The sequence below is a fragment of the Topomyia yanbarensis genome, chromosome 3, assembly GCF_030247195.1.
Source record: "Topomyia yanbarensis strain Yona2022 chromosome 3, ASM3024719v1, whole genome shotgun sequence".
NCBI classification, from domain to species: Eukaryota; Metazoa; Arthropoda; class Insecta; order Diptera; family Culicidae; genus Topomyia; species Topomyia yanbarensis.
Window position 1 is genome coordinate 419,852,219 of NC_080672.1, and position 554,814 is coordinate 420,407,032.

The 554,814-nt window shown below is 39.0% G+C and overlaps 12 protein-coding genes, 3 long non-coding RNA genes and 1 pseudogene across 34 annotated transcripts; 7 read left to right on the plus strand and 9 right to left on the minus strand.

The window, feature by feature from the left end:
- Positions 1-47,414: 47,414 nt before the first annotated feature.
- On the minus strand, positions 47,415-50,480 carry LOC131688385 (uncharacterized protein K02A2.6-like). The gene is made up of 3 exons (XM_058972594.1): positions 50,031-50,480; positions 48,015-49,963; positions 47,415-47,907 (listed from the first exon to the last, which is right to left on the minus strand). The coding sequence occupies exons 1-3, from the start codon at positions 50,478-50,480 to the stop codon at positions 47,415-47,417; spliced, it is 2,892 nt and encodes a 963-aa protein (XP_058828577.1).
- Positions 50,481-65,188: 14,708 nt separating this feature from the next.
- LOC131688670 (PDZ domain-containing protein GIPC3) lies at positions 65,189-140,947 on the minus strand. 5 transcript variants are annotated; one of them, XM_058973102.1, is made up of 6 exons: positions 140,679-140,947; positions 139,411-139,781; positions 66,472-66,702; positions 66,162-66,410; positions 66,015-66,104; positions 65,189-65,942 (listed from the first exon to the last, which is right to left on the minus strand). In XM_058973102.1, the coding sequence occupies exons 2-6, from the start codon at positions 139,753-139,755 to the stop codon at positions 65,790-65,792; spliced, it is 1,068 nt and encodes a 355-aa protein (XP_058829085.1). In that variant the 5' UTR covers positions 139,756-139,781; positions 140,679-140,947; the 3' UTR covers positions 65,189-65,789. The 5 variants fall into 5 exon arrangements, with proteins under 5 accessions (XP_058829085.1, XP_058829083.1, XP_058829082.1 ...); XM_058973100.1 differs by having other exon boundaries at positions 139,411-140,303; XM_058973099.1 differs by having other exon boundaries at positions 139,411-140,337.
- Positions 140,948-153,094: 12,147 nt separating this feature from the next.
- LOC131693295 (putative nuclease HARBI1) lies at positions 153,095-154,107 on the minus strand. Its single transcript, XM_058981005.1, has 3 exons — positions 153,868-154,107; positions 153,658-153,802; positions 153,095-153,545 (listed from the first exon to the last, which is right to left on the minus strand). Exons 1-3 carry the CDS (start codon positions 154,105-154,107, stop codon positions 153,475-153,477), a joined length of 456 nt encoding a protein of 151 aa, XP_058836988.1. The 3' UTR covers positions 153,095-153,474.
- A 2,005-nt stretch (positions 154,108-156,112) lies between these two features.
- On the minus strand, positions 156,113-408,614 carry LOC131693824 (syntaxin-1A). 13 transcript variants are annotated; one of them, XM_058981993.1, is made up of 11 exons: positions 408,425-408,614; positions 407,314-407,740; positions 263,426-263,606; positions 263,276-263,349; positions 263,016-263,199; positions 262,881-262,954; positions 262,638-262,775; positions 240,811-240,921; positions 194,850-195,992; positions 185,080-185,736; positions 156,113-169,965 (listed from the first exon to the last, which is right to left on the minus strand). In XM_058981993.1, exons 2-9 carry the CDS (start codon positions 407,344-407,346, stop codon positions 195,915-195,917), a joined length of 873 nt encoding a protein of 290 aa, XP_058837976.1. In that variant the 5' UTR covers positions 407,347-407,740; positions 408,425-408,614; the 3' UTR covers positions 156,113-169,965; positions 185,080-185,736; positions 194,850-195,914. The 13 variants fall into 13 exon arrangements, with proteins under 13 accessions (XP_058837976.1, XP_058837975.1, XP_058837973.1 ...); XM_058981992.1 differs by lacking the exon at positions 240,811-240,921 and adding an exon at positions 242,211-242,321; XM_058981990.1 differs by lacking the exons at positions 194,850-195,992; positions 240,811-240,921 and adding exons at positions 242,211-242,321; positions 407,845-407,928.
- A 9,185-nt stretch (positions 408,615-417,799) lies between these two features.
- LOC131692418 (protein CLP1 homolog) lies at positions 417,800-419,344 on the minus strand. 2 transcript variants are annotated; one of them, XM_058979455.1, is made up of 3 exons: positions 419,274-419,344; positions 419,080-419,217; positions 417,800-419,017 (listed from the first exon to the last, which is right to left on the minus strand). In XM_058979455.1, the coding sequence occupies exons 2-3, from the start codon at positions 419,176-419,178 to the stop codon at positions 417,848-417,850; spliced, it is 1,269 nt and encodes a 422-aa protein (XP_058835438.1). In that variant the 5' UTR covers positions 419,179-419,217; positions 419,274-419,344; the 3' UTR covers positions 417,800-417,847. The 2 variants fall into 2 exon arrangements, with proteins under 2 accessions (XP_058835438.1, XP_058835436.1); XM_058979453.1 differs by having other exon boundaries at positions 419,080-419,328.
- A 982-nt stretch (positions 419,345-420,326) lies between these two features.
- Positions 420,327-420,834, plus strand: LOC131691166 (uncharacterized). Its single transcript, XR_009305727.1, has 3 exons — positions 420,327-420,500; positions 420,583-420,663; positions 420,717-420,834. It is a non-coding gene; the product is annotated as an uncharacterized LOC131691166 (long non-coding RNA).
- A 23-nt stretch (positions 420,835-420,857) lies between these two features.
- On the plus strand, positions 420,858-423,748 carry LOC131688386 (uncharacterized). Its single transcript, XM_058972595.1, has 2 exons — positions 420,858-423,663; positions 423,714-423,748. Exons 1-2 carry the CDS (start codon positions 420,858-420,860, stop codon positions 423,746-423,748), a joined length of 2,841 nt encoding a protein of 946 aa, XP_058828578.1.
- Positions 423,624-426,604, plus strand: LOC131691165 (uncharacterized). Of its 2 annotated transcripts, XM_058977367.1 has the most exons (3): positions 423,624-426,337; positions 426,420-426,500; positions 426,554-426,604. In XM_058977367.1, exon 1 carries the CDS (start codon positions 423,771-423,773, stop codon positions 426,192-426,194), a length of 2,424 nt encoding a protein of 807 aa, XP_058833350.1. In that variant the 5' UTR covers positions 423,624-423,770; the 3' UTR covers positions 426,195-426,337; positions 426,420-426,500; positions 426,554-426,604. The 2 variants fall into 2 exon arrangements, with proteins under 2 accessions (XP_058833350.1, XP_058833351.1); XM_058977368.1 differs by having other exon boundaries at positions 426,420-426,597.
- A 3,203-nt stretch (positions 426,605-429,807) lies between these two features.
- LOC131691284 (N-acetylneuraminate lyase B-like) lies at positions 429,808-430,870 on the plus strand. The gene is made up of 4 exons (XM_058977568.1): positions 429,808-429,886; positions 429,945-430,336; positions 430,393-430,701; positions 430,759-430,870. The coding sequence occupies exons 1-4, from the start codon at positions 429,825-429,827 to the stop codon at positions 430,848-430,850; spliced, it is 855 nt and encodes a 284-aa protein (XP_058833551.1). The 5' UTR covers positions 429,808-429,824; the 3' UTR covers positions 430,851-430,870.
- A 4,161-nt stretch (positions 430,871-435,031) lies between these two features.
- Positions 435,032-441,829, plus strand: LOC131688500 (uncharacterized). 2 transcript variants are annotated; one of them, XR_009305242.1, is made up of 4 exons: positions 435,032-435,273; positions 435,742-435,995; positions 436,052-436,580; positions 441,154-441,829. It is a non-coding gene; the product is annotated as an uncharacterized LOC131688500 (long non-coding RNA). The 2 variants fall into 2 exon arrangements; XR_009305243.1 differs by lacking the exon at positions 435,032-435,273 and adding an exon at positions 435,282-435,543.
- On the minus strand, positions 438,340-440,196 carry LOC131688498 (asparagine--tRNA ligase, cytoplasmic-like; annotated as a pseudogene).
- Positions 441,830-442,052: 223 nt separating the features above from the next.
- Positions 442,053-443,166, minus strand: LOC131688499 (uncharacterized). The gene is made up of 2 exons (XR_009305241.1): positions 442,539-443,166; positions 442,053-442,284 (listed from the first exon to the last, which is right to left on the minus strand). It is a non-coding gene; the product is annotated as an uncharacterized LOC131688499 (long non-coding RNA).
- A 493-nt stretch (positions 443,167-443,659) lies between these two features.
- Positions 443,660-444,744, plus strand: LOC131691202 (ankyrin repeat domain-containing protein 54-like). Its single transcript, XM_058977427.1, has one exon. The coding sequence runs from the start codon at positions 443,781-443,783 to the stop codon at positions 444,684-444,686; it is 906 nt and encodes a 301-aa protein (XP_058833410.1). The 5' UTR covers positions 443,660-443,780; the 3' UTR covers positions 444,687-444,744.
- A 7-nt stretch (positions 444,745-444,751) lies between these two features.
- On the minus strand, positions 444,752-446,499 carry LOC131691203 (spliceosome-associated protein CWC27 homolog). The gene is made up of 3 exons (XM_058977428.1): positions 446,329-446,499; positions 445,420-446,272; positions 444,752-445,363 (listed from the first exon to the last, which is right to left on the minus strand). Exons 1-3 carry the CDS (start codon positions 446,368-446,370, stop codon positions 444,771-444,773), a joined length of 1,488 nt encoding a protein of 495 aa, XP_058833411.1. The 5' UTR covers positions 446,371-446,499; the 3' UTR covers positions 444,752-444,770.
- A 6,782-nt stretch (positions 446,500-453,281) lies between these two features.
- Positions 453,282-456,281, plus strand: LOC131690411 (GTP-binding nuclear protein Ran). The gene is made up of 3 exons (XM_058976146.1): positions 453,282-453,399; positions 454,257-454,811; positions 455,069-456,281. Exons 2-3 carry the CDS (start codon positions 454,383-454,385, stop codon positions 455,282-455,284), a joined length of 645 nt encoding a protein of 214 aa, XP_058832129.1. The 5' UTR covers positions 453,282-453,399; positions 454,257-454,382; the 3' UTR covers positions 455,285-456,281.
- Positions 456,282-489,456: 33,175 nt separating this feature from the next.
- LOC131688387 (uncharacterized) lies at positions 489,457-497,751 on the minus strand. The gene is made up of 4 exons (XM_058972597.1): positions 497,546-497,751; positions 497,240-497,435; positions 490,583-491,800; positions 489,457-490,110 (listed from the first exon to the last, which is right to left on the minus strand). Exons 1-4 carry the CDS (start codon positions 497,749-497,751, stop codon positions 489,457-489,459), a joined length of 2,274 nt encoding a protein of 757 aa, XP_058828580.1.
- Positions 497,752-554,814: the final 57,063 nt, after the last annotated feature.

Below are 554,814 nucleotides of genomic sequence, written 5' to 3' on the forward strand. Positions count from 1 at the left end.
CATAATGAGAATATCTAAGCACTTTTCAGATATTTACTGCTTGAAATCTCTCTACTGCTCACTCGTTCGATCAACTCTGGAATATTGTTCAGTTGTGTGGAACCCTCATTATCTCAACGGTGTCCATCGAATTGAGGCAGTACAGCGCAGATTTGTTCGGTTTGCCCTTCGTCGATTGCCTTGGAGCAACCCTCACCAGCTGCCAAGTTATGAAAGCCGGGGTTTGCTTATTGGACTCGATACATTGCAAGTGCGACGGGATCTATTCCGTGCTATGACGATTTCGGATATTTTGCAAGATCGAATTGACTGCCCCGAGCTTCTCAGTGCGATAAACATGAACGTTCGCCCTCGCGCCCTTCGCAATAATTTATTCCTCCGATTACCTCTTCGCCGGACTAACTATGGAGTAAACGGTGCCATCATTGGTTTGCAGCGGACTTTCAACAGAGTTTCATCCGAGTTCGATCTTCACATTCCACGTAGCAGATTACAATTTGACTTTTTAAATAGATTAAGAAATTATCATTAGGACCACACTGTGTCTGTTGATATTAATTATAAATAAATAAATAAATAAACACCCCTGTAACTCCGGAAGCAAGAGTCAGAACCGAATGAAATTCAGCAGCAGTCAATGGCATTACTGTATCTTTCATTTGAAATCAAGTTTGTAAAAATCGGTAGAGAATTCGTTGGGGAATGGGTGTGATATTAGCTTAGGAACTTGGCGGGTTCCCCGGGGGCGTCATGAACCGTCATAGGTGGCCAATGTAATCAAAGCTACTTTGATTGATCATTAGTGATCCAGACTCGCAAACTAGAGTAATGTTACATCAATTTTAATATGTTTTACATCATTTGAACATCATGGTGGTACTAGTTTATATGGGAATTTGCTGTGTGACCGCACTCTTCAACCCGTAACTCCGGAACCGGAAGTCGGATCAACTAAAAATTCAATAGCAGCTTATGGGAGCGTTATACCTTTCAGATGAAACTAAGTTTGCGAAAATCGGTTCAGCCATCTCTGAGAAAATTGTATGAGTTTAAATGACACACACACATACACACACACATACATACACACACAGACATTTGCCGATCTCGACGAACTGAATCGAATGGTGTATGGCACTCGGCCCTCCGGGCCTCGGTTAAAAAGTCGATTTTTACAGTGATTGCATAGCCTTTCTTTATATGAGAAAGGCAAAAACATGATTTGAATACGACCTTTCATTCAAAGTCACATTGATGTTCTAGTTAAATCGTGTTCGATCGGAGTTGGTCGTAGAGCACTGACAACTTATATTCATATAGCTAGCTACAAATATTTAAATCATTAAAAATCTTTCCAATAAATTTTTGCTCACATTTGATCGTATTTTACTTCAATCAATGTCGGATTAGCAACATAATTAAGTCATTGTGGTCGTTTCTATATGTGGGAATAGTCAGTAAGCATCATAAATAAATCTGCGACTTCGATATACATCACAATGATTTCAGAAAGGTAGATACGACTTAATATATCACAACATATAAGAAGTACGATTTCTTATGCTGCATATATGGCGAATGTTTATCGGAATAGAGTTTCGCTACCTGAAGACAACATATGATCATGAAATATTGCCACACTTGTAGTAATTAATATAGTTCTGAGTAGTCAGTCCTGCTCTTCAATCCAAACGTCGCAAGTTCGAATCCGATCTTAATAACAAGGGAAAGGTATCTATGGTTAGTTTGACACCGGTTCGTTTTTACATTTCTTATAAAAGAAATGTATAGAATTTGCTCAAACTTTCAAGATTTTTTCCGAGGCCCGGAGGGCCGAGTCTTATATACCAATCGACTCAGCTCGACGATTTGGGACAATGTCTGTGTGTGTCTGTGTGTGTGTATGTAACGGATAAATTCTCATTCGTGTTTCTCAGCAATGGCTAAACCGATCTTATCCAAACCAATTTTAAATGAAAGAATTAAAAAACAGTATGAACGCTATTAATTTGTTTTTCATTCTGATGTTTAGTTTCCAAGATATGAATGTTTGAATGCGTAAAAATGGCGTTTTTTGCAGTTTTTTTAAATTATCTGCCGAAATTGACAATATGGATTAACAATTTATATGTTTTAGATAGCTTTAACGAATACCTTTCGAACAAGCTATAGATTGTTGAAATCGGACTATTATCAAAAGAGATATTTAACATTAAATGCGGACGAAAGATTTTTATCATTTCCCATTGCCAGAAATATGACCAAAAACATGTAATCTATTATTAACGTCAAAACGGCTTATTTCAGGTCAATAGTATCTTCGGAGAATATAATGGAGACAATATGCTCTTTCTTTTGGTATTGTGCTTTTGCTGATTAATCATCCTATGAGTGAGATATTTTCACAAATTTTCTTGGACGTGATTATTTCGAAATGATGTCTTCAGCAAATTTGTAGCTCTTACTTTTGCGAATAACTTCACTGAAGACTTCAAATATCTATTTTGAATACTTTAAAAGTTATGGCTTGTTGTTTGTGGATTACTCTTTGTCGCCTATTTATTGTTCAATATAGTAATAATCCATTTAAATAAGCCAAACATTATTTCGATAAAACGAATTTTGTATTTCATTTTTCTCTCTACAACCGCCAGAAATTATCACCGAACACTTCCAAGTCGTCTAGAAGGAACTTGATAACTATCAGTGCAAAAATGTTCATTTGTACGAACCTTCTGAGTGCAATTTTTCTAACTTATAACCATCGGATCGATCTTAAACATTTCGGGAAATGAAAGCGAAGTAAATTTATTGATGCTGACTGATTCAATTCAATATTACAATAACAATTATCTGATCCGTACATTGATAACCTGTTGTTGTAAACATCATGAGGACTTTTGATAAATTGTCGGAATGGGGTCCTGATATGTAACTGATCTATTGGTCTTGATTTCACAGTTGTCTAATAGCATCAATATCAAATTCCTGCCTGAAAACATTCCAATAGAAAATTCCAGAGTTCTGTAATCAATCATAATCCTCAGATTTCTTTTCAAATTGAGCTCGCTTTTGTAGAGATGTACTGTAATAAGGGTCTTTATTTAATAGAAAGCGAAGTTAAAATTGATTTAATGCCTATGAAACATTACTGCTCACCAAAAAAATGCATAACTTTCAACATTTGCTAAAAATGTTTTTGCCTTTCTCATTCACTCTAAAATTCGTCAATCTAATCCCGACCGGGAGGGCCGAGTGTCATATGCCAATCGACTCAGTTCGTCGAGATCGGAAAATGTCTGTATGTGTATGTATGTGTGTGTATGTGGAAAAAATGTGACCTCTGTTAATCAGAGATGGCTGGACCGATTTGCACAAAGTTAGTCTCAAATGAAAGGTACAACCTTCCCATCGGCTGCAATTGATTTTTTTATTGATTGGACTTCCGGTTCCGGAGTTACGAGTTGAAGAATGCAATCACACAGCAAATCCCCATATAAACTGAAATGAAAAATTTTCAAAATCAAATTTGTATTTTTGATGCCAAATGACTTTATAATGCATGAAACATTGCGATTTGATGTAAACTCGAGAAAAATAATGTTTGACAAAAATTGACTTTTTGGACTTTGGTACATTTTTGCCTTTCTCATATAGAAAGGTTATGCAATCACTCTAAAAATCGTCAATCATACCGGCCCGGAGGGAGTATGCAGTGAGGGGTTGCTAGTTTAAAATTAAAACTAGTTTAAAATTTCTTAACAAATTGAAAATTTTCGGCCGGACCCGGACCTCCCGGATCTTTCTCCATGATCCGCCGCTGGTTTCAAGCGATGTTTCAGTAACACATAGTATCTCCAGATCGTGGCTGTCGATCCGTTGTACGTATGTGCAAATCATACTGAACATGTAATATTCATTTCCACCATTGTATTGAACATAACCAGTCATGGAATCGTAGTCTGGACAAATGAGAAAAGCACAATTGCACCACTAAGTGGATTAAAACAGGTTTTTATTTTGGGAATGCGTCGAGTTGAGACGAAAACGTAATATGATTAATAAAGAGGATAACACTTTCCGAATATAAAGAGACATTTATGAAAAATGACGATTTTCATTCGACTCTAGCAGGCCCTGATCGATTTTGATGAGCATTTGATTTTTGGTGTATGAACAATTATATGTATAGGTAAAATGTTCAAAAACAGTAATTTAAGGTCAAGATAGCATCATTTTGAAACCGCCAATTTCGGAGGTTTAGTATGATCGATGAGTTTTACAAACGTTAAACAGCGCATCATTTGATATAGTAATTTTGACGGTATATCGTCCAAGAAGTATGTATGGTGAATTTTCTCAGGTTAATATTCATGACTACAATAAAGTCTTAACAAATTCGCTAAAGACACGAACTCTGTTACTTTTTTCTGAAAAATTAATTCTGCATTATTTTAAAACTTCAAAAATTACGGTTTCGGAATTATGCCGTTTGGACAGTAAGATCGATTTTCACCAAACCCCCACCAAACCGAATTTCTGGCTACGCCGCTGACTTCAAGTAAGTAGAAACACTCGTTCACAAGAAACTTCTTCGAATGCTGAATATCTATTATAATACATTGAAACCCCGATTTTATCAACCAAATATGAACATATGTTTGATGGGCTCTAGCAGACGAACAAGACTGAATTCGAGTAAATCCTTTCTTGAGCATGTTTTCCTTATCATGAAGATGGAAATATACAAAAATAAAAAGTTCATCATAATCAGAAATAGTTATCAGACTACATCAAGGGACGGGAAGAATATTTTAACAGCTTCAGTTTATTATAAAGAAAAAAAAATTGCCCGATTTAGTCAATGTCCCCATTTTGTCAGCCTAAAATACACCATGATGATGATTTTCCCAAATGGTTCGTTTTCGAGAGGTTTTTATTTGTTCTTTGGCATTAGGTTTAGCAATAATAATTTAAATCAAGGATACTACTGGGAAGTCACCTTTAGAAAAAGTCGATGTCGAAGTAAAATTTGGAACTATGCACGCATGCACTTCAGAGATCGCGTGATATCAGGAGCTGCGATTTCATTTAAACGCTTTTTTGTGAAAAGGGCGATACTTACAAATGTAAACATAAAGCTTGAGGGCTTTGAAACGCAACAAATTTACCTAAAAATTTGGATTCTACGATATTGCTTTCTTAAACTACAGCAAAAAATACAACGGGCGAAACTGTATTTTTGTTTGTTTATTTAAAGTTTCGCCCTCCACGCTCCATGCAAACAAACAGGGCGATACTTTTTTTGCTAGCAGTTTAGAGGCGAAACTGTTATTTTCGTATTTTTTTAAGATTATCAAGCTGATACCAGCTGTAAATAGTAACAATGATCGCTATTAAAAACACGGACGAAATCGGTGGTGTAGAACGGTAATTATTGTAAAAAAACGTAAGGGCGATAAATGCTGATAGGTGGGACCGAAAAAGTAAACAATCGCCAAAGGGGCGATACTATCGTTTTGTCAATTTCAATAGCAAAAAAAAATTTTAATTTAATAATTTCAAATACTTTAGAAGTTTTAGGTTTCGATCACTGAATCATGCAATCTAGGATGTAAAAAACACAAATGTTCTTAAATAGGAAATAAAACCAACTTTGGAAATATTCACTGTTGATTTTCTTTGAATGGTATTACAGCTAGTATCGCCATTTTCAAGAAAAAGTGTTGATTTCTTAGTTCTCAGTCGTGTTGGAAATTTGAGTAAAGTATAAACTTCAAATCGATTAAAAAAAAAATTCGATTTTTTTGGCTCAGTACAATATATAACCCCTTTAGGAAAATTCGGTTTTCCCACCACAATGCATTGATTGAGGAATTTAGATATTTTATTAACAGAGCATTAGCAATAATTCGTTTGTATGTCTATTTTATGGGCCATTTTTCGCTTTCCCATTGATTTGGTTTGAGATTTCTAGCACTGATGTTGTCCTATGCTGATTTGAGCGATTCTCTGAGTCCTGCCACTACCCCATGTAGTAGGTGTTATCAAAAACATCGCGAAGCATCAAGTTCTAAATGTTCTCAAGCGATATAATATCCGAAGAGAGTGATAAGAGTTATAAGAAATGTCTCATCACACTGTTAGGTGGATTAAAAGCGTTTTTCTTCTCAGACTCTGCTTTTTTAAGAATTTTTGTTATGCTGGAGATCATTGATTGATTATATTTTTGTTGCCATCAAAAATACCACTACGAAAACTGTACAAGCTTATTGATATGGCCTAGAAGGTACTGTTCATTTATAGCTATTCGTGGGTATAGCACAGCATAGTGTAGATTTGTCTGGCCCGAAAAATCAAGCATGAGGTTAAAATATCTGCAATAGACAGAGGCTATGCGACTATTTTTAAATTTTGGAAATTATGCCTATCGATTATTATGCCTTATGTACATAATGCCTTAGCTGGTTGCGCGACGCTAGGCATACGTCGCGCAACCAGCCATGAGATAATTCTATTCAATGCTTTCAATCTAAATGACAGCCGTAGTTACCACTCGAGGCACAAATCACTCATAGCTAGCTTAGGTTATTAACCTCATCCAATCAAACCCGGTTTCGTGCGATTGATTCAATAATTGTCGATTGTAAGTGAAAGTATGCAAAACAGGTTCTCGACACCCGTTATAAGTTGTGTCATCCTAACCAGACCATTTGTTCGACGGGCTGCCACAAACCTTGGCATTATGATTTGATAGCCTCCGAAAGATGGGTAAAATGACCATGGTGGCCGTCCGCGATGATCACCGTCGATCGGTTGAGGGACGACACGGGGTGGAGGATTTGTAGGACACAAAAGAAGTGAAAACTGCAACAGCAAGCCGGACCAAACTGGTTCATCGTCTCGAAGGTCGTCTAAATCTACGGACAGGAGGCAGGTAGGTACAAGCGGGTCGGCAATCAAGTCGTTAAAAAGCTAATGTCCAGCAGCTCGTCAACAAATCGATATCGAGCGATCGTGACGAAATGGCACTTGATGTGTATCTATCTTGTGTGTTTCCTCTGTCTCCTCAATCACCAGGGGTGGGGTATGGTTTGACAGGTTCCCGTCATAGTGCTATACCAAACTACAAAGGCAAATTTTTATTGTTTTTCTGGTGGCGCATATCGCACCATTTTCTTCGAAGCCTTAGTAATAAAATGAGAACTTGTGAACAAAGCCACCGGTCCGTTTTGTATAGCTAACAGCTACCGGATAATGATGGCATTAAATAGTAGAACCGGAGAGTTTCTTTGCGGCATACTAATCAACTTAAGAAGATTAACGATATTCGATATATCGTAATCCTGATCTTACCACCTATTATAAAATTGTTACTGTATATCGAAAATCGCAAAAGAACGACTAATAGCATTGTGTTTGGCTCGGGTTTGTTATGGTCTTGCCTCTAATTTTGGGGCTAGCAATTTGTCAACGAGCTCCACCCAAAGCCAATGAGCAAGAGAAGTTTCATTGCAGTCTAGGAAAAATTTCGTAAGATTTGTTTGTGGGCCGAAGCAGGTACCTACGACTAACGACGGCAAGAAGCGAAATGTTCAAAACAAATGGCTGAACTGATCGGTTGCAGGTGACTGTTTATGGCGCAAAAGTAGACTAATCAAAACAAACTCGCCCCTTCGTGTTTTAGGTGGCTGAAAACTGCACACCCTGACACCGAACGGGTGATGTATTTGGAGCGATTTCCCAAGTTGTTGTTTTCGGCGAGTTTGACGAACTTACATTTGTCGGAAATGTTGATGATTGATGCGGTTTTGGCGCAGTGGAATTTTCCTTGATGCTGTCACTGTGCATGCTGTGGTTGTGGTGATGCCGTTTGTTGTGAGATAGTGAGTAATAGATTACTGAAATATACTATTCTATTTAAACTAAACGTATTTTCAGGAGACCGGCAACATTTTTTGACATATTTACGGAACACTGCTAATTCAAATGGTAATTGAATCCACAAACTGTATGCCAAATATGAGCTTTTCTCGGTGGCTCACTCACAAGAGTGCTATAGTTTCTATAATATATTTGAAAAATCGAAAAAAGAAACTCAAAACGCAATAACACACAGTGGTTCTGCATACCTTAAACCGCATAGCTTAGCTTTACGAACAGTTTCGTTGAAGTTCTCATATTGTTTTGAGGTTACCGGGCAAAGTTATTTACTTTTGAATACCAATAAAAATGTTTTTAAATATTCTATTTTAAGCATGCCCGAAAAAGAAAAACTCATCTTTTTTTTGAATATCATTTTCTCATCGGATCAATTTTTGAGTCTTCAGTAATGTTGATCTTTACACCTTATACTGTATATCTGATTTTAGGATGTACCAGAGGGTACTTGGCATTTGTTACTGAATTTGTTTCCATTGCCGCTTTTTCCCATATTTTCACATACAAATTTAAAAGTTCCAGTGAAGATGAAACCGAACAAAATTATATTTGGAATGAGGGCTATGGAGCAAACTACTTTTCGATGTCGGTGTTGCGAAAAAGTGAAAAAATTTTACCGATCGTATGTGCAGCTTTGCGACGTTAATGAAGGCTAACGAAACGTTGGTATCAGAGGTTTAACCGTTTCATGCCCAACTTTTAAAACATTTTTTCCTAAAGACTGTTGAGGTCAAGAAACAAGAAAAAACATTGATTAAGATGTGGACTTCTCTCGTAGTCCGTATATTGTTCCGATGTTCAGTATAGTTCTCGTAGAATATTTACAATAGTCAATTTTACGAAAAATTTAAAATACAATATCAAAAATATAACAACGAAGATATATCAAAATTTCGTTTTTCGGCGTTTACTGAAAATGTCTCTGGCAGCACTGCTGTAGTGGAGTCCAATCAGATCAATTACAATAACTTCGATTCTACGAATAGTACTTAAAACAGGCAATGCTCAAATCAAAGGTTATTAGCCCTATCTATGTTTGAGAGCAAAGTTAGACAAAACTAAAAGTGATAGCTGTTTTAAAACGTTGATGTTTATAAACAACATGTGCATGAAGGGGATAAAATACGCGCACTGAGATCTCACATTAATTCTGAGCCCTACTAGATCTATAGTCAATCATTGAGGTTTTGAAGTTCAGTTAACAATGAGAAAAATTGTCTGATATTTCTTTATTTTTTAGTGTGGGTAATTTGTTTACCCTTTTGATGAAATTTATATGCTTAAAATTTTCCAATCATTATTAATTAATTTTTAACCGCGTTGAATTGAAACTGATCCTTTGTATTTTGTCTGTTTTCTTTTATTCGTTGTCTATTGACTTTTGTCACTCGTTCTCTGTTTGTCCATTTTTATTTGTTATTTGTTCATTGTTAATGATTGTCATTGATACACAGAGCTGTATCGTGGGATTCTGGCGCCCTTGGCGGGATTTGATTTTAGCGCCCCTTAGTTTTTTGGTCCTTTTTAACTGAATCTTCGAAAAATACTAATTTACAAATATTCTGTTCTCAAAAATGAGAAAGCAAAATATATTGAAGTGTTTTGCATATGCTCCGGCTCCTTGAAGCTGAAATGCAATATCATTAATTGGGGATCGTATGTTCATCGGAAACAAAAAATGTAAAAGGGTCTTGAAGCATATTTATCTTTCACTCATCTTTTTTAAAAATCATAAACTAAATGTTGAATATTTGAAAAATGAAATCGATTTTTATTGTAGCGAAAAATATTAACTATTCAAATGTTACAAATGAGCGACCGAAAATAAAAGTCGCAAGAATAGAACATGCTTCGCAAAACCCGTTTCAAACATATTAAAATATAAAAATCGGAAATAAACTTCAAGCATAAAAATCGGACAGAAATCCTTCAGCATAAGAATCGCTTAAAAAGTTTTCACCCGTAAAACTCGGCAAAAGTGAACCTCCAGGATAAAAATCGTTTAAAAATAAATAAATCGCTCGTAGGACCATCCGTATATCTTGCTGTTCAAGATTAAAAGTCGGCTAACAAAAACTACTTTGTAAGAATCGGATGTATTTCTTTCCGGTTTTTTTACTGAAAGTTTTTTACCCGACTCTTACAAAGGAATGTTCCTGTCCGAATTTTATGCTTGTAGTTTATATCCGGTTTTTATATTCTAATATATTTGAAACGGGTTTTACGAAGCATGTACCGTCCTTGCGACTTTTATTTTCGGTCGCTCAAATGTAGCTCGATATTTCAATAAACTGTCGAACAAAAAAAATGGTTTCGAGAAAAAAAAGCGAGTAATGTTTTGTGTACGATTTACTTGTGTTTATACACAAGTTCCGTTTAAAGCTATTTATCTCCATAAATAATATTCCGATAAAGTCTACTTTTGAAAAATCAGAAGAAACAGATCAGAAGAAAAAGCATTTTTTCAAGAAAAAATACTGTTTGCTTAACTCCGAAACTGAGTCAACTTCCGACTCCAACCGCAGTCAGTTCAAACGTTTCCACAGCAGCTGGGGTTTCACCTCAATTAAAAACGGCATTAGAATTCGGACACTTTATTTATGTGGTGGCAGCGTCTCTACTAGTCGGATAGAGAATATTTCGACAGCGAACTGTTTGAAACATACACGTATTTCAGTGTAGAAAGTGTCGTCGTGACACGTGGACTGTTGAAAAAGTTGCGGTAGAAGGAAGACGAGAAAATAAATATTATCCTACAAATCAAATCAGTTTATTTTCGACGAAAAATTCGCTCGAAAACTGATGATATGACAAAAAATTAGTAACTCAGGACTCAACACCGAGTTTTTCAGAACCAACAAAACGATGGAGTCGAAGTTGTATAAGCAAGAGAGTATATACAAATGTACACATTCTTTCATTCGGGCTCACAGGGCTAGGTTCTGTTACTGACTTCGATCGTATCTCATTCATCGCTTCGGTTTCGTAAGCCGCTGGTTTTGGTGTATTCTCAATTGCATTGTCATCAACTTTTTTTTGTTCCAAAAACGCTGTCGAATATGACTACAATATTAGTGGAAGCCTTAATGCACTTAACCACTACATTAAGGACCTTGGTGTAAATTTTGGAGTACCAGCTTATTTAGCCTCGTCACCTCTCTGATACAATCGATAACTGAGATTCATGTTTAAGATCTCCAACGCATTTCGAGATACTGTGAGTTATAAACTATTTACTGTTCGTTGGTGCATTCGATGCTGGAATCAGGCCATGTCATTTGGAATCCTAGCCATGTTGTTTGAATCAATATGATCTAAGCGGGTTCAGAGGCGATTTGTGAGGTACGCTTCTTTCTGACATGAGACCAATTATGCTGTCCAGTCTCACAATAATTAAGAAATGCAACGAGTTCTCCGAACTATTTGATTTTAACCTTACCGCATCTGGATTTTAGAGACGCACTCAATCACACTAGTTTTAAAATATTTCATGAGGGCATTATGTTAGACGAACAAAGTATTCCAAATAGAAGTTCCGCCAGATCGAGCTCTGAAGATATATGTCGATATGTTTTATCGTTTAGCGGCCCTTACACGTACAATATTTTGTCAATACTAGAGAGTATTGACAAAAGTATTGCACGTGTAATGTAAAAAAATTGTATTGGCGATGTGCATTTCAAATGGGATTGACGTATTGAAGCAATATCGTCAATACTGTGTATTGATATAAATATTGAACGACTAACCTGCTGTTCTGAAAACTGATTCATGTGGCCACTGTTCTGAAAAGCGATTTATCGTTTATGTGCTCCTGAATAATCATGCAGTTCATCGATCTGTAATGGAATTTTTTAAGTGCTCGTTAATGCTTGTATTAAAAAAGACAATTTTTGTATGGATGGGAAATAGGATAAGTGGTATATATCAAATGAAAACAAATTTTCATTTATTTCTGTATTAATTTTTGATTTCACAAAAACGTCTCCACCTCCTGTCGGGCGGAGTTACTGCAGTTAGCCGGTATTTTGTCCACAGCCACCGAAACGAAAGATGTTGGCATATTCCTCAACTCTCTGGTCGTCTTACTGATCAGATCTTTTCGGTTTTCGCCACCTATTTATTCGAATTGATCCTCCTCTACAGGTTCACTCAGAAATTTTCAATTGAGCGCAGCTGGGGCAGGTTGGGGTGATTGCCATTTTTGGAGATGACAGGGATGTCCAGCGACTGCTTCGAGTAATGATCCAGCCAGAGCACAACAGAAGGACGGGTGGTATTTTTTAATGAAGGCTACAACTTCAGGTAAGCACATCGTTATGTACACCTCCCCCTTCACCGCAATTTGCGAAGAAAAGAAGACCGGCTTTGACATCTCCTTCTTACTGATTGTCAGCAACAATAGGACCTTCTTTGGAAACTTCGTGTGTGCAGATATACTGTAGGTAGCTGCTCATCTCCTTGTTGGAGGGAGGGGGCGAAAAATAATCGATCTCCGGTCAGTCATTGCCATCTGGTATGTCTCGTCATCCATGAATACTACCACGCCGCGCTGCTCAGGGTAGACTGGGTGGCCGCTCACTATTCCGACACGACCAGCCTCGATTTCTGCTTCCTCATGACGATGTCTATGATGGCTAAATGCTTTTTGACCGTCTGGCCAGTCGCACCGAGCTTCCGGCTCGAGATCCAGAAGGATTTCGCCATCTTGCATTCCGTTCATGCAAAGCCGTTAGACGGCCGAAACCCTGCTTGCGCTCCTTTCTCCAGAAGCGCCTGGAGCTTGTAAATGTAGATGCTGTATACGAACAGATAGAACTGATAATTTTTTCCTGTATACATACTTTATACTATGTATACATATTCTTACGTAAATTTATAAGTTCTAAAACGTTCACTTAATAATCGGGGTGTTTTAATGTTAGCAAGCTCGCGGGCGTAAGTATGTGCGGATGAGTGCAATTACATGTTCGCGTTTGTGGCCAGATTTGTGTTATTGCCAAGGCCACGAGCGTTTGTACGTATGGAATGAAATAAATTGTTAGTGTATATTAGAGAATATGCAATTTAATACAATCAAATGCTAGTATGAATCTAATTTAAGATTTATTTAAAAAGGAAACCGAATAATGATTCAAAATATGCAATGAGATTAAGTAGTAGCGTAGAAATTGACCGATATTATTTTAGGTATACTTCCACTGAAAAGTAAACTAATAGAAGTATAACAAAAAGAGACCAATGAAGTAGAAACAAGGAACACATGTAACGGGCAATCAAACTACTTGAATTCGTCTAAATCCCAGAAAATGTTATTTGTTTACCATTAAAGACAATTGCATTCTATTAGAACTTTGTCTTACTATGCTGACCGGTAATGGATGATTCTCGTGTAAATATATTGTTTGCTTGTTTATTTTCTGTCGGCCTTTTTCCGCACTGAGTGCCAATCACCGACACTAGAGAGGTGACTCCACCATTTGAACTCTAGCTATCGGCCCATCAACACAACGGACCTTCTGAAGAAAGACGTGACCACAGATTTTTCACATCAGAAAATATTAACGACCTCGGCTGGGATCGAACCCGGACCCACTGGAGTGAGTGGCGGTCACGCTTACAATTCAAACACCGGCGCCGTCTTGCGTTTGTTAATTAATCGTACCTTAAGTTATCTAATCCGATCTTTCCGCGTGAGTCAAATCGAATGCTCGAATTGAATACTGGAAAAAAGAGATAAACGAATCCTAGGAACGAAAAAATTGCACGTGAGACAATAAATTACCCACTATTCTAGCATATACGACAGTTCTTTATCCATTCCCTGACCCAGCTGTCACAAATACTCAGACGAACACATACTCAGATAGACATTCGACTAGCACATAACAATTGTACACTAGTACTAACAACTACAATTATTACTTTACATTTCATTAATGGTTGATCGTAAGTATGAAAAACACAAATCATAAAACATGCAGATAAGCCCTATCGCTCTCCTCGATGCACTACTATCTAGGCGTAATGCAATTACCATCTTAAAGCAATTGTCTGTCAAAGGTTCTTTCAAACTGATGCACGAAATATGCTTGATGATGTTTGCAATACCCATCAAGAAAAATATATTTATAATATTTATACAATTATTTGTATCGGTTGTTATCATTATTGTGCACCATTAGATACGAAGCTAAATAGTGAACATATTTCATCTTTATTTGGTACAATATGCTGCAGCTGTCGCACCATCCGTTGTGAGTTTTACGGCTTCTCTCTGCAGCATACATTGTAATAGTCCTTAGATATACAGATTTTTAGAATTTAGAATTTTTATAAGAATCGAACGTAGCTCCCACGCAATGAAGTGCGCCTACACAAGTTTGAGCATCCAGCTTGAAAACAGAAGTCACATAAATGTAAAAGTAAGGAGGAAACGATGGGTGGGTAATGTCGAATATATAACCTCAATGAAGTAGAATACTCTGAGGCACTTACTAACTTGTGCCGTATATTGCAATCGAAATTTACAAGTAAGTCGTTTTGGAGGATTTTTTTCGCGTTTAGTGGGGTGGAATATGCAAGCACTTAAAAACTATAAACATTTTTTTCCAGGACAATATTAGAAAGTAGTGTTCCTAGTTTAAAAATACTATTAATTACAACCAAAAATGGCTTTGTTAATGCTAATCCTTTTTTAATTTTTTCCCAAATATTAGAAATTTGGTGGTAAAATTAGGGTATTTTACCATTTTATTTGTAATGTTTATGATAAAATTTAAATTATTGCGCATTTTCTTGGCTCTTGAACTTCAGCAATATTAAAGATTGCCGATTCGTAACCTCGTTGTGAAGTCATAGAAATTTTCGATTGGCAATTTAATGGTTGTGTATATGATACGACCACGGCAACATCAAAAATATAGCCCCTTTCAAGATCAACACAATTCGCGAATGAATCTCAATCTGTTAAAACTCTCATGCTCCCATATGTTACAATTTGCTATATAACAACATTCTAAACTAATCCAATAAATTAATTAATCAGCCCTATTTTGGCATTAATCGATTGCAGCCAGCAATTTTGTGAAACACATGCAATTAGCACAGATACTCAGACTGCAGAAAATAATTTTGAGTCCAGTAACGCTTAAAACATAACGTGGCGTGAATTTTAAGCTTAAAAGAATACTTGCTCAAGTTGGGTAGAGAAAGTTCTAGTTTTAAAATTTAAAGTTCTATATTATAGAACAGTCAAAATTATAAATCTAAAACTGAACCACACCAGAACGTGTCCTTAGGTCGTTACCTGGCTCGCAAATATCTTTCTCAACTTATCCAACCTGAGTGTATGTGCTGAATGCTCTTTATGTATTCAAAAATCACAATTTTAAACGTTTTCCGAATGATGCAACATAAAGAACGGCAGTCTGAAGCAGTTTTAAAGTACAAAGCAAAGCTGTTCGTAACAATAAATCAAAACTCTCTGCTGGGGATGCGATTGTTTCCGTTCCAATTCCACTTCTAAACTCCTATATTAAACTCTACGCTATTGAATACGTCCTAAGGAACCTGGTTGATATAAAATATTAATGCTTGAAAACCTGCGATAGCAGTAAAAACCGATCAGTGCTTCATCTTGGTCAGATGGCATCACCCTTAGATTGCCTACCAAGAATCGCTTTAGATTATCTTTGCAATTTTTTGGAACAAACTGAAACTGATCTAACATAGCTCAATCTGTTCGCAAACTTACCTATTGAAAAATGTTGTCAGATACTTCAATGATAAAAAATGCAGCACGCATATTCGAAAATGAAACGTGAGTGTCACATCACCCACAAACCACCGTAAACATATTTCAACCCTACGCACACACAAGCAGAAACATAAATTATTTTATTCCAACGCAACTCACAGGCAGTGTTAAACTTCACCCAAAAAAAAACATTGCAAATCAAAACCATCCAAGCCCCACACGGTCCAACTGTGTACGAGTCAATGCCACCCCTGCCGAAGCCCCATAGATGTGGTAGATGCAATGGATTTTCGGCAGTGGCGGCATCGCCTCGCACACAGTTAAACCGTGCCACAGTGCCGTGCGAACTGAAGCCCCGCATGTACAAGAACAATTGTATCGTTCGGATGATATAGCCATGATGTTGCTCGTTTAATATTCGAGTGACGAATGTTTAAAATGAACACGCGGCACATCTAATTGTAAACTATTTGTATTTGATTGAGTCACTTAAGTGCGTCCATAGCCTCTATCGCCTATTGTACCGTCTGGATAATACAGTCAACATACTACTCGTTTAGCAAGTAAGCATCGACTGATACCAAACGAGCACGCGTGCCCAGTAAAAATATCCTTACCATATGTAATGAAACGCTTAGATGCTCCTTTTTAACGGCTCTGTCTGAAATAAGCTTTTTAAAAATCCATTTTTACTTTATTTATAGCAGTCGTAAATTTTGCGAAATTGAATACAAAATACGTGCTCATATATCCGATCACATAGTGCAAAAATATTGTGATTTCGTTCAGCTATTGTTCAGTTATTCACATTTAAAAACTAGGAAAATTTCTCAGTATAATTTTTTGAAACGGGACCCAAGTATTGAAACGCTAGAAGTATTCTACTTCAAAAATGTAAAACAATAAAAGATAATTACTTTATTGTTTTTAGCTAAAATTGTTTTCAAAGAAGTTTATTTAAATCTTTTAAGGTTCACATAGAGCATCTAATTTGATTCATAATATAATCCAACAGATAGCCAATTTTTAACAAAAATGCTTATGGGACTGTGATGATTTTATGACGGTTGCGACACCTACCAAATGATGATTTACCCATGAGCATCGCATACGTGACGCTAACGACGAGAATAGTCGTTATGAGAAATAATTGCAGTTTCCAATGTTGGTATTGTACGCCACATGTCCCATAGTGGGTTGAATTTAGATAACCTCTTTGTGATATCCTCACCACCTAACAACTTTGTGCCAAGGCTGTATGTAACGTACATTCCATCGAATTCTAGGGCCCCGTGTCCTACTTATCTGAGTGCTAAGTCAAAGTTGATGGATGCATTTTTATTGTTTGTCATTAAAGGGTCTGAGATAATTTTAACTGAGGATAGCAATAATAAACATCACACACAGCCTGTTCGAGTCTTATTAATACTATTTACTACAGTCAGTGCATGTAGTTCTGTTTTTTTTGTTAGCTCTTGCGGGATCTTTTCGATCTATGTGTTATTATGGCAAGTGGCAAGCCTGAAAACGAAAGTCATTAGCCCAGTATTTGTAAAGCACACTTGGGTGTTAGATTCGGATCATACGTATATGGGAGGCAAAAGTATGTCGCCGGTTGCATAAGAGCTCACTTCTTCCAAGCGCAGCCCCCGGCTACAGCAAACCAGTAACCATTACCAGCAGACCAGGTAGAGGTAGAGTTAAAACCCAGCAATTGTCAAGTCTAATCGAGTTTAGGCTTAAATTCAAGCGCATTTCCTTGTGCTGCGATGCGATCTGGTATAGTGTGACTGGTTTTAAGCTTTGCAGTTGAAATACCATTTAGCAATGTAAACGAAGATAACAATGGAGCCGGAAGGGTGGCATGAAAAATAGTTTTTGTTTAGCGTATGACAACATCCATAAGTTGATACCACGACGAAGGTTTCTGTCTAAAGAAAAAAAAAAATAGAATCTTTATTGCATTGTGAAAAGTCGGATTCCTCGAAGCGATAAAACTAGTGGTTGTCCAACATACAAAGAATCTAGAACAATTTTATTTTCTGTGTTATAACGGGATTTGAATGCACGTCACAATTCGTTAAACGACGAACCCAACAATAGGCCACAACCACGAGACACATCATCATTATTCTCATCACTCTAACGAAACGAATTGATAGAGGACAAAAAACTTGGATCCCTCGAACTTCGATGCTAATTAACAACCATAGCAGTCCTTCGTCAGCATCTATTAGCAGCACGATTTCTGCTTCCACGATGATAAATCTCATGGAATATCCAAGCTGCGGATAGTTAATGAAATGAAATTATAGATTCTGTTCTTTTTATTGTACTACATATTCAGAATTTAGAATGTTCAAGCTCGAATTAAATTACGCAATCACGAGTGAGCAAGGATGTAGCCTCAGATCATGACATGATTGAACACAGCGACTCCATTTAATCAGAAGAAGGCGCCCTTGTGTGCAATTCTCGTCCACAGCTATTTCTGATCCATTGCCAGTCTCTCGAATGCACTTCACTGCTGCAAAGCCTATCGGTTACTTAGTTACTTAGCAACGACCTTACACTGGTTTAGCGTGAGAGTATTTAGCTAAACGCGAGTGTGTGTGTTTTCAGTGTATGATATTGCGAAATTATCTGAGGCACCGTATGTACAAACTTCATCTCGGAGGTATTGGTCAGTCGATGAAAATTGGTTAGTTACACCGGTGGGTGGCCACTGGTCAATCTGTACAACATCAGCAACAGTACTAATTAGAAAACAACATATGCAAATTTTTGTTAAGATATATGCTGGCCTCGATTTGTTCTACAGGCGATCTAATAGGCTAGTGAATGTAATATGTAAATGATCAATCGATTGTGCAATTATTTACTGATACTGCTAATCCTTCCATTTTGGAATAGTGGTCTTTTATAGGGGAGAAGCACCATTCTTCAGCCACTCCTATCAACATGCGGGAATTCAACAAAATTGCAGAAGAAATTTATCTCGGTGCTTGTTTTGTATATGGGTCATTCCACGCGAAATGATCAAAAAAAGATGCAAACTTGAAATCGACCTTCACGGATTTGAACAAAATTTGGAGGAATTGTTCATCTAGGGCCAATATATAAAAACCCAAATTTTTGTGTCAATTGAACCACCCCTCGGGTCATGGGAGCACCCCCCGTTTTGGAAAATTGCCAAAACCCTTGATTTTCTTTTGATCATATCTCCGGTTCTATTTACTCTAGAATCAAACCACAAGATGGCTTTTGAAGAAAATTGTTCAAGGAGTCTATAAAAAATATTATTTTTTGCCGACAGTGTTGCCAACTATGCAATTTTTTCAGTTAAATATTTAAAGTTAATTTTTCTCTCTATACGTATATTTTAATTTTGAAAATTTTAATGCCATCGCATTCCTCAGACATTTTTACATAAAAAAACACTTATCGTCCCAATATAATATGAGCGCATCCTGAGATATACCGTTTTGAAGGGAAAAACTCCGATTTTCTCATATTGTTATATTCATTTCATTGTTATATTCATTGGTTTACTTTTAGTCCATTAAATCATCAATCGATTATATTAATTGTTCTCATTGTATTGAGTACATTCACATGCTTTGGAGTAGAACATGCACTATATTATTGTTATATTACCTGTATTTCTTCATTAGTATAAACATATTATAGCTTGATAATTGACGCAAAAGGTGACAAGTAAGTTTTTTTCGTTCTAATTGTCTCCAATCTTGTTCTTGACGACTTGGCCCTTTGTCTTCTACCGCCGGAGTCGGGATGTTCGGCAGTTTTTGGCGAATGCGAATGCAAACAGGCGTGGGGTTACTTGGCATTTTATGCTACCGGAGTCGGTTCCAACAGCATGGAGTGGTAAGTCGCTTTACGCATATCCGGGCATGCCGCTGATTCAGGTGATTCGCATTCGCTGGGGAGTGCGAGAACATCCGGACTTCTGCGGTGGAGGACAAAGGGTTAGGTCGTCGCGAAGCTTTGGGCTCGGTAATGTGACTCTGTTCCGCGCTTTTCTGAACTTTCATCCTTGTCATCCTTTCTTTTTCTTGAGTGCTGTGGCTCTTGGTATTGAAGGGTGCATCATGTCTTTCGGTCTGTTGTTGGCTGAATATCGTTAAAACGAAAGGCCTTAGTATAAAGATACGCAAGCATTCTAATGATTCGGTTGTGGAACCAGATTATATATAAAAAATCATCCGGGCGATATCTGCTGCCAGAAACATCGAAAAAATACTGTGCTCATCATCGATTTTCGTTGCAAATTCATGTTGTTTTTTGTCATGTCTGCGCATAAGAACTTCTGCTTATGGATCCAACCTTTTTGGCCCTTCATACAGCGATAAATTGAAAGTCGTTTGTTAGCAACATTTAGCTTTGCTGTTAAAAGCAACTGCAGCCACTGGCGTAGCCCTTGCACTGATGGTGGGTTCACTACATCACATCACCACGCCAAAAGAATTTTTGACCTTTCGACAAAAACCACACGTCAAGCCATTTTTGGACATCTTCGTACGAATCGAAGTGCTGTTCTTCGAGCGTGTGACCCATCGATGAAAACAGTTGAGTGTCTCCAAGTAACTTTGGACCATTTTTGACTCGTGCGGTGGGGGCTTCTCATGTATTTGTTCATAACCTGGCCTTTTTTACGCAAAGCACGGCGCAATTTGATTAGTTGTTGGCGCTAGCGGTGAACATTAACAGGCCTCTATAGGCCTTATATAAAATAATCTTTTAACAAATTACCAAAAAAATAGAGCAGTTCAAGAGAATAAATATATCCTCAAAAATAACACTCATGTAGAAACTATTTGAAGAAGTTTCTTGTGAACGAGTTTATAATGACTGTATTTCCGCTTACTTGGAGTCATTTATTTTGCTTCTCGTTTTCAGAGATATGATCCAGTTTGCACACCGATAAGCGATCAAGGTACATAAAGACAACTTGAAAATGTTCAGTGGTTGTTTCTAGCGGTGGTAGGTAGAAAAATCTATATATATATATATATATATATATATATATATATATATATATATATATATATATATATATATATATATATATATATATATATATATATATATATATATATATATATATATATATATATATATATATATATATATATATATATATATATATATATATATATATATATATATATATATATATATATATGTAAATCTATGTATGTTTGTATGTATGTCCGCTAACTACTTCTAAACTACAAGTCCGATCTTGATGAAATTTGGCATACGTATTCTTTCCCCCAAGAAGATGTTCATGGTATGTTTTTTTGGTGGGGGGGGGGTACACTGAGCTTTAGGGGGGGGTTGTTTTTCAGGCGAAGAATTATTTTTATCTCCATATTTATTAGTATTTGACATATGTATTTCTCCCACTGAGCCGATGGATGATGGGAGTGGACCAAGAAAGGGGGGGGGGTTCTGAAGTAACCCTTATCTATTCATTCAATGTGATTATTAGAGATGAATTCAATTTTGACATAAGTATTCCTTCCACTAAGGACATGGTCATGGGGTGGTTTTTGTGCACGATGGGAAGGGTGAGAAGTACCTAATCCGAGGAAAGGGAGAGGGGGGGGGGGGTGTACTGAAGAACTTTTTTAGCTATATATATATTATATGATTTGGCACCAAAACGGTGGACATGATTGTTGGTTTCGGAATCTGAAGAAGAGGGAGGGTTTCTGATGCAATATCTATTAATTACTTCAAAAATCTAAAATTTTGTTGCATATATGTTTACCAGCACATAAATGAAATGGCAAGAATTTATTTGATAGATATCTATTACGCGAACGACAATATAATACTGATGAATTGCATGAATTTGTCGAAAATTAAATTGAAAATTGCACCTGCGATCGCTTCATCAGAAGTTAAATCAACATTGCTGGATTATGGACGAACAGCCCTGCCCTAAAACAGTCACTAAATCTTGCGCTTGCGGAAAACGTTACTTACAATATCAATCGAAATTCGGATGTAAGCAAAATGCTGAAAGAATGCAACACTGTTATATAGGATGAATTCACGATGACCCATAAAAGGAACTAATCGAATATTTGGTAGCGTGGTCCGCGATCTTCGTCAAATTTTATCCGTTAGTCGACACCTACTGATGAAATCAGTTCTTGCTTAAGGGGGTAGGATTATTGTTGAAAAAATATCGTGCTTAAAAAAATGGCACATTTTACACAGTTCTCCTTCATATCACAACATCATTAAAGATCATAACTTTGTTCACAAAAATAAGTTTCATGATTTTTTTCAGCGAAAATAGCATTTTTAGCTACAGAATGCTATAAAAATTCAAATATTAAGAAAAAAATAAAAGCTTCGATCAATACCTGGGGATATGTTTTGATTTATGATTTACACCACAAGCAAGTTTTCAACGAGATACCTCCAGAAATTTTCTGTCACTGGCTCAATTTTTAGTATTCTGCTATGATATTTGAAGAAATACTGTTCAATTGTGCAGTAATTATATGGAAAGTGAATGAATATACTAACACTCTCTGTATCGCCAAAATATTTTTTTTAAATGCACCATTTTTATGAATTAACTTTACCCACGTCCACCAACATTCCGTTATGTCTTCGTATCATTGGAAATATGTTTCGAAAACAGAACTTTTCACTATATGCGCATACTTTTATTGAATGATTCTTATAGTCACCTTCGCAGGTTAACTCGCCAAAAAAAGTTAGATATTTGGGTTGGGAAAATGTTAATCGATGCAACAATAACTTGCACCACATTTCCACATGATTTTGTAACATAATACAATCTGTTGAAGAATTAATCGATTGCGTAAATTGACTTCAATTTCATAGGGGAGAGAGGGTAACAGTGGATCAGCAGGAACTATGAAACATTCGTAATAAAATCACAATGCATGATCGGAATCGTCTAATTCCCTCATATTTCACAATTTCTAATTCTTTACACGTGTTGCTATATTTTGGAAGAGATCTGATAACTCTATCTCTTTTAATGGATATTTGTTTGTTTTGTGATAGCCAGAGTAAATTTGCAATGATAAACATTATTCCATCTTTATGAATTACCATTCATTGAATAAATGTTTAGTCTATTGCTATTTATAGCAAATTTTATGCTCTACATTTGCCGCGAACAAAGTTTTTTGGTAACTACTCATGGTTCTGTGTGATTTCACAATTTTCATGAATAGACCCATTGGGTAACTGTGAAACGATGGCGTATGGGGAACAGTGATTTTTGTTTGTTTTTGTGGTCTGTCTCAAAATGTCAATGGGTTTCGATTTTCCACACTAAATACTACTCATATAGTGCAAAATTAGTAAATTTGGCCAAATTTTGTAGAAATTGTCTCTTATTTCAGGATTGCAGCTAATATGCATATATGGTGGTTCGATGTTACACGATGATATAGTGGATTCTTTCGTAAACAAACGATTTTCGCCTCAATATAACTTTAATTCAAAGCGTTAGGATCATTCTTCGTCAAAACAAAAGAATAAAATTTATAAGTAGAATATTTCACTATAGATGACATCGTGTTTCATAGTTCCTACCCATGGGGCACACTGATACATTTTACCACCAACTGTTTATTATCCAAAAAATGTTATTTCCCGTGAATTTTACCAGCTGGAAAAAATATATGTATTAGTTAACAACGTAGTGGCACTATGTATCACTTTTGATTACACAAATAACATGTATTATCATCAAAATTAAATTGTAGAAAAAATGTGTTTCATTGTTACCCTCTCTCCCCTACACTACTCCATCCAAAAAAAAATCTATCGTAATTCTGTTACGCATATAAATCTATGGATTATCGTATTGAATTATTTAATTCAGTCGATCCACCATGCTTTCAGGAGTATTGGTTTTATACGTTACCTACCCAGCAGTCTCCGTCAGACGAAGGTTTTTATATTTAATCGAAAAAATAAAGTCCTTTCTACGAATTTTTGCGATTAAGGAAGTTGCTTAAGGTGTAAATTGATAAAAAATATTCGAAAATTGACAATAACTTTGTTGTTTCGAGAGCTACAGATTCATCGTTGTTATAAAAATGTGTATTTTATCGCTTTTAACAACTTTGTAGAAGACACTTTTAATAATAAAAAGTAATCGTAAAAAGTTATATTCGAAAACTGTTTTGAAGGGGTCTATCCCAAGCAAACCTACATATCTCGCTACTGTTACTATATAGAGGTTTAGTATCTTTAGTAAAGATTTTCACAATAATATTTTCTAGAACTTTACTGAAGACAGTGAGCTTCTAGCTAAATTATTTGGGGAAATAAATTTTCTATCTCACTTTTAGGGGATGAATCACTCAATTTATTATATCAAAACATGCATCTATTTATATCCAGAAAATTCTTCGAAAAAATCCATTTTCCAAAACCAATAGATCAGGAGTTATTAAATTTCGATCGTGAAAACGTCGTTTTGCAACACTGTGCACCGCATGTGTTGCAATTGAAACTTTGTGTGCCTATTATATTAGTTACTGCGCAACATCGACCCACCACAACTGTGCTTTGGTTGAAAAATTTCATTTAAGCGACAATTGTAGCTAGAAAATATAAAGGAGCAGATGTACCTCGAATTCGAATGATATCAAGGGATTTCAAACGATTGTATGTAGGAAAACAGAGCAATTAATTTATTTGTGCTCCAGGTGGTCAAACTAAGAACATTGTCTATCCGCGAGCAAAAATATTTGGTATTTTTAGTATTTTTAAAATATTTCGTTTAGTCCTGATGGGTGTAGCGAAGCGCACCGGGTTACAGATAGTGAAATATAAAATATGTCCTGATATCATCCTTTTCTGTTTTATATTGAACAATAAATAACATACTATAAGATCAACACTTGGTGTCGTCAGTAAAATTGCTCGGCAAAGAATGCTATAATTATATACCTATAAGACTATAAGAAAATTTTAGATGACCATTTTTGTTGATAGCTTCCCTACAGTTCATCATACAAATTTTGGTTTTAAACTGTGAAGCCCAGTTCCATCTTTTTAAAAAAAATTCTTCACCAGAGGTTTCCTGGGATCTCAAACTTTCGCCATTTTTTGTACTGCTCCCATTTTTTTAAATTTAGTTTCGCAGTGTTACTTCTGGTGACACACAGAAACTGATTTTAATGTTACTGCAATTAATTAGTCATGATATTACTAATAATAATTCTTTTGCGTCAGTCCACCTAAATGTGAATGTTTATTTTCTCTGTACAATAGGTATAATTGACACATTCAGTAGATAGATTTGGCCGTGGTGTTAGCAGGCCTTTATATAACGCATTCGCGGTATTATCAAACATCAACAGTTTTGCGTGACTTTGTTTTGTTTGGAATGTTAGAGTATGCGTTTTGTTTTAGAACGATAAACAGTTATGCTTTGAAATTTAAAACTGGTATCCGCTGTGGTTTAAGTTGTTTCTTCATTTAAACACGTTCGAAACTGTGTTTTGTATATCCAATGTGCTGCACAATAATTCAATTGCAGTAGATTAGATAAGAAATCAAATCCAGTTATGTAACGCTCCCGACAATACATTAAATGAATTTTTAATAAAACCCCTGATAAACCCGTTGATGTGTAGATAAATTTTGAGCTCAATCATTCTCAATTTTGAGTTAAATAACCATAAACAAATTTAAATTTAGAACTGGATACTTATCAGTAAAGCCGACGGTCTCAGCCCATGCGTTGATAGCCCTTGGGTAGTAGGCTCCACATGGCGAAGTCAGTGTGAACAGAGCTCGACGGAAAATAAACATAAAAACTACTCGAACGCAGATATTAAGTTATGATTTTAATAACTTTTTGATTTCACTTTGGCGGTATGGAGCAGATCGAAAAATGATCGAGTAGCTGGAACGGAAACTCGTGAAAATTCTGCACATTCCGCTGTACTAGAAGGATTCGACTTCAGCAAAATAGTATACGAATAATATGGAGCTGTGGTTAAGAATAGCTGCTGTACATCAGGTAATGCGGGCAAGGAAAGCTCTCAGATGATAAAAATATCGTAATACACACGATCAGTATCAGACTTGAAACCAATTTGTTGCGAAACTAATTTAGTCTCACCGTTTACGCAAAATTCCGGTTGAACGTTATAAATAATCAAGTGACAACGTCGGAAATATGGAACTAAAAATCGTTAATCTTATATTAATAAATACAAAACAAATGTACAAAAATTATCCTTTTTCGACCAGTTCAATAGAGAAATCCTTTAAAAGAGATCACATAAAAACAATAGGCGGTACCAACATCACTGCATTTTTCGTTTTCGAATATGGCTGATTTTCGATTCTTAATTTCTAAATGAGTTTTAAGGCTGCCACACCTTCTACGAGAAGCCTGTTGAAATAGATACTACTGTGCTAACTGAAACACGCAGGTTTTTTTTATAAAGATTATGTTGCAAACATAATTCACCATCTGTTAGATGTAAACAAGCTTCCATCCCTCATCAATATTCATGATGGTCGGGCCTACATCTTGACCTTGCGAACGACGATAATAAACGTTTAGGCACAACACACAACTGGCGGCCATTCAACCGACTTCCACGCCCCAACTTTGACAATCGAATCGAATCGATCATAAAATATGCACCCCTTGTGCAACATTTCCTCGACCTTTGAGAACAGTCCGTCGCGTCGATGCGCGAATCGCGATGACAGCAAATATGTTAAATAGTGTAGTAGGCTTTAGGTTTCAAGTTTTCAAGTGCAATCGAAACGTGTGGCCATGGCGATCTGCTCACGTCACCACTTGATGTAGTCTGTTCTTACCGCAATACCAAAACAAGACACCATGCAGGTAGGTATGGCCCGTTGACGTTTAGTATTCCACACCTAATCTTCAGAGCGAAGACGGTTGCTCGTCCGTACCGGGCGCATCAATCGCAGCATGATTTTCGATCGGTTCCACCTTCCTTCGGTATCGAAACGTATCGATGATGTATGATTGATAGGCGGGTCACTCGTGTCCTGGGCTGCGAATGGCCTGAAATAACAATTCGTGTTCGGCTGAGCTTAATTTTGGATAGAAGTGAAGGTAAGCAACCCTTCAATTCAATTTAATGATGATGAGCCGAAGGTCTATCGCTTCAGAAAAAAATAGCAAACAAATTGTTCGATGAGTTGGTCATTATCGGCGCGTACAATACACTATTGATAACCGCGCGGTCTTTGTGGGGTCAAGCGTGGAGACATAAGTTGAACCCCCAAAACTTTAACTGTTGTTTCCTATCTCAATGAAGTTTGCCCGATTGTGTAATTGTTTTCGAGCAAACGTTATCACTTTGTACTTGGAAGCATTTCAAATAATCCTGTTAATTGTGAACCATTCAGAGAACCAACTGAGATGGCAGAAACAAAGCATTGGAGAGGCTTTTTACTAAAATTAAAATCGTTCAGACATAAAAAAACATGAGATATATGATTCTCAATTTTAACATTCTGCAGCTTCTTCTGTACGGAAACCCACTTTTTCTCCATGTCTTTTCTTCATCCACGATCATACAATTAGGCTTCGTCAGCATCTGTGTGTGTTTTTGGGACCGTGACTTTCCCACCGTATTTTGCCGTTCGTCACGATTTGGAGCCTTCTGCACTTTGTACATGTGCAGTTCCTCCTGGTCCTTGACTCGCGACTTTTCTTTTCGGGTGACGCCATTTTTTTTTTTCCAATTTTCGACAAACTGACAGTGATAAAAATACAATACACTCTAAACTACTTCTACCCAAATTTTCAAGAGAAAATACCCAATGGGTTAATTAGGTTTTATTTTTTTGTGTTTCGAATTCATCTCGTCAGTAACTAGCACCATCTGGGTGTCTAGTTAGACGAAGTATCTAAACTAGTACCCAAATTAGCACTAGTTAGACTACTAGTACTTGGGTACTAGTTTAGATACATCGTCTAACTAGACACCCAGATGGTGCTAGTTACTGACGAGATGAATTCGAAACACAAAAAAACAAAACTTAATTAAAATTAGGTCTTGTGCCCTTAACGCGCAAAACGGTTTAGTCCAATTTTTATTGCATAATACCAGGCGTTTGGTTTCTTGAACCAAAAGACAAGAGTTCGTCTTCGCTTTCTCGTCAGCAAACCAGAGCTACATTTGCTTCCCGGGACATCATTCGGGACATGTGGCTTTAGGCGTTCACATATGTCGTGTGAACTGTTTGGAATTTTTTGTGTCTAACTAGTGCTAATTTGGGTACTAGTTTAGATACATCGTCTAACTAGAGACCCAGATGGTGCTAGTTACTGACGAGATGAATTCGAAACACAAAAAAACAAAACTTAATTAAAATTAGGTCTTGTGCCATTAACGCGCAAAACGGTTTAGTCCAATTTTTATTGCATACCCAATGGGTTATTTTTACAGCGTTTTTTTACGTGATGCAATTTGATGTGGGACATCCTTTAAAATCGTGGAAGTTTGGGTTTATATCGGAAATTAACCAAGTTTCACATAAAACGAATGCATCGAATCTCCTAGCTATTTATGAAAAATATCAAACAGTCTATTTTTAGGGCGGTTCTTCTGCAGTTTCACTGTAGAACAATCCGTGACCTCATTCGACAAGTTAGCCATCGAAGGATACAATCGCTGAAAGCAGGGGCCATTTAGCAATCATCTGCTTCAAAAATGTTCTTACTGTAAGCAGAAAAGCTAACAACAGACTTAATTGGATCAGTAAAAGTGAATTTTTTTTATCCAGTCCACAATGTCCGAGAGTTTGATAATTCCAGTGCCGCGGTTAATCTCGAATTGAAAGAATTGAACACTTGGGGATTTGGGTGTTCCGGGAAGTGCTGGGGACTCCTTCTCTGAGCTTAGTTCTCTGAGACCAGGAGCTTTGGTTGCAGCACTTCCAAGAGATCTCACTTTCGGTACTTCGTCAAGGAACATCGGCTGGCCTTTACAAGGAAATTTGAGAGAGGAAATGTTCCTCCTCTTCCTATAACTTCTAGTAGACGTACCCTCTTGTGGGTCATCAACCTCGCCTCCGTTAGGAGGAAAGAGACCATAGCGATTCGTTGAGGATAGTGGGGTAGCTTTCTTTTACATTTCTGCAAAAGATTTAGTTCATCTCCGCATAGTTTGTACGCGGAACGTATCGAGATCTCATGCAGGCTCTTCGCATAATAAGGACACTTTTCAGCATTCTCACTGCACGTACCATCCACATGATTCTCGCCGCATTTTCCACAGTGAGTCACTGTGCGACCCAATTGTTTACATCTTGTGAAATTCATGACCGCGGTACAAACAGACGGATAGGCAAACAGAGCTTGTGCAAGAGGGTGTAGTTCGATAAGGTGGGTCACCCGATAGGAATTTGATTGGGGGATGTTTTCTTACCATCTCCCGCGACTAATACTGAGTGCAAATGCTTGCAATCAAGTATTTTCACCGGCTAGAGCAAGCAGTCTCTAAAACAGCCAACCCCGTGCTGCAGCATCCTCGCAAGTCAAACTTTCATCGTTGGCGACGCCTTCAATCTTCACCCGTACTGCTGGAATATACACATAATAGTCCCCTGTAAAGAGCTTGCAGCAAGCCATATCGTTCGCCTGTTTTGAATTTTGAACTGAATAGAAGCAGTGCAGTGCAGGCAAGATTCCTCCGTTTCGCTCTTAGAACTCTCCCATGGCGTAACCCAGCAGAGCTACCACCGTACATCGATCGCTGTCGTCTGCTCGATATGGAAACTCTAGTGAAAAGACGGAACACATTTAGAGCAGTATTTGTTGGGAAGATATTAACTGGCCAAATTGATGCTCCAGATATTCTCTCGCAAATAAATATCAATGTTCCTCCGAGAAATCTCAGATCGCTTACCTTCTTAAGACTCGAATTTCAGCGCACAGAGTACGGTCAGAACGAACCATGTTACGTTTAAAGGGGTAAAGGGTAATTATAAGTGCAATAATGAGGTGTTAGACGGGAGTGTGTAGCACGCGCCAGAACGCACTCCACCCCCGATGGGTTGTCGTATAAACACTCATAGTAATAGACTCGCGGATGTAAAAACCGCAAAACTGGCAACTAGAAAAACAAGCATGTTAAACTGGCATCACCCAAAAATGTGCAAGCTCGAACGTGCTCGACTGTATTCGATCATCTGTTTTTATGAAAATAATTTTTCAAGTGGCTCAATATATGAATCAAAAGAGAAGTTATATGTTTGATACAGAGCAGCAAGAAATTGAGAAAAGAAAGAAAAAAATCCAATTTCTTCAGAAACACAAAGTTGATGAAAAAGAGCATAAGTAAAATACTTTTTGTGTAGTTATATTGAACAAAATAAATATCTTTCTAAATAACATTGTGAAATACTAATACGAACACGAAAAATGAAGCCTACTGTGAATAACAAAATATATTTTTTTTAAATAAAATCGCAATACTTGTTCTGCTTGTTTGCATTGAATGACGTCATGCTCGTTTGGCTCCGGATTTTGACAGTTCGTTTGGCTCGATAAAAGTACCTTCGCTGGTCTATTACTATGAGTGTCTATAGGTTGTCGGGTTAACGGCAGCACTGGAGCTGTCAAAAAAGCAAACCGCATGGTGATAATTTTGCTGAGCGGGTGGAGTGCGGACGGCCCACCGAGGTTCTGCAAAAGGCGGTGAAAGTGTGCTTGAGATTTTCTGGTCGGGAGTTAAAATGCAGTCGGTGTTTTATTCCGTTTTCCTGTGCGTGAATATTACCCTGATCGTACGAGTCGGTTCTGGTATTTTGTAGTGCAAGTGTGCACTCGGTATTCCGGCGAGAAGCAGAAAGTGGCCTGATTTGGTCGATCAATGCAGCAGTGGTGAACAGTGAAAACAACCGGATGGAGTACAAGGCAGCACTCAAGGATCTTGACTGACCGAGACTCAAGTGGAAACCCTGTTTGATAACTAGTTGCGGTGTTCTGTAGGTCACACACACCAAAGGGATCGAGAGACGCGTTCGGTGGGACGACATCGAAGGAGCCATCGGGAATTTTCTGCTTGTCTGTGCTGCTGTGGAACGGTTCAACGTACGGGAGGTGGATAATCGCGTGCCCAGGCCGTACGCCGGAACCCCTACACCCAAGGGACGGACGAAGAAATAACGACGGTAGAGCGGTAAGTCTGCACAGATTCTCGTTCCTCATGCCCTTTGTTCGCTTTTGTTAGTGGGTCAGCGAGCCTTTTTTCTCTCAAGATGACAACCCATTAGGGCGATGTGTAATGTTCTTAATAGTGCTTATGACCATTTTGACTTTTCTACATCTTGTGATGTTTTCAAATATAGACTAAGAAGGCAGACTTAGATTTTAAGATTATTTTTTTTTGTAATAACGGGTGTTCAATAATTTAGTTAAAAACAATTTTTTTCAATGAATTCAGTATTTTTTATTAAAAACAATGTTTATTCTTCAAGAAAAACGTCAATGAATATTGGAGAAGGGGCCCTGGTCATCCGAACGACGCAACTTAGTCGCGATGCTCTCACAAGAGCGCTGGATGGCACTGACGTCCATCTTCTGGATACAACTCCGGATCCTGGTGGATAATTGCTTCGTTTCCATGGCCCGCCAATTATTTTTGTATACTATGGCATTGAGGGAGCCGAAAAAATCCTCAATGGGACGGCACTGGGGCATATTGGTCAGGTTCCTTTCTTTCAGCACGCATGGTATCTTTTCTGCTCAAAATACTCCAGCGTCTTTTTGCAGAGCCGTCTTAAGACCACTCGGGGCCCCTGGGCACAACGGAACTGAGGGGCCCCAATAATTCAACAGGTATAAAATGCTGTAGAGTAGGATGATCTAAAAATGATCCCCAGCATCAGGGAACCATCTACACCACTTTGAGATTTATTTAACTATGTGAAAGTATTAAAATACTGTAGACATCTAAATATATGGAGAAAAAATTTTATGTTTCCATAATTGTAATTGTACCGTTGAAAAACGAAAGTTAATTTTGATAGATTTTAAAAAGATATTAGCATTTCTGACCAATTTGACTGAAATTGAAAAATGGCCTAAAATATTTAGCAATATGCCAATAAAATCCTATTAGTTAATAGATGACGACTACGTGATTTACAAAAGTTACATTGATTCGTATAATGTTGTTCTCAATTTCTTACTGTTCCTGATATGATGCAGCTGGATAAAGTCAATTGCCAGCTTTATAAAAAAGCCACATTTTTTCAATCATGATTCAACTACATTTACAGATGACGATATTGAATATTGCAGTCATTGAAACCAATCGATTTTATGTCAAATCAAATTGCGCGGTTCGAGATTCATCCATTTTACATATTCGCATTTTCGCCGCAGAAATAGAACGATTCTTTGAAATAGTGTCTCTTCCTGCAAAAATTGTTGGTGAAGTACACACCTAGAAAAAATAGTGTAAATTTACGTCTCCTGACCATGACATATACGAGCATCAAAAATGACTGAGTTTTACGTTTGATTTTAATTTTACATGACGTTTAATTTCGTAAATCATGTAAAATTACTCCACATATAGCGTTTGTTCTGAATGATAGGAAGTGTAATTTTATGTCATTGCGCATGTAAAGTATATGTAGCATGTAAAATTAAACAGAACACGGTAATGTTTCGTCATTTCGTGAATTACTAGTTGTTGAATTGTGTCATGTTTGCAATTACGTCAACGATAAAATTCAGATTTTTTTGGTGTGTAGATTTTTGTTACATATTCTGATAGAAGTTTTGTGCTTTCTTTTGTAGTAAACGGTTCTGAGAGGCGAAGATAGCAAACAAGTACATTATAAATACTATTAATATGTTCATATTTAACGAATTAGCATCTCAAAGACGGCGCTAGTAGTTAAGTGGCAAGTCTCTGGTGTCAGTGATAGGCACTCAGTACAGAAAGAGACCAAAGGAAAAAATAATGACAATGATTAGCCCTTTCACCTTTCGAAAATACAAATATTCAATACCTTCATTGTTACTTAAACAAATAAACATAGCAAACCATCGAAATTACTCGAACCTATTCATATGAGCAACACAATTTATTTCAATAATTCACTACCACAACTTTTAGGAGTTCATTCATAATCAGAGATGCAACCATCTACCAACGAAGCTCATCAAAGACGACAATCATATGCTATATCACTTAGACTGCAATATTATACAAAATGTAAACTCAAGCATAAATGAATAAAAAATTGAATTTAAAAACATCATTTCAATACCAGTCGAAATAGGAAACACATCGAATGCATGCTGCACAAATCCTCGACTACCTACCATTTGAGTCAGTATATTCTGATTTCTGATTCTGACGGCCTAAAATATTTTTGATAAGGCAGATTGTCGTACAAAAATAACATAATTGGTACTGTACCAGATTACGACGGCATAGTGGAAAATGCATAATCTGGCTGCGAAAGTATATTGAGACCTAAAGAAGTCCTGGATTCATTATTAGAGGTTTTCATGTAGATTTGTCCATTCACACACACACACTGAATTCGAATCGGCAATTTTCCAACAGCTGTGTAGTCAGCAAATTTAGATACTGAAATCTCAGCAAAGAGAGATTTGTTTGCTGATTTTCGGTGAAATATTTTGCGAGTATCAACTATCAAACGTCACTTTTACTGAGATCTCAGCAAAAAAATTGTTTACTGAGATCTCAGCTGTTGAGATTTCGGCCAAGGATGCGAAAATAGCTGAGATGCGGCAGAAAAAATTAAGTGTGCAATCCCTGATGTAATGAAGAAATGAAAATTTGCAACATGCGCGGATCACTTGCCAAACAAGGATTGTGTACCGAATTTCGACATCTTTCTCTTCCACTTTCTGTACAGTTTTCTTGTACAAATTTTGCCACCTTGTTGGTTGCCGCTCCTGGTTGGTGCCTTTCGAACTTTCTATATGTTGTAGAAAACATTTCATTGTTTTTGCTCAAAATTAATTGAAACTAGATTCGAAATGTTGGGCTGACGTTTGAATTGGTCCAATGCCATCCTAGTCATGCAGTACATCGTTTTATGCCGCTACCATCACTTCGCTTGATTGTCTGATGCTCTTAAAATGTCACATGGGTTAAGGTGAAATGTGCGAATTACCCACACGCTATAGAGTTGAAAACAATTGAGTGCTACTATTTTTTGGAAAAAAGCCTTCAGAATGATTCTAATTCACCCTAAGTTGGGGGCCCCTAAAATCCCGGGGCCCCTGGCCCTGGCCCAGTGTGCCCATGGGTAAAGACGGTACTGTCTTTTTGGCATAATGGGAAGACGCCTTGTCCGGTCAGAAGACGTACTTCCTATCCGCATGATGCTCCTCTAAGAACGGAAGAAAAATTATCTCAAGACACTCCTGGTACACTTGTTGATTGATGGCCAGACCGCTCGGCTAGAACCACGGCTTTGAAATCCCTCTGTCTGATATGGTGATGTGCAGAAGAACTTTTTTTTTTAAATTTATGCCTTAACTTATAATTCACTTCGGGGGGTGAGGCCGACTTGTCGCTGGAATAGTAGCTGTCATTTCCTGAAATGTTGGTCTTCGTGAGCGTAAAGTAAATTTCGTCGTCCAGCACGAACGACGTCCCGCGGTAGTTCTTCGTCATCCACCGGCACTGCGATTTCACGATCGCTATCTGCTCGTCCGTGTACTTGAGGGACCGAGTCTTCTTCCGACAGATGATGTCCTCCATCTTGAGGGTTCGGTGAATCAAGGTATGAGAGCAGTGATAGTTTCGGCGGCTGTCATGCAAACTCGTTCCGTCCTTGTTGTCGAACAGCTTTTTCAACGCTTCCTTCTTCTTCTTGTTCTTCGTCATTATCTTCACCGGACGGCCGCTACTGGCCTTCCGCTCCACGCTCAGGGATGCCAGAATCCGGTAAACTGTACTCACGGGCACGTTTTCGCCTCGAAAGTGGTCTACCGTAAACTTTTTTTCCACAATGACCATGCGTTTCGTAAAACCGTGAAACACGCTTGCGGAGTGGCACCTACTCGTCAAGACCATTCCGAAAATACCCATATTGATTGGATTACAGCGAATTTCGCTAAACCGGAAGTCGCCATCTTGGATTTCAACATGGTGCCAAACACCTAGCACCTACTTCTCAATACTATTCCGAAAATACCCCATAACGAATTTCGCTAAACCGGAAGTCGCCATATTTGATTTCAAAATGACGCCAAAAATCCATTTCTGGCACCTACTCTTCAAGTCCATTCCGAAAATACCCATATTGATTGAGTTATAGCGAATTTCGCTAAACCGGAAGTCGCCATCTTTGATTTCAAAATGGCGTCAAAAATCAATTTCTGGAACCTACTCTTCAAGACCATTCCGAAAATATCCATATTGTTGGGGTGCGGGCAATAAGGAATCTTCCAGACCCGTCTCTTCCATCTTTTCGAAAGTCTTTTGCATTCAAAAGGATTTATTTTTTGCAAAAACCGTGTTAATGGCGAAATCCGCGCAAAATAAAAACTGCCAAAATTCTTCTAAGTTCTTTGCATTTAAAAGGACTTAGAATATTTTTGCAAAAACCGCAGTAATTGAAAATCCGCGTAAAAAAAACCGCGTTATTTAGAAAATCCGCGTAAAAAAAACCTCGTAAAAACCGCGCAAAACAAAACGCGTAAAAAACCTGACTGTAAATGAATCAAGAAAGGTAAAGATCTCTTATTTTTGAATTGGTTGCCTACGATGCACCGATCCAACTTATATAGTCGGGTGTTGCAAAAAAATTGTTTTTTGAGTTCTCAAAGACAAATGTAAAAAAGCTCCTTTTTTGAAGGAAATAACCTTAGTATTTTAATGGAGATATCTCTGTTTCTCGAAAAATAGATTCGTTATCGGTAAAATTCAGAAACATCAACTTCTCTGACATTTAGTCCCGATTCCACATTTTTTAAATAAAATTGCACATATTAACTCCATTTAACAATAAATTCTTATTAAATTTATTACTTTTAGTGTTAAATATGCTCAAGGATCACATGCGAAAAGTCTCATTCTTGGAAAAATAGGGAAAGTTGAGGTATTACATTTCATGAAAATGTGATTTGTAGAGTTAAGATCCAAAATTTGATGTTTCTGAATTTTACTGGTAATGAAACTATTCTTGTTTTATTCCTGAGAATTTTTCACGTTCAACAAGGTACATGAAAATTAAATTAAGAATAATAGAGATATATGGACGGGAAAATGATAAAATTTAATATGAACCACGAAAGGCCCTATAGCCCCAACTTCTCGTATTCGGACAAAGTTAAAAAGGAGTCCGTACGATTTCTGAGATTTTTTCACATTAGAAAAAACTGCAAAATATGTATGATTTGCATCACGGAGCAGAAATTTTTCGAAAAATAGAAATATCTCCATTCAAGCGAAATGGACGGGGGTCTAGAATTGTCTGAATGATGTGAAATTTGGCATCTGAGCATACTTTGACATTTGTCAAGATAAGAAAGGGGTGCCTTTGAGAATTCAAAAATGAGTGATTTTTTGCATTGCCCTATTACATAGCTGGCTATTGTTTATTCCTCACGGCGCAAAACAGGCTGAAGAATGCGGTTTTGAAAAAAATAACACAAAGCGATACGGACACACGCACCGTGATTAAAAAATATCGAGCTGTCTTAGAGTCACGGTACGAATGAATAACAGATGTTGGGCTTCATTCCTCAATAAGCTACTGTTGTCTGAACTGCTCAAATTTTTACACAAGTCGTATAAATTTATTTGCTCAAATATGGATTCTGTTGCTGAAAATTTAAAAAAAAAGTGCAAAATCATCCACATAATAACTATCTGGTTTTTTCGAACGCTCTTTTTCATATTTATAAGGTTACCAAGAGTTACAAATACAACAATTTCCGGTATATACAGGTTTTGGACTAGAGAAGTGGTGTGGAAATCATGAAATAGCCAGAAAAATTGCGTTCATAATCAAAAGTCATTTGATTTGCATTCTGCATTTAGAAATCGTGTTATTTTGTTTTTTTTATCTTTATCAGAATCTCTGCCATTCAAAAAATAATTAATCAAATTAAATTATGAAGATAACGATAAAATTTACCACTACCACCACGGATAAATTCACTCCCAGTGAAAGCCGCTGGACTATGAGTTTAGGGGTCAAAGACTCTCTGATCAGATATAATTTGAACACTCTAAGCCATTTTGGCACATAAAATGCCACTTAACCCACTTCTTTTACTCCGAAGTTGGTTTCTGGTTCCTTTTAGGATTCGAATGGGATGTTTTTCAGGCCTGTTGCTCGCCCAGGTATCTGCATAAATCTTTATCAAGATTCGTTTATCAGTATCCTGGTGGAATCACTATTCTAGTAAAATCCATCGCAGGATTCTTGTGGAACTCTACAAAGAATTCTGATCAAATGTTTCTCACAAATTTAATGGAGTCCTTCTTGGGATTCGAGTAGGATTCTCTGTATCATTAGGAGGATTTGATGATCATGGTTTGCTCATTTCTCACTCGTGATACGCGTAATGAATTTGCACGTCACTAATTAAACTATATTTTAAATATAAACATAAACTGATTTTTTTTTTGAAAAAATTGAGCTTGGTGCATATTTTATGACCGCTACTGTATGCAGACACATACAACTATTAAGTCAGCTACGTTATAATGCCAATGAGCACGATTGATGAAAATTAGATGCAAATATGTACTGGGATCGGGTTTACTATAAGCCTATCTCAACTGATAAATTGGTCAACTTTCATGTTCGAGACATCGTGACATCGTAATTTACCTTGTGCAAGTACTGTCTCAGCTTCTTTCTAACCCTAATAATCATGCCCCGTATATTTATACCAGTAATTACACTTTAAACTTCACCAATAAATCTATTAGGATATTCATAGTAGCACTACACAAATACCGCACTCTCTCAATCCTGTATGTAATAAGTCTATCCCATTCTTACACTAGCACCTATGTAAAAGCAAAAATGCCATAAGATACAAACGCGATCGTTAGCGCAACGGCCTTGCATTTCCGGGGTTTAGTAATCTTAGGTAGCAAGCCGATCAAGTGCGTCAACGTTGCCAAACCGAAGAAAATAAACGGTTTTGCTTTCTTCTCTACTGTGCCGCACAGTGGTTCAAAAAGTAGCTGGAATTTAAACTTTCTACTAGATTCACATACCTAAGTCTTATAAAATATAATATATTTTTAATACTGCAAAATACAAATTAAAAATTTCATCATCGGGGCCTAACAATCCAAGTGGTTCGAATCATGACTGAGAGTATTGTAGATTTTTAGATTGCTCCATCTTGGTCCACATTTTTCTTACTCGATTTCACACAGCCGGCGAGAGCGTCTGCACTAAAATCGACGACTTCGCCCAGGATATTTGCAGAAGGTGGACTTCCTTGCGTTATTTATATTTACTACCATGTGAAATAAATCAGAAGAAACAAATCGGTTCTACAGTAACTCGGTTCGTGTCATATTGAATCCAACCAAACAAACATTTGATGCTACGTTCATCGGCAAATAAAGTGCTAGTTTTCTCTCGTTCTTCCCACTTTGCATACACAATTTACCAATGTGCACAAAATGCCTTATGTAAACAGTAAACGCCTACGAAAAAGTGCACTTTCGCCTGCTGGCAGCGAACACACCTTCCACCTTACCTATCCTAAGACCACCGTCTCGTGGGCATCGCTTACCAACTGCTGGGTCTTTTCTGATAGTGTTATACCCTGCATATTATTTATGCATTTTGATTGAATAACACCTTCTTCAGGGCGATCTTGTATCACTTTGGTTGGTTGGCCGCCATCGGTGCAGCTGTTTTTCAGGCTTTTCTTCTCTCGGTTGAGCACCCTCACCGGCTATCACCGAGGGGCAGTCAAACGCGTAGACAGCTAGGTTTCAATCTCTTCACGGTTGCTGATGCTGATGGCGACGGTTAGGTAGCTAGGTGCACTCAAATAGATCACACCTATTAGATCACCCGTTGTGGTCCAACTCCGTTCTTTTCGGAGGCGGAGAGACATTGCAAGGCTTGCTTGGTTCTCCCGGAAAAAAGTCGAGCTGCCGTTCGCAGTGTGTATTGTGTAAATCTCAATTTTCTTGGTGACAACGGTAATGGCACAGTAATAAAAATAATCGGCAATCTTGCATCTAAGGCTAGGCAGCTGCATTTGTCAAACAGTTTATTTGCACACAGAATGTAATTGAGCATAATGTTTAACCTGTCATTGAGGAGAGGGTTAGCGGGAAGGGTTTGATAGCGTGCATGCAAAATGGTGCTGCTGGCCATAAGAAGGGGATTGTTGTTCGGCTCTCTTTGGTGACGGGTTACGGGTTACACAACGCGACATTCCTTTCTCGCCTCTAAAGGTACTTATTTCTATTTTTATTTTCTATGGTTAAGAATAATGATCGCTTCGGCTGATTGCTAAACTGTTATGAGATATCGATTATATGAAGGTGGCGACATTTATCTCAAGCGGTAATTTGAAACTATAAATCAATAATTGCACACTATTTCGATTCCATATAGGTATGTATTGCTTTTTGTTATGTCAACTGAAACTTTCTCATGCTTGCTACGCAGGTAGAGCTAGTACTGACACTGTAAATGAGGCAAATATACGATATATACTAAAAAACAAATTAAGAAGATTAAAAGAACACTCCAAAAATTAAAATCAAAATTTTTGATGATAAATATTATACAATGTTAGCTTTACAAAGATTATTAAAGAGTTTTGGCATTTCTCATCAAATTTTTGGGAAAATTCACCTACTCCGGGCTATCTCATTTATCGGTCTGCTAACTCCCAATTGGTGTTATTCGTTGGCTCAGTTGTGATGGTTCGGGAATCTCTTTACAATGTTGCATGTTCCAAGTTCCGCTGCATTTTTGATATCGTAAAGTCCTCGTTCCAACTCACTCCAAGTAAAAAACGTTGAAAAGTTCGAGGAAAAACTCCGGTTGTAGGTTGTAGCTGTCCGCAAATCCTCATGGTGCCACATCTGCTTCAATTCCTCTGCCACTGGTTTAGTACTCTGCTCAGAGATAAAACCACTGCGGACTAAAAGTATCGCATCCAAGCGTGATAAGCTCCAAATCGAGGACATACAAAGTGGGCCCTGCCTATATCTGACGTAAAAATTCTGATCGGGCAAAAATTGTGAAAATTTGGCGGATTGCATACTGACTTCATCATGTATGATGGTTATCTAATAAGAGTTGCTTAGGAAATGGTAAGTAGGAATTCATGCCAATCCGACCCATATTAAAACCTCAACAGCATGATAGCCATCATTGCCGGCCGCCCCCATCTCCATCCTTCAGGGTGAAGGATAAAGAATAAAGTAGACGGGAAGTGTTGATGCTCCACCTACTTAACGGAAGGACGACGATTCATCAGGATCTTCCATAGGTGTCGCGATGTTGGTGATTTGGAAGGTCTAAGATTCGCTCCAAGCAAGCGATGCGACCTGTAAAGAATATTTTATCATGTAGTTGTTTTGTTAGTCTTAAAGTACACGATCACTCGAAAAAGAAAAGATCTTGTTTAGTTTTTGGTTCTTTTTAAACTCTGGGCAGCCGGCTACCAAGAGTATCCTATGTTTCCTAAACAAAAGCAATCTGAGCTCCACACAAGCGACCGAGGCAGTATTGCCTTATCTGCGTAATGGGTCGGATCACTATCTGTTGTAACAGTATTTAGACAGAATTCGCTACTTCTCTACGGTATATTTACTTGTTTGAAAACTACCAAGTGATAACACCTTATACAGACAAAGAGTTGTGATAGCGCGAGATATTATAAATCAAGGCATGCATTTCCTATTTTACGTATCGGATGATTTATAAAATACACGTATGCGAGCGATAATTACGACCATTGAAAAGAAATACAAATAATTATTAACCTGATACACGGGCTGGTTAGCAATATCGGAACTTGAAATTAGATTCATAAAAACAGACGCGGTGAATTTTCAGTACGTATTGACCCGCGATCTTCGATACTAGTCAGATTAAAGTCTTGTTGCGGCTGATTTCAGATCAGATATTCATTTTTACGGTAGTGTTTCCTTGATTAGATCTGTTCGTACCCTCTCATTCAGCTACTATCGGCAGAAGGCTGACAGCACCCAGTCGTCGCCGATCTAAGGACCAAATGTCACCAATAGACTTAGACTCGCGTGGAGGCATGAGATAGGAAACTTGTGAGAATTTTGTTATCCCACGACCTTCGAATTAAGTTCAACTGACTGGAGAAATAAGTCAAAATAGTATTGCTAACCTTTTATAATAGTAAGCAACAGATTGTTTTGTGCCACTCTAAGCGTTTATTTCTCAGTGGTTTCAACTACTTCGAACGACAAGTATTTTTTGAGAGCTTTTCTAAGGCCAATTGCAGCCATTGCGGGCCGTGATTCTGGTTGTGCTATTGAGTGCACGATTCAGATGTGTGGGCGAAGGGACTTCACGATCGCTTGGAAATGAGCGTTTATCTGTTCGCGTTTGAGACCAAATTATAAGTGCACTCGCTAAATCATCGGGGCGTTTTTGTGTTAGAGAAATCTTGGGTGTAGTTGTGCGTGGATGATAGCGATTGCATGTTCGTCTTTGTGTATCATCGCGAAGGGCTCGCGCGTTTGTAAGCTCACGTGTTCGATCGCGTTGGCGTTTGAATGTCGCGTGTGCTAGCGTACATGTAACTTCGAGTATATAAATTCGATTTCATAACCGTGGCCATTCGCATATTCGTGTGTGTTCTTGGATGGTCGTGCGGACCGTGATTCTGATACATAATTTTAAGTATACGGTTCAGATGCTAGAAGAGAGGGAGTTCTCCAATATCGCTAGAGTTCTAGGTCGTATCGCCATTGAACGTGTTATCCAGTAGATATTAGCGTCATTTCTTTTGATTGGTCCAACTGAAGATATGGACCAAGGCCAGTTCGGCCGAGTGTAGAGATTTTCGGACGTGACCGATTCATAATCGCACTCATTTATAAGTTTAATAGTGCTAAAACATTCACTTAAATACCGGGGTGTTTTCATATTTGCGAAACCGTGGACATTGGTGATCGCGAAGGCATTAAGCGTTTGTATGTTAACGTGCTGAACGCTAGAAAAGTGATATTCCCATATCACTGGAGTTCAAGGTCATGTCACTCTGAGGCGTGTTGTTTAGTGGATATGAGCATCATTTTTTTATTGACCCAACTGAAAGTTTGGACCTATGTAATTGGCCGAGGGTAATGACATATAAGTTTATAAGTGCTCAAACTTTCTCTTATTTCTCGGGTTGTTTTCATGTTTGCGAGATTACCGGCATAGGTGTGCTTGGGCGATCAGGAAGGCTTCAAGCGTTTGTATTTTAACGTGTTTGTCACGTCTCCTAGCGTGTATGTAACTTCACGTGGATAAATTTGATTTTATAATCGTTCATCTTTTATCATATACGTCAGTTCTGCATCCATTTCCTTACCCAGCTGGCACGAATACACTCAAGTTTTTTTTACGCGGTATTTTTTACGCGGTTTTTTTACGCGGATTTTGAAATTTACGCGGTTTTCATTTACGCGGATTTTGAAATTTACGCGGTATCCATCAACGAGGTTCCCTTTAACGCGGATTCTTAAATTTAAGTGGTCTTTATTTACGCGGATTTTGAAATTTACGCGGTTTTTATTTACGCGGCCTGTATCCCCCGCGTAAAAAAACCTGAGTGTACTCAGACGAACACATGCACACAAAAATTGTACACTAGTGCTAAAAACTACAATTATCACTGCTTTAACACTAATAATCCTATACTTTTACATTTGTTTAATGGCTGATCGTTAGTTTAGGCTGGTCCAGAGTATAAAAAACACAAAACATAAAAAGGCCCAGGTACAGGACACTACCGTTCTTCACGTCGCGCTGTAGATCGCCGTTGTTCTGAAGTACCCAAGCGAGTCGCAGGGTGACCTGCGGGTTCATCATTTTGATGACACTTCCGGCCAGAAAACGCTTGCTACGAGAAAAGAAGTGCAGGAATCGGGCGCCGAATTTGAGCATTCTGAAATGGGTAAAGCGATCAAGAATTTTTCAAGAGATGCGATGTTCGTGACAAGAGTACCTTAGCTTCAAGCTGTTGTTTTATTGATGGACGAGTTTATCCGCGCGTAAATCTTTCCAAGTGATGAAATTGTGGTATATCTTTCCGGTGAGCCGATTCCAGCAAGTGAACGTATTTCTTTGCGTTGATATGCTCAGACAGTCGATTCGCTCAGCGCTTAGTGAGGCGTCTGAAATTAGAAGCAGAAGAGTTTCGGGTGGAGTACACTTGAATTCAATTTTGTTTTTTTGCTTTTGTCTGATTACAAATTTTGTTATCTTACAGCCAATTTAAGATTTGGCTGGGAATCAAGCCTGTTAGACTGTCTTCCGTAGACAGATTCACAAAGATCACATGAAAATGACTCAGCGCGCTGAATAGTTTCCATGTGATAATTGAGTTTGTAGTGTCCGGTTAAAGCCCTGATCAGCATGCCGCAGGGGAGTTTCGAAAAATTTGATTTCTCCAATAATTGCGATGCTCGGACGAAGCCCAGGACCGCATTTTTTTCTCTTATCCAACTTGTCGAAATTGGTAGGGCAGGCTCAAGACAAACGAAGTCAATCGCTGCACTGCCCTGATCAATTCGTCAGCCCATTCATTTCCAGTGATACCGGAGTGTTCGGGCACCCAGACAAGGTAGTGTTGACAATGCTTAGTTCTTCAATTTGGGTTCGGCATGCGATCACTAGCTTGGACCGTGATTTGTCTGAGCTAAGAGCCTTGATTGCAGCCCGAATATCGGAATTTATAACTTTGCCGGACAAGCTATGTTGAAGGGCCGATTGTACCCCGTACATAATCGCGAAGATTTCCACTAGTAATACAGTATAGTATCTTCCTTTTAATAGGGGAGACTGAGGAGACCTGATTGCCTTTTTTATTTTTCAATCCAACTCCGTTAAATGATAAAACAATTAAGCATTTTTTGTAGGTTTATATAGCACAGACTAACAGATATAACACTATGACGGAATTTCCTAAAAAACGTCGATCCGACAACTTTCCTAGAACACTAGCTCCACCTTTTATTCACGGTCCCAAACACACTATTTCACTAGTGGTCTATCCCCCATATGCTTGTTCATATGTCAGTGGCGCCATTATTTCAAATGTGACTACATATTTAAAATGACAGTTAAAGCAGGTGAAGCTTTGTTCTTAAGTGTTATGTCTGTTAGTCTGTGTATATAGTTACTACACTCGAAAAAATTTCAACGTTATGCCTATTGATTTTACACATAGATTTTTGCAATTAGCGGTGGCATAGAGACACTGTTTGCTGGAACAAAAACCTAATGTGTGAATTTATAAGAAATATTAGTCATATATTCACATTTCATAATTGTAAGGCACATAAAACTCGATTCTATAACAATACGCACATATACCTTATGTGTGTGTATACATAGTTAATACAGTTGAAACATAGTAGGTATCTGTGCGCTTAATAAGATTAGCATTTCTTCTTCATATAGATTTTAAGTAGTTGGAAGCAAATCGAATTAACGTTTGGATTTTTTCAGTAAAAATCATGAAAAATTACATGGAAATAATACACTGTAAACAAATGGAAAATGCTTAGATTAGTCTTGACTCGATCCCTAATTGAGGACACATAATTCGTTTTTGAAAATATGTTTAAAAGAGTATGTAGGGTAATGAGTCTAGTTACGCCCTGTTATTTATTGTCACCCTACCCATTTGAAGCTGTTGTTTAGAGTAGCGTCTACCCTATTTGTTCAACGCATATGATCAAAGGGTAGTTCGATAATTGGGGCTAGTGTGTATGAATCATGGCGAAGGCGATCAAATCTCAACGAATTTGTGGGATCAGGTGACCTCATGGCAGCTATTTCAGCAATCTTTAATAAAAATATAGTTGAACAAAGAAATCAACTCAATCATAACTTGTTAATATACTTGACATTCTCTTGGAATGCTGTATTATTATTATTATTGTTTATTGGGGCTTTAACCTATAGGTCATTCGCCCATAACTGGAATGCTGTATGTAAAAGTATAGTATGTAGAGGGTGATTGCATCAATTCTATAAAAGTTTGAAAATTTAGAAAATCTTTACTTGTTCTGAGTTTTTTTAAATCGGTGAAAATTTGGCTACACATTTTCAATTCCTTTTTTGCATGAAAGAATTTTAGATAAGACTACGCAACTTTCTTAACTTGATTAATGTTTTCTAATCCGATCAAGTCTCCTCAGTCTTTCATACTATATGAGTTACTACATCTTGAGCCACGGGACACTCCGCATAATTGTCCCATGTGTATTCACTCAGGTTGTGGTCCACTAGGAGGTTGACAACAGTCTATTATCTTTCTCCGAACAAAACCAACCTAAAGGCCGTGTGGAATCCGGCGGGTTGGAGTATTTCAACAAATAATTGATCCACTGGGTTCCTGTTCCCATGTCGTAAGAGACGACTGAAAAACAGGAGTCCTCAAGTCAAGGTGTTTCTCCGTGTCGAGGACTGAATGGCTGGCAGGACTAAAATATACCAGTCGCGTACGGAGTGTCGTGGGTCTTACCCTTGCTGTGTTAATTACGATTCACACGATACATTAGGTTTGCGTCACCGGTAGGAAAGTCAACTGAGCGTCAAGATTAGTTGCATGCAGTTAAGGACATTATACAAGCGAGCCACAACACAGCTCCTACGCCACACACACCCCTCTCCCCATGTATCTGACATGAACAAATATAAAAATACGTTTTACAACACACTAACCTTACCGCTGTGCAACGAAACTGCTACTTGAGGAAGCTAGACAATTTTCCTATGCAATCAACCCGAGTTTTTGACGGGATGCTATCTGTAGTTCTTATTTTGTGCGAAAATATCACCCTTCTTCTTTTCAAAACACTCTTATTTTTCTTCTTCCCATTTTTATTGCACTTTTATCACACACCACTGCGAAAAACACCCACGAAACTTTAATCGTTTACTAACAAAACTTCAAATTTTCTGCCACTGTGTAGATAACCGAAGGAAAATGTTCAAAAACTCTCATTTGTGCGTTTGAATTTTTACTTCGAATTACATTTTTTCTCAATGTAAACAAGCTCGTCGGTGCCTAGCAACAAGCGGGCGTTCATGGCTTCCACATATCTTTACCTTAAATGGAAGCATTCACACACAACATCACCCTGTCAAAAAACATGCGGACGAACATGGTCAGGCGATTTAAAAAGTTTGACGTTTGACTCAACTCGCCTGTGCTAATTGCCCCTCGGAACAAATGCAATTAGCGAATGCGATTTAAAGGCAATTTCAATACTTAGACAAATTTTCTGGCGGCTGAAATGGACTTGGTTGTTTTTCGCGTTTTTCAAACATGGCGGTTCATGTTTGGCTTAATCTTGAAATTGTTTTTTGAACAATTGGTGTGTTCTCCCTTGTACTTTGTTTGTCTAGTACACTTCATTTAGCCAAAGAATGTGGGAAATTGTGGAATCGTGTGTAAGTATAGTGGAACAAGATCTCTGACCTAAAGTCTTAATGAACGTCAGATTGTGGTAAGTTTTGGAGTGCAATACCAATTTTACCATTGATTCTTCCTATAATTTGGTGGTGTTTACCGAGTGTACTGATAAGTTTATGTGAGTAGATAATGAATCCGAAAATAAATATTATTTTTAATTTTCATATTAGGCAATTAAGGGCGATTAAATGGCACGTTCCGTGTGCGATTTAAGGGCGGGTTGGGCGGCAAAAAATGACGGCGGCAAATCGCCCAAATGTTGCATTTGAAATAGCCCCCTAATTGCCAGCAATTTGCTGGCAAATTGAATGGCAATTAGCGCATCCGAGTTGGCAAATAGCCCCCCGTTAGCCAGCAACTTGCCCTTTTGACTGGGCAATGGCATGGAACGATTTGACGTATGACATGTGTGAACGGGCACAAGAGAAAAGTAAAACTTATCCTGACGGAACGGTGATATTCCGTTGACGTTGACGGAAGCTGATGTATCGTCTGACGCAGTGGACGCTTGTTTCTTGGCAAATCGTGGGATTCGAGGTTCGCTGTTTGGTATCTTCTAGTTGTTGTACAACAAATGCTGATGATGAAATGTGTAGTGCTGTAATCGAGTATAGTTAGAGTAGCACAAATTAAACTTCAGCATAAACGTACAGCAACTATGAATCTATCCCGCCTTGTGCAAGAAGGAAAAGCTTCCATAGCTTTGGTACCATATTTCCATAAAGGAAACTTCTATGTTGGAAAGCTACTTGTAACGTTGCTACCACCTCCGATCGTGTTCGCGTCTGTCTATCAACTAACTCGATGGCTTTCCGTGAACCATCTCTACGAAAGCTCTCAGTCGATCTACTTCGTTCACTCACGTACACTTGTGCATGGGTGCTCTGCGTATTATGGACTGCTTGATATGTCACGACGGTACATCTCTCCCACCATTTAGAAACAACACAACAATGGTTTAAATCTTTTATTCCCAAATCCCCTACATGTCGTATTGTATAATTATTCGTAGTCTTCGTACTTCTTGGGTTTGCGGATTTCCCTACGCTGCCTACCAACCCCGCCATCCTCAGTATACTGTCTTTTATCATTCTCGAAATCCTTTTCTATAAATTCTTCGCTTTCATCTCCGCTTAACTTTTCGTCTTTACGCAGAAACTTAAAATGAGTACTATTCCTCTTATACGTTTTGCCCGTTTCCTTCGATTTGACAACCACTTCTCCCCCATTAATAAAAATTACTTCAAATTCTTCTTCTCCGAACGTAGGCTGTAACGACCCCAGCTTCAAATTTCGCATGATGACAATATCTCCTGTTTGAAGATGATGAACAGCGACATGGCGTCTCGTATCCGATCGAATTTTGTGCTGTTCTTTCATGACCATGTCCCGATCTTTCGACGACTCCAATAACAAGCTAGATTGTAGATTGACGGGATTGAATTCCTCATTTCGCGACCGTAAATCATTTTCGCAGGGGATAAACCAGTTGTCTCTTGAGGGGTAGAATGATACATGATTAGGTATTCCATTAAATCTGTTTCCCAATTTGTGCTTTGGATAATACTAATCTTGATTCTTCGACCTATATTCCGCATTTGCCTCTCAACCGCTCCGTTTTGTTCCGGCCAATACGGAGTGGAGAGGTTCAGATGAATGCCGTAGCTAGTGCAAAATTGCTTAAGCTCTGAAGATCTAAACTGAGGACCGTTGTCAGCTGTTATTGATCGAGGAACTCCAAGCGATGCGAACATCTTCAATAAGGCACGAATAACTTTTTGTGATGTCGCAGGTTTCATGGTTTCCACTTGCATGAAACAACTGGTGTAACATGCAACAACGAGTAAAGATTTTCCTTCTGGCAATCCTTCTTTGAAATCCATAGCAAGATCTTCCCAAGGTTGAGTGGGAATTCGGCGACCAATAGGGTTCGGCTTATCAGGCAACGCCGTCATTTGGCAAGGTTTGCAGCTTTTGACAATTTGTTCCACTAGTTTGTCCATCCCTGGAAACCAAACTTTCGATCTCAGATGGGCTTTGATACCTGTGATGCCTTGGTGTCCAATGTGAGCTAACCTGACTACCTTTTCACGGAGTTTTGCAGGGATCACTATCCTGTCTCCTCTTAGCAACAGCTCTCCATAACACAAAAGATCATCTTTGATTGTAGCGGTCTTGTATGGAAGGGCAACTTCATTCCAGTTTCCGGAAGATATTGCGGCTTTAACGCTGTTTAATTCTTCGTCCTCCATAGAAGCTTTTTGTAGTTCAACTTCTCCAATAGCAATAGGTCTCGTTTCATTAATCAACCACTGTACAACATCTTGTTCCTCGGACACCGGATCTCCATTAACAGCCATTCGAGAGAACGAATCGGCCAAATTTTTATCCCCAGGTTCGTATTTGACTTCAAAATCGAAAGCTTGAAGGCGAAGAATCCATCGCTCTATTCTGGCTGAAGGCTTCGATTGCGCTCGGTTGAACAGATACTGTAGAGGCTTGCAGTCTGTTATTAGAAAAAAATGTCGTCCATATAAATATATATAAAACTTTTCCATTGCCCACACAATCGCATAACATTCTCTTTCTGTCTGACAGTATTTCCTTTCGTGGCTTGCTAAGCTTCTTGAGGCACAGTAGATGGCACGAGACACTCCCTCTTTCTTTTGTATCAAAATTGCGCCGACTCCTACTGGGCTGGCATCCGTTACTAGAAACGTATCATCGTCGGGATCGTAGAAACCTAAAGTTTCAATTCTGCCTAATACTGATCTGATTTGACTCAATTCGGCCGTATGTTGTTCACCCCATACGAAAGAAGATTCCTTGATCAGCAGCTTTCGCATTTCAGAAGTTCTTGTTGCCAAATTAGGAATAAACTTTCCAACAAAGTTTATCATTCCTAGAAGGGACTTGAGCTCAGTTAAGTTTTTAGGAGGGCGTAAATCTAATATCGCTTGGATCTTATCTTGAGTTGGTCTAATCCCGTCAACAGATAAGATGTGACCAAGAAATGTGAGCTCATCTACACCAAAAACCGATTTCTTTTCATTAATCTTCATATTAACTTCCTTGATTCGTCGTAGCACTTCCGCTAATATCTCGTCGTGTTCCTCTTCGGTACTTCCATATACCAATAGGTCATCCATAAATACGATCAAGCCTTTGATACCACGAAACAAATTCTCCATTTCGCGTTGAAACAACTCTGGGGCAGACTTAATACCAAACATCAATCTGCGGAAACGATATACCCCGCTTCTTGATACGAATGTAGTAATGTTTCTACTCTCCGATTCCAACTCGATGTGGTAATAAGCTGACTCCAGATCTATTTTCGATAATTTGACCACCTTGCGTATTCCCGCTATGGCGGTGTCAATATTTGGCATAGGGTAGTGTTCGCGAATTACTGCTTGATTGGCAGCCCTCATATCAACGCAGAGTCTTATTTTCCCATCACTTTTCCTAACCGGTACTAGCGGTGATATCCATGTGAATGGTGCTTCTGCCCGTTCGATGATCTTTTTATCGATAAGATCTTGTATGACCTTCAAAAGTATTTATGAACACAAATAAAACAAAATAATGACGCATAAAAACAAAAAATAACCTTACCTTTTCAACGTCGGCTTCCATCGAGATAGGAAGGCGTCTTGCAGCCTGGACAACGGGTTTGATGTGACCGTCCACTTGAATTTTCAAAGCAGGGCCAGGTAGCTTTGGAAATTCCGAGTCCATCGTTGTATAATCCGATTCACTACTGATTTGGTTCACACTGTATCCAATTTTTAGAACGCCTAGAGCAAAAGCGGTTGCCTTGCTCAACAAATCGGTCTGGCCCTTAGGAGCAACTAGGAGATGCGTCCATACTCCAGCCTCTGCATCGGGAACCTTAATTTCCGCCTCAAAAGCCCTCGTGAACAATATTTTGGAGTCAGAAGCAAAGGACTGTAGATGTAGGTCGTCCGCATCCCTTTCGTTCATGATATTTGCACCTCCTTCCTTTAGTTTTTGGAATGTGCATTCCCGGATAATATTAGCTGGTGACCCTGAATCTACTATCATCTCTATTTGTGTCCCTCCAACATCGAAACGGAGAATTTCAGATGGTTCTCCATCGTTGACAAAAAAAATTCCACTTACTCCAGACTCAGTCACAGAACATATCCTTTTGTTCTGTTTCTGTAACGTATGGGGTCCCTCTGACTTCCTTTTTCTGCAGCACGCTCTGAAATGTCCTTGCATTCCACAGTTGAAACAAGTTACACTCTTTGCTGGACATTTCTGTATTTCCTTCGCAATATGCCCTGGTCTGTTACAATTGTAACATTTCCTAGTGCTATTATAGGAACCCCCCGAAGAAGCTTTTTGAAAAAATGGTTTCTCCCTAGGATTCTGTGCTACTTTTTGCACCAGTGCTTGTACAGATGTTAATGACGGTGATCTATCGTATTCCTTCGAATGTTTGTGAACCTCTTCCATGGTTTTCCCAAGCTGCATTACCTCCAACAATCCTTTCTCTTCCGTCAAAAGTTTCTTCCTCAGATCGGTAGAATAACACCCCTCGATAATCTGATCGATAATCATATCATCCAAATCGATATATTGGCAGCGATTTCCTTGCTCTTTCAATCGAAAAACGAAATCTTCAAAACTTTCCGAATGTTCCTGCTTTAATGCTCGAAACTGGTGCCTCTCAAACCTCTTATTCAGTTGAGGTGCAAAATGGTTATCGAATGCCAGAATCGCTGATTCATATTTGAGAACGAGGAGCTCATTATGATTTGATTGCATGGGAACACAAACTTGCACTTGATCAATTTTATCGAAGTGAGACTGCAATTCAATGCCACCAAGTACCAACAAAAGATTATACTTTTCTTCGTCATTGGCTATGTTATTAGCAGCTATGAATCTCTCGAATGCTCTTTTCCATTTTTCCCAGTTACTCCGTGGGTCGGATCCAACCGAAAAAGATGGCATAACTGCCGCATCTGTGAAAGAAAATACAACATACTCATTACGTAAGTATCCTACATAGCTAGCTACAACAAATAATTAGGTAAATAATCCAGCAGCACTGTCCATTCAGGCATTCTTCTCGCACCCTTTTTATTGTATACCACGATTGCATAGCCTGCATAATTCTCTAAAGATATTCATACTCAAACCCTCACTGGTACTACATTTATAGCTTTATCTCACTCAACAACTTTTACAGCACGAAGCGAATCCGGTGAGTAGTTTTTTTTTTCTCATCTCATAGCAGTAGCTCATCGTCATCCATGATATCTATAGCACGAAGCTTAATCATCTCTAAAGTAGTGAGAAACTCAGCTCACTTGTTTGCGACACCAACACCTTCACAACACGAAGCTTTTCATTACAATTTATCTTTTTTTTTTTTTGCACAGCACCAAGCCCAGCCTTTTATTTCCACAGTTACAGCACGAAGCTTTCCAGTTAAAAATAGTTACTTTTATATAGCACGAAGCTCGACAGCTTTTCTTCATCATTACAGCACGAAGCCATTCATTTTCAAAAATATTGCCCTGCATAGCACGAAGCTCAGATCCACTTTTTCGCACAAACACCTGCTCCCTAGTCTTGCTTTATTCACCACATCTCCCGTCACAACTGACACAAAATGGTCGCAAAAACTTGCATTTCTTTACTCGCCGCAACAACTAAAAGAAGCGATTCTTTCCGCAAACCGGTTCGGCAATAATTTTTTTTTCAGCGCTAGCGGTCGGCTCACTTCGAACGTAGTTCGAGCCTTTGAAAAAAAACGCACGCACCGAGCGGTCGCTATGTTCATGCCTATTGTTCGCCATTCTCTTTGTTTGAGACGCGATGGCGTTTTTATAATCAACCACATTTTTTCATGTTTGTAAGAGCACTCTATTTTACTTATTGCTTGATAGAACCATTTGTTTCTTTTCACAAGCACTGTTAGGTTTTAAACACTTCCCCGGTGCAAATTAAAAACTCACCGATTTTCATCCTCGTCGCCATTGTAACGTTGCTACCACCTCCGATCGTGTTCGCGTCTGTCTATCAACTAACTCGATGGCTTTCCGTGAACCATCTCTACGAAAGCTCTCAGTCGATCTACTTCGTTCACTCACGTACACTTGTGCATGGGTGCTCTGCGTATTATGGACTGCTTGATATGTCACGACGGTACACTACTTAACCCCGTCTTCGTAGCTTTCAACAAAAATGCCATGACAAATGCACGTGAAATACCTCGTGCATGTATGCTTACGAATAGTGCTGTTGATGCATGTCTTATATCCGACCTCACAACTTGCGATACTTGTGCTGTCACGGTAAATATGAATGTTGACAACATAAACAAGAAATACGTCTATTGTTCGGCATATTTGCCGCAGTGAATATTTGGTAGTCAATGAAAGAGAAGAATGCACTGACAACACTCGGATAGCAGTGTTGTACATAATGAGAACACGCGAATGAAAAATATCAGAGTTCAGCAACACTGGTCTTGTCAGAGTTTTTGGGCAGCCCGATTCTCGCAGTCTCCCTTTTAAATTGCACTAACGCCTCTTTCACCATTCGGCGATCAACCCCAATAATGTTGATGTCGTCCGCAAAGTTCAGAAGCATGTGAGATTTAGTTATGACAGTTCAGTTAGTTCGTTCCTGTACACACACCAGATCTATCGCAACTTTAAGCGCTATGTTGATTAAAAAATTGAAAAGAGCATCACCCCGCTTCAATTCATCCATCTAACGTCACAAACGAGTTGATTGCCCTTAAGGCTATTTTGACGTTTGAGCACCCATATACTCAAGCAAAGTGTTAGACTTATACTGCATATTCAATTTCTATAAAACTCGTTTTAAGGAACATTAAACAATGTTAAATTCCGGCTGGCACGAAACCTGCTTTTTCCTAATTGCTAATTAATTTGGTTCATTATTGCACACACTGAATGGAAAATGTATTGTCATTAGGTTTCTAGAAGTGGTTTACTAGCAGAGAGACAGATATCAATGCAAACCTTCTCGACATCTTTGTGTGATGAAACAAGCAGCTGTTCCGAGCTACCACATTTGTCCGGCTTTAACCAGTGCAAATCGATGCATAAACATATTATGACCACCAGTCGCATTTACATATATTTCCTGCGAGGTTGAGTTTATAGAATTTTAACGGTTTTGAATAATTTAATGCTGTTAAAATTGCCAATAAAGAAGCAATCATCACCGGTTTGAAATTACTATTTTTCTATGTTGAGGGGTTATCCCAAGGTCAAAAAGATCCATCTCTCAACCAGTCTTTATGCTCGAAACACTGCTGGTAGTCAAAATAACCATCAGACACATATCTCTGAATAGTGTAACCACACTGATGCTCAAACTCCGTGAAACCAATGCGCATAATAGAGATCAATTTTCAACCCCTTTTAGACCTTCTCAAAAACACGTGTAGCACCCTTCGCAATATCAGTGTTTACATTCCGATAGGTACCTGCCTCTTGAAAACATAGCCTAAACCACATAAATAGAGATTAGCGACCTTGACGTTGGGTGAATGTAGGACCACGCGCTGAAAGTGGGCGGAGAATGTGCGCAATTGATCCGAGGGCCAAACCGATTTTCACCTCTATTGTTGTTGGTGATGCCAATTATCGCGATTGTGTTAGAGTAGGAGGCTCGGCAGTTCGAGCGGTCGGGTGCTCGGCTAGCCAACAGCCTATCGGTGCCGGTGAGGCAAAGTTTAACCAAAGATTTGCCAATGCTACAGCCGTGAGGTCGATTTAAACAGAACGACCACAATAGATTGCAAGTTGCCGATCATTTATTGTTAATATTCACCCGGAGGCTAAAACGTCTATTGTCAGCGGGTTGGAGCCCATCATTGGCATTTTTGTGGTCGCTGTGTATGTTATTAAACTGTCGCAAGAGTACACATTTGTAGAGGAATAATGACTGCACATTTTTGAAAACGATGCGTTTGTGACGATGAAATGCGTGCCCTAGTTACCTTTCAACTATGGAAAATGTGCCAAGAAGCAGACGTTAGGTCAAACTCAGTTAATACAATTACGATTGCGGTAACATTATCCAGAAATTACCTCGATATCGCTTTAGATGATATGTAATTAGATTACTCAGGTTTCATTTTTCTTGCTCCCTTCTAAGTACAATTCAAACCCTGATTGTTGGAACAGTGGAAAATATCACGAAACCATGTATTTTTTTATTCAATTCGTTTATTTGAAGGGGACAATAAAATTTCAGTAAGATTGGGTGGATCAATTACAGCTATTTCATGATTTTTTAACAAGAAGATTAGTGGATCGGAATGGAATTAAAGGGGAACAATTTTACAACCATTTTAAAACTAGGAGTGAGACGAAATCATGTCTGTCACAGATCGAACGTACCATAGTACTATGAAAAGGGCAATACGTGACTGTTGCATACTGAAAGGCGAATAAATTATATAATTTAATAGCACACTTGTCTTGCCATGTAGCTACACGGAAAGATCGACTACATTCATTTATGGCATTTTTGTTTTCTAACTACACCGGAGTGATTCGTGCTCAGTGATGTACCAAATCGGGTTTTTATAATTTTGGGGAAAAACCCAAGGTTTTTTCCCGGTTAAAGCGGTTTTTTCGCGGGAAGATTGGGTTTTTTGCAATTTTGTGATATTTTAGTAATTGAACATTAATGTATTGTTATCCAAACATTTTTATTTTATTTATGAGCATTATTGTCAAAAAGTTTTGCATGTATATGGATTCTGAATGGTTTTCCTCGATTAAATCATTGATATAGCGGTGCTCCAACATTTCTTAACAAATATTGTGGTCAAATAAGTGATAAAACTTTTCAACACGTTTTGGAATAAGTCGATTGCGTTTCTTACTGTGAATCCACCTAAACGTACTAAACATTTTTTCTACTGTTGCTGATGTAGTTGATGCCGAAAGAATTCGGAGTTCTGATTACGGTTCATACTAACGACGAATGTCAAGGCCTCTCGCTTTCTGCATATTACTCACTTTTACTTTTCACCGAACTAAATAGGTATTTTCTAAATTTTGTGTGAATACCTACCTCATTTCGCTAAAAGTATAGCAACCCCTAAAATGAGTAACAAGTACAATAAAAGTAGTTTGGGCATCACATGATTAATCTAATTTTCACTAGTTAGAGTAACAATGACTATTGTTCCCAGTATTATTTGAAACAAGTTGAAATATGGAATGGACCGAAATTAAAGTCGCAGGAACAGAAAATGCTTCGTGAAACCCGTTATAAATATGTTGTGAAAATTGGATTTAAACTTCAGGTTTAAAAATCGGACAGGAGCCATTCGATTATGTCCTACAGAATAAAAACCGTAAAATATATATCCGGTTCTTACAAAGGACTTTTCTGTATACAACTTTTAATATTGAATGTAACGTTGCACGGAATTTCCCGTGAGCGAATTATACTGGATGCATGGTTTCCAAAGAGATTGATGGCGTGTGTAACTTGAAATAAATGTATTTTTTTTATAATTTTTGTATGATAATTTTCTCAGCTGAATAGCGGTAACGAAAAGGTTCATCGATAAAGCTGAACTGTGGTTTTCTTCAGGCTGTATACATGCTGAAGAATTGTTCTTTAATGTGTCTTAATCAGACAAGCTGAAAAAATTCTCCAAATCCCGGATGTTTAAGGGTGGAATAAACGATATATGATTACACGTATACCTCCAATGTTCAGCTAGAGCTGAATAAAGCAACTGTTAAAACGTTTAAAAAACCACGAAATGTTTGTTGGGTGTTCATCCTTACCGCCTTTTTCGGGTGAGAATATTTCAAGCGATTCTCATGCTCAAGGATCTATCCGATTTTTACGCTTGATTTTTATATTCAATTTTTACATGCTAAGATATCTGGAGTGGGTTCTACAAAGTATTTTTTATCCTTGCGACTTTTATTTTCGGTATCTCAAATGTAAATTCAAGTTTTTAACCCTCCGGAAGTCGCGCAAATGGCCCACTGAACGAACAGCCGCTGGTGTCCTAAGACGATTTCGCTATATTTTCAGAGCAGCGTGTACTCAGTGCACTAGCACGACTGCCGAAAGGTTAAAAAACATTAAATGAACATCATAATTCGATAAAACGAAAAAACCCATACTTCGTCCGGGTTAAAATGATTTGGGAAAAAACCCGGTTAAAACCCAAAAATAAAAACCCGGGAAGATGGAATTTTTCCCATCGGTACATCACTGTTCGAGCTACACCCATTCAAACCAACACTGAGAAATAAAAATATGCATAGTTAGCATACTTTCTATTCCCGTCTCTTTTCTTCTGCCGTGATTTTTATGCATTTTCATGCATATACTTCTAGTAAGCATTTAATGAGTGGATAGACCGAATATGTCCAATGCATAAAATTTACAGCAGAAGAAACGAGAGGCAGATAGAATAGGCAGATTTTTTCTTTGTGCTACACCCAAGTTATAATGAGTGTAGCACCGGTCGGTGTAGTGCACTGTCAAAAATGAAAATGCCGTTAGATGTGAGCTGGACGATTTTGACGTTGTCAAACTGACCCCCATCGATCGGTGGAAAAACGAATGTTGCCTATTATCAAACTCTGTATGTAGAGATAGGGATGTCAATTGCCTGGTTTTTTCGTACCTGCAAGTCCCGGCGTATAATCATTGGAATCCTTCACTTATCAATTGTCAATAGGGAAAATTGAGACCGCTTTATAAATAGTATTGCTTTACTGGTGTTTTAGGGGTATGAAAACATTTCTACACGCAAAAAAATTAAGCATTTTTAATCCAAAATTATGCATTATTGAATCCAATCGTTTATTGTTTATTACCTCAACCAACAATTTTAATGACCTGAAAACATTTTTTTATTAGAACAATAATAAACTTTTGCTTTCAAAATAAAAAGTTTTAATTTCAATAATTTTGTAATAATTTCAATAAAATAATTTTTAAAAAAAGGGAACAATGAATTCTTTTATTGAAATAATAAACAAATTTTATTGAATTCAACAAATTTTTTTTTTATTTTCAGAGAAAAAAATCAGCAAACCGCTTTTCATTTAAAACCATTCTATTTCCTGACCCTTATGCTATCCCTGAGCTATGATGACGTTCCAGGAAGAACACATGATTATTAGGGTGGGACAAAAATAGATTCCAGCTCTGAGCAAATTTTTGGGTACCATTTGGGTCCTAGAGCATCTGTACAAATTCTTAGCTCGATCCCTGGAATTATATTTAAAGTTTACATGGGATTTTATATATGAAAATTAACTTTTACAAAATAATTCCTCCAGGAGTCGCCCATTGCTTCTTAAAAATAAACCGTGATGTGGCTTTTGTAGAAAATTTAAGAAAGAAACAAAGTCTCGAAAACTACGAAACGATCTGACGCTTGAGAAAAAAGTTAATAAGCTAAAACCAATTGATGCTCTGACGATTGATAAAATATTCATTTATTCTAGCACCACTGCTGTTGGTTGTCCAATTATACAAAATTTTGTTTAGATCTTCTCTTTATGTGTCTAAATCATTTATCTATACTGTTTGGCCACTTCGCAAGAGTTTTGAGGGGTAAATTGAGTCTTCTTTTGTACATAATAAGAGAAAGTTAAAGAATTTGTATATAATTCGACCGTCAGCAGCAGTGATGCTATGAAAAATACAATTTTCATTAATCTTCAGGGTATCAATCGGTTTTCGCTTAATAACTTTTTCCACAAGCATCAGATCGTTTCGTGGTCTTCTAGACTTTGTTTCCTTGACAAATTTTCTATAAAAATCAGACATCTATTTATTTTTAGGAGGTAACGGCGACTCTTGGAAGAATTAATTTGTTAAAGGCGTGTTCCCCATACGAAATCCCATGTAAATTTGAAACCGTGGGCGCAAAAATATAGTTACACCGATCGCACTAAAAATTTGCAGAGTTGTTCTGGGAGCTAAATGGGACCCAAAAAGTTACTCGGAGCGAAATTTTATTTTTTTCATGTAACCATGTCCCACTCTAATGATTATCGCATTGGGACAGTGATCGTCCCTCTATATACATTTATATATTTACAATAATGTACTCGTTACACAGCCTCCATTAGCTCTGTCACCCACCGAAGTACGATGGGTACTGAACTAAAGCGTCGTTCAGGTCCCGATGATTTTTATGTGTATTTTTGTATTTTTCTGAACGGTTGTCTTCCTTAATGTTAGTAGGGTTATGATTAAAATAAATTAATAAATAAATATAAATATAATAGTAGGGACGAACACACATCACATGCAATTGTATGCAAAAACATTGGGCTGGATCCACACCTCATTTTGTTTTAAATAAATTTCCCTATTTCACTTTAAATTAGCATTTACATTTTGAACCATAGAACATCCTAGGAAGACAATTGTTTCGTGCACAATCTTGTTCCGCAAAGCCCCTCCGGAGATCATAGCATCCACGGTTCCTTGCTATATGCGCTTGTCCGGGAGTATCTGTCGCAAAAAAGATATTAAGCCAGACATCAGACGATAATAAAAACCAATAAACTATTATTAAAAGTTAGATTTTTTACCTACAGTAAGAACATTTTTGAAGCAGTTGGCTGCTAAATGGCCCCTCCTTTCAACGATTGTATCCTTCGATGGTTAATTTGTCGAACGAGGTCACGGATTTTATTGTTCTACAGTGGAATTGCAGAAGTGTCGTCCCGAAAATCGATTCCTTCAAAATTTAATAATAGTTTAAGTTGCGATGCACTTGCATAATATGAAACTTGGTTAACTTCCACGACTTTAATATTATTCGCTTGGATCGAGACACCCCCTATGGAGGAGTGCTTTTCCTTCTACAGAATTAATCTTCCCTCGGTAACAGGTATTGAAGTTGTCGCTTGTCAAGTCCAGTGGCGTAGTAAGGATACTTGGGGGGTATATGTAAAATTTTGGAAAATACAAGCAATATGTGTATGTATGTATATATTTTTAAAGAGCAGAACAAAATGTTCAAAAACACCCTGAGTATTACCTTACGGCATTACTTTGGAAAGAGGGTTTTTTATGTGCACAGCATACACTCCTATCAAATTACTTAGTAGTTAGTTCTTTCAATAGGGTTACAGCACCCATCCTTGACACACTACCAGTTTTCAACCATCCACACAACGTGGCAATTTCTCCATGGTATTAGGGAAGATAGCTGTGGGTCGAGAACTAGTGCTCTTCACCTACGCGAACATTTTGGGCGGTAAACTTCAGTAGGGCGTACGGTTTGCTGGAGCCCTGGCGCGACTGGTGGTGTCTCGTCGCGGTCCACTCAGTCTAGTTCCCGGCACTGAATCTGACTGTACGCTGACGGAGAGTTCCCCGGCGAATGAAGTTCTCCCGATACCGATTTAGCACCGCAACTTCTTTGAGCCCTTTAGCTCCCTTCTTGCGCCATTTAGCACCACTTCCTTGATGAGCCATTCAACTCCCCGACTTGTTCGCGAGCTACTCGGTCTAGTCCCCGACGATGGACCTGTTGGACTCCGACGGAGAATTCCCTGGCAAGAGAAGTTCTCCCGAAGCGTGGCCAATCGGCTGATGCCCCGAGGACCCGCGATTGGTGGTATCTCAGTCTAGTGAATGAGTGAATCTAGCTTACGCTGACGGAGAGTTCCATGACGAAAGAAGTTCTCCCAATACTCATTCTTCTTTGGTTTTCACTATATTTCTATCGGAATAACCGGTGGGGTGCCGTATTTGGTCTGGCGATTCCGGATGGAGCGTGGCGTCCTGTTCGATGGCGTTTCAACGACCCATGCTCGGTGCTCTGTTGCAGTCTACTCCGCTAGTCTTCGGCGGTGGATCTAGCTTATTCCTGCGGAGAATTCCCTTGGCGGTGATTGCCCTCCCGAAACCGTTGTTCGATGTTGATCACGCCATTTCCGCTGTAAGACGATCATGATCTACATGATAACTCTATTGGCTGCGTTCCACATCTTTACATCGCATTTAATTCTGTAGGCAATTCGGACATTCGAAGACCACATGCTTCGATGTCTCCTCGACGTTCTCACACTCCGGGCACAATGGTGACGTTGCGTACACGAACCGATGAAGATACTTCCTGAAGCAGCCGTGATCCGACGGGAGCTATTTGAGGTGGAAGGTCATCTCTCCGTGCTTTCTATTGACCCACATCGACAGGTTTGGGATGAGCTTCCTGCTGCCACGTTACCACCGATACTCATCATGTTCCTCGCGTTTCTTATATTTCATTGATTGTAGCACTTGATATCCTCCGCCGGGGTTATGCTGATGGGAATCATTTCGGCGATAACGCATACTGCCTCCGAAGATATTGTTCTGTACGAAACCGTAAGACCACCGACCGGAAAGTCCTTTTCGTGCTTTTCGAGGTTCCGCTTGGTTTTCAGCGCTGCGCCCCAGGTTGGAACCCCATATCGCAGTATCGATGACGAAACACTAGATAATAGACCGAATTTTCGCAGGTGTAATCAACGTGGTTGTCAAAGCGCGTTTAAAGATATAGTACGGTGTATAGCTCGTCACAACATTGCCCACCTGCCTGCCAGAATTTGTGCATGTGCTTTGGCGCTAAGAAACAGATTCCACTGTTCAGAGACTTATTGATGTTTTGGGTATGAGCTCCTAAGCATCTTTCTAATACATCATTAGATGATAGACTTTCGTAGATCCTGACATGTTCGAAAGTTTCTAAAATTCTAAAGGCCCACCCTGACGTCACTTGCACCAACTGTCCTCGCACTTTGAGCGTTGGGATTTTCGTTCGATGACGAGCAGTGTTCGAGGGAAGCCCAGATTGCATTTCGCATATGTTCTGCAGAATTTAAGTTTCTTCGAATGGCCAGCCCATAAAATTTTGTTAACTGGCCGACTGATTTGTCCGTCAACTTTCCCTTTCCATTCCCACCGATACCTTGGTTTTCTTTCTTCAGTTTTCGTAATCTCGTTCCCATACGCTTCTCAACATGTCCGACGCATTCTTTCTATCGTACGATAATCTCATCCAAAAAAAAAAAAAAAACAAAAAACCGAAACCATTCACAGACGCTCACATATACATAAACCGTCAAGGATAGACCGGTGAATTCTTTAAACAATAATTTTTCCATAGACAAGCGCCATCATGGTGCGCTGCGCTTAGTATCTCAGAAACAGGCGGAGATGGGTACCTTTCGGTTCACAGAAACATGCCAAGAAATATGATTTTCACCAAATCCTTTCTGTGGCGTATTCTCAGATACATATAGATTGAAATTAAATAAATAAAAAAAATAAAAGGGTTGTGTACAAGACACGATCGCAGTCACATTGAAAATGCAGCATTTTTGGTGTGGCTTTTGCTTAGTGGCAGGGTAGCCACATTCACTAATTTTCATAAAGATTTTGCAGAAATCGTCGGTGATTATTATTTTGAATATTTGCTTATATTTTGATTAAATGGTAAAGGAACAGAATTAAGAAGCACAAACTTAATACAAGTTAATTAAAGGAATTCTCTAATTGAATTCTTTTTCCATTATACATTCGTCCTAATAAGGACGGTTTGCTAATAACCATGTTTTGGGTTACGGACGAAAATCCTATGGAACGATTTGAGCCTTGGCTGCACGACTAATATTACCAGTATGAACTAACAATTCGCCATCTCGCTTCTGTTCCGCCATCGCCATTTGGAACTGCGAACAAAATCCTTCCAGCGGACAGATAAACATTCCCCTTCTGAAGCTCGTGTCAAATAAAAGATCTAACAGCTATCCTACAAGCAACAGTAGCGATAATCTAATTGGTTCTGCCAGCAGAGCAGGCATGGCAATGAAGGAATTCGGTCAAAAATATTTCTTTTATATCAAGCGATGGATTTTTTTATTTTTATTAACGTGACTTTATTTTTTTTTTTATTTGTCACGCAAGCGATGAAATGAATAGAATGCTTATGAATGTCGAGATGAGGTCCGTGTTAGGGATAGTCATGCGCAAATTAGTGATACGTCTATCCCTATTTATTCCATATTTACGGATTTTTCAATAATGTGCTAATAAAATACACTGAAAAATTTTATAACAATTTTTTACTGGCAATTTTTGGAATCGATTGGTGTTCGAATTATGAAAATCCATCAACAATTAATAAAACGCAAGCAAAAACTTTGTCTATTTTCTTACATTTTCCCAACGTTTTCACAATAATACGGATTTTTTAATAGTGTACAGTTGAAATATCAATTTATAGTTGCAACTAATTTTTAAGTTGAACTTCTCTGAATCGATTAGTGTATAAATGACGCAGATTCATCAACAATTAACAACGCTACAGTCATTTAAAATTATGCCACATTTTCGTGACGTTGTTCGAAATCAGATTTTAGTTTTACACCTAGCCCCAGCCCCATATAGTAAAGCATTTTCAATGCTAAAAAAATCGATTTTTTGAAATTGTGAGAGTAGAAGACCCCCTTAAAAGGAATGGCACGCTATACCAATGGGAACTTATCAGCGTTTGAATGACTCAATGCCAAGATGAATGGGTAAAATTTACGTTGAATAAGAAAGATTACACAGGCTACTAGTTGTTAAAAATGTTAAATTCTTAAAATCGGCCTGGTACTTTTTTGGATTTCTTGGAGACGAGAGACCTACAATATAGCATAATATGTAATTCACACACAAATAAAAATGTTCTATTTCATATTTACGACTGTACCTAACTATAAAATCTCTGAATATAAAAATCTTAAAGAAAACTCAAAATTTCATGTGTTTTTATCTCACACCTGTTTTATTGACCAGCTGTGTTATAAACAGTCTTAGTTTGCATTACGACGGATCGTTTTTTCGAACGAATGTGGGTCGATGAAATCCGTCCACCGTTTGATTTCGCTGTCTGTCGTTATTGAAAATGCAAATCACATTCGATTGAGAAAACGATCCGTCGTAATGCAGTATAAGGCCGAGTATGAGCCTTTGAGATTTGTGGAAAGTGTTGCTGGGTGCTAGCTTGAAAGGTACAGAGTATTTTACTCGTCATCGGATCTTGGATAGGCTTTCGATTATATTCCCTATTCCTCAAAAAAGAACACACACTCGAAATCATGGATCTACCAGGTTAATCTACCACGACTAGCGTCTGAGCCCACTAGGAACTGATTGCGCGGTCAATAATGATAGGATCCTCAAGATTTTTCATCTATACAGTTTTAGAAGAGGGTATTCAAAAAGGCATATCGTTTTTGGTCGCCCTTGAATCGATAGAGTAAGTTGGCTTCTAGACACTTGAGCGTCAACAACGTATCGGGAAAGATTTACGAAAGGTATGTTCCCGAGGTTATGATCAACAAGTTGTATGAGGTAGCACCGTTAACCTGGAATTCCAACTGGAAATTGGAAAAAAACGAAGTTCTTTGAATTACCACGAACATTTTTTCAGTTGTGAACCAACAGTGCTTCTGCCGGACTCGGTATTCACTTCCTTGCCGATGGTGCTGGCAGTTAATTAGGGGGGATGGATGCTGTTATGGCAGTTTTTTTATGGCCTGATTCATATGCCCATACAAGTATAAGATATAAGATTTACATTTTCATTAAGCCTTATGGATGGGACAAACATGTTTTGGTATTTTTTCCATATTTTTTAAACAAACCTGGCAATCTAATTTGTCCATTGTGATTCAGTGGTGATACAGAATACAATCCAACTGATAACTCATTTTCGACAAAAACCCATATGGGACTCTTATGCTTTTATGGGCAGTTATAGCTGTCATTATACTATGTTGCGTTTCGGCTTCGCCTCTTCAGAAACCGACACTAACGTATTGTCGGAATAGATTAGCGCCGGCTTGACGCAAATCCCTTAAAACTAAAACACACTATGTGTTTCAATCAAACGACTGATCAAACGTGATGTCCCGTTCGAGCAGAAGTTCTGTTTATGCCGATGAGACACAAGTGAAGCCGAAACTTGTCTTGGCTTAGCAGGCCTATGCGAAAGCACTATGCTATATTTCACCCCAAGGAGGAAAATTTGGTAAAAACCAAAATTTCTCACTAGGGTGAAAATTTGTTGGTAAAAACCAGTCTTTGTACAGGAGGGCACAAATCCTTATTTCATACTATGTTGCGTTTCGGCTTCGCCTCTTCAGAAACCGACACTAACGTATTGTCGGAATAGATAGGCTTCACTTGTGTCTCATCGGCATAAACAGAACTTCTGCTCGAACGGGACATCACGTTTGATCAGTCGTTTGATTGAAACACATAGTGTGTTTTAGTTTTAAGGGATTTGCGTCAAGCCGGCGCTAATCTATTCCGACAATACGTTAGTGTCGGTTTCTGAAGAGGCGAAGCCGAAACGCAACATAGTATGAAATAAGGATTTGTGCCCTCCTGTACAAAGACTGGTTTTTACCAACAAATTTTCACCCTAGTGAGAAATTTTGGTTTTTACCAAATTTTCCTCCTTGGGGTGAAATATAGCATAGAGCTGTCATTAATTTGGCAACCGTTTGTGTTTCAGGTGATGATATTGAAGACTGTATATTCGGATTGGTGTACCGTAACTGAATGGGCAGGAAATTTCCTTCTAGTCACCAGGCGTCGTGACTGTGAGCGAAACTTGTTACAAAAATGTCTATCGCAAAAAAACGTTTCAGAATCGGAGACGATCAGGAATTTCACAAATATTGCACCCGAGTAATAAAAAATAAAACTATTCTATTGTTTTGATTATTTTGTAACCTCAATAATCGCTTAGGTATACAAAGCCTAACAGTTTACTTCTTCTAAGCTAAAAAGTTCCATACTATCCTCTCTCTGCGTGAATGACTTTAATCTCCAACTCAAGGATTGCTCCATCATCCATTTTAAGTACACTTCCGAATGTGAATACGTTAAATTAGTTAAAATTACTCATATCACTTGCGTCACGTTTAATGTATTTATTTTTGTTTGATTTTCTGTTTCCGGTCTTGTTCCAGTAGCACTCGATGTCACAGCTTTTCAGCTGTAGTTTTGATTCGAATAAAACTGTTTAGTAAACTCGATATCGGAAACAAAGCTGTTATTATTATTTTTATTAACATAACAAACGTAAATGCTATTGCCCAAGGCGAAACACCAGCGAAGCTGTTCTTGGAATGTTGATGATAGTCAACAGTCTGTTTTTATAAGTTATAATCGCTCAAATTTTAAAAACACTATTCCATGCTTTTGGATTTTTTTTTCGCATACCGTCTATAAATAGGATACGTTGCGACTTTTAGTATACACAGGCATTTTTTCTTTCGATTTAACTGCCACGCGGTCGGAAGCTTATCTTTTGTGACGACCCTGCCGGGCGTCAGTAACGGCGCCCCACAGTTCGATGATAAAGTCGTCGGTGAATCCAAAAGCCTCCAAATCGGACGCGTCGATCGCTTCCGCAAAGTCCATCGAGTTGTTTTTGTTGTTACCTAGGTCCCAGATCTACAACAAATGACACCGTATTTGATTAAATTCCACAGTAACTGATAACATCTATTCTCATTGTTTACGTACTTGCGTCGCTAGTTCCGAGTCGTTGATTCCCATGAACGAATCTAGCAGTGAGTTGATGGCATCTATTCCACGCTGTGTGAAGTCGTCGTGCTGTTTGGGATATTCATTGTGTATCGAATGTGTTGTTTTAATATTATTTTTTCATACCTCGTCTTCGATGGCTGCATTACCGTTGGCCTTAAACCTAAGCGTCTCCTTGCCGCTGCCATAGCCGGGCTTCGACTGCTTCGCACCACCCTTGCGCGGTGCAATACCCTGAAAACCGCTCTTCATCGGCTCAACCAATCGAATCGTGAAGGTTGATCCCGTCGGGATGTCCTTCAGCATTCGCGCTACCTCATAGTGTCGCTTACCGACCACGTTTACCCCGTCCAGTCTCTCAATATGATCGCCGACCTGCCAAATTACACAATTTAAGATGAAGCTTAGATCGATAACTGTACAAAACAGCACCCACCTGTATGTGAGGAATCCGGTCGATCACGCTGCCACTTTTGATCCGCTTGATGAACGCATATCCGGCACCATTGTCGGTGATGGTGAGGCCCAGTGCGTCTTCCGATTTCACTATTTCCACCTCCTTCGGTCGGCCTTTCTTGTGTGCAAAGATGAAATCGTTCAGTCCGATCTGTCCACCCAGCAGGTTGCTCATGTCGACCTTGTGAGAGTTTAGCGTGCAGAATAAAATCTGAAAAAAGACAAAATAAAATAAATCATTTTCTAGTTTATTTATAGTTATTTTTTGGAATGCGAGACATTTGTTGATTTAGCCTTTCGAACGACCAATATACGTAACAAATGTAAATTAACCGATACCCCATCTAGTAATAGTCTTGAATAAGAAACAAGCAATCTTTTAAAGTAATTCCAGGAATATTGATATGGAATTTTACGAAGAATTTTCAACTTTTTCTTCTCTAGTTATTTTCCGTCGGCCTGTTTCCGCTACGAGGGCAAACACCGAGGCCAGAGAGTTGACTCCATAGATTTTTCTCACTTCAGAAAAATCTCAACGACCTCGGCTGGTATTGAACCCAGACCGACTGGCGTGAGTGGCGATCACGCTTGCCACTCCACAATCGGCGCCGTCTACGAAGTATTTTGACTCCAACATAGTATTTATTGAGTTTTTTGCATTAAGAGCATCTGCTTAGAACTTGTGTGATAGCCCGATCAGTAACAAGATTATAACAGAACACAATTTTTGTAAAATATTGTTATAAATTAGGTCTCATTAGTAGTTAAAATAATAGAAATTTATAACAAGTAACAAAGCGAGATATAGCTTTGATTTTTTTTTGTTATGTGTTTCTGATCGGGAGGTGTTGCCATATCTAATCAAATAATAGAGCAATGTAGACAGAAGTGGGCAATCTTAAAATGTGAAACGTGAAATTATTGCGTAGAAGTAAAATGTGATAGACGAATTTCGCGCTAAATCGTATTCGGAGTTGGCAGCACCCACTCTGATTTTAATGAAACTTTCTGTACATGAAGCCTTTGTCACAAAAAGCCACTTTGCATACTTTGTTTTTCCGAAAATGATCTAGATTATCTTATGAAAGGGTCACACTTTCCTGCCAATTTTTTTTTCAAACGGTTATATTCTAAAGATGACAAATCCTACAAAAAAAATGTTGTGGGAGTGATTTTCACAAAAATAGTCAATTTTTTTTAATAAAAATATTTAAAAAAAATTCTTCATCGACTCCTACACTGAAAAAAACCAATTTTGAAAATTCAAAGTCGATTCACAAAAAAAATATTTTTTTAGTCTTCCAGTCTTCATTCAAGTTTGTTATGAATATATACCAAACTCTTAACTGATACTTCTTGCATGTGTAAGGCAACTAGCAGTTGGGCAATTGGATTCTGAAATGATTATGACTTTCAATGGTTTAGTTTTTGATAAAAATAAACTGAAAAAAAATCAGTTTGGACAAGGAAAAGTTTTTTTTTTTCAAAGAACTTTTTTTCCTTGAAAGTGCTCAACATGAATTTTTGCGGGAAGGTAGGGAACATAATTATCTATCTCGGAACAAAATTTCATACAAATCAAAGCGGTTTTTTTACATCGACTATAGATTTTAAAAATCGATTTTTTTTCAGTGTAGGAGTCGATGAAGAATTTTTTCAATATTTTTATTCCAAAATTTGACTAATTTTGTGAAAATCATTCCTACAACATTTTATGTAGAATTTATCATTTTTAGACTATAGCTATTTGAAAAACCTGTTTTAATCCACCTAGCGGTGCAATTGTGCCTTTCTCATTTCTCTAAACTATGGCACGGAGGCTTTTTATGTTCAACATAATTGGGAAATGTCCATTACATTCTTAGTACACTTTGCACTTATACACAATGGCATGCCAGCCACGAACTTGGTGAGCTACGTGTCGACGGTGAAACACTTGAAACAAAAAAAATATCATACTTCATTAGTCTAATCAGCATTAGATCAATGTTATCTGCTTGCTAACTCATTTTGTCATGCGGGGGTGGGTATGTGAGGAGTGCGAAAGTCCCATGAACGAACGACTCCCCAGCTTAAATTAGTATGCTTTGTGATGTAGTGGTGGTTTAAAGATGATGAGGTTGACAGGGAGGGGTATGAGTGCTGGATGGGGTGGTGGTTTGAGGGGTGATTTAAGGAGATTTTTAAGGGAGGGGAGTGAACAGTAGAGGGGGGGTGTAACCCCTCTCCGTAAACCATCAACTACGCCCCTGTTAAAATACAGAAACCTTATGCGAGTCGAAAAAAAAAATTCGACTCGCATTAGGTTGACGTTTTTCAGAGTGATTGCATAACCTTTCTATATGAGAAAGGCAAAAAGGCAAAAATGTGCCAAAATCCAAAAAAGTGAATCGCCGTCAATTTTTTTTTCGAGTTTGCATCAAATCTCGACGTTTCATGCACCTTGAACACATTTAGCATCAAAAATAAAAATTCTATTTTTAATTTTTCCTATAGTTTATATGAGAAATTTCTGTGTGGCCGCACTCTGAAAGCCGTAATTCCGGAACCAGAATTCCAGTCGATCCAAAATTCAATAGCAGCCGATGGGAAGGTTGCACCTTTCATTTGAGACTAAGTTTGGGCAAATCGGTCCAGCCATCTCTGAGAAAAATGAGTGACATTATTTGACACATACGCACATACATACACACACATACAGACTTTCCGATCTCGACGAACTGAGTCGAATGGGATATGACACTCGGCCCTCCGGGCCGGGATTACGTTGACGTTTTTCAGAGTGATTGCATAACCTATCTATATGAGAAAGGCAAAAAACTAGTGGTGGGTAATGTCCGGGACATAAACGCGGTGTTGACGTAGGACTATTCGTTGGCGTATAATATTATTGAAATTCTGCTTATACTTCTTTCAAATGGGTAAATTTACCCATTAAATTTGATTTACCCGGCTTACCGGTTCGGTAATCTATTCAGTAAAACAATTTTATTATCGAGTTTTCCGCATAATATACAGGTGTATAAACATCTGTCAATAAGAGTTGAAAGTTTGCGGTGAATTTCTGCCGATAAAAGATGGAATGCTGACTAGTTCAGTTATTCGGAATTTAAATTTGCGAACTACTAGTAAAAGTGGTATGATTTAGTCAAGATTTTTAAAGGTTATACAAAAAACTTTCACCACTAAATAATTGTTCTACGTCAATATTCTGGTTATGTTTCAGACTCAAATATCATTTTATATAATGATGTCAACAAGCAGACAATGTATTTGTATAATAGATGGGAGCGTTTTGAAGAGGTTAGTGGGGGTGACAACATAAAATCGTATACGTTTTACCACAATTCTTCTTAACCTCGCCAAACGACGAAGCTGAGCTGCAGAGGGTTATTTGAAAGAGATAAAAGACTACTACGGCTATATCTGTCAAACTTTAGCTTCGGTTGTTCAAAAAGAAACCTTGTACATTTCACTGATGTTAAATTGTATATAGCCAAGAACGACAAACCAGTGATAATTGCCGAAACAAATCCAGCAAACCATTAAAATATGCCACTAAGTTTTAACAAAGCAATCACGATTGAACTCTGAAATTAATTGCGATAATATTACAACTGTAGGCAAAAGTATCCTACGACGTCTCGACAATTGGGTTGAGGCGAACGGCTTGCTATCAGATACCCAGTTTGGTTTTCGGAGGGGAAAGGGAACGAATGATTGTCTGGCGCTACTTTCGTCAGAAATCCAACTCGCTTACGCAAAAAAAGAACAAATGGCGTCTGTATTCTTAGACATAAAAGGAGCATTCGACTCAGTCTCCATTGATGTTCTCTCGGAGAAGCTACATCAATGTGGTCGTTCACCGATATTAAATAATTATTTATACAATTTATTGTCAGAAAAGCACATGCATTTTTCATATGGCGATTTGGCGACACTCAGAATAAGTTACATGGGCCTCCCACAAGGCTCTTGTCTAAGCCCCCTTCTCTATAATTTTTACGTGAATGACATTGATAATTGTATTGTCAGCCCATGCACTTTAAGACAACTTGCAGATGATGGCGTGGTTTCTGTTACAGGACCAAAAGCTATAAATTTACAACAACCATTGCAAGATAGCTTGGATAATTTATCAATTTGGGCTTTAAAGCTGGGCATCGATTTCTCTACGGAGAAAACAGAGTTGGTCGTTTTCTCAAGGAAGCGTGATCCAGCTCAGCTTCAGCTTCAGTTGGTTGGTAGAACGATAGCCCAAGTCATGACCTTTAAATATCTCGGAATTTGGTTCGATTCTAAAGGTACATGGGGAGGCCACATTAGGTATCTGATAAAGAAGTGCCAACAAAGGATAAATTTTCTGCGAACAATAACTGGATCATGGTGGGGTTCTCATCCAAGTGACATGATAAAATTGTATCAAACAACAATACTTTCAGTAATGGAATATGGGTGCATCTGTTTCCGTTCAGCTGCGAACACTCACATTATTAAACTGGAACGGATACAGTATCGTTGTTTACGAATCGCCTTAGGTTGCATGCAGTCGACCCATACGATGAGTCTTGAAGTACTAGCGGGAGTTCTTCCTTTAAAAGACCGATTCTGGGATCTCTCCTCTCGTTTACTTATTCGATGTGAGGTTATGAACCCACTGGTAATTGAAAATTTTGAAAGACTTGTCGAGCTTCAACCCCAAACCAGATTCATGACAGTGTATTTCAATCACATGTCACAAGAAATAACGCCTGCTAGGTATGTTCCCACATACGTCAATATACTAGATATTCCTGAATCCACTTTATTCTTCGACACGTCCATGCAAGCAGAGATTCGTGGAATTCCGGATCATCTACGCTCGCGGGAAATCCCTAAAATATTCACAAGTAAATATCAACACATAGACTCATAACTCTCCGAGCTCTCGATCGAAGCAGTTCGTTTTCTGGTGCTGTGCATAAAGTGAACAAGAATAAATTGTCAGTGAAGGTCAACCATTGTTCGAGGCAGTCTTTGTTCGCTGGTGCCCAGGCTGGTGAAGTGAATACCAGAATAGCCGGAATCGCCGATATATAAGCTTAGTATTTTTTTTCTTTCATTTCCCTTTCCCCGATCGGTCTCTACTTCTGCCCTTTCCCCTGAATATAAGTTTCATCTCTCGTTTACACCACGTGTTATCCTCGTGCCTAAATGGCCGAGGGCGAAGTAACATTGGATGGGAATGATATTCCCATGGATATACCGGATAAACCCGAAATTACTCCCTCCCCTGATTCCCCCGGTCCTCCCCGTATTAAAACATACCCAGCCAGTTCGACTGGACCCTGGGTGGTGTATTTCCGGCCCAACACGAAATCGCCCAATATTCTAGAAATCTCACGGGAGCTGACTGCCAACTACCCGTCCGTGGCTCAGATAACACGTGTTCGAGCTAATAAGATACGCGTTATAGTAAATGACCTCGACCAGGCAAACCAGATTGCTCGCAGCGAGCGTTTTACGAAGCAATTCAAAGTGTATGTGCCTTGTAGAGTTGTGGAGATCGATGGGGTCGTCGCCGAACCGGGTCTAAAGTGCGAAGACCTGTTGAAGTACGGGGTTGGCTGCTTTAAGGACCCTTCACGTCAAAAGGTGAAAATTCTGGAATGCAAGCAATTGTATTCCGCAAAAACTGAAAATGATAAGACAACTTATTCCCCGTCAGACTCGATTCGGGTGACTTTCTCCGGATCTGCTCTTCCCAACTATGTCCTCCTGGATAAGGTTCGCCTACCTGTTCGCCTATTTGTACCGCGGGTAATGAACTGCAGCAATTGCAAGCAACTGGGCCACACAGCCACTTATTGTGGCAATAAAAAACGGTGCGGCAAATGCGAGGGAGAGCATGAGGATGACGCTTGCGGTGGAGAAACTGAGAAGTGTATTTACTGCGGGGGCCCTCCGCATGCTCTTAAGTCATGCCCGGCGTACAAGCAGCGCGGGGACAAAATTAAGCGCTCCCTTAAGGATCACTCGAGGCACTCTTATGCAGAAATGCTAAAGAATGCTTCGCCATCTGTCCCTTCCGAAAATTCCTTTGCTCTTTTGGCTGGCGTTGAGCAAGAATCTGACGACCCACAAGAGGGATCATCATTGGTTAACCCAGGGGAATCCAGGAAGAGGAGAAATCTAGCCTCCCCTACATTGCCTCGTAAGGGTGCCAAGGTGTCGTCCACTCAGAGTGCGCCAACCGCAATCAATAAATCCAACGGAAGTGATGCACAAAAGCCGAAGCAATTTGCTCCAGGACTTGGAAATATTAATTCTAACAAGGAGTACCCACCACTTCCAGGGACACCAAAAACCCCAAGTGTCCCCTTTTTTCAAACAGATACTCAGTCCAGTAGCGGACTAATGAAATTTTCTGACATAGTGGACTTAATTTTCACAGCTTTCAATGTTACTGATCCTCTTAAAAGCCTTGTGATACGTTTTCTCCCTATAGTGCAAACATTTTTGAAGCAGTTGACTACTAAATGGCCCCTCCTTGCAGCGATCGTATCCTTCGATGGCTAAGTCATCGAACGAGGTCACCGATTCGATCACTGTTCTACAGTGGAACAGCAGAAGTATCCTCCCGAAAATCGATTCCTTTAAATTTTTACTAAATAGTTTAAAATGTGATGCTTTCGCATTATGTGAAACTTGGTTAACTTCCGATATAAATCTCAACTTCCACGACTTTAATATAATTCGTCTGGATCGAGAAAACCCCTATGGAGGAGTACTTTTGGGGATCAAAAAGTGCTATTCTTTCAACCGAATTAACCTCCCTTCGACACCAGGCATTGAAATTGTCGCTTGTCAAGTTTTAATCAAAGGTAAAGACCTTTGCATTGCTTCCATCTACATTCCTCCTAGAGCCTCGGTAGGGCACCGAACGCTTTGTAATATCACGGAATCCTTACCGGCACCGCGGCTAGTTCTGGGAGACTTTAACTCGCACGGTACGGTATGGGGCTGTCTTCATGATGATAATAGATCAACATTAATCCAAGATCTTTGCGATAATTTCAACATGACCATCTTAAACACGGGAGAAATGACGCGGATTCCTACACCACCAGCACGCGCAAGCGCGTTGGATTTATCGCTATGCTCGACATCGCTACAGTTAGATTGCAGGTGGAAGGTGATCCCTGATCCCCACGGTAGCGACCATTTGCCTATCGTGATTTCAATTGCTAACGGTTCAAGACCATCGGAAACAATCAATGTATCGTATGACCTCACACGGAACATTGATTGGAAGAGTTACGCGACCGCGATATCCGTTAAAATCGAATCTACTCAAGAACTTCCTCCGGAGGAAGAGTACAGGTTTTTGGCTGGCTTGATTCTCGACAGTGCGAATCAAGCTCAGACTAAACCAGTACCCAGCGCGAATACCCATGGACGGTCTCCCACCCTGTGGTGGGATAAAGAGTGCTCAGAGCTGTACGCGGAAAAGTCCACTGCATATAAGGCCTTCCGGGAAGACGGGTTACCCGCTAGCTATCTACAGTACGCGTCGTTAGAAAGGCGAATGAAGAGTCTAATGAAAGCCAAAAAACGTAGTTATTGGCGCCGGTTCGTCGACGGGTTAACGAGAGAAACAGCGATGAGCACTCTTTGGGGTACGGCTCGACGTATGCGTAACCGTAATAGTACCAACGAGAACGTGGAATATTCAAACCGTTGGATATTTGCTTTCGCCAAGAAGATCTGTCCGGACTCTGTCCCGGTACAGAAAACGTACCGCGCCGCGTCTCCTCACGATACCGCGAACGAAACACCGTTTTCGATGGTGGAGTTCTCACTTGCTCTCTTATCATGCAACAATAACGCCCCAGGGTTAGACAGAATCAAATTCAACTTGCTGAAGAATCTACCTGACACTGCAAAAAGGCGCTTGTTGAATTTATTTAACAAGTTTCTTGAGGGTTACATTGTCCCTCATGACTGGAGGCAAGTGAAGGTCATCGCCATCCAAAAACCAGGAAAACCAGCCTCCGACCACAACTCATATCGGCCGATTGCAATGCTGTCCTGTATTCGGAAGTTGTTCGAGAAAGTGATCTTGTTTCGCCTCGACAATTGGGTTGAAGCAAATGGCTTACTGTCAGATACACAATTTGGCTTCCGCAAAGGCAAAGGGACGAACGATTGCCTTGCGTTGCTTTCTACAGAAATCCAAATGGCCTATGCTAACAAAGAGCAGATGGCATCAGTCTTCTTGGATATTAAGGGGGCTTTTGACTCAGTTTCTATCAACATTCTGTCAGAGAAGCTGCACCAGCATGGTCTTTCGCCAATTTTAAATAACTTTTTGCTAAACCTGTTGTCTGAAAAGCACATGCACTTTTCGCATGGCGATTTAACAACATCGCGATTTAGCTACATGGGTCTTCCCCAGGGCTCATGTCTAAGTCCCCTGCTCTACAATTTCTACGTGAATGACATTGACGATTGTCTTGCCAATTCATGCACGCTAAGGCAACTTGCAGACGACGGGGTGGTCTCTGTTACAGGGCCCAAAGCTGCCGACTTGCAAGGACCATTACAAAATACCTTGGACAATTTGTCTGCTTGGGCTCTTCAGCTGGGTATTGAGTTCTCCACGGAGAAAACTGAGTTGGTTGTTTTTTCTAGGAAGCGTGAGCCGGCGCAACTCCAGCTTCTATTAATGGGTGCAACGATCAACCAGGTTTTCACATTTAAATATCTCGGGGTCTGGTTCGACTCTAAAGGTACCTGGGGATGTCACATTAGGTATCTGAAACAGAAATGCCAACAAAGGATCAATTTTCTCCGAACAATAACTGGAACATGGTGGGGTGCTCACCCAGGAGACCTGATCAGGTTATACCAAACAACGATATTGTCGGTGATGGAGTACGGGTGTTTCTGTTTCCGCTCCGCTGCGAACATACACTTCATCAAACTGGAGAGAATCCAGTATCGTTGCTTGCGCATTGCCTTGGGTTGCATGCACTCGACCCATACGATGAGTCTCGAAGTGCTGGCGGGCGTTCTTCCGCTAAAAAATCGATTTTGGGAACTCTCATATCGATTGCTCATCCGATGCGACATTCTGAACCCGTTGGTGATTGAAAACTTCGAGAGGCTCGTCGAGCTTAATTCTCAAACCCGATTTATGGCCTTGTACTTCGACTACATGGCACAGAGCATTAATCCTTCTTCATATACTCCCAGCCGTGTTCGTTTCCTAGATACTTCTGATTCTACTGTATTCTTCGACACATTCATGAAGGAAGAGATTCGTGGAATCCCGGACCATATACGCCCGCAAGTGATCCCCAATATATTTTATAATAAATTCCGAGAAGTCGACTGTGACAAAATGTTCTACACTGACGGATCAAATCTCGATGGGTCCACTGGCTTCGGTATCTTCAACAATACTATCACCGCTTCATTCAAGCTCAATGATCCCGCTTCAGTTTACGTCGCAGAGTTAGCTGCAATTCAGTACACCCTTGGGATCATCGACACTCTGCCCACAGATCACTACTTCATCATTTCGGACAGCCTCAGCTCCATCGAGGCTCTTCGTGCGATGAAGCCCAAAAAGCAATTCCCATATTTCCTGGGGAAGATACGGGAGTCCTTGTGTACGTTATCTGAAAAATCTTATCAAATTACCTTTGTTTGGGTCCCCTCTCATTGCTCTATCCCGGGCAATGAAAAGGCCGACTCATTAGCAAAGGTGGGCGCATTAAATGGTGACATATATGAAAGACCAATCTGCTTCAACGAATTTTTTAGTATTTGTCGTCAGAGGACACTCAACAGTTGGCAAACCTCGTGGAGCAATGGTGAACTTGGACGATGGCTACATTCCATTATCCCAAAGGTATCAACGAAGCCTTGGTTCAGGGGGATGGATGTGGGTCGGGATTTTATTCGTGTAATGTCCCGACTTATGTCCAACCACTACACCTTGGATGCGCATCTGCGGCGTATTGGGCTTGCGGAGAGTAGTCTGTGCGCTTGTGACGAGGGCTATCACGACATCGAGCACGTTGTCTGGGTATGCGCCGGGTACTTGGACGCCAGGTCTCAGCTAAAGGATTCCCTTCGGGCCCGAGGTAGACCACCCAATGTCCCAGTCCGAGATATACTGGCAAATCGTGATTTCCCCTATATGTCCCTTATTTATACTTTCATAAAAACGACAAATATCCCAATTTAGCCCCTCTCTTTTTATTTCTCGTTTTAGAAGCTTTCTCTTGCCTTGTGGGACCGATCAGCTCCAGACTGCAACTATGTAACCGCCGCGCACTTACCACTACGGAAACTGAAGCGAGAGCGACTCAAGGTCCGATGACTTTTGAAGGATTCCCCGCGGGTCCGAAGAATACCATCCGCCAATCCGACCTACTAGACTGAGGCGGTAATCTTTCGCTGATCTCCCGTTTGAGCGAAAGTTGCAAGTTTTGCTCTTCTCTCCCGGTCACCATCTACGCTTTCTCTCCCCTGTCCTTGATACAACTGCTTCTACAGCCCCCCTCTGAATATCTTGACCAAGCATAAGTCTCCGCTAAAAAAGTTCAAATTTGTATACTGTATTCCTAGTTTTAAGATAGTTGTAATTTTACCTCTTTGTTAAAACTATTGTCCCCCATCTTGTAAATAGAATTGTATCCCTAGTCTTAAAACACCTGCGAATTTTCTCATAAATATTTGTTCCCCCTTTTGTGTACCAAACTATATTGTTAGTTTTAAGATAACTGTAAATATTTCCTAAAAATTATTACTATTGAATTCCTTGTTTTAAAATTTTTTCATAAAAAAAATCTTTCGCCCCCTCTCTTGTATATAGAATCTTATTTCTAGTCTTAAGATAGCTGTAAAAATTTTCTTTTTTAAAAAAATATTTCAACATTGTAACCTCCTAGTTTTAAAATATACAAAATGTAAAAACAAAAGAATTTGGCACCGCCAAGCTAACGCATTTGTGCCTATCAAATAAACGAAATGAATAAAAAAACACATAGACTGCCTTAAAATGTTTTACACTGATGGGTCACGAATCAGTGAGGCCACTGGTTTCGGTATTTTCAACAATAATTTTTCAATTTCTCTCAAACTTGCAGAACCCGCCTCTGTTTATATAGCGGAACTAGCAGCAGTTCACTATAGTTTTCAAATAATTAATACTTTACCCCCGAACCATTACTTTATCCTCACTGATAGTCTACGCTCAAAGAGGATTGATAACCACGATCCATTCTTTTTGGGGAAGATACGAGAATCTCTGAGTAACCTGACAAGAAAATGTTATAAATTTACCCTAGTGTGGCTCCCCGCCCATTGCTCTATTGCGGGCAATGAGAAAGCTGATAATTTAGCCAAGATTGGTGCACTAGATGGTGAAATATATGAAAGACCCATCGCTTACAATGAATTTTATAGCGCTTCTCGACAGAGGACACTTGCTAGTTGGCAAACATCTTGGGACAATGAAGATATGGGACGATGGCTACACTCAATTATCCCTAAAGTATCAACGAAGGCATGGTTCAAAGAATTGGATGTAAGTCGGGACTTCATCCGTGTGATGTCTAGGCTCATGTCCAATCATTATACTTTAGATGCGCATCTCCGTCGTATTGGGCTCGCTGAGGGTAATCATTGTGCTTGTGGAGAAGGTTACCATGACATTGAGCATGTTGTTTGGTCCTGCACTGAATATCGTGAAGCCAGATCACAATTAGTAGATTCTTTACAAGTCCGAGGAAGACCAATCCATGTTCCTGTTAGAGACATCCTGGCGTATCGCGATCCTCTATACATGGAACTTATCTATCATTTTCTAAAAACAGCATCTGTCAAAATTTAATTAAATTCATCTCCTCATACTCTCATCCAAGGCTAATCATTCACCAATTAAAGTGTCCTAGAATATTTAGTTTTTAAATTTAGACAATAACAGAAAAAAAGTAAATAAATACACCCGAAAATACTAGATCATTATGAAATACAACAATGTAAGGAAAAAAGCAAACAATAAAGTGATTTCAGTGTTAGTTTTAGACAAATTACTAGTATAGTTAAAATTAGTCTTAAGGAATTTTGTAACGTGATATGTAAAAAAAGAAACTGGCGTAAAAAGTTTTTGCAAATGCCGTGTCAAATAAACGTATGGAAAAAAAACTGTAGGCAAAAGTAGAGTAAAAAGCCCACTTTTGGGAACTATTTTTTACGCGATCTTCAAACGGTGGAATACGTATAAATTGGCATCAGCACCTTGGTCCGTTTCTCAGAATCAATATAACAATGAAAATGGCCTGTGGATGGTGAAAAGTATCTGTTTGAGCGCAACGAAAACTCGAATCGAATGCTATCAATCAGTATCGGACTACCACTGACAGACGATAATCCAATTAACTGTTTCAAATTGACAGGATAGCGAAAATATGCTTATTACACTATTTTGCGCTGAAAAATTATTGAAATTTTAAACGATTTGAAGGACAACTCGATTAGATAATAGCGGCAAATTCTCTTAATTGCCCCTTTTGTTGCCTGTTACTTGAAAGTCTTTTCCCTGATCTTAGTTATGACATACACAGTTGCAGAAGCAATGCAGAAATCTTTTCTTCTGATCCACTCTGCAAAAGTACACAGGCTGGTCTGCTCAGCAAACATATGCAGAACGATCGACTCCGCGTTTTTTTTATAATTAATAAATTTATTTAGGCCCATATGCGGTAGCTCGACGAGGCCGTTTGTTTGTTTTTTTTTTACAATAAATAAAAAAACAGCTATGTTAAATTTTTGGTCTCGTTCAGGCGCAGCTTTCTGCTGCGTGTTGAGATCCTTTTTCTAGGGGGCGAAATATTGCCAGTGTTGTCCACTGCAAGTTGAGGTTAATTTCGTTTGTCTTCTTTCGCGTTATCGTTCACGTCCATGTCCTCATCCGTACTACTTTCCTGCTGCTCGCAGTCGGATGTTTCAGTTTGTGTTTTACTCTCAAGGGTCGTTTTAGTATGTTCGTTATCGGCATTCGTTTCGTTGTTGTTGTTGCTGGTTGTTGGTGCTTGATCCATAGATGTTGGTTTTGCAGCTGTTAGTGGTTTAGCGTAAGATGGCTGTGTGCTGATTTCAGTTGGATTTGAGTTTTCCTTAACAGTTTCTACGCAAGGTTTTCCGAGGTGCAGCTTCTTCGTGCAGAACTGGCACGTAGGAATTTGCCCTGGGTACGTGACTAGTGATGTCTGTTGAATGAGAGCATCGTCCCTTCCTAACACTGTGAAGCTTAAGTATGAGGGAATTGGCTTGGTAACACGCATTCTCACCACACAAACACCGTTAGGGATGCCCGGATCCTCCATGTATCATGTGTAACGGAGTCTACTTCTCCGTATTTTTGCAAGCATTTTTTAATCGCGCTGTCAGGGGTACGCGTAGCCAAATCATGGACACGAAGTTCTACAGCGCCGTTCTCGATGTATACGGGAATGCTATATTTAACATTGCCGCATTCGGCGGTGTGCTGCATGTTGTTTCGCGAGGCGAATGACTCAGCTTGGTTAATGTTCTTGAACGAAATCAGCACGCAATGTTTGATATGATGTATTTGTAGGGTTTTCACTTCAGCTAGATTGAGTTCCATCTGCACTTTTAATAACTGTTCCACGTCCCGAATGGCTGGTCTTACGGGGCATTTTGAAAAATCAACAGCAACACAGTTCGGCCGCATCTGGGTTGCTTTTTGCTGAGCACCGTCACAGATGCAACATGGAGAGCTATCGCGGAGTCACTTCGCTTGGAGTCGAATCTAAAGTATTTGAATCAATCATCAACGAAGCGTTATTTTCTGCTTGTCGACACTACATCAGTACATCCCAGCACGGATTTTTCCCCGGACGTTCGGTCGAGACGAATCTCGTCTGCTTCACGTCATTTTGCACGGAACAATTGTCTAAGAAATTGCAGCTGGATACTATCTACACTGATCTAAAGGCAGCTTTTGATAGAGTTAATCATGAGATACTGATAACAAAGCTTGATAAGCTAGGGTGTTCTACTAGATTCTGGCATTGGCTTCGGTCCTACCTTGTACACCGTGAAATCGTTGTTCAAATTGGCGATATTGTTTCAGAATCCTTTATCAACACTTCCGGAGTTCCTCAAGGTAGTACGCTGGGTCCACTGCTTTTTTCACTGTTTGTCACTTGAACTAGACGCAAGTGCGCGCGCCTTAGCTCAACTCACCCTAGCACCATTGATGAAGACACCCTACATGAAGCACCTTGGTCCACATACCAAAAGTCAACCCTAACAAACGAGATCGTTGGGCAACTGGGAGTGACAGGTACTTACACTTGTCACTTGGGTGAGTTAGATAAAAGAAGAATAAGTTCTGATCGTAGCAGTCGTCTAAAATCTTGCATATATCTAAAATCTTATCCTAGCTTATATCTAAAATCGTATACTTAGCTTACATCTAAAATCTTATACCTAATCTGCCTAAAAGTGAGTGTGCTGAAATTATAGGTAAAGTTGATTGCTTTTTATTAAAATTTATTATGCTAATAGAACCTTTCTGCAATTAGTGGATTTGCTCTACGTTGTCTTACAACGAGTTTCTATTCCAAATTAAAATGCCAATGGAAATTGGTAAGCATTGTATTAAATCTAAATTACCCTCTTATTATATAATTAAATTACTTAATAACTACAGGAATTATATGAACTAAACTAGTTGGCGCGGTGCAAATTAAAGCATTAATAATAGCTAAGGGACTAAACGTAAGTTACACATAACCTAAATTTATACACACGTGCCCTATCTCTATTACTTTCAATACTTATACTGTTATGTACATTTGCAGGAATATTATAATCTCGCACATTGAAATCCTACTCTACGGTCGTTTTATTCGAGATTATATTATCGGAAACTACCCTGTTGACTATCGTCAACAAATTATAATATTCGTTTACGAATAACCGCGATCAAACCAGTTATGTCGGGAAGAGGCCGATCAAATAAAGGTAGTAGCGCCGGTGGTGGCCATCGTGGTGCAAAACCAGGTAGTAAGCAAGTGATGAGCACGGGTGGAACGGCTGACCCGGAGACCTCTCACGTTGGCCGGTCGTGCCGAGTTTGTCGCGGAGAAGACGACGAGGAAATGGTGAGCTGCGACAAGTGTCTCCAATGGTTTCACTTCAGCTGTGTTGGAGTCACGCAGGATATCGAAGATATGTCTTGGAGCTGTGTAGGTTGTACAAACCCGAACCCGGTTTCGGGGTCCAACTCGAATCCAGATGGAACAAAAGAAACAACCTTGCCTGTTGTTCCTGTACTTTCGAATTCGGATCCCAACAACGCGCAGACACTTAAGGTCAGTAAAGTTAAATCGGTTGTATCCCATACGTCCAGCAGAACCTCGCATGTTCTCGCCAAACTAAAGCTGCAAAAGTTAGAGGAGGAACGTGCTCTGAATGCAAACAAGCTGGAGGAGGAACGCTTGCTAAACGCGAAGAAAACGGAGCAAGAAAGAACGTACTTGGAGGAGAAATATAAATTGCTGGAAGAACTAGCTAATGAGACGGGATCAAATTTAAGTAGCGCAGGAAGTGCCGTAAGAGAGTGGGTAGATGGCCAACAAGTTTCTGATTTCGTCCCATATGCTCACTCCAGTCGACACTCTCATCAGGAAAGCCAGCAAAGAGCTGGTACGATTTCCCGTACGAACCATCGATCAGCATCGGATATCGCGGCGTCGGTGCACCACGAAAACCCATACCACGGATATTCCGCCCAACGCGAAGAAGATCGCGGTTCATTGACTAGTAAGCAGATAGCGGCGCGGCATGCTATCTCGAGGGATCTGCCTCAGTTTTCCGGCAACCCCGAGGAATGGCCTCTCTTCCTAGCAACATTCAACAGTACGACGGCTATGTGCGGTTTCACGAACGACGAGAATATTTTCCGATTGCAACGGAGCTTAAAAGGACGAGCTTATGAAGCGGTAAAGAGTCGGCTAGTACATTCTTCCAACGTCCCCGGTGTGCTGAAAATCTTAAAGATGATGTTCGGGCAACCGGAAGCCATAATTAACTCGCTCATCGAAAAAATCTGCGCTCTGCCACCCATAAGGGAAGACAAGTTTGAGACACTTGTGGACTTTGCTGTTAGCGTGGAGAATTATTGTGCGACAGTGGACGCCTGTGGCTTGGAAGAATATCTGTACAACGTTACACTCCTGCATCAGCTTGTCAACAAACTGCCACCCACGATGAAGCTAAACTGGGCGCAACATCGGCAGTCTCTTCCGGCTGTCAACTTGGCGGCATTCAGTACCTGGATTTACACCATAGCCGAAGCGGCAAGTGCTCTGATGTGCCCAAGCAACATGAGTATCAAGCCAACACAGAGCGAGTCCCGCAGTACTGCAAAGAAAGGGAACTTTTTGAACGCACATTCTGTGAATCCCAGCGCAAATGGATCAAACGATGTGTGCTTGGTGTGCAAAGCTGATTGTAAGACCATCGACAAGTGCAAACGTTTCCTGGAGCTTTCTCGGGATTCAAGGTGGGCCATTGTACGAGAGTTCTCGCTCTGTCGGCGATGCCTTTGTCGTCACGACGGTATGTGTCAAGCAAAAGTCTGTGGAAAAAATGGATGCCAATACAAGCATCATGCATTGCTTCATAACGACCAGAGGCAGCATTCATTGGCTACTGAAGGGACGTCCAAGAGCTCGACATCAATATCATCAGAAAATACCAACGAATTTCCAGAACCGAATTCAACGGTGACGCATGGATGTCACACACATCGAACAAAAACCAGCGACACATTGTTCCGCTACCTACCCGTAATGCTTCATGGAGAGCGTAGATCTGTGCGAACTTACGCATTTCTTGATGATGGATCAGCCCTTACACTGCTAGATGAAGAGCTGGCTGACGAACTTGAGCTGGAAGGAGAAATTAAGCCATTGTGTCTGCACTGGACCAGTGGAACACAGCGTCATGAAACGAACTCACGTGTCGTTGAACTACAAATAGCTGGTATTCACAGTGGTGCTAAGAGCTATACCATCAACGGTGCCCGCACAGTGAACGAACTAATGCTCCCATTCCAAACAATGGACATCAAGGAACTGTCGCAGGTCAACCCCTACCTGCAAGGACTACCGATTGCATCATACCAGGGCGTTCGACCACGAATTTTGATCGGACTTAAAGATTTGCACCTTAGTATGATTCTTAACTGCCGCGAAGGCAAACCGAGTCAACCGATCGCAGTAAAGACACGTTTAGGTTGGACGGTCTGCGGAGGTGGGAGCACCGATCTAGCATCAAGCCCAGTACACTCCGTCTACCATATTAGTAATTGCGATTTGGATAAGACGGATGAAGATCTGCACAAGGCGATGAAGGATTATTTCTCTCTGGATAGTCTAGGAATCACGAAGCCGCATAAAGTGCTGCTTTCTGTCGAGGACCAAACAGCACTGTCTCTTCAACAATCTTTGACCAGATTCACGGGACAACGCTACGAAACGGGCCTACTATGGCGCTCATACAATCTGCGTCTGCCGGATAGCCAAGCGATGGCTCTGCATCGTTTTCAATGCCTGGAGAAACGTATGGTCAAGGACAAAGCACTCGCCGAAACTCTGACTCAAAAAATAGCTGATCACTTGAGTAAAGGCTATATTCGGAAACTGACAGAGAATGAGCTACAGCAGTCGTACCAGCGTACATGGTATCTTCCAGTATTCCCGGTCACGAATCCGAACAAACCCGGGAAGGTGAGAATGGTGTGGGACGCAGCAGCCAAGGTACACGGAGTCTCTCTCAATTCGGCACTGCTCAAAGGCCCCGACCTACTGTCCTCGCTGTACACCGTGTTGATCCGCTTTCGTGAGAGCCCTATTGCCTTGACTGGTGACATCAGGGAAATGTTTCACCAGGTTATGATTCGGGAACCGGACCAGCAGTGCCAACGCTTTTACTGGAGGGATGAAAATGGGCAGCTTGCGGTCTTCGTGATGAGAGTTATGACTTTTGGCGCTTGTTGCTCTCCGAGTTGTGCCCAGTATGTGATGAACATGAATGCAGATCGCTTCGCGCAGATATATCCGGCAGCCACAGAAGTCATTAAAAAACAGCATTATGTAGACGATATGTTAGTGAGCGTCGACACCGAAGAAAAGGCGATCAAACTTGCACAGGACGTAGCATTCGTGCACTCGCAAGGCGGATTTGAAATCCGCAATTGGGCCAGCAACTCTCAAAGTGTCTTGAAAGCATTGCAGGAGAACAACACCACCGACAAGAATTTGGACCTTTCGCCAGAAATTGCCACGGAAAAGGTGCTGGGCATGTGGTGGTGTACCGAAGCAGATGTTTTTACCTTTAAGGTCGGTTGGGATCGCTACGACCGTGACCTATTAGAAGGTCATCGTCGGCCAACGAAGAGAGAAGTACTGCGAGTTCTGATGACGATATTCGACCCTCTTGGGCTTATCGCTCCGTTTCTCGTCTATTTGAAGATTCTGTTGCAAGAAGTTTGGCGCTCCGGAATTCAATGGGACGATAAGGTTGACGACAACATTCTCACAAAATGGCGAATCTGGCTGAGAGGACTGCCTCAAGTCGAACAAGTACAGATTCCGCGATGCTTGCGCTCAAACTTCACCCGCGACTACGAACATGTCCAATTACACACATTCGTGGACGCGAGTGAGAACGCGATGGCCGCTGCTTGCTACTTGCGTTTCGTACAGAACGGAGTCGTCCGATCCTCCCTCGTCGCCGCCAAAACTAGAGTCGCACCGCTGAGATACCATACGATTCCGAGACTAGAGTGTCAATCTGCAGTCATCGGTGTGAGACTCGCTCGGTCGATCGTCGACTCATTGTCCTTTCCCGTAGATAAGCTCTTCTACCACACGGATTCCAGAGACGTGATTTGCTGGTTGAACTCCGACCATCGCCGATATTCCCCATTCATCGCATCTCGGGTGAGTGAGATTTTGGAAGCTACAGAGGTGAATCAATGGCGCTGGGTCCCGACCAAACTTAATGTCGCAGATGATGCTACAAAATGGGAGAAATCGCCAGACATGACCCCCAGTTCGAGATGGTACAACGGCCCGGAATTTCTCTGGCTACCGGAAGAAGCTTGGCCACATCAATTGGTGAAGGGAAGCAAAACCGACACTGAACTCCGTCCGAGTCTGCTAGTTCACTTAATAAAGCCAGACACTTCAATAAAGGTCTCCAGTTGGAAGCGGATGATTAACGTTGCCATTGTTGTTCATCGTTTCCCAGCAAACTGTCGCCTGAGGAACCAGAATAGGCCCATCGTATGTGGACCCCCTACATCGGAAGAATTGCTGGTCGCTGAACGTTACGTGATACGCCAAGCTCAACGAGAAGCCTATCCAGACGAAGTATCCATCCTTCTGAAACCGAGTGGGGTATCCAATTCGTCCGTGCTAAAAGCCAGCTCCCTGTATAAATTATCACCCTGGTTGGACGAACATGGTCTGATGAGAATGCGTGGTCGAATAAGCGCCTGTGCGTTGGCTACTGAAGACGCCAAGAATCCAATCATTTTACCCCGTAACCATCACACGACTACGCTCATAATTGCACACTACCACAACAAATATCATCACCAAAACCACGAGACAGTTATGAACGAATTGCGGCAAAGATTCCGGATTCCCCGACTACGTACCGCTTACGCAAAAGTGCGCAAAGACTGCCAACGTTGCAAAAACAACCGCTCAATTCCGCAGCCACCAACGATGGCTGATCTCCCGTATGAAAGACTCGATGTTTTTGCTCGTCCATTCACGCATGCAGGCATTGATTACTTCGGACCGCTGGAAGTAGTCGTAGGTCGCAGGGTGGAGAAACGTTGGGGTATGTTAGTCACGTGCATGACTACTCGGGCGATCCACATTGAGATCGTACACACGCTTAATACTGACTCGTGTATCATGGGTCTCCGCAACTTTGCAGCTCGCCGAGGAACTCCAAGAACAATCAACAGTGATCGTGGAACCTGTTTCATCGGGGCGAATCGAGAGTTGCAGGAAGCAGCAAAGCAGGTCAATATGGAAGACGTTATGAAAGAGTTCAACAGTGCAGAGACCAGCTGGAAGTTTAACCCTCCTTTGTCGCCGCATATGGGCGGCAGTTGGGAGCGTCTAATCGGAGTAGTGAAGCGGAATCTGATGTCGATTTGTCCATCGAGGAAGCCCAACGACGAAATACTCCGGAATCTACTGACCGAGATCGAGAACACCGTGAACTCACGGCCGCTGACCCATGTTCCGGTAGACGACGAATCTGCTCCTGCTCTCACACCGAATCACTTCCTCCTAGGATCTTCTGATGGTACAAAACCGCTGTGTACCTTCAACGATAGCGGTGATGTGTTGCGGAGGACTTGGCGAACATCACAGGTGTTGGCGAACCAATTTTGGAAACGTTGGTTGAGCGATTACTTACCAGAGATCACCCGTAGGACAAAGTGGTATGTCGACACAAAACCAATCGAAGTTGGTGACGTAGTAGTAATTGCCGACCCCAATCTACCTCGAAACTGCTGGCCCAAAGGGAAGATTATCGGTACTAATATCAGTAAGGACGGCAAAATCAGAGCAGCGACTGTAAAAACTGCGAATGGTGTCTACGAGCGCCCGGTGGTCAAGCTGGCTGTGTTAGACGTACGGCGCGATCAGTTGTAAGCCGACCATCGGATCGACATACTGGGGAGGAGTGTCACTTGAACTAGACGCAAGTGCGCGCGCCTTAGCTCAACTCACCCTAGCACCATTGATGAAGACACCCTACATGAAGCACCTTGGTCCACATACCAAAAGTCAACCCTAACAAACGAGATCGTTGGGCAACTGGGAGTGACAGGTACTTACACTTGTCACTTGGGTGAGTTAGATAAAAGAAGAATAAGTTCTGATCGTAGCAGTCGTCTAAAATCTTGCATATATCTAAAATCTTATCCTAGCTTATATCTAAAATCGTATACTTAGCTTACATCTAAAATCTTATACCTAATCTGCCTAAAAGTGAGTGTGCTGAAATTATAGGTAAAGTTGATTGCTTTTTATTAAAATTTATTATGCTAATAGAACCTTTCTGCAATTAGTGGATTTGCTCTACGTTGTCTTACAACGAGTTTCTATTCCAAATTAAAATGCCAATGGAAATTGGTAAGCATTGTATTAAATCTAAATTACCCTCTTATTATATAATTAAATTACTTAATAACTACAGGAATTATATGAACTAAACTAGTTGGCGCGGTGCAAATTAAAGCATTAATAATAGCTAAGGGACTAAACGTAAGTTACACATAACCTAAATTTATACACACGTGCCCTATCTCTATTACTTTCAATACTTATACTGTTATGTACATTTGCAGGAATATTATAATCTCGCACATTGAAATCCTACTCTACGGTCGTTTTATTCGAGATTATATTATCGGAAACTACCCTGTTGACTATCGTCAACACTGTTCGTGAATGATTTTCGTTCTAAGGCGTGGAGGAAAGCTGTTTCTTGCCGACGACTTAAAATTTTTTTCTTGTTATACGAAATAAAGCCGATTGCCGTGAGCTACAGCATCTTATCGACACCTTTTATAGCTGGTGTGTAAGAAACATGATGGTCCTTAGTGTTGCAAAATGTTTTGTCATCAGCTATTTTCGAACGAGAAATATGCTTACCTTCAACTATAACATCGCAGGAACTCTGCTGCAACGCGTTGACCACGTGAAGGATCTAGGAGTCATTCTTGATGAAAAGCTAACGTATACTCATCACGTCTCTGCGTCCATTGACAAAGCCAATCGATTACTGGGATTCATTTTCAAAATTTCCAGTGAATTTCGGGATCCTCTGTGTTTCAAGGCTCTTTATTGCTCAATGGTGCGCCCGCAGTTGGAATTTGCAAACGTCGTTTGGTGCCCCTATCAAGCAACGTGGAGCCTTAGGATCGAAGCAGTGGATGCCGTGGAACGATCTATCAAACCTGCCACCGTACGAGGACCGTTGTCGTCTTTTAGGACTTAATACTTTAACGCATCGGAGACATGCAGCGCAGGCTACTTTTGTGTCAAAGCTTCTGCTGGCTGAATATGATGATCCGGAGCTACTAGCGCAAATCAGCCTCTACGCGCCTACCCGTTCTCTTCGCCCACGAGCCCTGCTGCATCCTGAAATGCGCAGCACTAACTACGCTGCCAACAGTCCGATTTTAGCAATGAGTCGTCGCTTCAACGAGTTTGCTGAAATTTTCGACTTCGTCGTGAATTCTTCGCAGTTTCGTCGTCGTGTATTGTCACTAGTTTAATTGTGTTTAGTTTAACTTAGTTTAGTGTAGTTCATTTAGACAAATTGTCAGTTGGACTTTTTTATACAAATACAAATACAAATGACGGTAGGTACATAAAGGATTTTTAAATGCCGAACAATCATTGAAATTATGCTTGGCAAGATTTGAAATAACTCCGAAGTGTAATCACGACACCCCGGCTTGCACCACTTCAACATCTTTCTGTTCAGATAAATTTAACAACGGCAATAACAATGTTTACAATTAAGTTCCCCGACAACGGAATTTCTTTCGTTTCCAGGTGCTTGTTTCGTGAGCCAATTAGCTCCCCTTTTCGTCACGATTCTGTCGGGTAGTCCACAGCGCCGAATCTACCCTATCGTGAATTCATCGGCGGCAGACCGCTCCCGATACCGATGTACGTTTCTGTGAGCCATTAAGCTCCCCGCCTCGTCTACTCGGTCTAGTCCCCGGCGGTGGACCTAGCCTACTCAACGGCCAGCCAGCAGATGCTGAGGTCCATCCAGCGATTCCGGGTGGAGCGTAGCTTCCGGTTTACTGGCGCCCCAACGACCCACTTCTGGCTATTCGACACGGTCTACTCGATCTAATCACCGGCGGTAGATCTAGCCTACTCACGAGCTACCCGGTAGATTGTCGAGGTCGGTCCGGCGTTTCCGGTGAAGCCTGACGTCCGGTTCGCTGGCGCCCTGACGACCCGAGTCCGATGCTACATCGCATACTACTCAACTGGTCCCCGGCAGTGGACCCAGTCTACACCGTCGGTGAGTTTCCCGGCGGCGGAATTTCTCCCGAAACCCTATTTGTGGTTCCACTGCGGTGTTCTAACCAATGTCGTTACTTTGTTGGTCCCTTCGCCACTTCCTTTGCAGCTCGGAGAGTATACTCTGTTGACAGCGTCCCAGATATGCACGTCGCGGCACATCTCTTCGACGATATTGTCCACTGTTATATCAGGCCCCTTCGTACTTCTTCGAATCTGGGGCATTCGAAGACCACGTGTTTTGGTGTCTCTTGCACGTTCACACACTTCGGGCAAAACTCCGCTAGCGAATGACGGATCTCAATAGTAGCATGTCTGCAATAATATACGTACATGGAACTATTGAGAACCAGAGCTACAGGTCCAAAGCCCTGGTAAAGGAGGATGGTTGTGATGATCTGGGCCGCGGTCACCACGTAAAGCAAGATAGGTCATAACCCCAATTCCAAGGCGTGAAGCGACCCGTGCCGAGGGATGAGTGATCCAGGGGGTGAAAAAGATACTCGATCGTTAACGGAGCCTGTGGGGTACCTGGGCAACCCCCACAGTAAGCGTCCCTTACCACGTTAATGCGGAGTTCTGGCGTGGCGGACATTTATTCTCGCGCTACTCGTGGGTACTAAAATGGAGAACAAAAATAAAAATAACAATAAACAAACGGAGGTGCCAAACCCCTTTGCTAGAGGTGGTTTGGCGAGGTCTCCCCCCGTGGGGAGAGTAGTGGAGCGACGAGTGCTGCATCTGATAGCACCAGTGACCCCCCAGTAGTGGTAGGAAATAGCCCTACCAACGCACTGGACGGGCCTCTATCCGCGATGCGCAAAGTGGTGGAGCAGCTCGATTCAATAATCGAGTTCACTAGCGCAAAGAAAAACATAAGCAAGGAGTTAAAGCAGAGCCTCCTGGTGCTCCGGAAAACTGTTCGTGTCGCAAGACAGGAACAGCAGGCTTATGCCAAGAGGGTGGAATGTCGGGAGAAGTCCGACAGAGAAACCCAGACAGAGGGAGGGAAGAGAGAAAGTCGATAAGGCACTCAGACAGTGGCCTTCACCTTCTATGGAGCAGCCACGTCGCTCGGAGCGGCGACCGAGTTCCCCTCGAAGGGAAAAGGCAAGGGCGAGGGCAATCGTAAGACGGCGCCGAACGCGAAGCGCCCTAGGAAGTCGCCAGGCGAGGGTGCAAAAACCGACACCACACGGCGTGCAATCGTTAAGGCCAGACGCCGTTTGGTCGAGGTAAGCGAGGGCGAGAGTGACCTCGCTGAGCAGAGCGTTGGTACCAGCAACCCGGCGCGACCGGGGCAGGGGGGCGTAAACCCCTGGACGCTGGTCACTAAGAAGAAGCCGGCACCGGAGGTACCGCGGCCCGCGAAGAAGGCCAAGGACAGAGGCGAGGCCTTGTGGTTAAAAACCGACAAGGACGCCGACGTCCTAAAGTCGATGAAGGCGGCTGAAAGCCTCTCGGCCCTTGGGCAAGATGTGCGTAGCGTGAGACGCACCAACACGGGAGAAATGCTTCTAGTGCTGAAGCGAGGCGCACCATCTAGTGCGGTGTACAAGGCCTTGGCCCAAGAGGTCCTTGGTGAAGGCGCCCAGGTCAGGTCGCTAGGGGCGGAAATGACTCTCCAATGCAAGCATCTGGACGAGTTCACGACCGCAGAAGATGTCGTCGCAGCCGTTAAGAAGCAATGCGACGTGACAATCGAGCGGGCCTCTGTGCGTTTTAGAGAGGGACCCTCTGGCACCCAAGTAGCCTACCTCAGGCTACTGAAGGCGGATGCCAAAAAGGTAACCGAGAAAGGTAAGCTGAAGATCGGCTGGCCGGTGTGCCCAATTAGCATACCCCAGCCGCTTTCAGTGGATAGGTGCTAACGGTGCCTTGAGTCAGCCCACAAATCCTACGAGTGCAAGGGCGTAGACAGGAGCAAACTATGTCGTCGCTGCGGCGAGGAGGGGCATAAGGAGCGGGGTTGCACTAAGGCGCACAAGTGCCTTATCTGCACCGCTAAGAAGCAAGCCCATAAACATGCTATGGGCGGACCTTCGTGTCCCTTCGGTGAGGTAAATAAGAAGAAGCCGTGAACGTCACACAGCTAAATCTTAACCTTTGTGCAGCAGCCCAACAGCTGCTGTGGCAGTCGGTCTCGGAGTCGAGGACAGATGTCGCCCCCCCTATCAGACCCGTACCGCATCCCTGCCGGCAACGGCAATTGGGTATCGGACGGGTCTGGAATGGTGGCAATCTGTACAACGGGACGGTTCCCGGTTCAAGAGGTAATACACTCCTCCGCCGAGGGTGTTGCGATTGCCAAGATCAATGGTGTGTTCTATTGCAGCTGCTACGCTCCACCAAGGTGGCCAATAGAACAGTTCAACCAGATGATCGACAGGCTCTCGTCAGACCTAGTGGGCCGGAAACCGGTAGTCATAGCGGGCAGTGCAGTGGGGCTGCCGCTGTACAAATAGCAGGGGTGACGAAGCGTGTCGAAACCGATGTAGGTATTTCCGGAAGCATCCATGTCTGGACAAAAACTGCGTCGGATGGAAGTTCACCTCTCCATGCTTCCTATCAGAGGTTAAAATATTCGCTCATTCTCACGACTAGCAGTTTATCGCACAGCTTTTTCATCCTTAGTAGGCACGGACCCAACTTTTCACCTTTCAAGAAATTGCCAGAATTTGCTGACAATGCAGTATGAAAGCGTGATAATTTCGCAGCTTCGAACCTCGTAATAAATTAAGTTCAACAAAAACCATTAATATATTACATTATAGAATTTATTTCCCCACATTATTGCAGTATTTTCATTCTAAGGATCTGTATCTTCTCATTTTTGTGAATTTTTGCGAAACCAATAATTATTCGGCAGTTTTACATTAGGCATGAAAATATCATTTAATATTATACCGCGAAAAGATAAGATCCAATGCTATCTTGTCGGGAAAAGTTGGAGAGTAAACAATGTTACATCGTATGTTTGCTTTTTTATTACTGGTCGAAGTAGGTGAAATATCGCCTTATTCTGTTCACGAATGCGAAAATTGTAAACTCTGCTTCCTATATATCCAAGTAGACACATTTGGGATGAGTCGGTGTGTCCACCTTCCTTTCTCCGCGTTATCCCACTCTTGCTGCCACATAGCCAACGAGTCCACTCGAACCAGTTTCCTTGCATTACGTTCATTTCTCCGCTGGTAGCATTCTACGTCCTCAGCCAGAGTGATGCAGATGGGAATCATCCCGGCAATTACGCATACCGCCTCCGACGATATCGTTCTGTACGCACTCGCGACACGAACAGCCATTAGGCGAAAAGTGCTTGTCAACTTCGTCCGGTTCCGCTTTGAGTTCAGTACAGCAGCCCAGGCCGGTACGCCATATCTCAGTATTGAGGATGAGACACCCGCCAGGAGATGCCTCTTGCTCCTCCGTGATTCGGCATGATCCTTGACAATGCGCTAGTTGTCCTCGCAGCCTTCTCACATACATAGTCGACATGGCTGTTGTAATTCAACCGATCGCCAACCATCACACCCAGGTGCTTCAGCGCACGCATCGATGAAATGGATTGTCCCCCGACGCTGATCTCAACACGCTGGAATTGCTTACGGTTGCTGACCAGCACTACCTCGGTTTTGTGGTGAGCCAGCTGCAACTTGACGTTAGCCATCCAGGTTTCCACGATGCCTATTGTCTCTGCCGTCAGCATCTCCACTTCCTCAAGGGTCTCGCCCGTTTTCGTCAGGACAACATCATCTATAAAGCCAACGATCTCCACTCCCCAGGGCAGGTACTCCCGCCGTGACCCTAATCGACCTCTGCCCCATGTTCGTTTCGTAGACCAGTACTCGGTGCTGAAAGTAACTTTTCAGAACCTTGCACAGATAGTTCGGAACCCGCATTCTATGCAGCGCTACGGCGATGGCCCCCCAGCCAGCACTGTTGAACGCGTTCTTCACGTCTATCGTTACCACGGCGCAGTAGCGATTACCCCTTCTCTTTTGCTTCAATGCTTTCTCCGCGATCGCGATGACTATGCGGATGACGTCCACCGTCGATATTCCTTTCCAGAACCCGAACTGTCTCTGGGATAATCCGTTCTCACTTTCAGCGTAGGTCGTCAGCCTGTTGAGGATGACCCTTTCCAGGAGTGTACCGAGAGCATCCAGCAGGCATATAGGCCGATACGATGCTGGATCTCCTGGTGGTTTCCCTGGTTTTGGCAGCAACACCAGCTTCTGGATCTTCCATCTATCCGGGAAGTAGCCATCGTCCAGGCATTTCTGTACGACTATCCTGAACATGTCCGGAAACGCCAGGATCGCAGTCTTCAGTGCCACGTTGGGGATACCATCCGGTCCGGGAGCTTTCTTCGCTTTCAGCCCTTTTGCCACTATAAGAAGCTCGTCATTGGAAACCCGATTGTCACCTGCATTTCCACCATCTGCATCAGCGTACGATGTAGGTGGCCATGCGGTTGGATCGTGCTTCGGGAAAAGGCCCTCCACGATAATTTTCAGTTTGTCGGCGCACATTTCGACTGGCGTCATTGGATCCTTGATCCTGGCCATAACGACACGGTAAGCATTGCCCCAGGGGTTAGCGTCTACTTCTCTGCACAGCTCCTTGTAGCTGGTGGACTTGCTTAGCACTATCTCACGTTTAAAAGCGGCCCTGGCCGCCCGGAATGTTACCTTACACTCTTCTCTGACTGCCTTAGATCTTGCTCTCTGAACGCGTCGTCTGGCTTTTAGGCAAGTAGCCCGGAGGATGCTTATCCTTTCGTTCCACCAGTACGCCGGTAGTTCCTCGGCTCCATTTTCCTCGGCATTGTTATATCGCATGCCCTAGCTATTGTTTCCGACAAAAATAAATATTTTTCAATATTAAGAGTCATAGTGCTCAAGAAACAGCAAGGATTTGAAGTAAGAAAGTTTAGAAAAGCGTGGAGTAGGGTCATATCAGCAAGCTTAGAGTTTCCCGGCTACTTAAAGCTTTGTCTTCTGCAACGCAGGAGTCAGGATCTTTTGGCATTAAATGCGAAGCACCTGAGTCTGCGGCATGTCCGGACAAGTGTAAAGTCAAAGTGACTCCCCGGAATCGCAGTATTGACCTCGGCACCTAACCGACCAGCATCGAAATAACGATTTCGAGAGAAATTTCAACGTCGGGAAATTTCTCCGTCGGAGTAGACTAGGCCCACCACCGGGGACTAGTTCGAGTATATCGGGAAGTAGCACCGGCAAATGGTCGTCGGGGCGCCTGTCAACTGGAAGTCACCCTCCGCCCAGAATCGCAGGACTGACCTCGGCATCTGCCCGGGTAGCTTTGGTTTCGGAATATTTTCCACTGCCGGCGAACTCTGCGTCGGAGTAGGAAAGATCCACCGTCGGGGACTATTTCGAGTAGTCCGTAGCGAATCGCCGGCTTGAATCGTCGGGGCACCAGTGAACTGGGCGCAATCCTCCACTTGGAGTCGCTGGACTGACCTCGGCATTCTGCCGGACTGCATCGAAGGAAGAATAACGCGTCCGTCACCAGTTGCGGGAGACATTTTTTCGTCGGGGAACTCTCCGCCAAGGTAGGCTAGCTTCACCGTCGGGGACTATGCCGAGTAGCACCGAACGCGACAAACCACCAGTATACCAGATCGTCGGGACACCAGTGAACCGGAATCCTCCCTCCAACCGGAATCGCTGGATCGACCACGGCATCCAACTGGTCAACGTAGAGAGGAGGACATGTAGAATATCATGTCGTGCAGGACTGATATGGCGGTTATGAGACCAGCGAAATTTAGCACGACCAGCTAGACCTGGAATCAAGTGAAGTGCATTAGCACGCCTCCCTCCGAAGTAGTCATTTCAAATGGAATACGGGGGATCAGGCAAATGTCGGATTTCTTGGTGGAGTTTAGAGGAGTAGGGTTCAGACTTATCTTCTCTGTTCAGAGTCCCTCACTCGGGCACACGATGGACAAAATCGGTAGTATGATCTAACTACTGAACGTTTGCTGAGTCGGCGTAAAATATTTACTACCTATTAAAAATACACACACACACACCTAGATTTCCGATCTCGCCGAACTGAGCCGAATGGTATAAAAATGATTCGGCTCTGCGGGACTCGACCAAAAAGTCAAAATTCCTACCGATTACATAACCTTTGTTATGAGAAAGGTAAAAAGGTTTTCAGTCACTTTCTGTTTTTATTATCACTGACATTATGAATGCTTCCCATATCCTTAACCCAAAGACTAGTAATTAATAATCTAAAATAAAAATATGACCATTCTATGTCTTTTGTTTGAGCATGCGCATTAGAGTGCCTAGAAAAATGATGAATTTTTGAAAACTCAATCGGCCCACACCTGAGTCGATTCCTAGTCCCACCAGGAGTATTTGTTCCAAATTTGAAGCAAATCGGACAAGTCTAGCTACCGGATCAACCTGCCTGAAGTTTGTATGGGATTTTTCGATAATTTAGATGGAGAAAACCCACTAACTCGCATTTTCGCCGCTAGATGGCACTGTATGCATCGTATTTTCACTGTAGGTGAAAATAAAAACGATCATTTAATTGCCTCCAACTTTCCTGAAGACTGCTAGTGAATCCGGCTTTGTTGAAAGAAGTTATTAAACTTTTAACGAAGTGATGTCTGAGTCAGTTTAGCAAGAGGCCTAGAAGTGCATGGTTGTGTATCGGTACTCGATTCCCACCAACCATTCATTTTTGTGACATAATGGTTAGATTTACCTGAATAGTATATTCAGAAGAATTGTAGTACATAATACGAGTTATGTTTTGGTTGGAAAACCACCTGTGACCGCATAGAGGGCGCCAGCACTAACTTTTCATAGAAGTGAGATAGAGTATCGAGACGTTCGGAAGAATTATTTAAAAATGCTTGTTCTACAACTTTGTGGAAGACACCTAATCTCTATCTCTTTACGTTGAAATGTTAGTGTTGGCGCCTGAACATACTATTGACCTAAACCTAACCATTATCTCACAAAAATGTTTAGTTCGTGTGAATCAAGTACTGATACACAACCATGTACTGCTAGGCCCCATGCAAAACTGACTCAGACATCACTTCGTTAAAAGTTTAATAACTTCTTTTAACAAAGCCGGATTCACTAGCAGTCTTCGAGAAAGTTGTAGGCAATTAAATGATCTTTCTTATTTTCACTTACACTGATAATACGATGCATGCAGTGCCACCTAGTGGCGAAAATGCGAATTAATGGGTTTTCTCCATGTAAATTGTCGAAAAATCCCATACAAACTTCAGGCACGTTGGTCCGGTAGCTAGACTTGTTCGATTTGCTTCAAATTTGGAGCAAGTACTCCTATTGGGACTAGGAATCGACTCAGGCATGGGTCGATAGGGGTCATATTTTCCTGTCACTCTAATGTGCATTCATCTCTTTCGATAAAATTCGCTTCAGGTGATGCCCTAAAAATTAAAAGGAGGTTGTATAAAAAGAATCGCATAACTTTGAAAATCCTCATAAAAAAAAGCATAACTTTGAAAATCCGCTAAAAAATCGCATAACTTTGAAAATACCATCCCAAGAACCTAGGACCAAAGAAGTGACGTTAACCCTTTTAGCCAAGTCACTTCCAACGATTTATCAAATCTCCATCTAATTGAAATGGTCGGGCACGGTTGTCCAAGTTTCTTCCTTATTCAAGGTTTGAAATAATTCATTGATTAAATTCTTCATTAAATGAATAATTAAATTTCCGTATAGTTTTGAATCATCTTCACTTTGTGCGCTGCACAGTTGGCCTGGTCGCTTTCATATTTGTGTCATATACCATATGTACCACAAACATTAATATTGACAAGAAAAATTGCAATTTTCCATGATCCCTATATGTATTGGCTGTGTAAGTGTAGACTAGACTAGACTAGATATTACATAAAGATAAATATCTCCTTATTAACTGAAAATTTGAAAAGCGATTCATTTTCAGTTGATTTGTGTAAATTGTTCCGCATGGATTTTCAATTGAAAAAAATCTTAATTAATCTTTTTCCTTTTAGTTTCAAGAATTGAATGGGCATCGTCGTACAAAAAATTGTTTGCACCACTCAATTCTTTTCATTGACTTGGGCTTGGACTTTGATGAGATTGTAATGATTTTCAGGATTGAGTTAAATTACTATTATTTTCCCGTTGTATAGCTAATATCAAATTAATATTTTAAAACAGTGTGTGGACATTCCGCAAAGATGTTGTAGTTCCAAGACTATTGATTTCAACGACGTTTTCTAATTGAATTTTTCAACTTCAGTTTTATGTGACTATTTCCACTCTGTTGAAACAAAATCATTATTCATGGTCACTGCTTTATACGACCACCAATCCTAAACTGCTGATCGTTCCTTGGTCCGTAATAATTCACCGTTAAATGCACTAGCATTTGATTCATATTCATTTATTATCAGCATAAACTTTCACCTCTCTGAAATTCCGTTGCAAATCACTTATCACATAGCACGTGTGCCCGAGTATACTCAAATTTCCACCAGCAATATATCACAATGATAACTCTACGATAGAGGAATATTAATAACTCACAGGGCCAATCGAAAAAAACCCTTGAGTTCCGCGGATAAAAACCAACTGCGAAGCTGTGCGCGTGGTGCAGCTACCACCGCCGATTTTGGAGGCGGCAGATCAGGCCGCCGAACTATACTAGAGAAGATCACGAAGCCGTGCTCCGTCGTATGATACTGCGAAAATCACAGCGATGCCCCCGATCATCTCTAACTATGTACATACATATGCATAATCATCACCGTCAGCAGCATCACCATCATCATCATCCACCGACAATTTTCGAATCCATGAGGCTTCAATTTCCTTTTTTTCGATAAACTAAATGCAAAAGAGGCGGTAGAGTTTTTTTTTTCTTGGCATTGTAGTTTTGTTTTCTTCTACTTGATTTATTAGCTTCCATCGGAGCGGCCCAATTGGCCGCGGCGAGTTGATTAAACTTTCACGCCTTTCAGCAGCCTCCACTCGAACATTTCGATGACTGTTGTGTTTGCAAGGTTGTAAGCAATGCTGTTTTACTATACGTATCGAGAAAAAACAGTGAATTAAAATGTTTCATTATTAATAAAGTTAACAAGAAATTGTCATATTTTAGTTAATTTCACCTCAACAAATAGGTAGAGGAAAAATCCAACTATTCAGAAAAATGACTAAATAATGCCAGAAAAATGACTAAATAATGCCAAAATAGGGAGATTGCTATCGAACCAAGGGAAATGAGTCTCTTTGGCAATCAATCATGTCGAATTATCCGAAATTTCGAATCGCAATCTTCAATCTCTCGTGTTAGGTAGCCCGCGGAGATCGTCGCAATAGCCTAGGCACCTAGGTGTAAAACACATCACCAGTATGGGAAACCGCAAAATTGCGCAACAAAATAGCACTATCACCATAAGTCATCGCAATTCGGCAACCTGCAGCGGCCCACGGCGGTGGGGTAATAAGTTTATAATTTCTTTTCGACTCAGCCCGCTCCGTTTCGTTTTGGGGAATTTTTGCAACATTGTATAATAACCCGCCCGTTGCTTTGATATCCGTTGCACCGAGCGCTGGCGAAGATGCAGGTGCACGTGCGATTCGTCGTTGTATGCTGGGGAGCGCAGCAGTTCTCACCGTCGTCTTCTCGATTAGACCGAATTCGCTTGCCGCTGTGGTGGGTAGGTAATATGTAATCTAAGCTTTGTCAGGTTTTGTTGTTTTATTTTACCCAGTCGGTTTCATGGCTGCTAAACTGTATCGGCCTGGCTGGGTTGATGGGAAAATCGCAATGCTGCTCTTAATTGAATAGAGAAGAAAACAATAGGTTCGGTGCGATCATTGATCGCAGCTTCGTTTTCCTCTAACACACGCGTGTACGTATAGTGACTCAATTAGCCGCATGAACGACGAGCATGTTTTCAACAGTGTTGTGGCGTTTTATAACATAGGTTATACCAGTTTATCATCACGTCTAAGTGTTGTGGTTTGCTAGTTTACTTCGATTTTTACGATTGAAATTGATAGTTTGCGTGAGATGTTTTGCGCATTGTTCAAATTCAAATTGATTTCGAGTTTTTCATTGGCTGTACAGAATCAGTGCCATATATTTAAATTACTTTGGAGTAACTTCAATTCCAAAAACTAATACGGCATAATTCACCGTTCAGTAAAACAAGGCCATCCTAATATAATTGTACAAGTTTCCTATTCTCTTGTACTTCTTTTTGACGTCACTCTGTTTTCGCCAAAAGTCTACGAACGGATCTGAAAATTTATTGCAAACTTTGCCTCCACGAAAAAAATAAATTCTTTCGCATGTATCAATCAATGATGGAAATTAAGAAACTTATAAGTGGATTTCAGTTCACAAAACTATAGGGTTCGAAAATCAGCACTGTCGTAACGAATGGGCACACTGGGCCAGGACCAGGGGCTCCGGGATTTTGAGGGCCTACTTAGGATTTCAAAATCACACTCAATTGTTCATAACTGTTTGGCGTATGGGTATCAATAGATCGGCATAGCAGTTCGGAATCACACAATAGACCGTATTACATATGATCAAGATGTTTAAAGAGCATCAGAGTGGCAGAAAACGAAGCACTGCATGCCTATTGAACCATTTCTATCGCCAATCCAGTTTCAATATATTTTAACAACAAACGTTCGCTACAACATGTATACAAAGTGTGGAAGGCACCGGACCTTAGCCAACCAACCAGAAAAACCTTGTTTGGCAAGCGATCTGCGGATGTTCTTCGTCACATCTGAGTCTGTCAACGGACACATCCACAGGGAAGCATACAAAAGTGACTTATTGAGGTCTTACAAAAACTTGACACTTTTTGGCCGAATTTGGCATGTTTCGCTCTGTCCAGTCAGTCTTAGACTGGCACAAAACCAATAATATTTTGATTCTGTTTTGATTTCGGTTTTGCACTACACTAAGATTAAAAATACCTTTGTAAAAGGGTCTAAAGCGACACAATCTCATATTCGTACACCTCTAGTGTATATGTTTAGTATTGTTTCATAAATGTTTGCGCTATTTAATATAGGTATTGTTTTGTAAATGTGGTAGTAGAATCATCATCTTTCATTTTCTTATCATTTGTAATCTAAAGTGTGTAAGTTTCCGAATACTACACATAAAAAATCATTACTTGGTGTGAAAATGGCACAATTTCATATTCGTACACTTTTGAAAAGTCATTTAATTTGTAATTTAAGACCTGTTATTTCTTTATTTTTTTGTTTTACTTAGAAAAATACATTTTATGACTGCAGAAAAGTGTTCATTGGCACAGTTTCCTCTACACTAGTTTAAGAAATTCCCTCAAACTAACGTAATGGTTACAAAAGTAAACTAACTGCCATTATGGGACGAAAACTAATTATTACTCACCGAAATGAAGCTAACTCACTTAATGAAATCTTAATGAAAACTGTCCAACTATTTAACATGTCGTTAAAAACTTTGATGTGGCGAAACGTAGAGCAGATATTTCGAAAAACTTGAACTATAAAAAATTTACGATGAGGGATAAACGATTTTTAATTAGAAAAATTTGGAAAAATTGGGTAATCAATGTTAAACACATGGTAAATAAATTGAATCATAGCATTTAAGTATAAGTCTGATCTGATACGGTTCGTAATGTATGGAGAACGGACAATTACAATGCCTGTGTTCTGAGCAAGAAACCGTTCATCAATGAGAAGAACAAAGAATTGATTTTTTATGTACTAAACAACATTGAAACATTGTATCGGAATATTGGAAAGATTGTAAACTTTGTCTACGAGTCCAAATTTAACATCTTTGACTCAAATGGCTGTTGTTTCGAGTGGAGAAAATCGATCTCAGACCTGGACGTAAAAGCCTTACAACAGCAGCTAAGCGCAGGGACAGTGGAGTTATTGTATGGGGTACTATATGTCCACTAGAAGTGCTAGAAATTTGGTCTTCATTGATGGAATGATGGACAAGAATGTGGATTTTAGTATGAATATCTTAAAATAAATTTTAAAGCAAGGCTTCCATAAATTGGTACTTTTACTAAGAAATGGTGGATATTGGAAATTCGATCAGGAAAAGAACCTAAAGCATAAGGCGTGCAAAAAACGTTTAGAGTAAATTTATAATTGTTTAAATTTTATGGATTCTCCACTGCGGACCCCGTTTATTAACTCATTAGAAAAATAAATGGGAGTATCTGGATAAAAAGTGCGGAACTATATAATGATTTTAGGAACTACTATTTAGAAGAATGGAATAAAATTTAAGTTGAATACACACGAAAACTAGTGGTCAGCATTTCAATACGATTGAAAACTGTAATTACAAACAAAAACTACCACATTGAATATTTATTATAGAAATTTCAATTGATTTTTGAAAAAAATATGTGTAGCGGTGTACGAAAATGCGATTGTGTTACTGTATACGTATCAACCCTTGTTGTACCCTAGATTTGATGAAATACGTTACGGCTAATGTGCGTTCATTTGAGGATATTTGAAGAACCTCGGATATTTGATATATTTTTATAAATATTCTTGTTTGGTGCTTTACACGAATAGAACATTCTTGTGCTGCTGAAACAAAATAATTTTAATTTTAAGATTAAGTTTTTTTTGCTAAATTCGATACCTCAGCTTATAGAAAAGTGATGGAAGTTAATGTATATTATGCGTCGCGGCAACCTACACTGGGAATCTTTTATATTCTGACTGTTTCACATTACTGGCATTGAAATGAATTGTACCGACCATATTGATAGGTTCGAGTAATTTTTATGTTTCGTTATGAAAGCAATTTTGCAAATTTAAAAAAAAATTATTGACAACTAAGGTATTGAACACTTCTAATATCGAATAGTGAAGCAAAAAAATTGTTTTCCAAATTTTCCAAATCGATCCAAATTTTCCATGTGGAAGGGATACTAACTAATTTGAAATTAGTTTATAGCGTTTCGGATTGTCCTCATTAGTAACTTACACCATATTAGTACCAGTTAGATGATTTTAACGTCTAATTAGTACCTCATTCGATTTATCATCTAATTGGCACCAAAATGTTGCCAGTTACTGATTGAAAGAATCCGAAACACTAAAAATTTATTGTTAATATTCGATTTGTTTTCCATTGGTCTCTTTCTGCACTGGGTTCCTATCACCGACACCATAGAAGTGAGGTCACTATCTGAACCCTAGATATCATATGGGTCGGCTTTATTTGTCCCACGTATGGAGATGTAACTTGATGTAGCGCGTTTGGACTCAAAATAATATCGATTGAATTGAAATGTTCTTAATTTTGGCCATCTGTAAGCGGAGTAAAATAATGATTGAAAAAAAAATGTTGCTTTTTCCAAAATCGTGTTTTCTGTCAGCGTTGGTAAATGCTATCGTTTTTAGATTGCTGTTTTTCGGTGATTATATTAAAAACTCTTCTTACTGTTTACGTTTCGGCTTACTCATTTTTGCCTTTCTGCAGAAAGATTATGCAATCGGTCGGAATTTCAACTTTCTAAGCGAGGCCCGCAGGGGCCAGATCTCTTATACCATTCGACTCAGTTCGTCGAGATCGGAAAAAGTTTGTATGTGTGTGTCTGTATGTGTAAATGTATGCATGTATGTGTGTATGTGTCAAACAATCTCGCCGATTTTTCTCAGAGATGGCTGGACCGATTTGCACAAACTTAGTCTCAAATGAAAGGTACAACTTTCCCATCGGTCGCTATTGAATTTTTTATTGATCCGACTTCCGGTTCCGGAGTTACGGGTCGAAGAGTACCACCACACAGCAAATTCCCATATAAACGTGTATCACCATGATGTCCAAATGATGCAATACATATGAAAATGTGTGCAACATTACTTGGATTTGCGTATCTAGATCATTAATGACCCATCGACGTCGCTTTCACCACATTGGCCACCTATGATGGCTTTTGAGGCCCCCGGGGAACTTACCAAGTCCCTAAGATAATGTCATAACTACTTCTCAGCGAATTCTTAACCGATTTCTACAAACTTGGTCTCAAATGAAAGGTACAGCATTCCCATTGTCTGCTATAGAATTTCCAACTGATCCGAGATCTGTTTCCGAAATTACAGGGCGATGAGTACGAACACACAGCAAATCCCAATTTCAACATATACGGTGATGAATGTAAAAAGGTGATTTTGTCAAAAAAAATGTCACCACAATTGCATGGATTTGTAGTTCTAGGTCACTAACAGTCATTCCAAGTCTCTTTGGCCACATTGGCCACCATCGACGGTTCCGGAAGCCCCAACAGAAGTTTTTAAATTCAGAATAACAGTTACATCGATTGATCAGTGATGTCTGGACCGATTTGATCAAACTTAGCCTCAAATGAACGGTTTTGCTTCCTAAAAACTGTTATTAAATTTTATTTCGATCCATTCCAGCCGAGGTCGTTGAGATTTTTCTGTGGTGAAAAAATCTATGCTCACGTCTCCCTTCGGAAGGGAAGTAAAGCCGTTGGTCCCCGGTCCATGAGTCTGGTGGATCGATATCTAGTCCAGATAATGGAGTAACCTCTCTGGCGTCGGTAAAGAAGAAATAGATCCAACTTCTATACTCTTACTAGCAAAAATATCCTCCTCCCGTGATACTTGTGTAGTGCGCGGTAGTATATACGGCCTCTAGCAAAAGCAAGTATCGGACTTACCATTCTAACCCTTTCCTTTCGGGTTCTACGTTCGGGCCTGGCCGGCGCCGGTATTGATCAATAAACACTTTACCAGGAGTTGCACATTCAAAGATGTTTCGCTACCCCCAAACATAATTATCTACTTACTCCCTGTGCAACTTCAGCTAGTCCAGATCGATAAAGGAGTAGCAGCCAGGGGTGGTCGCACAAGCTCAAGCGGAGTTACAGATAGGTTATTACGGTCACATGGGAATTTCTCATATAAATCGGTATAATTGTAATACCTCATAAGTTAAAAGTCTATTGATATGAACATCAAATTATTTCGCTGGCCTAGATCACTGATGGTAAATCAAAGATTCTTGGAATAAATTGCCCAATATCGATAAATTCGGAAGTCCCTGGTTCCGAACATATTCCAGATCTAAAGCCACTTCGGTGATGACTGAACCAATTTAAACTAACCTAGTCTCAAATGGAAGGTATAATATGCATTTGGGTGTTACACCATCCCATCCAGCCCTCCCCCTTCTTCCTCACACACCCCTCGCAAATCTCTTACCCACATTCCCTTCACCCACCCGTATACCAAAATGTGTTAGGTTGTTCCCAACGAATCCTCTCCTCCCTCCCACATTTCAAAATATGCCAACATGAAGATAACATTGCACTCACGCTGATTAAGCTATTTTTAAATATTTTATTTTTGTTTGTTTCAAGTGTGTTAGCGTCAGGTTCGTGGCAGTCGTGCACTCATATATACTTACCAAGTGTATTAAGAATGTAAAAGATATTTCCACAATGTTATGTTGAACGTAACCAGCTATTAAACAATAGCTTTGATAAATGAGAAAGGCACATTTGCACCACTAGGTGGATTAAAACAGGTTGTAATTTCAGTCATCTTCAGAAATTTAACCCCATTCGCCTCTTGATATAGCTGGGGGAAACAAATTTGAGTTTAAATTTGTTTCCCCCAGCGATAGCAAGAGGCGAATGGGGTTGAATTTCTGAAGATGACTGAAATTAAAAATGAGTAAGCCGAAACGAAAACAGTAAGAAAAAAAAACAAAAATTTTCTGCAATGTAGTTCTCGAGATATTTCAAATTTCGTTTTAACAACACAATTCTTTTGTTTTCTTACGACCTTCTCAGAAGTTATTCGCGTTTCTCCATCAAAAACAATAACCTTTTCAAAAGGCCCATAACATTTCCTGTAACTTTCTCTTTGACATCGAGGTAATATTGTAAATCATTTTAAAGCTATACGAAAACATTCAATATACTATTCAACCATAAAGTCTTATGATTAAACTAAATAGTTCGATCATATTTTGGTTGTTTTCGTATAGCTTTCAAATGGTTTACAATATCACCTTGATATCAGAGAGAAAGTTACAGGAAATGTTAAAGGCCTTGTTTTTGTTTCTGTGAAAAATGACACAACATTTTTTTCAGTGTATATTTTTTTCGCACAAAAATGTTCATTCCCTGAAACTCGTTCTCAGAAAATTTTGCTGTATAAAATACAGTAATCGAACAAAAAAATTGAAATAAATGCGTGTACAAATGTGTACGCCCTTTTGAAAAATTGCTCTTACATCAAAATATTGAAATTGTCGGAGAAAATAATGGAGATTTATAAACCGAACACAACTTCAAAGTTTCGTTCGAATCGACGATGGTCATACTTTGTGGTCGGCCGGTTTCTCATGGAATCCTTCATTACAGATTTTTGTAAAAAAGTACAGTTTTGTATAGATTTTTTTTGCACGACCTCAGGGTAAAATAATTTAACACTGCGATGAATCCCAGTACAAGGTAGGTAAACAGAGTGATGGCAAGAATCTGAAATGGAGCTGATACTGACTGAGCTGGAATTGAAGCTGACATTAGAATGCGATATGCGTGAAACCTGCTCCCAGCAAATCAAAAGGATGATGTCGAAGTGAAAGCCGAGCGAATCTTCTCAGAGTGCCTACGTATATTCTAACATGCTCCATTTGATTTGCTGCAAGCAGGTATCTCGCAGCCTATTGTAATGAATAGATCCAGCTCAGCTTCCCGCCGCCACTCTGTCACCGACCTTAGGTTGCAAATCAAGTGGCAGCGATAATCTGAGCTGGAGCTGATATTGACATTACCTAGTGAAACTCCTCCGGAATTCTGACTACTTTCGGAATTCCAGCTCAAAGAAAACAACCAATTCCAAGTCGAAATTTCTGGTTTGGTTTCCCTGAATGAAAATTAAGTATAAGAAAAATGATTTTTTTTAATTTTGAACTCCCAGTACAGATTTAATTGTGGCACCTGACGCCACATATAATTTAAAGAGAAAGAGAGCGCGGTTTTCTCGCACCAAAAGAAAGAGCTTTCTGCTTTTTCTGTGGTATGTCATCATTGTATGTTCCGTGTATGCATGATACTGGCACGCAAATTCATCATTAGAATGAAATGCTATCAGCGCCTGGCGACAGTCATGGGATGCATTACCTACCACAGAAGAATGCGAGCTGACATGAAATGCAGCAGCTGCTACGCTTACACCGTCAGAACACAAACTAACGAATTTTTCTTGTGTTCCCTTTTTATACGTGTCGCAGTTCATTCGATAAGAAAAGGCAGTCCTAGCAACGCTTGCTACTTGAGCGAATTGTACCGACCAATCATGGATCAGATAATTGCTACTTTCATAAAATCCATTATTTCCGTTATTTTTAGCAATTGTACATCCTACCGAATTGGATACAAAATTGTTGTACATATTTCCAATCAGATAGCGTAATAATCTTATTTTTCCATTCAGGTATGTTTACAAAAGCGGGTAAAATTCCGGCAGAAAATTTTGAAACGGGACCCCTATTTTGAAGCGTTAGAAGTATTCTACTTCAAAAATCGATTTCTGTTCATTTTTTCGTTGGAGATAACATCAAATCTTTAAGTTTGAAGCGTTTTAAAATCATTAATCATTAATCAAAAATACAAGTTCGATTTTTGAACTTTAGTGTACTGCCTGCTTTGAAAATTTTCCAATTCTGGCTTATATATGGGAATTTCATATTTCACAAAATTTCACAGCAAACTATTTTAGTATTATATCTTTTATTTGAGACTGAGTTTATGAAAATCGGTTTAACAATCTCCGAGAAATCGATGTAATTTTAATTTTGAAAGAAGGTCATGTTTCAGGAATGCCGGAGCGGTGTATGGGGGTCAATGTTGCCAAAGAGACAGTGAACCAGTGCCGTTAGTGAACTCCCGATCAGAAAGCAATAACAAGAATATAACAGAATTCAATTTTCGTAGTAAGCTGTGTTATAAATCTGGTCTCGTTAGTAGTTAAAATGATAAAAAATTATAATAAGCAACAGCGCGCGATATAGTTTTTAAATATGTTGTTGTTTGTTTCTGATCGGGCTAGAACTACAAATTTAAGCAATTGGGCTCACAATTTTCATCTTTTTCCATTAATTAGTGTATACGTAAAAACGCATTTGATCCAACAAACAGTGTGATGAGACATTTCTTATAATTCTTAGAACTCCATCTTCGGCTATTATATCGATCAAAGTAGCATAGGACAACATAATTGCTACAAAGTTCCAAAGTCAAATCAAAGGTAAAGCGAAAAATGCCCTTTAAAATAGGCGGACAAGCGACTTATTACTACCGCTTTGTGAATAAAATATTCAAGCTCTTCATTCATTGCATATAGGGTTTCTAGTACCGATCCTCTTTGGTAAGAACTGGTTTCCCGGTACTGTATCCTTTAATATCGGTAAAATATCGGTACTGGAATGTTTTTGTTAGAATAAACTAAAAAACATCAGAGTGACACAAAGTGTTAAGAAAAATTTATTTTCTTTGGTAAGCTTTTATATGCTTTAGTCTATCTTCTAATCTCGCATAGATCCGAAGCAAAAAATACTCTGTTATAGCTATCAATAAACCAAGCAATCAATTTCTACTGCTTTGTTGCTTATCAACTGCACGAACAGTATAGTATCGTTCTTCTGGCTGATCAGTGAAATTAGAAAAACACAGAAGTGAGACGTGCCTCTACTACAAAAATTACCATTTCGACTGACTTCAAAGAAATTCGTATTAGACTAAATGTGCGCTTGGTGGAACATTCCCTAAAGGTGATAACAGCGATAATGCTCACGGAAGTGCTACATCGTGGGCGTAATGTGGTACTGCCATCATTCACAGAAGTTTAACCGAGGCTGGAAGCGTCATTGTGAAGAATTTCATGCAGGACAACATCGAATACAACGTTTGAGCCAAGATTCCAGTGTATATGGATGATGTTGAAATCAAGGTACGTTACACCGCACACTGATTTGGAATTCTTTTAACGAATCGTATCGAAAGAAGGAGAATTGAAATTCAATAGTTGAGGAAAGTTTTTCCCATGTATTTCAATGTTTTCAGAATCCAGATGACGAAATATATTCCTTCTTACCTGGCTTTCGATGCGAATTCCATATAATCAAACAACGCTAATTACAAACTTAGGTGAGATCCCTATGTACCCTATTCGGATTGAGGTTAGGTACTAAGTCGGCGTTGATTCTTTTATAGATTAATATTTTACAGCCCGAAACTATTAATTGCGGCATATAGCGAATAATGTGAAACAACCCGAAGGTTGCTTAGTGACCATTCACAAATTACGTACGACAAATTGTGACATGTTGTGACATATGAGGACGGGGAGAAAGCTAGAACGTTACGTAACATTTTTAGCTGAAGAAAAAAACATTTTTAGTTAATTTGTTACGTAACAGGGAAGTGGGGGTTAACGGAAATTGTGACAATTTGTTACATGGGATAGAGGGAAGTCAATTTTGGGCAACTTTTGCCCTATGTAATTTATGAATTGTTCTACGGAGCATGCCAAAAATACAAATCAATTGTTATTTTATTCATGCTAGTTCAAAATACATTAATGAAAGAACGTTGAATTTATTTTCTAATGAATTGTTAAAATATTCAGTTGCGTACAACGGGAGTGTGTATTGAGGATCGGAAGGTAAAAATTGAGCAGCCTCTAGCACTGCTAGATCTTGATAAAAATAGGCTTTTCGAGTTTCTTTACTCCAACACTTAAGGAAAAGCGGTTTTGTATCCCTATATCCGCTAGAAAAAAGTTGGGCATGAAAGGGTTTATTCTATACCCTTTATTAATTTTATTTGTTTTATTCATTTTATTAATTTTATTCATATTACTCATTTCATTCATTTCATTTATTTTACTCTTTTTTTTATTTTGTTTCAAGTTCATACAGTTTACTCAGCTTCATCATATTATTTTTTATTGATTATCTCCAGTCATTTTTTTATTCATTTCACCCAATTTATTAGTTTGAATCAATTTGATTTATTCTAATAGTTTTGTAACATTTTTTAAGTATTGTCTAACGTCCATTTAAGCTGAACTAATTTGATTTTTTTTTTATTTTATTAATTTGATTTATATTAGTCATTCTTCCCATTTTTTGAACAACGTTTCTCATTTCTTTGCTTAATTTATTTCTTAGTTTTATTTGTTTTAAAATTGATTCAGTTAATTCGAGGTTTCATTCATGCAGAAGTCCAAACTTTGTTCATCTCACCTCTAGTTGGGTGCCGTGAGTTCTACAAACTAATGAATGATGCAACAGTGATTGAAAGTGTAGTGTTCGATACGCGGGACCGTTGACTTCCTGCACCGACCGTTAAACTCAATTATCTCGGAATTGTATTTTTCTGAAAAATTCCTTTGCGACGAACACGATATCTCAGGAATCAATTTACAAATCATTCTAAAATTTTCATCAGTTGTGCCTTATTATATCAGCTACATCGTGTATAAAAATATTTTTATTTGAACGACCGTCTTAATTTTTTCGACCAGAAAGCTCAATTTGTGTTGCGCATGAAAAATAAGTTGACCAGTAATGGGTTAAGTTAATCAAAGTGACTTAGCCCGCCGGTCATGTCGATAAGAATTCTATTATAGGGGTGGGGGTAGCGTAGTTGTTAAATCGATTGCCTTGTACGCAGCGCACCTGGGTTCTAGTCTCGACCCCGCACATAGGGTTAGAAATTTGTCATAAGAGATTTTTCTAACCCGAAGAGGCGAATGATCTTAAGGTTAAAACCTCTATAATCGAAATAAAAAAAAATTCTATTATATAACAATAGATACAAATTTCAAAATCATCATTAGTTGTACTTGAACGTGAACAAACTAAGATGAATCATGTATTGCATGCACCGTTGCATCATCATCATGCATGCATTTCAATACAAGAGTAAAATCTCAATACATCTCTATTTGTATGCTTTTACACCTGCATTCCACTGACAGCCAATGATGGCTGAGACTGCTGATGTATAGCCTCAACTAGATACCACTTAACGGAATGGGTTTGAAATTTCATCTCAGTGAAAATAATATACCCATCCGAGCTGTTGGTAGCATAAAGAGATTCACTTCATCGTAACTACTCGAGTTTTTTTTCTGTACACTCCACGTGCGGCGCCTATATCTACTCTTTTGCTCGAATCGTAACAATTGTGTATAAACCTATATAAGTTACTGAACTATTTGCGCTTAGCAAAAAGGTAGCAACAGAGGTAGGGAAGCCACATCGAACCGAAAGAAAATAAAATAAAATAATCCAGTTATATATGCTAAACTCTCACTCGCAAGCCTTTCATTTTATCGACCTTTTGATATAGGTAGTAAGTGGTCTAACTCGTTGTTCACAAATGGTTGCATACCTTTGCCCCCGTCATCATGCTGCTGTACACGTGTATGTATGCTAATCCGAGGGTCATTATGAGCTAGCTACCAAATTATTACCAATTTTTGGACTGAAATTCATTCGTGGTTTACGAGAGCTGCTGAAGATCCAGTGCGCTAAATAATTTACAGAAAACTAACTGAAAATACTTTTGATTACTGGTTCACACATTGGACCCGACTATTATAACCTTGACTCATGGGGTGACCGACGGACGCACGGAAGCCACCACATGTAACCTCTACTTACTTTCGTTTCATACCGGTTCAAGTACGCTCACTCACACGAACACTCGAATCGAAAGCTTCATTATCGTAGCTACCCCCCCCCCCCCCTCCCCTCCTCTTGCAGGCAGTGAGACTTCCTTCTGGTGCAATCAATGCACCTCTCGTGTCGGGTGTCGGAAATTGCACACACGGGTGGAAGGGGACCGCCTCTTTTGTGCTTATTTGTAACCGCGTTTCGGTAGTGCTCCGGCCAGTGGCAAGTCGGGGCTCGTGTTAAACAGAGCGTGGTTCCCCTAAATCAGTCACACCGGCGTGGCGCACGGAGGTCGCTGAGCTCTGGGCCGGTGCGCGGCAGTGTGGTGATCTTTTTTGTTATGCTTATACATACCACTTTCAGTTGGGTTGAGCAGAGTGAAATTTTTGTTACCAGAGACCAGTGGACAGAGGCAGAGGTGAACTCTATGGGAATTGAGATTTTCCTGTTAGGGAAGGTGATTTTTTTTAGTTTTGACTGTCATTAGCATGGCTTTATCTGATTGTAGTGAGTAGGGAACGGGAATTTGCTTTTGATTGGTAGTAACGCACGGTAGGCTAGTTACACTTCAATATCAGTGGGACAACCCGAAAAACTTTTAAAAATTGGATATGATTTTGATATCTGATACGAGAGGATTGTTACTTCCTGTTATCAGTTAACTACCCGCTCTTGAATCATGCTTTCTTCGTCTAAGTTCCGATTCATGGGTCGTCCTGTAAATTAAAAGCATTTTATATCTCCAATGTTTTACTAATACTGTCAACGCTCTGACGACCGAACTGCAGGCTCCGATATATGAAAATCAACACACGTTCACTGGAAACACAATCTCTGTTATAATAATACGAGAGAAACTTTAGTCAAGACTAGCCTATGAACAGGTTTTTCAATGCATCTGATGTGCTGAAGAGAAAAAAGTATTTTACCTCATGCCTACCTATCCGTTTGGGTCTTGGAGATTGCATGCAACGGTAGACTTCCTAATCGGGGGAAGTCCAGATGGCTTCGATGCAAGTCAACGACCGTCGCCACCGGTGACAGTCTTGCAGACATTTAGTTAGCAATTTAATTGGAGTCACTTATCACATATGGCTGATCTAGGCGGTCCACTTGACAAGTCGTTCGGTCGGGTTAGTGGCCCCTACAGATTTCCATCGGTAGTAGCAGGCCAGACTCGAACTGGCCGTACATTGTTGATGGTCAACTCATCAAACCAGCTACCGTCGTCCGTCTCGTCAGTCACTTTCTATTGGCAATCTGGAAATCTGGTTGCACAATTAGTTACAAACATTGCTTTCCGTGACCCAAGGGCGATAGCCGGAGGGCGGTTGCTGAAACAAAGCCCCGCTTGACAAATATTAACGACGAGATGAAGTTAATTTGGTGATAGCGTTGTTGTACAGCGGAAAGTGAAATGCGTCCGTTGCCTGCTGTTTTAGGCCACTGCATACTACTCGGAATGCGTCTGACTGTCCAACCTGTCAGGCGGGTCATAAATTACAATAACGGAACGAGCGTTTTAGCGAAAGTGAAACATTCATTGCATGTGAGAGGTGTCCTAACGAGTCTACAGCGAAAATGAAGTGGAGATACCTACTGTTTCTTTACGATGCGAAAGCATTTACAGATTGTTTAACATACGTGTCGTTTGATATACATAATTAACACAGGTATTTATCAAGGCACAATTTGTTATATTATTTCATTGCTACATTTGTTAATTACGCTTCATAGAATATTCACGGAATAAAAAATTCCAGCGATCGGAAGCGTCTATAATCTTGGTAGGATTCAAATAACTCTGAAAGTTAACCCAGAAATTTATCATAATCTGGGAAGATAAGACATTACGTGCCTTACAACCACGTAGTCGAAGCAATGACTATCTTACGATCTGACGCCTTATGGACCTCCGGTCGCAATGCTACTCGAGAAGGAAATAATTTTCCATCTTTATTCAACCCCACCAGAGCCCACAATGTTGCCGGCGGTTCCATCAGGCGCACGCGAGATCCGAATCGAGCAAGTCGGCCAGGCAGACAATTCGGTGAGAGATCTAATGCGAATAATGAGAGTCATAATCAACCGCGAAATGAGGTCAACCCCCAGTCAGTGCGGTGCCGTAAGTGATCTGTATGTACGCGGCAAGTCAAATGTGCTGATCGTAATTGAAGTTTTCTGTTTGTAGAGCTTACATACTCGAATACACTCACGGAAAATATATTAGATGAACTGACCGATTTTCCTTTCTCTTCGCCGAAACGCAATCTGGGCGAAGAACAGGCTGCATGACCGATTGCAGCAAAGTGTTTCCATTTCAGTTCACTTTTGTGGAATATGAGAACATGGATGAATTCTGCATGGTGCAAATCACTAATTGAGTTTCAGGTTTAACGAAGGGATTGCTCTAAAAGGGCATATACGGAAATAACGCCGGATTGGGTTAGAGTTAATCTCATTCCGAAGATGCAAATGCCTAAAAATATGGTTTGGTTACAATCGAAATTGCATCGATATTTTCCACAACGTTTGTAAAAAGTTTAGAATATAGAACTCGATTATTATTATTGTTCAGAAATGAATGATTCCTTTGGCTTGTTTATTTGTGCTCAGTAGGATGTGGCATTTAGTATCTATCTTTTTAAAGGTTGTTACGAGCAACAACTTTGTCTAATGTATCTAGTGTATAAATCTAATCTGATGTATAAATTAAAAAATCACGATTTTGTGAACTGAACGATTTACGAAAATCGTGAGCAAGTTCCTGAACTTGTGAATAATAAACCTCGCATTCATGAAACTATTTGTGTTTCCAAAAAACTAGTTCGCCCTGGCGTTACACTCGAATGTTCGCTCCCATAAGCTGCTATTGAATTTTTAGTTGATTGGAAATCCGGTTCCGGAGACGGGTCGAATAGTGCGATTACACAGCAAAGTTCCATATAAACGGGTGCAACATTAGTTAGATTTGCGGATCTAGATCACTAATGACCAATTAAAGTAGCTTTGACTACATTGGCCTCCTATGGTTCTTGATACCCCCAGCGAACGTGCCAAGTGTCAAAGTTAAAATCACAGCAAATTCTAAACCGTTTTTAACAAACTTGATGAAAGACACAATACTTTCAATGACTACTATTAAATTTCATTCAGATTTGACTTTTGGTTCCAGAGTTATAGGTTCGTTACTGCGGTCACAATAGAATTTCCCACATGAACTGGTGCAATCATAATACCTGGAGGGTTAAAAATCTATTGAAATGGACATCCAATTACTTCGATTTGCAGGGTCAGATCACTAATGGCCAATCAAAGATTCTTTGAATATGTTTAATTAATTAAAGTCATATCGATTCTTCAGTGATGAGTGAGCAGATTTTCTCAAACCAAATGAAATGAAAGGAATAACCCTGCAGACTACACTGGTTCAATTTTTGACTTTTAGCTCCACCAGGCTGTACTGATTCGTTTTATGGCCCTTAGTAAATGTGCAAATTTTGGTACCGATCGGATGTGTCTACGGACCCTCCAAAAATTTCAAAATTTAGTATGGAAAATCGGTTAAAATTGAAAATAAATTCTTAAAAAATCACCTCATGAATTAATTCATGAGAACACTATATATTTCTAAAGGTATTTTTGTACTGAACACATTCGTGGAACATTGTAAGTTTGTGAAAATTCGCTGAGAAAAGAAGCAGCATGACTTTAAAACAAGTGAATTTTTTTGTTAATCATAGCAACCCTGTTTGAATAGCTCCATCCATATACAAGTGTAAACTAGGCTTGCCACCCACCGCTCGTGTATGGCAGATGCAGCAATTCAAGCAGGGTTGCTATGATTAATAATAAAATTCACTTGTTTTGAAGTTATGCTGCTTCTTTAGTTAATAATTTTTCTCAGCGAATTTTCACAAACTTACAATATTCCACGAATGTGTTCAGTAGAAGAATACCTTTCTAAATATATAGTGTTCTCATGAATTGATTATTGAGGTGATTTTTAAGAATTTATTTTCAATTTTAACCGATTTTCCATACTAATTTCCATATGAACTTTGAAATTTTTGGAGGGTTCGTAGACACATCCGATCGGTACTAAAATTTGCACAATTACTAAGGGCCATAAAAGGAATCAGTAGAGCCTGGTGGAGCTAAATGTCAAAAATTGAACCAGTCTACTGTAGACCTTCCCAAGAATGCAAGTTCTTGGCCAAAAATCAGCGGGAACCCCTTTTTTGCATGCAACAGTACACTTCAAAATTAAATGTACCCTACGTTCCACGAAACTTAAAAATATGTATAAATTAGAAAATAGTTCAATCCATAGTCAGTTGAACCAAAACAAGTTGGATTTTTTAAACCTTAGATACCTCAAGATAAGAACTCAAGAATGATGTAGAGAATCTTTTTGTCTACGTTTTGTAACGAAGTCCCACTGAACTAATCGGGTTCCTATTATAGGTTAGGACATAGTATAAATCATTGTTGCAATAGTAGAAGATCTAGGTTTGGATTTAAAATGGTTAACAGAATGCAATAAGATTCATGAACCTTGAATAGTATATATGGCTACACTGAAACCTCCATTTACCAACTTTATCACCTTTTTGCGTAATACCTCGATTCGATTTACCTGTCTTTTTATACGAACTAAATTCGAAACAATGAACTCTATTTTTATGAAACCAATTTCTAAAAAAAAATTGAGTACGAATAGTACAGTATGAAGTTGTGCTCAATTAAACATATTCTTAGTTAACTATTACTAATAAAATGTGGGTATTTTTGGAATGGGGTTAATGAGTAGATGACGGAAATCGACGTCCGAAGTCATTTTGAAATTTAGATTAGCGGCTTCCGAATTAGATAAATTCTCAATAACCTCAAAAATGACCAAATATACATTTCCATCATTTACGCACCAAGACTGTCCAAAAAATATTGTTAGGGTCACCGAAGATATTGTCCAACCGGAAGTCGCCATCTTGTCCTTCAAAATAGCGCCAAACATCGGTTTTCATTATCTATTCGTTCAGCCTGTTGCAGGTTGTTTTTTCATTCTTTGTAGAGGCAACGTTTTTAGATCTTTGGACCTGTTCGTTTTTGGTTGACCTGTGGCATCCGTTGAACTGTATTGAACTTGAAGTAGAAAACCACAAGTAGTATACAGAAAAAATCATCAGCTAGCTACTTATTACGCTTGATGATCTTGAATTCGGTATTACAGACAGTTCTTGGTTAACCAGAAACATCAATTGGAATCCTTATCTCATTCAACTTTACATTATGACCCTCTATGAGTATGTACCGCATTCGTTAACGTCCGAAAAATGACTGGTTCCGCTTGTTGATCTTGAAATACTCCAGGAAATTCTTGGAAAACAGGAACATGAGTAAATATAACCATACACTCCTAACTATGCAATAAAGAATATTTTTGAGTTATATAATCCTTAAATTTTGTGAATTGCTTTGACGAAACAAATTTAATTAAGAATATGAAGCGATCCTTTTTTACGAACTAAATCGTAAATTACGAAAAACTTTTTCTTTACGAACTAATTCAATTTACGAACGCTCAATTTAGTTCATGTATTCAGACTGGTTTCGAGAAGACATCATATCTTCCGAACAAATTCTTGAACCTAATAGGACACTGTACTAAACCTAGTTACGCCGGTAGGCGAGCCTCGAGTTTCAAATCGTGTAGTATTTTCTTTGCATCGCATATTAAGAATGGATCGGAAGCAATCTAGCTTGGGTATACTCCTAGATATTGAAGGTGCTTTTGACAATTTGTCTCTCCAGTCTATTCTGGAAGCGACGCGCAGTTATAAAGTACCTGCATATATCTCGGGTTGGATAAACGCAATGCTTAGTAACCACATTCTTTGCTCGTCACTGAGACAGCCACAGATAAGGAAATTGAATATTTACAGCTGTCCTCAGAGTGGCACTTTTGCTATGAAACTTGGTTACCAACGGCTTGTTGTAAAAACTCAATGCGATTGGATTTCTGACCTATGGGTTTTCTAAAGATTACCAAATATTATTCACCTGATTTTGCATCGTAACAAACTTTGATTTAATGCAACAAGCATAAAGAGCTGTACAGTGGTATCGAAAAGTTAAATTATCAGTTATTCCAAATAAAATTTCAATGGTTCTTTTCATGAACTTTTCACATCTGGAATCCCATGCAGTTCTTCAACTCTGAGCTACCGTGTGCGACTCATGTCAATGACGTCCACAGTCTATTCTCAAGTACCAAAGACATCGGCCACGATACCACCCTGCTCTCTGTTGCTACTCAAGCCAGCACAAACAGTTGCTTCTATCTTATGTGCATTGTCTGAAGAACAAAGGAAACCGTTACTTTTATTCTTGTGTGCTGATCTATCATGATGACTTAGTCTCACAAAAAATGTGATTCTTCGGCCTTACACGGTGGCCATTGACTTCCGGTCTTTTCGCATAAGACCGAGCATTCGTGATGTGTAACATTTGTTGAATGTGAAAAAGCTACCTCGGTTTTCGGAAGTCACCTTCATCCAGTTCGAGCATGTCAGGCACGCAGTGCTGATAACGTTCAACAGGATTGCCCAGACCAAACGATTAATTTCGCAAATCAATTTGAAACGTGTGCTTGATTATGACACCGCTAAAATATACCCTGCCCAGAAACCGCTGAGGAACGGTTATCTACAGAAATGAATGCTAACACCTAGTTTCCAATATCATTCCATGAATGACAAACCGTTGCCAAATTTGTGGTTGCTGTTTAAGTAATAATGACAACCCCGAAAGATGCGTCAAGTACCACAAGCTCAACAACTAATCCTGCCAGTGAGGAAGCTACTAGCAATAACGGAGTCCCGAAAGGGAAATAAACTAGTAAGAACACCTGATCGCGAACATCAAGGCACTAACCACAACAATGATAGGGGCATGTGCGACGACGACAGAGATATGAATGACCCTCAAGAAACAGTTGGCGTGGATGCAAATGCTTCCCCGACGTGAAAAGAGGTCTCCGCGCGTACGAGGTCGAGCAGACTCTGACTATTAATCGGTATTTTTTTACATCTTGTCAATTTATAAAAGATCCGTGAAGCTAACGCTTTGAGCCGTGCCACATAAACGAATTAAATCGAGTTCAGAGTCAAGAAAGCGAAAGCGGACAGTACAGACGAACTTTGGGAAAGACCTGGGGCCTCAAACCCAAATACATCACAAATATGACAATTGTATGTCCAATACTGTCATATGGCATAGGGGAGAGGTGATGACGATCCAGTTAAAGCTAATCCATCCGCAAAGAATGGCGTTGACTAGTGCTTTCATAATAACTCTGACTGCACTTCTAAATATCAAATCATTACACATACACCTTAAACAAGAAGCACTATCATGTGCATTCAGACTGCAGGTTACTGGTCTTTGAAATAGCAGCCGTGTTGATCTTGTCGCCAGTCATACACGACTGTGGTCACCAATTGTTATATGGGGTGAAGATATTCTTGCCCCCAGTGATATTAAGCTCACGTGTAGTTTTTCTTATAGGACATCTTATAGGACATAAAATTCCCTCTCGAGAGGAGTGGTGGTCTGGTTATATGAAGAGACACCAACAAACGTAAGTGACCTGTTACACTGACGGCACTCTGATGGAAGGACGTGCTGATGCTGGTGTCTACTGTTGTGAAATGAGATTGGAACAGTTTCATTCGCTAGGTAGATACTGTACTGTATTCCAAGCAGGAATCCTCGCGACTATGTGCGGTGTACAATCGACTCCGCGACACAGTTTGTCCGACAAATTTGTAAACTTCTGCTGCGATCGTCAGGCTGCAACAAATCGTGGTACCAGCATGCCGTATTCAAATCGATGAATTTAGCATTGACAGTACAATGAACCTCGTTTGGATGCTCGGTCATTCTATGCTTCAATTCACTTTCAACAAGTTGGATAAAGGAAAAGATCCGATCTTGTGCTTCAACCGAGCACTGGAACTATTGGTGCAATTCAACAAATGGCTACTGTTCAGCACGCTGAGTCATTTTCAGGTGATCTTTGTGAATCCGACTACGGAACTTCATATCATCTGGTATGCATCAGCAGAAACGCAATTGCGATTTCGAGTTTTCCGTTGATCTTACTTAGACGAAAATGTGTGTTAGGCGACTGAAACTTAGTAAAATACTAACATTTTTAATTCAGTGTGAGAAAGAGCTTTACTTTCGCAGGAGAATTTAACTGCTTATTAGTTTAATTTGTTGTTGTTGTTTATTTTCGTTCTGTGATTTTCCCCATTCTTCCAATTCAGGAAATAAAAGTCCTTTTTCTCCTTTTCATTCGATCAGGGAAATTATGCTAGCGCATATTCGGTCATTTGAGCCAGTGTAATCAGATTTCAGATGAAATGAATAGCTCAACAATTCGCTATGTATACATCAGAAGCGTAATCATACGATTTGTTTTGTCTTTTTGTAGTAACAGATATTAAAAGAGCAATATAGTTTGTTTGATTATATAGGGCGTAGCTAATCATGTTTGACCAATTTTTTACCGTTCCACCCTTTATTAACTGTTGTTACGGCATTTAATTAGCAAGGGACTGGAAGGTGAAGTATATTTTTCAATATTAAGAGCCATAGTACTCAACGGAGAGCAAGGAGTTGAAGGGAGAAAGTTTAGAAAAGCGTGGAAGGGTCATATGTGCAAGCTTGGAGATTACCGGCGACTTAACTCTTTGTCTGCTACCGTAGGAGTCAAGATATTTTGGTATTAGAAATGCGAATCACCTGAGTCTACGGCATGTCCGGACGAGCGTAAAGTAACTTGTATTTCATGCTGTCGGAACCGACAAAAAGTTAAGTCACGGTAAACTTTCAGACTAAGTTGAAACTCATTGAATGATCTATTTTTTTGTTTTCTGTTTTCTCACCATTTGCCTGCCTGGGTGTTTTTAATTTATCGACTATTGTGACTGTATCAGCGTCTGTGACATATGGTCACATGTGTTGCTGATTCGCACGGTATCGGCAGCTTTCACCCAAAGCTGCGGCGATAGATCCCCATCACGGTAAATTCTATTTTTACCATTTTTTTGTTAACCATTTTTTTGCTAAACTTTCTCCCTTCAACTCCTTGCTCTCCCTTGAGTACTATGGCTCTTTGTATTGAAAAGTATACTTCACCTTCCAGTCCCTTGCTAATTAAATGCCGTAACAACAGTTGACAAATTGACTCAATAGGTCGTTAACAAAAAAATGGTTAACAAAAAAATGGTAAAAATAGAACCACCCTTTATTATGTAAGTTTTACGAACGTAAATGAACACTAACCTTTCGGTGATATATCACCCCGCTTTTATTAACTCACCCTCTAAGATTCACATCCTAAACGTTTGTGCAGTTTCTATACCTCGCTTGCTTTTATAAGAAAGGTAAACCGATAGAAGTAAACAGTATCAACAGCGTAACGAAAGTGTTTATTTAATTCACATGAAGCTCGAACGTGACAACAGCTCTGAACATGTGCCAACTAACATATATACGATTAAAATGTGTACGTGTGCTGCGCCCGTGGTAATTTAAGCCACGGATAAATTGCATGTTTCTAGCGAAAGCGAGTACACACTGATAAAAGGCAAGGAAAACAGAAAACCTCCACAAAAAGCTTCAAAATGATGTACTATTTCACAGAAAATGTTGTCAATCAATGTTACTCATTCATTCGACCGTGACCGATTTTTCGTCACTTAAGTTTCATTTTTAATTATAGGATCGTTAACACGAAAACTAATCACTTGAATTAAAAAAACCAGTGTTTGCGACCAATACCTTACATGTTTCGATACTTTTGTTCTGTTATGCTTCCGTTTGTTTATTTGGAATTGATGAAAGCTGGGTAATTACTCAATTGTCCCTGGTTTTGTTTCTGTACGCTATACACACAAACGTTATGAAACATTATCAAAAAAAATACGACAAGTGAAGAAACTAGTAAATCTCATTTTCATCACTCACTGACACCATTCCAAACAACGATGTTGCTTATGAGACGAGGCTGGTCCGATAAGATTCATACATGAAATAAGGAAATCATTCCACACTGGTTATTGTTTCCATCACCATGCAAACTAATTGATACTCATGTATGCCAAACGGGTGTCGCTGGCTGAACAAATAATCTAGCCTGTTTGGTCGCATTAAATTCGACACGAACAGCATGATGTGCATTGAAATTTACGCGCCTCACTTTCCAAAAAAAAGTGTGGTGGACCTCATGTAAGATAATTTAACATTGAATGCAGGCATATCGTGTTGGTCAACCAGACGAAAACTAGTGCGTAGCAAAACTATTGTTGTAAGCCTTTTCGTCGTGAAATTGAATAATTGATAATTGAAATTCAATGTCACACCTCTTGTTAGACGCACATGACAACTTTGGCAATAAAAACACTTCAATGGTGAACCCGAACAAAATAGTTTAAAATAAAGACATATGGCGACACTAATCGATATTACACCAACGTGACATTGTCAAATTAAAGAATCATAATAAAGACCAACCTTACAGTCAACATACTAAGGCAAGCATACCTTCGACCCAGGCGCTGGTCTAGCATAATTTCCGATTTCACCATGCATACGATTACAATGAACATGGAAAAGTAATTTCACATGACATCGCCCGCCATGCGAAATCACGCACGCGTACAGTAAATATTTGTGTGCAGGCACATGAACACATTAGTCTCCGCGAAAGTTCAAGAGGAGCAGTCGGTTATTACCCGACCGAAGCACTTATGAATTGTGCAACGATATATGCATTCCTTGCACGTATAGGGTGGATGTGCACTTTTGCGCTCAGTTAAGTTGGATAAATGCTTCAGAAATTATAGCCTTTGGCAACAGTACAAGGGAAATATGGCCGTGAATGCAAAAAGTATAACGCTCGACTCTTTCACGATCAATGTATCAGTGGACGTTGACGATCGAGAACGGTACGTTTGATCATTGATGGATTTAATGGATAATTGTATGGAGAATGAACGGTTTTGGAACTACGCTTCTTTATGCAAGTATTGTAATCAGACAGTGCATCATGGACAACCTTGCGCGGATGATGCAGAAGAGAAAACCAATCGAAAACAGAATTTTCAATACCAATACCTGAACCTCAAACAGTGGCCAAATTTGTGGCAGCTGCATAGGCCAGAATGAATGACTACCGCAAAAGAAGCATCCAGCACCCCAAAACCAACTGATAGCAACATCGGCGAGAAAGTTAAAAACAATGACGACGGATTTACACTGGTCACCCGGAAATGCAAACAGCAAGGAAGGACATCTGATGGCGGGCACCAATACAGCATTAACGATCATCGCCCTTGACATGAAAGACACGAGGTAATTGAATGATCCCCAAGACGCAGTAGGTAAGCAGACGAATGTTTCTTTGCCGCGAAAGAAGGTCTCTGCGCGCAATAGAAAGTTATGTGCACGAGGTCCAACGGATAATCAATAACATTTGTTTTAATTTGTATTTTTTACATGTTGTAAACATATTATAGATCAACTTTGTTAAGCTTTCGCTGTAAGCCGTGTCAAATAAACGAAATATAAACACTGTTTTGGCTTGACCACGAGACACAGCTAATTCATATGTTTTTGCCCAGTGATCACCTTCCATCCAAAAATCGAAAAAAAAACCGCATAAGTTGCTCGATTTTGATAAAAAATTCACCATAGAGTAATTTTGTGACACTGAATTCTTATTTGATGTTTATTTTTTTCAGCATTATTTTGGCACTTAGGGTGGTTAAAAAAGATGTTGTAATTTTTACTATTTTCTGCATGGTTGCATTAACATCAGTTATTTCGGTATTTCTAGTAGATCCAAATATAATGGTACTCGTGCATTATTACTGGAAATAGGGTAAAGTGCCATACTAAGCATGGATGTACAAATCCCGTCATACATTCCCCTGTTATACAATTAATCTGGTTCTACGGATCATTAGAAAATTGTGTTTATAGCAGCATATACGATGATACCTAAAGCAATTCGTATCATTTCATCAGCAGAATCTTATAATATCAGCATCCAATTAGCCAACATCATCTCCTTTGCACAACGGAACTATCTAGGAATGGGCGAAATCGATGCAATTTATTTTTAAATCGATCTTTTTGTCTCGAAGCATCGATTTTTTGCATCCGATCTTCTCGGCCCGATTGTTAACTTAAAAAATTAGTCTGAATTATCCTGCAAGGTACAATAAAACGCAGTGCACATTGGAGAGCGGGCCGTGCTGAATTTATTTGAACGCGCTACACATAATTCAAAGAGCGAGAGAGCGGGGGTCTCTCGCTCTTTGAATTATGTGTAGCGTTTCCAGCGTAAAGAAAAGAGCGTTCTGTTTTTCCTGTGGTATGTGACCATTGTATGCATGAAACTGGCGCTCCTGTGCATCATTAAAATGATTGCTGGCGGCAGTCATGGAATACGCATATTGCCCCGAAGAGTTTGATCTGGCATACAACTGCTTACTACGAGATCAGAAAGCAAACTGGCGGGTTTTTCATGTTTTCTGAGTTTTATACGTGTGTCGCATTTCATTTGATGGCAAAGGGGCAGTCCTAGCAACGCTCGCTGCTTGGTAGAATTGTACGGGCCAGCTGCTTTCACAAAATCAGTTATTTCCATTATTTCTATTGTACATACTACGGAATTAGACACAAAATTTGTTGTACATATTTTCAATGAGATAGCTCAAAAATCTTATTTTTTCATTCAGTACAACATTCAAAAACTCGGGTAAAATTATGGCCGAAATTTGTGAAGCGGGGCCCCTATATTGAAACGTTAGAAGAATTCTACTTCAAAATTCAACATTTATAAATACAAAGTGCGCTATATATAAAAATTCAGTTTTCAAGAATGTGATTGTAGTGATTTGTAACAGAATACACATTTTTCAATTGTTGATAATTCTGAGAGATATTTACAAAATATTTAACGAAGCCAAGAATGTCAAACACCATCATGAGTCTCCTTTAGGCTTATTAACCTTCTGCAGATGTTAACTTTTTGTAACTAATAAGGTGTTAGCTGGTCATATTGACCCCAATTTCGAACTCCGTTTTAAGACGCATTTTCAACCAAATCTATATGAATTGGTACTTAAACTGTTTGTTAGAGTGTAAATTTTCAGTTTCTGGTAAATATTACCGTTTTTCACCTGGTTGGTCAGTTGGTATCGGGTATCGGCTTCGAAATCGTAATTCAGGACATCCAAGATCGGTCGTCTCATGTACAAATTTAATATATACATTCTTATTTTTGTTTTGTTGGTGTTTATTATTAGTATTCTGTCAATAAACCCGTGATTTATGATGACGGTTCTGTATACATCTATGGATGCCAAACATGACCCCATTCGGCACTGATTCCCACTGATCAATCAGGTGGAAAGCGGTAATATGTACCGGAAACTGAAAATTGAAACTTTAACAAACAATATAAGTACCAGTTCATATAGATTTGGTTGAAATATGACCCACTAACACCTTATTCGTAACTTTTTTGTACAGGATTGAGCGAAAATTTTGACTCTATTGAAAATCGTTGCTCTTCATGAAAGAGGAAAAGTCAAGAAATTCGGAACTTCTAGGTGCAAAACTTGAAAAGTTTTCGCATTTTGAAAGTTCATTTGGGGTCATATTGACCCCAACACCTAAAGAAGGTTAAGAAAAATCACGTGTTTCCGAGCAAAAAAGGCCAAAACAAGATATTCATTTCCAGAAAGCACATTAATTTTCAAGTATAATTCTGTATAATCAAATATAATAACAGTTTAAAAAAATTACAATCGCTTTGAACATTATGACTTTTATTTAATGCACAATTTATTATTTAATCTGCATAATTGAGCTAGAAGAAAGACTTGTAGCGACTAAATCTAAATATAAGCCCAACGTTTTAAATTAATCCTAACTAAAAAGATATATTCGGTTGAATAACAGTGGTTTGAATACAATTTTGTTAGAATTCATGATATATTTAAACATGTTAATCAGCCTGTTTACAAACACAGAAAAATGCAAAGTCCAAAAAGAATTAAGGTTTTGTCCAGCTAGGCGACACTTCCCATTGAAGAGAATAAAATTTTGAATAATTTTAAATTGTTCACCGTCAACGATTCGTTTGATTAAAGTGAACGCATTGTCATAGAGTTTTTGGTTTGGAGTACTTCCACATACCCCAAAAGTAATCATGGCTTCTAATCAGTTTGACAAAACGATAAATGAAACAATTATGAAAACACGATATGGATGTCGTTGTGACATTGTCTTGATGTCATGTATCGAGCTGTTTGCTTCGCTGCCAATAGCAATACTGATATAACCCTTTTAGCAAGGTTCTGAGTAGGGGAGCCCGTGGCTAGTTGACGGTTGGGGTAAGTTGGCGGAATGCCCTTTTCTACGTTTCTATTAGACATAAAGCGCTATGTACCTGAAGTAATGTCAAGCACATTATCCAATGTGATTTTGTTGCAAAACATTTTGTTTTGTAGAAGTTGTGGGCGACATTGTGTTTTCAAGCATATTATGTAAATTTTCTTAATTTGAAACATTTTGTGTTATTTAAATTAATTTTCAATCAGTGCGTGAGAAGAGATTTCAGTATCCGTATAGATATTACCACTGGCAGTGGAGCACGTGGAGCAAGTTGTCGGTACTATTTACAGTGCAAAAATAGTCATCAAATATTTTCATTTCTGGAATTCACTCCAAAGTAAGAGAATCTTTTTCTTGTGTCTCTTGTCAATGCAGGAAAGAAATGTAGACAGTCTCCGAGGCAGAACACAAAGTTCTGCACGTTATGACGTCCAGACACGTACATTGGGACATAATGATGCAGATGGCCTTTATAAGCATATTTGTCACATGTTATGTGGGATTCCCTATAGACATGGAGCAAATATGCATAGAACGGCAGTAGTTTCGTACGCGTTGAAACTGTGTCGTAACGTCTAGGTCATAGCGTTCCAATCGGAGAATTTATGACCTGGGGTGCGTCGTAACGTCCGAAGCCGACTGTGCGTCATGAAGCCCGGAACCGTCGGAAACGATTGCTTCATTTCATTCCGTCTATTTTGATTGGGTACCAATACAATCACAGGAATCTACCGAATCACTCCACGTACAAAAGAAGACGAAGATGATACATACTGAAAAACTGTTTGTTTGCGTCATGCACATACATGTCATTCTACCGTTTATTGCCAGCATGGTCTAGGTCATTCAACAATGGGATAACATTGTCCTTACAACTCTCCTATTTCATGCATCTTCGTGAATCTAGATCAGAGCTACTGGGAAAATTTTCCTCGCTGTGAGGATGCTCGCGCATGGTCCCGACAATGTAGTAGTGTAAAAAGGTAGTTAATTATCGCGAAATAACATCGTTTTGTGCCAAGTCGAAATTGCTTGAATCGATAGTCTACGAGTGATTCGAAAACAAGTCCGGCTTTCCAAAAGGTAGGAATCTTGGACCATTGCTATTCCCTTTGTATTTCAACGATGTTGCTGCGCTGCTGAGAATCGGTTGCAGATTTTTCTCTTCTGATGATTTTAAAATATACCCATATATGGCAGTACAAATCCAGCTGATAACCAAAAGCTTCAAAATGTTACTAAATCTCGTTGTGAGTTGATGTGCAATAAACCGAATGTCGCTCAGCATCAATAAATGCGTAATGATAAGCTTCTATCGATGTGTAGAACTAAAACTCGCAAGCTATACTATCGGTAATTCTACGATAAGACGTGTAAATCAGGTCAGTGATTTGGAGGTGATACTGGACAATTGAGAAACTTTTAATGTTACTCACCGGACAGATATCATCAATCGCCAACTTGGATTCAACAAGCGTACAACAAGAAGTTACTGACAACCAGAGTTAAAAATAATCGAAGCTCTTTTTTGACGGCTGAAAATGAACCTGACGCGACTCGCGGTGAATAGAAAAAATATTCATTCAAATATCCATCCTTATTCATTCAGTTGAATATCGTACCATATATTCATTTCACTAATTATCTAGGAAAATGATTTCAAATGCCGGTAAAGCATATGAGACAACAATCATCATCGCTTACATTGTGCCAGGGCTTACTTTGATGCGTTTGATTCGTTCCTGCACGGTCGCTTCGTGTAATAATCGGAGACGAATGAAAATGTGCATGGATGAATGGGCGGTTTGTTCGTTTGACGTTTTCAGCTGCGTCACTGAATATTGAAAATGAATGCGGCTAAATATGATCAATTTTCATTCAATGAATTTGAATATTTTTAACTCTGCTGACAACCATTGTTTTAAATCGCTATATTTTTCGTTGGTTTGTTCGATTCTGAAATCTTCGTCCGCTGTATGGAGTCCGCATTATGCTACGTGGGTTGAGAGAATTGAACGTGTACAAAAAAGACTTGTTCGATTCGTCCTACGGTTGCTTCCTTGGAGGAATGCTATCAATCACCCTATATTAACCCAATCATGCCCATATTGTTTGTGGACAACAACGTTTTTAAACAGCTATAACTTTTGATTAAGGCAAAATTTGCTCACAAAAACAGGTAAGGCTAATAAATGTGACTATTGCCTTTCATTTCAGTATTAATAGTTTCAAGGACCAGCTCTAGAACTGAAGTTATTGCAATTAGTCTGATTGGATTCCGATGGAGCAGTGCTGCTAGGAACAGTTTACGCTGACGATGGAAAATGATTTTTTCATATATCTCCGTTATGTTGCAATATTAAAATTGAAATTGATAAAACTTATCAATTTAGACTGTCTTTGGCTACATTTTCCACGCAATTGTACTATTGTAAATATTCTAGGAGAATTGAATTGAGCATTACAAGGTAAAAATTGAGCAGCTTCTAGCACTGCAAGGGAAGCACTTATCTTTATGAAAAAAAGGCTTTTTGTGTTTCTTGACCCCACTGTTTTCAAGGAAAAATAGTTTAGAAACCCTACATGCACGAGATAAAAGTTGGGCATGAAAGGGTTAATTGATATCGTCTACTAGGAATCGAATCGCTGGAGCAATGCCTAACGCTATGTTCGCTACAAAGGTACTAAATCAAGAAATTGACAACCCGTATCTTCTTGCGACTATCTCTCCGAGAAAAAAATAACAAACAAAAAAATTGAGCACCACTAAAACTTCAGTGGATAGTATTTGAAGAAATAAGTTGATGCATCTGGTAAAGAAGTGAAAAATATTTCAATAACTAATAGATCAATCCTGTTTTAATATGAATGACTCAAACTTTCTTCATAATGAATACTTGTGACATCTGAAAGTGTATTATGTAGTTAGACCCCCCCCCCCTCAATGAAGCAGGCTGCACACGTCTATGGACAGTTGGTCCCTTGACCGACGGCCACAGGCTGTCACAGTCTTCTACGGTAGTAGCTGAATGAGAGACTTTAAGCGGATCTAGATTCTAGTTGGAGATATGTGATCATTATTTGTTAAATTTGTTATCTAATATCGACCTGATACGAGACATGCGAATAGCAAATGTCAAATGCAGCCTGTCCATTAAAATATGTGAGGTATAAAGAGTGACTATGCGAGACGAAAAATAGATTGAACAGAAAAAAAGAATAAGAAAACATCTATCCGCAGGTCCCATCCCAGATATTGACAAGATAGAAATTTGTGGTATAACTGATAAAGCTTTTTTGTATAGTTTACAAGCTAGTCTCAAAATTCAAAAGAAATTAGTTGGAGTCGGTGTGAGAATTTTAGTCGAAAGTGAAAATGAGAGCACCCACCCTCTAAGCCACCTACCTATTCAAAGGAGAGTGAAAACTTAAGCAATGCGGAAAATAAATGCATTCATTTTCTTTCTTGCCGCGGATGCTCATCGTAAGATAATGGCTTTTGTATGTGTGCGATTTTCACATTAATCATTTATGCATTTTGACTACCATTATAGTACCTACATACTTCCTTCTTCAATTTTGTTACTAGGCGCTCATGTAGATATAAGAAGCCACGAAGCGAGTCTCTGTTTTCGTTCATAGAGTATAATTAATGCCGTACCGTGTGTTTTTATGCATCCGAACATGCGTTCACCGGCTTCGTAAAGATCTGTGCATAAAATTTACAGCCTCAGACCATGTAAGTACAAGACAAGTTTTTATTATTAAATTAACAATATTGAAGATCACATAAAGATAAATAATAACCATTAGGCAATAAGGCGTTTCTTCGAATGCTGATGAAAGAATTATCCAAATTAATAACTAAACTTGAACAAATGAGAGTTCGTAAAATAAATTAATGACAATGTGCACAGAAAACAAAACCCTAATATAAAAAAGTCCAATTCATCACCTGTAATTGACTAATGAACAGGTATGTATTACCGGTCAAGTACATCGGTTGTTATCAATGCCATCGTGGCATATACAGTGATTACTTGTCACCTTGTGCTTAATATTCGTTGAATGTCGACTTGTGTCCTCTATTTTTGTGTACGTCTGTGTAAGTTTTTTTTTTTGATTATTTGAGGTCTGATTTTGTCTGTTTTCATCACTATTTGAGAGAGACAAAACTCAATTGTCATGTTCTTCGGTAAAAAATGATTGAACACGGTTTGAATTGAATCACTCGCGCTATGTTATACTGTGATGCAGCCAGAGTATTAGTTACTCTGTTGTCGATTATGTTCTTTCGTCTTTTTCTCGCTTTCAAACGACGTTAGATGTCTTCTGATATTATCTTTTTTTTATTTCGATTATAGAGGTTTTAACCTTAAGGTCATTCGCCTCTTCGGGTTAGAAAAATCTCTTATGAAAAATTTCTAACCCTATGTTTGGGGTCGGGACTCGAACCCAGGTGCGCTGCGTACAAGGCAATCGATTTACCAACTACGCTACGCCCACCCTGATATTATCTTCATAATATAAGGGTCATTCCGCACGAAGCAATCAAGATACGTGTTCCCGACCTACACGGATTTGAACTGATTTTAGGAATATTTTTATGTAGAGTCAATATAAAAAAATCCAAAATTTTGTGTCAATTGCATAATCCCTCGGTCCATGGGAGCTCCTCCCGCTTCAGCAAATTAGGTAACACTTTCATGAAAATATTTAAGAGATGGCGCTGCTGCGGTGATGGCAAACGTGAATTTAAATGTATGGGATAGATATTAAAATTTGGGATTTTGGAGAAACTATAATATTGTAATTGTAAAATGAATACACATTTGATGCAGAAAAAAAATATGGGGACAGTTTGCAGAAGTTAATTTTGATACAAGCTTGAAAATTTAATGTAACAACCAATTCGAAAACCGATTCATTCAGGATGGGTTGTTGCCTTCGGTTGGAATTCCATCATAAATCAGCCCATATTCCGAATCTCATTCCGAATCTATATGTCGTCATAAAGAAGCTCTAGTTTCATGTATATTGCCACAAGATGTTCAAAATATGGAAAAGCGCATCCTATCATATAACGTAAGCAGAAACGACATAAACAAATTAATTGCCAAAAATTATAATTTTCTTGTGATTATATATCCGTAACTGTTTACTCTAGAATCAATCCGTGAGATTTTTTTTGAAGGATATTGTTCAAGGAACCTAGAAAAAATACTAGCTTTATCAGCAGTGCTGCCAACTATGCGATTTTGCTGTGACAAATTTAAAGTGCGTTTTTCTCGCAATATATATTAATTTTGAAACATAGTGATCCTCAGACATTTTTACATAAAACACTTACTCTCAAAATAATTTGAACGGATCCCCTACGTGCGCATTGGACAATGCTTAATTGTCCATCAAGTTAGGGTTCCTACAGAACCTTAATATGTTACCTTTCCTAACTTGACGAGCTGTACTCTGAGAGAGCAACGGCCTACTCACCTATAGTTCAGGTTTACGTAAAGCAGAGAATGCCCTAGTCTTCCGCTGAGTTTTGAATGAATAATTTTGATTGAGAATGATGTGTTAAGGCATTGAAGTGTTTGCCCTTCATTCCTTGCTCCCAGTTATCGAGCTTTTTCTTAAGTTTGCTAGGTCCAAATCCAAAGTACGGCTCAGAACCTATGAAACGGGAGACAGCTCTTCTGTTAGCCAGTTTCTCAGCCAACTCGTTTATTCCCATTCCCATGTGCCATGGCATTTATCTCAAAGTGAGCTAGCATTTGCTTGCCGTACCCAGCACATTTTTTCGATAGCCATAGACGACACGAAGTTACATAAACCCAGAGCCCTTAAAACGACCTCGATATCCGACAAAATTCCCAACACCTGATCCTTTAGGTCACTTCTATGCAGACACTTTCTGCCACAGGCCTCAATTGAATATACCTCCGCTGGAAAGACGGTGTAGAATCTAGAGCCCTGTAGAACCTATAGTATGGACCATGACCCCCTGCGCCCACCTCATAGTCTCTTTTCGAGTCATCAGTATAATGTTCTAGGGTGCATAAAATTTCTTATAACGGCTTTGTCAGTCTTTTGATAAATAATAGAACGAGTTTTAATGATTTTCCGACGTTTCGATGCTTTTTGGCATAATCTTCAAGGGTAACTAGTTTATAATGTCGTGATTGGTCTGGTTTTAGGTAAATACATAACTGTTGTACATAAAATATAGTTCGTCCTTTGTTTGAATGCTTTAATAAGCTGAATGTCGGAAAGATTGGATGTTGTTTTTACATCTATGCGGATAGGTGCGTGCGTGAATTAACCCAAAACCAGACTAATCACGACATTATAAACTAGTTTCCCCTGAAGATGATGCGAAAAGCAGCGAAAGGTCGGACAAACATTAAAACTCGTTCTATTATTTATCTAAAGACTGACAAAGCCGTTAACCCTTTCATGCCCAACTTTTTTCCAGTGCATGTAGGGTTTCAAAACTATTTTTTGAAAACGGTGGGGTCAAGAAACACGATAAGCATATTTTCATAAAGATAGGTGCTTCCATGGCAGTGCTAGAAGCTGGTCAATTTTTACCTTCTAATGCTAATACAGTTCTTCTAGAATAATTACAATAGTCGAATTACGTGTAAAACATAGCCAACAACAGTCTAAATTGATAAGATTTATTAGTTTTCAATAATATTGCACCATGACGAAGATATATGAAAAAATTAGTTTCCGTCGTCAACGTAAACTGTCCCTGGCAGCACTGCTCCATCGGAATCCAATCCGACTAATTGCAATAACTTCAGTTCTAGAGCTGATCCTTGTAACTGTTAATACTCAAATGAAAGGCAATAGTCACATTTCTTAGCATTACTTGTTTTTATGAGCAAATCTCGCCTCAATAAAAAGTTATAGCTGTTTAAAAACGTTGTTGTCCACAAACAACATGGGCATGAATGGGTTAAAAGAAATTTAATATACACCTTAACAGTCGAAAACTTTATTTACGTTTGTAACCATTCAAATGGCTACATTGACTGATTAACCTGAGTCAAATGCGTCGTATTTACCTTAAAACAACAACTAACCAAAAGCGCCAATATCACTATAGCTATATTCTCCGTAAATATGCATTTGTTTGTTAAAAAAATTACTAATAAAAAAACTAACCATCAAACGTCTGATTCAAAATTTAAATTGCAAATTAGAGATGTAAGCAGGTATTGTACCACAGGAGCCATCACAATATTCCACACACTTCACAAATCCCCAAACATTTATACTGGTTGCTACCAACACGTACGAGTCAATCGGAACTGACTGGAGGTGTTGCCTGGCTAAAAAGCTAATTGCAAAGAGCGGGCACTTGGACTAAGAACACCGTAGAGTACAGTTCAGAAAGTTTACCACGTCAATTCTACGAGTCCATCCTTCAAAAGTGCCGCTAGTTCTGAGCACTAAACTTTATATTGGCCGCATCAGATCCAAGATCCGCAGTGCCTCGGAGCGTTGGCCTAGACAGACGGAACAGCACCCAGCCACGCTGTCCCATAGTCAGTATCCAGACGGCGTCACTGCGGATTAATTACGGATTAAATATAATCTCCATACCGCGCACATTCCGATTCGTAACCCATATCGAGGCTGCGGAAGCTATCGAACCGTCTAAAAAGGTCATATATTCAGACCGCCGCATTGGCACGTGGTGGTGAAGATCACCTGAGGAGTCCCGGAGACCTGCGACTAACACCGACCGCCTTCATAACACGGAACAGCAACGAGACAACACGGAGAACCCGCGATAGAGGATCGTGTCATCTTTACGGGCCAACACACGTAACACACACTACACGATAGGGTCAACGTGAGTAATTTTGTACATACTAACCATAAAACTTAGGATAAGGATTTAGAACTAGAGAACTTAGATTAGGGATTTAGAATAGGTTCAATCAATGAATATAACAATAGTAGGTTACTCGCATTCAATTTTGTTATTATTTCTCTCAATATTCAATATTTTCCCTGAGAAGATAAGTTATAGTGAAATCTAAAAATATATTAAATATCTATAACTATCACGTTCTAGGGTTCCCTCCGAAACCGAATGACCCTCGTTCATCCATTCATTTCGATCAGGTGTGACAATTTTCAATGGTAGAACATCGGCATGTTATTAGCGAATGTGTTTAGGTAACAGTTCCAATACAAGGCCCAAGATTTTAAGGGGCCTTCTAGAATCCCAAGATTAGAAATTATCCGTATGGCACTAGTTGCTGCTTATTTTTTAATATGACCTTGTAATAGAGCCGGGAACAACATGGCCTGCAAGTCAATCGTTGAGGCTGATTTACTTGCCCTTGTGATTGTCAGATAATGAACTTATTGAATGATGGTAGTTCCAATGAAGACTGCATATCAAGAAGACTGGCAACTCTGCCCAGAATCTGGAGACAGTAACAGCAACGCCACTTGCGGGTAAAGGTAGTACTTCCTACAGTGATGCACAAACACATATATAATTTGACATTGAGCTTTCTACCTTCCTTCAATAGATGCGATGTAACCCCTTGTGATGTCTTTCGCTTGTGGTTTGTATGGGGGAAGGAAAGAAATGTCAGTCTTCTTAATATGTAGTCTTCAGTTCCAGGCATGCCTTTTCGCTTTCCACTTTGGGTCATCATACCATTGAAGCATATGCAACTATTGATCTGATAACTGGTGTAAACTGCCCGTAGGAGTCCCATATTCAAGAATAGCAAGCCGAGAAACATGCTGTTTAAAATTTACATTTTCATTGAGCCTTATCCTTCCGGAAGTCGCGCTAGTGCACTGAGTGCACGCTGCTCTGAAAATCTAGCGAAATCGTCGTAGTCGTCAGCGGCTGCTCGTTCAGTGGGCCATTTGCGCGATTTCCGGAGGGTTATGGATGGGACTATCATGTTTGCGTATTTTTCTTGATATTTTCTAATTCTTAGACTCCTATGCTTTAATGGTCAATAAAACCTGTGCGATATTTTTGGTTTGAAACACCATTTTTTCCCAAAAAGACTTTTGCAAGTGATCATGTATTTTAAGGTTTTTTCTGCACCTTTTGTTTTTATTTTTGATGAACAGATTCCACAGCAATTTACCATCTATTATAACTCAAAGAAATTTTACTTCCGTAGCAAATTCAATAGTGATGCCATTCCATTATCAATAAAAAAATCAAATTTGTTTGATTATTGTTGGGAAACACTATGACTAAATTTCGGTCCCTCTTGTCACACCGCGGGTCCTAAATATAGATTTATTTATCACTTACGGGTGTATGGTTCCTGCTGCATCGAGCATGTCGACTAAGTTTTATTGATTTGCATGTTTTGTATGTTTCCAGCGAACAGCTGTTTTTGGATTTTGGGATTCGCGACGGCGACCAGAAAAGCTTATTGACTGGCTAAGTTCTTCCTTGAGCGGTCTTATGTGTGCAGCTAGGTTCTTGCGTTTCCCTTCAGTTTACAAACAAAACTGGAGTACCACAAGACAGCAATATGATACCGCTACTGTTTGTGCTGTTCTTCAATGATGCTGCTTTGTTGCTTGGTTTTGTAGGTAGCCTGGTTTACGCAAGTTTTTTTTAAAGATGTACGTTGCAGTCAGCTCTATCGATGACTGAACCCGTATTCAAGGGTTTCAAGTTATGCTTTCTACCTTATAGTAAATCCGATAATTTGGGACTATCAAATCGATGGGAAACCGTTTAAAGTTTAATCTGCTTCGCTCAGCTTTAATCTCAAAAGCAACTCAACAGATTGGTTTCATTCCCAAAATCTGTCGCGACATTGAAGCGCTTTAGTGGTCGCTGACATGCCCATTACTCGAAAATTTATGCCTGATTTGGACTCCTCATCAGTTAGTGTGGAACCTCTAGGTTGAATGCGCGTAGAAAAAATCTGTTCGACTCGCATTGAGAGACCCTGGCGGAGTCCCCTCGAACTACCACCTTGTTGAACTCAAATCGAAGAACTCGGCATTTCAAATTAAACCCTGGAGCAACAATTCGAAAGATTTGGCGCTGGTCTCACAAATCTGTCGTCACATGCTTAATCTCGGTCAGGGAGGATTCTTAGTGTTATTAGGATTGTAGTACTAGTCACTCAATATCCTGTACCCGTACACTAAGAATCGGCTACGATGTCTGAGGAAACAGAAGGTGAAAATTCCGCCAAGGATTGTAGAGGAATTCCACGAAGACCCGCCCGAAAATCTCTAAAATCGAGACCGGTTTTTAACACCCCCCTCCCCCATCGTAGCATTTCGTCACAAACCTCTAGATAATTACGTAGCTTGACGGTAACACTCTCCCCCTGTCCCCGCAATTTTTTTTAAAAAAATAAAAAACTATTTTGGTTATTCCCCTTTTAAAAAAGTTACGTAGCCTGACATGACCCCCTACCCCCCTGTCGTCACACATCATCACAAAATGCAAAACTCCCCCTCCCCCATATAATGCTACGTCATTTATGGATGGTCCCCAATAAGATTTTTTTGTTCGATTGCTCTATTTTATACAGCAAAACTATCTGAGGACAAGTTACAAGGAAAAAATATTCATTCACGAATAAAATATGCACTGAAAAAAATGTTGTGCTATTTTTCACAAAAACAAAAATTTGTATTAAAAATCTAAATTGCAAAAAAACACCTTTTTTAATTTTTTTATATTTTGTCAACAAAAACCTAAAATAAAAAAAAACATTTTGCATGATGGAGAACTTATCGGTAAAAAAAATTCTGACCATAACTTTATACATATTTTTAAATTTCATACTGGTTGAATAGTATTTTGATTTTGGTTTACAATATAGCCTTGATGCCAATGGAAAAGTTACAGGAAAAGTTATGGGCCTTATGAAAAATCTATTGTTGTTGATGGAGAAACGCGAATAACTTATGAAAAGGTCGTAATAAAACAAAATAATTGTGCTGTTAAAACAAAATTTAAAATATCTGGAGAACTACTACATTTCGGAAAGTTTTGGTTATGAGCATTTTGATTTAAAATGGCGGTTAAGAAAATTTTCGAAAATAACATTTTCGAGTGCAAATAGTAAGAATTCTAAAAATATGACAAAATTTGTTGTTAGGAAAACTTTTTTATAGAAAGCTTCTCCATTATCCAAATATACTGAAAAAGGTTCTTTTGCCTCTTTAAAACGATAAACATTACATTGTTGACATTTTATGATGCAGTAACGCGAATAACTTTTAAAAAGGGCGTAATTGCACGAATTAATCGTTTTTGTTGGAGCAATATTACAAATATCTCGAAAACTGCGATATTTTGGAAGATATTTGTTAAATGCATTTTGATTTAAAATGGTACTTAGTAATATAATTACAGTTTTGTATATCAATTATTAAGAAATTTTAAAACATGTATAAAGTTATTGTTAGAAAAACTTTTTCATCGATAAGTTCTCCATCATGTAATCACATTCAAAATGTTTCTTTTTTTAGGTTTTTGTTGATAAAATATAAAAAATTCAAAAAATGTTTTTTGCAATTTAAATTTTAGCTGCTGTTAAAACGCACACAACTTTTATTCAGTGTGTATTTTTTCGTTTAGAAGTATCCATTCCCTGTAACTTGTTCTCAGATAGATTTGCTGAATAAAATAGAGTAATCGACCAAACATTTTTCGAAATAACGCACGTAGTAACGTCTACGCCCTTTTGAAAAAATGCTCTTGCATGAAAATATTGCCAGAGAAAATCAAGGAGATTCATAAACCGAACACAACTGCAAAGTTTCGTTCGAATCGACGATAATCATATTTTGACTCTGAAGTGTCATTTCATTTCGGAATTACCGAAAAAACTGGAGATAACCCCCGAATTTAAGCATAGGTTCTCCTTTTCGATAACTTAACTATTCAGTGTTATCCTCATCAGTAAAAATTAGATCTTCTATATTAACTGGGACACTTTCTGCATCAGTCGTTTCAACTGTACCCAAAATTTGCTTGTCATTTTTAAATTTAGAGTCTAGTTAGCGACCCTGTCAGTTGTTAGCTGGTGGCGAGGAGAATCCGAAACACGAAAATATGGTTTTGCTGGAAATGAATTGGCTAGAACATGCACTGCGACTGACTTGGTACAAAACCACTTCTACCACTGTCGATTAGTTGAATAAAACCAGAGATTCGCTCATGGGCTGCATACGAATATGCCAACCATTGGTTTTGTCTATAAATTTACGCACAAGCAAAAATTTTTCTGCCGTATGTAAGTCCGAAAATGTGAAAGAATTTGATGCATTTTTCCCAGCACAGTTGCAGCATTATGTTCAGGGCACCAACTGCACATTGCAAACTCAATTATCATATGGTTGCTATTTGGCGTGCTGAGTATTATTCGTGTGATCTTTGTGAATCCAAATATGGAACTTCATATCACTTGTTATGTAACTGCCTTGAAGTAATGCAAATTGCGTATCCAGTTTTTTGTTCTCCATGCATAGACGAGCCAACGTACGGTGAGCCAAAACTCATGGATATGTTATTGTTACTAACCCAGTGGTAAAGAGCTATACGCTTAATCCATTATTCCTTCAGAAGTGAGGAATCCAGCCTGCTTACCGTTCTGTGTTATGATGATAATGTTTTGTCATTTTCCATTTCCCTAACTTTTTCATTCACCTTTCTTTGCCTTCTCATTAGAAAAATGATGGGACTGCACAAATTTGCGATTAACATTGGGAACGTACCAATGAACAGTACACTAAAATCTACTAGCTGGAGTAATATCTGCTATCTTTAGTCATGGCATAACCTCAAAGGGCAAAATGCAATAGGGGATCCACAAATCATATGTTATTCGCTCAATTTTCACAATTTTCACCACAGTTATATGTACTATCGACAGCCGCTACAGGTGGACACTAATTTTCTCGTCCGTCTGCACTATACATTATGATATAAAAACTGGTATTACAAAAGATTATCTACACTTTCTGGAGGGTAATTTAGCTAGATAAAATAAATTCTCGCAAATATATAGGTAAAGATGACGGATTCAGCCAGATTAAATTATGTTGAAGCATACCAATCGTTTTTATACCGGTTTAAAGGTTAATCTGGTTTAACAGGAACTAGTCCGCGCTAGAGCTTGACGTAATTAGTGTCAGCGAGATCGTAATATTTGTTCATTTTTTTCCTAAATCTCCAAGAGCATATTTGTGTAATTTTCAAAACGGTCTCGTTGAAATTCCTCGTTAAAGTTAAGTAAATAGGAACACGATACACTTCAATAACTCAAACATTAATGCACTTTATCATTTCAAATATGTACTTGAACCACTCGAGGAAGGACTCACTAGCGCACAACAAAACAGCACGTCGCACTAGACGACTTCAATCGGCGATATGGCAAACTTGATAACGGCCTGATGGTGATACACATATAGAAAGAGAAAAAAATCAAGGACTGACTTACCTCATCCATCGAAAAGTCGTAACATTCGGCAATCTTCTGGTACAGCTCCTTGACACTGGCAAATCCGGTGATGAATCCGGTTGGACTGCCGTGGGCTAGCTGGCAGTTGAAGACGAGCTGGGGCTTGGTAACGTTGCTCTCGTGGCTACCATTCAGGTCGTCGATGTGGGGTGCCGTGGGCATCGTAGTCGGTGGATTCTTGCCGTTGTAGCTGTTGTTGTTCTCGTAGTTGTTGTGGTGACCCAGTTGATGATGCAGCTGCTGATGACTCGGATGATGTGGGTCTTTCGTCATGGGAGGGGATGGGTTGGAGATTTTTGCACTCTTCTTATTGAACAAAGGCATTTGGTTTGGATTGCCTGCTCGCGCGCCTAGGAGAGAGAGGTCGGAATATGATCGAACCACCGAACGAGGCCGAAGAGGAATCAAACAAAACTCCAAATTAGTCCAAAAGAAAACTTATGGTCCGCTTTCCGCGCGCACAAACACACACTCGCCAGGTTAGCTTTACTTTTTTTTCGTGGGTTTTCTTTTTTATTCAGCTCTTTTTTCCCAGGTGAAAAACGGTAAATTTTAATGCACTAGCACTCGCTTCAAAAATTTAACCAGATAACGATACCGAACACCTCATCATTTACTGGAAAGCACACTCTACTGCAGCACCCATTCGATTGTGGACCGAAGACCCCCTTTTTTCTGCCAGAACAAAAACAGTGAAAAATCGAGGTGATAATTACAAGCATGTATTTTTATCTTTCACCAATACACTCGACCAACATGCTGATAACAAAACCGTATGTGGCAACACTCTCCAACTAGCACTCTGGAATTCGAGTCAAGATATTTGATCAACTGGAATTTTATATACACTACAATTTGACTTTTGATAAGATCTTTGTGAGTTGGAAAGCAAGAAAACTATAAAATCTGCAAAAACGTCACATTTTATGTACAAAGCAAAAGTTCAAATTTGTTCCCTTCACCAACCAGTTCACTGCACACTTGGATCGATTTCGCTGCAAGGAAAGTTTAGCCTAATCGTACCAAATTGGGCCACACGCACATCAAAATCACTCAAAAAAAACTTTCTTCCGAGAGTTAACTATGGTTCCAATCCGAAGGCAGGAAAAATCAATTACAATTTCAATTCCCGGAACAACGGGAACACACTGCGTTTCTGCCCCCAACACAGTTCGCCTTGTTTATTTTCTTCTTCGCCGAAAACTGCTGATTGATGCAGAAAAGGTTCAATAAATTCCACAACTGACCGACTGGAACATCCACCGGTTGGCCACTGTCGTTGAGTCGATCACGCTCACTACGTACGATCGCCGTCACACCGATCGTGGACTTGAACTCTAGGGCAAGCCGTTTCGGTCGGGAGTGAGTTCGTTGGGAGCTGAGCCAGTTTCGCGCTTCGCGAAGAGCCCTCCGTACGTCGAGCGGGTAGAAAGTTTCCGGAGAAAATAGGCTTCGAAAAGAAGGCACTTGTGAGCGGTTCGGCGCTTGACACCGTTATGTTTGCTGGTGAAAAAAGCTGGAAAAATAAGCGCCTGTCGTTTACTACGGACACCTGTGAGCTCGCGCTTTGGCTGGCCCCCATTCTCTTTATTTCCCCTTCAGTTCGCTCATATTTTCTCTTTTTCAACGAATGTTTCAGCGTTTTATGCTTTCTACTGAGCACAAAACAGTTGCAGCTCGACCCTGTACTCAGTAGGCCAGCGCTTACATACGCGTGGAGAGCGAGAGAGAACAGCTTATCCAAAGCGCTTGCAGATAATTCCCTTGACTTGAGGCGCGGAACTTTTGAAGCCCATGAAATACCCACACTCTCAGCTGTGTTGTTTTTGCAGCTGAATAATGGGATTAATTCTAGAGAAAATTTTCAATAGGACGTAAGTAACAATGAGAGATTCTCTTTGGGGTCTTTCTCTTCTGTTCATTACTCGGCCATTTCAACATTTACTACTCTATCTTTGCATAATATTCTAGTAAAAACCGTCGGCTTTCGATATGTACTGGAAAATTAGTGCAAAGTGTTGTAATGACGTCGTAATAAACGAAAGAGAAAGTAAACAAAGAGAGGCTCTCAATGTTACTTACGTCCTATTGAAAATTTTCTCTAGAATTCCTAATACGAACGAACGTACCTACCAATTGGGCGGATAGCATGGAGCAGGCGGGCGATGTTCCGTTTCGAACGCGAAGCCAACGAACTGGAACAATTCAACGGAAGCAAACCGAATATCTCGGGGCAATACAGTAATTGGTCAGCACACAGTGACGTCACGAATGCATTATGTTACGCATCCTTCCCTGCTTACCCGACGCACAGATGGGCAATAGCAGTGCTGCAAAAAGTTCTACAATCCAATTAAGACAGGGATAGCTTGTGGGGGACAAACACGGTTTTATGACGTAAGACAATAAAGATAACTAGAGTTAACTAATAAGGGTGGGTCGATGTTGACAGTAAATGGTGCAGGTTTAAGTTAATACATGATACAAATAAGCCAACGTCTATAAATCCTATTTTTTCTATAATTTCGATTTTTGGTGCGAGCGCCTCAAATGTGTAATAAACTGATCCGACATTTTCAAGACTCTTATAATTATTCTTTTACAAAGGTTTTAAATGCGAACATAGATTTTAATATCATTCCGTTGAACATATACTCTATTTTTCCCTAGAAAATATTGAATTCCAATCACGTGAACAAGTATAGTTGATGGAGCTTCTGAGATCTAACAATGGCAGCAATATATGGCTGGAGTAGTACAATAACGCCAAAAAGAAAATCTAATTGCACCTTCGCTGACTGAGAATCAAGATCACCGATAAAAAGCACTGCTCTGTAGGGGTGTATAATCGTATATGATTCGCTAATGCGTTTATATTCGCAACCGGCGAAACACAGCACCACCAGAGGTTCTTGGCCTATCGGGATTGTTGATGCGCGCTCGCGCAGTTAATTTAATGCAGACTCACGTTCTGTGAATTACAACAATCGAGTAAAAAAATGAAACGCAGCACATTGACTCGGTCATTATTTTCCGGACTAGTCGAATGTTAATCTACTGTAAAGTCGATGTTTGATGTTTGATTTATTCACATATGCAGGCTCTAGTCCACAGCATAAGAACAGCATATATCCAGACAGTAATAAATTATGTTTAATCACGCACTAGGCTAACGTATTCATGAAGAATTTTTGGCGCATGACGGTGACGGACACTTTATTCTTCTCAAACGAAAGCTGTGACCAGAATTACAAATTAGAACGACTGTATACGCACAAATCCGTATCAACTTTTGAATAGGGCGAATAAGATTTGTAAACAAACTTTTGTTTTGCTGATTTCTCTTAATTTGTTATAATTTTGGCACAGAAAACATTTGAAGTTGATTCTATCAAGGGTAAAGATGTTGATTCATGTGTATTTTTCATGAAATTCAACTCGGTAGCGAGATAATGAGCGAAATAAGTTTGTTTACAAAAATCTCATTTGCCCTTTTGAAGAATTAATATTGAAATGTGCTATTAGATTAATTCGTCAATTCAGAATGCTTTGTTCATCATTAAAGTTGAACAGAGAATGCAGACTGGAGCATTTAGTACATCAAACCAAATTCAAAATTAATTTTTTTAATTCACAACAATATCATAAGTAAATAAGAAATGTGATGGGTGATTATGAAAAAAATCCAATACACCCTGAAGTGACATTTTTCTTTTCAGATAGTTAAATTCGTATTTCAAAGTAGCTTCGCTTTACGAAAAGATTATGAACATTTATTGCAGTCGATATCAACATGTTAAATCACTCGAAGCACTTTTTTTTAAATGGCATATTGTTGATGATTTAATTGACATATAATGTTATGTTTTAAATAATTCAGTTTTCGTCACAATTTTGTTCTTGTCAACAATATTCGCTTGAACAACGTCTTTAAATATTAGAATAATTAATATGATGACTCTAGAGCCGAAAAGATGTTATTCCTCCTTGCAGTGTATTGCTATAAAGAATAGTTCAAAGCTTCGTAATCCGCTTTCAAGGTCAATGTGCTTTCTCTGCCGCTTCGAGGTTTTAGAAATTTGACATTGCGAATGTCTTACTCCACTATCTGAGGCTAGATGTTATTTTAAAAATATCTCTTATGTAACGATACTATGTGAGGTTTGCACGCTAATAACTCCGCTATTACTACATGGATTTTAATTATTTATAAACCAGCCGATTCAGAAACGCGTAACTTAAATATTTGTAATAATTTAATATATGTTATGTTCATGCTATTTCAAGCAGAGCCATCAATAGGAAGCACCTAAGTGGCTCAACCAAACACGAACCTATCATCACACACGCTTAATATTTCGGGTATATGTGATGCGTTTTTTTTATCACTAAAGCATCTGACAACATGACTCTGTAGTTATTTGTTTATTTATTTATTTATTTATTCTTATTTTCCATCTGACCTGTGGTGGTCTACATGAAGTGTTTCTAGCATGGGAAAAGCCCATTTCCGGATATACTTCAGAAGCAATCCTCAAATGGGTGTAAAAACCCATCATCTTTTCAAATTTTTCACACCTGATTACAATGATTTTACACTTCAATTAAACATAATCACATAGTACACAGTATTGTAAGAACAAAAATTACAAAAATGGAATCTTAAAATCTATGTCCTCCTTCTTAGCCTATTTTTGAAAACATCACAAGATACAGAAATATCAAAATGGTCATAAACACTATTAAAAACATTACACATCGCCCTAATGGGTTCGTTCTGACCGTACTCTGTGCGCTGAAATTCCAGTCTTAAGAAGTTATGAGATCTGGGATTTCCCGGGGGCACATTGATATTTATTTGTGAGAGAATATCTGGAGCATCTATTTGACCAGTTAATATCTTCCCATCAAATACTGCTCTAATAGCGGTAAGCTTAAAGCTAGTTGGTACCGCCGCACGGTACTATCTTTGATTTTAGGCCTGAGTTTAATCCGGTCTAAGACGTTAGTACCTGTCATCGCAGAAATGGCTGCATCCTGAAGCCAAATGAAAACAGTGTAAAGAGGCGCCATGTTCCTCTTGCATACATTTCAATAATTTGAATCAACTTTTCGACCTTTATGTGCAATATTATGGACCATGTTGCACACAAACCATATGAGAGCAAGTAAGCAAGTTTTATCTCGTACGACAAACAGGTATAATCGAGTTTTAAATGTGATCTTTTTGATATTCTTTATCGTCCTATCTATAAGGTGTTGCACGCTCATTTGAAAATGCCATGTCAAAGAGTTATATTGCAGGTTAGCAGAAGTCGAATAATTTTGAAACAAACCGTAGAACGAAATTTTATAATTGGATACAGATCTGCATTAAATAAAAATTGTTTTCGTTTGTTAGTTTACTTATGGCTATCAAAATGAGTGAAGCTGTTTAATTTACCCACAATTTTTTAGTTAGTTTAACAAAAGGTAAAGAAAAGAATATATAACCACAATTTGTACCCTTTTCTAGTTATATCTTCTCGCAAAGAACACAATAAGCAAATGGAAACTAAGATTAAATAAAAGATTGTAAATAAAGCCAGGCCATACAATCTAAGTAACACTATGACGGCGAACAGTCTGCTACAAATATTCTCATTTTGATCGTTATTTAAATGATATAGAAGTTTGAGTTGTGAAAGTTGAGACTGGACAGATGACTTGGCAAAATGGCGCAAAAAGTTGAATACGGAAAAATCGCCTAAATCGTGTCAGAACTTAAGGGGGGTTGTGTAAGCTATTATCGACAAAAGGAAGATTCACTGTCTGCATCCAGTGTCAGGTTCAATTTGTAAAGTTATAATTGTCAATTCATTATCAGACAGATCGCTGACTATAGGAAGTAATTAACTGTAATTTATTATTTTGTAACCGGGATTTAACGCTTTCACAATTTTTGTATGACATAAGCAAAATTTCGTTGAACTGAACGTTTTGGCAATCCATAATGTTGAAAGCTCAGCAATTTCGATTTAACCCGTGTGACAGATTTACTTCACTGAAAATTAGCTTTTCAAATTGTCAAATTCTCAGTTCAATTACTGAACTTTTGGTATTTCAAGCTTAATTAGGTAATCGTGCTGTAATTTGAACTGGCAAAGTAGGTCTGTCAAATTTTATATGCATGGTTAGTGGAGTAGTTGGGTAGGATGGTATAATAAGCCCCACCAGGCTAAAATGTCAGATTTCTATTCCAAAGACCACATAATTATTTGAAGCAAATAAATAATTGTATTTGGCATTTTTCATGTTTTGCAGAACAGCAACTGATACAAACATTTCAAAAGATGTAAATTTCCACTCTTTTTCTATAAGCATTTGATTTAATTTAAAACAGTCAGATTTGGCTATACTATCTGACTAATAAGTGTAATGTTATAAAAGATCTCTCGGTCCTTGGAATGGCTAGCGCCTAATAATGCAACTCTGTAACGTTCTCGATAGTATGCACCACTATTAGCAAAATAACGTTTAGCCAATTATGGACCTTAAATAATAAATTGTTTAAGCGGTTACACCACTGTAGAATTTTAAACCAAGCGATTTTCTATTTAAAAAAAAAACAATTCATAAATATACAAATTTTCAATTCTGCCGCAACGCCTCTTATGTATATCCCATGTGTACTGAAAAACGCGTTTTTCTCGAAAGCACTTTTTGAGCTGAACGGAAATGTAACTCAAACGAATGATTTTTGATCGTTTTGAAATTTTCATAGTATATTCAAAATTGATTTCTCCAGCGACGTACTCAGAATTTAATTTTTTTTGCTTACCTTTTTATTAATTAACGATTTTATGAAGATTTTTATGACATTTTCGACGTTTTTTCACTCAAAAATGCACCATTTCGCGTAAAATCAAAATATCGAAAAAATCCTACGTACGTCGCTATTGACATAAGGAATCAGAAAAACTTTAGTTTTTGGCGCTAGGTCAAAAATCACGGGAGATAGATTTCCGGCCGTGAACCCCTTCCAAAAAAAAAACGCGCATGAGGTGAACATGCTGCACAGCCGCCATCTTGTGAATAAATATCTCGAAGAAATTATTTTGTTTGATTCAATACTTATGTTATAAATCCCATTCAACAAGATGTTGATTCACCTTTTTATTGAGCCATAAAAATTCTTGAAGTAAGCTTATTTTTAGTGCTCTACAGTGGTTTAACCACTTAATAAAGGATTTCAAAATTGTTTTAAAAACATAAATACATAAGATTATTAAATGGCATGAAGAGTGAATTTTAAATTAACTTCATTGTACAGTTTTTTAACGTTGCCGTGTATTACCGATCAGAACGCAGCAATGCAAATGCCAGCATCATGTTGTCATACTTCTCTTGCGCACATTTCGCTATTTTCAATCCCCTCTTCGGCTTTCTTCTGAATAACTATGGCTCTCTTTGCTCACAATAAAGATAGCAAAAATTAACCAATTTTATCAGGTAGGAAAGACAAGCATTGTCGATTATATCTACCCGTATTTTCCAATTCCTCGTTCTTTCCTTCTCTCTACACGATTCATTCCAATTGCACATCAAATGGTTACAGTAGAGCACGTTTGAATAAATTCTCGATAAACATATCATTACGGCTTAACAGCCAACTGTCAAAAATTTTTTTGAAGGGAAATTCCGGACAAACCGTTACTCGCCAATCACAGATATTGGTAGTAAATAAAAAAGAAAACTTTTCTCTTTCATTAACTGCTATGAACTGTGTTTAGCCAGTAACGGTTTGTCTGGAATTTCCTTTCAAAAATTTTTTTGACAGTTGGCTTTTAAGCCGTAATTATATGTCTGGCGAGAATTGAATCGTTGTTTTTGCGAATTAAAAAACTGCAATAAGAATTGTTTTGATTCTTTTATTTTTGCTTATCGCTATGAAAATAAGTGGTACCATTTAATTCGTTAATATAAATCAACAACTCACATCAAAGAAAGTAAATAACGTAAGAAAATTATTTTTAGGGGATAAATCCAAATAAATGATAAAAAGATATAGATCGTAAAATTCAATATTTTATGAATGTTTTTACACTCGTGGTTAACAAATTGAATCAGAATGTTAACAGCTTAGAAATTAGCCCCACAAATACTCTGAGCTAAGATTAAATAATTGATTTTAAATATGCGCATTGTTCCAATAAGAATAAAAAAACGAAAATATGAAATATAACACTTGTAAATCTAAAATAATCATTCTGTCGAAGTTTAAGTTTTTGTTTGACCTTTGTTTACTTTTTATTTAAGCCTCGCAGACCTTTATTTATAATTGATATTTATTCCAAATTTGAGAAAATTCGCTTGAAACGAATATAACTGTTGTCCCTCACGTCGATAGGTATCATGTTCAATTAGAATGACATTCAAAGTTCATTTTGAGTTCAAAAACACATTGAAACATTTTAACCAAAGTGTTAATCAAAGTTTGAAATAACGACAAACATATGATTACAGCTTAAAAGTCAACAGTCAAAATTCTCTTTGAAAGGAAATTCCGGACAAACCGTTACTCGCCAATCACAGATGTTGGCAGAAAACAAAAGAGAGAAGCTTTCTCTTCCATTAACTGCTATGAACTGTGTTTAGCCAGTAACGGTTTGTCTGGAATTTCCTTTCAAAGAGAATTTTAACAGTTGGCTTTTAAGCCGTAATCATATGTTTGTCGAGAAATAACTATTATTGCACCAAATACAACCAATGGTTCAACATCCTCAAACTCGACGTGTATTCAAACTGAATGAAAACAAACATTTGTATATCAATTTATTTGTTTTGGGCATTGAAGATTATGTCACTACAAAATGCTGTACATCATTGGCCAACTATCAACGATCCAACAAGTTAAAGTTCTGAGTTCAGAAACATATCGGCTACAAGTTGACAAAATTGTTTTCACACGCTATAGAATGAAACATTTGACGAAGAAAAGCAATTTTACTGCAAGAAAATATCGGAATGAAAACAATTCACGATGTTGTCTAATTTACTCATTTTCTTTAACTTGAATTTGTTGTTTTTTTTTAACATTGTCGTGTAACGCAGATCAGAACGCAGCCATATAAATGACAGCATCGTTTGATTAAAGCTTACCAAATATTTAAGACCGGTTTGAAAACTGTTGGTTCGGCTTTGTGCTTACGGCTATAAATGTGTTCCGCCTTTTCGCTAGGGTTTCCATATCGAGCAGACGACAGCGATCGATGTACGGTGGTAGCTCTGACGGGTTACGCCATGGGAGAGTTCTAAGAGCAAAAGGGAGGAATCTTGCCTGCACTGCTTCTATTCGGTTGATCCAAATGCTCGTATAAGGACACCAAATGGGTGCTGAAGCTTCCAGGATAGATCGAACTAGTGAAAAATAGAGTGCCCGTAAACAGAGTATTGGATTTTTCCTGCGAGTAAAAGATATTGGGCCCTATTCTCACAGTCACTTCACCTAGTGACTAGAAGGAAATTTACTTCTAGTCACTAAGTGACGTGACTGTGAGAATAGGGCCCATTATGGAACATTTTGGCCACACTGAGAGCCACCAAGTTGCGATTACACCAATTACAAAAAGCATCTAAGTGTCGTTGTAGTGCCACGCAATATTCACAACATGACACCTTCACAATCGTCTGAACTTTGCCGAATTTCACGCCAATTGGACCGTCGCAAAATGGCTTAACATTTAGTGGGCTGATGATAATAAAGTTGTATGAAGATCCGAAAACTGGCCAAAACTGAAAGAACATATTATGACTGCACTAAAATCGTTTCTGTAAGCAGTCTTCCCGGTAGCTATTCTGGGGTACCTTTTTGTAGGTACGAAGTTTTTACTGGTTCATCCACTGTTGTAAATTACGTGCAAAACCAACTGTTTCTTGGGAAACTTAGTCTTCTCTATCGTTCATTATTACTTTATTACCTGATTTCGTTGCATACCCGTATAGAAAAACATGCCATGAAGCTGGTTGAAGTCTTCTACGTCCTAAGTTTTGCAATCCATTACCATGCAGAAAAATTTGGACAAATTTCCACGAAACAATGTTTAGACCTCACATTCCTCCTATCACTATGGTACGGAACCGTCATTACCTTGAATGACTTCATTCCTTAATGATGCTTCAAATTATGCACAAAAACTTATACCATTTTTATTTTCCTAGCAACTGTGCGAACCGAAAGGTCTGGCCTTCTTCTGAATGTTTGAATGAATGTTACTATCGAATCCATTTGGTCTTTTCTTATGATTGGTTTGTGCCTTTCTTTTATTTGTAGCCGTTGGCAATCGAGTATTGGACGATTGTGACACATTGTGAACAGATCAGCCAAGCTTTTCTATAAGTATTAGATATCCCTAATTTTCGTGTGGACCACGCAAAAGAACTTTTCAAACACTTCTTTCAACACTATTTTTAAATATTTTTTTTTATATAATAACGAATTATGTATTTTAGATACAACAAACACACGTCCATATCCGTGACATTTGTTTCATGTTTTGGTTTAATATTTCAAGAGATCTATATGTTTTAGGTATCCAGATTTTGTCTCACCTTGTCAGCAACTAGCACTCAGTTGGGCCCAGTTAGACGATAAATCCATTTAGGCTGGATTTGGTACTAATGCCAATTTTGGCACTAATTTGGATTCATCGTCTCACTGGCCCCAAGTTGGTGCCAGTTACTGCCGAGATGCATTCGATACTAAATAAATAAAACGGTTCGATCTAAGTTGAAACATACATATGATTTCAATTGTGTAATATTATTCCAGCTCTAAAACTATGAAATGAAGATTTTTACACAATAAAATGCGAGACTAGAGCATCTTAGTAGAATTGAACAAATTGAAATGGATTTGATGTTCGTTTCTTCAGATGTGCTCCAGAAACAAAACACCAATAACCGATACGGAAGCTGCCCCTGCCACTCATCTCGACTGCAGATAGTTTTCTTCTTTTGTTTCAGTTCTAGTACACTTGGAGCCGCTTGAAACTATGTACATTTCCTCTCCATACCGGCATCATTTTGTATCCAAGTTTGCCGAGACCTAATTTGCATACACTCGCACAGACGAACGACATGCGAAGGCCGCTCAACTGCTGTGCCATACGCTGCAGCCAATAACAACTTTCTGCGGCTCAGCTTTCCCAAACAAATGACTCTTCAAACAGGCCACGAACCAACTGCCAACGGATGCGATATGGGGTAGCAATGCGGACAAACAGACAGCGCACTCGGGTCTATGTTCATGGATAAAGGAATATGATCAGCAAGAGCATATAATCAGATTTTTTATTCAGTTCGACCCTAAAATGGTTCTAAAAACCGTCAATCGATATTTACAATGTCGAATGTGAATACCATCTTTAATTTGGAAAGCACAGTCATTTCGACTAAACAGTTCTATTGTCTTTTCTTTTTGGGTCTAAAAATATTTTTTTCCTCACAACTAGACTTTTTTATCTCAATTTAAATTTCAATGATTTTATTTTAATTTCAATAAAGTAATTATTAAGAAATAGAACGAGTATCTTTGAGATAACTGTCAAAACTAACTGTCAAAATTCACTTTGAAGGGAAATTCCAGGTACTCCGTATAACCAAAACACACATTACAGCTGTAAACAAAAAAGAAAAGTTATCACTTTTGTCTCTTTGCAACAGCTGAGCTTCGCGAATTACGGTTCGTTTGTAAATCTTACTCAAAGTTAAAGTTTTGACAGTTGGCTTTAACTCCCTTAACCCAAAATGCTGTCAACATGATTTCACTACTAACAACTGTCCCGCTTACAACAGGAAAAAGATCCAAAGTGTAAAATCTACCTCAATCTGTGGTCTCATTATATCAAATATTTGCTTTTATCGCAAACTTGTTTGTTTCTTTACTGACTGATTGGGCGCGCAACTGCAAACGAACGAACCCTAACGACCGACGCTCGATCGAAGTATGTTACGATTACCATGCCAACATTTGCGTCATAAGGCGAATAAGTAGATCACTCGGTGGAGCAATATTTTGAGCGGGAGTGCTTGAAACCAAAAGTGGCAGTAGCTCATCAAGGGCATTTGGCCAATATGATTGGCCAAATGCAGAACTTTTTTCTGCTTGCGTTGCGATGCACGGAACTATACGTAGATTGCATACTAACGATTATAGGTAGTTCAACTCATCTTGCTTGTGAGATAAATAATCGGGGATGACCTTTGGCCCTTATTACGAGTATCACTTCACGGTGAAAACAAAGTGAAGTGACAATAATGCTTTTACGGGAGTCACCCTAGTGATAAAATATGAAAGAGTTCATCCGAAGTGACAACTTAGATGAACACAGTGTTATTATGAGTGCCACGTCACCGCCATTTTACCGAAAAAATGACACTTCTCGTGAATTTTTTTCATTGCCGTTTTCGAATGTGTAAAGCAGTCACGCAAAATGGAGTAAGTTCAAATGTTCGTTCTTTTTTGCCTTTTTACTAATATTTTGACAATTTTATACTTGTTTAGGAAGAAAAAGACGAATAAGCGGCAATTTACCTGCCTCGTAGCCTTCATGGAGAAGAATCCTGAAGTAGCAAGAGGAAGTAAGTTTGTCCAGTCACGGGAATCTGTTACTTCTCTATGGTGGACAGTGACGGATTCGCTGAATAGCTTGGGTCCTCCCACTCGTTCCGTGGCAGCATGGCAAAAGGTATTTTAGCTTTGTGCTTTCAGTTGTACAATTCAACGCATGCAGTTATTTGTTAGATACGGTTTTTTCAAACAAATAAATATCGACACTTTTCTAATAGTTACACTTTAATTAATCATTCTAAATTTCTGCTTACTATTTATAGGTTTGGACCGACAAAAAGCTGCAACTAAAACGAAAGTTACAGCACAACAAAAATGAGTTGACGGCCACTGGTGGTGGGCCAAACACTTTACATTCTTTCAACGACCTGGAAGAATCCATCATTCGTCTCCTTTCATTAGAAAGAGCGGTGAACCACGAAGGTACATTTTAACTATTACTAAATTCTCTACCATAAATAATATTCATTAAACGTAGGATCTGTTTTTGGAATGCAACTACCACCTAGTGCTCCTGCTTTTGAGCGCCAAGTATGTGTGCCTTGCGAAGAAGACCCAAACGAGGAACCGAATGTCCCGGGCGATGAGTCTACGCATGATAATACAACACATGATGATGCAACTAGGAAGGGTCAACCAGCAACGCGCGGTCGTGGACGAATAAGCAAACGGAATTATCGAAAAGCTCTGCTTGAAAAGCAGACTGATGATCTCAGTAAAATGAAGCGACATGCGATTTGAGCTGGAGAAGAAGCGGTTGCAGCTGGACGAGGAGAAATTTATTTTCAAGAAGCAGATGTTACTGGAGAAGCAAAAGTATAAAAGCCAGCAGCTACAATGCCAGTTGCAACTGCTTCAATACAAGAAGCAGAAGCTTGATTTTGAAATGGCGAGGAGAACAACGGCTAATATTGATGCGCAGGATGTTCATGACATAGACCGAGATGATAGCGACGATTAATTTATAGCTACCATTTTTTAAGTTAACTTTCCAAAAATATCAGTATAAACGTCATTGTTTTAAAGATTGAACTTGAAATAAATTTCGTCGCTTTAAGTTAGTCGTATGTCATTTAATAAAACAACATTTATTCGTTTAATTTTATTACTGCATAAAACAACTTGCCTGCAATTTATAAGATATTGTCCATGATTTCCTCTCTGATCATCGACGCATCATGTTGATTTCCATCCATACCATGTAACTCTGCATCCACTTCTCCATCCTGTAATTCCGGCTCGTCATAATCCATTTTATGCTTAATGCGAAGGTTGTGTAGGGCAACACAAACATTTACTATTTGCGTGGCTTTTTCAGGCTTACAATAAAGCTGCCTTGCTCCTAATAAGCATCGAAAAGTATTCTTGGACACTCCAATCGATCTTTCCACTGTGATGCGAGTTTTGGAATGTACTTCATTGAATTTCGTCTGTCAATCAGTGGTACTTGAACCGGTTCGAAAGGGGGTAATAAGAAATGGCGTCAAAGGGTAGCCGGCATCACCTATTATAGATGCAAATAGTTGAATTGAAAACAAAAGCAAGATTAATGAAAACGAAAAACACTAAGTTGAATCTTAATGATATTTGAATACGCTCATTAAACTTATTCTCACCTAGTAACCAGGAGTTCCTCTCCCCGTTTTCGTATCTTTGTGATAGGAGCTGATTCAGTGAACCACCATTCCATACAAAAGAATCGTGGGTGGAACCTGGGTGATTTGCATCAAGATATCGAATCATTAAGTTATGGTCACAAACCTGTAAAATTGTTCAATATCTGCATTAGTAAAATGAATGATCCAAAAACCTTATTTCAACTTTACCAGCATAGCATTTAGACTATGAAACCCTTTACGATTGTAATACAGGTGCTTGTCGCGAGCTGGAGGTATGATGCTTACGTGAGTTCCATCGACGCATCCGATTACTCCTGGAAATCCGGTTTTGGCATAGAAACCAAGTTTAATCGCATTTATTTCTCGGTCTTCGGATGGAAACTGGATTGAAAGTGGACATACTTCGGTTTCAATAATGTCCAAAACGAGCTGCAACACCTTTGACATCGTTGGCTGCGCCAATCCGATAAATCTATCGTTTCCTACGCCTTTCTGGTAGTTGCCTTCCGCAAAAAATCTCAAGGAAGCTGCCAGCATGATCGTCGGAGGAACTGATGTAGATAGTTGGACTGGATTGATTTTTGAATCGATTATATCCAGTAGGTATTTAAAAATCTCCTTGGATATCCTGAACAAACGAATAAAACTGAAGATGTGTGTGAAGTATGTAACTTTCTATCTACACTTTCTGATTTTAGTTAGAATTTTGTTTTCAAATACATACGATTTTTCAGTTTGATCCAACGGATTGGAGTTATCTCTGATGCGCCGACGCTCTACCACAAGATTAGCATATTCCTCCTCGTCTTCACTGTCTGTATCGAACCATAATTCTACACTCATCTTCAGAAAAAAACCAGGGCTATTCCGAACGTCACATCACTGTCACATCACTGTCACTTCACGGAGTTCATTTTCATCACTTCACTGTGCGTGACAGCGGTAATAGGTGAAAAAAAAAGTGAAGTGAAGTGAAAGTGAACGTGGAAGTGAGAACCGTAATAAGGGCCTTTATCTCTTTTGATTTAAGTAAACCAATAGCATGAGAATCGAGAATGATCGAGAATTTCCGGCCACGACCAACTTCACCTTAGGATACTTAGGATAGCGTAGGAAATGTTGAATACCTACTAATGGAAGGCCCTAAAACTATAGAATGTAGGCAACGGTCTCACCGGTTTTCAGTACGCCGAATTCGTATATCCTCCGGTGCAGTCAAACCTTTACCGATGCTGCAAATAAGGATCAACTAGCAATCACTAGTTTCACTATTGCTTTTCACAATATTGTAAGCACACACTAACCACACTTTTTAATCCAAATAAAACCAGAAATTTATCAGAATTATTAATTAAACACAATTTTCACAAAAAAGAATATGGGAACAAAGCAAATCGCGTCCAAAGCGTATGCCTACTACGATATCTCTCTCAAATGCAGAACTTCTTTTCTGTGGTCAAATAAAAAGCCGTCGAACTTTTTTTTAATTTTCATCGTTAATATTTTCATCTTTATTGCAACGATTTTGTTTTTCTCTGGTTCTGTGGAATTTCATTACATACTATAATAGAATTTTTTTTTTGGTTTGAAGTAGATTACAGCTGATTACTTTTCTCCATTTTGTTTTCCATTTTTTTCTCTGGTTTCTTGAGTGCGTGTGTGTGTATAGGTGAATTTTTCGTTTCCAATTATTTCAGAAACTCAAATCGTTCTATTGCTATTATATTCACCAAAGAGAGTTTTTTTTTATTTTCATTTTCGTTTGATTGCAATTTTATGACTGTTTTGCTGAAATTGTTGTTGATGTTGAATTTTTCAGTGTCTCTACGAGAAACCCTATCCCGGAACCAAGAAGAATGTTTCGTTTTCATGCTGTGGCTGCTGGTTGTTTTGTAGCAGTTTCTAATTGTTGATTTTATTTTCTTTGGATTTAAGTAGTGTTTCTTTTTTGCGAAAATTGACAAGTTTTACACACGGTTACTCTCACTTTGATTTTTTTTTGTTGTTCTTCTGCTTCAAGTTGTTTGTTTATATTGTTTTGTGAATTGCTCTTTTGAAAAAGAGTGCTCTGGCTGGGAGAGAAGAGAGAAAGTGTATTGTGAAGTTTCCTGGGTGTGTTTGTGTGAACCTAGAAGGCGGAAGGAAGGGGAAGCAATCATCTCCAGGTCTGGTGGGGTCACTCGAACTTGGCGATGTATTTGGTTGTGTCTGTGTGTATGTTTGTTTGTGTTGCCTTGGAGACTTGGGGAAGTTTCTACCAGAATGAGAGAGAAAAAATCTGCGCTTGTCTGGTTTCCTACGAGTGCGGTATAGTTGCCAAAGTCTTTCCGTTTTCTGTTTGTTTCATGTATCCGATTAAACTTTCAGAAAAACAGAGAGAAGAGTTGAATATTATATTTGTTTTTTCCTAATCACTGCTTGGTTGGCTAGCGTGTCACTTTTTTCTTGTGTGTATGTGTTTTTTAATGCAAAAGGCGAAAAATTGTTAGCTATTTTTAACTTTTGTTTATTTTTTTAGTTTTCTTTTTTATATAATTTTGAAAGCCATCACTTGATTTCTCTTTAATCTTATTAACTTGTTTTCTTTTATTAAATAACATGAAAACCAATTTTCAATTGTCCATTTTTTCATCTTGATTTCTCTGTTAGTCACTATTTTGTTTCCATTGTTATAGGTTATTGTTAATACATCATCTCTTTGCTATGTGTGTTCGTGTGTGTGTGTATGTCTGCTGGTGTTGGTGTATATCTTTCCTGTGTTCTTTGCGATGTGAGCATTCTATTGTGTGTACATTTGTATTTGAATGGGTTTGATTTTTCTCTTTTCTGTTCGTTTTGCTTGTGTAACTGTGTTCGTGTGACCTGTGTTGTCTGTCAATCGAAGAAGGGTAAACCAGTAATTTGTTGTATTTTCCCTCACGGTGTAAAGAGATGTATGATTTGCCTACGATTTCTTCAACACTATTTTGAGAGAGATTCTTCATTAACTTGTCAGTAACTTCAAAATGGACTTACGATTAAATGTAACAATATACACGATCCTTCTCTAAACATTTGTTTATTTTTCTTATACTTTTGTCAAATGCTTCCTCGGTTTTCTGCCAATAGCGACGCCTTCGATTTTATAATATTCTTTTGTTATTAACATCAAGATTTCAAGAAAAAATAAATTCCTTATCTAATACAAGAGAAAGGGTTAGGAGGAAAATTAAAATTAACACGTGTCGATTTTTTGTTTTGCTTTTTAATATCTCACAATGATAGTGCTGCGGTTGCTGCTGCTGCAGCAGCGGCGACGCTTATATTGATTTCGCTACTGTCGTTCTCGAATTGTTCGTTCTCTTTGCTCGGGGCTGCTGTCAAATCTGGGAGCACTGCTACGTACGTACGTACGTGATAAAAAAAAATTAAAAACCAAAATACGATTGTTGTTTTTTGTCGAAATGTACATAGAGCAAGTCCGATTTCATTGCTTTTCCGGTGTTTTGTAAACGCACTACCGCACTTCTCGGTCACAGCATACTTTGATTTCAAGCTCGCAGCGTAGACTCCCAAAAGTGACGTCACCCCCTTATTTTTATTGCCCTTCTTCGACCATTCAAATAGCTATTGTGATTTAAATACTTTTGTTATTATAATGCTTACATCCTATTAACCGATATAGAGAAATATAGAGAAAAAATATTCACTGTACAACAGAGCGCCTTTTTTGTATTTGTCTTTTTTTTTCTCCTAAATGTTGTGATATTGTTTGTTTTTGTTTGTGTCTGTGTTCCTTTTTTGGGATTTCTTTTCTATCTTATTCGCAAAGTTTTTTTTTGTGTTTTTCGCTGTCCACGAGAGGAAGAAGTTTGAATTTCATTTTTTTTTCTTTTCGAATGTTGCTCTATTTTATTAGCAATTTGTAGATTTTCTACAGGTAAGATGCCTAACGTTCCAGTTAGATTCCTTTTTTATATGTTGTTCTTAACTGTTTTTCTCACCTTTCGTTATATTTTCGTCTTTGAGATAAATAACTATTTTTAAATTAATAGGCTAGTTGTTGCTGCTTTTTTACTTCTCAGATGTTACCATTAAACGTTACATATATAGACTAAGCTTCCTTTTGAATGAAAACTTTATTCACATTTTGCCTCAATCAATCAATAATGCGAAAGATGCGATACTTAGGTAAGTCAATATACATATTAAAAAGTTATGATTACTCTATGCTGATTTGTTTTTAATGTTTCTTCGTCGGATTTCGTCTCAAATACAGCTCAGTATCAACTAATTATTGGCTTAGTTAGGTTTACTTCAATTTACACTCGTCTGTTGTTCGTTTATTTGTTTTTGTTTTCCTTTTCATGCGAAACGAAATTGATCCAAAACTAGCACACACTTGCGCGATTCAAACAAAATTAAACAACTTGCACCAAGTTTTACTTCTCACTAGTAGACAAAATTACCGTCATTTTTTTAAAAACAATTGACTCAACAGTTTACTGTTGCTTGGTTGCTGATTTAGTCCTACAAACTACTAGCAAGAGAAAAGCGCATAACTGAATCCGAAGGCAACGGCTTTTTAATTACATAACCTAGCGCGAAACGGAGCGTCAACTGAGACAAAGATTATGCTTCAACTTCCGTGTTGATTGTTTTCTCGTTTATATTTGTTTCCTACTAATGAAGAATCTTATCGTGAAGTTGTAAAATATTTACTTCTCCCACGTTCGTAAGATTAATTTCAGGGCAGTACAGTACGATTAATGTTATCGTGTTTCGCACCGAAACAGTGTGTGTGTCGTGTATGTGTGTGTATGTGTAAGTATAGTTGGGTACACAGGTCAAAGCATCCGTAATCTTTCCGGAATATGAAGGAGAAATAACTTTAATGAAGACAGCATTGCATGAAACTTGAACAACTGAAAGCAAGCCGATTAGAAACTAACCGTTTGTTAGAATCTTTGAGAGTTTGGTGGACAGAAAAAAAAGAAGTGGTGCCGGAATTATTTCATGAGGAAAATAAAAGGAAAATTTTGCGCTGCAAAAACCGGTTGAGGTTAGGTATTCCAAGATGAAAACAAACCAAACTTTTTTGGTTTGACTTTGCATCTGTAATTGTGAATGAGCTGTCAGAAATCTCAATAGCAAACTTCACGGAACGAAAGTTCACTCTGTCAGAGAAATTTTAAAATTGCAGTCAAATTCTCCTGGTATCATTAAAAGATGTGTCACCGTACACCGTGAACTGTCACCTGTCAATTCGGTCAAACTCAGTAATGTATCTGGCAACGAAATTCCAACGATTTCCAATTACCGTTAAATTTTACACAACTTAAACTGAAAATTGGTAGCTTTTATTCTAGAAATACAACTCTTACATCCCATGCAAATGATCAAGTTATAGTTAAACGCTTTCTTCGTCAACGCTGTGAGCACCTCCCTGCTAGGCCGCCAATATGGTGAATCAGGAATCAGGAATCAGAATATATTGACTCAAATGGCACGTTCCCCGGACATAGACATAGTGTGATTAACCGTGCTTGTTCAGAGAGAATAGGGAGAGAAACGAATAGTGAAAACGGCAAACGGTTATCCTCCAGAGAGAGATACGCCATCTTGAGCCAGCGAAACTGTCAAATTCTTGAGCCAGCCGAGCCAATCTATCTCTTTTTGGGAGCACTGCTAGATTTTATCAATGGAATCTAAGGTTGCCAGTTTGTCCGCATTTCTCTCCCTGGAGGATAAGTAATTTCAACACTTGCATTTTGGCAATTGCTTCCACAGGCAGCACTTTAAATGACTCCTTTTATTTTTTTTTTGTGTTGCGGAAAACGTACAAGTTTGTTTCAAAACAAGAAGTGGCGACTTTCCTTTTGGCTTTTGCACGAGGCAAAAATTAAGCGCGAGGTCCGAAATTGAGAAATCTGTGTTAGTCTGTGCACTTAAACAGAAAAGTGTGGAAATTTATACATTAAAACAGAAAACTGCAGTTTTGGAAATCTGTGCAGAATATTGAAAATCTTTGAAACATAGATTAAGCTGTGCACCTGGCATCCCTGAACAATACTCAATTCATTGTCCAATAATTTCACTCTGCACCAACTATAAAAAACATTGAGTCTTTCCTTACCGTATCTGACTAATGAGGATTAAGCTTCGAGCGGATCGTTTTCAAAAAGTCAGTGGGACCCACAATTTATTCGCCCGAAGCACTGTTACCAAGTAATTTGCATCACAATCAGGACGTAAGTATACACCAAAGTTGGTATAGGGTGATACGAGTTTGAAGGGACACACAATTTTGTCCCATCCAGTGCGATTTTTCTTTGCTCAATGAAGCAAAGGGACCTTGAAACAGCCAACCCCGTGCTTCAGTAGATCCACCCCAAATTTCGAATCCTTGACCCCACCGTCGATCTCCACTTTAGAAGCGGGCATTAATACGCGATAGTTGACGACCTTTCGGGATATCTGTCACTGTTGAATTCTTGCAAAATCTTAACAATACTTAGCGGATTATCTTTGGTCCAAAGGAAGCTAAAATATGGTCTAACCGAGCTCAATCAATATTGTTAAACAGGTAGTCGGAGTCTGTGTCTTTTCAGGAGAGTTTGTTTATGCCCGGGCCTAGACATAAGTTATATAAGATATAATAAATTGAAAGACAAGCAAAAGGGTCCGCAAGGGATGACATTCCCAACCGTTTGTAACCGAAACTGTTTTGTCAAGTCAACAAAATTTTTATGTGATTAAACGAGGAAACATCCGACTTTATTGTAACATTACTTTGACTCTCCAAATTCACGAAAGATCTTGGTGTTAACGAACTGAAATCCCTGCTCCTCGAGTTTGTATCAGTGGAATGTTCTACAACGTATGTAATATTCACATTTCTATGTGAAATTATTTAAATCTTTCTTCGGAGGAATTCATGTTTACCGCGGCATATTCGCTGACAATACTGCAAATGCCCTTGTGGCCACCGCCTTAGGAGAGCGGAGCAATTTCCAAGTACGTACGAAATCATTGTTCGAAAGTCAAACTAAAAAGAATGACAAAGTTAACACCAAAGGGGCGCAAAACTGAGACTTCGCCAAGGCCGCCAGAAGGTCTCGCTACGGCTCTGCTAGTAATGTCCGGTTCTTCGCAGTTCAACGTCCAGGCGTGAACCCATATTGATCATCATTATATAACCCTCAAAAAGGCAAGCCAAAACCGTGAAGCATCGCTGCTAAGACCCTGTAACATTAATAGCTCAGACTACCAGACATAACACTCGAAAACAATGCATCGCCCTCTTTAACGGTCATTTTAAATATATTTGTAGTTGGGACTGTGGCCACATTTGAAGTTATGGCGCCACTGATATATGAAGAAGCATATGGGGGACAGACCACTAGTGGAAAATTGTTCCCAAAACTGAGGGGTAACCCATCAACAAATGAGTGTTTGGGACTGTGAATAAAAGGTGGAGCTAGTGTTCTGGGAAAATTGCCAGATCGATGCTTTTTGAGGGAATTCCCTCGTAGTGTTATGTCTGTTAGTCTGTGTTAATAGCCTCTCTTTGTAGTTTTGTTAGTGAAAGAATTGAAAGCTTTTTGGGCTCGATAATTTCTATTTCTAATTAAGTTAATTAAAACACGAGGATTTTGTTTGTGGGATAATCACCAGCTCGAAATGAAGTTAGTTCACGATTGTTGTTGATGTCTCGCTTACTTCTGTTTTGATGGACTGGGAACATGTTCGCGGATTTCCAGCGAGATGGAAAAATGCCACTGGAAAGAGATGCTCGAAAGATGTGAAGAAGCAGAGTCATCAAAACATTGATGTGCCTTTTCAGAAGTACCGAAGGGGATCTGTCGAGTCCCGTCAATAGCGCACAGTGGATTCGGGACCCACAACTGGCACCGGTCCGATTTATTCTTACAATTTTCTCTGATTTCAAATATTATGATTAAAACATGACTAGCTACTAACTACAAATAAAAGTTTCGTACTTCTTCCCATATATAAAACAAATTTCAATTAACTCTCCTTGTGTTTTTAACTGCTACCCATCTTTAGAATTTAACATCTTAAACGTAAACATCGCGAAAATCAATCAAGAAGAAACAAAGCTTAATCGGTGCGGCGAACTTGCCCGCCATAGTTGGCAGAATGATGACAGCGCCATTTAGAAAATTTCAACGAAAGCCGAAATCTTGACGGAAGATTTTCTTCCAATCGGATATGACACGAAAATATGTTACGAATGTCTCGTTGTTTCTCTTCTCAACTTTCAGGAACGAAAAGGAAGTTGAAAATATAACTAACGAAGCATTATAGAGATTGGAAAGAGATATCGTATGGTACGATTGGGAAATTCCTATGTATTAGGCGTTGTCTGTTTGAAAGCTAGTCTACGGTATAGTTATGGTTGCTGTCGGCCAGAATGACAAGCTAGACCAGACGCTAAAACCAGGACAATTTAAGCGTTTTCCTCAACATCCCAGACACAAGGACAGGCCATTAAAAACCAGTGAAGTCTAGCTAAATCTCTGGTTGAACTGTTGAGCCTCTCGAGATTTATGATGGCCCTGGAAGCGCTAGAAGCTTCTCGTTCTTTAATTTGTAACACAAGAGTTTTTTCGCTTCGGTTTTGTGTCATCGCTTCGCCGAATTATTATATTTGGTGGCCTCTCAAGAGAAAAAAGTTATCCTTTACAAGGAATTTCATCTACCTTTAGGTTTTGAGGGCAGTAACAGGGGCCCTATTCTCACAGTCACGTCACCTTGTGACTAGAAGGAAATTTACTTCTAGTCACTGGGTGACGTGACTGTGAGAATAGGGCCACAGATGTCCCGGTAAGGGGATTGTCACAGTCGCACTCTTCTTGTCAAGTGATTTCTCCCCACTATAAAAGCGCACTTTTCAGCATTCCCAATGCAAGAGATATCTTAATAAATCTCTGCGCACTTGCCACACCGTGTCTTATTGTTACAATGGTCTATTTGTGCGGCAAAAACTAACATAATATTTTTATCCCATCCTGTGCAATTGCCATTCAAAATCTTAGCTCACTGAAGGAAGGAGTTCTTGAAACAACCAATCATTTATATCCAGTACATCCACGCATGGTTAACTCGACTCGTTGATCACACCATCTATCTCAACTTTGTGGCCGGGCATGTAGACACGGTAGTCCTTCATTGAATACTGTTCTAGTCTGGACAGTAATGTTCTTTGCTTAGTTTAGATAGGATATCACAATTCCGAAGTTATCTGGACGATCTTTCGTGATATCTCTTACGGCTGAGTATGTCTGCGTCAGTACTTTCGAAATCTTTGGAATATTTAGTGGATTATTTGTGATCAGAAAGAAGAGCAGATATGACCCGACTCAGATCAATATGTGTGATTTTAAACGAACTTTTTTCGACCTCTATTTTACGATCACTTGCAAAATAAAAACTTTAAGAATACTAAGGAAGCGACAGAAATTACAGTAGATATAAGAAATTGAAAAAAGAGTCAGGATATAGTAAACAAAAGTGTGATAAATGTTCAGGATGCCTGAATCATGCAAGTATTTTTGTTTTGCTCGCTTGTGGCAAAAGAAGAGTGGGTGGAAACATAACCGGAATATCGTGACCCACAGGTAATTGATATTTAGTCTCCTATATATATGAACAGTCTGTTGGCTTCAAAACTCGATTTCACGATTTTATAATTCAAGATTTGCGGTTGACTTTACATAAAATGAGCAACAGCTAAACACGAACGAGTTTCCACCGAATCTTTTGGAAATCGAGTTTTTTCAGTATTTCCAACCATCGGAAATGAATATTGGATAGGAGGCCGGTTGAATTTCCCAACAAATTGCCTGCTTAGTTAACTGATTTGCATGTACAGTCTTCCGTCCGTCGCTATGAAATACCGCAATGATGAAGTTACAGAAAGATTAGCAGTGTTTCTTCTGTTCTAAATTTGTCCGAAACAGGCTGGAAAATTGCGATTTCCCATGTCGCTGTCGAAAATTACAGGTTACAGTCCTAAAGTCAATTCACAATCCAGAGTAATGCCACGATCCTTAATGCGCTCTGTGCTTGTTAGAGAACTGCCACAGATTTGGCAATTATAAATGATGGGAAGAGTTTCCCGATGGAAAGAAATTATGCTTCATTTTGCGATACTTAATCACATAAAGTTTTTTGTGCACCATTCTTCAAACAGAAGCAACATTTTTTGTAGCTTCAAGCTGTCGAAAAGGCATTTAATTATTTTGAAAATTTTAGAAACCGTCTACCTAGGCGACATTCCGTTTATAAATATTGAGAACAGTAGCGGACCGAGGTTGCTGCCTTGTGGAATTCCGAGCAGGTGTGTGAACGTTTCCGATGTTGTATTACCGATAACGCGTATAACCTGCCCTAAGCTGAGACGCCGAGTCGCTCCAATTTTTCCAAAAATATTCCATGATCTACTAGATCAAATGCTGCTTTGAGACCCATATATACCGTATCGATTTACCACTTCATGTTCCGCAGACAGTTCCAAGTAAGCTGTATGAGGTTTGTGGCTACATAGCACAACTTTTACAGCAGGCGAACAAAGTAATAACATTGATCATGCACACAAAGAAGCAATTCCACGATAATTGGAGATAATGCGTTTGTTACAATTTTTTTTTAAACTGAAAACAAGTGGGAAAATTTCCAGCGTGCGGGGAACTCACATTCCTGCACGGAGAGATTAAACAGCCTATCCAGCGGATTACAAAGGGCGACTGCACATTACTTTAGCATGGACGACGGTATATGATCAGGGCCAGCAGCAAAGGATAACCTCGGAAAACTGAAGTCAAATACCACGCGTGGCATTTTACTCGTAGCTTCTCATATCTGCGTCGAATTAGCAGAACTATAGTGGTATACATGCACAAAGTGTTCTGCGAACAAGTTGCGCTGCCGGCTTTCGTTGCAGGCTGTCACATTTTCCAAAAACATGGAGCGTGGTAGGCCAGTTTCCTTTCACTTTGAGTTGGCAAATGACCAAAACAAGCTTGAGGTTACGACGAAGCTCCTTCTATGGCCAATATAGATTTACTCTTTTAGCCACGTTTCTGTTAGGACTATCATGTCGTACACAGCCTCCGAAACAGCTAGGAAAAATGTATCGATTTTGGTCCTAGACCCACGTACATTTTGGTAATATATGCGGAGAACATTAGAGCCAGACTGAAATACGAGAAAGTCAGGAACAGCAGGTTCAAGAATATGATAGTACTCGCCTGGGATAGCAGACAGGAAACCCCCGCTGCCATCACCGACCTTAGGACCGGGACTATTTTGAAGAAGGTTATTAACGGAGAGCACGTTTTGGTCGAAAGCTGCACTAAAGATGTTTAATTCACCTCCGCTGAGTTGACTAAAGGAATGGTCAATACAGCTGCAGTACATTTCTTAGTCTGTTACACAAATTTCCTGAATAGAACTCCGTTTGACCAGGTTGAAGCCTAGAGGAATTATTCCTTTAAAGCAGGATCCAGTCCGATTTTAAACGAAATGAATGACATTTTAGAAACATATTATACGTCGATTGGACCTTCAAACACATTAAGCTGTCAAAGTTCGCACTGATCTCGTGTGGTAGGCTATCTGTTCCTGTGGTTTGAAGAGCGACATTTACATCCTAACCGTGACCATCAACCGGGAAATCTATGTGCATGCTGGAAGCCGATCGTAGTACCAGCTAGTCGCAAATAAAGACTCTCATAGTAATGGACCCGCGAAAACTGTTAAAATCCATGACCAATCGTCCATACTGAAGGAATATTGCATGATTTTATAGTAGAATACTCCTAACCTTCATAGCAGAGGTTTCAAAATTTTCTGCTGGAAAAGTTCCCTAGTTTTTGAATACGAATAACTGTTGTTGCACTGAACGAAATAACTAGTCAATTCCGTCAAATGTGCGACTACCATAAATAACGAAAATATTGAATTTTATAGAATTATCTGCGCCATGATTGCGCTGTACCCAAGTTACCATAAACAATAAGCCATTGCACTATATTGGCTATACATTTGCATTAATGTTGCATTGCAACTCCATTACAGCATTAACAATGCATTAAAGGTCTATATTAGCATCAATAATGCATAAATGCACAGCCGACATATAGCATTATCGCTTGCTCTATATGCGTATATAAAGCTTATTTAACGCGTACATGCTTCAAGGATCTTTATAGCATGTAAGCTTTACAAGTGCATTTAGTACCATTATAGAGCAAATAAAAAGCCGATATAATGCTATTGTAATGCTGTGGGTTTATTTGTTATGCAACTCTTCTTGAAGATCATATTCGGCATATAGCATTTCAATCGAACATATGCAATATAGTCCAGGGAGCAGACGCAGAGCACCTACCGTGAAGGACGAGGCAAGGTACCTCAGTTCGGGACTTACTCAAGGTAATTTTCGTGAAACACTCATATCAAGTGAGAACGAAAACCATCCTTAATCATTACAATGCATTAGAACACGAAGAGAATCGATTACGGTTTTAAGCAGAACAATTTATTTTAAAAATTTTCCTTTTTGCTCATCGTACCGAAAGGAAATATAAGAAATGGTTTGAAATCCATGGCGGACAATGACAGCCAACTGAAACTATTTTATAGCATTAGTAGTGCCAATATAAGGTTTTCAAATTTGACATTTGTACGCTGGTGCTATATAATAGCATTAGTACTGCAGAAACGAGCTGTCAATCTCTACACAGTAATAGCACTATATTTCGCCTTTCCTGGCATAATACCAGCATTATATCAGTATTTAGGGCTTCACGGCTCTATAAGACTGCTTTATATGTGGATCTAAAGCAGATATTAGGATACGTTATAATGCTTATTGGTTACTTGGGTGCTGTTCGAATGCAAAGCAAACATATTATAGCCCTGTTGGTACCACCCCATTTGATATCTACGAATGGGGGTTCCCATGAAAGTAATAATCTGTTTGCAAATTATTCAGCTCGTATTTTTTGCCGTCTACCAAAAACCGATCTGATCAGCCCATTACCAGTATGTATATCAGCTCAAAAAAACATCATCTGTCTATCGTCCCACAAACCTACATAGGCTCTTTTCAGGGCCAAAAATACAGAATTTGATTACAATTTCTTACCTATCTCATTTTACAATTAAAGATTGACGGTAATCTGTACCAAACTTTCCACAAACCCCAGTAATATGTACCGTACAGACGATGAGTTCTGGCGAAGTATGTGCCGTCATTCGTTGACCTGATATGCCGTCTTGAAAGTAACCAGCTCGAAATAACTTCTGCTGCCTCTCGAACCGCCAACCATAGCGGCCCGTTTCCAACCCATGAATACACTACATTAAAAGATTTATTACGATGTTTTACCCATTTCGTATTGCAATTTAAGCTTCCCAAAAACTTGTATCAATTTGTTCTTTTCCACAAATATCTCTATCGTACATAATCTATGTGAATAAAATTCGATTAATCTGTACAATTTCAACAACGAAAAACTTGAGGTGGATATTGTTAGGGACGCGACCTGACGTGGGACTATTCGTTGGCAAATTATTTTGTCGGGTTCGTGCATTACAAGCTTAACTTGAAATTTGCTTTTTGAAATTTTTATGCTTCTAATACAGAGGATTCGAATTTTCTGCTGGAATAGTTTCCCAGTCTTCGAAAGTGAATAACTGTCGTTGGATTAATTGGAATAATTAAATTTCTGCGCTATCTGATAGAATATGGTCAGTAATTTTGTATTCCGTATTCCGCAAAATGGGCAACTACTACATATAAACAACCAAAAGAGATGGTTGGTTAAGGTCAGTGACATAACAGGGGTGAAGTAGAATACACTTTAGCCTGTTAATTCGGATGCAGCAATTGTTACAGAAAAATTTCTTTTAATGTCTGGTTTCGTTGGTAAAACATTAAACATATTGTTTAGTCGTGACTACGACTTACTTTTCGATGTAGAGCCCCCTTTTCAAAATTTCGGATGATACAAGAGGGACCCGTTAGTAACGTCTATTGTACTGAACGGAATTACCGAATGTTTACATTAATCAGTTGGAAAATGTGCACCAATTTTGTGGCAAAAACTGATTTTCAGAAAACCCTTCGGAAAACCGAGATTTTCCAATCTATTTCAGGCAGAGCCGTCAATATGGAGCACCTAAGCGGTCTAAACGAATGTTGGGAAGTATTTTTGTTCTTCATTCATCGTTCGCTAGCCGCATGAAAAGCATGTTGATGGGTAGTCAAAAACAGTTACGAATGGGAAAACAAATTCGGCTGGAGACATGATGAAGAACAAAGTGTAATGTATCCTTGCTGCAAATGGAGGTCATACACGATCTTGATTTGAATGTCTTGGATTATAACGGAAGCTGATGTATGGACAAATTTTTTTGGCGTCTGATCTATGACTTTTAACAAAGTCTTCTTGCAGTGCGTAGTCAATTGAAATTTATTAAATATGCAGTGTTTGATTTCTACGCGGAGGGCAAAAAATACATGAAGATGAACTTTGGATTTATATTGAAAAAAAAATGCATTTCGTTAGCATCGGTTTTTAAACCAATCCCCTGAATGGGCGATTTCTGTGCTTAGTGTATGTTGAAAGCGCAATTCAATCACGGTGGTGACATAGTCATTCATCGTAATATATTGTAGATGTAAGCAATCGAAAACACACGGCAAACATTGCTGAACTGGCTAAATTAGCAGATAAAATAAATTGCTAACTCTCTGGGTACCTGTGTACTTAATTTAATTGGAATGTAATTTCCGCAATTCGCTATCTTTGACGATGCCAACGCTAACTCAATCGATTGGGTGAAAACGAAGTTGCCCAATATCCAACTCTGTATGTAAGAATGTCAGTAGGCGCTGATTTCAATATATAGTACCGGTTAAATGTTTAAAATTTGCAGACAAATTTGACCCGACCTAAAACTCGAATTCGAACCCAACACTATTATGCAATGTCCTGTGGACCGGGGCAGAAAATTAACAAACTCTTTCCTTCATAGCACACATGATTTTAGTGCTGATTTTTGCTATTACCTTGACCCCAATAATAACCCTAGACAGAAAGAGTGGGTGTCACTGCTACGCAAAACGATTCACACTTGTTCGATTTTTTGTTTCGTTATTCAATTTGCTGCTTTCTTCCCTGTTGTGTGTTAGTAGGAGCTATAAATACGACACTCTCTTAAGACTGTTTTTTACGAATAATAGTAATAATATATCTATAGGCTTTTTGTATATTTTTTCATTTTCCCTCAAATTAATGTTAGAGATTATTTCATTAAATATTATCACACATTTTCTTGAACGTTTTTAATTTTTCTTTTACTCCAGTGTTCTTGTCTTGATTTCTGTTTGCCATTATTGTTGTTACCATTACGCATTTCGCTGGTAGAGATTAAGCTTCTTACAGCATAAGTTTTGTTAAACGAGCGTGTGAGTGTTTGTGTGGGAGAGTGAGTGTTTGTGTGTATTTTTAAGCCTCCATGATCCACGTCCCGTTCTGTATGTTCACAGGTGAAACGAAAATGTGGGACAACCCTTTCCTTGTAGATTATTGCTAGGATTTTCTAACAAAACATGTCACCTAAAATCAGTTTGAACTTGCAAGCGAAAAACTGCCACGCTCAATTGTTTGGTTAAATATCTTCGAATTCTTAGCTACAGCCTTTTCTATACAAACATTTTTTAAACGGTTCGGCTACTGCACTGCACATTGTATTTCATTTTTCTTTTCTGGCTTTGCCTGAAAGGTTCGCAAGTTAATAAAAGCTAGTTGTTCCGTAAATAGTTTAATTGTTGGCTAAAAAGTATATTTACACAAAATGAACCTAAACACATAACCACTAGCGATTTGACTAGAATCAACGAAACGAACGAACCCATAACAGTAGTGCACCCCTCGCGTGCGTGTCCTGCTAAGAAGAGGACCCAAAACTATCTAATCTTACAAACTTAATAAATAATCAACAAGCGTAAGTTTCGGGGGTACATATTTTCGTCTCCGCGTATTGTTCATAATATTTCAGCGTCCGCATGTACAAATAACTAACTGCTGATGAATGTGGCAATTTTGAGATCTATTGAAAGCAGCGGATAGTACAGATCGTCAAGCGCGGTCACTCGTGCCACTGGTTTATATTCAGATGTGTTAGTGCAGCTGTGACTGAGTACTTTCTCTTGCTAATACCTATTCCCGGTAGTCTACAGTTGATCAGTATCTAAACAATCGTGTTGGCAATTGTGACGAGCAGTATCTGTAAGCGAGAAAAATTAGGTTAGATTTCCAATAAATAAGTAGTGTTCGTGGTAGATGAAAATGGATAGCTGAATCAACTGAGAGTAATGAAAAAATACGTACCAGAAATGAAAAATAATACGGAACGCAAAAATCACTGTTTGTAAAATTGTTTTCTATAGTTTTCCATATGCACAATGTTAATTAGGTATTCTTCAGTGTTTGTTGAAATAACTCAGGGCTGTTTTATCCTGGACTAGTAGTTTAGAGGGTACGGCACTAAACACTCCTAAGCCCATTGTCAACTATTTTTATTCATGTTTATATTCCGTCGGTTTCTGTTCGCACTGAGTGCCAATCACCAGTCTTCCCATGAACATCGATAAGTTTGCACCTATGTACAAAATTTCGTGCACGCGTTCAACCTCAAACTTGCTTTGCCTTTGTTTACAGGTTCGCCTAGAACACCGAACCCAAGCGAACGATTTGCAAACTTAGATTTAAACACCGTGTACGTACACCGTGTGCGTACACAACAAAGGCACACACTAAACAGAATGAGTCAACACTAGTGACGATTAGTGATAGAAAGAGAAAACTAGTGTCAAGAAACTGTCTGTACGAACACCGCGTACGTACATGGGGTTCGGTTGTTCAGACGAACATGTGTACGTGTTTTGGTACGCATTAGCGCGTTCGAGTTTGCACACGAAATGTGGGTTTGAGATGAGCACAGAACTAGAGCGACCATGGTGTTCGATGTTCATTTGGGAAGTCTGCCAATCACTAAAGCCTGAGAGGTGAGTCCACCATCTGGGGGGCTCTTGATATAGGCCCACCAACACATGGACCGAAATCAACGTCATTGCTTCCCTTCCGAGGGAAAACGTGACCACAAATTATTCAATTCACAAAATCCCAACAAGCTCGGCTGGGATTGAACGCAAACTGACTGGGGTGGGAAGCGCACCCCCTTAATTAAGCATTACAAATGACTATACGCACTGAGGCAAAATGGCTTTCCTCACAGTAATCAGCAATGATTAGAGCGCCCGTCACACCATTTGGGGAGCTCATAGTTGCACCTATGCCTTACAAAATCGTATTTCTGTCCGTGAATTAATTTATTACTTTATGAATGTCATTAATAACAATAATAAACCATGTTGATCCTTACTTAAGATCAAACCTTGATTGGGCCCGAATATCCGACATGAATTGATTCATGATTCATTACATCATGACCATGAACAGGTTTCCGCAGTTGTGAATTAGTTCACAAAACTGAGTTTATTTGCTCGTGAATTATTTAACAGAATTCAAAATATTATTCATGGGTCGATCCATACCTTATTAATTGGTTCATAGTATATTGGTCACAATTTGTACGTATCTAAGTTCACAAATTTAGAAACTTACCCCCTTTCATTTCATTTTTGAAATTGTCACGTTAACTGTTTCTTTAAATTCAGAATTTAATTTATAGATTTAATTTTGTTCTGTGAACTGGTGTAGTTACGTCCTGGATGGTCGAAAAATTTGCGGAATTTCGTAGTAGACATGGGCGTTGCCGCGCCACACCGTTGCCGCCGGTCCAATTACTCGCTTTTTTCTGTTGTATTTATGTTGAAGTTCTCTGATTCGTGAATAAATTGCTACGAATTATGATAAATTTTTACGTAACGTGAACAGGACCGAAAACAAAAATCATTTGTTTTATAATTGCGCTCAGTTTTCCTTGCGTAATACCTACTGCGACTATAAGCATAACTGTCCCATGTACTCTGGGATTTCCTATACACATGGGACAGTTATGTGTATAGCGCCAGTATACTTTACATTTGATTCCCGCTATGTCATTACCAAATCGTTTTTTTCGGTTCCGTGAACTAGTTCACAACTTTATAAACATTACTCATAAACCAAATGTTGACGAACTTTTATCCATAAATCTACGAAAATTTTTACAGCCCAACCAAATGAAGTAAACTGATTTGTGATTTACCACATATTTATAGTGATTTAGTTTTCATTTTTGAAGTAGATCACAAAATTTACAGTCTTGAAGTTTTCTCGTGATCTATTGCACGAAATTCATAAATCCATTCATGTCTCGTGAACTGGTTCATGATTAATGATCGTGAAATAGTGTTCAAGATCATAAAAGACAAAATATTTTCATGATTTAGTTAATGAAATATGCAATTTTGTGTATGATCTACATCTTTTTTGGTGAACAAATTCACGGAACTCAGACTGTTATTTACGAATTTGTGGACTGGTTCTTGTGTGCTTTTGAATAAGTAGACAAATTTAGAAGATTTCACTTTCAAGCCACTCTGAACGTCATCTTGAAACTTTTTTGTGAAGCATTTAACAAAATTTAGATTTATTTTGTTGTAGTAGCTGTAAGCGACCCGTCATGGGTGCAATCAGTAGATAAGGCTTGTTCGTGACAAAATCTGGACACAAGTAGATCTCTTGAAATATTCAACCATAAAATATGCCTATTCTATCGAAGAATACATAATTCGTTAATATATAAAAGCACTTTTCAAAATAGCGTCGAAAAAACTGAGTGTTCGATAAGTTTTTGTTGTTGTTGTTGTTTTATTTATGTCGCATAAAACAGCTTTTATAAAACTAGGATTTTTTCTTCCTCGACTGGGTCATTGCCCAGGGCGCAGTTGCAATGTTTGGATCTAATTCTAATTCTTTTCTGAGGTCTTCGTAGATTTCACTAGTTGTGATTATGTGTTCGACTGTAATATGAACTACCCTCAACCGGGAAAGTGTACGCTGCGCTCCTCGTTCTGCTCGGTCCTTCCACTAGCTTGTTTGCATTTTGATTTTCCTCAGTGGCGACGATCTATCGTTATTCCATTTTCGTAAGGTTAATATGAGGTTCGCAGTGCTGGCTGAGTCCGACAGTATGAGCATCGGAAGATGTGGCTCAGCGTCGTTTTTAATAGCGTAATATAAGGCATATGCTTCAACCGATAATACTCACAGGTGGTCCGGTAATCGGTCCGCAGTATTGTATCCCGACCCTCTTACACCGAAACCAACTCGGTGTAGGGCTTTGGATCCATCCGTATAAACTTTTCGGTGGTTTTGGAATTTTTCCTGCAAGGTGTTACCCACTATTGCAGCTACCTAGCTGGGTTCTTCCCCTGCTTTCACGGCGTGTTTTATGGTTCAGTCGAGTTTAATCGGGGGCAGATTCCATTTTCGGTCCATCACACTATAGTGCTCAGCAATACGTGGGAGTTCGTGACAATTATGTTCCGTAAGATTTTTGATGGCCTGTTCCTTTATGTAAACATCATCGTCGCTACCGAAGATCGACTAATAAATCGAAAGGGGGAACTCCTGCCTCGATACATGCGGTCAGGGCTGGGGTTCCTGGAATTAAGCCGGATACAGTTCTGATGGTTTGGCTGTTGACCGGTCCTAGTTGGAGTATTATACGGTCGATGGTTCGGCAGGTTAGCTCAATTCCGTACATCAGCTTGCTAGTGATGATCGCATTGCTGATCTTTAGTGCCGTGCTACGATTATTCGAGGGATTCCTTCTGCTGGTGGTACGCATGAGTCGTGTTCTCTTCTGCGAGTCCTTATGTATCATCTTGTAGTGTGCTTCAAAGGTAGCCTGTCTATCAACTACCACTCCTAGCATTTTAAGTTTTTTTTTGTATGGAATCTCTACTCCTCGGATTGTTACGGGGTTTCCCCAGGAGTGGTGACGATGGTTTCAAACATTAGAAATGGCACATTTTTCGGCAGACATGGAGAAGCCAGTTTCCTACGGATGACTTCGCGCGATTTGCCTGCGACCAGTAGAACGATGTCGTCAGCAAAAACAAATATGTAAACTGCTACAGGTAAAGTTGCGAAAATCCCGTTCATTGCTATCAAAAACAAGATGACGGCTAGCACAGAGCCTTGTGGAACTCCGGTATCTTCTGCCATTATTCTGGATTTTTGGTTTCCTACTATTACTCGGAATGTCCGTTTCTGTAGGAAACCCTGCAAAAAGCTTATTAGGTTGCCGCCTGTTCCCCAGTCTAGGAGCTGCTTGGCAACTCTTGGTCTCCATACTCTATTGTATGCCTTGGCGAGGTCAAGGGCTGCAGTATCTATGCGGAGCCCGTCCTATAAAGAACCATCAATTATTTTTCCCAGTGTCTCTCCGATGCTGGAGGGTGACGAGTTGAATTAGTTGGCAGCGGCTCTCGTAGCTAGGTAGTCGAAAACGATTTTGCTAAGGTAGCTGTCTCAGAGCGAATCGTATAAACTTACGTTGGATACCTTCAATTCGGTCACAACCTTTTAAATAGTGTGGGCTCCAAATCGTCGAACAATACTCGAGAGATGATCGAACTAGGGAGTAGTACAAACTCTTTAGGCACCAGATATCCGTGAAAGATTTGGCAGCACGGAAGATGAACCCCAGGTTTCGTGATGCCCGGTCAATGAAATATGAGACGTGTGCCTTGAAAGTGAGTTTGGAATCTAACATCACTCCAAGATCCTTCACACAGCATTCTCGCGGAATAAGCAGTCCTGAGAGATTGTAGTCAAAATTAATAGATTCTCTTTTCCTCGAGAAGGTGATTGCAGAACATTTTTCCGGATTTAGAACCATTCGATTATCGATATACCACTCGCTAAAGACATCGAATTGTTTCTGCAGGATGTGAGCATCTGCCAAAGTCTTGATACGGTTGAATATCTTCACATCGTCGGCATACGACAAGCGTGGTCCACTGAGTCTGTAATTCACGTCGTTGAAGTAAAGTAGAAAGATGAGTGGTCCAAGATGGCTTCCCTGTGGGATGCCAGACGTAGCTGCAAACATTTCAGAGTGGTCGTTGCTTATATTCACGTTTAGTTGACTTAAACCAACGGAGAAGTGATCCATTGAATCCAAGTTTAGCTAATTTAGGGATGGCGATATCGTGATTGATTCCATCAAAAGCGGCGGACAGGTCAGTGTAGATAGCATCAGTTTGCACGCCATCCTCAAACCCCTCAGAGATGAAAGAAGTGAATGACAATCAATTCGTCGTAGTCGATCGGCTAGGCATGAATCCATGTTGGTCTTCAGAGATATATTGCTTGCAGTGGAAGGACACCGGCTCCATCACAACTAAATCGAAAAGTTTCGATACAGCACATAGTGCAGAAATTCCTCGATAATTTTCTGCGTTCTTATTGTCCCCTTTCTTATGGACTGGAAACACAAAAGCTAATTTCCACAACGATGGAAACGTTGCTGTGGCAAGCGACAACTCGAATAACCGACGAAGTGGTTCAGCAATTCCAGAAATGCATTTTTCAAAAGCACGGACGGAATACCGTCCGGGCCGGGAGACGACGATGATTTTAGCTTGGATGCTGCTGAGATAATATGTAAATTACTCACTTGAAGCTCATTAATCGAACGTTCAAGTTGAAGTACACTAAGGTTTTTTTTTACACGGTTTTTTTTTGCACGGTTTTTTTTTACACGGCTTTTTTTACACGGTTTTCGCAATTAGCACGGTTTTTTTTGCACGGTTTTCGCAATTAACACGGTTTTTCGCAAAAATATTCTAAGTCCTTTTAAAGGCAAAAGACTTAGACGATTTCTCAACAATTTTTTTTGCACGGGTTTCGCAAAAGTGTTCTAAGTCCTTTTGGAGGCAAAAAACTTAGACGATTTTTGATCAATTTTTTTTTGCGCGGATTTCGCAATTAACACGGTTTTAGCAAAAATCCTTATGAAGGCAAAAGACTTAGACGGTTTTTGACCAAGTTTTTTTGCACGGATTTTCAAATTTACACGGTTTCTGCTTTTCCATTTTGAATGCAAAGAATTTCGAAGATTTTTGGAAAAGTGGAAGTGATTGCTTTTGGAACAGCATTAACGAGTAGATGCCAAATGTTCATGTCTGAGGCCATTTAGAAAACCAAGATGGCGACTTCCGGTTCAGTGAAATTCTCTGAAACCCCATCAATATGGGTATTTTTGGAACGGGATTGATGAGTGGACGTCAGATATCGATGTTTAAGGCCATTTTGAAAACCAAGATGGCGACTTCCGGTTCAGTGGAATTCTCTGAAACCCCATAAATATGGGTATTTTAGGAACGGGATTGATGAGTGGACGTCAGATATCGATGTGTAAGGCCATTTTGAAAACCAAGATGGCGACTTCCGGTTCATTGGAAGTCTCTGAAACCCCATAAATATGGGTATTTTTGGAACAAGATTGATGAGTGGACGTCAGATATCGATGTTTAAGGCCATTTTGAAAACCAAGATGGCGACTTCCGGTTCAGTGGAATTCTCTGAAACCCCATCAATATGGCTATTTTTGGAACGGGATTGATGAGTGGACGTCAGATATCGATGTTTAAGGCCATTTTGAAAACCAAGATGGCGACTTCCGGTTCATTGGAAGTCTCTGAAACCCCATTAATATGGGTAATTTTGGAACGGGATTGATGAGTGGACGTCAGATATCGATGTTTAAGGCCATTTTGGAAACCAAGATGGCGACTTCCGGTTCAGTGGAAGTCTCTGAAACCCCATTAATATGGGTATTTTTGGAACGGGATTGATGAGTGGACGTCAGATATCGATGTTTAAGGCCATTTTGAAAACCAAGATGGCGACTTCCGGTTCAGTGGAATTCTCTGAAACCCCATCAATATGGCTATTTTTGGAACGGGATTGATGAGTGGACGTCAGATATCGATGTTTAAGGCCATTTTGAAAACCAAGATGGCGACTTCCGGTTCAGTGGAATTCTCTGAAACCCCATCAATATGGCTATTTTTGGAACGGGATTGATGAGTGGACGTCAGATATCGATGTTCAAGGCCATTTTGAAAACCAAGATGGCGACTTCCGGTTCAGTGGAATTCTCTGAAACCCCATAAATATGGGTATTTTTGGAACGGGATTGATGAGTGGACGTCAGATATCGATGTTTAAGGCCATTTTGAAAACCAAGATGGCGATTTCCGGTCCAGTGGAAGTCTCTGAAACCCCATCAATATGGGTATTTTTGGAACGGGATTTATGAGTGGACGTCAGATATCGATGTTTAAGGCCATTTTAAAAACCAAGAAGGCGACTTCCGGTTCAGTGGAATTCTCTATAACCCAATCAGCATGCATATTTTCAGAGCGGGCCTAATAGAGCGCATGATAGAGATCAGTGTCAGAGGCCATTTGGAAAACCAAGATGGCGACTTCAGGTTCATTGGAATTCTCTAAAATCGAATCAATATTGGTATTTTTGGAATGGAATTGACGAATAGACGCTAGATATCGATGTCTGGTGCCATATTGAAATTCAAGATGGCGACTTCCGGTTCTGTGGAATTCTCCAAAGCCCAATCAATATGAGTATTTTTGGAACGGGATTGACGAGTAGGTGCCAAATATCAATGTCTGAGACCATTTCGAAAATCAAGATGGCTACTTCGGTTTAGTAAAATTTTCAATTACCACAACAATGTGAGAATTTTTGTAATAGCGTTAATGAATAGATACCGGATGTCAATTCCGGAAGTCATGTTTTCATCTAAGATGGTGACTTCTATTTTAGTGCCAAGACGATGTTTTAAATATAAAGACACGCGGCGAGAAAAACAGTAAATTTGGCTGCACGGTTTTACAAATTATTTGTCTGCTAGTTTTGGCAACCAGGAATATTGTGTAAACAGCGAGTGACTTGTAGTTTTAATGAATGCTTGGCGAATTCCTTTTTTGAAATATTTCCCACAATACTCAATCATGTAACTTGGAAACGCATTGATTTACGTTACTGAGCCTGTTTTTCGTTGCACTAGAAAAAATGTATCGAGGATGCAGGATGCAGACATGCATTTCTTTTCATTTCAATCTCAATACTCCCCACGCATTATTTCCTAAATCCGCCATATTTGTTTACATTGCTAGTTTGGAACCGTTGTTTTGGGTTCGATTGGAACTTTTGGCTTCAGTCTTCGCGCATCTCTATAAGCATCATCTCTGCTTTAGTGTACATCTCATTCATCTTAAGGGGGCGTCTGGTGTAGTGGGCAAAAAAATCGACTTCTTTTTTATCCGCTTAATTGTTAGTATTGAGCCTCTAGAATAGTCTCCCGCAATCTCGGTGACCACGCTGAACTTCTTTTGTTTTAAACAGCCATGCATTCCTCGCGCGTATTTGCTGTGACACACGCAGATTTCAATCTATCGGCAACAATTTTCTTAAGACTGACAGCGATAAAAATACAGTGTGAACAATACACTTTAAACTACTTCCACCCAAATTTTTAAGAGAAAATACCAAATGGATTGTTTTCCACGTCATTTTTTCCGTGGTGCAATTTGATATGGAGTATCCTTTAATAGCGTTTTTTTCGAAACCGCGTTTTTCAAATTGGTGAACACGATAACTCAAAAACTAATCAAAGAATTGACTTGATTTTTTTATGAAAATGCACAATGTGTAGCCTGTCGGTGAACCACAGAAAACAGAATGAAAAAATTGTTCTCTCTATTATTTTGAAGAAAAGTGCACGAATTTTACAGAAAAATATGAGATTTTTCGGTTTACATGAAGCCATTTTTCTAAACTCGAACTTTTTTTGAGTTCATCGAGTAACTACAAGTCTAAGCTTTACAAATTTTACTTAATTTCCTGTGTCAAACAATTTTATCAAGAGTCATTGTGTTAGCCGCGGCGCTCCTCGACGTGGAAATGGTTGGACGTCTACTCTTGGAACGCTCGTATGTGTGGCTCTGCGTGGCTGCCGACCCTATTCTGCGCGGCGTGTGACGTGAGACGACTAATCTCACCTCACTCTACGTGACTTCACCCAATTGTGAAGAGTCACTTCGGGTGACGTGATACTCCCATTTAACCGCAATGAGGAATCTCATCTCACCCGAGTCGACTCTCAGAATCGGGTGAGAAAAGTCACGTAAAGTGAGGTGAGTTTCGTCGTCTCACGTCACACGCCGCGCAGAATAAGGCCGGGCAAATATTTTTTTCGTACAGAATAAACATACAAATTTAAAGCTTAACATTACATAAAAGATGCATTGTTTCCTTGCCTTCAAAATCGTAAAACAAAATAACTTTCGGTTTGAGCACTTTACACCAGACGCCCCCCTTAATAATACAGCGAAGACCTGATTTTATTATTTCCCTCTGATTATGTCAGCTTTTTGATTCGACTTTGAGTCTCGCATGAAGATTCGCTCGATGAGCTCTAGCGGACGAACCAACTCAAATTCGAGTAAATCCATTCATGAGCACATTTTTCTTATCTTATAAATGCAAAATATACAAAAATAAATGTATCTTTTTGTTTTACGCTGGATATTTATACTCAGACCTCTGGCAACTGCATATTTGTCAATCCAGTTCCAAAACACTCCATGTTGTGAGTTATACAGAATATCGCTAAGCCGATAGTCTCAATGTTGTATTTCAAAATGGCCTCAGACATTGAACTCTATCATGCGCTCATTAGGCCCGCTCGGAAAATATGCATACTGATTGGGTTATTGAAAATTCTGTTAGACCGGAAGTCGTCATCTTGGTATTCCAAATGGCATCAGGCATCGATATTTGGTGCCTACTCGTTAACACTGTACCGAAAACAACCATATTGTTAAAGTGCGGGACAAAAGGAAACCTCAAGATCCGACGTTTCCACTTTTCCAAAAACCTAAGGAATTGGAAAAAGCAAAAACCGTGCTACTTGCATAATCCGTGCAAAAAAAACCTGTTCAAAAATCGTCTAAGTCTTTTGCCTTCAAAAGGACTTAGCACATTTTTGATAAAACTCCGAAATCATCCCTTTTCCTAAAATCGTCTAAGTCTTTTGCATTGAATGTAACGCGGTTTTTTTTGCACGGTTTTCTGAATTAACACGGTTTTTTTTTTTACACGGATTTCGCAATTAACGCGGTTTTTTTTTACACGGATTTCGCAATTAACGCGGTTTTTTTTGCACGGTTTTTTTTTACACGGTACGTATCCCCCGTGTAAAAAAAAACCTTAGTGTACACTACTGGTGGCCGTGGCAATCTGGTCTGCCGATAAGGTTTCTGCAACAAAAACGGAAGAAAATTTTGTGGCAAACAATTTACAAAACCTTGTGAATCATTCCCGACTTCGCCGTCTAAAAACATCGTCGAAGGCAAACCGGTTTCATTTCGCTGCTCATTCACATATCTCCAAAAGGATTTTGGGTCCGATTTCAACTTGCGTTGCATTTTCCGTTCGTAGCTGGAGAAACAATGTACACTCATTCTTTTAAAGTCGTGATTTAGCCGGATGTAATGATTCCTAAGTGACAAAGTGCGGTGCATGCTAAATTTTCTTAGCGCTGCTGTTTTTAGTCGACGAAGCTCTGCAGTGTGCCATGGATGACGACCAACTTGAAGATTAGTTATTTTCGGGACATGGCGATCCATCAGGTAACTTAGGATATTGCGGAGAGTCTGTGTGGCTATGTTTACATCGCAGTCCAGAACAGAATCCCAGTCTATATCTTGCAGCACATTCAGAATACTAACATAATCGGCGCGCTTGAAGTTATAGAATGTACCAGTCGAACCTTCCAAACAATTCAAACTTGGACCTTCTTCGAGCGTAAGAAGTAAGGGAGGGTGGTATCGGACGTGCTTCACTAGCGGTGAGGGAGCGGTGTCAATTTGTGGTGCTGTATTTCGGGCGCCTACAAAGCACAGGTCTAAAATGCGGCCGTTCTCGTTTGTAACGTTGATCTACTGGAGTGTGGCCGTGCTGTAATTATCTAAAATAGTGGTAGAAGCCAGATGGAGCTGAGACTCGTCCAAATCAGGATAAAGATATGTTGCCATTACTTTGGTACCTTTCTGATCTGTGCTGGACGCCCCCCCCCCCCCTGGCATAGTGGTGGGCGTTGACATCACCGAGGATTATCGTTGGTCGTTGTAGTTGGCCTAGCAGTTCATCCAGTTTCTTCAACCTTGATGCGTTGTGTTTTGCAAATAGATTGATACGCCGGTCACCGGGATCGCGACAGCAAGAAGCTCTGTGTTAAGGTTGACCACCATATGTGGAACCGACGAATGCACGGTGACTGCTGCGTTTTGATAATAGTTTACTCCTGATTTTGTTAAGCCGTGTATACTCCCCTTGCAAAATCGTTTCAAGAAGGTCCCGGGTTGATCGATGTACTTCCTGTAACGCCAGGATAAGTGGTGGGTTGCTACCGATGAGCAGTTCGAGTTCGGTAAGGTTGCTGAGTAGTCCATTTATGATCCACTGTAAGGTTATTCTGGTACGTCTCTCCATGTAGGGGTTTTCTGTTAAGGAATATGTGGACGAGGAAGAATTATGATCGAAACAGAAGGAGTTGTTACTTGCCTGTGGTTTAAGGCAATCCGTACCAGCAACCGTCGAAAGCTCAACAGACGAATCTGGAACATTTCCGATCAGGGCCGATACGGAAGCTGTTTACATCTTTCAGTGTCCATTGGGTTATTCAGGTTGCGTCGTTCGTTGCCAGTTGCCAGGTTAATTTTTACGTTTGCTTTTGGTGTATTTATTTTCCTTTTCCGCACGGGTCTTGCGCAGGTGCTCTGCGTACAGGGCAATCGATTTACAAATTACGCTGTGCCAGCCCCAATAGAGGATAAGTCTCTAGTCTCATTAGAAAGTTATTCGTCGTCTGGTCCAGCCCTATCCAAGGAGGATTTTCAGTGTCAGTAGCAGCAGCACGTTGCGAAAACTGCATGTTACGAAAACAGTTCCAATAGAAGGCAAATATTCTGGAAAGGAGCTGTAGTACCTGACGTCGGTAAGATCCCTGAATTTTGTAGAATTCTGCTGAAATTTCGTTTCTCTATGAATTTTGTCGAATATCCGGAAAGTTTGTAGAATTTGGCTGGAGTTAGAAATGGTTTGAGATTCGTAGAAATTTCCTAAAGAACATATTGTACTTTGGAAGCTTGCAAGACCTAAAAACAATCAGTATATTAGAGCCGATGTTGTACCATTTCGTAAATTACTCGGTCTTGTTTATTTGTTGTATTTTCACCAACAAACCCCTTGGCCCCAATGCTTTAACTAATTACAGTTCAGGATATCAAATATTTTAGCGTCTATCGAATTCCTCGTTAGGTTAAGTCAAAAGCCGTCGCCACACTGTTAAAATACGCTGAAATCCGGTAACAGCGCTCTGGCGACCGTAGTTCGTTCTCCTGAACGCGGGCTTCAAGATCCATCCGGGATCCTTGTAATTTGATATTGACGTCATTAAAGTAGAGGAGGAATATCACTGGACCGAGATGGTTTCCTTGTGGAATACCGTATGTAGCAAAGAATGGTGCAGATAGACAGTCCTTAATGCTGATTTGGAGTTGCCTTCCATCGAGGTAGGAATAAAACCAGCGCAAAAGTTGTCAGTGAATAACGAATTTGTCCAGGTTCGCTATTGTGATATCATGGTTGATTTTGTCGAAGGCTGCAGATAGATCCATGTAAATAGCATCAGTTTGCAATCCGTCAGTGAATCCATCGAGCACATATGTTGTGAACGAGAGCAGTTTGGTCGTTGTCGATCGTTTAGGTATAAAACTGTGTTGGTCGTCTGCAATCTAGTGTTTGCAAATAAGGTCCAAAACAATAAGCTCGAATATTTTGATGCGTTACTTAACCTTCCGGCAGTCGCGCTAGTGCACTGAGTGCACGCTGCTCTGAAAATCTAGCGAAATCGTCTTAGAGCACCAGCGTCTGCTCGTTCAATCGGCCATAAGCGCGGCGTCCGGAAGATTAAACGAGAGATCTCCTGATAATTATCAATGCTCGATTTGTTTCCTTCTTTTTACGAACTGGGAGCATGTGCGCTGCTTTTCAGCAGGAAGGGGATGTTCCAGTAGTGAGTGATAGCACGAAGATTCGCCGAAGTGGTTCAAGAAACCAGCTGATGCACTTTTTGATAAAAAATCGAGGGAAAGCCAGGGGGAACTAGATGCATTCAGCTTGAAATTTTCGGCAAGAATGGCAGCATTATCGAGACAAATGCGGTTGATGGTTCGTCCTAGAGAAGGAGTCAGATTGGCTGTGGCAGCGACTTGTTGTGGTGCAAGGCTCTCGTCGGAAAAAAACGCTTGAAAATTTCTCAGAGGACAGGCGGCAAATTTCATTAGTGTCGAAGCCTAAAACTTCATTATATGACAGGCAAGATGGTAAGCCAGATTCTTTTCGCTGCTCGTTCACATACTTCCAGAACGACTTGAGGTTAGATTTCAGTTGACACTCAACGTTTCACTGGTGTCTAAAATAGGCGCGTCTGCTTTGCTGTTTGTATTCGTGGTTGAGTTGAAAGTAGTCGTCTCGTAATACAAGAGTTTTATGTTTCGAGAATTTTATAAATGCAGCTCGTTTGGCAGTTTTTAATCGTCTAAGGACGGTCGATTAGATAGTTAAGAATATTAGAAAACGTAATCGCTGCTTCGTTCGCGTCGCCATTGTTAAGATTTTCATCCCATTTTATATCGAACAGTGTGCCTACGATGCTGTTGTAGTCGGTGTTTTTAAAAATCGTATACGATGGAGCTTGTGACGCCTTCAAAGTTCACTCCTAGGTTACCAGCGAGTACAAAATGTAGTTGGGGATGATGACGCACATGCTGGACTAAAGGAGTCGGAGCAGTGCAGCAGTACGGAGCGTAGTCCCGGGCATTTACAAAGCAGAGGTCCAATGAACGTTCATTCTTGTTGATGACAGTATTGATTTGCATAAGAGTTGCGCTGCTGTAGTTGTCCAGAATACAACTGGCATTGTTGGTAAGCGCAGATTTTTCGATATTCTATCGTAGAAATCCACACTTTCTCGGATCTCGCCCACCGGTCATCGTTGATCACTCGAGCTTTTATACCATGGCGAACGGCAATAAGCACACCACCACCTGTTGAGGGCGTTGCGATCACAGCGGTAGACAGCGAGTGTTGAATCAAACACCTGGCGAGTACGGTTGTCGAGCCACGTCTCGGTCAAGGCGATGACGCCATAACAGCAGCCCGAGGTTGCCAGCAAATAGTTGTCCTTTGATGAATTTGAACCACCAACATTCTGGTAGTAAACCTCGATGTTGTTGGAGGATGGATCAGGTTCGGCAGAGAGAAAAGCCATGTTGCCGTTTAGAGGGTGTAGGAGGATCCTATCGTCAATCCCACGAACAGTATTGGAATGGTTTACGGTTGCTTGGTCGACGAAGGTGGGGGATACGAGGCATCCCGAATCAACTGCGTCGCACCCCAGAAACAAATGACTCTGCTTCGCTGATGTTGGGTATGATGCATTTACAGCTCTATCTACACTTTGTTCCTCTTTTCGAATAGTTGGTCTTATGGGACAAATTAAAAAATCAACAGAAAAACTGTTCGCACGCAACGATGCTACTGTCTGCTGGGCATCAATACTCATCTCTATTTCGCAACAGTGGGTAGGTAGAGGTATGATGTGATTCAAAATGAACTTTTATGGAAATTTAGGTATTGCTATGCTCAAATTAATGTACTCCATTTTCTTCATATTGTTAAATACTGTCTAGACTCCAATCATCAAAAGAAATCGTAGTTATACGCGCATTTGATGACTATTTATCCGCAAATAGACTTTTCCCAGTCAAAAGAAGCTTCGTGTAGAAATAAATAAATAAAGTCTAAAGGATATTGTTGAAGGTTACAGGATTTCCCAGAACATTAAAAAAAAGTCCTGAATTGTAAGGAAAAACACAAAATTGAAATTAGTTGTACTCTATATCGTCTCGTCTAAGGATGTTATAAGTATTGTGCTGAATTTTACTTATATTACAGTGATTTAGCATACTGCTAATTTCACTCATATCGACACTAGCATCATGTTGAATCTTATATAGAATGGAACGTGATCTCTATCAATGACATAATGAAAATGTAAGAGCACTACAAAATAGAACTAGTTCATGTGTAATTTCGTTGGTAACAGTTGGTGATAACAGTATGACATATCAACTGAAACTTAAAGCTAGATGAAAGCACTGAAAATAAAACCTCTTCAATCAACCTATAATTCTCAATCAGCCCAACTTTTCGCTATTTTACTTACGAGAAGGTACGAATTAACGCCTCATCTTCAGTCACATAGAAAGGTCGCACTTTTCCACGTGTGAATATTTTCTGTTACTCGATATCCACCGATCTAATTGCTGTTGCGGGCCTGCCTATCAGAACGGCAGGATTCTATTTCTCTAAAGGAAAATCGTTACAAATCTCGCCATGACACACCGCCTCCTGTGCCTCAATTGAGGAATTGCGCGAATTTGTTGCATTTAACACAGTCGATGCTAAATAAAAAGTAGGCGCGAAGACAGTGTTTCCTTTTTAATTTATAGGTACTCTCGATCTATCTCCATTTGCTTGGCTTGCCTTAGGCGATGCTGAGTGTTGTAGTTGCAACGCGTTGCATTAAACAAAAAAAAAGTTCAAAATGCGACTTCTAACGATGCCAGATGGTGATGATGTGAGTGAAGATGATGCTATGACTATAGAGTTGAGATGAAAACAGCTGTTAGCTGGCAGCCCGATCGAGCATACAGCGGGCATCTCCCGCGTTGCTATTCTTCATGCAATGAATGGAGCTGTTGTTGTTGTTGGCGTTAGCTGATGAGGCAGGGTTTGCTTTTTAAAAACCGAAATATCCGGCAATTGTTGATGCGACCACTATCAGAAGGATGCTCACACATATCAGGATAATGATCTTCTTCTGCTCGGCACAAAATACGGAATGGTGGCGAATATTCGAAGGGTTCATAAATCGATTGAGCGACAAAGAAAATCACAGATAAAAATCAGGAGAAAAAGAGAAAATTACGGTAATTAGTGGATTTATTTGGTAGACACTGCAAAGAAAGTAAAAAAAAAAACATTTTCTATGCTTTTGTAGAAGATAGCTTACGGTGGTTGGAAAAGAAACACTCGAGACATACTTTTAGGCGAGTAAATAAAATAAGAACCGGACAGATACAACTAAAAGAAAACCATAATAAAAGCTGCTTTTATTCAATACTTTTTTATTCATTTGTTATTCGCTTGTGATTTTTTGTTTTCTTCTTTTTATTAGCTCACCGCGACAGTTTCATTTTGGGCAAGATTGAATGAAGCTGTCGCGATGAGAAAGTTTCTTTTTATTATCTAAAACAATTAAACGAATCAAGGTAAAATATTCGGGGAAATAAAACGAAATTAAAATGCGGAAGTTTATTCTACCCACTGAAACTTAGCCTATAGCGCAGCTTCTCGATTCGTAATGACGGTCATTCGCACAAGACGATACTTACACGGCCATTCTCACTTACACGTTAAGTATATGCAATTATAGTAACAGTAGTTTTACAATGTACAGACTAAGATTTGACAAAATGCGCCTAAACGTACTAGTAGTAAACTTTTGCATATTGTTCGCAAATTGGCTTATTTACACAATATTTATATCATTCGTTCAAATCACGATAAAAACGGGTTCCACAAGCAGACTGATTTTTGTTTCCGTTTCACAAAAGGTCTAGAGTTCACATAACTAAAGCATATCTAATAGAAATAATACAAACTGGTGTGATGCAAAACATGAAATAAATATGATTATTTATAAGGATCAACAATATATTTAACTGAAGAGGGCTTCGGTATGAGAAATGCTATTTCATAGTGATGATAAGGTTCGAGTGGGTAGCTCACGGATGTTCGGCACTTGTGAACTACCCACTGGCCGTGCTTATGTTGTGATCTAATGTTTTTGTCCGTTCGGTTCTATGACATTGTCATGCTACTTGTCGTTCACTCTCTTTGCTATTGCTTCGAAAGTCTGGGGGTTAAAGATACCTGATATCGGTTTTAATTTGTAGAAACAAAACAGCCGTCAAAAGTATGGAATCGCTTTAATAAGTATTGCAACACCTCGAAAAGTTTGTCATCATCTAAAAAAGGGGAATTTGTGATTGAACCGCTCATAAACAAAAGAAGAAATTAATTTTGCCCGGAACCTAATAGTGCATGGTGGTGAATCAGTAGTCGATTTTTACGAAATTATTTGGAAAAAAATTGTTGGATTTAGTTACATGATATGCTCGGAAGAATTTGGGCAAACTTATTACAACTGGAACTTTTAATTCTACATTTTACCGGATATTATGGTACGTCGACAAAGCTGGAGAACTGTTTTTCTTGCAGTAGCTCTTTTGTTATCTACACACTTAATTTTGTTCTATCCAATCTGTTTTTTCGCAACTTTTACCGAGTTTTATACAGTCGATCACTCAGCTAAAAAAGCTTTTTACTGAGATCTCAGTAGAAGTGACGTTGGTTTCGCTGAAACTCGGAAAATAAATGCCTTTAAATCGGTAAAATAAAGCCACTATGAATCGGCTGAACTATCAGTTGCAAAAGTTTATCGAACTGAATTGAGTGTGTACATCCATTGAAAAGTAGGTGTTATAACCGCCTGTTCAGTTAAACGTGGATTATTCAGTTAAAAGTGGGCACATCTTATGCAATAAAATTTATTTAAACCATTTAGCTGGACAAAACACTTTTTTCAATTGTGAGCTCTATATACTTGTCCGATTCAGTCCAAATTTGGGACAGACATAGTGGTGGGTTAAGAAACATGATTAGGGATGGGTTGTTAGGGTACATTTTTTATTATTTCGATTATAGTGGTTTTATCCTTGTAGTCATTCGCCTCTGTTTTCTCTTCACTATATTCACTGTGAGATATCTCGAGATACGGATTATATGAATGATTATATTATTGCTGTGTGGTCGCACACTTCGACCCGTAACTCCGGAACCGAAATTCCCGATCGACACAAAATACAATAGCAGCCGATGGGAAAGTTGTACCTTTCATTGGAGATTAAGTTTGTGCAAATCGATCCAGTAATTTCTGAGAAATAGCAAGGACATTTTTGTCACATACATATATACAGTGTATATATTATACACACATACATACACACAGTCATTTTCCGGTTGGGGTAGCAGGGACAGGAATAACAGGTGTTATGGCGGCCGTCAACGGACAGGACACGGATCACGAATGGGACGGCAACTTTGGGCTGACAGGCGTGCTGTTCTACTCCCTGAGTAAGGAAGGATGACACCGACTTGAAATGTCGAATGGACTAACAGCACTCCGTCCCGTCAATATCTTAGCAGGTGTCCGGGTACGTTCAAAACTCATCACTTTTTAGTTCATGGTACTAGGTTCGGATGGACCATTCCCAATATGCGCCGATCTGGTTCTGAACACTACTCCCTATGACGAATAGTGTCAACCCTAGCATAACCTCCCTGCTCGCATAGATAACAATGGAATTACACAGGGCGATTAGGTACAACGAGTGCAGATAGCGGCCCGAAGTTAGGACCCATCAGCATGGAGACGTCAAAAAAAACAAATGAGATAGTAGAGGCTAGCAGAGCAAAGGAGGACGCAATTGCGTTTGCAAGGAGCGGTAACCTGTAGGGATCACCGATTATGCCACCGATAGCTAGCAGCGGCTTGGTACAGAGTGAACCACGAGGAAACCAACGTGAGATGGGGTTACTGCATCGAGTGTTCATCCCGAGATCAGGTAGGGAAACCACCCAAAATTACTCACATCTTGGGAAGTCGTACTTGACGAAGGCGAGGAAAAAGATCGACGAGCTCTGTGAGTTCGTTAAGGACAAGCACAATGTGCACGTCAAGGTGAATCAGCTAGTGACGAGTATTAAATCGGTTGCAACACTTGCTTAACGTGAGCAGAAGGCGCTCCGGATGAGAGCTGAATCGCCCAAAAAAGCTGTGATGGAATTCGCAGAACACGCGACGGCACAAACTGAGGTGACACCGAAGAGTCACCACAATACTCGCTCGTAGAAAATAGTGAGGGACACACCGGAGGAGTAAGGGGACCCGAAAAAGGAGATGAGCGAGCTGGAGGACTCCAGTGACTAGAGAAACGTTGGGAAAGAACGTTACTGGTGCATCGTGGGGAGCCAGCAGCCGAAACGGAGGGAACGGAAACAAAACGAAGAAAAGAAGAAGAAAACAAGGAGAAGAAACGTAAGCCTTCTTCGGAGAGGTACAAGCGCAATGCACTGATAATCGAAGCGAACGACAAGACGTCCTACGACGCTCTTCTCAAGACAGTGGGAGAGGACCCAGAGCTGAAGGAGCTGGGAGAAAACTTTGTTAAAACGAGGCGCACTCGGAAAGGCGAGATGATCTTCGGGCTGAAGAAGGATCCTTCCATCAAGAGCTCGACCTACCGCGAGCTCGTTACTAAATCCTTGGGCAGCGAAGCGAACGTGAGAGCCCTGCCGCCGGAAGCCGTAGTCGAGTACAAGGGTCTAGACGAGATAATGACCGTAGAAAAACTGAAGGAAGCACTGATCGAGCAGTGCAAACTAGATGTACCGGCGACTATCCGGATTTGGAAATCGTATGGAGGCACTCAAACGGTGGCGATTCGACTACCGGTGGTTGTTGCCAACAAACTGGCGGAAACCGGCAAGATAAAAGTCGGATGGTCAGTGTGCTCGTTGAAAATCAGCGATGAAGCGATGCTTCAGGTGCTTGAACTCCGGACATCAGGCAAGGATGAAGCAACCAAGGTGCAAACATGAGGCGAGGGCAGGCCAACAATGATGGAGATAACGCAGCTAAAATCTCAATGATTGCGACATTGCACAGCTGTAATGTAATGCGGAGTTTGATGAATGGCGAGCGGAAGTGGAAAATAAACGATTTCGACAAGGACCTTTTTATGGAAGCACTTCGTGCTAACTGCCTCCCTCCAATTCCGAATTCTGATGAGCTGTCGGAAATAACAGCGAGAGCTAGTGATGTAACAATGCCGAGGAAAATGAAGCGGAGGAACTATAGGCGTCCGGCGTACTGATAGAACGAAAAGCTCAGCATCCTCCGGACTGCTTGCTCAAAAGCCAGAAGACGCGTTCAGAGAACAAGATCTGAGGCAGTAAGAGAAGAGTGTAAGATAACGTTCCGGGCGGCCAGACCCTCTTTTAAAGGCGAGATAAGTGCTACAAGGAGCAAGTGCTGCAAAGAGCTGTGTAGAGAAGTAGACACCAGCCCCTGGGGTAATGCTTACCGACACGGTAAGCACGGTGTTGGTCAGGATCAAGGGTCCAATGTGCGCTGACAAAATGAAGATTATCGTGGAGGATTTTTTCCCTACACCGTATGTCGATGCAGACGGTGGAAATGCTGGTGACAACCGAGTCTCCAATGACGAGGGACAAAAGGGCTGAAAACAAGGGAAGCTCCTGGACCGGACGGCGTTTTCGGACGTGCTCAGGATAGTTCTACAGAAATACCTGAACGAAGGCTACTTCCCGGGTAGATGGAAGATCCAGGAGCTGCTGTTGCTGCCAAAACTAGGGAAGTCACCAGGAGATCCAGCATCGTATCGGCCTATATGACTGCTGGATACTCTTGGTAAACTTCTGGAAATGGCCATCCTCATTAGGCTGACAAACTACGCTGAAAGTGAGGACGGACATTGCAGAGGCAGTTCGGGTTCCAGAAAGGGATATCGTTGGACGCCATCGGCACAGTCAACACAAGCGCGGAGAAAGTATTGAAACAAAAGAGAAGGGCAATCACTACTGCCCCATGGTTATGATCGACGTGAAGAACGCGTTCAACAGCGTCGGCTGAGTTGCTATCGCTGTAACGCTGCATAGAATGCGGATTCCGGACTATCTGTACAAAGTTTTGAAAAGTTACTTCCAGAACCGAGGCCGAGAACTGGTCTATGAAACGAACATGAGGAAGAGGTCGATTAGGGTCACGACGGGAGTACCTATGGGCTCCTTACTTAGCCCAACGTTCAGGAATATAATATAGAACAGTGTCAAAACTGCAACTGCCCCGGGGAGTCGAGATCATCGGCATTGCAGATGACGTTGTCCTGACAATAACCGGCGAGACCCTTGAGGAAGTGGAGATGTTGAAGGCAGAGGCAATAGGTATCGTGGAAACCTGGATGAGCAACCTTAAAAAATCTAGCGTTTCGTGATTTAGGACAATCCTGCCCATTGATGCATGCGCTGAAGCACCTGGGTGTGATTGTCGACGATCGATTAAATTACAACAGCCATGTAAGAAGACTGCGAGGATGACTAACGCATTGGCAAGGATCATGCCGAATAACGGAGGAGCAAGATGCAGCACGAGACGTCTCATGGCGAGTGTCTCATGATGGGCTTAACTTAAATCGGAACTGGGCGAAGTTGATAAGAAAGTTTCACCTAATGGCTGTTCGTGTCGCGAGTGTGCTCAGAACGGTATCGTCGGAGGCGGTGGTGGAATGGTTACGAGTATACTCTCCGAGCTGCAGAGAAAGTGGCGAAGGGACCAACAAAGTAGCGGCATTGGCTAGAAAGCCGCCGTGAAACCACAAATCGGGTACGCCGCCGGGGAACTCTCCGTCGGTGTAGACAAGATCCACCGTCGGGGACCTGTTGAATAGTGCGCGACTTAGCATCGGGTTTGGGTCGTCGGGGCACCAATGAACCGGACGTCAGCCCAAGCAACAATTCTGGTTTTATAGCACACTACAAGTGCATTCTAAGTTTTAAGAGGGGCTCCAAGAGTGCCATGAAACCTCAATTGTTACTAGAGAGGCTTCACCGGAATCGCCCGACACCATGTCGGGTAGCTCGTGGATAGGCTAGATACACCGTCGGGAATTAGATAGAGTAAATCGCGTCGAATAGCGAGCATTGGGTCTTTTAGGGCTCCAGTGAACCGGAAGTTACGCTCCACCAGGGAACGCTGGACAGACCTCAGCACCTACTGGCTGGCCCGTTGAATAGGCTAAGTCCACCACCGGGGACCATATCGAGTAGATCAGGACGAAGCTAAATGGCTCACGGAAACGAACATCTGTATCCGGAGAAATCTACCCCCGGGAAATTCACGGTAGGGCAGATTCACCATCGTAGACTATCCGACTATATCGCGACAAAAATGGGAGATTGGCACACGAAACAGACATCTGTACCGAGAGAAATTCCGTTACCAGGGAACTCTCAGTCGAAGAAGGGTAAGTTCATCGTCGGGGACTATTCGAGTAGATTGTGATAAGGCTGGGAGCTGAATAACTCACGGAAACAGCTCAAACCTCAAAGGTCGAGCAATTTCATGGACCAAGGGTGGCTCCGAGATAGAGCAGAAGCAGCAGCAGATAGAACCTTGATGTAGACCCGTAGGGCAGAAGGGCGAAAAAAGTGTAAGGTGAATTTTTAGTAGATAGGCACGAAAGTGAGTCGTGAGGCCCACACAGTGCCAATACACTAAAGGCTAGGCTTTTGAAACATTTTAAACCTTACTATAAAAGAAATACACACACAGAGACATTTGCCGAACTTGACGAACTGAGTCAAATGATATAAGAGACTCAGCCCTCCAGGTTTCGTTCAAACAGCTGATTTTCAGAGTGATTGCATAATCTTTCTACAGGAGAAAGGCAAAAAACGTGGAATAACTTAATAACTCCTCGTGGTTATATTTTAAAAGAATAGTGTCTTCAGCAAATTTGATTCTTAGTATGTCCTCCTTCATGTGGTTGCATCAAAATAGTTCGGAACTCAGCCGCTAGGGCGAGCTTCACCTAACTGTTTAATGAGAGACAATAAAAGGATGGTGTCCTTGAAGAAGTTTTAAACTATAGTATTTTGAGCAACTTTTCCGAAGATGCTATGTAGGTCCTAAAGATTTTAAGAAGCGTCTTTTTTTTCTAAATGTCGTACAAGAGATACTGCAAGTTACCGCAAGCTAATATGTTTTAGGTGGTTGCTAGCAACCACAAAGATGCTATTCCAAACAAAAATTAAGCGGGATGAAGCTTGAGTAAAAATTATCCGATTTTCTTTTTTTTTACAACTTCTCTTGGGAAGTTTTTTTTTCAACTTGTTTTAGGTTTAAGTTACCCAGTAAATTATTCTCTGGGTTATGCTGAGGAAAAATGTAGAACAAAGCTATACTGTTGGACTAAAGCTAAGTAAGTTCTGGGTAAAAATTAACTATTGGAAAAAAATTTCTTCAGGACCTACAAAATTAGTACCTTCAGAAAAGTTGCTCAGAAGGCCATCACCTAAAACTTCTCCGAAGACTCCTTCTTTCTATCATGAATCGTTAAAAAGTTAGGTGAAGCGCCGCCGAACTACTTTGATACAACCACATGAAGTCCTAGACACTAAGCATCATCTCTGCTGAAGACATTATACTTCCACAACGTAACCATGGAAGTGTTATCAATTCCACTTTTTTCGATTTCCGACCATCGTGCTGCTACGGTTAGGCAGAGGTAAACGCTACGATCGGGCAGCAAACGCTATACGGGTCTTGCGTGAAAACTTGAATACAATGGTAATTCACGCATGCGAACCTGTATGCGATGGTGATTTTCAACGTAAATGTTTACACAGATTTTTCGGAAATTTGTTCTAGCTTAGATGTCTGTTCTCTGTGGTACGTTCACTGTCGCCAATGCGATAATCGTGTGTTCTTCCTGGGATTGGGCCTGAGTCCCAAGGGTTGCAGGTTCGAATCTTGCCTCTGGGAGAATTTTTTTCTCCCATAATTGCTTTTGTTTAACTCACCATTTCGATCTGTTTTTCCGTTGGATACTACCAAAAAAAAAAAGTCACACTTGAAATGAATAAGACCTGATGAGTGAAAAACCACTTTAAAATGAAGTGAAACAGTGCTGCAAAGATGAGAATTGAAACGAAATAATTTGATTCTCTTTAGAATGGAATAAATCAAATTTAGATGGAATGTGTATAGTATCACTTGCATATAAAGTGAATAAAACTTGAATTGCAAAAATTTATTACGAAGCACGACAGGTCTCAATAGTTTGGAGCTTTATTAATTCGTCTGTGCCATAGTCCCCATAGTAGTGAAAAAGCTCCAACCCATGTATGTCTTCTTTTAAATGGCTTCGCTGAAGACATTATCCATCCAGGTTCAGGATCAATAAATAAAATAAATTCAAAAATTCATTATGTTACACGTACACTAGAACATTCCAGTCAATACAGAAATTCATTATTTCAATTTGTACACTAGTACCACGTAGTAACAGAGATCCGTTCTAAATGGAATATCAGCCGGAACCTTTCTAAAAATTCTACCGATTTTCAACAATTGTTGTAAGGTGTTTCAATGACAAGATGAAACCAGTTAAAATGCACCACTTCACATGCACAATAACGCCTTGTAGTGGTAGAATTCTATACTAAATCTACCGCACCCCTGGGTTTTTAGAACAATTTTCCTGTAGAAATTTACTTTACAGATAATCAGAATCTCGAGGTATAACGTCATGGGGCACTGAACTATTTGCGAGGTGCTGCAATACTCATTGTTGGCGTTAACATACTTACTAAAGCGATTTCTGTTTATGCCAGGTAGTGTAAACGGTTCCTCGCTGCGATAACTAGAACTATAAAAAATTACGACAATTCAATGCCAGAGAACATTAGTTGTGATTCCTCATCTAACAATCCGAACAATGAATCAAAACAATTCCTTTTCTCCGTTCATCCGACGTTTCGAAGCACTTGGATCCATTTCCAAGGGCTCACAAATTGCTTCTGTTTTTCTTTGTCAAATCTATTGTTATACGACAAGCGATTGTCGACTTGGAAGTGCTGATACTTGCCTGAGCTACTCAACGGTAGCCAGTAACAGGTCAATGTCATAGAACCGGTCCCGTCCAATCGGATCACTCCTAGAGCTTACAAGTTACTAACGATTCGAATAAATATAGTAATAGGTGAGGTAAACAGTAAATTATGTACCTGATTAATTTACACGGTTTTTTGCTCAAATAGGGTTTCGCTACTTTGTATTCTGGCATACTGGATTGATTTGTTTGCTTTTTTTTTGCGGTGTGGTTTGATACTTTTACACAATGTTTCTTGGTTGCAGGTTTTGATATAGTATTTTTGCTGGACAGACACAGAGATGGGTAGGGATTTGGTGCAATCATATAATGTAGTCCTCGGTCGTTCTTGCGCTGTGCTTGCTCGAGCCGGACAGGTGTGTACAGGTGGCAATGATGGTGGTTGGTGGAAGTTGGTGGTTGGTGACATGTGACGAACTACACCGAATGCTGTTTTCTGGAGTTCTGTTCTATTGTTTGTTTGACTTCTCTGGATGTACGGGAGTGGCGATAATTTTTTTTTTTATGATTGATAATTGGTGCACAGAAGATTTTTGTTTTTCATTTTGGTGATACAGAGGGAGATATTCTGATTTCACTTAAGTATCGTGTAATATTACTCCATCACAGACATTGTGTTGTGGCCTTATATAGTTTTTTTTTCTCAGCTGGTACTTCATCGCGGGTATGTGTGTGTGAGTAAGTATTTTTCGAAAAAAGAAAATCTCGCTGGCCTCCGGCTCCTGAACCTGAATGTGCCTAACACGGAATCGAATGCCCAGAATGTCGATGGAAAGAAACTCAGTAATTGAACCGGGAAGTAAACTATCATAAACTTTCGGATAAGTTCGTCTTTAAGACAAACACAAAAGACTATTTTTACGACATTTACAGGGTAGGTGTTTTATGGTAGAAGAATCCATTGAAGACGTGTTTCAAAACTATTGATATTGGTAGCACTGTTGAGTATTTTTCATCTGCTGTTCATGTTTGTCTGATAATGACTCTTGGTGGTGTTATTTTGGGCTACAGATGTGTGCTCTGTAGAATGTACTTTTTTCTTGTTGTTCCTTGTGCTCTTGAAATTTGATTCTTCGTCTTATTGACACCTTTCATTCTTCCGGTTTTTTTGATCAGGTCGTAGTAGTAGTAGTGGTGGTAGAAGTAGTAGATTACAGATGTTTGCTACTGCTGGCACCTTTTACATAAAGTAGCTACTGACGTACGAGGCCACAATGAGACCGAGTACAGTGAGACATATCAGGATCATGATCTTCTTCTGCAGGGTGTGCAACGAGAAAAGGGAGAGAACGCACGTTGAAGAGTGTAATACAATAAAACGGAAAAGAAAGAAAATAAATTGTTGAAAACGTGTTGAAATTTGTTGGAAAAATACTAGAAAAAGACATGTCTTTCCCGAGTGGAAAGCCATCAATTACAGTGAAGTGAAAATATTATTAGTGAAACAGAGGAAGGTTCAATCAAAATCCTGTACTAGTAGGGTTAGTAACAGGAATCCTTAGGAAAATGTCACAACGTGCAACAATTTGAAAACAAATAGATTAAACTTAACAGATAATTGAATTAGTGAAAACTATCCATTGTTATTATCTTAGGAAACAGATTAGAAAACAAACAAAATCATGCAAAAATTCATTAAGAGTGGGGTACGAAAAAGATGGAACGTGGGCGTGCCCTTGAATGGTGTCAATATAGGGGAAAGAAACTTATCTAATATTAGTTCCAGAAAAAACGATGAAACTCCCTATAATCTCGGTGAAAGAGAATCAACGAAGCTACAGCCTATGATATCAATTAGGTTTTTTGTTGTTGTGAGTATTTGATGTTTGTAAACAACCGGTTATTCTATGTATTGTTTTGTTCTTTGTTTTTCTCTCTCAGTGTCGGGATGAAGTGAATGAGTGCCAATAAGCGATACTCGATGGTATGTCTATTCTACTAAACTGTTGATTATGATATTAATCTAATGATGTTTTGCAACTTTGGAACTCATGCAAATATCAACGCTACTGATCTTAGCACTATTTATTTAAGTCTACTCATGCATCGTAAGAGGCGTTTTTTTGTTAGGGATCATTCTCACTAGCACGCTCACGACAATTGTCCAATCACTCATACAACGCACTGCTTCTTCATAGTTCCATTAATCGCGGATACAGTGTCTGACAAATAATTTTTTGGATATTCTCAGGTGCAAATGTTGGAAAACTAATACTCAACACGCGTAAAATCCAAAATCCCCCACTGAATCGATGAACAACCAGTAAAAATATATGGGTCCTCCGACCTCTCACCGCAGAAGCACTGCAACCACTACTCCCACTGGTCACACCGGGTTGCACATGACGAAAGCACTAAGACTGCACGCGTAATGCCCATCCGAACATTCGCTGGAAAAGCCCACACGCACGCCCAACTACGTGACGCGGTGCGGTAACGCGCCAGGGCGTGGGAAATAATGCATCAGCTACGCTGCAACCATTTTGCCGAGGCCAAAATGGTTGCAGAAGATAAAAAAACCCGTTCCACCACCGCAGACAGGATGGAAACGACAGAAAATCACGCAGCTTCACTCCCACTGAATGGCATCACGGTTTCGAGATGTTATCGCTCTCATTACACGCACGTGTAAGTGGAACGACGAAAGGACGGGTATCCTTTCAACCTCTTGTTCGTAGTTTTCAGTTTGCGGCAGCAACTCGAAATGAGAGTGCATACGAATGAAATGATGATGTGCCATGGAGGCGCTGGATACTTTGTAATACGGTGATACTCCCGGTATTGCTATAACATTCACAAACTGGAAAAGCTCTCAACAGAACATAATTCAAACTTGTCGTGATGGAACATCGGTGTCCTGAATGTCAAAGAGCGATACTATTTTTTTTAATTTCACAATTAGGCGTTGAAATGAAAATATAACTACATTCAAAAATAATTAGACGCAGGTGGATCTGTACCATAGGGAGTAAACATTTTTAACTATGTTTTGGTTTCAGTTAGCTTTTCACGTAGCTAGCTGAAACCAACCCTCCCCCACTCAAAAATATTTTATTTCAGAAAAAAAGACATGTATCTCCGAAACTCTTACCAAACTAGTCTCTCATTAATTCGCTAGAATAAGTTGGAACAAAATAATGAAAGGATGTCAATAAAAAATTTATAAAAGACCAAGTAGACTTAAAAAATCGGCACTCCCTCGCTAGTGATTATCCCAAGGTAAAAATTGATAGAAATCGGATTTACCTATATGCCTATTGTTGCTCCATTGCCTCAATAACTTAACTAACAATTCCATATCAACATTTGAATAGGGCTAATAAGATTTGTAAACAAACTTTTGTTTTGCTGATTTCTCTTAATTTGTTATAATTTCAACACAGAAGACAAGTGAAATTGATTCTACCAAGGGTAAAGTTGTTGATTTATGTGTATCTTTCATGAAATTCAACTCGACAGCGGAATAATGAGCGAAATAAGTTTGTTTACAAAAATCGCATTAGCCCTTTTGAAGAATTGATATTGAATTAGTAACCGCTCCCTAGAACTACTAATTGATTTCCATGGAAGTATACATACGACGCGACGAAACAGCATACATCTATCAAAAGGCAATTCCGAGGAGCGACTAAAATGTTGCGACTAGTTGTATCTTTAAGTCAGTATGCAGCAGCCAATTTGTTTACACATATCCTTAGGTTACTCGTGATAACAAGCCTTTAGAGAACATTGCCACGTTTCGATTATTCAATGCGCACCGAATAATTGACTCCCGTTTTTTTTCTTGTGTTCGTTATGGAGATAGATCGCCTTTTTCATCTTTTCCATATACTCAATATAAGTGTTTTCAAAATTGCGCTCCGATCCTCTCATTGCGGTTAAAAAGGCACCATACGTCTTCGCTATTCATACGACTTCGGTGCGTTGGATGCAACAACTTTAATTGAAAGTATTTCTCAAAGTAAAGTAAAAGGACGTTCTTAATCATGCAGTCAAAGATTAAAGCTTTCTTCAAGAAACTAAACATTTTGTTATGGTGATTATGAGAAAAATAATTATAGATCTCAGTAGCATCAAAATCTTGTAATAATTTCAGATCTGAATAGCATCAAATTAATTTAGGTTTGTTTCGTTAAATTCCAAAATAAAACCATCCACGCGAATCTAAGGACAAAGACGATCCAGAAACGCAGTCTAGTACTACTCTGTTACACAATGTTGTCTATAACGTGGATAAAACTGTTAAGCAGAAGAAATGACAAACATGCCTTTCGAATTCATGTTGGGCGCAGCCCGAGGTCACCGTTCTATGCCATTAATGGTATAAACGCAATGCTTAGCAAGCGACATTTATGCTCGACGTTGAAACAAATGAATATTAGGAAACTGAGTGTCTAAAGGGCGTCCGCCTTCAACGTGATGCGCTATCACCAGTTTATGAAATCTTGTTACCGATGGCTTGTCAAAGAAACCTAGTAAGTTTGGATCTGATGAAAATCACATCCTTAACATCGGTATTTGTATTAAATGCCGGAGTTTTTCACCATTGTACACTGAAACCTCCATTTACGAACCAAACCGGGGGTTCGTAAATTGAATTAGTTCGTAAAAAAAGTTTGCTTCACATTCTTATTAATATTCGTTGGTTGAGCAAAATTCTCGATAACCCTAACAATAAGGGTATTTTTGGAACGGGCTTGACAAGTAGGAAAATGAACAATTGGAACCTTTTCGAAATCCAAGATGGCGACTTCTGGTTGAGCAATATTCTCGATAATCCTAACAGTATGAGTATTTTTAGAACAGGATTGACAAGTAGATGCTGAAAATGGACAATTAGAACCGTTTTGAAATCCAAGATGGCGACTTCCGGTTGAGCAATATTCTCGATAACACTAACAATAGGGGTATTTTTGGAATGGGCTTGCCAAGTAGATGCTGAAAATGGACAATTGGAACCGTTTTGAAATCCAAGATAGCGACTTCCGGTTAAGCAAAATTCTCGATAACCCTAACAATAAGGGTATTTTTGGAACGGACTTGACAAGTAGATACTGAAAGTGGACAATTGGAACATTTTCGAAATCCAATATGGCGACTTCCGGTTGAGCAATATTCTCGATAACCCTAACAATATGGGTATTTTTGGAATGGGCTTGCCAAGTAGATGCTGAAAATGGACAATTGGAAACTTTTCCAAGTTCAATATGACGATTGCCGGTTGAGCATTATTCTTGATAACGAGCAATATGGGTTCTATTTCCGTCATGCACTCGTCAACCCTATCCCGAAAATACCCATATTGTTGAGGTTATAGAGAATTGGATTCCAAAATAGTTCAATAGATCGATTTCCGTCATGCACTCGTCAACCCCATTCCGAAAATACCCAACTTGTATTAGTAGCAATTAACTAAGGATACATAAGTATATAACTTCATGCTGTAATATACGAACACAAACTTTCCAGAAAGTTTGTTATTTCGAATTTAGTTCGTAAAAAAAGAGTTTCGAATTTAGTTCGTAAAAAAAGTTACGTAAATCGAATATTACGTAAAAAAAGAGTTCGTAAATGGAGGTTTCAGTGTACCACTAAAACGGAAACGCAAAATATATTCAGTGAAGTGATCAAGGCGCGTGTAATCAACTTTAACGGATTTGAACCAATTGTTCATCTAGGACCAAAATATAAAAATCTCAATTGTTGTGTCGATTGAACAAATCAAATCTTTATTATCACTCGGAAGAGCTTTCCATGTATTGTTTGAAAACAATTTCTTTAAAATGATGACCATACCAGTGCTTGAGGTGGTCCATTCGAGTGCTCCAATTTTTGATGACGCAATCCATTTCAAATGAAGTGAATTTAGGTGAACGTTTAATTCTTTGCCGTGGACCTGCAAATAATCGCCTAGATCGTGCGATATCACACCTCTAGACTATTTTTATCAGGCTAAGTGAAGTCAAAAGTTTACGTGGATAAGCTTGCAACTATTGAAGCATTGAAAGCCAACATTACTCGAGGAATTAGCCAGATATCACTTAAAATGCTGGAACGCGTCATCAAAAATTAGACCACTTGAATGGACCACCTTAAGGGCCGAAAGTGCTCAAGATTCGGTTTAGGTTCTCATTGTATCTGTAAAGAAGGATTTCTTAGCTTGTCGAGAGCCTACTGCGTAAAGTTAGTCTTTCTTGATTACGCTGAGTTCGCACACAATTTATAGTGAAGTTTAAGGGAAATGATGAACAACCTTATTTTTGATTTGCCTCTAGCAGATTAGGGTCGGTTTTCATAACAATTTGAAGATTTTCTAAATATTGGCCAATAAAAATGGAATCTTATTTGGGGAAATGCGAGTACTTTCCTTCAAGGCATGGTATCTCGGGATCGAATCAAATTATAATGAGATTAGAAGCACTGATGGCTCCAAAAGGAGGAACGGGGGAACAGACTCATATGTCCCCTATTCAACATGAAAGTGTTCTAGTAGAAAATCGTAGAAATACAACACTCTCTTTAATACCCGTTTTTGTACACAATTGTTGAGTGCTAGGGTATTTATTTAGTACATTGTAGCCTATTGTGCCAATATCATTGATGAATAAAGCAGATACAAATGGTTCTTAGTGACTTCCTTGAGGAACGAATGTCACGAAACGCGTTTCCGAAATTTGAAATTCTATCTTCTAAATCGTGCATTAGACACATTTTGTTAAAAAAAACGTGGCCGTCCTTTACCATCCCCCGCCTATGTGTTATATATAAAAATATCTGAGGAACAGGATGGTATTATAATTTTTCAAATTAATAAAATAAGTATTGCGAGAGAAATGCATTTTTAATTTTTACTGGAAAAATTGTATCGTTGCCAGCACTGCCGCTGAAAACTATTTTTTTTAATTCCTTGATTGGCTCCTTTAAAAAAAACATCTACCGCATTAACTCTAGAGCAAATAGTACCGGAAATATAATCAAAAGAAAATCAAGATTTCTGACGATTTGTCAAAACAGAGGGTGCTCCCAGGGACCGAGTAATGGTTCAATCGACACAAAAGTTTGTTTTATATTATATTGGTCCTAGATAAAGATCCTTTTTTAACGTTTTAAATCGATTTTTGCATCGAAAAATCGTATTTGATTGCATCAAAATCGTACTGTCGCTCTACGTTCCATGTTTAAAGGACCACATAGAGAATGGAGAATGAATTTTTTAAGAATAGATCTAAGGCTTGAAAATTTATTAAGCTTTAAACAAATCATTCGTGCCGTAATTCTCAGACAGTTCGGATGCATTTTTATTCCTGCGCGGTGTGCGATTAGATGCTTTGTCTCAGTGTTCTTTTATGTCCTTTTCTCAAGGCCACATTCCTCAGTCTCTTGTTCGCACGTGAACAATAAACAATAGCCAGCTATACAAGGTGGATCGGTTCGACGTTGGAAACCAGTTTAAAGATAAGTGGTTTTTATCTTTCTTAACACATTTGTTCCTCTCTCCCGTCTGCACGAACGCTGACCCCGTGCGTTGACGTTTTCGATGGTTCCCTTTCGGCGCGCCGAAAACAAAAAAAAAATGGCAAAATGGAGGTCGAATTTGTTTCGATTTCTAAGGCTCCCCCCGACCAAAACTTTATCCATAACTCTCTACTAGTTCATTTGTGGTCAATTTGCGGGCCAAGACTAAATCGCTGAATCTTCTGCAGATTTCTAGACCTGACAGAAAGGTTCTCGGAAATTTCAAGGGTCCGCTCGGACAAGATAAGGGTTTTTCTAGCTAACTCAAAGTAGGCAAACGATATTGGTTACTATAAGCATGAAGATTATAATGTATATATTCCAGCGATAAGGGTAGAGACGGAAGGCGTCGTCAACGAAGCGAGTTTGACATGTTAGGATCTGTTGCAGTACGAGGTTGGCTGCTTTAGAGATCGTTTGCATTAACCGGTGAAAATACTTGAGTGCAAGCGATTGCTCTTAGTAGTAGTTCTAGTTTTACCAATATCAAAAATTTAACTTTGTAATCATTCTAGATGGAGCCATAGGACCTTCAGTGAAGCTGTAGAACAACAAATGCAGACTTTTAGAAAAGTTTGCCGAAGACCTGTAAGCTTTATCTGTCATATTTTTTTTTCATTTTACAACAAATTTAAAATCAATGGTTAGGGTGTTTCTTAGAAAAACTGTTTTATTTAAATAACTTTTGCGGTATTCAAGTAGTTCGAAGTAGTCTTCAGACAACTTTAAGATTGTTTAAGGGCGAATAATTTGTTTCATGGTACCATATGTCTAACTATTCTCGTTGAAAAGTTATGAACGTTTTTTCGCCAAAAATGGGCTTCGTTAGAATAACAATATCATTCATTGGAGCCAACAAAAGATAATTATTTTTAAACTTTTCAAGTGATTCGAGGTATAATTGAGCAAAAAATGGATTTTTTTATAATTTCACAAAATTGATTTCAAAAAATCAATTTTTGATGTTATTAGTACTTATGTCTTTTGAATACTAGAAGCTAGAGTTATGATGTATTAGAAGAATTAGATATTAGATCTAAACGATACATTATCACAAAATGAAAACTGCAAAAGATATATTAAAAATTTGGTTTTTCATTAATTGACCTTCGGACTACAAAAATTATTTTCACGGTGGACAGATAAAAGATATACCTTCGTTTTCAATTTGGCACTTTAACAGAACTTTTCTATCGTTTTAAATAGCGGGTAGGGTGGTTCTAAATTTCTTAAAATAGGAAAATTAACTTTTTAATGATTATGGGTAAAATTTCGTAGTCTTCCAGAAAATCAAATTAAAAAAAAGCTTTGTTGAAGACACTGGAACTGTATTTTTCATTTTACAAGAGATTTACCAAAAAAATTGGGGCGTTTCTTTAAAAATGGTTTTGCAGTTTTGATTTTTCATTAAGATGACTGGAGATACATTCAGATATTTTGAAGGAGGACTGTTATATGGCTGGCGTCCAAAGGGGGCTAACCCACAATTCACATGTCCTTTCCTTCCCTAGCAGAAGAACATAGAATTATGGTGCCTTTGGTAAAGTTGAAGCATGACACTCAGCGCTTTATTTGGTTGAATGATACTAGTTCGGAGTTCAGTCGCTAGGGCGGCGCTGTTATCAACTTTTTAATGGAATGAGATAGAAAGATGGTGTCTTCGACAAAGTTAACATACAAACTCTATACTATATCTTGCGAAGATACCAATTTTATAAAATATGGCGCATTTTTGAAAACATAATCTGTAAGTAAAACGTAAAACCTCGGAAAATGAGCGAGAAAACTCGAATTTCCACCAGATACAATGTGGGATTACCCCCTTTTGGGCGCCAGCTAGTATTGGAGTTACCTCAATGGTCAACTTTGACTGCCAATAGCAAAAAAAATATTCTCAAACGGCAGTCCACGTGGATTACTTAAAACTATTAAAAATGTCGATTTCGGAAAAATGTGGGTTAGCCCCATTTGGACGCCAGCCATTCAGGTATCGGATGTCAATCCCGGAAGCCATATTATAATCCAGTATGGTGATTTCTGGTTCAGTAGCAATTTCTTAAATTTTAATAATACAGTGAAGAGCCGATTTTATCAACAACCAATTTTGTCTGGCCTGATTTTCTTAATCCCCAATTTTGTTAGATTTTTGATTCTGTTGGAACCATTTTGCATTGTACTCATCAAAATATTCATATTAATTGAATTGTAGAGAATTCCGCTGAACCGGAAGTCACCATCTTGATGTCCAAAATGGCGTCAACTATCGATATTTGGCGTCTATTAGTCAAACTTGTTTCAAAAATACCCCATATTGTTAAAATACGTACCCAATGAAATCGTCAATATTCGTCTTTTCCAATAATCTTTTAAATTCTTTGCATTTCGCTCGTCAGTGGATTACGCATCATGTAAAGAGAACATAACGTGCAGATAGAAAAGGGTTTCGAAATTTACTACACGACACGTTTTCGTATTTACACATGGGCTGGGAAATAGTCATGGGATGTTTCGTTCCATGTTGAGTTGAAATCACTTTTCTATCCGGACATGAACGGCAATGTAGTGAGTGCACTAAATATGAATATTCTGTCCTGTACCACAAGCAAGGCACTGCGGTTTAGATCCACGTAATCGTGCGATCTATTAATTACGCCTAAATCGTTACATTTGTTTGTTGTTAATTTGTTAACACTATAAGCCCTTTCATATGGTGTTGTTAATTTAATGATTGATCTCCCTAAAAGTGAGATTTATCAACTTTCTTACAAGCGCATATATTAAAATTATGTCTTCAGCAAAGTTATAGAGCAAGCCGTTGCCAACAACTTTGCTGAAGACACAAAGTCTTTATCTTTAATATCTTCGACATTACTGCTGGTTGTTCGTGGATGATCCCTTTAATGCCAATTCAGTAAAGTAACTTTTGAAATAACATTCTCACAAAAGTTCGAGATGTTCAGTAAAAATCTTTGAGTTATCAAAATGAAAAACTTTCTATATTACAACAATGACTCGTGTATTTTCAAAGTTATTTGGCACATTTTGAAAAATGAAGAGTTTCAAATGGTGATTGGTTGTTAACGGGAAACGGCTGAGATTACGTCAATAGTGTTTTCGGACTACTCATCATAAATAGCAAGGTTTATCATTGGCTGCTATGATTTTCGTGATTAATCCTCTTATACGTGATATTTTTCAACAAAAATTCGTCTTTGGAAAAATTGTGCAGATTTCTTTTACGAATATCTTTGCAGAATACATGAAGTATCTTTTGTAAATATTTAAGAAATTATGGCTCGAAGTTATATTTGGATGACCCCCAAAAATATATTTTTACATTTCTTATAAAAGAAATGTATAGAATTCGCTCAAACTTTCAAGATTTTTTCCGAGGCCCGGAGGGCCGAGTCTTATATACCAATCGACTCAGCTCGACGATTTGGGACAATGTCTGTGTGTATGTGTGTGTGTCTGTGTGTGTGTGTGTATGTAACGGACAAATTCTCATTCGTGTTTCTCAGCAATGGCTGAACCGATCTTATCCAAACCAATTTTAAATGAAAGAACTAAAAAACAGTATGAACGCTATTAATTTGTTTTTGATTCTGATGTTTAGTTTCCAAGATATGAATGTTTGAATGCGTAAAAATGGCGTTTTTTGCAGTTTTTTTCAATTTTCTGCCGAAATAGGCAACATAGATTAACAATTTATATGTTTTTAGACAGCTTTAACGAGTACCTTTCGAACAAGCTATAGATTGTTGAAATCGGACTATTATCAAAAGAGATATTTAACATTAAATGCGGACGAAAGATTTTTATCATTTCCCATTGCCAGAAATATGACCAAAAACATGTAATCTATTATTAACGCCAAAACGGCTTATTTTAGGTCAATAGTATCTTAGGAGAATTTAATGAAGGCAATATGCCCTTTCTTTTGGTATTGTGCTTTTGCTGATTAATCCCCCTATGAGTGAGATATTTTCACAAATTTTCTTGGATGTGATTATATCGAAATGATGTCTTCAGCAAATTTGTAGCTCTTACTTTTGCGAATAACTTTACTAAAGACTTTAAATATCCATTTTGAATACTTTAAAAGTTATGGCTTGTTGTTTGTTGATTACTCTTTGTCGCCTATTTATTGTTCAGTATAGTAATAATCCATTGAAATAAGCTAAACATTATTTCGATAAAACGAATTTTGCATTTCATTTTACTATCTACAACAGCTAGAAATAATCACCGAACACTTCCAAGTTGTCTGGAAGGAACTTGATAACTTATCAGTACAAAAATGTTCATTTGTGCGAACCTTCTGACTGCAATTTTTCAAACTTATAACCATCGGATCGATCTGAAACATATCGGAAAATGAAAAGCGAAATAAATAACTCCAAGCAACGGCATAGCTAAGAGAAGGTTTTGGGGTTTAGCACCATACAATCCCCCTCCTCTTCCACCACACCCAAAAAAAATATTGGATTGAAGTTGAAAATTTATTGATGCAGACTGATTTAATTCAATATTACAATAACAATTATCTGATCCGTAGATTGATAACCTGTTGTTGTAAACATCATGAGGACTTTTGATAAATTGTCGGAATGTGATCCTGATATGTAACTGATCTATTGGTCTTGATTTCACAGTTGTCTAATTGCATCAATATCAAATTCCTGCCTGAAAACATTCCAATAGAAAAATCCAGAGTTCTGTAATCAATCATAATCCTCGGATTTCTTTTCAAATTGAGCTCGTTTTTGTAGAGATGTACTGTAATAAGGGTCTTTATTTAATAGGAAGCGTAGTTAAAATTGATTTAACGTCTATGAAACATAGAACTGCTCACCAAAAAGATGCATAACTTTCAACATTTGCTAAAAATGTTTTTGCCTTTCTCATTCACTCTAAAATTCGTCAATCTAATCCCGACCCGGAGGGCCGAGTGTCATATGCCAATCGACTGAGTTCGTCGAGATCGGAAAATGTCTGTGTGTGTATGTATGTGTGTATGTGGAAAAAATGTGACCTCTGTTTCTCAAAGATGGCTGGACCGATTTGCACAAAGTTAGTCTCAAATGAAAGCTACAACCTTCCCATCGGCAGCTATTGATTTTTTAATTGATGGGACTTCCGGTTCCGGAGTTACGAGTTGAAGAGTGCAATCACACAGCAAATTCCCATATAAACTGAAATGAAAACTTTTCAAAATCAAATTTGTATTTTTGATGCCAAATGACTTTAAAATGCATGAAACATTGAGCTGTTTGACAAAAATTGATTTTTTGGACTTTGGTACATTTTTGCCTTTCTCATATAGAAAGGTTATGCAATCACTCTAAAAATCGTCAATCATACCGGCCCGGAGGAAGTATGCAGTGAGGGGTTGCTACTTTAAAATTAAAACTAGTTTAAAATTTCTTAACAAGTTGAAAATTTTCGGCAGGACCTGGACTTCCCGGATCTTTCTCCATGATCCGCCGCTGGTTTCAAGCGATGTTTCAGTATCACATAGTATCTCAAGATCGTGGCTGTCGATCCGTTGTATGTATGTGCAAATCGTGCTGAACATTAAATATTCATTTCCACCATTGTATTGAACATAACCAGCCATGGAATCGTAGTCTGGACAAATGAGACAAGCACAATTGCACCACTAGGTGGATTAAAACAGGTTTTTATTTTGGGAATGCGTCGAGTTGAGACGAAAACGTAATATGATTAATAACGAGGATAACAATTTCCGAATGTAGAGAGAAATTTATGAAAAATGACGCTTTCCATTCGACTCTAGCAGGTTCTGATCGATTTTGATGAGCGTTTGATTTTTGTTGTATGACCAATTATATGTATAGGTAAAATATTCAAAAACAGTAATTTAAGGTCAAGATAGCATCATTTTGAAACCGCCAATTTCGGAGGTTTAGTATCTTCGATGAGTTTTACAAACATTAAACAGCGCATCATTTGATAAAATAATTTTGACGGTATATCGTCCAAGAAGTATTTATGGTGAATTTTCTCAGGTTAATATTCATGACTACAATAAAGTCTCAACAAATTCGCTAAAGACACGAACTTTGTTACTATTGTCTGAAAAATTAATTCTGCATAATTTTAAAACTTCAAATATTACGGTTTCGGAATTATGCCGTTTGGACAGTAAGATCGATTTTCACCAAACCCCCACCAATTGTAAAATTGGTATTGTAAAAAAACGTAAGGGCGATACTTCAATGCTGATAAGTGGTACCGAAAAAGTAAACAATCGTCAAAGGGGCGATACTATCATTTTGTCAATTTCAATAGCAAACACAAATTTTAATTTAATAATTTTAAATACTTCATGAAGTTTTGGGTTTCGATCACTGAATCATGCAATCTAGGATGTAAAAAACACAATAGTTCTTAAAAAGGAAATAAAACCAAGTCTGGAAATATTCACTGTTGATTTTCTTTGAATGGTGTCAATGCTAGTATCGCTTTTCTCAAGAAAAAGTGTTGATTTCTTAGTTCTCAGTCACGTTGGAAATTTGAGTAAAGTATAAACTTCAAGTCGATTACAAAAATTCGATTTTTTTGGCTCAGTACAATATATAACCCCTTTAGGAAAATTCAGTTTTCCCACTACAATGCATTGATTGAAGAATTTAGATATTTTATTGACAGAGCATTAGCAATAATTCGTTTGTATGTCTAGTTTATGGGCCATTTTTTCACTTTCCCATTGATTTGGTTTGAGATCTATCCCATGTAGTATGTGTTATCAAAAACATCGCGAAGCATCAAGTTCTAAATGTTCTCAAACGATGTAATATCCGAAGAGAGTGATAAGAATTATAAGAAATGTATCATCACACTGTTAGGTGGATTAAAAGCGTTTTTAAATATCTTTTCTATTAACATTCCTACGGGTTTCCTATATGGGTCATTCCACACGAAGTGATCAAGGCACGTGTAATTGACCTTCACGGATTTCAACCAAATTTGGAGGAATTGTTCATCTAGGGCCAATATATAAAAACCCAATTTTTTGTGTCAATTGAACCACCCCTCAGGTCATGGGAGCACCCCCTGTTTTGACAATTTACTAAAACCCTTGATTTTCTTATGATCATATCTCCGGTTCTATTTACTCTAGAATCAAATCGCAAGATGGCTTTTGAAAAAAATTGTTCAAAGAATCTAGAAAAATATTAATTTTTGGCGACAGTGCTGCCAACTATGCGATTTTTTTAGTTACATATTAAAAGGTTATTTTTCTCTCAATACATATATTTTAATTTTGAAAATTCTAATGCCAACGTGTTCCTCAGACATTTTTACATAAAAAAACTTATAATCTCAATATAATTTGAGCGGATCCTGAGATACACCGTTTTGAAGAGAAAAATCCACAATTTCCTATATAAAATCGCAAGCGACTAAAAACCAACTTGAGTATTCTGAGTTCAAACATAATTTTTCGTGAAGTAGAGGAGAAATGAAGAAAAACTAAGTTTTTGGTTTGCTTCTAGCAGATCAGGATCGATTTTTATGACCGTTTGAAGATTTTCTCAATTTTGGTCAATAAAAATGGATTTTTATATGAGAAAATGCGAGTTTTTCCCTTCAAAACGGCATATCTCAGGATGCGCTCATATTATATGAGGAACACGATGGCATTAGAATTTTCAAAATTAAAATATATGTAGGGTAAGGTGGGGCTAATCCGACCGTTGGGAAAACCCGACCCCCCTCTGTTATCGAAAATCGGGAGCACTACACGAACTAATATCAATGTTGTCGTGTAGAGCATCGAAAATAATCAAAATGGTGGTATGACAGCATTTTATTAGTCTACATTGAGATACTCAAACGACAATAAGTGGGTTTTTGCAATTTTTGATTTAATTTTTGTGCATCATTGACTACAGGATATTACTGATTGTTAAAAAGATTGCATAAAAATGTAAGTGGATTTCAATTCTTTGATTCAAGTCCTACAAAGTGCATAGATGAATTTAGTTCAACTCTTTTCATATTTTTTTAATTGCATCGTAATGAAAAATGACGCGGTGGGGCAAATCCGACCTCTAAATAGTGGGCTAAATCCGACCACTTTTTTGCTAAGAAAATTTTTATTTATCAAACAGAAATATATTTTTATAGTTATTATTCATTATTTTTTTGCACAATGGTTCATAATTACAAACGAAAGACACAAAAACGTGATGAATATAGTATTCGTTGAGCACCCACCAACCTATTGTGAGAAAAATTAACTTTTAATATTTAACTAAAAAAATCGCATAGTTGGCAGCACTGTCGCCAAAAATAATATTTTTTCTAGACTCCTTGAACAATTTTCTTCAAAAGCCATCTTGCGTTTTGATTCTAGAGTAAATAGAACCGGAGATATGATCAAAAGAAAATCAAGGGTTTTGGCAATTTGCCAAAACGGGGGTGCTCCCACGACCCGAGGGGTAGTTCAATTGACACACAAATTTGGGTTTTTATATATTGGCCCTAGATGAACAATTCCTCCAAATTTGGTTCAAATCCGTGAAGGTCGATTTCAAGTTTGCATCTTTTTTTGACCACTTCGCGTGGAATGACCCATATTCTACAAAGTTATTTCATTCGTCAAAGTACACAAGTTGTATTAACACATATTTTTTCCTATCTCGAGTATTTTCGAAAATATATTTGACATTTTTCGAAAAAAATAGTTTTTTGCAAATCATCAATGACTCTACTGGAGACAACGAGAGACAACTGAACTTGTGAATTTTATAGTGCTGATGAAGCATTTCTAATTGCAGTTAGAGCTGGCTGCCCGTTTTTGCCCGTTCAAAAGTTATTGCTGTTAAAACTTTTAGTAATTTTACCAAAAATTAGCCAATATCTTCTAAGTCACAAGAGATTGACCAATAATATCTTCTGGAAAGTTATGTATCTTGATAACATGAACAACTTTCTTGAGCATGCTGAAGCATTATCTCCGATATTTAAGAAGTTAAGTTGAATAAAAGCTTTTAAGGGATCATTCACAAACAACGGTCAATAACTTTGAGTGTACTATAGAGATTTTTGGTCTTCAGTAAAGATGTTGGCAAAAACAAATTCTTCAACATTTCTGATTACTTTATCTTACTTTTCATACTTTCAATAAATTTGTAGCGCATATCTCACTTCAAGAGGGATTAATCACTATAACTAAATCGTCAAAATAAAGGACTTGGATCTTCATAAACATCCCAGAAGACATCATTGCAGTACGCTCTACCGTTTTCTCGTGAAATTTTTTTTGCACGTTTTTGGCGAAAAAAAACCACTGTGCGAGGGTCCTGATCCAGCCACTTGTCTGAATCTAAACTCAGGTCTCGGCCTTGCTCATGTGCGGACCTGGGAAGGGAAAAGGGAATGGGTTAGGCCCGGGAACTGATTCGGATCCTGAAACTGGTTCTGATCCAGACTAAACTAGCTCGCATTCATGGACTTGTATGGATCCGTGATCTATTCCGGATTTGGGATCTGGGCATAAACGGACCCAGACATCTGGAACCCAAAGTGAAAGATCGGTTCAAAGCATCGCAGCGATTTTTTTAAATTTATTTGTGCGATCCAACCTACCCAGCCAAAAATCCGAATTTCCGGCTGGTTCCTGCCTGTATTTCGGCAGAAACTAACGAAAATTCCAACTGATTTGGCTCGGCACTAATACAATAACAGGAATTGACCGAATAAACCCATATACGAACAGAGCAGCCGAGGTTTACACGTACATGTGCCGTTACCGATGTTTGCCATTTGAATAACTTTGAGGTAATATGATAATAGAATCTTACCCAAAAGTAATAGAAACTTACCCGTCGGATTTTGGGGATACCTACATGGAATGATTCAGTTTTCGTGGTTAGGTCTTGGCTTAGTTCCTTAATTGAAAACGATAGTAATAAGAGTTGGTAGAGTATTATCTGCCATTTAGCATGTTTCTTTTTCTAAATCATATGACGCTGTTGTTGTGTTAAACGGAGATTTCAAACTGACTTTCTTCTGAATACCTTTCCGTTATTTATGTCCTCATACAATGATGACACGAAATCAAGAAAACACCATTGACAAACATGCATCAATAAAATACTGAAAATCTTATAGCGAAGATTAACAGGTATAGAGATAGTTCGCACAGTTTTGGGATTGTCTAAACGATTTGGCGATTCGGTCGAATTTACAGAAACAACGAAAAAATGAATGTTATAAATAATAATAAAAAACAATTTAATCAATACCTAATTGCAAGCCCACTTTTTACAGTTAATACATCCAGTAATACTTTGAATAGCACACCTATATTCTCCTAGCGAATGTTGAACGACGCTCGAAATCTCGATCGGTTATCGGCTTAATCATATACACACGTTGGCATGATCCAATCAGCAATGATCTTTTGGACACAAATAATAATACCCCATACAACCCCCAAAGATCCTTGCCTGTATGCCATTGTTACTGAATTAATCTAATTTCTTCGCTGAACTGGCTAGGCTGACTAGTGCGAGGAATGTGTTTGCTGATATTCAACTAACTATAGTTTTAATTCCTCCAATATCTTATAGCGTTACTCTTGTACTATTTACAGCCTTAAACGAAAGTAGAAAAAAAAACACAAAAATAAAGATAGCGGCACCCGGTCAAATGGTTTAAACAGCGACGATAATTTAAGTAGATTTAATTTCTTATCGATCTAAACTTTGATATCAGTTCTAGCATCCCATAATTTGATTCATTTACTCGTACTCCGAAACACTCATTGGACATTGGAATTACACTCGTGGCGACATTTACTAGGAAGTACATTTGAGAAAAAACAGAAACTAAATTGTGCGCGTGACTTCAACCCCCTCTCCGACACCTGGGTAGTTTAGGTAGGTAGGTAGGTAGTGCCGACTGGCAGTACAACAGCAGAAGAGTCGATTCGAAAAGGGTGGTGAAAATTGTTCGTCCGGTGATTTATGATAAGTAAACTGCTAGTAGGACTATTAAAACGACCAGTGTTATCGCAACGCACACGGCGATCAAGATTTTTTTCTGCAAAGGAAGAGAGAAAATGAAGAAAAAAGAAAGAAGGAAAAGGAAATTTAATTAATGGCTCGATAAGTGCTACACCACACACTTTCTGGTTACAGACGTCAACGACCACCAGGCGAGAAAGGATGGGAAAACAGCGATGACAACAGCGAGCCAGGAGGATGACGAGTATAGGGTGACGGTGATGATAATGATGATGATAATGATTACAACTGCGGGGACGACGACGACGACGACGTCGATCAACACTTACGCAATAGAAAGTGGGCACAACAGCGACAGAGAGAAGCATCATTTACAACATTATGTGCCAGGCCGCAGCTCGATAGGGATCGAATGCTGGGAGGTCTCTATTTACACAAGTGAGGCGGGTCCCGGTTTGGCGTGAAAGTTATTAGCCACTGAATGTACAGTGTCATCGGTGGAAAACACAGCGCGGCACAGCAATGACAGAGATGGAAATGAACAAACAGAGGCACACACACAGACAGAGGCAAAGGCAGAGACAGTGAGAGATGATTTACAGTGAACTACATTGGGGAAACATTTTTTTTTTCTTTCGCTTATCGCGAGTCCTTTATACACCGAGCAGAAAATAAATTCACGCCGTCTATTTCGATTACAATTCATTGTGGTTGAAAGAAATGGAAACCATCACCGCGTCCCCTGTTTGAGAATAAAGCCGGAGCAACACAGCAGCACATCTGCGAAGAGCGGTTCGAAGCATCAATGCACATTAATGTGTTCATTATCTTTCGTCTTATGCTAAATGGGTGAGAAAGACCGAATACTTTTTCCGACTTTTCTTTTCTGGACGAACACGAAACATTAACCTGACACAATAGTACATTTATCGAGAAAGACATTCAAACAGTCCATATTGCTGTTCTGGACACTGTTATCAGTCCTCACTTCAAGGACAAGCGATATTTGTGTACTGTATACAAACATGTTAATTGGCTAATATGACAATTTTGTATGAATGGGTTGCATATTTACAACCACCTTCGATTCGGACAAAACTTTGCAATTGTGTGTGGATCATTAATCTCCATGATTTCCTCTGACAATTAGGACTTTTTGGCTCAAGAGTAATTTTTTATGAAATATGTCACAATATTTTTTTTAGTGTATATTTTTTACGCGTAGAACTTTTCGTTCCTGTAACTTTTTCTTCGATAGTTTTACTATAAAAAAATCGGTAATCCAACTTTTTTTTCTTTAAAACTGCTACATGCAAAAACTACTACGCCCTTTTAAAAAAAATTCTAAATGATTTAATAGACTGTGAAAAGGGTGAGTCTTCCATGCCAATGAATCTTGTATAGTTTCATCAGAATACAAGATGGTCGGCCACGATTTTTAAGATTTTCGGACGGATTTCCGAGGCATTCCTCAGATGTAAGTGCGGTAAGGTTCATTACAAACCATAAAACTAAATCTACACAATATTTGCCCAAGTTCCGTTAGGGCATTCAATTTTTACCGTGTTTTATGGAATCTCAATAGCTCTAATTTTAGCAGAGATAAAACAGATTGTTGTTTAATAATGCAATATACGTCCATTCCATATTAAAGCGGTAATTGTAAAAGCTTTCAAAGAATTACTTTTGCTATTTTAAAGAGTATATCTCTGGCCTGGCGGTTCAGAGGGTACGGCAGTCATTGCATGTTCGAGTCCCAATCAGGAAGGATTCTAGATGTTAGTAGGATAATAACACTTGTCCTGTACACTAAGAATCGACTGCGTTATCTGTTGAAAAATAAGATCAAGTTCCGCTACGGAATCTAGCACCAAGGATTTGCTTTGTTATAGGGTGTATTCGAGGAAAAATGCACCCTTCAAATAAAAATTTGGCACAGGTAAAAAGATGAACATTTGAAAATTTAAGCAGAATTAGTTTAAATTGTTCCGCTTATGCCAGAGGTTTCACAACAATCCACGAAGTGCGTATGGATAGTAATTCTCAATAGTTTACAAAAAAATTAAGTTGCGAGAAAAAGTATTTTTAGGCTCATTTTAGGGCGCTGAGCACAACAACTATGTTTCTTTTTTTTCAAAGAAGCGTTGTTGAGATATTTTTCAAAAGCATTTCTTTCCTCTTTTAGTTATTGGTCAATAACTCGTGACAACCAATAACAAAGTTCAAAAGGAAATCATTGAGGAAAATATTCTTATTAAACTTTGGTCGCCTGAAACCTTAATAAATTTAAATTTGATCTACACAAATTGCAAATTTTTGGAAAGTGCAGATCATTGCCTTTCGAACTGTAAGCCTGTGACATCGATTGGATGTTTATACGAGATATTGACAATAAACTGCAAAGAGTATCCAAAATATCTTTTTAAAAAGAATCTCGAAAGGCTTCATTGGTGAAGAAAATGGCCATTTATCCTTATATAACACCGTTACTGCTGTTTCCCGTCTGCACGGGCGCTGACCGCGTACGTTCGCGGTTTCGCTGGTTTCCTCTTCAGGTGGACAAATGAAAGAGAATCGAGTGCGACTTCTAAGGCCGGTCCAAGCGATATCCAGAATTCTGAATCGGTTCATTTGTGGTCTTCTGTTGACCCAAAACTAAAAGCTGAATCTTTTTGCAGATTTTGAAAGACCTAACAGAACGGTTCTCACTTGTGATCGAAAGTTCAAAGGTTCGCTCAGACAAGGTCAGATTTTTGTTAGCGAACTCAATGCAGGCAAACGATATTGCTTGCTGCGAGCACTTTACGAGAGAATAGAATGTATACATTCCAGCCATAATGGTAGAAATTGAAGGCGTTATCAACGATGAGTTTGATGTGCGAGGACCTGCTGCAGTATGAGTTTGGCTATTTTAGAGACCGCTTACTTCAGCTGGTTAAAATACTGGACTGCAAACGTTTGAATTCAGTGTGATTCGCAGGAGATGGTTCGAAAACATACCCCTAACTAAACTCTTACTGGGTGGGTTTCGCCGAAACCGCTTTACCAAACTACATCCTCTTGTCCAAGGTCTGTCTGTTTGTACCATGAGTCAAGAGTTGCACTAAGTGTGAACAATTGGGCCACACAGCCACCCATTGTAGCAATAAGGCCTGCTGTAGAAAATGCGGGGAGAGTCATTTGGATACTGTGCAGAGAGTTCGCATGATCTCAAGGCATTTTTCTCTTCGTTGTCCACCATCTTTCCTCTGTGTCTGATATTGCTGTTACTCCGATACTGAAATGAAATCCTCGTGAAAGTGTCTCCCTCAAGCAAATAGGTCTTCGTTATAAAAAAGAGCGAATTTGTTGGAGGGATTCAATTACATCGGTATTCTCTCAAAAACTAAAGTGCATTTTTAGTATTTGTATCTAATTTGCCCCCCCCCCCCCGCCTAATCTTAGTAATTCATTCCCCATGTATATTGAACTCCATTCCTAGTTAAGAGAGTCTAAAAATTTTCATAATTTTAAGATTCTAGATTCCTAAAAGTTGCTCCTTTTTTGTTTTGTTTTGTTGGGTACATATTCCATTGCGACCAGAGTGTTTTGATCTATTATGGCAGGCTTCTTTTTGTTGTACGCCGCATCTGGGTATTGTATCACTATTAATCTGAGTGATTCCCCTTTCGCTGACTATGGACATAGTTCCAGTAAGGTATTATAGAACGGATAAAGTTTAAAGTTCCGTTTTGCAAATACAAAAATTGACACCTGTACCGGGCCTAATCAAATAAATAGACTGAATAAAAAATGGACATTGTTTTCATAACATAACAACATAGGAATTTCGGGAAAAGCTTAGAAGTATCAAGAATATCCTATACTCCTGAGAGACTACAAACTTTAAGGTGTATCTAACAATTTGACAAAATGTCTTACTTAAATGGAATCACTGGAAAAACTCACAGTCGATCTATGATTTCCAGGAAATCATTTTTGAATAAATCCTACACGGACAAGCGATTCATCACAATTTCAACCAAAAAAAAGAATTTGATTTTTTTATTTTGTCTAGTTAATATTTAAGCGAACATAAGGGTGGATAACGGGGACTGCCTGCAAAAAGATTACCGCTTAGGGCAGATATTTGCTCATGTCCAATTGCAGTTCTTTGTCCAGAGCTATACTGTGGCATAGGCTAGGTTCGTACCCCAGCCAGTAGTATGCGGATATCCGTTGATGGTTCGTTATGGCCCAAGATTGGTTACTGAAAAATGCATTCTTTTAGAATGTGGTGGAACGGAGCTCTACAATGTCGATGAAACTTCCTTCTGTCTGCATCCAAAAACGAGGAGATGTTATTGTTCAAGCTGAATTTCATAAAGTCTAAGAAGTCGAACGCCGGTACCCGGGAAACAAAATTTGACAGTAATGTATGACTCAGTATAGCCAGTGCGCAGTGGTCCAGAAAATAAATTTAATAATTTTAATTTTTTTTTGCTAAAACAAAATAACTTTGCCTTACAATATTTTTTTATTTCGATTATAGAAGTTTTAACCTTAATGTCATTCGCCTCTTCGGGTTAGAAAAATCTCTTATGAAAAATTTTCTGACCCTATGTACGGGGTCGGGACTCGAACCTAAGTGCGCTGCGTACAAGGCAATCGATTTACCAATACGCTACGCCCACCCCCCACCATACAATATGTTTATGAAAGCTGTTGTGCTTTGAAAGGCTCTTCTTATCGTTTAAACAGAAGCTGGGGTGGTTCTAATTTTAGCTAGTTTTAAAATTGAGCATTTAACCGTTCGATGTAGATGCTTTGTCTTCGATAAAGTTGTGAAACAACTCACTTTAGAAACAATAGCTGAATACACACAAGCTCTATTTTTTATACTTTTCATTGTACGACAAATCTTAATGTACATTCGTTTTCGAGCGCTCGGTCGAGACAAAAGTGTTGCCAGTCCGCGCAGTGTATAGCGACAGAGAATAGTGCTGATCCGCGTTCAAGGTTATCTTGCGCACTCTCCGCCTAGTCGAGGTTTCAGTATTTTCCCCCTGTTTTGTGTTTCTGTTTCTGAGTACCGTTAGCCGGCCAGTGACCAGTGAAGCAGTGTTCTTCTAGTAAGCCGTCTGGATACCGTTACATACACAAGTTAAGTATTATTTTACGTTTCCCCTTCTTGGTTCTCTACTAACGTGCACTGGGCAATAGGCCTGTGCAGAAATGACTTCCCCTGACGGAGGTTCATCTCAAGGTGAGATGGACGTCGAAACAAAATCGGCTCCCCGGCTCAAACGATATCCAAGCTCGGCCACCGGGCCATTCGTGATCTTCTTCCGGACCAAAGACAAAAAGTGTTTGAATCTGTTGCAGATTTCTCGAGTTCTGACGGATCGGTAGTCGGCCGTGACAGAAGTATCGAAAATTCACTCTGATAAGCTTCGGGTGGTTGTAAACAATTTAAATCAGGCAAATGATATTACTGGCTACGGGCCCTTCACGAAGGAGTACAGAGTGTATATTCCAGCTAACAGGGTTGAAGTCTGTGGCGTCGTTTCCGATTCGAGTATGAGTTGAGGGGACCATTTGAAACATGAGACTGGCTGTTTCAAAGACTTCATGCTTAAGCCAGTGAAAATACTGGAGTGCAAACGTTTGCATTCAGCATCTGTCGTAGCTGACGGGAAGAAAATATACGTCAACTCAGACTCTTATCGGGTGAACTTCGCCGGTTCTGCTCTACTCAACTACCTCCTCTTTAACAAGGTTCGTCTACCTGTTCGTCTTTTTGTGCCGCGGGTCATGAACTGTACTAATTGCAAACAATTGGGATACACAGGCTCCCATTGTAGAAACAAGGCCCGCTGTGGGGAATGCGGTGGGAATCATGCGGATGATTCCAGTGGAAGGGATGTCGAAAAGTGTCTGTGGCCGAAACCCACACGATCTCCCTTCATGTCCCGCGTACAAACAGCACGAAGAGAATCTTACGCGTTCCCTTTAGGGACGCTCTAAGCGATTTTTTACAGAAATGCTTAAGATAGCTACGTCACCTGTCTCTACGAACATCTATACCAACTTGTCTACTGACGAAGGCGACTGTGATGAACCCCAGGAGGGAACATCTTCTGCTGTGCCTAGAAGCAATAGAAAAAGGAGGAACATTTCCTCTCCCAAGCTTCGTCGTAAAGGTCAGAAGGTATCTCTTCATGGCCCCCCTAAAATAACTACTCAAGGAAGTACTGGTGCAAAACCGAAGCAAGTCGCTCCCGGTCTCAGTAACCTAAGCTCTGAAAAGGATGTCCCAGCACATCCAGGAACAGTGTTCCCATATCTCAGCCAGAGAAAGAAACCAGCGATGGCTTGATAAATTTCTCTGACATTGTGGACCGTATTTTTACAGCACTAAATATTTCTGACCCTCTTAAAAGCATTTTGATAAGCTTTTTCCCCGCAGTAAAAACATTCTTGATGCAGTTCACTGCGAAATGGCCCCTCCTTTCAGCGATTGTATCCTTCGATGGCTAATTCATCGAACGAGGTTAAGGATTTCTACAGAGGAATTGCAGAAGCATTATCCCGAAAATCGATTCCCTTAAAATCTTACTAAAAAACTTAAAATGCGATGCATTTGCACTATGCACAACATGGCTTACTACGACGAAATATTGATTGGAAGAGCTACACTTCCGGGATATCCGAAAAAATCGAGTCCACTAAAGAGCTTCTTCCGGAGGAAGAGTACGGGTTCCTGGCTGGCTTGATTCTCGATACCACGATTCAAGCTCAGACTAAACGCGTACCAAGCATCCCCCCAACGCATGGTGGGACAGAGTGCTCAGACGTGGACGCGGACAAGGCCGCCGCGTATAAGACCTTCCGTGACGACGGGCTACCAGCCAGCTACCGGCAGTACGCTACGGTGGAAACGCGCATGAAGAGTTTGACGAAAGCCAAAAAACGTAGCTACTGGCACCGGTTCGTCGACGGGTTAATCAGAGAAACATCGATGAGCACTCTTTGGGGCACGGCCCGGCGTTTACGAAACCGAAACAGTACTAACGAGACCATTGGATATTCGATTTTGCGAAGAAGTTTTGTCCGGATTCCACCCCGGCACAGAAGAGCTACTGCACCGCGTCCCCTAGCGATAACGCGAACGAAACACCGTTTTCGATGGTGGAGTTCTCACTTGCTCTCTGGTCATGTAACAATATAACCCCAGGGCCAGATAGAATCAGATTTAACTTGTTGAAGAATCTGCCAGACTCTGCTAAGAGACGCTTGTTGAATTTATTTAATAAGTTTGTTGAGGGTCATATTGTCCTTCATGACTAGAGGCAAGTGAAGGTCATCGAAATCTAAAAACCAGGAAAACCAGCCTCCGACCACAACTCGTATCGATCGATTGCAATGCTGTCCTGTATCCGAAAGTTGTTCGAGAAAATGATCTTGTTTCGCCTCGATAATTGGGTTGAAGCAAATGGCTTACTGTCAGATACACAATTTGGTTTCCGCAAAGGCAAAGGGACGAACGATTGTCTTGCGTTGCTCTCAACAGAAATTCAAATGGCTTATGCTAGCAAAGAGCAGATGGCATCAGTTTTCCTAGATATAAAGGGGGCTTTTGACTCAGTTTCTATCAAAATTCTTTCTGAGAAGCTGCACCAGCATGGTCTTTCACCGACTCTAAACAACTTTTTGCTAAACTTGCTGTCTGAAAAACATATGCATTTTTCGCATGGTGATTTATCGACATCACGAATTAGCAACATGGGTCTTTCCCAGGGCTCATATCTAAGCCCCCTTCTCTATAACTTTTACGTGAATGACATTGACGAATGTCTTGTCAATTCCTGTACGCTAAGGCAGCTTGCAGGTGACGATGTGGTCTCTATTACAGGACCCAAAGTCGTCGATTTGCAAGGACCATTGCAAGATACATTGGACAATTTGTCTGCTTGGGCCCTCCAGCTGGGTATTGATTTCTCCACGGAGAAAACTGAGCTATTCGTATTTTCAAGGAAGCGTTAACCAGGGGAACTACAGCTTCAAATAATGGGTCAAACATTTGCTCAGGTTTCAACTTTCAAATATCTCGGGGTATGGTCCGACTCTTAAGGAACCTGGGGATGCCACATTATCTGTATCTGAAACAGAAGTGCCAACAAAAGATTAACTTTCTCCGTACAATAACCGGAACGTTTGGGACCTCTCATATCGATTGCTCATCCGATGCGATAAATTGAAGCCGTTAGTAATTTGCTAATTTCGAGAGGCTTATAGAGCTTAATTCTAAAAACCAATTTATGACCATGTACTTCGATTACATGGCACAAAATATCAATCCTTCTTCATATTATCCCAACCGTGTCCATCTCCCTCATTCAACTGTATTCTTCGACACATCCACGAAAGACTAGATTTGTGGAATCCCGGATCACATACGTCCGCAAGTGATCCCAAACATCTTTCATAGTAAATTTCGAGAAGTCGACAGCAGCAAGATGTTTTACACCGACGGGTCAAGTCTTGACGGCTCCACTGAACTCGGTATATTGAATGAAAACCTCACCGCCTCATTCTAAGTTGGGATCATTGATACTTTGCCCACCGATCATTACTTTATTGTCTCGGATAGCCTCGGCTCAATCGAAGCTCTCCGTTCAATGAAACCTAGAAAGCACATTCCATATTTTATGGGGAAAATCTGGGAGCGCCTGCGTGCTTTGCCTGTAAGATCGTACAAGATTACCTTAGTTTGGGTTCGCTCGCATTGCTCCATTCCATGTAATGAAGAAGCAGACTCTTTAGCTAAGGCGGGCGCTTTACAAGGTGACATATATGAAAGACCAATTTGCTTCAGCGAATTTTTGAGTATTACTCATCAGAGAACCCTCGAAAGTTGGTAAACTTCATTGAGCAATGGGGAACTAGGAAGGTGGCTACATTCGATAATCCCTAAGGTATCGACGTAACCTTGGTTCAAGGGAATGGATGTGGGTTGGGATTTCATTCGTGTGATGCCTCGGCTCATGTCCAATCACTACACGCTGGACGCTCATCACCGAAGTGGCAACGGTTATCACGACATTGAACATATTGTCTGAGCATGCGTTGAGTACTGTTCTGTCACATCTTAACTATTGGATTCCCTTCGGGCCCGAGGAAGATCACCCAATGTCACAGTTCAAGATGTACTGGCAAGCCGCGATCTCCTCTATAAGTCCCTCGTATCCAACTTCCTTAAAACCATCAATATTCAGATTTAACTGCCCCTATGATTATTCTTATCATTCTCAGAAATGCCCTCTTCCGCCTACCTATCCCAACGTTGGTTCGATGCGACTCCAAGACGACACAAAACATCTTTGTCGAATGACCCAACAAACACGAGACCTATAGCACATCACACGCGCAACGCGATGTGTTGCCGATCCGTATCTGAGTCGTACTACGAAATCGTCTGAAGGAACCCCTGCCGGCTCAAAGAAGACCACCCGGCGTCCCAATACATGATGCATCCGTCCGAATCTGTAATCCTTTCCGTTGATTCCCGATGCCGGAAACTGAAAGTTAATATCTAAATTCCCCCCTCCTGTCGGCCTTGTCCACCCTCTCTCCCCTGTCTCTCATAGACATATGTAGGACGTCACCCCCCTCCCACCTTCCCCATGAATATTTTCCCAAAACTAATAAATAACTAATATGTCTGTAGAATGTTCCGCTTAGTTAATAATTAATTATTCCAATAGTATCCTTTTTTGAAAATCCTAGAGTGCATTACAATACAAAAAACGCATAAAATGACCTCCCCTGCTAATCCCACGAAAATTATATTATCCCCTCTTGTATATGTATAAGTAAGCTGTAAAATTTCTTTAGTTTCATTCTATAAAAACAAAATTATATTTAAATATGTAACCCTCTAGTATTAAGAAATTCAAAATGTAAAACAAAGAAAAAAATCGCACCTTTAACACTCGGAATACCAAGGGGGTAAAAAAAATGGGAACGCTTAATTTGACCGGTCATATCTCAGCTGTTACATAATCGATTTTAAATCTGTCTTCACCAATATAAAGGTATGTCTTTTGTGAATACGTCGAATTAAAAAATAGAAGAATAGAGTTGTCTACCGTAAGTTACAGTAAAAAGAGTATAACAAAGTCAGTGAGAAAAAAATGGGAACGCTTCGTTGACTTGCCATATCTTAGCTGTTTGCTCACCAATTTTAATTCTTTCTTCACCATTGGATAGGTAAATCTTTTATAAAAACAGTGAACAAAGAATTATGGAAATCAAATTTGTATATCTGAAGTAATTGTAAAAACAGTAATTGAGAGTCAGTACAGACGAAATGAGTTTTTCTGTTCAAACAATCGTATCATGTCCGTTTGTCAACCAATTTCAATTTTTCTTACACCAATGCAATCCTTAGAGCTTCTAGACTTGTAATATATGCAATAAATAGTAGATTTTCAAAAATTACTATACTTTTTCGAGTTTTTAGGAGATAGGATTTTTACAATGTACGTCGCATACGGTTGATTGAAATTCTTTGCGACTTGTTAGTTTTACGGTTTGAAAATTACCTGTTTACTCAATAGTTCTACATATTATACATGGATATTATTATATCAAAATGTTTGCACGGACGTGGAGAAACACATTATTGTATGTAAGTTACTAAATAATAGAGTGTGTTAGGACGATTCAGTAAATACTAAGAAGTTCAGAATTTTAAAATATTCGTCATATAACTTTAAATTTGAAGCGATGACCTATACATTTTAATACACCAGTCGATTGTAATTGATGGCGGCTACAATTTCTGAAAAAAAAACATTTTTATATTTTCTCAAAAAATAGCCAAAAGTACCTAGAAGTACAGAAATTCCATTTAGTTGGCAAATAACGTCGAGTTCAAAGTGATGGCCTATACCTTTTTATATACCAATCGGTTATAATTGATTTTGGTTACAATTTCTGGAATAACAATTTTTATATTTTCTCAAAAAATAGACAAAAGTACGTAGAACTACAGTAATTTCATTTAGTTGACAAATAGCTTCAAGTATTCAAAGCTATCACCTATTCCATTTATACACCAATCGATTGTAATTGATTTTGGCTACAATTTCTTAAAGAACAAATTTTTATATATTCTCAAAAAATAGCCAAAAATACGTACAAGTACAGAAATTTAATTTAGTGGGCAAATAACGACGAATTCTAAGGGATGATTTATACTTTTTTATACACCAATCGATTGTAATTGATGGCGGCTACAATTTTTGAAAGAACACATTTTTTTATTTTCTCAAAAAATAGACAAAATACGTAGAAGTACGGAAATTTGATGTAGTTGGCAAATAAGGTCAAATTTAAAGTGATGGCCTACACTTTTATATATGTATACCAATCGATTGTAATTGATTTCGGCTACAATTGTTGCAAGATAAACTTTTCATATTTTCCCAAAAAAACGACAAAAATACGTAGAAGTACAGAAATTTCGTCTGATTGGCACATAACTACAAATTTCCGTACTTCTACGTATTTTTGCTAATATTTGAGAAAATATAAACAATTGTTCTATCAGAAATTGCAGCCGCCATCAATTACAATAGATTGGTGTATAAATAGTGTAGGTCATCCCTTTTAATTTGCAGTTATTTGTCAATCAAACGAAATTTCTGTACTTCTACGTATTTTTGTCGTTTTTTTTAGAAAATATAAAAAGTTTATCTTGCAACAATTGTAGCCGAAATCAATTACAATCGATTGGTATATATAAAAGTGTAGTCATCACTTTGATTTTGACCTTACTTGCCAACTAAATCAAATTTCCGTACTTCTACGTATTTTGTCTATTTTTTGAGAAAATATAAAAATGTATTCTCTCAGAAATTGTAGCCACCATTAATTACAATCGATTGGTGTATAAAAAAGTATAAATCATCCCTTAAAATTCGACGTTATTTACCCACTAAATGAAATTTCTGTACTTATACGTAGTTTTGGCTATATGTTCTTTCAGAAATTGTAGCCAAAATCAATTACAATCGATTGGTGTATAAATTGCATAGGTGATAGCTTTGAATACTTGAAGTTATTTGTAAACTAAATAAAATTACTGTAGTTCTACGTACTTTTGTCTATTTTTGAGAAAATATAAAAATCGTTCTTCCAGAAATTGTAACCAAAATCAATTATAACCGATTGGTATATAAAAAGGTATAGGCCATCACTTTGAACTCGACGTTATTTGCCAACTAAATGGAATTTCTGTACTTCTAGGTACTTTTGGCTATTTTTTGAGAAAATATAAAAATGTTTTTTTTTCAGAAATTGTAGCCGCCATCAATTACAATCGACTGGTGTATTAAAATGTATAGGTCATCGCTTCAAATTTAAAGTTATATGACGAATATTTTAAAATTCTGAACTTCTTAGTATTTACTGAATCGTCCTAACACACTCTATTATTTAGTAACTTACATACAATAATGTGTTTCTCCACGTTCGTGCAATCATTTTGATATAATAATATCCATGTATAATATGTAGAACTATTGAGTAAACAGGTAATTTTCAAACCGTAAAACTAACAAGTCGCAAAGAATTTCAATCAACCGTATGCCACGTACATTGTAAAAATCCTATCTCCTAAAAACTCGAAAAAGTATAGTAATTTTTGAAAATCTACTATTTATTGCATATATTACAAGTCTAGAAGCTCTAAGGATTGCATTGGTGTAAGAAAAATTGAAATTGGTTGACAAACGGTCGTGATACGATTGTTTGAACAGAAAAACTCATTTCGTCTGTACTGACTCTCAATTACTGTTTTTACAATTACTTCAGATATACAAATTTGATTTCCATAATTCTTTGTTCACTGTTTTTATAAAAGATTTACCTATCCAATGGCGAAGAAAGAATTAAAATTGGTGAGCAAACAGCTAAGATATGGCAAGTCAAAGAAGCGTTCCCATTTTTTTTCTCATTGACTTTGTTATACTCTTTTTACTGTAACTTACGGTAGACAACTCTATTCTTCTACTTTTTAATTTCAAGTATTCACAAAAGACATATCTTTCTATTGGTGAAGACAGATTTAAAATCGATTATGTAACGGCTGAGATATGACCGGTCAAAGTAAGCGTTCCCATTTTTTTAGACCCCCTTGGTAGTCCGCGTAACTTTTTACCCCCTTGGTATTCCGAGTGTTAAGCTAACGCAAACGTGCCTTATCAAATAAACGAAATGAATAAAAAAATAAAAAAAGGCACACAGCGAAAATCAGTTGTCTCGCGTCATCCGGACTCGAGCATTTTCGTGTTGGAATCGTGCTTATACTTTCTGGAAAGCCTTATACTCCCAACAAATACTGTATAAAATTGCATTTGAACTGCGAGTATTCATTGCATTCGTTATTTGAGCCTCCCTGATGCCGCCTATGACAATATTTGATAAAAACCTCGACTGCTACATTCGCTATCAATGCAACATTCCGGTCATACACGTCCCCTCTTAGTTTGGATGCCTGGTCAGGTCATGGCAATGCGATAACACCAACCGTCATCGAAGCGTCACCATACAGTGCAGCAGGCCAAGGGCTTTCAACTTGCATTGGCAACTTCAGACAAACCAGATCCCGGCTACAACAGGCTAAAACTAGAAAATGATGCCGCTGAGAAAATAATTACCGCCTGGAGAGGTGTGTTTGTGTGTTTTCGCTGCTACCACAAACCGAAATCTCCTGCACTCTACTCTAGCCAGGGTTTACCGTAACAGAACGAAAACAGCGGTGCGCTACTATAGGTCATGCCGCATACATCACGTTCGTTTCTGGAATGATATGATGATGTTTCACACATGAACCGTACTGGTTCCCAATCTGGACCGACATAATTTTAAAGCCTTTAATAAGTATACTTCCCGGATATAAATGGAACACGGTACTTGCAGGCTGCGGTAAATGGTCCACTCGTTCGTGATGCTGTAGTGGAGCTAACCTAAAACCTCGAGTGGCGATAAGGGCACTGAACGCTCTGCCTAACAGTCGATGTGTTAGAACAACCAGGAAAAAAACTAATACGTTGGAATTTTCTAGTGAGGATTTATGCTTGAGTAGCTCATAACCGTAGGCTAGAACGAAATGAAAAAAACGTTCGCGACACATTGTGTTTCGATCGTTTGTCAATAGTTATGAGGCTAACATGAAAATTAGGTTTCATTGCAGTTGAATAGGAAATGGCAAAATTCCACATATGTAAGAACTTGATAATCCTAAGATTTCCAATGTTAACCAATCTCGACAGAGCCTTCGGATGTGATACCATAACTGCAGGCTAACTACTGCCAAAACGTATGCGAATAATTAGTTTGTCAGATATTTACTAAATCCTTCAGCGACACTTTACAATGATTTTCGTCAAACCAGCATCGTTAAATAGTTCGACTAGTGACACTCTTTATCGATTCGAAAATCGATACTCGTGGACCTGGTAAAATGACACAGTCGGGCCTCTCGAGTGGTGAGCATTCTCGGCAAGATAAATGACTGACAGAGCGATGCACGTAGGTACGTACGTACGTACGTACGACCGAACAGGCTACAAAACTGCAGAGCTTAGTGAAAATTTTCGAACTCAAAGGATTCCTCCGTCTTTCAAGAGGGAGCACTTGTTCACATCTTTCCGTCTTCCCTATACCTTTTATCACACTTTTTTGCCGTCTATCTTGCACGGGAGCAACACAATATCGATGCAGGATGCCTGGGGTATTTACCTATCCCTATCACTTTTCTCCGTTCTATTTTCTAGCTCCAAAGTTTGCCTTCTTTTCTCGCTGCTGAGCTGATAATGATGGGGATTTCAGCAGGCAAGTAGACGAAAAGCAGCCGATAGGGCTTCCGCCGATTGCGATTGCAACTACTGTCGGAAGACGAACGCGCATTTCGCCGTCAGCGATGCAGTGCCGGGATTCTCATTTCCTTGAATTCTGGAGTCTGCTGGCATCATCTATTGTAGATTTCGTGAGACGCGTTTGTTGAGCACACGTAAAAGTTCCTGCCAATATAGGGTGTGGCGGCTCTCGACCCACAAAGGTCGATCGCATTTGAAGAAAAAGAAAAACATTGTGCTTGAAATCTGAAATTTTCTCTTCATTCGACGTTGTGTTCAGAAAAGTAATCATAACACCAGATTCATCCGCTGGATAGGATTTAACCTTTAACCTTAAATCATGCTTAGCTTCAACGCAGACTGGGAGGTTTCTCTCTCTCGGTGCGTAGGCGATGGGCGACCTTTTGCACATTGCAGCACTGTTATTCTTGTAGGTGGAGCTCTGTTTTGCTATTCGGTGGAAGTTAACAGGAGCAAATAGTGAAGTGCTTTAACTGATGTTAAGGTTTAAAATGTTCGTCACAAAAGACACCATCAAGGATGAAATTTTCCAAAAACGTCTCTCACGGTGTATTTATTAGAACAATTTTATGCAAAAAAATTCAGCATCTCTGAAACTTCGGAATATGAAAGAATGGGCTTTCCCCTTTCATTTGAAACTAAGATCAAAATAATCCGTCGGGAGGTCCAGAGCAACTTTTTTTTTCGTAACAATATAGGTTTTACTACTGGAGCTAGCTCAAATTTCTGTCCCTAGATGGTGCTTTATACATTCGAACAACACTAAAAGTGAGAATTTAATAGAAAATTTAATTGTCTACAAGTTTGTTGACCACTAAAAATTGATCTGAAATTATCCGGAGAAGTTGCTAAAGATTTTAACAAAGTTATATCTAAGATAGTTTCACACGAGGCCTAGTGGTTTGGAAATATGTTTTCTCGCACTTATTACATTACCAAAAAAGAATTGGGTTTAGTCGCATGAAAATATTAGACGAGATTCATTACGTTGACAATTCTAATTGACCTTCTGAAAATTAGGATGTTTGACAGAGTCAGAAACTATTTGTGCTTTTGGTTTGTAATCTTTCCCGATAGTTTCGAAGGAACTACCATTCATCGGAAGGTATTGCTTGGTTACAAGGGTTTGCTTACATTTATGTTTTAGAAAGGACCGTACGTCGTATAATTTAAGTTATGATCGCTTAAGTCAGCTATTATAATTCCGTTCAAGACGAAATGTTAGGACACACCGTTTCTAATTTAACGCAAACCACAGCAGTAACTGTCCAAATTAGTGGTTAGCGTGAAACGATTTATTCAAATTTTCTCCGCAAAGCATATTGTGGCAGTTACGGCCATTTCCTATCAATTATGCGAGATATCGTTACTAAATTGATCCTAGATTATGCGAAATGTATTACTTTTGAAAACAAAATATGATTTGAGTACAACAAAAATCTTATATACATAGAAATTATCGAATATATCACAAAAAAATTATCTTGATCCAAAGACTCAAAGTTTTTTCTTCACTGTTTGTCACATTGAGTTAATTTTGAAAACGGATAATCAGCGTTTTTAACGAAGCGTCGCAATGAAATCCGCGAAATATTGCAATGGTGCGTTAAATATTTTAATTGAGTTTGTTCGAATATAAAGGTTGAAGTTCAGGACAAGTGAATTTTATACGAAGATGCCAACAGAGTAGGAGATTCATGTAAGAAAAGTTATCAGTCATCCCTGAGAACAATCGAAAAAATGAAAAAAAGAAGGCCTACATCATTGCAAAAGCTGTTTCTGCGAGAGGAATCACTTACCATCATGAACAAGAATATTAATATCATACTAGTTTTGTCAACACTTACCTAAGACTTTTCATCTCAAAAATATTAATGGTGCCCTTTATCAGGGAATTATAATTTTCAGCTAAAAGATGAGACTTTCCAATCTCTCAAATTTCGCTGAATTCACTGTTGAACTAAACACTATTTGGCGAATAAAAAAGTGCTTGTGAATTGACAAACCACTAGGTCTTCTGTGAAACTAACCTAGACTTAGAATTCGTTAAAATATTAAACTACTTTTCCGAATAATTTCAAATCGGTTTTTAGTTGGTAATAAAGTTGTAGACAATTAAATAATCTATCAGATTATCACTTTTAGCGTTGTTCGAATGTCTAAAGCACCATCTAGGGGTAGAACTATGAACTAGTTCCATTGTAAAATCTATGTTTCACGAAAAAAAACTTCAAAAAAAAAGTTGCTCTAGACCCCCCAACGGATTATTTTGATTTTGGTTTCAAATGAAAGAGGAAAGCCCATTCTTTCATATCCTGAAGTTTCAGAGATGCTGAATTTTTTTGCATAAAGTTGTTAAAAAAAGACACCGTGCTCTTTCAATTTTTTGGGCCACTATTTTGGCCGGATTTAGCTTCTTGACAATACCACCAAGAGCGTGCTGAAATGGTATCAGAATAAATCGGTACATTTGGTCCTAAAAACATGAATCCATCGAATCGCCCTAAACTTTGCCCAATCTAACTCTATTTTGTCATGATGAAGGGAAAACTCAGATTTTAGCTTCCCCGAAGTTCGTTCATAGAGTTCACACAAATATTCTGAAGTTGTCAGAATATCGTTAAAATTTATAGCCTTTCTCGGAGTTCGGTTAGATGTGTTTGAATTTCATCGAAAACGTCAGAAGATTGTATGTTTTCACTTAAGTCCACAGGTTGTTCATGAAAAGAGTGGAAGCGCAATCTCTCCTTCCGAGTGTTGCAAGCAATCTGGGAGTGTCGTCTACAGCCGTGCATTGAGCTAAAAAACGAGCCGGACTGTCGACTTAAAAGAAGGTGATAACTCCACCGCAAAACAAGTCGGTCAAAGCAGAGAACGATCGCGGACGCAGTACATGAAGAAAAGGGAGAAGGCGTGGTACAGGATGACTAAACCTGCATTTCCAAACACATTAAGCTGTCGAAGTTCGTAATGAAATATCTCATGTGGCAGGCCATCTGTTCCTGTGGCTTGAAGAGCGATATTTATATACCAACCGGGACCATCAACCAGGAAATTTATCTGCAGGATTGCCTGAAAAAATATGTTTTATTTCCTCAAGCAAAAAATTTAAGGCACACTGGCATTCTGCGGCGAGGAAAATGGCCAAGTAAGCTGTGCAAAAACTTCTTAGAAGGAGTCAAACGAAGAACCCGACCATTCGCATTCGTTAAAAAGGAAGCTTGAGTGAATATACTACTACTTTGCGCTACAAGCACAAATGAATTCCGTCAATTCGTGTGGTTAGGAAACTGCTAGCTCAGATTCCCATCGCCTAAATCATTGAAGCATTTCCTGCGCTCTGACAACACTATGGACGTTCTGATTTTTTGTGCCTATGAAAAATGATACTCTGATGTAGTTCGTAAAATGTTGTTGTCCTTATGGAATGAAAACGTTAGTTTTTTTTTAAAGTACTTTTTCATGTTTAACAGACCTCCCTGCAACTTGTATCTATTACACAAACAGCTAAGAATGATTGTGAAGCATTTTCAATATTTTCAATATGTCTTTGAACTGCCTAAATAAGTTCTCACAAGTGACATTCCTCAGGACAACAGTAATATCTCGAATATTTTCAAAAAAAAAGAAGCACCGCTTTTTGAATCGTTTGATGTTTAGGATTTCGTTCCTGGAATATTTTGACTTCCGAAATTGAAATCGTTGGATCTTTTTTTGTTGTCTCAAAGATCGATAGATTATTGGATATTTAGACTCTTTATGGAATTCAATTTATGAATATTCGGATTTTTGTATTTTTTGATCTATGGACTTTCAGATTTTGGGAAATTTAGATTTGAATATTAGGATCTCTTCATCTTTGAATTCAGGATTTTTGATTTTTTCATCCTTGAATATTTGAATCGTAGGATCTTTGAATCGTCGTATCTTTTAGCTCTATCGAATCGTTGGATTTTAAACCATTACATTGAGACTTTGAATTCCTTAATCTATAAATCAATCTTTGAACTAATTAGTATTTTAATCAATTGATCCTTGAATCAATAGCCATGTTAATCTTTGGACCATTAGAGCGATAATCTTTCTATCTTACGGTTCTATGAAGCATTGTAACTCAAAAACTTTTCTAATTTGGTAGCTTTTGAGCTAGCGTCAATCCGGCGCCGAATTAGACGAAGTTGAGTCCTATATTCCGTAACTAATTTAGTTATAGTTTTTGTGCCCTTTACGCGCAATGGTGATTTTGAATAATGTTCTACTTAGAGTAGAAAATAATTTTTACCTACAAGATCTTGTGATAAAAAAAATCATAGATCACAAGATCTAAACAACCAATCAATCAAATGTCTAAATATCCAATGATTCATAAATTCAATCCAAAGATCTAAATATCCATCCAAATTTTGAAATCGAATAATTCATCTTAGGACCGTTGGATATTTAGATGTTTGAATTGAATTTATGAATCATTGGATATTTAGATATTTGTTTGGTTGGTCGTTTGGATTTTTAATCTTTATTTTTTGGATCGCAAAATCTTTGATTTTTTGCGATTCGAACCGTTAAGTTTTTTTTATTTAAGGTTAGAGTTTGAATTGATTGATTGATTGAATTGATTGATTTGATCTTCATCTTGGGATCTTGGCATTGCTGTTTCATCTCTTATGAATCTTTGAAGTAATTCGTTGTGATCTTTTAATTTTTCAATCTTCGGCGATTCAATATCTGGATCAAAAGATCTGAGGAATGGTTAATTTTTAAGATAGAAAGATCCTTGGATTTTAAAATCTTTAAACTTTCTTATACTTTTATCTTTGGATTTTTCAATCATTTTAATGAATGAATGAATTTTAAATTCTTCGGATGTTCGGCTCTTTCGAATTATTAGCTCATTGGATTGCTTTTTCGGTCTATAGATCTTTTAACGTTAGTATTCAATTTTTTTAATGATTGACTTTCAACTTTCTTGAATCATGCATTGGAATGTAGCATCTTTTGGTTTTTGGGAACTTGCTATTTTCTGGCCGTTAATCTTTGGAAAAACTGTATTTTCGAATCATAGAATCATTTTATCTTTGGACCACTAGAATTCATATCTTTAAAATTTCAGATCATTTGTTCATCTTAAGGCTCAAGTTACCTTTTTCAAGCATGTGTTAGAATTGAACGCTTGGTAGTATGCGTAGGATAAAATGCGTTCAGCTTTGCCACCGGATTATCCATAGAAAACCTTTTCAAAACTCTAAAAGAAGAAAATCAGTCGATTTATTAGATCATCACGAGACAAATCATGCAAAATAGCTGCTGGAAACACTATCGGCTTAGCTGAATGGTGCTTTTGAAAAAGTGGCTGTGGTTTTTTTCATCGCCCAGTTGTGTTGCGTACCCCAGCACGGTGTGGTAGTGTGGCAAAAAATCACAGCCACTTTTTCAAGAGCACCATTCAGCTAAGTCGATAGTTTTGCCAGCAACTATTTTGCATGATTTGAATCATGATGATCTAATAAATCGACTGATTTTCTTCTTTTGGAGATTTGATTTTCTAGGGATAATCCGGTGGCAAAGCTCAATCCATTTTTTCCAACACATACTATCAAGCGTTCAATTCTCATAGACACTCACCCAAAGTTCTTTGAACCTTAAAGCAACATTGCGCATTCGGGAGTTGATTTCTTTCATTTTTGGAACTTTGAAGCTTGAGTTTTTTTATCTTATCATTTATTATTTTTGGATTTTCATTTTTGGACCTTCGGATTCATCAATCATCGCATCGCCTGGATCGTTGAATCTTAGAATCACATTTTAAAATTTCGGATCTCCAACTCTTTGGATCACTGGATTGCATTTTGCACTATTGGATATTCTTATTTTTGGAACTTGTTATTGAATCTCTTCAGCTTTCAATCATCGGACTTTAAATGTTTAAGTTTTTGGATCTTTAGATTCAATTGCATAAATTTTTAGATTCAAGATCTAATTTTACACTATTGGACATTTAGATCGTTGAAGCTTTGGATATTTAAAATTTTGGATCAAACAATGTTTGCAATTCGAAGCTTAGTAGCTTTTTATCTTCGGAGCTTAGGTTTTTTTGAAACTTTTTATTTTGGAATCTTCGAGTCGCTGAATCTCTGGATTGCTTTATTTTATCATTTCGGCTCTTTCGAATTTTTGAATGATCTTTTGATTTTTCAATCTTTGCTGCTGTTTTCATCAATTCAAAAGAAGAAATGTTTTATTACTTAAATATTTAAACTTTCCTGTGACTTTCTGTGAATCTTTGAGTTTAAGGATTTTAAAATATTTGCTTACTTCGAATCGTTTGAACTGTGGGACCTATTGATTGGTTTTCAGGTTCTTGTATTTTTTAATGTTTGAATCTAAAGATCTTTGAATGATTGATAAAACTTTTGGATCTTTCGATCTAGGGATATTTGGATCTTCGAACATTCGGATTTTTGGATCTTAAAATCGTTGAATTTCTGAACTGGCTGACCAATTGGATCTTCTCGTACCTTACAAACCGCAGTGCATCTGTGCGACTTGGAACTGTACTTTCAGACCCTTTCGACATCACATTGGGTGTACCTCAAGGGAGTCACCTTGGACCTCTTCTCTTCGTGCTCTTTGTGAATGCTATTTGCAGCGAATTGACATCGTGTAAGGTTATGTACGCAGATGATCTGAAAATTTATCGCATCATAACAACTCTGGTAGATTGTTGTGCACTTCAGGTGGACATAGATAGGATCATGAGTTGGTGTGATAGAAACGGAATGACTATAAACATTCAGAAATGCAACATAATCACATTCACACGAATACTCTCGCCAATTACGTTTGAGTATGCAGTGAGCGCTGCCCCAGTAAAACGAGTTTCATCATTCAAGGACCTTGGTGTTATACTTGACCGTAAGCTACGTTTCATCGAACACTTCAATGCAGTTACTGCTAAAGCCTTTGCAGTACTAGGACTCATCAAACGAAACACCCAAGATTTCAACGACGTCTACTGCCTGAAGGCACTGTACATCAGTCTGGTACGCAGCATTCTAGAGTATGGAGTTATCGTTTGGGCCCCGTATCACACCGTACACATTAATCGCATAGAACGGGTGCAAAAGAGCTTCGTCCGGTATGCCCTTCGACGGCTTCCCTGGCGAAATCGATTTGAACTACCACTGTATGAGCATCGTTGTGCTCTTATCAATCTACCTACGCTACGAAACAGGAGAGTTTTTCTGCAGCGACTTTTTGTGTTCGATCTTCTCGCTGACAACATTGACTGCCCTCTGCTTCTCGCTAAGCTGGACTTCAACGTTCCTGGTAGGTCTCTGCGGAGAATGGACTTCTTTCGGCGCTCTACTCATCGCACGCAGTACGGCCAGAATAACCCGGTAGATGTTTGCTGTCAGCTCTTCAATAGCGTTTTTCATCATTTTGACTTTAACTTAAGTAGAGAAATGTTCAAATTGAAAATAGGTTTAAGTTAGTATAGTATTTCAGTCTGTACGAAAATTTATTAATTCGAAGACAATTATTAATATTATTAATTCAAACATTCAAACAATCGTCGGAGCTTTGGATAAGTTAATGTTTAAGTTCAAGGATTAAATAAACTTTGGATAGTTGGATAATCCAATTTGAATCTTTTCATCTTTGGACCATTGGATATTGAGGTCTTCAAATTGAGTTCTTTGATCATTGGATTTTTGGATGTTTGAAGCATTGAATCATTGTATCTTTGCAATTCAAACTATTGCATCATTTCATTGTTGGAGCTTGTAGTTTTTGGAACATTTCAAACTGGAATCTTCGAATCGTTCAATATTTGAATCTCTAAATTTTTGGCTGTTTCGGTTCTATCGAAAGTTTTTAATGAGGTCTTGAATCTTCGGATTGTTAAAGATTGATCAAATGTTTGGACATTTAGATTCGTAGATTTTCATATTATTAAATCTCTGGATGCTTCCATTTTTGGGTCTTTGAATAATCGGATTAAATTTATGAGTTTCTAAACCAGCTGGCTCTTTCGAGTTATTCGGTCATTGGTTTATTTTCAGATAATCGAATCATTAAATGTTTTAATCTAAGAATATTTAAATAGAACGATCGTTGAATTTTTCGGCTTTTCAAATCCTCTGATTGGATTTTTGTATCGATTATTTTTTTAATCTTCTTTGTATCTGTCGAGTTTATTAAATCCTTGGAAAATTGAATCGATTCTTTGAATCATCTCATCCTTGGATCATTGAAACTACAAATCGTTGGCTTTTCCTACTACTTGTATCATTGAATTAGACTAGGATCTTTGAATTTTTGAATCGATGGATCTTTCTATCTATAGATTTAGGGATCTTTGGATTTAGGGATGTTTAGAACTTTAGATATTCGAACCTTTTCCACCTTGAAGCTAGGGATTTTTGGATCTTTTTTATTCGGATCTTTGAATAGTTGAATCTTTGAATCGTTGAGCCCTTGAATTATCTTTCGAATCTTTGAAACGTTGAATTCGATATTATAGATTTTTTAGATTTGACGTGACACATCGAAGTCAACAGCTAAGACGACCCGATTGAAGATCCTTTGTAGGTCAATACTGGGTCCATTTCAATATTAATCTGTTCCAAAATAACTGAGCAATTCAGCAAAGTGTCAGCAAAGAACAATGTTGAACGAATATGGGTTACAAATGCATCAACTGACGCCAGCTTTCGTAACAGGGGACACGGACAAGATCTCTCCAGAGCAACCGGCGGAGTGCCACTCATACAAAGCGAGATTGTACGAAATCAATTCTTTCAACGCTAGAATTATAATTTGGGCTCCAAACTTCAGAGCAATGTTCCAGGATTTGCTGCGACAAAAAAGAACACCGTAAAGTTTTGTGTATTCAAACGATGCATCGAGATACCTTGCCAACTGCATAGGAAAAGTGTCGTTCCAACATCAGTTGATAATCTAATATCACTTCCAAATTCAGCGCGTGGCTAACGCGTTCAATTTTGCGTTCAGTAGTAGCTAAATGGGTTCTACTTTCGTGAGAATGAGCTCACCTAGCGCTTTTTCTAAGCGAAGATGTCTAGCCGTTAGATAAATCAGCAATATTGAATTGAACAGATGAGACGAAATAATAACATGAGATCGTCTGCGAAGGACAAGTGTGGATAAAGTCTTCATCACTAGATGTACATTATTGAAAAAGAGTTAAAGCAGCAACGGTTCCATGTGGCATCCCTGGGGTATTCCTGATGTGGAAGTAAATGTGGGTACCAGGCAGACTGTAATGACAACCACTACCTCTCGATCTGTGAAATAGGATCGAAAAAACATCTTTTTAATTTGCGATTGTAACATCGTGGTTCACTTTATCAAAAGTCGTAGAGAGTCGATGTAAATAACATCGGTTTGAGCGCAACGTTCCACTCTCTGTTATGTATGATGTTAAACACATCAGGTTAGTCGCTGTTGAACATACAGATGAGAAACCATGATGATCGTCTCTTTGGTGCTGCTGGTAGTTAGCCTGGAGAGATTCCATAATTACTAGGTCGAACAATTTCGAAACAACATACAATGAACACCACGATAGTTGTTCACGTCTCGTTTATTACCTTTTTTACTACGAGTAATTTTCACACAAAAATGTCATGTCGGTCACTTTAGAAAAAAGTCGTTGAAAAATCCCAGCGAGGGTAGCTGCAGGGGGTGTAAATCAAGGTGGTCGGCATCTCTAGATCTGTTCACGATTCCACAAGTTTCGTTATTGGCAAAAGTTGAGATTAGATCAGCCACACAGCAAAGGTCAATAAGCGAGCTAGAAACAGCAGCTAAGGAGGAAAAACACGAACGAATGATTAGTCTGCTTCCTCCTCTCGTACAGATCAGTGGCCAGCACAGCAAACAAAAAATACTACCCGCGCCGCTTCGCACGTGCACACGTACTAAACTGTAAAGTACGGTTGCATCAAACTGCGAGTGAAATGAGTGAATCACAAAGTAAATTTCGCCCATTACGAGAGAACACAATCGCGATTAACTGTTCGCAGACCCATCTTAGACTCACAGTGCGCGAGGTGGAACAATTGCTCAAGGATAAAATGGAACTTGTGGTCACAGAAGTGTCACACATACAGCTACACACCTAGAAAAAATAGTGTAAATTTACGTCTCCTGACCCTGACATATACGAGCATCAAAAATGACTTAGTTTTACGTTTAATTTTAATTTTACATGACGTTTAATTTCGTAAATCATGTAATTTTACTCCACATACAGCGTTTATTCTGAATGGTAGGAAGTGTAATTTTATGTCATTGCGCATGTAAAGTATATGTTTCATGTAAAATTAAACGGAACACGATAATGTTCCGTCATTTGGTAAATTACGGTTTGTTGAATTGTGTCATGTTTGAAATTACGTCAACGATAAAATTCAGATTTTTTTGGTGTGTACATCATACGAGGCAAATAGTACTAAGAACTAATAACTAATTAGCCGAGGTGGAATGCTTCGTTGTGAAGAACAACATGCAATACGACATCGAATACGGAAACGTCAAAACCAAGATCCCTGTGTATATGGACGCTGACGGAAATTCGCCTACACAAATAGCTGGCAGATAAATAGAAACGAGTAAAGCCAAGAACGATAAGAGACCCTGCAAATGATGCTATAAAAAGATGTGGGTCATTATGAGCTTGGACTTTGGACCTAACGTTCACATTGCGGTCACGATCACTGTCGTGTGTTGAAGAGTGGAACTCGAAACCTTAAAACAACTTTAAAGTATGTTTTGTGCCCTTCTGAAGTAATACTTAACGATGGCCTCGGAAGGACGAGAATTGAAAGAAGCGAAAGGTTTAGCTTTGGTCGTTGGGCTTATTACAAACCACTGCAGTAGGAATCCGACACTACCAAGAGCCAACAGGCAGTGGTGTTTGTCTAAGATTCCTTCTCGACAGACATTAACCCAATTTGTTGAGTTGACTAGAATAGAACACAAGACTCGACAATCCAGGCCTTGAAAAAAAAAACTTCAAAGTTTAAATAGTTTCTACAGCTTTTTTTAAAAGAAATGAAAAGAATCAATTAACAGGTCCCTTTTGCAGATTTTCGGCTGTTGCTAGTGTTCCAGTTGTAACAAAAAACCTCATAGCCGAAGACCTGACTGAACTGGTGTTTTAACGAAGAGAGTTAGCTTTGACTCAAATCGAATATTGCAGAATGATATTTCTCAATCACTAACATATCGTATATGCCTGCGGAAAGTTCAAGGAACATCGTTTTTGCCAGCTCGTACAAAGGCCCGGGACGGCTGCTGATCACTAGCTGGACGGGGTTGTCTGTACTGAGGGTACTAAGGCATCGTTCCGGTGACCGGAAAAAAGACAATCGCTAAAATGCGTTCAGAGCAGCTGGCGACCAGTAAAAATAACCACGAGGCGAGCGGGAACCTCAAATATTTCAGGGCCTGGACAGATTGTAAAAATCGATGTACTTGCATGTATTGGAAGACCTTATCGCCGACCTCAAACACAGAACCGAAACGGCTACAGATCGCTGACAGGAAAGACTCAACTGTGATAGGCGTTTGAGAGGCTTCCGATAAGTTGAAGACAAGCGTGAGTTTCGGTTACTTAACCTATTGGTTCTTATATCGGCTATACGTTGTGGTAACTGTGATGATTCGTCGCTGCGTTATTGACGGGTTTTAAATTCCCAAAAGTGAAAATCTCACGATTTTAGGTTCATCGTCAGCTAAAACAATTCCTCACTAACGTAACGATGTACAATGTTCCAGTTTTTGGATTTTTTATACTTTCATGATTTAGGCATTTGCATCTTTAGATGTTTAGATCGTTCCAATTTTATATCCTCAAATAATTAAATTGCAAATATCTATGTCAATGCATCTTTCGGTTCTGTTGGATCATTGGATTGGTTTATGGGATCTTTTCAATATATGATTTTGAAAATATTTTAGTTTTGGATTTTCGGTTCGGATCTTTCTGCCGTTGATTGATTTATGAAGTAATTTATTCGAACGCGATAAAAAATGTGGTCGGCCAAGCGGCATAACGATACTAATGCAGCTACGAAGAATGTATCATTCTAATTTTCAGTAGCTTGCCGAAATGTACATTAAATAATTAAAACAATCTAAAACATTTTTCTGACTACCTCAACGCGAAACTAGAATAGGTCTTGGCATTTGGTATATTTTGCATGTACGCGTAGTAAAATAATCGAGATATCACTGTACTCCTATTCTATAAAAATACTTGACTAAATCCACACACTCTTCCCGGAACATCTTATACGTTAAGCATATTTACAAACACAGACTTTCATAACTTAACATTCAGGCGCCTAACTGGCCAACGGCCGATCCTTTATGTGATGTACAAACCGAAACCTGGGCACTTGTTAGTACGGTTAGTATGATTACCAAATCGCTACATATCCGCGATTAAATCGTTCCACCATTTGTGTCAGTTATTACGTGTACGGGGAAAAGAGTGCACTGCACAACCAGGACTCGCCGATAGGAAAAAAAGACGCGCAAGTTACCTGGTTGCATTACTGATACTTAGGAACGTCATGAAAAAATAAAAACTCATAAATACCTTTCTTGCTTTGGACATGTACTTGCTCGCCTGAACCAGATCCTGGTGACCTTGTGCCACATAGTTCCCGCTTTGTTCAACGTGGTACTCAATTCGGTCCACCAGGTCGCCCTTTCGTGTGGTGGCGACGTCGATTGCGACAAACGAGGAGCCGATGGGTGTCCGTTGATTTGAGTAGTAGTTCGCAGATCCGAGATCGAATGCGATTTCGACCGGATGGAACCCACGATCGGTGAGGAGGATGAGGAGGCGACGACGAGATTCATTTTGCGACGAGGAGGTTGTGGAGTTGTTGAACAGGAAGTTGAGGAGATTGGTTGTGGTTGGGGTAACGCGAGGAGTTCCATGGAACGGGAGGTTGATCGTTGCAAGCGGTTGTTAGTGTGAAGGTGATTCGGAGAAAGGAGCGAAGGATATTTACAGCCGCGTGGAGATGAACCGGCACCGGTAGCCGAACAGGATGCCGCGGAACCGTGGTGTTCGGGGGAAGAAATACTCGCAAGGACCCGTAGGAGAAAGAGAGAAAGTATTGTAGCATTTTTCGCAAGAGTAGATTGTTTTAATTTTATCGCCGCAGCATCGAAAACCACAAAATATAAATAGTTAGTCGGAAACCATCACACGAATGTCGTGTTAGTTTGTACACCAGCCGTGTGCAAATGTTGTTCCGAGTACGAAGTGACGTTAAACCAGTAGATATTTCATTTATTTTTTATACACATTTGTTAATTGACATTTTCCGCATTCCGATTAATACCACAGATGTATTTTTTGTACACACATGAACGAAACCCATACCGCATTAATGTAACATGATATTATTCCCATATTCACCACCCAATTGTTAATTTCATCGAGCACCAGATTTGTCACACGCATCCATTAAATTAATGTACATATCAATAGCAATGTTACGCCCACACATAATCGCACATTCATCCACAAGCATATACGCATACACATGCAGTTAAGGTAGCAGAGGCAATATTTTATAAACAGGCATGCAGAATATATTAAAAAACGTGCATTAATGAATATGTCGACATTAGCCATTCCATTCAGCGTGCGGTTTTATTAACATTAAGTAGAAGATATTCGGGGGTTTATTAACAATAATAATGATAAAAATAATAGACCAATTAGGAAAGAATGATAGAAATTTCCGTACGGCAAAAAAACACACATCGTAAAGAAAAAGCGTAATCGTCGTCAAGCGGGCGATTAAAAGTTGGAGCGGGGGCGAGTTTCGATGGGACACATAAAGGAGAGAGGGGTGTAAAATTCGAGGATATCACCAGGTATCGCAGGGAATCGGGTTCCAAATAAAAATGAATGAAACGAAAAAAGAAAAGAAGAGAAAAAAAAACACACATTAGTTAAGAGTCGTCAAGTTTACTCACCCGGCGGGCTTTGCTTTGATATTTAAGCGCTTTCTTTGTGTCTTGTGTCGCTGTTTGGACATAATCCATTGCGTGTTCAACATGATATTCTATACGATCAATCATTTCGCCCTGTGTGTGAGAGGAAGAGGAAGGCAACGTAGAGAAGAGACGGTTTTAAGGTTTATTGCGCTTTTTTTATTGTGTTTTGGCTTCTTTTGTTTTGCGAGGGTGTGAAATAAAAAATCATTTATTTGTCGATTGGCGTGCTTCCTACGTTTGGTCCTGCCAAAGGGGGGTACATTTGAATCCTTCCGATAAAAGAGTGCTTTTCCGTAACAATTTCACCAGCGTGGGAAACAGTGGACCGTGGAAGGTAATTCCAGACGAAGACCGCAAGGTATTTTTGTTTTCACAGCAACATTAAACTGTATATAGGATTGTTTTCCCCCCAGCAGCTGCGAATATCGATCTGGGAAGTGTCGAAAGTTTGCTTTACAATACACCGAGGGATGATACACACTTACACAACGGTATTTACAAAAGTTGTGGCAAAGGCGGATAGAAGAGCAGGAGACAGATAGATGATGGCAACGGATTCGTTCAGGGAATGGTTGTTGGATTAAACTGCGTTCTGCAAGGCTTTTTCTCATTTTATAGATGGATGTTAAGTTTAAACTCACCGCAAACAATTCAAAGGAAACGTTTGGTTGTACAGCTATTATGAATTGGCGTGAACTACCATACGTCTCCAGCGAAACAAATGGGATAGCATATTAGCCCGAATGTAGACTAAACATAAATTATTCAAACGCAATTTTAGCTCGCGAGAGAATATATTATACACTTTCTTTTAACTACTTCACGAATCAATTAATAATCTCGAAAAATTGGGAAAATAATCCAACTAATTATTCCCAACAAGAAGCCTCTCCTTTTCTTAATAGGTTACATACCTTTTTGAGAGAAAAATTTCAAGAAAGTTTTGCTTTATGTAAAGGCATAAAGCAATGATTTCATTACATCAAAGTTATAGTATTTTGGTAGTACATTTTTCAGTAAAAAAAAAACAAGTATTAGTTTATAAAAATATATTGATAATTGGTGGAGTTATGGCCTTTTCCCCGAAATTCTTTTTAAAGAGACTTGCGGCGATCACGATTAAACCACGAGACCAATAGATCAGTATAGGAGTAATTCTAGTACCTTAACGATCAGTTGATTAATTATTAATTTTTTCCTGCATTCGGGAACGTTATCCCTAAAAAAATCGATGCTTTACGCTTCAAAAATTGTATTAAAAATAGTTATCTAAAAAAAAATTTATCCGGAAAAAAGAAATTACTAAGGAACGAAAAAAATTAATTACGATCAATTGAAAAAAAAAAAACTGAAGAAAATAAGTCGAGTGGTTTTTCGGCAATCCTGATCACGGAAAAGCCACTTTTAAAAAAAAAAACGACATTTCGAGATAATTCTCTTAGTAAACGAAGCACGCTTTGAAACACTGTAACTTTCCATCTATTTCTCGGAAAATTTGGGAAAATATTCTCAAGGAGTTGTATTTTCAGATAAAGTGATGAAAAAAAAATTCATTTTGGTGACAAATAAAAGGTATTTTCACAGAACCAGTTTTTTTTTTAAATTTCGTTCTCATTTCGTCAATTTTTGACCGATTTCATTATAAACGGTTTTAAAAGATCCGGAATATAGTCCAGTTTTAGCGTTCGAATCCGTTCCGGAATCATTCAGATTCCCGCGTGGAATCCCAGTGGAGTGACGGACGAGTTTTTAAAAAGAAAATCTCATAACTGTAAGTAGAATTTTTTGAATTGCCCAACATAATTGAACCTTCACAGTGGATATGAATTAGACCAAGCTTGGTCATCGGAAGCTCCATGGATTTGAACCAAATTTGGAGGAATTGTTCATATAGGGCCAATATATAAAAATCCAAATTTTTGTGTCAATTGAACCACCCCTCGGGGTCATGGAAGCACCCCCCGTTTTGACAAATTTCCAAAACCCTTGATTTTCTTTTGATTATATCTCCGGTTCTCTTTACTCTAGAATCAAACCGTAGGATGGTTTTTGAAGAAAATTGTTCAAGGAATCTATAAAAAATATCAACTTTTGGCGACCAACTATGAGATTTTTCCAGTTAAATATTAAAATCAATACACATATTTTAAATTTGAAAATTCTAATGCCATCGTGTTCCTCGGACATTTTTACATAAAAACACTTATAATCTCAACATAATTTGAGCGCATACTGAGATACACCGTTTTGAAGGGAAAAACTCGCACTAAGATTACTTATTTTTATACGCTTTTTGTACAGTTGTTTACGCGGCTTTCGCAATTAGCACGGTTTTTGATAAATTTTTTTTAGGCACGGATTTTTCAATTAAAACTGCTTCTGCTTTCATTCCAAGTCCTTCTGAATGCAAAGAACTTGATTTTTGAAAAAGTGCAAAAGGCGGATCTTGAAGATTTATTCTGACATTTCAACAATATGGTTGTTTTTGGTACAGTATGACTGAAAAGACGCCAAATGTCTGTGTCTGAGGCCATTTTGAATACCAAGATGGCTACTTTCGGTTCAGTGGAATTCTGATATGAAGAAATGGCCTGTTGGTCACGTTTTTCATACGACAAATAATTATATGTCGTTTAATACCAACGTTTCGAAGGTCAACGCCTTCATGTTCAGGGCGAAAACGGTAATACTTTTATCATAGTCAAGTTATTTTGGACATTTAACCCTCAAAAAGGCGACGGGTCTCTGAGGCCCGGCTAGTTACAGTTCTCTAGTTTCAATGAACTAGAAATTTTAAATACAAATGATCGAGCGTTTTCGGGCTTTCGATTCTCTCTGATAATACGACAAAAAAAAAGTTTTCATTTCATTAGGTCTTGGGAGCGATGCTTCTTGAAATCACAATTTTAGCTTGCCCTTTTGAGGGTTAAACAGGAAACACAAAACGCAAATCTACAACAGAAGAACCCCGCGCACATCCCAAGCAGACTGGGTATTTAAATGTCCAAAATAACTTCACTACGATAATACTATTACCGTTTCTTGCCCTGAAGATTCGAAACGTTGGTATTAGACGAAATATTGTTTTGGTCGTATGAAAATCGTAACCAAAAGGCCATCTCTTCATATTTTTTATTCAGATCATTACACTATTTACAATTCATGGCACATACATTATACGAAACAGCTTAAAACATAACCGAGTTCCTTAGTTGACAGATCATTTTCTGCATCTAAAATATAATTTACATAAATAATAAATATCTTTAGAGCCCTATATTTCACGTCTGTCCTGCAATTTTTCATCTCTGGTAATTGAAGCGCACTAAATGTTAATGTTACTCTTTCCTAAAATTAACTCTAATCGTGGAAGAAGTTAGTCCCATAGATGTTTTATGCTGTTGCATTTTGAGAGCTTATGCTCTAGGTTCTCGACTAAATTTGGACAATACTGGCAACATGGACTGCTTATTCGATTAGATCTATAGATAAGCGCGGCACAAGGGATCTTGTTATTCACTAGCATGTAATACGTTAAGCGTGCTGCAGATGTAAATTTTTTATTCGTAATGTTCGTCCATATTTTATTCCACAAAATATTTGGATATGACTGCATTATTTTTGGTGTTTGGAGCTGCTCTCTATAGTGCTCATGAAGTGATGCTGACGATGGAATATCCTCAGCAATGTATGGAAGGTGTTTGGCGATAAATTTCAGACTAGGACATAGGGCTGGCATTCCAGAGGGATTTGGAGGATTTTTTAGCTGACCTTCAAAAGAAAGAGCGAAAGGTGTATGCTCCAATACTTTGATGTATCTGGAACATAGAAGTGCCTTACATTTATGCACAGGAAGATGCAAATTCAGTCCGCCCCTTGATATAGGCAGAGCCAATTGTTCCATGGGTACTCTGTGGGGATGACGGCCCCATATGAAATTTCCAATTTGGGAGGTCATTTTAGCCACGTACATATTTGGAATAGTAATCACAGATGCTAGAAACCAAAACCTAGAGGTTATATACGTATTTACCAAAATAATCTTCTGATGAAGAGTAAGTGTTCTTGGCTTATATATCCACATCAGTTGTGATGTATTTCTGATCGCGTTTTTCAATTTGAATTCAATAGTTTATTTCAACGAATTAAAGTAACTCCGGGAATATTTACTAAATCTTTTATAATTAGCCATGAGAGAGTGCCATCATTACTTATTAAAAACAAAGTAATTGACCTTCCTACCATCGAGCGGAGTGCTCGAAAACCCAATGAATATGGGTATCTTTGGAACGAGAATGATGAGTAGGAGCCAAATATCGATGTCTGAGACCATTTCGAAGACCAAGATGGCCATTTTGGACCAGTAAAATTTTCAATTACACCATAAACGTGAGAATTTTTGGAGTAGCGATGCTGAATCGATACCGAATGCCGATTCCGGAAGACACGTTTTAATCCAAGAGTTCTAGTTCTTCTAGTTTAGTGAATATCTCATTAACTTTAATAATACATTTTTTTCTCTTTTTTTATTTCGACTATGTTAGTCACATTTTCTTGTTTACATTTTAACAACATTCAATTAGCTAGAGATTACTGGGTAGGGAAAGTTATGAAAATTACATCCATAGTACTCAAGTGAGAGCAAGGATGTGAAATAAACAGATCGGAAAACTAGAAGTGTCAGGGTCATTAGAACAGGCTTAATATCGTACGGGCTAAATCTTTGTCTTCTGTTAATGAGGGTCGAGCTTAGGCAGTAGAACTACGAATCACCCGAGTTCACTAACATGTGTCCTGGCATCGATAGACGTGCCCATCTTTGCCGTGACAAGCGACGTAATACAGTGAAGACCCTATTTCATTATTTCCTCCGATTTTGTCTGCCCCCGACTTTGCCTGTCCCTGATTTTGTCAGCTTTTTCATAAGATTTTGTCAGCCTCGCATGAAAATCTGTACGATGAGCTCTAGCAGACGAACCAACACAAATTTGAGTATATCCATTCATGAGGACATTTTTCTTATCTTGAAAATGTATATTTTTGTTTTACACTGGATATTTATACTAAATAATCAGAACAATCTTGGAGAATTCCACTGAATCGGAAGTCGCCATATTACTTTAAAAATGGCCTCAGACATCGATATCTGGCGTCTACTTGTCAAGCCCGTTCCAAAAATACCCATGTTGATTAAGTTTTAGAGAATTCCGCTAAACCGGAGGTCGCCATCTTTCAAAATTGAGTCAGTCAGCAAACTTTATTGTCTACTCGATATTTGGCGTCTACTCGTTAATACTGTTCCGAAAACAACCATAGTACGGGCCAAATGAAACTTCAAGATCCGTGTTTTCCTTTTATCCAAATATCTTCTAAGGAATTAGAATAAAAGTAGAAACCATGTTTCTTGCATAATCCGCGCAAAGAAAACTTGTTCAAAATTGTGCAAGTCCATTTTGAAAACCAGGATGGCGGCTTCCTATTACCATAAAGCAGTGAAAATCACCATCAATAATCGTGTTATCGTAATGCGGGTGGTCAACCGAAGACGGAATTTGGTGATTGATGCCATTTTAAAACCAAAATAGCGGTTTTCAGTTATCAAAAGACAGTGAAAAACACCATCAATGTGGATGTCAATTGAAGGGGGTGGTTAGTAGAAGACTGAAACGGACCATTGATGCCATTTTGAATATCACTGAATTCCGGTTAGACATGTGCACCACCGGGCCACGCCGATACTTTTTAAGAGACGCTGACTTGCTTTTACCAAAGGAAGACCTGAAGGTTCACTCAGCTTCCGATTACTCGCATTGCTTCTGTTGTATTTATGTTGAAGACACCGCTCGCCCAAACTTGTTACCAAATTCATGAATAAAATGCCATGAATTCTGAATAATTTTTACGTAACGAAACAGAACCATGAACGAAAATTATTTGTTTTATTAGTGTGTTAAATTTTCTTCCGTAACGCTTGTATAACGCTTTTACTTGTGGAAATTATTGGATTTTTGTGAAGTTCATTTAACGGTTTCCGCTATGTGACCAAATCGTTTTTGTGTCCATGAACTAGTTTACAATTTTATGAAATGTTGACTCGTGATTATATCCACGAATCTTTTACAGGAATTGTTTACAATCAAACTATTCGACGTAACTGATTCATGGTTTATTACATCTTGATCGAGGATTTGAATTATACCACAAAACTTAAACAGTCTTACAGTTTTCTCATGAACAATTTCACGAAACTCGAAATTAAATTCATGCCATGTGAACGGGTTCATGATTCCCGATCGTGAAATAGTTTCCAAATTCATACACATTTTTATTTTCATGAAATGTGCAATTTTGGACATGATTTTAATATTTTTACATGAACAATTTAACGGAATTCTGGCTATTATTCACGGATTCGTGAACTAGTTATTGCGAAATTTTTAAGTTTGATTTATTTGTGCTCCGTGAACTGTTTCATAAAACATTAGTTGTTTATGTCCAGCTGATAGTGACCAATAATAGGTACGAGTAATAGATATATGAAAATGATGTTTCTAATACTCCTCACAATAGAAAAATTGTTATTTATTAAATAATGTTTAGTGTAAATCCGATAGTCAGCTCAACACTGCAATGTTACGATAACGAAAATTGCTATTGCTATTGAAATCATGAACATGAACCATACACGAAAAATCCAGAGTATATTCCTAAATAAATTATCACAATAATACGAAGAGAATTTCCGAAAACCATGACTAACCTATTAAAATCATGAACATGGCTCGATTACCGGCTATTTTAATCTTTATGGTTAATACAAATCAGGCATCCCCTAATTGTGAACTAAAACATAAGAAAACTTCACTATTAGCAATCCTACAACCAATTCGAGTGTAACGCCATGCTTTTTTGGCGTGAACTAATTTTGTGGAAAAAAATGTGTTTTGAATTCGAGGTTCATTATTCATGAGCTTGGATGCGATACCCGTAAACGATTCATTTTACGAAATCGTGATTTTTTCAAGAATTTATGAACAGTTTCTTGTACGTAAACAATATTTTTCGTAGGAACTTTGCACAACGCTGGGGCACTGTTGTGGCGGCACAAGAGGCTAAGTCTCTGGTCTTATAAATTATCCGTCTTGTGGTCGAGCCATAACCAGGAAGGATTTTCAGTGTCAGTAGAACCAACCATGCACGTTGCGAAATCTGTCGATAAACACCGGAGCGCCGCCGCCGATAGGTACGAAGAGCGTGACACCACCAACGTCATCGCCTCCTGGCAAAAATTTCTCTTACTGCGCCGCCGATAAAAAAAATACAGCGACGCACATAACTACTTCCGGTTACCACAAAACAGTGAAAACCATCATCAGTATGGGTGTCATTGTAAAGAGGGTAGTCAGCAAAAGACCGAAATTGTTGCTTGACGCAATTTTGAAAACCAGGATGACAGCTTGCAGTAAACACAAAACAGTGACAACTAGCATCAATATGGGTGTCAATTGAAAGCAGGTGGTCAATGGTCCATTTATGTTTTTTTACTGATCACCTTTCAAATGACACCCATATTGATGATGGATTTCACTGTTTTGTGATAACCGCAAGCTGCCATCTTGGTTTTAAAATGGTGTCAATAATGAATTTCGGTCGTCTACTGATGACCCCCAGTGCAATTGACGACCATATTGATGATACCACTGTTTTGTGGTAACCGGAACTCCTCATATTGTTTTTTTTTTAAATGGCGTCAATCACCAATTTTCGTCTTCTGCTGACCACCCGCTTTACAATGACACCTGTATTAAGTGGTTCTCACTGTTGCATGGTAAGCGGAAGCCGCCTTCTTGGCATTCAAAATGGCGTCAAAAGTCAATTGCTGTTTTCTACTGATCACCCCTTTTCAAATAATTCCCACGTTGATGATGGTTTTCACTGTTTTGAGATAACCGGAAATCGCCATCCTTGCTTCCTAAATGGCGTCAAAAATACATTTGATTCCATCCGGAACCGGTACCGGAAATGCCATACCGAAGTCGAGGAAGCTGTATGATTTAATGAACGTCGCATTTCGTATAAATATATGAATATGATAGAAAAGTATATACATTTTCCAGTGGCCAAAGATTGGTCTAATTCATGACCATTGTGGCGGATCAATGGAAAATAGTCATATGTAGGCCAATCCAAAAATTCTACTTACTTTAGATATTTCTTGAAAACTCGTCCGTCACCCCACTCGGAAGCCGTATAACCTCACAGGGGTTCCGAATACTTCCGGAATAGGTCAACAGATTCAAACGCTAATAGAGACACAAAAACTGGACAAAATTTCAGATCTTTTGAAGCCGGTTCCATGTAAATTGACGAAACGAGAGCAACATTAAAATAAAATTTTCAGAAAAGTACTGTAAAGGCTAATCAATAATCTCATAATTGTTTAATATCACTAATATTCTCCCAAATCAGAGCATAAAGCCTTGCAAAACGGATCATTCTTCCTTAGCAGGAGGGGTACGTTTCAATTTCCAATGCTGTCGGTCAAACGCGAATTGGACCTGTTCAAGTTCTCTTGACTAAATTTACACATCTCCGGCAACCAGGTGAGTTGTGTATAGTTGACAGAAGATGTTTGCTTTATCTACAACGATAGGTTGATAAAGGAGCATGATAGGAGCTTTCAACAGTGAGAAAGAGACAGACAAAGACACACGACCATTCAGTTGATACAGGTTACAGGAGACAATAGACTACTATATCGAGTTTAGTTTCTTACGATAGCTAAATACTGAAGGAAGACACTGACATGATTATGTTTAGGGCCATCAACTGCCATCGTTACAGAGAAAGAAAACACACACAGAGAACATTCCGTCGATTCTACTCGGGCGTTAGTTTTTCAGCTGTCTCACAATTGTCCGTGGGGTTTGTTCGTTTGGCGTAGTAGTACATAGTGTGCGTGTTAAGCCTCCAAAGTAGCGCTTGAGGATCAACGCAAAGTCCTGTGACGGCCCAAACGGTCGTCATGTGCTGTACTGCTGCTGCTGCTGCTGCTGCCGTATCCAATCCCACGGTTAGGATATGGATTGCTTCATTGCCTGTCCACTTACGGTCTCGCTAAGACCAGGTAGGTAGAAAGGTAGCAGCTGTATCAAACAACACCATCGGACCGGGTTTTAGCCGGTGCGGTGGTATTGGAACAGCTAGGATTGGTTTGTTTGGTTACTGCCTAGATCTAAACTAGTTGACTATGGGGAAAATCTAGAAACATTGGGGAAATGTAGGGAAGCTGGCATTTTCAATTGCAAATGTTAGAATCGATAGTGCAAAAAACAGTGAATAACTGCAGAACAATTTAAGCTACGGGTGTTTCAAAAAAGAGAATCAAATATTATAAATCTCTATTAACCGTCGAATGGTTTGAATTATTTCATAGTTTCGAACGATACATTTTTTAATATCGGCAGCATATTGTTGTATTATTTAATCACCCAACTATATAAATCGATCGGATTTGTGCTATATAAACGGTAAGTGTTACCAAAGGATACAATAAATGCAATAAAATCTACCACAATTCTCTACACAAGGTTTATTAGTTGCTATGGGGCAGTATGGAAGCGACGGCATCTCTTTATTATCGGATACTAAATGAATATGCGGACAACACACAATGATAAATAGCGAGTGAATTAAATTATACTGAAAGAGCCATTTGTGAGTGAAAAAAATATTTGTCGGTGTGAATAAATTGAAAGTTTCGGACGTGGGCTAGGATGTTTCTCGTAATATGATATTTAATGGAGCCGTAATTGTTGGATTGAATACATATCTTACAGCGTATATTTTAAATCGCGCAGTTTATTGTTTCTTTAAACACCTTTATCGAACAGATCTATTCGGTTTGAATTGTTTCGCAAAAAAACGTTGCTTTTCTGTAGTCAATCATTTAATTCGTCCAAAATTCAGATTAGTGACAAGTAAAAATCCAAAACTACGTAGCTCTCCAACAACTGATTTCTTTGCGTCGGAAACACTTTTGTGATTACCGAAAAACGGGACAACATTTATCACCTTTCGAGAAAAAATGCAATTTTTTCTCGAACTGAAGTAAATATTATTTCGCCTAAATTTAAAATCAATGAAGGCATCAATAAATTTGGAACGTTATTGGCATAGACAACAGAAATGTTATTGTTTTTTTTTTGCATACTTTCAGGTGTTTTCATAGCACAGCTTTGTGACGTCCATAAGAAAGAAACAAATGACTTTTGTTAAACTTTTTCAGGAAAATGTCCAAAATTATAAATAACCAACAAAAATCATTTGTCCATACTGTCGTCGCTCCGGGTGTTTTCGTGATCACTATTTATTTGAATTTTTTGCATATTTGGTATGCGGACTATCATCCCAATATCATCTTTCATGATGTCTGCTTCTTTGGTGGTAAAGTAAACTAGCTAGGTGCAACGAAATCCGGTCATTGTTGGTTTAGCAGATCAAATAACAGTTTACGGTTTAATTGTGCTGATTTTTTATGCGGCAGTAGTTTTTGACGTAGGACTTACGTCTTTCTTTACTATACTGGGTGTCATTTCAAAATTTTCAAAACGGATGCGTTACGTACACTTTGAACCTTAATAACTTTTCTCCTACTAAAGGAATTACTAATATTGTTTCATAAATCGAAAGGAAAACGTTCAACGCTTGCTATTGATACCTTGTTTGCTATGTAAAACTTGTTTAAAAAGTTCAAAAACTACTTTTAATGCGAATCAACATTAATGCTAGAACCTATAAATATGGGTGTCACAGTTTTTCTTAAAGCCAGACGTGTCTAAGCCACAGAGCAGAACACACGTACGTGTGCTGCTCAACGAGAAGCTGCATTTGGACTATCAACCAAATCATAGCTACTGCCTTATTGCTGCCAACCAAGAACTGTCGTCGCCCTGCGTGAAATTCATCGCTCTCAGAAGTGGACAGAGTTACTAATTCACAAGCTGCTCTTCCAGTGCCTGGTCCGTGAGATTGCACAGCATTTCAAGACCGATCTACTCTTCCGGAGCTCGGCCGTAATGGCCCTCTAAGAAGCCAGCGAGGCCTGCCTGGTTAGTTTGTTAGAAGATACCAATCTGTGCGCTATCCATACCAAGCGAATAATCATCATGCCGAGCGGGAAACGGCGAAATAATATTCACAACAAACGGTTCTAATTAGGACCACAAAATCGTTCTCAGAAGAATTACAATTGAAATTTCCATTTCGTGCTTTGGAAAATAACTTCCCTCTTATCGGGTTAGTTATTTTCTACAATAATATCCAAAAAATGTACGATAAAACTAATAAACTAACCAATTGGACGGAAGCAAGAAAATACCTACAAAAATTTGAGTCAGAAAAGTGACATTGACGGAAAAATGCTTCGATCGTTTCTAAGTGTTTGGCAGCTGAAGATGCCGATTTGTTTTCCAACGTCAATTATTTGCGCTGTGTTGTACGGAACAAACATATTTTTGCGCGATTCGTTGGGAAATAATCAAAACAATTGTGTAGTAGATTCCGTAGATTTTACCGTAAATTTTGATAGATTTTGTAAAAGCATTAATTAGCCTGCTTTGATTGGTGGTTTTTGATAATCTTTCAAAAACATTAGTAAATGTGGCAACCCTGCTACTAAGCGAAAGCTACACCAAAAAGAATGATGAAAATATTTCCATTTGTCGCACAAAAGGATGGACTTCCATCTGCACTAAGAAGTTTATAAAAGAGATCGCATTGCGATATACAATGCTCATTCGGTGTGAGCTGCGAAAGGGGAATGTTCGTGTATGTACGCAGCAGAAGCGAGTTCGGGCAAGGTTCGAATCGTTAGAAAGGATTCTCGTCTGGTATCACCAAAATAGTTATCTGCAAACCGTTCTTTTTAGGATGAAAACATAATGGAGAAAGAAATGAATTAGAAAGATCCATTTAACAACTTGCATTGAGTTTGCGCCTGTCAAGTCTGCTGTACTTTATCAGTGACACATATAAACCAATGTTTATCGAATTAATCTACAAACTACTAAGCGAAAGCCACACCAAAAAGAATGATGAAAATATTTCCATTTGTCGCACTGAGAAGTTTATAAAAGAGATCGCATTGCGATATACAATGCTCATTCGATGTGAGCTGCGAAAGGGGAATGTTCGTGTATGTACGCAGCAGAAGCGAATTCGGGCAAGGTTCGAATCGTTAGAAAGGATTCTCGTCTGGTATCATCAAAAATAGTTATCTGCAAACCGTTCTTTTTAGGATGAAAACATAATGGAGAAAAAATTGAATTAGAAAGTTCCATTTAACAACTTGCATTGAGTTTGCGCCTGTCAAGTCTGCTGTACTTTATCAGTGACACATATAAACCAATGTTTATCGAATTAATCTACAAACTACTAAGCGAAAGCCACACCAAAAAGAATGATGAAAATATTTCCATTTGTCGCACAAAAGGATGGACTTCCATCTGCACTAAGAAGTATATAAAAGAGATCGCATTGCGATATACAATGCTCATTCGGTGTGAGCTGCGAAAGGGGAATGTTCGTGTATGTACGCAGCAGAAGCGAATTCGGGCAAGGTTCGAATCGTTAGAAAGTCTTCTCGTCTGGTATCACCAAAAATAGTTATCTGCAAACCGTTCTTTTTAGGATAAAAACATAATGGAGAAAGAATTGAATTATAAAGTTCCATTTAATAACTTGGATTGAGTTTGCGCCTGTCAAGTCTGCTGTACTTTATCAGTGACACATATAAACCAATGTTTATCGAATTAATCTATAAACCCGTAGGTTTTCGCAAATCTTTCAAGAACATTAGTGAATGTGGCAACCCTGCTACTAAGCGAAAGCCACACCAAAAAGAATGATGAAAATATTTCCATTTGTCGCACAAAAGGATGGACTTCCATCTGCACTAAGAAGTTTATAAAAGAGATCGCATTGCGATATACAATGCTCATTCGATGTGAGCTGCGAAAGGGGAATGTTCGTGTATGTACGCAGCAGAAGTGAGTTCGGGCAAGGTTCGAATCGTTAGAAAGGATTCTCGTCTGGTATCAACAAAAATAGTTATCTGCAAACCGTTCTTTTTAGGATGAAAACAAAATGGAGAAAGAATTGAATTATAAAGTTCCATTTAATAACTTGGATTGAGTTTGCGCCTGTCAAGTCTGCTGTACTTTACCAGTGACACATATAAACCAATGTTTATCGAATTAATCTACAAACCCGTAGGTTTTCGCAAATCTTTCAAGAACATTAGTGAATGTGGCAACCCTGCTACTAAGCGAAAGCCACACCAAAAAGAATGATGAAAATATTTCCATTTGTCGCACAAAAGGATGGACTTCCATCTGCACTAAGAAGTTTATAAAAGAGATCGCATTGCGATATACAATGCTCATTCGATGTGAGCTGCGAAAGGGGAATGTTCGTGTATGTACGCAGCAGAAGCGAGTTCGGGCAAGGTTCGAATCGTTAGAAAGGATTCTCGTCTGGTATCACCAAAATAGTTATCTGCAAACCGTTCTTTTTAGGATGAAAACATAATGGAGAAAGGATTGAATTAGAAAGTTCCATTTAACAACTTGCATTGAGTTTGCGCCTGTCAAGTCTGCTGTACTTTATCAGTGACACATATAAACCAATGTTTATCGAATTAATCTACAAACTACTAAGCGAAAGCCACACCAAAAAGAATGATAAAAATATTTCCATTTGTCGCACAAAAGGATGGACTTCCATCTGCACTAAGAAGTTTATAAAAGAGATCGCATTGCGATATACAATGCTCATTCGATGTGAGCTGCGAAAGGGGTTCATGTATATACGCAGCAGAAGCGAATTCGGGGGCAAGGTTCGAATCGTTAGAAAGGATTCTCGTCTGGTATCACCAAAAATAGTTATCTGCAAACCGTTCTTATTAGGATGAAAACATAATGGAGAAATTTAATTTAATCCATTTAATAACTTGGATTGAGTTTGCGCCTGTCAATTCTTTTGTACATGTACCAGTGATTCATATAAGCAAATTTTTATCAAATTAATCTACAAACCCGAAGGTTTTTGCAAGTCCTAGAAAATCAGTGAATGTGGCAATCTCATTCGACATGAAATTTCCGTAAACATTCATTCAAAAAGTGCATTGGTTCAAATTATCCATGAATGTCATATGATATGCCCAAGTTTAGTTCTACGTCAACACCGCGGTTATGTCCCGGACATTACCCACTCCTAGTTTTTTTCTGAAAAACTTTCACCTAGGGTTTTTCATAATGTGCAGCTTGCATACAAAACCGACGACACTTGGAAGTCTGCTTGCCATAGATACACAGTGTGGTTTCAGCATAGGATGTACCATGTTCTCCAGGGTTACAAAGGAAGGAATTGAGCAAACTGACCGGCTTCTTACCATCCAAACTTCATAACAAATGCCGGGGGAAAATTCCTCTAGGTGTATTCGTGACCGGAGATCATATTACGACATGGATCGTCGGACTGAGCTATCGTGGAGTCGGATCGGGCAGTCGTACCTCGAGTGCAACCGATCTTTCCTATACACGGAGATCTTAACTCTTACACCGTCACTGTTGACATAATGTTACGTGTTGTTACGGGAAACAAGGCTCTCTGTGTCGGTTTTGCAATGGAATTCTATCCGTTATTATACGATTTTTTTATCTCCGTTTAGGACTCCGTTTAAACCGGTGACTTCGGTCCCTAAAGTTAGGCTGATTTTAATCATTTTACTAAAATTATTTTAAAATTTTTATTCAGTTTATTAATTTTCTGCATTGCATTAATTTTGTTAATTTTAATAACATTATTTTTTTTACAAATTTCATCAATTTTAAAAATTATTATATTACTTTTTTTTTTATTTTATATTTCTATCGATTTTGTTAATTTCATCAATTAAATTGATAGTAAAACTTTCATTATAGTTCTAATTTATTAAATTTGTCAATTTATTAGTATTATTTCATTAATTTTCTAAATCTTATTAAATTTAACAATAATACGAAATATTAAATTTTAGCATTTAAAAAAACAAAAAATAATGATATTAATAAATTACTAACTTCATTTTTTAAAATTTATTGTCTATAAAGTTTATAAATTTTAAGACAGCATGAATTTAAATTATTTGATTCATTCTTTTTTATTTTAATTTTAATAATTTTATTAATTTTAATGTTTTAATAATTTTATAATTTTAATATTTTAATAATTTTGTTTATTTCATTATTTATTCCTTTCTTTTATTTTTATATTTTTATATATTTTATATTAGCTTTTTAAATTTCACAAATTTCATACTTTTATTAATTTGCTTAGTTTAATTATTTTCACTGTATTTTTTTAACTTTATTATTCTTATTTTTAAATTCTTAAAAAAATTGAATTAATTTTATAAATTTTACTAATTTTTTTTAATTCCATTAACTAGTAAATTTAATACTTTATTCAAGTGAATTATTTGATTCTTTTTCTTTAAATCATACATGTTATTTATTTCATTAAGAAAAATAGTCTAATGAACTTCGCTAATTTTTTAGCATTGAATATTTTAAACACATTTAATTATATTATTTATTTTAAAACTATAGTATAACATAATTATTTTTACTATTTCGATTAATTTTTTTGTGTTTTTTATTCGATTAACATAATTTGTTTTATTTTGTCAATTTTTATAATTTTTATGAATTCATTAATTTTATTCATTGTTTAGACATCTTCATCTAGTTTTCATTCTTATCTTTATTTTCCTCAATTACTTCAATTTCACCTCTTTTTTGTATTTCCTTCCAATTCTACATTTTCTTCAGATCCTTTACATTTTTCATATTCAATTTCTTCGTTTTCGTCATAATCTTTAATTCTCCCCATTTTCTTAATTTTCTTCATTATCTTCATTTTATTCATTTAATTAATTTTATTATTTTAATAAATTTAATAAGTATATTATTTTATTATTTTATTTTATAAGTATTAACTTAATTGTTAACTTAAGTTATTTTATTTATTTTATAACTGTATTACTTTATTAATTTGTTTGATTTTGTCACTTTTATCGCCTTTTTTATTTTTCATTTTTTAATAATCTTAATAATATTTCAAATTTGACTAGTTTATTTATTTTATTCATCGAATGAATTGAATTCTTGCGATTCGTTTGATTAAATTTATTCATTCAATTAATATAACACATTAAATAATTTTGGTTATTTTAATTAGTTTGGCTATTTTAATTTTTTTTACAGAATATAATTGGTAATTTGACTAACCTAATCAATTTATTTTATAAAATTTATCAAATTTTATGGTTTTTTAAGCTTCATAAAGTTTATTATCTTTTGTGTTCTTTTGAATTTTAAGAATTTTATGAGCTATAAATATTATTATAAATTACAAAAATCACAAAATTCATCAAATTTATTAAAATCATGAAATTCCTTAATCTCGCAAAAATTCAAAAAATTCATAAAATTCGTGAAATTTATAAATTTTATTGGAAATAGAAAAATCATAAAATTTATAAAATTCATTAAAATCGTAAAATTCATAAGATTCAAAAAATCGTAAAATTAAGAATGTTCATTGAAATTATAAAAATTACATATTTCACAAAATTCATAAAATTCATAAAAATCCTAATTTTAATAAACATTATAAAGTCCATTGAAATCATACAATTGCTTAAAATCACAAAATTCTAAAAAATCATAAAATTCATAAGTGCCATAAAATTGATAAAATTATTATTATAATTATAATATTTATAAAATTCATAAAATTCGTAAAATTCATGGAATTCATAAAACTAATAAAATTCATTGAAATTATAAAAATCACAAAATTCATAAAATTTGTAAAATTCATAAAACTCATTAGAAATAGAAAAATTACAAAATTTTTAAAATTCATTATTATCATAAAATTTATAGGATTCAAAAATTCGCACATTCGTAAAATTCACTAAAATTATAAAAATCACAAAATTCACAAAAAATCATAAAAATTCACAAAATTCAAAAAATTTGTAAAATTTATAAAAATCATAAAATTCATTAAAATTATAAAATTCACAAAATTCAAAAAAATCATAAAATTTATAAAATTAGAAATTATAAAAATCACAAAATTCACAAAAATTTATAAAACTTACAAAATTTACAATATTAATAAAGTTCATAAAATTCATTAAAATCATAATATTCATGAAAATTATAAAATTATATCATTCAAATCATAAAAATTGCTTAAAATCATGAAATTCACAAAATTCATGAAATTCGTAAAATTCTTAAAATTTATTAGAATTCGAAAATTCGAAAAATTTACAAAAAATCTGAAAATTCACGAAATTTATAAAATTCATCAAAATCATAAAATTCACAAAATTCATATGATTCAATAATTCATTAAATTCGTAAAATTCGTAAAAACCATAAAATTCAAAATTATAGAATAATTATAAATTATAAAAATCACAAAAAACCACGAAATTTACAAAATTCATAAAATTCATTAAAATCATAGAAATCATAAAATTCGCAAAATTCACAAAACTCATAAAATTCATTAAAATCGTAACATTCATAAAATCATAACATTATAACGAAAAATTTATGAAATTCATAAAATGAATAAAGTTCATAGAATTCATAAAAAAAATTCAAAAATTTTCAAAGCTTTTATCGAGTTAACTTTAAATGTTTTATTCTTTCTTCAATTTTATTAATTTTAATAAATCAATTTATTTATTCTCTTATTCTTTCAATTCAATTCATTTCATTATTTTCATTGTTATCTTTACATTCTTTGTTTACATCATTTTATCCATTTGTCTTTCTTGATTTTTTCCAAGTCTACATTTCGTTCAGATTCTTCACATATTTCACATTCTTCATATCCTTCATTGTTGGACCCTATTCTCACAGTCGCGTCACCTAGTGGCAATACGGAAATTTGTTTCTAGTCACTAGGTGACATGACTGTGAGACTAGGGTTATTCTTTGCTTTCCTTATTTTCATTGCATTCATTTCATTAATTTTTCAAATTTTATTATTTTAATAAATTCATTAATTTCATTAATTAGTTTTTCTAGTAAAACTAATTTGGTTGCTTTTGTCATTTGAATTAATTTTATTTCACATTCGTTTCAACGATTTTGTTAATTTTGAATTTTTTTATTTTATTAAAATAATTTTGCAATTTTTATCGATTTTGTTAATTTTACTAAATTTATTAACTTTAATAAGTTTATTAATTTCATTATCTTACTAATTTTATGCATTTAATTCCTAAATTCCTTTAATTTATTCAATCCATTCAATTAATTTAAATTGACTTAATTTAATTTATTTATTTGATTTGTTTAATTAATTTAACTAATAAAATTATGCAACTATTGGAAAAGTTGGAACCATTTTAAATAATTTAATCCATTTAATTCATTCAATTCATTTGATTTATTTAAATTATGTAAATTATTTATTTCATTTAAATCATTCAATTCATTCAATTCATTTGATTCTTTAATTCATTCAATTTATTTAATTCATTTAATTCATTTAAGCCATTTGATTCATTAATTCCATTTGATTCATTTAATTCATTTAATTTATTTAATTAATGATTTAATTTAATTCAATTTAATTAATTTAATTGGTAGACGAGTCGTTGGTTCATTTTCGAGTGTTAGCTACAAAAGCGGATGAACATGTTTTATGACCGCCCTCGATCTTGAGCTTTAGCAGAGTTTAAATCCAAGAACTACCTTGTCCAGTGCTGTCGATCTACTGAAATGTGGCAGTGCATTACCTATCCAGAATAGTAGTTTTGCCGCCACAAAAAAGCAGACTCCGGATCGAGCTGTAGACGTTATGAGCTGATCACCACTTCGTTACCGGAAGGTTGAAATCGTCGAGAATTATGATTTAGTGTGTTATCCTGTCGCTAAGTTAGTGTCAGATTCTGATGAGACGAAGTCATAACGCAAATTTCATAACTAATTTAGTTGTTCGATGCTACTTCAAGCTTCATTTGTGATGTGTTTTATCTTGAGCCAATAGCACTCCAGAAAATGTGTAGTAGTTAAGAGACTTCAATCTCACCTGCGAATCTCGTAATCAGAGTTAATCACCTATCTAAATAGAGTTTATTATTTGGGCTACGTCTCAGTCAGTGCTACAATGTCAAATAATATTTCAGATCCGGAGCGCCACGTAGCATTGAAGCACCGAAAACAACTAAAAAATCCGAACAAATCTAAATAAACAAGTTCCCAACAGTGTTGTCAGATTATTCGTCAAAGTTTTTTCTTCAACTTAACAGAAATAGCCAATAAAATCAATAAACAATGCTCCACTTACGATTACAAAAAACACCCTAGCTTGGTTATGAAACACTAGGCCGATCAACTTATAGATTTGGCTAACAACTCGCTGCCACGGGGTATGAAAAGCTTGTGATCTGATATTAATGCATCAGTAGTGTGTTTTACCCCCCTACATAATGCATATTCAATCAATCCATCACGAATAAATCAAAAACATCAAACCGGCGACAAGCTCGAATCAGGTGAAAATTGAACATCAAGAGTGTGCCGTACAGTGAATGGAAACATAAAATATTAAAACGGAATGGCTCTCCCGGGAAAGTGATGTAGCGCGGAAAAACAAACATCAATACATTCGATCGATCGTTCGAGATGGGTACCGACCGACCGGCGGATATGCAGAACTCAAATGTGGCTGGGGACTGCGCTAAATTTAGCCCAAAGCGGTTGCCCTTTAGATAAAATGTGAGAATGGTCCCCCGTGATTTATCTTGGCGCTGCATTTTTCATGGGAGCTTTACGTGAACGAAACGCTGGGATTCAATGGGTTATTTAATGATTTTGAGTAAGTCTATTTTTGCGATGAAAGACGGGAAATCAATAACGAACATAAGCACAAGCGTCGAAATAAAAGAGGAAGTCAAGCCATGCAAAACACGTGTAACTTAGATATTGAACTACCAAGGATTGAGGGGATTCTATTCGCTGCTGGGTGCTGCTTTTTACACAACCTCGCTTCTTTATAGTGCAGTGTGACACACACCACACCGGAGCATATCCTAGCTAGAGATTATTACAAGACGTTCTCTGCTTTTGCTGCTGCTCCACGATGATGTATAGTTTGTCATTTTGTTTGGTGTTGTGATTGGTAGCTCGATGGTTGGGATGCCAACCAACCAACCAACACTACACAGGATTAACTTCGACAGCCTTTGATAGGAAGCCAGACCTAGATGCTGCCGTTTGCCTAATTGGCAAGGCAGGTGAAGGGTATAATAATAATTGGAATCCACATTACCTGACTCTCGACGAGCATTGCCATATCCATGAACATATCATGAAGCTCCCTAATTGAATTCTCCAATTTTATAATATCTGCATGCCGTGCCTCGATATCGGCAAGCGTTTGTTTAGCTTGTTGGGTTTCCATTATGATCTAACCGGGAAAATCGGTAGGGAAAAAGATAAACAGGCGAATATTTGGGATTAGTTTCACTTTTCTTCCTTGGCAACGTGTGAGAAAACGGTAAACAGAAATTACCCCTTGCGTAAATACAGCGGAGTTGCCTTGCTCCAACATCTCCTCCAGCTCTTCGTTTGTCGTCGCCCTACCCGCTGCGAATGTAACAGGAAGTTTGTTAGTATAAATCGTTTAAGCGTCGAAAACCAAACTTACTAATTTCCAATTGTCGTTGTATTCTTCCTTTGCACCGCTCTCGGTAGTCAGTCTGTGTCCGGTTATACTCGGTCATCACTTCGACGAACTTGCGGGACAGCGCCGAGTGCTGTGTCTTCCGTATCCTTAGATCGGCATTGGACTTGTTCGTCTGCTCCTCCTGCTCAATGTTCTGTTCGATGGCCTGCAGAATATATAACAAAAATGTACACATTTACGGGTCAGTTTAGTATGTTTTATGTAACTCGTTCGTAACGTACCTTAAGCTTCCCTCTTACTCTGTTGGCAGTTTTTTTAATATCGGCCATTAAGTCTTCGAGTTCTTGTTTGGTTTCTAGAATGGGGGATGAAGCAAAAAAAATGGCATCATTTCAAAGTCAATGTTTATTGGCCTAGTAAGGCGCACTCACTCTCATCTGACTGTGGGGCCGACAGAATGGCACTGTGCTTTTTCTTCACCTCCTCCACGTTCGCCTGGATTTTGTCGATCATCTCCCGGATGTCTTCCACATCTTTGAAGAACTCCTCCATAAAACCGCCCTCCACCGGCACGGCCACATCTTCCGGCATGTCCTCATCGTCGCTTTGTGCCTATGTTTGATGAAAACGAAATCCACAATGATGAAATGATAGAAGAAAAAACGTCGTTAGTCCTTTTTGTCGCAAGAGGATTACTAAATAAAAAGCGAACACACAAACGCTAGGATAATCTATACTGGTAAAAGCAAAAGTTGATCATCGACCTGGAGAAAGAAAAATGTTTTCAAGGGTAAATCATTTTGGAAACTAGCCAAACAACTCGAACGTCCTCGCACCAGAAGCAATATTCACAAATAACCATGCGTTCTCCATAATTTTCATCCGCTCAATGGAGCGCAAAGCATTTCATTTCTACCCTTTGAAAACATATGAAACCTTTCCGATCAAAACATGCCCTTAACAGCAATAAATACAATAAACAACTGCCAAAAGGTAGCAGTGTAGAATTGCAGCAATGGAACACATAAAATCTGTGAAATAGTTCTCCCAAAAATGTACATGTTCTGTTTCTATTTCCTCTGCCAAATCCGAACCAGAAGAACCGACATTCTTCCAAATATACACCACAGCCTGAAAAACAAACGACCAAAAGCGAACGAAACCCCATTTGCTTTTTCTCTCGTTCGTAAACCAACCCCCCACTCCACACGCCGCAACGAGTAAGGATCTGCTTTGGGAAGAGCTTTCGCTCCGTCCACCATCGTCGTTGGCGCCTGCCGAAAATGCTAAAAATAAAATCAATAAACTCGATACTATCGCTACATATTCAAGCCGACAGCAGGCTCGAATCGTTCCGAGTGAAAAAGAAATACAATGAAACCACTTTTCCGCTCCCATCGCCGGCCCCACCCCATCATCGTAGCGCGGATGTAAGCAAAGGACCAAAAAATGGCTCCGTCGCCGCCCAAATTTCCTCTTCCTAACGGTTTAGGCTGTGAACCGACCGATAGACCGACCGACCACCAGGCCACCGGGCGCGCGACGGAAGGAAAGGTAAGCTCGAACAGGCGGCTGAGTCCGGCGGCTATACAAACTCTCGAAACTGGCCACCGGCCATGCCATCGACTACTAAACAGCAATGCCAACAAAGGCTGATGGAGTTTCGAATGTTTACATTTGCCATCACGCTGTGGAGTCGCATTTGACTCCGTTCCGTCCCTCCTGCTGCCCTCCTGGTTCTTCGGTTGATTTTGGAATTTGCGCCAACAGCCGCTTCGATGGTCCGCTCAGCGTCGGAAAGCCATAAATCTTTGACATCCTCGAAGCTCCAGTTTGCTAAGATGGTAGATGTCTTCTGTGTGATGGGACGGGGTGAGGTGGAGAATGGATAAATTGATGGCATTTTTCCATCTAATTGACACGTGTGAACTCGTGCGTGTGAAGCATATAACTTACGACTTAGAACAATGACTGGGGCATGGCATTTTTCTGTAGGATTTAAGGATATCGCATATTCTTTGTGTGCATTTAAACCACAATGAATTGTTTCCGATTCAAAATGACTATCATTGTGATAGTTTATGATCAGGTGGAAGGCATTGTGAAACTTGGGTACGATAATGAAAAGCGTTCATTTGACTCACTGGGATTCCCAAAGGCAATCTTTCAGCACAGCTGTTGTTTTTTGGTTACCATCGGTTTTTATACTCTGAGTACCGTGAGAATATTAACTGGACAATAAAAGTGTGACTGATTTGCGGTATCTTGTTCTATGAACTAAATCACGAACACGATTTGTGGTGCTCAGCGCAGTTTTCGTTTTCTGTACAGACAACCTTTTCACATGAATAATGGTTCGAATTTCTAATACGTTTCGTATATCTACTTCTCGTACCTATTACTGGTAGCTAGCAACTGGGAAATTAATGAAAAAGTACATGGAAAAAATGATTCCACTCTAAATTTTGTGAAAAAGATGGGTGAGTAATGTCTAGGACATAACCGGAGTGTCGTGACTACTCGTTTGACTTGTAATTCAAATCGAATGATACTCAATGAAATATGTGGGAATGTTTCAAGTTATTCTTTATAATAATTATGGTGGTTCTGAATGGAACCTTTGTAGTTGGCGCCTGCGTTGATAGGGGATGCGCTGGATTCTTAGCTCGTTGAGACATTCATTCATGAAATGAACAAATTTCATATTTTCTTGCTTTGAAATATCAATGTTAAAATCTCTCGAAACAACTATCGAAATCTTTTTCCTAGCGTACAGAAATGAATCACGCTTAGCGAAAAACTAGGGGCGGATAATGCCCGGGACATAACCGCGGTGATCATATTCTTAAAATTCTGCTTGTATCTCCTTCAAATGGCTAAATTTTACGCATTAAGTTCGATTCACCGGGCTTAGCGAAATTTTCCTGGGGATCCCGTTCGTTAGTCTATTCAGTAAAACAATTTTATTACCGAGTTCTCCGCATTGAATACAGGTCAATAATTTCATATGGATTCAACAAGTAGACAATGTACTTGTATGAAAGGTGGGAGTATTTTGAAGTGGTTTTAGTGGAGGTAACAACATAAAATCGTGTATTGGACATTTTACAATGATTCTCCTTAACCCCGCAAAACCACGGGGTTGGCAGCAGAGGATTAAGTTGTTTGAAAGAGATGAAAGTTATTATATGATAACTAAAAATATAAAATTGTTCTATAAATTGCAAAGTTATTGCCGTGTTAACCTGAAAATTTGTCATTTCATTCATATAGGAACAATCATTGTAATTATGTCAATTTATGCTTTGCAAGATTTGAAATAACTTCGAAGTGTGGTCACGACACCCCTGTTATGTCATATACACTACCAACCCATCTTTTTCCATTATGCATTCGTCCTAATAAGGACGGTTTGTAGATAACTATGGTGATACAAGACGAGAATCTTTTGAAACGATTCAAACCTTGTCGACGATTTGTTGCTACTGCGTACACACATTCGAACATTCCCCTTTCGCAGTTCATACCGAATGAGCATGCTTTGCATCAAGGCGTTCCTATTTATAACCTTTTCGTTGCAGATGGAAGGCCATCCTTTTGCGCGATAAATGAAAATATTTTTATCATTCGTTTTGGTGTAGCTTTCACTTAGTGGTACAGTTGCCACATTCACTGATTTTCTTGGAAGGATTTGCAAAAACCTTCGGGTTTGTAGATTAGAAAAACATTTTCTTATGATTCACTGGTAAAAGTACAGAATTTACAAGCGCAAATTTAATACTAGTTAATAAAAGAAACTTTCTAATTAAATTCTTTTTCCATTTTGCATTCGTCCTAATAAGGACGGTTTATAGATAACTATGTTGATACAAGACGAGAATCTTTTGAAACTATTCAAACCTTGCCGACGATTGTTTTTACTGTGTACACACATATGATCATTCCCCTTTGGTAGCTCACACCGAATGAGCACGCTTTGCATCAAGACATTCCTATTTATTAACTTTTCGTTGCAGATGGAAGGCCATCCTTTTGTGCGATAAATGAAAATATTTTCATCATTCGTTTTGCTGTAGCTTTCGCTTAGTGGCAGAGTTGCCACATTCACTGATTTTCTTGGAAGGAATTGCAAAAATCTTCGGGTTTGTAGATTAATTTGAAAAATATTTTCTTATATAATTATTTTTAATTATACAATTTAATAAAAGGAACTTCCTAATACAATTCTTTTTCCATTATATATTCGTCCTAAGGACGGTTTGCATACAACTATGACACAAATCCATCTACAATTAACAGCGCTAACGGAAAATAAGCACCACTAATTCTTTACAAGTATTTTGTTAGTCCTGAAAAGGACTGTTGGCAACATTAGAGACGCGTGAATTTACTTATCTTCTTCGGGCAGCTTTCTTGGCAGGTTTGGCGGTCTTGTTTGGCTTTGGGGTCTTCGGCTTGTTCGCTGCAGCCTTCGATGTTTTGGTCGCATTTTTAGTGGCAATTGCTACCGCCTTTTCAGTGACTGCGTTTCTTAGCCTTTGGCTTTTTGGCCTTCTCACCGCCACCACATCCACCAACGTTTTTCTTCTTCTCTCCGGTGGTAGCCGATTTGATTGGTCGTCCGATGCAGTTTTTCACGACCTAACATCTAGCACGCACGTCCGTTATGCACTGCGTCTTACACACGTCTGGCTTTGAGAAAAACTGCGACACCCCTATTTATAGGTTTTATCATTAATGTTGATTCTCATTTAAAGTAGTTTTTGAACTATTTAAACAAATTTTATATAGCAAGCAACGTATTGGTAGCAAGCGTTGAACGTTTTCCTTCCGATTTATGAAACAAGATTGGCAATCCGTTTAGTAGAAGAAAAGTTATTAAGGTTCAAAATGTACGTAATGCTTTGCTAATATGCACTACTATCGCTTTCTCGCTCGTTCTCGAGGCGTGCATGAGCCTTTCCTTTCCGTCCGGCTTCTAATGGCATAACCAAAACTAATATGCCGGCTTTTCCCCACCAACTGCCCTCGCCAAGCAACCCAATACGAATAATTATAGGAACAAACATGTAGTGGACCTATATATAAACTTTTTATTATTTTATTGTTCGGTTGGTGCACCAGATTGACGGCTCTGTGCGGGATGAGCTGAAAATTTTCACTTTTCCGAGTCGTTTTCGAAAGCTTTTTCAAAACACTATTTTTCCGTTGATAATGAATGTCCTACATATTCCAAAATTTAATACAACATTGGTACAAATAGTTTCGACAAAATGCCGAAAAAATTGATTAAATCCATTCAGTACAACAAAAAATATAAGCGTTCAAAATCTTACATCATTTTTCTTCCGAAATTTTGAAAAGGGGCCCCTAAATTGAAAGGTAAGTCGTTAGTCACGACAAAAGTTCACGTGAAAATTTCATTGCCATTGCATGAAATTGATATATTCTAGATATCACTAGCACGCAAAATAGATCGTAAAACATGTACTACGAATCATGAATCAGTTCGCGAATCCATGAATAATATATCAATATTTTGTGAAGTATTTGACGAGCACGAACGATGTGACTATTATACTAGAAATCATGAACCAGTGCACGAATACAGGAATATATAATATTTTGATGATTTTGTGAACTATTTCACTAGCGCGGATATAGGATCGCGACTAATATATTAGGAATCATGAATTAGTTCACGAGGATTGAATGGGATCATGAATAAAATTCCGTTCCGAGTTTCGTGCAATAGTTCCAGAATGTTTTGATTTTGTAAACTAATGTTCCTAAATCTATGAATAACACCATGAGTTAAGCTCTATTGTATGAATGATGACCATAAAGTTGTGAACTAGTTCACGTACAGAAAATCAATTCGGTAAAGATATGGCTGAAACCGTGGCTGAAGTTCACAAAATAAAAACAAATATTACCACTACAAAAAAGCGTTATGCGGGCGTTACTGAAAAAAAGTTGAACATAATTGTTAAACACGTGATTTTTGTTCATGGTTCATGGACTTGTTTTCGTAACGTCAAAACGTGGTTGTTCCAGAATTCACGGCACTTTATTCACAATTTTGGGAACAATCACTTCCCTCCCCAAGGTTGGAGGGGTTTGACGGTATTGCAAACATCATCAAGCACATTGCGTGCATCAGTGCTAAAGAACCTCTGACAGACAATTAAGATGGTTATTACATTACGCCTCGATAGTGGTGCATCGAAGAAACCAAGAGGGTTTATGCGCCTTTTTTATGTTCTATGTTTCTGCATACTCTGCACCTGCGCATACCAACGCTCAACCACTGGTCTGTGCGCGGTGGTGTGGCCGACTGGCGGGTCGACGAGAATTGACTTTTACTGTGTGTCGTTTTTGCAAACATTGTTCCACAATTTGATGGCGATATTCGTGGCCGGGACTCACGGTGGAAGTCATTGTGTGTCCATTTATCGGTCGACTTCGTCATCGTACATAGACCAATAAAATTAATTTAATAATCAAATTAATTTAATAAACACATAACTAGAAACCTATTAGTTGTCGATTTGTAATAATCGTAGTTTTTCGTACTAGCGTACAATTGTTATGTGCTAGTCGTATGCCTATCTGTGTATGTATTCGTCTGAGTATTTGTGACAGTTGGGTCAGCGAATGGCTGCAGAACTGGCGTATATGATAGAATAGTGGATAATACTTCCGGTGTTCATTTGGTTCTATTCATTCGGGTAGGTTCGGGATTGGATAAATTAGAGTACAATAAATTTACCGACGCACGTGAATCATCCATTCCCGGCCAGCATAGAATGATGAAAGTTTAACAGAATGGAATTGTTGTTAATGGTAAATATACAACATTTGGTGCATTTAGACGAGTTTGACTGCATGTTACATGTGGTTTTCTATTCTAATTCATTTGTCTGATTCTTTTGTGCATCTTTTAGTTTGCTTTGCCATATTACTGATGTATACCAAAATAATATAAATTGATTTACACTCTTCTAATCAAGCTCTTTGCATCTTTTTTCTTTATTTGTCATGTTATCATTCCTTTTATTAGTATATCTCTACTATACGCTATCTATCATATAAATACGAACGCTCGTGGCCTTCGCGATAACACAAACCTGGTACAGCGCCAACAGTTTTTGGCCAGGATCAACCCTGGCAAAATTTCACCAAGTGATGCACCACGGAAGCTAATGTCCTGGGTTACAGCTTAAGCTAAGCTGATGATTTTGATGAATTCGCACTTTCCAAGCCATATGCTTACCGAAGCGAGAACAACAAATTTTGTTTATTTAAACACGGTTTTGCCTTGATGGCGCAATTTGGCGCGAGCAACAAGGGGACTTCTAAATATGAATCATAATGAACTACTGATTCATCTACCGGGGCCTTTACTCTTGCGAGCGAAGAAAAATGTTTTGTTTGGGTCTGAGACTCTCTCAGAGAAAAGTCTATGCAAAAGAAATGTTAAAGTCTTTTGGCAAAATTAATTAGGCAGACCGAAATTAGTTCTCGCCCGGCCGCGTCTGGCGCGGAAAAGAGTCAGTTAGCAGTAGCTAGTGACCCGCGCACCGCGCGAGGTATAGGCAGAAGTTAATTAGTGTACGCAACCGGTGCGACGTGCAAAATAGAGCAGTCCGTTGAAACAGTCGTTAGGTAGCCAGGCGCCACGTGTCGGTTAAAATTAGCCAGCTAGTGATCCGCCTGTCAAAAACGAAGCTTGAAATAATTAGTTTAGCTACTGAGTCTTTTGGAAAATCGCAGTTAGCAAAGAAGTGATTACGAGGCCTCCTTTCGTCCAGTTGTAGTAAAGACAGATTGGAATAGTCAGTGAGTGAATGTTATGTATATACGAATACATTAGAAAGTTTGCCTGTTGTTGGTGTGGTAACCAGTTTGTAATGCCTGTAGAATAAAAGTGACGAAGAAGTAAAAAGAAAAATGAAGTTTGATTCTGAAGTAATTTAGTGGCCATTTGAGTTCATGATCCCAAAAACCCTAGTAACGAAGGGGAAATCAGTGGCCGCCGTAAGGGCACTCTGTTTCACTGGCCACAAACGCGACCATGCAATTGCAACAATCCACACATACTTACGACCGCGATTTCGCCAACATGAAAACACCCCGATAGTTAAGTAAAGTCCCTTTAAACTTCCAAACGCGGTCTCAAACATTAACCCAACACTCGCGCGATCACATCCGGAAGTCTTACCTTGGTCATAGCAGTCATGGTGACATGACCTGGAACTTAGTGATATATTGAAACAGACTCTCTTCTACTAACTGTAACATACACTGAAAAATTAAGCATCAGATTCACGGTCCGCGCGCGAAATCATTCCAGAATACACGCTACACGATTATAAAATCAAAATTATACACGCGAAGTCACATAAACGTGACAAAAACGTTAATATACAAATGCTTCAGCCCTTCGCGACCATCCACGGCACCTACACCCGCGATCTCGTAAACATGATAACATCCCGCTGATAAAGTGAATGTCTCTTCTCCTATAAATTTTCAAACGCGGTCTCAAGCGTGAACCTGAAAACTTCAACGCTCGCAAGATCACGAATCGGGTCACTTCCGGAGATTTCTATCGTTGGTATCAGCAGACTAGGTCCATGCCCTCAATTGGACCAATTAAAAAAAGCTCTCATATCCACTAGATAATTTCTAGGTTACAAGAGATAAACAAGTGATCTCTTCTGTGACGATGCGTATCTTGACAAGACGAACAACTGTCAAATATGGTGAAGCTAGGAAGGAATATGGTAAAAAAACACTTTGTGCATAAGGGCACAAACCTAATTTGAAATAGTTTTTAACGTTTCGCGTTCCGCTCTTCAACACATGACAGCCGTCTTGACCACCATCTTGCAGACTAGAGTGACAGGAAAAAAATTACCCCTATCGGCCCACTTCTGAGTCGATTCCTAGTCCCACCAGGAGTACTTGCACTAAATTTGAAGCAAATCGGACAAGTCTAGCTACCGGACCAACGTGCCTGATGTTTGCATGGGATTTTTCAACAATTTACATGGAGAAACGCCGCTAGGTGGCACTGTATGCATCGTATTATCACTGTAAGCGAAAATAAGGAAGATAATTTAATTGTCTACAACTTTGTCGAAGACTGCTAGTCAATCCAGCTTCGTTAAAATAAGTTATTAAATTTTTAACGAAGTGATGTCTGAGCCAATTTTGCATGGGGCCTAGCAGTACATGATTGTGTATCAGTACTCGATTCGTACGAATTAAACATTTTTGTGAAATAATCATTAGGTTTAGCTCAATGGTATATTCAGAAGAATTATAGTAAATAATACGAGTCATATTTTGATAAGAAAATTTTAGTTCCACATATTACCACATAGAGGGCCCCAGCACTAACTTTCCAACGGAGATTTGATGTCTTCTACAAAGTTATAGAACAGGCATTTTTCAGTATTTCTTCCGAATATCTTGATATTCTATCTCTCTTCTATAAAAAGTTAGTGTTAGCGCCCTCTATGCGGTCACAAGTGGAACTAAAATTTTCTAACCAAAACATAACTCGTATTATTTACTACAGTTCTTCTAAACATACTATTTAGCTAAATCTTACCATTTCTTTCACAAAAATGTATAGTTCGCGGGACTCGACTACTGATACACAACCATGCACTGCTAGGCCCCATGCAAAAATGACTCAGACATCACTTTGTTAAATGTTGAATAACTTGTTTTAACAAAGCCGGATTGACTAGCAGTCTTCGACAAAGTTGTAGACAATTAAATTCTCTTTCTTATTTTCACTTACAGTGATAATACGATGCATAAAGTGCCACCTAGCGGCGAAAATGCGAGCTAGTGGGTTTTCTCCATGTAAATTGTCGAAAAATTCCATACAAACTTCAGGCACGTTGGTAGCTAGACTTGTCCGATTTGCTTCAAATTTGGAGCCAGTACTCCTTGTGGAACTAGGAATCGACTCAGGGGTGGCCCGATTTAGTTTTCAAAAATTCATCATTTTTCTGGGCAGTCTAATGCAGACGTTAAGTCCAACAAAGCAAACATTACTTATGATCGCATAAAACGACTGCTAACGGTTGTCGTCCCGCTAGAGCAGAAGCTCTGATTCTGATAGCTTATAATGGAATCGAAACTTTGATTTAGCTTAGCAAGCCAGTGCAAGTTTATGAAGGAGCAATTAAAAATTAAACAATTCCATGGTGAAGCTATATGAAAAGTTTTTAAAAAGTTATTCACATCGAACAGTTTATAACTACGAGTGTGCTATAAATAGAAATTTTTGGTCTTGAGTAAAGATGTTCGCAAAAAACAAGTTCCTTAATATTTCTATTGACTATATCTTGTTTTTCATACATTCATTATTGCATTCTACAGTGTTTGGAAATTATGTTGAGTATTATTTTATTTATTTCAACAGCATTGTGTTTAATTTCATTTTACGTGTAAGTGTTTTACCAACTGTCGCCGACGCAAAATCACAAACAGCTGTTCGCAGCGAGCAGCGGCAGAATCAAAACAAACCACCGCAACATAGAACAGTTCGTTCTGACCTAAAGAGGCAGAAGGAAAATCAAATTACATTCAAGTGCGCCCAATGATGAGTCAATGCGCGCTCACGCAAGGGTCATATATGCTTCATCGGCATTTTCGGTGCCACTGCCGGTCACAGCGCATTCGAAGACGATAATTATATCGATATTTGACTTCGCGCGGTGGCTTGGATAATAAAACATTTGTGCAGAGTTGACAACAATATTCATTGTTAACATTCTGTACCAAAACAAATCCAAATAAAATCGATTCAAAAATCGATTATTTGTAAATAGCTAGCTTTAGGAAAGTAGGTATATAAACCAAAAAATTGTATAATAAAATCAAGTTGAAATCGAGCAGTCGAAAGTACCACTTCACTCAGTCGAAAATCCTTTACTTCGTGTCCAGACCCTGGAGTTCTTCGTTGGTTTTTCCACCTTGTTAAATCCAAAGTCAAATTACTTCCTTGTTTGTAACGCAAGCGGGGAAGCAAATTGTCTTACGACCAGAATTAGTATTGGTTTGTTACGCAGAACGATACTAACTGGACGAGGAATTCCCGGCTTATTAAGCTATAGCGTGTGGTATTTGTAACGCAGGTGCCACAAACTATACTTAGTCTAGAATTAGAAGTGGCTTGTACCGCAGGACGCTTCTAACTAGACCCAGCACCCCCCTCTGCGGCGAAAGATCGTTCGGCGGAACGATATATGGTGGCTCCAGAGAGGATTTATCCTCACAATTCTCGCCACAGAAGGCACGAAGTAAAGAAAAACTACTAAGTCCTACACTGACCAAGCTACGGTAGTGGAAAAAGGCATAAACATTAAAGCGAACACCTACAAACTGTGGTGGAAAAACGCTAGAAACACAGCGTGTCCGTAGCTTATAACGGACAGTAATACGCATTGCAATACGCGTCACTTACAAAATCGCTAATAAGGCGTATCCGCAGCCAATAGCGGATTCGGTGAAAACAAACAGTGCTTGAATAAGATATCACAATATATATCACACCGTGCGATATATCACTAGTGAACCTAAAACAAGCCGAAAGAGAAAGCGGATCTAAAGGATGGCATCTGGAGGATACGCGCACAACCCGAATGGGAATTGCCGCCTGTGCAAGGATAAGGACAGCGCGGACGAATGGATGGTCGAGTGCTCAAAGTGTTGGAACTGGTTCCACATGACCTGCACCAAACTTGAGAAAAGACCCTCCACTAAGGACCTCTGGCACTGCCCAAAGTGCAAAGAGGAAATAATGGAGCTCCAGCAACTAAGAAAGGAGCTGGAGGATCAAAAGAAGAAGACTACCAGGAGTGTGTCCAAGGAACGCGGACCAGCAGACACTGTAGAGCTGCTAAGACGCCAATTTGAGGCACAAATGGAAAGCCAAAAATTGCGTGATGAGGCATTTCAAAAAGCCATGATTGAGATGGCAACCAAAATGCACCAAGTAAAAATGGACCCCGAAGCGGGACAACAAATGGCTCCGACAATCAAATTGCCGGATGAAATTACAAACTTACTGAGGAGGCAAACAGCAACACCCCTCCCAGTTTTCAACGGAAATTACAAGGATTGGCCAAATTTCAAACGGCTTTACGAACAAAGCAAACGAGAAGGTCAATTCAGCGATACCGACAACATAAACAGACTTATGGCAAGTCTAGGCAAGGCAGCAAAGGTACACGTAAGTGCCTTGCTGATGGATCCAGGAAACGAGAAACATGTAGTAGAAACTCTGGATAGTATTTACGGACAACCGTTGGCTATATACAACGAACTATGGAAGGATTTGGCAAAGTTACGGAACCCACGCATGGAATACCCTCAAAGCATGGTGGACTTCGTAGTGACTCTCGGAAATTTGGTGTCCAACATGTCCATGATACAGTGTGAGGATTATTTAACTAATCCGTTGCAGATGGCTGAACTTGTTTGCCGCTTACCACTGAACTTAAGAGAACAATGGGCGGACAAGGAAGCAGAAGCAATGATTCCGCAAGAAGGACGACCACGGCAAAAACTCACACTAAAGGAATTACACGAGTTTTTGAAACCGCAACAGCAAAGAGCAACACTTCTTATTGCACAAAAGGTGTGTCAATCTGAGAAGGAAAACCCGAAAAATGAGCGCCAATCAAGAGTCAATATGCACGCTGAAACAACATCCAGATCCCAAGCCAAATGTTCCTGTTGTAGTCAACAACACTGGATAGTAGCATGCCCGGTCTTTAAAAAGATGAGTGTGGAAAAAAGACGAGAACTGGCACTAGAGAAACGCATGTGCTTTAACTGTTTACGCCAAGGACACTCCTTTAGAAACTGTCAAATGAGGCCAAACTGCAGAACAGAAGGATGTACAGCATATCATCACACATTTCTTCACGTCAGACCAAAAACAAATGATGAAAAACGAGCCTCCCAAAAGGAGGAAACAAAACAAAAAATCAAGGAACCTTCAGGACAATCAAAAGACAACAAGAAGAACCAAGATAAGAAGGAAGTGAAAGAAATAGATGCGCAAGCTCCAACATCGTCCACCTCGAAGGAACAAGAAGATGTGCGCACTAACATACACGCTACCAAAAGAAATAAGGTCTACTACCAAATACTGCCGGTTACACTTTATGCGCAAGGAAGACAATTAGAAACCTTCGCATTTTTGGATCACGGCTCATCGAACAGTCTAATCCTCGACGACTTGGCCAAAGATTTAGGTTTGCAAGGGCCAGTATCACCATTATGCATAAAATGGACAAATGACTCCGTACACGAAGATAACGAAAGCCAAAGCGTATGTTTCAAAATATCAGGCGACAACAAAATTCGATACCAAATGGAAAGTGTACGCACAGTAAAAAAATTATCCTTACCGCGGCAGACACTTGACTACAAGGATCTTCATGAAAACTACAACCATCTTAAATACCTTCCTATTCAAGGATACGAGAATGCTGAGCCGACATTACTTATTGGACTTGATCATCCCCGACTATTAACAGCAACAAAACAGAGAGCAAGCAAAGTCGGTCCAGTTGCCGCTAAAACACCAATAGGATGGGTCATTTACGGAAGGACCAACTCCCGACATCAAGGAGAAATATATTCCTGTGTAGTAGAGGAGCAAGACTCACTACGAGAAGAAATGAGGAAATACTTCTCAACGGAAGAGTTTGGCGTTAAGGTTAGCACCACTAACCAACAGAGCGAGGAGGATAGACGAGCTGAAAAATTGATAAAAGAAACAATGAAGTATGACGGGAGTCAATACGAAATTGGCCTTTTATGGAAACAAGCCAGGCCCATAATGCCAAAATCAGAAAGCTTCAAGGGAGCATTAAAGAGGTTAGAATACACTGAGACTAAGATGAGGAAAAACCCTGAGTTTGCCCAATGGTACACGGACAAAATTAAGGAATACGTTGAAAAGGGATACGCACGAAAATTAACAGCAAACGAGATAACACTAACAACCGATAAAACATACTATTTGCCTCATTTCGCTGTCGTAAACCCTAATAAAACACCTTTAAAACCGCGACTTGTATTTGACGCAGCTGCCAAGGTACAAGGATTATCGCTCAACACTGAATTACTCTCTGGTCCCGATAACTTGACATCGCTCTTTGGAATGTTACTGAGATTTCGAGAAGGAAAGTACGCAGTAGCAGGAGACATCCAAGAGATGTTCTCACAAATTAAAATACGCAAAGAGGACCAGGAGGCTCAACGATTCTTATGGAGGGACGGTAAGGCTTCAAATACCATGGGACACTACGTAATGCAGGTAATGACGTTTGGAGCAACCTGCTCACCTGCATGTGCCCAAGCAGTAAAGAATGCAAACGCAGAGAACTACCGAGATTGCGATCCGGTGGCAGCCAACGCCATTATAAAACAACACTATGTTGACGATTATCTGGACAGTTTCTCGACAGCGGAGGAAGCCAGTGCAGTCACTTTCGGAGTTATAAAAATTCATGAAGCTGCACACTTCACACTAAGAAACATCATTTCAAACGATGCCGAAATGCTAGACGTTCTACCTGAACGCAACGTCGCGAGACAATCCACCCAAAAGGAATTTATTGAAAAAACTGCAACATCAGAGAAAGTCCTCGGAGTATACTGGGACACGACCCAAGACACAATTGGGTATAGAATAGCAGACTTCAAGTCCAACGCCATACCGACCAAAAGAGAAGTCCTCTCAACAATTGCCAGAATCTTCGACCCTCTTGGATTAATAGCGCATATTACGATTGGAGGTAAATTACTAATGCAACAAGCCTGGAAAGAAGGTATAGACTGGGATGAGAAAATATCTACGAAATTAATGGAAGATTGGACGATTTGGACAAATAGACTATCCACAATATCACATCTGAGAATTTCTAGGTGTTTCTCTCCCAACATACCGGACGCAAAATCATTGGAATTGCATATCTTTGTTGATGCATCAGAATCAGCGTTTGCCGCGGCAGCATATATACGAGCAGAAACCTTACACGGATACGGCGTAAGCCTAATAGCAGCAAAAACGAGAGTTGCACCAAATAAAGCCATGTCAATTCCAAGGCTAGAACTTCAAGCCGCGGTGTTAGGCACACGATTGAAAACAACCGTTTTAAAGGAACTTCGATTGAATATTACAAACGTAACCATGTGGACAGATAGCACCACTGTACTCTCCTGGATACGAAGTGACCATCGCAGGTATAAAACATTTGTAGCCAACCGAGTAAGCGAAATACTCGACGACACAACGATCTCCCAATGGAGGTGGGTACCATCAGGAATGAATCCGGCAGACGAAGCAACACGGAACATCCAACCTACGGAATCTATATGGTATACAGGAGCGACGTACCTAAATACAAAAGTGGAATCATGGCCAAAGGAGAAAGGTGCAGTCATTGAAACTTCAGAAGAAAAAAGGGTTTGCAGCGTTCAAGAAATACAACCTGCGAACATTATTATGCACACAACTTGGTGCTCGGATTGGGGACGACTAAAGAAGGCAGTTTGTTACTGGCTCAAATACATGGAAAAATTGAGGACGAAAGTATCAAACTCCAGATATGATGAGACAATTACTTCTGATCATTATAAGCGAGCAGAAATCCTATTGTTACAACAAGCACAGCAAGAAGCTTTTCCATCCGAGCTAGTGGCTCTGATCAACGGCGAAGGTATTTACCAGAACAGCTCTGTAGCAGATCACGAGCTTGCATTAGATGAAAACCGTCTCATCCGAATCAGCGGACGAATACAAAACATGACTCCAGTACTATTACCAAACAAGGGACATATAACGAATTTGATCATAAAACAATACCACGAGAAATTTCTACACCGTGAAACAGAAGCAGTTATAGCTCAAATACGACAGCATTTCTGGATAATCAAGATTAGGGCGGCAGTAAAAAGAGTGAATGCAAGATGTCAACTCTGCAGAAACAAGAAGGCAAGCCCTCACCCTCCAAAAATGGGCACATTGCCAAGCTGCCGCACCACTCCAAATTTAAAACCATTTACACACACCGGTATAGACTTCTTTGGACCAATGGAAGTTACTGTAGGAAGAAGATGTGAAAAACGCTGGGGTGCACTCTTCACCTGTATGGCTACTCGAGCTATACACCTGGAACTAGCAGACGACTTAAGTACAGACGCGCTTCTCATCTGCATAAAAAACTTACAAAACAGGCGCGGCAAGGTCTGTGAAATGTACAGCGATAACGGCACCAATATGGTTGGCGCAAGTAATCAGATGAAGGAATTAGAAATCAGAACAGCGATCGAAGGAATAAAATGGAATTTTATTCCACCATCAGCTCCACACTTTGGAGGAGCATGGGAACGTATGATACAAGAGGTTAAAAAATTACTAAATGAAAAGTTATGGCCAGTATCAAAACCCAAGGAGAGCGTACTTAGGAATGCTCTAATCGAGATAGAGCATCTCCTGAACAGTCGCCCGTTAACACATATACCATTAAGCTCCAACGATGATGAACCCCTGACACCAAATCATTTTTTGATTGGATGCGCAGGAGGAACGTATCCTTCACTCGACGACACGTCGCGAGCCGAGGCAACAAGAGAACACTGGAAAAAGGCTCAAATGGCAACTACTAAATTTTGGGACCGGTGGAGTACAGAATACCTTCCTAAACTGAACAAACGAGAAAAATGGAAACAGAACACAGAACCACTCCAGCCTGATGATGTCGTTGTTTTTCCAGACGAACAACGGAAAGGGAAGTTTCATAAAGGAATTATAACCGAAGTAAGGAAGGCGCAGGATGGCCAAACAAGGTCTGCGGTCGTTCGCACTGAAAACTCTAAATTAGTTAGGCCAACTGTAAAATTGGCCAAATTAGACGTAAAGGCAGATACGGTATTCACCGGTCACATACAGGAAATATCACCAAAACGAAAAGACGTCTTCCCGCAAAATAGTAGCTCAAATGCAAAGGCAAATATGACAGATTGGGGTAAGCGACAAAAAATCGACATAGAGCTAGTAAAACAACTAGCAGAAAAGCACAAAGCCGCTCATCCAACCAAACCGAAAAAGAAAACTATTCGAGCTAGGCCAAACATGTGGGCAAAAATGCTCGTCACTACAGCAGCAGTACTATCTTTAAATACAACGTCTAGTATGACCATCAAACCCGTACCAAATGCGGGACTTTTATTCGATCACGAAGCTACCTATTTAATACAAACCGGAATTTGGGACACACAAATTACTACAAACATATCTCCCACCGACGATGTAAAACTCATTGACACGATACACAGAAACATCGAAGACGCTATAAATGGACTAAAGCAGAAAATAAAAAATCCAACACTCATCGACTTGGCTACCTCGATTGAACAACAGTGTTACGCCGCGAAGCAGGAAATTTTGGAACCAGCTCGAGTAAAAAGAGGAAAGGGAATTTTTGGATTCCTTAAAGACATACTATTCGGAGGCGATGATCTGACAGAGCAAATCGAGGCTATCCGAATGAACGAAGAACAAAAAATTCATGACGTCACACATAGCATGAATCAGCTAAGGGAAAGAACCCTGCAACAAAACAATCAATTTGAACAACGGATTCACCACGCATTAGATGGAATCAAACTTTTGAACAAACAGTTCGCGATGAACTATGCAGAAACTCTAGCCAACCATCTGATGGACACAATAATGGTGGCTAAACAACTGATCGAGAGTATTCTCACACGTCACAGAAAATTGAAACGTATACCCGTCACCATAGAAGAAAGAAATGAATTCATCCAACAAGCGAACCTGCGACTTCCTGCAAATCACTACATACCCGAGGATGAGTTTGCAACCCATTATAAACTCAAAATAAAGAATGATTCGTATCACATCACGATGAGATCTATTGTGATACTAAGAGAATCATTCGAAAATTTCAAGGTTATAGCTATACCAGACTTTGAAAACAGAACAAAAATTCATGTTGATCAACCAAGAATCGCCATCAATCAGCACAACCAGTATTTCTATCCCTCTAATGAGGCAAGGAAACTAAACGAAACACACTTCCTCTGCTTCAAGCCAACAATACAGATGGAAATGTCATGCGTGCCAGCAGCAATATTTCACAAGCGTCCCGTAAGAAACTGCAATATTACAACTTTCGATAACCTGCCCACCGATTACGCGGAAGTAATCATATTATCACAACCAAACACACTACTATACTACGCAAAAGATCCAAATACAATCACGATACTCTGCAATAAGGAATTGAATTTCACCTCATACAACATAGCGGTTGTAAAATTAGATCCTGGTTGTGAAATACGAACCAAGCACAGCGTAACGTACGCTAGCATTGGCGGAACTTCAAAGCAACAAAAAATATACTTCAAACGCCACGATCAAATACCTCAATGGAAAAACGACAATTTCAATGCGTCAGAAGACACTTGGGAAACAACAGAACTTGATCCGATAGCTGCAACCCATTCATCCTATCACAACGATCCTGAAACAAAGGCGATAAATCATCATGTTCCGGTCATAGTAGCAGCGGTATCATCAGTACTTGTTGTGGCCACGATAATCAGCGCCCTTTACTATAAGAAAGGCAGTCGACGTTACACCATTAGAACATCGAGCAGACCAACTCCACTTCCAAGACGACCACCGAGAATAATTCCACGAACAACAGCTGCAAATAGTGTGACACAAATTTAAAGCAAGTGCATTAATAACTTAAACAAATATTAAAAATAACTTAAAAGATAGGAACGTTATCATTTATCAAATATTAAACTAGGCTCCAAAAACATAAATCATTAGTAGGTAACAAAAGTAAATATTATATGAACCTTTATAATCAGATAGGCATCGAAAATCTCGACAAGCAAGATGACCATCGGCGCGTCGGCTAGTTTTTCGTAAGGTCTATGGGATAGACTTACGGGGGGCAATATGTCGCCGACGCAAAATCACAAACAGCTGTTCGCAGCGAGCAGCGGCAGAATCAAAACAAACCACCGCAACATAGAACAGTTCGTTCTGACCTAAAGAGGCAGAAGGAAAATCAAATTACATTCAAGTGCGCCCAATGATGAGTCAATGCGCGCTCACGCAAGGGTCATATATGCTTCATCGGCATTTTCGGTGCCACTGCCGGTCACAGCGCATTCGAAGACGATAATTATATCGATATTTGACTTCGCGCGGTGGCTTGGATAATAAAACATTTGTGCAGAGTTGACAACAATATTCATTGTTAACATTCTGTACCAAAACAAATCCAAATAAAATCGATTCAAAAATCGATTATTTGTAAATAGCTAGCTTTAGGAAAGTAGGTATATAAACCAAAAAATTGTATAATAAAATCAAGTTGAAATCGAGCAGTCGAAAGTACCACTTCACTCAGTCGAAAATCCTTTACTTCGTGTCCAGACCCTGGAGTTCTTCGTTGGTTTTTCCACCTTGTTAAATCCAAAGTCAAATTACTTCCTTGTTTGTAACGCAAGCGGGGAAGCAAATTGTCTTACGACCAGAATTAGTATTGGTTTGTTACGCAGAACGATACTAACTGGACGAGGAATTCCCGGCTTATTAAGCTATAGCGTGTGGTATTTGTAACGCAGGTGCCACAAACTATACTTAGTCTAGAATTAGAAGTGGCTTGTACCGCAGGACGCTTCTAACTAGACCCAGCACCCCCCTCTGCGGCGAAAGATCGTTCGGCGGAACGATACCAACCATGTGTTTGTGGGACTTGAATTTGCATTTTTATTTTTCCTTTCAATCTATTTATAATTAAGTTGTATTCTGCTCTAAAATCAGTTATATCGTTATAAAATACCAGTTAGTTGGCAATATGGAGAGAAGGATAAATTCTTAAAGAAATTCGATTTTAATGTTTCGTATTTCACTCGTCAGTAACTGACACCAACTTGCTGCCAGTTAGATATTAAATCCATTCTTGATCATCCCACGTTCCTAGAATATGTTGCCTCAGATTTTCTTGAATAGTTGATTGCACAGACCACAAGCTTGCGAACTGCTTCTCGAACGGTGCAAAAATTGGCCGTTGCTTATATCCAGAGTTTCATTTCGTTCAGCTTCTATGCTGGGAATTAAAGAGAGAGTGTCTTGCGGTGTGAAATGAACAGCCGCATCCTTCATTCACTCTTAGACAGACTCTTTCCAAGTAAAAATCAGCCCTCCATTGTTTGCTGATAAATATTTGAATAAAAAACCCCCACCCCTCTTCTTAGCCGTTCGTCTGTAGCAGCTCCTTGGCGCTTACGGATGAGACATTGTTTGCGCCAGCAGCATTATGTCAGCTATTTTATTAATATTAAAATTGAGAAACGAGATTTTTTGCTAGCTACAGACTCCGTTAGTCGGCAGACTATGACAGTAGCTCTACACTGTTTGAGTCTGCCTATGGTGGACATTCCCATAAACAAAACTTCCGCGTTCCTTTCAAACGGTACCGCAGATCGGGTATATTATTTTCGAACTAAAGGAACTTGATTCCGTCCTCTCGTTTTACGCTTCACGGGTGAGCTATTTTCGATCCGGTTGAATCTGATTAGAGGAAAATCGAGGCGGGCAAGGGGCCGACCCGGTTTCATGGATGTTGTCGTCTGGTTCCGTCCTCATCGGCAATCCGATGAGGCTATTTTTATGTATGTTATGAAGCGTGATCGGTTTGGTTAGCAGCGACAAGAGACTATCGGAACGGAAAATCGATTTTCTTTGAAATCCTGTAGTGAAATATTTTCAAGTCTGCTTGAAGGCGGGGCTGTTCTCGACCTACTCGACAGGCAACCAAGAATGCAAGACGTGTGTCTGCAGTTGCCAAGCTGGTACTATCAGCGGCGTTGGGGAAGAGGCGGACGATATGCAAGAGAAGCTGCAAATTGCTACCCATGAGTTGACGTCATTCAGAGAAAGGCGACGATGAAGGTAATTCCCATTCCAGATTTTCACAATGACCGGCCGGTCCGATGACTCGTCAGAGTAACATTATCAGCTCTACTGATACTGTGGTAGGCGGTAGATCCCGGTTCCAGCTTACGTAGTAGACTTGATTGATCGATATGAATATTTGAATTAATCTTATTTTCGTACTGGATCGGAACGAAAGTAGACGCCGGAAATATTTGCGGTGACCATGTATATTGGAATATAAAAATAAATGCTTCTCTTTGCTTCAGCTTTGCCGTCACATCACTTGAACATGAGTTGGTTGAAATTGTGTATTTTTTTTTTAATCATTTCGTTTATTTGATAGGCACAAATGCGTTAGCTTGGCGGTGCCAAATGCTTTTGTTTTTACATTTTGGATATCTTAAAACTAGGAGGTTACAATGTTGAAATATTTTTTTTTTACAAAGGAAAAGAAAGTTTACAGCTATCTTAAGACTAGAAATAAGATTCAATATACAAAAGAGGGCCAAAAGATTTTTTTATGAAAAAAATTTAAAACAAGGGATTCACTTTGATATACAAGAGGGGGAGTAATAGTATTTTACGAAATATTTTACGGTTATCTTAAAACTAACAATATAGTTTAGTACACAAAAGGGGGAACAAATATTTATGAGAAATTTCACAGAAATCTTAAAACTAGGGATTCAATTCTATTTACAAGATGGAGGACAAGAGTTTCAATAAAGAGTAAAAATTATAGCTATCTTAAAACTAGGAATACAGAACACTAATTTGAATTTTTTAACTAAAACTTATGCTTGGTCAAGATATTCAAAGGGTGGCTTATTTCCGCATCAGTGTAGCAGCAGTTGTATCAAAGACAGGGGAGAGACAGGGAAAGAAGAGCAAAACTTGCAACTTTCGCTCGAACGGCGGGGGGGGGGGGGGGAGGGAGATCAGCGTATCAAATTTGCGCCTCAGTCTAGTAAGTCGTCGAGTACCGGATTGGCGGATGGTATTCTTCGGACCCGCGGGGAATCCTTCAAAAGTCATCGGACCTCGAGTCGCTCTCGCTTCAGTTTCCTTCTATGCAGGCGTAGTGGTAAGGGCGACGGCGGTTACATAGTGGCACTCTGGAGCTGATCGGTTCCACAAGGCAGGAGGAAACTCTAAAAACGAGAAATAAAAGAGAGGGGCTAAATTGGGATATTTATCGTTTTTATGAAGGTATAAATAAGGGACATATAGGGGAAATCACGAGTTGCCAGCATATCTCGGACTGGTACATTGGGTGGTCTACCTCGGGCCCGAAGGGATTCCTTTAACTGAGACCTGGCGTCACAATACCCGGCGCACACCCAGACAACGTGTTCGATGTCGTGATAGCCCTCGTCACAAGCGCACAGACTACTCTCCGCAAGCCCAATACGCCGCAAATGCGCATCCATGGTGTAGTGATTGGACATAAGTCGGGACATTACACGAATAAAATCCCGACCCACATCCATCCCCCCGAACCAAGGCTTCGTTGATACCTTTGGGATAATCGAATGTAGCCATCGTCCAAGTTCCCCATTGCTCCACGAGGTTTGCCAACTGTTGAGCGTCCTCTGACGACAAATACTAAAAAATTCATTGAAGCAGATTGGTCTTTCGTATATGTCACCATTTAATGCGCCTACCTTTGCTAATGAGTCGGCCTTTTCATTGCCCGGGATAGAACAATGAGAGGGGACCCAAACAAAGGTAATCTTATAAGATTTTTCAGATAACGTACACAAGGACTCCTGTATCTTCCCCAGAAAATACGGTAATTGCTTTTTAGGCTTCACCGCACGAAGAGCCTCGATAGAGCTGAGGCTGTCCGAAACGATGAAGTAGTGATCTGTGGGCAGAGTGTCGATGATCCCAAGGGTGTACTGAATTGCAGCTAACTCTGCGACGTAAACTGAAGCGGGATCATTGAGCTTGAATGAAGCGGTGATAGTATTGTTGAAGATACCGAAGCCAGTGGACCCATCGAGATTTGATCCGTCAGTGTAAAACATTTTGTCGCAGTCGACTTCTCGGAATTTATTATAAAATATATTGGGGATCACCTGCGGGCGTATATGGTCCGGGATTCCACGAATCTCTTCCTTCATGGATGTGTCGAAGAATACAGTAGAATCAGAAGTATCTAGCAAACGAACACGGTTGGGAGTATATGCAGAAGGATTAATGCTCTGTGCCATGTAGTCGAAGTACAAGGCCATAAATCGGGTTTGAGAATTAAGCTCGACGAGCCTCTCGAAGTTTTCAATTACCAACGGGTTCAGAATGTCGCATCGGATGAGCAATCGATATGAGAGTTCCCAAAATCGATTTTTTAGCGGAAGAACGCCCGCCAGCACTTCGAGACTCATCGTATGGGTCGAGTGCATGCAACCCAAGGCAATGCGCAAGCAACGATACTGGATTCTCTCTAGTTTGATGAAGTGTATGTTCGCAGCGGAGCGGAAACAGAAACACCCGTACTCCATCACCGACAATATCGTTGTTTGGTACAACCTGATCAGGTCTCCTGGGTGAGCACCCCACCATGTTCCAGTTATTGTTCGGAGAAAATTGATCCTTTGTTGGCATTTCTGTTTCAGATACCTAATGTGACATCCCCAGGTACCTTTAGAGTCGAACCAGACCCCGAGATATTTAAATGTGAAAACCTGGTTGATCGTTGCACCCATTATTAAAAGCTGGAGTTGCGCCGGCTCACGTTTCCTAGAAAAAACAACCAACTCAGTTTTCTCCGTGGAGAACTCAATACCCAGCTGAAGAGCCCAAGCAGACAAATTGTCCAAGGTATTTTGTAATGGTCCTTGCAAGTCGGCAGCTTTGGGCCCTGTAACAGAGACCACCCCGTCGTCTGCAAGTTGCCTTAGCGTGCATGAATTGGCAAGACAATCGTCAATGTCATTCACGTAGAAATTGTAGAGCAGGGGACTTAGACATGAGCCCTGGGGAAGACCCATGTAGCTAAATCGCGATGTTGTTAAATCGCCATGCGAAAAGTGCATGTGCTTTTCAGACAACAGGTTTAGCAAAAAGTTATTTAAAATTGGCGAAAGACCATGCTGGTGCAGCTTCTCTGACAGAGTGTTGATAGAAACTGAGTCAAAAGCCCCCTTAATATCCAAGAAGACTGATGCCATCTGCTCTTTGTTAGCATAGGCCATTTGGATTTCTGTAGAAAGCAACGCAAGGCAATCGTTCGTCCCTTTGCCTTTGCGGAAGCCAAATTGTGTATCTGACAGTAAGCCATTTGCTTCAACCCAATTGTCGAGGCGAAACATGATCATTTTCTCGAACAACTTCCGAATACAGGACAGCATTGCAATCGGCCGATACGAGTTGTGGTCGGAGGCTGGTTTTCCTGGTTTTTGGATGGCGATGACCTTCACTTGCCTCCATTCATAAGGGACAATGTTACCCTCAAGAAACTTGTTAAATAAATTCAACAGGCGCCTTTTTGCAGTGTCAGGCAGATTCTTCAGCAAGTTGAATTTGATTCTGTCTAACCCTGGGGCGTTATTGTTGCACGATAAGAGAGCAAGTGAGAACTCCACCATCGAAAACGGTGTTTCGTTCGCGGTATCGTGAGAAGACGCGGCGCGGTACGTTTTCTGTACCGGGACAGAGTCCGGACAGATCTTCTTGGCGAAAGCGAATATCCAACGGTTTGAATATTCCACGTTCTCGTTGGTACTATTATGATTACGCATACGTCGAGCCGTACCCCAAAGAGTGCTCATCGCTGTTTCTCTCGTTAACCCGTCGACGAACCGGCGCCAATAACTGCGTTTTTTGGCTTTCATTAGACTCTTCATTCGCCTTTCTAACGACGCGTACTGTTGATAGCTAGCGGGTAACCCGTCTTCCCGGAAGGCCTTATATGCAGTGGACTTTTCCGCGTACAGCTCTGAGCACTCTTTATCCCACCACAGGGTGGGAGACCGTCTATGGGTATTCGCGCTGGGTACTGGTTTAGTCTGAGCTTGATTCGCACTGTCGAGAATCAAGCCAGCCAAAAACCTGTACTCTTCCTCCGGAGGAAGTTCTTGAGTGGATTCGATTTTAACGGATATCGCGGTCGCGTAACTCTTCCAATCAATGTTCCGTGTGAGGTCATACGATACATTGATTGTTTCCGATGGTCTTGAACCGTTAGCAATTGAAATCACGATAGGCAAATGATCGCTACCGTGGGGATCAGGGATCACCTTCCACATGCAATCTAACTGTAGCGATGTCGAGCGAAGCGATAAATCCAACGCGCTTGCGCGTGCTGGTGGTGTAGGAATCCGCGTCATTTCTCCCGTGTTTAAGATGGTCATGTTGAAATTATCGCAAAGATCTTGGATTAATGTTGATCTATTATCATCATGAAGACAGCCCCATACCGTACCGTGCGAGTTAAAGTCTCCCAGAACTAGCCGCGGTGCCGGTAAGGATTCCGTGATATTACAAAGCGTTCGGTGCCCTACCGAGGCTCTAGGAGGAATGTAGATGGAAGCAATGCAAAGGTCTTTACCTTTGATTAAAACTTGACAAGCGACAATTTCAATGCCTGGTGTCGAAGGGAGGTTAATTCGGTTGAAAGAATAGCACTTTTTGATCCCCAAAAGTACTCCTCCATAGGGGTTTTCTCGATCCAGACGAATTATATTAAAGTCGTGGAAGTTGAGATTTATATCGGAAGTTAACCAAGTTTCACATAATGCGAAAGCATCACATTTTAAACTATTTAGTAAAAATTTAAAGGAATCGATTTTCGGGAGGATACTTCTGCTGTTCCACTGTAGAACAGTGATCGAATCGGTGACCTCGTTCGATGACTTAGCCATCGAAGGATACGATCGCTGCAAGGAGGGGCCATTTAGTAGTCAACTGCTTCAAAAATGTTTGCACTATAGGGAGAAAACGTATCAGAAGGCTTTTAAGAGGATCAGTAACATTGAAAGCTGTGAAAATTAAGTCCACTATGTCAGAAAATTTCATTAGTCCGCTACTGGACTGAGTATCTGTTTGAAAAAAGGGGACACTTGGGGTTTTGGATGTCCCTGGAAGTGGTGGGTACTCCTTGTTAGAATTAATATTTCCAAGTCCTGGAGCAAATTGCTTCGGCTTTTGTGCATCACTTCCGTTGGATTTATTGGTTGTAGATGGCGCACTCTGAGTGGACGACACCTTGGCACCCTTACGAGGCAATGTAGGGGAGGCTGGATTTCTCCTCTTCCTGGATTCCCCTGGGTTAACCAAAGATGTTCCCTCTCGTGGGTCGTCAGATTCTTGCTCAACGTTAGCCAAACCAGCATAGGGATTTTCGGACAGGACAGATGGCGAAGCATTCTTTAGCATTTCTGCATAAGAACGCCTTGAGCGTTCCTTAAGGGAGCGCTTAATTTTATCCCCGCGCTGCTTGTACGCAGGGCATGATTTAAGAGCATGTGAAGGGCCCCCGCAGCAAATACACTTTTCAGTTTCTTTGTCGCAAGAGTCATCCTCATGCTCTCCTTCGCATTTGCCGCATCGTTTCTTATTTCCACAATATGTGGCTGTGTGGCCCAACTGCTTGCAATTGCTGCAGCTCATGACCCGCGGTACAAACAGGCGAACTGGTAGGCGAACCCTGTCAAGGAGGATGTAGTTGGGAAGAGAGGACCCGGCGAATGTCACCCGAAGCGAGCCTGATAGAGAGTAGGTAGTCTTACCTCCCTCGGTGTTTGCGGTATACAATTGTTTGCATTCTAAGATCTTAATCTGTTCAAGAGAGGGGTCCTTAAAGCAGCCAACCCCGTGCTCCAACAGTTCTTCGCATTTCAGGCCCGGTTCGGACACTACCCCATCGATTTCACAGGCCACACAAGGCACGTACGCTTTAAATTCCCGCGTAAAGCGCTCACAGCAAGCAATCGCGTTTGCCTGGCCGAGATCACTCACTAGAACACGTATCTTGTTTGCCCGAACACGTGTTATCTGAGTTACGGCCGGGTAATTAGCAGTCAGATCTCGAGAAAGTTTTAATATATTAACCGGTTTCTCTCCGGTCCGAAAATATACCACCCATGGCCCAGAGGAACCTTCTGGGTACTGCTTTATACGGGGAGCAATGCGAGTATTAGGGGGATCAGGGACTTCCATGATTGCATCAGATGGTATTTCGCCCTCGGCCATTTAAGCACGAGGGCAGAGCGTTATATAAACGGGAATGTGTCTTATTATTTGATTACAAGGTAGAGTAAAAGTAGGGAAAAGGAAAGAAAGCAAACGAGGAAAAAAAAATAAAGCAAAACTTATCTGCAAACAACGTCGATTGTTCCGCACCAGCGAAAACAATGTACTGGATTTACTGTCGGCACCAGCAGAACGGCTGCTAACGAACGAACAAAGGATGACCTTGACTCACTAAAATTTACACACCGAGCACCACTGTGAAATATAACGATCCGTTCCGTTCAAAGGTTGGGAGACGTATGAAATTGTGTATTGATATCACTCTAAACTGTTGAATGTATGGCATACACATGGATGCAAGTTGAGTGTATTAACAAAACACTGTTTGTCTTCTCATCGGATGTTTCGGTCCGTTTGGAACCATTTTCAAGAATTAAATATAGAAAAGAACCACGCCCTAGTAAAGCTATTGGTCCAAACCGTGTAAAATAATCACATTCTGTAAAAACGCTTTTAATCCACCTAACAGTGTGATGAGACATTTCTTATAACTCTTATCACTCTCTTCTGATATTATATCGATTGAGAACATTTAGAACTTGATACTTCGCGATGTTTTTGATAACACATGCTACATGGGATAGTGGCAGCACTCAGAACAGCATAAGACAACATCAGTGCTAGAAATCCCAAAGGCTAAACCAAATCAATGGAAAAGCGGAAAAATTTCCTATAAAATAAATATACAAACGAATTATTGCTAATACTCTGTTAATAACATATCTAAATTTTTCAATCAATGCATTGTGTGGGGAAAACTGGATTTTCCTAAAGGGGTTATATATCTTGTGCTGAGCCAAAAAAAAGGAATTTTTTTAATCAATTTGAAGTTCATAACAAAGTCATGGGTGCGTTTCGACTTCGTCTCATTAGAAACTGGCAATAACTTATTGTTGAAGTTCATACTCTCAATAGTGTTTACTCAAATTTCCAACACGACTGAGAGCTAAGAATTGAAATTGCAGCTCTTGATATCACGCTACCTCTGAAGTGCATGCGTGTATAGTTCAAACTTTACTATGATATCGACATTTTCTAAATGCGACTTCCCAGCAGTATCTTTGATGTTTTTTATAACTTTTGATCATAGAGGTTTTAACCTAAAGGCCATTCGCCTCTTTTCGGTTTAGAGAAATCTCATTTTGGAAAAATCTCTAACTCTATGTGCGGGGTTGGGAATCGAACCCAGGTGAGCTGCATACAAGGCAATCGATTTACCAACTACGCTATGCCCGTCTCCTATCTTTGATTTGAATTATTATCGCTAATCCTAATGCCAAATAGTGAAACACTCGAAACCCGTTATGGAAAATCATCATCATTACTGGAATTTTCTTTTTCACGACACTTTTCGATAACCTTCCGCTACTTGCGTTAGTATACTGGGTGCACGCTGCTCTGAAAATCTAGCGAAATCGTCTTAGAGCACCAGCGGGTCTCATTCAGAGCCATTTGTGCGCATTTTTTTTAAATCTGTAAAGAGTACTAAAAACTAACTCTATTCCATAATTTTCAGCACAGCAATTCGAGAGATTATGCTCACCGCAAGCTATGAAAAAGACACTGAATTGTGGAGCGCCAATCACTACTCCGTTTATTAAAAAATAAAACTAATAAAAAAATAATAAATATTTTATAATTTTCACAACCTTATTAGGGAAAATTGTTTAATAACCTTTTGAAATATTGTGTGGGAAAAAAACTGAAATGAAAAAACAAATGGTAGGTGCTTTGGAAAGCTTGAGGTTCCTATTTTATGGAGTGATTTTTGTTTGGGTGGAAACACAAACATTTTCGAGACGCGCACCACTTTTGTGCGAAATGAGCGTACGGGGCTATTCGGAACCCATATTCCGTCAACCACCGTTCAGCGGCTTGCGGCTGCGCACACCATTGCACACGCCACAGCAAAGAAAATACATAGGTCGCCAATCGACAGCTGTGACTTATGAGATTAAGTTTTTGTAAAGTGTCTCTTATAAATATTTCATAGGTAAACATGATTCCATTGTAAAAAAACCTGTTTTAATCCACCTAGTGGTGCAATTGTGCCTTTCTCATTTGTCCAGAAAACGATTCCATGGATGGTTATGTTCAATACAATGGTGGAAATGTATATAACATATGAGCGACCGAAAATTAAAGTCGCAAGGATAGAACATGCTTCGCAAAACCCGTTTCAAACAAATTTAAATATAAAAATTGGAAATAAACTTCAAGCATAAAAATCGGACAGAAATCCTTCAGCATAAGAATCGCTTTAAAAGTTTTCACCCATAAAACTCAGCAAGGATTAACTTCCAGTATAAAAATCGTTTGAAATAAAAAAATCGCTCGATGTTCAAGATTAAAAGTCGGCTAACAAAAACTACTTTGTATGAATCGGATATATTTCTTTCCGGTTTTTTTTACTGACGGTTTTTTAACCGACTCTTACAAAGATATGTCCCAATCCGATTTTTATTGCTGAAGTTTATATCCGGTTTTTATATTCTAATATATTTGAAACGGGTTTTAAGAAGCATGTTCTGTCCTTGCGACTTTTATTTTTGGTCGCTCATATTCAGTACGATTTGCACATACATACAATGGATCGACAGCCACGATCTTGAGATACTATGTGTCGATACTGAAACATCGCTTGAAACCAGCGCACAGTGGATCCACTCCATACAAAAGCTGGACAGAACCCTCAAAGTAGTTTAAAATGTCTGAAAATATCATCTAAGGGTAATTTTGGTGCACTGAACTCGATTTTGATTAAATTAGGACGCTAAAATGAAAATTAGACAGTCTAGGGTGGTTCTTTTTCTCAAATGTGAATTTAATTAACTTCTCAAAACAGATACTTTGTAAGTGAACAGAAAGATATTGATTTCCTAGTGTAGTCCTTAGTAACGAGTTAGCTAGGGTGGTTCCAATTTATCGAAATCTGGTGAATAAAAAATGATGTAATTTTATACATTTGATGGTAGATCTTCAGTCCAATCTGAATACCATCGTAAAAAAATCATCCCTTCACAACTCTTTAAGAGATAATCCTCATTTACTAATTTATGAACGTATGCGTTTAGAATAGTTATAAAAGATAGCATATCTTAAGGTGTTTGAAAGAATGCCTGAAATTTTTGTTTTATTGGTTGATTTATTTATAGTTATCGCTATTAAAAGATGACAGGTTTATTTGATTTTAATGAAGATCTCAAATCATGCCCTACTATGCTCTATTCACAGTTTCTCATACGATACGTACTGCAGCTAAGCCGCTCAACACTTTTCCATTGATTTTCAATTTCAATGATGATATGTATATCTCTCCTTGTGGGTACTGACTTGGTTTTTTGTACGAAAACATCCTGAGCATACTTTGCACTGTATGTGTATGCTTTGAAATAGAGGCGTGAGCGTTTTTGCATGAAACTCTCATCAATTTGGAAGTGAATTATTGAGGGAGATTTTGGATTTGATTGTGATAGATTCAATAGGAAATTTGCCCTTGAAAATAAATGTTGCATTACTTGCCAATAACTAAAAATCGGGTAAAAACGAACACTTCCCACACTCACGTATTTACCTTACATCGGTCACCTGTAATGCCAATTATCAATACCTACCAAATAGATAGGATTCATGGAAAGATATAATAATAGTTGCAGTTAGTTTGCCTCGTTGCCTTGTATTTATTTGAATTTTTCTATACTGCAGATAACTGTCAAAATGTAGAAACACGAGTCACAGTTGCAAGACGTTTATATTTGTATCAAGGAAATCGAAAAAAATCCACCGGTGAATAATAATGCAAAACTTCATGAAATTAAAAAATACCATGCGTCTCCACAAAAAACTAATTTTACAAATGTCCAAATATCAACCTTCGGCGCAAAACGGCGCAAGATGGCACTATGATTTTTGAAAACTAGATAAAATTCTACGTCAGTTATACTAGATGAGATCCTTCAACACGCTTTTACCGATAAAGAGATGACGCTCTGAATGTAAATAAGTGCGCGTTAAACAACATAGTTACATTGATTTTATTGGTAACTTTTGAAATACTCATTGTTTCTCAAATCGAAATACACCATTGAATTGCTGAGATGATTTTCTATTAGAAACGCCTATATGTGTTGTTAAATTGTCATTGTAGTACTTATTAAAGCGAGATGAATTAGAACGAACAAAAACTTTTTGTCACTCAAATTCTTGCAGATTTTGAAGACCTTGTGCGGTTCAAAAAAATGTAGCACTTATATTTTTCAATCGATTAACTCAAAAATTTGGCGAATACAGCTTTGGGTAATGTACATTTAGAAAAAAAATAAAAGGTGTGAAAATCGACAATAAATTTTGAAGATTTTAACCGGCCCGGCCCCACTGTGCAGCGGCGGATCAAGGAGGAAGATTCGGGAGGTTCGGGAAGAATGCCCTGCCGAAAATTTTCAACCTGTTAAGAAATTTTAAACTAGTTTTAATTTTAAAGTAGCAACCCCTCACTGCATACTCCCTCCGGGCAGGGATGATTGACGATTTTTAGAGTGATTGCATAACCTTTCTATATGAGAAAGGCAAAAATGTTCCAGTCAATTTTCGTCAAAAAAAATGTTTTCGCTGCTACAACAAATCTCAACGTTTCATTCATTCATTTTGAAATTTTCCGTTACTCCCCCCTTTGAGAAGTTTTTATTTCAGTTTATATGGGAATTTGCTGTGAGGTCGCACTCTTCAACCCGTAACTCCGGAACCGGAAGTCCAATCAATAAAAAATTTCAATAGCAGCCGATGGGAAGGTTGTACCTTTCATTTCAGACTAAGTTTGTGCAAATCGGTCCAGCCATCTCTAAGAAACAGAGGTGACATTTGTTTCCACATACACGTATACACATACAGACATTTTCCGATCTCGACGAACTGAGTCGAATGGCATATGACACCTCCGAACCGGGGTTAGATTGACGATTTTTAGACTGAACGAGAAAGGCAAAAACATTTTTAGCAAATGTTGAAAGTTATGCAATGTTTTGGTGAGCAGTTCTGTTTCACAGACATTGAATCAACTTCGCTTCCTATTAAATAAAGATCCTTATTAGGGTACATCTCTTCGAAAGCGAGCTCAATATGAAAGGAAATCTGAGAATTATGATTGATTTCAGAACTCAGGTTTTCAATGTACGAATCAGATAATTCTTATTGTAACATTGCATTACATCAGTCAGCATCAATAAATTTTTAACTTCAATGCAATATTTTTTTTTGCGTGGGGTGGGGGGGGGTGTATGCTGATAAACCCCAAAACCATTTCTTGGCTGCGCCGTTGCTTGGAGTTATTTATTTCGCTTTCATTTTCCAAGATATGTTTCAGATCGATCCGATGGTTATAAGTTAGAAAAATTACAGTCAGAAGGTTCGCGCAAATGAACATTTTTGCACTGATAAGTTATCAAGTTCCTTCCAGACAACTTGGAATTGTTCGGTGATTATTTCTTGTAGATAGAAGAATGAAATACAAAATTCGTTTTATCGAAATAATGATTGGCTTATTTAAATGGATTATTACTATATTGGACAATAAATAGGCGACAAAGGGTAATCCACAAACAACAAGCCATAACTGTTAAAGTATTCAAAATAGATATTTCTTGTCTTCAGTAAAGTTATTCACAAAAGTAAGAGCTACAAATTTGCTGAAGACATCATTTCAATACAATCATCACTTCCAAGAAACTTTATGAAAATATCTCACTCGTAGGGGAATTAATCAGCAAAAGAACAATACCATAGGAAAGGGCATATTACCTCCATTAAATTTTCCGAAGATACTATTGACCTAAAATTAGCCGTTTTTGCGTTAATAATAGATTACATGTTTTTGATCATATTTCCGGCAATGATAAAAAAAATTCGTCCGCATTTAAGTTAAATATCTCTTTTGATAATAGTCCGATTTCAGCAATCGACAGCTTGTTCGAAAGGTATTTGTTAAAGCTATCTAAAAATATATAAAGTTAATCTATGTTGTCAGCTTCGGCAGATAATTTAAAAAAAGCTGCGAAAAACGCCATTTTTACACATTAAAACATTCATATCTTGTAAACTAAACATCAGAATCAAAAACAATTTAATAACGTTCTTTCTGGCTGATAGGTCTTTCATTTAAAATTGGTTTGGATAAGATCGGTTTAGCCATTGCTGAGAAACACGAATGAGAGTTTGTCCGTTACATACACACACAGACACACACAGAGACATTGTCCCACATCGTCGAGCTGAGTCGATTGGTATATAAAACTCGGCCCTCTGGGCCTCGGAAAAAATCTTAACGGTTTGAGCGAATTCTATACATTACTTATACTAGCTTATACCCATCGCGCGTTGCTGCGACTTTCAACGAAATACGAAGATAACACAATTTGTTCAGAAGCGCCATCTAGCGGGCAGATAATCCCCAACTAATAGCACACAAACACGCTCCAGAACAAATGCCAAAATTATGACGGCAATCGGTTAAGCCGTTTGGGAGTCCATAAATCATATACATACAAACATTGACTATTATATATATATAGAAGAAGAAGATAGAAGATGTAAAATGGTGCAATTCGTGGATTTATTCATGAAGCTGTTGCTTATTTGTCTACCTCAGATTGAATTAGCTATGGAATTTGCGATTCGACTTCTTCTCATCAATAGCCGACACCAGCTTAGAGCTTAGTTCTGGCTAGTGTCGGATTGAAATTAGTTCGAAAACGGAGACCCAATTTGTGTCAAGCGTTACGGCCCGCAAGAAAAGAAGTTCTGATAAAGCTGATGAGAACCAGTGACTAGCTCAGATTTTTAAATTTAAGAATGCGAAAACAACAACATCGAAAGATCAAAGCAATTAGTTCGGACAAATTTAAATTTGGTTTCCTGTTTAGCAAACTAAACAATCTAAATCAACTTCCTAGTACATAAACATTCAATAAAACATCATAACTAATTTCGTTTCATGTATAGAGCTCTGCTCCTTGAACGTGACTTCCGTATATGACTCATCGTTTAGTCATGCTTCCTTTTCACAAATGCTTGGAACTTGGCTTTGGCAAACGACTTCATCACTTACCCGTACGTTGTAGGCCGTTACTCATAAGTTACACCACATTTCGTTGGCTGAGAGTCTGGAAGAGCGGGTTTATTGTTTGTGTGAAGTAATTTGTTAACACAACTCCCTGTAGATCGTTCACATTCGTTGGGCCGTAATGCTCAATAAGCTAATGAAAATCTCGAGGAGAGCAGGAAAATCTTCCGTCCAACCGAATTCCTCTCCTCGGACGTCCAGCAAAACAAGATGGGAGGGCATTATAATGTGGAAGACAAACGAACAGCCTACAACAACAACCCTGGGGGAACTGGGATGAGGGAAAGAACTCAGTCACATCTGGTGCCAGAGGTTTGTGTCTCTTTCGGCAAGGCTGACCGAGACTAAAGCTGCCCGCCCCGCCTCGTCTGTGTTCGAAAAATGCGACGTGCGACGTGAAAAGCGTCCCTATTTTCATTATTCACATCTTACAAAAGCCTGGAACAGAAGCTGGCGAATCCAATACAACAGCAGCAGCAGCGTTTTGCGGCTGCTTTGGTCATTGTTTAGCTCTGCCGTATATGGTTATGTGATGGTTTATTGTGGCTTTCAAATGTCTTCCGCAGGAGTTTGTGCTAATCATGCGATTGTTGGTCAGTATGGGTGTTGTGTGTCTTTATGACGCTATCGTGGTTAGTTTCCATATCATGAATTTCGATTACAATATCTATTCAGGAAAATTTCATTCCTGGTGGGGCTGTGTGTTAGTTGATGTTCACAAGCTGTTGGATACTATTATTTTTAGTCTTCTCACAAAACTAGAAATCATTTCTTTTTATGCCGCAACAGGCACATGAAGTATTTGAATCAATCACCTGCAGCCTAGATTTGCGGCATTGTCTTGTTATGTAGTATATATTCAGATGAAACAATATTTTTATTTGTATGATGGGCAATGAAGGGATAACATAAATTTATAACGATGACATAATATACTATACGTCCACATTCCAGGCCCATTAGCCGAATGCCATTTGGACCAATACAATTTAATCGAATTGATTTTAAAATTGTGTCCATTGATATCCTTCTATCCGACATCACGCTGAATCGAATGATTCGTGTTATTACAAACTGAAGAAAAACAAGGGAAATATTTATACCATATGCTGGGAAGCTCGATAAATTACTTCCAAAATCCTTCAGACCAACCAACTTAACCTCCACATTTCTGAACATAATGGAGAATGTGATTGACTCACACTTGAAATAACTTCGACTAAGCGAATCTCAATTCACGTTTCAATGCCACAAATTAACAATACATGCATTACAGATGTTAGTTGGAAGACTAGAGAATTTTATTAAAACAAAAGAAATCTCACTTGCGGATTTTCTCGACATAGAAGCAGCTTTCGACAATGCATCTCATAGTTCATGGCGGAATGCTATGAGAAAACTAGAATTTGATATTTCCACATTAAATTGGATCAATTCAATGCTTATAAAAATGCTTATAAATCGTAAAAGAGCTTCCTCGCTTGGAAACACGACACTGGCTATGAAAACAAATACCCTCAAGGCGGAGTTCTATCGCCCTTTTTATGGTCATTAGTCGTAGACGAGCTATTGAATCTGCAACCTTTTTTCCCAAGGAAAAAAATCGATCAACCAATTTACGCATAAGGGCACAAGACCTAACTTCGATATTGGATATTAATGTTACTGTTATTAGTTATTGAAATTGTTACCAAAATTAAGAAACGAAGTGATTGAATTTGCAGATGATGTAGTCCTCGTGAGGGGACGACATGTCACCATGTTTTTTCGCAAATCTGCATTAAACTTTTCTGGTGTAAAAAAGAGGGCCTGAACACAAATTTCTCCAAAACATTCCCAAAGGAAATATTTCATATATACACTTCAGCTAAACGGAACTGAAATGTCCTCTGAGCGTATCTGGGATTGATACTAGTTAACAAAAACTAAACTGGAATACACAATTGGGTCTCGGACCAGTATGGTTCACTGGTTATACTCTGCAATAGTTAAACCAAGAATAACATATTCCTCGATAGTTTGGTGGCCTAAAACAAAAGAGACACCAACTCAAAATAGCTAGGCAAGCTTCAAAAACTTGCTTGTGGAGCGATAACCGGTGCCATGCGAAGTACTCGATCGAAAGCACTAGATGCAATGTTGCATTTCCTTATACTACATCAGGTGATACAACTTGAGGCGGAAAAGGTCGTTATTAACAATTATTGTCTGGAGATTTATCATGACATCTCTGACAATTGGCGGAAAAATTATGCCAATATATTCTGGGTTTCGGGACATTGTGAAATTGCAGCCTAAGAGTTTGAAAGAAGAGGGTCTTTTTCTATTTTTTCGGCTTAGAACCAATCTGCAGTCTCATCGAGTGCCCAAAAAACTAAAGTGGAATTGGAATCTAGTAACCATCAAAATGTTAAAAAAATGTTCCAGACCCTCCGATAGATAATTTTAAATTTAGTCTCAGATGAAAGAGGAGTATCTAAATATTCGATTAGTGAGTATTTCAGCGATACTATTTTTTTGTCTAAATATTGTTCTAACAGAGACATCGTGAACAAGCATTTCTTCCAACCTCTTGACTGCACAGAACCTCTTAGACGATATCCGGTCAATATGCCGAATGCTATTTTGTCAAATGCTATTTGATCAATTGACCGAATGGGTAAGACACTTGGCCGAACGGGTCAATTGATCGAATGTCGATTAGTTAAATATCATTTGACAGAATGCCTTTATAACGAATGCCATTTGATCTAATGCTATTTGGCCGAATGCCATTTTGCCGAATAACATTTAGCCACATGCTTTTGGGCCGAATGATATTTGACCGAGTGCGTTACTTTAACGAAATTAGTCTCAAGTACACGTGCAAATTTTGATCGTCAACAAGTGCTACCCAATACAACAAATGCTACTTTAACAGATGAAATTCTTTGACTGAATAACCGTAGTATCGAAATAAATAATTGTGATCTAACGAATACTGAATATAATTTATTTGCCGTGAACTGAAACCAGTTCATGTTTTGTGGTGTCTATATTATTTTTAGTAATCTACTGAAATATTCGATAAATATTTTCCTTATTTTCATCATGAGCTTCGCTTCCTATACCTTCCTATAAAATATGTTTACAAGAAAATTGGCGATATTTTTCTTATCCTATGTACAGCTCAATAAGATATGATATCAGTGTCGAAAGAATTGTTCTGGTATATTTTATTTTTAGGAAATTCTTCATTTATATTTGTTCATCAATGGTCAAAACGAACGGCGGCAAAATGGTGTGCGGCATACTGGCATTCAATCAAAAATCAAATAGACATTACGGTTTAATAGTTTGCTGCCAAACGACCATTTCTGCATAATAGAATTCGGTTCAATGATCCAATTCGGCCAAATGTCATTTGACGGGCAAAACGATTTCAAACTGTACTTTGTGGTAACAATCCAGCTTTAACTGTTGTTTAGATTTTTCATCAAGCAAGCCGAACAAGCGGACCCGAGTACCCAACTCATTTCTCCTATAAGTGAATAACCATCGGACAATACTGTAGTTCGATTCAGATCCTCACGGGGAAGCAAAACCAGTTCAAAAAGGAAACGACCAACATCATCCTATGACATCATTTCGGAAGCAAGAAAACATAGTTTTTTTTTCAAACGTTACAAACACCATATGTACGAAAAACCCCTTTCCCGTCCTGCTGCTAATGTATGTACCGCAGTAAAGAAAACCAGACTTTTACATTAGCTACCAGAGATTGTGGTCTCGGAGGTAGACACGCTCCGTTCCCATCTGCAATTAAAGCTATTTGTCTTCATTTATATTTATTCAACCAGTTTCGAGCACAATTAGGATATTTTCGCATGGACGTTTACGGGTAGCTCGGAAAAGCCAATCGATATTCAACATACCTTTCCGTGTGTAACCTCGTATGCTAATTTATTGTTGTTTGAAAGTTACTAGTCTGGTCTAGACCAAGAAATGTAATCCACAGTGCCGTCGAGAGGGAGGGTGGGACACAATGTTTTCTCCAGTCTGTTGCGTATTTGAAAATGGACCCGGATTTATAATTTTAAACGGTATGCGGACAAATGTTATTTAATTATTAACCCTAAAAAAGGCAAGCTAAAATTGTGATTTCAAAAAGCATCGACCCTAAGACCCAATGAAATCAAAAGCCTCTTTTTTATCGTTTTATCAGTGAGAGAATCGAAAGTCCGAAAACGTTCGATCATTTGTATTTCAAATTACAAGTTCATTGAAACTAGAGAACTGTAATTAGCCGGGCCTCTGAGACCCCTTGCCTTTTTGAGGGTTAAAAGATCAAAAGAAATGTAATGCCGTCCCCTAGGTTGATAGGTTTGATGGTATTGCAAACATCATCAAGCATATTTGTGCATCAGTTTTAAAGAATCTCTGACAGACAACTGCTTTAAAATGGTTACTGCATTACGCCTCGGTAGTGGTGCATCGAGGAGACCGGGAGGGCTTATGGGCCTTTTTAATGTTTTGTGTTTTTTCATACTTTGCACCAGCCCAAACCAACGATCAACCATTGTCCTGTGCACGCTGGCATGGCCGACTGCCGGGTAGACGTGGAATGACTTTTGCTGTGGGCCGTGTTTACCGACATTGTTTCACTGCTTGGTGGCAGTGTTCATGGACACTGCTCGCAGTAGGAGCAATTGTGTGTCGATTTATCGGTCAGCTCCGTCATCGTGCATAGGCCAATTAAAGAAATGCAAAAGTAGAAGCCTATTGCCGTTAGGGTAGTAATAATTGCTGGTGTACAATTGTTATGTGCTGTTCGTATGTCTATCTGTGTGTTCGTCTGAATATTTGTGCTGGATCAGGGAATGAATGTAGAACTGACGTACATGATAGAATAGTGGGCAATGATAAAATTCTAACAGAATGCAATTGTCGTTAATGGTAAATAAATATCATTTGCTGGCATTTAGACGAGTTCAAGTAGTTTAATTGCATGCTACATGTGTTCTTTCTTCTTTCGTCTGTTTTTGTCATACTTCTAATAATTAGATTTTTCACTAAACTAATATCGATCAATTTTTACGCTACTACTTAATCTCTTTGTATCTCTTTTTTCTTTATTAGTCATGTAGTTTTCTGTTATTACTATATCTTAAAACAGATTTATACTAACACTCGCTAACACAATCAATTCCAAATTCTCTCATACACTCACAATCTCCCATTCCAAACGAACAAACGCTCGTGACCTTCGCGATAACACAAACCTGGTCACAAACGCGAACATGCAATGGCAATCATCCACACATACTTCTGCCCACAATCTCGCCAACATTAAGAGGGGGTAAGGGTTTCAGCAGGAAAAAAAATTTATCGATTTTTTTTTACAAATTTGGGCGAACCGAATTAATCAAAACATTTGTGTATTATAATGTATCATCTCAATAACATTCTGTAATTTTTTCATGCAAAAATATCGACAAGCGACTCGGTGATGAAGCTTTTTGCAGAACGTCTCTGGAAAAACACGATTTGCGGTGTTAACTACCATTCAAAAACTACATAACCGATTTATTTCAAATTTTGCATACACATTCAATGTACAGAATACCTAACTCCTACGTTGAGTTATTGAGATAATTTTTCGACCAATCAAAACAAAGTAAAGCGCATATCCACTAAAGAACTTTGTTGATATGAAGAATCTCACTCTCTTCTAGCATTCAGTACGTTAGCATACAAACGCTTACACACAGAAAAAAAATGTTGGTAAAAATAAGAATTTTTCACTCTTAGCAAAAAACAACCAACGCATACTCTTAGTTTAAAAATAAAACTTTTGTTTTAAGTACTATTCTTCATTTGCTTAAAAGGAAAACTTTTACTTTGATTATTATTCTTGATTAATTTACAAGTTTTACTTTCAACCTAATAGTTGGCGTTGGTTGTTTTTGCTAAGAGCGGAACACTCTTACTTTTGCCAATATTTTTTTTTCTGTGTAAGAGCTTCACGATCGTCCACGCGCAGCAAAGCCTGTGGTCTCGCAAACATTAAAACGTCCCGGTGATTAAGTGAATGTTTTAGAACTAATTAACTTATAAACGCGGTCTCAAGCGGGAATCCACAAAAGAAACTCACTTTTCTCTAGCATCTGAACCATACACCGAAAATTACGTATCTGATTCACGGTCCGCACTTGATCATCCAAAACACACGCAAATATGTTAATGAACACACGGTTATAAAATCGAATTTATACACACGAAGTTACATACATGCGATTTAGCGCACGCGACATATAAATGCCCACGCGTACAAACGCTCGAGCGCTTCCCTATGATACACGCGATCGTAAAGTCCACACGCTTGCTCATATCTGAACCGTACAATGAATATCACATTCGGAATCACAGCCCGCTGCAATTTGGCTTAGGCGATATTTCAGTGGGATAAAGATAGAAAATCCTATAGAAATAAATAATAGAAAATAATAAACATAAAGATAGAAAATCTCGTATAAAACGGGACAACTACGCGATCATGGGTAGTATAGCTCCAGTAGAATAACTCTCGAAAAATATATGCGGGTAGATGTTATTTAATTATTTAGAATATGAAAAGAAATTAAATGGCTTAAAAATACACTGTCCTGTACGAAGAACGCATCGAATCTGTCCAAAAACAATTTATTTTCTACGAACTTCGTAAACTAAACTGGACATTTCCTCTTCCATCGTATAAAGCACGTTGCATGCTCATTAATATACAAACACTCAAAGAACGCCACGAATTTGCCATGCTATTTCTCAATGTGTACAATCCGCATCATTACCCAAGTAGCAATTGCAACTTGTTGAAAGTTTTCAATGTTGCACAACTGCTACACAATATTTTTTATTGTTGGATATATTTAAAAATAATTTCCACGGGTTTTTAAACTGATGGTGCAACTATGTAACTATAGAGCTGGCCAATAGTGTTAAGTATGCAAACACCAATAACAGTTGTGAAACTAATCAGAAACTTTGCTAACTTGCACAAACAGTCTAACAAGTTGCAAATGCCTCTTTGTTTGCCATTCCACCCTAAAACAGAACTGTCCAACTACCGAGTGATCGACAAATGGCACAGCTATTGTTTTCATTGTTTTGCTGCAATTAGGAATATGTTGCACAACATACAAACAAAGTGCGCTTTTTCCATAACATAGTTGTTACCAATAGAGTTACATATACTATACAGTAACAAAGCGTGCTACTTGGGTACTTTCGCAAATAAAATTTTATGTACCTAGCCGACAACAAAGAACTCGTAATTTATTCCACTACAAACTATGCTAAAAATAGCCTCATCAATAGAATGATGCATCATTATAATGAAAATTGTGTAATAATTGACCTTTCCATGTCTAGAAAACAAATTAAATCTGAACTTAACCGTAGAAATAATGTATAGGATATAAGTAAATATTGCAAAACCGTTCTATGTAGTCTACATATGCTTGACGAAAATAAATAAAAACATATCATCAATAAATTTGAAGGTTGTAAAACCTTCTCCACATAGGCTAATAAAAATAAATTACATCCCAGATTTACAAATGCTGAAGTGATAAGAGGTTTCATTCGAATTTATTTATCATACCATCGGAGCGTCAACCTTTTAACGGCGAGATATAACATTGATATAAACGTACTGCCAAAAACCTATTTTTCAACCTCGTAAAAAAAATTGTCAAGAGGTAACTTACAGAAAATGTCTTGTTCGTTTTAAAATGCCTATCGCTCTTAATGAAGACACATGAATAACCTACGAAAAGGTCGTAATTCTTTGTAATGTCCTACTGGAGCTATACAGCTGGCTTCTCGGAAGAGCTCCATGTCAGAATCACTCACTACAATTGCTGACGAGACGGAAAATGTCATTCACTGAAACACTGCTTAAGGCCAATCTCAGCGAACCGTAATTCTGATTGTGTTATTAAGTGTACGGTTCAGACGTGCGGGCGTAGGGACGTTACAGCACAGTGGGACCAATCCAAAAACCTATTTTAATCCACCTAGCGGTGCAATTGTGCCTTTCTCAATCATGAATCACGAGAATGTGTGCGTTGTTTATATTCATTAAAAACTTTTAAATGCATATATTACATTTTATTATTATACATCACATGACAACTATATACAGGAAAATAAATCATTATTCGAGATCTAAAATTTTGAAAAAGAAAAAACAGCCACGGTAATATTGAACTGAAAAAAGGTGCGAAATCAGCAAAGTCCCAAAAAGTCGATTTAAAAAAAAAAAACTCGACGTTTCATGCATTTTAAAGACGTTTGTCATCAAAAATACGAATTCGATTTCTGAAATTTCATGGGGTCCCCCCTTTGAAAAAAAAATTGAGTTCCGGCTTATATGGGAATTTCATATGTGACCGGACGATTTAGTCTATATTTCCGGACCCATATAAGCGATCCGTGCGAAATTTTATTGACATCTATGGGGATATTATAGCTATCATTTGGGACTAAGTTTGTGAAAATCGGCCCAACCATTTTCGGGAAACTGATGTGAGTTCGTAAATTTTGAAAGATGGCCGCTTTTCCCGGGCACTTCCGGAACCGTCTATGGTGGTCAATGTAGTCAACGAAAGTTTGGTTGGCCGTCGGTGACCTAGAACAGCAAATTTAAGTTGTTTGAGAGACATTTTAGCGAAATTTTTACCTTTTTTGCTTTCATCGGAGTATCGATTTGAATCACAATTTGCTATGTGATCGCACGCCACAACCTGTAACTCCGGAACCGGAAGTCAGATCGGGATGAAATTAAATAGCCATTTGCGGGGACGCAATACCTTTCATTTGAGGCCAAGCTTAGTCGAATCGGTCTAGCCATCTCCGAGAAACCGATGTGACTGTTATTCTGAATTTAGATACTTCCGCCGGGGCTTCCGGAACCGATGATGGTGGCCAATGTGGCCAAATAGACTTTGAATGGATGTTAGTGACCTAATACTACAAATCGAAGCAGTTGTGGTCATATTTTGGAAAAAAATTCACCTTTATACATTCATTGCAGAATTTATTAAAATCGACATTTTCTGCGTGTTCGTACTCATCACCCTGTAATTCCGGAACCGGAAGTCGGATCCATTAGAAATTCAATAGCAGCCTATGGGAACGTTGCACCTTTCATTTGAGACTACGTTTGTCAAAATCGGTTCAGCCATCTTGGAGAAAAACGAGTGACATTTTTGGTCACATACACACGCATACGCACATACACACACACATACATACATACACACATACATACACACACACAAACATTTGCCGAACTCAACGAACTGAATCGAATGGTATATGTCACTCGGCCCTCCGGGCCTCCGTTAAAAAGTCGGTTTTCAGAGCAATTGTAATACCTTTCTATTGAGAAAGGCAAAAAGGTGAGACAAAACCTATTTGAGGCCTTAGATATCATTTTAGGGCCAGCATTTCATCGTAGCATATGTTCACAATGTTATGCTGCAACTTTTTCAACAGAATATTTTCGGTTGGACTAAAGTAGAGTACCCGAGCAAAAAAAAAAAAATTCTAAATTTTTTTTTAGAGGGTTGATGTCACACACCATTCGATTCAGTTCGTCGAGATCACAAAATGTCTGTGTGTGCGCTTGTATGTGTGTTTTAAAACCGTGTGTGTCAAATAATGTCACTCAATTTTCTCAGAGATGGCTGGACCGATTTGAACAAACTTACTTTCAAATGAGCGGTGTAACGCTCCCATAAGATTTTTAGTTGATCAGACTTCCGGTTCCGGAGTTACGGGTTTAAGAGTGCGGTCACACAGCAAATTTCCATGTCAACTGGTAACCCTATCATGTCCGAATGATGTAATACATATTCAAATACGTTGAAAATTACTTGCATTTGCGGGGCTAGATCACTAATGACCAATCAAAGTAGCTTTGACCACATTGGCCACCTATGACGGATCTTGATGCCCCCGGGGAACTCACCAAGCTCCCGAGCTAATGTCACCCCTATTTCCCAGCAAAGTCTTAACCGATTTTTTAAAAAATTGGATATCAAACGAAAGATATAATACTTCCACTGACCGCTAATAAATTTTATTCAGTTCAGACTTTTGGTTCCGGAGATACAGGATAGTTATTGCGGTCATATAGAAATTTCTCATATAAACCGGTACAATCGTAATACCTCATAGGTTAAAAATCTATTGAAATAAACTATAAATTATTTCTATTCTCAGGCCTAGATCACTGATGGCAATTCCAGAACTAAAGCCACTACGGTAATGACTGAACCAATTTTCACTAATCTAGTCTCAAATGGAATTAAAATTTACTGCACCCCCTCTCAACCCTCCCCCCCCACGCACTCTCTCTCCCCCTTCCATCTCAAACCAACCTCACATTTGCTCTTCATCCACCCGGATACCAAAATAAGGTAGGTGGTTTCCGACGCATCGTCCCCCTCCCACTAACTATAAACCTTCCCTTCCCCCGTCACGCATTTCAATTTATGACAACATTGAACTCACGCTGATTAAGCTAATTAAGTATTATATTTTTGTTTGTATAAAGTGTGTCAGTGTCGACATGTTTGTTATCAGGTTCGTGACAGTCGAGAACTCATGTTTGCTTTAGTGTAATAAGAATGTTATAGACATTTCCACAATGTTATATTGAACGTAGTCAGGTATTAAATCATAGTTTGGATAAATGAGAAAGGCACAATTGCACCACTAGGTGGATTAAAACGGGTTTTTAGGTTAGTCCCACTGTGAGCCGCGTGCAAATGAGGGTTTATTTGTTCGCGCATGAGGCATTAATCAGATTATTAGTGCTGTAGCGTTCACTAAATCATCGGGGCGGTTTGTGTTTGCGAGAACTTGGGCGAAGATGTGCGTGGATGATCGCGATCGTATGTTTATCTTTGTGTAACGAGCCGAGCGTTTGTATGATAACGTGTTTGATCGCGTGGACGTTTATATGTCACGTGTATAATTTTGATATTATAATTATGTGGCCATTCGTATAGTCGCATGTGTTCTTGAATAATTGCGCAGACTGTGAGTCTTATACTTAATTTTCAGTGTACAGTTCAGATGCTCGAAGAGTGTGAGTTCCCCCATATCACTAGAATTGCCGGTCATGTCCCCATTGAACGTATTGTTTAGTGGGTACAACCAAACAGCTGTTCAATATTTTAAGCCTGCTCTTGTATTATCAAGTAAATATATCTTGATCCGAATACGGAACAACCTTCTACGCGGAAGCTAGTTTAAATTGAGACACATTTTCATCACATTTTAATAACATTTTGATGCGAATATTTGCACGGCATCACATCCCCATGAACAATCACCGCACGACACCGAGTCTACATGTGTGCACCTGAATCAGTCACTTCATTGCACCGTTTGATATTGAAGACCCTACGCCGCACCACATCGTGGGGCACACCACAGTACGAAACCTCACGAGTCGAGACGAGCAACAATCGATGATTGAATCATTTAAATTCTGATTCGATTGCAACCGGCTGGGGTGCCGCCTCCTCGGCCCGATAATCGATTGCATTCCCACCGCTCTCCACCAGCTATGTAGAGACTGTCGAAGAATGTTTCCGATACGGCACCATCGGCCGACACACATTCAGTCAGATGTGCAGGTATCGGGCACAAACTTTAGATGCAAACCGACATTGCGCGTTGTTGGAATGTTTTCACAGAATTTAATAGTGTTGCCAGATGAACACAGCCATTTGGTGGACCGATGACCCGAGGAAACTCAAATCATACGAAACAGGTCCACTAGAACTGTACCGTGGCGGCCAGCATGACACAGAGCTGATGGTTGCCATTTGAGTAGAGTGAAAAATAAATTATCAACGAACGTGACAAGTTGGTTCAAATAGATTGGAAAATAGCTAGGAAAATCAGCTATCCAATCGGAAGATGCCACTTTTGTGGAACGTGATTTTGTTCCGACACGTTTTGCATGAATTGGCTTTTGACTGATTCACACGAAATTCATAAGTTTGCCAGCGTTTTTTAAATACCACAACTGTATGGCACCATTGTAATCATCCCCTTTAGCAGGAAACCTCGTTATAATCAGTATACCAAATCGTTTTTTTTTTTCTCTTTATGATACCACGGCAATTAATCTCTCCCACTGGACGGCAGGCTGAGCGTAGTACTTAATACGATCTCTAATTGTGCCGGGCTGTAACTCAATTAGCGCTGGCGGCGGCTGCATGGATTCACACCGTTACAGCTCTCTGTATGTGTGTGTAGAAACTTGAAGTGAAACCAGGCAGTTCAGCGGTCATCACTGGATTCAGCGAGTGGCGCATTGATTGGTAAACAATTTTCATTTCAAAATCAGTCATTAAAACAGGCAGTGTACGAACGGCGCGTATTTGAAAGGGAAATTGATCATTTATTTGGAATACGTAATTGAGATTGGTAAATTGTGAAGCTGATATCGTACGATGAAGTTTGTGGTTTATTCTGTGGTCGGACCCGGGCTGCATCACTAAGTTGAGGCTATTGAGACTGTGTGTTTAATCTGCGAATGCCTTGGAACTGATAACAGGTTTAATATAACGTTCATTAGCACGCATGTCTTAATTCTCCTCAATAACTTATCCACCCCACAATTGGAAACAAAAGGCTATCCGGTGGACTAACCGATTAGCTGATTCAACATAAATAAGCAATCCAATAAATGGACACTATATCAATACGAAGTGCTTCACCTTGACGCATAGTCATAATACGAGGACGAACCGCAATAGCTTCCATATATTCACATATAAACGCAACATATAGTTTAGCTAAACTAACGGATTGATTTAGTTTAAATCTACCGTGAAAGCTAATTACATGCTGGATGGATTATGGGAACGTTTCAAAGCAAAGTATGTATGTAGCAATCGGTCGACTAAAGGCACTATACCGAAATAGAATTCGACACTGTTCGCTGTCAAAGGTTTCCCCCTACTAGTCTACAATAATGGTAATTGAATAAAGTCATCCCTAAGGCTAAACCAACGTTATCGATTATCAGGCAATCAGATTCGCTAATATCAAAAAATTACATTTTTGGCTTTTTCTGCCGAAACGATGAACGCCAAAAAAACTGATATTTTTCAACGGAAATTTGTTTGTGTCGCCCTAGAACCATTCGAAACACGTCTCTGTAAGCCTGCGCTCAACTAGATCATATCGCACACACCGTAATGCTAATTGAGCAGAATAGCCGCACGCTAATCAGTGTGCTAATAGAGGGTTTTTCCTACTCCGTGCACTGGTGGTCGCAAATGGTTGGAAACAGTATGTATGAGAGGCAGTGTGGATATCAGCAGATAATTCTATACGTTCAATTCTACGACAGGCAATTGATGTGATGTGATTAGAGTTAACCCTTATGGAACATTAGCTAGTAAATATGCGTTTATTTCGACAGGCTGCTAACTTGCGGAATCATCATTAACCTTAATGTCTACAATGTATTTATGGGTTTAATTCTAGATGACGTTTCATGAAGCATCGTTAGGAATTAGGTAGGCACTTTATAGACAAGGTATAGGGACAAAAGGTCGAAGCGACAAAATGCCGAAATACCGTAGGTCAAAAGATAAAAGGTCAACAGCGTACAAGGTCGAAAGAGCATATAGTCGAAAAAGCCAAAAGGTCGAAATGTCTAAGGGGGTAAAAACAGTTTGTAATGAAGGCAATGAAAATATTTACATTTTTCTTCTCTGGTGTGGCGAATTTACAAAGGAGATCTTATTATCCTTATTCATCGTTATGCAAATATTTAAAGTACATATGCTCAATGGTGTTGGCTAAATTTCCATGGCGACCTTGACACTAGAACTGAAATTGCTGCGCTTAATAGTACTATACCTTTGAAGTGCATGCGGTACCGCACTCCTATCGGTGCAATGTTCCGCTCGCTGGCAAAACTAGTCACGGTGAATTTCCGGATACCTGATTCAACCATTAACCTTCAAAAAGGCAAGCTAAAATGGTAACTTCAAGAAGCATCGCTTCAAAAACCCAATGCAATCAAGAACCCCTTTTTTGTCGTATTATCAGTGAGAGAATCGAAAGTCTGAAAACGTTCGATCATTTGTATTTGAAATTACAAGTTCATTGATACTATAGAGCTGGAACTAGCCGGGCCTCTGAGACCCTTTAAACCTTTTTAAGGGTTAAGTAAGCTGTGTTGTGTCGTCTTTCAAAACAGCAGCATGGTAAAAATTGTACAGTCTTCTCTACTCCGCGTTCCAGAACGTGTTCAACGTTCGCCATAATAATCTCGGTGTGTCGGTTCAATTTCGAAATATTCGATGCCGAAATGATCGTGAGAGTGAGCAATACATTTCGATGACCATTGAACTAATCGATCTGAAATGTTCATAGGTTATTTATAATCACAATAGCTAGTGATTCAGCAAAAGAAATTTAAATTTTTTAATGAATACTGATTCTATTGCAAGAAAAATAAAACAAATAAAAAAGCTTACAAAAATAGGGTTTCAGCGAGATTCGTCACCAACTGAACAGAAACTGAAAACCACTTCAAAGTGAAATAAAACGTTCAAAAATATACTTGATTGGTAAGCTTTCAACTATTGCTCTGATATAGCGATCACTGAAGACAGCAATCAATTCATACTGCTTTATTGCATATTCACTGCACAAACAGTACTAAACTACCCATGGCTACGTAATGAAATGAGAAAGACGCAGAAGTGAAAAGTGTCACTACTACCGAAATGACCATTGCGATTGGCTAGGTACGTTAGGTAAAACAGTTACCAAAGGTGAAAACGGAGTTCCATGAGAAACCGGCCGACCGCAAAATATGACGATTCTAACGAAACTTTGCAGTTGTGTTCGGTTCTCGGAATCTCCATAATTTTCTCCGACAGTTGCAATCTCCCTACATTACACGACACCCTTCCCAGAACCCCCCCCCCATCAATTTTATTACAGAATACGATTCTAAGTCTCATTTTAAATCAAAATGCATGTAACAAAAAAATCTTTCAAGATGCGATAGTTGTCGAGATATTTGGAATTTTGCCTTAGCAAAAACAGTTTATTCGTATAAGAATGTCCTTTTTGAAAGTTCTTCGCGTTTCCCATCATCAAATGTCAACAATCTAATGTTCAGCTGTTTAACACTCGGAATACCAAGGGGGTAAAAAGTTACGCAGACTACCAAGGGGGTTCAAAAAAATGGGAACACTAAAATTTATCAAACGACAATATTGTATGTAAGTTATACAAAATTGTTTGTAAGGATAAATTCAGTAAATACGAAGAAGCCCAGAATTTTTAAAATATTCGTCATTTAACTTTAAATTTAAAGCGATGACCCATAGTTTTTATACATAAATCGATTGTAATTGATGGCAGCTATAATTTATGAAAGAACAAATTTCTATATTTTCTCAAAAAATAGACAAAAGTACGTAGAACTACAGAAATTTCATTTCATTGACAAATAACTTGGAATTCAAAGCAATGACTTATACTTCTTTATACACCAATCGATTGTAATTGGATTTCGGTTACAATTTCTAAACGATCAATTTTTATATTTTCTCAAAAAACAGGCAAAAATACGTAGAAGTTCAGATATTTTATTTGGTTGGTAAATAACTTCGAATTCAAAGCGTTGACGTATACCTTTTTATGTACCAGTCGATTGTAATTGATTTCAGCAAACAATTTCTGAAAGAACAGATTTCAAAATTTTCTTCAAAAATAGACTTTATGAAATTTCTGTAGTTCTTCGTATTTTTGTCTATTTTTGTGGGAAGTTACTTCTATTGTATACATTACAAATCTAGAAGCTCTAAGAATTTTATTGGTGTAAGAAAAATTGAAAATGGTTGACAAACGGCTGAGAAACGATTGTTTGAACTGAAAAGCTCATTTTGTCTATACTGACTTTCAATTACTATTTTCACAATTACTTCGGATATACAAATTTGTTTTCCATTATTTTTATCACCGTTTTTGTGAAAGATATTCCTATCCAACGCTGAAGAAAAAATTGAAATCGGTGAACAAACAGCTAAGATATGGCTAGTCAAAGTAGCGTCCCCATTTTTTCTTCTCTGACGTTGTTTTACTCATTTCACTATAACTTACGGTAGACAACCCTATTGTTCTATTTTTTCAGTGCGATGTATTTACGAAAGACATACCTTTCCAGTGATGAAGACAGATTTGAAATCAATCAGATAGCAGCTGAGATATGACCGGTCAAAGTAAGCGTTCCCATTTTTTTAACCCCCTTGGTATTCCGAGTGTTATAGACGTAAAATAAAGTTTTTCAGAGTATTTGGAGAAATCTTCAATAAAAAGTTTTCCTAACAACAACTTTTGACATCTTTTTATAATCCAGCGAAAATACAATTTTTTTTGAATATGATTTTAAACGGCATTTCAAATCGAAATGTAGTAGTTCTCGAGATATTTTAAATTTTGTTCTAGCAACACAATTATTTTGTTTAATTACGACCTTTTCATAAGTTATTCGCGTTTCTCCATCAACAACAATAGGTTTTTTAAAAGGCTCATAAAATTTTATGTAACTTTCACTTTGACAACAAGGCGATACTGTGGACCATTTGAAAGCTACATAGGGTCTGAAGACTAAACGTCTAGGCTCTGTTGAAAAATTGCTCTAGCATCAAAATATTGCAGTTGGTAAAGAAAATCATGGAGATTCATACTCGATTCTTCATCGAACACAACTGCAAATATTCGTTCGAATCGACGATGGTCATATTTTACGGGCGGCCGGTTTCTCGTGGAATCCCTCAGTTGTCTTTCGTTTCAGAGTTACAGTGTCTTCCAAGTTACTGTATACCCGCTTAGGACTTTATTTGATTGCATGAAACTTGTTCGAAATTGAGTCGCTAGAGCGGTGCTGTTATCAACGTTTTTATTAGAGCTAGATAGAAATATGAAGTCTTCGAGAAAATTGTGGGTCATAAATAATATATTTTCTGAATATGCAAGCTTTAAGGGTCCTATACATGTTTTGGGTAAAAATTTAACTTACAAATTATGTTTTCAAAAATGTGCAATATTTCGAAATTTGTAGGACCTACACAGTTAGTATCTATAATTACTTAACCTTTAACCTCATCGTAGGCAGCATCTTTCTATCTAGCCCCATTAAAGAGTTGATAACAACGCGGCCCTAGCGACTAAATGCCAAACTAATATGGAATTATCAAATAAAGCCCTAGATGTTATGCAACAACTTTGCCGAATACACCACAAATCTAAAACGAAAGATAATGAATTTTAGGTTACCCCGTTTGGACCCCAATTACTCCCGGGGTTCTCCCCACGAATTACAACAATGCTCGTAAATTGAAATGTAGTACACTCAGGTTTTTTACGCAATTTTTTGCGCGGTATTTTTTACGCGGATTTTGAAATTCACGCGGTTTTCATTTACGCGGCCTGTATTCCCCGCATAAAAAAACCTGAGTGTACAAGTAATGATCTTATTTTTTCTGGTCAACAGGAGTCAAAGAACTACTAATAAAAGGGGCGCGCAACATTAGGAATAAATACGTTAGGCATAAGTACGTTAGGCCTAATGGATGTTAGACATAATGGACGATTGGCTTAATATACATTCACAAAGATATAAAACTAATTGCAATGCTTCCTTTATTGTAGAAATTTTAACCGTACTCTCATTTTTTCGGGTAAGATACAAACGTTGCTTTGCTATGCCATTCCTTTGTATAACTTTAACAAGATACAGCAAGATGAAAATTAAAATAGAAATTTTTTTACTTTTTTCGTGGATACTTTCAATATCATTGAACTGAATAATATTGGAGATAATCAAAATATAAGTCACGATATTCGTATATTCGTTGAATGAATGATAAAAGGCATCATTCTTTCTTTCATGAGCTGTTATTCTATGCATTTATTTTCTTCTTGTGCAATTGCACCATGCATGTATGTAAGAACTAATTGAAGTTAACGTGCGGAGTACACCGGGGAATTGAACAAAGTTATGTTGAAATTTTCACTTAAACTGCGTTTCACGATTCATCGTCGTATCACTTAAGGGTTATGTGTAAATTACATAGGTTCTACAGGATGTCGGATGTGGTTTACAGGAGCCACCAGATGTGCTTCGAAAGGTAAAATTTATTAATTTACGTGAATAATCGCTTAAAATCAAAATGATTTATTTGTTGAATGTAATTCTACAACATCAATAAAATCAAGCATACAGGCTCGTGCCTCCCGAGGCCAGCACTGCCGAAAAATAAGATCTGCTAAGTGATACATATAATTTATGCCTAGCGTCCATTATGCCAATCGTCCATTACCCTTTTGAAACTAGTATAATTAAGATCGGTCCAGCCTTTCCTGAGAAAAACGTCTGAGTTTATGGAACGAACACAGACACAGATATTGTACCTATTTCTCGAGCTGAATCGATTGGTATATTAGAATCGGCCCTCCTGGCATTGCACAGTGAATTTTTGGCCAAAACGTGCGAAAAATTAAAGCCAAATTTGGCCAAAACGTGCGAAAGCAGTAAAGCGTACAGCAATAATGTATTTTTGGGATGTTTTATTATGACCCAAAACCTACATTTTGAGGATATAACTATAGTGATTGATCCCCCTTGAAGTGAAAAATCTCAATTTATAGTACACCCGAAGTTATAGACTTTAAAAACTTTTTTATTGACATAACTTCTTAAACATCGTCGATAAAGCATCTTTATGTTCCGGAATGCTATAGTCTAGTTAAGATACGTATCTTACCAGAAGAAATCATTGATCTTTTTATGCGGCTTGAAAGTTATATGGTAATTTTTGATAAAATTTGTTGAAATTGAAAAGTTTGAAAAGGCAAAAACGGGCAGTCCGCTCTAGTTACAATTACAAGTACTTCATCAAGCCTATACAACTCAATAGATTTCACTTGTCTCTTTTTTCCTCCAGTAGAGTTAGAGATGATTTTAGAAAACTGTGGCTTTTCAAGATATGTCCAATACCTTCGAAAATACTCGAGAAAGGAAAAATTATGAGTTTATAAAAATTATGCATTTTGGCAATTGGAAGAACTTCATAGAAACTACTTGTGTATTAAAAACGCTTTTAATCCACCTAACAGTGTGATGAGACATTTCTTATAACTCTTATCACTCTTCGGATATTATATCTTTTGAGAACATTTATAACTTGATGCTTCGCGATGTTTTTGATAACACATACTACATGGGATAGTGGCAGGACTCAGAGAATCGCTCAAATCAGCATATCATCAGTGCTAGAAATCTCAAACCAAATCAATGGGAAAGCGAAAAAATGGCCCATAAAATAGACATACCAACGAATTATTGTTAATGCTCTGTTAATAAAATATCTATATTGTGGTGGGAAAACTGAATTTTCCTAAAGGGGTTATATATTGTACTGAGCCAAAAAAATCGAATTTTTTTTTGAATCGATTTGAAGTTTATATTTTACTCAAATTTCCAATGCGACTGCGAACTAAGAAATCAACGCTTTTTCTTGAAAAGGGCGATACTAGCAGTGATACCATTCAAAGAAAATCAACAGTGAATATTTCCAGACTTGGTTTTATTTCCTATTTAAGAACTATTGTGTTTTTTTACATCCTAGATTGCATGATTCAGTGATCGAAACCCAAAACTTCATAAAGTATTTAAAATTATTAAATTAAAATTTGTTTTTGCTATTGAAATTGACAAAATGATAGTATCGCCCCTTTGGCGATTGTTTACTTTTTCGGTCCCACCTATCAGCATTGAAGTATCGCCCTCACGTTTTTTTACAATAACTACCGTTTTACACCGCCGATTTCGTCCGTGTTTTTTCAATAGCGATCATTGTTACTATTTACAGCTGGTATCAGCTTGATAATCCAAAAAAAAATACGAAAATAACAGTTTCGCCTCTAAACTGCTAGTGCCCTGTTTGTTTGCATGGAGCGTGGAGGGCGAAACTTTAAATAAACAAACAAAAATACAGTTTCGCCCGTTGTATCTTTTGTAAACTACAGCAAAAGATAGAAAGAAAGCAATATCGTAGAATCAAAATTTTTAGGTTAATTTGTTGCGTTTCAAAGCCCTCATTCCATGTATGAAAAAAGCCTTATGTTTACATTTGTAATTATCGCCCTTTTCACAAAAAAGCGTTGAAATGAAATCGCAGCTCCTGATATCACGCTATCTCTGAAGTGCACGCGTGCATAGTTTCAAATTTTACTTCGACATCGACTTTTTCTAAAGGTGACTTCCCAGTCTCCCAGTATCCTTGATTTGAATTATTATCGCTAATCCTAATGCCAAAGAACAAATAAAAACCTCTCGAAAACGAATCGTTTGGGAAAATCATCATCATTACTGGAATTTTCATTTTCACGAATCTTTTCGATAACCTTCCGTCACTTGCGTTAATGCACTGGGTGCACAGTGCTCTGAAAATCTAGCGAAATCGTCTTAGGGCACCAGCGGGTCTAATTCAGAGCCATCTGCGCGGCGAGTTAAATCTGTAAAGAATACTAAAAATCAATTTCTATTCCATAATTTTCAGTTCAGCAATTCGAGAGATCTTGCTCACCGCAAGCCATGAAAAATAGACTACGCTGTGAAGCGATGGTCACTATTTATTAAAAAATCACGGTTAAATAAAAAATAAAACTATTAAAAAATTTCAAATAGTTTATAATTTTCACAAACATATTAGGAAAAATTGTTTAATAAGCTTTCGTAATATTGTGTATGAAAAAAGCTGAAAATTTCAGTATTTTCTCTATCTGCAACATATAAACCCTTAAGTATACCAATTAATTGGTATACGAATTGGAATAGGTTCGCCAAATTTTGGAAGAAATCTATAAAATAGCCCCTTGAAAGCTACCTAAAAATTGTTGTAGTTCGATGCAATAAAAAATCCCCGAAAATGAAATGCAATAAAGATCAACTTCATGGTGTATTTTAGGCTGACAAAATGGGGACATTGACTAAATCGGGCAATTTTTTTCTTTATAATAAACTGAAGCTGTTAAAATATTCTTCCCGTCCCTTGATGTAGTCTGATAATTATTTCTGATTATGATGAACTTTTTATTTTTGCATATTTCCATCTTCATGATAAGGAAAACATGCTCAAGAAAGAATTTACTCGAATTCAGTCTTATTCGTCTGCTAGAGCCCATCAAACATATGTTCATATTTGGATGATAAAATCGGGGTTTCAATGTATTATAATAGATATTCAGCATTCGAAGAAGTTTCTTGTGAACGAGTGTAGAACGACTTTGTTTCTACTTACTTGAAGTCAGCGGCGTAGCCAGAAATTCGGTTTAGTTGGAGTTTGGTGATAATCGATCATTCTGTCCAAACGCCATAATTCCGAAACCGTAATTTTTAAAGTTTTAAAATTATGCAGAATTAATTTTTCAGAAAATAGTAGCAGAGTTCGTGTCTTTAGCGAATTCGTTGAGACCTGAGAAAATTCACCATAAATACTTCTTGGACGATATACCGTCAAAATAATTTTATCAAATGATGCGCTGTTTAACGTTTGTAAAACTCATCGAAGATATTAAACCTCCGAAATTGGCGGTTTCAAAATGATGTTATCTTGATCTTAAATTACTGTTTTTGACCTATACATATAATTGGTCATACAACAAAAATCAAATTCCCATCAAAATCGATCAGGACCTGCTAGAGTCGAATGGAAATCGTTATTTTTCATAAATTTCTCTCTACATTCGGAAAGTGTTATCCTCGTTATTAATCATATTACGTTTTCGTCTCAACTCGACGCATTCCCAAAATAAAAACCTGTTTTAATCCACCTAGTGGTGCAATTGTGCTTGTCTCATTTGTCCAGACTACGATTACATGGCTGGTTATGTTCAATACAATGGTGGAAATGAATATTTCATGTTCAGTACGATTTGCACATACATACAATGGATCGACAGCCACGATCTTGAGATACCATGTGATACTGAAACATCGCTTGAAACCAGCGGCGGATCATGGAGAAAGATCCGGGAGGTCCAGGTACTGCCGAAAATTTTCAACTTGTTAAGAAATTTTAAACTAGTTGTAATTTTAAAGTAGCAACCCCTCACTGCCTTCTCCCTCCGGGCCGGTATGATTGACGATTTTTAGAGTGATTGTATAACCTTTCTATATGAGAAAGGCAAAAATGTACCAAAGTCCAAAAAAGTCAATTTTTGTCAAACATCTCAATGTTTCATGCATTTTAAAGTCATTTGGCATCAAAAATACAAATTTGATTTTGAATTTTTTTCATTTCAGTTTATATGGGAATTTGCTGTGTGATTGCACTCTTCAACTCGTAACTCCGGAATCGGAAGTCCAATCAATAAAAAATTCAATAGCATGGGAAGGTTGTACCTTTCATTTGAGACTAAGTTTGTGCAAATCGGTCCAGCCATCTCTGAGAAACAGAGGTCACATTTTTTCCACATACACACATACACACAGACATTTTCCGATCTCGACGATCTCAGTCGATTGGCATATGACACTCGGCCCTCCGGTTCGGGATTAGATTGACGAATTTTAGAGTGAATGAGAAAGGCAAGAACATTTTTAGCAAATGTTGAAAGTTATGCATTTTTTGGAGAGCAGTTCTATGTTTCATAGACATTAAATCAATTTTAACTTCGCATCCTATTAAATAAAGACCCTTATTACAGTACATCTCTACAAAAACGAGCTCAATTTGAAAATAAATCTGATCATTATGATTGATTACAGAACCCTGGAATTTTCTATTAGAATGTTTTCAGGCAGGACTATTAGACAACTGTGAAATCAAGACCAATATATCAGTTACATATCAGGACCCCATTCCGACAATTTATCAAAAGTCCTCATGATGTTTACAACAACAGGTTATCAATCTACGGATCAGATAATTGTTATTGTAATATTGAATTAAATCAGTCTGCATCAATAAATTTTCAACTTCAATCCAATATTTTTTTGGGGGGGGGGTGGGGTTGTATGGTGTAAAACCCCAAAACCTTCTCTTGGCTACGCCGTTGCTTGGAGTTATTTACTTCGCTTTTCATTTTCCGATATGTTTCAGATCGATCCGATGGTCATAAGTTAGAAGAATTGCAGTCAGAGTGTTAGCACAAATGAACATTTTTGCACTGATAAGTTATCAAGTTCCTTCCAGACAACTTGGAAGTATTCGGTGATTATTTCTAGCGGTTGTAGATAGAAAAATGAAACACGAAATTCGTTTTATCGAAATAATGTTTGGATTATTTCAATGGATTATTACTATATTGAACAATAAATAGGTGACAAAGAGTAATCCCCAAACAATAAGCCATAACTTTTAAAGTATTCAAAATAGATATTTGAAGTCTTCAGTAAAGTTATTCGCAAAAGTAAGAGCTACAAATTTGCTGAAGGCATCATTTCGATATAATCACTTTCACGAAAATTTGTGAAAATATCTCACTCATAGGGGGATTAATCAGCAAAAGCACAATACCAAAAGAAAGGGCATATTGCCTCCATTAAATTCTCCGAAGATACTATTGACCTAAAATAAGCCGTTTTGGCGTTAATAATAGATTACATGTTTTTGGTCATATTTCTGGCAATGGGAAATGATAAAAATCTTTCGTCCGCATTTAATATTAAATATCTCTTTTGATAATAGTCCGATTTCAAAAATCTATAGCTTGTTCGAAAGGTATTCGTTAAAGCTGTCTAAAAACATATAAATTGTTAATCTATATTGTCAATTTCGGCAGATAATTTAAAAAAACTGCAAAAAACGCCATTTTTACGCATTCAAACATTTATATCTTGGAAACTAAACATCAGAATCAAAAACAAATTAATAGCGTTCATACTGTTTTTTAGTTCTTTCATTTAAAATTGGTTTGGATAAGATCGGTTCAGCCATTGCTGAGAAACACGAATGAGAATTTGTCCGTTACATACACACACACACACAGACACACACACACACACAGACATTGTCCCAAATCGTCGAGCTGAGTCGATTGGTATATAAGACTCGGCCCTCCGGGCCTCGGAAAAAATCTTGAAAGTTTGAGCGAATTCTATACATTTCTTTTATAAGAAATGTAAAAAGCCATGCGTTCCTGGCGCGTATTTGCTGTCACCCCCGGACACACACGCCTCGAAATGGAAATAATCTACTCTTGGTACGCTCGTATACTCCATGTCATCATCGCTACTGTTACCTTGGTGCTTATGGTCGGATGTTTCTGTCTGCTTTTATTTTATGCGTTTTACGAACGTGTATTCGCCTGTGGCGTTAGTTTTCCAATTAGTGATATTGGCTGATGGTTTTTAGGTACCGCCAGTATTGCTTGGGTGGTTTGCTGGTTGTTGATTTTGAGATACTAAGCGCAACTACTATTGATTGCGCGGCTGTCAGCGATTTAGCAGCAGGTGTCGGTGTGTGTTAGTGTTGATTGCAGTAATTTACAACCGTTGATCCCCCTTCCCCCTAGTATAGTTCAGTTAACTTGTACCAAACCTTTCCTAAAGGTTTACGAAGACTTCGATTTGTTAATTTGTCAAAGATATGAAATTTATGAGAAACGCATTGAAATGTTCACATAAAAATTTAAGTTGAGGGTATCAGATTTATTTAAAATAAATTTATATGTTTGGGACAAAAACAAGCATTGCCCATATATACTATTCAAGTTAGCCCTCGGTTCCTGGCTGCTCGAATTAGTTATCAAAATTTACTAGATGAAATTCTGGTATGATCGATTTCTGGTGTAGCACCGTCGGTTTAGGCGCAACAGGACACCATCAATTCTACTTCTATTACTCACTCCATATACATATCTGAGGTATGAATTCGATCTCTCTTTTTTGTAAATTCATGGGGATTTTGAACCCTTTCATGTCCAACTTTTTTGTAGCACATATATGGTTAAATACTATTTTTCATTCAAACTGTTGAGGTTAACCTAAACCTAAACTAAAAACCTTTTTTTGATCAAGATCCTTTTCTCTCAGTGATACAAGCTGCTTAATTTAGATCTTGCGATGCTCAACACAATTCCTTTCATGTTTACCAGTTATCAAGAATCAGATATGCAAAATTAAATTCGCTACATGCAAAAGACATGACACCAGAAGTTCCATACTCGAATCACAATGTTCTATTTTCTGAACATCAACGAAAAGATGTCTTGTCAGCGCGAAACGGCAAAGAGCAACCGCTTTATGACGGATCGGTAATTGATGGTATTAATTACTTGCAAACCGCCACGAGAAGTACCGTTTCCACCGTACAGATAAAACAATCCGAAAACATAAACAGAAACATATAAAAACAACATGTATGGCTGTGAAACAGTTTATTACGATTGCATGGAGTACAACCCATCATCCATCTCCCGGTATCCCGATGTCCCCAGCCTCCCGGACTGGCGACGGGTCCGCCTATCAAATTAAAGTCGAGACAGAACGAGAAAATCAATTTTCTTGTGTTTAATTAAATTTCCCCGATTTAATCAGTTTTGAGGCTTTCATGAGTAATCGCATATCCTTGTCTTGTTATCGGCAATCACTCTCTTTCGCTTTCGCCACAAGCTTGGAGAGTCAAATGCTGTTGCATACCACTCACCACAACGATGGCAAAATAGCGCAAGGATGTTTTTCACGTTTAGCTCTCACGCCAAGACATTCTGACCATGCTTATATATGTGAGTGTATAAGTTTCGTGATAGTATGCGACACACGCACACAGTGAAGGTCACATGTGACGTACACAATGTGAGTCACTATCTCTCAGCGATGAAAACAAAATCTAAACGTATTATCAGAGAATCGTACGATCGCCAAACTTTGAGTTCCTCCTGGATGACAAGTACCCACCCAGCAAAGCAGTTCTCCCGGAAGTATACCGGAGAGAGTGCTCTACTCAGAGGGATAAAGTCGGAAAGAAGGGGGTGGGGATCTTGTGGATTCACGAGGAATAAGTTGCGGTAGCGAGTGTAACATAGCACTCCAGTCTGACTAACGGATTTCACTAGCAGCATGCCAACTCCGAGCAGAACCCGAGTGCGCATGATTGCTGCCAAAGATGCAGACAATTTTTTCTAATTGTCTACCTCTGCGGCGAGCGAAACGAAACGCTGGGTGGTCAATACAGCAGTATTGTGTGGAGCAAAAAAAAGCAAACGAAGCAATAAGAGCATCCCCCATGTTTCAAGTGTCGAAGGGTTATTTGGATACCTGATGCGCCGCATCATCATCGTCATCATTCTTCATTTTCGCCAACACATTTTCCGCACTGAGAACAAATCAGCCAAAAGCGATCCACCCATTCTTTCGCGTGAAACTCATCCACACCCAAACTTATACTTGCCCGTTACGATTCTTTGTTTTAGTAAATATGTGTGCCAGGAGGGAAACTAAAAATAATATTCCAAAAGCAGAATTACTGCGATTGCTCCTTGCTCTATTATTGTACCCTTGGGATTTGACACGGCCGCAGATTTGCAGTCGGACGGTAGCATGTGAGCTTATTTTACAAATTTCAGGAAGATTTTCCGTTCATTCTGGATAATTTATTGTGGCATATGAAGTATGACCTCTTACTTAAGACTATTCTTATAAAAATCGAATTTACGGTAGTTTTTAAAATATTCCGATAACGGCTGCATCTAGGATGTTTCTTACTCTACAATCTTTCTGATTGCATATAACTCGAAGAAACCCAAAATTCTTTTATTTGATAGAAAGAAAGAAATTTCGAAAATTTATGCTCCTTTTCGGGAAACTTTGTTTTCTAGTGTTGCTTCATTTAGTATTCTTCAGAACTAAAAAAACGTGCGATGAGGAAATTGGCAATTTGTAAAGTTTTCTCAGTGTATTTCTTGTAAAAGTTTAATTTTATTACAATTTCTGCTCAGACATGATGATTAAAAGCAGATTCATGTTCTGCATTTGCATATATTATGCCAAATTATGCGGTCCTAATAGATTTTGTTCTAAATAGGCCAAAATCAAGCGTTAAATTGTTGGAAAGACATCTGACTTGTTTGTTATGTTCGTTGGATTGAAGCAAGGCAATGCACTTTCTAAACCGTTGTCCAACATAGCGCTCGAAGGTGTGATACGAAGATACCATTTCCATTCACGTTATCATGATATTTTAGTCAAGAGTAGAGTGCTTCATGTTCATTATTTCAGGATCTTTGTCACGATTTTAAATATTTTTGTCACGAGTTGTGTGATTTAAGTTCATGATTTTAGGAGCTTAGTCGCGATTTTTTTAACTTCTGTTCATGTTATCGTGATATTTTAGTGATGCATATGATGAATTCAGGATCTTGGTCACAATTTTAGATATTTTTGTCCCTACATAGTTGTGTGATTTGTGTCCATGATTTCAGTATCTTAGTCACGATTATCGTAATTTCTGTTCATGTTATCATGATATTTTATTTTAGAGCTTACTTTCAAAGAGTAATGTAACTAATGTTCATTGTATCAGCAGTTTTATCATGCTATTCGTAAATTCTCTTCGCCTTATCGTGATCTATTACTTTTTGGTTACTAATGGTTTTTTTACTCGGAATAACGTGGAAATATGAACTGGATCATTAAAATAAGACTCATTCGCGATATCTGGTTCCGTGAACTATATCACGCACACTATTTTGGGTTCTCAGTGCAGTTTTCGTTTTCTGTCCGGACATCACAGTGAACCTTATCAAATAAATAACGATGTTCGCGGTTCTAATAGTTTATTTATATCTACTGCTCGTACCTATTACTGGTCGCTAGCAGCTGGGTATTTCATAAAAAAGTACATGGAACAAAAATGATTCCACGAATAATACTCCAACTTTTGTGATAGAGTTCACGTAAAAATTTCATTACCATGTTGAAGGAAATTGTAAATGATTAGGGATCATCCATAAATGACGTAGCATTATATGGGGGAGGGGGGAGTTTTGTGTTTTGTGATGATGTGTGACGACAGGGGGGGGTAGGGGGTCATGTCATGCTACGTAGGTTTTTTAAAGAATTTAAAAAAAAATTACGGGAACAAGGGGGGGGGGGGCAGAGTTACCGTCAAGCTACGTAATTACCAGGGGGGGGGGGGTATTTAGAGGTTTGTGACGAAATGCTACGAGGGGGGAGGGGGGTGTTAAAAATCACTAAAAAATGCTACATCATTTATGGATCATCCCTTAGGGATATCTTCCAAATATCACAAGCACGCAAATAGATACTAGATAGATCGTAAATCAGGTACTAGGAATCGTGAACCATGAATAATATTTTATGATTTCGTGACCTTTTTCAAGAAAACGAACGATAAGTTGTGACTATTAAACTTCGTATCATGAACCAGTTCACGAATACATGAATAATATTTCATGATATCGTGAACTATTTCACGAGCACGGATATTGGATCGTAACTAATATATTAGGAATCATGAACCAGTTAACGAATACATGAATAATATTTCATAATTTCGTGAACTATTATACGAAAACTAATGGTAAGTTGTGACTATTATACTGGGTATCGTGAACCGGTTCACGAATACATGAATAATATTTCATGATGTCGTGAACTATTTTACGTGCATGGATATTGGATCGTAACTAATATATTAGGAATCATGAACCAGTTCACGAATGCATGAATAATATTTGATGATATTGTGTGCCATTTCACGAGCACGGATTTTGGATCGTGACTAATATATTAGGGATCATGAATTAGTTAATTGGATACATGAATAAAATTCTGAATTTCGTGAAATAGTTCACGAAAAAATAGCCAGAATATTTGGATTTTGTGAACTATTGTTCGTATAACTATGAAAAAAATCATCAGTCAACCTTTGGTTTTATGAATAATGTTCATAAAGTTGTGAACTAGTTCTTGGTGGAAACCATGACTGAAGTTCAAAAAACAAAATCAAATATTTCCACTAATGAAAGCGTTATGCAGGCGTTACTGAAGGGAAATTGAACATAATTATAAATGCCATGATTTTTGGTCATGGTCCTGTTTTCGTAACGTAAAAACGTGATTGTTCCAGAATTCATGGCACTTTATTCAAGTTTTTGGAACAATTTTTTTCCGTGCATGCTTCTTGGTTTCGCGGATGACATCTACATCATTGGCGTCGATCGCAGAGCAGCGGAAGAGGCATTTGTGCCTTTTAAATGAGAGGCTGCGTGAATCGAACTGACTATAAATTCTGACAGGATAAACTACATGATGGTAATTGGAAGATAGTGAGGCAGTCTGAATAACGTTGTGGATTTGAAAATAGGTGAGGTACGCGATACGAGGTTGTCGACGAAATCATATACCTTTGTACACTAGCGGCATGTGATAACGGTGATAGCGGCAAAGTAAAAATGGGTGTTGCGGCTACGAATTGGCTTTTCTAAAGTTTGCATAATCAACTGAAGTTCCGTTGCCAAAGACGCTCACAAAACTTGCTCTAAATAACTTGCAGACTCTCGCTGTTTCTCTCTACGGTCACGCGACCTGGGTGTTGAAAGAAGCAGACTATCGATTGCTCGGTTTGTTTGAGAGAAGAATTCTGTGTTCAATTCTCGGCGACACAGTAAAAAATCGTAAAAAGCGCAGGCACATGGATATCGGGTTGCACTGAGTATACAAACATGCTGACATCTGAAGGATGATAACACCGGCAGACATGTAGCCCGAATGCCGGGAGGAGAGACCAAAAATTTTTCTCAGCAGAGAGCCTAGAAGAATTCATCGACTTTGGTTGTGACTGTAGCAATCCAGGTTCGTTGAACGAAATACGAAATACATCCGGTCATCGTTCGGAATGTTCCAGGTCAATTGACAGAATGCCGTTTGACCGAAAGGTTATTTGGCCGAAAGCTATTAGACCGCAAAAGCCATTTGGCCGCATGAGAAATTAGCAGAATGCCAATTGACCGAACGCTATTTGACTGAATACAATTTGACCGAATGCCGGTTGACCGAATGCCATTTGGCGGAATGCCGTTTGGTGATAGGCAATTTAAGTGCGCAACCCAATCAGTCAGCTTAAAAAAACCGATTTTTTGCTTTAATCGTTAGAAAGTTGTAAGTTTTCTATAGTTTGAATTTTTTGCTTCTAAAACTTTAAAACACATTTTATGAAAACCATGACTCTGAACTTTCGTGCGCAACTGCGAAAAAAAAACTATAAATACTATGGGGGTGCGGTCCTGCCATTTCGAACCCCCAGCTGTTTCTCAGCTATGGTAATATTATGAAAAGCGTATCTATCATTTTCATGGCTGAGGGTTGAGGTAAATCGGACCTTTCATGTACTTTTGCGCAGAACCGTTTACACACAATACAGTAAAAGATCGGAAAAAGTCGCCTTGGAAAAAATGTGCGCAAGGCTTTCAGAAAAAAATATTTATTTATGATTCGGTTGACACGTTTCACTTCTATAGCTCATAAACCCTTACTAGGACCAGTTCCCCCTATGTATACAAGTAAAATACCGTTTTTAGATAATTCAATCGTGCCTGGCTGAACTAAAAAACGTATTTAAAAATCTTATTTTACAATGTTATTGACGTACATACTGCTAAAAAGGCAGAAAAATAGAGTACTTTATTAAAAAATGACTGAAATATTTTAAATTTCAACTTTCAGGTAGAAATTAAGGGTTGAATCTTGAACGGAGTTTGGGATGTCTGCCATTTTTATTTATTTTGACCATGAGCATGATGACCGTACAATTCGTAGCTACTACACCGTGATTGAAATTGCACAGAGAATCAATGAATGGGACCTGGGAGTAGCTATCCATTCTCAAGTGCACGTTTCAAGCGTTCTATACTTTGAAAAGCCAATAACGGCGCCGGTTACGTCCTTACAGCCATTGGGGAAGGAAAGGAATGTTAGTGTAACAAATGATGTTATGGAGACCCTGCATATCCTATCTCCACGGGAAGGATTGTTTGTTAATAGGATGTGGTAAAGAGTCAAACAAATCTGGAATCATTTTGATAACTGAGATTATCTATGCAATTCTCAGGAGTGTTATGTTTTCATAGCTCTGGGCAACCGGCTGCCAGGAATTCATGATAAATTCATCATTTATTAAATTAAATTGGAAGTGCTCGGTTTGTAAAAAAAGCAACTACAGCTCCGGACAGCCAATAGCCGGGAATCTTACTTATGTTTAATTAAATCAAACGGCAGATGAACGATTTTATTATTCCTTGCTTCTTCATTGGGTGTACCCCAGTAGGCATAAATACGTCAAACATACGGACGTTTGGCATACGTACGTTAGGCATAAAGACGTTAAGCATAATGAACGTCAGGCACAATAGACGATTGGCATAATAGACGTTAGGCATAAATTATCATGTTGAAGCGTCACTTAACGGAACTTAGGCGGTGATGGCGTCGGGTAGTAAGAGCGTGATGCTTTGAATTTTTTTGAGTTGTAGTATTACTCTGGAAGCTGTTCAAACTCAATCAACGTTTTATTCTGCTGTACTTGAAGAAATCCTTGCTCAAATAAAAGAAGCTGGGCGAATGCATGGTATGCGGAAACTCAACTTGCGTTAATTTCTCGACGCACATTCGATAAATTAAAGGTGACTAAAATTCAACACTCTTGTTTAAAATAAATTTCATTTGTATTGGTAATGATGTATGAATAACGAACATTAACTTAAATTTTTTACATAGATGTATGGTGCAGTTATCCAAGAAGAAAATATATGACTTGAAGAACAGCTCATGAAAGAAAGAACGATGCATTTATTGCATCTATATTGATTATCTCACCTTTTATTCAGTTCAAAGATTATATTCTTGAGGTCATCAAAGATAGAACTACGGAAGCAGTCTGATACGAGGGAGAGTTTTCTCGTGTACTGTGACGAAATACGGAACCAAAAAAGTTATCGTTACAAAGGTAACATCGGCACCCTAATGCCGATGCTGTCCATAACACTACAAATTTCTATAGGTTCCAAAACTTAATGTTCTACTTTATATTTAAATATTTGGATACAATTGTATTGGTAATACATCTAATGGGATTGAAATGTTCTTGAATCAAAACTGTATACTAAAATGGAAAAAATAGAAAAACAAATCTACACTTGTATGGAATAAATATCTCGGATGGTGCTTTTTTTCATTTTACAGTCTCTCGTTCTAGTTATACGAAGGTATACTATTGTATATAGCAAAGCGTAGTTTTTTCTAACCTGAAAAAACGAGCATAAGGTTGAATTCTTCACTTAAGAAAACCTCGAGATTATTATGAATTATGTCTACTACTCTCCAAAACATATGAGTACAATGAATATAGTTGATTGATAATTTAATGGACTAAAAGTAAACCAATGAATCACAATAAAACATTTGTCCTTTGTGCTGATGTGACTGCCGCAAATTGGTAACTGGTTTTGGATTCTTCTCGCGAACTTATCAACAGTCATACATAAATCAAAAATAATACCTGACTCAGACCAGACCATGCGTATTCCTCAGGCGCATTAAATGTCCTAGTTAGTCAAATAAACACTAAATAAACAAAGAAATTAGTTTGCTCAGTCCAAGGAAATGTCAGCGCGATTACATACGACAAAATATATGCAGCTCTGAATATATAAAAATGAAGACTGCTTTGCATTAAAAAAGATCGGAAAATTTGTCGAACTACCACGGCGGTTTCATTTTCAAAGCTAGCACTGTTGATGCATCACTTTATAAAAAAAGAGTGATAAGAAACGTAGACGAAAACAGTTTCGCCATTTTTAATTTATTTTTAAAAACTGAAAAAACACTTTTTGTATAATTAATATATGTTCAAAAATAAGCAACATAATTTGTTTCTCTTCTTTTCATGTGCAAAAACAAATCCTAAAAACCACCTTTGTATGAGCCACTGATGAGGATGTCTCCTTAATTGAATGTCATTTTTTTATTTTTTATACATTGAATGTGTTGTATCGGTGGTTTTAATACTGTCTACTTTTAATAATTTTAATTCGAATAACTGATATCAGCATGATCGATACTAATATTTAGAAAACAAAATATATTTCTTACACAGTAGTTACTGTATAGCACAAAAAGCCCAGAAAAAGATATTTAATAATCAATTTTATGACTTATGAAGAACAGTTCATGTTGTAAAGAAGGAAAAATAAATTTAGAAAAAATGTAAGCGTGTTGTTTGGTTGGTTATATAATATTATGAATAGCCTATAATCATTTGTGAATGGTGGCGGCTTCAGAGTAATATTAATTTTTTTGTACTCTATTTAGGCTTTAAGCTTGTTCTATTTAAGCAAGCTTCGCAACCAATTTTTTACATATATGAAAACTTTAGGACTTAGGTGATAATTCTACTATTATTTCTTAAGCGAATTTCAGCGAATTATCTTGAATAGCTAATGCAAAGTAGAAGTATTTAAAAACTACGATGTTAAAGATTATTTTCATATCGAACAACCAAAGATAGTAAAATTTTGAGAGTTCGGAAGAAATCACAAAACAACTAATTGGCGGCAACGACATACCACATAAATTTCCAACCAGTGTCAATTTTTGTGACAAAGAGCGAATTTTAAAAAAAGTTTACCGATTAAGAGTACCTGATTAATAAATTACCTTGAAATAAAAAACAATGAATCAAATATACACAGTTCATCTTTCAAAGCTGGGATCAAACCTTTACGAGATCTATTCAAAATAAGCAAAAAAAAATTTTTCGAGAGTTGTCCTACTGGAGCTATAGAGCTATAGAGCTAGGTTCTCGGAAGGGCTCCCCGTCAGAATCACACACTACAATTGCATACGAGACAAGCAATGGCGCCCACTAAAACACTGCTTTAAGCCAATGGTAGCGGGCCGTGATTCTGAATGTGATATTCATTGTTCGGTTCAGGTATGTGCGGGAGTAGGGACTTCGCGATCGCGTGTCTCATCGCGAAGGGCTCGAGCATTTATACGTTAACGTGTTCGATCGCGTGTTCGTTTGTATGTCGCGTGTGCTAACGTGTATGTAACTTTGCGTGTATAAATTCTATTTTATAACAGTGTGCCTTGCGCATATTCGCGTATTGTCTAGAATGATCGCGCGCGAACCGTGAATCTTAATTTTAATTTTCCGTGTACGGCTCAGATTCTAGAAGAAAGTAAGTTTTCGCATATGACTAGAATTCCCAGTCATGTCAGCGAAGAACGTGTGGTCTAGTGGATATGAGCTATAGAATGTATTGATCTAAGTTGCTAAAATGAAGAGTCTACTTCCGGATGTGGCCGATTCATGATCTCGCGCGTTTGCGTTTGAAACTTCGTCAGTACTAAAACGTTCACATTATTACCGGAGTCTTATCAAGTTTGTCTTATCAAGTGATCGCGGGCGTAGGTGTGCGTAGATGATCGCGAAGAGCTTAAACCTTCGTATGTTGACGTGTTTGTCGCGTATGCTCGCGTGTATGTGACTTCGCGTGTATACATTCGATTTTAGTTTTCGGTGTACGAATCACATTCTGACAGGGAGTGAGTTACCCCATATCGCTAGAGTTCCCGATCAGCATTTGAATGTTTGTTTGTGGCGTGTATATGACTTCGTGGATACAAATTCGATTTTGAAGTCGCCATGGAACGTGTAGTTTAGTGAATATTAGCATCATCTTTTTGATTGGTCCACCTGAAGGCATTGGACTTATGCTACTGGGGCCGATAATAAGGGTTTCCGGACGAAACCGATTGATGATCGCGCGAACACGGGCATTTGGAGGTTCACTCTTGAGAACGCGCTTGTGAATTTATCAGTGCTAAACCGTTCACTTAGTCACCGGGGTGTTATCCTGTTTGCGAGATCGTGGGTCCACACCGTGCGCGCGGATGATCGCGAAGGACTCGAGCGTTTGTATGTGGACGTTTTTGTCGCGTGTGCTAGTATGTATGTAACTTCGCGTGGACACATTATTTTAATAAGCGTGTGGCCATTCGCATGTTCGCGTGTTCTTCAATGATCGCGCGTAGACGTCTTGTCTCGTTTTTATTTCTATTGGTCCAACTAAAGGCATGAGTTTGGGCTGCTAGCATCAAGGATAGAGACTTCCGGATGTGACCGATTCTTGATTGCGCGAGCGGTGGGTTGATGCTTGAGACCGCGTTAGTAAATCTCCAAGTGCAAACGCTCACCTAATCACCCGGGTGTTTGAATGTTGGCAAGATCGCGGGCGTTCGCATTTGTGACCAGGTTTGTGTTATCGCGAAGGCCATGTTTGCATGTTTGGAATGAGAGATTGTGAGTGTATATGAGTGTTAGCATGAATCTAATTTAAAATATAGCAATAAAAGAAGAGTGCCTCCAGAGAGAACTTGGCCCTAAACCTACATTGTACATTAGTTGACCGTGGTAGTGGATAAAAAAGGTCGCCAAGTTAAGTACTAAAATTGATCACAATGCAGCTTAGAAAATAATCGCTTCCCAAGTTTATTTGATATAATCACTGCACTATGATCCCAAAGCTGTATTTAGGAAGACAAAACTGTTTGCGCCTAAACCGTTGGTTTTAGATATATAATATCATCGGCAAACTTTATTAGAACTTTCTTTCCGATTTTTTATATTAGTTGAATTAGGGTGGTCCTTGTGGTTAGGGTGTTCAAAGTATCAACTTCTTAGATATGTAAAATTCAGCTACATAATCTTCTACAAAGTTATAAATCAATCAAATTGAAGTAACTTTTTTGAAGAAGCTATGTGGCTATCTCTAATGGTTCATGTGCTATGATTTTTGCAATATTTAAGGTAGGGTGGCTCTTTAAAAAATGGTTTTCTATTAATAACTTTTTAGGTGTTAATTTTGCACTAATATTTTGTTCTAGAGGTTTTTAGAACTTTTGTAAATACATATTTTGGACGAAGCAATGAAGTTTCTATCTCTTTTGTTTGCATAGTTACAGGCGATTTTCGTAGCAAAAATGGTTTTTTTCAAAACTATATATCTTCCAACATTGCAAATGGATTTTCAATCTTTTAATTTCATTTGAAAGATCGGAACTTTTCTAGTTTTTTGTGAAAAAGCTGCGGGAGCGTTACTTCTGTAAAAAAAAGTAAATAATTTTTGAAAATGGTGTATTTTTCAACAAAAATCGTTCATAACTTTTCAAATAGACGAGATAATAACTTCGTTACTTCAGCAAAAATATTCGCCAAACAAAGTTCCAAAAGGGCTGCAAACAAAGCATTTACCCTAAATCAATGTATGAAGTGACAAATGAGAAATAGTGATTTTAAGGGGTCACGTTTGCATCTCTCAATCTCTTATGGTAAAATCAACTGAGAAATAGTCATTGTGTGTGATAATGCCGAATGTCATAGCAATTCTATTGGATTTGTAAACGTTTTTGAAATAACAGTCTACCGTACATCTAAATGGTACAGTGGATTTACAGTAGTGTTAGCTGCAAACTATCGTTAATTCTAAATCGGCCAACAAAAGTTATCTATGCTCACTTAAGTTAATCCTGTTTCAATTTGATTGATTTATGACTTTGTAGAACATTATGTAGCTGAAATTAACTTATCTAAGAAGTTGATACTTTGAACACCCTAACCACAAGGACCACACTAATTCAACTAATATAAAAAAATCGGCAAGAAAATTCTAAGAAAGTTTGCCGAAGATGTTATATATCTAAAACCAACGGTTTAGGCGCAAACAGTTTTGTCACATCAAGGTACAGTATCATGCCGAGGGCTATTCAAAATAAGCAAAATATTGCAGAAAAAACGTATAGAAAGACAGCTCATGTTAAAAAGAATGAAAATATCCACAGAGTGTTTAGTCTAAAGACAACCAATTTTACGTAAATATAAGAATACATAAGCATTATTCAATTTAAGACAAAAAAATATTACCCGGATTGTTTAGCTATGATAATGATGTTGATAAATATATTCTGTTTACAATATTTTGTGACTATTCCCTACACATTTAATTTTTTGTACCGAATCTCAGCTTTTTTCGCATCTTTTGTCGAAATCTCAATAGCTGAGATCTCAGTAAAAAAAATGTTTGCTGAGATATCAGTAAAAGTGACGTTTCATAGCTGAGGCTCGGAAAATATTTCACAAAAAATCAGCAAACAAATCTCACTTTACTGAGATATCAGTTTCTAAATTTGCTGATTACACGGCTGTTGGGAAATTGCCAAACGGAATTGAGTGTGTAGAGGACCTGTTACCCCACGAAGTTAGTTTGGTGGTAATCGGTATTTAAGCGAAAAACAACAAGTATACAGTGGATCTAATCGCTTAATTTATTTAGTAGGTCATGTTACACTTAGCAGCAATTAGTGAACGAATTGAATTCAAGAAAGACCTTTTAAATACTGATTAGCAGATCTAATATTTTCGACAAAGCGAACGATAATAAACTAACGCACAGTCAACTAATATAAACGCACCGCTCAGAGCATGATTTTTTCATTTGTGAACGCATTCACACAAAATATTTATTTATTTATTCAGATATACGCTATAATCAGCAAATCGCCACAAATTAGTTAGTTCGAAGTAGCCATAGCCCAACGCAGGTACGAGACGTTATTCGTTATTATCTACGTATGCCGGGTTGGCGCGTTCAATCAACGACCTTCGCAAACCTTCAGCTCACTCGTCGCTGTAGTACTAGTCAGTAGAGCGATGATACTTATCAGCGCCAAGTCTCGCAACGTTGCCTACCGTCAAATACAAAAGATGCTATCAACCGGGAGTTATTTTCTGTTCCCGTATAAATAAATGCACGCACTCGCGATAAACATGTGTTGTTCGGGTGTGCGCTTATCTGCCAATAGAGACACACACACACGCATACCGGAGTTCATAACTGTGGCTGATGTTAGATATCGCGAATCGCCTATTCGGTAGTGGCGTGGCGACATTCGACGTTTTGGTTCAACCTTCACCCGAACCAAGCAGGTACTTCCCAGCCAGCAACATCGACCGACCGGCAAGTGAGTCATTTTATTTTCGCACCACACTTGTCGTTCGGTGGCAAACACAAAAACAAGTGATTGGAGCAGAGTGCGTTGGACTGCGATGTAAACGAATATTGAGTTCGTTTAAATTTAAAGGTTGCGCCTAGGAGGGAGGTGATTCACGTTCAGTTTTTATCATGATTTAACCCGGGCAATTGGCTGTTATCTTGAAAACCTTGCGCGTTTCAGGGGACTGTTGGATAGCATAATAACTCCAGATAAGGCTTAAAATTATTTCGGGTGCGATTTTTTTGATATTGTCTTGTCATTTGGAATGTTGAATTAAAAAAGTTTAGTATAATAAGTACGACCAGGTGAAACTTTAACCAATCTTTTACAGTTTGATATTTGAGAGAATTGTGAAACCATTCGATCATTTATACATCTAATAACAAATTTCTTATATAGTTAAAAATTCAAATCGCCAAACCTCTGACCCCTTTCATTTTCTGGGGTCAAAACTCAAAAGAAATAGAAGCTCACCTTCAAGCGAAAAATGAACGTCAAATGAACCAAATGGCTGTTCGGCCATCTATGGGAGCTGTCCATCAATGTCAGCTTCTTTCTCCGAACAGCCTAGATAAGCCGTGTAGTGTCGGTAGTGGTTGTTTTAACCGGCTAAGAATTACACTACGGACTACCTGTTCCGGTGGTAACACCAAACAGGGAACCCCAATTCCATAGTGTCATGCGACCCGTGCTATGGGTAAAATTGTTGAGGGGGTTTAAAATATTTTCAATGGCGAACGGAGCCTGGGAAGAGCCGGGCGAACTCCCCAGTAACTGGCTGTGGTCCACTAGGAGGTTGATAACTCTATTATCTTTCTCCGGACAAAACCAGCCTAGAGGCCGCGTGGCATCCTGCGGGTTGAAGTATGTCAGTTATGAAAATAACTGTCAAATTCATTCCCAAAGGTGGCCGCGTCACTTATGAGGAGGCAAAGAGCTTTAGACCGATCAGTCTGACCTCCTTCCTTCTCAAATCAGTGGAACGTTTAATCGACCACTACATTCAGGATGGTAGCTTGGGCGAGCACCCGCTGCATGCAATGCAACATGCATATCAGCGGGGGAAGTCTACTACCACCCTGTTACACAATGTTGTCTACAACATTGAAAAGGCTTTTTCACAAAAGCAATCAAGTTTAGGAGTTTTTCTCGATATTGAAGGTGCTTTTGACAACGTGTCTTTCGAATCCATTTTGGAAGCAGCGCGAGATCATGGAGTACTTTCATATATCACGAACTGGATACACACAATGCTTAGCAACCGACATCTGTGCTCATCGTTAAGACAAGTAGAGATGAGGAAACTGAGTGTCTGCGGATGTCCTCAAGGTGGTGTGCTGTCACCACTTCTATGGAACCTTGTCGCCGATAGCTTGTTGAGAAAACTAAATGAGCTTGGGTTTCCAACGTATGGTTTCGCCGATGGTTATCATATAATGATCACCGGTATTTGCATTAACATACTTTTTGATTTGATGCAACAAGCCTTATGTGTTGTTGAGCGGTGGTGTCTTCATGTTGGACTATCAGTTAATCCAAATAAAACCTCAATGGTGCTTTTCATGCAACGAAGGATTACAACCGGAGCTCGTCCATTGCAGTTTTTTGACTCTGAAATTATTGTCGAAGATCAAGTTAAGTACGTTGGGGTAATTCTCGACTCAAAACTTAATTGGACAGCTCACATCGATTTCAGGATCAAGAAAGCTTGCATGGCCTTTGGCCAATGTAGACGGGCTTTCGGCAAATCTTGGGGACTTAAACCCAAGTACATTCAGTGGATCTACACAACAATTGTTAGACCAATACTGGCATACGGGTGCCTTGTTTGGTGGCAGAAGGGAGAAGTCCTGACAATCCAATCAAAGTTAAACCATCTTCAGAGGATGGTCTTGATGGCGATGACTGGTGCGTTCTCGACAACACCTACTGCTACTCTCGAGGCACTCTTGAACATAAAACCACTACACGTGTTTCTGAAACAAGAAGCACTTTCTTGTGCATACCGTCTTAAGGTTACTGGGCTCTGGAACAGTAACCCAATAGATCGTGTAACTAGCCACACAAGACTGTGGCCCCAAATGGTTACTTGGGATGAATATACACTTGCTCCCAGTGACCTTACACTCGCATGTAGTTTTTCTTCTAAAACTTTCAATGTGAGAATTCCTCTTCGTGAGGAATGGCTGTCTGGCTGGATGGAGCGACAACTTGAAGAATACGTAGTTTGTTATACGGACGGTTCTTTGTTGGAGGGCCGAGCCGGTGCTGGTGTATATTGTCATGAGATGAGATTAAACCAATCTCATTCGCTTGGTAGATACTGTACCGTATTCCAAGCAGAAATCTTTGCGATTCTGTGTGGCGTACAATCCGCACTTCAACAGGGAATTTGCGGTAAAAGAATCTATTTTTGCTCTGACAGTCAGGCTGCCCTGAAAGCACTTAGTTCGGCAGATTCGAGATCGAAATTAGTAATCGCATGTCGAACTCAAATCGAAGAACTTAGCATTTCAAATGCTATCTACCTTCTATGGGTACCCGGTCATTCCGGTATTACTGGAAATGAATGGCTAGAGCTGGCGCTGCGACTGATTTCGTTGGTCCAGAACCAGTTCTACCACTGTGAATAAGTTGGATAAAGCACAAGATTCGCTCTTGGGCTGCATTCGAACATGCCAACCATTGGCGTAGCTTGCAAACTTGCGTTCAAACAAAGGCTTTTCTGCCGGATGTGAGTCCGAAAATGTCAAGAAATTTGTTGCATTTTTCCAAGCGCAACTGCAGTATTCTGGTCAGGGCACTGACTGGACATTGCAAACTCAATTATCACATGGCTACTATTCAGCGCGCTGAGTATTATTCATGTGATCTTTGTGAATCCGATTACGGAACATCATATCATTTGATATGCAATTGCCCTGTATTAATGCGATTGCGCATCCGGATCTTTGGTTCTCCATACATAGATGAACCTATGTACAGAGAGCTGAAATTTAAGGATATGCTTTTGTTCCTAACCCAGTGTGGTAAAGAGCTATAGTTTTTTAGCCGTATTTGAATGACAATATCTCTTCGGGGGTGTTGTCGTTCTGTTATCTCAATATCCCCTCGGGGGTGTTGATATATCCGCTCACTGTTTGAGTAGAGGTTCTAAATCTCTCCGGGGGTTGGAAGTTTTATTCCTGCTGTTGTAGCACCTGCAGATCGTTCAGCATCACTCCGGGGGTGCAGAATGCTCTGTTTTAATTGTTCTGTGTCGTTGTTTTCCTTACCCCTAACCTTACCACTTCCCCAATCCTTCCCATCAGGAAAATGATGAAAAGACGATTCTTGGCAAGGCACAAATCTCCGATCAACATGGGGAACGTGCCATTTGAGCCAGACGCTACTGATTCCTGATTCCTGATTCAAGCGAAAAATGAACGTCAACACCAAACTACACGTCACACCTCCTCCCCATTTCAATTCACATATATGGATCGCATCTACTCTACGGAACCGAGCGCAATAGCACACCAGTCATACTCGTTCGAATTGATGATTCCATTTGTGCTCTTGGCGCCATGCCACCTTCTTCTGCTGGAACCCCCACTGCACTGGAGCTGTGTGGTGGTGTACTCCGAGCTAACGGTAATGATGTCATCGCCATCTCACAGCCTCCTTAATTAAATCTGCCCTGTGTACGTTTTGCCTGAAGCCAACTCATTCAAGTTGCGATGGATGATTCAGCTGGATCACGTTTTCGCAATGGTTTCCAGCAAAGGTTCGTTTCGTGTAGTCGAGCAACCATGCAACGCTTTCATCACAGCGGAAGTGCACGCGACCCCGCCCGGTTGATCTATGATGGTGTAGGTGAAAATCATGCCAGTCAGGTGGTTGCTCGAACGATGATTCCCGCAGTTGTACAAAGTCGTGTCTTTTACGAGCAAACACATAACGTTCATGATCGAGGTCTTGGCCAAACGACCGGTGATGGTTGTGATAATGCCACCAAAGTACCTTTAATTCATCGTGGCAATGGGAAGTCCTTGAACCACTGGAGCTACGGCCTCGTCGGGCCAACTCACAAACAACATTGAGCGAGAATAAATAAATTTGGAAAAGTTATTACGGTTCGTTGACGGCATTGTGTCGTTTACATTTTGCTTTCTAAGAAGGGGTACCTCCGTGTCGGTGGACCTCAGGCGGTCTCACCAGACGCACGCCCCCCTAAAACCACCCTCAATTTTTACCGGACACCGTCATCAAAAAAAAGCCAAAATTAGATTCCACGAAAGCATATAAGAAAGTCGTTTAAGTAGACGGACAGACGGGGGTACATTTAAGTAGGAATAAAATTACAATCAATTTCCCGTTCGCATGCTTTTGTCGCTATATCTTTGTGGTTCCGCGAGTCGGCTTCTCTCGAAGGGTAGCCGTTTCATGCGAGACGGACAGGCGGGAGAAAAAAACACCGCCGTTCGAGAGACAGAAAGCCGACGAGCCCATTGTGGCCGGTGACGAGGGCAGATTTAACGCTGCTGGTCGGTTTTCCCTCGAAATTGCTTGATGAGGTTACGTAATGGTACAGTACACGTAATTGACCCTACTCGAAATTGGTGTCAACTGATTTGTCGCTTGGTCGTGCACGGAGTCACGATATGCTTACTTGTGGCGTTCCTACACCGGGGGGTCGTTCTTCGAGGTAAGAATCAGAGCTGCTGTGGACGACGCAAATAGCATTGAAATCAGCTGATTGGTATGAGTGCTTTGTTGTTGACTGAACGGAATCGTCTCTAAAGCCAATGACATGCTTGCACGAAACGCGATGCGTTTACGGTAACTGAAGCGAATACTTCTCGAACCGTCTCTATGAAGTGTACGCGTAGAATGCGCTATCTTGCCATAATAGAAGCGGAACGAAGCGTCGACGAACGCGGCAAAACACTCGTTCTTGTGTTCTTCCGCGTCAGCGTGGCATCGTTTTTTTTCTCACAGAAATGTACACAAACATGTGTGAAATTGTATCACTTATTTTATGATCAAAGTTGTTGTAATATTTGTCATGCATATAGTCATTGTCTCTCATATGGTTGGAAAATAATAAGAGCATTCGACGGGGAATTTTTTCTAGCTATTAAAAATTTCCAGTGATGAAAATGTTCTGCATTTTCCGAGCATGACAAAATATTATTTCGACACTATTGCTTACAATTTTTATGTTCAACTTTATTGTCATTTATCTCAAAGTTTGCGCCAGTGCTCGTCCTGTGTGCTCTCAAACAAGAACCAACTGCACCGGTGTGGAACACTGTCAAAAAATACCAGAACATTGGTTTACTCTTCTACTACATCTGTCGGTTATTCGTTCCTCTCAATTTGTCCTACACTCCGTGTAGGATGTTCTTCCCTGCTTCTAGCTCTGACAGGTCGTGAATGTGTCTTTGTTGGAATTTGCTTCCTCACTGATAGTGCTGTCTGTTGATTTGGAGGTGCTGGGCCCAGTTTTTGCGGTTTTTGATTATTATCTTAAAAGCATCCACAAATTTGGCAACCGTTTGTGGATCAGACGACGTGTGTTGAATTTGATTGCTATACACTCAGGCAAAAAGTACAGCGAAATTCATAGGAATATCGTATAATTTTTAGCCACAAGTAGCACGTATGTAAATCATAAGATTATCTTATGAAACGGCATTTATTTGGTCAAATCGGTTTGCTATGATTGCATGTTCCATAAGGCATCTTTGAATTATCATAAGACAATATTATACAGTTCTCTTATGTTTATGAGAATCATAAGATGCTCGTATGAAACTCGAACGACTGGCATATTCAATAACTTGTGAAATGGTAAGGTAATCATTCAAGTCGTATGTTTTTCATATTAATCTTATGAAAACATAGTTTTGTTACTTTTCTAGTCATCATAAGATGAATCTTATGAATTTCGCTATGCATTTTGCCTTAGTGTAGATGAGTTATTCTTACCGGCTTCTGTCCATGCTTTTCGATAGTGAGGCGCTTGATTACACTAGTTTACAAATTTTGGGTTAATTACATGAAGTTAAGAAAAAAGGTGTTTTCTAAGTCAATTTTGGGTCGCTGAGCACGAAAATCATATCCATTATCTTTTTTAAAGAACCGTTTCTGTGATTTTTTAAAAAAAAAGGTGTTTTTGAGCACTTTTTGCAGTTTTTGGTCAATATCTCAGGAACAAATTTTCCGATTAACACAAACGACTAACCATTCGAAAGGTATTGACGTGCTTATTCCAAAAATGTATAACATAGGATAAAATATCAACAATTCAGGGTTAAGAGCAACCAAAGTAAAAAAAGTAGTGTTTGGTAAAATTACTAATTTTCAGTTGATTTTTCATAAAAAAATAAATCAGCAAAAATCTTTTAAAATCTTATGAGACATGCAAACTTCTCATGTGAATTTTAAGCCTAAAATCACGAAAATCCGACAAAAACTGGTGATGTTATTAGGTACCGAGTGAAAATTGCTCTGTTTTTCACATATCTCTTTTGGTCTTAAATAAGATTAGGGGAGAGAGGGTAACGGTAGATCAGCAGGAACTATGAAACAATCGCAATAAAATCATAATGCATAAACATAATCGTCTCATTCCCTCATATTTCATGGTTTCTAATTCTTTACACGTGTTGCTATATTTTGGAAGATTTTTAACTCCATCTCTTTTAATGGATATTTGTTTGTTTTATAACAGTCAGAGTAAATTTGCAATAAAAATCATTATTCTATTTTTATGAGTTACCTTTCACCAGATAAATGTTTATTCTACTGTTACTTGTAGTAAATTTTATGCTCAACGTTTGCCGCGAACAAAGTTTTTTGGTATCTTCTCATGGTTCTGTGTAATTTGACAATCTTCATAAATAGACCCATTGGGTAACTGTGAAACGATTATATATTGGGAACAGTGAAAATTTCTGGTTTTTGTGCTCTATATTAAAATGTGAATGGGTTCCGATTTTCCACAATAAATATAACTCATTAAATGGAAAGTTTGTCAATTTGGGCACGTTTTGTAGAAATTATCGCTTCTTTCAGGATTGCATCTCATATGCATATATGGTGGTCCGATATTACGCGATGATATAGTGATATCTTGCGTAAACTAACGATTTGCGTCTCAAAATAACTTTAATATGAAGCTTTAGGATCTTTATTCGTCAAAACAAAAGAATGAAATTTGCAAGTAGAATATTTCACTGTAGACGACGTCGTGTTTCATGGGGCTCATTGGTACATTTTACCACAGACTGTTTATTACCCAAAAAAAGTTATTTCCCGTGAATTTCACCAGCTGGAAAAAATATATGTATTAGTTAACAACAGAGGGAAACTTTGCATCACTTTTGGCTACACAAATAACATGTTTTATCATCAAAATTAAATCGTATAAAAATGTGTTTCATTGTTACCCCCTCTCTCCTACATTAGTTTACAAGAAAAATGAAGTTACGAGAAAAAGTGTTTTCTAGATTAATTTTGGATCGCTGAATACGAAAATAATACTCTATTTCTCTTTCAAAGAAGCTCGAGTTAAAAAAAGTGTTTCTTTTGCTTCCGCTTTTTTGTTTTTGCTCTATTTTTTATTATAGAAAAATAATTTTTCATATTTTTAGAATCTAATGTGACAGATTTTAACAATTTTAAGGTAATCGCGATAAGCTAAGAAGAAAGGTGTTTCCTCAGTTAATTTTGGATCGCTGAATACGAAAACCAAGTCAATTTTTTTTCAAATAAGCATTTTGAAGATTTCCTTGAAAAAGGTGTTTTTGGGCACTATTTTAGTTATTTGTCAATATCTTGTTCAAATAGGATCCGATCGAAACAGTATAATATGCGTAGATCAAATCTCGACTAACATATGATTACGACTTAAAAGCCAACTGTCAAAATTCTCTTTGAAAGGATATTTCAGACAAACTGTTACCCTGTTACTGTTAAATCACAGATGTTTACAGTAAACAAAAGAAAAAAGTTTTCTCTTGCATTAACTGCTATGAACTGCGTTTAGCCAGTAACGGTTTGTCCGGAATTTTCTTTCAAAGATAATTTTGACAGTTGGCTTTTAAGCTGTAATCGTATATTTGTCGATAAATGTACATTTATTATGATTACAATCGACCAAAGTAAAAAAAAGTTTAATGCTCGACCTTTTTTAAAAAAATGCTTATTTCTAGTAAATTTTTTATAATAAATCAAGGACAGATGAAAATTCTTTTAAAATCTAATGAGATAAATATTTTTTTGCATAAATTTTAAGCCAATGGTCACAAAAATCGAATGAAAAATGTAGATGGTATGAAGCACTGAGTGAAAATTGTAACTTTTTATTTTTCGCACAATCATACTTTCGGCTGAAACAATCTTCTATACTTGATAGTTATTGTTTGTGTTGGGTACTGTCTTCTCGAGCTTGCATCCATCCATCATGCGGCATTTGAATGGTTTTGGATAATTCATTGTACAATTAAGTGCTCTTTTTAAAATGTGGAAATATCGTTGGAAAAGTTTTGTTTTGTCTGTGGTGAGTACATATTTTACGAATTAAAGGAATTTTAGCCTTCAGCTTCAACAGGCTTCACAGCAGATTCTCAGTTCACAGAATATTTTGTGGCTAGTGCTACGATCCCACTGAGACTCCTTCCCGATAGGGACTCGAATATTTGACGAGTGGCTTATGAGACCAGTGCTACACCCTCTAAACCGCAGAGTCCGCTAAAATCCTAAAATTTCCATTTCGCTCAATGTGTCATAGCATCAACATTTTCCATCCGATGTTAGTGATATTAGGCTTAAAATTAACGTAAACATTATTTGTCATCTTAGATTCTAAAAGGTCCGAAAAAAAATTTATTTTTCGTTAAAAAAATCATATAAAAATGAGCAACTTTTAAAAATGGTCAAAAATGCACTTTTTTTAAACTTTGATCGCTTGCAGCACTAAAATTTTTACTATGACAGACACATATTATAAGTTTTTAGAAAGGGCATCTCGGCACCTTTCAACCTGCATATTGACTAAATTAATTGAATGATTTTGACCAGAGTCGGAAAATGTTTTTTTCATTTGCCAAAATCAGGCGAAAATGACGAAAGAACGAAGCTTCTTTCCATACCACTAACACTTTGCGAAATCGAAAATGAGACAACAGGCTAGGACAAAGCAAGCATGTAGCAGAGCGTTTTCATTATTCTCTCCACACGCTCGTTTTCGCTTTGAGATTCAGAATGATATTGGTACATTCGATATTGAACTTACTGCTGGGGAAACGAACATACACTAGCAATGATATTTATTTGTCGATGCTCGATTCTGTAGATTTGCGAGCTAATGATGGTATTGTAAGACGGAAGCCTGATCGGTGTGCATATTTCTTATTTTAACTATGTTCTAGTTGCATTATTAGATGCACATTGCATTAATTTCATTTAATGAATGAAACTCGCAAATTACTGACCATGCATCAAAACGAAATTGCAACTTCGGATTGTCATAGGAAAACGAAAGTCGCTGCTGCTGCTACTCGTTTTCATAGAATCGAGAGAGGAGGGGACATCGCCTTTATTGTTTTATTTTTTCGTGTAGTTAGCGACGAAAGAGGCAGGGAAAGGACGAAAATGAATTCTCTGAATTTCGTCGTTCATTGAATAGGTATGAGAATTTTAGGCTCTGATTTTGACACGAAATATTGACTAATAACTACAAAAAGTGCTCAAAAACGAGTTTTTTGAGAAAATCACAAAATCGCTTCTTTGAACAAAAAAATGAATATTGTTTTCGTGTTCAGCGACCCAAAATTAGTCTAAAAAATACTTTTTCTTCAAGCTTCATTTATCTTGTAAACTAGTGTTATAGGACGGACAGGTAGAAATCTGTCCTAGAAAAGTGTCAATCATTGTGTGTGGAATGATAGTGCCAAGTGTTTTGTATTGTGAGATCGGATAAAAAGGAATTTGCGTTCTCACAACATAATAACCACTAATTGTGTGGTCGTATCTCGATTTCAACATTGTCCATTAGAGTGGAACACGATTGTATGAAAAAAAATTTCTCCGAGCAACTTTCTAACCTCCATTTGTGTCCTAGAATAACTGTGGAAATTTTAAGCTCGATCGGTGAAACTATGTTTTTGCGCCCACGGTTTAAAGTTTGCATGGGGTTTCGTATGGGAAAATTTACTTTAACAAAAGAATTCTTCCAAGTGTAGCCATTGCATCCTAAAAATAAATCGATGTGTGATTTTTACAGTAAATTTTTTAAGGAAATAAAATCTCGCAGGCCACGAAACGACTAGACGCTTGTGAAAAAAGCTATTAAGCAAAAACCAACTGATGCTCTTAAGGTTGATTCAAATTTCATTCATCACTGCTGCTAACGGTTGAATTATATACAATTTTTTTTAACTTTCTCTTATTATACACAAAAGAAGCTTCATTTTATCTCTTAAAACTCTTAGGAAGAGACCAAACATTTCTGATCATTAATTTAGACACAATAAGAGAAGGCCAAAACGAAATTTCATATAATTGGACAGCCAACAGCAATGTTTCCAGAAAAAATGAATGTTCTATCAATCGTAAAAGTATCAATCGATTTCTGCTTACTAACTTAGTCCACAAGCATCAGATCATTTCGTGGCCTTCGAGACTTTGCTCCTGTGTTAAATTTCTTATAAAAAACATATAACGATTTATTTTTAGGAGGTAACAAGCAACTCTGAAGAAATTATTTTGCGAAAGACAATTTTTCCATAGGAAATCCCATGTTAACTGTAAACAGTGGCCACAAAAATATAGTTTCACTTATCGAGCTTTTGCACTTTGGTATTCTAGGACCCAAATAGTACCCAAAAAGTTGCTTGGAGCAGGAATCCAATTTTTTCCCACCCCATTGTCCACATACAGAAAGTTCTTGATTCTAACTCTGGCACGCCCAACAGAGCGTTGTTAATTGTTTAGCAAAATGTTAATGTGTGCATGTGTATTCGTGGTACATTATCAATACTACGTGCCTTATATGATGAAACTGAATAAAGGTGACTTTCATAAGCCTAAGTTTTGAAAACAAATGTTTCATCTAGCATATACTCAGTCTAACGAGAAAAGTCCTCAATACAAAAATTACCACTGCAAGTAATAGTTTTTCATACAATCCGCGCTAGATATAGGGTAATAAGCCAATTTTTGCCATGTTTCCATTATCATCCTACCCATTTAAAACCGTTGTTTAGAGCAGCATTTGTCACCTTTGTTCAACGCATTGAGTCAAATGGTAGGGCGACAATTGGGACACTGGATTCGAGTTTTCATTGCGTTCGAAGATTGGTTCTTAACCCTTTCATGCCCAACTTTTTTCTAGTGCGTGTAGGGTTTCAAAACTATTTTTTCTTGAAAATAGTGGGGTCGAAAAACTCGAAAAACCTTTTTTCATAAAGGTAGGTGCTTCCCTTGCAGTGCTAGAAGCTGCTCAATGTTTACCTTCCAATGCTCGCTACAATTCTCCTAGAATATTTACAATAGTCCAACTCCGTGAAAAACGTAGCCAAAAATAGTCTAAATTGATAAGTTTTATCAGTTTTCACTAATATTGCAACATAACGAAGTTGTATGAAAAAATCATTTTCTGTCGTCAACGTAAACTGTCCCTGGCAGCACTGCTCCATCGCCGTTCAATCGGACTAATTGCAATAACCTCAGTTCTAGAGCTGATCGTTGTAGCTGTTAATACTCAAATGAAAGCCAATAATGACATTTATTAGCCTTACTTTGTGAGCAAATCTTGTCTCAATCAGAAGATATAGCTGTTTAAAATCGTTGTTGTCCACAAACAACATGGGCATGAATGGGTTAACAGCGAAGCAAAGCTGTTGATGCCAATCTATACGCATTCCATCGATTGTAGGCCGAGTAATTAATGAATTATTCATTTCGTTGACTAGGCAGAAGTAAAAAACACTGAGCACAGTGACTGTTGCGGGAAAACAACTTACAAAACCGATTCAACAATACTGCGTTCAAGGTATTTAACACCAACTCTTCAGAAGAATATGTTGGACCGAAACTGCCGAACTATGAAGCTTTCTTCTCTGTATTGAAACATAATTTCATCCAGATTTCTACATTTCATTTCTAGGGTGTTGTAGAACATCTTTGCAAGATTTCAGAGTGACTAAAACTGCACTATGTTTTAAAGGAAGACACCAGTCTGAGATTAAGAAAACATTTCTCCTTTTGGTATCACTTGAATGCTAGCGTGTAAAATACTGTTCTTCACCTCACTCTATCCTCAAAGTTCAACGAGTTACTTCGAACCTAACATGATTCATGTTGGATTTATTTCGGCTAAGCAGTCAATAAGAGAGTAGATCTCGACGGGCTCAATACAGCCTACGTAGCAGTTCTTCACAATCTATTACCCACAAACCATAGCCAAAGACAGTAATACACAAAAGACAAATAGCACAAAAAAACTTTCTAAAGCCATTTTATCCGCCAGATTGTTTCCAAACGAACCTCAGAAAAGATATAATTTATCTTGTAAGCTTGCGATTCTTATACAAAAATTCAATTATAAATCTACTATAACTATTTTAGGAAGAAAAACTACTCGCTAAATTCCTATGGTAAAGTAGTGTCAAAAAAGTTTAGAAATTGTATGCGAACTATATTATTGTAAGTAACCCTTTGTGTTCGATGTTTAAAGTTAAGTTAATGCATGTTACATTGTTACCTATAGTTTCCCCTGAAGATGGTGCCATACAGTGCCGAAACGTCGGATAAATAAAAGCCAAGTTCAAAAAAGTGAATGACTGCTTAGCCGAAATAAATCCAACAAGAATATATTATAAAACAGTCGAGCTCTTACCAAGAAGACTAACATGTTTCGTTAGTGCCAGCTGTTCGGCATGAGGCCTTAAGATTTTGTATTATCTTTCCAATAATAAGATGACATAGGGGCGGCCATAGCGTAGTTGGTAAATCGAATGCCTTGTACGCAGCTCACCTGGGTTCAAGTCCCAAACCCGCACATGGGGTTTATTGATTTTTGTTATAAGTAAAATCTTAAGTTCTTAATTTGAAGAATCACTTTGTTTCATTCTATCTCTGAAACTATCCCAGAAACTTGTTTCTATGAGATCAATACAATTATTAATCAAACCAAAAAAATAAAGTTATCATCAGAACACGTCTAAGTGTTTGAGGAATACAACTGGAAAATCAAATACTTACAACTAGATTACTGACTAATGAAACATATCACTAAATTAATATGAGGATTCTTTTAGAAAAATACCAATTTTACACAATGTTAAAGGATAGTTGTAGCATTGAATTGATCGGTAATGTGAAAGAAATAACAGTGAGAATGAACAAGAACCTAAATTCTTAGCAGACTCTACTTCTCCGAAATTCGTCATAATTCATTTAAGGTATTCTGATTTAGTGCGCCGTGCTAGATCGTGTATACGAACATCAAGTTAATCATCTTCCATATTCACTGGAAACTTGGTTCCGATAATGTTATAGTGTTTCGACGTCGATTCGCGTTTCTTTGCAATGAAGTTTTGTGCCTGGGTTACGCTCCCAAACGCTATCAATACGGAATTTGTCACGTGATGAAGCTATATGTAGGTCACTTCTTTAATATTGAGCTCCATTTTCACTTTAACTAGTTGTCCAAATCTCCTTAGCTTAGTTTTTTTTAAGTCAATAGAAATTAGGTTATCCTGGTAGGCAGCTACACTGTTTGTGTAGTGAGTAAGTAACAAAGGGCGGTAGGTAGTATTGCTTGATTGCGTCATTGGTAGGTATAGCGAAGGGATTTTTCAACTACTGTTCTGTGCAAGATGGGAAGGTAGAAAGGTACCATGTACCATGTATCAACGGTATGGAGTTGGCACGATTATTTCCATAAAGAAAATAACGAAAGGCGGAACATTGTCGCACATGGAGTACCTTTATGAATATTGGAAGACCATCTACTAATGACGAACACTAAAACTTTCTTCCAGTTATTTCCATTTTCGATTGGGTCCTTCCATGACGAATACGTGCTTTCCAAAGGGCTTAGGTGGAATCTTCCAGGACGATAATATTCAAATTCACACTGCGGTCGAGATACAAGGATCATAGAGATAAGTTCAGTAATCTAGAGATCCCCGCTCAGTTACCCGATCTCAACATCATCGAACCGCTGTGGCCAACTCTGGAGGTGAAAGTAGGAAATATGTTCCCTCTGCCAATTTCGTTGCAGCTCGAAGAACAGATCGAAAACCTTTGAGTAGAAGGGGCAGAGATGGGCTGCAAAAAATTGTCACTTACTGGCGGATATTGGAATTGATCATTTGTGAGGTTTCAACACCAGCACTACTTCTCATGCTCATTGACAGTTCCCCAATCTTCGCTGTACGGTAGCATATAATAATAGGGTAGTGTCGGAGTCGCTAACGATGCTAGGTTCGAAACCCGACAATAGAATGGCAATTTTTTCCACGTGTTTCCATTCCCGCTTCTAGAAAGTTTCGCTTCGTAAAACTCTCCGGAAAAGATCATTGCAGTTCTACTTCAAAGAGGATATAACACTTCAAATATATTGCAGGTAAGTCTACTACCCCTTTGTTACGTTGTCTGTAATATTAAAATATCTTTTGCAATGTCAATCAAATTTCCTAGATACTGGAGGTTCTTTCCGAGATATTAAAAGTTCTTTTGATAAAGTATCTTTCTATTTTAGAAGCACCTCGAGATCATGGAGTACCTTTATATATCACGAACTCTATTTTGTTTATTGGGGATTTAACCATTTGGTCATTCACCCAGCATTACGAACTTAATATGCGTAATGCTTAGCAACCGACATCTGTGCACATCGTTAAGGGAAATAGAGTTTGAATTGTGACCCCAAATAGTTAAAGGGGATGAAAATACATCGCAGACCCGTTTTTATCAGCCCCTTTGGTGTAACTTTACTTGACAAAATCGGGGCAATGACAAAACATATTTATTTATTTTCTTTTTTAAACCGAAGCTGCGAAAATATTTAACATTATTCCTTATACACAGTCTCATAACTCTAGCTGGTTAACGAAATCGGGTCAAAAAGCTGACAAAATTAGGGGCTGATAAAAACGGGTTTTCACTGTATTCTTCCGCGCACCCAGATATGTAAGCTGTCTGACTAAAAGAGCGACAACTTGAAGAAAACTTAGTTGGCTACACTGGTAGTTCTTTGTTGGAAGCTAGGATTTAACCAGATACGACACGGTATTCCAAGCGGCAATCTTCACGATTCTGTGTTGCGTACAATCGCCACTTAAACAAGAAATATGCACCAAAAAATTTAATGTTTGCTTTGGCAGATTCGGGATCGAAAATAGTTATCACAAATTGAAATCAAATCGAAGAACTCAGCATTTCAAATAGTATCGCTTTTTGAATACTCGGTCATTCTGGTATCACAGACAATGAATTGACGAACGAATTGGCTAGAATAGACGCTGTAACTGACTACGGCAGAACTATTTTTACCATTGTCGACAAATCACAAGATTCGCATCAGAACATGTCAACCATTAGTGTAGCTTGCCAACTTACGTTCAAAAAGAAGAATTACTACCGAAGGTGAATTCGGAAATGTCGAAGCACAATTACAGTGATGTGATGATTCGCTGAAGACCGAGCATACATGGTGTGGAACATTTTCAGACGATGAAAATGGAGCTTAGACTTACGGAAGTCACCTTTATCGACTGTTACCGTATCAGGCATTCAGTACTCAACAAATTGGCCCAGTCGAAACCATTCATTTTGAATAATTTTAAACACATGATTGTGTGTGACAAGGCTATAGATAAGATTCTCTTATATATGAACGGTGATAAAATCTATGTTTAACGAATTGGCTAAGAAAGCATCATGTCAAATCCAGAATTGCCAGAAAAATTTAGACAGTGGTCATACACACTGCAGCTGACAAAAGTTTCGCGTAAAGATATCACAGCAAGCGAATAAATTGCCTTTAAAAATAAAAAAAAAATCTAAAAGAAAGCCTCTTCGGTAAAGGACAAATAAGTGCGAAATGTTCCCTTCCTTGTGTTGGAAACAAGTGACTCTGAAATTATTGAGCTTACCCATATTTATAGATTAAAGTTATTTATAGTTTGGCCTTTAATTAAAACAAGGTTCATTATTCACGTTTTCTAGCGCTTGGGTACGAATTTCGCAAACGGTTCATTTTACGAAATTGTCATTTTTTATGTGATTATGAACTTTTTTTTCATGTGTACTCTATAGATGTCTTCAAACTATATTGAGTAACTTAATATCATTGCACAAATCTCCAAATAATATGGAGAAGGTGTCAATTAAGTCAATATATTCTGAACTAAATATCACGTCCCATCGGTGATAGAGCAGAGTGGTGCCAAGCTAATAGGCTTTTATAATACAAATAAAAACTTTGCTCCGTTTGCTAAGCTAGGAACTGATACCTGGAAGGACTAATATGCAGGGAAAATACGCATTGTTCGGTCTGAGTAGGATGATGGCTGGGGTTTCATGTTATCTACCAATGAGTGACCTTTGATTAAAGAGAGCTTTCAAATAGTATGTTTTATTGAAGGCGGCTTGATGCTGGGTCTGGCATAGTAATGTCCAAGTTTTCCAGGATAAAGCCGAATTTACACCTATCCGATCCGTTTCAGTGCCGGTTCAGTTCCGTGCACGGACGTCAATATTCTATCATACAAATCAAATACAAGCGTTCACACTTGTCCGGCACGGCACCGTCCCGGACAAGTGTGAATGCTTGCATTTGAAGTGTATGAAACAATTTTGGCGTCCGTGCACGGAACTGAACCGGCACTGAAACGGATCGGATAGGTGTAAATTCGGCTTAAGGCTTCACAAATAACATTAAAATAGTTTTTGCGATAAAATTTAACTGATTAATGATCCTTCTTCTCTCCGGGGAAGGTGATAATTTTTAAATGTCAAAATATACACTCCACTACCAAGCAGATCGACAGCAAAGTAAAATAGACTTATTTTGGCCTTTTTGTGATCGCCGGCAAAGCAGTTAGAACAAGAGGGATACCGTGATAAACTGATTAACTCATTCTCCGGCGGATTTATTTATGCAATATTTATTCCCAAAAGGGACAAATTGGATTAAACCAAGTTGTACATTAAGGACACTATGGCTAACTTAAAATTAAGATGGATATTTGTGTTTCGGATTCACGTTGTCAGAAACTAGCGCCAACTTGGGGCCAATTTTGACAATTTATTTAAAATTAGTACCCAACTTAGTACTTGTAAATAGTCACTGTATCCAAACAGTCACACGACATTTGCGACTCCTAAAGCAACTGGCAGCGTTTGTTTTCGCTTTCTCGTCAGCAAACCAGAGCTTCTCGGGACATCACTCGGCGGTAGTAGTGCCGAGTGATGTCCCGAGAAGCAAAGCCAAAAGCTCTGGTTTGCTGACGAGAAAGCGAAAGCGAACGCTGCCAGTTACCTTGGGCGTCTGTTTGGATACAGTGGGTTACAAGTACTAAGTTGGGTACTAGTATTACATAAATTGTCAAATTTGGCCCCAAGTTGGTGCTAGTTACTGACGAGTTTAATTCGAAACACAACTTTTCATGTGAAAGTGTGAGTTTTTATTGTCAAAGTGATGAATTATCCGGACTCATTTACTGACTTTGGATTTTAATTCAAATTGGTTTCTTATCGAAATACATTTCGAATGCTGCAAACGATATCGATTGTTGCGTTTAAAGTGGAATCGATTTAAAAACCAAGATGCTTTAGCTTTTCCATGAAACTTTGTTTCCCAATTCACAGGTGGATCCTTCCTTCCGCGAACAAAAAACTCGTCCGACGACCGTCTTTCGTTAATCATATTCGAATGAAGTTAGACTTACTCGACGATTTTGTCGGACGTTGAATCCACCCGAGAAACGTCAAAACGAAAAAAATGAGGAGGGAGCAATATATATATTTTTAAAAATATCTGTATTGGATTTAGTTGAGCAACATTGTTTTGCATAATTGCTGTTTAGATTTCAGAAAGTGTGTGAACTTCAAATTGAAAAAAATTCTATGCACAACTTACAATTCACTCAATAAAATATTAGGGTTTCGGATTCGAGGTAGCACACCAAAATGGTTTTGTATCATAATTAATGACAGAACTCACGATAAAGCATGACTTCCGTATACTCCTACAACTGTAAAACTTCGTCGCAAAGTCTGAGTTTGCCATTCCAGCGCATATCCGAAATTAGAAATGAAAAAAAATCTGTTCTGGCAAGCAATTTGTGGATGTAGTGAAATTAGTATACTTTTCGTCACTATACAATAAACACGTGGCGACCAACGTGAATTTTGTTGCACAAGAGACTAAACCATCAAATTTAATATACCCTTGATTTGCCCTGTACGCTAAGAATCAGCTGCAAAATTTGTCGAAATAGAAGGCTAAGTTTTAGCATGGGCTATGCCACACTCGTTTCGACAAATTCTCAATTTATTGATATTCTTCTCGTTACTACATGTGTTCACGGTGATAGTTGCTGCAGTACTATGAATTAGTCAGACTTTTTTTAACTAGAAACGTATAGTAATGTCAATTATTATGCTGTCGATGTTCTGGTTAAAATACGCTCAAATATTGTAATCATATAATATATATTCAATAACATTCAAAATATTTTCGAGCCTTTAGGCCGCTTATGGTTATATTTATGTAAGATCATCAGTGCAAATAAATTATATATGTTATCCGCAATACCAATATTATAAATACCATCACTGATATAATGAAACAGTATGAAGAAAAGAATATAATAGTTCCATTAAATTCTGCAAACTATCAAAACAAATCGTAAAGTAGAACTAATTTCGACTATCCCATTAAAGTTGAAAAACTATAATCGTACAAAGCAATGAGAGGCAACAGAAAAACGCTTCCAAACGAAACGATTGAAAAAATATCAGATAGAAATAAACACAATAGGTTTCAGAGGCGAAAGCGGTAAGAACAAAAAGTCAAAAGTAAGTACAGATAAAAAAGCTAATAACCCGCCGCTCGCCAACGGCAGCAAAGGAAAGGCACGGTGGTTTAGCATAATGCTTCTGTGCGCGAGAACGTCGAGCACTGAGAATCGGTCGGTGGCTAGTTTCGTTACGGCTTACAACAACAAATATAGGTACAGAGGGGATAGGGCTATTGGCTAACGTTGAAAAGTTCAAGCAGAAAATTAAAAAAAGAAAACGAGGAAGGAAGTTACAGAGACAGAAAAATGACTACATAAAATTTAACGGGAGATAACAAAAAAAAGCGGTACAAAATATGCAACAGTTATTAGTTAAAAAGAACGATAAAATAGTGATATACTAACCGCTAAATCCTGTTCATTGTTAGTTGGCGAGTATTCACAGTTTTACATTGCACAACGAAAAACACATCCAAAACCAAACACGTTTTACACATTCAGATGATGCGGTAGGCATTGTATTTTTTTATTGGTAGCAGGAGATGATGGTTGGTGGTGGTATTGTAGTAGTAGATTGTTTTAACAGTAGTAGTAGCAGAGGTGGTGATGGTGATGGTGGTACAGTAGTAGTAGTTACAGTAGTAGTAGTAGTACAGTAGACAGAGACAGTTATGAAAATAGAAAATCAAAAAACATATATTTTTACATTTATTTACAACGATCATAAATGGTTATTATAACAATATGATAAAATTACAATATGAACAACTATGGGGACGCTGGGTAGGCAAATAACGGAACGGGAAGGGAACGCCGTATAATGGATGGGAATGAACAATGACATATTACTACTAAGTGGTATCCATTTTGCTTCTGTTCTATGTCACCTTCGCAGTAACAGCTTTAGAACAAGGTCATACACCACACCACGCGAGAGGGGAGGGGAATGCATATACAGAACCAGATGAGAACGAGTCCGGAGGCAGAATGTGAATATTTATGAGTGGAAGCAAATTTGTGCTAATGGGCCACGGGATTCAAATGTTATGTATTCCATCCCATACGGTCTACCATTGACTTCTGGCTCCGCTCGTTCCGTGTTCCAACGTTTGGCGCGAAATGTGAGGGAGACTAACATACAATGGAAAAAAGAATAAAAAACCAAAGGGGGGGGGCGGTTTACGTTCTTCATAACAACGCGGTGTTCGTTGTTGTGATCAATAGAAATCCAAAACAAATGTTTTGCTTAGGTACAACCAAATGTCAAATCATCCTTTTTATTACTTTTAAGGGCATATATTCTGTTGATCATTTGAATCTGGCTGCATAAGTAGCTTCAATCTATCGTTTTCTTAAACAGTATTAGCACATTGCGTTCGTTCGTGGGATTATAGACTAGAGATCGAGAAGGCATATAATTGATGACAAGCTTTTTGATAATCGTTTCCACAAGGATTTTTTTATTTGAACGTGAATAGATACATATTTAATTTCCGATCTTTTCGGTTTGACAACATCGATTTTATTGATTCAATGAAATTGATTTTTCTTTCAAGATTCCCATTATATATGCGATTTTTTCCACAATCGATCTTTTTACCTTGAAAAATCAATTTTTTGTATCTATTTTTCCCGGCTCGATGTTTGTTTGACAACATCGATATTTTTTCGAATTAAAAAGATCGATTTAGTAAATCGATTTAATTTTTCAAAATGCACGTCACTAACTCCAACAGCCTCAGCTAAACCACAATTTCCTATGTAATCAGCAAAGGCTGCACGTAGCGCCTCTAGACCAACAGCCAGCACCATTAACGAAAAACCAACACCAAAGAACACGGATTTACCACTGAGCGTTACAAAACAAAAAAAAAATAGACAGAGAGCAACCAACCGCAATCACCAATGCACCAGTAGCGACGTTAGCATGGATGAAGACGGCACACAGTGAGATCAATTTAAACGAAGGCCATTCCAACTGCAGGGGCGGTATCCTGCATCTTTGTGAATATGAATTATAAGGATAAATAGAAATGAGTCGAAATTTCTTAAACGCCCAAATTACACCTAACCATGGACGATCCGATTTTGGCAATATTTGACATAGCAAAATCAAATCCAGATGGGTTTCGAAAAAAAAAGTTTGACCGTGTTTTATTTTTCAAAAATTACGCCTAACCTAATTGACTGATTGACCGATCTGAAATATTTTTGATTTTTTTGCCACGCTGCGCTTCCATTCATTATCGGTTGAAAATGCAACAAAAGTTGCAACCAGGGCTGCGAAATTTCAAAATCAGTTATTCATTTCTGCTTGAATTTACCGAAACCAACATTCAGATTCATCGCATCCCTCATTCATTAATTTTCCAAATGACTGAAATTTCATGCAGAATTGAATGCTTGAGTGCAGAGGAAATATAAATTTTTTCACCAACCAAAGCATTCATTTGTTATTATATGTACAGTTTGAAAGCAGAAGTTGGCATCTTCTACATTTTTGAGCATAAGTGAACTGCTTAATCTATATCTGGTGCACTTTTGCTCAATAATCCCTCTCATAACCAGCATAGAAACAAAATTCAATTTGCTTCTGAAACCGAACATGTCCGAACCTGAATGACGAGGGAAACGAACCAAACATTTCATTCGTCGCGACGGGGATGAATTGAAATTTGTTTCCATTCACGCAGGGATGTCAATTTTTTTAAGCTCTGGCTGCAACAGCCATGTTGATTATTTTCTTTTCTATCCGTTAAATACGAGATTTAAATTCAAGATTCAAGAATGAAGCAGTATAAGTGACAATTAATTTATTCTATCCGAGTAATTATAAGCATTGAGCTATTACACTATATTAGCTATAAATTAACATAAATATTGCATAAAAACCCTATTTCAGCATTTACAATGCAATTAAGCAATGCATTAACATCTTTAATGCATAAAACTGCAGGCAAAATTTAGCATTATTGCCAGCACTATATCCGAATATAAAACTGATATAACGTGGGGTAACTGTGCTCTTATTCATTCGCTCAAACTCGAGCATTTTACATTTTTTGGCGGATTTTGATTGATATTTTTCAGTGTAAAATGTCAATCAAGATCCGCCAAAATATTTTTTTTTGTTACAGTTTCTTAGGAATGAAGCAATGATACTGATACGTATTTAAGCGTAATTCAATCACTGTAAGCCGAGTGACAATCGAAATCGTGAGACGTCCTGACTAACGAGTCGAATAAGGGGTCGTCTACCGTATACAAGTCTCAAAAATCCTTAAAGCATGTATTAGCATATCAATTTTGTGCTATTATCAAACAAAAATAAAGCCAGTGTAATGCTAATGTAGTGCTGCTAATTTATTGTTTATGCATTTTCTTTTCATAATTAAATCGTCATATTTCATTCGTATACTATACTATAATGTGGTGTAAGCTGGTAGCGCTACGAAATGAGAGTATTCCAAACTAATCTGTCACCATTTTTGGTAGTCTTTGATTTCTTGAGCAACTTTACTGAAGAAAGACTCTAAATAATCTCGTTATTGAGATAAAGAATGATTTTAAAATTAGTCAGCAGTTTTCTTAAATCATCGTACACAATGTTCATTCTGGTTCTGTGCTCATATTAAACCTACACTTCGTGCACAAACTCAAACACGCTATCCCGATCAGAAACACATAACAGAAATATTTCAAAACTATATCTCGCATTGTTACTTGTTATAAATTTCTGTTATTTTAACTACTAACGAGACCTAATTTATAACACAATATGTTACAAAAATTGCGTTCTGTCATAATCTTGTTATTTCATTCTGATCGGGATTCCATACCAAAACACGTGCACATTTTCGCCTGCACAACCGAACCCTATGTACGTGCACGGTGTGCGTACACATAGGCTCGTGGCACCAGTTTTCTCTTTGTCACTCTCATCATCACTAGCATTGACTCGTTTTGCCTTGTGCGAATCGTTCTCGTGTACGCACCCGGTATATGTACACGGATGCTTGGACTAGAGTTTGCACATCGTTCGCTTGAGAACGATGGTCGAGGCGAATCTGTACTTCGATCCGATGCATGTTTGAGGTTGAACGCGTGCACGAAATTTTGTACACGGGTGCAAACTTGTCGATGTTTATCGGAAGTCTGCATTATAGAATATGATACATCTCGAAAGTCTAATAACTTAGAAAGGTGATGTTTTCGGCAAAGCTCTAGAAGAGATCAAGGGCTACGCGATTATGGATGTATCAAATTGAAATAGATCCGCCAGGCGGACTAGCGCCGCATGTGTTATTTTACAAATTTTATATCTCGAGATCATGATAATTTAGAAGCATGTCCGATCAGAAACACATAACAGAAATATTTCAAATTTATATCTCGCATTGCTACTTGTTATAAATTTCTGTTATTTTAACTACTAACGAGACCTAATTTATAACACAATATGTTACAGAAATTATGTTCTGTTATTATCTTGTTATTTCATTCTGATTGGGTGGTGCCTTCGAAAATATTCACCAGCGGTCGAGTGCAGTACGACGGCGAATAGATGCTTTCAGAATTCAGCCACTGAGTACAACTTCCAGTACAGGTTAGGTGATGTTTTACCTCGCAAGTTCAATAATTTAAGAAACCGCTTTCTGAAAAGTTTCTGAGGACGGCAAGAGATGTTTGATAATGTAATGATTAAAATGGATATCATCCACTAGGCAGCGCTAGTGAGCATACACTATTTATTTAAGCATCTCCAAATTATGGCAGTTTACAAGGAAGATGTCTTTAGCAAAGTTGCTCGAGCTGTCAAGGACAACCAGATGGTGACAGATTAGTTTGGGATACTATCACTATGCGGCGCTAGTGAGCGTACAAGCTTTCTATACATGGTAGATTGTAATACATCTAAAAAATTTGATAATTTAGGAAGATGTTTCAAACAAAATTGTTGAAAAGATATATGGCTACCCAGCGCTAGTGAACTAGTAAAAATTTCGTTATTCATGGAAAAATTTCTACATTCTGGGAATGAGTTTTATATAGAGCTTCCATCCCGGGAAATTTTGTTTTCTCATTCCCGGAATTCGATTTTTTTAATTTATTCCAAAAGACGTTCTGCAACAGAAATTCTGCAGGCAATATCTCGACCTGCAAACACTTGGAGTGGGTAGTAATTGTGAACTATACTTTTTCAATTGATTCGCAGATCAATGGGCTATATATCTTTTAACTCCGTAAAATGCAGATATTATTCACCTTTCAAAATAATCAGTGTTTCGATGTATTTCATGTTAAACGACAACGGCAGGATTTTGATGGGAGCACACATGTAAAATTATAACAATGTCACATACGACAAAAGTAAAAGTTTCTTGACCTTAAGGAAACTGTTACAATTTGAATATGAACCTTTTGTAAAAGATTCCTCATTTTATTCAAACGATCGCTGGGTAAAATCAGCACCGACACGATAGAAACCACGAAAAAATTGGCCGCGTGATTGAATATTATTAAAAAATATAAGCAGTGCTCTTTATAGCCGGCTATCCGGAGTTCAAGTTGCTTATTTTGCTAATCGTATTAATACAACAAATGATAAATTTCCCGAATTCTCGGCAGCCGGCTGCCCAGAGCAATTATTACATGATAACGCTATTGGCACACTTACTAATAACTCTCCCCTTCCCGTGATACATGTGGAGATGCAGAGGATTCCTCGGTCTCTAGTAGCAACATGTATCGGACTAATATTCCTTCCTATCCCAGAAGATCTGAATTCGGACGTGGCCGGCGTCGGTATTGATCAGCATGCAGGGATCAGAATAGATTGTACAGTGTGGCTCATCATGTTATTCCCAAGCATGTTGTTCCAATAAACATTTTGCAACCTAATTTGGTTCTGGTCAATAACGGAGTAGCAACTACGGGCGATCTCTTATGCTTATGCTTAAGGAAACTGTTACAATTTGAGTGTAGAGTGTAGGATTGGTTTACGTTGCGTGTCCGGTCAAACTATCTACTAGAGTGCCAAAGATAAAAGTGATCTCTATCGAGTCATTAGTCAATACCTCCAAATTTGAGCCAAACCGGACCAATGTGTTCGAAGCTTTTACAGGATTTTTTGACAATTTGCATGAAGCTTGCATTTTCACCGCTAGGTGGCAGTTCACGCATCGGATTCTAATTGCAAGTGAAAATAAGAAAGATAACTTTATTGTCCATAACGTAGTCGAAGACTGCAAGTCAATCCAACTTCCTTGGGAGAAGCTGGTTTTAGTATATGCACCCAAAACAAACCCGACAAAAATCAATTGCATTAATGTAAGGATCGCTAGCTCAAATTGTAAAAAAGTAACGGATGCACCAAGATTTGAACTCATGCTCTTGGACATCGTTGCACTGACTACTAGCACTGTTCCTCTCTTGCACATGAAAGCAGGCTCGTACAATCAGCGTATCCACAATTCGATGCTGTCCCGTGTTTAATGAATGAGCCACAATATTGCATTTAATGATTTTGGTGAGGAATGAATAAATAAAAACTCGCCATGCGTTGCTATAACAACGTGAATATGATGGCAATCCATTGGTAATTGTATTGAAGACACGTATGTAGGTACCGTAAAACGGGGTATCTTTGATCACCGGGGTAAGTTTGATCAACTGAGACTTTTTTTCAGTAACCTACGGTAAGACGATTCTCTCTAACAAAATCATCGAAACAAAATACAAACTATATTCTAAACATCTTCAGCATCTACCGACAACGATTATTTTGTCATTTAATGTACCTTTTATGAACAAAATTCAAATTAAAAAAGATACAACTTTCATGCATCGTTCCAATCTGTTCAAACAATTCCTTGTATATTAATGAAATCAACCAACTTCAACTGAACTGATCACTTTTTTAGAAACCGTAAATATTTTTGTCCAATAATTAATTTAAAAAATCCGAGATTTTTATTGCTAACTATTTTATTTCAGTTATTTTCCAGAAAAAGATCGATAAAAGTCGGCCGAATCCTTCCAGGGAATTTGTTTTCTTACGAGACGACATAATATTATGCCATAAAATCGCCTACATATATGCAATTTGCACAACATTTGGAGCGCTATTCAGTTTTTCGATAAATATATTTTGCTGATCAAAGTTACCCCGAAAACAACGAATGAAAATTTACAACAAATTTTATTTTATTTTTATAGGAAAACGAAATAAATTACCAAACTATTTGCACATTTTCAATCGATGGGTACCAGTAATTGTTTTAAAAAATGGAAACAGTTACATCTATCAGATTTGAAGAAAGTTATTGGAAAAAATGTAGAAAAATTGATCAATGTTCCCCCGTTTTACGGTATAACAACAGCAAAATTGCAAGGAGCGTTAACTGCAAAATTGCAAGAGATGCAAAGATTATTTGCAAGTGAATATCGCTTGCAATTATTGCAAGAGATTTATTTTTTGGGTGTAATATGAATATTTGTTTGACTAGAATAGTTTGGTCCCATCTTTCACCGCATAGATGGCACTGACACTAACTTTTCAATGGAGAGACATAGAAATATGGAATGTTCCAGAACGTTGTAGAATAGACATTTTTCAGTAATTCATCTGAACATGTCCACATTCTTTCTCCCTTCTTTATAAAGTTAGTAAAGACGAAAGAAATGTTTTAGCCGAAAAATCACCCATTGTGTAGTAAAATCCTTCCAAACATAATGCTCAGCTTAACCCAATCATTATTTTGCAATCAGAAAAAGCACGGGAAACTAGTACTGCGCAATTAGGGCAAAACTGAATAGGACATTACTTCGTTAGTAGTTTAATAACTTCTTTTAGCTATACGGGCTTGATTCGCAGTCCTTGACAATGAAATGATCTTTCTTGTTTTCATTTGTAACGATATTCTAATGCATATACAGCCACCTACCGGTGAAAATGCGGGTTAGTGGAATTTCTCCTTGTAAATCGACGAAAATCCCATACAAACTTCAAACACGTTGGTCCGGTAGCTAGACTTGTCCGATTTGGTTCAAATTTGGGGAAGGTACCCCTGATGGGACTAGAAAACGATTCAGGAATGGGCCGATGGAATTTTCAAACATTCATTTTTATTGAGGTCAAAATCCATGGAAAAATGAGGCATAAAAAATCTTTTTAAAGACTGACGTTATTTACTGAACTAACAAATCCCAGTTCCCTAGTGTGGCAGAATTCCATAACGTTTGAAAATTTAAATTTGATAGCAGAAGTACTCCGTAGGTGAACGATCATGATGAAACTATGTATTATACAAAACAGCTTAAAACGGCATAATATCTTAATAAAAACATTCATAATCGTGGTCTAGTTTTTATGGTTGTGAATTAGTTCACAAAACTAAAACAGTGTTGATAGTTAGCCTTGTGAATTGGTTCATGATTCCTAATATATTAATCACTATTTATCAATCGTGATAGTGAAGTAGTTAACAAAGTCAAAACGTATTATTTATGGATTCGTGAATTGGTTCTGGATTGCTTACCATTCGTGATTCTCGTGAAATAATTTATAACATCATAAAATATTTTTGATTTGTGAATCGGTTTATGATTCCTAGAAAATTGGACACGACTCGACCTTTATGCTCGTGAAAGGGTTCAAAAAACCATACAACATTATTCATGGATTCGTGAACTGGTTCTTGATTCACAGTGCATTATTCACGATACATAAGATATGCTTAATCATGTTCACTCTCATGCAACTCTGCGCATGGTATTAAACATTTCACGTGAACTGTTTCACAAAACTGTTATATTATTCGTGATTTCAGTTTCATTCTATTACACTTTCATGAAATATACAACAGTTACGTCCAGCTGCAAGCGACCAAACATAGGTACGAGCAGTAGATATAAGAAAACTGTTAGGATCGCAAACATGATTATTCATTTGATAAAGTTTACTGTGATGTCCACAAAGAAATCGAGAACTGCGCGGGGTTACAAAAATACAGTCACAAAGCGTATTCGTGAAATAGTTCGACAGTCTCCATTAGCGGCGGTTGGGTGTGATCTCGCTTTAGAAGCAGTGATACGATCACAGGGATAGCATTAGAGTATGTCTATTGGGCTGGAGTCCCACGTTGCACGTTCGAATCATGCCTCTGGGGTGATTTTTTCACACAATTGCTTTCGTCTAACTCACCATTTCGATATGTTTTCCCCATTGGATATCACCAAAAAAAGGTTATACCATACCGTCAATCAGCTACGTTTTCATGATACAGATCGTATTGTCATGTTACTCCGCGTACAAAATTCGCGATATGGTTAATCAGTATTTCTACCAAATATTACAAAATATTGAGAGATCATACATAGATCTTTCGTGGAATTCAGCATCAGTGTGGCGATCAAATCGGCATCCATATACTAATGAAACTAAGTCTAAACATTAATACTAACTTCTAGGCGGTATATCTTCATCCGTAATAAAATGTTTTCAGCTAATTTTCATCCCACAGAAAGATATATTTAATTGATATCTTAATTTGTCATCATGTATATAATCGTGATAAATACTATGCTATCATTTTTATGGCTTTGGTAACAATTTCAATTATCAAACCAGATAACCAAGTTTATTATCATTAATCTACTCCCTTTCCTCGAGTAACTGGTGTAATAATATTTACAATAGTTTCAAACGCTTTTTAAAACGCTCTAGGTTATTTATGGAACCTCCCAGTTATAGATCTAACATCCATGATTTAGTGACCTCTTCATCGCCTTTCAAAATAATCCCCTCTGTCGGCACTCAAAGTAACTTGATTGAGAGAAAAACTTTCCTTATCTCGTCCAGAAAGAAAAATCCTCGCTTTTTGTTGCTTGCATGACTAAAATGAACGATTCAAACTTCTTCTTATACTTTCAACAACATCGCATAAATCGTTCCAACTGCCATATCGGCCATAGCATAGCATGTTGAAAGCTACAATTCATTCGCCAAGATGAAACTTGATCCGAATACAGTAGCCTAGTACATTACAGCATTCGAAAAGAAATGTCATTGTATTCTTGGTTCACTTTTATCAGCACATACCAACACACATACTCATACACACCACACATCCTGTCGAGTCGAATTAACCACGCGCCCCCATCGTCGACCGAAGCAAACAAAGCAGGAAGAGGAGTGTAAGTGACAACAAAGAAAATGCGTGATAAGAGGAAAAAGGTGTCCTCACAGACACACACAAGTAGGTATATCTACATATGAGTATATAATATGTGTGCTGATCCGACTAAAAGCGGAAAGAGGTTCGACGTCGGCACAGACACCAAAGATTTTGTTGCGAGGGAACCGAAAAAAGATTCCCCCCCCTACTCCACCCACAACCGGGCTAGCAATGCAATGGAGGGTGGGCGAAGTAAGAAGCTACAACGGACGGTACCACTAGCGCAGTCAACAAGCATTCAGCCATTGAATGGAACGTTCGAAGCTAAGGCTGAACAAGAAGGAGGCGAAATGTTTTGGTCGGATCGCCTGCCTGCCTGCCAGGCTGGCAATTTCGGTAGCGTGCGCAGTGAGCAGGAAAAGATTGAGGTTTTTCGACTTCATCCTGCCCCATTTGGCACTCAGAGCCCCACCGCTCGTCGCCTATTAACCTCCAGCCAGAGCCGGCTTTCTTAGCGAAAGGTTAGGGATCGATCGGTCTGGGTGGGGTGGCGCACACACGTACCTACACACACACACCCATATCGGCACAACTTAGTAAAGAAGGCCGGAACAACGAACGCCTCGTGATATTAGAATGGTTAAATACCGTTTGTGAAAAATACAAAAAATAAATTTCAATACCGATGTTGCAAATGCCGTGCTTTGGTGGGGCGTTAGCATTGTGACGGCTGTAAATGCGATAAATGATTTTCTCTTGGAATAGATTCAATAAATGCGGCAATGACACGGGCATACCCAACAACGCACAGTGGTCCAGATCGCTAATTTAGGAGGAATTTTTACTTTCTGACAAACCTGTATAATTTAGCCGTATCATGTCTTAGGATGAATTTGTGTACTTTAGAAGATACTTCTTTTTATTGGAATAGTTATTAGGGTGGTTCTAATTTATCTAAAATACGAAAATAAACTTTTTACTGATGAAAGATAGAGCTCCACAGTCTTCCACAAAGTTGTAAAGTAACTTATTTTGAATAAATTTGTTGAACATATTAAAGCTCTATCTCTTTTAGTTTTTGTTATACAAGAAATTTAAAAAAAAAGATTAGGGTGTTCCTGAAAAAAACGTTTTTTTAGTATAACTTTCGTATCTTTTACTTTTTGTTAACACAACCTTTGAACAGCTTATTTAAAACTTCAAGCCGAGTATTTTTCTCCAAGACACCGAAGGTCTAACTTTTTCCTTTAAAAAGTTATGGACACTTTTCGTTAAAAAAATAGCCTATTTCAAGGTTCAATATCGCTGATGCGGGCACCTAAAATTGAATTCTGTTTCCACCACATGAAAGACCATACTTATTAGTATATTTGAGCAAAAATTGGCGAATACGATATTTTTTTAAAATTTGCAATTTAAATTTAAAGTTTGTAGTTTTGCAGGTTCAACGCATTAAAGCATTTACACACATATCGTTGTATTATGAAAAAAGCCACTTTCAAATATCATTCTCTCATCGCAGCAAGCTTTGCATAAGTGAAACGACTGTCAAAAAAGGTTTCTGATTTTATTCGTTTTAAATAAAACTAGTAAATATGGATATTAGTCGAAGAGAGTTGGCGAATTTGCTTATTGCTGGTAAAAAGACAGATGAACTGCTTAAGTTCATTACAAGTAGTAATCCAAATGTAAAATTGAGACTTGTTAGTGCTCGGAAGAAAATAAAAATCTTCATGTTGGAATTTAGAAGGTTGTGGATTCGGAGTAAGCGCACGCAAATTCGGTTTGAGCTGGAAAATTTTGTGTGGCTTGAAGGAAAGCTAAGATTCGAAGTCGAAGGTAAAGGTAAAGGCCGAAAGAGGAAACCATTTTCCGAAATATGTCGCAGAGCCAAAATAAAAAGATTAGGAAAGTTGCGCGATAAGTATTCCACGGAAGAACTTGGTTTAGCGTCAGCCGTCAACGCTAATTCTACTGGTTTCCGTTTAGTTGGCAGACAAATCGAACGATTGTCGAAAAGTCCCGTCAGATCTACCGTAGAGAATTTAGGATCTATGGCTGTCCCGATTGCAGAAGCGTTTACTGCGGAGGAGGCACTTAGATTTATTTGTGAAAATGATTTTTCTAAGGCGCAGTACCAAAACATACGCAGCTCAGTTATGCAGAAGGGTTTGGACATTTATCCCGCGTATAATAAAATAGTAGAAGAAAAGAAACTATGCTATCCGATCGGTATGTACTATTCTCAAAGATTCGTCCCTGAATCAACAATTTTTTTCAGGAATTTCTGTTCAGCCTTCTTGTGCGTATGTTCCCCTTCAAGCTCTTGTTAACCATACCGTGGAACGACTCATCTCGTTTCTGAATATTGGAGTTCTACCACTGCATCCTGAGGATAATACGTTTGTTATCTTTAAGTGGGGCTGCGATGGAAGCAGCAACCATTCCCGGTAGGCAACATTATTTTTCTTCTAAACTTTGACTGACAGTCTCTTTTCCACTTGAACATAGATACAAGCAAATGTGCGTTGACGAAGATGAAACTATTCGAGTATAACGATTCGCATATATTTGCTCTATCTATAGTACCTTTACGTGTAGTTAGTCGCCGGAAAGATGAGTCAAGAGATTGCATTCTTTGGAATAATGATTTTCCATCTTCAGTATCCCTGTGCCGACCAGTAAAATTAATTTTCAAGAAGGAAAATCCTGAACTAACAAAGGATGAAGTTGCCGCGATGAACAAGCAAATCGATGAATTAGTCCCGACTATAGTAAATGTTAATATGCGCAAGATTCCGATTAGTTCAAGCTTCATATTTTTCATGGTTGATACGAAGGTAGTGAATGACGTAACAGGCACACCGTCTCAAGCGTGTTATATATGCAAACGCTCCGGAAAGCGATTGAATGATCCTTTACTGGAAGCCAGCGATCCACCGGATAGTTTATATGTTTTTTCACCTTTACATGCATTAATACGAGCAATGGAGTTACTATTGAATATTGCTTACCGTTTAGCTCTAGCAAAACCGCGTTGGCGCGTAGGCAAAAATACCAGCGAGCTTAAGGAACGACAAATAAAAATTCGACAAGCGTTACGTGACCGTTTAGGTCTTCGTATTAGCGAACCTTTGCCAGGTGGCGGAAATTCTAACGATGGTAACACAGCTCGAAAATTTTTCAGAAACCGAGATGTCGTTGCAGAAGAAACCGGGTTGGACGAAATGTTGCTAGAACGTATGTATGTGCTATTAACAATCATCAACAGCAAATTGGGAATTAACGCGGATGCTTACCGGAGTTACGCCGAAGATACACGATTGCTTTATGTACGCCTGTATGGTTGGTACGCTCTCTCACCAACCGTGCATAAACTCCTGGTCCATGGAGGAAGCATTATTCAACATAACATGCTGCCAGTAGGTATGTGCAGTGAAGAAGTTCAAGAAACCAGGAATAAAAGTATTCGCAGATTCCGAGAATTCCACGCACGCAAATTCGATCGACTCGTCAATCTTGATGACGTTTTCAAGAGACTTCTTGTTTCATCAGATCCTATAATTTCTCTTAAATGTAAACGTCGAATTCAACGAGCACCGCTGGATATACCTGAAAATGCAATGCATCTACTTTTGAATTAATTGGCATTGAATAAATTCTCCTTATATAAATCATAAATTGTTGTCATAGCCAAATTATTTTTAATGAACACATTCTGTATTGTTGATATGTAAGCAAAACAGAAAAGGAAATACAAAGGCTTTAGGCAATTTCTTTTATGTCGCTATGCGATAAAATTTAAAACTTTGGTTAGTAAATTTAAAATTACATGCTTAAAAAAAATAATATTTTCCAATTTTTGCTCAAATATACTTAAAAGTATGTTCTTTTCTATGGTTCAATCCGAACTTACTTTTATTTGCCCCAATCAGAGATAATGACATTTGAAAAAGGGCTATTTATGAGCGAAAAGTTTCCATAACTTTTGAAAGTATAAAGTTAGACTTTCAGAGTTATGAAAAAACGTGGATTGAAGTTTTCTAAAAGCTGTTCAAAGGTTGTTTTAACAAAATATAAAATTTCTTTCGAACATTAACAAGTCTCAATTTTACATTTGGATTACTACTTGTAATGAACTTAAGCAGTTCATCTGTCTTTTTACCAGCAATAAGCAAATTCGCCAACTCTCTTCGACTAATATCCATATTTACTAGTTTTATTTAAAACGAATAAAATCAGAAACCTTTTTTGACAGTCGTTTCACTTATGCAAAGCTTGCTGCGATGAGAGAATGATATTTGAAAGTGGCTTTTTTCATAATACAACGATATGTGTGTAAATGCTTTAATGCGTTGAACCTGCAAAACTACAAACTTTAAATCTAAATTGCAAATTTTAAAAAAATATCGTATTCGCCAATTTTTGCTCAAATATACTAATAAGTATGGTCTTTCATGTGGTGGAAACAGAATTCAATTTTAGGTGCCCGCATCAGCGATATTGAGCCTTGAAATAGGCTATTTTTTTAACGAAAAGTGTCCATAACTTTTTAAAGAAAAAAGTTAGACCTTCGGTGTCTTGGAGAAAAATACTCGGCTTGAAGTTTTCAATAAGCTGTTCAAAGGTTGTGTTAACAAAAAGTAAAAGATACGAAAGTTATACTAAAAAAACGTTTTTTTCAGGAACACCCTAATCTTTTTTTTTTAATTTCTTGTATAACAAAAACTAAAAGAGATAGAGCTTTAATATGTTCAACAAATTTATTCAAAATAAGTTACTTTACAACTTTGTGGAAGACTGTGGAGCTCTATCTTTCATCAGTAAAAAGTTTATTTTCGTATTTTAGATAAATTAGAACCACCCTAATAACTATTCCAATAAAAAGAAGCATCTTCTAAAGTACACAAATTCATCCTAAGACATGATACGCCTAAATTATACAGGTTTGTCAGAAAGTAAAAATTCCTCCTAAATTAGCGATCTGGACCACTGTGCAACGGTGGTTGTGGATTCACGAAATACATCGAATCACAGGAAAAATGATGGTGTCCTTGAACATATAAGAAGGGGCACAGACTGTTCGCGAACCTGCTTGGGCGGAAGAATGCAATTAGTGATGTATTAATCAAGGTTGTGCGGAAGTGAAACTAGGGTAGATTTGATGTAATATATATGCAAAACAGTTCGTTCAACACCTGCATAGTGCATATAGATGCTCCGTGTCATAATGCATGAATGATTCAATTCTTTTTCAAAACTGTATAGGCTGTAACAACGGAAACCTTAGAAGAAGTTTAAATCAAATTTTCAACAAACCATCAGACAAGTGGTTAAACACTAGTATGACAAGTAAAAAATGATCGCTATCGGACCACCCCTGAATCGATTCCTAGTCCTACCAGGAGTCTCTCCTTCGAGTTTGAACCAAATCGGACAACGTTAACTAATGGACCAACGTGTTAGAAGTTTGTATGGCATATTCCGATAATTTACACGGAGTAAGTGCTATATTCTATCTCTCTTCCTTCCAAAGTTACTGTTGGCGCCCTCTATGTGGTGGAATATGGAACTACCGACTATTCGATGCATGCAAAAACATTTCAAATGACAAAAAAGTTCGACTTTGTAATAGATACCTTGCTAATTTATTCAGTACTTCGGATGAATTTCAATAAATCGAACAGCTCTTAATTTCGAAAATTGGGAAAAACTCGCATATCACCCCGACAAAAACTGAAATTACAAAATAAACAGTTTCTAAAAATTACACATTAGACCTTCTTTTGTGATCTTGTATTCTGCAGAGCGATAGTGACTTTTAGTTTTCGATTTTCGCTAGTAAGGGATCATTCATAAATTACGTAACGCAAAAAAATGCCCAAAACTGACTCCCCCTCCCCCCATGTAACAAATTGTCACAAATTTCTTCATACCCCCCTCCCCTATTACGTAACAAAATCTTGAAAAAAAAAATTCTTCAGTCAAAACATTTTACGCTTACTCCCCCTCCCCCATATTTCACATGTCTCATTTTGTTACACCTCCTCCCATCTAAACGCGTTACTTAATTTATGAATGGTCCCTAAGAATGACCTAATTTAGATATTTTAGGAAAAATTAGACCAATTAGAAAAAAAACTGTGATCTGTCTTTCTTATGCCTATGAGTTTCATATAAAAGTCGGGATTTTTCATTTTGTTAAAATCTCTGGCTTCTCAAATACAAGGTTATAAAAAAGTTATAAAAATTATAAAAAAAATCTTCGAACCTGTCTGGCGAAAGTGGTTAATCAAAATTAAAAATAAACAAAATAAAAACTCTTAAATAGTCCCGAAAATCGAAGAAAAAAAATTGGAAATCCAAAAGTGGTCCAAAAATTTTCAGAATATCATAGCGACGTAAAAACAATTGCCTGTTTCAAAATCTTTGCACCTGCAGAAGCCTAAGATTTTGAAACTTTATAATTATTTTTATTAATTATAATAATTATAATAAATTTTCGCTTCCTGAACGTAACGATGTCTTGTTCTTGTAACATATTACAAAAAGTACAGGAGCAACACAACATTTCTATTTTTGAAGCCAGCATGTCGCACGACCCAACCACATATTGAAATTGAAATTCGCCTAGTTTCTCATTTATTTTACTTTCTACTTTTCAATTTTGTTCAATTCTCCCAAATTTTAGTCTGTTCTCTAACTTTTTTAACATGTGTTATGTATTTTACTTTTCTTATTATTTTTTTAAATTTTTCGTCATTGTTTTTTTAATCTGTTGTTCGATGTTTCTTTTTTGCCTTTTTCATTATTAGTTAGAATTTGCCTTCCTTTTCACAATTTTAATTTGGCTGTTTCAATATATCATCCCAAATTTTATATCCTTTGTTTTGTCTTTACTCCATTTATTTTATATTTAAATATTCCACATTTTTCCACTTGCCTTTTTGTTCCATTAACTCCAATTGTACCTTAATCTATTTTCTATTTTTTTCATATTTTTGATTTTTGCATGCTTTTCTTATTTTTTATAAATTTGATTTTTTCTTGTCCGTTTTTCGTCGGTTTTGTTTGATTATTTTCATTTCGTTTTTTATGTTTTCAATTATTCTTTCAAATTTTCTCAAATGTGCCTTATTTCTACTTCTTTATTTATCCATTTAACCCCCTTTGGCATGTAGTTTCCTCTTTGCTATTTTCTGTATTCCTTCTTTTATTTTAACTATGGAGGTTTTAATATTAGTATCATTCGCCTGTTTGTTCGGAACAGAAAAATCTGTAATTCTATGTGCGGGGCTGGAAAGCGAACCTAGTTAAGCTCGCATACAAGGCAAATGATTTACCAACTATGTTATACCCGCCTCTTCTTGTTTTTCTTTTTTGCCTTTCTCATATAGAAAGGTTTTGCAATCGCTGCAAATATCGACTTTTTAATTGAGCCCGGAGGATATACCATTCGACTCAGTTCGTCGCGATCGGAAAATGTCTGTGTGTGTATGTAGAAAAATAATGTTACCTCTGTTTCTCAGAGATAGCAGAACAATTTGCACAAACTTAGTCTCAAACAAAAGGTACAACCATTCCATCGCCGGCTATTTTTTGTGATCGGAATTCCGGTTCCGGAGTTACGGATTAAAGAAGGGGTTGACATAGCAAATTCCCATATAAATTTGTACCACCATGATGTCCAAATTATGCAATACATATTAAAATATATGCAACATTACTTGCGAGTCTAGATCACTAATGTCCAATTCAAGTATCTTTGACCACGTTGGCCGCCTAGACGGTTCTTGATGCCCTCGAGGAATTTTCCAAATTCCTAAGTTAATGTTCCATCTATTTCTCAGCAAATGTTTACAAAGTTGATTTAAACAAACTTGATTTAGAATGGATGAGATGACACTTCCATTAACTGCTATTGAATGTTATTCAGATCAGATTCTTGGTTTCTGAGTTATAGGTTGATTAGTACGGTCACACAGGAATGTTCCGCATAAACCGTTACAATCGTAATACCTCAGGATCGTTTATATGATTCCAGAAATATAGACTGAATCGTCCGGTCACATGAAATTCCCATATAATCGGGGACAAAAAGTTTGTTTTCAAAGGGGGGACACAACAAATTTCAAAAAACGCATGAAACGTCGAGATTTGATGTTTCTGTTTTCCATCCTCTTTATACACACACACCCGCATGATAAAATAATTTAGGCGATAGACAACACACGGTGTATTTATTAGAACAATTTTATGCAAAAAAATTCAGCATCTCTGAAACTTCGGAATATGAAAGAATGGGCTTCCCCCTTTCATTTGAAACTAAGATCAAAATAATCCGTCGGGGGGTCCAGAGCAACTTTTTTTTTTGAAATTTTTTCGTATCAATATAGGTTTTACTACTGGAGATAGTTCATATGTCTGTCCCTAGATGGTGCTTTATACATTCGAACAACATTAAAAGTGAGAATTTGATAGAAAATTTAATTGTCTACAAGTTTGTTGACCACTAAAAATTGATCTGAAATCATCCGGAAAAGTTGTTTAAGATTTTAACAAAGTTGTATCTAAGATAGTTTTCACACGAGGCCTAGTGGTTTGGAAATATGTTTTCTCGCACTTATTACATTACCAAAAAAATAATTGGGTTTAGTGCCATGAAAATATTAGACGGGATTCATTACATTGACAATTCTAATTGAACTTCTGACAATTAGGATGTTTGACAGAGCCAGATAACTATTTGTGCTTTTGGTTTGTAATTTTTCCCGATAGGTTCGAAGGGACTACCATTCATCGGAATGTATTGCTTAGTTACAAGGGTTTGCTTACATTTATGTTTTGTTACACGGGTGTTTTAGAAAGGACCAAACGTCGTATAATTTAGGTTATGATCGCTTAACTCAACTATTATAATTCCGTTCAAGACGAAATGTTGGGACACACCGTTTCTAATTTAACGCAAACCACAACAATAACTGTCCAAATTAGTGGTTAGTGTGAAATGATTTATTCAAATTTTCTCCGCAAAGCATATTGTGGAAGTTGGATTTTACGGCCATTTCCTATCAATTATGCGAGATATCGTTGCTAAATTGATCCTAGATTATGCGATATGTTTTGAAAACAAAATATGATTTGAGTACAACAATAACCTTATATACATAGAAGTCCTCGAATATATCCCAAAAAAAAATTATCTTGATCCAAAAACTCAAAGTTTTTTGTTCATTGTTTGTCACATTGAGTTAATTTTGAAAACAGGTAATCAGCGTTTTTAACCAAGCGTTGCAATGAAATCCGCGAAATATTGCTATGGTGCGTTAAAAGTTTCATTGAGTTTGTTCAAATATAAAGGTTGAAGTTCAGGACAAGTCAATTTTATACGAAGATGCTAACAGAGTAGGAGATTCAAGTAAGAATAGTTATCAGTCATCCCTGAGAATAATCGAAAAAATGAAAAAGACGGCATACCTAATTGAAAAAGCTGTTTCTGCGGGAGGAATCACTTACCATCATGAAAAAGAATATTAATATCATACTAGTTTGGTCAACACTTATCTAAAACTTCTCATCCCAAAAATATGAATGGTTCCCTGTATCAGGGAATTATAATTTTCAGTTAAAAGGTAAGACTTTCCAAGCTCTCAAATTCCGCTGAATTCACTATTGAACTAAACACAACTACTTGGCAAATAAAAAAGTGCTTGTGAATTGACAAACCACTAGGTCTTCTGTGAAACTAGTTTAGACTTAGAATTCGTTAGAATATTAAACTACTTTTCGGGATAATTTCAAATCGGTTTTCAGTTGGAAGCAAAGTTGTAGACATTTAAATAATCTAGCAGAATCTCACTTTTAGTGTTGTTCGAATGTCTAAAGCACCATCTACGGGCAGAAATATGAACTAGTTCCATTGTAAAATCTATATTTTCACGAAAAAAAAACTTCAAAAAAAAAGTTGCTCTAGACCCCCCGACGGATTATTTTGATTTTGGTTTCAAATGAAAGGCGAAAGCCCATTCTTTCATATCCTGAAGTTTCAGAGATGCTGAATTTTTTTGCATAAAGTTGTTAAAAAAAGACACCGTGAACATTGATCTAATGCTGATTACGCTAATTAAATATTATATATTTTTGTTTAAAGCAGGGATCCAGAATAAAATTTCCCAATGGGTTTGAAATTTCGATTTCACAATGAACACATTACGCAATAGCCGCATTTAATAAAAACCAGTGAAAAATTTGGTTTGAAATAATTTTGAGTTTGAAACAATTTTAAAATTTAAACTAATTTAAAATTGTTTAACAAGTTGTTAATTTTCAAATTTGGTTTTGATGAGTTTTTTCTGCGTCTAAGAACTAATTAATTCTACTTTTCTTTTTTTTATTATTTAGTTATCTTCAATTCATTTTTCGAAAGTATTTATTTTCTCCACTTTTTCATATTTATTTGATTCTTTTGTTATACTTTAGTTCAATCCCTAAAATCCGATTTCCTCCATTTTTCGTTTTCGTTTCTTTCAATTTGCCATATTTATTCATTTTCGTTCGCCCTATTGTTGCATGTTTCTCACGCTTTCCATTCTAATTTATTATATTGATCATTTTGTTTATTTTTTTTATGTTCCATATTTTGCATTAATTAAATTATTTGACATTAATTTCTCTAATTTTACACTAATGCTATCCCCGGGCTATGATAACATCCAAGGAATTGAACATTGGGTCGGAGTTCCAAGGGTTGCAGGCTCGAATCATGCCTCTGTGGGAATATTTTTTTACATAAATGCTTACGATTAACTCACCATTTAGATCCGGTTTTCCCCGTTGGATACCACTAAAAAATAAGGCAAAAAAAATTGAAACTACGTTTTGCTCCCCTCTAAACATTTGTATTATTCTTGATTCTTTTTTCTCTTTATATGCATTGGTTTCAGATCAATCTTTGCTTACTTTTTGTGTCTTCTTTCCATCTATTTTTCATTTTTCTGTTTATATTTCCAACGCTTGTCGTTTTTTAAATTATCCAATATCATCCCATTCCGCAATTTTTGCAAATAGTTTTTCTAGTTCCATGTTTTAGTTTAAAATTTTTCGTTTTGGTAATGTTTTTCTCTATTTTTCATTTTCTATTAATCATATTTTAAGCTTACGCCGGTTTTGCTATATTTCATTTCGTTCATTTTTTCAATTTTCAATTATTTCATTGTTTTAATGTTTCCGATTTCCATTGTTCTAACCTTATCTAGCTTTATTTTTTAAATATTACTATGCTTTATTTTGTAACTAGCTCCTTGCTAAAGGGTGTCCCACATCAAATCGCATCGCAGAAAAAACGCTAAAGAAAATAACCCATTTTCTCTTGAAAATCCGGGTAGAAGTAGTTCAGAGTGTATTTTTTAAACTGTATTTTGTTCGCTGTCAGTTTTTCGAAAACTGGACAAAATGGCGTCATCCGAAAAGCAACGCCGCGAATTGATTTAGCGCAAACACCTAGAAAATCCTCTTCTGTCTCGTTGGGACATCGGAAAACAACTCGGAATCGTGCAGTCAGTCGCAGTGAGTCGTGTGATTAAACGTTACTATTAAACTCTGAGCATCGAACGGAAGGAGAAATGCGGCCAGGATGGATGTTCTATTAGTGATCAGGATCACAAGCGTGTAGTGAAAGCGTTTAAACGGAATCCCAATGCTTCGGTCAGGGATGTGTGTGAATTTGTTTAATTCTTTCGTTCAGAGAGCCAAGGACCGAGAGGGACTGCATACGTACAAAACGCAAAAGGCTCCAAATCGTGACGAACGATAAAATACGGTGGGAAAGTCACGAGCCCGGAAACAATACACCCAGATGCTGACGAAACCTCATTGTCTCATCATGGATGATGAGACTTACGTTAAGCCGACAACTGTTCTTCACCACCCAAGTTCGATGTTCCGGAGGAAGTAAAAAAGCAAAAACTTTCAAAGTTTGCCCAAAAATACATGATTCGGCAAGCGATCTGCTCATGGGGTAAACGGAGTTCGCCGTTCATGACTACCGGGACTGTAAAGGATCTACCACAAGGAGTGTCTACAGAAGAATCTACTTCCTCTGTTGAAGCAACACGAGGGCCCTACGATGCCCTGGCCCTATCCAACTTCGTACCACTATTCAAATGTTGCCCTGAAGTGGTACCAAGCCAGGTCACTTTCTTACCTAAGGACATGAACCACCCCAACGCACAGGAGCCAAGGCCTATCGAATAATACTGGGCAATTATGAAGCAGGCACTACGGAAGCATCCCAAGGAGGTCTAATCTGAGGAAGACATGATGAAAAAGTGGATTCCGTACAGAAGAAGCTGCAACGGGATGTAGTAAAGAACCTAATGAATGGAGTTCACGATCCAGCCAAACGTTTTAATTTTTAATTTGTTTAGGTTTACATTTTTTTACTTTCTATTGTTTAATTTTGTTCAATTCTCCCAATTTTTAGTCTGTTTGCTACGTTTTTCGCTTTTCTTTATGTATCTTTCATTTTCTTATTTTCATTTTATTCTTACCAAAATTTTACTGTTACCATATTTTAATTCCATTTTTCTGTTTACTTTTTCACTTTTATCTTTTTCATTATTAGCTGAAATTTACCAATTTTCATTTGGCTGGCTAAATATATTGTCTTATTCTTTTCTTTACTGCTTCATATTTTAATATTCCACCTTTTTCCCACTGCCTATTTGTTCCATTTATTCCAATTGTACCCTTTTATATTTTCCATGAAAATTTTCATTTTTGCATGCATGCGATTTTTTTTATTTTTTATTATTCATCCCATTTTTTATTCCTTTATTTCACTCTGTCGTAATTTTTCGTTATGGTAATAAATTTATAATTTTTACTTGTCCGTTTTTCGTCGATTTGTTTATTTTCATTTCAATTATTTTTCAACAATTTTTTTAAATTTTCTTGAATGTTCTTTATATTTGCATTGTTATTTCTCGAAAGGGTTAATTGGAATAAACCAATTTGCGCATTATACAAAACCTAACTTAAATTAAGTTTGATTTTTGTGTTTGGAATTCATTTCGTTAGTTACTAGCACCATCTGGGTGTCTAGTTATACGATGTATCTTAACTAGTACCCAAATTAGCACTAGTTAGACTCAAAAAAATCCAAACAGTTGACACGACATATATAAACACGTATGCAACTGACTTGTCCCGAGTGATGTCCCGGGAAGAAAATACAGAAGCTCAAGAATTCGTTTTCGCTTTCTCATCAGCAAACCAGAGCAGTACAGCCAACGTTCACAGAAGTTTAACCGAGGCTGGAAGCATTATTGTGAAGAATTTGATGCAACACAACATCGAAGCCAAGATTCCCTAGTATATGGATGATCAAGGTACGTCGATTTGAACCGCGTAGTCACTTGAAATTTCTTATAGGAATTGTACTAAAATCCATTAGTTGAAGAAACTCATGTATTTACAACAGTTCATGTGGTGAGAATCCAGATGACGAAACATATTTTTTCTTATCTGGCTTTGAATGCAAATCACATATAATCAAACAACACATTGCGCCCACGATATAGCCACTTCCGTGAGAATTATCAACGTTATCACCTTTTGGAACTGCTCTACCAAGCGCACATTTGGTCTAATACGAATTTGTTTAAGTCAGTCGCAATGGTAATTCCCGTAGTAGAGGTGAGTTTCTCTTCTGTGGTTTTCCGATTTCACTGCTCAGCCGGGGGAACGATGCTGTACTGTTTGTGCAGTGGATAAGTAACAAAGCAGGAAAAAATTATTGCTTGGTTTTTTGATAGCTATTTTTTTATTTTTTAGTATTTTTTGCTTCTGCTCTGGGCGAGATTAGAAGGTAGACTGAAGCTTATAAAAGCTTACCAATAAAAGTATAATTTTTAACATTCTATGTCGCTTTGATGTTTATTTTTTTTAATAAAAACATTCTAATACCGGTATTTAATCGATACTGAGGAATACAGTACCGGGGAACCGGTTCTCGCCAAAAAAAAGGTTCGGTACTAGTAACCGTAGTTGCAGTGGAATAAGCCTTTTATTATTATTTTTCAATTTTAGCCATTTCCAATATTTCTAATTTTTTCGATTGATTGCTTTTTTCATGTATTTGGAGAACAAATTGTCCAACTTTTATTCTAAATATTTACAAAAATTTACTTCATTTCCATTCGTTCATCGACCAGACCGAGTGGGGTATCTTCGAATTGTACGGCCATCTAGCTCATACTCATGAAGAGGTATTGAAAAACAAACTTCAATAAATGAACATTCGTGTGTTTATTCAAATCTGGTTCATTCACTGATACACCATATAACGAACAAAATCATCAAAATTTGGTGCATGACTATAAAGTTTCTATTCACTGTATATAACAGAGAACTAGTTTTCCCAATTAATCTCAGAACTTAAACATTTTGATGGTTCGAATAATGGTGGGGGCCTTTTTCAGACCCCCCCCCTTCCCCGAGGCCTGAATTTTCTCTCTACGCTCTTGTATACAGTTAAACCCAACTAATATTTCACAAAAAATAAAGTTTGTGGGAATCGACTACACATTCATCACCATGTGTTGTTGGGCCCCATGCAAAACGGACTCAAACATTACTTCATTTAAAGTTCAATAACTTGTTCCAAGGAAGTTGGATTGATTTGCAGTCTTCGATTAAGTTGTAAACAATAAAATTATCTTTCTTATTTTCACTAGCAATGATAAACTGATGCATATAGTGCTACCTAGCGGTGAAAATGCAACTCATAAAATAAATGTGTCATAAATCGTCGAACAATCTCTTACAAACTTCGAACACGTTGGTCCGGTACCTAAACTTGTCCGATTTAGCTCAAATATGGAGCAGAAACTCCAGATAGGACTGGGAATGAGTGGGCCGGTAGTACTCTTAAAAAAATCGAATTTTTTCTACACGATCGATTTAACATTTGCCACCATTACTGGTAAAGAACGCAGTTATTCCTAAGAGCAAACCTAAACATACAAAACTGTAACCAAACGAAAACACACCGAATTACACACATCAACTGCCATTTATTAAATATCAACAAATGCACAATACATACAGAAAAAATACACCGAGGAATGCAACCGAAACAATTCTTATTTACATACAATATGGGTGATTGGGAAGATCAGCACGTCCAGACACGGATTACACTAAGATGGAACATTGACAATATAAAGTGTAAGCTAACTTCTATGGCTTTGATATTTATATAGAAAATGTCATTGTTACTTTTTTCCCGTCCCTTGTCAACCCACGCCTGACTCACGTCGAGTTTGATGCAGCCATTCTATGACGGCAACCCGCCTCCCCCCTATGTTACGCTTCCCGGATAAACGCGAATGACATTTTCAAATGTGCAACAGACAGCACAAAAAAATAACAACCTGTCACAACCAATCGACCCACGTTGCATACAGAGAGCTGTCTTGTACATACATACGAGGGAGAGCCTCTTAAACTTCTTCGTACTTGCAGTTCTGGTGCTGGATTAGTTCCAATTTCGCCACAATGGGCACGGTTGTTACATGGATCGGCACAGTATAATGAGTACACCGGAAGTTGAACGAATAGTTCTCGAACTGAAACGGAGCGGAAGCAAAGAACGCCCTGCAACATTTTTTGCAGACGCGTCATAAATCAAAATTATCTATCCTTTTATCCTTTATAGCGGCGGAATCACAGTCTGTCGCGAATATTACCGGTACGCTAGAAGCTTATAAAAATGGTAACTAATTATACGATAAGAACAAATAATTTTGAATCCACTCACATCAATATATCTGCATAAAAGGAATGAATATGGATGGAGCAGAATCAGCGAAGCCAGCGAATCAATATCAGCCCGATACGAAATTCGATAAGGACACCTCTAATCGAGGGACCAAAGTGAACATTATTCTGCTCTCGTATTACCACCACTCACGAGAGCTGGCTTCGCGAAGGACTTACGCGTTAAGATAACAAAATATCGTCATCGCGTGATGCCATCGCCGTCCGTTCCTAGTTATCGACATTAAAAAGGTTTTCTTTCTGTGCCTACTACATCTTTCCTGATTTTATTCCTTGTACATACGTATAAAGCACTCAAAAAGGCACCTGGTTTTTCCCATTACGTACTACCTAGTTTCGGTAAACCGACAGACCATCACCCGAGAATGCCACAATTCCTTAACTTTCCTAGCGAAAAAAAAACTAGACCAGTGGTTGCACTCCATTTGTGATGAGAATTCTAGCAGACGAGAGTAGGATTTTACCCTCCCCTCGAATCATTTACGTCAGCTAAAAACGCCGTTCAAGTGGATTTCGGCTTGTGTCTGCAAGGCTTTAAACTCTGCCTGTACGACTATGGTGAGAAATTACACGACCATCGATTATTATTCAGTCCAAACCGTTTAGCTGGGATGGAAACGATAGCATAAATTAAATTTGTATTCTAGATAGTTTGATCCGTGATTGCAGCCTATAGCCTTGAGCCAGATTTATTTGTTTGTTATTATTAGATCTAAAATATTCTCAGCTACAGGTTGTGATAAGAGAGAATCAGGAAATTAATTTTGACCGGAGCACTCAAAATTTACCCGGTATCCCATGTTAATTTCGCACGGATAAAATGTCTTCCCAAATTCGTGAATAAAACGCCATGCATTTGGAAACAATCGGGTTTTTGCGTAATAAAAAAAGAACTGTGAACATAGCCATTACCAAATCATTTTCCTGTCCGTGCACTAGTTCACAACTTTATGAACACTTCTCATAAACCAAATGTTGACGCGTGCTTTTATCTATACATTTAGGGACATTGTTTGCGGACCTTTTATACGACGTGAACTGATTCATCTTAAACACGGTCTGGTTTTCTTGGCGGTGAATTAATTCACAATATCAAAGCAGCCTTGATATTTTCACGTGAACTATTTCACGAAACTCGGATTATTATTCATGGATCCGTTTTTGCTCCGTGATCTGGGGCACTTTTTCAAGTTTAGTTGTCAATAGTTCACCATAAAATGCGTGTCAACTTTCATGATATAATTCATAAAACATGCAATTTTGCGCATGATCTAAATATTTTTATATCAACCATTTCGCAGAATTCAAATTATCATTCATGAATTCGTGAACTAGTTCACGATTCTTAGTATACTAGTCACGACTTACCTTTCATACTCGTGAAATGGTTCACGAAATTATAAAACGCATTTCCACGTTCATGATGTTGTTCATCAGTATATTTTCTCATCTCGATCAGATCAAAAGCCAAAATGTATCAAACGAGCAAATCATTGCCTACAGTCTGTGTTTTTTTGCCAAAATCGTGCGATCTATTAATTACGCCTAAATCTTTAAATTTGGATCAATGACATCTTCGGCGGAATTTGTCGACACTATAACCCCTTTCATATGCTGTTGTTATTTTAATGATTAATCTCCCAAAAAGTGAGATATATTTCTCAACTTTCTTGCAAGCGCTTATTTTAAAATTATGTCTTCGGCAAAGTTGTAGAGCAATCCTTTGCCAACTTTGCTGAAGACACGAAGTCTTCATATTTAATATCTTCGACATTATTGCTAGTTGTTCGTGGATGAACCCTTTAAAGCCAATTCATTAATATAACTTTTGAAATAACATTCTCAAAAGTTCAAGATGTTTTGAATTATCAAAATGAAAAACTTTATATATTTAAAAATATGGCTTATCTCGTGTATTTACAAAGGAATTATGCATATTTAAAAAAAAAATATAGTGTTTCAAACGGTGATTGGTTGTTAATGGGAAAACGGCTGAGATTACGTCAATACTGTTTCCGGACTACTAATCAAAAATTGGAAGGTTTATCATTTGCTACTATGATTTTCGTGAGTGAGATTTTTTAACAAATTTTTTTTAATAAAGAAATGATCTAACATCTTTGGCAAAGTTGTGTAGATTGCTTTTACGAATATCTTTGCTGAATACAAGAAGTCCCTTTTTTGAATGCTTAAGAAGTTATAGCTCGTTATATTTGGATGACCCCAACAATATTTTTGAATATCTTTTCAATTATCATTCCTAGCGATTTCATATATTCCACAAAGTAATTTCAATCGTCAAAATACAAAATTTTTATTGTTGCATAATTTTGCTTATCTCGTTGAAGATATTTGACATTTTTTGAAGAACAATAATTTTTTGAAATCATCTATAACTCTACGGGAGACAACGAGAAACAATTGAACTCTGGTGAATTTTATAGTGTTGATGTAGCATTTCTAATTGCAATGAGAGCTGGCTGCCCGTTTTTTACCCGCTTAAAAGTTATTGCTTTTAAAACTTTTACTAATTTTACCACAAATTACTCAATAACTTCAAAGTCGCAAGAGATTGGCCAATGATCTCTTCTAGCAAGATATGTATCTAAGACGATAAGACGAACCAGCTACTTGGCTTCGCCGATGACGTTGATATTATTGCACGAAACTTTGAGAAGATGGAGGAAGCCTACATCAGACTGAAAAGAGAAGCCAAGCGCGTCGGACTTGCCATCAACACGTCGAAGACAAAGTACATGATAGGAAGAGGTTCACGAGAAGAGAATGAGAACCGCCCGCTTCGAGTTTGCATCGGGGGCGACGAAATCGAGGTGGTTGAAGAGTTCGTGTACTTGGGCTCACTGGTGACCGCCGACAATGATACCAGCAGAGAGATTCGTAGACGCATCGTGGCAGGAAATCGTGCTTACTTTGGCCTCCGCAAGACACTTCGGTCGAACAGAGTTCGCCGTCGTACGAAGTTGACCATCTACAAGACGCTGATTAGACCGGTACACCATGGGCCACGAATCGATTTTTTTGGTCGAAAATCCAGAACTTATAAACCGTTAGTACTAGACTTTCAGTGTCTTTGGAACAAATTCTACAATAAGTGCTCTTCATTTTAGGGAAAATAAAATTAGGGTGGCCCTCTCGATTTTTGAAATAAAAAAATTATCTCCTGAATGAAAAAAGATAGGAGAATATGACCTTCCAAAGAAATGTAGAGAAATCAATTTTGAGTAACTTTGCTGAAGACGTCGAAACTCTATCTTCAACGGTTTTTATTTTATAGTGATTTCCCTTGTTCCGTTTAGGGAGGCTCTTAAAAATTCAGTTTTTTTAATATAACTTCTTTGAAGTTGATTTCTAGTAAATGTCGACTTCAGACAAAAGTTAGCTCTTACAAATGCGCACATTTCTTCTTCGGAAGCCAACTCATTAACTTTTATATAAACAGAGTTATTGACGATTTTATGTTCAAAATTCGACATTTTCTAAGCTAAATAACTCCGAAGGTGGCAAAAAGTGGCAATCAATGTTATGACCAACTGATAGTACTTCAAAAACACTACAAAATAAGGGTACATGGTTTGTCTCCTAGCGACTGTTCATGTGAAATGTTTGCTTATAAACTCCCTCTGTTATAGTGAATGTATGCGGAATTCATCTAAATTCGTACTTAAAATATGTATATTAATCATAGTCGCCGTTCTTCTACACACATATCCGGATCTCCGATGCAAATCAAATTTAATGGTACTCTCGAAACATGTTATTCTAAACTTGTTTCGTGGAGTGAAATTGTACGTAAAACATGTGGTTTTCGGACAACGGTTTATAAAAAGAATGTTTGGAGTATTTGCATGGCATATGTTTTATTCGCATGGCAAAAAAGAAATTATTATCAACGTATTACAATATATTGAAAGCTCAGGTCAGGGGCGGCGAAACATTTTACGCCCGAGTGGGTAGAAAGCATAGGATGAGGTGTCCTTTAGTAATGATTTTTTCCCTTTTCGCAATGCATACTCTTACATTACATTCACATTAAGTCACGTTCGTTTATGCAATTGGAATTGTGGTACATCGATGTTTTCAAATGTGTGTAGTGCGAGATACTTGCGTTGCACATCTAAATTTTTTGAAATGGTTCAAAATTTCGTTATTTTCGAGTGGGTAGTACTACTCACGCTTTCCGCCGGCCCTGGCTCTGATTTACTGTAAAGAAAGCACCCTTTGTTTAGCATTAATGATTTATTTGTCTTTTATTAATTATATTTTCTCCTCTGTTTCAGCTCACTGTAATTTGCTCTAATAGTTTCTCAAAATACAATTTTTTGTCTTTGGAAATTAACAAAAAAAAAATTCCACGTGAACGTTGGGGGACAAGCTGTTCAGCTCTCATTATTAGTATTTTTTACTATTATCAAACGGATAGATTGGCAGCCTCCTACTTCGGAGTTATTTTCCATACGCGGTAAAAAAAACTTTATCAATGATATCAATCCATTATCCATTTCATAATAACTCTATGAGGTTATGTCGATGGATTAATTGATGCTAATAATGGGTCCTTTATGAATTACTTCAAGCGAGATAACCTACATATTAAAAACGGAAGTTTAGACTACTAAGGATGGTGCAAATATGCGATAATTCAACAATTTCGACTGCTCTGGAAGATTCAGGGATTCTGTCAAGTGGCAGTTTTTATGTTGATTTTAGGCTTTTAGGATAGATTCTATCAGGATTATTAAACTTTTCACCGAGGGAAATAATGTAAAACTGGTGTTGTATAATATAAATTTTCAGTGTTTTTCATTCTGGGACGATTTTCATTAATGGGTATTTTTTACGTATTTCGTTGTAAGTTTTCCACAAGAAACAATAGGTAAAACGTAACCAGGTTGACGTACAAGTTCTTTACCCATTAAGTGGGTTATTCCACTTTTATTCAAAATGGGCAGTTTTCTATGCATTAAAAGGTACTTTAATTTATCAGAGTAGAAATTGTTGAAACGCACAGAAAAAAATTTACCACTGAGAAAATCATTATAGGGACGATCCAATGACGTAGCATTTTTTTTAACACCCCCTCCCCCATCGTAGCATTTCGTCACAAACCTCTAAATACCCCCCCTGGTAATTACGTAGCTTGACGGTAATTCTCCCCCCCTTGTCCACTAAAAATATAAAAAAAATGAAAAACGATGTTAGTTAGTCCCCTTTAAAAAAGCTACGCAGCACGACATGACCCCCTACCCCTCTGTCGTCACACATAATCACAAAATACAATACTCTCCCTCCCCCATATAATGCTACGTCATTTATGAATGATCCCATATTAGTTTTTTAAACTAATAAGTTGGTCTCCAAAGAAAAAATAGGCACTTATCAGAACGAAATTTCAAATTTTTTGGAAAATTTACTTCAAAAGTATTTTATTGAAACACTATTTTTTTAAAGGTCAAGCTAAACCAAATAATGGAAAATGCCGTCAAATAAATTCCTCTGACGATATTTAAGGAATTGTCAACAAAGTTACTCAAACATGATTATTTTTTAATTTTCAGTAGGTCTTTATACTTCTATTGTTATTATTCAGGAGAAATTATTTTCATTCCAAAAAGCAAGAAAACCACCCTATTTTTTATACCGAAATGAAGCGCACTTATTGTGAAGAAATTCTTTTGAAGACACTGAATGTCTAGCACTTACGGGATATAAGAACTGGATTTTCAACAAAAAATAGATTTTGGCTCATGGAACAGAGGTAGTTTATAAGCAAACATGTCACATGAACAGTCGCTAGGAGACAAACCATGTACCCCTTATTTTGTAGTGTTTTTAAAGTACTATCAGATGGTAATAACATTGATTGCTACTTTTTGCCACCTTCAGAGTTATTTAGCTTAGAAAATGTCGAATTTTGAGCATAAAATCGTCAATAACTCTGTTTATATAAAAGTTAATGAGTTGGCTTCCGAAGAAGAAATGTGCGCATTTGTAAGAGCTAACTTTTGTCTGAAGTCGACATTTACGAGAAATCAACTTCAAAGAAGTTATATTAAAAAAACTGAATTTTTAAGAGCCACCCTAAACGGAACAAGGGAAATCACTATAAAATAAAAACCGTTGAAGATAGAGTTTCGACGTCTTCAGCAAAGTTACTCAAAATTGATTTCTCTACCTTTCTTTGGAAGGTCATATTCTCCTATCTTTTTTCATTCAGGAGATAATTTTTTTATTTCAAAAATCGAGAGGGCCACCCTAATTTTATTTTCCCTAAAATGAAGAGCACTTATTGTAGAGAATTTGTTCCAAAGACACTGAAAGTCTAGTACTAACGGTTTATAAGTTCTGGATTTTCGACCAAAAAAATCGATTCGTGGCCCATGGTGCGGTAGTTCTCTACGGGCACAAGACCTGGACCATGCTCGTGGAGGACCAACGCGCACTTGGTGTCTTCGAACGGAAAGTGCTGCGTACCATCTACGGTGGAGTGCAGATGGAAGACGGCACATGGAGACGGCGAATGAACCATGAGTTGCATCAGCTGTTGGGGGAGCCGCCCATCTGTCATACCGCGAAAATCGGACGACTACGGTGGGCCGGGCACGTAGCCAGAATGTCGGACAATAGCCCGGTGAAAACGGTTCTCAATTGCAATCCGACCGATACAAGAAGACGTGGCGCGCAGCGAGCACGATGGATCGACCAGGTGGAAGACGATTTGCGGACCCTTCGCAGACTGCGTGGCTGGCGACGCGCGGCCATGGACCGAGTGGAATGGAGGAATCTTTTGTATACGGCACAGGCCACTTCGGCCTTAATCTGTTAATAAATAAATAAAACGATAAGACGAACAACTTTATTGATGATGCTGAAGCTTATTTGCGAAGTTATGTTGAATAAAAGCTTTTAAGGGGTCATTCACAAACAACGGTCAATAACTTGAAGTGTATTAAAAATAGATTTTTGGTCTTCAGTAAAGATGTTTGGAAAAACAAGTTCTCTGACATTTCTAAATACTTTATCTTGTTTTTCATACTTTGAAAAAAAAAAACGGAACAAATATCTCACTTCAAGGGGGATTAATCACTATAGCTATATCATAAAACATCTCAGAAGACATCATTGCTGTACGCTTTACCGTTTTCGTGAAAAAAAAATCGAAAAAGCCAAGCCAGCGTGAACAAAAAAGCACCGTTACTTTCATCTTTGCGCTATCGATCATTTATTAAAAAATGTGAACAATCTTCGGTCCAATACAGTGATCGTCTGGTTTACATAGTTTCACATTCGCTCTAGCGTTCGCGAAGTGGAACATTCATTAAAGTTGCAAATGCAATTTACTCTTACGAAAGTCGGCGTTATCCAATTCCACCATATATGCAATGCTATATTGATAACATTCAAAACCTTGACCATGGCAGGAAGTTTTGTTATGAGGTATTCCGTGAGAAAGAATTCGACCATAACATATGACCATCGTCGATTCGAACAAGATTTTGCAGTTGTGCTCGGTTGATGAATCTGCATGCCTACCTTTGGCAAACATTAAATATGTTGCCTTTCTCTTTAGGTTGTTGACCCCAAAAAATTTTAAACAATTTAGAAAATGTTCTTAACATAATTTTTATTAACTGCGTTAATAAATCGAAAATGGTCACAAATATAAAGATTTTCGAACGGTTCTTCGTGTAGTTCCTTTTATGAATGAACAATGCAACACGTAACTGAGTATGACAATGTTGAGGTGCATCTGCACGATCTATTCCCGTTCACTAGCAATAAGTTCATCACAATCATCATGCCCGTATACGGAGCGGTGAAATCCGTTAAGTTTGAAAACTGGAGAATTTTTTCCCAGGTATTCCCAACGGTGTTCGTATCACGACAACCTGCTCCTTCTTACCTGAACTTTAAATACGAGATAGAAGGCGTTGCCAATTATTAAACTACACTGTGCACATATGAAGGACATACCCCTTTCAGTAACAAGAAGGCACACTACAGAAAAGCATGTACAAAAACCTCGAACGAAACCACATCACCTGCAAGCAAACCCAACACACAGTCCTTATTCACTCCAATAGCTTGAGCATGTGTGACCACCCCTGGCTGCTACTCCGTTATCGATCTTGACTAGCTAAAGTTGCACAGGGAATCAGTAGATAATTATGCTTGGAAATAGCGAAACATCTTTCAATGGTAAGCCTAAAGAGTTTTTTATCGATCAATATCGGCGCCGGACAGACCCGCACGTAGATCGTGGAAGGAATGGGAAGGAATGTTAGTCCGATACTTGCTTTTGCTAGAGTCCGTATATACTACTGCACTCTCCACAAGTGTCACGGGAGGAGGAGAATTTTTTTAGTAAGTATAGTAGTTGAATTTTACATCTTCTTTACAGACGCCAGAGAAGTGACTCCACTATCTGGACTAGATATGAATCCATTAACTAATGGACCGGGGACCAACGGCATTAGTTCCATTCCGAAGGAAGAAGTGACCAGTTTTTTTCTCCTCAGAAAAATCACAACGATCTCGGTTGGGATTGAACCCAGACCAACTGGAATGAGTGGTGGTCACGCTTACCAGTCAACCACCGACGCCGCCACAGTCCTTATTCACTCCAATAAATCACACCAACGAATGCGGAACAACAGAATCTGGGCACACAGCGTTTTCGACTATTGTTTAGTGGTCCAGAATTTAACAGGAATTTCAATTTTTAATAAAACTAAACACCTTAGTCTTGCTCAAAATTTAGTTGTAATTTATTTTCCGGATTTTTTCGTAGGTTGTGAGTCCCAGTTAAAGCAACAGGGTGGTTCTAATTTTACCATGATCAAAAAAATTACTTTTTAATCATTCTTGATAGTCATACTACTTTCAGGGAAGTTGTACCAAGCTCCATCTGTCATACTTTTCATCAATTTAAAATCAAGGCTTAGGATGTTTCTTACAGAAACGGTTTTATTTTTTCTATTATTTAAAATAATAGGGTTAGCTTGAAATTTATTGCAATCTGGAAATTTATTTTGGTTCGAAATCGAGTGTCCTTGACTTTCAGAAAATTAAAAAAAAAATCATATTTTAAAAAACTTTGTGGAAATCACTGGAACACTACATCTTGTACATTCAATTTTACAAGGGATTTACCAAAAAAGAAATAGGGTGTTTCTTAAAAACCGTTTTTTTTGTATCACTTCTGCCGTTTATTAAGCGGGCTTTCAGATATTTTGAAAGGGTTCAGTTTGCCTCAATATACTGAAACTCAAGCTACTTTTGACGAATTTCGCGCTAAATCGATTTCAGAGTTAGCAGCACCCTTTCAGATTACAATCAAACTTTCTGTACATGATGACTTCGTCGAAAAACGTAATTTGCATACTTTGTTTTTTTAAATGATCTAGACTGTCTATGAAAAGAGTCAAACTTTGTTTACCATTTTTTTTTTCAAATAACTATAGTCTAAAAATGACAAAGCCTACAAAAAAATGTTGAAGGAGCGGTTTTCACAACATTAGTCTAATTTTTGAATAAAAATGCTGAAAAAATTCTTCATCGACTCCTGCAAAATTTAAAGTCGATTTACAAAAAAACATCTTTGATTTGGATGAAATTTTGTTCCAAGATAGGTAATTATATACTCTACCCACCGTCAAAAATTCAAGGAAAAAAAGCTTATTGAAAAAAAATTTTCCTCGTCCAAACTGATTTTTTTCAGTGTATTTTTATCGAAACCAACGAAAGTTATAATCATCTCAGAATCCGATTTCCCAACTGCTAGTTGCCTAATACATATAAAAAGTATCAGTAACGATATATATTCTTAACAGTGAAGGAGTCGATGATGATTTTTTTCAATATTTTTATTCAAAATTTGACTAACTTTATGAAAATTATTCCCACAACATTTTTTGTAGGATTTGTCATTTTAGGACTATAGCCATTTGAAAACAAAATTGGTAAAAAAAGTTTGACTCTTTTCCAAAAACAGTCTAGATCATTTTTGGAAAAACAAAGTATGCAAAATAGCTTTCTGTAACAAAGTTCTCATGTACAGAAGGTTCATTAAAATCTGAGATGATGCTGCCAACTTTTGTTCGAGTTGGCGCGAAATTTGTCTTTTGTTATAATTGTATATAGATGTACACTACCAGATATGATATTTCATATAGCAGAATCGGTATTTAGTGATAACTACCCTAATCGAAGATAATGATTTCTAAAAAATAAACAGTTTAATACTATATATAACCAAATTATGCGCCCTCAAAAATCTTCAAGTTGCCCAAAGGTTACTTTAATGTAAATGAAAGACAACAAAAGTTATATAAATAAAACTGTTTTTTTTTCACGGTTTTCTTGTAAAATGAAAAATATAACAGATGGAGCTTGCATATCTTCAGCAAACTTTTCTAAAATTAGTTGTTTTATGATTTGACTAATGGTAGCATGGCTCTATCTATATCGATTAAAAAGTTAATTTTTTAATCTTGCTAAAATCAGAACCACTCTGGCTGCTATTTTAACGAAAATAAGGACCTTGCCAAGTGCAACAACTTTCCTAAACATATTCTAAGGTTAAGTTATTCAGTTTTGGCCAAATGTCAAAATTCCCGCTAATTTCACATTCTGGGCCGCAGTGCATTATGATGCACCTCCAAATCAACAGCCAGTACCACCAACGATAAAGTAAATGACAAAAAATCGGACATGCGCTCGCGAGTCGTAGGTCCCAAAATCTATCCAAAACCAGCTAATCGTAAAACGCATGGACGAAAAAGATAAACCGAGAAAGAGCAGACTAAGTAACCCCAAGCAATGGATATCCAACAAGAAAGAAGATCTTGTCGCTAAGTAAGAAATCGGGTGCACAAGATTTATTTATTTTTATTTATTAAATGTAAATATTACAGAATCCATAGCTCAGTTAAGCTAACGCCTTGAGCTGTTTCAAATATATAGAATCAAAATAAATGATATTGTCTATAACAGTGATTCTCAACCTGGGGGCCGTGAAGTCGTTGCTGGGGGTCCGCAAAGAAAAATATGATTTCCGAGTGCGGATTGAAATTTCAAGACTTATTTTCTAACTAACTGAAAATAACATATAGATAGCATACAAAATCGATGTTTATCCGAGGAGTTCCGCAGCAACCCAGGATGATTTGTAAGCGGTCCGTGGTACGAAAAAGGTTGAGAACCGCTGGTTTATAAAATATTTAATTTTGTGCACGCGAACACTCAGAATATTATTCATGGAGTCGTGAACTAGATCTTGATTCATAGTATTCATAGATTCATTTGATAAGGTTCGGTGTGGTGCCCGAAAAGAAAAGGAAAACTGCACTGAGCAACAAAAATACATCACATTTCGTGTTCGTGAAATAATTCACGAAACCATAACATACTGCCAATCGATTACGCTTTCAAAATCTAGTTCACATTGTCACGTAAAAACTCCGATAAGAAGCTCAAGAAACTCACATCACGACAACGAGAAGAAAAATTACAATCATCATTGTTAAATTATCGATATCATGTACATGAGCCACATTATTTCGTTTGTCAAATTCATGGCTCGGAAAAATCCAACTATGAGCTCGAGAATAAAATGTCACGCTAACGCGAACAGAAATTATGAAGATCATGACTAACATCCTGAAAAAATGAACATTGTTTAATTCTCGGTTATTTTTGTCAATACATTTATTAAAGGGTGTTTTTTTATAACATTTTTTTTATAATTGAGTAGACATATTACATTTTTTAATTTGTATATATCTTCGATTTGTTTTACAGTTTCATCATGCAAAAAATGTACCCTTGAATCTCTTCAATTGTGGAATTTTCAATCAAAAATAACCGTACGGTCAAGCAAACTTTTCACAATTGACGAAGCCTCATTTTTAGTGTATGGGACATTAAAACAAAACTGCCTAAACGCAGCGCACCTGGGTTCGAATCCCGACCCCGCACATAGGGTTAGAAATTTTTCACAAGAGATTTTTCTAACCCGAAGAGGCGAATGACCTTAAGGTTAAAACCTCTATAATCGAAATAAAAAAAAAAAAAAAAACTGCCTATTCAGTGTGATGGGCAACCAAAAAAAAAATCTGACGTCAAAAACCAATAAAATGAATTACTAGTTTATGTCGAACGACGAATTCCCTCCAGCCATATCTCTGTTAACTAGGCAAGGGACCAGAAATTGGCAGTCTCCATTAGCTCTATCACTCATCGAAGTCCCATGAGACAGCATAAGGATTTGTGCTGGATCCCTCTGGGGTGATTTTTTTCACAAAATAATTGCTTTCGACAATAGTGTAAAGTATAATTTTCTAGTCTTTGAGTCTACCAATATAGTTATTGAAACCGCGAAATTTGTATTTACACGAAAAATCGACAACATTTGCATCATAATTTGTGCAAAACAAGGGCTGCTATAAAAATTCAATCGCAAACTATTTCCATCGCATTTTTATTGAGTGACCTCTTAATTCTCGTTTATATCCACAATCAAGGATTCAGAATGGAAAAGTTTGACGTAGCTTAAGCAATGACATACCAGCCATTTGCCCGACTCACACGGTGTATTGATTTATCAAACGAGATCCCAGAATCGGAGACTGTCTCGGCAGCAGCCAATCCGTAGGTCGATGGCAACATAAACCAACACTGTGTACCTATTATTAGACCCATATTCAAAAGCAACCAGAACAAACAGCCCTGTCACTGGTTACAGCAAAAAACCACCCCAAACTCACCCACGACCCAAGGATGACAATTTCGCTCACGCACTGCCTTTTGTCATGCCCAGAAATACCGCACATCCGGATCATAAATCACACCAGGCTTATTTAGCATGAGTGTGCACTATGTGTATGCTGGAATCCGGGAGCGAACCGCAAAGATTCCCGTTTCACACCAAAAGCTGTCTAGAGTAGAATGCAAATCACTGCATGCACTAAACAAACCTTCGCAGCATCAGTATGACGAATACATGTTATGGCCGAGGATGACGTCAAAAAGCGAATGCGGCTCCCTTCCATCAACTACCCACCTGAAAGGGATGTGGACGGTACTCTATTATCATTGGCCTCTAATTCAGCTGGCAACGAAACTAACCGATCCGGTCCAGTGAAGAAACCGATTATTTCCATGGAAAAAAGAAGAATAATAGGAACGAAGCCACACAATATCCAGAACCCACGCAAAAAACCTTCAAAGCTAGCAAACAACCAGAGCAACCTAGCGAGGGCAGTGATGACGGTGGCTCCAACCGGAACCAACGACAACGGCCATCCTCTTTCGAATGCAACAGTTTTCACACGTATTTCATTGAAAATCATTTCACGTCTCATCTCCTTGCCCCCCACCCTCCGCACGTGACCACAATCCTCATTGGGTGCTTGGCTCCTTCCAAACCGCAAAAAGGCCAAAGCAAACACTAATCTGAGGACAGGATAAAAAATAGAAAGCCCTCACGCACCAGTTTGTGAAGCGAAGCAAAGCTGGCTATTAGTGCTGATCTAAATTTAGGATTTGAAGGAAGCTTGCATCAATTTTTTTCTTATTTATAGTAAAGCTTCTTCTCGTTTCCTTTATCCAAGTTTAAAATCGTTGGCCTAAGCCGTGTAGAGCGCAATGCACAGTGGTTCAGAATGTGAAATAAGTGTGAATTCTAACTTTCAACGAAAACTATAAAACTTATGCTTATGATATACTTAGGTAAGTTTTTTACAAGACCCTTCTTTTCGTTTTAAACTGTACACATAAGAAGCGACAGGAAAATCAGTATGGATTTTGTTCTAGTTATTCCAATACAACGCGAAAACAAGCTGTTTTAAAAATGATTATGAAGTTAAGTTTTTAATCTTAGTAAAATAAAAATCACTCTAACTACTGTTTTAAAGAAAGAGAAGGAGCTCACAAACTACAAAAAAATCTTCCACAGCAATAATAAGGCTACGTTGTCTAGTTTTACTAAAACTATAATTCCTGCATTCTGGACCACTGTGCACTGTCAATGTTCAACATACGAGTGATCTAATCGGAATCTATTTACTGCTACTAGAAAACTCCGCCGGAAATGCACTCCCGCTATGCACCGACAAGCGCAACAATATCTAAATTGATTGCAAGTGCTCGACGATCACACTTGCACACGTACGAAAACACGCCAAGCATCCACTTTCCAATCCATCGAATCGATTGATCTATGAGTGACTGAGCATTTGACCGCTGAAACATACAATCCTCCTAGCTCCAGAAAAAAAACCTGTTATCAGTGGTAAAGCTCACCCAAACCAAAACCCCAAACCGCAACTTTGGGCGTAGGTAGCGCACCATTTTTCATTCATGAAAATCGCTGCAACGTTTTCTAGCATGCTCAGCGCGACGGTAATAGCAGTCATAGGCATCGCCACCCAGCACCAGCAGCGCAGATGAGATCCCGTTCCAACACCCATCGAGCCAAGTCCTTGCCCCGAAACATGAAGCGCGTCATTGCGTCACAAGTTTTTTCCCGGAATAAATGTATGATTCTATGTTGTACCCACCCACCCAGTCTCCTCTCGCTCTCACAAGCGAACTGAAACTCATATCCTTCGCAGCTAGGGTCTCACTCTACTGTCACCGAGCGAGAAAATGAGCGCTGGAGCGGAAGGATGATTTCCTTCTCTGAGCTCTTTGATACCGTGTGAAAAGGGAGCGGAACTCAAATCCGCACACGCACTCACACAAACACACCCACTAGAAGAAAGTTTGCTTCTGTTTTGCATGTATTTTTACATTCTGCGAAAATAGGGGTTTTCCGCTTCCTCTTCGGTCTTGTAACCGCGTGACATCGCGCTGTCTAATCTGTCTGGCGGAAAATCCTTTTCTGGGGTGATACTATCTTAAATAATTAAAAAAATGATACGGGAAGCTCAAAGTCAGAACAATTGAAATCGCCATCCGTGCTAAATGACAACGACGCCTGCTGAGCTTCCTTTCCTCACAGGAAACAACATTCGGGCGGGGTCAGATCCGAATGCTTTTTTCCAAGGTTGCATTCCACTTGAGGACTTTGTTTGAACGACTCTTCTCTGCCCCTGTGGCGGTTCTCTCCAGTTGAAGATTAGATGTGGGGTGAGGGGGACAGGACTGCATTAGATGCCAAAACGAATCATTTGAATATTGCAATGAGTTGGTAAAGCACAAACATCTGTTGGCAGATGTACCTACTATTATTTTTCAAGAATGTATATTTCAGCAATTAGATAGAGGAATGGTAAAGCGACTTTAAACAGATATGTCTGATGAAGAAATTCAACCCGTATACGAATAAGCAAGCAGCTCAAGATGCAATGTTGCACTGAGTCCAGTGGCGTAGCCAGAGAGTTGGTTTGGGAGAGAACAAGGTTGTTTTTCATCTTTCTTTTAATTTTTTTATAAAAGTTTTCACCTTAGTGTCATACGTCTCTTCTTTAGGTTTCGAAAAATGTCTAACCCAGATGAGCTGCGTCCAAGGCAGTCGATTTACCAACTACGCTAAGCCCGCCTTCTGTAATTTATAATTTTTCTTTTCAGAATATGTTAAAAAAATTTGCACAATACTTCCTTCGCAAAGTTTTTGACTTGTTGGACAATGCTTCCATATAATTGATTCAAGAGGAAACTTTTTGCTCTAGAAAATAAAAATGTAAAAATGGGTTTTTCCCATACAAATTCCAATACAAATTTCAAACACAATACGAGAAGTCGGATCATAATCAATTGACCTCAAATGTTACACATTCGTTCGGAACTCCACAATGGGACGCTTGATGTGGTCAAATTTTCTATACAACTAGGCCGCACCCTATTAAACACGATATAAACCACAACAATACCGCTGAATCCGACTGAGTTAATTGAAATGTAATAGTTTATATACAGTGAAGATCCGTTTTTATCGGTCCTTTGGTGTTTGATGTACTTTAGACCAACAAAATCGGGACATATTTTTCTCTCCTTTTTAATAAAGCGTAGCGGTCAAAATATTCTTTAGTGCACGCGAACACTTTCTGATTATTTAGCATCATTTCCCCTTTAGGGGATTTTCACAAAATATATTTTCATTTTTTCATCAGATATGAAAAATATGCTCGAGAAATGATTGACATGGTTCATCTTTTAAAGTCCATGAAACGAAATTTCATGTGAGGCTGACAATCTACGTAAAACAAATAGCATTATGCCATTAACCTTCCACCGTATATATCATCCAAACAAGAGAATTTTGGAAGGTATAGCACAACATTTGTCACATGATTTTAAACTATGAGACTTACAGTAGTACGCGACAGTATTGTTCCGTTTAGCGTTGTTTGCAACTTCCTCAATTTTGGCAGTATTGCGTTGCGGATATGATGGAATTGGATACAGCCGATTCCGAAAAATGCCACATTTTCTCTTCCATCAAACATTCCACCCTTAAAATCAATCAATACTGGGTTAAGCGCGACAATTTTCTCAAAATTAATTTATTTACGGTCTTCACGTTCCTTACTGCCGGAACAGAAATATCGTTTATTATCGTTATCGACTTACCATACAATATACAATATACAATATACCCTTTGAAAAATTTCTTAAGAAACAGAAGGTAGAGTTTTCAAACGTTAGTAATTATCTTTGTACTGAACGGAATTACACACTGTTTGCACCAGCCAAGCGGAAAAATGTGCACCAACGTTGTGTAGAATTTTGAAGCATGTATGATTTCTAACACAAATTTTATTCGATCTTTCGGAAGCTACGTGATAAACCGAAATTTTCTAGTGTATATCAGGCAAAGCCGTCAATATGGAGCACCTAAGAAACTTAATCGAATACTGGGGAGTTATATATGAGAAACAGACTGATTACAAAATATGACCATCGTCGATTCGAACGAAACTATGAAGATGAGTTCGGTTTATGAATATCTTTGATTTTCTCTGACAATTGCAATGTTGTGATACAAGAGCAATTTGTTAAAAGGGCGTAGACATTTCAACGTGCATTAATATCATTTTTTTTCGATTACTGTATACAGCAAAACTTTCTGAGAACGAGTTACAGGGAAAATACACTGTTCGAAAAAAAATATACACTGAATAAAATGTTGTCATTTTTCATAAAAACAAAAATTTTGCGTTAAAAATTTAAATTGCAAAAAACCCATTTTTTCTAATTTTTTATATTTTGTCAACAAAAACCTTAAGAGAAAAGTATGATGGAGAACTTATCGGTAAAAAAAATTTCTAGCAATAACTTTATACATGTTTTTAAATTCCATACTGATTGACATACAAAAGTTTAAGAATGCGTTTAACAAAAATCTTCCAAAATGCGACAATTTTCGAGATATTTGGAATTTTGTTCAAACATAAACAATTAATTTTTAAAAGTTATTATATGTGATATTTCTCGAGATATTTTAAATTGTGTTTTAACAACACAATTCTTTTGTTTTATTTCGACCATTTCAGAAGTTATTCGCATTTCTCCATCAACAACAATAAGTTTTTCAAAAGGCCCGTACAATTCCTGTAGCTTTCTCTTTGACATCAAGGCGATATTGTAAACCGTTTTAAACGGCTCCCGTTCCCCTAGTAAAACCAGTGACACATCATCCTCCACTGATCGCCACGATTGATAGCTCTGTGGTGCATGACTTCGATATATTACCGCTTTCTGTCTCCTGCAATTTCCGTAAAGCTGATCATCGCAGTATCGCAGACCTTCTTTCCACCATCGATTGGGAAAATATTCTGGACCCCGAAGATGTCGAAACCGCAGTTCAAACCTTTTCAAACGTTCTGGTGTATGCTATTGACAGCCACGTTCCAAAGAAAGTTCACCATCGACAAACCGGCCCACCATGGCAAACAAGTACACTGCGACGGCTGAAGTCTATAAAGAGAGCTGCCCTGCGGAGGTTTACCAAGTATAGCACAACTATTACACTATTACGCCAGTCTCAACCATGCGTACAAACGAGCCAGTCAACACTGTTTCTATCGATATCAGCCAAATATTCAGCGTAATCTCAAGTCGCATCCTAAACGTTTCTGGAAATATGTGAACGAGCAGCGCAAGGAATCAGGCCTGCCGTCGTCTATGACTTTCAATGGGAACACAGCTACCACATCTCGAGATATATGTGCACTTTTTTCGGAAAAAATCGCGAATGTATTCACAGATATTGAGCAAATCGAACTCGCCACTAGCAGAGCTCCGCTTGTAGGCCAAGCCGTGGTTGCTATCGATGTCGATGCAACGATGATTACCAGAGCTTCCTCTCGGCTTAAGTCATCTTTCAATCCGGGACCCAACGGGTTTCCCTCCGTTATCCTGAAAAGGCACATTGAAGCTTTGATTACTCCGCTTCTTCATATTTTTCGAGCATCTATTGCTAGAGGAGTTTTCCCGTCTTGCTCGAAATACGCGAACATGTTTACAGTCCACAAGAAGGGTAATAAGCGAGACATCAATAATTACCGTGGAATAACTTCATAGAGTGCAGTTTCGAAGTTGTTCGAGTTGGAACCTCTTCAGGCTCATTGTAAGCAGTACCTAAGTGACGATCAACACGTCTTCACGCCCGAGCGGTCAACAGCGTCCAACCTGCTGTGTTTAACATCCTACATAAAAGAGAGTATGGAACATCGTGCTCAAACCGACGTTGTTTACACCGACTTATCTGCCGCTTTCGATAAGATAAATCACGATATCGCAATCGAAAAAAGGAGAGATTTCGAATAAATGGTAGTGTTTTGCAGTTGTTTCGATCCTACCTCACAGACGGTTATCATAGGAGATTGTCAGGCCCCCACCTTCATTTCTACGTCAGGAATACCTCAAGGAAGCCACTTGGGACCGTTGATGTTTCTGCTATACTTCAATGATGTATATCTAGTTCTGAAGACTCCACGATTGTCCTTCGCAGATGACCTCAAGATATTCCGCTAATTCGTTCAATTGAAGATTGCAGATTTTTCCAACAGCAGCTTGATGTCTTTGCTGATTGGTGTAACACGAACCGCATGTGCGCGAACCCGAAGAAGTGTTCGGTAATGTCGTTTGCACGGAAAAAGGATTCGATTTATTTTAACTACCGTCTACTAGAAACAGACATTGAACGCGTCAGTCACGTTAAAGATCTGGGAGTGATTCTGGATCCTCAACTTACGTTTCTTTTCAACAACACGTCTCCTATGCAGTTGGTAAAGCATCTCGAGCACTGGGATGCATCTTCAGAATAGCCAAAAATTTTACGGATATTTATTGTCTCAAATCGCTCTACTGTTCTTTATCGCGATCAATTCTAGAATATTGCTCTGAAGTTTCGAGTCCAAACTATAATAATGGCGTTGAGAGAATAGAGTCCGTTCAGCGTCGCTTTTTACGTTTCGCGCTTCGTAGATTGCCGTGGAGAGATCCTTCCCGACTACCTCGCTATGAAAACCGATGTCAGCTAATTCAACTAGAGCCCCTACATGTTCGAAGGAATACTGCAAGAGCCTTGTTCATCGCTGACACTCTGCAAGGTCGTATAGATGCTATTCTGGAACAAATCAACATAAACGTCGCTCCGCGAACACTACGTAACAACATTATGTTCAGATTACCATTCCGACGCACTAACTATAGTATCACTGGTCTGCAACGAATTTTTAACCAGGCAGCTACGGCATTTGATTTCAACGTTTCTCGACAAACTCAGCGTGTACGTTTTTCCAGACTATTTAATCAATTAGCTTACAACACTTGACCTTTTTATTTGTTTTTAAATATTGTATGACTATTGTTTTTGTGTACTTGATTGTTAGAAAATAGATTAGTATTAAGGCCAACATCGTTGGGGCTTTGATATGCCTGTTGATGTATTGAACAAATAAACAATAAACAATAAAATTGCTTTTTTTTATCAAAATTCATTGAAATTAGCTATTAGTCATAAGAATTTTATATCCATTTCTCATTTCGGTTGACTACGAGAGGCCCTGCACCTAACGAAGTAGTACAATGTTTCGCGCCCATTTTGAATCTTCGAAAAAATAATTATTTTTTAATCAATCTATCTCTCTATCTATCTATCTCTTATCTTCTATATATATAAAAATCAAAGTTTGTATGTATATGATTTATAGACTCCGGAACGGCTACACCGATTTCTGTAAAAATTTATACATAGTAGTCATTTGTTATGGAGCGTGTTTGTGTGCTATTGCTTGGGGATTATCTGCCCGCCAGCTGGCGCTTCGGAATAAATTGTGTTTTCTTCCTATTTCGTTGAAAGTCGCAGCAACGCGCGATGGGTATTAGCTAGTTATTGATAAATAACGAATAAAAGATCAAAAGCAGAAGTTGGTATATCTTCTCATTTATCTACAAAAAATTCCCCAAAAATTTATCGAATCCATGAGAAGGTCCCCTTAAGCAGAAAGAAAAAGCTTCCATAGCTTTTGGTTCGAGAACCGTATTTCCATAAAGGAAACTTCTATGTTGAAAAGTTACTTAACCACGTCTTCGTAGCTTTCAACAAAAATGGTATGACAAATCCACGTGAAATGCCTCGTGCATGTATACTGGTGAATATTGCTATAGAGGCATGTCGTACATCCGACCGTGAACCCTCGCGATATTTGGGCTGCCATAGTCAATATGAATGTTGGTAACATAAACACATCTATTGTTCGACATATATGCCGAACAATGAACTAACACAATGGTTGTATCATACTCTGGCAGAAATGGGTTTGTTTCATAATCAGCAGTGCTGCAAATACCCACCACATAATTTGGGGCAGCTCAGACATCAATTTGAGAATCACTAAATTGATGGAATACTTCAGTAGCACATATCTGCATGCACTTAATGTAGGAAATAGCATAGCATAGCATAGCAAAAACGACCGCACCCATCATGGGTGGCTGATACAGTGAAATGTTTTTATACAATAGTATAGTTCACTGCACACCTGGCCATGTCCTTACGATCGCAAAAAAAAGGGAATGTTAATTGAATACCCACTTAAGGAGACACGGGGAACCCATGCAATCCTCATAGGTATTACGGATATTAGATATTGTTAGTAGGGAAGGAATTTGGGTTGTGGAATTGTTGTGGATCATATAATATTCAACATAATAGATAATAAAAATGTAATTGGATTGATCTCACCAAATTTACTTGGCTGGGCTCCAAAGACACTGGCTTCCGACACCACCGCTCAAGCACCTCCTCCGAGAATTTCATTGGTGGTGTTAACTACTGTATTCCAAGTCAGTACAGCTTGTTGAAAATTGGAGACACGTTGGTTGCACAATTGCTACAAAATCAACTCAGTGATCTCAGCGCATATGTGGACTTTCTTGTGTCTTAGTATGAAAAAAAACTGCTTCCACGTACGGATCTTTTAAATTCCACAAATATTTCAATTCCCAGTTCGCGTTTACTACTTTAGCACATTCTGATCATTCGATACTCCATCGCTAATCCAGACACGGTAATAGGTTTCATACGTTTCAAGCATTTGACAAATATTAGTCACGGTATGATTAAATTCGTCCAGCATCAATGGCTTATCATTGTCACAATTCACTTTACTATATTTTTAAAGAAACACATTCTTTTTTGATATTAGACAAAAAAAATGACGCCGGGTGTGAAAAAATTCCACCGCTGGCATCGATGGTTGCTATGATTCGCGTCTGCACTTAATGTAGGAAATCGACTAATAAATGCCCGTTATGGCAGAGAGGAGGTGTTAGATGTAACTCTCTGTTCTGACGGTATTACGCATGAGTTGGCAAACTGGTTCGTACCTAAAGAGCTCGAACTATCGTTATCTGATCATAAGAGTCTTTGATCATTGAAACGTCTAGATGTAGCGCCCTCTTGCGGTTCTACTGCGTAATAATTCAATTTTGAATAAGTGGTAGTATAACATTGAATTTAATTGTGTATGCTTTGCTAGAATTTAAATTCCCAGTCTTTTTTATTAAATCAGGCAAATCATTTTCACTCCTTTTCAGAATTTTCGGTAAATCCAAAATAAAGTCACTTTGTACATATTGACAGTTCGCAGAGATGCTCTCTCGAACAGTGCCTTGGCTCATTGTATAGTCTTCGAGTCACAATAATTATTGAGTGCAAGCAAGGTTGGAGAGGGGTCACTTTTCAAATCCGCTGAAGAATGATCTGTTGAAAGATCTTCTCGGGTGTCTCTTTTCAATCCCTGCTAACTCTTTTATCAACAGTTTCAGTGGGTTTGGCTGAGGGGCGGTATTGTTTGGTTCTCTCCGGGCTACAAACAAAGATGTACCCGGCTGAAACAGAAATTGGAGGAATTAATTGGGAGGGCAGAGGATTTCCTTTTTATTTTCGAATCATATTACCTTCTCCAAAATAAAATATTCCTTTATAGTGGAATGTGGAATCTCGGGGAATGTTCGTAGAGTTCTGATCAAAAGGCTAGTTTACATAATTCGATTACAGAGAAAATACAGCAGTATTTTTCCAGAATCCATGACCGATCTCCGGCAAAAGAGTTATAAACTGAACTCTAGTAACAATTGAGGTTTTATGGTAGTTTTATATCCACGTAAGAGTCGTTCTATCTTCTCATCTCGCTTAGAACGGTATCAAAAAATTGCTTTATCTACTTCGCAAAGTGAATTGAAATAAGTGAAGTGGAACAATTTTTGAAGGTGTCTGTAGGGCTCGAGCTATTTCCAACGGTCTTCATGTAGTGAGAATGGGGGAGTAAGGGAGTAACGAATGCACATTCAGCGAAGAAGCAACAGCTACCCGTGCTCAGTAATAAGAAGAAACAAACAAGAACATCCGATCGTACAGCAAGAAAACACTACAGATGAGAAAATGGACGTGTATGATTACGTGAGAGAGGGTAGCCGGATTCATTCACTAATATTAGTGAAAATCGCTAGTGATTCGTCAAAAATAGAAAAAATGCGTCCCTTGACCCGACGAACAGGAATTAGATAGTTTTATTTTTTTAAACTTTGCGCATAGACGCTCGACTCAGTAAAGCTAGCGCATTGGGCATGTTTGGAAAAACCAATATATAAAAATACTCAGGTGGCCAAGGTGCTACGAAAAATTGGAATATTTACGCCTTATTAGCAACGAATTTAACATGGGTAAGGCTTACGTGACGAAGTAGTTTCATCGACATGCCGGAAAGTGTTCTAAACCATCGATCTTGTTGTGAAACAAGCAACCTGATTATTTAGCTATATCGGGGCATCATTGGCAGCTAACTGTTTGCACGAGGCGGAGCTTCTGCTACAGAACGGTGCATCAAAACTGGTACACGGAGAAGACAGTTTTGAACCATCGACCTGGTTGGATTGACTACTGTAATGGTGATTTCGATTCAGTTGTTTTGGTCCGTAAATATATCGCACAATGCGTCGAATGAATGCCACATTTGTTACTATTGGGAACACAATTCATTCCTTGAAAAAAAGCTTAGTATAAGGCTAGTATACGAGAGTCATGAAAAAATATATCAACTCATCTGTTTATAGATTTTATTATGCCGCCTGTATAAACAGTTGATTCGATTTCTGTACAAACTACAAAAACAATACTGCCTAAGTCAAGGTAGCACAATATTCCTTTGAATGGTCGCAGTGGAAATCAAGGCTCTACAGCTTAAAAAAGTCAAGGTGTATTTATGTGACGAGAACTGAATGGCTAAACGAATCCAGACCCAAAAAGGGGTTTGAGCTTGCTGTGTTCAGTGAATGCTCTTCGTAAATATTCATTCAATAGTTCATGATTCACCATGAGCGTATACCTAAACAGAACTTAACCATCTCTATCTCATCTCGATTTTTTCATCTGAAAGATACTTTAAATATGAAGGCACATCGATATGCTAAATCTACATACTGATACAGGTTTATGAAAAACTTGGCAACTAAATTTTATTAAAATTTTCCAACAACGAATCGATAAACTCATTCATACTAGCATCGTACGAAAACTTGCCGCTTCAAAGAAAACTCGTTGCTGAAGGGCTGAGTTTGCAAGGCTGGCGAAAAATATGTGATGAGTCTGGTAGCTGCAAGGCATTTATGGCAGCTCTTAGGCCTTTTAAAGAATGCGTCAGACCTGCCGAGCGGCCTGATTGGGAAAGCCTATGTGCTAATATTTCCAGTCTGAACGAAGCTAGCTGGATTCTCTGGAAATCGAAATATTTTCATCAACTTCATCGAGTTCTCAATAGTCTGCTTCTTAACATTCCCGTTCCTCGTGGTCGTACAGAGCAACAGGGAGTATCAGTAACTTGCATAGAGCAAGTTTTGGGCGTGTATATAGGTTATAGGACTTTGACTACGCAAACCTCGCGACTAACATTGTTATCACATTGTTCCTAGATGTATGAGTTCGTCGACAACCTTGTACCGTATCCCATCGATTTCCACCTCAAAACCAGCACCATGAACTTTATCTTGTCAGAGTTTATAGTCAGTTCAATTCTCGCTGCTTCCCTTTTATAAGGCACAAACGCCTCTTCCACTACTCCACGACCGACGTCAACGATGTCGATGTCGGAAGGACTACCAAGAAGCATATTCGCACTCGTACTGATAGTTCCGTGGTCCTTGAAATTTGGTGTCGAAGCCTTTAAAGTAGAGAAGAAACACTACTGGTCCAAGATGGCTTCCTTGTGGGATGCTGAATGTAGCGAAAGATAGATAGTCCTTACTGGTGCGTTGGAGTTGCCTTCCATCGTGATGGAACGAAACCATGTAGTCCATTAATACCGAGTCTGTCTAGCCTGGCTGTTGCGATATCATGGTTGATTGTGTCGATGACCACAGGTAGATCCAAATATTCAAACGTTGTATGGATGCGATTAAAATAATACTTGCCGGGAACGCCGGCTTGGAAGACCCCTTTACCATTAACGCTCACAGGACCGGGACGGCTGCTGAAATTTGGCGGAAAGACTGGTCTGTAGCGGGAGGATGGAGCAAAATGACGGTGTTGCTTGCTGTAGAAGCATTATCAATCGTTGCGATGTCCTCGACGGTGTCTTGTCAAATCAGTGGATTACTTGCTTCTTTTGAAGCCGAAGGTAGATCGGTCGGTTGGCGGCATATGTTCTGAACAGTATGCCCTGCGGCCATGTACCGGGATTAAAAGCTGTATTGCGGGTTTTTGGATGCAGTCCGATTATGAAGAATCTGACGATCAAAGTACTGATAGTCAATGCGTTTTTTCACCAACGAAATAACGTTCAGGTTAGCCCGTCTGATCATTCTGCATCCAAGAAGGAACGGCTGGATCTGACAATAACAGCAGTGCTCTGAACTTTCTTCGCTGATTTCCTTTTCTATTCTGATTATCAGTCCTTCTTCGATTTCTCTGCATTTTCTGTTTTCAATCATTTTAGTTTGTTTTCTTCCGCTGCTACCGAGACAGACTCAACTAATACATCATAACTAGGACCAAGGCTGATTTTATTTTTACTATTTTGTAAATTCAAACGGTTCCTTATATGATAATTTTACTGGAGTTTGTAGCATTTCCTTGAACCTTCCCTAAAATTATAAAACAAATTATAGAACTTCAATATTCCGTAAAATATTCTGAATGTTTCAAGGACTATTCAGAAATCTTTAAGATGTTACTCAAGGTCATAGGAATTATAATAGTATCTGTGAATTTCACTCAACGACCCTAAGTTGGGTAGAATATGGTTTGTCTTTACCAGAACCCCTTAAAAGTCTTATTCCATATCAGAATAATGTCAAAAGTAATAGGTTTAAATTGCGAAATGAATATTGGTTATATTATCAACCATTTATGAGTTGAGTCGTTTTTGAGAAAGGATTGAGGAACTTTTACCAAAGAATAACATCAACTAACTGTCATGCACCGAGCACAATACCATCCAAGTTTGGTTCAATCTATCAACAGCTGTCTAGCGTGAAGCACAACCTCATCTGTACTCTTAAATGCTCATGCAATCTGGGGGCCCATTCTCAAATTCACGTCACCTAGTGACGAAAGGGGTATTTCTTTCTAGTCACTAGGTGACGTGACTGTAAGAATACGGCCCTTGATTTTTATTATACCGACATTTACCATCATCAGCAAAAAAACATTGTATTTATACCACAACAACCATGACCACTGTTGTGCTCAATTTCCTCAGAAAGAACAACACACAGCACCGTTGTCTACTAAATCAAGCCCAGCATTCAAACTAGCAATCAAAGACGAGAAGCATTTTTAGCCAGCATCAGATGCCGATTGTTTTTATCAATAGATTTCACCCCTCTGCTTGTCTCGTTCGCCACCCCCTCGTTATGTTCCAATTGTGGAGCAGACAATTCCATGCATGAATCGCTCCGGTGATTCCTTTTCGATTTGACATTTAATCACCCAGCCAAAAATAACCGAAAACTGGTTTCAACTAAATACAGAAACGAAAACCACACCGAGGGAGACACCGAACAACGACAAACTCAAAACATGAAACGGATTTGTAACTGGGAGTGGGAGGGTGGTAAGGATTGGTCACTAATGATATCAGTACAAAACAAAATCTCTGAAAAATGAAGTAGGCGCACTGGAGCCGAAAACGTCGGTTTCCGGATGGTGCTACATTTAGCGATACGTACCGCCTGTAGGGCTGCTAATCTATCCTTCGTCATCTTGGAGGCTGTGGTTGGGTCTCCCGAAGGACACTACTCCAGCGCAACGACGGAGAAACCACACAACTCGGAATTTAATTTTCTTCTTTCGCCGAGCTACCCTCACGCCGGAGAGGCAAAATATACGGACCACTAGCTTCCTTCGGGCTGGAATACACACACTTCGAACACTTCCGGCACGTTCTTGCACCTTTCTGCCAGCAGTTTAGCGGCAGGCAGCTTTACTGCCTTTCAGGAAACGGACTTTTTTTCCTGCGCTGCCAAATTCCATCGATCCATTCACACCCGACTTCCCATCTAGAACTGGACCCGATTGCTATCACTTCCAAATAGAATGCACTTTGTCTATTTTCTATCTTATATAGAACACGTCCTAGAGTTTGCACATCTTCAACTGTCAAGCAAAGAAAAAAATCAGTAAAAGAAATTTGCACACTTTCTACCAACTTTTAGTTACTTCTGGGCGTCAGCAAATGAGTATCACAAACTTCACAAAACCTTAATATTCAGTTGGACAATTTTCCGGTTTAAATCTTTCCTGAATTCCGGAATTCAAACCCAGAACTACGGCTAAACCAGCGACTAGTGAACAGAGTGTGTGAAAATCGATATCTTCACGCGACGTCGTTATGCAGCAGTGTGTATACTCCACCGACACGAGAGACGCTCGCAATCTCTACTAGCGCTCTCTTGCTACACACGGCCACACAATGGACTTGCGTACAGTTAACTTCCATTCATACACAACACAACATACGGCAGCGAAAACATTCATTAGCGGAACTCGGCTCTCACCACGGGCTTGACAGTTTAGTCACTGAAGCTGGCAACACTAGCCCTACATACACACGCAAACCGAAACTCCCATGTTTTGGAAGCCGAGTGGCCTTTTTTTTAATTCGGCTCTCCCTCTCACTGAGAACTGTCACTGTCTACGTTTGAGCGAAGAAAAAAAAAACGCAAGAAATTATTGATTTTTCACGATTTTCTACATCACTAGTGCCCAATTTAAGGGTAACTTATTCTTCATGCGAAATCGCAGCCGCTTTCACCGAACGAGTACCGATAACATGCACACCTGGAAGCGCAGCACCGGAACCAAAAGTGGTCGCCAAATTGAGCCACAGATACGCTCCGTAATCACTGGAAAAACTGGTGACCACCAGAAAATCCGGGGCGTACCACCACCACGTACGACCACTGAAATAACACCGAACAACACCACAAACGTCCTGTACGCTAGGGCGTCAAACTGCGAATGGAAGAAGTGTCACTGCTCACTAGTCACCGCACTGCCTGCCTGCCACCAGTGCTGATTGTGCTGTATAGGGTAATACACGGGAAGAGTCGATTTTTCTCACAAATTATTGCTTTCGGGAGGCGTTGAGTGGTTGGATTGTGAGAAGAGCGTGAGTGCCGTCACCATCAAATTCCTAAACACGCATCACGTGCAGTGAGGGTACACGCTGATCATTGGCGGTCTGGATTTAGGGTTTATTTGAAGCTTGCCATGTATACTCAATTTTGGAAGGTCTGATTTGATTTACTGGACGATCTAATTTATTTCGTTTGTTGATGTGTTGATTGATTTAATGCAGCTGTCTAATAATAATCGGTTTATTAAATTCGGGTTACAGTTGAAAATCAAAATATTGTTTGAACGGCTTATCTTTTTTTTTTTCCTATTTTTAGCGGACGCAATTGATGCGCGTGTTGTCTAATTTGTAACGCATCATTATGTGAAGAGTGCTGTTGCGTGCAGAAACCCAATGGTCAGCTAAACGTTTATAAATTCCGGAATTCATATAAGTTAGTAAATGGGTAATAAAGATATGTACTGAGAGCCTTTTCCAAAATCCATATCGCGGCATCAGCCAGGCAACCGTGCGCCGAATTTCGCGCCTATTTGATTTGCGTAAGTTCGAACGAAAAAGCAATTAAATTTTGATGTTTATTTTTTACTCTTTCGCTCTCAAATTTCTATAAAAAAGCGATAACCCGATGAAACGCTAGTTTATATCAGAATAGACAATATTATAATTGTTATAATATAAAACAATAAAATAAACGCACGCGATCTCAAGTTGTATTTACATCCGTTCGTCGTATCAAGTATAGCTGAAGATAATTTGGATTAGGGCGGAAGCAACAATAAGAGATTCTTTTTGGGATCTTTCTTTCTGTTCATTACGCGGTCGTTACATTCGAAATAACTGTCGCTCAACAAGACCATTCTCTTGTGGTCGACAAGGCGTGATTCTGGTTAAGAATATTCCGCGGTGTTTTCAATACTCCTCGAGCTCCATGCTTACAAATTGCTGTGTGCAATGAAAAATAATTCTTTTCGGATAGCCCAGCCTAACGAAAATGTTTTCAAACTTGTCAGTGGTCTCACTGACCGTTATTTTTCGAAGTGTCTACTATAGGAACTATGGCTTCATCTATACCTCGACACCAACAGGAGTTTGATTCAATTTGATATCTTGGAGGATTTGAAGATGAGCGCTGCACGGAGACTAAGTCGTGTACACCACTCATCTCGATTCATTCGATGCTTAACGATCCTTAATATCAAATATACGATACTCTCCCGTATTCAGTTTAGCAGACTCCCAGTGAGCAAATTTTCTGGCAGAGACCGCTCTGCTAGATTTCTGTAAGTCTTGGTTTGGCAGCCCTGTCAGATTTCTGCGCGTATCCTGTCGGGTTAGTTGAGCTAGGGCGAACTCGGTTTTGCTCGCGTTTTCTGGCAAATATTGACAGGAACCGAGCAAAACCCTGGCATAACTCGGAAATAAACTGTGCAAAGATCCTGGCAATTCCTACCTGGTCGAATTTATCACAAATCGAGCATAACATCTGACAAAGATGTGGCAGAAAGCGTGCGGAGATCTTGGCCGTACATTTCTGGCTGGATTCTGGATAAACGTGAGCAGCATCGGTTGGGTTAACCGCTTCTGTCAGAAACGGTTGTTGCATTTGAGCGAATTCGTTGCCAGAATTTTCGCACAAATCGCGCAAAATGCTCGCAGAAACTCTGCCAGCATCAATTTCCCTTTGCTCAACTTTTGCTAACTTTCTGCTTGCCACGCTGACCGAGCTGAGCCCGTTGAAGGCGAAAATCGAAACAAATTCCGAGAAGGATAACGACAGGCAATAAATTTCCGAAATAATACTCGCGGACTTATGTGTTCGGCCATTTAAAGGCAGCGTACAATTCAGTGAAACAAAATCAACTAACAACTACACACTAAATTGCCGAATATCAACAAAATTTTGCTGAATTTTACCGAACTAAAAATATCAGCAATACTTTTAGTAAAAATATTTCGCTGATATTATAGTAATTCAAAACTGTCAAAATTTGTTGAACTGCCAGTTTGATTTGCTGAAACTCATCAAAATTGCCGTTCTTTCACTGACTGTTTCAGTAATAAAATTTCATATATTTGCTGATTATCAGCAAAATAATGGGCTTTACTGCAAATCAGCGAAACCATAATTGCAAAGCTGGACTCTTAGCAAATCCTGTTTTGCTGGAATGATGAGCAAAATATTTTTCTGAAACAAAATGTAAAAAATTGGTGCGTAATGCCTGAACATTGATTTCATGCAGAACTGATGAAGCTAACTCGTCACCGTCATGAGTAGGTTAACATGTAGCTTCAGAAAAGCGCAAACATCCGACTGATTTGTGATATTAGATGGATTGAATCAGCTTCGTAGGCGACATCGACATCTTTGGCGTCGATCGCAGAGCAGTGGAAGAGGCTTTGGTGCCTTTAAAAAGGAAGGTTGTGAGAATCGGACTAACTATAAACTCTGACAAGACGAAATACATGGTAGCTAGCAAATTAAGCGATAATAAAAATGATATTGGTCCTAAGGTGGAAATGGATGTGGTGCGCTACGAGGTAATTGTCGAGTTAATATATCTTGGAACACTATTTTTATAGTAAGCTTCAAAAGCCTGGCCTGTAGTGCATTGGTACTGTGTGAGACTCACGACCTATGAGCAGATCACTTGTAATGCATTTTTAAAAATCAGCGAAATTAAATGCATTTCTTTCCATTAAAATAGAAATTCATAAAGAATTTTGATTTGCGTATAAGACGCAAAAATGAAAATTAAATGCATTTTTTTTCTAATTTGTGGCAACTCTATAATGCATTCCTTAAGTGATCTGCCCTTAGCTCACGACTCACTTTCGTGCCTAACCACTAAAACACTCGTTACTCTTTTTTCGTCCTTCTTCCCCTTTGGGGTTTGATTTAACTCTCGGCTCTTCTCTTGTTTCTAGTGTCCATCTATTTCGTCGCCATTTAGCTCTTGTCGTTGGGATTTAGAACCGACTTGGTTCTAGCTTAGCAACGACGTGTTACTGAGCTTCGCACTTGCTTCCTTAATGGATTTGATAAAGAATTTATTTTATTTTTGGTTTTTAAAATTTCTTTTACCCGGAGGGAAATCTAGCAGGTCATAAGCCAGAAGTATTTTTTTTTTTTACGGCCTTCGTGGCGGTACTTGCGCCTCGCCGGGATCGCCTACGTACACAATGCTGTATTGTTTTGGCAACCGTCTGAGAGTTTTATTACTATCGTCCCTTCTAGACGATAATTGCTTTCTTCGCATTTCCTCATGGTCCTTGCCAAGTATCTTACTATCATAAATTTCACCAGTTACCTGGAGTCTCGTCCCTGGTGGAAGCTTAGACCACCGTATGAATGGTGCAATTAATGCAGCTTGGGACACGAGCGTCGATGAGTAATTACGGCTATCATGAGGCCTTTTGTTATTATTGGGTAATTCGCCCACTCTCACTATAGTGCTTCCTTGAGCAATTTATTGGTTGATACATGAAGGCTTTCAGCCAACTTCAAACGTATGCATATATGTACCGTGAAGCGATCCTGAGCTCGACAGCTCTAGTTTCAGTGAACTGTTTAGATGCTGATTCCATGAGACATTTAGCTCCTGTTTCCGTGAGCCATTCTCGGATAGTCCGTGGCGGTGAACTTACCTCGAACTCATCCTACACGGACTGAGTGTACCCCGACGGAGGAATTTCTCCCGACACCGATACCAGCTTCCTTGACCCATTTAGCTCCCTGTTTTATCGAAATCTACTCGAATATTATACGGCGGTGAACTACCCTACTCCGACTTAGGACTACCTGGTAGTGGAATTTCTCTCGGTAGCGATGTCTGTTTTGTGAGCTAACTAGCTCCCATTTTTGTCACAATATAGTCGGATAACCCACGGAGGCGAATCTACCGTACTGTGAATTCCCCGGCGGTAAATTTCTGCCGATACCGAAGTGCGTTTCCGTAAGCCATTTAGCTCCCCACTTTCTCCCGATTTACTCGATCTGGTCCGCGGTGGAGCGTCTAGTAGGCTACCAGTAGGTGCTGAGGTTTAGCGATTCCGAGTGGGGCGTATTCTCCGGTTCACTGGCGCCCCAACGACCTAGCTTTTTGACGCGAAGAACTCGCTCTTGTCCCCGGCCGTGGATTTACTCTGCTCACAAGCTATCCGGTAGATTGTCGCGGTCGATCTGGCGATTCCGGCGAAACCTGACATCCGGTTCACTGGCACCCCGACGACCCGTACCCGATGCTACGTCACATTCTACTCACCTGGTCCTCGGCGGTGGACCTAATCTAAACCGACGGAGAGTTCCCCGGCGGCGGAATTTCTCCCGAGGCCCGATTTGTGGTTTCACGGTGGCTTTCTAGCCGATGGCGATACTTTCTTGGACTCTTCACCACTTTCTTTGCAGCTTGGAGACTACACTCGTAAACACTCTGTTGACATGGTCCGAGATATGCTCATCGCAGCACATCTCTTCGGCGATATTGTCAACTGTCACCCCAGGTATACTTCGAACCTAGGACATTCGAAGCCCACGTGTTCAGCTGTCTCTTGCACTTTCACAAACTCTGGACAAAGAGGTGACGAAGCATGTCCAAACCGATGTAGGTACTGCCGGAAGCATCCGTGCCCGGACAAAAACTGCGACAAATGAAAGTTCACCTCGCCATGCTTCCTACGCACCGGTACCGATAAATTTGGGATGAGTCGCTGGGTCTACTTATTTCCTTTCTTCTCGTTGTCCCACTCTTGCAGCCACTTGACCAACATGTCCACTCTGACCAGTCTACTTGCTTTTTGTGTATTCTTCCGCTGGTAACATTCCACGCCCTCAGCGAGAGTGGTGTAGAAGGGGATTATTCCGGCAATGACGCATACCGCCTAAGACGATATCATTCTGTACGCGCTCGCGCACGAACAGCCATTAGGCGAAACGTGCTAGTCAACTTCGTCCGGTTCCGATATGAGTTCAGTGCAGCAGCCCAGGCCGGTACGACATACCTCAGTATTGATGATGAGAAACCCGCCAGGAGACATCTCGTGCTGTCTCTTGCTCCTCCATGATTCGGCATGATACTTTGCCAATGCGTTAGTTGTCCTCGCAGCCTTCTCACATACATAGTCGACATGGCTGTTGTAATTCAACCGATCGTCGACCATCACACCCAGGTGCTTCAGCGCACGCTTCGATGGAATTGAGTGTCCACCGACGATGATCACACGCTTGATTTTCTTTCGGTTACCGAAAAGCACGACCTCCATCTTGTGGTAAGCCAGCTGCAATTTGACATCAGTCATCCAGGTTGCCTATGGTCAATGGTCTCGCCAGTTATCGTCAGAACAATGTCATCTGCAAAGCCGACGACCTCGACGCCCCTGGGAAGTTGCTGCGGTAACACTCCGTTGTACATTGTATTCCAGAGCGTTGGGGCGAGTACGGAGCTCTGAGGTACTCCCACCGTGACCCTAACCGACCTCTACCCCATGTTCGTCTCGTAGACCAGTACTCGGTTCTGTAAGTAACTTCCTAGAACCTTGCAAAAATAATCCAGGACTCGTGTTCTGAACAGCGCTACGGTGATAGCCACCCAGCTGGTGCTGTTGAACACGTTCTTCATGACAATCGTAATCACGGCGCAATAGCGATTACTCCATCTTTTTTGTTTCAATACTTTCTCCGCGCTCGCAATGACTGTGCGGATGGCGTCCACCGTAAGATCCCTTTCCGTAATTCGAACTGCATCTGTGATAGTCCGCTCTCACTTTCAGCGTAGTTCGTCAGCCTGTTGAGATCAGCAGGCATATAGGCCGATACGATGCTAGATCTCCTGGTAGCTTCCCTAGTTTTGGCAGCAACACCAGCTACTGGATCTTCCATCTATTCGGGAAGTAGCCTTCGTCTAGGCATTGCTGTAGAACTATCCTGAACACGTCCGAAAACACCAGGATCACGCTCTTCAGTGCCAGGTTAGAGATTCCGTCTGGACCTTTCTTCGCTTTCAGCCATTTCGTCACTAAAAGGAGCTCGTCATTGGAGACTCGATTGTCACCAGCATTCTCACCGTCTGCATCAACGTACGGTGTGGGCTGCCATGCGGTTGAGTCGTGCTTCGGGAAAAGACCTTCCATGATATTTTTTAATTTGTCAGTGCACCCTTCAACTGGCGTCGTTGGAGCCTTGATCTTGGCCATATCGACACTGTAAGCGTTGCCTCAGGGGTCAGCGTCTGCTTCTCTGCATAGCGCCTTTTAGCAGGTGGACTAACTAAACACTAACTCGTGTTTAAAAGCGACCATAGCCGCCCGGAATGTCCCCTTACACTCTTCTCTGACTGCCTTTGATCTTGCTCTCTGAACGCGTCTTCTGGCTCTTGAACAGGAAGCACGGAGGATGCTGAGCCTTCTGTTTCACCAGTACGCCGGCAGCTCCTCGGTATTGTTACATCACATGCCCTCGCTACTGCTTCCGACAGCCCATGGGCATTTGGAATTGGAGTGAGGCTGTCAGCACGATATGCTTCCACGGAAAGGTCCTTGTCGAAGTCCTTTATTTTCCACTTACGCTCGCCAATCCTCACTCTACGCATTCCAACACCAATTCATGTTATCCATCAGCGAAGCACTGCAGAATGTTAAGTCGATAAGGGATTCCCGACCGTCTTCACGGAATTTGCCAGCGGAACCTTCGTTGCACAGCCGTACATCCAGGGCTTCCAACAGGCTGTAACCTCTTGCTTTGGTCAGCCTGCTACTCCACATCACGGCCCAAGCGTTGAAATCTCCTCCCATAACAACAGGCGTTCGTCCGACTAACTAGTCGCTTAATGCGTCCAGCATCCGATTGTACTGCTCTGCTATCCACATGGGGTAGCATGACAGCTACATACGAATACGCCGTTGACCCGTATGTGCTATACACCACCTCTTGGACAGGGAAACCGCACTATCCACCACTTAGTTACCGTTAGCGGGAAGAACACGATACGACTCTTAGTTTGTTTAATGGTTCTAGGGGTCAGTCGTAACAAGCACACCGACCATCCGGCTTTGATCTTACTCGCTGCTATCTATGTGTCACTGTTCGCCTTCCTCAACCTGATTGACATCTGTTATTTCTCCAGGTTAGACGGCTCTATCAGCGCGCTCCTCACTTCATCTTCCGTTGTGATCTCATCCAGATTCGTGCACTCGACCACTGCTTCCTGAACTAACGCTCTCACGTTCGCTTCTCCTCCCACCGCTTCTGCCAAGAGTTCTCGTTAGGTCGAGCTCTTGATCAATGGATCTTACTTCAGCTCGAACAGCATCTCGCTTTTCTGATTGCGCCTGGTTCTTATTACGTTCTTCCCTAACTCCTTCAGCTTGGGATACTAGCCGTTTGCTTTGATGACTAGAGCGTCTCCCCTATGATTCTCATGGCGCGGCCGAAGGTCTTCTTTCTTAGATTCTTCTTTTAATCCTTTTCTTTCTGATTTTTCCTTCTCTCTTCTACTGTTCGCCATTCACTCTCCATTTGTCAGTTGTTTCGCTGTCTTTCACCGACCTTCTTGGGCTTCTTCGGTTCCTCCTCATGTACTGGTGTTTCCCTTACTCTTTTTACGGAACGGGAACATCGTTCACCCTTCGGCATCTCATAGGCTTCTGCTTTCGCTATCTCCGTGGCCCTCAATGTCTTTTCTGCGTTTTGAGCTTTCTCTAGTAACGCCATCTGTTCGAATTTGGCTGCTGCTACGGTGGATTTGATGCTAATCACTAGCTCCTTGATCTGTCTGTGCACATTGCCCATGCTGTTCACGAATTCGTAGTTGTCCTGTTGGTTTGTCGCTGCTCATGCTCAGTTTGGCCTCCCTGGGTTACTCTCGCTGCTGCTGCTACTGCTGCGGTTACATTTGCTCTTGCACTTGCTCCATTAGATTATTTTATTTTTGTAGTTTTTGTCTTCTTCCATGCTTTTTTGGGTCCCAACTCTAAGCTGCTATCTGCGCCCGTAGTATTTAAGTAGTCGCCTCTATATGATCCCATGGTTACCTTTGCGAGCATTGAGGTCGCATGAGAGGGTTTAAATGGTCCTTCATTGAGTACCTCGTTCAGAGCCGTATTGACGCTAGTCAGGATTGCTCAACCGAGCCTTTTTCCACCGGCTAAGATGTCGGGCTTCGATCGTGCTTGGAAACCTATCAAAGTTTTAACGGGCCCTTTAACCCACTCGCCGTTTCGGGGGAGTGTCACATATCCTTACTAGGGTAGTGGAATGGCGTGGCCGTCGGTCCGTTGATCAATTTCGAAGGACAGCTTATTCACATCCATGTTCTGCCGGGGTCGTTAAGCCCCTGTACTTGTCCTTTGCTGCCCTATGTTGGAACGCTATTGACATGTTACATGTGAAATCTTTGTTAGTCTCGAGGAACAAGGAAGTAGTGTAGCTACGAATATAAGTGTTCACGGTTTGCATCAACTAAAGTCCTATAACCTGCAGACACACGCGCTTATACTCCTTATTGCTCTTTCCGATCACAAAGCATGAATATTTTTGAGGTCTAACGAACAATAGTTCCGTGTTTCAGAGTACAATTCTGCGCTCAAGATTCAACGGGACAATAAAAATACACTATGCTTTCGATTTCATTAATTCTCATCAAATTAATCAGAATTCCTTTTCTTGTAGGACATCACGCTAAACTATGGGTTTACACAAAAAAACAAATAGGAAGGCTTATAAAAACAGCAGACTTTAGTGGACTAACGTAAATGCCAAAGGGACCCCAGCAAACGCAAGTTTGAGCAAACATTTTGGAGGGGTCATTTTCTTCGAAGCAGACTCTGTACTCACTGTTTGTATGTATTCGAAGAAGATGGATGTGCGACGGCGTTCGAGTGGATCGGTGAATGGCGGTCAATCGTTGTGCTGATGACATTCATTGTGAATTCCATCAGCAGAATATGAATCCTAGCCCCTATAGGGTAAACTGTTCTTTTTATAGCCCATTGTACACAAATCAGAAAAGATCGACTACTTTTTCAATGAAGAAAATGTAAAATACCAAGGATTTGTAATGTACATCATACGAATAAATGTAAAATAGTTTAAAAATTATTTTTTTATTTACAACATGTGCATCAACCCACTTTCAGTGACTATCCATGAACTGCAAATCCGACACCAGCAGGATCGTCTGCGGCAGCGGTCTCGGCTGGGGCGACAGAACCGTCAGCACTTCCTTCTCCATATTCACATTGGTTACGCAAATGAATCCAGCTACGTTCGATTGTATCACATTTTCCTCGGTAGTCTCAGCGAAACTCACCGCCAAAATATGATGCATTAGGTGCGGTCCCGGCTGAACCGGAACTAGTTTTGTAAAATTATCCTCCTTTTTCATGCCCAACGGCAGACACGAGTCCGGCAGGGCAGGTGAGCCAATTTTGAACAGCTTAACATCAGCAAACTTAACATCGAAGGAATGCGGGTAGAGTGGCATCTTGGAACCGTAGAAATATTCCCGAATGCGATTGTCGCGAGATTCGACTCTCTGTGACTTTGTGCGCTCTACCACGCCACCACTTTTAGGCAGAAAGACAACCTGAACATTACGATCCACATCACGCAACAGTTCGTTGTACAAACGTTCCTGGTCCATCACAAAAACGGCATTGACTTCAAATACCTTAACCGCGTGTAAAATGTGTTGGTAACCGCCACCCTTTACCCATCCGCATGTGTTGATGATCATTCCTGAATATTTAGCCTTTTTATTAGCCTGCAACCGTTCCAGGGTAGTTTCGGCCAGTTTTGAAATCAAAACGTTGAAGAACACGTCATTATCGGATGGCGTCGTATGTCCAAAATGGTAAACCAACGGAGCCTGTTGTGCGAATCCCTCGGCCACTGGAGCCGGTCTTTCCACCAGCAGTGCTCCGATTGTCCCTGGGATCGCAATCACACCTTGACCAACGTCTAAATCAACATAGATCGGTCGGCGTCCTAATCGAACTGCATAATTTAAGAAAATCCTGCAAAGCGTTGACTTTCCTACATCCATCGGGCCAACAACCATCACCACTGGACCCTGAACGTCGTCCAGCTCGGCCTTAGCTCTCAACTGTTCTAGTGCGGAATTACAGTTAAGATACTGTACCATCGGAGTTTCTCGAGCTACATAGGCAACGTCAGGTTTACCACGAAGTTCAATCATACAGCCGTGATAGGTGAAAATGGCAACTTTTGCGCCCACCCCGAACACGTATGGTTTCTTCATTACCAACTCTGTGCCGAAAAGCTCTGCGTAACCACTAAGTAACTGAAAATATAAACAACATAGTTATTTACATAGTAAATGTTTGATAAATGATTATGACTAACCGTGACGGTGACTTCATTCTTGTTTTCAATTTCAAACCGAAGCTCCGAGTCCGTCTCCAGCTTGTACTCCGTTCGGGGTCCATCGTTCTCCTCGCTCATTGCTGATAGTTTTATAAAACGAATAAAATGTTAATATAACTAAAAAAATAAGAATATTTAATATCGGTTTTTGTTAAATTTTAACAAAAACCGACTGCTACTATTTTAACAGTAAATAGACGTTGCAATAACATTCGCTCCGAATGGAACTTGACACTAAACCAGCTGAAAACAAACGATTGCGGACTTGGAACATTGGATCAACTATGAGATGTACCCACTGCGCGTAAATGAAAAAATTGTCTATACACGAAAACGACTGACTACCCATTAATTCGTTAAGGGGGGCGTCTGGTGTAAAGTGCTCAAACCGAAATGAAAATTTAGTTTCACGATTTTGAAGGTAATTAATTGCTTTCTAGGCAACAATGAAGCTCTTGTGTAATGGAAAAAATGGTGCTACGCAGAGCCCCACATACTAGTTTTCCAAGAGTAGACGTCCAACCTAAGGGAAATCACTCCCAACTTTGGACTAAAATAAATTAGTGAATGTCATTAAAATGTAAATAAGAAAATGTGACTAACATAGTCGAAATAAAAAAGGGAAAAAAAAGATTATTTTTGTCAATTGCGACAAGTTTCTAAAATACTGTGAAATGGTTTTTGACATGAAAAAATGGGTAGGTAATGTCAGAGACATAACCGAAGTGAAGTAGAATACACTTAGGCTGTTAATTCGAATACTGCAATTTTTGCTATCTTCTGCATTAAAAGCCAGCTATTTCGATATTTGTGTTGTGGTGCATTTTACCCCTGCACAGGTGTGTTTTGATCTGCCCCTTTTTCAAAGAGAAATTTATAATGATTTTGAAAAATTGAATATTTTTCATGTCCCTGCATATTTTGCAAAGCGATTATGATTTCAGAGTAAAATGTTGGCTAATGATATCATTAATTAAATTATCCCAATTGATGGTCTAAAGCTAAGTTATGATTATATTTTCTTAGGGGTGTATTTTACCCCATCTACCTCTACATACGCTTGCATTACATTCACATAAATCAGTCGCGACGCGTTTGTGCAAATGGAATCTTGGTCATACCTTGAAATTTTCAAACGTGCACCCGAGACACATACATGGCAAAATTCAAATGTTGGGTTTGTTTCATAGTTTCGAGTGGGTAATTACTGTTACCGCGACTGAACCTGCAAGCGGAGCATCCCTCGGTCGATGGTGACGTTTGGTTTTTCGCAACTAGCTCCCGCTCTTTGTGTCCGTGTGTGAACTGTCAAAAAACCGAAAAAGTTCACATGTGGTTTGTTCTTTATTGTACCCAGAAGCTGCCATAGGAATAACCTGAATACTTACCGAATACTTACCGTGAGTAACCTGAAAAAGAAAGAAATTTAAATTATAATTCATAATACTTACCTCAAAAATTATAAATACTTACCTTACCTAGGAAAACAAAAGTAGGAAAGAGGAAAGGAAGATAGTTAGAAAAGCTGGTCGGAAGGTATTAGCGTGGGAGGAAAATTTGAAAGTAAGAGAGAGAAATTAAATGTTAAAGATGGAAATTAATAAAAGTTTATTTAGTTTTAGCCTGCATAAAAAAGGTGCTTGCTCATTATTTCTTTCCGTTCGGGGACGACCGAACAAACTAAAATTTCAAAGTTTGGATCGCACCTCACCCTCGGCACGATGAGCGACCAGGAACAAGCACTGCGCCGAAAGCAAATGCAGCTAGAGGAAGAGTGGCGCTGTTTCGAGCTAGCAGAACTAGAGCGCGAAAACCAGCTGCAGCTGCAGGTAAAACACGAGCACCTGAAGCGAGTTCAGAAACTGGAAAAAGATTTTCGGGAGCAGATGTCAACTGTGGATAATCAGTTGGACACAATGAAAATGGAACGGCAACAGAAACATTCCCAACCGATTACCGTTAAGAGTCAAAGTACACCGCTACTAGCTCCGCCGGGAAAGACGGGTATTTGTGTTGAGTCGGAAATGGATGATACGGAGGAGAGTTCCAGTTCGGAGGAAGAAACTGATAAGGAACCGGACGAGAAGGTTAAGCAGGGTTCCAGACCAACAAAGGGCCAACTTGCTGCCAGGCACGGGATCGGTAAACACCTTCCTCTATTTTCGGGAAAGCCGGATGATTGGCCACTGTTTTATGCGGCGTATAACTCTTCTACAAAGGCGTGCGGGTTTAGCGATGTCGACAATTTAGCACGTCTGCAACAATGCCTAAGGGGCGATGCACTGGAGCTTGTACGAGGACAACTGCTTCTTCCGAAATCGGTCCCTCGTGTTATTGAGAAGCTTCGCCAACACTTTGGTCGTCCCGAGCAATTACTGGATCGTCTGTTGGAACGCGTTAAAGAATTGCCGGCACCGAAGAATCTGAAAGGGTTCATTCCATTCGCCAACGTAGTAGAGCAGCTTTGCGATCACGTGGAAGCAGCGGACCTTAAGGAGCACCTGAAGAACCCGTTGCTTATACAGGGCCTGATAAGAAAGCTTCCGGATGCGGAGAAAAGACAGTGGGCTGACATTAAACGAGCTCGAGAGGGAAGAAAGATTTCTCTTCGCACCGTTACGGACTTTCTCCTACGAATTGCGGATGATGCGCGGGAAGCAGAAGTGGACATCGAGCGTACCACGGAGACGAGATTCTCAGGTGAACATTCCGGTCGAAAGCGAAAAGAGAAAGGAGCAGTATTCAGTCACGCCGAGGAAGGAAATTCGAATACAGTCGTCAGCCACCGATTAGGGTTGAAACCATGCAAAGTGTGCCAGCGTACCGACCACCGATTGCGGTTTTGTCACGATTTCAAGAACTGGTCACACGCCGAGCGCGTAGCAATGGTGACCCGCGATAAGCTATGCAAGCTATGCCTCGGAGAACACGGAGGACAATGCCGGTTCAAGTTTCGTTGCAACGTTGGCTCCTGTAAGGAGGCACACAATCCGCTCATTCACCCGGTCAGTACGGTGGGTATTAGTGCACACATTCACTCGTGCAACCCCCTGCTGTTTCGGATAATTCCCATACAACTACATGGTAGGGATCGGACGCTGACGGTTTTGGCATTTTTGGACGAAGGTGCTTCCGTCACATTGATCGAAGGTAAGCTAGCCGATAGATTGGGTATTGTCGGGGCCGAAGAAAAGCTTACAATCAAATGGACTGCCGACTATTCACGTACTGAGAAGAACTCAAGAAAAATGAATGTGTGGGCTTCAGCAGTTGGTGTTGGAGAAAAAATGTTGCTCAGAACGGTTCGCACTGTGGGCAAGTTAATGCTGCCACATCAGAAATTGGATGCTGCAGTACTTTCAGCCCGCTATCAATACATGAGCGATCTGCCGATCGCATCTTATGAAGGCCAGCCAGAGCTTCTTATCGGTCTCAACAATGTTCATGCTTTCGCGCCCATGGAAGTGAAGATAGGTACCGTCGCTGACCCGATTGCCGTCCGTTGCAAACTCGGATGGACAGTATATGGTCCGAATCAAGCAAGCCATACTACAGAGAGAGGATACGTATGCTTGCATCACGATGTAACCAACGAAGACATACATGGTTTACTGAAAAGCCACTATGCATTAGAGGAATCAGTGGTAGCAACGGCCCAAGAATCTGCAGAGGACAAAAGAGCGATGGAGATTATGGAGCGGACCACGAAACGCATCGGAGAACGGTTCCAGACCGGTTTGCTCTGGAAGGAGAACAAACCGCAATTTCCGGAGAGTATTCAGATGGCGCTGAGGAGAAATTTGCAGCTGGAGCGGAAGTTAATGAAAAATCCGGAATTATACACGAAAGTGCGAATGCAAATCGAGGAATATGTGGAGAAGGGATACGCTCACTTGGCCACAAAAGAGGAGCTGGAGAATACCGAAGCAGGGAAAGCGTGGTACTTGCCGATAAATGTCGTGCTGGAACCGAAGAAACCGGGAAAGGTGCGTATCGTCTGGGATGCTGCGGCGACGGTGCAAGGTGTTTCGCTTAATAGCAAGCTACTGAAGGGACCGGATCTACTCGTACCGTTAGTGGCAGTAATTATCGGGTTCCGTGAGCGGAGAATCGCATTCGGGGGCGATCTCAAGGAAATGTTTCATCAGCTGAAGATTATCAAGGAAGATCGTCAAGCCCAGCGATTTCTCTTTCGATCCAATCCCGAAGAGGATCCTAAAGTTTATGTGATGGACGTAGCTACATTTGGGTCGACCTGCTCGCCGAGTTCCGCCCAATTCGTAAAAAATCGGAACGCCGAGGAGCATGCAAGTCAGTACCCTGAAGCAGCCGATGCTATAATCAATCGGCATTACGTCGATGATTATTTCGACAGTGTCGACACAATCCAAGAAGCAGTGCAGAGGGCGAAACAGGTGAAGCTTGTGCACAAGAACGGGGGCTTTGAAATCCGGAACTGGGTTTCGAATTCTCCAGAGGTATTACGAAGTTTGGGCGAAGACAATCCGGTCGTGGCAGTTCATTTCAACCAAGACAAGGAGACATTGCGAGAACGAGTGTTAGGCCTAGTTTGGAACCCTATCCTCGACGAATTTTCGTTTTCTACGAGACAGCGCGAAGAGGTCGATCAATATTTACATGGTGGTAAGCGACCGACGAAAAGAATTGCTATGATCTGCGTTATGGGGTTCTTCGATCCTCTGGGGCTGCTGTCATTATTCACGATTCACGGGAAAATTGTTCTGCAACATCTGTGGCGAAAGGGCTGTGATTGGGACGCAGTTATGGACGACGAAAGCTGGAAGCTGTGGAAACGCTGGGTTGATTTGCTGCCCGAGGTCGAAGCCATCCGGATTCCACGCTGCTATATCGGGAACGCTGTATCGACGGAGATCGAGTCGCTCGAGCTCCACATCTTTACGGACGCTAGTGAGCATGCTTACGGGTGTGTGGCCTATCTACGTGTGCTTATCAAAGGCAGGATTCAATGCAGTTTAGTTATGTCTCGGGCAAAGGTGGCTCCACTCAAACGGCAATCAATTCCTCGACTAGAACTTATGGCAGCGGTTCTCGGTGCCCGGATGTATCGAACGATTGAGCGAATGCTTACGCTGCACATTTCGCGCTGCGTTCTTTGGACTGATTCTCGCACGGTTTGTTCTTGGCTCCAGTCGGATCAGTACAAATATAAGCAATTTGTGGCATTTAGGGTGGGAGAGATTTTGGACTTGACTCAGGTAGTGGATTGGCGTTGGATACCGACTAAACTAAACATAGCCGACGTACTGACCAAGTGGGGTCGCGGTCCGCCGTTACAAAGCGACGGTGAATGGTTTCTGGGTCCTTCCTCCTTGCTATTTCCCGAATGCCAGTGGCCATCATCACAGTTTCCTTCCGGAGAAACCGACGAAGATGCCAGAAGAGTTGTTCTGTTTCATGAAGTCATAAAGATTGAGGCGATTTCGAGATGGAATAGGCTGCTGAGAGTGACCGCCACAGTGTTGCGTTTTATCGGAAATTGCAAGCGCAAACAAAAAGGGTTGCCGATACTCACAGCAAAGGCAACGACGAATCAACAATTAATGCTGAAGACTGCACACCCCGCAGTACAAACACCGTTGCAGAAAAACGAACTACTGGAGGCGGAGAAAATTTTGTGGAAACAAGCACAATGGAACAGTTTCCCCGATGAGATGAGCGTGCTGACGAGTAACCTACAGTTAGCCCCTGGCCAGAAAGCAGAACGAATCCCGAAAAGAAGTGCCCTATACAAATATGCGCCGACGCTCGACGAAGATGGCGTGCTACGAGTAGATGGTCGACTGGTGAATGCGGAAGCAATGTCCTTCAATCAGAGGTATCCTGTTATCTTGAGCCGTTTTCATACCGTAACGAAGAAAATCATCCAGTATTATCACGAGCAGTTTGGACATGCGAATAGAGAGACAGTGTTCAACGAGATACGGAAGAAGTTTGAAATCCCGAACCTTCGTGCAGCAGTCTCTAGAGTAGCCGGTGAATGCGTATGGTGCAAAGTGCATCGGTGCGTTCCACATACTCCGCGCATGGCACCACTGCCGGTTCAGCGTGTTACGCCTGGAAAACGCCCCTTCAACTCTGTCGGCGTGGATTACTTGGGCCCTGTGGAGGTGACAGTTGGACGCCGAAAGGAAAAAAGGTGGGTCGCCGTTTTCACTTGCTTAGCGGTGCGTGCAGTGCACCTGGAAGTGGTGCATTCCCTTTCAACGCAGTCGTGTCTCATGGCACTAAGCAGATTTGCCAGTAGGTATGGGAAGCCAGAAGAGATATTCTCCGACAATGCGACTTGTTTTCGAGGAGCGTGGAACGAAATGGTAAAGGCCAAACAACAAATCAACAGAAAGTGCGCCGAGGAATTCATCAGTTCAACTACTGCCTGGTATTTCAATCCCCCCGGCACCCCGCACATGGGCGGTGTTTGGGAACGGATGGTGCGATCTGTAAAGGAATCGATGAAAGCGCTGGATGACGGAAGGAAACTCACTGATGAAATCCTGAAAACAACAGTAGCAGAAGCAGCAGATATGATCAACACGCGTCCACTCACGTACAAGCCTCAGGAACCCGCAGGCGAGGAAGCACTAACGCCAAACCATTTTCTGCGAGGTGCAGTGACCAGTGCGGATATCCAGGTGGAGCCAGTGAGTGCAGCGGAGGCTCTACGAAACGTTTACAAACGTGCCCAGTACCTAAGCGACCGTATGTGGGAGCGGTGGATCACCGAGTATCTACCTACGATCAACAAACGCAGCAAATGGTTTGACGATAAGCGACAGTTGAGTGTTGGGGATTTAGTTTTTCTGGTGGATGGGAAAATTCGGAAGAATTGGAGGCGTGGAAAGATAGTAGAAGTATTTCCGGGAACAGACGGGACCATTAGACAAGTCAGCGTGAGGACAGCAGACGGGAAGCTACATCGCCGGGGAGCGGTTAACATTGCGGTAATGGAGATAGTTGAAGGTAAATCCGGAACAAGAAGTAACGCCGGATGTTACGGGCCGGGGTCTGTTACCGCGACTGAACCTGCAAGCGGAGCATCCCTCGGTCGATGGTGACGTTTGGTTTTTCGCAACTAGCTCCCGCTCTTTGTGTCCGTGTGTGAACTGTCAAAAAACCGAAAAAGTTCACATGTGGTTTGTTCTTTATTGTACCCAGAAGCTGCCATAGGAATAACCTGAATACTTACCGAATACTTACCGTGAGTAACCTGAAAAAGAAAGAAATTTAAATTATAATTCATAATACTTACCTCAAAAATTATAAATACTTACCTTACCTAGGAAAACAAAAGTAGGAAAGAGGAAAGGAAGATAGTTAGAAAAGCTGGTCGGAAGGTATTAGCGTGGGAGGAAAATTTGAAAGTAAGAGAGAGAAATTAAATGTTAAAGATGGAAATTAATAAAAGTTTATTTAGTTTTAGCCTGCATAAAAAAGGTGCTTGCTCATTATTTCTTTCCGTTCGGGGACGACCGAACAATTACCAACTCGATTATTTTCAAGTTGATAGTACTACCTTTACTACTGGCCCTGATTTTTGAATATTTCATTACATATATGTATAGTGGGATCAAAATGCATTCGTCTTGCTGAATATTTTTAGAAATAGGCCACGTTAAAGTATGGCATGTACAAATAAAATAAATTAAGGGCCAAAACGGATAACAAATAGTTTTTAGACTTACTGTAAATTGTACTTACTCTGCAGTTAAGAGCCAGCAGAAGGGCATTTGCATGTGAAATGTCAGCATTAGAGAGTTAAGGCGAATGCCCTATACATAATATGTTCAAACCTTCACCAAGCAGGTTTCTTAGCGTGGAGTTTTCGCAATAACCCTGCAATTGCCACGTATGATTATAACCAACAACGAATGTAGTGCCAGGCAGCGATGCCGCATGTTTTTATGAAATTTCTGTAGAAGAATAATTAAAATGTCTGTAAATATTTCTAGATGGTTGTGTAAATCCTAGTTACACTAGAATATTAATTTAAATACTATTACTCTTTTAAAAGTCTAGATTTCTAGCTACGTCTGTAGAAGGCTATCAAAATGCTGTAAAATTCCGACATGTCTGTAAATCTGGTATCGCTGGTGCCAGGACATTACTTTTAATGGAACATTTCACTAGTTGAACTGCGAAATAAGTAAAATCATTTATATGAACATAAAATAAACCGGTCTTAATGTGGATGTACAAATCCTGTCATACATGCAGCAGTTATACAATTAAACTGTGTTTATAGCAGCATATACATAGATGATATGTAAAAAGTTGTCCCAGTTTGCCCCGAGTATCGAATTAACGTCAGAAACATATTATATCAGTATCCAATAAGCCAACCTCGTCTCCTTCACACAACACAACAACCAATGCTATTAAAACCGTCATCGTCAATCGTACTACTGCTTACCAAAAGAAAATTAACCAAATCTCGACAAACATATGATTACGACCTAAAAGCCAACTGTCAAAATCCACTTTGAATGGAAATTCCGGACAACCCGTTACACGCCAATCACAGATGTTGGTAGTAAATGAAAGAGAAAAGTTTTCTCTTTCATAAACTGTTGTGAACTGTGTTCGACTAGTAACGGTTTGTCTGAAATTTCCATTTAAAATGGATTTTGACAGTTGGCTTTCAGGCCATAATCATATGTTTGTCGAGAAATGATGAATTTATCTGAGCCCGCCACGCATAATTTAAAGAGCAAGAGAGCGGGGTCTTTCGCACTCAACCACCCCCTCGCACACGCACACTGGCAATCCGCGTATTGAACTCCGAAAAAAAAGCGTTCTGCTTTTTCTGCGATGTGTGCTGATCATTGTATGCACGCCACGCCTGTGCATCATTGGATGGAATGATGCCTGGTGACAGTCATTGAATATATTCCAACCGGAGTTTGAGCTGACACAAAACGTAGCAGCTACTACGAGGTCAGAAAGCAAACTGACGCATTTTCTCTTATGTGCCGTTTTTATACCTGGCGAAGTTCATTGGATAAAAAAGAGGCAGTCCTAGCAACGCTCGCTGCTTGGTTGAATTGTACGGACCAATCAGCGCAGATAATTACCACCTTTACAAAATACATTATTTTCGTTATCTATAATAGACGTACATTTTACGGGATCAAATACAATAGACGTGCACATATTTCCGATCAAATAGTGCAAAAATATAGCGATTTCGATCAATACAACGGAAGTTAGTCGCGTTTGAACACTGGGAAAATATCTCAGCAGAAAGTTTTGAAGAGGTACCCCCATATTGAAACGTTAGAAGTATTCTACTTCAAAAAAAAAATCATCAAGTTTCCATGAACATTTTACAAAAAAGGTCATTGCGGGAGAGATACCGCATGTGCGGGTGAGACGCCGCACCGTGGTCACAAACTGAAAAATGATGAACTAACGTATTTTTTGGCTCTCATTGATGTTTTTGTGGTTAAGTGTTTTCAACTGAGTTTCATAAAATTTGATTACACCTATAAATCGGCTAGCACCTTCACTCTTCTTAAGGCGGTACTACCATTTCCAGAAACATTTTTTTATTCAATATTTTATAAAGATTTCTCTTTCGCAACCTTGTATAACGGTTAAGTTGGAGTAACTTAATTGAGGGCACTATTTCTGCGAGCGATATACATATCTGTATACATGGCTGTTTTTTCCAATAAATTTATACAACTTAGGTTCGTTCTTGAAAGATTCATTTTGAAAAAGCATCAATTCATTCAAATTTTCGCTTTTATCACAATATTGACATCACTACAAATCAATGCGTTCACGAAAATTAGTGCCGGAATCTCTAAAGAATAAACCGAAGTAACTAATACTTAGATACATATCGTCCGTTTAAATATATAGATAAATAGACTCTTAATCCTTTATGTCACTGTGTTAGGTCCGTTAGTTTGTGGATATACCTTATTAAGAACCTATACCTGACGCAAATGATCATTTAATGACATTCCAAGGTGAAAAAAATACATTTTAGCTATGCATCCTCTTCCATTGAGTGCGGCATCTCACCCGCAATTTTGATGCGGCATCTCTCCCAATTGTAGGGGAGAGATGCCGCACGACGACATTTTCCTCTAAAATTATGGATGACCGTGCTCATGATCAGAATGCCTTCTAAAAGGTCCCAGCTAGTATCGGTATACATGATTTACCAAAAAAAATCGAACAATTTAAAAAAATGAAATTTTAATGTGGTGCTGAAAATTTTTCGGCACTCCATGATGCAACTGAACGCACAAATTCATTAATAAAATTTTCGTGAGTAATTAAAAGGATTTTTTTACGTTCTGCATCCTTATCAGCAAACCAAAAATGTAGATTAAAATACTAATAAATTCTAGCGTTGATCTACACAAAGAAAACTGATCTAAAGAGTGCTCTTTAACTTTTCAGCGAATAAAAAAGGGAAACCCGGATAAAAAAAAAATAAAAATATTATAAAGCATTGCATAGAACGAGATTTGAAAATTTATAATTTAATGAATTCTCCAAAAATCAATAAAACGTTTCGTAATGTATGGAATTCCAATTGATACGATAAACGATACGTAATCTAATGACGGGCTCATTTTTATAAACAGGCTAAATGTGTTGCGCGATAAGAATTAGAATTGATAAGCACGCAGTATTTGTTGCAGTACTATCTACCCAGTACGCTAACAGCAATGAAGCAGTTCACATTCAAAGGCCTGATGGCTCCCGTGTTCACGGGATATCTCGGTGTTAAGTACTACTTGCACATTCCCACCAAAACAAGTTAATTCAATAACAACCGATCGTTTCAGAGACAAAACAATCAACTACGAAATTATTCTTCCATATGCAAAGCACCTGAAGGCAAAAGGTGTGGATGCAGTTTTAGTGAATGGTACTTCAGGCGAAGGGATGCTGTTGAGCGTTGAAGAACGGAAGCAAGTCACAGAAGCATGGAAGAAAGCCTGCACAGAAAATAAGCTAATTATGATGACTCAAATTGGAGGGGCGCCCTACCCAGATGTTGTCGCTTTAGCTAAGCATGCCGAACAAATCGGTGTGGACAGTGTGTTATGTTTGCCAGAGTTGTACTTCAAACCGAAGTCGCCGGAGAAGTTAACCGAATATCTGCAAAATATTGCTTCTCACTGCCCCACGACACCGTTTTTCTATTATCACATTCCGATGTTTACCGATGTCAACGGTGAGTTATTTTCATCCCGTCAAGATAAGACAAATGCAGATTGTTACCGTTTTCAGTTAATATGCCATCTTTCTTGGATATGGCCGAGAATGTGATTCCCAACTTTCGGGGCATTAAATATACCAGCGGCGAACTGGATCAGGGATCCTGCTGTCTTAAAACGGGAAGAACAATCTTTCTAGGAGCAGATTCAATACTTTGCCCAGCCGTAGCAGCCGGGTTCGATTCTTTTATTATGACTACGTTGAACATTTGCCCAGAATTGTCTATTAAAATTATTGAAGACATGCGGGATGGTAAAGTGGAGGAAGCGAGAAAGACTCAACAGCAACTGAATGGTAAAATTGCCGATATTCTGCAGCACGGTATTGAATAACATTTAGAGAAATATCGCCATATAATTAATTTGATTTCTTTTGCAGGTGACTGGGTAAGTGCTATGAAAAAAGCGTTTAATGAAAGTTGCGACTTGAATCTTGGTAAAACTAGAGCTCCGTTGAATTACGATTTCTAATTAGAGTTGAAGAAATAAATATATCTATAAGTTTTTGTTTACTTTCTATCTAGATGTTGCCATCAAAATGCTGAGCGGCTGGTGGGTTCAACGCTAGGGGTAGAACCTATCACTCTAGGAATGTATAACAAATTTGCATCAACTTAGAAAAAATGCATTTAATTTCCATTTTTGCATCAACTTTGCACTCCCGTGCAGAAAAGAATACTTAACAATCGTCCTACGCTGATCCACTTTGTTCGATGTTTTGTTGAATGTAGGGCTGCTTTTTGTAGGGTTTTGACGTCTTACACGCAATGCAAAATGCATTGTACCCCGACCAGGAGAAAATAACTGGGCAATCACCCGAGCATACTATTTTTTGGTATTCATACCAAAACTTAGTATTTATTGATTATTATACCTCATTGAGGTATTAAGCAGGTATTGAAGAAATTTTTTCAATACCTGCTTAATACCTCAATGAGGTATAATACTTTATTTTAGTATTATTTATGTATTCCAGTTATTTTTACAAATACCAAACCAATACCTTATTGAATACCTCCATAGCGTGAATTTTATTATTGGAAAATGTTCCATTATTATTCAGGTATTATAATAACTCGTTTCATTATCAAATAGTTATTTGTAGAACATGTCTGTGTTATTTTTTTTTTGTATTTTACCTCTTATGTAGAGCGCATTAATACCATATTGTAAACAGTCGTTGGTATTGATATCTAAATTTAGTATTCCGCAGTTATTTTCTTCTGCTCGGGACGCAACGCAAAATGCATTACGAATTTCTATTTTAATGGAAAGAAATGCATTTAATTTAGCTAATTTTTGAAAATGCATCGCAAGTGATCTGCCCTTAGGGTAGAACACTCTAGGAATGTATAATATATATGCATCAAATTAAAAAAAAAAAAAAGCATTTAATTTCATTTTTGCATCAACTTTGTACTCCCTCGCAGAAAAGTTTGTTTAGCAAACGTCCTACGCTGATCCATTTTGTTCGACGTTTTGTTGAATTAGGCAATCCATGAGACGTTTCTGATCAGCTGATTATTTCTTCTTTACTTATTCTGACGTTACTCCGAGGGGTGTGTCGTCCGACAATATCATTGATTCGATCCAACATCAAACGAATCGGACTAACAAAGTTGTTTGTCGGACGAGTATTTCTGTTCGCAGGAGTATACTTGTTGACAGAACCCACCGCTGAATTGTCAAACATAGTCTAATGGATTGCCTAATATAAGGCAAGTTTTTTGTAGGGTTTTGACGTCTTACACGCAAGGCAAAATATATGATGAATTTCTATTTTGACGGAAAGAAATGCATTTAATTTCGCTGGTTAAAAAAACGCATCACAAGTGATTTGCCTCTAGGTTGAACGTTCACTTCGTGGTAGGACTGACGAAAATTTGAAATTGTTATTTTGGGTATGCCCAAAATATGTTAGCAATTTCCAAACGATAACATATTATCGTCATGCTCCCAATCAACTCTGACAGCTCTTTGCATATCTACTCTGCATTAAAAAAAGTTTACTTTTTGTTCCTAGAAAAGCACTGCTCAGTCAATCATGCACAAATTCATCATACAAAGTAAGATATGTGAACATTTAGATGGTCCAAAATCTGTTGGTGTCATTTTTTGGATTTAGTGTCACTTTTTTTTGTTGCTGTGTCCCATCTAAGTGAAATGCTCGGAAAAAGTGTCATAACGGTGAGATACATCTAATTTATAATCAATTTTCATTATCCATATAGTTGAATATTAAATAAATCACTCCAAACTCAAATCCCATTTCCCTTCCCTACTAACCAATTGTAACATCCGTAATGCCTTTGGAGATTACGTGGGTTTCCCACATCTTCTTAAGCAAGTATTCAACTAACATTTCCTTCCCTTTGGCGATCGTAAGGACATGGCCAGGTGTGTAGTGAACTATTGGCGATTTGCGGCAAAACCAAAATTAGTCATGCGACACCTATGATTCAGCTCATGAACTGGCAAAGTGATACAGTTTGCTTTTTTTCACCCGTAAGTGAGTCGTAGCTTACAACAAAATCTTCATTATCTTCTCGGAAAAAGCTTACCACAGCCAAAATATGAATGAAACGAGTAAGAAATTTAGTTTTATTTGCAATTATTCTGAAATTACAGCCATTTGCAACTATTTGACTCATACATTTCTTCGAAATGTAATCGGGGTATTATTGTGGTTATAAAAAATCGTTCCATAAATAAAGTTCCAACTCGAAACCGAGACCCAATCAGTACCAATGTCAAACTCCTTCATATTTTGAACTACGTAGGAGATTCAGTGAAGACTATCGGAGAGAAGGATCGGCTGTGCATGATACAAAGCTGACACTTTCCTATTAGCCGGATATATTCTTTCCTCGCCTGATCTGGAGAGTTTCATGAATTTACACCATCTCATGAAGGTTTAGCTTAACTTAGGATGAACGGGAAATGCTGTTGCGGCTGCTACGGTGCTCAACAAATTACATTTCGAAACCGCGCGCATATAGCTCTACGAATAATATTAGAAACCACTATGTTTTACACTCTTTTCGCAAGATGTTTACTAATCATCTTATAAAATGATGGTTTTCCATCATTTTCATAAACAATTATCAACAAATTGATCGGTAATTTGGTGTTTAAAAGTCATTTTTTACCAATGTTTACAGAAAATATATGCACTATGACAGAACAGAATAAAATCAGCAACACTTTCCTTCCAGCGCTATCTTCGAGCGGTTTCAACGTAGAATCGCCAATACTATTGTATACAAAGACGTCACTGTATCGGCCACCCATTGCTATGCTATTTAGATGGTCCCAAATCTATTTCGAGCTCTGTCCGAAATATGTTTGCAGCAATAGCACAAAAGAGTATCGATGGTCCAAAATATTCTTTGTTTACGGTCCAAAATAAAGTAAAGTGGTCCAAAATTAGAAAAATGCGCGTTTACGATTTTTCATTTCTCCAAAGTATTGACGTTTACTTGACTATTTAGAACACTACATATCTAATAAATGATAAGGCCGTACATATTAGCCCCGTTAAATGATCCAAATTATGTAGCCAAACCTAGGGGCAGATCACTCTAGAAATGTATTACAAATTTGCATCAAATTAGAAAAAATGCATTTAATTTCCATTTTTGCATCAGCTTTGCACTCCCTCGCAGAAAAGTTTGTTTAATAACCATCCTACGCTGATTCATTTTGTTCGATGTTTTGTTGAATGTAGGGCTAATTTTTTGTAGGGTTTTAACATCTTACACGCAACGCAAAATGCATTATGAATTTCTATTTTGATGGAAAGAAATGCATTTAATTTAGCTGATTTTTAGAAACGCATCACAAGTGATCTGCCCCTAGAGCCAAACCGTATTTTTCAGATTTTTTCCTCAAGACTTCCTAAAGCGGTCCAAAATACCCCTGTTACCCTATTGTTTGATTCTCTTAAGTTCGTAAGTAATACCAAATACAAATTAAATACGCCAAGACCCCATACAAAAGCGTTATCATTTCTTGGTTCACCACCCGGATAGAATTTTACAATAGAATTTATCTTACAAACAATCATAAAACAATAAATATTATAGTTATTACTGTTTTAACATTGTTCGATGCCAAGTTCTCACAGTAGTTTTACAATAAAATTTCATGTAACAATAAATTTCACTGTTCAGCAAAGAACTGATACAGTGCATTCACATTAAATTTTACTGTTTTCGAGAAAAAACTGTATGGAGAAAAATTGATTTTTTTAATGTTAAGATACATAACCACCCCCCTTTTTCACTGTAAAAGTCTATTTTACATTGAAATTTACTGTAAAAACATTAAAGTTTATTGTTTTTGTATTGTAGCCGAACACTAAAACTTACTGTAAATTATTGTAAAATTACTGTACTGTCACAGTAAAAATAATGGTTTTGTTACTGTACATTTCTATTCGGGCAAGGAGGCGAATTAGGGTGCAGATAAGTCAAGAAACGGAATTCCGTTTTCTTGCATCCCTTTTCCGGCTGCCCTTTTTTCTATTTTTATCTCTCTCTAAAACGGAATGAAAACTATTCCGTTTCGTGATCAGGGTTGTGTTAAACTCGAAGAAAATCTTCCGTTCCACAAATATTTGACATTTCGTTCCACAGCTTCCACATAGAGCTGTCAACATTGTTTTGACTGTTGTTACTCTGAATATAAACATTTGATATTATATTATTGCTATTAGATAGATTTCAAATAGTTACAAACAAAAAGTTAATGTTAAATCTTTTTTGTACCACTGTTGTTCCAAATCTTAGGAAAAAAAAAGTTTATTCAGTTGGTATAAGGACAGACATGCAATTTGAAGACAACATATATGTGTAATTAAAATGACGACGAAAATAAGTTGTTTTGAAAACGAGTCGTAGTGTTCCAGTTATGACCTAGTTCTTGTGGTGGTCAAGTTTCATTGCATTATAGACTGCTTTTATGTGTATCAAAATTTATTCATTGGCTACCATTGTGAATAACTTGCAATGGACAAGTTCATCTGAAACCTTTTTATTAGATATTAAAACTCTAATCATTGGCTTATTGTGTCGCAGTTTTCCCAATTGTAGATAGTAAAATTAAAGTCGTTCCTAGCAAACAATCGTGCATTCTGTTGGTTAATTTGATCTGCATAGTATCAGTGAGTAGTTGAGGGATATAACAATATAAACATTCGCGATATTCTAATCTGCATCTGTTTCTCATGCTGAATTATCGATATATCGTTTTGCATCACCTGCTAGTAAATATATCATTTTGCCTCATGTGCTTTAGTAAAATCATTGTTTTGCCTCACCTACTAAAGAAGAAAATTGATGTTGTTTATTTCTGTTTACAGTTTGTGACCAACGTGTATTTGTTCCTGCTGTCCAACAATTCGCTCGTTCAAAGGCAACAAACGGAGGATAGCGAATCGCTACCGGAACCAACGCAAATTCTGCTGATCGATCGTGTCAATTGTGCTTAACAACGAATCGCTATACTCCGGGCTGATCGTGGTCCGGCACAAGATGCTATACCGGATCTACGCTTGCACGGGAAATTGTAACATACCGAAACCGAATGAGGGGGAAGATGCATCAAACGGTGCGGGTAAGTTCGATGGCGAATAAATATGAAAAATCATTACTGACTTCCGTTCATTGCAGAATCGTCCCCACTGGGCTACCGACCAACGTGTAATTGTTCCTGCTGTCTGAAAGGTCGACCGGACTCGCTCGATCAAGTACCAAACGGGATACTGAGTCGCTACCGGAAGCGACACCAATTCCGCTGAAATCTATCGTTTGTGTGTTACCACGAACCGCTATACTCCGCGCTGATCGTGCTCCGGAACGAAATGCTACACCGGTTCTACGCTTGCATGGGAATTTTAATCGTACCGAAACGGTAAGAGTCAATGTCCATCTGCTTCCAGTGTGCGGCAATGAGATTTCAGCTCGCCGGATACACCACGGCCGCAGCTGCTTGTAGCAGGTGAATTTGCTCAACACCATATTACGTTTAAAAGCGACCCAGACCGCCCGAAATGTCACCTGATTTGCTCTCTGAACGCGTTGCTCATCCAGAGTTGCTTATTTTGGCTATTCGCAACTAACCTACACTGGATACAAGTCGTTCCTGCATCCGCCACCCGTGGACGCGCTCGATGGCTCTCAACTGAGTTTGTGTATGTATGTGAGTATCAAATAATACAATGATACAAAGTTTATGTAACTGACAAGTTTTCGTTCTGCTGATAAATGGCCTGCGTTAAGCCAGACCGAGCTGAGCGCCATAATTTTTTTCTGGTATTTTTCATGTTAAAATGCATATTTAGATAACCGTTCATTAAAGTTGCAAGTTAAAGACCACTTATTTGCTTTCGTATGATATTTGTGTTCCCAAAAATAATTAGATGTGGCTGTTGCTGGTGCTATGTTGGATGCGATAGCGATTTTAGAGCATGTATCTCTAAATGGCGCTTGGTCCTCTTTGGCTTAACACAGGCCAAATAAATTACAAAATTACAAATAATATCACTTTTCTCAGAGATGGTTGGACCGATTTAAACAATGTTATACTCAAATGAAAGGTGCAACATAGCCATAGGCTGCTATTGAATTTTATTTGGATCTGGTTCTGGAGTTATGAGTTGGAAAGTGCGATCGCACATGAAATTATCTAAACCTTTGTGCTTTTTGCATATAAAGAAATACTATGCAATCACTCCACAAATCAACTTTTCAACTGAGACTCGGGGGCCGAATGTCATAATCCATTCGATTCAGTTCGTCGAGATCGGTCAATGTCTGTGTGTGCATGTGTGCACATCTAGGGGGAAGTGGCCCAATTCGGACCGCTGGCCAATTCGGACCCCAGCTGTTTCTCAGCTATGGTAATATTATGAAAAGCGTATATATCATTGTCATGGCTGTCATGTAGCTCTGTTTTATATCACAAAATTTTGCGGTTCTCAGTTTTCGTATGCGTGCGCTGGGGGCGAATGTTGTTTTGGAGCGCTTTTTTGAAAAATGTGTAAGCCAAAAAACACAATTTTCGTTGGCAACAACAATATATCAAGTCAAATGCATTATCGTGATTTTGGATCTACTGGATAATATCTTTTATTTAATATCTTGTTTTGGGCGAGACTATCAACTGTTTTCGTTTAATTGGTGTGTGAATAATAGAATATGGGATGAGCTTGTCAAATTCCAGCAAAAATCCGCATTGCCGTCGACGGGGGTACGAATCGATGGGTTGACTTTCTTAAGGAAAATATTGGCACAGAAGAACAGTTCGGTGACGGGGAATTTCGATTCCTGCACCGATTAATCTATGACTTAAGGAAAGCGGTTGAATTGCAAGGTAAGAACATTACAAATTAAAAAAAAAATTTCACTCGTTACTGATGTCTATTTAACAGATAATCAAAACACCCAAATGCTACAGATTTTACAAAATCTCTCAAAGCGATTTAGAGCACCAGTTACGATAGCGAAATAAGTCGAATTCTGGTGTTGTGTGAAAGTTCTGGCCGGTTGTACCAAATCATGGCCAACATTAATTCTTTGTCCCTGGCCCGTGACATTCTACCGAATGCATTTGTATTCTTGCGATCCAGTAACTCTCAGTTGGCTGCTACCGGCGGGAACCCACTTAATTCAAATTTCCCCTCGGTTGGTACACGAACGTATCTGGTGTTCGCTTGTTCCTATTGGACAACGGGCCGTATGTAGCACTAGTGGATTGCACTGGAACCTCGACAACCGGGCTGTTTGGTAAGCACTTCGAACACTCACTCTAGCCAGGAAGTTCAAATTCAATCAGAGAGTGCCGTACTTTGGTTAATGGGAACGACCCCGAAGGATATGTGATAAGAGTATTTATTGCCTGCAACTGAAAATACGCGTTCATGTCAACGGGCTTTTAGGTGCCTAATAAAATTCCCTCATCTCTCTGTATGTTGCTTTATTAGATATAATACAAATATATTGATATGGAATGACAATATTTTATTTTCTTAAAGTAAAAGTGTCAATTTCTAGCTTTTTAGTAATACTGTTCAGAGAAATCGACCTCCGACAATTAATCGGCGATCGTCTTCACATCTAGACATGTAAAATGATTTAATTTTCGCGGGAAACCGGCACAGCATTATTGGTTCGTTTATTTGCTCCGTCATTTTTCGTTCCGGACCCTCCGGAATATCATCGCCAAACTCATAAAAAGTTCCATCATTCTTGGTGACGTTGTTCTCCTTTAGCCAGTCAATAGCATCGACATAGTTCGGTGGCATAAAATTCGGGTTAAGATGACCCCACGGAGATTTCAATACTCGATCGACAACATCTACTATCAAATCTTCCAGCCGATCAAGTAGCTCTTTGAAAGTAATAAAGGGACATTCACCCTCAATATAACTGTATTCTGCTAAATCACGGCGAGCAAGACTGCTCTGCACGGTAACTTTGAGAAATGCAATAGTCGCCCAATGCCGGCAAACAGGTTTCCATATATTTTTCTGAGCTTTGCGTCAGGAATGCTTCCGCCCTAAAATGTATTTATTGTTTGAGCAAATACTTCTAATGCGAACATTTTTTATTTACCTAAAATAGTCCATTTTGAACAGAGTCGACCCTCCTTCAACTTGTGTTTGCACCAGCGTCGGCGGCGTTACCTCCGTGTAACCACGTTCATGATAATGCTCCCTAAATGCCATCATAATGACATCTCTCATCTTGAGAATCTTAGAAGTATTTTCGCCTCTAATCATAATGTGTCTGTTATCGAGCTAGACATCAGGATAAGCATCCTCGTTCAAAATAGAATCTGCCCCACCGGCCGGAGCTAATCCAATTAGCTACCAATAATCAACGTGCAGCTCATGTCCACCGGGAGCGGACTTACCTTCTGGAACCTCTGACACAAGGTATCGCTGAGAACGCTTTTCAAGAATTTTCTTGAGCTGAGATTTGGCTACTAGTTCGTAGGGTGATTCCGATTTTGCATCCTTAGCGTTTACATAAATTCTTGGAAAAGGTTCCTTGCCGGCGTGCTTCATGGCTTGTAGGATTGTTTTGAAGGGTTTTTCCGCTGTTCCATCACCGAACTCGTCATCGCCACGCTTTTCCAAGGTGTAGAGATCGTCTGGAGGTGGTGAGAAAAATTGGATCAATATTCAATTATTATTATCCATCACCGTTGGTTGAATTTCAGCGGCCGTTCACTTTCCGGCAAGTGTAATGGATAAGAGTACTTACTGGCAACGTTTGAGTGCCGAACAGGGGATTGATTTCCGTTTCATCCTTGTTACTACGAGTAGGTTATGCTTCTTTTACCATCTCAGCATAGATATGTTTCGGCTGCCAACGTCGGATGGTAATCTAACGAGAAGAGATTATATTAAATTCAAAAAAAAATTTATCTTGAAGAAAGAAACCACCCAACTTACCACTAAGAATTGAAACTTTTCATAGCTAGCGTCATACTGTTGAACTTCGCTGTCCAAGCATTGCTGACATTCTTCCGGGTGTTGCATGTGCATCTACGCCCCCCGGAACGAACGGTCGGGGTGAAACGGATAGTAGATTCTTCGTATACCACTAACCGTATCGTGGGGGATAAAACATTCCTTCTTCATAGCCTCCAACAGTTCTTAGTGCATCTGGTGTAGGATAAATCGATTCCAATTTTGAATTAGACTGATCAGATTGATGTTAGCAATGTTGCTTCGGTCCGAAGAAAATATTAACCCCAGGTCAGCTTCTTCCGGAAAGAGAATTCCTTACAACAGCAGCCCAGTAAAGTTCAGCCGGAAATGAACTGGAATTCTGGCTGGTTCCAGTTCGTATTCCGGCTCCAGTGCAACAACCGCCCAGTTAAACTCAGCCGGAAATGAACCGGAATTCTGGCTGGTTCCAGTTCGTACACGGGCTCCAGTGACACAACCGATTCTAGTTAGAATCGGTTGTGTCACTGGAGCCCGTGTACGAACTGGAACCAGCCAGAATTCCAGTTCAATTCCGGTTGAGCTTTACTGGGCGATTCTAACTAGAATCGGTTGTGTCACTGGAGCCGGAATACGAACTGGAACCAGCCAGAATTCCGGTTCATTTCCGGCTGAGCTTAACTGGGAGTGCGTAATGGGTCGAAGTGACAGCTGCTATCTAAACCAAGACTATTGAAAACTATAGGTAGGATTATTCAAGATTAGCTAAAACTAGTCGAGATTATTTTGGGAATAAAAAAGTTCACTAATTTATTCACTCAAAAAAAAGTAAACGTTATGCCTATTGATTTTACACATAGATTTTTGCAATTAACGGAGGCATATAGACACTATTTGCTGGCACATAAACCTAATGTGTGTATTTACAAGAAATATTAATCTTACATTCACCTTTCATAACTATTTGGCACATAAAACCCCATTCTATAACAATATGCACATATAACTTATGTGTGTTCATACATAGTTTATACAGTTGACACATAGAAGATATGTGTGCGCGAGATAACAATAGCATTTCTTCTTCATATGAATTTTAAGCGGTTTGAAGCAAATAGAATTAACGTTTGGATTTTTTTCAGTGTTTTAGTCCAACATTTAGAGTGATTTCCCCCTAGGGGTATGGATGTTTTTTTATAACCGTTGGCTGAATTTTCGTGAAAAAGTATATGTCGCCACGCGATGGGAGTACAATGTACGATTATTTCAAGTCAATTTGAATAGCTTTCAATAAATATTTTCTTTGATATTTCACAGGTGCCATTAGGAGCCTTGAGGACAACCATAACAACTGGGTGACTAAACAGAACAGCGGGACATTATGATTTAGAGCAACACACCACCGTTCTATGAATCGTTGGGGTTTGCACCATGCGATGTAGAATAATATAGTCAATGAGACAAAATAACTAATCGAATGATTCACTGCGTATAGTTTTTCTCATGTTCCCAATCTTCTATTGGCAGACAGCCGCTTTAAATAATCGGTGCAACGTCGTAACATTATTTAGTGGATTCTTGGTGGAAATGTGGTGCTTCCTGCCGATGTTGGTGACTCGAAGGCAAACCGAATAAAAGGGCTCCAGATTGAAACAGTTAAACATATAGGGTAGATGATTTAATTTTTCTCAAACTATTAGGGTGCTACACTATGTTCCGATGAATATACTGGAAGAGGTAGAGATTTTGTGCGAAGTAGGGATACCAATTTTTTATCCCATAATTTGAACAGCAGACGATGTGTTCGGTTAGGTACAATAAATAGATAGGCTACGATGATATAAAGAGATGTAACCCTCTCAGTGGGAGGCACGATTCTCGAGAGTCTAAGATAGAATATTTATGCAATTTCACCCGATCGAAGTGAATTATAACTCTTACAGAAACATGGACAAATATATTGCGAATGAATAAATTATGTTTCTAAAGTAAATTGCTTTATGTATCGAAAGAAAATATCCAGTTAAGTTATAAAAGTTTGCCCTCTTGCTTTGGAACAATTCAGCAGTTTAAAACTCTCTTAAAATTAGACGTGCACACTCTGGGAGCCAAAAGCGATATACGAAGAATAAACTGAATCGTAATGACATTCTATAGAGAAAAGAAAGGAATTTGGCTTTCTTTCATTCATAATCTTTAGTAAAAACAGCGTGTGGTGATATTTCATTCGTTTGTCTATTCCTTATATAGTTTTAGTCGAATAGTTATCAGCCAGCTCCAAATCGCATTATGGCACGTTGAAATCTCGTATCGAGGGTATCCATTTCCACGTGTAGCCTTCAAAACTGCATGATCGCTGGTCCAAATAGCAGCTGTGTATCAAAGATGCTAACACGTTTCACTCGTTGTAATTTCGTAATTTGTATTGCCATACAAAAGAGCCTTCAACTGAAAGAGTACAGAAAAGAAACAAATATCAAACTGAATTTATTGAAAAACCCCGGGGCGGTGGATTGCTCTCGAGTTGCACTTTCTAGCAGAAGAGCAGGCCACTGGACGTGTTTCATTCCCACTTCTGCTAGAAAGTGAAACACCAAGGCAATCCACCACCTCGGTATTTTTCAATGAAAAACGACATGAATGAGTTTACAAATGAAAAAGTATTATATCTTCAATACAATGGAATCACTATCAGTGGGAACCTTGTTTAAGCTTCCGGGGTGAAGTCTTCTCACTACATGATCTTCTTATTGGCTCCTTAAAACACTACACAAGATCTTCCTACACTAGTTTCTAATCTGATTTGGATTAATCGAATTACACATCATAATTACACATCATAATACCAATACACAAAGGTGATTTATTGTTCGCAATAGAATAGAATTTATCATCAGGCATTATTTCAACCGTACATCGCTCATCAACAATTTGTCATTTTTGTTGACATGGTGTTAAAAAATATCCACTCTCGCTAGCTTACTATTCGGAAAAACAACAACAAAACTCCACAAGCACTTCCGGAACTTTTTTATGCTCCGATTGTAGTGAAAAACTTTTGCTAATATATATTTTTAATTGCAGAAAGATTTAAAATGTGATTGAAATTTTCGTTTGCTGCTTTTAATACTATATGTAAACAAAGTTTTTTATCTCTTTCTGACTGGTAACGCAACGCATGATGACACACGAAAGAAAAATTGATAGGAGAAAAAGAGATGATCGATTTGTTTTGCTCTGGTTTAGACATATGCACAGGGTTGAACATAAGTTCCACTGCGATCCACAACGTCAAAACGGAACGGAATCGGAATGGAATTTCAGCTTATCTGGGCCCTTAAACTACCCAATTCGTCTGAATCGGCTTGTCAAGTCAAAGTGGTCGAAACAAAATAAAACTGGCATCGCTAGCTGATCAAAGTATGCCTTTTTGTTTTTGGTCATTTTCAGATTGTTTTTGTCGCTAATGAAAAATAATTTGTCTAGTCAATGTTCGTTGATTTGTGATTTATATTGCGCACTTCCCATCAACCTGGAGTCCGCACTTTCAAAGTGCGAGTGATCGAACTGCTACTGAAAACTGCGAGCTGTCAAAACACATATATTTCAAGTGATAGAGATGCTATTTTCATAGACAGACCAGTTGAACTAACCAGTCTATGAGAAGAATTTAATGGAAGAATAGTAAGTGCGCAGTGCGGTTAGAATCCAACTTTTAGTGCCACAAGCAATATATCAGAATCGCGGATGATGAAATTTTTTGGTAATACGCTTCTCATTGACCGTGTATCACGGAATATCTGGACGACCCCAGTGGGTACAACTGTATTCTGACGTTTAAAACTTCGCCTTCAGAAAAAAATCTGTGTTGTTTATAAAACCTGAGTTGATCAATAAAATCAACAAGCAAGTCAAAATTTTCTAGAAATTGAGCAAAAATTTCGATGCAAGAACCAACAAATTTCAACGATCCTAATCTCGAACCGAATGCGGAACCAGTTCCTGAGGCAAGTCCATCTCCACCGCGGCCAAGCGATGATCAGTGGCAAGCAGCATCCCGAGTGGGTGAAAGTATCCTTGAATCTGATGTGGAACGGAGGACCTTGAAGAACCGTCGTTTTGCAAAAAGATCTCCAGCTCCGTACAGTAAATGTCGTCCCAAGGCAGCCCTAACGTCACAATTCCTGAATGCAGCCATGGTCAACAATACTGAGCTTCTGGAAGATATGATCAACAAGGGCTTTGATCCGGATACCAGAGAACAAGCGTTTAATCGTTCCGCACTGCATATAGCTTGTAGCAGAGGTTTTACCGATGCCGTTCGGTTACTGCTAGAGAAGGGGGCCAATCCCAACATAAGAGACCTAAACGAAAATACGCCCCTCCACTTGGCCTCTTGTACGGAGAATATTGCCATCATAGATTTACTGCTCAAGTATGGTACAAATGTTACGCTTCGTGATGCAAGCGGATTGATTGCGTTGGAGATTGCAATAGGAAAGTTACGATTGTCGGACAGGATAATCTCGAAAATGCAACGACTCACAAAAAGTGACATCCATAATCATCGGAACAATGTGGTTCGAGTTTGTGAAATGATTTTCCGAGTCTTCAAACAACAGGTTCGCGGTGGAAGTCTGCTGTATCTGGATCCGAGCGAAGCGGGACATTTACAACAGCGCCAATTAGAGGAACTGCTGGAAGACCTTAGTGATCAGCTGAGTAGAATAAGAAACAGAAACATTGACTTTGATGCCATCGTGGATCAGGTGGAAAATTTGAATCTTAGAAGTGAAATAGATAGCGACGTGAATACGCTGCTTTCTACGTTGCAAAAATTGTCAGTTTGAATTTGCCTCCAACCGGAAATTTCTTTCAAATACCATACAAAATTACCGTAATAAAAATAATAGGATAAACATACAATACTTGTCTTACTTTTGGGGTTTTTCTTTTGTATCTACTTTTTCACCACGCTTTCGCTTATTCAGAGGGTTCCGGGGGTCGTACACATCGTACCAACCGTCGTCCTTCGTTACAGCATCCTTCGCTAGGATGGGATCGTTTTTCTCGAACTGCAACCTATGTGAAAGCCAATTGTCGCTCTGTATGTCTGCTTCTTCGTCCATTTCCGTTTGACTACCACTGGCCACTGTTTCGTCAACTTGCTCGTGAACATTCTGTAACTTATTCTTAAATTTTTCTAACAACTGCAGAGTAAAATTTTCCCTAGAGCTTCCCTTTTTCGGTAACTGTTTCTTCTTTTCCGTATACTGCTCTTGAACGGCAAGAAATTCTTTCATAACTTCACTTTTGGCTTCATTTTTCTTTTTGCCAACTTCATCCTGCTGCACCTTAACTTTATCCTTCCGTTTATCCGATTGATAATCTTTTTTTAGTTGGCTTATCTGCTCCCGAATTTTCGCTGCTTGTTGTTGTTTGACTTTCTTCCGCTCGCTATCCAATCCAAAGTCCGAATCGGAATCGGAGGATATGTCCTTTGGAATTGGTTTCACAGCTTCCTTTTCTGAAACAATGGAACAGATAATGATATTCTTCGATAATATCAACAAAATAACAAACTTCGTTTTAATTTGTCTCGGATGTTCCTGGCTTCTTGCTCGATTAATTCTTTGTCCCGAGAATCGCCACACGCAGACTCATTATCTGAACTCGAGTCATTACCGGAAATGCGAGCGTCTCGCCTTTCAACCTTACTACTTCCTTCCCCCTTCACATCGACAGCTTGTTTGCTTAATCCGGGATCGTCCAATGCATCATGTGAACTTTTCCCCTTGCCGACAATATTCTTCTGAACGAACTGATTTGTTTCCTGCTCCTCTTCTTCAGCCTCATCGCCGAATGAAAGCAACCCGTAATTTTTAACACCTTTCTCCTTTTTCTTTTTCTCTTTTTTATCCTCGGAAGATTTTTTCAACTTCAGCAATCTCGGGACAATATCTGGAAATGGATTGTGCAAAATTTCCGTCTTCAGTATCCTGTGTGGGAAATGCGGTCTCTCATTCTCATAAACTTCGCCGTCCTCTAGCTTCAGCATATTGTAGATCGTGTCCCCACCGACCTTCCCGAACAGAGTGTGCATGTTCTGCAGTTCGGGAGTGGCACCGAGCGTGAAGAAGAACTGTGATCCATTGTCATTTTTGCCTGAGTTAGCCATTGCTACTAAACCTCGCCGCACAAAGCGCAACCGCGAATGGAACTCATCCTTGAACGGGTGCCCGTATATCGATTCACCGCCCGTTCCATCCCCATTGGGGTCACCGCCTTGTACGATGAATCCCCGTACAACTCTATGGAACATCGTCCCGTTGTAGTAACCTTCCATGCACAGCTGAACGAAGTTTCGGCATGCTAACGGAGATTCCCGAGACCACAGTTCAATGTCGATGTCGCCGACTGTAGTTTTCAGCAGAACCTGTTCACAGGAAGCAATAAAATGTTACTGTATCATTTATGAACAAACAATGCTACCTTTCCGGTTGTAGGAGGTTCCTGTATATAAATGTTACTCATTTCAAGTGACTAACAATAGTTATAGGTATAACTTTAAAATTCTATTTTGCACAACACAAAGTCTGAAACTGTTTCTTCGTTTGTGAAGAAAACTGGTAAATATTTTCTGATGTAAAAATCCGACAGCGGGACCCGCCGATTGGGTCAACTCATATGCATCCCGCACAGCATCCTTCACACTCTACACACTAATTGGAAATATCTCAAAAGTGAGTGACTATCAACTCAATTTAAAAAATGCTGTGTGGAAGACTTTGGGGTAGGTTGGCGACAATAATCAATCGGAAAAATGGTCAACAATTTTAAATGTTGATTGTTTTTTGTATTATTATTATTATTATTTTTTACCCGATACCAATGGATACTTTGAGCTGACTTCACCGTCTACCGACAGAAGAAAACTAGTAAGTACAGAGATGCAAGTACTGTACTGCCCATACTCACATAACAGTCCCATATGCATTTTGGTCATTTTTAGTTAGCTTCACTGTGGGAGGGAGGAAAACATGCGACGTACAAATCGTATTCGCGTGGTACAGTTTGGACACAAATAGAAAAAAAAACACTTACGTTTGTGATACGAAAAACGCTTTAATGCGTGTTAGTAGTTCAATGTTACAATGGTGGAATGATAAAAAAACACTTGTTGTTTTCTCTTTGCTCGCTAGCGGCGCGCACGAAATCAGCGATATCGTGAGGGGTATGACACCATAATGATGAGGGATAGATATTGCTTTTTCATCACTCCTCCTCAATGATTAGCCATCAGCTTCTAACCGATCAGCCCCCCGAATAGAAATGTACAATAAAAAAACCATGATTTTCACTGTGACAGTACAGTAATTTTACAATAATTTACAGTAAATTATAGTGTTAAAAACAATAAACTTTAACGTTTCTACAGTAAATTTCAATGTAAAATCGACCTTTACAGTAAAAAAGGGGGATGGTTATGGATCTTAAGATTGAAAAAATCGCTTTTTCTCCATACATTTTTTTCTCGAAAACAGTAAAATTTAATGTGGATTTACTGTATCAGTTTTTTGCTGAGCAGTAAAATTGATTGTTACATGAAATTTTATTGTAAATGTACTGTGAGAGCTCTGCGTCAAACAATGTTGAAACAGTAATAATAATAATATTTATTGTTTTATGATTGTTTGTAGGGTAAATGCTGTTGCAAAATTCTATTCGGGCCCAGCTGTCTCGCGAACTGGTGGTGCTTAACCGCTGCTAATGGCTTCGTGAGAATGTCTGCATTAATTTGGTCTGTAGGACAGTATCGCAATGCTATATCACCACGCTCACACAAATCTCGCACGAAATGATGTTTTGTCTCGATATGCTTTGATCTCTTACTAGATTTCTCCGATTGAGCGAACGACAAACATGCTTGATTGTACTCGTTCACTATCGTCGCATTCTTCTGATCTTCACCAAGATCCTTAAGTAGTCGCCGCAACCAAATTATTTCTTGACAGATCTCGGCTAAAGCGACATACTCCGCTTCCATAGTTGACAACGTAACATTGCCCTGTCGGCGGCTTGCCCAGGACACAGCTCCTCCTGCATAGTAAATCACAAAACCAGTAGTAGATTTGCGTGTTCCAACATCACCTGCCCAATCTGAATCGGAAAACGCGACTAGCTCTCCGCTCTAATCCTCACCAAGTTGCAATCTCCAATCTCTGGTGCCTTTCAGGTATCTTACTGCGCCTTTTGCAGCCGTCCAATCATTCTCCGATGGGGCGCTGAATTTCTTTTCAAGTTGGGTAGCACACGCCATGATATCAGGGCGAGCGCAAACCGCCACGTACAGTAGCGCTCCCACAATCGACCGATATTTAGAAGTGTCATCTAGTAGCCTGCTTTCAACCTCGTTCTTCAAGTATCCCTGATCCATTGGCGTTTTGGCCACTTTTGCCTCAATGAGCCCCGTTCTGGCCACTAACTTGTCGATGTAGTTCGTTAGTCCAATGCTGTATACACCGTTTTCCTTCTGAACCAGACCTAAGAAGAACTTAACATCGCCTAAACATACGACCTCGAAGTGCTCTTTCAGCTGCTCGAAAACTCGAGAAATTGATGCCTTGCTTTCACTTCCTACAAGGAAATCGTCGACGTAGACGATAATGTACACCGTCGTACCATTTCTATCCGCCACAAATAAGCAGGGATCAGCAGAGCTTGCTGTTAAACCCAGCTCAACATACGCTCGCTGTTCGATCAGCATAGTTTTCTTCTGTCGATTTCGATGAACATTCAACCCTAGAAAACTTTTTATCTCGTTGAGATCCTTCATCTCAAACTGCGAAGATAGTTTGCTCTTCATTTGCTTGATCGCCTCATCCGAATTGCTCACCAACAAAATGTCATCAACGTAAATGAGAACGTACGTCATGACACCTTTCAACGATCGATAGTAGATGCAGAAATCATGTTCACTCCGCTTGAACCCAAGTTTGACTATGAAATCGTGGAACCTCTGATTCCAGTTTCGTGAAGCCTGCTTCAGGCCATATATAGCTTTGTTTAACTTGCAGACAAGGTGCTTCCCCTTCTCAAAACCAGCAGGTTGCCGCATAAAGATTTCTTCCTGCAGTTCGCCGTTGAGGAACGCACATTTGACATCCATTTGGTGTACGCTCCAGTCCTCATGGTTTGCCAATGCCAATAAAATCCTCAAAGTTGACATCTTCGCCACCGGCGAATAAATCTCCGTGAAATCGAATCCCAGTCGCTGTTTGAATCCGCGAGCGACCAGTCTGGCTTTGTACCTTTCGACAACACCATAACTGTTCTTTTTCATTTTAAACACCTACTTGTTATCAATAAGTTGCTTTCCAGCAGGCAGTTCAAGTAACGTCCACGTTTTATTCATTTCCAACGATCTGAGTTCTTCTTTCATGGCTTCCTCCCAGGAAGGCCAATCACTTCTCTTTTTCAATTCACTGACGTTGGACGGAATGTTATCCAAAAACTCCTCAGCGCACAATGCGAACACCGACACATCCATATCGTAGTCGTTTTGCCATGCGGGGGGTACCACTACCCTTCCGCTTTTCCGTGATGTATTATTTGGCACAGTTTCGCAACGTGGGCCAGCCTCTTCACTTCCGAACGAACCTTCCCGACATACTTTCGCACTCAGAAATACAGTCCTCCGTTTCACACTCTTGCTCGCAATCTTCCACGTCAGTCTTCGGCTTATCCTTTTGTTCAGCGATCACGATGTTCTTGCTGTCAGTGTGTGAGTCGTTCTTGGTATCACTTGTCACACAATGTGGAACTACCGATTCGTTGAAAACAACATCTCGAGCAACGGGAACTCTTTTTCCATTCCACACACGGTATCCTCCAGGTGCATACCCTACGAACACAACCTTTTCGCTTTTTGCGTCAAGTTTCTTCCGTATTTGGTTCGGTATGTGTGCGAAACACTCACTACCAAAAACAGGTTGGAAACGTCTGGTTTCTTGCCGTACCATGCCTCATAAGGTGTTACCTCCCCTTGAACTGCGACACTCGGGCTGCGATTTAGCACATACACTACCGTATACAACGCTTCTCCCCAAAATTGCTTACCCATACCACTAGCAGCTAACATAGCACGCACCTTTTCAACTACTGTGCGGTTGAGCCTTTCGCTCACGCCGTTCTGTTCAGGTGTATAAGCAACGGTCGTTTGCAAGCGTATACCCTTTTTCTTACAAAATGTTTTCACGGCATTACTAGTGTATTCACCCCCATTGTCGCATCTTAACCGAGAAATTTTTGCACCAAAATGAGCACCAGCCATTGCCTCGTACTCTTTCAACCGATCGAGTATCTCATTTTTCGACCGTATCAAATACACTACGGCCATATGAGTGTAATCATCTGTGAACGATACAAAGTACTTGAACCCACCCATCCCATGCCTTCGGTGTAATAGGCCCGCACACATCACTATGAACAATTTCTAATGGCCTGCTAGTGTGCTTCTCCTCGCGCTTCTGGAACGGTCCACGAGTCTGCTTTCCGGTAACACACGACTCACAAAGGAGCTTCGAATTACCCTGCTCAACACTCTTAATGTTCATCCCTTTTACCATATCGTTTCTCACCAGCCTTTTAAGATTTTCTTCCCCTAGGTGGCCGAACCGGTATTGCACAGTTCCAATTTTTGGCTTACTTTACCAATCATAGCACTAGTCAGCCCTGCGTTTGCTCTCAAAATCCATACAATAGAGCTGGCCATGCTGTCTTCCTGTTGCTACGACTTCCCCTTCACATTCAACGGTTACACAACCTTTAAATAAAATAACTTTCTTGCCTGTGGTTTCCAGCCAACGCAACGACAGCAAATTAAACGACAGTTCAGGAATATACAGCACATTGTCCATGTTTATGTCGATCTGTTCATCGCCGATTACAGACAGAGCCGTCACACGACCTTTCTTGTGAGCAAAAATAGTTTTTGCGGTTTGAATTGTCACCGGTTTCTCTAACTTTTCAAGACTCTCAAACAAACTCTTGTCGTTACACATGTGGTCCGATGCTCCGCTATCCAGGAACCACTTTGTACAAATCGCAGCACCCGAAGCAGCAACGGACACATCCGCCGCAATAAACGCAATCGATTTAGAGGCCACATTTGCCTTCTGTATCTGCTTCTTATCATGTTGTTTACCTGATTTATTAGCAGTGTTCTTCGGACACTGTGCCTTTTTATGGCCATTTTCTCCGCATGAAAAACATTTGAACTTTGGTTTCATTTCGCCTGTGAAAGCCGTTTCTCCTACTTCCGCCTCCCTATTTTGACCACATCGTTTCGCCTCCACGTCTAAATATTTTTTCCGTACAAGATCCATCGTCAGATTATCCGACACAGCATCCATGGCTGTTTTGACTGCATCATACGACGATGGCATCGTGAGCGTCAAATGGCATATGATATCCTCCTCCTACATCGTCGTACCAGCACCTTTTATTTCACAAACAAGCTGATCAAATCTTAGAAAATGGTCCTGAAGCCGGTCGCTCTCATTGAATCTCATGGACAGTAGTTGGCGTATTAGCAAAAAGCGATTTGTTATGCTTTTCCGCTCAAAAATATTGTGCAATCCTTCCCAAATTTGATTAGGGCTAACATTGTCCTTCACATATTCGAGGTGGCTGTCCGCAATACCTTGAATAAGAATGAAACGGCACTTGTTATCCTGACGGACACGAGCGGCTCTTCTGGCTTCATCCTCCGCCTTAACCTCAACCGTCACATCTTCGAGAGTGTTCTACAAATTCTCTTCATCGGCAGCCTTTTCAACGCAATGGAGAACCTCCAACTGCTACATGTACGCCTTCATCCGGAAGCACCAATTATTGAAGCCGGTACCATCAAAAGGCCTTATCCGCAAGAATTTCACTTCATCCTCCATCGCGAACGAGAAAAAAATGGAAAAACAAAGTTCCCCGAACAATTTTACAATACACGATTATACTAGCACGCTGGGCCCATAATCTAACAAAAGGAAAGGGACAAGATAAAAAAGCGCGTATTGTTCTATTGCATAGTTATATACGAATGATATTTTATTCTCTCATCATACACGGTAAATCAATGTAAGTCAGTTGGTGAAACATATTACACAGTAATTCAAATGATATCAGTGTTCGGTTAATAGATTCACCGCACTTTTCATTGCTTTTGCCTCACTTGTACCACTAGATCGTTCCTTTCTTCACTCGAATTCATCGAGTAGCTAGAATTTCACCAATTCCATGGTTAAATTCGCATCTGGACGACTCTCAAAGGCCGTCACCAGTCCACAGTATGAATCCGGCAAGCTCCGAAGGATCATCGCATCGCAATATGCCAGGCTCATTAGTTTGACACATATTGCCCCGGGTACACACATGTCATAGTAATGGGATACAATATGCTAGAGCGAGACCCCATGTTTCAGTCCATGAATACATGGAGACAGTAGCGCTTTGCTCTCCCCCAGTGAGCAAATTTTCTGGCAGAGACCGCTCTTGGTTTGGCAGCCCTGTCAGATTTCTACACGTATCCTGTCGGGTTAGTTGAGCTAGGGCGAACTCGGTTTCGCTCGCATTTTCTGGCAAATTTTGACAGGAACCGAGCTAAACTTTGGCATAACTCGGACATAAACTGTGCAAAGATCCTGGCAATTCCTACCTGGTAGAATTTAGCACGAATCGAGCAAAACATCTGACAAAGATGTGGCAGGAAGCGTGCAGCGATTTTGGCCGTACATATCTGGCTCGATTCTGGCTAAAAGTGAGCAGCATCGGTTGGTTTAACCGTTTCTGTCAGAAACGGTTGTTGCATTTGAGCGAATTCGTTGCCAGAATTCTCGCACGAATCGCGCAAAATGCTCGCAGAAACTCTGCCAGCATCAATTTCGCTTTGCTCAACTTTTGCTAACTTTCTGCTTGCCACGCTGACCGGGCTCTAGTAGTTATAATCTCTTTTTCTCTTTCCCTATTCTCTTTGGTTAAACGTTGAGCTGATTCTACTACACGCAAAAATTTATTTATGCATCGATAGCATACGTTTCTATCTGCCTCTCGTTTATTCTGCTGTTAATTTAATTTTATGCATTGGACATATTCGGTCTATCCACTCATTGAATGCTTACTAGAAGTATTTGTTAGAAAATACATACCGTACCGTTAGAAAATACATACCGTACCGTTAGAAAATACATACCGGTGTACCACACCGGTTCCACTGAAGCCCCCCGGTGTGGCACATCACAAAATCGCAAACTGGCGATGACAAAAGTGACACCCTTCAAGTTGCAGTGCAGCCAATCACTCAACCGCTGCTTCCGGTCGTGACAACTCTCCCGCCAACCAAAACACACCACTACACTCTTGTTTCACTCTCTCGTTTTCTCATAAAATTCGCAACCATATGCCATCGGCAGAGTGAGTGACGGGTGACGTTCGCCTGTGCCCTTTGCTCAGCTCAGTCCACATTTTGCATTTCGATCGTCTGCTTGTGTTTTTCGAAGAGTTTTTGCTGTAAGTAGACTTTCCTCAAAGTCGTGGGTAAAAATAAGTTAATCCGTTTTCCCGGAAAATTAACAATAAATTCCAGCTTTGTTTACCGTCCGGGTGTTGCAAAGATATTGTCAAGCTTGAATTCAATGCAGTCCGGCCGGAATGAGTGCTATTTTGCGGTGCAAAGGTAGTTTTGGCGTTGCATTGCGTGCGCAAAGTGAAGGATTTCCATTTTTCTCGGCCTGCTGCTCGGTTTGGCTGTGCGGTTGAGTCAGCGGGAGAGCGTGTTGCAACGGTGGTGTGTGTATTTGGCGCGAGAGTGAGAGACTAGCCAAATGTTGATCGGATTTTGAACAAACCGGCGAAAACGGTGTATGTATAGTAAAGTGAAGTAACGGAAAGTGGAAAAGCAAAGGGAAGCGCGCGCCTTTAGGCCTGTGGAGGAGTGATAGCTCGCTTGGAAGGATCTTTGGAACGACGATCAACGGATCTTTGCTGATATTGTGCTTGAGTACGATCAGCTTAGCGTCAATAGCTTTTCAGTATCTGTAAATTATTGTGAAATTTAGGATTATTGGTCACGAAGTGTTGGGTTAATGAAAATTTAATGCGAGATAGTTTGTCGGAATTTCCTATGTGAAACGAGTAAGAAAATGGAATACGCTTTTTTGTTGCATCAAAAAGAGCGAGAAAATTGACGTCAAATTACGTAGCGGAAAGAGTAACTGAGAGCGGTTCGAAGGAAATTTCTCGATTGCGCTGGCTCCGCGTTTTGTCAGAAAATTGACGTTTTTGGTTCTGGAACAAACGCTGAAATTGATGCTAAAAGTATCACCCATCACGTAAGTGGTTTAACGTTTTTTATTTCTATCACACAGGTCAAAAATTGGACACAAGCTTAGTCGATTTGGAGCTGACAGCTGCAAAGGAGACGCAAATACATTCTTATCGCAAGCTCTTTCACATTTCAATTACCGAACCAGGTAGACAGAAGAGTTGTAACGATGGCCGAAAGTGATATGCCAACGTTCAAGTGCGTCCTGGTGGGAGATGGAGGTACCGGTAAAACCACATTCGTCAAACGCCACATGACCGGTGAGTTTGAAAAGAAATACGTCGCGACTCTCGGTGTCGAAGTGCACCCGCTGGTGTTTCACACAAACCGTGGTGCGATACGGTTCAACGTCTGGGACACGGCTGGGCAGGAGAAGTTTGGTGGACTACGAGATGGTTACTACATTCAGGGTCAGTGCGCCATCATCATGTTCGATGTGACGTCCCGAGTAACCTACAAAAATGTCCCCAACTGGCACAGAGATTTAGTGCGAGTGTGTGAAAATATTCCGATTGTGCTATGCGGAAACAAGGTCGATATCAAGGATCGAAAAGTCAAAGCAAAAGCTATTGTGTTTCACCGGAAGAAGAATCTACAGGTAAGAACGATTTGCTTATAGATTTATTGTTATTAGGCGTACCCTTGACTTGATTATGATCTTTCGTTTGTAATCGAGGGGCTAATGTACGCTAGAACATGTCGCTGTTGATAATGACGATCTTGCTGTTTATTTGATTCTACCCCTTGCGCCGGGTTCAATTGTGCCAAAGTGAGATCGCACAGATCGATTTTTCTAATTTTAATTTGCATTATCCTGTGGAAACATTTTTCTTACATCTTATTTCTCTTTCGCAGTACTACGACATTTCCGCCAAGTCAAATTACAACTTCGAAAAACCATTCCTCTGGCTGGCCCGCAAACTGGTTGGCGATCCGAACCTGGAGTTCGTTGCCATGCCCGCTCTGCTACCGCCAGAGGTCAAAATGGACAAGGACTGGCAGCAGCAGATCGAAAAGGATCTGCAAGAGGCGCAGGCTACCGCGTTGCCGGATGAGGATGAGGATCTGTAAACGTCAACATAAAATAAATTATACATTAAACGTGAGCGGAATCCAGTAAAAAATAACCGAAAGAAAGCCTGATGAAAAAGGAAGGGTTGCGAGAGAAATAACGCTCGTTTAACATTTAAGCAAAAATAAACAAAACTAATGTAATGATATGAGAAGTAATTATTAATAATTATTGAGGAGTATGATCGAATGATGTTGAGACAAAAACAAACTGTAACATGGATAGAGATCGTCGGTATCTCGATTTTTGCTAAGAAGAAAGCGATGAAAAATGAAGTGCAGAGCCGTTGCGTGATTTAGACTGTAAATTGCTAACATTCACTCTGTAACACATACTATATGCACTATCAAAACTACAATTTGCGAAGTAACTTGGTTATTCTTGGCTTCTTGAAGCCAATAAATTATTGTTCGTTTATGTTTTTAATTATTTTGGTTAAAATCAGTAAGAGAGCAGCTGTGTTTGCCGTTTCTGCTTCTTGATTGTATGTACCGTTGCAATTAGAGTTTCTGTAAGTACTCAATTCTAGTTATTTTCCGAGTAGAAGATTCTTAATCAGAAATGATTTTTGAGTGAAATTGAAGTATGGCAAATGCTATTTGAAAGGAACGCAACTATAATTAATGTAAATTAATTTATACAAATATATTCTTTCCCAGTAACACAAGTTTATCTTTACCTTTACAACTCTTTCGTGTGTGCGCAGGATAGATTCGAAAATTGGCTTGAAAGTTGTATCTAGTTTTTCTACATCCATGTTAGCTGTACATTATCATTTCACAGAACATTAGGGTCCTCTTACGCAAAGTACATCTTTTAGCCATACGAAATCTCTTGCTTTGTTCAACGATACGAAACAAAAACGATGTGCAGATCTAGTTAGAGTGTAGTAGAAAACAAATATTACACTAATTCAGTAGGTGAATCGGAAATAATGAGTAGTACATGAGTATGAATGAAAAGTTTGAATAAAAAATAAATTTCATTTTAATGTGACGCCCAAACTTTTGTCGTTTGTTAAACCGAAAGTCAACTAAAAGTACCTCAAAGTAGCCTTTCTCATTAAATTTTAAGGTTTTTAGCTTTGTGCGATTACCAGGGATACGGGCTTTTGAGCCGAGCGATCACCATGAGTCACATGAGCTGACACGTGTCGATCACATGTTAATCGCGGGATTTTCGTGATAACTATTGTTTTTTCAAGGCTCAAGAAACGGTGGCTGAGCGTGTATAAGAAAAGAACGTTTGAAACAACGGATTGTTCTGACAGTCACTTTAGGTGAGATGACACAAATCTCACGTGACTAAGGCGATAGGAAATTTTCGAGTCACTTCACTTAAAGTGAAAGATGTCACCGAAGCGATAAATTTTGTCGCATTAGATACATTCCACGTACTTCTATCGCTTACTTTATGAAAATAAACCTGTTATTATAAGTAAAAGTTATTCTGAAATATATTGGTATAAGTTTAATTGTGAGTGAATGGGGAACAGTGAGTCTAGTTATGTAAGAAATGCAAACTAGGCTCGATGGAACTATCCAAGTCAATCTTGGATATTACATACATTTGGAGCAACATCAGATGTTGCTTCAAACTGTTCTCAACCCCTATTCGGCAGTTCTCACGGTGCCACCCGCGTTACGGCTTGGTAGGGCCAAACTGGTGTCGAGGGGTGTCAATTAACGTTGCAGGACGTATTAGTGATGGTCACATCGCTAGCTTTTCTGCATTAGATTCGTCAGACAGTCTTAGTTGATTATAGGATTAGGGAATATATTTAATGTCATAAATAATTTCTTTTTCCCTTTAGAAAGTTGTTATTCGAGCTTGTAGAACTCCTTGAGCCTCTCATATATAAGTTCCGTCAGAAATTGAGGATTAGATGAAAGAGATCTCTTCTATGACACGGTCGACTGGCGGCATCGAAATGCCGGAGTAGATGAGCAGCGGTAAGCGAGTTTTTCAAGAGGGAGATGGCGCTGTGCCTGTGCCCTTCGACTGGCATGGTCCATTCTCATTGGTTCGGAAGTCTTCGTGGTTGGTTCGTAGATATTGTGACATCTCAGCGCTTAAAATAAAGCATCCAGTCGCATCCCAATGTCGTATGTACAGGTCTGGCGAAGATGGCACTTTGGTATTCGTAAGATGAATCTTACATGAGTGGTGTGAGTGATCACAGTATAAATCGACTTGCTTTCGTCATACCGGTCGTTCCGCTCCCATTGAATCGTGTGATCGCTATGACGTCGACCCGTTGTACTTCTGGATTGTTTACATATTTTTGGTTGCCAACACAAGCAAACCGTGTGTTCTGCCACACCTATATATACCTCATTGGTCGCATCCGTCGTATACACAAGAATTCCTTTCATTTGACATTTAGCCGTGGCCGAATCCTATCTTTCCTACTGTGCTGTCCTACCCTGCGACTGCTCTTATTTACCCGAGGGGTATGTATTCTACAACTCCTCCTTTTTTTGAAACAAATCTAGAGAAAATTTTCAATAGGACGTAAGTAACAATGAGAGATTCTCTTTGGGGTCTTTCTCTTCTGTTCATTACTCGGCAATTTCAACATTTACAGTCGTGATTCGCTGGTTGGGCCACAGCCTTGTCCAACTAACGAATTTGATTCGCTAGTTGGACCGACTGACAAATGTCAAAAACTCTCCAAAGGAGATGTTGGCAGTGTAAATGCATCTGTTCGCATCTCTATATATTGTCAGATTGATTGTCAAAGTAAATCTGACACGAGATTTTGACGTTCAGATGCTTTTTAGTTGAACAATGGTCCAACTAGCGGAGGTCCAACTAAAAAGCGGTCCAGTTAAAAAGTGTCCAACCAGCGAATCACGACTGTACCACTCTACTCTTTGCATAATATTCTAGTAAAAACCGTCGGCTTTCGATATGTACTGGAATATTAGTGCAAAGTGTTGTAATGACGTCTTAATAAACGAAAGAGAAAGTAAACAAAGAGAGGCTCTCAATGTTACTTATGTCCTATTGAAAATTTTCTCTAGAAATATGCTATCAAACTGTGAAATTTTTGAAGCGCGCTGGCTGCTTGGTATCTCTACGAGGACTCTTCTCTAGTTGTGTGGATCTCTCTATTTCTTGTGCATGTTCTACCTGTACCCAGGCTTGTTATTTGCTCACACAAAGAGCGAATTACAGCGAAAGCTTCATATAAAAATTGATAGTTGGTAGTTTGATGGGTTCCAGCAGACGAGACAAGTTGGATTCGAGTAAATCCTTTCTTGAGCATATTTTCTCATCTTAAAGATCCGAAATATGCAAAAAATTTAATTTTTTTTTTAACTTTTGCTCTGTCAGACCGCCTTAAGCGAATAGTTTAAGCTAAACAATCAGGGAAGGTTATGAGGCTATATCTGGGGACCAAAGAAGAATATTTTAAGAGCTTCGGTGTCTTAAACAGAAAGCAAAATATATGTCCCGATTTCATCAATGTCCCCAGTTTATCAGCCTAAAATTCACCAAGGGGCTGATAAAAACGGGTCTTCACTGCATTTAAATTTTTTAATCTTAAGATATTAAAATTTTTGGATTTCTAAATTATTAAATTTGAATATTTTAAATTTTTTTATTTCTGATTTTTGGATTTTCAAATTCTCAGTCTTTTTGATTTGAAAATGCTTGGAATCGTTGAAATTATAAATTTCTTGATTTCAAAATTTTTCTAATTTTGGGTTTTTTAATTTTGATGACTGTTTCCAGCGTTTTGAGGTAACAGGAAGTCGCCCTCTTGGATTTCAAAGAAGAGTCAATTATTATCTTGCGCCATCTACAAACTTCGCAATCTGCAAATCTTAAATAGGAAAACTTTGTTCAAAAGTACAGTGGAGACCCGATTTGATCAGCCCCCGATTTTGTCAGCTTCTTGACCCGATTTTGTCAGCCTCCTTTCTCGAGTGTTTTTGCTTGACCGCAAAACTGAGTCTGGTTGTAAACCCAAACGCTATCACTTCATACATTTTAATAGCAGTCAGGGTTAGAACATGACTCAGTTTCGTTTCAAGCAAAAATGATATATTTGTCAACAACCAGGACTCGCAAATAGCACAAATATCCTACGTTACGGAAACAAAAACAACCTGAAAGTAAAATCGGAAGAAATCCTAGCTATCCCGGCATATAATCAATTCCGCACCGGTTGGAGAACAAATCTGTCCGCTGTCTCATACGCGCCTCTGGTCAAGCCGTTCAAGCCTGGGTAGAAGCAAAAGTTATTGACGATATTATTTTTCCTTTCTGAGTGGACGAACATTTTACAAGAATCATTTTACACAGAAAACTTGGATTACCTAGCAGTAGGTAATTTTAAATCTGTGCATCCCACTTCCTCCAACGAAAAACGAAAGAGAGGGAGTCCAAATTTATCCAAAAATAATGAGATATTCCCCAAAGCCGACTAAACTTCATCCCATTAATTTTGAGTAAAAAAATCATTCCCTCTCCCTCATTTTTCGGCAGTGAAATAAGGACAGCAAATTAAAATTACCTACTGGTAGGTAATGGATTTTAAGTGTGTACCTGCTTTGGTTCCCTCACACGTTCTCTCTCTCTGTTCGAGCCGGTCGGTGGAGAAGCAGAAAAAAGTCGGAGAGTCTGTTCGAGGAATATCGTTGGCAACGATTCTTTTTTGCGTCGGACGCCTGACATGCTACCAACACCATCACATCAGCAACCCGAGCGAATCCGAAGATGAAAAAGTCGGGTCGGATCGGATCGGTCTAGTGTGGATAGACCTTAAAAATAGAGCAGCACAAAAACACAGCGATGTGCAGAACGACCGCACAAAGAGAAACACGAAAACGAAAAAGAGTAAGATCTGTGCACCAGAGCTAAAAATATTCAAATTCATTGAATGAAAATTGATCATATTCAGCCGCATTCATATTTCAATATTCAGTGACGCAGCTGAAAACGTCAAAAGAACAAATTGCCCATTCATTCATGCAGATTTTCATTCGTCTCTGATTATTACACGAAGCGACCGTGCAGCAACGAATCAAACGCATCAAAGTAGGCCTTGGCACAATGTAAGCGATGATGATTGTTGTTTCATATGCTTCACCGGCATTTGAAAACATTTTCCTAGATAATTAGTGAAATGAATATATTGTGCGATATTCAACTGAATGAATAACATGGATATTTGAATGAATATTTTTTCTATTCATCGCGAGTCGCATCCGGTTCATTTTCAGCCGTCAAAAAAGAGCTTCGATTATTTTTAACTCTGCTGTGCACCAAGAGCTGCACAATTTCGTTCAAAGAGTCACCTTGAAGAGCCACTTTTTTGTGCCTCCCCTCACTGGAAAGCAGGTAGGAAAGCGAATCAAACTACAATTCAGATAAAGTTTGATCGGAAGAACGTTTTAAAAATGTTTTTTGGTTGCCTTCTCTACTTACGTGCGCGTGGGACCAAGATACACACTAAAGAGCCTCATTATTTCTACTCTTTGTGGCGTGCAGCCATGGAGTAGAATACACGTGTGGGAGCAACACGCATCGGAGTGAAGAGATTTATTGCGAAAGAGAAGAGCGGTGGTTCGCATGAAAAGTGCAAAGAGCGTTTGTTATTCTGCTCTTTATTTGCTCTGAGGTGCATAACACCTATCCCTGCGAGTCTTCCGCTTCCAAATCCTTAGTGCTGTAGTTATTATCTGTAAGCACTTTAAAATGAGATACATTTCGATGGATAATACGATCTGATAGTTTTGAACGAAGCTTTACCACAGCCTCTGTCCGCTAGATGATCGTTCATTCTTCTGGATTAAAGTTGGATGACAGTTTATTTTCTCTGAACGGTCTTTTCACCACGACCGTATCGCCTACCTGCAGTGATCTCGGTTTGGCATGACGACGGTAGTCTGCATACTGAGCACCTTTATATTTCTGAATACGATCATGATCTCGTAATTCTTCCACAGAATGTTGTGATTGGTAAAACAAACCTTGAAGTTCATCCTTGATGAGACGACCGAACATAAGAACCGCCGGGGCTACCCCAGTTGTTGAGTGAGTAGAAGAGTTGTACATAAGAATACCCATTCGTAGATCCCACTTCCAATCCGTCTCTTCTGCTTGACTGATTTTCAAATGCTTTGCTAGCATACCGTTGACTAGCTCCACCTCACCATTGGCCTGGGGATAATAGGGTGTGGTCTTCATTAGCTCTATACCGAACTATTTACAGAAAGAGTTTAGTTCCTCGCTGACGAATTGAGGGCCATTGTCCGTCTTCAATGTCTCCGGTATTCCAAACCGGCAAAAAGTCTCGTGTAGTGCCTTGATTGCCAGCATCGCTGTGATTCGATTCATTTCGATAACTTCAATGAATCGGCAAAAGTAATCCACAATAACTAACAAATTATGTCCTGATGGTAAAGGCTCTACAAAATCGGCTGCGATATCTACCGAAGCTCTTTCCGGCATTAGTGTCCTTTTTAGCGGTTCCGGAGGATCCAGTGAAGACACAATTACACACGATTTGATGTCCCGGGAAGCAAGCCCAGTGGCTCAGGTTTGCTAACGAGAAAGCGAAAACGAACTCTTATCTTTTGGCTCGGGAGCCAAACGCCTTGGACTATGCATCTTTATTTTGTAAGTGACGGATTGCCCACTACTCGGGTTCTTGTTTGCCTGGCGTACCCTTCTTTTCAGGGCGGCCTAGGTGCCTCTACCGGAATTTCGAATTTTCGTATGTAAACAAATTTTACCGTGTTTATTTATTCCGATCTCCACTGTTCTGCACACTTCGATGAGACTTTTTGTGGCGGATCTGACGGGAGGTTTCTTCCGACCGGCCGGGACAACAACGGTCGAGTTCTCGCGATTTACGTTGGCTGCTCCGGCAGCGGCCCTTGACTCTTAGCTAGGGAGGTGAGCTTGGCTACTTTGTTGAAACCTCCCTAGCGACGGTGGTGATAAATCCTCGGATCGTCTACTCGCCGTAAACGATCCCGGAAGTCACCGCAGTGATCTTCCCAGGAGGAACTTTTGTCCGCCCTGCTTCGTTCTCCTTGGCGATTAACTGTGGAGGAGAGCTTGGCTCGTTCGACGGATCCTCCACAGTGAGAACGGTCGGTGTTCGGTTCCTTATTAATTAGCCGGAGTAGTGAAATAACTCCTTTACAATTAGCTAACCCCTTTTGGCGAACCGACACTACACTATACACTGTGCCCGAACCACGAGCCGGCACTTTTCGACAGGGATTTTATCTGTCGCACGCGCGCACTTCACCTTCCGGTTAAACGTGGCGGCAAACTGTCCCGAAAACAAAATAAATATTCCGGACGTCTGTTCTAGGTCGTGGTCCGTCACTTTCTAGCCAAAACGCGATGGCCGCCTTTCGCAATCGACTATAACAAAACAAACATAAAAAACGCACAGCCGCATAGCTGTCATCGCTATGGCACAGCATAGTCAGACCAAAGTTGGGAGCGGTCGGTTGCTTCCCGGGTTTGCGCATTGCGTTTAAAGTTGGTATGGGATTTTATATGGGGAAATCAATTATTTTGCATTTACGTTAATAAAGATTGCGATTTCACTCAATATGAAAAACCAGCTTTATAAAACGATAATTCAAACCTTTGTTAACAACTTTGTCGAAGACGGCAACTAGCTACGAGTTTTCAAAAAATAGTTATAACGATTTTAAAACTTATGGTTCAATCTAAAGGCAGAAATTTATTATTTCTTCCAACACTGTCAGTACACCACGACACCGATACTTTAAACTTAAATAAATGAGAATATATTCATCGCAGAGACTTGGTATCTTTGAATGAAATGTTCAGAATGAATTGCTGAATAACATAGACGTAGTCAGAAAATGAAAAGAAGAGGGGGTGTGGCTTGTGTACTCCCCAGTTTCCTGTTTAGATTGTTTAGTATAACATAAAGAGCACATCTTCAACGCAGGTTCATACCGCCGAATTAAAAATTAATCTTACGTGTTTGAGTGCTACTATTTAAGAGCTCTACTGTTATCTCATTAAAAATGGTACAGCGGTTTATAAATTTTACATATTTTAAGACCCTATTTCTTAGCCGTTCAGAGCCAGAATTTTAAAAATTGCATATCCTTAGATTCCTTGAAGTCTCGGAATTGTTTCTATTGGCGTTTTTGTTTGAGAATCTGGAAACGAAACCAGAATAGTTATTTCAAACAATTTTTTTTAAAGAAAGTTAGATTCACGCAAAACAGAGGTGATGTTGGCGAACCAGAAATATACTTTAGGTTAGAGCCCAACGCGATTTCCACACCTGAGTTAGTTTTTGCCCCAAGCAAAAACAACACATAAATTTGTAGGTGTAAATTCTAAATATTGTAAATGTTATTTTCCACAACAAAGATTGTAGTAGGGTCTATCAAAATGTTAAGAAAGTTCAGTCGTTGACATTCACAAGGACGTAATGATTCTTTGTCTTATACAAAACAATCTAAAAAGGGACTGGGGAGTACACATACCCCCCCCCCCCCCCCCATTCCCATTCTTCTTTTCATTTTCTGACGACGTCTATGATATTCAGCAATTCATTCTGAACATTTCATTCAACGGTACCAAGTCTCTGCGACGAATACATTCTCATTTATTGAAGTTTTTAATGTCGATGTCAGTGGTGCACAGGCAGTGTTGGAAAAAGTAATCATTTTCTGCATTTGGATTTTACCATAAGTTTTAAAATCGTTATAACTATTTTTTGGAAACTCGTAGCTAGTTACGGTCTTCGACAAGGTTGTTAACAAAGGTTTGAACTATAGTTTTAAAAAGCTGCTTTTTTATATACAGTGAAATAGCGATCTTTATTAACGTAAATGCAAAATAATTAATTTCCCCATATAAAATTCCATGCAAACTTTGAAGGCTATTAGACTACTAACGTCTCCTTTGGAGAGTTTTTGACATCTGTCAGTCGGTCCAACTAACGAATCAAATTCGTTAGTTGGACAGAGGTGTGGCCCAACTAGCGAATCACGACTGTATTTCCACCCAGTGCTAAATTGTTACCCTGACGGGTTACAGTTTCCACCTTCCTTCGCCATCTGTAGCGACTTAGATTTCGAATCTGCCATCGTTGTTCCTAGAGCGACTATTTCTCCTAGCGACATTTTATCTCTTTTAAGAATCCCCATGCGTAGTGCATCGCAGTAGCCTTTCTCTGTAACCTGATCAACAATCATACCATCGAAATTATCCGGCGAGAAATCGCAGCATTTTACTTGGACTCGAAGCCTTAAGACACAATCGGACAATCTTTCATCTACCCTTTGTTTCATATGTCTAAACATCTCTCATAAACAAGTATTCTTTCTGGTTCAAAATGATCATCCCGCTTTTACCGCTACGTCGTAGTATGGTGGATCTGCCAATACGAGCGGAACGCGCTTAGCTTCCGGCAATTTATCGTATAACTCTTACAAATTTGGGAATAGCAGTTTGACTTTACGTTCCGTCTGATTGCCTATGCCACACACTTCAAAGTAACACCCCAATTGAGGCTTCCACTTCACCCATTCTGTCTCTAGACGATTTCCCTCTATGTTCATATCGAACGGCCTAACCGCTCGCAACAAGTCCATGTTGAAATCCTTATAGAAGAAAAAAATTGGCCTTTTAGTACGATTTTTTTATGTCATCTCTAGCTAGAATTATTTCCAAAGCTTGACCAACGTGAGCCAACCGTAAATGTACTACAGTCGTGCTTCACTGGTTGGACACTGTTTAACTGGACCGCTTTTTAGTTGGACCTCCGCTAGTTGGACCATAGTGAAACTAAAAAGCATGTGAACGTGAACACACAGATAACGGACGTTTAAGCTCGATTCGAATCGTGTGTAAATACCCGCTACTGAAATTTCGAAAAAATCAGGCGTCTGAAATACGTTTGGCAAACGTTTGTAGATGGCACAGTGATCGATGCAATGCAGTTAGAGTGCAGCCGTCAAATACGTGTAGCAAACAGTTGCGCAGATGGCAATAGTGAAACACGGATTTCCAACGTTTATCAATTTGAAAGTTTACACAGGTTTTTGAAGAAATTTAGTTCTAGCCTCAACGTCTGTTACGTGTGGTTAAAATCTCATGTCAAATGTATTTTGACAATCTATCTAACAATCTTTTACAGTACTAATGCTAGGGGCAGATCACTTGTGATGCATTTTTAAAAATCAGCTAAATTAAATGCATTTCTTTCCATCAAAATAGAAATTCGTAATGTATTTTGCGTTGCGTGTAAGACGTCAAAACCCTACAAAAACTTAGCCCTACATTCAACAAAACGTCGAACAAAGTGAATCAGCGTTAAACAAACTTTTATGCGAGGGAGTGCAAAGTTGATGCAAAAATGGAAATTAAATGCATTTTTTCTAATTTGATGCAAATTTGTTATACATTTCTAGAGTGATCTGCCCCTAGTACTAATGTCTTCTTTGGAGAGTTTTCAACATTTGTCAGTCGGTCCAACCTGCGTTTCAAATTCGTTAGTTGTGCAGAGGCTGTGGCCCAAGCAGCGAATCACGACTGTATTTTATGTACTTTTTCCCCCTCCGCTGTACTCTAGATCAAATAATTCTACGCCCATCTCTGTATTTATTCCTCTTTTTTGTGTTCCCAATCCATCACCTTGTACTTTTAAAAGCGAATTTGTCAAAACTGCCCTTCGAATCCAAAACAATTTACACATCTTCATGAAACATTTTGATCGCCCTCTCTATTATGCTTGTTTCTAAAATCAAGTTTTTTCCAAAAGAAACCAACAGTTTCTGAACATTTATTTCCCTTATCAACCCTTCACCGGGATAGCCTATCATATGCGGCAATATCTAAAACTCTCATACTACGTTCACACTACGAGTTAAAACGTGTTTTAACGCTATCTTGATGACATTTTTCTTGTTGCTAATTATTATAACGTGTTTTAACTCTGTAGTGTTGAACATAGTTGTTGGACAACTATTCATTCCACAAACAACAGTTTTGGAACTATCTCAGCAAGCCAGCTTATAATACCAAATTAACGCTGTCGCAGCCAACAGCTATCGACACAACATCTCTTGAATCTAAAACAAACAGTTTTATGAGCATTTTTATTTCCAAGTCAATAACTTATAATTTTACCCTTCTAGTATATGTCTTGAACAGCTCACTTTTATAATATATTCGGGCTTGATTCGTGAAGTAATCCTCAATTCCGGAACGATTCACGCCCACAATAAACAACCCATCGTATTTCGAAAATCTCTTTATTATATAACCAATTTATACTCTTCCACTTCCACTTACCTCCGCTCCTCTGCATCTTCACCAACAACAAACAACAGACCGACATGACACCTACACTTCAATAAAATTGACATTACGCCAAATAGTTGGTGGAAAAACAATTGACCGATCGGAATGATGCTTTTGAAAAAGTGGCTGTAATTTTTTGTCACAAAACCACACTGTGTAATGAAAGAAAACCAATCTTAATTATGTAATACATCGACTGATATTCTTCTTTTAGGGTTTTGAACACAATTTTTTCTACGCATACTACTAAGCTTTCAATTCTTTCACATGCTCAAAAAAGGTTTCTTGAGCCTTAATGTGTATGTAAGTTTAAAAACGACGTGACGATTCAGTGAACAGACATCAGTGGCCTATCACGGAGAGCGACTAAAATGTTGTAATTGGTTGAATATATAAGTTGGGATTATTGTTTCGATTTCATGTTTTCAGTATATTGTAGTCTTTCATTTTATTTTTGTTCGCTGTGGAATAAAATGAGAGAGATGATCAAAAAAGCACCAAGAAAAGAGAGTAAAAAAGAATCAATTGAAATCAATTCAAAAGCTCTGCTATCTTTTCTATACACTCAACTCGGGTGCTTTTGGAAGTGCGCTCTGATCCTCTCATTTTCGAAAGACGCTTACATTTTCGTTATCCGTAGGACTTTGATGCGTTAGGTGCAACAGCTTTAATTGAAACTATTTCTGAAATTGTGGTAAAATGAACCTGTAATCAACCCTGTGGAAAAAAAAAGAGCAAATGACTTTTACTCGAAAAAATATCAATATCAATATCTTCGCATTTTTTTTATAATTTTGATTATAGAGGTTTTGAAATTAGCGTCATTCGCCTCTTTTAAAGTTAGAGAAATCTCTTTTGGAATAATCTCTAACCCTATGTGCGGGGTTGGGAATCGCACCCAAGTGAGCTGCGTACAAGGCAAACGATTTATCAAGAATTTTTCCTGACCGGGGCTCTGATTTGCCAGGACAGTCTAGAATATATAAAAAAAATTGTGTTAGCATGATGCCGCAAAACTGGTAATAGACTATCAAGACGCCAGATCAAGAAAATAGAAGTTGAACCGTTACAGCGCATCTACAAATCGCCTGCTAAATCCGAAGCTTTAGTGCAAATTTCGTCATTCTCTTCGTTCGAACATTCTAGCAATATTTTTCTACTCATTTCAATTTGACGTCTTCTACACCTTGCAAACGTGTGGTTTAAAATACCTTGTATTTTCTAACTCCTTCAAAGATTGTCATATTTGGTTAGCATATAAATACTTTGAACTCTTGAATATCCGTTGTTGTAACGAGAGTAAATTGTAACTTGTGAATGAATAATAAAAATCAAATTCAACATTAATAATCCTTCGATTTACTATAGTCTTTTTGTGACAAAGAACATGTTTTTAGGATTTTAGTTTCTATTGTCTTACATTTGGAATTGTTTTCATAAGGAACTTCTCAAAATTTCATCAGATTACAGCTCCTCCCGAAACAAAATCCTAGCTACGGGGCTGTCCCACAAATAGATGTCTCTACAATTATTATCAAAAACACATACTGAAAATGGGTTGTTTAGAAGTTTTTTTTTCTACTAGTTCATCCTTAACAATATTTCAAAAAACCTAGGACGGACTAACAATCTCCTGATCTACATTCTCATGCTGTAACAGGATGCACTCGAGAATTGTCCCCCGTAGCTATGCGGTAAACAATTCCGATAATCACAAACAGCACCAATCCCAGTATCACAACAAGTTTAGTAATCATTCTTTTCCGGTCACTATCGATATTGATGTCACAATCTTCCATTTCACGTATAACCGCGTGCAGACCCATACAGGGAGGTTCATGCGGAATTCTGATGTTAGTTTCGTCAACGAGTTTTACGCGCTCCGCGCTCGAAGCTAAATTCTCTACTATTAGTGTTTTGTTATCTAGTGCTGTAAGACGGAGCTTTGTTGGTTTGTAGCACTTTTCCAGTTTTTCATTTTGTTCTAAACACCAGAATTGATTGGAACGGTTTTCTATCGACTTAACTATAAACTTTGGAGTAATGATATCAGAGGTTCCAATATTGCACATTACTCTAAAATCCAAAGTCGTCAAGTCGTCGGAGATGTTCACGTATGTGGAGACGTACACATCATTGAATGAATCGTTCAACGCGTTGAAAAACGGCGTGTCTGACCGTTTGCTTAAAGAGTACGGAAGGAGATCCCGATAGTAAATTTCGAAATCGTACACGGAACAGTTCTTTTTTAGCTCGTACGAATGTGAACAGTCGTTCAACACACAGGGATATGCAATGGCTGGCGTCCACAGGAGCATTTCGAGCAGTAACACGAACGGAATTGACATCAACGACATGGCGAGATGATGGGGAAAGTTCAAACGATAATGATTAGATGCCTACTGTTACTTTGTGCTCGTCTTTTATGATTGCCCTTCTTAACCCTTTCATGGCCAACTAGGGTAACAAGCTTTTTTTTATAAAGATAGGTGCTTCCCTCGTAGTGTTAGAAGTAGCTCAATTTTTCCTTCCAATGCTCAATACAATTCTCCTAGAATATCTTCAATAGTCCAATTGCGTGGAAAACGTAGCCAGAGATAGTCTAAATTGATAAGTTTTCTCAGGTTTCAATAATATTGCTACATATCGAAGATATATGCAAAATTTATTTTCCGTCGTCAACGTAAATTGTCCCTGGCAGCACTGCTCCATCTGAATCCAATCAGACTAACAGGGCCGGCGGAACACTTTTTTCCCGAGTGGGTAGAAAGATTCGGAGTGATTTTTATCCGTACTGACGAAAGTTCAGACATGGCGTGTGCAAGAAAATGTAAATGCCGTGATAATAGCTAGTGGCTATTTGGAAACACCCTTTTGTTAACGGGTTGTATGACCGACGGCTCAGCGAAAATGTGTTTAATATACTGAACTACAAATGTTCCACAGCTAAGTTCCTTGCGATAAAATTTTCTTTTCGCGGATACTGAAGCCCGCATGATAGTGTTGACTAATGAGAAGGTATCGCCGACGACTGACATCCTTTCAGGTTTAATGGAGGTTGATTTGAATATTTCTCCGATAGGACAAATAATGCTGATAAGTCTCCTTTTCGATACAAATTACCATCTAATAAAACCGGTCGCTGGATGGTTTACTTACGGACCAAAGATAAGCCATTTAACTTCTACGATATATGGCGTGATCTAGCTACAACAACAACACTCGACCATGTACGCAGAAGTATTTTATCTACGTGCCCGCCCGAGAAGTAGCGATTGATGGTGTGGTCACCGAGAGGTGCTTTAATTATGATATATGGGGTTGGCTCCTTCCAAAACCTTTTGCTTTTGCCAGTGAAAATTCTGGTATGCAAGCAATTGCGTTCAATAAAAAACGAGGAGTACAAGAAAACAATTTATTTTCCATCAGCCTCATTTCGAGCCTCTCGCAGGATCTGTTCTAACTTTTTTTCTTTTGAGCTGGTTTCGTCTACCTGTTTGCCTTTTTGTACCGCGGGAAATGTACTGCCATCGTTGCGAACAATGAGCCATAGAGTTACCCATTGAACCCAGAAACAAGGAACGGTGTGGAAAATGCGGAGAAAATCATGAAAAAATTTCCTTCTGTGGAGAGACTCCTATCATATCCTAATGAGCTATCGACATATCCCGTATATGAATTACATGGGGATAAATCGAAGCATTTTGTTTGGCACCGACTAATTTCTACGCTCAATTGTTCACTAAAGAGCGAGATTCTGACAATCCCATTGAGGAAACATCTTATAACGTGCCTATAAATTTTCGAAAGAGGAGAATCATTTCCTCTCATAAGCTTTCTCGTAAAGACCTAAGAGTGCCCCTTGGTGGATGCTTTCACAAAACCGAAATAAGTGGCGCTTGGTCTCAGAAAGTCCACATGGGACATCCAATAGTCCAAGTGTCTTTATATTTCAGCCCTATTATTTTCCTAGGTTTTACACAATGCATGGTTAGCTTCCGATGTCGATCTTCCACAATTTTAACATTATTCGCCCGGGCCGAGAAACACTGTGGAGAAGCGTTTTTGGGATCAAAAGTGCTATTATTTTAATCGGATTTGCCTTTGCTCGGCACCAGGTATGGAAGTTGTCGCTTGCCAAGTCCAAATCAGAGGCAAAGGCTTATTGACATTGTTTTGATATACGTTGCACCTCAGCTGGTTCTAGAAGATTTCAACTCCCACAGTATACCATTGGGTTGTCTTCACAATGACCTATCTTACTGCATGATATTCGCAATGATTTCAATATGATCATCTGGAATACGGTGGAAATGCCACGAAAGCCTACTCCACCAGCGCGTTCAAGCGCGTTAGATTTATCGTTGTACTCGACCTCACTACAATCAGTGTGCTCATTGATTGAAAGAGCTATGCGTCCACTAAATCCAAAACAATCGAATAAAAAAAGAAAGTCCTCCGGTGGAAGCTTACAACTTTTTGACTGGCTTGATTCTCTACACTGCGAATAAAGGTCGGACGAAACGAGTACCCGGCGTAAACAATCGTGGACGGTCTCCAACTCCATGCTGGGCAAAGAGTGCTCAGAAATGCACACGAAAAGGTCCTACGAGGACTTGTTGAACGTCGGATCGCCTGATTTTTTTCCGAATATAGCGACGTTAGAAACGCAAATGAAAAAAACGTGAGGAAAACAGCAAAAACGCGGTTATTGGCACCGGTTCGTCGACGGATTAGTGAGAGAAACAATATTTCGTCCGGTGGCTAGACCCTTCCTGGTGTACTCGATTCAAACCTTGATCTTAGTGGACGAATCCAACAATCCTTTTTCGACGACAACAAATCCACATTTAAACATTAGACGTTTCGCGATGAAATGATAATAAACGTATATAAATGTAATGATTGTTCTTCCCACGAACAAATTTATCTGACAGCAAAGATGCTCGCGCTAAGTATTGTAGTGCGCATATCACCGTAACTTTCGTCAGACGAAGAGAACTATGCATAGCTTCTATTCTAATTATTATGACAGTAGTGGTGAGGCTGTGCGGCAAACACTCTTCCCAAAAAACTGATGCAGTAAGATTCCGTTTTTGGCGCGTTCCGTTTTTGGCATGCTCCATTTTTGGCAACAAAAAAGTTCCGTTTTTGGCAACAAAAAAGTTCTGTTTTTGGCAACAAATGGGTTTCGTTTTTGGCAACATTGTTGTTGTACATAGTAAATCTTTAAAAAAAAGCTCAATAGACATTTTGTGGTAATGATGGATATCACTTTTGAGTAATATTTACTATATTTTATGAGGGCGGTCATAACGAATAAAATTAAATTTGCTATTTTTTTCTATCATTTCATTCTATTTCACATATTCTTATATAATTAATGTTCTTGTATCATTAATGATGTCACAAATTGAAAATAAAAGCTTTTAATGGAAGGTTCAATTTTTCGCACGATTCTAGTTTTGGCAACTGAAAAAAAATATTGTTGCCAAAAACGGAATCCTACTGTAGTTTTATATTTATCTATCAACGACCATGCCCACATCGTAACAGTGCCAAGAAGGCTCTCTGTTCGATGGAGCATGGAAAGCCCTCCTTGTTTTCCTGGATAAAATTTGTGAGTTCCTGAGTGCTGTATCTGCAAAATCGTACCAGATATAAATATTAGTTTGATTTCTTTCACATTGCTCCATTCCGGGTAGTTAGGAAGAAGACACTTAGATTAGAATGATAATGAGAAGGCGGACACTTAGGCATTAGAAGGTGATATTTATGAATGATCGCGTAGCTTCAATGAATTTTTCTGTATTTAGTGTCAGAGGACGCTGAAAAATTTGGTAATTTCGTTGGACAATGAAAGTTTAGGAATCCCAAAGGCATCAACAAAAAAGTTAAAGGGGATGGAGGAAGGTCGTGACTTTCTTTGTGTGATGACTCGGGTCATGGCCAAACATTATACATTAAATGCGCATCTTCGGCGTATTGTAGCCGTGGAGAGCGGTCTCTTCACTTGTGGTGCTGGTTATCGCGACATTGAACATGTTGTCTGGTCGTACGCAACATTAGCGCCAGATTTCTGTTACACGAATCCCCTCGGCCTCGTTCCAGTCCGAGATGTGCTGCTCGATCTGTCCTATAGGTCATATTTTTAAACACGATAGTTATCCTAATTTAATTATCTCTTCTCTTGTGGTTGACCTGCTGAAAATCTGATCCCAAGAGTTCCCAGCGGATGCAATGAGACAAGTCAGCGATCCGGTTCATGATGCGCTGACAGCGATCTTTCGTTTGCTAAAAAGCTGCAAGTTTAATTTATTTTTTCCCTGTCATTGTTGTCCGCCCTCTCACCACTTTTCCTGATGCGGTCTCTGCTACTGATGTTGAAATAAATCTCTTTTGTATGCCTGTTGCCTTCCTTATAAAAGCCTACTACTAGTGTTTCTCCTTGTTTTAATTTGTAATCAAATAATTGGTCTTGTTAAAAAATTGCAAATTGTATATCTAGTCTTTAAAAATATTTCTAACTGCATCCTTTAGTCTGAATAAAATTGCATTAGTATTTATTGTATATCGAACTGGACACTTTGTTTGAGGATGTAGATGTGTCAAAATGTATTCCCCTTAGTAGAAATATAAAAAAAATTAAATTTCGAGCAAATCCTAATTACTGTCCCATGCTTTCAAGAAATTTAAATTGTGAAGCGAAGAAATTTGTATTTGAATAAAAATATTAAATTGTTGTACATCGATGTACGCATGCATTTTGTGCGCGAGACACATACGTGATTAATCTCAGGATTTAGTTAGCTCCAAACATTCGAGTGGCTAATTCCCCCCTTAGCAATTTTCGAGTGGGTTGTACTACCCATCCCGATCAGAAACACATAACAGAAATATTTCAAAACTATATCTCGGATTGTTACTTGTTATAAATTTCTGTTATTTTAACTACTAACGAGACCTAATTTATAACACAATATGTTACAAAAATTGTGTTCTGTTATAATCTTGTTATTTTATTCTGATCGGGAAAGGGCAGAAAGGGGTTAATGAACCACTAATGGGAGTTGTCGAAATGAGCTTTAACAGTACTGATTAAATAGATTATGAACAAACAAATTTTACACGACGACACAGAACTACCAGTTAGTGTGGTTAAGTACTGGTCAGACGGTAAAGAGGATAAGGTGCTGGAATCGTAAGTTAGTCACAATATGTTCGTGCTCCGACAAGAAAGAAGTATGTACCTAGGGTGATGTGCCTATTATGGCAGTAGAGCCTATTGTGACCCTATTTCGTACCCCTTGGTTTCGAACCAAGCATATGAGATAATGACACTATCGATTTGGCTAAAACAGGTGTGAAAAAATAAGCTATAGTTATATTCTTTATTTGTTGTGCACATATGTATTTAGAACTATCCTCTAAATCCAACATTTAATTAAAACAAAATCACCTTATTGAAATATCTACTAATCCGCCTCACTCCCGTAGTGAACCGAAACTGGATGCAACGGCGCTTAGCAAAATAAACACTTACGAGCCAGCATTTACCGCCTCATATCTCGTTATTCCTGCACAAATATACTAAACATTGCATTGATACATACCTTTATTTTAGCTGGAAAACCTTTTTACGATAATTTCACTTTAAAATCAGTCGTCAAACACTAGAATAGGCCTAGTGTTTTTTTTTTTTTCAATTTGTTTATTTGATAAGGCACGTATGCGTTAGCTTAAAGGTGCCATTTTTGCATTGTTTTACATTTTGAATTTCTTAAAACTAGGGGGTTACACATTTCAATATTATTTTGTTTTATATAATGAAACTAAAAAAAAAACTTTACAGCTAACTTATACATATAAAAGAGGGTATAATATAATATTCGTAAGATTTGGGGGACGGGTCATTTTGTGTGTTCTTTGTATAGTAATTCACTTTATGATTTTTAGAAGGGAGATTGTAGGAGAAATTAATTATTAACTAAGCGGAACATTTTACAAGTTTATTAACTAGAAATAACTAGAAAGAGTGGTTCAAGATTAAGGGGAATTAATTAGGGCTATTTTAAAGTAGTGGTACTGTTGGGCATTTCTTAACGAGATTAAATATTGATCAACTAAAACTAAGCACTTAAGTTTTGGGAATATATTCAAGGGGAGAAGGGGTGAAGTCATACATCTGTGTATCAGAGACATGGGAGAGAGGGTGGACAAGGCTGAACAGGGGGGGGGGGGGATATAAACTTTCAGTTTCCGGTATCAGGAATCAACGACCAGGATTACAGATTCGAACGGATGTATCAAGTATTGGGACGCCGGGCGGTTTTCCTCGAGCCGGCAGGGGTTCCTCCAGACGATTTCGTAGTACGGCTCAGATACGGATGGGGAACACACCGCGCTGCGTGTGTGATGTTGTACTGTAGATCTCGTGTTGTTGGTTCATTCGACAGATGTTTTGTCTCGTCTTGGAGTCGTATCAATCCATCGTTGGGGTACGGTAGGCGGAAGAGGGCACTTCTGAGAATAATAAGAGAAAAGATAGGGGCATTTAAATTTGGATATTGATGGTTTTGAGGAACGTGTATATAAGGGACATGTAGAGAATATCGCGGCTTGCTAGTACATCTCGAACCGGGACATTGGGTGATCTTCCTCGGGCCCGAAGGGAATCGAATAGTTGAGATCTGGCAGAACAGTACTCGGCGCATGCCCAGACAACATGTTCGATTTCGTGATAACCGTTGCCACAAGCGCAGATACCGCTATCCACGAGCCCAATACGCCGGAGATGTGCGTCCAGCGTGTAGTGATTGGACATGAGCCGAGACATCACGCGAATGAAATCCCGACCCACATCCATCCCTCTGAACCAAGGTTTCGTCGATACCTTAGGGATTATCGAATGTAGCCACCTTCCCAGTTCACCATTGCTCCATGAAGTTTGCCAACTTTCGAGGGTTCTCTGATGAGTGATACTGAAAAATTCGCTGAAGCTAATTGGTCTTTCATATATGTCACCTTGTAAAGCGCCCGCCTTAGCTAAAGAGTCCGCTTCTTCATTACCTGGAATGGAGCAATGCGAGGGAACCCAAACTAAGGTAATCTTGTACGATCTTACAGACAAAGCACGCAGGCGCTCCCAGATTTTCCCCAGAAAATATGGAATGTGCTTTCTAGGTTTCATTGAACGGAGAGCCTCGATTGAGCTGAGGCTATCCGAGACAATAAAGTAATGATCGGTGGGCAAAGTATCAATGATCCCAAGGGTATACTGAATAGCAGCAAGTTCTGCGACGTAAACTGAAGCAGGATCATTGAGTTTGAATGAGGCGGTGAGGTTTTGATTGAATATACCGAAGCCAGTGGAGCCGTCGAGGCTTGACCCGTCGGTGTAAAACATCTTGTTGCAGTCGACTTCTCGAAATTTACTATGAAAGATGCTTGGGATCACTTGCGGACGTATGTGATCCGGGATTCCACGAATCTCGTCTTTCATGGATGTGTCGAAGAATACAGTTGAATCAGAAGCATGAAAGAGATTGACACGGTTGGGATAGTATGAAGAAGGATTGATATTTTGTGCCATGTAATCGAAGTACATGGACATAAATCGGGTTTGAGAATTGAGCTCGACAAGCCTTTCGAAATTTGCAATTACTAACGGGTTCAAGATATCGCATCGGATGAGCAATCGATATGAGAGTTCCCAAAATCGATTTTTCAGCGGAAGGACGCCCGCCAGCACTTCGAGACTCATCGTATGGGTCGAGTGCATGCAACCCAAAGCAATACGCAAACAACAATATTGGATTCGCTCTAGTTTGATGAAATGTATGTTCGCAGCGGAGCGGAAACAGAAACTCCCGTACTCCATCACCGACAATATTGTTGTTTGATACAGCCTGATCAGGTCTCCTGGGTGGGCACCCCACCATGTTCCGGTTATTGTACGGAGAAAGTTGATCCTTTGCTGGCACTTCTGTTTCAGATACCTAATGTGACATCCCCAGGTTCCTTTAGAGTCGAACCAGACCCCGAGATATTTGAAAGTTGAAACCTGAGCAATAGTTTGACCCATTAATTGAAGCTGTAGTTGCGCTGGTTCACGCTTCCTTGAAAATACGACTAGCTCAGTTTTCTCCGTGGAGAACTCGATACCTAGCTGGAGGGCCCAAGCAGACAAATTGTCCAAGGTATCTTGCAATGGTCCTTGCAGATCGACGGCTTTGGGACCTGTAATAGAGACCACACCGTCATCTGCAAGCTGCCTTAGCGTGCAGGAATTGACAAGACATTCGTCAATGTCATTCACGTAAAAGTTATAGAGAAGGGGGCTTAGACATGAGCCCTGGGGAAGACCCATGTAGCTAATTCGTGATGTCGATAAATCACCATGCGAAAAATGCATATGTTTTTCAGACAGCAAGTTTAGCAAAAAGTTGTTTAGAGTCGGTGAAAGACCATGCTGGTGCAGCTTCTCAGAAAGAATTTTGATAGAAACTGAATCAAAAGCCCCCTTTATATCTAGGAAAACTGATGCCATCTGCTCTTTGCTAGCATAAGCCATTTGAATTTCTGTTGAGAGCAACGCAAGACAATCGTTCGTCCCTTTGCCTTTGCGGAAACCAAATTGTGTATCTGACAGTAAGCCATTTGCTTCAACCCAATTATCGAGGCGAAACAAGATCATTTTCTCGAACAACTTTCGGATACAGGACAGCATCGCAATCGGTCGATACGAGTTGTGGTCGGAGGCCGGTTTTCCTGGTTTTTGAATGGCGATGACCTTCACTTGCCTCCAGTCATGAGGGACAATATTACCCTCAAGAAACTTATTAAATAAATTCAACAAGCGTCTCTTGGCAGAGTCTGGCAGATTCTTTAACAAGTTGAATTTGATTCTGTCTGGCCCTGGGGCTTTATTGTTACATGATAAGAGAGCAAGTGAGAACTCCACCATCGAAAACGGTGTTTCGTTCGCGTTATTGTGAGGGGACGCGGCGCGGTAGATCTTCTGTGCCGGGGCGGAATCCGGACAAACCTTCTTGGCAAAATCGAATATCCAACGGTTTGAATATTCCACGCTCTCATTAGTACTGTTTCGGTTTCGTAAGCGTCGGGCCGTACTCCAAAGAGTGCTCATCGATGTTTCTCTCGTTAGTCCGTCGACGAACCGGCGCCAGTAGCTACGTTTTTTGGCTTTTATCAAACTCTTCATGCGCGTTTCCGCCATCGCGTACTGTCGGTAGCTAGCTGGCAGCCCGTCATCCCGGAAGGTCTTATACGCAGCGGCCTTCTCCGCGTACACGTCTGAGCACTCTTTGTCCCACCATGGATTGGGAGGACGCCCGCGTGAATTCGCGTCTGGTACGCGTTTAGTCTGAGCTTGAATCGCGGTATCGAGAATCAAGCCAGCCAGGAACCCGTACTCTTCCTCCGGAGGAAGCTCTTGTGTCGATTCTACTTTTTCGGATATCGCGGATGCGTAGCTCTTCCAATCAATATTTCGTGTGAGGTCATACGAAACATTGATTGTATTCGGTGGCCCTGAACCGTTAGCAATATTAATTACGATTGGCAGATGGTCGCTGCCGTGGGGATCAGAGACTACCTTCCACATGCAATCTAACCGCAGCGATGTCGAGCAGAGGGACAGGTCTAAGGCGCTCGGACGCGCTGGAGGGGCAGGAATCCGTGTCATTTCACCCGTATTCAAAATGGTCATATTGAAGTTGTCGCAAAGCTCATGGAGTAGGGTAGATCGATTATCGTCATGAAGGCAACCCCATGCCGTGCCGTGGGAGTTGAAGTCACCTAAAACTAGCCTCGGTGCGGGGAGGAGTTCCGCAATATCGCAAAGCCGTCGGTGGCTAACTGAGGCTCTAGGGGGGATGTAGGTGGAAGCAATGCAAAGGTCTTTGCCTTTAATTCTGGTTTGGCAAGCGACAACTTCAATGCCTGGTGTCGAGGGGAGGTCGATCCGATTGAAAGAATAGCACTTTTTGATCCCCAAAAGTACTCCTCCGTAAGAGTCTTCTCGATCCAAGCGAATAATATTAAAATCGTGGAAGTGTAGGGTTATTTCTGAAGTGAGCCATGTCTCGCATAGGGCAAATGCATCGCATTTCAAATTATTTAGTAAGATTTTAAACGAATCGATTTTCGGGATAATGCTTCTGCAATTCCACTGTAGAACAGTGATTAAATCCTTGACCTCGTTCGATGAATTAGCCATCGAAGGATACAATCGCTGAAAGAAGGGGCCATTTCGCAGTGAACTGCATCAAAAATGTTTTTACTGCGGGGAGAAAGCTTATCAAGATACTTTTAAGGGGGTCAGAAATGTTTAACGCTGTAAGAATACGGTCCACAATGTCAGAGAAATTTATTAAGCCAGCACTGTTTTCTTTCTCTGGCTGAGATATGGGAACACTTGGGGTTTTTGATGTTCCTGGAAGTGCTGGGAACTCCTTTTCTGAGCTCAGGTTACTGAGACCGGGAGCGACTTGCTTCGGTTTTGCACCAGTACTTCCTTGAGTAGTTATTTTAGGGGGACCATGAAGAGACACCTTCTGGCCTTTACGACGAAGCTTGGAAGAGGAAATGTTCTTCCTTTTTCTACTACTTCTAGGCACAGCAGAAGATGTTCCCTCCTGGGGTTCATCACAGTCGCCTTCGTCAGTAGACAAGTTGGTATAGATGTTCGTAGAGACAGGTGGCGTAGCTATCTTAAGCATTTCTGCAAAAGATCGCTTAGAGCGTCCCTGAAGGGAACGCTTAAGATTCTCCTCGCGCTGTTTGTACGCGGGACATGAAGGGAGATCATGTGGGTTTCCCCCACAGTAGAGACACTTTTCGACATCTCTACCACAGGAATCATCCGCATGATTCCCACCGCATTTCCCACAGCGGACTTTATTGCTACAATGGGAGGCTGTGTGTCCCAATTGTTTGCAATTAGTACAGTTCATGACCCGCGGCACAAAGAGGCGAACAGGTAGACGAACCTTGTCAAAGAGGAGGTAATTGGGCAGGGCAGAGCCGACGAAGGTCACCCGATAAGAGTCTGAGTTGACGTATATTTTCTTGCCGTCAGCTGCGACTGATGCTGAATGCAAACGTTTGCATTCCAGTATCTTCACTGGCTTAAGCATGGGGTCTTTGAAACAGCCAGTCCCATATTTTAGCAGGTCCTCGCAATTCAGACTCGAATCGGAAACGACCCCACTGACTTCAACCCTGCTAGCTGGAATATAAACCCGGTACTCCTTCGTAAAGGGCTCGTAGCCAGCAATATCGTTTGCCTGAGTAGAACTGTTAACCACCACCCGAAGCTTATCAGGGCGAATTTTCGATATTTCTGTCACGGCCGAATACCGATCCGTCAGAACTCGAGAAATCTGCAACAGATTCAAACACTTTTTTAATGTAGAATACATTTAAGGTTTCAATATAGGGGTCCCGTTTCAAAATATCGGCTGCGGCGCCGCGTCAGATTTTGAACGTTAATAACTTTTATCATACTTAACAGAATGATTTGATTTTTAGACCAATTTGTTGCAAATATGTTCCTCTATGCTGTATTAAAATTTGAAGTATGTATAACATGTACTAATAACAAAAAAATGTGTTTTGAAAAATCTTTCGAAAACGACTCGGAAAAGTGAAAATTTTCAGCCCATCCCGCACAGAGCCGTCGTTATGGTAGACCAACCGAACAATAAAATAATGAAAAGTTTATATATAGGTCCATTACATGTTTGTTCGTATGGTTATTCGCATTGGGTTGCTTGACGAGAGCACTTGGTGGGGGAAAGACGGCATATTCCTTTGGTTAGGCCATTAGAAGCCGGACGGAAAGGAAAGGCTCATGCACGGCACGAGAACGAACGAGAAAGCGATAGTAGTGCATATTAGCGCGATTATATAAATATCTGTCGGTCGGTTTTTCTCATCATTCGTATTCGTTCAAGCACTAGCAAGCAGCCAGTCCACCGAAGAAAAGCAGTCGGCGATGACGACGGCGGAAAAAGTGCCCCAGCTACTGGTGACTCATCGCAACCCGATCAGGAACTGTCGCCCTGCAAGAATTTCGCCCCAACTAAAGGGCAACAGAGTAGGCTATCGTTCCAGCGTCTGGGTCGTGAGATTGTGCAGGACTGCAAAGTCGAGCTACGCTTACAAAGCTCAGTCGTAATGATGCCCCGAGAAGCCAACGATGCCTACTTGGTCGGTTTGTTCGAGAATGCAAAATAGTGCTTTCTAGCTCACCGTGTCCGCGGGGAGTGCGTCTGAATTATGCTCCCGCAATAAAACAATAAACGGTTCTTTACAGGACCAATTAATTGTGTTCTAATAAGAGTCAAACTGAAATTTACATTTTATGGTGTATAACAAATAATTTTCAGAAAGCAATATAAGAAATACGATGTGTGGAAAGAAAGAAAGAGAATTTAAATTATCCTCTCGCTCGTTTTCGTGCACTGCTTTTCCATTCCTTTCTGCTGCTACTACCATCATAACTAAAACGAATGTGCGTGTTCCCCCACCATCTCATGACCAGTGTTGCCACAATTGCATGTCGCTATTACAATTTGAATTATTTTATTGATCCTCTCTAGTATTGATAAAATATAGAACGTGCAAAGTACACTAGTCGCATGCTTTTATTCGAACTTTTTGGCAGCCTCCGTTGATTAACTGCATAAATCGATTTGTTTGTGCAGCTCCTTGCTAGTAGCAAACTAAATAGCCTTTATCAGCGCTAACAAATAACACGAAAGAATTTAAATTTGTGAAAATCTTTTCCTTCCTTCTTTTCAAATCTGCAACATTCTTTGAAAATATTGTTGGAATGTTGTTATTGAAAAACTGAACATGCAAGTTTGCTAGCATTGGCCACTAGATTGAAGGCGATGGAAAGACAGAATATTCGTTTTGGTTATGCTAGTATTGGTAGCCGAACGGAAAGGAAAGGCGCAGGAATGGCACGAAAACGAGCGAGAGAGCGATAGTAGTGCTTTCTCGTATATGAATATTGGTCGTTCGGTTTTTCTCATCATTCGTATTCGTTCAAGCACTAGCAAGCAGCCAGTCCACCGAAGGAAAGCAGTTGGCAATAGCGACGGACGGAAAAAGTGCCCCAGCTACTGGTGACTCATCGGAACTGTCGCCCTGCAAGAATTTCGCCCCAACTAAAGGGCAACAGAGTAGGCTATCGTTCCAGTGTCTGGGTCGTGAGATTGTGCAGGACTGCAAAGTCGAGCTACGCTTACAAAGCTCAGTCGTAATGATGCCCCGAGAAGCCAACGATGCCTACTTGGTCGGTTTGTTCGAGAATGCAAAATAGTGCTTTCTAGCTCACCGTGTCCGCGGGGAGTGCGTCTGAATTATGCTCCCGCAATAAAACAATAAACGGTTCTTTACAGGACCAATTAATTGTGTTCTAATAAGAGTTAAACTGAAATTTACATTTTATGGTGTATAACAAATAATTTTCAGAAAGCAATATAAGAAATACGATGTGTGGAAAGAAAGAAAGAGAATTTAAATTATCTTCTCTCGCTCGTTTTCGTGCACTGCTTTTCCATTCCTTTCTGCTGCTACTACCATCATAACTAAAACGAATGTGCGTGTTCCCCCACCATCTCATGGCCAGTGTTGCCACAATTGCATGTCGCTATTACAATTTGAATTATTTTATTGATCCTCTCTAGTATTGATAAAATATAGAACGTGCAAAGTACACTAGTCGCATGCTTTTATTCGAACTTTTTGGCAGCCTCCGTTGATTAACTGCATAAATCGATTTGTTTGTGCAGCTCCTTGCTAGTAGCAAACTAAATAGCCTTTATCAGCGCTAACAAATAACACGAAAGAATTTAAATTTGTGAAAATCTTTTCCTTCCTTCTTTTCAAATCTGCAACATTCTTTGAAAATATTGTTGGAATGTTGTTATTGAAAAACTGAACATGCAAGTTTGCTAGCACTGGCCACTAGATTGAAGGCGATGGAAAGACAGAATATTCGTTTTGGTTATGCTAGCATTGGTAGCCGAACGGAAAGGAAAGGCACAGGAATGGCACGAAAACGAGCGGGAGAGCGATAGTAGTGCTTTCTTGTGTTTTCATATATGAATATTGGTCGGTCGGTTTTTCTCATCATTCGTATTCGTTCAAGCACTAGCAAGCAGCCAGTCCACCGGAGGAAAGCAGTTGGCGATGATGACGGTCCGCAAAAGTGCCCCAGCTACTGGTGGCCCATCGCAACCAACTACCGATCAGGAACTGTCGCCATGCTAGTATTTCGCCCCAACTAAAGGGCAACGGAGCAACTAATCCGCTGGCTAACATTCCAGCGTCTGGTTCGTAAGGTTGTGTATTACTTCAAAGTCGAGCTACGCTTACAAAACTCAGCCGTAATGAAGCCACTGATGCCTACTTGGTCGGTTTGTGGGAGTGGGCGTAAATTACAATAAAAGCAACGGTTCTTTTCAGGACCAATCAATTGTGTTCTAGTGAGAGTTAAACTGAAACTTTTATTTTAAGGTGTGTAGCAAATTTTCAACAAGCAACATAATACGTTGGGTGGAAAGAAGTAGCTTGCACACGGAACAAAAATTTAAATTATCCTCTCGCTCGTTTCGTGCACTGCTTTTCCATTCCTTTCTACTGTTATTATCAGTATTACCAAAACGACTGTGTTGTTGCATGTGTTTAAGAGAAACGTTGAAGTCGCATGCTTCTATTCAAGCTTTTTGGCAGCCCCCGTGAACTAACTGCATTAAATGATTTTTTGTGCAGCTCCGTGCTAGTAGCAAACAAAATGGCCCTACCAGTGTCTGATTCGTGAGATTGTGCAGGATTTCAAAGTCGAGCTAAGCTTATAAAGTTCAGCCGTAATGGTACCCGAAGAAGCCAGTCTTGTCGTTTTGTTCGAGGCTACAAAACAGTTCGCCAGGCACGTAACTATCATGCCAAAAATATCCAACGATCCAGCGCATCACCATCAACACCAACGCCGATACCAAAGGTTCTTTTCAGAACCACCATTATTACCATAGAGAATTATTTGAAAATTTCCCATTCAAACGTGATTCTGTTGAATATTATTAGATTTAAATTAACGTCTCGAATTGAAATCACGACGCTCCGGTTATGTGACAGACATTACCCACCCATCTTTTTTTATTGTGACCACGACACCCCATTTCAATATTTCTGAATGAACAGAAGGTCGAGTTTGGAAAGTTTGTAACTTTCATTGTACTTAACCAAATTACACAATGTTCGCACTAATGATTCAGAAATATGATCAGGAATCTTCTGTTAGATTTGTAAGTATGTATAATTTACATGAATAAAGAAAAATTGATTTTCAGGAATCAATTATTATCTGTTCTTCCATTGGCCAGTACTACGCGACTTCCTCATGCTAACAATTAATTTCATCGTTAGCCATCTCCCTCACCAAGGCCAACAACGCCAACAAAACCGGTCCTTTTCAGGACCACCATCATTTTTGTAAAGAATAATTTGAAATATTCCTCGCCCAAATCAGCTTTTGTCCGAAAATCCTAATGAGTATCAACATATTTGAAGAACGTGTTCCTTATGTATTCTACATCTCTCCGGTTATGTCGCAGACATTACCCACCCATCTTTTTTTTTCTTTGGTCCGGAAGAAGATCACAAATGGCCCGGTGGCCGAGCTCGGATATACCTTGAGCCGGGGAGCCGATTTTATTTCGACGTCCATCTCACCTTGAGATGAACCGCCGTCAGGAGAAGTCATTTTTGCACGGGCCTATTGCCCAGTGCACGTTATTAAGACAACCAAGAAGGGGAAACGAAAACTAATACTTAGCTTGTGTATGTAACGGTATCCAGACGGCTTACTAAAAGAACACTGCTTCACTTCACTGACCGGCTAACGGTACTCAGAAACAGAAACACAAAAGAAGGGAAAAATAATGAAACCTCAACTAGGCGTAGAGTGTGCCAATAACCTTGAACGCGGATTAACACTATTTGTCGCTATAGAGTGTACGGACCGATGACAAAAGACTTCTATCTCGACTGAGTGCTCGATAACGAATGAATAGGCCTAGTGTTATAATAGGATAAAACTAAATACGGGGGTTCCTATTATTGGCATGTTTTGCTGATACACTACCACAATCAAAACCAACTTTTTGCATCCATCATACAGAAAAGAATCACCAGTGCGGCCAAACCAAAACATGAACTTGTAAATATGATGTAATGCAATTTCAGGTATAAGTAATCAATTATTTCAATACTATGCTATATTTCACCCTAAGGAGGAAAATTTGGTAAAAACCAAAATTTCTCACTAGGGTGAAAATTTGTTGGTAAAAACCAGTCTTTGTACAGGAGGGCACAAATCCTTATTTCATACTATGTTGCGTTTCGGCTTCGCCTCATCAGAAACCGACACTAACACATTGTCGGAATAGATTAGCGCCGGCTTGACGCAAATCCCTTAAAACTAAAACACACTATGTGTTTCAATCAAACGACTGATCAAACGTGATGTCCCGTTCGAGCAGAACAACAACATAGAACGCAACATAGTATGAAATAAGGATTTGTGCCCTCCTGTACAAAGACTGGTTTTTACCAACAAATTTTCACCCTAGTGAGAAATTTTGGTTTTTACCAAATTTTCCTCCTTAAGGTGAAATATAGCATAGTGCTTTCGCATAGGCCTGCTAAGCCAAGACAAGTTTCGGCTTCACTTGTGTCTCATCGGCATAAACAGAACTTCTGCTCGAACTCGGACATCACGTTTGATCAGTCGTTTGATTGAAACACATAGTGTGTTTTAGTTTTAAGGGATTTGCGTCAAGCCGGCGCTAATCTATTCCGACAATGTGTTAGTGTCGGTTTCTGATGAGGCGAAGCCGAAACGCAACATAGTATGAATTATTTCAAGTTATTCAACTAATTGTTGATTGCAGATATTTTATTTTTATCTGCACATACAATTCGGATCGAAAGAAAGCAATGTGTGATGTGAAACTTGTCATTCCAGTTGCTAACCTTCGAATGGTTTTTTTCTGCGTGCGCAATTCTGGGCGATTTCTACTAACAGCTGATGAATTTCATTGATGTGCGTGATGTTTACGTTTGTTTTGATCGGCTGAAAAAAGCAGAATGATTCGTTTTACAAATCACACGTTGGCGTCCATGATCTGGATATCTAGTTAGAATCGACGCAAATGGAATATGAGGCATTGCGTTTCAACTAGATTGTTTTTCGATGAGGTGAAAATTGGCACACCCATGAGGCGATAATTGAATCATTGAGGTGGGAATAGATGCATAGAATGGAACATTTATTTTCATTTATGCTGAAAATTGAGGCAATTCTGCTAAATAAGCATTATATAGATGTTTAAGAAACAGTACACTGATACTTTATTCTGAGAAAGGTTATAGATAATATGGCTTCTTTTAAAGTTGTTCAAAAAATAGTGCGACCCTCTCCCTAATGGTGCCAAAATAGGCTCATCACCCTATATGGGTTTAAAATTTTTCGAGTACAGTTGGCGGATAAACACGCTTTAGCGATCGGTTGAATAGGAAAACGCTTCGCAAGGAATTCGACACCTATTTAGACGCCATGGTAGTGGTAGATAGGTTGGCAGATTGAAGTCGCAGATGCCGCAGAAGAACCTTCCCAGCACCCGGTCCGGGTGTGGCTGATCAAGGGGCAAGGGAGTGCCTCCTCAGCACCTGTTCGGAGTGAGGCGGACGGCCCGCTGTGTGGTGATGGTAGGTGGGTGTTTGAGGCCAGTACGCTCGCGGTCCACTTTAGATGGCTTCAAAGATATTGGCATCCTTCAAGAATGCGAGTAGTGTCTCTTCCTGTGCTGGGTTGTTCGATAGTGTGTCCCGAATCGAGGAGGGCAGGTTATGGAGTTGCCGCAGGTCTTCGAGTTCCCGGCAGTTTGGGAGTAGGTGCTCTACCGTGATACTTGCATTGCAGGTCGGACACATTGGAGGGTTGTTGGTTGATCTTTGTGTGTCCTACCCGTAGGCGCGAGAGTGCTCTTTATTTTCGCGGTCTGTCCACTTCGCGAGATCTTTTTTAACCTTCTGTGGGTAGCCTCGTAGGTTCCTCCAGTGGGCGACAAAGTGCTCGAAGACTTTCGCCTTGAATTCCCTAATAACGTTAGATGATGGGACCTCTTTGGAAAACAGAGCGCGTGAATGGCGGCTGAGTGCGGCCAAACGGCCAGCCTCCTCGTTACCGCGAATTCCACTGTGCCCGGGAATCCAGCACGTGGTAGTAAACGGGTCACAGGATTGCTCTATGGCTTGAACGTAGGTGTGTTTCGGTCCCCGATTCCAGTGCTTTGATGACCGAGAGGGATTCGGAGAAAATCACAGCCGGAGTATCTTCAGGTTTCTTGGAGATGGTAATGGCGATGGCGGCTGCTTCTGCGGAGAAAACTGAGTAATCAGAGGATAGACGACGGGCCTCTCACACCCGCCCCCATGCCCTCGCTAAGTTTCGAGCCGTCAGTGTAAATGTGCAGCTGATTAGAATATTTGCGTTCAACTATTTGGAGGAATTTAGCTCTAACAATACTGGGAGGGTCACCTGACACATACTCTCAATTAATGATGCGTATAACACATTTTAGTAAAGATAAAGATTTTAATAAAGTGGAGAGAAAATAAATTAAATGGGGTGTCGATTTTACCCCTATGGGGTGTCGGATTTACCCGCAGTGCCTAAAAGAAGCCACTTTGTTTTCCAAGTTTTGCAATCAATAATTTTTAATGAAATTCATTTTTTGAAGCGCTGACAAAATTAAGCCTTGTTAACAATTTTCCGAAGAAGAATTCTGTGTATAAATTATAATTTTATTGATTTTGTGGTAACCCAAAAAAAGAGTTAAGCTTAAGGTGTCGGTTTTAACCATAATTCCCCTACACGCCTTGTTCGCGACAAATTATGGAGTCTTTTAGACACGTATTAGAAATTATGATTAGGAAAAGCACTCAAACTTTTTATTTTGACCAATAGGTTTTTTTCCGAGAATGGTTTGAGGGCGTCGTTTTGAAAATACCGAAGTATTTTTAATTGTAATTAAAGTAATTTATTAAAGTGTTTAAAAATACTTTTGTTGTAATTAATGTTGATGTGCAATTACTTAAGTATTTAAAGTACATATTTGTATACCGTTTATTCAAAACGTCATATCTAAGGCCGCATACAGAGTTGCCGCGAGAAGCTGAGTTGGGGCTGGTACTGGCATTAGAGTGCGAGAAACCTGTGCAAATTGTTTGTTTCATATAGTATGATGGCAACAATTCATACGCTTATCATGGCAAGCTGAGCGAACAGATCTAATTGACACCAATCCATGTTTCCACAGAGAGAAAGGGAAAGGATTGCTCGGGCTGTTTGATGCGTGAGAAATAAGCTGGAGATTTTGAGGATATCTGGAGAAGGTTTGGAATGGGACGAAAAATAGATAAGCAAGTATCAGTCACTCGCGTAAGTAGATGACGAAGGAAATAGAAAAACTGGTATATTTTTCTACAGAGATATTCTAATTTATATATACAAAAATCAAATAAATACACTAAATACGCGTCGATTTCTTACCTCATGTAAGGAATCGAAAGTCTTATTGTAATGTTATAATCCATTTGATACAAACATTACAGTAAGGCGGGGCTGGTTGATGGAACGATGACCTCGGAACATGTCTGGCACTGTACACGAAATGGGTCATCGGAAAGTCAATTGAGCTAACACCTACCTAAATCCTTGAACCAACATGCAAACATCTTTTTTCTGTAAATCACTACCAGCTAGTGGGAGTTAGGATGGTTAACACACACACACACACAATACTGGGAGGGTCACCTGCTCTGGCGTATACAGCCAGGCTACTATCTAAGTTTGGGCCACGCTCGTGCCAGGCGCGGTTGCGGACCCGACGCAGCTGTGCGATTGTAGGAATAGCGGTATTGGATGTCTGTACGAGCTGAGTGCTGATTCACCGGATCGTGGTAGAGAAAAAAACGTGAACTATATCGGTGGTGATATCGTGGTTAGTGAACAATCGCTTCGTTCCTGTGACGTGAATAAAAAGTACTCCATACGTTTATTTTCCGCGATAGACAAATGCGATGTATTACGTTTTAATGGTTTAATTCGACTGACTCTCCTTGTCCTATTAAACCTAGGTCAGAGCGATGAGAGCTCAAGGGAATCAAAATCTCCTCTGCTTTGTGATATGCAAAACGAGAGCGATAGATCAAATCTCTGGGTAATTAATTTAAGGTAGACTAACAAATTGCGGCGTGGGCGTGAACATACCGCCCACCATTGAAATTTCAGTTTCAATTCAGCCTAACTCTTTTTGATGGTGTTGTCTAATTCTATCTACTCTAACTATAACTGAACAACTCAAAATTCAAATTTATTCTGATGAGATATTATTCGGATCTAGATGCAATTCCTCGACCAACGGTTGTGGGTAGATAGGTCGGATTTAACTATCGGCTGTGGGATGGCCGATCGGTGTGCTTCCATTGCTGGACGCCGGTATGATGCTAAAGCTGCTACACATCTTCGACCGATGGCTGGGGGTTGATAGGTTGGATTTGTTGAACTTTCCTCTCCTCCACTGACGTCGAGCGCATAGGTCTGACAACAAACAGCGACTTTAGATCGGAAAACATTTGGTCCAGAAAATTTATGGAAACTTAATACTTAACTTGTGAGAGGACCATAAGGCCCCCTCCCATCCAACATTGCCTGGTTTTCTGGGACCTCGAACAACTGGAACTAAACTTCGTTATGAGGTTGCTGGTTGTCTTGAATCGGCAAAACGCAGATACGTGTAATTGCCCGTTGATAAATGCCGTCCTTGGTGCGGATGTTGACTACACGGACGTGTCCGTCGGGTCCGGGTGTTGTGTCCACTATTCGTCCGAAACGCCACTTCATTGGTGGCAAATGGTCGTCTTTGACTAGCACCATCGTGCCAATGTGGACGTCGTTTCGTTCGTGTGTCCATCGAGTCCGCTGCTGAAGACCTGACAGGTATTCACTTGACCACCGCTTCCAGAGGCGACGGATGAATTCTTGAATCGTCTGCCACTGCGACAAACGATTGGTAGGGATTTCTTCGTAAGACGGTTCCACTATAGCAGTCAGTGGACGGTGTACTAAAAAATGTCCTGGCGTTAAAACATCCAAGTCTTCCGGATCATCGCTGAGTTGCGTGAGAGGCCTAAAGTTTAGGCAAGCCTCAACTTGCGTTAAAACAGTCTGCATCTGTTCGTTGGTCACCAGGGCATTCTTTAGTGTGCGGTAGAGATGCGTTTTCAGGGATTTAACCGCAGCCTCCCAAATACCACCGAAATGTGGCGAACGTGGAGGAATGAATCTGAACTGAATGCCTTCGTCCGAACACAGTCGAACAATTTGATCTCGGTTCTGTTGGGTGTGAAAGAGCTGCAAAAACTCGTACAAGGTTCTTCTGGCTCCGACAAAGTTGGTCGCATTGTCGCTAAATATGGTCTGGCTGCGAACCGTTTCAGTGAAGCGATGAAAGAATCGGTGGAGAGATCTCCAACGACTTCTAGATGCACGGCCATAGTTGACATGCAGACAAATACTGCAACAAAGCATTTTTGTGGAGCAGCCTTTCGATGCAATGGCCGCAGGTGAAATGGTCCACAAAAGTCTACTCCCTATTAAGGAATGGGAAGGTTGGCGATACGCGGACTGAGGGTAGGTCTGCCATTATTTGCTCCGAAAGATTTGGTTTACAGCGAAAGCAATTCAGGCAACGATGAGTTACGGTACGAGCAAGATTACGAAGTCTAGTAGGCCAAAATTTCGATCGCACTGCTGCCATCAGCAGCTGAGGTCCTGCGTGCAAAAACTTAACATGTTAGTGTCGTACTATCAGCAGCGTCAAAGGATGTTTACTGTCAAGAATCATCGGTTGTTTTTGGCTATATGGAATTGGAGCATTGTGTAGGCGGCCTCGAACTCGTAGTATACCGACGCCGAGAATTGGGGACAGCGATTTGAGCTTTGAAGTTGGTTTCACTTGGCCCGACGATTTTATGCTTCCAATGTCATTAGGGAATGATTCCTGCTGTGATACTCGTACACGGTTTTGGAGAGCCATCTCCAGCTCTACTGTGGTGAGTAGTCCATTCTGGCGGGATCTTCTGTCCTTTTCTCTGGCGTTAGAGATGAATCGACGAATATAACCGACTATACGAACGAGGTCGGTCAATGATGATTTCAGCTTGAAGATGTTCAAGGCTTCGTGCACAATTGGTAGCGAGGTAGCGGGGTTCTCCTCTAGTTGATCTGCGTCGAATATACAGTCGGATGTCCGAACAATATTTGGCCAGAATCTTTTCGGTTGGTTCAGCCACGCCGGACCTTTCCACCAAATGTCAAAATCGATTAGTAGTGCTGCCCTCATACCACGTGAAATAGCATCGGCCGGATTTTCGATCCCCGCCACGTGACCCCGGGTTCCGGGTGTAGTGATCTGTTGAATTTCGGCTACTCGGTTAGCCACAAACTTTTTCCATCGGTTGGGTGATGCGGCTAGCCAATGGACGACTATCATTGAATCCGTCCAGAAGAAAGTACGAGTGGAAGCTGGAAAACTGCTCTTCACTTTGTCATACAAATGACTGAGCAGTAGTGCCGATGAAAGTTCCAGGCGAGGTAAAGAGATTCTTCGTTGGCCCTCTCCAGTGTTTGTGGGAGCTACCTTCGATTTAGCGGTTAACAAATTTACAGAAGTCGATCCTGTAGCGGTTACAGTGCGAACGTATAGACAAGCACCGTAAGTGCGCTCGAATGCATCGCAAAACCTATGTAGTTCGATGGTTACTGGGTCTGCGTAAGAAACCGCCCATCGTGGAATTGAAAATGTCCGCAATACCTCCAAAACATCGCGAAACTCCTTCCAGGTATCTTGGAGCGTAGCGGTTAATGGCGTGTCCCAGGAAAGCTTGGACAACCACAACTGCCGCATAAACAGTTTCGAACGCAGAACTGTTGGGCCCACCAGACCGAGGGGGTCGAATAAACGCGCTGCATCGGACAGCACCAGCCGTTTGATGATAGGCGAGTCAACGGTCCACCTTGGTACCTGAAAGCGAAAGACGTCCTCGTCAGGTTGCCACAGAAGTCCTAGTGTTTTGACGGATGATGACGAAGAATCCAGTTACAGCACATTTCGGTCAGGCCCGTAGCCAGGAGTTTATTTCGGGAGGGGCTTAAAAAATTATTGCATAAAGCTTTTTTTATTTCGATTATAGAGGTTTTAACCTTATGGTTATTCGCCTTTTTTCGTGTTAGAAAATTTCTTTAGAAAAATTTCTAACCCTATATGTGCGGGGTTGATAAACGAACCCTGATGAGCTGCGTACAAGGCAATCGATTTACCAACTACGCTTTACCCGCCCCCTGCATAAAGCTTTTAGTTCTAATGACTTGATATTGTCACTAGAAGCTAAATGAAATTTTGAAAAGTTCTTATTGAAAACAATGCCAAATCTAAGACAATCCATGTTCTTACAACGAATTATTGATGTTTAATATGATATTTATCATTTATTAACAAGTTACAATTTACTCTCGTTGCAACAATGGATATTCTAGAGTTCTCAGTATTTATGCGCTAACCGAATATGACAATCCTTGACGGTGCTGGAAAACGCAAGGTGTTTTAAGCTGCACGTTTAAAAGTTGTAGAAGACGCTAAATCGAAATGAGTAGAAATATATCCATAAAATGTTCGATCGAAGAGAATGTCGAAATTTGCACAAAATCTTCTGATTTAGCAAGCGAATTGTAGATGGTTCAACTTCAATTTTCTTGATCTGGCGTCCTGTAACTATTACCAGTTCTAATGCATCATGCCAACATAATTTTTTGGCATATTCTATTTAAATGAAACTATTTTTGAGACTGGCCTTGGCCTAGCAGATCAGAACCCTAGGGGCAGATCACTTGTGATGCATTTTTAAAAATCGCCTAAATTAAATGCATTTCTTTCCATCAAAATAGAAATTCATAATGTATTTTGCGTTGCGTGTAAGACGTCAAAGCCCTACACAAACTAGCCCTACATTCAACAAAACGTCGAACAAAGTGAATCAACGTAGGACGTTTGTTAAACAAACTTTTCTGCGAGGAAGTGCAAAGTTGATGCAAAAATGGAAATTAAATGAATTTTTTGATGCAAGTTTGTTATACATTTCTAGAGTGATCTGCCCCTAGTCAAAACCCCAGTTAGGAAGGAGGATTTTGATCAATAGGATCAAAATATATGGATCATTCCACGTCAGATTTACAACCAAAATATTAATTCCTTCCAATTTTTTTTCTTGCATTCATTAGCTATAAATAATTGACACGTATTTTTTTTATTTTGGCTGAATATGATTTATTTTCAAGTTATTAGTTTTTAAACTTTTGAAGTTTATAACATTGATCATTTTTCAATCACTCGGAAACGATTGGATATATGGAAAAAAATATTAAATAAAAAAGTTGTGTTCTCTAACGAGCTTACTGAAAAAAATTGCAATTTCTTTTTGTTATATAACTTATGAAATTTGCAATTGTTTGAAACAAATTGATTTTTTTTAAAGTTGTGCCAATTTTTTTACTTATTATTAAGTATCATGTTAAAATAGTTGTGCAAAACTTTGGGAGTGCATATCAAAATACTTTGCGAGATATTACAATTATAAACTTAAAACAAAGCAATTTTACACCAAACGCCTAGTGATAGGTCTATTGTAAATGAAATATCTCGTAAAATACTTCGAATTCCTTCTGAAATTTGTACACAATCTTCTCGATATAATTATAAATTATTTGAAAATGCTAAAAATATTTTTTTGGTTCTATCCTGAAAAAAATTATTTGTTACTAATATTTGCATAATTCATCAATTATATAACAAAAACAAATATTACAAAAAAAATCCGGCGAGATCATCCGAAAACGCAGCTTTTATTATTTAATGCTTAATGTCTTAATTTAATGTCCAATTTTATTAAATTTATAAAACTTTTAAAAATATTATTAAAAGTCGATAGTTGCATGCATATGATTTATGGACTCCCAAAAGGCTTAACCAATTGCCGTATAAATTTATACATAGTTGGAATTTGTTATGGAGCGTGTTTTTTTGTGCTATTGGTTGGGGATTATCTGCCTACAAGATGGTGCTTCGGAACAAAACGCGCGATGGGTACTAGCTAGTATTTTATAGAGTTAAAAAACTCATAACTTGAAAAAAATATCAAATTCAGCCAAACTAAAAAAATCGTGTCTATAATTTTCAGCTAAAAATGCAAAAAACATTTGAGGGAACTAAAATTATAGTTGTAAATCGTGGAAAGACTCGCATTCTGCAAATTTAAGACTTTTTTGGGGGTATTCAAATGTTAAAAGCAAATATTTTTTAAAAGTCCCCCAAAAACAAATTTATTTTGATTACATAACTATATTAAGAAGATTATGTGAAAATTTCAGAATGGAACTCGAAGTGTTTCTCGAGATATTTCAGTTGTAACAGACCTATCACTGGGCGTTTAGTGTAAAATTGCCTTGTTTTATGTTTACAATTGTAATATCTCGCAAAGAATTTCACTGCCAAATTTTTACACAATCTTTTTAACATGATTTTTAATACTTAAAGAAAATAATAAATAAAAAATATGGTCCAACTTTTAAAAAATTCAATTTGTTTCAAGTAATTGCAAATTTCATAAGTTATATAACAAAAAATGGAGGATGGAGGAGGATCTTTGGTGATGTGATGTGATTTTTTTTGTTAAGCTTATTTGAAAACGTAACTTTTTTTATTTAATATTTTTTTCATATAGCTAGTCGTTTCCGAGTTATCAGTGATTGAAAAATGTTCAATTTTATTGACTTCAAAAGTTCAAAAGCTAATAACTTGAAAAAAAAAATATAATATTTAGTCAAAACAAAAAATACGCGTCAATTATTATTAGCTAAAGAATGTAAGAAAACATTTTGGAAGGAATTGAAATTTTGGTTGTAAATCTGACGTGCAATGACTTATGTATTTCAATGATTTAATCAACTAAAGGTAACTGCCCGGAATTTAATCTATTCAAGAAAATTATCCACAAATCGAATGAAAATCACTTAACACTGATTACTACTATCATCTAATTTACGTAAAATTTTACTAAATGCTTCATTGCTGACACCAACAACATAACTAGAAACTATAAATGTGAACAAGCTCAATAATTTCAGCATCTCTTCATTTCGACACATGAAAGGGAATACATCGCACTTACTTCCCCTCGATTTCAATTTATTGATCCCTTTTTGCTTTTTTTCTGCATGATGTCTTATCATCTTATTCCATAAAGACCAAAAATAAAACGAAAGACTGTCATATACTGAAAACATAAAATCGATACAATAATCCCACCTTATTGACTTATAGACTCAACTAGTTACAACGTTTTAGTCGCTCTCCGTGATAACCTACTGATGTCTGATCAATCTATCGACACGTCGTTTTCAAACTTACATAGGCATTAATTAGAAACCACCGAAAGCGACTGAAATGCTGCTGGTGGTTGCAACATTATGTGGTTTAGCATCAATTGATCAATTGACATCCGAAGGAAAGTAAGTGTAAAATCACGTCAGGTAGTCCTACCGCTACTGTGTACGTTTCTGTATATCAACAAAATTAGTAATATACGATTCGTGGGTTGATGAACACCTCCGGAAAACCGCCGGTTTACCACTTTTTGGCTTGTTTACTTTTTCACGTTTTTCTTGCTTATTGTTCGATTTTCCAGACTAACAGTGTTTTCGCATTCCCCACATAAAATGAAATTGAGTGTCAATAGAAATACTATTGCATTAAAATGATGCGAAAATAAAAAAAAACTGTCGTCTCGGCTACAACTATGTCATCAGCTAACTGAATTATTTTTGTTTAGCGCGCTTGAGTGAGATGCCTGACGTTTATATTAAGCGTAGAGTGCTCTAATCTATTACAGAAATCCAATTTCCGTATGATTTAACTAACTTTCTTTATTCAGGCCAATATCTAGCATAACATGAGTTTTGTTAGATGCAATCACTAGCGATAAATGTTAATTTTGGGACAGTTTTTGTACTCAGTTTTCTATGAAACTTCTAAATTTTTATTATATAATTCGTTTATTTGAGTCGGCTCAATGCATTAGCTGTTGACCTGTTTACTGGCTGCGAAATATTTTTCATAACCAAACGCGTCTTGGTGGTCGTTCATTTCATCTCGTACACTTCCGTATTATTATCGTGGTAACTGCCATGTCCATGTTCGCAAATATCTGATTTCATCTTTGTTTTGTCCCCTTACGGGCCACCAGTGTCGACTTCCTCAATGATGATGCTAACTGTTAATTTTGATATACTAGGCGCAGTTTTTGCCGTCAATATTATATGAACAGCAGCCACAAATTTGGCAATTGTTTGTTTTTCAGGTAATAGTATTGGAGACTATGGATGTGCAAAGATGTAACGTGTATAATGATACTATAGCATTGCGTTTTGTACGTGCAGGGTCAGCTAGGACGAAATCCTAGCTGACCCTGCCCGTCTTATTCCTAGATGTGTCCTTTATAATAAATTCCATTTTTTTCCAAATGTGACAGGAATCTTTTAATGGCCACGGTTCAAGTAAGCTAAGTTTGTTTATTGGGGCTTTAACCTCTTGGTCGTTCGCCCGCGGTTCAAGTAAGTGGTATCAGATCTTGTAGCCGAACATTGATTTTCTCATCATCCATATAGATGAGAATCAACCACGTGTTACATGTTGTAATGCACACTGACTGGTTTCGCCTGGGCTAATTTGTTAAATAACATAAGTACTGAATGCCTGACAAGGTAGAACACGTTAAAGGCGAAGTTCGTAAGCATAAGCTCTATTTTCACCTTCAGCAAATAGTTCCCAGCATGAATATTCGGTCTTATGCAAAAATTCCGGAAGTAAATAGCCTCCAGGTTTGGCTGGAGCACCACTTCTTGCTTCTGCGATTCAATCATCCGACGGATCACCCCAGCAAGAATTAAAGTAACAGTTTCTTTTGTTCTTCCGACGAGTCACACAATATGAAAGGAAGTGTGTTATCAGACTCGGCATACTGAGTAGATATCGTGACCGATGTCTTCGGTAGTTCGAAATAGCAATCTTCCTGACCATCTCCCATTAACCCTTAAAGGCGCAAGCCAATTTTTTTCATATTTTCTGAAAATTGTCTCACGGTTTTAATACGTTGCTACGATAATTTTGAGATGGTTTTTGCAATGTTGTTTTAAAACAACATTGCGCATTTAAGGGTTAATTTGTTGAAACCAAACGAGATACAATTTTTTACGAGTTACCGAAAAACATGTTGCTTCTTAAATTTATTTTTGAAAAATATCGGGGGGGGCTTTAGCCCCTTAGCCCCCCCTCTGGCTACGTGCCTGATTTCGGTCATCTCGCAATTCTGTTGGAATGTTGTTTAAAATGACGGGGTTGTTCGATGCCCACTTGTTGCAATTTGAAACCGGCCGATTGCAACAGACCGATCAGCTGATTGTATAGCTCAACTCCTTCTTCTTCCGTCGTGACGCCACAGAGCAGATCATCAATATAGAAATTTTTGAATAGCATTTTAGCTGCCATGGGATGTTGCGATTTCCCGCCTTCGGCGAGTTGTTGCGGGTTGCGAGGAACGGTGTCGATGCTGTACCGTAGGTTACAGTCAATAATTCGAATGCTCGAACTGTTTCGTCCGCGGAATCACGCCACAAGATAAGTTGCAAGTGTCGATAGGATGGATGTATCCACACTTGCCGATACATTTTCTCCAGATCAGCTACAATAGCGAAACGTTCAAGCCGGAATCGGAGAAGCATACTATATAGGTCGTCTTGTACGACCGGCCCAACCAATAAAGTGTCGTTCAGGGACAGTCCAGTGTCACTAGCACACGAAGCGTCGAAAACGACTCGTAGTTTCGTTGTCACGCTGTCCGGTCGTTCAATACAGTGATGAGGCATGTAGTAGGGTTTTTTCCTAAGTGGAAGGGAATCGGTTGTGGGGTCGATTTGTACCATATGCCCAAGTGCAATGTACAATGTACAATGATTCGACTGGTGGGTTCGCTGCTTCACACGCGTGCAAATCGCCGGCGGTCGGCAATCTAATGGAGGCGTTACCCAACAAACATTTCGTGGTTTTATAAACGTTTTAACAGTTGATTTATTTAGCTCTAGCTCAACTTGGGAAGTATAGGCGTAATCATATATCGTTTATTCCACCCATAAGCATCTGGATTTGGAGAATTTATTCAGCTTTTCTGTTTAAGACACATTAAAGAACAATTCTTCAGCATGTATACAGCCTGAAGAAAACCACAGTGCAGATTTATCAATAAACCTTTTCGTTACTGCTATTCAGCTGAGAGAATTATCATAGGACAATATTAAAAATGATATTTAATTTCAAGTTACGTACGCCATCAATCTCTTTGTAAGCTATCTTTTTTATTAATGTTACGTTACCGTTAGAGAAAAATTGCATTACCTTGTTGGATATCATATCACTATCTGGATTCGAACCCGCAACCTGTTCAATACTAAGCACTTACCTTAATGTCTGCACCAATCTTGCATACATCGAATGCTTAAGATTTCACCGATGTACCGAAAAGTCTAGGCTGCTGAATAGAGTCTGTACAAAGGCTACAGTAGCCTTTTGTAGATTAGAGTGAACCTAGTTGGCTTGGATTCGAATCCCAACCTACGATAATTTTTTTTATTCGATAATTTTTTTATTTGATAATTTTTAGAACATTCAGGAGTATTTAATTAGACAATTTACTAGTTTCGAAAACTGATGATTGTAGACGTGTTTGTATTCAACATGAGGACTTACGGTTGTCGCAAAACATTTAGATAAGTAAAAATGGGTGTCATATGAAAGAGATGGTAACCAGGGCCGGCGGAAAGCGTGGGTAGTATGGGTAGTACTACCCACTCGAAAATAACCGAGTGGGTAATTACCCACTCAAAATGTTGAACCATTTTAAAAAAATTAGATGCACAACGCATGTATCTCGCACTATACACATTTGATAACATCGATGTACCACAATTCCATTTGCATAAACGAACGTGATTAATGTGAATGTAATGTAAGTGTGTGCATTACGAAAAGGGGAAACAATCTTTACTAATGGACCCCTCACCCTATGCTTTCTACCCACTCGGGCGTAAAGTTTTTCGCCGCCCCTGGGTAACTGAATGATGGAGTGAAGCGATTTATAATTCTAAGGTGGCAATCTTCTCGCTTTATTTACCACTCCCTGCAAAATAATTTTCTTTTCAATGTGATTTTTTTTGGTAAGCGGAAGTCGCTGTTCGAATTAAATATTTTATATATTTATATCGATTAATTTTTATTGGAATGAAAATACGTTTAAACTCATTGTACCTTTGTCTGCATATTGATAAGTAAAAAAATTTCATGGTAACAATGCTAGTGTCAAAAATTTACAGAAACGTTCGAACAAATAGTTTCTCTTGTGATCTATATAAGAATTCATGTTTTACAAGTAAACAGACCATTTTGATTAAAAAGTAAATTTACATACACAATACATACATATACATACACAAGGGCGCGTGTGATTTGGTAAGCTTGTACATTGAAAAATTTACTTATTACTCGGCTGTGCGGGGATTTAGCTGAGTTCAACTAAGTGTGTATGTATATGCAAGTCATTGGAATGTTCTTTTTAGGTTTGCTAATGCATCGAACCAACTTGATAACTTCTTTTTGTTAGCAATGACATTTTTCAGGACGAAATTGAAATTGTAAATCAACTACATGAAATTATAAAAAACTGTATAAATGTTATAAGAGCAAAACATTGAAGCAACAAATAGAATAAGAAAAGGGTTCTAAATGTGCCAATTTGAGAAGTTCTTCACTTAAAAGTAAAAAAAAATAATGTGCGTGAATTGGGACTCGAACCCAGGTCGGTTATCAATAGTCATGCAAACCATGACTTATTGTGTCACTTTTAGAGTAGGAGCAATTCCCTTTATTAAACACATAATTCAGCTAAAAGTCAAAAGTGGTATAAAGGCAAATGTATAAGTAGAAAAAAAACCTTTTGAAGACATGTAGTACAGATTAATGAATAAAAGCAATAGTATTGGCAACAGAATCATTTATTCAACTCGTAATTCTGGGTTCCACTTGGGTCCTAAAAAAACTGCAAACTCTGAGCTCGATCAGTGACATTATATTTTTGCGCCCGGAGCAGGAATCTAATTTTTGTTCAACCCTATTGGGCATGTGACCAGCAGTTGTATTGGTTCGGATGTGAGTGAGTGATTTGGTCCATTGTTGCTAGATCACGGACGGCTAAGAGATGGTAACCGATGATTATCGATGTTAAAGCAACTGTAGTTCGTCACAAGCAGCAATGAATTATCAATTTTCAATTTTCCCCATTAGCTTCCTGATATTTACCATGAAAGGATTAACTTTCGAGAAATGGAAGCTCTAACCCTCTAAACTACTTTACCTGGTAATTTGTCGTTGTGAAATTCATGTTAACTTCGGCAAACATCATTATAGGTTAATTACGAGGGGCAATCATACCCCACAACACAACAACAGGTATCTAAACATTCCCGTTTGAACCTCGCTTAGGACCGCCATGACGCTGATATCAATTTCGGTCGTATTACTGCTCGAAATGCTCCTTTGGACACCAGTCATGGCTTATCCCTGTGTGTTGAAAGACTGTTCGCAGCTATACGAGACGAAAGCGAACTGCTCTCCGTTCGTCTACGTATATCAAAATATAAAACTACGACGACCAAACGTTTTACGTGAATGGTCCGAATTGCACTTTGTTACCGCGTTGAACGATTCTTCAGAAGAGCTGTTGGTTCCCACTATTGTGAAGCTCTCAGACAACGATTCCGCCTATGTGCAGGAAGTAATTTGCCGTTCAAAGCGCGTTGGAGCCACTATGCATTTTGAGATTCGGTCGATTGAAAGCAGTATAAATAAATGGTGGTGTTTAGAACCCCCAACAAATCTATCGGAGAAGTGCTACAACCTTCAAAAAATCTACATTACAGCTATAGATAATAGAACAATGACAATAGAAAACTTAAATTCGAGTGTGAAGCGTGTAACACTTGATAACGGTTACTCGATTCAAAAGAATTATTCCTGTAAAGGTTTGAAAAAAGAAATCGAAAAAAGAAGTCGTCGAACAATTAGTTATTGCGAAGCTATCATTAACAGAAAGCAGAAAAGTATGGTGGCTGAGCTGATTGCGATATTAGGATTGGTGCTGTTTTCGATTATCGGATCTATCTACGGCATAGCTGCGGCAATTCCAAAACAAAATTCTTAAAAATATGTTCTCAAATATATGATTATTCATTTGGAATGTGTTTTCTTATTCATATACAACGAAAATTACTTCAGTGGCTATTCAAGAATTCAAAGGTCTAGCAAACTTGAAGATCCTAATCACGTTAATCGAAGGTGTTCTGCACTAACTGTATGTTTGCAAGGTGTCGAAGAAATCGGACTAAGTAGAATAATCTCATTGCAAAAGCCCGTCCCAGGATACCCGCAAAAACTCGTCCAAGGATTACCTGCAGTTGCTCATCAAATCGTGTTGCATCGTGCTGGATGAGTACCCCAGTACTCCCTGGACAGGAACATTTCAGTGTCATGTCCAAGTTTACCGTTCCAACGTAGGTTTGAGAGAGAAAAAAATGTCCAGATTCGCCCTTACATATCTGGTCTGGCAGGCGATTTGTGGGAGCTGTGAAACAATTCAACTTAGTTACGGTAGAATCTGGCGTCCTGCCAATATTAACCTATGCGTCTCCATGACACTTTTCACAAGTACTCAATTGGCTTCATAGTTCATACAATCGACCGATTTTAACCAAACTACTTGGGAACTAAACTATTGGGAATTCATTCAAGTTTCATAAGCTGTAACCCTAGCACTTAGCCAGAAAAAAGTTTCGGGAAAGGCCCAAGAGTTTAGAAAGACAATACCAGTTCTCAAAACATATGCCAGAAATGATGTTCCGATATACACTGAATTTTTTATGCGTTATTTTTCCAGTGAATTCATTTGCTTCATTTTCAGTTGTAGTTTTCGCTCGGGTTCGTTCGCTGCGTCAGGTTGCTTTATTTCTTTTTTCTATGCAAGCAGATTGCTTCATAGGTGAAGAAAGCTGTCTTATAAATGGCGATCGGACGGGTCGAAATGTGATTTTTTCCATTCTTTTCATTCTCGAGTAAGCACGACAAGAAACTACTGGATCGATCTAAGAGAACTGTGAGTCGTGTGACTAAAAAGTAGAATGAAACTCTCATAACCGCCCACAGCTACCATTCGGAAAATCAAGGATGATATTTCAGATAATAATTTGCCGAAAAAACTGAACACTAACCGCTGTACTGTTGGCGAATTCGTCTCTACAAATGTTATCGAGAAAATAGACAACCCAACCTATGCCTCAAGCCTTATTCACGAAAAAGAATTATTGTTTGGCAAGGGATCTGTTCATCTGACAAGAAAACCAGCGTTTTTGTGACGGATAAGACTACGAATTTGGAAGCATTAAAAATGGAGTGCCATAACGAACTGATTTCATTTTTAGTTAAGCCCCGTGATGGGGCTACTTACGTTTAGGACATATCTGTAATGTCTGACATAGACTATGAGTTGAATCCCACCTTTATAACAACCTTATTGTAGTCGCACAGTTTGTATTGTAGATGAATCTTGAAATAAAGTTAGTTGTGTTTGAGACGACCGCGGAAACGAACGTGTACCAGATATTACCGATCCGAAAAAGTTACCTCTCAACAATATCTAGCTAGTGATCATTGTAGCGAAAAGGAGCTCAACTGTCAAACGCCTTCGATCGTAATGAAGTGAGGTGCAAAATTTGCTGTCTCCTTCTAACTCTTCAAGCACGTGTTTTTGTTTGAAGTATAACTATTACAATATGAAATATGTTTAGGTTATGTTAAAATATGATCATAAAACTACTTTATGACTTTTATTTTATATTCAGAACATCAAGATCTATAAAAAAACGCTTTTAATCCACCTAACAGTGTGATGAGACATTTCTTATAACTCTTATCACTCTCTTCGGATATTATATCGTTTGAGAACATTTAGAACTTGATGCTTCGCGATGTTTTTGATAACACATACTACATGGGATAGTGGCAGGACTCAGAGAATCGCTCAAATCAGCATATCATCAGTGCTAGAAATCTCAAACCAAATCAATGGGAAAGCGAAAAAATGGCCCATAAAATAGACATACCAACGAATTATTGTTAATGCTCTGTTAATAAAATATCTATATTGTGGTGGGAAAACTGAATTTTCCTAAAGGGGTTATATATTGTACTGAGCCAAAAAAATCGAATTTTTTTTTGAATCGATTTAAAATTTATACTTTACTCAAATTTCCAACGCGACTGAGAACTAAGAAATCGACGCTTTTCTTGAAAAGGGCGATACTAGCAGTGATACCATTCAAAGAAAATCAACAGTGAATATTTCCAGACTTGGTTTTATTTCCTATTTAAGAACTATTGTGTTTTTTACATCCTAGATTGCATGATTCAGTGATCGAAACCCAAAACTTTATAAAGTATTTGAAATTATAAAATTTACAGTTTTTTTACAATAACTACCGTTCTACACCACCGATTTCGTCCGTGTTTTTTCAATAGCGATCATTGTTACTATTTACAGCTGGTATCAGCTTGATAATCCTAAAAAAACACTAAAATAACCGTTTCGCCCCTAAACTGATAGCAAAAAATTATCGCCCTGTTTGTTTGCATGGAGCGTGGAGGGCGAAACTTTAAATAAACAAACAAAAATACAGTTTAGTCCGTTGCATTTTTTGCTGTAGTTTAAGAAAGCAATATCGTAGAATCCAAATTTTTAGGTTAATTTGTTGCGTTTCAAAGCCCTCATTCGCATGTATGAAAAAAGCCCTATGTTTACATTTGTAAGTATCGCCCTTTTCACAAAAAAGCGTTGAAATGAAATCGCAGCTCCTGATATCACGCTATCTCTGAAGTGCATGCGTGCATAGTCCAAATTTTACTTCGACATCGACTTTTTCTAAAGGTGACTTCCCAGTAGTATTCTTGATTTGAATTATTATCGCTAATCCTAATGCCAAAGAACAAATAAAAACCTCTCGAAAACGAACCGTTTGGGAAAATCATCATCATTACTGGAATTTTCATTTTCACGAAACTTTTCGATAGCCTTCCGTCACTTGCGTTAATGCACTGGGTGCACAGTGCTCCGAAAATCTAGCGAAATCGTCTTAGGGCACCAGCGGGTCTAATTCAGAGCCATTTGCGCGGCGAGTTAAATCTGTAAAGAATACTAAAAAATAATTTCTATTCCATAATTTTCAGTTCAGCAATTCGAGAGATCGTGCTCACCGCAAGCCATGAAAAATAGACTACGTTGTGAAGCGATGGTCACTATTTATTAAAAAATCACGGTTAAATAAAAAATTAAACTATTAAAAAATTTCAAATAGTTTATAATTTTCACAAACTTATTAGGAAAAATTGTTTAATAAGCTTTCGTAATATTGTGTAGGAAAAAAGCTGAAAATTTCAGTATTTTCTCTATCTGCAACATATAAACCCGTAAGTATACCAATTAATTGGTATACGAATTGGAATAGTTTCGCCAAATTTTGGAAGAAGTCTATAAAATAACCCCTTGAAAGCTACCTAAAAATTATTGTAGTTCGATGCAATGAAAAAATCCCCAAAAATGAAATGTACCTATTAATGTGAAACACAGTGAATAATACATGCAATAAAGACCCATTTTTATCAGTCTAATGGTGTATTTTAGGCTGACAAAATGGGGACATTGACTAAATCGGGCAATTTTTTTTCTTTATAATAAACTGCAGCTGTTAAAATATTCTTCCCGTCCCTTGATGTAGTCTGATAACTATTTTTGATTATGATGAACTTTTTATTTTTGCATATTTCCATCTTCATGATAAGGAAAACATGGTCAAGAAAGGATTTACTCGAATTCAGTCTTGTTCGTCTGCTAGAGCCCATCAAACATATGTTCATATTTGGCTGATAAAATCGGGGTTTCAATGTATTATAATAGATATTCAGCATACGAAGAAGTTTCTTGTGAACGAGTGTAGAACGACTTTGTTTCTACTTACTTGAAGTCAGCGGCGTAGCCAGAAATTCGGTTTGGTGGGGGTTTGGTGAAAATCGATCATACTGTCCAAACGGCATAATTCCGAAACCGTAATTTTTGAAGTTTTAAAATTATGCAGAATTAATTTTTCAGAAAATAGTAACAGAGTTCGTATCTTTAGCGAATTTGTTGAGACTTTATTGTAGTCATGATTATTAACCTGAGAAAATTCACCATCAATACTTCTTGGACGATATACCGTCAAAATTATTTTATCAAATGATGCGCTATTTAACGTTTGTAAAACTCATCTAAGATACTAAACCTCCGAAATTGGCGGTTTCAAAATGATGCTATCTTGACCTTAAATTAATGTTTTTGAACATTTGACCTATACATATAATTGGCCATACAACAAAAATCAAATTCTCATCAAAATCAATCAGAACCTGCTAGAGTCGAATGGAAATCGTCATTTTTCATAAATTTCTCTCTACATTCGGAAAGTGTTATCCTCGTTATTAATCATATTACGTTTTCGTCTTAACTCGACGCATTCCCAAAATAAAAACCTGTTTTAATCCACCTAGTGGTGCAATTGTGCTTGTCTCATTTGTCCAGACTACGATTCCATGGCTGGTTATGTTCAATGCAATGGTGGAAAGGAATATTACATGTTCAGTACGATTTGCACATACATACAATGGATCGACAGCCACGATCTTGAGATACTATGTGATACTGAAACATCGCTTGAAACCAGCGGCGAATCATTGAGAAAGATCCGGGAGATCCAGGTCCTGCCGAAAATTTTCAACTTGTTAAGAAATTTTAAACTAGTTTTAATTTTAAAGTAGCAACCCCTCACTGCATACTCCCTCCGGGCCGATATGATTGACGATTTTTAGAGTGATTGCATAACCTTTCTATATGAGAAAGGCAAAAATATACCAAAGTCCAAAAAAATCAATTTTTGTCAAACATCCCAATGTTTCATGCATTTTAAAGTCATTTGGCATCAAAAATACAAATTTCATTTCAGTTTATATGGGAATTTGCTGTGTGATTGCGCTCTTCAACTCGTAACTCCGGAACCGGAGGTCCAATCAAAAAAAAAATCAATAGCAGCCGATGGGAAGGTTGTACCTTTCATTTGAGACTAACTTTGTGCAAATCGGTCCAGCCATCTCTGAGAAACAGAGGTCACATTTTTTCCACGTACACACATACATACACACACAGACATTTTCCGATCTCGACGAACTCAGTCGATTGGCATATGACACTCGGCCCTCTGGGTCGGGATTAGATTGACGAATTTTAGAGTGAATGAGAAAGGCAAAAACATTTTTAGCAAATGTTGAAAGTTATGCATCTTTTTGGTGAGCAGTTCTATGTTTCATAGACATTAAATCAATTTTAACTTCGCTTCCTATTAAATAAAGATCCTTATTACAGTACATCTCTACAAAAAACGAGCTCAATTTGAAAATAAGTCTGAGGATTATGATTGATTACAGAACTCTGGAATTTTCTATTGGAATGTTTTCAGGCAGGAATTTGATATTGATGCTATTAGACAACTGTGAAATCAAGACCAATAGATCAGTTACATATCAGGACCCCATTCCTACAATTTATCAAAAGTCCTCATGACATTACAACAACAGGTTATCAATCTACGGATCAGATAATTGTTATTGTAATATTGAATTAAATCAGTCTGCATCAATAAATTTTCAACTTCAATCCAATATTTTTTTTGGGTGTGGTAGAGGGGGGGGGGGTTATATGGTGTTAAACCCCAAAACCTTCTCTTGGCTACGCCGTTGCTTGGAGTTATTTATTTCGCTTCTCATTTTCCGATATGTTTCAGATCGATCCGATGGTTATAAGTTAGAAAAATTGCAGTCAGAAGGTTCGCACAAATGAACATTTTTGCACTGATAAGTTATCAAGTTCCTTCCAGACAACTTGGAAGTGTTCGGTGATTATTTCTAGTGGTTGTAGATAGTAAAATGAAATACAAAATTCGTTTTATCGAAATAATGTTTGGCTTATTTCAATGGATTATTACTATATTGAATAATAAATAGGCGACAAAGAGTAATCCACAAACAACAAGCCATAACTTTTAAAGTATTCAAAATAGATATTTGAAGTCTTCAGTAAAGTTATTTGCAAAAGTAAGAGCTACAAATTTGTTGAAGGCATTATTTCGATATAATCACTTCCAAGAAAATTTGTGTAAATATCGCACTCATAGGGGGATTAATCAGCAAAAGCACAATACCAAAAGAAAGGGCATATTGCCTCCATTAAATTCTCCGAAGATACAATTGCCCTAAAATAAGCCGTTTTGGCGTTAATAATAGATTACATGTTTTTGGTCATATTTCTGGCAATGGGAAATGATAAAAATCTTTCGTCCGCATTTAATGTTAAATATCTCTTTTGATAATAGTCCGATTACAACAATCTATAGCTTGTTCGAAAGGTATTCGTTAAAGCTGTCTAAAAACATATAATCAGCTAATCTATATTGTCAACTTCGGCAGATAATTTAAAAAAACTGCAAAAAACGCCATTTTTACGCATTCAAACATTCATATCTTGGAAACTAAACATCAGAATCAAAAACAAATTAATAGCGTTCATACTCATACTGTGTTGCGTTTCGGCTTCGCCTCATCAGAAACCAACACTAACTTATTGCCGGAATAGATTAGCGCCGGCTTGACGCAAATCCCTTAAAACTAAAACACACTTTGTGTTTCAATCGAACGACTGATCAAACATGATGTCCCGTTCGAGCAGAAGTTCTGTTTATGCCGATGAGACACAGTGAAACCGAAACTTGTCTTGGCTTAGCAGGCCTATGCGAAAGCACTATGCTATATTTCTTTTTTTTTATTGCGAAAGCACTATGCTATATTCATATTTTTTTTTGAAGAAAATCTTCAAAATTACCGCTTTTTGTTACTACAGACACGACGAATACTTCGGAAAATCTATTGAAAATAATTGTTTTTACATTTCTTATAAAAGAAATGTATAGAATTCGCTCAAACTTTCAAGATTTTTTCCGAGGCCAGAAAATTTGGTAAAAACCAAAATTTCGCTCCCGAAACGCAATACAGTATGAAATAAGGATTTGTGCCCTCCTGTACAAAGACTGGTTTTTACCAACAAATTTTCACCCTAGCGAGAAATTTTGGTTTTTACCAAATTTTCCTCCTTAGGGTGAAATATAGCATAGAGCGTTCATACTGTTTTTTAGTTCTTTCATTTAAAATTGGTTTGGATAAGATCGGTTCAGCCATTGCTGAGAAACACGAATGAGAATTTGTCCGTTACATACACATACACAGACACACACACAGACATTGTCCCAAATCGTCGAGTTAAGTCGATTGGTATATAAGACTCGGTCCTCCGGGCCTCGGAAAAAATCTTGAAAGTTTGAGCGAATTCTATACATTTCTTTTATAAGAAATGTAAAAACAATTATTTTCAATAGATTTTCCGAAGTATTCGTCGTGTCTGTAGTAACAAAAAGCGGTAATTTTGAAGATTTTCTTCAATTAGGTAATGATCAGAACTCTGACATTTTTCGTCAGTTTAGCTTGAACTCTTTTTGTCTGACAGGAAATGCTTACAGCTATAAATATTGCAATTGTAGATTAAAACCCATTGAGAACTTTCGAAATGGCTGCATTTTAAATTTCACGAAATGTCAAATTTTCGTAAAAAAGCTGGCGTTTTTTCGAATTTGACAGTATTGAATATGCGTAGCAACTTTTAATGATAGGTTTGATACAGTTTGTAAAATTAAAAAAAAAAAATAACACGCATATTTTAAAGTAAGCCGCCTCTCTTTGGTAAAAACCACTTTCCGCTGCATAACCTGTGTTGTGGTAGTTAGTTCCCACAAAACTTATGGGTCAATCAGTGAAGCATCTCATAACTTTCGTACTCAATTGGCGTGAAAAGGGCAACTCGTAATTTTAACCAAAGAGATTTCCAATATAAATAATATTATTTTCTACGTGAGCCTAAAATATCGGAAAAACGGAGAAATTGTAACTTTTTTGGAGTGTTTTTTATAAAAATAGTTTCATTTTCGATATAGAATTTTGACATTAACGTGATATAATAATTTAAGTGATTTTACGCTACAATTTTAGGCTAATGTAGAAGAGACTTCAATTTTGAAGACAACAAACCTTGTACTAAAAAATGCGGATTTTCGAAACACACCTAAAAGTACATAAAACATTCGTTTATGTTACGTTGGTGTACAAGTGACTGTAAGTGAACTTTTGCTGCCACAAAACACACAACTTCGAAATCCACAGAATGCAAACAGTACACTTTCAAGAGAGAAACTGTGAAAAATGTATTTCAGTCAGTTGCAAATGTTGTGAAAATTTCGTGTTCACCCTTTATTCCACATTAGAGTGGAAATTTCTATAAAATCCCGAATTCCTGATATTGAACGGAGAGTTCTTTCCGAATCAATTATGATTAGGGAATCTCACCTGAACAAGCAATTTATTGCAACACCATAATTCGTATGTTCATTACACATTAATTTGGAGAATTATACGCTATCCAGAGGCGAAGGGCAATCATATAGGACGATTATGCACCGCACAACGCCGCATTAAGAATCAAATCATTCTAGTTCGTACCTTGCACGGGATCACGCCATGCCATTGATAGCAGTTTCGGTCACATTACTACTGGAAATATTTGTGTGGACACCAATCATGGCTTATCCCTGCGTGGTGAACGACTGTTCGCAACCATTCGAGAGAAAAGCAAACTGCACCCTGGACCATTTTAAATTTGATACAACCGTTCAACCACGGTCGTACCTTTCAAGTCAATGGTCAAATTCGCCGTTTTTCAACGCTCTGAATGATTCATCCCCATGTCGATTCGTTGACGTTGCCACAGCCGTAGCGGGCTCCGAGAACCTTCCGAGCTTAAGGATTACTATGTTTTGCGCTGCGTTTGCAGCCACTGACTTAAATGTGTACGAATTTGTATTTCCTGCGATTCAAAACAACTCCAATCAAGTGTGGTGTCTACGACACGAACCAAATGAACTGCAGAAATGCCACAAGCAAGAAAAAATTGGTATTACAGCTGTGAATAACAACACACTTATAATACACAATTTAGCTTCGAGCAAGGATAGCGTTACCTTACATTACGTGGATAACAAATCTATTTTATGTGATTTTTCTGTTAAATGTAAGGAAACTAGTTGTAATATAAACGTGATTGAGCAGAAAGCTATGAATGTAGAACATATTATGATATTGGGATTGATACTGTTTGCAATCATCGGAATCATCTTCGGCATAGCTTCTGTTCACAATTCTCAAGATCGTACTATAGCGACCTAAGCACGTAGTTTCATAGAAAATGAATTCGAATGTTTCGTTCAATGTTTTAGTGTGATGTCATGCAGAGAATGCGAGTACCATGACAATTTGTACACATATTAATGCAAATAAAGCACGATGCGTTTAACGAGTGAAAAGGACAGTTTCATTATTTTCAATATTTTGTATAGTGTTCCATTTACCATATCAACGATTTACGTGGATTCAATAAGTACAAGCAGCGATCGTTATAATGAAGACAACGCATCAAAAAAATTTCTACAGAACATTGTTCGCAGCGGCATCCTGGCCGCCATTGTACACTCTCGGCTCGAGGCGCGCGCCTCAGGTAGAAACTTTTTCATGGCATTATGCACATTCCCAGAATGCTTCGCGTTACACGAACGTTCGTGAACGTACTTCACGGCTTGATCTCCAGAGGGCACCACTACTGCCGCGGCTGAACTGCGTCTGCTTGTAGCGTAGCTGAATATTTAGTATTTCGGTGCTTTTCATGCATGTCACGCAAGTCACGTGCGCTTGTTTTGTCTCTCGTTTTTGTCTGAATGCTTAGCTTGCTAGTCCTGCGACAGAGAGTGACATTCAGCAGTGTATCTGGATCAGGACTAACCTTCAAACTCGTGGTGAAGTGCCAGTGCAGCATGTGGTATGTGTCGGGCCACAAAGTCTGAAGAGTTTTTGTGGATTGATGGTCATACCATGCACTTTCAGTAACAACTTTTACTACAGTTGTCCCACTATCCTTCAAACTGTCGGAAAATCAGTTATTGAAGTAATTCAGTTTCAGAAGAAAGCTGTGGACGAGAAAATGTGGCTGAATGGTGAAACTAGTATTGAAGCAACGCACATGAGTGGTTCTGGAGGCGGTTCTTGGAAGAAACGAACGTTTTCGTCTCTTTTTGACATCTCAACACTGCCTTGCACAAGGCACCGGTGGTTGAGAGGGTAAGCGTGATCGCTTCTCATTCCAGTTGGACTGAGTTCAATCCCAACCGAGGTCGTTGAGATTTTTCTAAGGTGAAAAAATCTGTGCTCACGTCTTCCTTTGGAAGGGAAATAAAGCCATGGTCTCCGGTCCATGAGTTAATGGATCAATATCTAGTCCAGATAGTGTAGTCATCTCTCTGGTGTCGGTAATGAAGACGTAGAATCAAACTTCTATGCTTACTACCAAATATTCTGCTCCCGTGATACTTGTGGAGTACGCAGTAGTATATACGGCCTCTAGCAAAAGCATGTATCGAACTAACATTCCTTCTCTTTCCTTCCGTGGTCTTACTTTCGGGCCTAGCCGGCGTAGGCATTGATCAATTAACAATAGCAGCTGGCTTGGCTCTTGTGTTTCCTCTCAATTTACGAACAAATCTGGAGTCCCTCAAGGCAACAATATAAGACCCATACTGTTTGTATTATTTTTCAACGATGCTGCTTTACGGCTTGGTTTAGGGATGATTTACGCCGATGATTTGAAACTGTACCTCGTAGTTCGATCTATCGACGACTGCATCCGTCTTCGAGTGCTTCTGGATACATTCGCTAACTGGTGTCGTAGAAACTGGTTAATTATTAGCGTTGCAAAATGCCAAGTCATAACTTTTCACTGCATGTTCAGTCCGATACGCTACGTCTACCAAATCGATGGCAAAGGCTCACTAGAGTTGATTGCGCCAGCGACCTCGGCGTTTTTTGGATACGAAGCTAACATTCAATCAGCATCGCTCAGCTTTAAGCTCTAAAGCAACCCGACAACTCGACTTCATTTCTAAGATCGGCCGGGATTTCAAGGACCCGCATTGTATGAAGGGGTTATATTGTTCGCTGGTTCGCCCACTTCTGAAAAATGCTTCTTTGATTCGGAGCCCCCATTAGCTTACATGGAACTTACGGGTGCAGAAGACATTTGTCCGACTCGCACTACGAGACCTTCCATGGCGGAATCCTCTAGACCTTCCACCGTATTCTGCTCGATGTCGCTTGATCGGTCTCGACACATTGAAACAACGCAGACAGCTTCAGCAAGTAGTATTCGTAGCAAAGCTTCTTAACGCTGAAATTGAGTCCCCGAAGATCCTGTCCCTTCTTGATTTTCGTGCCTCGCAACGTTCTCTACGCTCATCTGGCTTACTATAACCTAGATTCCTCCATACGACGTTTGGATTCTACGAACCGATAACCGCATGTACAGGGCCGGCGGAACACTTTTTTCCGAGTAGGTAGCAAGATTCGGAGTGATTTCTCACCCTTACTGACGAAAGTTCAGCTATGGAGTGTGTTAGTGAAAATCCTTGATAATATCTGGTGGCTATTAACAGGACTGTATGCCTGACGGCTCAGCAAAAATGTGTTTGTTGAATACAGATACTACAAATGTTCCACAGCTAAGTACCAATTACTCCATTCTTTTAAATTTAGTTGCATTAATTTTCCGTTCCCTGCTATAAAACCTTCCTTTCGCGAGTACTGAAGCTCGCATGATAGTTTTGACTAATGTGGAAGTCGTTTTGAATATTTCTCCGATGGCAAAAATAATGCCGATAAGTCCCATTTTCGATGCTAATTATATCGAATACAACCGGCCCCTGGATGGTCTACTTCCTGACCAAAGACAAGCAATTTAACATCAGCGATATATCGCGTGATCTAGCTAAACAACACTCGACCGTGTACGAAAAAGTATTTTGTCTACGTACCCGCCCGGGAAGTAGAGATTGATGGTGTAGTCTCCGAGAAGGGCCTTAATTGCGAAATAAGGAGTGCTCCTTCCAGATCCCTGTGCTTCAGTCAGTGAAAATTCTGGTATGCTAGCAATTGCGTTCAGCAAAAATCGAGGAGTAAAAGCAAACTCATTTTCCATCAGCTTAATTTCAAGCCTTTCGCAGGATTTGTTCTTTTGAACGGGGCTCGTCTATTTGTTTGCCTTTTTGTAATGCGGGGCATGGACTGCCGTCGTTGCAAACAACTAGCCCATTGCAGAAATAAAGCACGGTGTGAAAAATGTCCCTTGTTAAAACCGAATCATAGACAAAGATTTATTGATATTGTTTCCATATACATCGCACCTTAGTTGGTGCTAGAAGACTGCAACTCCCACGCTGTGCCATGGGGTAGTCTTCATTCTGATAACCGATCTATCTTACTGCGTGATATTCGCGACAATTTCAATATGACCATCTTGGAAACGAAACGAATGCCTACCAGCGCGGCGAAGCACGTTAGATTTATCGTTGTACTCTATCACTTTAGTGTGCTCAGTGATCGAAAGAGCAACGCGTCTACTATATCCGAAACAATCGAATCAAAATAAGAAATTCCTCTGGTGTAAGTTTCCAACGTTTTGACTCGCTGGTTCTTTGCACTGCGATTAAAGGTCAGACGAAACGAATATTCGGCGCTAAAAACCGCGGACGGGGACTTTTTGAACGTCGGATCGCCCAATTTTTTTGAATACTCGCGACGTTAGAAACGCAAATAAAAAACTTGATGAAAACTGAAAAATGTGGTTATTGGCACCAGTTCGTCAACGGCTTAACGAGAGAAACAATATTTCGTACGGCAGCTGGGCCCTACGCTGTGTACTCGATTCGGCCTTTGATTGGAATATATGGAACTAAGAATCCTTTATCGGCGACAACAGCATTCCACGTAGATTCACATTCAAATGATAGACGTTTCTCGATCAAAATATAATAATGTAAATAAACGTAATATTTGTTCTTGAAATACACAAATTTATCTTACAGCAAAGATACTCTCCCCCACAAAACTTATTGTTTTATACGACCATGTCCACATCGTTACAGCTCCAAGTAGGCGCTTCGATCGATGGAGCATGGAAAGCACTCCTTATTTTCCTGCAGAAAATATGGGTGTTCCTAGATTCTTTATGTTAAAATCGTTCCTGATTGCCTGATACAAATATTAGTTTGAGTTATTTCGCATTGTTCTATTCCGGGTAATGAGAAAAGTGGCACTTACACACTAAAAAAATCTGAATTTTATCGTTGACGTACTTGCAAACATGACACAATTCAACAAACCGTAATTTACCAAATGACGGAACATTACCGCGTTCCGTTTAATTTTACATGAAACATATACTTTACATGCGCAATGACATAAAATTACACTTCCTACCATTCAGAATAAAAGCTGTATGTGGAGTAAAATTACATGATTGACGAAATTAAACGTCATGTAAAATTAAAATCAAACGTAAAACTAAGTCATTTTTGATGCTCGTATATGTCAGGGACAGGAGACGTAAATTTACACTATTTTTTCTAGGTGTGTAGATTAGAATGGTAATGAGAAGGTAATGAGACACATAGGCATTGGAAGGGAATATTTGTGAAACGTCGCACAGTTTAAACGAATTTTTTAGTATTTCTTGTCAGAGGACGTTCGAAAATTGGCAAATTTCGTGTGATAATGGAAGTTTAGGAATCCCAAAGGCATCAACAAACTTTGGTTAAAAAGGAAGGATGAAGGTCGGGACTTCCTTCGGGTGGCAATCATTATACGTTGAATGCGCATCTCCAGCGTATTGGGGTGGTGGAGAGTGTTATCTGCGCTTGCGATGAAAGCTATCGCGACATTAAACATGTTGTCGGGTCGTGCGCCTAATGTTCTACACACCAAAAAAATCTGAATTTTACCGTTGAGGTAATTCCAAACTTACCACAATTCAACAAACCATAATTGACGAAATATAACCGTGTTTTGTTTAATTTTACATGAAAGATGTACTTTCTAGGCGCAGTGCCATAAAATTACACTTCTCCACATTTTAAACAAACGTCATATGTGGAGTAAAATTACGTGACTCGCAAAATTCAACGACATGTAAAATTAAAATCAAACGTAAAGCCATGTAATTTTTGATGCTCGTATATGTCATGGTCAGGAGACGTAAATTTACACGATTTTTTATGTGTGTAGCGCCAAATCTTCGGTAAACGAATGCCTTCGACCTGGCTCTAGTCCGAGATGCGCTGGCTACCCTCCAAATTTATTTATATCTTCTCTTTTGGTTGACTTGCTAAACAGCTACCTGCAAATGTGATCCCAAGAGTTCCCAGCGGATCCAAGGAGGCCAGTCGGCGATCCGGTTCATGATGTCCTGATAGTGATCTTCCGTTTGCTACAAAGCTACAAGTTTAATTTCATTTTATCCTTGTTATTTTTGTCCGCCCTCTTCTCGCTTTCTCTGCTACTGATGTTGGAATCAACCATCTTTTTCTTTTCTTATAAAAATTCTACTGATTGTCTAGATATTGTTTCTCCTTGTTCCAATTTTTAATCGAATGATTGTTCATGTTAAAACATTACAAATTGTACATATTGTCCTTAAAAATATTTGTAACTGCATCCCATAGTCTGAATAAAATTGCAATAATATTATTTGTCTATCGATCTGAAATCCTTGTATTAAGATGTATTCCCATGAATATAAATATAAAAAATAATTTCAAATTTCAAACAAATCCCAATTATTATCCCATATTCTCAAAAAAATGTAAAGCAAAGAAATTTGTATCTGAATAAAAATATGGAATTGTCTGACAACGAGGATTTCCAACGCAAGTATTTTGTGCGCAAGACCATACGTGGTCAATCTTAAGTTTTGGTTTGTTCCAAACTTTCGAGTGGGTAATTCTCCCCTCGGTAATTTTCGAGTGGGTAGTACTACCCATACTACCCACGCATTCCGCCGGCCCTGCGCATGTATTCGAACTTTCTCTACGGTCGAGGATCTGTTCGAGTTTGGTGAACCATCGCACAAGTTCGCAGAGAAAGTTTCGCGGTCTACAATTTTTATGACTTGACTCCTGCTATTCATTAAGACTATTTTTGTCAGATGGATTATTTTAATAAAAAAACAAATAAATGATGGCGACTTGAAAACCTTCAAAGCTCTCTTGGACTTGGACTCATACTGCCGAAAGACGACTTGGTGGAAGTGTCACTTGTATAGCCGCCACTTGCTCAATGAAGGAAGCTCGCGTAATTGTTGAAAACTATGAACGCGCTGGGAGTGGCTGTTGGGTCTGAAGCAGCCCATTTCGCCCGGCCCTCTGATGATCAATGTCTGAAAACTGCCGAACGCAGGGTGTGCGGCTATGCGAGGACGGTTTATCTGGAGAAGAAAATTCGAGCCATTTCTCTCCAGAAGCAATTCGAGGTGGAAGAAGGACTGTTATGCGGAGCTGGCATTGCAGATTAATCGTGAGTTATCAAACAACCACAGAAAACGGTGAAAACGAAAAATTTTGGTCAAAACTGTTAATCACATGTTTTAAATAGAATTATTTAATTACCTTTTGTAAAAGATATTTTCTGAGAATATTTTATAAGTTACTTGTTGTTAAAATTGGCGATAGACCTCGGCACCTACCGGTATGCACGTTGAGTAAGCTAAATTGCCCACAACACGGACCTCGGTGCCGAGAGAAATCCCACCACCGCTCAAGGAAACGGGTATCGGTGTCGGGAGAAATTCCGTCGCCAGGGAACGCTCAGTCGGAGTAAGGTGGCGACTATCCGAGTAGATCGCGACAAAACTGGGACCTAAATGGCTTACGAAAATCGGAGCTAAATGGTTCATTGAATCAGGAGCTAAATGGCTTGCGGTAATTTACCGTTGGAGAATATCCGGGTGAAGTGGCTAAAAATGCGCAGAGGATTGAAACGACTTAGTAGATGGAGAGAATGACGGAAAGCAAGAGAAAAGTCGAGAGCTAAACGGATGGATCAAGTCAGTTAATTGTGGAAAACTCGTGAAGAAGAGCGTAGGGTGATGTCCCGGGCGACCAGGGCCACTTTTAAACGTGAGATAGTGCTGAACAAGTCCACCGGCTATAAGGAGCTGAGCAGAGAAGTTCGACCGGTTCCTTACAGTGGAAAAAGGACTTAAAGCGGTCCGAACGGTATCCCCAATGTGGCACTGAAGACGGTGATCCTGGCGTTTCCGGGCATGTTGAGGACAGTGCACTGCTATAGAAATGCATGGACGAGAGCTACCTACTAGGAAGAACCAGTAGATCCAGCGCCAAAACCATGGAAGCCACCAGGAAATCTAGTATCGTGGCTGTAGTGGCTGCCGGATAGTCTTGGTAAACTTCTGGAAAGGATCATCCTCAACAGGCTGTCGAACTAAAGTGAGTACGGACTATCGCAGTTTGGATTCCGAAAAACCATACCATAAAAATCCATTCCATGACCAGTGGATCCTCAATTCCATCGACACGTGCGCTGAAGTCCCTGGGTGTGTTGGTCGACGATCGGTAAAGCCACGGTGACTAATTATGTGAGAAAGCAGCAAGGACAACTAACACAGTGGCAAGGATCACGCCGAAGCCAGAGCTGTAGCGTGCGGTTGGCTGGGTTGGCCCTCACCAAGGGTGCCAAGCTTAGGGGGGGGGGGCGCTAAAATCGCGATCTGTTTTATAAAATAAGTCATGATAGGAGTTCCATTCCCAAGCACACGCTAAATTATTGTTCTAAAATCGAACTGAAAAAGAAGGCCTATGTAACTGAGACCCCGTCAAAGGCGCCAAAAGATTACGCTACGCTGAAGTCTTCTCGATGCCAGCAGGGGTTCTGCACAAAAGTTACCAGTGATCAACGAGTTTTGCACTAAATTGAATCTCTGGTTGAAATGACATGAAGCTTTTGGAGTTCTTAGAAGCGTTCGAAGTTTCTTGTTTTATCTCTAATTACTAAGACTTTGTGTCCGAGCTTCCTCGAGCTGGTATGTTTGACAGCCTCTCAAGATAAAAATTTAGACCTTTATGAGCAATATCACCTGTCTAAAAGTTTTCGGAGCGGTATTATGTCCCCCACATGGACATAATCAGAATCACACTCTTGAGTCAAGTGAGCACAATGATTTGTGATCGTGAGTGGCGTAGCTCTTTTTAGTATTTCTGTAGTATTTGCCATTCAAAACCTTTGCTTACAAGGACTCCTTCCTTGAAACAATCAACCCCGTGCTTCAGTAGATCCACGCATAACAAACTCAAATCGGTGAATACACTGTCGACCTCAACTTTGTGAGCGGGCATGTAGACGTGATAGTCCTTCATAAAAGACAGAATATCACAATCCTGAGCTTATCTGAGCAAAATATCTGTCACCGCTGAATGAGTCGTAGCTTCCCGAATAGAAAGGTACAGTAACAAAATCATGATTTTCACTGTGACAATATAGTAATTGTACAATAATTTACAGTAAGTTTTAGTGTTATGCTACAATACAAAAACAATAAACTTTAACGTTTTTACGGTAAACTTTAATGTAAAATAGACTTTTACAGTAAAAAAGGGGGGTGGTTATGTACCTTTACATTAAAAAAATCAATCTTTCTCCTTACATTTTTTTCTCGAAAACAAAATTTAATGTGAATGCACTGTATCAGTTTTTTGCTGAACAGTGAAATTTATTGTTACATGAAATTTTATTGTAAATCTACTGTGAGAACTTGGCATCGAACAAAAATCACGAAATGATACAAGATCCGACGTCTCATACATTGCTAAGATATTTTGCATCAAAAGTAAATTGAAAGCTGTCTTTTCAAAATCCCATATTTTCCAAGTCCCGTAAGGCTGTCCACAAAAAAGTTTTCGAAGTGAAACTAATTCTTGAAGTTTTATGACCATCTAAGCCATTTTTCATCAAAACTACCAATTCGATTTTTGAATATCCAACGAGTTCTTCTTGTTCTTATAACCCTACGACTGGCTCAGTCGGTGGTTGGGAGGGGAATTTTACTTATGTTGGGTATTTATCAATTGCTACACATTTCTTGAGCGTTTTTTCAAAACGTCATATCTGCAATGAGTTACTCTCTTTGTTTACTTTCTCTTCTGTTAATAATTCGGTCACTTTAACATTTATCCCTCAACTCTTTGCATAATATGCTAGTTAAAACCACCGTCTTTCGATCTGTACTGTAAAATAAGTGAAAAGTGTTATAGTGACGCCGTTAAAATCGAAAGAGAAAGTAAACAAAGAGAGTAACTCATTGCAGATATGACGTTTTGAAAAAACGCTCAAGATTTATTCACCATGGAACTCATTCATCATCGGGAAAATGTGGAAACGGATTCAGCAACTGACGTCTACTGCCAGAGGGAAAGGAATGCCAACACAAAGTTCCTTCAGGGACATTCCCAAAAGCAGCAAAGATCGAAAAGTTTCCGAAACACCATCCAATGATGAGACCTGGAATTCTTTGTTGAATATGAATAACGGAAAAGATGCGTGTAAGGGTTAAACTAGGCTCATTGGTATTCATAAATACTCCTAACTCTCAATATCTACATAATACAATTTTATTCGGTCAGTAAGGTATTAAGTTTTCTGTGACATCACGTAAGTACTTGCGGTTTGCGGCAACTCCGATGATGATGACTACGACGGGTACCCGGAGAAGCTGGTGGGGGCGATGGCTGATCACGGTAATGGCTGATACTGTTTGTGATAACTGGTAGATGTTGCTGGCAACTAGAAACGATAGGTTTTGGCCATGTATGGTACGTGTTAATACCGAAATCGGGATTACTGGATTTTTCCTCGGTGGTAACATCCCGTTACACCGTTCTTTTCGGTCTATATCGACACGGTTGGGTATCTTCCATGCAAGGCTGACACCGCCATCCAATCGGTCAATGGCTTCAAAATGGCCGACAAACGGGCTATTGGTATCCCACAATAGTGATCTGGGGAAGAAAGTTTCCGAAACGTGTTTAGGCCCAAGATAAAAAGGTCCGCTGGAGGACCTTTCCAGCGAAATTAGTACTCGTGGCGTCACCTTTTTTTTAGATGGACAATAAGTTCTATAGCTGGTTTATATAAATACTTTTTTATCGTTGTTCGGTCTGTAATTACTGAACTGAATGGAGTTCTTTAATTTCCGTCGAGGAAAATCTTCACTTCCTACTCCTAGGCTATACTTCTACTCGCTATTCTTTAGCTATTCTTTACACACATTTCAGAATTCACATCAAATTACTGCTAACGAGAAAACACGACCCGCACATCTGCACCGTTCGGTGGCTGCCGACGGAAAGAGATCGATCTATGGTTGTGCTGAGCTAGAACATAAAAGATATGATCAACACGATCAGGAAGCGACCACCAACTTTGACATTTCATTTAATTGGCGGCCCTTCTAATGGTTGCAACGTTGATGATATGTTGCGCGACTTTCGCTCAAACCGCTGTGACCGGTATCCCTAGCTCGTATCTGTGAGCATCCTTGCGAGAGTGACCCCTCCGTCCCAGACGAAACGTCAGACTTGGTGGGATATCACTCACGCAGCTTGGCAACATAATACCCAGGGTATGACTAAGGATCGGGGAACTCTTAAAGTCAGTCGAGAGAGTCGTTTTATGTTGGCAGAGCAAACAATATTATCGTTGTAACCAACGGTTACATTCTTTAAATACCTAGGGTCAACTGATTTCCTAAAGCCTCCCGAAAAAATACTACGTCCGTCGTCTTCAAACACGTAAATTCGAGTGATATTAGACAAATCTGTAGTGAACTTATATTTGAAATTTCACAAAACTATAGTGCTCTGTTGGTGTTCTATATTGATGGCTTTGCCCGAAGTAGTCTAAAAAATTCGATTGTTCTATTTTATATCACCGACTAAAACAGATCGATCGCTATGCTCAGATTCAGTTCTATTTTACGAGCACTTTTTTGGGACAGATTTAGAACAGTTCGACTGTTCTGTTTTCAAATTTTGCACAGTTTGAAACACGAAAAGAACACGGATTCAAATATTTTTCATTGGTATGTGTTACGACTCAGCAGGAAAAAACAATATGTACTACATAAGTGATAAACAAAACCAAACTACTAACTAGAACCAGCCAGAATTTCGGTTCATGTTCTGACTGAACGTTGCAGGAAGGTTCCTGACATTTACCATGAAAGGATTAACTTTCGGAAAATTGAAGCTCTAACCCTCTAAACTACTCTACCTGGTAATTTGTCGTTGTGAAATTTGTGTTAACTTCGGCAAACATCATTATAGGCTCATCACGAGGGGCATTCATAACAGGACAGCTGTGTACCCCACAACACAACATCAGGCATCTAATCATTCCCATTTGAACCTCGCTCAGGATCACCATGGCGCTGATATCAATTCCGGTCGTATTACTGCTCGGAACGCTCGTTTGGACACCAGCCATTGCTTATCCCTGTGTGTTGAAAGACTGTTCGCAGCAATACGAGCCGAAGGCGAACTGCTCTCTGTTCGATTTCATGTATCAATATATGAAACCACGGCCATTCGTTTTACGTAAACGGTCAGAATGGCTATTTCTAAACGCGTTAAACGATTCTTCGAAAGATCTATTGGTTTCCACTATTGTGACACTTTCAGACAACTATTACGGTTTTATGTTGAAGGTATTATGCGGTTCAGAAAGCTATGGCCTCACTACGTATTTTGAAGTTCGGTCGATTAAAAACAGCACAAATAAATGGTGGTGTTTAGAACCCCGAACAAATCAACCGGAAAAGTGCGACAACTTGCAAAGAATCTACATTACAGCCACAAATAATAGAACAATGATCATAGAAAACTTAAATTCGAGTGTGGAGCGTGTAACACTTCATTACGAAGCTATCGAAGGTATTTCGATTCAAAAAACTTCATGTAAAGGTCTGGAAACGGAATTACAGAAGCTAAATGATTGTTTGGGCAACACTAACAACACAAACAATAATGGTAAGCAGAAAAGTATAGTTGCTGAACTGATTGCGATATTGGGATTGGTGCTGTTTGCGATAATCGGAACTATTTACGGTATTGCTGCGGTTTTCAACTCTCGGGAAAATAATGTGGCACCGTGAGAACATAGTATAGAGAAATGTGAATTCTGTTGATATAAATAACTTGTGGTTTGAATTTTGTTGTTAGTTTTGTGTGTAATGATTAAGGAAATATAAATGAAAAAACCTGTTTTAATCCACCTAGAGGTGCAATTGTGCCTTTCTCATTAATCATAGCTATGATTTAATAGCTGGGTACGTTCAATGTAACATTGTGGAAATGGCTATTACATTATTATTAAACTTGGTAGGAATATATAAGTGCATGACTGCCACGAGCCTGATGAGCAACATGTCGACGCTAACAAAAATATAATAGTTAATAGTAAAAAGTTACGCGGACTACCAAGGGGGTCCAAAAAAATGGGAACGCTTACTTTGACCGGTCATATCTCAGCTGTTACCTAATCGATTTTAAATCTGTCTTCATCACTAGAAAGGTATGTCTTTTGTAAACACATTGCACTAAAAAAATAGAATAATATGGTTGTCTACCGTAAGTTATAGTGAAATGAGTAAAACAAAATCAGAGAAGAAAAAAATGGGAACGCTGTTTTGACTGGCCATATCATAGCTGTTTGTTCACCGATTTCTATTTTTTTTTCAGCATTGGATAGGAATATCTTTCACAAAAACGGTGATCAAAAATTAATGGAAAACAAATTTGTATATCCGAAGTAATTGTAAAAATATTAATTGAAAGTTTAAACACAGACAAAATGAGCTTTTCATTTCAAATAATCGTATCTCAGCCGTTTGTCAACCATTTTCAATTTTTCTTACACCAATAAAATTCTTAGAGCTCTAGATTTGTAATATATGCAATATCAATATACATTATCAAAAATACTATATTTTTTGAGGTTTTAGGCAGTATGGTTTTCACAATGCTCGCCGCACAAGGTTGGTTAAAATTTTATCCGCCTTGTTAAGTTTTACGGTTTGAAATGTAACATGTTTACTGAATATTTCTTCATATAACATATGGATTAGAGTGACAGAAAAAAAATGACCCCCATCGGCCCACCCCTGAGTCGATTCCTAGTCCCACCAGGAGTATTTGCTCCAAATTTGAGCCTAATCGAACAAGTCTAGCTACCGGACCAACGTGCTTGAAGTTTGTATGGGATTTTTCGACAATTTACATGGAGAAAACCCACTTGCGAACATTTTCACCGCTAGGGGGCACTGTATACATCAGATTATCACCAAAAGTGAAACTTAAGAAGATAATTCTATTATCTACAACTTTGTTGAAGACTGCAAAGCGATCCGACTCGAACAAGAAAAGTTATTAAACTTATAACGAAGTGATGTCTGAGTCAGTTTTGCATGGGGCCTAGCAGTACGTGGTAGTATATCAGTACTAGGTTCTAACAAACTAAACATTTTTATGGAATAATGGTTAGATTTAGCTCACCAATGTGTTCGGAAGAATTGTAGTACATAATACGAGTTTTTTTTTTGGTTAGAAAACTTTAGTTCCAGCTGTGACCGCATAGATGGCGCCAACACTAACTTTTCAACGAAGAGAGATAGAAATTAGGTGTCTTCTACAAAGTTGTAGAACAGGATTTTTTCAGTAATTTTGCCAAACATCTCGATATTCTATCTCTCTCCGTTGAAAAGTTAGTGTTGGCGCCATCTATGCGGTCACATGTGGAACTAAAATTTTCTAACCAAAACATAACTCGTGTTATGTACTGCAATTCTTCCGAACATACTATTCAGCTAAATCTAACCATTATTCCACAAAAATGTTTAGTTTGTTAGAACCTAGTACTGATATACTACCACGTACTGCTAGGCCCCATGCAAAACTGACTCAGACATCACTTCACTAAAAGTTTAATAACTTCTTTCAACAAAGCCGGATTGACTAGCAGTCTTCGACAAAGTTGTAGACAATTAAATTGTCTTTCTTATTTTCACTTACAGTGATAATACGATGCATACAGTGCCACCTAGCGGTGAAAATGCGAGCTAGTGGGTTTTCTCCATGTAAATCGTCGAAAAATACCATACAAAGTTCAGGCACCTTGGTCCGGTAGCTAGACTTGTCCGATTTGCTTCAAATTTGGAGCAAGTACTCCTGGTGGGACTAGGAATCGACTCAGGGGTGGGCCGAGTGAGTTTTCAAAAATTCATTATTTTTCTGGGCACTCTAATATGGATACTATTATATCAAAACGTTTACACAAGCGTGGAAAATATTTTGATATTATAAGTTACAAAATAATGGTGTAGTAGGAAAATGCTACAATTTTTGAAAGAACAAATATTTATATTTTCTCAAAAAATAGACAAAAGTACGAAGAACTACAGAATTTTCATTTCATTGGCAAATAACTTGAAATCCAAAGCGATGACTTCTTTATATACCAATCGATTGTAATTGAATTTCGGCTACAATTTCTGAAAAATAAATTTTTATATTTTCTCAAAAATAGACAAAAATACGTAGAAGTACAGAAATTTCATTTAGTTGGAAAATATCGTCGAATTCAAAGGGATGAGCTAAACCTTTTTATGTACCAGTCGATTGTAATTGATTTCGGTAACAAATTCTTAAATAACAAATTCTTATATTTTCTCAAAAAATAAACGAAAATACGTAGAAGTACAGAAATTTAATTCAGTTGGTAAATATCGTAGAATTCCAAGCGGTGACCTATACCTTTACATGTACAAATCGATTGTAATTGATTCCGACTACAATAACTAATCTTACAATTTTTATATTTTCTCACAAAAATAGACAAATATACACAGAACTACAGAAACTTCATATAGTCTATTTTCTGAGAAAATATTAAAATGTGTTCTTTCAGAAATTGTTTGCTAAAATCAATTACAATCGGTTTGTACATGTAAAGGTGTAGGTCACCGCTTTGAATTCGAAGTTATTTACCAATAAAATTAAATTTCTGTACTTCTATGTTTGTCTGTTTTTTGAGAAAATATAAAAATTGTAAGTTTAGTTATTGTAGTCGGAATCAATTACAATCAATTGGTACATGTAAAGGTATAGGTCACCGCTTGGAATTCCACGATATTTACCAACTGAATTAAATTTCTCTAGTTCTACGTACTTTTGTCTATTTTTTGAGAAAATGTAGGAATTTGTTTTATTTCAGAAATTGTAGCTGACATCAATTACAATCGATTTGTGTATAAAAACTATAGGTCATCGCTTTGAATTTAAGGTTATATGACGAATATTTTAAAAAAACTGAACTTCTTCGTATTTACTGATTTTTTTCTTACACACTATTATTTTGTAACTTACAAAATTGCGTTTCTCCACGTTTGTACGAACATTTTGATATAAAAATATCCATATGTAATACGCAAAAATATTCAGTAAACGTGTTACGTTTCAAACCGTAAAACTAAACAAGACGCAAAATTTTTTAACCGGACGTGTGCCACGTGCATTGTGAAAATCAAACCGCCTAAAACTTCAAAAAAGTGTAGTAACTTTTCAAAATCTACTATCTATTGCATGTATTACAAATCTAGAAGCTCTAGGAATATCATAGGTGTAAGGAAAACTGAAATTGGTTGACAAACGGCTGAGATATGATTATTTGAACTGAAAAGCTCATTTTGTCTGTACTGACTTTCAATTACTGTTTTTACAATTACTTCGGATATACAAATTTGTTTTCCATTATTTTTTGATCATCGTTTTTGTGAAAGATATTTCTATCCAATGCTGAAGAAAAAATTGAAATCGGTGAACAAACAGCTAAGATATGGCCAGTCAAAACAGCGTTCCCATTTTTTTCTTCTCTGACTTTGTTTTACTCATTTCACTATAACTTACGGTAGACAACCCTATTATTAAATTTCAGTGCGATATATTTACGAAATACATACCTTTCCAGTGGTGAAGACAGATTTAAAATCGATTAAGTAGCAGCTGAGATATGACCGGTCAAAGTAAGCGTTCCCATTTTTTGACCCCCTTGGTATTCCGAGTGTTAAGTGTGAGTTCAATATTGTCTTCATGTTAACATATTTTGAAATGCGGGATGGTAAGGAAGATGGGGATAATTAGTCGGAGGGGGAGGATACGTCGGAAACAACCTAACGTATTTTGGTATATAGGTGGATGAAGCGAATGCGGGTGTGAGGTTGGTCTGAGAAGGAGGGGTAAGAGATTTGGGGAGGGGTGTGAGAGGGATGGATGGGGAGTGCAACACCCAACTTCATATTATACCTTCCATTTGAGACTAGGTTAGTGGTAATTGATTCAGTCATCACCGAAGTGGCTTTAGTTCTGGAATATGCCCGTAGCTCAGGAATTATCGATAGTGGACAATATATTCCAAGAATCTTTAGCTCACCATCAGTGGTCTAGGCCAGTTTGTAAAAATCGGCAAAAAGTTCGGTGGAAAATAACTTAAGGGGGGGTAATGTGGTCAAAGCTACTTTGATTGGTGATCTAGACCCGCTAATCCAAGTAATGTTGAATACATTTATATATGTATTACATCTTTTGGACAACATGGTGTTACCAGTTTATATGGGAATTTGTTGTATGACCGTACTTTTCAACCCGTAACTCCGGAACCGGAAGTCGGATCAACTAAAAAATTAATAGCAGCTTATGGGAGCGGTATACCTTGCATTTGAAACTGTGCAAAACGGTTTAGCCATCTCTGAGAAAATTGAGCGACATTATTTGACACACGCATGCGCACACACATACATACATACTAGGGTGGGGCAAAATTATCACTTTTTCAGCACAACGCTTTTTTGTTCCATTTGGGGTCCCAAGTAACTGTGCAAAATATGGAGTCGATTGCTTTTGACCCGGCGTAGCGCATTGCGTTTGAAATTTGTATGGAAATTAGTATGGGAAAACCTACTTTTTTGCATTTTCAATTCTACAGACTACAATTATTCCTGCAGTATGCAACTAATTAAATAGAAGTATAGTCCAGGATATGCTGAACAACTTTGCCAAAGGATGTATGGTGTTAGAATGTCTCTAAAACAAGTTATAGTTGTTCAAAGTTTGATAGCTCGAATTAATTGAAAAAATCATTTTCTTTGCCAATATGCGAAGCTCAGCAGGTGCAATGATAGCGGCAGAGTTGTTCGAGATCCGACTCTCCAATCTCCGCTACCTTGGAGGTATTGGCTTTTCCTGGTGATGTTAATACTGGTCGCCTCTAGGTGCAAGTCGGTATCGTAAACATCTTACGGTTGCCACTGAAGCACAGAATACTTCCAGATTCTGTACAAATTCCAGGTGAATTGGGAGCACGTTACCATTCATGACCTGAAGTTCACAGGTCAACTTAAAAGAATACTGCTTCTTCGGGATCCTGGGGCGCGACATTGCGCAACCGTTTCATTCACATTAAAGACCAAATCACGTAGTAGCTGCCGACCAAGGGGTGGGTCTTCTGCCAACGATTCTTTTTTTTTTTTTCTTAACGACTAAGAGTGAATCATTTTTTGGGTTTTTATTTTGTAACGAGCGAGACGATTAAGAAAGTTTAGAACAGCGTGGAAAAGGTCATATGGGCAAGCTTAGAGTTTGCCAACGACGTAACCCTTTGTGTTCTACCGCAGGAGTCAGGATCGTCTTGAGTAATGTGGTTCTTAATAATAAAAAAACTTTTTCTTCCAGTCCCTTGTTTTAAATATACGTTAAGTTTAATTAAAAAAAATTGCCCTCTCACTCAAAACAGGAATGTTACGGCCCTGATTGCTTTGGATGTGAGTGAATGATTTGGTCAATTGTCACTAAATCCCAGACGGCTAAGAGATTTTCGATGTTCAATTTTGAATAACCAATTTTCGATTTTTCCATTACTTTTAGTTTCTTGATATTGGCCATGAAAGGATTAACTTTTGGGAAATGGAAACTAAAGACCTAACTACTCCACCTGGTAATTCGTCGTTGTGAAATTTGTGTTAACTTCGGCAAACATCATTATAGGCCCATCACGAGGGGCAAGCATACAAAACGGTTGTGTACCCCACAATCCCACATCAGGCAACTAATCATTCCCGTTTGAACCTCGCTCAGGAGCGTCGTCATGGCGCTGATATCAATTCCGGTCGTATTACTGTTCGAAATCTTCGTTTGGACACCATCAGCCATGGCTTATCCCTGTGTGTTGAAAGACTGTTTGCAGTCATTCGAGCTGAAAGCGAACTGCACTGTGTTCGATTTCGCGTTTGAAAATATGAAACCACGGCCGTACTTTTTACGTGAACGGTCAGACTGGCTATTTTTTAACGCGTTGAACGATTCTTCAGAAGAGCTGTTGGTTTCCACTATTGTGACGGATACCTCCTTGGATTTTAAGGTACAGTGCGGTTCAGGAAGCTACAACGTCACTACGCACTTTGAAATTCGGTCGATTGAAAATACAATAAATAAATGGTGGTGTTTAGAACCCCGAACAAATCAACCGGAGAAGTGCTACAACCTAGAAAAAAATATCTACATTATAGCTATAGACAATAGAACTATGACAATAGAAAATTTAAATTCGAGTGTGGAGCGTGTAACACTTGATTACGAAGCTATCAAAGGTAACTCGATTCAAAAGACTTATTCCTGTAAAGGTCTGAAAACGGAATTACAAAAAATAAATGAGTGTTTGGACAACACAAACATTAATAGTAAGCAGAAAGGTATGGTTGCTGAACTGGTTACGATATTGGGATTGGCGTTGTTTGCGATTATCGGAACAATTTACTGTATAGCTACGGTTATCAATTCTCGAGAGAATACTGTTACACCATGAGAAGGTAGGTCAGGGGAATGTGAATTCCATTGACGTAAGTAACTTGGAGTTTGAATTTTGTTGTTAGATTTGTGCACCGCGATTAAGAAAAAAAATAATATGAAAAATGTCAGTTACTGCTAACGCAATATAATAATTAAGTAATCAAGAGTTTTATTGAAGAAATAAAGAATCCATTTCCATTTAGTTATTTAAAACAATTTCCGAATCTCCTTTGTTATCTGGATAAATGTTTTAGTTACGCTAATAATGAATTGAATTGTTATAGCTATAACAAAAATCACGATCAGCGCCGTCTTAAGTCCACTCGGGGCCCCTGTAAAGTGTAATCAAATACAAATAAAATACGCTAAGGTTCCATACAAAAGGGTAATTATTTTTTGACTCACCACGCAATCAAACTTGTCTGCCCTATTCATCTCTTTCGTATTGACAGGTCAGAATTGTGGAAGAAAAATAAATTTGGGAACGCCGTTCGATCAAAGTATGCTCACAGACTAACAGACATAACACTCGAAAACAATGCTTCGACGGCTTTAACTGACATATGACCAAGCATATGGGGGATAGACCACTAGTGAAAAATTGTTACCAAACCTGAGGGATAACCCATCAGCAAATAAGTGCTTGGGACCGTGAATAAAAGGTGGAGCTAGTGTTCTGGAAAAATTGCCGGATCGATGTTTTTTGAGGGAATTCCCTCATAGTGTTATGTCTGTTAGTCTGTGGTATGCTGTTCATATATGAATGAAATTTTCATTTTATTTGTTTTCATTTTGTAGAGTACTTGACAATCTATAACTGCATTAGCGCGTTCAACAATTTGTTTTCCTCAACCTGTCACAGGTGGAGGAAAACAAATTGAAAATAACTTTGCGGTCGGATTATTTTTATGATGGAACCTGATCAACCGATATAGTATGTCTCTAAAATAAGTTTTACAGGAACATAGAGCATTTCAACACCATTATAAAGGGCGAACATGAAATTATTGCGACACTGAAAATGTCATGCCAATTTTGTTATAATGTTTAAAATCAAACCAAAATTTTAGGGTAGTTTTATACATATATTTACTTCAAAAATCAAAAGAAAAGTTAATCGTTGGAGCCTTGAGTGTAAAATTGAACGCATTTTCGCTTGATGCCCTCCATCAAAGTCTTTACAGTGTCATCCGGTACCAGTGTCTCAGTTTTTTCCATGTTCTTAACATGTCTTTCTCGTCTTTGACTGTCTTCTTGCTCTTCCGAAGTTCCCGCTTCATCATTGCCCAGTACTGCTCCACCGGGCGCAGCTACGGACAGTTTGGCGGATTCATGTCCTTTGGAACAAAATGGACAGAATTGGCCTCAACCACTCCAGGACACTTTTAGAATAGTGGCATGATGCCAAATCTGGCCAAAATAGCGTAGCTTCGTCGTGCTGCTGCAAGAACGACAAAAGGCGCTTCTCGAAGCACTCAGATTTGTAGATCTCGCCATTTACTGTGCCCTTTATCACGAAAGGCTCACTCCTCAGTCCACAAGAGCAGATGGCCTGCCAAACGAGGTATTTGAAGGCGAACTTCGACATTTTCTTCTTCTTAAATTTGTCGTCCACATAGAACTTGCTCTTGCCGGTGAAAAACTCCAACCCCGGAATTTGCTTAAAATCGGCTTTTATGTACGTTTCGTCGTCCATCACACAGCAGCCATATTTTGTCAGCATCTTCTCGTAGAGCTTCCGTGCCCGAGTTTTAGCCGTCGATTGTTGCCGCTCATCGCGGTTTGGGAAGTTCTGTACCTTGTATGTATGTAGTCCAGCTCTCTTCTTTGCATTCTGGACGTAGCTCTGCGACATGCCGATCTTTTTAGACCAAATCACGGCTTTTAGCCAAATCACGGCTTGAGCTGTAGAAAAACAAAACCCAAATTAGTGTCAAAGGAATTGCATAGCACTCTTAAACCAACTTATTTTATATCATGTGCTCTTTGAGCACTCGTTCAGAATAATATCAGTGAAAGGTTCAACGCAATCACAAAGAGCTCATTGAGTGAACGAGACCTATCGCACTTAAGGTCCTTGCCCGGCTAATGGCACTCTACTAGTTGATAAAGTACTCGGGCAGTCAATGGAAGCCAATTAAAATGCCATTTCGTCTACATGCTTATTATTTATACTGTTCCCTATGCCATTCATAGAACTACCACCTAAACATTGGGCCTACCTCGACATTATTTCCTACGTCTATTCCTTTCTTCTTGACTCCGTTGCTCAGGGCGTGCCAGTACCAGCGCAAACGTTGCTCGTCGATTCCCGGGGCGATCCTGATACGCAGTTGTTACTATGCGCATGCGGGCGCTGCTTTCTAGCATGCCAGATTCGAAAGCGATCTTCGATCGCAAAGGTTTGCTTCCTGCACTCTTGCCTTACCAAACGTCATCAAATGTCCAACACGTGCTCTTTAACGGCTTCTCAATGTGCTGGAACTGCGGACGATTTGTCCCTGCGGAATGTCTAGAATTGTTCGCTCGCTCGTGCGACGTGGAGCGACAATACGGTACAATTGAGTCGCTGCTGGTTCGTGGTGCTTATCACGGACGGCACGTGGTTAAGGAACGATTGGTTCAATCACTTCGGTGATAACGCCGTCCTTCCGTCGGATACAAGGGAGTTCGTAACCCGTTTAAAAAAGCCTCACTTCCTGTTGGAAGGCATTCCTGTAGATGAATCGTCTTATTGGACCTTTTCTTCCAATGTGCGGTTAGATGGATCGATGAAGCTGTGACGAGAAAAAAAAGTCTATCGTTCGTTCGTCGTGTTTTCTCTCGCCAAGTACCTTCTGGTTTTGATTAACGGTCCACTGACATTAGTTAGTCGATTCCGACGCTATTGGTGGAAAACGAGGAGGGACGTGGTTGCTACCTTACGGATGTAATATTTGTCAAGCGATCCTATTAATCGATTAGGGAGTGAGGCTTCTATTTTACGGTGTTAGATTTCATATGAATACCGTAAACCGGGGTGACTTTGATCATCGGGGTGACTTTGATCACTCGAAACTTTTTTCGTAGATCGCTTATTAAACCAGAATAGTCTACCGAATCATTTTAGTTTGAAATGATTTTTACTCTAAACTTATGAAATACTGGTTTGTTATACTTTTTGAGTATTTTGTTCGGTTTTTGGGTACAAAAACTACAAAAAACCGAAATTTGACTTTACCGTATTTTTACGAAGCTTCATAAAGTGTCTATTTTTTATAAAATAAATAAATCTCAGATTTGAGCAAGAGTAATAAATTACAAGCGAGATTTTATTTTCCTTTAGAGTGGGATGTACCAAATTTACTTTTAAGAGTTTGTTTATTTTAAATACAATTTTTTGTGAAACTAGTTGGCAATTATTTAAATTTTTTTAAGCTAAAACTCGCAACTTTTTTTATTGTTCAATATTCCAACGTGTTAAAATGGATGAAACATTTGGTACATTGATAAAGCACTGAAATAAAACAATTTTAGCAATTTTAAAGGTTTTCAGAATCTTTTATTCTAGTTGGACACAAATTATACGAATTTTGGTTACTCGAATTTTACAGTACATTGAATACTTTGTATAATACCAATTAACAATGAGTATCTTTCCAGAATTAGTTTAAACAAACATTTGAATGAAAAACATTGACATCAATAACTTAATGTGGGTGAACATGCAGGTTATCAAAGTCACCCCGGAATACGAAAACGGACATCAGCTTGAAATCATTTTTGGAAAAATAGCTGTAAGCGGGCAATTTTAGGTAAAACCATCCAATCTTGTTCTCCTTACATCAGTACATGGTTTAAAAAAATTAAACTTGAAAAAAATGTGTTGCGTCTAAAAATATGCAATGATTACTTCGAAAAGTGATCAATGTCACCCCGGTTTACGGTACCTTTTTCCACGGGCGTTACCTTCAGTGTGGGCCCTCGTTTCGTGACGGTGATTTTGCACTTTAGTTTTTTGGCTTAGTGACTGGGCGCTTACTGATCACGCTGCCACACCACGAACTACAATACCTCTGGTTTTCTGCCTTACTCCTTTTCCGGAAATGTGGCTGTATGTATGTTAATCAAGATGACGTGACGAGTGACAGTTTGGTGCAAGGAAATAAGAGAAAGCGAAAATGTTTCAAGCGACGAGTGAGGTGTTGCCAAATTCCTCGTCTTATCCGTTTTGTTTTCGTGCAGTACACAGTAAATAATTTCTAAGTACAATCAACGATATATATTTTTGTCGACATAATCCGTAACACTCTATAGCGGTGCGCCGATGCATTTTTAATCGGCGGCGGCGTAAGCGACATATTTGGCCGGCGGCGGCGGCGTTGGCGGCGTCACGCCCGTGGACCCTATCGGCGGCGGCGCGCCGGCGTGTGTCGGCGTGACGAATATTGACGCCTATGTAACTAAAAACAATTCTTGGCAGTAAAATTCCTTTCCCAAATTGGTAACAGACTTCGCAGCACATACAAACAGACGTTACCAGCTTGAAGAAAATTCTAAAAAAAATCATCGCTCACGATGTACTAGCGACATCTGTTGAACACATTGCACAAAATGGAATTCTCGCAATCATATCAAGTAATTTTTTTTTTCAACTGAAGCCCCAATAGTGCCCACCTAGGGGCAGATCACTTTCAGAATGTATTACAAATTTGCTTCAAATTAGAAAAAATGCATTTAATTTCCATTTTTGCAACAACTTTGCACTCCTTCGCAGAAAAGATTGTTTAACAATCGTCCTACGCTGATCCACTTTGTTAGATGTTTTGTTGAATGTAGGGCTAGTTTTTTGTAGGGTTTTGACGTCTTACTTGCAACGCAAAATGCATTATGAATTTCTATTTTGATGGAAAGAAATGCATTTAATTCCGCTGATGCGTCACAAGTGCCCACCCTGCTTGCCAAATGCAAGATAATAAATGAATGGCGGGACTATTTTACAGTTGCAAAATTTAAAGAACGAAATAGAAAAATTGTCGATGTCGCATACTACGACTTCGCATGAAATAATGATTGCAATGGACAAATTTAAAGAATGCAGAGTAACGACTGTATTTCAATAACCCATAATAATTATTTATAGTTCTATGTTTGGGAAATTAAAACGGTAAAATAGTTTTTGTTTGAGGAAATTAATTCTAGTTGTCGTTTCATTGTTTTTTGTTTCATTTTAGTCTTCTTTACCGTCGCTCTTTAAGAATCCCACAGATATCGGGTACCCTAACACGAGGCGTTACTAATGGCATTACTGCGCAGAAATGTCACTTTTAATGGTCATGTAAGGAACTTTTACTTCATTTTCCTGGTTGGCATTTACTTTTACTTCTTGTAAGTACAAAATAACGCATACGATTCCGTGACACCACATTTTCTTTCAACTTAAGATTTGCTTCTATTTAGAGTGCAAAGTATGCTCGATTTGCTGGAGTCATACAGATCTACACCATAACGAAACCTAAATATACAGTTACTATCATTCATAATAATTCCACGACTTGATGTTGGGTTGAAACTGATTACTAAACAAGTCTGATTGAAAATGGTCTGAGCGTATCTCTAGTTTTCGTAGCACCTGCACTCCGCCAATTGCTCCAGCAGATCCGGGGACCAACAAATTCGAATCCATTGCATACACCTAGTCAGATTCGATACATCGAATCAATTAAATTACTAACATCCTATTAAGTGCTTACTCGGCGATCGGCATCGTGTTGTAACTTAAGAAATAATTGTGAAAAACTCCCGCCTTGGGCACTTCGACAAGAATGAATTTCACATTTCCGGCCCATTTTGTTTGTTTTGGTTTGCATGAGATTAAAAAGACGGCAACGTTTTTGAGTGGGTGCGAAAACTAAGTAACGCATTTAGCTCTGTGTCAAAATCTCTTCACTAATACCACGCTCGCTGATATGGCGCATTTTTTGTAATTTAAAACGACCGTTTTTTCTACGAGTGATGAAAATTCATCTCGTGTTACGTCTTTTTTGTTTGTGATACCGGGTTGATGCAACTGACACTGAAAATCTTTCCTGAGTGGGACTAGATCACACGATGAATAATTTTTGAGACCAGAAATCTTACCCTCTGCATCGCCTCGGCGATCGGCATCGTGTTGTAACTTAAGAAATAATTGTGAAAACTCCCGCTTTGGGCACTTCGACAAGAATGAATTTCACATTTCCGGCCAATTTTGTTTGTTTTGGTTTGCATGAGATTAAAAAAACGGTAACGTTTTTGGGTGGGTGCGGAAACTAAGTAACGCATTTAGCTCTGTGTCAAAATCTCTTCACTAACACCACGCTCGCTGATATGGCGCATTTTTTGTAATGTAAAACGACCGTTTTTTCTACGAGTGATGAAAATTCATCTCGTGTTACGTCTTTTTTGTCTGTGATACCGGGTTGATGCAACTGACACTGAAAATCTTTCCTGAGTGGGGCTAGATCACACGATGAATAATTTTTGAGACCAGAAATCTTACCCTCTGCATCGCCACATCAGTGCACCAGCGTCGCGAAAAGTCAAGATTATTCTGTCCAACTATTCTTCGAGAAATTTTTTTAAAAATAGGTCACGATTCAATCAATGACAAGTAAACCTCGCATTGAAAATAATTTTTGTGTTTTCAAAAAACTAGTTCGCTCAAAAAATATGGCATTATACTCAAATGTTTAGTAGGTGGTTGTGTCTGAATATGCTTAATATTTTTATGATTCTAGTTCATAACTTGATGATACATTAATTTGTATTAACTTTATTGACTAAAAAAGTCAAGAATTGAATGATGTGCAACGATTTTCGTAAATTCTCTTCGTGTTAACGTGATATTTTAGTCTTGAGTTTATCGTCGGATTTTTTACACAGAGTCACGTGTCTTATAGTTTTCTTAATTATTTCACGGATTTGAATTGTGGCTAAGTAATGTATTTTTGATGCTTAGCGCAGTTTCATTTAATTCCGAACATTACACTGAATCTTAACAAAAGAATAACAGGGTTACAGGTCCTGGTAGTTTCCTTGTATCTAATGCTCGCGCCTATGAGACTGGTTGCTAGCATTTGTACACAATATCTCACATAGAAATTTCAAAACCAAAGAGCATACCGAATAATCCATGAATAATAGTCTGAGTTCCTTGAAATTGTTTTCGTAAGTATATTAAGATTATGTGGAAAATTAATTACTTCATGAACTATATCATGAACAGTTTCACGAGCTCGACGGGTAATCGTGTCTAGCATACTATCATGAATCGGTTAAAAAATCGATGAATAATACACTGTATTCCAGTGAAATTGATTACGTGCAAAGATTAAGATCAGGCAAATTATCGTAAATTTCATTACTTATATCTTGAAAGTGGAAGCGTTTTTTTTTAATTTGTGGACATTTCCACGCGCACGAATGGTGAATTGTAACTTATATGCTCGCAATCATAACCAGTTGACGAAGCAAGAATGGATCCATGAATTGTATTCCGAGTGTCGTGTAATGATTTGCGAGAAAATATCAAGACTTTGTTAATGTTGTGATCTAATTCACAACCACTAATACCAAATAAACATCAATATATGATTAATCATGAATCAGTTAACGTCGTATATTCGGACCATGGACAATGTTTCTAGATTTGTGGTTAAAATTTTGAGCCAACGATTGTCGAGTTCGCGAATTGTCGGCGTGGGAAAAAAGCATCGGCGGCGCGCCGCCGGTCTACCTTTCGGCGTCGGCGTTTGTTAAAATTTTCCGGCGGCGGCGGCGTGGCGTGGCGGCGCACAGGTCTATTAGCGACAAGTTCTACCCCAAAAAAGTTTAGGCAGACTTCAATTGGACAAAAAATTATTAGCACGGGAATTTGAAAAATATTTAATCCTCTTGTGTTGTTCGACCTACAAGACGGCGATGAACCCGGCATGGATTCTAGTCAGTGGCGTAGCCAAAGGAGGGGGGGGGGGGGTGGAGGTTAAACCCCCTCCCAAACCAAAAGTAATCGAATTGAAAAAATATTGAAGGTGACCAGTTCAACGTAATCAAAAAATTTATTATTTAAATCATAATTTTGAAAGTTTATTATCTAATCATTATATTGAGAACTTAATATTTTCAACACCATGGGGACTTTTTTAACCAATTGTGGAATGGGATCTTGTGCCTGATCTCTCGTTATGAACATTAATAGCGAATAAAAGTAAAATAAATACTCGAAAACAGTTTTTACGGTCAATATCACATAGCTTCGAAACCGTCAGCTTTGGAGGTTTAGTATTTTCGAAAAATTTTGCAACGTAAAACATTTTCTGATAAAATAATTTTGGTGAATAATCCTCCCAGATTAATGAATTAATTCTTCAAACAAATTTAGTCTTGAAAAACTTGTAGTCTTCAGTAAAGTTTTTGAGATTTTTTTACAAATAACGTGGCTGAAGACATGAACGCTCCATATATTCAGGGTATCGAGATATATTAGGCTATTTGCGACAGTGAACCTTCAAAACAGGTTATTCTGCTATTACTGTATATGATCAAACTCTTCTGCTGTTAATAAAAAATAAAATACAAATTTTATCCAAGCCATGTGTCTCTGAAGCTTACAGTAGTATTGAAAAAAGTGGATGCAAGAATAATTTCGTAAATATTGTTTTATATCTCGATATGCTACCTACATAGAGCATTCATATCTTCAATAAAGATGTTTTAAATAAAATTCCCAACAACTTTGCTGAAGACACCAAGTCTCTTACTACTTTTTTGAAGAGATGATTTTTATTTCTAGAAGGATTTATTACTAAACTGGTTATATCAGAAGATGTTTTATGTTGCGAAACTTGCTGCTAAATTTGTTGCTAAACTTTCACTTAATTGCTTCACTTACCAATCAGTCTAAGGCCATGTTGTCCTGGTGTCGTACATTCGTCGATCGAAGGGTTTTTCGAAGACCAAAGTAACAACGTTCACCAGATAACATACGTTTCTAAATTTCTCTGTTGATGTGTTTCAGCAGCTCACATGGCAGTTGATTATCGCCAGCGGCTTTATCAGTTCTCAACCCGCCGATCTCCTCATGCATCTTCGTTAAATCTTGCGCTGGGAATCTGTTGTTGGCTGCGCATGTCCTTAGGTTGATTCTTGCGATACTCTAAATTAGAACGCGGTCGATTTGGTTCTCAGTTTGCTAATCAGGTGATCTCAGGGGCAGCGTTCATGTCGCTGATGAGGGCCTTCACATTCTGCCGCGGGCTTCAAATGCATCTTTCTCGTTCTCGGGTCATGCTTCGTGAGGGCAGTGCACGTTTACGACGCTGTAGTTTTAGAAAAGGCCTTTGATCCACACACATCCTTTCGCTGATCGTCTGCTATTTGATTACGCGTTGGTGCATTTTGCCCAGAACTACAAAGCTGACTCCCAACTTGTTTGTTCTGCCGTCGCTCTAGTAGAATGTAACCGCACGATGCCCGCTTTTCCACATATTCTGTCCTGCCAAGCAAAGTTCCTACAATGCTACGACTTTGAAGTTGCGAGTTTTCAGCTCATTGTGTAGGATTCGTTCGAACACATGGAAGCAAAAAGACTTACAGTTCGATGTGCCAAGTTTGCAATCGTAGTTCTTTTTCCATTACGTGGGCTTTGATCGATTATTCCGATCCGCCTCTTCGTAACGTGGTATTTTCCGGGCGGTTTGTTGGGTTTAGAGGTGTGCGCCGCACCGCCGATTTCATGTAAAGGTCGGCGGCGCGCCGGCGTCACGCCGATGTGCTTACTATTTTTACATGCAATCATCGGCGCGGCGCGGCGGCGGCGGCGTGGCGCACACCTCTAGTTGGGTTTGACCCAACCTCCTGTCTCCTCGGACAGTCGCGCGGGGTTTCTTTGCCACCTCACGTATTCTGTTCTGTCTACGGCAGGGTTATAGCGCACATGCCCACTCGCACCTTCACATTTCGCTTCTACTACCGGCAGTACCCAGTCGATGCCGGGCTACAGATTAACTGTCATCAATAGACGCACAGGAAAGTTGATGGTTTCGAAATTATGTGACTAAGATATATTCTATTTTAAAAGTGTATATTCTTTCATTTTAAAACATTTTATAAAAGAAAATTGACTATGAAGATATGAAAGATATTCTATACATTTTTTTTCTTATTTGTAGCATGGAATGGTAACTGCTGAACTGTTTTAGTTTCTGAACTTTCAATATTTTATTAAATTTGCATTATATTGAAGCATTTTCGAAAAATCAACGATTTTCGTCAAATCCCCCCCCCCCCCCCCCCTCCAAACTAAATTTCTGGCTACGCCACTGATGCTAGTTGCATTTCTCGCTCACTTGTTTATGTACTTTGTCACTTTTACAGTTAAGTGGCCTCATTCCTCCCACAGCTCCAGCAGGTGTAGCTTCTGCGCTGGCCTATGTAGAGGACTCTTTCGGCGCGTGCTTGCCGTTACGAAAGAACGAAAGGTACAAATCAGGTGCGCCCTGTCGCAGCTGAATTTCCCCATTGCCTCGCTAGTGCATTCTAACTACATAACATGTTACAAACGCTGCCGAACACTCATACAGTGAGGTAAGTAAATTTCACATTTTCAAAAAAGAGAGTTATCCCAACAAACAATTTAGCTAGACAATAGCTTGCACGGTCCTTGTCCAGCTTATTCTCTCGTACCAAAGGCTTGTTCAGCTTTCTTTGTTTGTAGGGATAGCACTGAGAACTGACCTACAAGTGAAGTTTTCAACTTGTGTAAGAAATAAAATACTCGCTTTGAAATGATAACATCAAGCAGCAACTTGCCACTGGCCGGCGCTTCGATCGACCAGCAATCGCTATACGCGACTTGTGTGCAAACTTCGATACAATGGTGATTCACGCATGCGAACCTGTATGCAATGGTCATTTTCAATAAATTTTCATTTAAATGTTTACACGGGTTCCAGCTTGTATGTCTGTTCTTTGTGATTATAGTGAGCATGTTTTGCCCCGCAACTGTAGGAATAGAGATATCCACATTCTCTTGATGACGAATGATCTTGTCTGCAGCAGAGCAAGCTTTACGGGAAATGGTAGCACATAATTTTCGTCGCAAGAAGCAATGAAATATCAAGACCTAACTACTCCACCTGTTAATTCGTCGTTGTGAAATTTGCTGTTACTTCGGCAAACATCATTATAGGCACGTCACTAGGGGCAATCAAACAGGACGGCTGTGTACCCCACAACACCACATCAGGCATCGAATCATTTCCGTTTGAACCTCGCTCAGGATGGCCATGGCGCTGCTATCAATTCCGTTCGTATTACTACTCGAAATGCTCGCTTGGACACCAGCCATCGCTTATCCCTGTGTGTTGAAAGACTGTTCGCTGGCACACGGGTCGGAAGCGAACTGCTCTCCGTTGGATTTCGTGTATCAAAATATGAAACCACGGCCGTTCGTTTTACCCGAACGATCAGAATGGCTATTTTTTAATGCGTTGAACCATTCTTCAGAAGAGCTGTTGATTTCCACTATTGTGACGCCCTCAGATAACTATACCGCCTTGGAGTTGAAGGTATTATGCAGTTCTGAAAGCTCTAGCCACACTACGCATTTCGAAGTTCGGTCGATTGAAAACGGTGCAGATAACTGGTCATGTTTAGAACTCCGAACAAATCTACCGGAGAAGTGCAATAACTTTCAGAAAATCTACATTACAGCTATAGATAATAGAACAATGACAATTGAAAATTTAAGATCCAATGAGGAGCGGGTAACACTTGATTACCAAGCTATCGAAGGTTATTCGATTCAAAAGAATTATTCATGTAAAGGTCTGGAAAAAGAATTACAGAAAATAAAAGAGTGTTCGGACAACAGAAACAATACAAACAATACTAGTAAGCAGAAAAGTATGGTTGCTGAACTGGTTGCGATATTGGGATTGATGCTGTTTACGATTATCGGATCTATCTACGGCATATCAACGGTTTTCAACTCTCGAGAGAATGCTGATACACCATGAGAAGGTAGGACAGAGAAATGTGAATTTATTTGGCGTATATAACTGTCAGTTTGAATTTTATTGTTAGATTTGTGGGCAGTGCTTAAAGAAAAATAAAAGGAAAAACCAATTTTAAACCACCTAATGGTGCAATTGTGCCTTTCTCATTTCTCCGAATTATGACTTCATGGCTGGTTGTGTTCAATATAATTGTGGAAATGTCTATTACATTCTTAGTACATTGTGCACTTTTACACAATGACTCGCCAGCCACGAACTTGATGACCTACTTGTCGACGGTGAAACACTTGAAACAAAAAATGTAATCTTTAATTTGCACCCATTTTAATAACTTTTGTATCGTTTTGATAGTGGTATGATAGTGGTACCAGTTCAAATAAAAAATTACTTCTTCAACTTTTTCAACCCCGTAACTCCGGAACCGGAATCCCGATCAGACCGAAATCGATAGCAGCCGATGCACAGTGGCGTAACTATATCAAATCCATGGCCAAAATTATTTCACATGTTTTTAAGCTTGTTTATACGATAACAAGTGATGAAAACAAAGTTTTACGGTAGATAGTTCAGTATATATTTATTTCAGTTCAACTTTAGAATGAGTAGAATGCTCGACATTAGGCCATATCAACTGTTTTTGATACTGAGTCTCTATAACGGCAAAAGCCGGTTTTGGAGATACGGATTTTTACGCGGAATTTCGCTCGGAATTTTGCACGGAATTCCGCCCGGAATTTCGCACGGAATTTTGTGCGGAGCTTCGCACGGAATTTCGCGCGGAATTCCTCACGGAATTTCGCTCGGAATTTCGCGCGGAATATCACGCGAAATTTCGAACGGAATTTCGCACAGAATTTCGCGCGGAATTTCGCACGGAATTTTACGCGGAATTTAGCACGGATTTTTACGCGGATTTTTGCTCGGAATTTTGCATGGAATTTCGCGCGAAATTCGCACGGAGTTTCACACGAAATTTCACACGGAATTTCACAAGGAATTTCGCACGGAATTTCGTACAGAATTTCGCACGGAATTTTGCACGGAATTTCGTACGGAATTTCGCACGGAATTTCACACGGCAATTGGCACGGAATTTTACTCGAAATTTCGCACCGATTTTTACGCGGAATTTCGCACGGAATTTCGCGCGAAATTTCACGCGGAATTTTGCACGGATTTTTACGCGGAATTTCGCACGGAATTTCGCACGGAATTTCACGCGGAATTTCGCGCGGAATTTCGCACGGAATTTTGCACGGAATTTCGCATGAAATTTCGCGCGGAGCTTCGCTCGGAATTTCGCGCGGAATTCCTCACGGAATTTCGCACGGAATTTTGCACGGATTTTTACGCGGAATTTCGAACGGAATTTCGCACAGAATTTCGCGCGGAATTTCGCACGGAATTTTACGCGGAATTTCGCACGGAATTTCGCACGGAATTTCACACAGAAATTCGCACGGAATTTTACGCGGAATTTCGCACGGATTTTACGCGGAATTTCGTACGGAATTTCGCACGGAATTTCGCACGGAATTTCGTACGGAATTTTGCACGGAATTTCGCATGGAATTTCGCACGGAATTTCACACGGAAATTCGCACGGAATTTTACTCCGAATTTCGCACCGATTTTTACGCGGAATTTCGCACGGAATTTCGCGCGAAATTTCACGCGGAATTTCGCACGGATTTTTACGCGGAATTTCGCACGGAATTTTGCACAGAATTTCGCACGGAATTTCTCACGGAGTTTCGCTCTGAGTTTCGCACGGAATTTCACGCGAAATTTCGAACGGAGTTTCGCTCGAAATCTTGCACGGAATTTCGCACAGAATTTTATGCGGAATTTCGCACGGATTTTTACGCGAAATTTTGCTCGGAATTTCGCACGGAATTTCGCACGAAATTTCGCACATAATTTTGCACGAAATTTCGCATGGAATTTCGCGCGGAATTTCGCATGCGATTACGGATTACGCGGAATTTCGCTCGGAATCTTGCACGGAATTTCGCACGGAATTTCGCACGGAATTTTTCACGGAAATTCGCACGGAGTTTCACACGAAATTTCACACGGAATTTCACAAAGAATTTCGCACGGAATTTCGCACGGAATTTCACGCGGAATTTCGCACGGAATTTCGCACGGAATTTTGCAAGGAATTTCACGCGGAATTTCTCACGGAATTTTACGCGGAATTTCGCACGGATTTTTACGCGAAATTTCGCACGGAATTTTGCACAGAATTTCGCACGGAATTTCGAACGGAATTTCGTACGGAATTTCGCACGGAATTTCGCGCGGAATTTCTTACGGAATTTCGCACGGAATTTCTTACGGAATTTCGCGTGGAAATTCGCACGGAAATTCGCGCAAAATTTCTCACAGAATTTCACCCGGAATTTTGCACGGAATTTCGCACGGAATTTTGCACGGAATTTCACGCGGAATTTCGCACGGATTTTTACGCGGAATTTCGCTCGGAATTTTGCACGGAATTTCGCACGGAGCTTCGCAAGGAATTTCGCGCGGAATTCCTCGCGGAATTTCTCACGGAATTTCGCTCGGAGTTTCGCACGGAATTTCACGCGAAATTTCGAACGGAGTTTCGCACGAAATCTCGCACGGAATTTCGCACGGAATTTTACGCAGAATTTCGCATGGATTTTTACGCGGAATTTCGCTCGGAATCTTGCACGGAATTTCGCACGGAATTTTTCACGGAAATTCGCACGAAATTTCACACGGAATTTCACAAGGAATTTCGCACGGAATTTCGCACAGAATTTCGCGCGGAATTTCGCACGGAATTTAGCACGGATTTTTACGCGGATTATTGCTCGGAATTTTGCACGGAATTTCGCACGAAATTCGCACGGAGTTTCACACGAAATTTCACACGGAATTTCACAAGGAATTTCGCACGGAATTTCGCACGGAATTTCGCACGGAATTTTGCAAGGAATTTCACGCGGAATTTCACACGGAATTTCGCACGGAATTTCGTACGTAATTTCGCGCGGAATTGCGCACGGAATTTCGAACGGAATTTCGTACGGAATCACGCACGGAATTTCACACGGAATTTCGTACGGAATTTCGCACGGAATTTCGCACGGAATTTCACACAGAAATTCGCACGGAATTTTACGCGGTATTTCGCACGGCTTTTTACGCGGAATTTCGTGCGGAATTTCGCACGGAATTTCGTACAGAATTTCGCACGGAATTTTGCACGGAATTTCGTACGGAATTTCGCATGGAATTTCGCACGGAATTTCACACGGAATTTCGCTCGGAATTTCGCACGGAATTTCGCGCGGAATTTCGCACGGAATTTTGCACGGAATTTCGCATGAAACTTCGCGCGGAGCTTCGCACTGAATTTCGCGCGGAATTCCTCACGGAATTTCGCACGGAATTCCTCACGGAATTTCGCACGGAATATCACGCGAAATTTCGAACGGAATTTCGCGCGGAATTTCTCACGGAATTTTACGCGGAATTTCGCACGGAATTTCACACAGAAATTCGCACGGAATTTCGCACGGATTTTTACGCGGAATTTCGTGCGGAATTTCGCACGGAATTTCGTACGGAATTTCGCACGGAATTTCGCACGGAATTTCGTACGGAATTTTGCACGGAATTTCGCATGGAATTTCGCACGGAATTTCACACGGAAATTCGCACGGAATTTTACTCCGAATTTCGCACCGATTTTTACGCGGAATTTCGCACGGAATTTCGCGCGAAATTTCACGCGGAATTTCGCACGGATTTTTACGCGGAATTTCGCACGGAATTTTGCACAGAATTTCGCACGGAATTTCGCTCGGAATTTCGCACGGAATTTCGCACGGAATTTCTCACGGAGTTTCGCTCTGAGTTTCGCACGGAATTTCACGCGGAATTTCGCACGGAATTTCGCACGGAATTTTGCAAGGAATTTTGCAATGAATTTCACGCGGAATTTCTCACGGAATTTTATGTGGAATTTCGCACGGATTTTTACGCGAAATTTCGCACGGAATTTTGCACAGAATTTCGCACGGAATTTCGTACGGAATTTCGTACGGAATTTCGAGCGGAGTTTCGCACGGAATTTCGCGGAATTTTGCGCGGAATTTCGCACGGAATTTCGAACGGAATTTCGTACGGAATTTCGCACGGAATTTCGCGCAGAATTTCTTACGGAATTTCGCACGGCATTTCGCGAGGAAATTCGCACGGAAATTCGCGCGAAATTTCGCACAGAATTCCGCCCGGAATTTTGCAAGGAATTTTGCAAGGAATTTCACGCGGAATTTCTCACGGAATTTCGCATGGAATTTCGCACGGAATTTCTCACGGAATTTTGCAAGGAATTTCACGCGGAATTTCACACGGAATTTCGCACGGAATTTCACACGGAATTTCGCACTGAATTTCGCACGGAATTTCACACGGAATTTACGCGGAATTTCGCTCGGAATTTTGCACGGAATTTCGCACGGAATTTTTCACGGAAATTCGCACGGAGTTTCACACGCAATTTCACAAGGAATTTCGCACGGAATTTTGCACGGAATTTTGCAAGGAATTTTGCAAGGAATTTCACGCGGAGTTTCGCACGGATTTTTACGCGGAATTTCGCACGGAATTTTGCACAGAATTTCGCACGGAATTTCGCTCGTAATTTCGCACGGAATTTCACGCGGAATTTCGCACGGAATTTCGCACGGAATTTTGCAAGGAATTTTGCAATGAATTTCACGCGGAATTTCTCACGGAATTTTATGTGGAATTTCGCACGGATTTTTACGCGAAATTTCGCACGGAATTTTGCACAGAATTTCGCACGGAATTTCGTACGGAATTTCGAGCGGAGTTTCGCACGGAATTTCGCGGAATTTTGAACGGAATTTTGCGCGGAATTTCGCACGGAATTTCGAACGGAATTTCGTACGGAATTTCGCACGGAATTTCGCGCGGAATTTCTTACGGAATTTCGCACGGCATTTCGCGTGGAAATTCGCACGGAAATTCGCGCGAAATTTCGCACAGAATTCCGCCCGGAATTTTGCAAGGAATTTTGCAAGGAATTTCACGCGAAATTTCTCACGGAATTTCGCATGGAATTTCGCACGGAATTTCTCACGGAATTTTGCAAGGAATTTCACGCGGAATTTCACACGGAATTTCGCACGGAATTTCACACGGAATTTCGCACTGAATTTCGCACGTAATTTCGCGCGGAATTGCGCACGGAATTTCGAACGGACTTTCGTACGGAATTTCGCACGGAATTTCGCACGGAATTTCACACGGAATTTCGTAGGGAATTTCGAGCGGAATTTCGTAGGGAATTTCGCACGGAATTTCTCACGGAATTTTGCAAGAAATTTCGCGCGGAATTTCACACGGAATTTCGCACAGAATCACGCACGGAATTTCACACGGAATCACGCACGGAATTTCACACGGAATTTCACGCGAAGTTTTGCACGGAATTTTGCACAGAATTTCGAACGGAATTTCGCACGGAATTTCGTACGGAATTTCGAACGGAATTTTGCACGGAATTTCTCACGGAATTTCGTACGGAATTTCGAGCGGAATTTCGCACGGAATTTCGCGCGGAATTTTACGCGGAATTTCGCGCGGAATTTCGCACGGAATTTTGCACGAAATTTCGCATGAAATTTCGCACGGAATTTCGCACGAAGCTTTTGGTCACGAATGGTTCATTACGTTTTCCACAAGTGCATATGGGTGGGGACGGGCATAGAGTAGTTTGTAAGTCACCTGGGTTCGAGTCCCAACCCCACACATAGGGTTAGAGATTGTTCCAAAAGAGATTTCTCTAACCCGAAAAGAGGCGAATGACCCTAAAGCTAAAACCTCTATAATCAAAATTAAAAAAAAGTGCATATGGCCTGCCAAATCAGGCACTTCGAAGGGAATTTCGAGAGCTTATTCCATTTGAAATGGACGTCCAAAGCAATTTAATTGAACAATTAATGCTTTGTCGGTTTTTTACGCGTTCTTTCTGGTTTTCGTCCAGCCAGCTCCTGACTTGACGTCCACTGTTATCCGTTCCAGGAACCTTAGGAGGACCTGTGAGACGGTCGAATGATGTATGTCCAATCTAAGGCAAGATGCAACAACCCAGGATTTTGAATGTGGGGGAAAAATTCTTTCGCGAACGGTTTGCTGATTTCCCTCCATCTCGACCGGAATATTACTGACAACTGCTGAGTATGAGAAAAGTTACGCAACATTCAAACCATCGCAATAACTATCTACACACCCTCTATACGATTATTTCTTTTCTTCATTTTTTTTTCCATACTTTAAATTTATAAAATACCCAAGGGTCCGTTAAGCTAACGCATTGAGCGATATCGAATAAAAGATTTGTATAAAAATGGCTTTAATTTGAAAGATTGAAACCGTACAATTGTCCTAATCGACATTCAAATAAGAAGTTATGTATAGTAGAGTCCCTCAGTATTTTAAATCCTGGACCCAGCGTGGCTCTCGACGACCCTGCTAATACCTTCCGTGTATCATGCATTCCAGAATTGTATTCCATATTGTAGTTTAGTGCCAGAGGTTAGCTGTACTTTGGTTATCTTTGTTATTCGTATGTCTGGATAAAGAGACAGTTCAATATTAATTCGTCAAAAGGGCGAAAGTGTTTTTTGTAAACAAACTTGTTTCGCTCATTAGTCTGCTGCAGAGTGGAATTTCATGAAAAATATGCGTTAATGTAAATTTTTACTCTTCGTAGAAGTAGTTTCAATTGTTTTCTGCTTCGAATTTATAGTAAATTAAGAGAAACGATCAAAATAAAAGTTTGTTTACAAATCTTATTCGCCCTTTTGCAAATTTAATATGGAGTTCATTAACGTAAACAAAATTGTCTTCTTCGGAAGACGGTGTGTAAGCAAATAAGACTTCATCAATCGATAGAATTGATAATGGGTTGTAGTTTATCTCCACTATGAACCCTAAGCATTCAATGAGGAAAATTGCGAAGGAACATGGGATCAGCGACTTTACGGCACAGAAGATCACCCGAGGGCACGGAAAAATGCGCATGGTAATTCACCACAACCAGGAGCCACAAAGTAGATTTTGAACTGCCTCAAGCACATCCGATGCACACAGTCGAGAGCATGTTTACTGTTACGTAAGCTCCCTTCCGGTAACAGACGTTAACGCCGAGTACAAAAATGTCTACTTGACAAAGCATCTCGCTCGTATTATAATGTTTCGGTTGGTGGCTTCAGATGGTATAAATATGGACTCGATGTATATTTCTGTTCCATTCCGACAAAGTGAACACGGAGATTTACATCGACATTTTATGCCAATGTTTCCTTCCATGGATTAAAGAGCAATACGTCAACAAAACGGAGTTCCGTGCCACACCTCGAACCGCACACAGAAGTGGTTGCGGGAGCATTTGGCGTTCTGGGCAAAGTATTTGAGGCCACCACCCAACCCCGATCTTAAACGCCACTCAAGTACCTGCAGTGTTATTGAGTTCAAAATTGAACCACATGAAATTTCTCAGCTTGTGTGCGTGTTGCAATAATTTCGTGTCCCCCTTTACTCGAAAATAGAGCGTAGGTTTCTATGAAATTCTGGTATTGAGCACAGAATCATTTTCGAAACAATTACAATTACCTGAACAAGCGATGTATTGCAAAACAATAATGTTTATGTTCATTACCGGTTAAGTAGAAGTTACTTTCCTGAACCCAAAGGCAATCATACAAGACGATTATGCCACATAATGTATCAAATCATTCTAGTTTGTGCTTTGCGCGAGATCACGCCATGTCGTCGATATCAGTTCCGGTCGCAGTACTACTCAAAATGTTCGTGTGGACACCAGTCATGGCTTATCCCTGTGTGGTGAACGACTGTTCACAACCATTCGAGAGAAAAGCAAACTGCACCCTGAAACAATTGGAATTTAAAGAGATGCAAACGCAGTTGTACCTTTCAAGCCAATGGTCAGATTCGCTGTTTTTCAACTTCCTGAATGATTCATCCCCATGTCGATTCGTTACCACATCCGTAGCGAGCTCCGAGAACCTTCCGAGCCTAAAGATTATTATGTTTTGCACTGCAAACGACTTCAATGTGTACGAATTTGTATTTCCTGCGATTCGAAACAACTCCAATCAAGTGTGGTGTCTACAACACGAACCAAATGAGCTGCAGAAGTGCTACAAGCGAGAAAAGATTGGCATTACAGCGGTGAATAACAGAACACTTACAATACACAATTTAGCATCGAGCAAAGATAGCGTTACCCTCCGTTATATCGTTAAAGAACCTTTATGTAAAAACCGTGGCGAATGTAAGGGTCTGGATGTGGTCAGCCCTGAAGCTAGTTGTCGTACGAAAGTTATGAATATTGGACAAATTGTGGTATTGGGATTGATATTGTTTGTGATCATCGGAATCATTTCCGGCATAGCTACTGTTCACTATTCTCGAGATCGTACTATAGTACCATAAGCACGTGGTTCCATAGAAGAAGAATTCGAATATATCGTTCAATGTTTTAGTTTGATGTAATGCAGAGAATGTGATAAAATATTTACCATTAAAATTTGTACACCTAATAATATAAATAAAGCACCATGCAGCTGGTGCATTGAATGAGTTAATGTGACAATTTCATCGTTTTCATTATTTTCGCACAACATACCATTTACGACATTTACGATATAAAAACTATGGGTGGGTAATGTCCGGGACATAACCGCGCTGTTGACGTAGGACTATTCGTTGATGTATCATTAAAATTTTGCTTGAATCTCTTTTAAACGGCTAATTTTACACATTAAGTTTGATGCATCGGGTTCAGTGAAAATTTTCTGGAGCTATGAATAGTCCGGTAATCAATTCAGTAAAACAATTTTATTACCGAGTTGTCCGCATAAAATATACATAATGTTTGCGATAGAGGTTAAGGAATGCTGACTAGTTCACTTATTCGAATTGGCGGATTACCAGAAAAAGTAGTATGTTTTAGTCAGGATTTTTTAAGGTTATACAGAAAACTTTCACTAAATTTCCTACGTCAACACCCCGGTTATGTTTCGGATATTACCTACCTAGACCGGTAGATTGCGGTTAGTCGAATAGGAAGAAGTTATAAATAAAATCAAAATCAGTTTGCCATTTCCAAGTACACACTAAATTATTGTTCGAAAGTCGAGCTGAAAAAACGCTAATGTAAACACCAAAAGAGGCGCAAAATGATGTGCTCAAATGTAAGTTAGATATAAAAATAATAACGAACGTGTTTGATTTGCAAGACAAATGCAAAGACCTCAAATCGAAAAAATAGCGAAAATTACTTCAAAATTTTTCGCTCGCTTTCTCGAGCTCATGGAAACATAAATAGGATAGACCAAATTCAAGGGCAGTAAAACAGGCCGTCTACTAAACTTCATCGAGAAGAAATTAGGAGAGTATAGCGTAGTTGGTAAATTGATTGCCTTGTACGTAGCTCACCTAGGGTCCAGTGGCGGCGCTAAGGGGGGGGGGCGAAGGGGGCAACCGCCCCGAGCGGCAAAATCAGGGGGCGGCATTTCCTACTCAATAAATTTCTATAATATTTTTTAGTAATTGTTCAAGTTTCATTAATCACGATAAAATTCAATTTTCTTCATTTTGGCAACTATTGACGATTAAAAAGGTTGGGGATCGGGATGATGGATGCGATAGAAAAAAACTATATACATATTGCAAGGTAGTAGTGGGAGTATGCAGACTAATTTGTTGGGATTAAACCAGGGAGCATTATCATATACAGGTGGCTTGGTCCATGGTTAAGAATCTCTCTAGGGGTGATTGAGAAAAAATCATTCTACACGAAAAATCATATTTCAACTGTTACGGAGTTATTGAACTTTTTTGTGAACTGTTTGTTTTTCTTTTAATGCCTCTAACTCAAAAAGAATACATTGTATTTTAAATCTTTTAATTCCATTGAAGAGGTGTTTTCTTTCCTATTAAATTGCGTGTACGGTACCAGCATAGTAGATAAGACAAACGCTCTAATGAGTGTTCTATAGAAGTTTAGCTTCGTACAGTAGCGAACGTTGTTCGACCGAAGATTTTTTTTGAGTATGTAGACCCGGCGAAGCGAGTGGTAAACAAATCAGCAATTTCTTTTTGTTCAGTGATTTCTAGACGGGAGGTTATGCGAAAGCTTAAAAACGATAAGGTCGTTAGAAAGGGCAGAATCCCGGGTGAACTTCTAAAAATTAGGAGTGACTGGCGAAGCAATCCACTGCGTGATTGGGATGATCTGCGTGGAAGAAAAAATGCCTTCGGATTGGTTGAATGGCCTCATATGCCCAATCTTGGAGAAGGACTGCAAACTTCCGAGGTATAATGATCCTCAATGCTGCCTACAAGGTATTTTCTCGTGTTTTGTTGGGTAGACTGCGCCCGTTGGCTGAATGCTTTGTCGGCGAATTTCAAAGCGGGTTTCGAGAAGGACAGTTAACGACAGACCAAATGTTTACCCAGCGACAAATTCTGGATATATTCAGGGGGAAAAATTGCGGACTCACCATCTGTGTATTCAAGGTGGCATACGATACAGTAAAACAAAGGAACTGTGGTAAATAATGCTCGAGCGTGGTTTCCAGACAAAACTGATTAAGCTGATTCGTATGATGCTGGATAGGATCAAATCAAGCGTTACGAAGATCTGATGTGCATAGCAACGGAACCGTCATCACGAGATCTCACATGCTTCTTGACTTCGCGAACGATTTCGACATCATTGGTATTGATCGCAGAGCATTGGAAGAAACATTGTTACCTTTTAAAAGGGCAGCTGCAAGAATCGGACTGACTATAAACTCTGACAAGACAAGGTACATGGTAGCTGGTAGAGAACGTAGCAGTCGTGTTGGTTTCGAGGTGGAAATCGGTGGGGTACGGTACAACGAATTCATATACATATCTTCAAATACTTACCTTACCGTTCAGGCCTTGTTGTCTCTTGCTGCATGCAGAAGCCGTCTCCACTTCAATCGGTCCATTGCTGCTTGTCGCCAGCCTCGCAGTCTTCGAAGGTTCCGCAGGTCGTCCTCTATCTGGTCGATCCACCGTGCTCGCTGTGCACCCCGTCTTCTTGTTCTTGGAGGGTCGCCTTCAAGAACCATCGTCACCGGGTCATCGTCCGACATTCTTACGATGTGTTCAGCCCACCGCAAATGTCCTATTTTTGCGTTATGTGCGATGGATGGTTCTTCCAGCAGCTGATGCAACTCATGGTTCATTCGCCTGCGTTACGTTCCGTCTTCCATCTGCACGCCACCATAGATGGTACGCAACACCTTTCGTTCGAAAACTCCAAGGGCGCGTTGGTCCTCCACGAACATAGTTCAGGTCTCGTGGCCGTAGAGAACCACCGGTCTAATCAGCGTCTTGTAGATAATCAACTTCGTGCGGCGGCGAATTTTGTTCGATCGGAGCGCCCTCCGGAGTCCAAAGTAGGCACGATTTCCCGCCAAGATCTGTCTCTGAATTTCTCTGCTGGTATCATTGTCGGTGGTTATCAGTTAGCCCAAATACACGAATTCGTCGACCATCTCGATTTCGTCACCGTCAATCCGAACTCGGGATAGGAGGTTCACATTGTCGTCTCTAGAACCTCTTCCTCTCATGTATTTTGTCTTCGAAACGTTGATGGCAAGTCCAGTCCTGCTGGCTTCAGCTTGCAGTCTGATGTACGTTTCCGACATCGCCTCAAAGTTCCGTGCGTTTATGTTAATGTCGTCGACAAAGCCAAGAAGCTGGACGGACTTCCTGAAGATCGTGCCACTCGTGTCTATCCCCGCTCTCCTTATTACACCTTCTAACACAACGTTGAACAGCAGACACGATAGACCATCACCTTGCCTTAACCCTCTTCGAGATTCAAAGGGATTCGAGAGTGTCCCTGATACTCGAACAACGCACATCATCCGATCCATCGTCGGTTTGACTAATCCTGTTAGCTTATCCGGAAAACCGTACTCGTGCATTATCTGCCATAGCTGATCTCGATCGATTGTGTCATACGCCGATTTGAAATCGATGGACAAATGATGTGTGGGCACGTTGTATTCGCGGCACTTCTGCAGAACCTGCCGAATTGCGAATATTTGGTCCGTGGTGGCACGGGAACCCATGAATCCCGCTTGGTAGTGCCCCACGAACTCCCTTGCAAAATGTGACAATCGGCGGCAAAGAATTTGGGAGAGGACCTTGTAGGTGGCGCTAAGTAGTGTGATCGCGCGGCAGTTGCAGCAATCCAACTTGTCACCCTTTTTGTAGATTGGGCAAACAACACCCTGCATCCACTCCTCCGGAAGAATCTCCTCCTCCCAAATATTGGCGATTACCCAGTGCAGCGCTCTAGCCAGTGTTTCACCACCGTATTTTAATAGCTCGCTGGGTAGTTGATCTATACCGGCGGGTTTGTTGTTTTTCAGCCGACCGATCTCCTCTTTGACTTCTTGGAGATCGGGGCCGGCAGCCTATGGTCTTCTGCGCATTCTCCAAGCTCCGTTGCCATACCGCCTCCGTCCTCTGCTGCTTCTTCAAATACTAGTTAAATATGATAACGATGTTAGCCACAAAGGAAAAAGACACGTTGCTGCTGCGAGCATGGTTTACGTAGTCAGCTAAAAACCAATAGCCTAAGAATGCGCGCAAAACTTGATTTATTCCAATCACTGATACTCCCTGTTGCTCTATACGGCCATGAAGCTTGGATGTTGAAGGAAGCAGGCTCTCGATTACTCGGTTTGTAGAGAAGAATTCTGTGTTCAATACGCGGCAGCACAGTAGAAAATGGAGAATGGCGCCAGTTAATGTTATGATCAGAGTATTTTAAACAAAAGAACATAACACATACTGTTGGGAAGGTCATTTCTCGTTCTTTCCAGATCACAGAAATAAAAAATCGGTTAAAAAATGACCGGGCAGAAAAGTTTTTAGCGCTGAAGTTCCCGAAAAACACGATATTTTTGCTATGAATCAAAAATGGAAAAGGTAGTCGAAGACGGTCTAAATCTCTGACTACATACGTGAACGTGCCATTTAAGCCAATATATTCTGATTCCTGATACGTTCCCGTCGGATGTTTGTCTTTGTATATCGTTTCAGTGTGTCATAAATTGAAATACTTACTGAGAGTGCTCAGGAACAGGTTTCTGATTGTAAAGTTAATGTTTTCATTCAATTGAAAATCATTTTTTTCTGACAGGGTTATGATGGCAAAAAAAATCAGAAAGAGGTACGTTGAACGAAAAAGATTGAAAACCACTGTTCTGAGAAATCAATTTCAAGTAAATTTAATAGATTATCACGAAAATGCATTTGTGATGTAAAACGATAAGCCGGAAATATAGATACAATGCAGCTTCCAAACTCAATTTTTGTTTCCAGGTTTTAGTCACCGTTCATGAATGTTACCGTTTTTCAGTTGATATTTTTCGGTGATAAATAATCAAAACCACAGTTTACCGTTTACGTTTCAGCTTACTTCCCTATTTAATTTCAGCCATCTTCAGAATTATTCACTCAAGTGCGTCTTGTCGTCAACAATCATAGACAAAAAGGGTAAAACTTTTGCATGAAGCGAAAGTAAGAAAGATACAATTTAAAAATTTAATAATATATAAACAAGTGATGGCTTTACAGTAAATATTAATAACAAAAGATTTTTATGCAGATATTTTCTAACACT

What these genes read in the sequence shown, in the direction of transcription:
- LOC131688387 (XM_058972597.1), bottom strand. Translation starts at nt 497,751, where the DNA reads ATGCCTCATCACTGTATTGAACGACCGGACAGCGTGACAACGAAACTA. An exon ending in CCGGTTTCAAATTGCAACAA is followed by an intron (nt 491,801 to 497,239) that starts GTGGGCATCGAA and finishes TTTCGCTTTCAG; the next exon opens with GTACCAAGGTGGACCGTTGA. An exon ending in ATCCTTTGACGCTGCTGATA is followed by an intron (nt 490,111 to 490,582) that starts GTACGACACTAA and finishes CACACCCAACAG; the next exon opens with AACCGAGATCAAATTGTTCG.
- LOC131691203 (XM_058977428.1), bottom strand. Translation starts at nt 446,370, where the DNA reads ATGAGTAACATTTATATACAGGAACCTCCTACAACCGGAAAG. An exon ending in AACCTCCTACAACCGGAAAG is followed by an intron (nt 446,273 to 446,328) that starts GTAGCATTGTTT and finishes TCCTGTGAACAG; the next exon opens with GTTCTGCTGAAAACTACAGT. An exon ending in CCGAGACAAATTAAAACGAA is followed by an intron (nt 445,364 to 445,419) that starts GTTTGTTATTTT and finishes CCATTGTTTCAG; the next exon opens with AAAAGGAAGCTGTGAAACCA.
- LOC131690411 (XM_058976146.1), top strand. Translation starts at nt 454,383, where the DNA reads ATGGCCGAAAGTGATATGCCAACGTTCAAGTGCGTCCTGGTGGGAGAT. An exon ending in ACCGGAAGAAGAATCTACAG is followed by an intron (nt 454,812 to 455,068) that starts GTAAGAACGATT and finishes TCTCTTTCGCAG; the next exon opens with TACTACGACATTTCCGCCAA.
- LOC131692418 (XM_058979455.1), bottom strand. Translation starts at nt 419,178, where the DNA reads ATGAGCGAGGAGAACGATGGACCCCGAACGGAGTACAAGCTGGAGACG. An exon ending in AGAATGAAGTCACCGTCACG is followed by an intron (nt 419,018 to 419,079) that starts GTTAGTCATAAT and finishes TTATATTTTCAG; the next exon opens with TTACTTAGTGGTTACGCAGA.
- LOC131691165 (XM_058977367.1), top strand. Translation starts at nt 423,771, where the DNA reads ATGATCTGCGTTATGGGGTTCTTCGATCCTCTGGGGCTGCTGTCATTA.
- LOC131688385 (XM_058972594.1), bottom strand. Translation starts at nt 50,480, where the DNA reads ATGATAGTAGATTCAGGGTCACCAGCTAATATTATCCGGGAATGCACA. An exon ending in TGGAAGCCGACGTTGAAAAG is followed by an intron (nt 49,964 to 50,030) that starts GTAAGGTTATTT and finishes ATACTTTTGAAG; the next exon opens with GTCATACAAGATCTTATCGA. An exon ending in CAAAACGGAGCGGTTGAGAG is followed by an intron (nt 47,908 to 48,014) that starts GCAAATGCGGAA and finishes CTACCCCTCAAG; the next exon opens with AGACAACTGGTTTATCCCCT.
- LOC131693824 (XM_058981985.1), bottom strand. Translation starts at nt 407,346, where the DNA reads ATGACGAAGGATAGATTAGCAGCCCTACAGGCG. An exon ending in ACAACGACAATTGGAAATTA is followed by an intron (nt 262,955 to 263,015) that starts GTAAGTTTGGTT and finishes TTACATTCGCAG; the next exon opens with CGGGTAGGGCGACGACAAAC. An exon ending in ATCAAAGCAAAGCCCGCCGG is followed by an intron (nt 185,737 to 242,210) that starts GTGAGTAAACTT and finishes TGTGCCGAGCAG; the next exon opens with AAGAAGATCATTATCCTGAT.
- LOC131691284 (XM_058977568.1), top strand. Translation starts at nt 429,825, where the DNA reads ATGAAGCAGTTCACATTCAAAGGCCTGATGGCTCCCGTGTTCACGGGA. An exon ending in ACGGGATATCTCGGTGTTAA is followed by an intron (nt 429,887 to 429,944) that starts GTACTACTTGCA and finishes CGATCGTTTCAG; the next exon opens with AGACAAAACAATCAACTACG. An exon ending in TGCCGATATTCTGCAGCACG is followed by an intron (nt 430,702 to 430,758) that starts GTATTGAATAAC and finishes TTTCTTTTGCAG; the next exon opens with GTGACTGGGTAAGTGCTATG.
- LOC131688670 (XM_058973102.1), bottom strand. Translation starts at nt 139,755, where the DNA reads ATGCCTTTGTTCAATAAGAAGAGTGCAAAAATCTCCAACCCATCCCCT. An exon ending in ACGACTTTTCGATGGATGAG is followed by an intron (nt 66,703 to 139,410) that starts GTAAGTCAGTCC and finishes GTCTTTTTTCAG; the next exon opens with ATTTTATTCTGCACGCTAAA. An exon ending in ACTCGGAACTAGCGACGCAA is followed by an intron (nt 65,943 to 66,014) that starts GTACGTAAACAA and finishes CATTTGTTGTAG; the next exon opens with ATCTGGGACCTAGGTAACAA.
- LOC131693295 (XM_058981005.1), bottom strand. Translation starts at nt 154,107, where the DNA reads ATGTCAAAGGTGTTGCAGCTCGTTTTGGACATTATTGAAACCGAAGTA. An exon ending in ATAGTCTAAATGCTATGCTG is followed by an intron (nt 153,803 to 153,867) that starts GTAAAGTTGAAA and finishes ACAATTTTACAG; the next exon opens with GTTTGTGACCATAACTTAAT. An exon ending in GAGGAACTCCTGGTTACTAG is followed by an intron (nt 153,546 to 153,657) that starts GTGAGAATAAGT and finishes CATCTATAATAG; the next exon opens with GTGATGCCGGCTACCCTTTG.
- LOC131691202 (XM_058977427.1), top strand. Translation starts at nt 443,781, where the DNA reads ATGCAAGAACCAACAAATTTCAACGATCCTAATCTCGAACCGAATGCG.
- LOC131688386 (XM_058972595.1), top strand. Translation starts at nt 420,858, where the DNA reads ATGCAGCTAGAGGAAGAGTGGCGCTGTTTCGAGCTAGCAGAACTAGAG. An exon ending in ATTGCGAGAACGAGTGTTAG is followed by an intron (nt 423,664 to 423,713) that starts GCCTAGTTTGGA and finishes TCTACGAGACAG; the next exon opens with CGCGAAGAGGTCGATCAATA.